This window comes from Lynx rufus, unplaced genomic scaffold (assembly GCF_022079265.1).
Source record: "Lynx rufus isolate CCGP_SWC_20201006 ecotype Redwood Valley unplaced genomic scaffold, mLynRuf1.p SCAF_5, whole genome shotgun sequence".
NCBI classification, from domain to species: domain Eukaryota; kingdom Metazoa; phylum Chordata; class Mammalia; order Carnivora; family Felidae; genus Lynx; species Lynx rufus.
The window spans coordinates 32,057,866-32,572,026 of NW_025814867.1; the positions used below are offsets into that span (position 1 = coordinate 32,057,866).

Consider the following 514,161-nt stretch of genomic DNA (forward strand, 5'->3'; position numbering starts at 1 on the left):
ATATAGAATACTATGTATTCTCTTCCATAAATACATAATTATTATTTTTATTGACCCATTTAAGTAAGTTGTAGAACCATGACCCTTTGTCCCCCACCCTGCCAAATGTATTTATTTCCTAGGAAACAAGGCTCATTGCCTTACAGTCTTTCATTACATTGACAATTTGGAAGAATGGTTGCCAGTTATTTTGTAGAATGTCCCTCAATTTGGGTTTGTCTGATTGTTTCCAGATGTTCAGACCAGGTAAGAATGTTCTTTCTATGTATCACATAAGAAGCACATGAGGCTAGTTTTTTCCATTATTGATGAAATTGACTCATCACTTGGTTAAGGTGGTGGCTGCAAAGGTTACCATTTTTTCTTTGTAATTAATAGCTGATCTGGGCGCATTCTTTAAGCCCGTCAACAAATTTTCATCCTGTACTTTTAGTACCTATTGATGGTTCTTGCCTCTCAATCAGCCATACTGTAGAATCTGTTGATTCTAAAATGTTGCATTTGTTAGTTTGTTACTGTGCCAGAAGAGGTTTCTTTTCTGTTTTTAAGTATTTGTTAGACTCATGGATTCTTTTTTTTTTTTTAAACATTTTTTCCTGAAATAATTTTTTTTCTTACCATGCTATCACCCTGTCAAATTTTCAAACACTAAGTACTTTTGCAGGTGTCCTTACTGGTGTTTCTCTGTGGCCTACCCTTCAAGTTAGAAATCTTGTTCCAAGTTAATACACTAATTTCAGGTCTGGATTTTGTTGCATTCTTCTGCTCTAGCACTTCCAGTGCATAGGGCCTTTCACTCTGGTCATTAGCCCACAGCCCTGTCACCTCCCCCTTGGGACATCCTTTTGCTAAATAGCTCCAGTTTGCTCATGCTCAAGGACCTTAGTTCCTCTCAACCTGTGAGCTAGAACTGATTTTGCTTATTGCAGGTTTTTGTTTTTTTTTTTTAAAGCATCTGAGTGTGCATTTTTTTTCTCTGTATATTTTTATCTAAGTAGATGGTGAGTTTCAAGGGGGCAGAGACTGGACACAAGTTCTTTATGTTCCTCTTTGGCACCAGCAGAAAGGTTATAAACTGTGGGAAAGGAGTTGGCTGATTCTTGGGCTTTTAGAGGTCTCCTAAGAAGCCATGCAGGTTGGTTAGCATGTGGCTCAATTGCTTAAAATTGATTAGCGAATCCAATTTCTGGGGTCAGCTAACCTAGGATTTGGACTGCTTGGAGGATGACTGTGCTATCATCTATATGAAAATAATACATACAAGTTTGTGGGGGTTTTTTTGTTTTTCCTTTTTGAGGAAGGGGTGCAAGATGTGTTTTACTAGGTTGTGAAATCTGGATGCTGAGAAGGGCTTGTTCCTGGGCCTAAGAGATAGGGGAACCAGCCTAATAAAACACTTGGGCAAGAGACTTCTGGGAAGCCTTGGAATGGAGATGGTTAATAACCAATAAACAAAGCTGGTGGCCAAGGAAACAAAAAGCTGCAAGACCTTGCAAGTAGACCAGCCTTTGTGGATGACAGAATGCCATGAGAATGGTGGCAGAGTATTTTCAGTGGCTGTTGTTTAGGAATGCCTTTCCCAGGTGGTATTCGGTCTTTAAGGGGAAAAAGAAAACTGTGGGCTTTAACCAGAGGACTTGGGTTTACTGAGCAGAGCAGTGGCAAGTGTCTCTCTTTAGACTGAGAGCAGGTAATATGGTGAGAATGGAGATGGAGTTTAAGAGGTACGGAGGGTCCTGTTGCACCTGCCCCAGCTCCTCTTGCCTTAAGTAAACCAGTTTCTCCTGAGCCACGAAGCTAGGGTGGTGAAGCTGCGATTTGAACCCAGCCAGATTTGTCTCAACTCCACATGTCTCTATAACCAGTCAGAACACTGCTTTCCAACTGATGTAGTAGGTGGGATGAACTCCTAAGAGGGGAGTGAGAAAGGTGGTGGCTCGCTCCACTGGAATTGTCTCACCCTGAAGAGCTATTAAATTTAGAAAGCTTTCCTACCTTATGCATGATGGCCTGTCAGTCCTTACTTGATTTGCTCGAATAGGGAGTAAATTCACAATGCAGCCTTCCAGTTGCTTGTGTTTGCAGAAAGTTCTCCTAGCTTCTCTTCTGATCATGTTTTGTCTCCTTACTGAGTCCTCTGCCTGTGGGTTCACTGATGCTTTTGGCTGCTTCGGGGTGTTTTAGATACGGTCTACCTAGAGAAGACCGTGAAGGACACTCATCCATATATTAACACTTTAGAGCAAGCAAGTACGGGGAGAGAGTCAGGGAGAGTGGGAGAGAATCTTAAGCAGGGCTTAAGCAGGGCTCCATGCCTAGTGTGGAGCCCAAAGTGGGTCTGGATCCCACAACTCTTGGGATCACCTGAGCCGGCATCAAGAGTCGGACGTTCAACGGAGTCACCCAGGCGCCCGAGTTAACACTTCTGATGTAGTTGAAGCAACCTAGACTTAACCTGTTTGACAGATATGAATATTTTATGTCTTTCTTGTTCTAAAGGATTTCTAGACAGCTGTGGCTAGAAACTACTGGTTCTCATGCTGTTGCACCTCTGTGGGTGTGGGATCTCCACCACAGGACCTATGGCCACTTTAACGGGCAGAGCCTCAGTTTGGGGCTCCTATGGAGTCTAGCCAGAACATTTGGGTAGATGTAGCAGTCTTAGTAGGGAAGTTCTGACCATGTCCACACTCTCCTCGGTGGTGAGTAAAAAACCTCCTTTACATGTCCTTGGGAGCAGAAAGCCGTCCTTCAAAAACTGATGTGTATTAAAGACCCCGATAGAGCAAGGCACTTAGGAGGGCAGGGCTGGAACCTTACTGGAGCTTGGTCTGCTATGAAAAACCTAAGGGGGAGGCACTAAGCCTTTATTTTACATGAAGACACCGTTCGTTTGATGGATTCTTTTCTGGAAGCAGGGCCAAAAGAGTGAGTTAAGTCACATCTGGGAGGTTTCCAAGTTTGTCCCAAGGTAGAGCTGCACTGAGTAAAGCCCTGGTCTAGTCTCATAAGCTTGTAAAGATGAGAGCTGCCGGAGACCCATCCTTATTATTTTCCTCCTGTGCCCAGAGAGCTCACCTGCTGATTTAGCCCTTATATCCCTGCTTTTCCTGCAGACATTTTAGGCCATCTAACAAACACAGCCCGAAGAACATGGCCAGGCCCATGAAGTGTAGGGCATGACTTTTTTTTTTTTAGTTTATTTTTGAGAGATCAAGAGAATGGCAACTGGGGGAGGGGCAGAGAGAGAGAGGGAGAGGATTCTAAGCAGGCTCCATACTATTAGTGCAGAGCCTGACACAGGGGCTCAGTCTCACAAACGGGGAGATCAGGACCTGACCTGAAATTAAGAGTCCAATGCTTAACTAAGTCACCCAGGTGCCCCAGGGCATGACCTTTGTAAGAGTGATGTCTGGCACCAGTATCAAGAAACTCTCACATGGCCCTATAGAATCCAAGTAATCTTTAAAAGGCCACTGTTTGTTAGGGGGAACCATGCATAAGCCTTGGTGCTGGATATGTGGCCAGGGCAGGATCCAGGCTACAAACTCTGAATGCCTCCTTCAGAATTCAGCCTGCAAGAGACCTCCTCTTGAATCATAGACAACTCGGCCTACCCACTTTCTCCAGGGAAATCCAATTAATGAAAGATAATGAACTAGTCCTAAATTTCTTTCCTTTAAAAACAAAACTGATACAGTTAAATGATTAGAGTGAGCAAACTCTCAAGAGCATTGGGACATAAAATCATCTCTGAAGCTTTACATAGTAAGAACAATAGGATGACAAGCCTGATTTTGAATAGTTTATTAAAGGAAAGGTGAAGCATCAGTTTCAAATTGTACAAAAGGAAAAAAACCTCATATTGCAAATGTACAATTTACAGAATTACTAGCAAAACCAATCAAGGAGACACTGAAAATACAAAAATTCGATTGACTTCAAACTGAACTGCAAACCCATTTGAGTAGATATTAAGCCTTTTTTTTTTCTTTTTTTTCTTTTTTTTGTTGCATGTAGTCTACAATTCTAAGTCAGCATCTGATTTCCACATGAAACTGTCAAGCAAAGGATCAATCTGTGCATGTGCCAAGGCACCTCCCAGCTTCCTCCCTGGCCAGAACCACAGGCAGGGGTGACGCTGGTGGACGGTCCAGTTATTCCTGCCCCTTCATGTCCAGTGAGGTCCACATTTCTGGAAGAAAGTGAGACCCCAACCCCTCAAACTGGAGCCCAGGAATTACTAAATTAGCAGATAAAATATTTTTGGTGACCAGGTTTTTTTCAGAACTGTACAAATATTGAGAAAAATCTGTTTTGTGTTTACTAAAAGAATGAATAGAATAATCCATTTCCTTTCCCAACAAAAGATAATCAATTATTGGGTGCACAGATTAGTAAAAAAAAAAAAAAAAATCTTTTCATTTTTGGTAAGAAGGGAAAGCCTCATGATTCCATTGCAGCTACTTTAAAAACCAGCCCAGAAACAGCTGTGGATGGATTGGTTTGGAATTGAGGCTTACTTTTAAAAATCAGAAAGAAACTAAGTGGGCTTTTTAAAACAATAGCAGCAAGTCATAAAAGTCTAAGCAGAATGTAACTCTAAACCATTGAAGGCTGTCCTGAAGATTCATAATTTCTTTCCCCAAAATAATTAATATGCACATTTAACACTGAAATGTAGCTGTATTTCAAGGTAAGCTTAGGAACTTCACCCTCTAAGCACAGACTTCTATGCAGCACATACTTCTATAATTGGTAAACTTAATTCACAAAATTAGCGCATAAGGTATTAAGTGCATGGGAAGTAGACACAGTTATGTTACACTTAAAATTACTTTTGAATGGCAAAGAAGTTCTTCATGATTATCTTTTTAAGAAAACGGAAGTTTATGTAACTTGAATTTGGCAGGGCATGAAATAAGTAGTAAAAACAGCAAACTGATAACTTGAGAACCATTTTTGTTTTTCTGAGAATACTTTATTTGCTGGTAGAAGTTGCTAAAAACGCACAGAACAAATACCAATAGAAAATGTACTGTATTTGAATCTCCCTATTCTATATAAAATGAATGGTGCACAGCATCTGTTGGAAAATGGCTGCGTGGACATTTCTTATTTTATGCCCCCTTATAAATAAAAATAAACCTTTTTATTCAAGAGTATATAAAATCTGGGAATCCATATCCACAGAGGGTGTGTGGTTTTTGGCAGAGATGCACTGTCAGAATTTCATCTTAGCTTGTCGATATTCTGCTCCTCCGCATTTCTGTATTCCACAAGGTCAACCAAATCCAGTGAGCTCCAAAACACTCTTCGGCAATTAGGATGAGCTGCTTACTCATAGGTTTAATAAAAATGGTTAGCTTTTAAAACATAAAAAGGCAAAATGTTAAAACGGTTTTTAAATTGTACAACAGGAAAATAAAGTTAAAAATATTTTTTTTTTACTCAATGCTGAGTTTCATAAAACAGGTGTATAACAGTGTTTATCTTGACAGTTGTTTTAAAAATTTAAAATTTTTTCCTCCCTCCAGAAAAACACACACATCTGTATTGGGATAAGTCCAATATTAGGACACAAATGATTTTTCAGGTCAGTCTTTCTGAGGTGACATTCACCAACATTCCCTTGGGTAATTTACATGCTCCTCTTCTGTCACTGCAAAAAGGGATTGACCTCAATCATTTGATTAAAAAACAAATCAGACCACATCAAAAGTGTTTTTTCCCCCATACAAGCTATCACAGTATATAGGCCTCTAGCTCTAAATAATAGAGTTCCAGATTTGTAAATTTTCTTCAGACTTCAGAACATAGGCATTCCAAATCCCTAGAAAAATGAAAAACACAATTAATTTCATGCATACGCAAGACCTAGAAACCATAAATAAAAGTAATAATTTAACATTTACTGAATCGTCTTCTATGATAGCTGCAGAATCAAAGAAATCTGGCCTCAGCTCAGCTCTCTCTCGCCGATTTCTTGATGGGGGCTAGAAAAAGAAGCCAAAATGTTTTCCTGAGATATAGTAAGACAATGAACTGTGATAATAAGCAGCTAATATTTCTGATGGTATCACAGAATAGAGCTACTAAAGATATAATTTTGAAATGAAAAGAATGTGGCTTTTACATGGAGCCCACCTTAAAAAAACAGGATTTCAAATTACAATGAATAAGCTGAACATGTAAATGCATGTAATTTGGGGGCCTACAAACATACAACATGCCTTTGAATCGTAGAATGATTATAAAAATTGATCCCTAAATTCCCCAAAGCAGGTAGACGGAAAGCTACTGATGGGAGGGGAGAGACTGGAGGCATATGATCTCCTTTACATTTCTTAGAAAAATTTTTCATTATGGAACATTCAAAACCTGTAAAGAATGTTACAGGCTAAATTATGTCCCCCCCCCCAGCCCCTGGCAAATTCATATATTGAAGAGGTACCCCCAGTACCTCAGAATGTGACTGTTATTTGGACAGAGGACCTATAGAGAGGCTATTAAGGTAAAATGAGGTCATATGGGTGGATTCTAATTTTTAACAAAATTTATGGGCACCTGGGTGGTTCACTCAGTTAAGCATCTGATTTTGGTTCAGGTCCTGAGTTCACAGTTCGTGGATTCGAGCCCCGCTTTGGGCTCTCTGCTGACCACTCAGAGTCTGGAGCCTGCTTCGGATTCTGTGTCTCTCTCTGCCCCTCCCCTGCTCACACTCTGTCCTCTCTTTCTCAAAAATGAATAAAACAAAAAATTTTTAACTTTTAAGTTTATTTTACTTATTTTGAGAGAGATCATGGGTAGGGAGTCAGAGAGAGGGAGAGAGAATCCTACTCAGGCTCTGCATTGTCAGCACGGAGCCCGATGTGGGGGCTCAAACACACAAACTGTGACATCATGACCTGAGCTGAAATCAAAAGTCGGTTGCTCAACCAACTGAACCCCCCAGGCGCCCCAATTCTAATCTGATTCACATCCTTATAAGGAGACAGAGGAAAGATCACATGAAGATAAAGGGAGAAGATGGCCATTTACAAATCAAGGAAAGAAGCCTGAGAATGAAATAAATCTTGCTGACACCATGATCTCAGACTTCTGGCCTTCAGAGCTGTGAGAAAATTTCTATTGTTTAAGCCACCTAGTCAATGGCATTTGTTATAGCAGCCCTAAATACATAAAGTGGTATGATAAACTACCATGTACTCATCACCTAGCTTCATCAACTGTCAAATCTTTGACCAATCTGTTTCATTGAGTCTCCTCACGGTTTTTTTTCTTTTCTATGTCATTTCATCTATAACTACCTTCAATATGAATCTCTGATGGAAATTAAAAAAAAAAAACATAACCACCATGCATTACTATTCCTGACAAAGTCAATAATTTCTTAATATCACCTACACCTAGTCCATATTCAGGTTTCCTTGCTTCAAAGATGTTTTTTCCACACTGAACAAATATGGTCCATATTCTGTGTTTGGTTGCTGTGCTGGAACACACTCTATATATCATCAGACTCCAAGTTAGTTTAAGAGACCAGATGTACACTATACTGAAAGGCAGATCTAGTGAGAGCCCCTTCTCAAGAAGGTAAGGAACCAGTTTCCATTACTGCCAGAAATTTACAATCTGACTGCTTAGAAAGTAAGCTTGAGAAACACAGCTCATCCAAATGCCCTAATAAGTGTGACATTGGTCCTGCCTGCTGCTATTCTATGTTACCACCTCCACACCTCTCTCCTTGGGCTTCTGCAAACAAGAGCATCATCTTACACCGATGCCTTCACATATTTTAAAAGAAGAAAATGTACTGAGTTTCTTTACCAGATCAATAACCATGGTGTCTTCAAATTCTTCATTCATATCTTCTAACTGGCTCCGGGATGACATCATCACATCTTCAAAGATGGGCTCAGCATCTTCCTCCATTAGGCCCCGACTGATAAGGAAAAACCATTGTCAGAAGATTGTTCAGACTCATAGAATGTGGAGTCCTGGCTCTTATATTAGGTCTTATAATCAATGAAAAGCACATCTTCCAGTTAAAATCCATGGGCTGCACAAACTATGATCCTGAACTATTAAGATAATTAAGGATCATTCATTTGTTTCATTCAAGATTTCATCTCAACTCATCAAAAGGAAGTATAATTTAAATGCAATAACAACAAAAGAAGTTAACATTTATTTAGCTATGTGTCAATTCCCACAAAACTATGTGATTGGTAGTATTATCCCATGTTTACAAATGGAGAATCTGAGGCACAGAGGTTTCAGACTTTGCCCAATGCCACATAGCTGGCAAGTGGCAGCACTAGGATTTAAATGCTGAAAGCTTCAGAAGCCCACACCCTCCATTCCTATTCTACACTGCATAGGAGATCCTGAATTATGATCTTAACTCCTTTTCTAAGACCAAATGTCAAAGGAAACCAGTCATTCCACAAAATGACCAGCATCACATAGTCATTATGTTTTTGCAATACTTGATGTAACACTTACACGGCATGCCTTACTCCAGTTCTCACTTTCATGTAGTTCATTCCTGTTCTGTCCTTCCGATTTAAGTCTTCTAATTTCGGCTGGCCTAACCAAGAGATCTGCATCTGAGGACTAAGGGAATAGGAATACATTATTCATTTATGGCAGAAGATGAATTTCGCTCATCAGTCCCATGCTAAGAAAGCCACCGTTGGCTTGACTAATCCCCGAGTATGGGGAGTTAGCTGGATTTACTTGAGTCAAGGGTGAGACAGACCATTACTGAAGGATCTACCTTTGCAGAAATGGCATTTAGTTGCTCAGAGATGCCTAAGTCTCTAAGAGAAGCTGGCTGTGGCCAGTTGTTAGCTGTAAAGGAAACCAAAGTATGTCACCCCAAAATACTACTTCTGAGATAAAAGTTATTTTGAGCTGAAGGCAATTAAGAAGTGGTAAACACAGAAAAAGCTCCTTTTCTGCTTAAAGGCAGAATTCTTGTTTTATGGGAGACAGACTCTTATCAACTCAGAGATGGTACCAGAGCAATCTGCAAACAAACCTTCCTACTAGTTAAACTAACCCTTACCTTCCTAGTTGAGGAAAATGTAGACTACATAGTCTCAGTTAAACTATTCCTAGTACAAAACCCTTTGTCTTGTCAATTCTTCAGGCCTTCATTCTCTGCTGAAAGCTCCCCTGGACATGTAAAACACTCAATAAAATGTGTATCCTTTTCTGTTGATCTGTCCATTTAATTTTCAGACCCAGTTAGGGGTCCTAAGAGGATTGGATAAAACCTTTCCCTCCCCTACAGGTGCTTAATTTATCAGCTTTGTTCCCCAAATCTCTGCCAAACAAGAGACTGCTTCTGAGACCTCTGTATCCAGCTACTGCCCTGGAACAAGTGTTCCTGCTTGGACAGCCAGTCCCCTAAGGGACAGAAAGGATGCTGGCCTTGTGGGAAGAGCTCTTCAGAGTTGAACAAGGAAAGGTATTAACACATTTTTTTCTCAGTCCTTCTGAAAAAATTTGGAGTCAGGTGCATGCTGGGTCAGATTTTCACCTGTCCTCTATACTTACTGGTACATGGACACTTGTATAAAACATGCCTCCTGGGAATTTTACAGGATGTAAACCTTAATGATTTTTAGTAGATAACATCTGTCACATGAGCAGCTGTCTTTATATCATATAGTGTTACCACCTTGATTAAACCTATAAACAAACCTACAGCAGGGAAAGGAAAGTAGACCACAGAGGGGAGGAATTGACAAGTGGTAAAGTCAGGGAAGTAAGACAGGCTGCTCAAATAAGGAAGAATCCACTAAGAAGCAGGGTGAGAATGCTGGTCATAAGGCAAACTACCCTCTAAGAATGCTGTTACGCAGTGGCTGTCTGACAATGATTATCCTTTTAGCTTTGAAGAAAGGCAGATCCTCTGAGCAAAGAGGCTTTCTGAAAACCCAGGATCTGAAAAATTCTAACATTTCCTCTTTCCATTTCCAACCTGCTAAATTTGTTGATTTTAACTGAGAATTCTCTTTTCCATCAGAGTAAATCACAGTATTTTACCCCAATGAGTAGAAACACAAGAAACTAAAAGAATTACATAGTTGGATAGAAAACAACAAAGAAAAAGTTCTTTTATAGCAAAAGTCGTACCATTATCTTGCCTTTTCCAAAATTTTTGGGGCCATGGTACTAGAAAACATACTAATTACTACTAGCATGGAAAAAGGTAAGACTTTGATTCTCTCTTAGAGAAAAGGCAACTGTTCTCAGAATTTATCAAATATCTTGACAAATACCTTAATCCCTAACAGTTTAAGTTTAAAATATAAACGTGACCAAGACAAAATGCTATTAATGAATGAAAAAGGAATAGTCTATTTGTTCAGACTAGTACAACCTTAGCAGAGACTCTTATAGGCTTTCTTTCCAAGGAAGTAACTTGCATGTCTTCTTTGCAAGTCCCTGAGAAAAAACAGACCTGCCCAATGATAATCTGTAAACTCCAACTGAAATCAGCACTTAGTGATGCACCATGCTTTCAAGGTCTTTGGGCTTTGAGTAACTGATATCCACAACTGTTGGCAGACTTATGTATCTTCTAATACAAATTATTTAGCCTCTGCTTGTGGTTTTTCCTCATGAACTGACCAATAACATGCTTTAAGAAGGTTTTTCTTTTTTTAACAATTAAAGGTTTTATACCAAGAAAATAAATTTTTACTACTTACTTGTGTAAAAAGTCAGGTTCAGAACCATGTTCAGACTCAGGTTCCTGAATCTGTTCTCCCACGGGCCTACTATTCTCCCGCAGTACAGTGGAAGTGAGCTGTGGTGCTGGCAGGGGCCCAGGAGTCTGAATCATGGTGTCAGTCCTGTTTAGCCATGTATTATCCAGACTTTCATCTGTAAAATTCCAGTTAGAGTCACAACATATCATTAGTGGAATGAACTCTGGTAGAAGTTCTAGAACAGACTAGAAGAGCGTGGCTTCTGGGTTAAACTGTCTAGTTTGAATTCCAGTTATACCACTCGCCTGTGTAACTTTCTGTAAGTTACTAAACTTCCAAAACTCCGTTTTCTTATATATTCTTACATTATCCTCTCTTCTGAATCCCTCCATCTATAAGGATTAATTCAACCACAGGAAGGGAATAATGGGGCCAGCCAGAGATCCCTCTAACCTTGCTTTACTCAAGCAATAAAGGGCCTATTTGCTGGGTCTTAGAGGGGCCCCAGGTAGCAGCACTTAAAGTCTGGTGGGCCTTTACTGACAAATCAGCAAACGCCACTGCACAACTGGGATATTGGAGAAATAACTTTTTTCCAGGCAATTCAATATGGGGATGGGTTAAGAGGCTCACTGTTTTCATGCTTCTAAGTTCTACCTCTTTAGGGAAGCCCTCCTCATTCATCCTACCCAGCCTCCACTTCCCATTCTCCTTTAACTTCTAGAGGAAATAGAATCATTCCTACGTACTAAGGATTTAATTATACACTGGCCTGTGTTGGCAGGTCATCTGTCAACTGTATAGGTTATCTCTTTAATTAAAATTAAATTTTGTCAAGGGACCAGGAAGTGTTTCTTCCTTTTTCTGAAGATCATTCATGAAGATCTGAACAGATTAAAGCATTATTTGCATATGTAAACTATAGCCTGATATAATGTTACATAATTATAAAGTTTCTACTACAAACATTCTAAGTTATTTTCCTAATATGGGAAGACTTAAAAGTATTACTGCTATGCTTTCCCTTCTGAAGAATTAAAAAAAAATTTCAATCACAAAGTACACAGTATGAATCTTACTGTTTTTCTTCCTCCATTAAGTCTCAGAGATGTGTGCATGTTAGGTTCTGTATTTGCTATCAAGCATCCCACCTCTCAGTGTTTCAACAATTGTCAGACATATGTATATGTTCTGGATCAGCTTCTCAGTTCCTGAAAATAGTTACCTATTGTCTTGTTAATGTCATTCCAGTGATCTGAAACTCACTATTGAATCTTTTCTTTAATCAGCAAAAAGAGGTTTCATCTTCTTTTATTCATACCACTTTTGTTTCAACATTTAATTCCTAACTTTTATCTTCTGCTGCACTTAAAATTTTGTAAAAATGGTACCATTTAGGTTCTTAACCTGGTAAACCCATGTTTCAGCTCTACTACATACCATATTTTACAGAAAATCTTTCCTGATTCATTAAGAGTTCGATCACTCCCTGTATGTACCCAGAAAATCTTTTTGGCCCATCAGAGCACCTCCCTTGCTGAATTAAAATTGCCTGCTTCTGTCTTCCCATCTGTACTATGAGCCTTTTTTAAAGTAAGTTTCATGCCTAGCACAGAGCCCAAAATGGGGCTTGAACTCATGACCCTGAGATCAACAGTTATATGTTTGACTGAGGTGCCCATGCACCCCTGAGCATTTTTATTAATACTTAATCTCCAGCATTTTGCAGGTCTTTGAAAGGTGCTTGGTAAAGACTTGAATGAATGACTAACTTCAGGAAGAACTCACTCTTCTTGAGGAGATCCTGCTAACCCCTAAGGGTTCCTCAATGAAAACATTTCTTACAAGGCTTTCTCATCTTTATTCCAAACAGATGAAACTGCTGCCTAAGGATTCTGGGCACATGACCTATGTTAGTCGCTTGGTAAATTTCAAACTGACATACAGCAAGTTTTCTTTTTTTCAGTCATTATTTAGAGAGAAGTTTAGGATTCTACACTACAGAGAGGGTTTAGTATTTTCATTCTCTGAACCAAAAGATTTTAAATCCCAAAGACAAAACTTGACACAAAATCTTTAACATTAATTCTGTAAATATTTTTTTCTTTTTTAATTTATATCCAAGTTACTTAGCATATAGTGCAATAATGATTTCAGGAGTAGAATCCAGTGATTCATCCCCTATGTATAACACCCAGTGCTCATCACAACAGGTGTCCTCCTTAATGCCCATCACCCATTTAGCCGATCCCCCACCCACCACACCTCCAGCAACCCTTAGTTTGTTCCCTGTATTTAAGACTCTCTTATGTTTCCCCCCTCCCTGTTTTTGTATTATTTTTGCTTCCCTTTCCCTATGTTCATCTGTTTGTATCTTAAATTCCACATGTGAGTGAAGTCATATGATATTTGTCTTCCTCTAATTTTGCTTAGCATAATACCCTCTTGTTCTATCCATGTTGTTGCAAATGGCAAGATTTCATTCTTTTTGATTGCCAAGTAATAGTCCATTGTGTGTGTGTGTGTGTGTGTGTGTATGCGTGTGTATGTATATGTATATATATATATACACACATACCACATCATCTTTATCCATTCATCAGTCGATGGACATTTGGACTCTTTCTATACTTGGTCTATTGTCGACAGCGCTGCTATAAACATTGGGGTGCATATGCCCCTTTGAAATAGCACACCTATATCCTTTGTATAAATACTTAGTAGTGTAATTGCTGGGCTGTAGGGTAGTTCTATTTTTTTTAATGTTTATTTATTTTTGATAGACAGAGTGTGGGCAGGGGCAGAAGCAGAGAGAGAAGGGGGCAGAGAGAGAGAGGGAGACACAGAATCCGAAGCAGGCTCCAGGCTCTGAGCTGTCAGCACAGAGCCCAACACGGGGCTTGAACTCATGAACCATGAGATCATGACTGGAGTCAAAGTCAAATGTTTAAGTGACTGAGCCACCAGGTGCTCTGAGTTTTCTTAGTTTAAGAGTAATGCTCTAATAAAGCAATTTTTAGTCTTTTTGAATATATGAATAATTACGCATTTTCACATTTTCATGACAATTCAACTCCTTGTTTCCCACAGTCCATGAGGTATGTTATAAAACCAGAGTCAGCTATCATTTTTTAATGCACAAGAATAAATTATATTCCTGGGGTAGAAATCGAAAGTTGTTTTGGTCATGTTCAATTTGCTGCACAGGTCTACCCTTAGCTTATCAGAATCTCTTCTATATTAGGATGAATTTTGATAATTAATAACTACACCTTATTTTTTTTAATGTATTAGAGGGTCTATGATATGGAGATCAATTTTATAAACCTTTGTAACTGTTTTCTCTTTTTCTCTGTACCTATCTTTCTCTGTGTTTCATGCTCTTCTAACTTCTTTCTCCTTGACCCTTTTCTGTTCCACTTTGTTCTAACCTTTGAGTATGTGTCAAATATACAAGGAAATAATATGCTTAACAGTATTACCTTGCTTCAACAGATCTGTCACTTTATTTACCTTTGCAATAGTAAACAAACTACTTGTCTCATAGGTTAAAGGCAGACTTACCTTCTACTCGTTTTTTGTGAAGTGGGGGTCGTCCTTTCTTATTCCTTACTGAGGAGGTTTTGCTGCTGCTACTTCCACTGTTAACAGACATCCTATCATCTTCACCTCCAGTGACTAATGAATTTCTATAGGAGATAAGTGGAAGCCACACATCTTCTCTCCTTTCCATCATCTGCTCCGTAAGGAATTTTTCTAGGTATGAATGACTAGAAACACAACAAAGGAAACAGTGATTTTCATAGAAGCACTTCATGTATCACTTATTTAATTTTTTCATAGACTGAGGCTGTCTCTCTGCAAGTTCTGAAGAATCCCTAAGGGTACATATTACATTGTTAACAGTGGTTACCTTTGGAAAAGAGGGATGAGAATGTAAGGTTTTGCTGCACATATTCCTGGAATGCTTTTATTGTTCCAATTTTAGTACATGTGCTGAAGTGAGCACTGGAATGCTTTTAAATAGGTGAATGTATTACTAAGGCTGTGTGTGTGTGTGTGTGTGTGTGTGTGTGTGTGTGTGTGTGTGTTTAGTCCTTCCTAGGCCAATGTTCAAAAAAATCAGAAGTTTAGCTCAATAGGCTATTGAATTTTTTTTTAAACTGTTTAAACCAGGGCAGGATTTCTATAATGGTGGAGAGAGGAACTAGGCATATCCTCTTCCCAGCAAAACAATTTTTTAACTGGTGAAAATGATAAAAGACAATCATTTAAAGTCTTTAGAAACTGTCCTAAGGGCACATAGCAAATGGAGAAACATTTATTCAAGAAAATTCCTAAATCTCAGTAAAAACAGAGTTTGTTGCATTTGCATCATAACCTGTTCCCCTCCTTTGTCCCCTCTTCTCCACCACTGTCCTGTGCTATGAAGGCATTACTCCAGGAGCTCTACTCTGGGTAGACATGGATAAGAAGACAGGGTTTCCCTCTTTCTTTCACTTCTCATCCGGAGCTGCCCTGGAAGAAACACTATTCTGGACAGCAGCTGGGAGGAAGGAGGCTTCCTTCTTCCCCATCCTCTACTTGTCAAGTAGTGACTCTCTCTTAGGCACAGCAGGCAGAGACCACCTGGAGGGACAAGCTGACAATGAGGGGTTACCCCTGGTCCCCTGCTCACAGAATAGAGGTGTTATTCTGGGAGAAGAGGGATGCTGTCCCACCCCCAGTTCCTGTTCAATGGCATAAAAGTTCTGCCCAGCAACCAAAGAGAGTAGATAAGCCAGAAATTTAAGAGAGAAAACGAGACAAAAGCTAGCCAAGAAGAGCCCTCCTGGAATCACAGACAATCTTGGAAGTTGGGAAGGCTCTGCACATATGCTTGAGCTGCACCTACTCATGGGCAAAAAGAACAGGGAATGAGGGCAGTGTTGAAATCATTCCCCAGGCCCCACACTGACCTATCAACACAGGGAAGAAGCCTCACTGGTACCAGGGGCTTAAGCACAACTGCTAACCAAATACTAGTTGAACAATAAGCTGCTCTGACCCAAGAGCAACTCTTAGAAAGCCAGACTTAAAGATAAAATCATAGCAGACTATTTTCCAGTTCTGCATATAAGGAGTTTCAAAGTTGTCACTGCATTCTAACAAGTAAAAAGCTCAACAGACTAAAAAATCAGCAACTTCCTGGATCCATAAGAGAGGAAAATAGCTGTCCCCAAGATTGGGAGATATATGTGAATACAGGAGGCAACAGCTTATTGGAACAAACTCACTAGTGGAAACTAACTTGAGAACCAGTGCTGGAGTAGGAAAACCTGAGCTGTAATTCACAAACTGGGGGTGCCTGGGTGGCTCAGTCCGTTAAGCATCTAACTTCGGCTCAGGTCATGATATCACTGCTCTGAGTTTGAGTGCCCCATCAGGCTCTGTGCTTGATAGCTCAGGGCCTGGAGCCTGCTTCAGATTCTGTGTCTCCCTCTCTCTCTGCCCCTCCCCCATTCATGTTCTGTCTCTTCTTCAAAAACAAACAAACATTAAAAAATTTTTAATTCACAAATTGTTGGAGGTTCACTGTGGACAAGTCTGAGAGTTCAAAATTCCAGGAGGACCCAGTCCAGGGTCCAGTCCAGGGGGACCTCCCCATAATATGAGATTTACCTCCAGAAGTTCAACCAGGTTTCCACAGTAAACATTAGAGCAAACTCCTCTGTGCTTCCAGCAGGGGAGAGGAAAAGGATATCATTTTGAAATCTGCCAGAGTATATTGTTTTTAACAAAGCCTCTCCTCAGGGGAAACTGGTAAAGCAGAGCACAACTTACTGGGATATTAGTGGATGTTAACCAATCTGGGGGAAGGGAAATACCAACTCCAGCCCACTCCACCCATTATGTCCCAACTATGGGTTAAGAAAAAAGTGAGAAATACTTGAGGAGTTCACAGTCCAGAGGCACAGGCTCACTAAGACACAAACCTATAATCTGAGATTATAGATTGCTTCCCCTCCTCCCATACCTCATTACCATATTACTAAAGGTATATTTATAGCAGTTCCTTCTACCCAGTACATCACGTCTGCTAATCAAGAAAAATTATAAGGCATACCAAAAGGCAAAATTACGATTCAAAGGACAGAGCAAACATCAGAATCAGACATGGTAGAAATATGAGAATTATCAGACTGGCAATTTAAAACAACTATGATCAATATGCTAAGGGCTCTAATGGGAAAAGTAGACAGCATGCAAGAACAGATGAGCAACAAAAGCAGACAGATGGAAATCCTAAGAACCAAAAGAAATGCTAGAGATAAAAACTGTAAAAGAAACAAAGAATGCCTCTGATCGGTTTATCAGTAGACTGGACACAGCTGAGGGAAAAGCCTCTGCTCTAGGGGACACAACAACATAATCTTTGAAAACTGAAAGCAAAGAGAATGATGATGGAGGAAAATAGAATATCCAACTATAATACAACTACAAAAGGTGTTAACATATTGAGAATGTCAAGGGAAAGCAAGAAAAGAACAACAGCAACAATAATTGAAAACAGAAATGGCAGGGGTGCCTGGGTGGCTCAGTCTGTTAAGTCATCCAGCTTCGGCTCAGGTCATGATTTCATAGTTTATGAGTTCGAGCCCTGTGCTGGGCTCCTTACTGACAGCTCAGAACCTGGAGTCTGCTTTGGATTCTATGTCTCCTTCTCTCTCTGCCTCTCCCCCGTTCATGCTCTCTCCTTCAAAAATAAACATTAGACAAAAATTAAAAAAACAAACAAACCCCGAAATGGCAGAGAATTTTCCCAAATTAATGTCAGATACCAAGCCACAGATCCAGGAAACTCAAGAGAATACCAAGCAGGATAAAATGACAGAAGAACTATATCTAAGCATACTGTTTTCAAACTATAGAAAATCCAAGGCAAAGGAAAAATCCTGACAGAAGCCAGAGGAAAAAAAATGCTTCATACACAGGGGAATAATGATATGAATTATACCTAACTTCTCAGAAACCATGCAAGCAAGAAAAGAGTGGAGTAAAGTGTTAAGAGAAAAACCCCACCAAACTAAAATTCTGTGCCCTACAAAACTCTCCTTCAAAGTGAAGGAAAAATTAAGACTTTCTCAGGCAAATAAAAATTGAGAGAAGTTGTTGCCAGTAGACCTGCTTTCCAAAATTTGTTAAAATAAGTGCGTTAGAGTGAAGGAAAGTAATATAGGTCACAGACATGAATCTATATAAAGGAAGAACAATGAAGAAGGAATAAGTGAAGGTAAAATAAAAACTTAAAAATTTAAAAAATATTTATTTATTTTTGTGACAGAGAGACAGAGAGAGAGGGAGCGAGCATGCAGGGAGGGACAGAGAGAGAGGGAGACACAGAATCTGAAAAAAGGCTCCAGGCTTTGAGCTGTCAGCACATAGCCCGGCGCGGGGGTTAAATTCATGACCCATGAGATTGTGACCTGAGCCGAAGTCTGAGGCTTAACTGAGCCACCCAGGCACCCCTAAAATAAAAACTTTTATTTTTCTTAACTGATCTAACAAAGGAAATTTTTGTTCAAAATAACACCAACAATGTATTTGATTATGTATGCTTATGTATATATCACGTATATGCATAGATATATATGATTACATATGCTTATATATTAAATGAAAAGAATGACAGCAATGATACAAGGGAGAGGAGGGAGAAATTAGGATTATTTTGTTATTATAAGGTACTCATACTACTCATGAAGTGATAGAGTACTATTTAAAAGTGGATTTGGATTAATTGTAAATGCACATTGCAAATTTTAGGGCAACCACTTAAAAAAAAGTATCAATATGCTAAGAAAGTAGAACAAATGGTATCATAAAATGCTTAATTAAAACTTTTTACAAACAGCAGAAAAAGAGTGGAAGACAAAAAATAAGAGCAACAAACAGAAATAGTAAGGAATATGGTAGTTATTAATCCAACTGTATTAATAATCAATCTGAACATCAATGGTATAAAAGTGCACCAAGTAAAAGATTGCCAGAGTGGATCAAAAAACATGACCTAAGTATAGGCTGTCTACAAGAAATCCACTTTAAATGTAAAGACATATAAAATAAAAGTAAGTAAATGGATGGAAAAAGTTATACCATGCAAACACTAATCAAAAGAAACCAAGAGTAGTTATATTAATTTCAGAGCAGACTTCAAAGTACAGAAAGTTATCAGGGATAAAGAAGGGTATTACATAATGATAAAGGAGTCAGTTCTTCAAAAAAGGTAATAATTCTTACCACGTATGTGCCTTAAAACAGAGCATCAAACTATGTGAGGCAAAACTAATTGTAAAGAGAAACTGCAATTAGAAATACATGAATCCACTATCACAGTTGGAGACTTAATCCTCTATCAGAAATGGACAGATTCAGTAGCCAGAAAAATCAGTAAGGACATAGTAGAAATCAAATACACCATCAGTCAAGTGGATATAATTAACATCTACAGACTAATCCCATCCAAAAGCAGAATACGTATTTTTTTCAAATTCACCTGTAACATTCACCAAGAGATCACATTTTAGGTCATGAAACACATCTTTTTTTTTTTTTTTTAATGTTTTTATTTATTTATTTTGCAAGCGAGGGAAGGAGGGAGAGAAAGCGAGCCCATGCACTCAAGCAGGGGAGGGGCAGAGAGAGAATCCCGAGAAGGCTCTGAGGTGTCAGTGCAGAACCCAATGCAGGGTTTTGATCTCAGGAACTGTTATATCATGACTTGAGCCGAAATCAAGAGTTGGACGCTCAACAAACTGAGCCACCAAGGCACCCCAGTCACAAAACACATCTTAACAAATTTAAAAGAACAGAAATCATACAATGTCTGCTCTTAGATCACAATGGAATTAAACTAGAAATCAGTATCAGAAAGATACATGGAGATTAAAGAATATACTTTAACACATGATACAAAGAAGAAATCCCAAGGGAAATTTTAAATGAAAATGAAAGAAGATGTTCTTCATGAAAGAACACATGATACAAAGAAGAAATCCCAAGGGAAATTTTAAATGAAATGAAAATAATAGCACTTCAAAATTTGTGTAATGCAGTGAAAGCAATGGTTAGAGGGAAATTACAGCACTGAATGCACATATCAGAAAAGAAAAATCCAAAATCAATAATCTAGAAGCTTCTACCATAGAAAACTAGAAAACGATGGCCAAATTGAATCCAAAGTGAAAGAAAAGAAACACTAAAAATTAGAGTAGAAATCAATGAAATTAAAAACATAAAGCAATACATAATATCAGCGAAATCAAAAGCTGGTTCTTTGAAAAGATCAATAAAATTGATTAGTCAGCCAAAAAGAGTTGGGGGGAAGAGAAGCTACAAATTATTAATACCAGAAATTAAAGAGAAAACATCATTACAGATCCTATGGACATTAACAGGAGAATAAAGGAATACTATAAACAAATCTGTGCCTGCATATTTGATAATCCAGATGAAACAGACTAATTCCTTGAAACACACAACTTGCCAATTTCACACAAGAAGAAATGGACAATCTGAAAAGGCCTATATCTATTAAATAAATTGATTCAATAACTAGTAACTTTCCAAAGCAGGAAGCACCAAGCTCAAATGAGTTAACTGGTGATTCTACCAAATGTTTAAGGAATAAACCTACCAATTCTCTACAGTCTCTTTCGGATGACAAAAGCAGAAGCAGTACTTTCTACCTCATTCTACGAGGCCAGCATTATCCTAATACCAAAATCAGACAAAGATATTACAAGAAAACTACAGACTAATATCTTCATGAATATAAAGCAAAAATCCTCATCAAAATATGAGTAAACTGAATCCAACACTGTACTGAAAAATAAATATATACACTATGATCAAGTGGGATGTAACCCAGGTATGCAAAGCTGGTTCAACACTTGAAAATCAATTAATATATTCCATCACATCAACAGGCTAAAGAAGAAAAATCAGTATCTTATCAATAAATATAGAAAAATAATTTGACAAAACCCAACAGCAATCCTTGATAAAAACTCTCACTAAATCAGGAATAAAAGGGGATTTTCTCAATTTGATAAATACAATCTACAAAAAACCGTATAGCTAACATGCTTAATGGTGAAAAACTTGAAGATTTCCCAGTAAATCAGGTATAAGACAAGAATGTCCCTGCTCACCAATCCTTTTCAACACTGTACTGGAAATTCTAGTTAATTCAATAAGACAAAAAAGGAAATATAAAGTATACAGAGTAGAAAGGAAGAAATCAGTTATTATTTGCAGATGACACGATTGTCTATGTACAAAATCCTAAAGAACTGACAGAAAATCCCTCCTGGAACTAATATGCAATTGCAGCAAGGTTGCAGGATACAAAGTTACAAGTGGAATTTGAAATTAAAAACATAATGCCATTTACATCTGCACCCCTGAAAATGAATTAAGATATAAATCTAACAAAAAATATACAATACCTATATGAGGAAAACTACAAAACTGATGAAATGAAAGAACTAAATATATGGAGACACGTTCCATGTTCATGCCTACAAAGACAAAGTACTAAGTTCTTTCTAACTTGATCTATATAGTCCATGCAGTTCCAACCAAAATCTCAGCAAGTTATTTTGTGGATATTGACAAGTGGATTCTAAGTTTTATATCGAGAGGCAAAAGACCCAGGATAGCCAGTACAGATGGAGAACAACTAAGTTCGAAGACTGACACGATACAATTGTAAAACTTACTATAAAGCTACAGTAAAATCATTTTGCAAAATATAAGTATACCATCATCACACTGTATACCTTAAACTTATACAAGGCTATATGTCAAATTTATCTCAATAAGGCTGGAAAAATGAGAAAAAATATCTATAGTAACTAAGATAGTGTGGTACTGGCCAATGAATAGACATATAGATCAAAGGAACAGAAAAGAGAACCCAGAAACAGGCCCACATAAATATAATCAACTGATCTTTGTGACAAAGGAGCAAAGGTAATAAAATGGAGTAAAAGCAGTCTCTTCAATAAATGAACAACTGGATGTGCAAAGCAAATAAATGAGTTGAGACACAGAGCTTACGTTGCTCACAAAACCAACTCAAAATGGATTATAAACCATTTTGTAAATGTAAAATTTATAAATGTAAAATGTAAGACTATAAAACTCCTACAAAATAATATAGGAGAAAACCTAGATAACCCAGGGTATGGCAATGACTTTTTACAACACCAAAGGCAGGGTCTCTGGAATAATAATTGATAAGGCAGAGTTAATTAAAATTAAAAACTTCTGTTCTGCAAAAGACACTGTCTAGAGAAAGAGAAGACAACCACAGACTGGGAGAAAATATTTGCAAAATACGTATCTGATAAAGGAATTGCTATCTAACATATAGAAACAACTCTTAAAACTCAACAATAAGAAAACAAACAACCTAATTTAAAAATGGGCTACACATCTGAACAGATACCTCACCAAAGAAAATATACAGATGGCAAATTAAGCACATTAAAAGTTGCTCCACATCATATGTCATCAAGGAAATGCAAAATTAAAATAAGACACAACTAGGGGCACCTGGGTGGTTCAGTGGGTCAAGCGTCTGACTTCAGCTTAGGTCATGATCTCAGTTTGTGAGGTCAAGCCCCGTGTCGGGCTCTGTGCTGACTGCTTGGAGCCTGGAGCCAGCTTCTGATTCTGCATCTCCCTCTCTCTCTGCCCCTCCACCACTCACGCTCTGTCTCTCTCAAAAATAAACATTAAAAAAATTTTTTTTTAAAAATAAGACACCTATTAGAATGGCCAAAATCTGAAACAATGACAACACCGAATCCTGGTGAGGATGTGGAACAAAAGAAACTCTCATACATTGCTGATAGGAATAGAAAATGGTACAGCAACTTTGGAAGATAGTTTTGCAGTTTCTTATAAAACTAAACACACTCTAACCATGTGATCCAGCAATCACAAGCCTTAGTATTTACCCAAAAGACTTAAAAATTTAAGTCCTTACAATTACCTACACAGGGATGTTTATATCAGTTTCATTCATAATTGCAAAAATTTGGAAGAAACCAAGATGTCCTTCAGTAGGTAAATGGCTAAATCAATTGTGGTATTTCTAGACAATGGTATAATTCTCAACATGAAAAAGAAATGACCTTATCAAGCCATGAAAGGACATGGAGGAACTTTACATGCATATTACACTAAGTGAAAGAAGCTTATGTGAAAAGGCTACATACTTTGTGATTCCAACCATATAACATTCTGGAAAAGGCAAAACTATGGAAACAGTAAAATCATCAGTGGTTGCTAGGGTTTGGGGGATGAGAGGAAAGATGAACAAGCACAGCACAGAGGATTTTTAGGGAAGTGAATAAAATACTCTGTATGATTCCATAATGATGGATGCATGTCATTATACTTTTGTCTAAACCCACAGAATGTACATCAAGAATGAACTATAATGTAACCAATCATGAACTTTGGTGATTATGATATGTCAAGGTAGGTTTATCAATTATAACAAGTGTATCATCTTGGTGGTAGATGCTGATAATGGGGAGACTATGCATGTGTAAGGGCAGAGTGATACATGGGAATTCTCCTTCCCTTCCCCTCAATTTTGCTGTGAACCTAAAACTTCTCTAAAAATTAAGCTAAATCAAATCAAATCAAATCAAATAGTTCTCTGTTAGTTTGGAAGACTGCACATACCCAAGGCTGCCCCTTCTCAGGAGCAATGAGAGAGGGAACTTCCAAGCTGCTAGTCTTCTGGCTGACTGTGGAGCAAAGTAACACCCCTGAATTGTGACAGCAGTCTTCAAGCGACACACACAACAAAGAGTAAAAAGTAAAAATCTAAATGGCCAAGGAGGTTTAAGCACAACCTTTGATTAATGAGTCTAATGCTGACATAGGCTTGACTCCTAGGAATTCAAGCCAAATGATAAAAAACAAACAAACAAACAAACAAACAAAAAAAAAAACCAAGGGGAAAAATCTGAGTAGGGATAGCAGAGGCTGCACACTGTAAGAGAAATAGACTTCATAGTTTGTTCATCCAAATCTCTTAACAAATGACCAAGCAAACAACATCAATCTCTAGGGGTGCAGTGAATTGGTATGAAGTGTACCTAAATTATTTCACAACGTATCATGTATGCAACATATTATCTAAATTGTTCAGTTTTAAACAAAAAATTATGAGACATGCAAAGTAATAGGGAAATATGACCTACATGCAGCAGTAAAAAAGTGAGCAATAAAAACAGTGGCCCATAAAGATTGCAAAGCAATATTTTAAATATGTTCAAAGAACTAAAAAAATATATACATAAGGAATGAAAAATATGTCACTATCTCATTAAATAGAGAATAAGAAGAATAAAAAGAAATGATAAAAAGAGAACAAATGGAAATTTTGCAGTTGCAAATTACAATAACAAATTAAGAATTCTCTATAGGAGCTCAACAGATTTTAACTGGCAGAATAAATAGTTGGTAATCTTGAATATACATCAGTAGAAATTATGTATTCTGAAGAGCAGAAAGAATAAAGAAAAATGAACAGAGCCTCAGAAATGTGTGATACCATTAAGTGCACTGATAGGTGTAGTGGAAATACCAGGAGAAGAAAGGAGTAGAAATGCATTTAAAGATATAATAGGAAAAAAAAAAAAAGATATAGTAGTTAATACTTCCAAATTTGGTGAAAAACATTAATCTACACATTATCAAAGCTCAACAAAGTCCAAGCAAGATAAATTCAAAAAGACCCACACCCCGATGCATCATAGGCAAAATGCTAAAAGCTAACACTAAAGGAAAACTCTTGAAAGAAGAGCAAGTAACTCATGATTTCTCATCAGATGCAATGGAGGCCAGAAGTCAGTGGGATAGTATCATCAATGTACTGAAAGTAACACACTATCAAATCAGAATATTTTATCTAGCAAAACTATATTTTAAAGCTAAAGATAAAATAAAGACACTCCCAGATGGAATAAAAATAGAGAATTTGTTGCTGGCTGACCTGACTTAAAAGAAACAATAAAAGATGTTCTTCAGGCTGAAAGCAAATGATGCCAGAGAATACACATGAAAAAACAAAGAGAGCTAAAAGGTAATTATTAAGTAGTTACGAAGGCCAATATAATTGCATATTTATTCTTTTCACTAATTTAAACAAGAATTGTATAAAATAATATGTATCACTGTATTGTTGAGCCAATAACATAGAAATGTAATATATTTGGTAATAAATACAAAAGAAATAGGTGGGAGCAAAGATATATTAGTGTAAGGAAATGATGCCAGATGGTATATCAAATCCACAGAAAGAAATGAGGAGAACCAGAAAGGGCAAATGAGATTAATAATATAACAGGCCCCTGGGTGGCTCAGTCAGTTAAGTGTCCAACTTCAAGTCAGGTCACAATCTCATGGTTTGTGAGTTTGAGCCCACACCGGGCTCTGCTGTCAGAGCAGAGCCCACCTCGGATCCTCTGTCCCACTCTGTCTCTGCCCTGCCCCCACTCACACTCTCTCTCAAAAATAAATAAACATTAAAAAAAAGGTTACTATAACAAACTCTATAATAAATGTATACTTGGCTCCATTTCTTCTCTCAGTGTATTTAAAAGACATACAATTATATCAAATATAATTATAATGATGTATTGTTGGGTGTGTAACATATTTAGATGCAGTATGTGTAACAATAATGACACAAAAAAGAATAGAAATGGAGCTATATAGGGGCGCCTGGGTAGCTCAGTCAGTTAAGCATCCGACTTCAGCTCAGGTCACGATCTCACGGTTCATGGGTTCGAGCCCCGCGTTGGGCTCTGTGCTGACAGCTCAGAAGAGCCTGGAGCCTGCTTCGGATTCTGTGTCTCTCTCTCTGTCCCTACCCTACTCATGCTCTGTCTCTCTCTCTTTCAAAAAAATAAACATTAAAAAAAGAAAAGAAAAGCTATATAGAAGTAAAGTTTTTATATTTCCCTAGAATAAATTTGAAGAAATTTTGATAAGATGTATATTTTAAGGCCTACAAAAACCCACTAAGGACATAACTAAAAAAGTACAATTAAGTAATTTTGAAGTAAGAGACACCTGGGTGTCTCAGTCAGTTGGGTGTCCAACATGATTTCATGGCTTGTGAGTTCAAGCCCTGCATTGGGCTCTGTGCTGACAGCTCAGAGTCTGCTTCAGATTCTGTCTCCTCCATCTCTCTCTGCTCCTCCCCTGCTCACACTCACTCACTCTCTCTCTCAAATATAGATAAACATTAAAACGAAAAAAATTTAAATAATTTTGAAGTAAAATGTTACACTAGAAAATATCCACTTAATATAAAAGAAGTCATGGCCAACTAATCTTTGACAAAGCAGGAAAGAATATCCAGTGGAATAAAGACAGTCTCTTCAACAAGTAGTGCTGGGAAACCTGGACAGCGACATGCAGAAGAATGAACCTAGACCACTTTCTTACACCATACACAAAACTAAACTCAAAATGCGTGAAAGACCTAAATGTAAGACAGGAAGCCATCAAAATCCTAGAGGAGAAAGCAGGCAAAGACCTCTTTGACCTTGGCCGCAGCAACTTCTTACTCAACACGTCTCTGGAGGCAAGGTAAACAAAAGCAAAATTGAACTATTGGGACCTCATCAAAATAAAAAGCTTCTGCACAGCCAAGACAACAACGAGCAAAACTAAAAGGAAACCGACAGAATGGGAGAAGATATTTGCAAATGACGTATCAGATAAAGGGTAGTATCCAAATCTATAAAGAACTTCTCAAACTCATCACCCAAAAAAAAGATAATCCAGTGAAAAAATTGGCAAAAGACATGAATAGACACTTCTCCAAGGAAGACATCCAGATGGCCAACCAACACATGAAAAAATGCTCAACATCACTCATCATCAGGGAAATACAAATCAAAACCACAATGAGATACCACCTCACATCTGTCAGAACAGTTAACATTAACAACTCAGGCAACCACCGATGTTGGCAAGGATGCAGAGGAAGAGGATCTCTTTCGCATTGCTGGTGGGAATGCAAACTGGTGCAGCCACTGTGGAAAACAGTATGGAGGCTCCTCAAAAAATTAAAAATAGAACTACCCTATGATCCAGCAATTGCACTACTAGGTATTTATCCAAAGTATACAGGTGTGCTGTTTCGAAGGGGCACATGCACCCCAGTGTTTACAGCAGCACTATCAACAATAGCCAAAGTATGGAAAGAGCCCAAATGTCCATCGATGGATGAATGGATAAAAAAGATGTGGTATATATATACAATGGAGTATTACTTAGCAATCAAAAATAATGAAATCTTGTCATTTGCAACAACGTGGATGGAACAAGAGGGTATTACCCTATGTGAAATTAGAGAAAGACAAATATCATATGACTTCACTCACATGAGGACTTTAAGATACAAAACAGATGAACATAAGGGAAGGGAAGCAAAACTAATATAAAAACAGGGAGGGGGACAAAACATAAGAGACTCTTAAATATAGAGAACAAACAGGGTTGCTGGAGGGATTGTGGGAGGGGGGATGGGCTAAATGGGTAAGGGCATTAAGGAATCTACTCTTGAAATCATTGTGGCACTATATGCTAACTTGGATGTAAATTAAAAAATAATTTTAAAAAATATATAAAAAAGGCAATAAGGGAGGAAATAGCAAAAATAGATCTACAGAAGCAAACAGTATAATGGCAGAAAGTGAAGTGTCTGACTCTTGATCTCAGGTCAGGTCTTGTTCACTCCCCACAGTGGGCTCTGTGCTGGGTGTGAACCCTACTTAGAGAAAAAAAAAAAAAAAACCCAAAACATGATCAAACTATACACTATCTATAAGAAGCAGAGTTTACATTCAAAGACAAAAAGCCAGAAAGTGAAAGGATGGAAAAAAGTATACCATGCAAACAGTAAATAAAATACAACTGGAGTGGTTATATTAGTATCAGACAAAATAGAATTTTAAGACAAAAGTTACTAGAGCCAGGGAATGACATTTTATAATGCTATTTAAGAGTCAATCCATCAGGAAGGCACAAGTATACACATAAATACACCTAACAAAAGAGCTAGCCTCAAAAGGCATGAAGCAAAAAATCGACAAATTTGAAAGGAAAAATAACAATTCAGTAATAGTTGAAGAGACTTCAATACCCCACCCTCAATAATGGATAGAACTAGACAAAATATTAACAAAGAAATAGAAGACTTGAACAACGCTATTAAAAAAAAAAAGCAAAACCAACCATATGCCACCTGACCTAACAGATACCTCAACACCACTGAACACCAGCAGAAGAATACATATTATCCTGAAGTACATATGGAACATTCTCTAGAATAGACCATATATTGGTCTATAAAACAAGCCTGAATAAATTTGAAAGGATTAAATTATACAAAGCATGTTCTCGGGGCATGTGGGTGGCTCAGTTGGTTAAGCGTCCAACTTCGGCTCAGGTCATGATCTTACAGTTCGTGCCGGCAGCTCAGAGCCTGGAGCCTATTTCAGAATCTGTGTCTCCCTCTCTCTCTGCCCCTCCCCTGCACACTGTGTCTCTTTCTCTCAAAAAAATGAATAAAACATTAAAAAAATTAATTAAAAAAATGCATATTCTCTAACCACAATGTAATGAAATGAGAAATCAATAATGGAAGGAAAATTTGGAAATTCACAAATATGTGGAAATTAAATAAAATACTCCTTAATAACTAAGATAAAAGAATACATCACAAAGAAAATGAGAAAGTCACGGAGATGAATGAAAATATAAATGCAACATATCAGAATCTGTAAGATGCAACTAAAGTAATGCTCAGAAGAAAATGTATACCTGTAAATGCCTAGAATAAATAAGTTTTCAAACTAACCACCCCCTGTCCCCCCCCCCCCACAAATACCCAACATCACTCATTCTCTATCATATTATTCTATTTCAGTGCCTGAGACTCTTGTTCCTATGTTATGTTGTGTCCCCCTTACATTAGAAACTTTGTATTGTTCGCTGTCTGGCCATACTAGAATAACAGTTATACAACAGTACCTGACCATATTGTTTAATAAATCTTTTTTGACCAAATGAAGTCGGCATCTCTCCTTAGAATTATCACTCATATTCATATGATTTTTAACTGTCTCTCCAAATTTCTGTTCATTTAACATTATTACAACTGATATACCTTTCTACCAAATTCATAAAATTCAGTATCCCATCAATATTTTTTATGAAAACTGCATATACTACTTCTTTAAACTATTATCAGTTATCAAAAATAAAAAATAGAAAAAGAAATCAATCTTCTTGGACCAAATCAAATAAAAAATTCAGTTTACCTTTGAACATGGATTTGAATTGTGCACGTCCACTTAAATGTGGATTTTTTTTCAATAAATACACTACATACCATAAATATATTTTCTCTTATGACTTTAACATTTTCTTTTCTCTAGCTTACTTTATTATAAGAAAGCATAAAATATATATAACATATGAAAGATGTTAACTATTATCAGTAAGGCTTCTAGTCATTAATAGGCTACAAATAGTTAAGTTTTTGGGAAGTCAAAAGTTACACAGTACAGCATAGAGGGTATAGTCAATAATACTGTAATAATGTTGTATGATGACAGTTACTAAATTTACCATGGTGAGCACTGTGTTATGTATAGAATTCCTGAGTCACTATATTATATACCTGAAACTAACATAATATCATATGTCGACTATACTTAAGTAATAAAAAATAACATTAAAAAAGTGTGAAATTTAAAATTTAATAAATACCCTTTTATTTTAAATTAAAAAAAAGTTAAAACACGATTTTTGATTGTGAGGAGGTCTGCACCCCTAACCCATGTTGTTCAAGAGTCAACTGTAAAACTAAAATATAATTAATGTAAGAGGGAAAAAAGAAAGGGTTACACAATGGGTAAGCCAATGTTCCTACTTCTTTGAATTGTGGAATAAGAAAAGAAATCATTGCCCACTTACTCAATTTAATCTTGCAAATTCTAGAGTACTAAAGGTGAACAGTGAAAGAACAATTATATAGATGCTTGAAAGAAAACTATGGTTCCTTAAAACAATCAGAGCATATGTTATCAACAGTAATTATATCTAGATGACTAACATTTTTCCAAAAAATAAAACATTTAAAATTACAAGGGTATCATGATGAAAGTAACTTACACAGTCTTTTTGTCCTGTCGAAGAAGTTTAGAAGAAAATTCACTTAATACTTCCAGGAAAGCCAGATTAGGAGGGGGATATTCTTGTCCTTTCTGATTTTGGTATTTAAAGGCAAACTCTATGCCATCCCTGAAGTAAAAGAAAATAACTTCTTATTTTTCCAGATATGTAGGGTTAGAATTTCAAAGTAGTTGAAAAGGCAGGAAAATCATCACTGAAGGAAGTAAAATCCGATAAATTTGAAGGGCAAAACAATGTTAACTTGTATGACATATATACCTATTAGTATTCTATTATTTACAGTAGAAAAGTATGAGTTGTAGCAAATAATATAAAAAATAGCTGAATAACCACAAAGCTAAATTCCTGTATGTATCTTATAGGGGTAACACAATACCCTGGAAAGGGCATTAGACTGTCAGAAACTTTGGTTCTCAGAGTTGGGTCACGGGACCAAGCAGCTATATGAGGTATTTAAACGTAAGATATTTAACATTTTCTGTCATTCAGTTTTTAGTTATGAAATAAGGTTGACCAAATTAGTACAGTGTTTTTAAACCCATGTCTCCTATAACATTTTCTCACTGACTGACCAGATATTTTGTTAAATTTTACTTTCTATTCTTTATAAATGAAAAAATAGACAGTTGAAGTATTTTTCAAATTCAAAAGGCCCTCCTAGTTGAGAATAACTAGATGACACAACCTCTGAAGTTATTGTAACTTAAAAATTCTATCATTTGTCACTTTAAAAATGGGTCAAATAACATTTATTTCAGTTAAATTCCAGTAAAACTAAAATCTTTATAACGTAAAGGGTTTATTCAGCTCACTCACTTGTGAAGTGTGGCAACTGCTTCTCGTGTCTTGATCTGATCCAGTCCGAACGTAAGGGCAAAACGACGTGCCAGTTCTTTAATGCCACTGACATGGGCAGATGTCCTATCTAGATTGGGACCTTGCTCTTGGACAAGTTCATTAAACAACTGGTTGAAAGAAAAAAAGAGGAAAAAATCTACAGCTAAGAAATATTTATTTCATTTATTATTAGAATAGGTAATATAATTTAAAAATATTTAAAAGGCGCATGGTAAAATTTCCCTCCTTATATTTAACCGTAGTCACACTGTTCCCCTTCTCCAAGTCATCTACCATTACTAATTTCTTGAGCTCATTTTCATGCTACTTGTGTGATTAAATGTGAACAGGAATTTCTTTTTTTTTTTTTTAAGTTTATTTATTTATTTTGCAAGAGACAGAGACAGCACGTGTGGGGAAGGGGCAGAGACAGAGAAACCCACACAGGCTCATACAGCCCATGCTGCCAGAGCAGAGCTTGACGTGAGGCTTGAACTCATGAAACTGGGAGGTCATGACCTGAGCCAAAAGCAAGAGTTGACACTTAACCGACTGAGCCACCCAGGTGCCCTAGGAATTTATTTCTTTTTAACAAAAAAATAATATATTTTAGGCTGGGGGAAAATAAATATGTTTATAGAAATATACTTTATATTCATAAACATTTACGTGTTCTTTTTGTTGTTTCATAAGGATGGCAATATACGATATATAGGGTTCAGAACGTTGGTTTTTTTCACTGATTGTATCTTTAGACAAGAACACTATGTAAAAAAAGACATTTGGATATATGGGGTGATTTTTCCTACCCACCAACAAAATATACAAAAAGGTTCTTAAGCTGGGTGGAGGGATTTTATAAATTACACATAGATTGCACATATTGTATCAAAATAACAACGACGAAATAAATCTGGAGTACTAAAGAATATAAAAGCTATCATTGTTCTACCACCAAGGTCAGACACTTAAATTTATCTATACATATCTGTCTTCCCTACAAGATATGAATAGTCCAGGCTTTCATCTAAAGCCACTCCCTACTTATTTACTAGATCTCACTCCATTTTACCTATTTAGCAATTTTGCTCTCATGCTTACTGCTCTGTCCTGCATCCTTAACTATTCCCTCTCTACTACCTGCATGCATCTTAAAAAGAAACCAACATAAAAAAACAAACAAACAAAAAAAACCCCATAACTTAACTCTATCTCCTATGCAACACATCGTTTTGATTCTCTTTATGGCAAAGATCCTAAAAAGGATTGTTTACATTGTTTTTCTTCACTTCCTCACTCCCAATCTCTCAGTTCACTCTAATCATACCATTCCATTGAAATGGCTCTTCTAGTAATTATGTTGTCCACCTTCTCATTTTCTTCACCAACAGAGTGCCATGACTAGAAACAGCAGGTCTTCAAAAGATTTTCAAATTTATTTACAGATAATTACTTATAAATTTTTAAACTTCAAAATGTTTTCAGAAATGGTTGTACACAATAGCCTTAAATTTTAAAATGTATACTTAAAATGAAGACAAAAAATATATCTCTTTGTGCAAAATTCAAGTAATATAAAAATAAAAGTTCTCCTTCCTCTGTCCCATTAAATATCATTCTTCTCTCCAAAGGTAATTTATGTGAAAGTTGCAAGGTTTTCTAGACTAGTTTAGACACACCAATATATCACATACACAAAACTTCTAATATAAATGGTACTATTCTATATATTTTGTCCTGAAACTTGCTCCGTTTTTTCCTGCTTTTTCAAGTTTTTATTTAAATTCCAGTTAGCTAACACAGGGTGTAATATTAATTTTAGGTGTAGAATTTAGGGATTCATCACTTACATACAACACCCAGTGCCCATCACAACGAGTGCCCTCCTTACTACCCATCACCCATTTAAGCCATCCCCCCACCTACCTCCCCTCCATCAACCCTCAGTTTGTTCTCTGTTAAGAATCTGTTTTGTTTCTTAAATTCCACATGAGAGAAATCATATGGGGTGTCTCTCTGACTTGTTTCGCTTAGCATGATGGTCTCTAGCTCCATCCACACTGCTGCAAATGACAAGATTTCACTCTTTTTTATGGCTAAGGAATATTCCATTGTATATTTTTTTGTGTGTGTGTGTACCTCTTTGAATGTGCGTGTCTCTTTCAATTAGTATTTTTGTATTCTTTGGGTAAATACCTAGTAGTGCAATTGCTGGGTATTGGACAGTTTTATTTTTAACTTTTTGAGGAACCTCCATACTGTTTTCCAGAGTGGCTGTACCAGTTTGGATTTCCACCAACAGTGCATGAAGCTTCCCCTTTCTCCAAAACTTGCTATTTTTCACTTAATATTTTGTCTTAAAACTTTTAGCTACTTCAGAGTTTCACACTTTAACCATTCTTCTGCTGAATCTCCAATCTTTCAATATTATAGACTGCTACAATAAAACATATTTTACACACATACCTTTGTGTGTACCTGCATGTACCTCTATAGATACCTAGCAGCAAAAAGTGACTTTTAAAAGGAGTATTTATCTTCAAGTTTGATATATTCTGCAAAACTGTATTTCAAGAAGGCAATAGAATTTTCTTAAAAAAAAAATTTTTTTTTTTTTAAGTTTACTTCATTTATTTTTAGAGAGAGACAGAGAGAGAGCACAGGAGGGGCAGAGAGAGAGAATCCCAAGCGGGCTCTATGCTGACAGTCATGTGGGGCTCAAACTCACGAATTGTGAAATCATGACCTGGACTGAAATCAAGAGTCGGACACTTAACTGACAACTGAGCAACCCAGGTGCCCTGGCAATAGCAATTTCTTTCACAAAAGACCCTTTTTCTCTACATCTTTATCAACTGTTGGTATTAACAATGATTTAAATTCATGCTAATCTGTTCATCAGTGATAAATATCTCTTTGTTTCAATTCGTATTTCAACAATTATTTAAAAAAATTTTTTTTAATGTTTTATTTATTTTTGAGAGACAGAGACAAAGCGTGAATGTGGGGGAGACACAGAATCTGAAGCAGGCTCCAGGCCCTGGGCTGTCAGCACAGAGCCCATCACGGGGCTCAAACCCACAGAACGCGAGATCATGACCTGAGCCAAAGTCAGACACTTAACCAACTGAGCCACCCAGGCATCCCTTTATTAATTATTAATGAAGTTATGCCTCTTTTCATAGGGTTATTGTTTTATAAGATTTCTCTTCTGAAAAGTAACTTTTCATATCCCTTGCTCACTTTTCTAAGGAATGTGTTTTTGTTATTGATTTGTAGGATTTATTATGTATGATTGAAAATATTTCCCCCAACCTGTCATTTGTTTTTTAACTTTGTTCATAGGGCTGGTTGACATATAAATGTATTTAAGTTTACATACACAAACCTAAGGCCCCACCTACCCCCTGAAATCTCTGTATTAATTCATGAGGCATTTATTAGGGACTCTGATTTATATATGTGACCTATTTCATTATTTGAATACTATTCTTGCCCTTTCTTCATTAAATATGTTAAAAAAATATTTATGTATTTTTCTTTTTAGATGAGTACTTTTTAAAATATCCATTTGCATTTCATCTGGTCCAAGAGTAGATCACTTTAGGATTTCATTATTTGAAATGTGTACTATAAGACTATCTTCCAAAAGAAAAGACAGATAACACATGTTTTTGTACCAGAAAGTATCCATAGTAATGTATTGATTACTACTTATTATTACTTAAACAATGACCTAGTTTAAGTGAGGTAAAATATACCTAGTACATACTAAGCACATAAAAGTGCTCAGTAACATTAATTCTAACCTTTAGCTCTTTCCTTTAGATTTCTTACCTGCTGTAAACTGAGAATGAGGGTCTTGGCACACTGAATTTTATCAATCTGTCTGGTTTTACTCAGTGTTTCCTTAATAATATCACCATAGTCATTGTAATACTATGAGAAAAAGAAAGAAAATACAGCTTTAAAATTATTGAAATTTCATGAGACAAAGTAGATTGGTGAAAAAAATGGAAGGGGGAGTTCAGAGGTGTTTAATTTCTTCATCTTAAACATAATGAGAGACAAAAGATATTGTCTAAAGTTAAAGGAATACACATTTGATATTTAAGATTAAGAAACAGTGAAAGTTAACGATAAAACTGAAAACCGGGAATTGTAGAAGAGGAAGATAGGTAAACAAAATTCCTTATTCTCTGTAATACGGATTCAATAGACATCACTTAAAAGGTAACAAATCAACAAACAGAACTTTGGTAGAAACTTAGCAAAGAACTAAACCAGAACAATTAAAACTGCTTACCTCTGGGGAGTGAGCCTAAATAAGTGGGAAGGGCAGATTAGGGTCACAGACTTAACTTTAAATACTTTTGTGTTGTACCTCATTCCCTGTCACCACCACATGTGTGTATGTTACTATTATAAAAAATAAAAACAATGACTTGTTCGATAGTGACTGAGAAAAATCTAACTAATTTCTTTATAATTCAGTTTTTTGATATAGGATTTAAAAAATTTTCCTTGTGAGTAAATAATTTAAAAAACCCTTATTTAAAGCCATTAAATCTGGATGTTATTTCCAAGTGAAAGCTTAAAAACCTACAACTTATGTGAAAAATATATTAGCTTAGTAATTGGATTTTTATAATTTACAAAAAAGATGGCTATGCGTCCATGATATAAGGTGCAAAAAAAGAGAAAGATACAATAATACACTAAAGTGGTTAAACAGGGAGATCTCTAATAAATTCAGATTTGTAATGGTCATACAGAGAACTGGGGCAAAAAGCTATATATACATACCTAAGGGTATATAACAAAGACTAGCAAATAACTATCAGAATACTCTCAAAAAGATTACAGCTTTTAATGAGAAGCACAACAATTGCTAAGGATGATAATAAATTTTGGATAAGGCTCATTTCTTGAAATCAATACAGTATTATAAAGGGATGAAAAGGAAAAACCATGGTATACTCATATTTATCCATCCAAACATAATGTTTAGATATTATGCTAGGAAGCCATCTCAGACTCCTTTCACTTAGGTCTCTCTCTATATCCTGTGTTTGCTTTGTAATTTGTACATCTACCACTACAATAATTGTGCTGAGGTTTTATGGTCTAGTGGGAAGAGCTAAGCTTGGAAGCTAGACAAACCTAGAATCAAATTCCAGTTTTTGCTATTTATAATAGTTATGTGACCATGGAAAGTTACTTAACCTCTTTGAGCCTTAATTTCCTTATCTGTAAATGACAGGATTACTGTAAACAACAAACATTATGAAAGAGCCTCAGAACAGTATCTCATATATAAATTGCACAGAACAAAGGCAGCCACTCATTATTACCATGTTACATTATATTATGCTTGTATTTCAGTTTCCCTATTAACCTGTAAGCTCCTTAGTGCAGAAATCATGTTTTATTTAAATCTCTGGCTATCAACACAGTGTTGGTCACACGGCAGTTGTTCAGCAAAATATGATGAATTAATTACTATTTATCCTACCTAGAAATGGACCATACATAACTAAACACGGATAAAGATGCAAGTGGATCAATGGCACACATAATATTCTGAACATGCGCAAAACAAAACACTATCTGTGTCAGGAGAACAAGGTAAAAACACATAAACTGAGAAGTCTGCCTGTCATAAAGATTTCTGAGCAATGCTTTTTTAGAGGGTCGGGAACAAAATGGAGCTTAAGGAAAGCAAATAGCCAGGAAGGTGAGTACCTACCAAAATCCTATCATATGAAGAATGGTTTAAAACCCTTCAGCATTTCCTTACCACCCTGAGGAAAAAAATTCAAGCTTCTCACACAGCATATAGTCACTAATGACACCTTCTTTAAATCTTATCTTTTGCTCCACTTTCATAAGCAATCTATGTTGTCACATCAAATTACTTGCACTTCCCACAAAGAATTCACATTCCTTTGTCTGTACATGAAGTTCAATCTGCCCACAAGTCCTCCCACTACTTCTTTGCTTACTAATTTATGCTTAGTGTCTTAGACTTAGTTCCGAAGTCACCTCTAAGCAATTTCCATTAACCCTTATATTTCTTTAGAATATATAAAGAAACATATATTGTCTGTTTTATATATTTCCAGGAACCCCTATACATACCTTGGTTATACTATATAATGCAACTGTCTAATTGTTGACAGTCTTTTTGCCTTTAGACTACTTTAGAATGGAATTAAAGAAAATCTTTATAACTTCAGTGCCTGGCAGGCAGCATGGTATATAGTAGGCATACTTATAAAAATGTCTTGAAGAGATGTCATAAGGAAGAGAGATTAGGTTTCTTCCATGTTATCAAGAGAGTCTATAAAGCTTCATGGAAACAAAAAGGTGTTCTTCCAATAAATGTGAAGATGTCCCACATTATGGGGTTGATATAATGGAACAGATTGACAAAAAGCTTATACTTCTATAAAAGAGAGAAACTTTAAATATATCAGAAAATCATCAACAATACATAGGTAAAAGCTGTGAATTTTAGCTTCTGTTCTCATCTTTTCATTTTAATTGCAAATTTCTCTGCCGCTGAGATGGAAGGAGAAAAATAAGGATATGAAACTATACCTTCATGTAGTGTTTAAAGATGTCTGCAGCTGCATGCATGTCAACAATATCATAAATGATAAGTTTGCTGAAGGCAGCAAGTAGATTCCTTCTTTTATGTAAGGCCTCAATTTTATTAGCTTCATCTTCTTCATCACCCTCTAACCACAGAAAATAAATTCGTTATGAACTTTGGCCCTTTATACAAGGTAAAACAAAATAGACAATCTGTATAATCAAACACTGGCTTATAACTTTACAAGTAGTACCATTCAGTTTTAGATAAGATAAAAATTGTGATTATTTTAGGGTGGTATATTTAGTTGCACTGATTATACATTTAGTAGGTACCAAGGTTCCTACTTCCAAGAGACTGTCACAGCAAAGACTGCGTAAGATAAGCAAATCATATATAAATTCTTTTTCTGATATTTTTATCCTAATAATACTGTTGTCTGTCAATCTTGAAGATGCTATCTCTTCTAATTTCAATTACATGCTATTAGCTATATTTTAACAGAGAAGAAATTTCTGGAAATGTTTAAGACATAGAGAAAAAGTTTTCTTTTAGAAAGAAATATGCGGGGAGTAATGGAAATATATGGAGGTGTTAGTTTTCAGTGCTTGTCCTAAACATGGTTACATTATACATTTTGCATAACATTTATGCATATATACATTTTTTAAAACAAAGCTTACTATCAAATACTTTCCAAATGAGAAGTGTTTCTTCCTCAGTTTTTTAATTCTCAGGTCCCACTGGCTTGCCTATCTTTGATCCCTGAAAAAATTTCTTCATAAGGCTCCAGATGTTCACATGTTAATGTTTGTTTTAGGCTCTGTACTGACGCTCCCATGTCTTGGCCTGCCCATACTTGGAGAGTGTTCTTTCTTTCCTTCTTCACATGTATATATTCAGAAAAGAACTTACTCAACTTTTCTCTTCCCTTTCCATTAATTACTCCTGCTGTGAAGCACCAAGGCTTCGAGAAGTTGGAAATCTTTTTGCTTAAAACAAGTAGTAGGTAAATTTTATCTCCTGTGATTAAAATGGACTCTAGAGATTTTGTTTCACAATTTAGTATTTTCTAAAATGTTCTGTTAAGTAAAGAACACTCTAATAGCACCAGACAGATCTGCAGATTAGATATACAGATCTTAAACAGCTGAAATAATCTATTTCACAAATATCCTATATAACATTTATTTATAGTCAGCCTAATTATGCTATGTTATCATTATGCAGGTTTAGCATAATTTTGACTGGTAAGGTTTGATAACAGTCTTTTAGCACTTAATACCTTACAGTTACATTTTGTTAAGAAATATATGGTGATTCTCAGGAATAGAAAGGAACTTGGATGCTTTCCTTTAGAGAAATTGTGAACCTGGACATAGTTCAATTAGGAACATATCTATCCTATATATACATTTTGCACATGTGGGAAATGACAAATGTACACATTTACTGTAGTATAATTTATAATAAGCAGAAGATTGAAAACTAGGGGTGCCTGGGTGGCTCAGTCTGTTAAGTGTCCAACTTTAGCTCAAGTCATGATCTCGCAGTTAGTGACTTTGAGCCCCATGTTGGGCTCTGTGCTGACAGTTCAGAGCCTGGAGCCTGCTTCAGATTCTGTCTCCCTCTCTCTGCCCCTCCTCCGCTCACACGCTCATGCACACTCTCTCCCTCTCAAAAAATGAATAAACATTAGAAAAAAAAGATTGGAAAGTAGCCTAACATCAATCAATAGGAGACAGATGACATAAATTATGCTATAACGAATAATTATGCTATAGCTGTTGGAAAAAGAATAAAGAAGCTGTGTATGTAGTGACAGGGAAAGACCTCTGGGGTACTATTCTAAAGAAGGGAGACTTTCACTGTGTACATTTTTATTCTTGTTGGTTCCTGAACCACATGAATGCATTAACTCTTTTTTAAAAGAGAGAAATGCTAGTACTTTTTAGGACTGAATTTGAATTTTTTCCTAGTATCTTTTGTGATCGGTTAAAAAAAAAATCAATATTATATTGATGAGATAATAACTACAAATACCCATGCTCTGGTTCTCTTCGTCTTGGTCAATGAAAACATGATCCATCACAAAACTGAGGAGTTCAGACTGGAGTCCAGTATCTGGATTAAACACCAAAGGCTGGAGGCCTTCCCTGCCACCTGTCATTAATTGGTGGCTAAATATCATCAGAAGATCACAGAGTAACATGAATGCCTAGAATGCAAAGGGAATTAATTCATCAGTAATGTAATATATAAATATAACTATAACTAGAGATCAATGTTAATGAAAACATACTAAATTAAATGCACTTCATTAACAATACCATAACAGAAACTGAGTAGTTTTAATTTCCAAACTTATTGAATATACTTTTTCTCATTAAATACTAGTCCCATTTAAGACTTTTCCTCCCTAAACATAATCTATTCTTTTACATGGCTGTATTAACTCAAAACAGTTAAGAGATTTTGACCTGAAGTTAAGAAAAATGACTTAAAGCTAATTGTGGAAATACAAAATGAACAGAATAAATTATGACAGAGGACAGAAATCAATCATACACTTCTTAATCAAATAATAAGCATAAATCTCAAGATAAACTGTATTATTCAACAAATTACAATGCAGTACTCTAAATCTTAAAGCTACTATTTAAGGATTCTGCTTTAAAAAAATCTAACATGGGGGTGCCTGGGTGGCTCAGTTGGTTAAGTGTCTGACTTCAGCTCAGGTCATGATCTCATGGTTCATGGGTCTGAGCCCTGCATCAGGCTCTGCTGACAGCTCAGAGCCTGGAGCCTGCTTCACATTCTGTGTCTCCCTCTCTCTCTGCCCCTCCTCAGTTTGTGCTCTTTCTCTCTCTCTCAAAAATAAACTTAAAAAAAAAAAATCTTTCAGTAGGTTTAAAATTGAATTTAAGACCATTCACATAAAAATCACTATATGAAAGCTTGCCACAAGTTTAATCACATAAGGGAATTTTCAATACATTTCCTAAAGAAACAGTATGATAATGTTGTCAAATTTGCCCTATTTAATGGATGGTATGAAATGAGTCTGTGTTATCAGTTTACTGTAACTGAATGATTTTGTTGTAGGATAATTGAGGGCTCTGGTAACTCAAAACAATTCACTTACCCTGTTCTAAATATTGATTTCTATGGGAAAACACAATTTTGGTATGTATTTGGAGATGAGTGCATACTTGGCTGTCTACCTCCAGCAAGAATCATGGCAGTTCATGCTCTGACTACACCACCATGAACTACTAAATGTCTAAAGATATTCAGAAAGAGCCACTTGAAAAGGGGAGCATGAAGAGAATCCAGGGGGATGGATATATATATAGAGAGAAAGAGAGAGGGAGAGGGAGAATCCAGGGGGAGGGAGGCGGGAGGGAGAGGGTGAGGGCAAGGCAGAGGGCAGAGGGCAGGGGCAGAGGCAGAGGGAGAGGCAGAGGGAGAGGCAGGCCACAGTTTTGGACATCACCAGTGATGATGCACAAACAATGAATTTTTGGTTTAAATGTCCTAAGCTAGGTAGTTTTAGACAGCACTCACTGATGGGGTTCAGCAGGTTTAGAGAGTAAGGTTTAGAGTAGACCATCTCTGTTCCCATTTAAGTTAGATGCTGATAACTTAATAGATAACTAATAGATGTGATAACCTACTTAGAAGGGATAGCAAAATGTGAGTACTACAGTATTCTAATTAACTAGACATTTTCTAGTCCAACAATACGATGAAAAGAACAATATGGAAAAAAGTATTCTTTTATATAAAACAGTATATAGAAGTTTTTATATAAAACAGTATATAAAAGTACTTACCAGAAGAATAGTATAATTAAACAGTTTTTAAAAATTGCTTCATGGAAACAGTACTGCCTCAGGCTCTGCTTTGACCCTCTTTGGGCTGTGCTGCCCTTCCCAAGGATTGAGGAGTCTGCTAAACCAGTGGGATATATCCACCTGCACTCCTACTATCCAAGTACAGGGACTCAGGGATTCCTTGCCCTAAGAGACCTGATTCTGCTATCAAAGCCTGCACAGCCCTCTTCTCTGGGGAGACTATATCATTTGTGTGTGTACTCCAGGTCTCAAGGTGGCTGTTTGAGGGGATAATGTTGACAGTTTGGATTTATGGGCTGAAGTGTTTACATGCATGTGTGAGAAGTTCTTCCTGGTGTGATGAGAAGAGGGTAAGGTCAGAGGAGGGTGGACCACAGGCCAGCTTCAACCCTCCCAGTTTTGGGATAGAAGTCCCAGGAATCAGGAATTATGGAACCAGGTCATTATGATAGTGTATTTGTCTAGATAAAAAGACATAAAACAAATCTGTTAGCTTGCTTTGTTAAGTTAAATATTCAGACATCCATATTTTTGTCCCAGGTTTCATAAATGTTAGGGATAGATCTGTATGTTAAGAACTGTCATAAAAAATTTACATTCTTCTTACTGTTCTTCAATGAATTTAGTTATTTTTATTGAGAGCTCTTAACTGATAATTTCTTACCTGTTCCTTCACTGGAGTATTAACATTAGATAGGCACTGTTGGCAAACAGCCAAAAAGGATTTCACTGTTTTCCTCAATACCAACAAATCCTCCTGTAAGACATTCAAATTTGCAAACATGAATTACAATATCCTATAAACCTGATCCGTAAGAAATAATAAATGGAAATAGCCAATTGACTTACTGTTAAGGAAATTCATAAAACCAAATTTATTGTTGGGAACCAAATCATATAGTTATTTCCTAGTTATCCTAATGGAAGGGGCATAATCCCAAACACTCAATTCTATTTAGCTATGGAATGCTCAGTATGATTTCCTCCAACATGTTTTCCTTTACAAATATGGTTTACTTGGGTTAATATTAAAATTGTTAGACATTCCAAAATACATACTAGTTGGTAGTAAGGTGAGGGGGCAGAGCAGCACACTGAAAAAAAATCATTAAGCAACAAATGTGCACTTAATTTCCCCCATATTCTCAGCACTCTGCAAAATGTCAAGGGAAGAAAACTAAATGTTTTTTGAGAAAAAATAATTTTAAAACAGTGTCCTTGCCCTCAAGGGGTTAACATCCTAGCAGGGAATTAGGCTAATCACAGAGTAATTAAATGTTCAATTTTTTTTTTTTTTTTTTTGTACTACCTCTAACTGTAGCAGAGAGAGCTGAGCTGGAGGGACTTTTATAAAAGGATGGGCTTTAATTTAAAATTGAATGAGTGAACAGGATTTAATTAGATGGCCATATAATATTCAATGTGAAACATTTAAAAAGTATAAAAGGAAATTTAAATTTATCAAGCACCTAAATGTGTCAGGCACTGGTTTGAGGGCTTAGTGTTACATAATCTAACATTTATATTGATTAGTAGTAGTCATTATTAGCAAGAGTTTGAAGCCAGGATTGTCTGATATCAGAGCTCATATTCTCACTAATGAGGAAGACACATGAGATAATTCAGTATTACATCGATATTTAAAATAGTAATGAAGAGTAATTAAATTAGGCTGATATAGAAATCACTTCTAAAAAGTATTCTGTTACTAAAGTTCTTAAAGCTACTCTTTGTGCAGATGACAGTACTAATTCCTTTTGGGGATCTTCACATCCCAAATAAAGATACTTAAAAAACTATACACATTTCCTTTTGCTATCATGAGTGTAGTATTTGGAAGAAGGAATAAGCTCATTTTGTGCAGAATAGTAAAAAAAAAAAAAAAAAAAAAATGCTGTCTTAAAAACTTTTCATGTTCCTGCAGATGAACACCCAATAACCAAAACTCAACATTCTTTGACCTTCTCTAATTTCAAAGATTCATTATACATTAGGGGAAACAGACAAGAGAACAGTCAGCTGCAACAGAATGTAAGAAATACTATGTTGGAAAGCCTAATCCAGAGTCAAAAGTAGTCACAGAAGGGCTCCCAAAGAAGGTAACATGTAAGCTGAGCTCTGAACAACTAAAAATTATCCAGCTATATAGAAAAAGGTATCCCAGAGGGCACAAAATGTTCAAAAGCCTGAACATGCTTGTGAGAGGCTGTTAATTTATTGTGGCTGGGACACAAATACGGAGGTGAGTGGCAAGAGAGAAAGCTGAAGAGGAAAACAGGATTTATTTCCATTTAAACAGGAGATCACTTCAAATTCCGTGTTAAATCATCTGGTTATTATCCTACTAGCAATAACGAACTACTGTAGAAGAATCTTTATTATGAGAGTGCTACAATTTTGTTTTAAAGAATAATATTATAAGCAGAATGGAGAATGATATGGAATAGGGAGGCTAGTTAATAAGAAATACAATCTTCTGCTGAGTGCTAATTATGTACTAAGTACTGTGTTCTACGGTCCATAAATTTAAATCTCACAATCACCATATGAAGTAAGTGTTAATATTCCTTTTATACCCATGAGGAAACAACTTCAGAACACCCATGGATTCTAAGTGATAGGGTAAGGATCCAAATGTAGGATTATCTTATTCTTGTGACTCTAAAGTAGTCCATGCTCTTAATCATTATTCTTTGGTTCCCTTACATATTAACAAAGGCCATAGGAATAATTTAGAATGAGGGTCTGAAAATAAAATGTTGGCAGTGAAGATGTGAATAGACTGAAGAGAAATTATAAAGCAGCAGCATAGAATTTAGGAACTAATCAGAATGGGGCTGTTGATGAGTCCTAAATTTCCAGGTAGTCACCTATTAGGTGGATTATGGTGTTTATCACTGAAATAGTTAATGTAATAGTTCACAAAAATGCTAACATAATAGTTCAATTTTAGAGATGATGATCTGAGATTCCTGAAAAATATCCTACTGATGTTTAGTAGGCCATTGAATATAAGAGTTCAAAGGCCATGGGAAAGAATTTAAGCAAGAATAAAGATTTGGCAGTCCTCGGCATTTAAACGGCAACAGACATGATGGAAGAAGATGAGATCACTCAATGAGAATATGTAGAGAAGGTGGACAAAAGTATCTTGGGGAACACCAACATTTAACAGATGGATAAGAAAGAAGAGCATATGAAGAAATCTAAGAAACGGTATGAGTAGGAATAAAAACCAGAAGAATATGGCATATTCTGGAAAGAAAACATTAAAAAATGGTTTTCTAAAATATGTTTATTTACTTATTAAAGTTTACTTATTAAGAGAGAAACCAAGAGCAGGGGAGGAGCAGAGAGAGAGAATCTCAACTTGACTCCAAGGATCGAATTCACAAACCATGAGATCATGATCTTGAACCAAAATCAACAGAGGCTTAACCAACTGAGCCCCTCAGCTGCACCTAGATGTTTATTTTGAGAGAAAGGGTATGCACACATGTGAGTGGATGGGAGAGGCGGAGAGAGAGAGGTAGAGAGATAATCCAAGCAGGCTCCATGCTGTCAGCACAGAGCTAGATGTGGGGCTCAATCTCACAAACCATCAGCTCATGTCCTGAGCTGAAATCAACAGTTGGATGCTTAACCTACTGAGCCATCCAGGTGCCCCAGAAAATGTTTTTAAGGAAAAAAAAAAAAACATTAAAAAATGGAGATAGTAATTTAATAGTGACAAATGCCATAACAGAAAAGACAAGCTAAGGATTAGAAAGTATCCCATAAAACAATGATGAGGTTGTGAGTGATCTTGGGGAGAAAACTTTTAATGGAATTAAAAGGGCTGAAGTCAGACTGCAGTGGAAATCTTCCATTTTCTTGAATGGAAGAAAAAGAAGGCAACTCTTTGCTGAATAAGTAACTGAAAGAAAAAAAGCAAGCCATGCTACTGACTAGCTCTATGATCTTAGTCAATTATTTTATGTCTCAGAATTACAGAGTTTAAAAATCTATAAACAAGACAGCTGAACTATGAGATTCTATGGTACTCTGTGATTCTGCTGAATTCACTCATAGGCACTCAAATGACAACAAGACAGGTGCTAAGTGATAATAAACCTCCCACTATTCAAAGAATGAATGTTCACTGTTCCATTGTTAGTACCTAGAATAGTGCTTGGCACACGGCAGGTGTTTAATAAATACTTACTGAATGAAATGCAAGTATACGTAATACAGATAATATCACAATCCTAGGGTCAATGTGTAATATCTTCATTTTATCAAACTCTAAACAGAGTTTGAAAAAATGGTGCTAGGAGGTATTAATGCTCCTTTATTTCCTTAAATTTCTCAGCGTGCAAAGAAGCAGTCTAGGGAATCAGCTATCTTTGGAGTTGAAACCAAATATTCCTTTAAAGGTCGATCATAAAGCAGATGTGTCTTATGTAAAATGGTAACTTGCCAATTCTTTTGAAGAATTATAAATTTACAATCGCAACTAAGTAAGCAGCCTACCAATGACTAATCAGTAGAAGTATTTTAAGAAGAAACTGGAAATGGGAAGCAACCAAGAAAATAGAAGCTAAAGGCCTTTAGCAGTAAAGTTTGCACTAGATTTGGATGCAACTTAAATAGTATCTGAGTGCTCAAGAAAATTAATTTAATTATAGTCAGTTCGATTCCATTAAGAGAAATATAAAACTAATAGTTTTAGGTAAATGGGCAGAGATACTATATATTTTAACTAAATCTTATATGGTAAAGCCCTTTAAACAGCTGGGAAGAGACAGGTTCTTGTAGATTTCAGAATACAGTGCTTTTATTCACTTTACAATATTTCATTTGATTAAAATAGTTGGAATGATGACTCCCAAGGCTGTGATTGTGCTAAGTTAAGGCAGGCAACCACTTCTGGGATATGTGGTAATAAATATCTTGAGAAATTTTCAGGATGTTCAATCAAAACTTTAAAAGAGGTTCAGGGTTTGCCAGCTTAAAGCTCAAGTATTAAGGTAAGTTTCACAGAATGGGCTTTATTCTTAATGTCTCTTAAAAAACAAGAATAAGGATAAGAAAAAATAAAAACATAAAAAGATTCTAAATAGGGCCAATAATAAGAGCTTAGTTTTAAAAGCACAAAAATTAGTAATTTACTTGAACTCCTTTAAAATATAAACCACTGAGGGGCACCTGGGTGGCTCAGTTGGTTTCAGTATCCGACTCTTGGTTTCAGCTCAGGCCATGATCTTACAGTTCGTGAATTCAAGCCCCATGCTGGGCTCTTGCTGACAGTGCAGAAGCTGCTTGGGATTCTCTTACCCACAAGCCCTCCCTCCCCCACTTTCTGCCCCTCTCTGGCGCACTCTCTCTCTCTCAAAATAAAGAAATAAACTTAAAAAATTTAAATATAAGCCACTGGCTATTTTAAAATTTGAGAAAACTTATTACATTCCACATATTCTGGAATGAAATACTTTCTCTCCTGTTGTAATAGTTGCAAAGTCATTGTGAAAAAAATTAAATATGTTCAACTTACACTGAATAAACAAGAGCATTTTGTATGCGGTATTTTTCTGGGCTAGAATTCAATAGTAATAAAGTTAACATTTACTGGCGCTTACTGTGTACCAGGCACTAATCTTAGCTTTTCATGAATTAAATTCAACTAATCCTCATAACTGTGATGGGTACTGATATTATTATCACTCCCATTTTATATATGAAGAAACAGGCACAAAGATGTTAAGTGCAGGCCCAAAGACCAAAGCAGTGTGCCTCTAGTCTGTGCTCTTAACCATTTTGCTATAATGACTTTTTTCTATAAATTGAGAAAATTACTATGTTGAGGAAACAGGCATTATGGAGGTAAGATATTTGAAACTCAAATTACTCAAGTATATTTACATATAAACAAAACAGCCAGTCAACCTGATGGACTCTGAAAAACAATACCCAAGAACAGGATATGCTGATTATCCAGACTGCAATTTTAAGAAACTAGAATATTTAGGGAGTACCTCTACAACTTTTAATAGGATGGTACTTTACTTATAAATTCCCTTACAAGCCAGAGTACCTGAATTACAGAGGTGAGAACTAAACACAGCGAACAGAAGAGTAATCTGCCACTTAGTCCAGGATAAGCTATATATAAACTAAGTATATGGTACTTCTTTTCAAACACTTTTTCCTAAATGAAACAGTATTGTCTCTTATTTTCAGAAAGCAGCTTGGCATCATGAACACTTTTCCCTAAAGTAGCTATGGAAAGGAATTCAAATGGGTCAGGTGATAAGATTATACTGAGACTTGTTATATCTTGGGGCTAGATTCTTTCATATCCATTTTGCAAGCTGCTTAACTAGCCTGGCTGAAGTTTTTCATTTTTTGGTTTTTTTCTTCCTGGTAGTACTGAAACCAAAATTTCAAGGAATTAAGATGTTTTACACCCTGGTCGGCAAAATCTCAACAATGAAAAATTTTCAACAAGGCTGGCATAATTAAGATGGTGAATTTATCATATAAGCCATATTAGAAAGAAGTTTTCTCAAAGGCACAAAGGCTCAAAGTTGACTTACTCTAACATCTTGAGAAGAAAAACAGATCTTAAATGTAGACTGTGCCTTAAGAACCAAGTATTTCAACATGATTATAGTCAGTGGAGAAAGGTCAGAGTTTAGTTCCTACACACACGAATATGTAGCTACTGTAGATCTGACATGCAGCATGGTAGATTTTGTCCTTCATCTGCATTTTGGAATAATGTTGGAAGTTAAATTTGTCCCTTTGGTCCTAACAGTCACTATTTTGCCCCTATAACTCTGACTTCTCCTTTAGCTTTCTTCATTTTTGTGATTCCTTTTTATTACGTATCACAACTTTACATGTCGAGAGAAAGACTAAATTTAGTTGTCCTTTTATCTACAGCTATGAAATACCCTTAAGATAACCACAGCCAGAAACTGAAGCCACAGAAAAACTAGTAGTACATCCATAAAACTCATTCAGTATTACCTGCCAAATACACATTTTTAGAATGGGCATAAATAGAAAAGTTGTAAAATAAGGACCAAGACCAGGTCAAAGATGTCAGGATATGAAAATAAAGCCTGTAAAGAATTTGGTGATCAGTGTTCATGACAAAAAAGGGGCACAAGACTAGTTACCCAGAAAAGACAAATAGGGTTATTGACAAACAAGACCATGGGGTTACCTTACGAAGCCAGGGATTGGCAAACTTTTTGTGTAAAGGGTCAGATAGTAATATTTTAGGCTCCATCAGCCATGCAGTGTCTGTCCCAACCACTTAACTCTGACACTTAATATAAAAGCAGCCCTATATAGCACATAAATTATTGAGCATGGCTGTGTTCCATTAAAACTTTATTATAAAAACAGGGGACAGGCCACATTTGGCCCATGGCCTGTAGTATGTCCTGTCTGTACTGGGCTATAAAGCTCTTTGAAGTATAAACTGTGTTATGTTTACCTGTATTTAGCACCCTTACTAACACATAGTGAGGCTCATTATTTTTCAGCCAAGTGATTATTCACATTAAATATGATAAAAACAAATGAAACTATATTCATTCACTTGGGATACATCAGTGAGCAAGAGACATAGTAAAAAGTGTCACCACTGTAGTGGGGTACACACTATGTTTAAAACTGCTTTCGTATGTTTCAACCCCATGTTTAAAAACCCTTTAAAACTGCTTTCTTGCATGAATAGCTGCTACTAGCTTCTCTTTTGGGGGATGGGGACAGGGTGCGCCCCTTCTGTGAATACACAGTAAATTAATTACTGAATATTTAACCCCCAAATGTAATACCTAGTTTTCAGTGTTGTTGCTGTTCTTGGTAATTTGAATCCCCACCTGCTGACTCTTGCCATTGCCTCAGATTAATCCATTTATGATCCAGGTACCCTTAAACTGCCTACTGTAGTTCCAAAACATCTTCTGACTTCCTTCCTATAGTGTACCAAGATGAAGGAAGCTAAAGGAGGAATCAGAGGGGCAGGGGAAAAGTAGCGACTGTTAGGACCAAAGTGAGAGACCTGAATCCCCAAATCATTCCAAGATACAGATGGAGAACAAACAACTACCATGTTTTCTCTACACTAGCTACTGGGCATGTTTACCCACTTCCACAGCCTAAGATAATAGTTCATTTAGCACCCATTCTTGGTCGTGAAAGGGGAGACTAGGAAAGCATAGACAAGGACTCAGTTTAATGCCATCAAAACAAAGTTATTGTTTGCTGAAACACTTTTTTCAATTCAATCTTCCCAACAACCATATCCAACAGTGATTGATCACATACCCATTAGGAAACTCAGGTTCAAAGGTGAAGTAACTTGCTTATCTTTGCCACAGGAGGTAAAAAATGGCACCAAAATTCAAACTTACATTTAACTCCAAAGATAATGCTCCGACACAAAAAATTCTGGAAATATACCTTATTTACAAAGTAGGAGCTTCTTATATATATATATGAATTGGGTATGTGACAAGAAATCATATAACAAATACCTAGAAATTTTAGAATGGCTGCTGGAAAAAACATTTTAAAAACAAAAAACCTACTGTAGGAAGGAAAAGGCATTATGATATCAGAGGATATTAAGTAGAATATAAAACACACATTTCCTTTCTATTCTAAATGGACAGAGGAAAACAAACTTCTTTTATCACTTATTCTGGTGAGGCAAATCTCCAATCTCTGTACAAGAAAGTGGGAAATGTTATGTTTTATTTAAACATTCTTAAAACTGCTTTAGACCTCAGATAAGCTCTGTTAAAACATACTTTTACATTATAATAACTGTTACTTAGAACAGATCTTCTCAGTCCTGGCTTACTACTTATATGAAAGGCATTATATATGTGAAGGAGTTTCAGTGTTTATAAATTAGGTGCTTTAAAGACCACTGTCCCCGTGTAAGTAGAAACAGCACCTGACTGGACAAGCTAGTAAAGCTTGAGGAAGACTTACATGGTCTTTCCCCACCAGACAGCAATCTCCAAAACTGGAGGCCCAGGAGGAATAGGGTTGCAAACAGCATGTAATTCTTAATGGAATGTTAGAATCATGGCTTGTAAGTTCTTTTCTAAGTTGAACATATTTACTTCTGATTTCAGAGATTTTTAGAATGTTATATAAAATTTTGGAGAAGTTTGGAATCTGGTATAAACAGTCATCTACTTCAGTATTCCAGACTTTTTATTTTTCCTTCAAAGAACATTCTGAGAGCTGAACAAGAAAAGGGTATTAAACAAGATCTGGATCCTTTTCCCCTAACTTTCCTAGACCAGCCATAAGGCACCTGAGATAGGACTTAATATTAATAGAAACATAACTATCAAAGAATGACTATGAAGTCTTGGAACAATCAAAAGGAAAGGCTTTAAATTAACTAGATACTTACTGAGGATGGAATTCTCATGAAATAAAAGGTAAGGGTTAAAGATTTAAGAAGAAAAGAATGAAGTAAAATGGTTATATGCTACTAAAAATTTGTTCCTAGAGAGACAACTATTACTTCCCGTTCTTGGACCCATTCCTTCCCCATACAAAGCAGTTAACTCTGCAGATGGAGAGGTATTTTATGACTCTAGGAATCTGGAGCAAGGTCCCAAGTGAGCTCTCTTATTTTTGTTATTTTAAAGGACTAGGAAGGGAAAAGAAAGAGGTGTAGAAAGCTGCCTGTAGATTTTTACACATTTTAAGACTATTTCTAGTACATTTCTAAAAATGTATGTTTGTATAAAAATAGCAAGGTTAAACATGTCTCCTCACTGAGGTTGGCCATCTTCAGGTCCCACCTTCACCCTAACTCTTCCCTTCCTCAGTCTGTTTGGAGGTAAACAAGTTGGACTCTGCAGAGGAGACTCTTCAGTGAAGAAGGTAATGGAGGAATAAATTTTGCAGCTAAATACCTCAATAATAATGTGACTTACAGTTACCTGAGGGATGCTGATTTTCTTTAACTTAAAAGATTAGGGAATAGGGCCAGGGTCCAAAAGGCAGGGATGTCTGCCCCAGGCCCTGTCTACCACTGTCTTAGGAACATGCAGGGTAAGGGAGAGAGCTACAAATTTAAGATTAGAGAGACTAGGACAGCTCCTCCCAGGAGGGAAAAAAATACTTAGGGTAAATTCTAGATCTCCAGGCCAAAAAAGGCAATAGGGACATTATATTAGCCCTAACTCTTATTTACCTGGCTCTTTAAATGTCTTTGTATATGTCCAGAAGGAGCTGAAGGAAGAAGGATGTTTTCTGTTAGAGAAGAGAAACTGAAGGCTGCTTCTACAGGACCAGCACTAGGGGGCACCGGAGCAAAGTATACTGAGCATGACCTGTGTGACTGCCAAAGAGCTTCAACTCTGGAAATTAGGGGAACAGAGGAAATACCCATTGGTGAAACCCAATGCACTTCCAGTTCAAATAAAGATCTAATCCTGTTCTTGATACAGTCTTCTCACATACTTAATTTTATAAAAGTGTTCACTGTCGTGTTGAATTTAAACTTCAAATATAACTACAATTCATAAATTTCTGAATGACCATGTTCATGACAACAGAAAAGAAAAATAAATTTTAGAAAGTACTCTCTGAAAGGCAATTTGGCAATATAAATCAAGCCTTAAAAGTATGTACCATCTTTGACCCAGCAGTTCCATTTCTAAGAATATAATACAGGATGAAACAACGTAAAACACAGAACAAACTTTTGTACCAGAATGTCCATCATGGCATTAATTTTATTTCTTAACACGCTTAAACAACCTAAATATCCAAGAGATAAGAGCGGTAAAATAAATTATGGTAGAGCTATACAATGGACTATCATGCATACATTAAATATATTATCTATAAACACTTAATAACTGAAGGAAATGTTGATTGTAGAGGAGACACAAAATTTTGGAAACTGCAAACACATTATGATTTCAATAAGACTGAAATATGTTAGAAAAAGTATTGAAGGAAAATACACCAAAATATCAACAGTGGTTATCCATAGGTGGTAAGATTCAGAAATTTTATTTATATATTTTTTACAATGAACAAGTACTCCAATAATAGAGGCCAAATTTATGAAAACCTTTCTGCTTTATATTATACACCAAACACTAATAAACAATTTATTAATCAAAAACGTAAGTTGACCTCATAACTGTATACTTAAACTGTAATCCACTGGGCATTACAAACTGAGGCATTTAAAATCACAGTCACTTCTCATTTAAATGTATCCTCTTTAGGGATACAGAATGATGAAAAGTGGCTATATAACATAACTTCAGTATCCAACTGATTAACACACATTGTTAGCTTGTGTTCAGCAAGTAGTCAACCAATGTGTCCTTAGAAAATTTGTTTAACAACAACAACGACAACAACAAAACTCTCTAGAGCTAGTTGTATTAAAATCTTAATAACGGAAGAATTTAAAAAGTGCTAACAGAAGAACCACTCGATTGAGATTCAAAAGAATTGTGCTCTAAGTTTCCGATCTTAGTCAAGTCCCAATGTTTCTAAGTATCAGGTTCCTTATCAGTACAATGGGGTTATCATAACATCCACTTTAGAATTATTAGGAAGACTTAATTAAAGCATTTAATTCAAGTGATTTACAAAATCACTTGATGTAAAACATCAACAAATATTAACAGCAATGTCCTCTTCTAGGCCTTATCTACAACAGGTTCCATCAAATCACTTCCAAACTTCCTTATAGCTTTAATATCACATTTATAAACAATAGAATAATGTTGCTACAACAAATAAGATACAGGACACATTAGGCATTTTTCTAGTATTCATCCAAGTTTAACAACTCTGTGAGTTATATATGATAAGTCAAAACGTAAGATTCGGATGGAGAATCAAGATGTTTTTGTACTAGTAGTTTTTGAAAGTTGTTGTGATAAAATTATCACTGTTAGATATCATCAATAAAAACAATCCCTCAAACAGTATCAAAAGGTATAAAGCAAAAAGTAAATTTATCTCCTTATGCCTGCCCCCCAAGAATTTCTATTTCCTAGAGCCAATCACTGTTGAGATTCTTATATATCTACCAGACATCTGCAGTTAAGGAAGTTATTAACCTTAGCAGATTGAAGAATTTTAGAGCTAGAAAAAATTGGCCCAATGTAACTTTCAATTTTATAAATAAGTAACCTGACACACGTAAGTGATTATTTTAGTTGTTATTAATATCTGGAACGCAATTCACAATAGATAAAATGCTATGACATAAATTACTGGTTTTAAAATTATCCAAGTGATTTGCCTCAAGGTTATTTACACAACAAGCTAATGATGTGGCTGGAACTACAGTTAGGAAGCTGATAACAAATGGGATAGTAATAATATATATTAAATGCATACAAAGCTTACGTTTTTAAAGTTTCAAAGATCTTAAAGTTTCAAAGATATTCTACATCATACAGCGGATTAGAAAGTTTGGCAATTCATGAACTAGTTATTACTATGCATAAAAATCAATACAACTGTTTTATAAGGAGAAATCTTAGCAATGAGAGACTTTTAAAGTTTGCCTGTGTTTTGAATATTCACGCTTTTCAACATTATCACTTAGAGAATTACTTTTAAATTATAGATATAAACAACACACAATGATTAATTACTGAATACACTTTGGTTAAAAAAAAACCCAACAACTTCAAAATGAGAAGAAATAATGTGAGAGAGACACTTAAAGTAAGGAGAATTTCATATATGATATGAATGCACACAAGACTATAAACAGAAATCAACTGAATAATAAAGCACCTAAAAGATCCTTCAGCATTCTTTCTAGCATAAAGAAAACAGTGTTGACCACAAAAGCTGCATTGCCACTGTGGCAATGACAACTACAAAATCTGTATTATGACTAATGACAAAAAAGGAAGATATCTTTTATTAGAAGAATGTGTGAGAAATTAAACAGAAAGGTAAGGAATCTCAAAATAATTCTACCGTAACAGGATTTAAAAAAACAGAAAACATTCAGAGAAGTGGGTTCAAGAATAAGTCTCACTCCAATTATGGAATATAGTTATAAAAGAACAAAACTGAAATTAAACTTAATAGAGGAATTAACTATTAATTATGCTAAATTTTTAACAAGTATATATTCCAATTAACTTAAATACAAGTATCAATATCCAGCCAAATTATAAAGAGCTCAGATAACCTAAATAATCTAAGTGGAAAAAAAACGAATGCCAAAATCAGATGGAAAAATCAAAGTAAAAATTAAGTAATTGTGTGTAATATACACACTCTTGCTATCAAATTTTAACTTACATATATTCAAGCTCCTTTAATTTTGCTATATTAAAGAACATTTCAAAGACATGAAAATGTAATACACCTTTAAATGACTTTTGTTACTAACAAAAGGTTAACTCTGATTTTTGCTTTTTAAGACTAACATTGTCAATAAAATAGAAAAATGAGGCGGCTAACCAATATATTACTGTTGTTCTAACTGAAAATAAATAAAACCCCAAGTATTTTCTAAAGGCAGAAAAATCCTCAAATTATTAACAGGAAAGAAAAGAATGCTCCATATCAAGTTGTTGGTTCTATGATGTATTATTAGCCTTCTTTACTGGTTGAATAGCACCTGTTTTATTAAGAGGAGGATATGTAAACATAATATTTTTATTTGGTTCTTTATCAAGTATTTGTTTTTACTCCTATGTTCAAGCCTTTCTCATTTCATGAGACAACTGAAATATATTTATATTTGTATCAGACAGTTCTAATATATAAATAGTATTTTTTTGGTCTGATTCTCTTCATGGTTCTGTTCATGGTTTCTCATTTTCTTTTTAGTTGAGTAGTCTTTACTATAAGCTCATTTTTCTTTAAATTTTCTTTGCCTCTTAGAGGCAAATTCCTTCAAAAAGGAATTACATTTGATTCTATTAGGTGCTTGAAGATATCACTACCACAAATAATTTAAATCAAAATCTTAATTTGCTTTGAAAATTTTTTTTTAATGGAGCACTGAAGTAGTATGAATTTAGGGTGGGAACCTATATGAAAACTTGCTCATGGCTATCAACTTTCATGAAAGACGTATTTTCTCCCATTTAATCAATGACAAATTTTAAGACAGGCTATTTTCCTTACATCCCCCCATGAATGGAGCTGGTGTGGGCTTATTTCTAATTTACCCTTGTGTGGGAAGTAGCTCTTTAGGATCCCAAGTTTATCAGGGAGATGTGCTACCCATTAGATATTCCACCTTGGAAGGGCCTTGGGATTTGTCTAGATTAGACAATATCCTCAAGGTTAACTAGGCTTTAGGCTCTGATTTGATTCTCTTAGATCCTAGTTTCATTTTAATCTCTGATTTGTATTTCCTTTATTTCGAATGGCTATGCATAGATTAAAATTTTAAAAAATTTATCTAACAATTTGTTTTTAACAAGAATGTTGTTTAGTTTGGGCCCCAAGGGGCCATAATTCAATAACTAAGAGCTACACAGTATTACCTTCAATATTTTTCTTTTAAATAGCATGCCATTTATCAGAGCTCTTGTGGTTTCCACTACAATTATTCCTTATAAGACTTTTAACTTGGTGTATCTATACAACTCTGCATCTGTTGAAGAACTGGTTATCTTCCAAAGAGGTAAAATATACTTACTCATAGGATAAAGCAAAATTGATAACAATAATTATTATATATTTTATTAAAAATTATAATTTATTATAATAACTGGTAACAATAAATTATTAAATAATGATTTAAACAAGGTTATTTTGTTTTAGTAATAACCCTTCTGCCTTCAGAAACTCTTACTTACTTTGGAAGGAGAACCATCAGTAATTTTCACCAACTGCCAAAGAATCGAGTAATGGGAACACTGCAGTGCCTGTACGACTATCTGTATCAAATAAAAAAATTCAAACAAATGAGACATAATTTATGTTTGTACAGTATTAACAATGTTTATCATAGTTTTTTTCTTATAATAAGGTTTCAAGTCCAAATTTTTGTAGAATTAATGGAATGTGTAAAATAATATTTGGTTAAAAAAAAGACAAACCAACATATCAATCTAGAGAATAAAGATATAACATGCCTTGATAAATATGGACCCAAATAACACTATGTTTTAAACAAAAATCTACTGTTATGAATAGTTTGCACAGATTTTTAAAGGGAGACTGAAGAAATAAGTTTTATCCAAATTTTATAATGATTACTTTTGTTTTAAAGCATTTTTACTATGAAATAGAACACTTATACAGAAATATACATAAAACATTTAATAACTTAATATAAAGAAAGTTATCTATGTAACCACCACCCAGATCAAGAAACAGAACATTGCCAGCAATTTCTCCCAATATTTTTCTTCCCTCTAAGGAAGGGTAATAGTCATTTTGACTTATCAGGCAGTCAGTACATTTTATCTACCTAAGTCTCCATCTCTAAATACTGAGTGTATTATGTCTAGTTGTGAATATTATATAAATGGAATCATGTAATATGTATTACTTTGATTCTGATTTCTTTCATTTTAACATTTATAGTTAGGATTCATACACATTGCTGCATATAGCTATAGTTCATTATTTCTTTATACTACATTTAGAATATCCTCCTATTTATTCATTCATTCCATTGTTGCTGAGCTTTTACAGTGCTTATAGTTTGAGGCCATCATGAATAATGCTGCTATGAACATTCTTATTCTATGTCTCCTGGTACCCATACATGCATTTGTCTAGCTAAGAGGTTCTTGAAGTTTTTAGTTCTCAGGACCTTTCTACACTCTTAAAAATTACTAAAAAATTCCTTTCAAAGAAACCTAAATTGCTTTTGTTTATGTGAATTATATAACACATTTATCATATTAGAAATTATAAGTAATGTTTCAAATACACATTAATTCATTTAAAAATTAATAGAGGTGCCTGGGTGTCCCAGTTTGTTATGTCTGACTCTTGTTACCGGCTCAGGTCATGATCTCACAGTCTGTGAGTTCAAGTCCATGTTGGGCTCTGCACTGATGGCATGCAGTCTGCTTGGCATTTGGTCTCTCCTTCCCTCTGCCCCTCCCCCACTTATGTGCTCTCTGTCTCTCTTGCTCTCACAATAAATAAGTAAACTTAAAAAAATTAAAATGAACAAATTATATAATAAAGAATACATATTTCTGAAAAAGCACTAAATTTTCTAAAATGAAAATCATTTAGTGGGAAGAATGGCACTGTTTCACAGTTTTGCAAATCTCTTTAATGTCCAGCTTAATAGAAAACAGGGTTTCAAATCTGCTTCTGCATTTTATTAAAATATGCTGTTTTGATTGAAGTATGTGAAGAAATTCCAGTGTCACAGATTGCTGGAAAAAGAATTACATTTTAGTAGTCTTTATAGATAAATATGGATATTCTTTGACATGACACCAATACTTCAATGTACATTTGTGAGATAATAAAAGCAAATAATATCTTCCTCTTATCATAAAAATAGTTTGATCTCAAAGACCTGTCCTGGAAACTAACAGGGCTCTCCAAACTACACTTTGAGGGCCACTGTTGTACGAATAGGATTGCTGGATTATATAGTGTGTGCATGTTTAACTTTATGGTAGATAGTACCAAGAGTACTATCTTAATGTAGTATTAACTTACATTTCTCTAAATACTAATGGACATAGGCACATTTTCATTTTCTATTGGCACTGAATTCTTGTTCTATGAAATATCTGCCCCTATTTTCAGAGACAAAAATAACAGAATTCAGGAAGATAAAACTGGTTAAGAATCATAACTATAGAATAATTTCATTTTGGATAGGGCTTTTACTACATTTTTGTTTGAATACATGATATATTTTTATTGCAATAAAGCATTATCTAATAATATATTCCATCATTATAGTATCTCTATTATCTTCCCCACTTGATAAACTAAAAATTATAAGAAGAGATATATGTAGATAATAAATCAAAATAGAAATCAGTAAGTAGAATGTGAAGAAAGTGGTTAAAATTTTAGCTGGTTGAACTTCAAAAATTTTAGGATCCAGATCACATAAGCAAAACATATCTCCAATACACCTATTCACCACTGAAAATAACTCATCAGAATTAGAGGGATAAGTAGTGCTGCCTTTGATGTAACATCAGTAAGATGATGTCAGGATCTTATCAAACATAGTAATAATTAAATGACTGACTCATGTCAGAAACAAGACTACTGAAACACTGTCAAGTTATGAACATTAATGCTAAAGAAATCACCTCATTATACTCAGGAAATGCTCAATATGCGTACATATACTGGTTGAGACATACTGTGATAACCTCTAATTTAGAATACAGGTACACTGGTAATGTGATTTGTGTGGAAGGAAAAGAGAATATTAAAAAAATTCTTATTTGAAACAACCTGAATTGTTAAACTACCGGAAAAGTAATATACAAATAACATTATCAGTAGGAAATTAAGATATAGAAAAAAGTAATGTTGAAGAATAGCTTAATTTTACCATTTCTCCTAATCATCACAAATATAATTTCCTTTCCTTCTACATTTCTATTGACCTATATACTAGGAAGTTATGCAAACTGTTCCAAAGTTTTGCAGAAGTATCTTAGAAATGGTTATGAGGGAAGCAGACACTTGTCCACTCCAATATCTATTTCAAATACAGCATCCCCATTTTATTTTTTCATAGGTCAGTATTCATCATGAGTTTACTTCAAAAAGGCTCTATTGCGTTATTTTAAAATAAAAAGCTCACTTTCACTGACTAGGAAGCATTCTGTCTTCTCACAGGTATAATTATATAACAATATACCTGATCCCATTTCAAAAGAAAATTTAGAATGCTTTCTTCCTGGCTTTACATCATTATCCTCCATACTAGTGATGTTATACTAACTTGTCCAGACATCATTTATTCAGCAACTTAATTTTTCTGTAGTAGAGACAGATGAAACAAGAAGGACAAACAACAAAAAACAGAAAAAGCCAAAAGAGATTGTTTTAACTGGTGAGGACCACAGTCCTTCTCCCTTTCCTTGACTCCCTGGAGAGGGTCTTCCAATAATATATCAAGTATAAGGCTGATGACAAAGAATTTCTTCCAAACCTACCCCTCTGTCCTCCTGTTTCCAAGAGCTAACACTGTTCCTGGGAGAACACAGTAATGTATACTGCACACTTCTGGGCAAAAGTAGTTAAGAAGCAGGAGTGCCTATTCTATCTTCTACTCTCCTATCTGCCAGCAGGATACCAATGACCCAGGAGACCTTGGGTCCTTGAATGACTGGGTGGTGCAGTGACACCCCACTTCCCTTAATTGCACTTTACAAGAGTGAGAATAAATTTCTATTGTGTTAAGCCACTGAGATATTGAGATTAATCTATTATAGCAGTTAGCATTACCATAATCAACATAAAATTATTTATTAGCCCTTTTCCTTAATAATTACTTTTACCTATTTAAAGGAACCACAGCTCTTTATCTTTGATTAACAGATTGAATTAATGAGAGTCAATCAACTTCTGGCTAATGATATCACATATCCTAAAGATGAACTGTAGGATTATATGTAAATAAAGAAAGATGGTGGGGAGGTGCCTGCGTGACTCAGCTAGTTAAGTGTCCAACTCTTGGTTTTTGCTCAGGTCATGATCTCATGGTTTGTGGGTTTGAGCCCCATGTCAGATTCTGTGCTGAGTGCAGAGCCTGCTTGGGATTCCCTCTTTCCTTCTCTGCCCCTTCCCTGCTTTCTCTAAGTAAATTATTTTAAAAAATAATTAAAAAATGAAGACTAAATGACAAGCTCCTAGAATGTTTATGTTTTGAAAAACTGAATTTTTATGGAAAATACAATATGACTACAGAATAATAAGAAAAATGATTATGCATACGTAATATATACATGTGTAGATATATATTAACTACATGCATAGGGCATGTTTAAAATACTGAAAATCCACATAATGACTGTGGGATAAATTGGGGTTGTTTCACTTTCTGTTTGCAAGAGACTTTAAGGGGTTGGAGGATCGATTTTTTTTAGTGGCTACATGCATGACAAGAGAGTAAATTCAACCTCATACTAGTCTGCTTTTCATATCCAATACTGGTTTTTCTATCATATTCAGAGTAGGTTAATGTGCGTGACAATATCCCCTTAAAAAAAAGTCTTTAGATGCAAATTGATAATCAACATGGCTTTACCAAGAAGAATGTAAGGCTGGCAAATAAGCACATGAAAAGATGTTTAACATCATTAGCATTAAGGAAATGTACATTAATTAAAAGCACAATGAGATACCACTACATACCTACAAGGAGGGCTAAAGTAAAAACTAATCAAGCGCTGCTAAGGATGCGGAACAAATGGGACTTTCGCGTTGCTGGAAGGAATGCAGAATGGTGCAGACACTCTGGAAAATGGTGTGGCAGTTTCTAATAAAGTCAAACACACACTCATACCCTAATACCTGCAACTATGCTCTTGGGCATTTACTTTAGAGAAGTGAAAACTTATGTTCATATAAAAAGCTGTACACATATGTTCACTTTAGTTGTGACAGCGAAAAGATGGAAACAACCCAAATGCCTTTCAACAGGTGAATGAATAAAACAAACGGCTACACAATGGAGTAGAATTGAACCAACGATTAATTAAAAAATGAACCAACTACTGATTCAAACAATTTGGATTAATCTCAAAGGCATTATGGTCAGTGAAGACATTATGCTCACTGAAAGATTTTATGTTCTAAAGGGTTACAACACTTTACGATTTCATTTATTTGGAAACCTTAAAAAGACAAATCCATAGTGATGGAAAACAGAGCAGTGGTTTGCAGGAGTTGTAGGTAGGGCAAGCATCTAATTATAAAGGGATTGAATGAAGAAAAAAGTAGATATGTGATATCCCTTGTGATGGTGATTATATAAATCTATGCACATGTTAAAATTCATAACTTTACATAAAAGAAAAAAAGGTCAGTTTTACCATATAATAATTAAAAATAATAGTCAATATGGCGAAGAGTTTGCAGTAATAATTTTCTTGAGAAAATGCTAACAAAAGCAAAAACATTAAGGCAAGTCATAGTGATAAGTAACAAATAATTCTTTAATAGAGAAGAAAGATTCCTAAGTTCTACATGTGCTTTGAGAATGAAGAATCATCCCATGCATTGTATTACCAGTGGCCGTAGTATACTATACATTAAAAAAAAAAAATCATCGTAAGGGTAAAAAACAGAGTTAAAAATACAAATAGTAAAAGATTAACTTCTGCAACTAAGAAATTAAAAGACTTCTCAAGGAATGGATTACACAGCAGGCTAATGCATATTAATCCTTGACAGTTTTGGACCCTGGAATTATGCTGTCAAGCTTTCTCATAAGTTCCAAGTAGTATTTAAAACAAGGAAGAGTGGGGCGCCTGCGTGGCTCGGTCGGTTAAGTGTCTGACTTCGGCTCAGGTCATGATCTCGCAGTCCGTGAGTTCGAGCCCCACGTCGGGCTCTGTGCTGACAGCTCAGAGCCTGGAGCCTGTTTCAGATTCTGTGTCTCTCTCTCTCTGACCCTCCCCCGTTCATGCTCTGTCTCTCTCTGTCTCAAAAATAAATAAACGTTAAAAAAAATTTTTTTAAAACAAGGAAGAGTATGAAGAAAAATGTGATATGTCAATGATAAGGTCCAGTGTGGAATATTATAATCTCTTTTAGTGAGATTTCTTCATAGTGATCTCCAAAAGAGGGTTTGGCATATAGTGAAAAGGACACTGCCCAGGCATTCACATCATACAACCTTAGGCCTACTCTTAAACAGTTTGTGTGTACTAGCCTTTTCTTCCCAAACAATGTAGGCTTTAACATCAAAAAAGATCTTGCCACTTTTCATGTCACTGATCAGCTTGAAAGATCCAATGAGCAATTTCTGCTGCTGACCTTGAAATTCTCTAGTAATACAAGCAAACAATTGTCCAAACAACATATACAACATCTCAACCATTCCTAAATCATTAAGAAACCATAACATAATACTTAGTGGAGACAGGATTTTGGTCCACATAAAATGGTGAAAGTAGGGAACATTCATAATTCCAAGAGAAGAATAGTCACTTAAAGACATATTCAAAGTAAAATGAATAATTTATGCAAATAGATTCCAAACATTTTTTTTTTAAAGTTTATTTATATTGAGAGAAAGAGAAAATGCAAGTGGGGCGGGGGCAGAGAGAAAGAGAGACAGAATCTCTCTTTTCGTGGGATTTGATCTCACAAACCGTGAGATCATGACCTGAGCTGAAACCAAGAGTCAGATGCTTAACCGAATGAGCCACACAGGTGCCCCCCCTAAACATTATAAAAAATAACACTATTAAAACACAAGAAAAAAAAGAAGTGAATATTTAAATGACTTAGAAATGTGTGGGAAGGCTTTCCAAGTAAGACATCAAACAAAAAGCTGATAATTCTGATTATATAAAGAATATTTATATACCAGACAAGATATAATAAAATTAAAAATTCCCATTGGTAAATTACTGCAACAAATGACATAAGCTTAAGAACATTAATATAAAGAACTTAAAAAGTAAAATGAAACTGGAGATCTGCCATACAACATTGTGCCTATAGTTAACAATACTGTACTAGAGACTTAAAAATTTGTTGAGAGTAGACTTCATGTTATGTGTTTTTTACTATAAAAACAAAAAAAAATAAAATTAACACAACAAAAAGATGGGGAAACATAAAGAAAGGTTATTTTAGAGAGGCATATAAAAACTAATCAGAGATATAATTGTACGGCAATTTAAAACTGTAATCTGAAAAAAAAGAGCTCTGTTTTTCTAACAGATGTTTTACTCAGTATCCAAGTCTTCTGCTAGACTAGGAGCTTAAAACAAATATATTACCTGATCTTAGAGAATAATCTAGATGGAAAATAAGTTTCAACTGTAACAATTTAGTAACTGGTGTGACTAAGTGTACACATGCAGGGTCAGGTGTTAAGGGGCAAGAAGAAGGACTCCTGTCTTAGCCAGGAAGAGTAATATGGTTAGGAAAAACTTTCTAGAGAAGCAAAAGTGTATACTAAATCTTTAAAGAAAGATGTAAGATTTAACCTGGCAACAAAGGGGCAATGTAAGTTGAAGAAAAAGCAATTTCAAAAAAAAGCCTCACCAATAAACTGTGAACAGTCTGATACAGAGTAAGTATAAGCATATACTGAGGCTAGATCAGCAAAAACCAAATCACAGAGGGCCTTATAAAAGAGTGACTATATATCCTGGTTTATACCTATGTCTTGGAATAATTATTAACAGTACTCCTTTTCACTTTCAAAAGTACACTTGTTTGGACAACAACATGGTCACCTCAGTGTGACAAAAAAATCTGGGTGTTATCCTAAGAATGCTAGGTAATGCACAGATAGTAACATGTTCATATCTGAACAGAAGAGTAACATGATCAGGTGTTTCAAAAATATCCCACTAGCAAGAACAAAGAAAAGTGCTTCCATTTGTTCTTTGTTAAGATATTTTAATGTAATATTTGATACTTCAAAATAGTTGTATTATAAAGCATAATAATAAAATTAACCTATGAACAGACTACCAAATTTAAGAACTACTATGATATCAATAATTTGGTATCCATCTATGATCTCTTCCCCTATTCCTTAAGATTGGCAAACCATTCTACTAAATTTCATATATATCATGTCCTGGCTCTTAAAAAAATAGTTTTATCACATATACATATCATTGGAAAATACACTGTTTGATTTTTCTAGTTTTTCAACTTTTAAAACATGGTATAACACTATATGTTGTCTTCTAAGAGAGCAGATGTACCTCACTCTAGCCATGCTTCTGAAGGATCTATGAAGATTAAAAAATAGAAATTTTCATGTTACACCCCTGAGGATTTAGAGTCAACAAAAACAGTCCAATAATCGCTTTAAACAACTAATTTTAATTTAAATAATAGCGGCAGCCATTATATATAACTTTGCTAGAGAGCTGAAAAATAAGAATGAAGGTTATATCAAACTTTTCTACCTAAGGCTCTTGGTTCTGAAATTTCCACCATGTGATAAATGTTTTCTTTTGTTCTTATGGTTGCGTTTTGGTCCGGGGCTTTCTAAACTTCAAAACATACATTGGTCAGGCTTTGAAATGGACTTCATTAAGTATGAGCAATAATTACTCTTATTTTTGTCCTTGTGCATTAAAAAATTTAAGATATAATTTATATACAAAGAAAAATTTACTGTTTTCAACATACAGTTCTGCAGTTTTGACAAATGTATCATCAGGTAGTCATCAAAACAATCAAGAAATAGAACAGTTCATTATCCTTCAAATTCCCCCATACCCTTCTGTAGTCAGCTCCCTGCACCATTCTGGATTTCTGTTTTCTGACTCTAAGTTTTGCTTCTTCCAAAATGCATAATAAAATTGTACAGCACATAGCTTTGTGCATCTGGTTTCTTTGACTCTGTATGTTACTGAGACTCATCCATGTTGTTGCATGACAGTGGTTCAGTGGTACCTTCCATTTTATTGCTGAGAAGTATTCTACTGTATGGATGATAATATAATTTGTTTTTATACCTTCACCACTTGATGGACATTTGAGTTGTTGGCAGTTTGGGGCAATTATGAATACAGCTGCTATACACATTCCAGTATAGGTTTTTATGTGAAAAAAAAGTTTTTATGTGAAAACTTAAGTTTTCATTTCTCTTGGATAAATACTCAGGAGATGGACTGCTGGGCCAGATGGTAAGTGTGTATTTAACTTTATAAGAAATTGCCAAATTGCTTTCTGAAGTGAATGTACCATTGTGCATTCCTTCCAGCAACATACAAGTTCCACTGCTTTCTAAATCTCATCATGCTTTTAATCTGCATTTCTCTAATGACTAATGAGATAAGCTGCTTTTCATGTGTTTTTCATCTATCTTCTATGGTGAATTATCTGTTGTTTTTACCACTGAATTTTGAGAGATCTTTATCATTTTGAGTACAAGTCTGTTATCAGATATGTGATTTGTAAATATCTTTTGGTCTTATATGCTTGTATTTTCAATTCTCTTAACACGATCTTTCAAGAGCAGAAGTGCTTAATTTTGCTGAATGTGTATTTTTGAAATTTTTAAATTATGGATCATGCTTCTGATGTTGTATGTAAGAAATCTTTGATTAACTTAAAGGTCACAAAGATTTTCTCCTGTGTGTACTTTCAGATGTTTTATACTTGCAGGTGGTGCATTTAGTTTTATGGTCTAAAGGTCTATTTTGAGTTAATTTTGTAGATGGTATGAAGTGTGAACTGAGATTCTTTTTTCTCCCCATATATATATATTCATTTTAGAACCATTTGTTAAAAAGGTTATCCCTTCTCCAAAGAAATGCCCTAGCACCTCTGTCAAAAATCAACTTACCACATATATGTGAATGTATTTCTGGATTCTCTATACTGTTCCTTTGATCTATGTCTAGCCTTTCTTCAGTACCACACTGTCAAAGTTACTGTTTAGTCTTTAAGATAGTGTGAATATTCTACCTTTGTTCTTTTTAAAAATTATTTTGCCCTTCAATATAATTTTTTTTTTACATTTATTTATTAATGAGAGACAGAGAGACACAGAGTGTGAGCAGGGGACAGGTAAAGAGAGGGGAGACATAGAATCCAAAGTAGGCTCCGGGCTCTGAGCCGTCAGCACAGAGCCCAACGCGGGGCTCCAACTCACAAACTGTGAGATCATGACCTGAGCCGAAGTTGGTCGCTTAACCAACTGAGCCACCCAGGCACCCCTGCCCTTCAATATAAATTGTATGAATCAAGTTGTCAGTTTCTACAAAAAATCCTGCAGAGATTTTAAATGGAATTGTGTTAGTCAACCTAAGATCAGTTTGGGGAAAAGTGACATCTTAACAATATTAAGTCTTCTAATTCATGAACATGATATAATCTTCATTTATTAAAATCTTTGATTTTTTTCATTAGTGTTTTGTAGTTTTCAGCATACAGATCTTGCACACATTTTGTTGATTTATGCCAAAGTTATTTCATGTTTTTGGTGCTATTATAAACCATACATAGTTTTTAATTTTTTTAATGTTTATTTATTTTTGACAGAGAGAGACAGAGCATGAGCGGGGGAGGGGCAGAGAGAGGGAGACAGAATCTGAAGCAGGCTCCAGACTCTGAGCTGTTAGCACAGAGCCCGACACAGGGCTCAAACTCACAGACTGCGAGATCATGACCTGAGCCTAAGTTGGATGCTCAGCCAACTGAGCCACCCAGGCGCCCCTAAACCGTACACAGTTTTCAAATGTCAATTTTGAGTTATTCGTTACTCAACAACAGATTTTTAAATTTAAAAAGCAATTGATGTACATAGGGAAATATCCAACAGTATAATGGTGTACAATTCAAACTAAGTTTCTTGAACACTACAGATCTCTAGTTTTCCATTAAGAAAGCCATTGTTCGGGGCGCCTGGGTGGCGCAGTCGGTTAAGCGTCCGACTTCAGCCAGGTCACGATCTCGTGGTCCGTGAGTTCGAGCCCCGCGTCAGGCTCTGGGCTGATGGCTCGGAGCCTGGAGCCTGTTTCCGATTCTGTGTCTCCCTCTCTCTCTGCCCCTCCCCTGTTCATGCTCTGTCTCTCTCTGTCCCAAAAATAAAATTAAAAAAAAAAAAAAAAAAAAAAGAAAGCCATTGTTCAACAGTTCCTTATGTATCATCCCAGATACAATCTGTCAATTAACAGGTGTCTGTATATTGAAATCTTATCACCTCTTTAAATTTATATAACCATTCTACTCCTTGCCTTTTGCATTAAATTTTCTCACATAGAATATTTAACATAAATAATATTAACACTTTAAAATTTACAGTGACCTAGCACTGCATAGAATCAAAACTATCCTACCAAAACTAACTGGTTCTCTCCTGATCAAAATTTAGATTATTTCAAGTTGTAATTTTTTATAAGTAATGCTACGATGAATGTCTTTGTACCTACGTCTTTTTACACATCTCCAAGTATATATCTCTAGTCTAAATTCCTAAAATATAAATGTCAATCAAGGGTATATCTGCTTTTAATTTTGATAAGAATTTGACAAGTAACTTTCTAAAGTGATTACACCAATTTAGTCTACAATGGTATTTGAAAGTACGTGAGTATTTAAAAACAAAAAATAAAACATCCAACAACTCCATAAGGTTTTCTGATACATACATACAGTTGAGAATTACTAGAAGAGAGCCTAGATTAGAAAAAGGTTAAAACTAAGGTTACTAAGACAAAATAGGTAACTACTACTGTGATTCACAAGAGAAAATATGAAGGATTAAACTAAGAAAATGATAGTAGGGCTAAAAGAATGGTGGCAAAAGAGATATTGAGGAGGTAGAATTTTTTAAAAGATAAAAATCTCTTGAGATTAAGGATGCTTCTAATATTCCCTCCCTTAGGATCTGACACTCAAACACATTTTTGATCAATAATAAAAAGGTAGGTGGTAATCTGGATATATGTGGGGGTGGTAGCCAAATTTTGATATAACATGCCCAAGGAATAGTCAGAAGTAACTGAAATAATTTCTAAGTTCAGTCAAGGAAAAAAGTGTGTAGTCTTCTAAGGAACATATCAGCATTCTTCTAAAGACAGTATGACTGCATTATTTACACAGAAAGTCATAATCTATCCAACATCAATAATGTTACTGAAGTTAAACTCAACCTATGTTCATTCTAAAGAAATGTGTTGATTACGAGTTCATGATGGTAAAGTACAAGCATTTAATCTCTCCCCACAATTCCCACTGAAAAAATACAAAAGATGTTTAGACAAAATAAAAAGATTAAAAAAAAAAAAAGAGTTTGACACGGGGCAAACATCAGAAGGGATGCGATAGCAAACAGCAGTAGCAAATTAGTAGCAAGAAATGTGAAGAGACACTGAAAAGAATTTAAAAGCTTGGTTTGAGTGGATATGCAACAGCTATGTAACATTAGGCAAGTTATTTAATATCTCGATGTTTCAGTTTCATCATCAATAAAAATAGTATAAGCATACATATCCCATAGGGTTGTCATAAGGCTTAAACAAATGTATACATGTAAAGACTTAAAATATTACTATATGTGAAAAGTACAAAAAAATTTTTCTATTATTGATGCCTTGAGAAGCCCAGAGTTAGTGACCTGTGATTATATTCCCTTCCTCTTTATGGGTTTACTCTCACTATCTTGTTATATAGCAAATATTTACCAAAACAATTCACAAATGTTCTTTATTGGCTTTCAATTTGTAGGATCAATTCAGACAATTCTGGCAACTATATATTAAAGCAGAAGTTTAATATTTTATTTTTGATAGATGTTATCTAAAAACAAGGTATAAACTTACAAGGACACCAACAGGCAATAGGCATAAAATCACAAAACAAAATAGGGAGAATTTAAATATTTCTTGCCTTTATTTTACAAAAAATTATATGAAGAAATACTACAAATTGGGGCACCTGGGTAGCTCAGTCAGTTAAGTGTCCTACTACTGACTTCGACTCAGGTCATGATCTCACTCCTCGTGGGATTGAGCCCTGCGTCAGGTTCTGCGCGGTCAGTAGAGCCTGCTTGGGATTCTCTTTCCCTCTCTTCTCTCTGCCCTTTCCCTGCTGGTGTTCTCTCTCTCAAAATAAATAAACTTAAAAAAAAAAAAAAGAAAAGAAATACTACAATAAATGCTGAAATGTGGATTGTTTACTGTGTTATAGAACTGTAATAATTTTTAATACTTTTTGTAGGTTAAAAACTCATTAGAATAGGGGAGGACACAAACAGATGCCAGATGCCATATTCTTGCTCCGAAGTGTTCAAAAAAATATTTAAAAGCACACAGGAGGAGGAGGTATCAAAGCAACTCCCTCTGTCTAATTCTACAACAATTTGAACACCAAAATAAATTAACAATAGAACTCAATTTTAACCAGCTGGACAGAATAGGAATAAAGTAGTAATCCACGAGTCTATATGAATTTTAAAAAATGAACAAATGAATGAAGAAGGGCAAGTTCTTCTTTATAGCAGAGGGTCAACAAATAAATGACATAAATAAATGACATAAATAAATGATGGAAAGTCACTATTTACTTCATTTGTGACCATGAGAGAAATAAATGACTGAGGCAAGAATCATAAATGGATGCTAACATTATATCAAAGTTTGATAAGAAACAGGAATATTCTTAAGGAATCTTTCCACATTAAAAAAGAAAATGGAAACTCTACACAGGATAGGCTTGGCAGAGCCTACCTTATTAAAGTGATCAAAGTTAATATCACAATAGGAAACAAAATGACATCATGTGCCTCCTGATGTGATGCACTGAGGGCAGAATATCATTTATTGTAGCATTCTACCGAGAATGCATTATATGAATGAATCTAAACATGTAGATTAGACAAAACTAAGTTGAGGAGATTCTTTTATTATTTTTTTAAATATTTATTAATTTGAGACAGGGAGAGTGTGTGTAAGCCAGGGAGAAGGAAAGAGGAAGAGAGAGACTCTTAAGCCCCAAAGTGGGGTTTGATCTCACGACCCTGAGATCACAACCTGAGCCAAAAACCAAGAGTCAGACGCTCAACCAACTGAGCCACCCAGGCACCCCAGTTGAGTACATTCTATAAAATAATTAGCCTGTATCTTCAAAGTGTCAATGTCATGAAACACAAAGAACAAGAAAGCATTCCAGATTAAAAGACCAAAAAAAAAAAAAAAAAAAAAAGACATTAAAAACTGGATGCAATGTATTATTATTGCTTGAATTCTGGGCTGGGGGAAAACTGCTATGAAGAATATCATTAGGGGTGTCTGGAGGCTCATCAGTTGGGCTTCTGAGTTTGGCTTAGGTCATGGTTTCACAGCTTGTGAGTTCAAGCTCCGCGTTGGGCTCTGTGCTGATTAACTCAGAGCCTGGAGCCTACTTCAGATTCTATGTCTCCCTCTCTCTCTCCCCCTACCCTGCTTGTGCACTGTCTCTCTCTCTCTCAAAAATAAAATAAAACATTAAAAAAGAATATTACTGTTTTACATATGCATATTTATATGAAAATAAAATATATATACAGAGAGAGAAAGTGAGAAAGCTTGCGAGTATGCAACTGTGGAAAACTTGTGACAATAGATGAATCAGATGAAGGAAATAAGAGTTTATTTTTCTATATAACTCTTCTATAATTTGAGTTAAAAGATTATTATACACAGGTAAATTCTTCTAAACTTCAGTTTCACATATTCTAAACCTGTAATAGTTAAAACAGTATTGGCATGAGAAAAGAGATCAGTGGAAGAGGAAAGAAAAAAAAATAACTCAGAAGACTAGGAAACTTCTAGTTAAAACGGTTACCATGGAAAACAAACAGTCAAGCATATGGACAATACAATTACCCAAAACTGCTAGACAATTAATTTTAAATTATCTTCAGAATATTAAGCATAACTAAAGGTAAGCAATCACAAACATTCTGGTAGTTATTTGTTATCTTTACTCAAAAAGGGTATTTTCTCCGAATTTTAAAGTACAGAGTGGAAATCTACAAAAGTAAGCCTGTATGGTCTTTTGAAGGACTGGTTGAATTCTGTATACTTTTCAGATTTTCAATTGTAGGTATCTAAAGACATGTTTCTAAGAGCTGCTGACTGCTAAATAGTTTCTATTGCTAAAACAAACAAGAGCACAATCTAGTAGTGATGCACGAAAACTTCATATACATGATTAAAGTTTTAAGGACATGTCTAACGACACAAATAGAAATATATTCCATGATTGTGGATTGGAAGAACCAATATTGTTAAAATGTCCATACTACCCAAAGCAAACTACAGATTCAATGCAATCCTTATCAAAATACCGACAGCATTTTTCACAGATCTAGAAAAAACAATCCTAAAATTGTGACAGAAGATCCTGAACAGCCAAAACAATCTTGGAAAAAAAAAAGAACAAAACTGAAGGGATCACAATCCCAGATTTTGACATAAACTACAAAGTTGTAGTAATCAAAGCAGTAGGGTCCTGGCACAAAAACAGACATATAGATTAGTGGAACAGAAGGGAGAGCACCAAAATAAACCCATGATTATATGGTCAATTAATCTTTACAAAGGAGGCAAGAATATGCAATGGGAAAAAGTCTCTTCAACAAATGGTGCTGGGGAAACTGGACAACATGCAAAAGAAAGAGGCTGGGACCATTTTCTTTCACCATACCCAAAAATAAACTCAAATGGATTAAAGATCCAAATGTGAGACCTGAAACCATAAAAATCCTAGAAGAGAGAACAGGCAGTAATTTCGCTGACGTCAGCCACAGCAACATTTTTTTAGACAGGTTTCCTGAGGCAAGGGAAAGAAAAGCAAAAATAAACTATTGAGACTGTATCAAAATAAAAAGCTTCTACACAGCGAAGGAAACAATCAAGAAAACTAAAAGACAACCTACGGAATGGGAGAAGATATTTGCAAATGACATATCTGATAAAGAAAGGGTTAGTATCCAAAATGTATGAAGAACTTACACAACTCAACACCACAAAAACAAATAATACAATTAAAAAATGGGAAGAAGACAGAAACAGACATTTCTCCAAAGGAAACACACAGATGACCAACAGACACATGAAAAGATTTTCATCATCACTTATCACTAGGGAAATGCAAATCAAAACTTCAATGAAATATCACCTCACACTTGTTAGAATGGTTAAAATCAAACAGGAAACAACAAGTGCAAACATGGATGTAGAGAAAAAGAAACATCTGTGCACTGCTGGTGGGAATGCAAACTGGTGCAGCATTCCTCAAAAAAATAAAAATGATCCAGTAATTCTCCTACTGGGTATTTACCCAAAGAATACAAAAATACTAATTTGAAACATTTGCACCCCTATGTTTACTGCAGCATTATTTACAATAGTCAAATTATGGAAGCAGCCCAAGCATCCATCAACTAAATAAATGGATAAAGAAGATGTGGTATGTATGTATGCATGTATATGCATGTGTGTTTACACACACACACACACACACACACACACACACACACCAGTGGAATATTATGGTTCATAAAAAAGAATGAAATCTTGACATTTGCAACAGCATGGATGGAGCGAGAGGATGTAAGACTAAGAGAAATAAGTCAGTCAGAAAAAGACAAATACTATATGATTTCACTCATAAGTGGAATTTAAGAAACAAAACACAGAAACACAAAACAAAAAAAGAGGCAAATAAAAAAACAGACTCTTCACCTTAGAGAACAAACTGATGGTTCCCAGAGGGGAGGTGAGCGGGGGGATGGGTGAAGGAGGTGAAGGGGATTAAGAGTACACTTTTGATGAGCATTGAGTAATGTAGAGAACTATCAAATCACTATATTGTACACCTGAAACTAATATAACACTCTGTTAACTATACTTGAATTAAAAAAAAGAAAGTATGTGTTAAGATTAACAAAGTATAAGCAAATGTCACATGTATGTGTTCTCTTACTCTAAGAAATTAAAAATGGAAGAAATAAGAAAATAAGTAAGAGAAAACCAAGATAATCAAAGACGACAACCAAAGAAGTCACAAGTCAGTTCTACAACAATAAATGATGGTATAGTGAATTAAAAATAAATTTTGACATAATTATAATCCCCAGATGAAACAGAGTTGTGCTATTCTCATTATCTTCTTGAGGAAAATGAGGAAACCAAAACAAGGAATACCTCAACTCTATCCCTTTCAACTTTAAAGAACAGCTTGAGAATATAAACAGAGCAATGAGAAAGTATACTTCTGTGATTAACTTTTAATATGAAATCATAATTGTTACACCTGCTGAAATTCTTACTGCTTTAGTATTTAAGCATTCATTACCAAATGGAAATACATGAGACCACCCCTAAACACCACCTATACTTCACTATTGGTTGATATTTTGGTCTAATGAATGAGTATATGCAGTATACAAAACAACTCTTAATTCTTACAACAGATTGTTATTGCTAAGTAACAATAACTATATGTAATTGTCAATTAAAATTAACTACATTACATGTAACCATTAACAACTGTAATAACTGTAACTGTTAATTAACAATTAACAACTTAATTCTCATATAGAATTGACTATTTTAAGTGTCTTCCAGACTAGAGAAATTTGGTGAATTCCTGCCCTTTCCATTCCAACTTACATATGAAGGCAAAAAGGTCTAAAATCTAAATAGAGGCTCCAAGTTTACTTAGCTATGGTTCTACTATAAAAAGTAAGCCGTACCTCAGGCTTACCATTATCAATATCTAGAAGAGTACCTACAATATAGCCATAATTAGGAATTTTCATCAAACTGAATCAAGTTTTGAAGTTACTACTATGGAAATTAATGGGATTTTTCCTAAAAGAACAATAATGTTTACTTTAGTATTAAATTTTTAAAATACATTAGGAAAAAGTTTCTCTACTTTTTTCTGTTCAAACCTGAAGATATATTACACCTACCAGTAACATCCAATCATGAACACCTACCAGTAATATTCAATTACTATAGCAATAATTCTCAAAAGAGGCATCTGCATTTAAGGATTATACTTTCTATGTAAGGCTTTTAGTAATCCTGTGTGATCTCAGAGAAGCTTCGTCTTCTAAAATGGACAAAGAAGGAATATCAGCAAACTCCTACCTGTTCTGGCATAGCTCCATGTTCAATTCCAGTCTTCAATAATCTGTAGCAATTACCAAATAGATCCCATTTTGTGAGATCATGAGCACTAAAATAAACAAAAATGCATTAACTTTATTCTAGAGTAGAAGAAAATTGAAATTTGAACTCAGTTTGAGTAGGTAGAAGTATAAACTTCATTTTCTTATAGAATCAAAAAAGATGGATAAAAAATGTTCAAGTACTCAGAAAGAAAGGAAGAAGTAAAGAGGATGGAAGTAGAGAAAAAAGGAAGGAAGGAAAGAAAAAGGAAGAAAAAGGGAAAAGGGAAAGAGGGACAAGGACGATGAAGGGGGAGAGGAGACAAAATATATAAGCTGATATTAGGAATTAATTAAAAGAAACTAACAATAAAAATTCGCACCTTTCAATGAAGGTTACTACTACATAGTCAACCTAAGCTTGTATTCCATTTCATTCTTCCTAGTATATTTTAAAACACATTTTAACAAATCCATTCATAATTTCAAAACATAAAAATACATATGTATTTTTTTTTTATTTTTTTTAACGTTTATTTATTTTTGAGACAGAGACAGAGCATGAACGGGAGATGGTCAGAGAGAGGGAGACACAGAATCTGAAACAGGCTCCAGGCTCTGAGCTGTCAGCACAGAGCCCGATGCGGGGCTTGAACTCACTGACCGCGAGATCATGACCTGAGCCGAAGTGGGCCGCTTAACCGACTGAGCCACCCAGGCGCCCCCATATGTATTTTTAAAAGAAATTTGTATTCATAAAATAGAGATAAAGAAAGACAGAAATAGGGGAAAGGAAATATGGCAAAGCTCAAAATTTAGTGTGGCTATAGGCTTCTTAATTGAAATAATGCTGACATTTTATTTTCTCATGAGTTCTACTACTAAAAATAGATCAGTGAATGTTAACTTTCATTTTGAAATGTCAAAATATTTTTTAAAATAGGAGTTTTGACATTAGTTGTCAATTATTATTTTGAAATGTCAAAATATTTTTAAAACTAAGAGTTTATTTCTCCATAGAAGTCTAAAAAATGTACTTGTGTAAGAAGAAAATCTAAAAGTCTTAGATTTTAGACATTGCTTTTGAAATCTGAAGTGTTCATTAATGTAAGGGCTACACTTAAACATTCTTTAGACAACAAAGATCTTTATTTTCCTTTCTTTATGGAGCAAACACACTTCATTAACAAGGGACATGTAAATTACAATTTGAAAATGACACTTAGATGAACTTTCATGGCTTCCTCCCAAATTTTTTTCTTATTAAGATTTCTAAAAGCTATCAATTGAAAATTATACCTATAAAACTCTATCTAGCTTATGGGGCGCCTGGGTGGCTCAGTTGGTTAAGTGTCCGACTTCGGCTCAGGTCATAATCTCAAGGTTTATGAGTTTGAGCTCCATATTGGGCTCTGGGCTGACACTCAAGCCTGGAGCCTGCTTCAGATTCTGTGTCTCTGTCTCTCTGCCCCTCCCTCACTCATACTCTGTCTCTGTCTTTCAAAAATGAATATTAAAAAATTAAAAAAAACAACAACTCTAGCTTACAGAGTAAGCCCATCTACAGTGTACATTTGTTACACTTGAATGATAAATCTTACTCCTTAAATAATCAAATAATAAAAACCAATAATTTATAGAGAGAAAATCTGAATAGTAAAAAAATCATAACATCTCTATATTTGTCTAAAATTTTCCATTGTTATACAGACGTCAAATATTATCAAAACAGTCTATTTTACGTTGGCTAATATATGTTATTAACCAAATCTAAATAAAATGACGTACTTATGAAAAGAGGTTAACCGCTTTAATGTAGAAAGAACATTGTAAATATCATCATCATCAGCTTCTTCTCCCTATAAATAAAAAAAAGACATCACTTCATTACCATAACTTTACTTACCCTCAAATTCACACGAAAGTCTGTTAATGCTTACTGCCTAAAAGAATTCTTTTTTATTATATAAAGAGTACATATTCACTGTTGGTAAGAAACAAGGTACAAATAAGCAAAAAAATAAAAAATAACAGCCATAATTGTAATACCCAGAGATAACCATTTTTGCATTTTAAACAATGTCATAAATGTTAACTTTGTACATTTTTTTGATTAATACTTTAGCATAAATTCACTGAAACTGCTGAGTGAAAAGGTACGTGCTTTAAAGATTTTAATGGTTACTTCAAAGATTTTACTGTCAGTTCCTTTGGTAGCTCAAAATCACAATGAAAAATAAAAAATGGTTGATAAAACTCAGAAGTTAAAATTAAAAATTAGAAGTTGGAAAAATTGGTTACATAGATTAAAAAGAAAATCCTATCAGTCTGGCCATCAGAGCACAGAAATCTGTGGGGGTTCCAAATTGCCTTACAATGATTGGAGGAAGAGGGCAAGAAATGGGAATCACAAAAGTAATTATAAAAATAACCAGCTGGAGAAGTGCCTGGGTGGCTCAGTTGAATAAGTGTGTGACTCTTGATTTTAACACAGGTCATGATCTCACAGTTTGTGGGTTCGAGCCCCATGTTGGGGCTTCGGATCCCCTGTCTCCCTCTTTCTCTCTGCCCCTCCTCTGGTCATGCTCACTCTCTCTCCTTCAAAAATAAAATAAACATTAAAAAAAAAAACAAACCAGTTGGGAGAGGTCTGCTGCTATCCTGGGCACACCACTGGTGAGTGGCTGTTCCTTATAAGTACACTTAATTTTTATGTTGTATTCATTAGCACATTATAGGAGTTGAATAATATTAAAATATAATTTAGGTTCCAGGAACAAAAAATGAAAAAATGAATTAAGAAAAGCCAGACCTTAAAAAGGTATTTCTTAAAAGAGAAAAGATTTAGCTTTTATGAAATAGGTGTTTAAAATAAAAGTATAACCAAGGCTAATCTTTACAGGATGAACAGCTGCAATAATGCTAAGATCTGAAAGAGGTAGGGAATTCTACTAGATTTTACTTTAAAATGGAAACAATTTACACATTCAACAACTCTGAATAACTATTAGCCAAAATTATCACATATATACACATTAACTTTAAAACAGACCTCTTGCAGTAGATCTTCCACAGAATGATTGAATCGATCTACAAACTCGTCAATTAGCTGACTTCGAGCTATGTCAACTCTGTTCTGGATGGTATACTCTTCACTGCATAATATGCTATAGGTTTTACTGCAGGCTTCTAGAACATCTGATTCTACATGTTTCTCCACAACAAATTTAATCTGTTTTAATAAAGCATCCAGATGCTGAGGAGGAAAAAAAAAAAAACTATGATATTTAGATTAATAAAAATAAGCATCTGTCAAATTATAAGCCTATAGATTACATGAAATGAAATAATCTAGTTAATTAAACTGACTATAATAGAATTTCAATTTCACAGTGTCTTACCTTTTCCATTCTACCTGTGCTATAAATTTCTAGATCAAAATACTGTGGGATTTGTAGCAAGTTTGCTACCTTCTCTGCATCTGCAGAATACTAGAAGGAAGAGAAGCAAAGAAAAAAGAAGTGACTACTTTAATAGTTCAGTGTAATAAGCAAACTCAGTGGCATATTAGCACAGAAATGTAAATGAAACTATACCTTTGATAGCAACATAGGAAGTGTGATAATAAAATGCTCAGTCAATTTGTTTCTATCATCAATTTGAGTTTTTCTCTCTTTGGCAGTTAGCACCTAGAAATAAATTTAAATGGGCAAAGAACATAATGTCACATACTAATTTATAAATCTAGAATGTTACACAGAACAATGAAGCACTGGCAGATAACGTACCCGAGAATTTTCAGAGGAGCTTAACAAACTAATTACTAAAACAAATATCTCTAGTTTTATGCTTATTTCTAGTTAACATGCAGTATTACTTTATGAAATAACTACTTATTTAAGAATCACCCAAATTTAGATAAATTACTACTTGTTTAGGTTAAATAAAACAAAAACAAACACTTCTATAAAACCAATTATCAACATAAAAATATTAGAACTAATGGTGAAACAATTTTTCCAGAGTTTTAACCTCAATATGTTAACAGTAATCTCCCCTATGTTAAATACACTTTTCTGAAAATACTTTAGAAAGTAATGCTTTTATATTATCAGCAGCTAATAAATTTTCACTTATTTTTTGACGCATATACTAACAATATCTCTGCACTCAAGATAATCATTTCCCCAAAATATTCTGCATTTTGTATTTATCTTGAAGGAACTTAGGATCATAATGTTGAATGGTATTACAAAACAGAAACATTCCAATATAAATTACCACTTTATAAATGTAAACCCTCATTTAAAAAAAAAATCAACACAGCTTTTATTGTATCTTTAAAACACCACAAATAAGTCTGAGAAATCATTTGGCACCTTGCTGTTTCTGTAGCTGGGACATCTTTTCTATTGTCTGAGAGTGAGAGAGTGCGGGGAGGTGCAGAGGGAGAAGGAGACAGAAAATCTTAAGCATTAAGTTAGATGCCTGGAATGCCTAGGTGGATCAGTAAATTAACTGTACTTAAGCATTCAGGCTCAAGTCATGATCTCATGGTTCTTGAGATCAAGCCCTGCGTCAGGCTCTACACTGACACTGGGATTATCTCTTTCCCTCTCTCTGCCCCTCCTCTGCTCACACTGGTGTGCGCATGCTCTCTCTCTCAAAATAAACTAGAAAAAAAAAAAGAGCTGACTTTTAACCGACTGAATCACCCAGGCACCCCTGGAAAACTTAGATCTTATTCATCAGGCTGCTGAACTGTTTTTTTTTGTTTTTTGTTTTTTTTTTTTTTTTTCACAGATACCATCCCAACATTTTCTGATATTCTTGTTTTTAACTGTTGTGGCTTTCTGGATCAAAGCAGCTGAATCTGACACAAGTTCACTGTCATTTCCTTAACGAATTAACTCATCTTTCTGGGCCTGAGATACTCAACAAGCAACACCTTGGCCTCATCCGAAGCTTGCAGATGTATTTTTCACTCAAGAAATTTCAGACTTCAACAAGAGAACCACTGTCCCGAATAACAATGTTGTTGGGGAAGCGAGCATACAAAGACCCTCCCTTGTAATGGAAGCCCAGTGTAACGCCCTTGATCATGTTCTGTACATGACTACAGATAATGCGAACCAGAGCCATTTCTTTTCTATTTGCCCACCATTTGTCAACTTGGAGCCTCTTCTTTTTCTTTCCAAGGAGACTGAGTCTCTTTGCAGGGTTTGTCTGGCATCCTTCACAATAGTAGTGCATCCCTTCGGAGCGATGTCAACATTTTTTGGAATGTTGATAGTTTGCTGAGAATGGTCTTCATTCTCACAGATGTTTGAGAATGTGAAAGAATAGGGCCTCCTATCTGATTCTTCTTCCAGGAACTTAATATTGTTTTTCTACCTCTTAAAATACAAAATAATCACTCTGGAATGATTTACCAAGTATTGTATTCAGTTCTGCACAAAGTAATAAAAAGGACTACATATAAAGTGGAATATACATCTAGGAATGTATTCAGAGTATTGAGAAGTCTTGAAATTCATTTGATAATGTATGAAAGGTCTAAGAATATTGATTTTAGGGAAAAAACTGTCTTTGATTGAGTGATCATGTTAGGCAGTCTACATGCACGAACTCAGTTAATCCTCACAGTATCTCTGATGGGATGGTAAAAATGGAATACCACGTATGAAGGGAGACTTTGCCAGTATCTAACAAAACTGTATACATATCTTTCCTCTGATCTAATGATCTCACTTTGAAGCAATCTACCCCACCAACACACATGGTACAAGTATGAAATGACACAAGATTATTCACTACACATTATTTCTAATAGTAAAAGACTGGCAACAACCCAAAAGACTCTCAGTAGTGTACCCACATAATGGATATTATGCAGCCATAAAAAAATAAAGATCTCCAAATACAGTTATGGAGTGATATCTAGGATATACTGTTAAATAAAAAATGTAAGGTACAGACACTGTACAAAATATACTATCTTTTGAGGGTGAGAGAAAGGAGGATGGAGTACATGCATTTACCTATACTTGTAAAATGAAACACTAAAGGATAATCTGAAAACAAATAAAAATGGTTACTGGTAGGAGGGAGAAACGTGTATCAAAGACTTCTCTGAATGTTTTTTTATTTAAAAAATTTTTAAATTTATATCCAAGTTAGTTAGCATATAGTGCAATAAAGTTTTCAGGAGTAGATTCCAGTGATTCATCCCCTATGTATAACACCCAGTGCTCATCCCAACAAGTGTCTTCCTTAATGCTTCTTACCCATTTAGCCAGCCCATTCCCCCACCCACAAGCCCACCAGCAACCCTCAGTTTGTTCTCTATAGTTAAGAGTCTCTTATGTTTTGTCCCCTCTCTGTTTTTATATTATTTTTGCTTCCCTTCCCTTATGTTCATCTGTTTTGTATCTTAAATTCCATGTATGAGTGAAGTCATATGATATTTGTCTTTCTCTAATTTCACTTAGCATAATACCCTATAGTTCCATCCATGTTGTTGCAAATGGCAAGATTTCATTCTTTCTGATTGCCGAGTAATACTCCTCCGAATGTATATTTTTACATGTTTTTCACCTTTTAACTACATAAATGTTTTACATATTTCCAAAAAATAAAAGAAAAAACATACAAAATCAAAGAGGGAAAAACCTTGTTATGCTAAATTTAAGTCATAAATATCAACATAAATGTGTAATTTAGTATATATGGATATATACAGAGAAATATATACATATATATTTTTAGCTCTGTATACTCAAAATGCCTATCAGAAATAATAATCAATTGACAGTGAGTACTCTTAGGTACAAGATTTTAACTTTAAAAACTACTCTATTAAAAGGATCCAGGGTTTCTTGGAGATTCCTATGCTAGGGTAATGTAGGAATCAGCCGTCAAGTGACACCCAGTAACTCCTTCCTGGTATTCATGCCCTTGTAGTCTCTTCCCACAGTGACTAAGGCTGACATGTGTAATCAATAGGAGATTGTGGAAATGATGTTGTGTGACTTTTGAGAACTAGATCATAAAAGACACAGAAGTCTACCTTACTTTCCTTTGGGTCATTCATTCTGCTTTATTCTCACTTTGATCATTCACTCTGGGAGCAGGGGGAGGGGGTAGCAACCATGTCCTGAAAGCACTCAAACAGTCCTACTGAGATGTCCACATGGTGAGGATCTAAAGCCTCCCACTAACAATCAACACTAACTCGCCAGTCATGTAAGTTAAGCCATTTATAGAAGCAGTAAAATAACAATAAAATCTTCAGAGGCTAAAGCCCTGACTAACATCTTAAATGCAAACCTATAAGAAACCTTAAGCCAAAAGAACAGCTAAGGCACTCCCAAGTTTCTGACCCACAGAAACTGTATGAGACTATAAAGCCTTATTGTTTTAAGTCTCTAAGTTTTAAAGTAATTTTTTTACATAGCAATAGAAAACTAATATAAACAGTAAAGGTAGAAAGTGAACTTGTTGAGAAAGCAAGAAGGTGCTTAAAAAATGATTAACACAAGTCAAAAGGGTAAGAAATGTTTAGCCTGAAAGGGCTCAGTTAAAGTTGGAACAACACATAAAGTTTTTAAAACTTTTATTTTGGAAAAATTTTAAAAGTACTCATTCTGTCACTATTACTTCATTAATTTCCTAAAGACTTTAATTTCCTGTAGCATTTTAAGGCAAATTCTTGGTATATCATTTCACTTCACCCATAAATATTTCACTGTATGTTTTTAACAGATGAAGACTTAAGAATAAAACTTGCCATCTCCAACAAAATTAAACAATAACTCCTTACTATCTTTCCATAGCCAGTCCATAGTTTTTTCTATTTTTATTTTTTGGATTTCTGTACATTCATATTTAATGTAAGCTTTGATATGGTTGCATTTATGTCAGCCATTTTGTTATCTATACATCTCATCTTTTTTTGTGCATTCCTTCTTTACTATGTTTTTTGGAGTTAAACATTTTTTAGTATACTATTATAATTTATTTGTTGATTTTGCTTTCATTTTCTTTAGGTATCAGTAGTTGCTCTAGGGATTATAATATACTTCTTTAGTTTACTATAATCAACTTTAGATTAATATTGAGTTACAGCAAAATACAACAATTTTGCTCCGATATAATTCCATTTCCTTTACCCTTATTTTATTATGTGTGTTATTATATATGTGTTATTGCTGTAACATATATCTGCATATCTTATAATCTTAATGCTTTAGTGCTATAATTATTGCTTTTATTAATCTTATGTCCCTTTAAAGAAGAGGAAAAAGAGATATATTAATATACATGGCCTTTTATAGCCACCCACATAGTTACTATTTCTGGTGCCTTCATTCTTTCCTATGAATTAGAATTAACATCCAGTATTACTCTTCATAGCTTAAAGGACTTCTTTCAGTATTTCTTCTGAGGCAGGTCTTCCAGCAACATATCTCTAAATTCTCGTTTATCTGGGGATGTTTTTAATTCACCTTCATATTTGAAAGGTAATTTTACTGGATTTAGAATTCTTGGTTGGCAATTTTCTTTTCTTTCCGTGAATATTTCATTCTGTCAGTCTTCTGGCCTCTACTGTTTTATAAAAAATTAATTAGTAATCTTATTACAATTGTCCTCTACATGACATGTTTTTCCTCTTGCTGCTTTCAAGATGTTTTCGTCTTTGGCTTTCAACAGTGACTATCCTGTCCAGAGATGAATCTTTTGTGTTTACACTACTTGAGTTTTGTGAAGCTTCTTTATCTGTGGATTATGTTTTTCACCAAATTTGGGAAGTTTCTGGCAATTATTTCTTCAAGTGTTTTTCTTTCCTCTTTCTCTCCTTTCCTTCTGGAACTCTCATTATACAAATTTGATGCACTTAATATTGTTTCACATATTTCTCAGGCTCTGTTCATTTTTTTTCAGTCTTCTTTACTCTCTGTTCTTCAGAATGATTTTTATTAATCTAGGTTCATGTAGGATGTTTCTTGTCATCTCAAATGTGCTGTTAAACCCAAATAATGAATTTGAAATGTCATTGTACTTTTCAACTCTAGAATTTCCATTAAGTTTTTTCATTATTAAGATTCCTTATTTCTGTTATATTTTCCTGTAATTCTTTGAACATATTTTCCTTTAATTCTTTCAACATATTTTCTGAAGTATTTGCTAAATCCAATAATTAGGCCTATTGAAAAGCCATTTCTATCGTCTGCTTTTTTCACCCAGAGTATGGTCACATTTTACTGTTTCTTTGCATGGCTGTAATTTTTCTGGAAGAGTCAACATTTTTAGGTAATACGGTGAATCAATTATGGATTTTTAACTGATTTTTCTGAGTTTCATTACTTAAAAAAGTAATCTTAAACCTGAAATGTATATATAATCTGTCTCTCTCATGATGGATGTGGCTTCTGCTTAGAATTTTCATTATTTTTGTTTTAAAGCCTGTTTCCTAAGAGTTTTCAGTATTTCAATAGATTCCTGGTCAATCAATGATTTGGGCAGAGTTGGTGCTTAAATACTTCCAACATATAAGGCTTCTCCCCTCTGAGACCTGGGTTAGAAAGTATATTCAAAGATCAGCCACTTCTTCAAGAAACAACAAGTGTTGGCGAGGATGTGGAGAAAAAGGAACACTCATGCACTGTTGGTAGGAATGCAAACTGGTGCAGCCACTGTGGCAAACAGTATGGACATTCCTCAAAAAGTTAAAAATAGAACTGTTCCACAATCTACTAATTGCAATACTGGGTAAAATGCAAAAAACACAAAAACACAAACTGAAAGGGATACATGCAACTCTATGTTTATTGGAGCATTATTAAAATAGTCAAATTATGGAAGCAGCCCAATGTCCACTGGTAGATGAATTGATAAAGAAGATACTGTATACATACACAATGGAATATTATGCAGCCATAAAAAGGAATGAAATCTTGCCATTTGCAATGACATGCATGGAACCAGAGAGTATAATGCTAAGTGAAATAAGTCAAGACAAAGATAAATAGCATATGATCCTACTCATAGTATTTAAGAAACAAAACAAACGAGCAAAGGAAAATAAAAAGAGACACACACAAACCAAGAAACAAACTCTTAACTATAGAGAAGGAACTGATGGTTACCGGAGGGGAGGTGGGTGGGGCATCTGGGGATTAAAGAGTACACTTATCATCATGAGCACTGAGTAATGTACAGAATTCCTGAATCACTATATTGTACATATGAAACTAATATAACACTGTATTTTAACTGTACTGGAATTAAAATAAAAAACAATAAAAAAAAAAAGTCCAGCTAATACCTAAGTTTGCTTTGACTTTTATTTTCCATTGGGTTTTCTCAGGTTTCTCAGTCAGCCAGTGATGTATGGAGAGCTCATCTCATCCTTTTATGGCTTTTTCATTTCCAGGATTTTTTAGATTCTTGGCTGGTCCACTGTTCTTCCCATCTGGGACCACAACCTCTGAATATCACAGCTGTGGGTTTTCCTTGTTTGTTTCTACCATGTTTGCCATTTTTAGTTCACAAAGCTCTGGACTTTTGCCATTTGTACCATATTGAGTCTGCCCCCTCTGCGAGCAAAGCTGCTGTTTTTTGCAGACAGTACCACTCTGGTAACACAACATCAACTTTGTGGATGGGTGTGTGTGCATCATAATCCCAGGCAAGAAGGCAGCAGACTCCTGTTGCTTTTACCTGAAGCTTTAGCAGCTTTTCAAAAACAAATCCTTCAATTTGTTTTTTATCTCTGGTGAACTTCCAGAGCTCTTTGATAAGTTTTTTTTAACAAATTTTGCAGTTTCATTTTTTCTTTTTTTGTAGAGAGAAATTACCTACCTCTGCACACCACCAGAGCTGGTCTTTCCATCAATGACTATCTCAATTCATCTTTATAGCCAATAAAACTTGCATTATTAGCCCCATATTACAAATAAGAGAATTAACACACAAAGAAAATAATCAACTATCTGAAGATTAAATAGTTGCTAAATGGAAGAGTAAAGTTAGGCAGTTTGCTTTCAGAGCCTTTCTGCATTTTTAACAGATATGAATGTGAAAATTATTAAAGTACTAGAACAGAAGCAGGTACAGGTGCTTTGGGAACATGGAAGAAAAGAATCTATTTTTGAAACCTAAGTGCAGTAGACAGTATATAATGACAAAGCACCACAGCATGTATCCTTTACAGAAATTCCATGTTTTTATGCATACATATACCATCAAAATTTTCAAATATTTAAGACAGTTAATTACATTAAAAGTCTTTTGGTAGATTTCTCACTAATTTAACTTACTCTCTTGCCAGTACCCCTTCCCACTGGAGGATGGGCCTCAGCAGCTTGACGAATTGTACAAACCATTAGCTCTATAAGAGCACTCTCTTGACGGTCAGACATTGCTAAAGTGAAACAAAACGCATTAGTATGAGTAGACAGTTTTATAATAACCATGTATTAAAGAGAACACACAGTTATAAAAAACTGCAAACATATTCTATTACTGGTTATTTTAAAGACCGAAGTTAAGCTCGCTTATCCTAAGTCAAACATGAAAGAGAATTAGAAAGTAAAGAAAAAGAGGACACTGGTTTCTTCTAATACCCAGCCTAAGACCATATTTCTGAATTAGGCAATACCAAAATTTTACCATATTTCCTTCTCATCATTTAAAGCTCATACAATAAGATATCTTTTTCTAAATAAAAAGTGAGCTCTACATATTTTTAAAAAATAACAATAGATTTTGAATATCTTTCAAGTCACTATGTACACATTATGAATAATTTCTTAAATAATTATAAGTTATTACATAATAAGTGTTCCACAATTCAGTCAACCTTCTTCTACCTTTTACTCAAATTGTTTCCAAATTTTTGTCACTATAAACAATGCAGTAACAAATATCATTAACACACATATATTTATGTAACTGATACTTATGTTTCTGTAGAATAAATTCTGAGACAGGGTAATGGGTCAAAGGTTAAAATAAATATAAGGTTATTTATGGAAATTCAAACCTCCAACTGCAATGATGTTTGGTTCCTCATATCCCTAGCCAGCACTAAATGTCACAAATCCCTTTAATTTCTGCCAATTTGAAAAATGGTTATTTCGTTATTTTGCTTCTTCCTTTGTACTAATCAGTGAAATGTATTTTCTTGTTTTATTGGCTTAGAACTTTTTTCTGAGATTTTTATATTTATTCTTTGCCCATTTTTCTACTGCTATTCACCTTTCTTGAATTCCTGCGTATAAGGAGTATAAGGAGTAGTAACTTTGTCTTTTGAATGAGGCAAATACTTTCTCCTAGTTTGTCCTTTTGATGCCAGAATCTTCAGGGTATCTTTTGTTAGACTTTTTTTTTTTTACAGAAATTGTTAATTTTTACAAAGTTACATCTGTACTGTTTCATGGCTTCTGGCTTTTTTTTTTTTTTATCTTTCTAGTTTTAATGAGATATAATTGACATATAACACTGTACAAGTTGTACAGCATAATGATCTGACTTACATATATTGTGAAATTATCACAAAGTTAACGAACATCTATTATCTCATACAGATACAAAAAGGCTCCTGGGTTTCTTGCATTGCTTTCAAAGATCTCCTTGTCCTAGAGATTATAGGAATATATTTTCTTTAATTAAAAAAAAGTTTATTTTTGAGGGAAAGAGAGAGCAAGCAAGGCGGGGGGTGGGGAGGAGGGACGGACAGAGAGGGGGACACAGAATCCAAAGCAGGCTCCAGGCTCCGAGAGATTAGCACAGAACCTGAAGTGGGGCTTGAATGCGTGACCTGCAAGATCGTGACCTGAGTTGAGGTCAGATGCTCAACCGAGTTGAGCCATCCAGGGGTCCCTAAAAATATATTTTCTAATTCATTTTCTTCTCTCTCTCTAGCTTTTATAAATTTATTCTGTCTGAAATTTATTTCTGCTGGTTGCATGAATATGGCCTATTTATTCCTACACCAGATGAACAGCCAATTATGCCTCCACCATTGTTAAGTAAACCAGCTTTCCCTGCATTTAAATGTCCCACTTAAACATTTAAAAAATGTTTTAGGCTCTCATATATGGTTAGATGATTTCTGGATTCTTTAGGTTCACTAATCTATTTGTCTATTTCTATTACAACGCCATCCTATTTTGATGATAGCTGCTTTATAATGTGTTACACCTTAATATATAACTTAATTCAACTAATCTGAACATTTAGTTGAACAAGATTCCCTTACCCAGGCCTTTTTCTAAATATTTTCTAATTTCTATAATGTTAATAGCAAACAATTAATTAAGCACTGAAAAAAAAATTTTTAATGTTTATTTTTTAGAGAGAAAGACAAGAGCATGAGTGGGGGAGGGGCAAAGAGAGGGAGGGAGACACAGAATCCGAAGCAGGCTCCAGGCTCTGAGCTATGAGCAGAGAGCCTGAAGCAGTGCTCTAACTGTGAACCGCGAGATCATGACCTGAGCTGAAGTTGGACACTTAACTGACTGAGCCACCCACACACTCCTAATTAAGCACTTATTATGAGTAAGGCACTGTTGTAAGTGATTTGTATGTTAACTTGTTTTATCTTCAACACAATTCCAAGAGATAGAACTAATATCTTCGCACTTTACAGATGGGGAAAATGAGCCACAGAGTTAAGTAACTTTCAAAGTACTCAGGTAGTAGTGGAGTCAAGACATGGACTCAGGTAGTCTGATTCCTGGGTCTGTGCTCTTAAGCACTATCCTTTTAAACAAAAGAAAACATTTTATATGAAATCATTTTGCTTAGTTCCTCCTCTCATCTCATCTTGAAGAACTTGCAGAAACCCACTGGAATTCAAACTGGTATTTTATTTTATTTTCTTATTTGAGAGACAGAGAGAGAGAGAGAGAGCGAGAGAGCATGAGTGGGGCAGAGGGAGAGAGAATCCCAAGTATGCTCCATGCTCAGTGTGGAGCCTGACGTGTGGTTTGGCCCCAAGACCCCAGGGTCATGACCAGAGGCAGAATCCAGAGTTGAGTGCTCAACTGACTGAGCCACTCAGGCACTTCTTGCATTGGTATTGAAAAAAAAAATTATATACTACACGGAAAGAATGGACATTTTTGTAATATTTTCAGTCAGGTACATAGCATAGCTCTATTTTTGAGATCTTATCTGATGTCAAATTAACAAAATGCTATGGTTTTCTTCACAATGATTTGGTACTTTTCTTATCGAATTCATTCCTATATATTTTTAAAGATAGAAATTTGACACTGATTTGAATAGCTTAATTCTATCTGTCTGTCTCTCTCCCCCTTTCTCTGTACACTTATTTATGTTAAAGGCTAAAAGATACGGGGATTATAGAGACAGACTTAGGTATAAATTAAAAGAGATTAAGCTTTAGAAGTTATATTGATTATTAAAAAAATGGGGAATATCAATGAGAAGGAAAAGACATAATAAAATCCTGTCCTTTTTATTCTGTACTAAAATCATCCTGTATAATATGATGTATGGATATCTTAATGCAATCATTTTTTGGTTTTAACATTTTAATTGTCTTAGGAAAAACACATGAAGTTCAGCCTGTCTTAGGAAAGCCACCTGAAATAGCTTCAGCTCTTCCATTTATACTCCTTGATCCAAATAAAAGGAAAAAAGCTTCCCACTCAATAAAACAACTAAGTTTCTATTTTTATGATTCTAGAATTTTATAGTTTTTCACATTTGATAAAAGGAATGACAAGTTTGTCTATGAACTAAATGTATTTTCTTTTACTTATGAAGAAAATTTAGTTGTGTAGAAAATGAGGAGAGAGAACTTATCAAGTACAGAAACATTCCCCTACTCTGTATAAAAATCCTTAGTGTTGAAGAATAACCCAACCTTACAGTGTCCAATGACATTAATTTTGTTAGTTTATAATTTTGAATCATCTATTTAGACATGGTAAACTCAAAACAGTTAAAATTTAATTGAAATTCCCTTTGAGATATGACAGCCCTACCTAGGAGGCTCTCTTTTGACACTTCCCATGGCTAGCCTCCTCATCCTTCAGATTCTTTTTTTTTTTTTTAATGTTTATTTGTGTGTGTGTGTGTGTGTGTGTGTGTGTGAGAGAGAGAGAGAGAGAGAGAGAGAGAGAGAGAGAGAGAGAGAACATGAGCAGGGGAGGGGCAGAGAGAAAGGGAGACACAGAATCAATTCAAAGCAGGCTCCAGGCTCCGAGCCGTCAGCACAGAGCCCGATGTGGGGCTTAAACCCATGAACTGCGAGATCATGACCTAAGCGAAAGTCAGGTGCCTGACTGACTGAGCCACCCAGGCGCCCCCTCATCCTTCAGTTTCTTGACTCACAGGTGGCCTCCTCAGCGAATTCTTCCTTTAGGGATTCAGTCTAAAGATAGACCCCTCATAATATTATCATCCATCACACTTATTAACTCCTAAATTATTCTTTTACTTGGTTTTGATCTGCCTTCGTTAAGAGAATGTAAACTTCTTATGGGCAGTGAGCTGACCTCGCTCAGGAATTCACCCTGAGTGCTTAGTGTTACAGTTAGAATACAGAAGGTGGTTAATAAATATTTTAAAATTGTAAATAAATTAATGATTCCTGCTTTGAAGAATTCCATTTGCCCATATATACTTTATCCAGTACCTAGATACTAGAATTCTACTAGCAGAAATGACCACAGAAGATTATCTGCACTAGATTTTTTGGGATTTTCTTTTTAACAGATGAAGAAGCAGAAAACCACATAAGTCAAATGACTTAGTTATGGTTTTTGTTACCTGGCTACCTGTTACCCAGGCCCTCATATTATACTAAAAATTTACCCAGTAATTTGATTCTGCTAAGGCGCACGCGCGCACACACACACACACACACACACACACACACACACATCAACAAAACACCACCACCACCATCACCACCACAACTTGACCCTTAAAAACACCATGAGGCATTCTTTAGGATATGATGATTTAAACTGCTATTGTAAATCTTTAACAATGTGTCTGTTTCCCCAAATTTCAGTCCTCTGTCTCCAACTGTTAACTGAACTTTCATCCACTGTCATACTCCACCTACCTAAAACATAACTTAATTTCTAATCACTCTCAAAAATAAAGGTTACTAGTGGTATTTTGTTACCAGAAAATACAGCTAAATACTAGCAAAGAAGATTGCTTTGGATGCCATTCCATGCCTGAGCTAGTATGTGGTACAGCATGCATGTGAACAAATGTGTGAAAGAAGTGGGGTCATGATATAGATACAGTTTTGTGCTTGTTATTCATAATCTCTTCAGCCTTGCCTTCATATCCTAAAACTTTGGTTCACTTAAAAACTTTTTTCCCATTTTATAACTCACTTTTCTAGTTAAAATCAAACTAAACAAACCTATGTCACGCCAAACCAAACTAACTTCTTGACTGAAGTTAAACCCAATGTCTTAACTAAACTTAAATCACAAAACATCTAAGAGTACGTAGTTATTTCAACAAGATAAATCCATGCAAAACACCTTGACAACTGACATAGTAATTACTATTTACTGACTGACATATCTTATTTAAATGAGTAAAAGGTTAAAAGTACCAAAGCATAGCACTTTGTCTATTCTTTCCGTAATTTATATTCCCCTGCCTCCCTTCTTCTCCTTGGAAATAACCTTATAGAGCATGGGATGACAAAAAGAAAAAACAACAAGTTCTAACCCACTCTGATAATACGCTGATTCTATGGAAACAGTCAAGGGTAAAAAAATGAATGGAACATACTACTATATACTATGGCAGGCACTTTGCTCAAGTGTTGACTGGACTGTATTTATTAGAGAAAATGGTAAGATTCACTAGAAACAGAATGCATAAAGTCAGTGAATGTAGCAGGAACCCGTGTAAGTAAAATAAAGAGAAAATTTTGGAGTAATGTTGAGAGTTTGACCTAGTGAAACTAGTTGGACCATCAATTTTGAAATAGGGCCATCTTCTTAACAAGGATATCCAGGGAGAAAAACACATGAGAATAAAGTAAATTATAAAGTAGGGTCAAATATACTATAATTACCTGCACCTTAAAAGAAGGTCTGGGAAAATTTGGGGAAGGATTTTTGTTACAGATTAAGAATGAGGTTGTGAGGCAAATATTTGTTTAAACGAGGCAATGTGAGCCACTTTACTGGAGTGTATTTGTATATGATGCATACCTGTTGTTTCTCTCACTGAATTTGTTAAAGTCAGAGTAGATAATGCCAATTAGCATCACTGCTTAGAAAGAACATAGGGGATGATCACTTTCCTAGTGACCTGTTCAGGTAGTCTATTGCAGGAGATGGCTCATTTTATTCTTATATCCCAGAGGGCTGAACCACACAGAAAAAAAAAAAAAAATAGGGGAAACAGAAGAGGAAATCAAAAGTATACTATCTTATTTAATCCTCACAAAACCCACATAAGATATGTAAAGAAAATAACCTCTGTATTATGAAGAAAAAGAAGCTAACAATCAGAAAAAAATGAGAATTCTAGTGACAAAAGATAAGAGTTAAAACTCTGAATGTATTTCTTTTGATTCTGAAGTCCATGTTTGGTTCACCCCAAGTGTCACTTATATCAAAGTGTCCACATTCCAGGTCTGTTGTATGGATTAAGTAAAACAGCAGTTCTTTAAAGTATTATCATGGGTTAGTTTGAAAAACAAACCATTTGTAGGAAAAAGCATTTCTAGTTTTAAGGAGCTCATATTCATATAAGCTTTTAGAATTAGAATATACTTTATTAAATATACATATCCATTTTGCTGTTCATATTAATTATGTAACGTAGTAAGATACATACTTCAGAAATTTTCATATAACAATTATTTCTATTTCTTGGAACTAGGTAAATGACTTTTTATTTCCTGGTTTTAATATTTAAGAAAATATAACAAAAGGGGATGGCTCTGGTCTAATTAAATCCTTATGTGTCAAAGCCTTTTCCAAATTCACACATAAATACAGTAAAATTCTAGGGGCACATTTTTTTTTTTTTAAATGAAGTACATCAGTATTTTGTGTCTTAAATCAGCATAAAGAAAACTTTTTTGAGTATTACACAACACATGGATTTTTAAAAACTGTGCAGCATGGTAGTAGTCTTAATCTAGAACGATGTTATAAACTCTACAGATGTTATAAACTTTATAAACTATAGAGACATTCTTACTTGTTACAGGAAACAAATTGTTCTCTTTGCAAAAAGACACACAGTGTGCTTACATATATTTAATTTTAAGAAGTGACCTATATAGGATGGTATGATTATTCATGAAAACCCAAACACCATGTAAATCAACTTGTCAAAATACTATACCTTCCTCTCCTTGAACAGGTTCTTCTAATAGCAACTCTGTCATACATTCCCAGTCTTTCAATAGTTCTTGAGAGCTCTCCCACAAACTGTCCACCAAGTAGGCTGCATGTTCATGTAACTAAAAATAACAAATCAACTGTGACTGAAGAACATTTAATGAAGAAACTACTAATAATATTTCAATTTGATAAACCATTTTCTTCATAATTGAAATGGCTTGGTCACAATATTTCCAAGAGCCATTTAGAAAACAATAAACATATTTGTATGTCATTGTAAATAATGGGGATGCAGTATGAAGACTTGATAATTTTTTGTTTTTTCCAGTAGTAAGGTTAAGGATCTATCTCCTAGTCCAACAGCATCATTTATAGATGAGGAAACTGAAAGTATTAACTAGTTAACAGAATTCCTGAAATTATAAATTAGATCAAGGTCACTTTTCATTATTCTTGATTTGTTTCTAGAACTAGCTTTTTTTAAAAAAGGACATATATTCCTTTCTCCCAGAATTCCATTTGAAAATTTGGTGTCAGAATTATTTACTTTACATCTCTCATCTTGGTCAAGGTCAAAATGTTATGTTAAGCTACTGTATTTCTTTTCTTTCGTATTGTAATTTCCATTTAACTCAATGCATTCCCATCTCACCCCAAACCAATTTTTTGCTGCTCGTTACTCTTGACAATCTTCTTTGGAATCTATGTTTCCACAGTAACAAACACTCTCATGTTCCTCATCAAACACTTCACAGTATACTCTCTACCACTTGTTAGTTATTACACCATGAAGAATATTACTCAAAAAGCTCCTCAGAGAAGGTAAGTAGAGATGTTGGTGTTGTTCTGATTTCTGCTACTACAACTAACTTCTCCACCCTTATTGTAAAAAAGTTCTTCCACCCTTGAGGCTCATGACACCCAGCGAAGCCCAAACTAGTTTCTTGTTAAAACTAATTTAATACATTGAGACCAATATTAAAAAAAAAAAAATAGAAAAGAGTATATAGCACATATAAAGTTTAAGTACTATTTCATACAATTCTTACTTCAGTTTTATGTGCTTGTACTAGTGAGAGACAATAGTTTTCACATCACGAATACTGGTCCCAAAATGTATGAAAGTGTCCTTTCTAGATGTACTGGTTGTTTGCTGATATACTGGCATAACTGAGAAGTGAGCTGGTTTTCATCCTCACTCCTAATTCTATCATTAATTCTTCTATGTGCATTTTGATGATATATTTAAAGTTCTGCTTCATTTGCACTCCTTAATTCTATACTTCATTTCCATCGTATTTCAAATCTTCCATTCCTCAAATGCCTCAGGAAAGCCACACATACATATGCACATGCATATGCACACACAGTTTTCCAATGATTTTCTCCAGAGTAGATAATACTTATTACCATCTCTGCTTAGAAAGAACACAGGCAAAAGTTTACAGCAAGATACATTCAAACTTTCCAAATTTACATATCTTAGAAAACTATTCCTAGGCCATCAGTAATATCATTCCAACAATGACAGGTACAAGTGGTGTACAACCTGGTTTCAAAAATGAAAATTAGCAGCAGAAAACAGAAAAATCAATCATTTTCAAGTTGTAGCTATTAAAACCTATGCTGGAATGGAGTTACTATTTAAGGGTACAGAGTTTCAGTTCAGGAAGATTTTTAAAAAGTTCTAGAGATGGATGGCATTGATAGTTGCACAGTCATGTAACTGTACTTAATGCCAATGAACTATACACTTCAAAATAGTTAAAATAATAGATTTTATTGTCTACTTCATCACAATTAACTCCTCCCCCATGTTCAATAAACTTGCTTTTATGCCTATGTGCACGTTACATATGTCTGTAAAACAGGTGTAAAAAAGATTCACAATTATATTTTTGGTGGATTAGACCTTCAATACATTTAAAACCTCCTTTATCTTAATATATTTGGTTCTCAATTCTGGCTTATCTTATATGATACTGTCTCCCCAGCCTTCTTTAAGCATTTGTTAATTATATCTAGCCTTTATTCAGCTTGTTTACTTCCTGTGTTAATGTTTTTTTTTTTTTTTAATTTTTTTTTTTTCAACGTTTATTTATTTTTGCGACAGAGAGAGACAGAGCATGAACGGGGGAGGGGCAGAGAGAGAGGGAGACACAGAATCGGAAACAGGCTCCAGGCTCTGAGCCATCAGCCCAGAGCCCGACGCGGGGCTCGAACTCACGGAGCGCGAGATCGTGACCTGGCTGAAGTCGGACGCTTAACCGACTGCGCCACCCAGGCGCCCCTGTGTTAATGTTTTAAAAACAATACTTTTCATTTTATTTCACCCTAAATGACAATCTGCCTTTTATAAAGCATGTTAATCCAATTATACATTTACTGAGATAACTGATATTGGAAATTCTCCTGGCAACTGATTCCCTGTGCTCTACTGATGACATTTTCTTGTCTTATCTGTGCTTTTTTCAGTTTATTTTCTAACATCTATTTTCCATCACTAAGGTCGCTAACACATTTATTTACTTCTCTTCATTTAAGTTTACATTACACTCCCACATTTGAGAATAATTTTAGGTATTTGCCTTAAGTTTCACTATCATATATTTAGGTTTAGTTTTAGTTTTTTTCAGATTTATTTGCTCACCAATGTTACTGACATGTCTTATTTTCCTTTTAGTGTATTTGTTTTTTATTTTTCTAGAAAACATCCTCAAGTAATACTCTGTATATAGGGTACATGGGTAGTAAACATTTTAACTGCCTGTCCTTAGATTAGTTCCTCTTCTCTATTCTCTCCACAGAACTCCTAACTAGATGATAAAACTTAATCTGTACTACCTGTCTTTTAATTTCCTTCTCACAATTCTTTTGTTCCATCTTCTGGAAAACCCCATGGTTTAATCTATAGTCAATCTTTGACTAGGTTCATGTGGGCCATTTAATGAGCTGCTTCACCTCTAAATTTTGGAAATCATGTTTTTAAGTTCTATGAACTCCCCTCCTCTTTCATAATAACCTCTTACATTCAGGGGAATTAATCAAAAATTTTCATCAATATGTTGGGTTTTATGCTTGCTCAAGTTTCAGTGATTCTTGGTTGCTAGTTCATGTAATGTTAATACTCCAGATTCAAGAATACTGGTAGCTAGAATCCCTTTCTTAAGTCTGATTGCAAGGTCCTGGGTTCCTTGGTTGTACAGGGGAAGTGAAAAGAGAGAATCTAGAATCTATAATTGGGCAGCCTTTTCCCTCTAACCTGTAGGTATGCAATGTCTTTTGAATGCCTAAGTTCCCTGTTCCTCCTGGTGGCTATAAATTATCTGGGGCATACATCAGCTCCTTTGTTCTCAGACCAAGGTCCACATCCCAAATATACTTGTAAAGTGAAGAATAAGCTCAACTAAAGGCAGCCACTTAATTACTACCTATAGCTTAATCCTTTTACTAGCCTGTTCTGCTCTGACCTTTGCTTTATTTCAGATATCTACCAGGAAATCTCTAAAAATTTCCCTCTATTTTTGTGCCTTGTATGGGACTCCGGGTTATTTAACTCTAATAGAATTCATAATAACGTACTTTATAGCTTCCACAAATTCCTCACAGTTCTTTCATCTTGAGATATTCAGCATGAAGTTTTCAGGTGAATGAGTTGTTGGCACAATTCAAGGCTTTAAATAGTATAATTCTATTACCATTGGCATTTTATTTATTTATTTTTTTTTTTTTAATTTTTTTTTCAACGTTTATTTATTTTTGGGACAGAGAGAGACAGAGCATGAACGGGGGAGGGGCAGAGAGAGAGGGAGACACAGAATCGGAAACAGGCTCCAGGCTCTGAGCCATCAGCCCAGAGCCTGACGCGGGGCTCGAACTCCCGGACCGCGAGATCGTGACCTGGCTGAAGTCGGACGCTTAACCGACTGTGCCACCCAGGCGCCCCACCATTGGCATTTTAAAAAATGATTTCTCTATGCCTTGAACCACAGCATATTAAAACTTAGCTCAGGTATGTATGTTGTCATTGTTCCAGAAATTTTTTTGTATGTGATAGCCAATACTCTCAATGTAGTTGCTAACTTCTTTGACAACTTCCTTATCTTTTTGATTAGTTAAGATGGTGGCTTAGTAGAACCCTTCTGTTAACACCAGTAACCACTTCTTGCAAACTGAATGTGTATACTAGAAGGACATGACAATGTGTTGGCCCATTTTCTGATTATGAGTTTCAAATTCACCAATGTTAGCAACAATAATTAGCATAACATGATCAGTCAGGAATTAGTTTGACATAATGTTTATGATACAGTCTCTCTATCTTGGGGCATCTGTGAAGACCACATAACTTGCTAGTTTCAAATCTCCTCAAGAATACCACGTAAGTCCATGTCTGATAAAAAAAAATTCTAACATGGCCAGTAAAAGCTTGTAATCATCTTTCAGACACTTTATACAAAGGATCTATTGGTAGTGAAAGATAAAGCTATCGAAAGGAAGGCCTTGAAGCGTTCTCAGTGGCTATAAAAAATCCTGGGAATAAAAAGCATGTGGAGCACTAACAATGAAACAAAAATAAATTTTCTAAAAATAGTTTCTGGTATCATAATTTTATAAAAACAGCATGAAAATCAAGTATCTGGAAGCATACTTCAGGAAGCATTCTTCAGGAATTAGATTTAAAAAACAGTAACTCTATAAAGAGTCATTGTGTATCAAAATAATTAAAATTACATTTAAATTTATTTATAAATTATATGTAACATATAAATTAAGATTATATATAAAATTATATCTATATCAAGGTGGATTTTACTCTTCTATATCTGAGTGTAATTTATTTCATAGGTTCTCCTTTAAACCTATATGTAAGACAAATTAATCTCATTTCCCTGGTGAGTAATTACAATTTTCTGGGTACATTCTGATTCATCTTTAATTGGCTTCAAAATTACTCATAATATTTTAACTGAAATTTTCTCTGCCTGCTGACTTTTCTGCCAAGTAGTTAAATACAATAAGGAGTTCACTGTATAATGGAACCTTATTTTGATTCTTTTTATGAAAAATCATTCACAGTGCAAATAATTACCCCAAGTTACTAAGCTTAAAATTCTAAATACTCTTATATGGGGTTTTATTCTCTGCTGAAATAGAGCCAGTTATTGTTGTATCTTGAATACATTAAAAAAAAAGTTATCATTCATATACTATCATTCATGATCACTCTGTAGAGATTTCTTGGATGTCAATAAATCTGTTAATTTTCTGTCTTAAATGACAGATATAATTAACTTCATCATTTCATATGCTTAGAAGGAGGGTGACCATACTTCTGTATATTATCTAGCAATGTCTTAGGCTATGCTAGTTGCTGTGGGATAATTATTAATAACATTTTTGTCACTCTGAAAAGCCTCAGTTTCTATAGTAAGTTCTATGGTCACATTAGGAACCTGGACTTACCACATTCAAGTACTGATTGTCATACATCTAAAATATACAAGGTATTTTATCGTTGAAATCACTGAATGCTATAAAGGTTGTATTGGCTTTAAAATGTTACTTTCTGATACAAAAAGAAAAGAAAATTAACAACTAGTTTAGACCTATCTCTTAATCTCTATTATTTCACCTGTAATTCATGGAAGCTACTCCATGGACTATAAACTTCTTTTAATTCAGTATTTTAGAATTCTATTACTAAAATGTCACTCTTGTCATCCAGTAAAAAAAAAAGGAAAGCAGTAGGATAATCCTTCCAGTTAATCCTAGTTAATTGACTAGTTAACTCATTTATAAGTTAGACTCATTCTTTTTTAAAATTTTTTAAATGTTTATTTATTTTTAAGTGGGGGTCGAAGGGCAGAGAGAGAGGGGGACAAAGGATCTGAAGCAGGCTCTGCACTGACAGCAGAGTGCCCAATGCGGGGCTTGAACTCATGAACTGAACTGTGAGATCATGACCTGAAACAAAGTTGGACACTAACTGACTGAGCCACCCAGGTGCCCCTAAGTTGGATTCATTCTATGTTATGACTTCTAGGGTCTCTTGCAACTCCACTTTATATAAGTCTATTACTAAAATATTACTAATTAATGTGTTGTAGTAAAACAAAGAATAATTCAGAGTAGGACACCATCAGAATCCCACCCTAAGAGTATGGCTTTAACAAGCATCCGGCTCCAGGTGTACACTAGTTTTATAGGGCAAGAAGGAAGATTTTAACAAACAATGTTTCTTATGAAACAGAGGAGGGCATAAAGAGCATATTATGATTATGAACCAACTAAAAAATAAATATGATTTGCAGTCGTTCTGCAACTGAAAAGAATGCCATAGAGGAGTGGGAAATATATTTTAATCTTCTTATAACATTTCAGTAAACAGCGGCAAACATAGGAATACAGTAATGCCACCTGAAAATAGAACAGTAATATACATTATAAATTACTGCTTTAATTAAAAAAATGAAACTATAAAACTATAAAACTAAGTACTTATACCTTTTAAAATATCAAAAAGTCCTTGAGCTTTCAGAGATTTGAAAATTTTTCCTTCAATTAATAATCAAGATCAGTTAGTCCAAATTATCATATATTCCTTAAACTTTTCAACAAATAGTTTAAATAGTATTTGCATAGGGGTGCCTGTGTGGCTCAGTTGGTTAAGTGTTCAACTCCTGATTTTGGCTCAGGTCATGATCTCATGGTTCCTGAGACTGAGCCCTGAGTCGGGCTCTGCATTGACAATGCAGAGCCTGCTTGAGATTCTCTCTCTCCCCCAACCTATAAATAAATAAACATTAAAAAAATATCATTTGCATATCTCATCCCTATCAATTTTTGAAACTATTGTTGTTATTAAAGTCAAATTTTCATACAGAACCTGATTTTCTGTAATACTTTTAATCATGCTCCTTTAAAACCTATATGGCTAAAGGTATAACTTGAAATGGCCTGTCACAAGGGTGATATTTACTGAATATTTAGTGTTTTATCTTAAACCTTACAAGTATTTTGTATTTTACACCATTCTATATCTACACTTGCTTTGTTAAGAAAATGTTTTAAACCCTTACAACATAAAGTGTAGTCAGTCTCTGGACCAGAGGCATAAACAACATAAATATGCATCTAAAAATATTTAGAATATGCTACACCACATCCCAAAGCTACTGAACAGAACTGGTATGCTATTTAACAAGATCCCCATGTAATTTCTATATGTATTTAAAACACTATTCCAAAAACATCCTTTACTCGAATGTAACTCTCCAGACGTTTTGTTTCTTTATTCATTTTCTGTTCATTCCAATTTGCTTAAAAAATATCAGTAACTCTTCTGCCCTGTTTTGCCCTAACTCCACTCATTCCATTGACACAGTTCCTAATTCTCTCTGATCTCAATTTTCATATAAGCTGCCTGTTTGTCTATTTCTCATTCCTACAGTTTCTTCAGTACTTTCAAATTTGAATAAGAATCTTTGAAGTATCTTACCTTCCTGGACATTCGACACAAACCAAAAATATTTTTCCAAGTAAAATTCAGGGTCCAAGATTTCTAGATTTTCTCCATTTTAATTATGTTCCCACTCATTTCTAAGACAAGTAGTTTATTCATTCAGGGACTCTCTTTAGGTTTAGTTTACCATTCCCTCAGTGTCATACTAGCAGTAGGAAATATAGTTCTAATACCAAAGAGCATTTTAGTGGGCAAACCAAAGTTCACTTGTGGAAGCAGATTCTGATTGACACTACATTATGAATGTTAATTACAAAATTATTTAAGGATAACTGACATCAAAATGTCACATGGAAATACTGCTAATGGAGATTATAATCTTTCAATTAAAACATTTAAATTCATATTTTTATTTGTCTTTAAAAAATGTAATTTTCAAACAAGTTAGAACTAATTTACAACCTGACAATTTTCACAGGCTCTTTATATAATTTAAAAGCTACAGGCAGAAATTCAAGAAAAACAAAGAGGAACAACAAACAGGTGTGCAGTACTATATTATAAAAGTTTAAAAACTGTTAGCCTCTATTCAGTGTTGACCCACACCTACATATGTACTCCTACAAAAGGCAGAATAGAGATTCTATAATCAGGAAATCCATGCAGGCAATTCTGTAAGAAACAGGCTTATTTTCATAGGATTGAAAAATAGCAATTAATTGCAATGAATTAAATGACAATTTTATTTAAAATTTAATCTAATACAAAAATAAAACAAAGAGCTATGTTAAAATTTACCTCACTTTCAAGAAAGAAAAGAACCAGCATTCTAATGAGGTTCCCATTTGGACTATTCCTTCCCCTCCTCTTTGCTAATGCTTCTTCTGCTTGTGGATCATGTCTGCTAAACAGCCTAGAAATAAGTAACAAAACAAGAGTGTTACAAACCTGCATAGATATGCATTTTAGTCTTTTCCTTCACTGTGCAAATTATTTCAGTGTTAAAAAAAGAAACTATCAGAGATCAGGTTACTGATTTATTTCAAACCATGTAACTGATATTTTTATAGGCTAAAAAATGGTTAGATCTAAAGAATTTTGTACAATTCAATCATATATACACTGTAAAAGGAAGCTTTTTAACTTACCAGTATTCAAGTATTTATGAAAAATATAAACTGTTTTATCCTATATGATACTAGAATATATAATTTTAAATAGTCCTATTTTCTTAAATATTAATTTCAGAGTCAAGTTATTAAAGAATTTAACCAAATGTTCTATCAACAATTATAAAAATTCACACTTGTAACAATTGTTTCTAGCATTCTTTTCAGCTCATTACCTAAAAACAGTACTAACTACAGAATAAAATGACATAAACTGGAAATTTTAAAAAATATCACTTAGTGACAAAACTTCTAAAATATGATGAAGATATGACTTGAAATTTTTCATTGGCTAATAAGATTTATTCTAAAAAAAACCTTAAGGACTGCTATAGGTGCCTTATTCCCAGGCATTGCTCCAGCTAAATGGGATATAACAGTGAACAAAGACAAACTTCCTATTCTCACTGAGCTCTCACTCTAATGGATACAAATAAATAGTAGGTAAATATATGCTATCTCAGGTGTTATAAGGAAAAACAAAACAGTAGAAATAGTGATATAGTATATGATGGTTTAATTATGGAAATTACAGTGGGCCTTTCAGATGAGAGGCTAAATAATTGAATAAAGAGAATAATTCCATATAACATAAAAATAAACCAATCTCAAGCAGAAAATGAGTACAGAGAAATTGAGTTTTGGGGGAGAAGGGAAGGGGAAGCTATATGGCAGGGGGAAAAGATTAGAGCATTACTTTGAAGCTACATCAGCATAGCTATCAGACTGGTTTAAGAGAAAGTTCTGTTTGCTTGGGTGGCTTTCAGAGGAAAGAATAAATGGGAAAAAAATGAGGGTCCTTTATAACTAAAATGTACAAAATTAGATAATTATATCAGGTACTGAGGAATTAACCTAATTTTTCTAAAACTAAATTATAGACTTTTGATGACATTAAAGTACTCATTTCAGATATGTTTTACTAATTTATGGATGTATGGTTAACCTTGTGTATAAGCTTATAAACTAAGCTGCTAAACAGGCTAAATGTGTATGTGCATGCATGCATATTTTCTTCTAAACTTAATCATAGAACTCCTGGGGCTATTCTACAGCTTACTTGTTAAGATTTTAAAGATCACAATATTAAATGATGGGAGAATGCTCAAAGACATCATTAAGAATCAAAAGTTCTCAAACTGTATCTCAAGGGCAAGGGCATAGAACAAGCTTATTGAGTGAACCTTCCATTTGAATAGGAATTGGCTTCATTTTCACAAAGAAATAAGAAACAACAAAGGCTTATTACACTTGTGGCTTTTAATGTAGAACATTCCAATTTTAAACTTTTTAGCAAGTATTTCAAACTTAGCAAAATACAATGTAGATAAAATAAGATATATCAAAGGGTCTTTCTGACACAAGTGCTGCCAGTTTATGGCCTCTATTCTGTAGAGAACCAACCAACCTCTATAATCTATTTTTTCACAGAAACTATAATAGCAATAAATTCTAAAAACACAAAGCTTTTTGAAAAGTAAAGTAGAGAACAGACGCTAATGAGAATATAACAGTCCTGGAAAAGGAAGAAAAGTTAAGACTATAGTACACCCTTGATATTTGTGACAGACAACACCTCAAGATAAATATGGAAAGAGAACGGTTCTATTAGCCATAGATGTCACAGTCAGTGGCAAATTCAATATATTACTTTAAAAAAAGTCATGCTTGAAAAATCTGGACATTCTTCCTTACTTTCATTACCAGCATGTACTAGTAGCCAACTTCTGTCTTAAAGAAAGATTTTTCACATAGAAATAACTTTTCCCACTTTGAGAGGTACCAGTGAGTACACAACAGTTTGTTGCTGCAGCACTGAGATGCAGATGCTGAATGGAGGGCTAGGCCTGCTCATTATGAAAGTTAATCACCCATGCACAACAGATGCCTGGTGCATGATTTATATCTGTGCTTAGCATAGTCACAAATTACTACATGTAGTAGACTTTTGGGGTTCACCTGCCAATGATCAAAGTCACTAAGTTAAATCTATAAACGAAAAAACAAAAACAAAGTAAAACACAGCCCCCTCCCAAATACGTTTATACTTTAAGAATGATTTACTAATAAATTATAGAACATACAGTAGGCCACCATCAAAATGTACTGCATAAGAACAATTATACTCATAAAATCTCATTAGCTCAAGCCTTTTCAGTAACAAGATAAAAGTTTTGCTTTTTAATTAAACCGCAACTGTACAGCTTTCAGAATCACTATAAATTACTGGTCAAAATAATCTTCACCCCCATAGAAAGAGTTAAAAAAAAACATGAAAAGTTGGAAGGCATTTTGAAGGTGATTTTAGATTACAAATGTTGAGAAGGTGATGAGAACTAAGAATTTTAAGAGAGGGGAAAAAAAACCCTGGTGAAATGAAATATAAATTATAAACTTCATGTGGAGCTTTTATAAACTTCATGCACTTCCCCAATCTCCACTCACACCTCTAGCTGAGAACCATCCTTTTAGATTTCAGGGAAAAGGAGTATGTCACAAGGGACATCATTCTTATGCGGATCTGATTCGTGATATGCACATAAGGTTGTAAGAAAATTATAGTCCCCAGAATTTGAAGTGGCCACTTGTAGCACTGTTTTTAGTCACTATTACTTTCTTCCACTAACTCTAAAACAACAACAAAACAAAATGCAAAATTAGAAACTGTTTTCAAAGATCATTAACTCACTTTTTGTGAAGGAATTCTCCAGCTGCCACAGCAACAGGGCGATGTGCTGAGTACACCAAGTGGTAAACATTTTCACAGTCTTCATTGGAAAGAGCTTCTTCACTTCCACTGAAAAATTCAGAAAGCAACATCTGAGCCAAAATAAATGTTTACTTTCAGTTCTATCTCTATTTAAATTTTGTAAAGTTCATAAAAGCTCAAGGCATACTGACTTTATTTTTGTCTCTTTTAATCTTACTTTGAAAGTATATTTCTCTTTCATTATAAAATATACCTAATCATCATTATGTAAAATTCAGAAAATACAGATAAAATAAGAAAATAAAATGTCCACGTTTCTTTCCACACATAGACACCCATGGTACGTACACCTTGGGATATAGCACCCCAAATTAGCTAAATTTCTTTAAATGTGCCTAACATTTTTGTTGACAGGCACTAGGAATATATCTGTCCATTTCACAGTTAAATTATTATTATAGTAGGTAACTCTTCTTTCCAGAACTGTCTTTCTTTCTTTTCTTACTTCCTTGCTCCTTCTCTCTTTCTTTTTAAGTAATAAGCTCTACGTTCAATATGGGGCCTGAACTAACGAACTCAAGATCAAGAGTTACATGATCCACTGACTGAACCAGCCAGGTGTCCCAGAAAAATGTCCATTTTAAATTATATTTTATCACTATATTTACAATACCACTTTGTCTTCTTTCTATATAAAGTGGATTCAGTAGTCAAAACCATTCCTTCACTTACACAAATTCCTCATCTTTCTATTCATGTATTCTTAAAGTAGGAGCCATTTCAGCAATGTGTTTTTAATTTTTTTTCCAAAAAAGGAACATCCATTTCCTGACTATTAACATGTTTAAAAAGGTCTGATACAATTAAAGATGAACAATGAATAAAGTACAGAATTCTCAGGCTGTACAGGTACTTGACAAGATGTAGGGGTTCATTCCTCAGAATTCAATCCTAGATATGCCTCAGAAGAGGAAGTTGAAGGAACTGTCAAAAAACCAGAAAATCAGAGTAACCTTTGCAGCAAAAGAAGGTAGTTGCATCACAGTATAAGAGGCTGTAGTTCTGAATGAAAAAGGGCTGCGTATCAAGGATGGCAAACAGGTTAGAGCATTTTTTTTTTTAAAGTATATTTTTCCCCCTCTCATCAATGCCTGTTCTAATTCCACTGTGAAGCAAAAACAGTAGCCAAATATAGCATGAGAGGGTTACAATAGGGTTGTGTTGGAACCAAGAGGCACTGAAAAATTAACAGTATGTTTAGGCAGACTGGCTAGCCCATGACCTAAACGTCCCTGTATTTCCCTTCCATACTCTGAGAGTCATGAGATTACCACTGAAGGAGACAGTTTTAACACTGTCAAGGAGAAGTTACAAATTATAACCAGAGGTTTTCTGTCTTGAAGCAGAAATGTTTTGCCCATGTCCAACTCATACCCCTAAATTATGAGGAGAGGTACAAGGCTAAGGCCTAAGTTTTATTCCTTCCCCCAATTATATGATGACATCAGCTAAATTAGCTAATACCTTTACGAGAAAGTTAAACTCACAGGAAACAAAATTTAATGAGATAACTCAGGAACCCAAATTTATAAGTGAAAAGAAAATAATCTATACCCAAAGAAGGAAAATTAACAGATAGAAAAAGAATTTAAAGGAGATATAACAGGATTACATGTGACTTTACATGTTATTTTGATAGAGATCCCATAAGCCAAGAGAAATAAGGCCAGATCATTTCATACAAACGCTGTCAAAGACTAGAAAGCTGGTTTTGTGATCCTCAGCTCATTACTCACAAAAATAATATACAAATAGAAATCAGGGGATTGAGCAATACAATGGATAGAGAGTATTTCTTTCAAGAGAAAATGTCAGAGTATTGTGTAACTCCAAAACCTCCCCCAGAGAAATTAGAGCCAAAGTTTCAGAGAACCACTATAAAAATTTTATAAACATCCCTTACAATTGTGAGGAGGTTTAAGGAAATGGTACCAGGTGTAGAACTTAAAAAAGTGTAAATGTGAAAAGCTGACTGGAGCAACACATGGTAGTAAATTAAGATGAGAAGGGGTAAAAGGGGACCATTCATAAATGGCTGTGTTACCTGTAGGCTGGATACGGAATACTTAAAGGGAGCCAGTCTGAATAGTTTTAAAAGACTTTGCACAACAAGACTACCTATAGGGCAAGCAACTCCAACAGAGGAAATATGAAAGTCAGGGGCTGAGACTCAAAAGTAAATAGCCAGAGGAGGTACCATCTACTCGGGAAATTGAAGTCACAAATACCTAGAGTGGGGAGAGATCTCTGAGGAATCCCTAAAAGGACCAATGTACCTAATGAATCAGGATATCTGATAGAGCTGGAGGGCCATAACTGTACCTTTTAAAGAAGGTTGTACCCAAATCTCCTCCAATGAAAATGGAGAAAAGAACCTTAAAACTAGACTTTTGAAACCAGCCAAACCATTTTCTGAAGTGTGAAGAAAGTAGGATTTTTTAGCCAACAAGGTCTCAGATGATTTGAAACATTCTTCAAGAAATAAACCAGCAGGAGAAATAATCTTGGAGAAGTCTACGAAATAATTACTCTTCCACAGAAACAAAGGATGAAGAAATATCAAAGAGAAGTTTACTCTTGTCTAAATGAGCAAGTATTGAAATTAGATAAAGGACACACAAGGATGGATGGACACACACACACACACACATACACACACACCCTTAACAATACATATCTTAAACTCCAGATAATTCCAACAAAACAGACAGGTGAATGTCAAGTATTTTTTTATTTGAGGGAAAGATACTGATAAGTTTGTGAAATTTACAAGGAAACAATAACTAGGGTGTCAAATATTTTAAAATAGACTTGAAAAGGAAAAAAGTTCAAAGATATACGTAATTTAAATAAATTCAAAGTAATGAATATAAATACATAACTGTACACGCAGTTAGTTGTTTTTAAAACATATTTAGAAAATACAGAAAAATGACCAAACCACTCAGAACACATTCTCAGATAATACAATAAAATAAAAAAGGACAACTTAAGACAATCTGATTTGGAAGGAACAGAAACCTACCACTGAATAATCCATAACTAAATCAGTAATCATAAAAATAATCAAAATATTTTTCACTAAATGTATATACAAACACTTTATGTCCAATTTTTTTGAAAAGTAGTAAAAGAGTACTTAAAAGCGTATTTATTACTTTAAGTATAATTACTAGGAAACATGAAACAAATGACTTAAAGAAGCTAGTTCATTAAAAAGAAGGTAAGATAGGGGTGCCTGGGAACTCAGGCAGTTAAGCATCTGACTCTTGATTTTGGCTAAGGTCATGATCCAATGGTCATGATATTGAGCTCTGTGTTAGGCTCTGTACTGAGCATGGAACCTGCTTAAGATTCTCTCTCCTTCTGGCCCCTCCCCTGCTCAAGTTCTCTGTCTCTCAAAAACAAAAATAGTAAGACAGACATGACTGATCAACAAAAAGAGGATACAAATAAAATAGATGAAAAAAAGAAATAGCAGTTTTATAGAGTAATAAAAATATCAACTGTAAAATTTAAAAACTGTGATGAAACTGATATATAAAAAATGTTTCTAAAAGCCAAAATTAGTACAATAAGAAATAAAAGTTAATTTAGACAGATAACCAATGAAGAAGTAAAAATGGGAATCAAAGACTTTTTTTCCTCAAATTCAAAAGTAACATGGCTTTGATAAGAGTATACTCTCAAAATTGCAAGGAAGTATTAATCTGTCACAGAACATTTGTTTCAGAAAGGGAAGGCAAGAAATTACTGAAGATAATTTTACAAAGAGGATAAAACCTAGATTTCAAAATTGGATAAAGGACAAAAAAATTCTGTCAAATTTAGACATAAACACAGATGTGAAAATCCCAAGATATTAAATATGACACTGTATTCAAGCAAAGCACAATAAAACCAAATATATTCTGTTCAAATATGATTTATTCTAGAAATGCCAAGGTGATTTACCACCAAATTATTAATTTCATTCAGTCTCATCAATACATGAAAGGAACCTCCCAGAAAACTTATAATACAAAGGGATTTCTATCATATATCAAAAACCTATCTTAGAAATCACAGCAACAAGAACTTTAGATGCCATCCTAGAACAAGAACAAAAAGATTCACTCTCAGTGATACATTACAGTGCTCAAAGTCCTGCCTAATGCAATTAGCATGAGAATGAAGCCAAAGTTTTAAGGGGAGGAAATGAGACAAAACTGAAATTGTTTGCAGGTGATATATAATCATCTACATAGTAACTCTAAAGAATCGACAATTCATCAGAATACATGAGAGTTCTAACAGGTTGCACGTATAAGACTAACATAAAAATTAAACATTTCTGTGTCTCAGCAATAATCAGGTAGAAAATATCATTAACACTAAATACTAATCATATAACAACAAAACCATAAAATATTTCAGAATTGACCTAAGAAATACTTTTATGAAAAAATTAAACCTTATGTAGAATATCTAATGAGATTTGAATAGAGAAATGCATCATTTTAATGCATAAATGACACAAAATTGTAAAAAACTGAATTCTCTCCTAAATCTATCATAAAATTCAATGTGTTAGCCAGCCCTTTTCCTCAACCACAGACCTCAATAGTTAAAACCAAAAACAGACAAGACAGCTTAACTCTCACCAAACATGTTCTTTTTTTTTTTTTTTTTTTTTTTTTTTTTTTTTTTAAATTTTTTTTTTCAACGTTTATTTATTTTTGGAACAGAGAGAGACAGAGCATGAACGGGGGAGGGGCAGAGAGAGAGGGAGACACAGAATCGGAAACAGGCTCCAGGCTCTGAGCCGTCAGCCCAGAGCCTGACGCGGGGCTCGAACTCACGGACCGCAAGATCGTGACCTGGCTGAAGTCGGACGCTTAACCGACTGCGCCACCCAGGCGCCCCCTCACCAAACATGTTCTAACCAAACCCATTGTGATGATTTCCTATCACAGCTTCTTGAGGCACCACTGCTAAAGGTGTTTTGCAATGAATGGAACATCCTTACTGCCAGACCAGAAAAGCCCTGATAGTAACAGAATGCCTGGGAAGACCACACCCCACACATCCCTTCCCTGTCCATGATGGTGGGCTGAACACATACTGATCCTCGTCCACGATGATGCGCTATTTGCCTGCTCTCTTGTACGTACCCCCCCCAGAGCCTCTCCCTATAAAACTCTAGGTGTCCATCTTGATGATGGAGAAGTCAGTTGGTAAGACCTGAGCTTGCCATGCCCTCGGCTGCCAGCACCCCGAATAAACTTCTCCCTTTCTCTTTTCCAAGCCCTCATCTCTTGAGTACTGGCTTCTCTTACAATGAGTTTCTCTGAGTTTGTTTGGCAACAGTGTTGGCAAATCTAGACAGGAGCTATGCTTTCGATTTGTCCAGTTGCTTCATTATTCCTCGGGAAGAAGTATGACTGCAGCAGAACACTAAGGTTTACTCATTTGGCTTCCCGAGTCAGCAGTTAGGAATGAAAGACTGTTCGGTAACAAATGCAGTTCTAATATTAAAAAAAAATTTTTTTTTAACATTTATTCATTTTTGAGACAGAGTGTGAGTGGGGCAGGGGCAGAGAGAGGGAGACACAAAACCTGAAGCAGGTTCCAGGCTCTGAGCTATCAGCACAGAGCCTAACGTGGGGCTCGAACCCATGGACCGCAAGATTGTCATGACCTGAGCCGAAGTCAGATACTTAACCAACCGAGCCACCCAGGCACCCCAAATGCAATTCTAATATTTAAAATGCCGAAGTTTTTGAGGAATTACACAAATGTACTTAAAAAAATCATACAGAAGAAAAATAATCCACAGGTAGCTAGTGGTTTTAAAAAGAAAGGCAAAGAAAAAGGAATCAACCAAAAAGGGGAGGTCTTGCTTATAACATATATCATAAAGCTACAATGATAAAGAATATGGTACTAGAGCATAAAGGGGTAAAAAAGATCAAAACAGTAGACATGGTACAGATGGTACATGGTGTATGATAGAAACAATGTAACAAACTGGGAGAAGGATTTGTAATGATATGCTAAGACATGCATTCTCTCACATGCATTCTTCCCAGTTTTTAGTCAAAGCTCTATAGATTAAAAACTACTGCTATTAAAAAAATCTCTATCATACGAATGACACAATTTAAATGGCTTATTTCCCTTCCCCTACTTCTATACCATTCCAAAGAAGCCTATTTGAAAAACCTATCCCTTTAGATACCTTCTCTTTCTTGCTCTCTTTTTAAAAATAGAAAGGTATTTACTTTGCTGATATTTCCTCTGGACTGCAAAAGAAAACTTTTACATTGAAGAAACAAACAAAGTCAAAATAAAAAACAAAAAGAGAGAAAAACAGAAAACATTTCCTTAAAATGTAAAAGTAGAATCTAATGTGGTAACAATATATATTAGGGTTATGTATGTGAAGTACATCAATAAAGCTGGGAAAAAGACATTAAAATATCAAGATTAAATTATTAACAAATATACTTACTGAAGTATCAGAGTAACCAATCGAATAGCTTCCACAGCAACATCATATTCCTTATCAAGTGTCATTGATACAATGCGATCCTGAAAAAAAAGTTAAAAATCAAATGAAACATGAGCAGAAAATAAATTGGGACTGACCCAAGAGAATATCTTTGGGAAGTATATGCAAGATTAATGGCAGATTAAATAGAAAGCTTTACTCTTAAAACCATATTATCATAGTCTTACACATATAAAGGAGGTGGTTAGTATAAATGTTCATAATCTAAAATCTTTCTCATCAACTGGCATTCCCTAACACCGAGACTAGTAACACTTCATGTACAAAATTAATATAATTATAAGAAGTTGTATATAAAGAAAATATTATTTTAAAGCAGGAGAGCCTTCTGCTGAAGGCAATACATAAGAACTCATGTTGGTAATATCTTTTGTAAAGCAGAGATTCATTAATCTATTTAATACAGGCTTATTTAAAAAATATGTAGAAAAGAATATGAGCTAAACACTTGTTATGGTAAGGTTATTTGCTAAACTAGCCAGAACTAGCATGTTAAAAGTAAAAAACAAAATAAGCTAAGCATTTTTGATGCTTACCTTGAATCGGTTAGTGAATAACTCCAATTTGGGGAATAATTCTCTATTGGTATATAGACTTTGTAGAGCTTTCAAACATTTCAGTCTGACTTCTCCTTGCTTCAGAAATACAAATAAAAACACAACAGAAGAAGTCAATTCCACACCACAAAAGTTGAAAAGATTTAAGTCTATGTGAAGACTAAAGTAATTTTCAGCTTAACTATTCAATTTACATAATAATGTAACTCAACATAGGGTAGAACTGAACAATTGTATAGTCTGTGTTGCACTTCTATTTAATTAAAAATGCACTGAAAATCCCTTAGTTGCTTGAGAGTAAGCTACACCTTTTTCAAACATTTATCAACTCTGATTCAACATAGAGTATTTCTCACACAGTACTGTGGCATTTTGGGAAAATGTTTAACCTATGATTTTAATTAGAGCAGGGTATGCTAATTTGCCCTTTATGTAACTATTAAATAGTCCCGTAGAAAAAACTAATTTCATATTATAGGGTCATCATTTTTTCATTTAACAAATATTTTCTGGGTGCATTTTACATTCCACAAAGAGGAGTTAGGAAAGAAAACAGGTAAAGAGAAGAATGCTTAAAACAGAAACAAACTGATAAAGTGAAATGTCCTGAGGCTGCTATTTACTAGAGGAGTATCTTCAATAAAGCCATTAACTTGGAATAGAAAATGTTTGTGATCAAAGTATATTGACGATCACCTAGAAATTTAGCCAACTCTCTCAAAGGATTCAAAAAAGAAAGCAATGTGCTATAACAGAAGTCCACATTCTAGAATCAAACAAAACTAGATTTAATTTCGAATTCTATAGCTTATTAGCAACATGAGAGAAGGCAAGTATATTAATCACTCTGATCCTCAGTTTTCTCATTTATTAAACGGTGAAACCAACTTCATACAGTTGTAGCAAGGATTAAATACAGGTGTATGCTGGTCAAAGTTTGAACAACCAGTTCTGGGGGATGGGGCCCTGAACTGTTGCATTTGCAGATTTCTGTGATGTAAATACTCCATCTACAGCCAGTTTCAAGCTACCAACAGCAGATGTTATGGAACTCGTATTTGCAAGGGGATGTGCATAATGTCTTGTAACCTGATTCAAGTTATCTCTAGCATATCACTGAATGAGATGATGTTTGTTGGTAAAGTCTCGACCACATAGGAGGAACTTGAGACACCTGTAGTAGATGCTGTTGATGACCCACCCAGATCCCCATATCCTAATATACAAGGCTAATCTTCCTACTTGCTCCTGTGTTGACTGCTAATGGTTCATAGCTGCACCTCTCTCTGGAGAAATGACCATGCTTGAAAGGAATCACCTGGCACAAAGATTCCTGGGAGGTTATGCTCCACAGTGCCCTCCTGTCTAAACCCTTTCCCTCCTCCATGATAAGGCCTACAGCCAGTGGGGAATGATACAGGATAAAACAGCCCAATCTCCTTGCTCCAGGGCAGGACGACCTCTAAGATGACCCTTTAATATGAAATTAGTAACTCAATATATGCTACGGAGTGCTATAGGAAGGGGGCAACTTGAACCAGCAAGAACCAGGAGAATATGTCGGTGGTTGCTGAGGGTGTGGGAACAGAAAACAGAATGTGGGAGAGTTTTTGGATAAAGGGCAGTCTCCTTTGAAAGAGGATGTAAGGCCCTGTAAGGGCCTTTGGAAATGGCCTAACACATTGCTGGATAGCTCTAGGAAAAAGCAATGGTGAATATTTTTTTTTTTTTTAAATTTTTTTTTTTTTAACGTTTATTTATTTTTGAGACAGAGAGAGACAGAGCATGAACGGGGGGAGGGGCAGAGAGAGAGGGAGACACAGAATCGGAAACAGGCTCCAGGCTCTGAGCCATCAGCCCAGAGCCTGACGCGGGGCTCGAACTCACGGACCGCGAGATCGTGACCTGGCTGAAGTCGGACGCTTAACCGACTGCGCCACCCAGGCGCCCCAGCAATGGTGAATATTAAATGAAACAGAGATGCCAGAATCACTGTGGCACAATGAGAAAGGAAGAAATTTAAAGACAAAGAAAAGCATGCCGGATAGGATCTATTATATAAGCTCAGAAGACCTACCAGTTGAATATGTTCCTCATAAGGGCCCAGAGAATACTCTGTTTACCAAGGCAATAAGGAAAATACTGGTGATGGGTGCACAGACATTACTGAGAAGATCCAGAGTGATAGTGTTCTGTAGACTAGGGCTGACAGGAGACACTCAAAATTTAGCTTCTGGTAGCGATGCAGGTAAGAGCACAGAATAGCAGAGACAAGGTAGAATTACGTAACCATTAGACGCAAGGGAGGCATAAATATGTTAATGAGCAGCAAAGTCAAAGGGCAGTCCAGAGATTCATGGAGATGGCTCAAAGGAGATGGTCTTCCTGGAGGCAAGATAGGGAGAAACCCAAAAAGAGTATTATGTGATATATTTACTCCCAAGAAATCAACAATGGATGAGCCAAAGACTAAGGAGAGCTGTCCCAGCATAAAATCACAACCCAGATCTAAGATAACATATAGGTAGTTTCCTCACTTCTTTCCAATTATAGATTTGAAAATAGGCCATCAGGGCGTCTGCGTGGCTCAGCACGTTAAGCATTTGACTTAGGCTGAGGTCATGATCTTGTGGCTCATGGATTCAAGCCTTGCATCAGGTTCTGTGCTGTCAGCTTGGAGCCTGGAACCTGCTTCAGATTCTATATCTCCCTCTCTGCCCCATCCCAGCTCGCGCTCTGTCTCTCTCAAAAATAAACATTAAAAAAATAAAAGAAAAAAAAAAAGAAGAAAGCCATCAAAGATGAAATGACTATCCAAGTTCCACAGCCAAATATAGGTAGAGCAAAGACACTAACTGAATCGTACTTCACTTTATCCAGTCATGCCTCTCAACTGACTGCCTCTCTTCCTAAGTCTTGGTTCTTTACCTATAACATGCCCTGCCCACGATGCAGGAACTTAATTAAATAAGATGGTACCCATGACAGCACTTTAGAAACTATAAAATAACTTAGATGAAAACTCCAGTTGCCTTTTTGGTAATGGATCTATTTTGGGTTTCTACTATACTCTGAAGCTTATTTCTATTATACTATCTAAAAGCATTGTTGTCTTCCATTACACAAAATTCTATTCAAATGTGAATACTGTTTAACACAGTGCCTAATACATAGTTGCTTCTCAATAAATAATTTTGAATGAATAAATATACAAATATATGAAAACAGAAAAGAAACACAGATGAAATGATTTGCTGAACGAAGAGGCTGGGCATATTTGTCAGACGCTCTAACTAATCAACATTTTTGCAAAATTCCTTTTGAAAGAAAATGTTAAGAGCTGTAAAAATTATTGTGTAGCATGATATCATAATGAGTTGTGTTTTTAAGGGACAATAATTCATGCTTCTAGAAGAAATGCTAATTTTTACTAAAATGCATTTGTGTTATATGAATACTCCCAATAGGAATACAGTGGAAGAGTTAAAATGAACCAAATGCAGGTGGCCTGTCAAGAAGAGGATGTGTTTGCAGCAGAAATACAAACAATAATAAGACATTATTATGAGCAATTATATGCCAATAAAATGGGCAATCTGGAAGGAATGGGTCAATTGCTAGAAACATATACACTACCAAAACTGAAACAGGAAGAAATAGAAAATTTGAACAGACCCATAACCAGTAAAAAAATCAAATAAGTAATAAAAAAATCTTCCAAAAAACAAGAGTCCAGGGCCAGATGGCTTTCCAGGGGAATTCTACCAAACATATAAGTAGGAGTTGACACCTGTTGTCTTGAAACTGTTCCAAAAAATAGAAATGAAAGGAAAACTTCCAAACTCTATGAAGCCAGCATTACCTTGATCCAAAACCACACAAAGACCCCACTAAAAAGGAGAACTATAGACCAATTTCCCTGATGAACATGGATGCAAAAATCCTCAACAAGATATTAGCCAACTGGATCCAACAATACATTAAAAAAATTATTCACCATCACCAAGTAGGATTTATACCTGGGATGCAGGGCTGGTTCAATATCCACAAAACAATAAATGTGATTCATCACATCAATAGAAGAAAGGACAAGAGCCACATGATCTTCTCAAAAGATGCAGAGAAAGCATTTGACAAAATACAGCATTCTTTCTTGATAAAAACCCTCAAGAAAGTAGGGATAGAAGGATCATAGCCTGAGATAATAAAGCCATATATGAAAGATCCAACATTAATATCATCCTCAATGGGGAAAAACTGAGAGCTTTCCCCGCTAAGATCAGGAACAAGACAGGGATGTCCACTCTCGCCACTGTTTTTTAACCTAGTATTGGAAGTCTTAGCTTCAGCAATCAGACAACACAAAGAAGTAAAAAGCATCCAAATCAGGCAGGAGGAGTTCAAACTTTCACTCTTCACAGATGACATGATACTTTACATGGAAAACCCCAAAGATTCCATCAAAAAACTGCTAGAACTGATCAATGAATTCAGCAGTCACAGGATATAAAATCAATGCATAGAAATCAGTTGCATTCCTATACACCAAGAATGAAGCAACAGAAAGAGAAATCAAGGAATTGGTCCCATTTACAATTACACCAAAACCCATAAAATACCTAGGAATAAATCTAACCAAAGAGGTGAAAAATCTATATACACTGAAAACTATAGAAAGCTTATGAAAGAAATTGAAGAAGACACAAAAAACTGGGAAAAGATTCCATGCTCCTAGATAGGAAGAATATTGTTAAAATGTCAATATTACCCAAAGCAATCTACATACTCAATGCAATACCTACCAAATAACACCATCATTCTTCACAGAGCTAGAACAAACAATCCTAAGATTTGTATGGAACCAGAAAAGATCCCGAATAGCCAAAGCAACCTTGAAAAAGAAAACCAAAGCAAGAGGCATCACAATCCCGGACTTCAACCTATATTACAAAGCTGTAATCATCTGGACAGTATGGTACTGGCACAAGAACAGACACTCAGATCAATGGAACGGAATAGAGAACCCAGAAATGAACCCACAAACATAGGGTCAACTAATCTTTGACAAAGCAGAAAACAATATCCAATGGAATAAAGACAGTCTCTTCAGCAAATGGTGCTGGGAAAACTGGACAGCAACACGCAGAAGAATGAACCCGGACCACTTTCTTACACCATACACAAAAATAAACTCAAAATGGATGAAAGACCTAAACATAGGACAGGAAGCCATCAAAATCCTCGAGGAGAAAGCAGGCAAAAACCTCTTTGACCTTGGCTGCAGCAACTTCTTACTCAACACGTCTCTGGAGGCAAGGGAAACAAAAGCAAAACAATTGCTGGGACCTCATCAAAATAAAAAGCTTCTGCACAGGGAAGGAAACAATCAGCAAAACTAGAAGGCAACTGGCAGAATGGAAGAAGATATTTGCAAATGACATACCAGATAAAGGGCTGGTATCCAAAATCTATAGAGAACTTACCAAACTCAACAGCCAAAAAACAAATAATCCTGTAAAGAAATGGGCAAACGACAGGAATAGACACTTCTCCAAAGAAGACATCCAGATGGCCAACCAACACGTGAAAAAATGCTCAACATCACTCATCATCAGGGAAATACAAATCAAAACCACACTGAGATACTACCACACACCGTCAGAATGGCTAACATTAACAACTCAGGCAACAACAGATGTTGAGGATGTGGAGAAAAAGGGTCTCTTTTGGGGGTGCCTGGGTGGCTCAGTCGGTTAAGCGGCCGACTTCGGCTCAGGTCATAATCTCATGGTCCGTGAGTTTGAGCCCCACATCAGGCTCTGTGCTGACAGCTCAGAACCTGGAGCCTGCTTCAGGTTCTGTGTCTCCCTCTCTCTCTCTAGCCCTCCCCCCTTTGTGCTCTCTCTTTCAAAAATGAATAAGTGTTTAAAAAAAAAAGAGGATCTCTTTTGCACTGCTGGTGGGAATCCAAACTGGTGCAGCCACTCTGGAAAACAGTATGGAGATTCCTCAAAAAATTAAAAATAGAACTACCCTACAACCCAGCTATTGAACTACTAGGTATTTATTCAAGGGATACAGGTACGCTGTTTCTAACGGACACATGCACCCGAATGTTTATAGCAGCACTATCAACAACAGCCAAAGAGTTGAAATGTCCACTGATGGATGAATGAATGGATCAAAAAGATGTGGTGTATTTATATACAATGGAGTATTATGCGGCAATCAAAAAGAATAAAATCTTGCCATTTGCAACTACGTGGATGGAATAAGAGGGTATTATCCTAAGCAAAATTAGTCAGAGAAAGACAAAAATCATACGACTTCACTCATATGAGGACTTTAAGATACAAAACATGAACATAGGGAAGGGAAGCAAAAATAATATAAAAACACGAAGGGGGACAAAACATAAGAGACTCAAATATAGAGAACAAACAGAGGGTTGCTGAAGGGGTTGTGGAGGGGGATGGGCTAAATGGGAAAGGGGCTTAAGGAATCTACTTATGAAATTGTTCCACCATGTGCTAACTTGGATGTAAATTATAAAAAATACATAAATTGTATAAAAAAAGAAGATGTGTTTGTATGCAGCAAGTGGAAGAGAGTAGACAGAAGGAAGTCTTTTTTATTTTTAAGAATTTTAGTGAGACATAACAGATACACAAGGAAAAAATTCATGTTTGTTTGATGAATCTGGACATATGTGTACATGCATGATATTACAATCAAGGCAATAACATATATCCATCACTTCCAAAAGTTTCCTTGTATGCATTTTTTTCCTTTTTCTTTTTTTTAATTTGGTAAGAAGAGAGGAAGTAATATTGAAAGGGACTTGTTATGTACCCTTGGGTAAGGCAGTCTTATGCATGCCGTCTTTAGACCCTCAACTTGGTAAAGACCCCCAACTTAGCTGCATAAGAATGGGCCTTGGGCCTGGAACACTTCCTTACCAAGAGATCCACAGCTGCTAATAAAACACCATGAAATGGTGGACACAAAAGGGCTAGCCCCACTGAAAAGACTTGCCAGTTCTGTAGATGGGGTAGTAGCGATGGGCTGACTGAACTACTGGTCTCTCCCTCTGGACATATGATGACAAATGGGATGTGGATTATCTAACAACAAGGATGAGCTGGTGCAATGGATGAGGGTGGAAATGTGAGGTGGGTTCTCAAAAGAGTATGGAAACTATATTCTGGCTTTTGACTGCCTTCCTGCTCTCATGCCAACTCCCAACTCACATGGTGTCTTAGGGGTCACAATTGATCTCTGAGAGAAGTAAAGGGGTCCCATGTAGGAAATGTCTCCTGATCCTGGCTTCCTACACACATCAAATAAGATGAGTTTTCACTTAGTGTGAAACCACTGATGGCATTGCTGAAAACAAAACTGTTGAAATGAAGTCCTTCTCTGTAAGTGGAGGACAGATGTGGATGGACCCAGGGGAGCCTCATGCACCCTGGCTGGTGCACGTTTGATGATGGGGCATAGTAGACTCAAATGTCTACAGCACAGTTAGGGATGGGGCCAAGGTCTCTGAGTCCCTACCTGAAACTAGAGGCCCTATGCCCCTGTCAGGACAGAATGAAAGGTGGAGGTGGAATTCAGACTTTTATGGGAGCCCTTGGGTACTGGTACTCCAATGGCAATAATTTTAGGTCCTCGTAGGAGTAGCTTTTGGTGGTTGAGGATGGTGTAGTTACCCATGATGGATAAGTCCACGTGTGTTTGTGGATAGGGTCCTCTGGACCATTTTGTGTGCTGATGATTATAGTCCCCACCACTAAGTATATAATTAGGTTATTAACATTCTGACTATGTGTAGTATTGAATGCCATCGCCACCTCAAGGGGTATGCACCACAACAAGGACAGACTCAAGCATAATGGGCCAGGTACATTCCTTGCAAACTACAGAGTTGCCCAAACCACTGCATACTGTTCAACAAAAATACTGAATCCATGATGGGGAAAAGGACACTATTCTGTTAATTCAAGACAAGATAAGCAGAGGAGCTGATAGCCATCCTGCCATAATATAATAGCCCTGTCTGGCTAGTTAGGAAAGCCTCAGAGCATGGAGGTTGATAGATTTTCACAGGTTAAATGGAGAAGTTCCAGCTTTGGCCCCTGATATTGTCATCAGTACACAATGGTGGCAACCCATAGGGAAAACTTGTACACTGTTACTGATCTGGCTAATGACTTTTACTCAGTCTCTTTGCATGAAGAGGATTAGGACCAATTAGCATTCACACAAAACACCCTGCATACACTTTTACTCTATTTCTTGTAATATGTCATTATTGACTAGGGCTTGATCTTCAATAAGCCCAAGTCCTCATTGACATTTTAGTCATCCATTACATTAATAACATTCTGACAGTAGGGCTAACTGAAAAACATGTGGCTGCAGTGCTATACTTAAGTCACTAATGAAATGATTACTGCCAATGTGACTATAAAACTAGATGAAGTCCAGGGCCTGGCGTATCAGGTGCAATTATTAGGGGGCACTTGGGTGGGAAACTAAAGAAGTATCCCAGAGACAATCAAACAAAAATATAGGCCTCGGCAGCACCCATTAATAAAAAGGAATCCCAACACCAGTGGGCCTCTTTGAGTAATTAAAGAGCATGTGTCCCACCAGGGTGCTTTCTTGGCTCCTTTAATTGAGATGAACCACAAAGCAGCCAATTTTATTTATTTTGAGAGAAAAACAGAGCGCGCGTGCGCGCGCGCGCACACACACACACACACACACACACACACACACACACACGAATGGGGGAGGGGCAAAAGGGAGAGAGAGAATCTCAAGCAGGCTCCACCATCCAGTACAGAGTCTGATACAGGGCTCAATATCTTGACTGTGAGATCATGACCTGACCTGAAATCAAGAGTCAGACGCAACCCACTGAGTCACCCAGGTACCCCTTAAAGCACCAATTTTAAATGAAGTCTTTTGCTGCAGCAGGCCTTGGAAGCTATTCAACAAGCCATGGCCCAGACATAGCTTTGGGGACCTTTGAAACTTGCTAGACTGATGGAACTGCAGGTTTCCACACACCCCTAACATACTGATTGGTCTGTGGCAGCAGGAAATTGCCACTGTGGTGCCCTGGCTTCTTGGACTCTGGATCTGCAAAATTCCAGAAGCTACCATCCAATACACCCCTTTTGAATGACATTTCCTTGCTTGCTATTGGGCACTAATAGAGATGGAGCATCTTACATCCAGAGTGCTATACACAAACACTACAACTTGAACTGTCTATTTTCACTTGGGTAATTACAAAGCCTACCAATAAAATTAGAAAGGTTCATACCAAAGTTCAATCATAAAATGGAAATGGTACACTCAATATAAGGCCTGGACAGAATCCCAAGGGACTAGCAGGCTCCATAAGCAAATAGCCAGCTTACCAGAAAGGCACAAAGAACCTATAGGGGATGCTCTGGCCTCTCCTAAGGCTACCTAGGGCACAAGATTTTAAGGTAGCTCCTAAGGCTACCTAGGGCACAGCCTGGTGACTGTAAGCCATGGTTTACTGACTGCCCTGTGGAACTTAAAGCAGATAGGGTCTGCTGGGTTGCAGTTGCCACCTGGCCAAGAGATGGCCATCTTTCAACTGAGACAAGATGTGGATGTTCTATCCAATGGGCCAAGCTCTGTGTTTTGGTGATAGCTGTACAGGCCACCCCTACCACCATGCCATGATACATTTTTACCAACTCACAGGCTCTCGTCAATGGTCAGGAGAATGGCAACTAAAAGACTAGACTGTTAAGGGATGTCCCATATGGGAAAAAGAACCAAGGCAGCAGCTTACTGTCTATAAAGAAAAAAATATGTCACTCATGTGGATAGTCAAGACAAAAGACTTTTTAAAATAAAAGCATAAGTAGCACTCTTATGCCAATCCACCCTGTGCCTTGCAGGCTGCAACAATCTCTCACTGGGTATATCTATGAACTGGACATGGGAGTCCACTGCATATGTGAAAAATGCAGCAAAGCCCAAGGGATAACCCTGGAAGACACCAAGACTAAGGATGCAGTGCAATCTTATGATTCTTCTCAATATACTCAAATCATCTAGAGAGAACTGGGACACATTAACCAAGGACTGGGACCCACCTGGGTCTAGTAGATTGATCACACTGTATCCCCAACCCATAGCCATGAGCACAGATGCTGCCTCACTGCCATTAACACCTACTCAGACTATGGTATTCCTATTCCAGTCTGACATTTGGATGCTGACTGAAACTATCATAGCTGTCCTTTAACAAACCTTATGTCATATTTTTGGATGCCCTAAAAGATTTCACTCTGACCAAGGAATATCCTTCATTGCCCAAGCAAGACAACAATGGGTATATATTCTCATGGAATATGAACTTTTTATGCATATTATCACTTTCATGCCAATGGAGCCACTAAATGAATGAATGGGTGACTTACACAGCAACTAAAGAAAGAATACCAAGACAGCCTGCTAATGAATTGGTACCCCCATCTGACTAGGGCTGTATGGCTACTAAACAGTGCACGGCAGTACAAGGGGAAAATGGCACTATGATGCATGCTGGGAAATACTGAGGTTAGACGCAGTGGAGGGCAGGGAGTAGGCAGCCATGTGTTTAGGCTATGCCTGCAAAATACCAATCTCAGTATAGCAGTCATTCTTTTTTCCCCTTGGTGTACTGGTTTGCAGTTCTGGCTGCCACAGCACACCGGACGTGGCCCCCTGACCCTACTCTGGATGTGATGCTTCCGTTGGGCACCTCCCTTCTATGGGAAACCATAAGGGTAGGAGACAAAACCAAGAAGTACCACAGTGCTAGTGTCCTTCAGATCAGGTGGGTGATGTTACTGGAATGTCAAGTATGTGCAGCACATGACCTCCCTTTCTGGATTGGCCAATTAAGGCCAAAAAGTATGGATCAAGCAACAATGACACTGGGTGCTCAAAAAGATAGTAGCATCAGGATTGGGGCAGATAGCCTGGGTTGCAACACCTAAGTAATTAGCACCACAAGTAGTAGACCGGAGCATCTTTGGCCTTAGGAGGTTCATGGAGTAGAAGACAGGGAGAAACATTACTCTTTCTTCTCATTCCTACAGAATCCTCTGCTACAGAATGCCTGGTAAAACAACAACTTGATAAAAATCTGTACAGCCACAGTAAGAGAAGGGAAACTTAACCAATGCTGGATTTGTCATTCTGGAATAAAGTCCCTCTTGCCCTGCATTCCCACTATAATGTCCTGGCCAATTACAACTATTCAGACCTTCCTTAGTTATCAATGGGTCAAATCACTGGGTGAGTCCTTCAATACAGTCCAGATGCAAGCATACTCTGGAGTCTCCTGCTTTATTTTTTTTATTTTTGTTGTTAATTTTTTTTAACGTTTATTTATTTTTGAGACAGAGACAGAGCATGAACGGGGGAGGGGCAGAGAGAGAGGGAAACACAGAATTGGAAGCAGGCTCCAGGCTCTGAGCCATCAGCCCAGACGCAGGGCTCGAACTCACGGACCGCAAGATAGTGACCTGGGCTGAAGTCGGACGCTTAACAGACTGAGCCACCCAGGCGCCCCTGGAGTCTCCTGCTTTAATATCATCTATGATGTGACAGAAAAAAGACCCCTGTACTAGAATGGTTATTACTAATCTTTATTGAAATTCTGGATGTGGACACCCGATATGTAACTTTTCTTTCTTGGTAACCACATGGCAAAAGCAGGCTGAGACGAGTCAGCATTTTGAGAACAAATCCCTGGTGGATGTCACCCACACTCTTGTATTACGTATTTCTCTGTGGACTCCAATGGACAACAGAATGTATGCCTCCAAGGGAAAGATTTTATTGCCTCACTGTCCATGTCAGGAACTGCAGAGAGGGCTGGAAAGGACATGCTTTGCTGACACACCACAGAGTGGTGCACAGTTCCCTCCTGGGAAGACAAATTAACCACCGGTTTCATTCAATTATCCAAATTCTAATACTGGGTATAGGTATGTAGCCCTAGAAAAAATGGTATACAACCTGTCCTTAACCATGGCAGAAATAGTTAATGCTACTGTGTAAGCCATTCAAGATCAACAAGACTCAATGAACTCACTAGCCAGTGTGGTGACAGCCCTCGATCATCTGGTGTAGAAAAGTGTGGCATGTGTGTACATATGTCAATAATTCAAGTTAAAAACTGAGCTGGTGAATATCCACATTCAGATGGGATGGTTATTAGCTGTATATTCACAGGCCCTCAGACTTAGTTTTTAACCTCTTTAGTTGGCTTAATCTAGGCACTTGGGGTTTCTAGTTGAGCACCATCCTCCAGGGAAGCCTGATCATTCTCCTGGGTCTGGCTCTCTTAAGCACCCTGGTAAGTGCCATCTCCAAATGACAGGGAAGCTGTATGAGCAATCCACATCCATATAGGTTGTTCAAGGACCCTATCGGACCTAATTCTGTCTTCGGGTTTGGAGCGGGCAATGGTCCTACAGGATATGATTTGCTTTATCTGCCACTTTGATGACCAAGCAGGGGTGAGGTGTGGACTGCTGGGAAAGGTAGTCTTCTGCATGCATTCTTTTGACCCTTACTTGGCTGCATAAGAATGGGCCGTGGGTCTGGAACATTTCCTTATCAAGGGATGAGTCTTTGCAACCTGTGCTGGGATAACTGCCTTTTGTGGAAATATCGTTCCTATTTCAGACTCATTGTAGGTCCCCATGGTCTTCTTAACCATGTGAGTCACAAGGCACCTGGCCAAACTCACTACTAAAACTATCTCTTCAGGGGAGAGGACAGGGTCCTTAGTTTTGTGGCATAAGAGAGGTACATGCAGGGCAACTGCCCCATGCTGATTGCTGGTTGGAACCTGCTGGCCATGGAGGACCAAGGCCCACTAGTGAAGTCGATATTGTTCTGTCCCCTCTTATGTGAGTAAAACATTGCTCCATCCAGTGCTTGACTGTGTTGTCTTTTCCTTGGCAAACCTGATTTCAAGATGCAGTGGGCATAAGTGTTTGAACTTCTACCCTGGTGATAGGCGTCAAGTATCATTCTGCTTGACATATAAAGAGCTAAAAAGGCTTTAGATGAACTTAAAGAGGATATGGGATGAGTCAACACAGAGAAGAAGAAATGGGGTGGAACAAGAGAAAATAGGTTCCACCCAGGCACTACAGAGATTCTGATATGAGGTATCAAGCATAGGCAAGAAAGAAGAATTTTACAGAGCGCTAAAAGTAAAAACAATAAAGAGCAATACTGACAAACCGTAAAGGAAAGTGAAAGGTAATCTAGTGTCATGAGCATAAATGTAAAGAGACTAGGATATTTAGTCTAGAACACAGAGATTACCACAGCTGAATTTAAATTAGACCTATTTTGTGTCACCATCAATGAGAGAACTAAAAAAACCAACGAGTAGAGAAATTAGAAATAAGTTTTGGTCAATAGAAAGACGAACTGAATCTCTAATAAATAACTCCTTTAGTTAGAGACTGCTTGTCTTTCTATTGACCAAAACTTATACAACAAAATTTAAATGAACTTGCAGTATTAAGAAAAAAGTTTGTCTTATTGAGGAATGTGGACTGATATTCTGAAATCAAGACATAGGAATATCAAATCTTTATGTTGTACACCTTAAACTAATACAATGTTATGTCAATTATATCTCAATAAAACAAAAAATGCAATTTATAATTAAAATGTAATCTTAAAAAAAGACAGGAATTTTATCAGCTCATTTGAAAAGGCACAGGACAGGTTGGAAGGCAGAGGCCACAGCCTATAGAATAAGCACTTTCAAACAGATGATTAAAAGGAGATAAAGAAGGGCGCCTGGGTGACTCAGTTGGCTAAGTGCTGGACTCTTGATTTCGGTTCAGGTCATGATCTTGCAGTTCGTGAGTGACAGCCCTGTGTCAGACTCTGTGCTGACAGTGTGAAGCCTACTTGGGGTTTTCGCTCTCTTCCTCTCTCTCTGCCCCTCCGCTGCTTGTGCACACGAGCTCTCTCAAAACAAATAAACACATTAAAACAAATTTTTTTAAAAAGGAGAGAAAGCAAATGACTACAGTCCTCATATGGAAAAAAGTGCAACATTTCAGTGATATTAGAGTGACAAAAAGGAAAGCTTAGAAGGGATTACTTACTACTGACACTCTTTTTTTTTTTTTTATATATGAAGTTTATTGACAAATTGGTTTCCATACAACACCCAGTGCTCATCCCAAAAGGTGCCCTCCTCAATACCCATCACCCACCCGCCCCTCCCTCCCACCCCCCTCTTTTCTAAATAAAGTAACTGTAAAAGAGGTTTATAAAAATGTTCTACTGAAAATAGTATTCTCATATCCTTTTATCAACAATGTACAAAACCTCCCTCCCTCTTCCTTTATCTGGACAGAAAACTTCTATAAACATGGTTTTGGGATTTATTTTAAAGTAATGGTGGTTTGTATTTGGTAAGTCCCAACAAATATGTCTTCCCCAGAATTTGCAGCCCTACATAAATTCTGTTAAAACCGGCAATTTTACTGTTACTTAAATTTAGTAGGATACTCTATTAGGGAGATAGGAGGAGGGAGGAGAAGAAGGAAAACTGGTATGGTAGTGGTGAGGAATAAAAATACAAGAGTTTAAATTTATTCCTACTAAAAAGTTTGTCTTGTTAGATTTAGCCATGCGTGTATGCTTGTGAGGACACACTGTATAATTCTTTCTCTCAAAATGCATAAAATTTAATTGGATAAACCTGAGATGAGGCTTAGCTGTGAAAGTCCTGAATTCCACATGAGGATTAGAAGAAAGAAAACATAGGATCAAGCTTGGGATTTATTAGTGTAGAGAAAAGGATTCTGAATTGCAGCAAAGATAAATATTCAGGAAAAAATTCACTGTGTACTAACTGGATATTCCTTCAAATAAGGTAGGGGATAAGAACCCCTTATAATCATCAATTAAACATTAGTAATTGTGGGGTTGAACAACCAACGGGTGATGATCTCCCTATACTCTGAACTATTTCTTATAGCAAAAGTGGTCTGTAAAATCCCCTGGGCTGTTTTATTATAATATATGAAATTTTACGGTTTTCAAATTATCTTTGGTAATATTTAGCATGCTTTTATTTAAAAAGTAAATGCCCTACAGGCTGATAATGGTAATACATAAAAAATAAGTCTTAGAGTATTACCAAAATTGTCTTAAAAGTCTAATAATATAATTGCATTTAAAAATTTAAGATAAATTGTAAGGTTTCTCTATTCGTGAATATCTGGCAATTTAAGTTATAGAATATCAGGTCATTCAATATAAAAATTCCAATAATTTGTCACTCCTCCCCTTGGTTATTTTGAGGATTACTTATTCAGCATTTGATAATGTGGGATTCCTTTCAAAATGAGCGCCTTTTCTAGGGGCACAGAAATAAAAATGGATTTTTAGATCAAATATTCTAAAATCCAACAAATCTACTCAACTCTTATAAAATACTCCACTGTCATATGGCTTTAACAAATTCAAAACAAGAAGGTTTTGTTGTTGTTGTTGTATATTAAGAGAAACAAGGAATCTCTTTTGATTCCAAGCTAGAAAAAGATAATTAGCTTCTTGGGATGGTATATTCTCTTAAAACCTTAGATGTACTAGGTTGTCAACTTGGTTTAAGATGGTATTACAGTAAATTAAGACAGAATTTCCACACAGGCCAATGTCTCAAGTTTTGTCATGGCCATCAAATGAACAATTTATTTAGGTGTATCATCTTAAATTTTCATATTATTACAACTCTTAAAAACAAAAACTCAACTAATGCCATCATAATTCCTAGCATTCTAGTATTGAGACAAGCATATCTTCTATCAAAGTCTGAAACAGTAACTTACCCTATCATGAAGAGTCCAGCCAACATATTTTAGGTAACTGTCATTTAGGAAGGCATCACTATACATTTTCATCCATACTCCAATTTCTTCAATACAAATGGCTCTAATCTCAGCAATAGCATCACTAGAGAAGAAAACCAGACAAACCTCAGATTAACATCCAAAGCTAGAATGTACTTCATACTCATTTACAGCAAGTAAATATTAACATTTTTCCTAATACTGTATTTATATCTGCACTCTAAAAAATCCTCCAGTTTTAGTATATTCTGTTTTTTAGATGTCTTCTATAAAATAAAAATTACCAATACCAAACTGAAAAAAAATATGCTTCTGGAAATCATCTAATTTTGATTTTACTTTCATTGGACTGGAAACCTGGGAGCTTTCTGAAAGCCTCACAACTATTATGGAGTCAAGAAACATGTTAAGTCTGAGGAAACCAGCAAACCATCATCTAAACACAGAATAATATGGAACTCAAAAATTGTTTCTCTAAATAATTATGAATCTTTTAAGCTAGCACACATCTACTGAATTAAGAGAAAATAAACATGACCAAAACACAAACTAGTATCTTTAAGGGAAAATGATGGAAGCATATATTATTTGAAAATGTACAATAGTTTAAAAACCAAAACCTTGAAGTAACTGCTCTAATAATTCACAGTCAAAATGGGAACAATCCTGGTGACTACACTGTGAAGTGTACCAAAAGTCAGGTTTCTGGCACCGTGCCCAGATGGCTTTTCATCTCACTTTAAGCATCTAATATAACACTCCTGGGATGATTTTCATACTGTAAGATTTGTGAACCACGAACAAATACAATTTTAATATTTTTACTTTATCTTTTAACAGGTTATTAGTTATAGCTTTAAAAAATCATATTAAAGATCATAAGATAAATCTTAACTTTCTTTTGTAGCTCAATCTTCGAGGTTTCTGATTTACCATATATAGGTAAGTTAAAATTTTAGGTAATTTTAATTCTCCAATTTAAAAAAGACAATCAATCGTCTGTTAATTAATTGCTAATCTGGCAATAATTCAGCTAGAATTTTACTGTTAATTCGGGAGCTTTTCTTAGTTTCTCTTTTATGACAAAAGAGAATTCAGAATACAGAATTCTGGTATTTGATTCTCTGTTTTAATAAATCTCAATTCCTTCTAAGTCCCCTTGTTCAAGAATAAAAATGTGAGAAATTTTCTTTCTTTTTAAAAATTTTTTAACGTTTATTTATTATTGAGAGACAGAGCATGAGCATGTGAGGGACAGAGAGAGGAGGAGACGCAGAATCTGAAGCAGGCTCCAGGCTCTGAGCTGTTAGCACAGAGCCTGATGCAGGGCTCGAATTCCCAAACTGCAAGATCATGACCTCAGCCAAAGTCGGACACTCAACCAAGGCACCCAGGAGCCCTGATATTTTCTCTTTCAAAGCCATTCTACTAAATTACAATCTTTAGTTTTCCTACATATTTTCAATGCCTTTTTCTTATGGAAAGATCCTATTGCATAGGCTAATGGTACAGACTCTGGAGCATGACATACTAAGTTCAAATCCTAACTCCACTATTTACTAGTTATGTAGCTTTAGGCAAGTTACTTCCCTCTTAGATTTTCTCAATTGTAAAATAGTTATAATAACTGTACCTAGCTTAGGGCTCAGAGTTACTGTGAGAATGAACACACCTGGCACCTACTAAACCTTCCATAAATGCTCCCTTCTGTATCTTTATGCTTTAAGTTCATATATATAGCTTTACAGATTTTAAAGCTTTACATAAATAGTATCTTGTAGGTATCCTCTCCAAAAATGATGTTCAGTTCTTTCTGCATATAGAGAAATTATTATAAATTATTTATACATTTTCTCATTGGCAGACATTTAGGCTGTTTCCAAGTTTTTGCTTTTATTAACAATGAATGCCATAAACATTCTTGTATATGCCTTCTTGTGCACACATCTGAAAGTTTACGTAGGGTAGTGTTTTCAAACAGTATATGACTACCTATCAGCCCATTATGAAATACATTTATTTAGTGAAAAACAAAGGATTTAGGATAGAAAATATGAAAAAGTGTCACATGAGGTAAGCCAAGTGAATATTTTTTTTGAACTATTGTGTATCTGATGTTAGGATATGGTCAACTGAGTCTGTAACACACTTTTTATACCTAGAAGTGAAATTTCTGGAAAAGGAGTAATATACATCTTCTGCATTATTAGATATTAACAATCTTTTCCATAAATTAGCGTTTCATATCCTTACCCAACTTGGTATTATTCTACTATTTAATATATATTTCCATCTCTGTGAACTACAATTTCATGTATTTTGTCTTCCACTGGGTTGACCAAATGAAAACAATAACAGCATAATTAAAACAATCACAAAACACCCAAATCTTATCACTTTACTCTCCCAAAGGTATGTTACACTTATTCTCTACTGTATTACCCTTGTAAAAATCAATCCTAAAAAACAAACAAAAAAAAACAAAAAACCACCCAAAATCCAGAAAGTTAAAAAACAGGCTAAGTTTTTGTTTGTTTGTTTATTACACAATACTATGAAAGCAGCCTGAAGACAAAATGAATGGGTATAGTACGTTGATGAAAAATTACAAAGACTGTGGGCTCCTGGGTAGCTCAGTTGGTTGAGCATCAGACTTTTGATAGTCCAACTCTTCTTTTTTTCTTAGAATTTTTTTTAACATTTATTCATTTTTTTTTTTTAATTTTTTTTTTTTTCAACGTTTATTTATTTTTGGGACAGAGAGAGACAGAGCGTGAATGGGGGAGGGGCAGAGAGAGAGGGAGACACAGAATCGGAAACAGGCTCCAGGCTCTGAGCCATCAGCCCAGAGCCCGACGCGGGGCTCGAACTCACGGACCGCGAGATCGTGACCTGGCTGAAGTCGGACGCCCAACCGACTGCGCCACCCAGGCGCCCCTAACATTTATTCATTTTTGAGAGACAGCGAGCGAGCAAGCAGGCAGAGAGAGGGAAACAGAATCTGAAGCAGGCTCCAGGCTCTGAGCTGTCATCACAGAGCACAATGAAGGGCCCAAACTCGTGAACTGGGAGATCGTGACCTGAGCGGAAGTCTGATGTTCAACTGACCAAGCCACCCAGGCGCCCCTTAATAGTCCAACTCTAGATATCAGTCCAGGTCATGGTCTTATTGTCAGTGCTTGACACTCCCTTAGTATGGCTCTGCACAGAGCTATGTGGAGCCTGCCTGGTATTCTCTCTCTCTGGCTCTATGTCCCTCCCTCTCCCTCTCAAAATAAATAAACTAAAAAGAAAAAACAAAACCTACAAAGACTACTAAGTATGGTAACTGCACATATACACAGTTCAAACATTCTTCCATTCATTGCCACTGGTATTACCAATACGAATACCATTACTATTGGTATTAACATCATGAGTGTATTGGTATTAAGATCTAGAAATGACAAAGGCTTATAGCTTTCAGGAGAGAAATCTTGTTCAAAATATTTTTATAACCATCTTTATGTCTAAGTCTAATTTCTAATGATTATTAGTCTTACCATTCTCCTAAAAGCTTATGTTCTTGGAAATAGATCCTCTCTGCATGCACTGTCAACATTTTGATACAACTCGTCTTCTTGGAATCCCAATCCTTGTCTATTTCAGATGCCAGTCTGACCCCTCCCCCCCCTTAACTAAAGAATTTTTAATATCCAGAGCTCCTGGGTGGCTCAGTTGGTTGAGCATCTGACTTCAGCTCAGGTCATGATCTCATGGTTTACGAGTCTGAGCGCGTGTCGGGCTCTGCGCTGATAGCTCAGAGCCAGGAGCCTGCTTCAGATTCCGTGTGCTCTCTCTCTCTGCTCCTCCCCTGCTCGTGCGCTGTCTCTGTCTCTCAAAAATGAATAAACATTAAAAAAAATTTTCTTAATATCCTTTCTAGACTTACAATTTGACTATGTGTGGTCAGAAAGCACATTCTGCTACTATTAAAAGTCCCGAGGCAATTTGTTTCCTGTCCAGGTTTTGAAATTCCAATCCACTTTGCCTGCTGATACCATCCTGTTAGACTAATCATTCTCTATAGGTAATTATATTATGTAATCACAGATTATACATAAAATTAGAACTCCTTTGTGGTAGTTTTAAAATATGTCCACAAATTCCTTGTTAATTGTTTTTTGTAGAGATACATTCTTATTTTTTTAAATGTGGGTATACTTAGTAATTTGTTTCTAACAAATACAGTGTGGTAGAAATGATGGATTTTGACTCGAGGTTAGGTCATAAAAGAGATCGTGACTTCTGCTTTGTGACTTCACTTTCCTGGATCACTCTCTCTGAGTCATGTCCTGAGGACATTCTAGCTGCCCTACAGAGAACTCCACATGGTGAGTAACTGGGCTCTTTCTGCCACCAGCCACCTAAGTAAGCCATATTAGAATCAACCACATGGAGTGGTTTGTTACATGACAAAATATATCATTACTTTCTACTATTATCGAAGACCCATACCAATAACCAATCTTCTAGTCTGGTCCATGAGTGAGGGCTTCCTTAGTCCAAATAGCTTAAGTGCATCAGTATCTACATGTCTGTGGTCATCTCTATGCTTACAATGCCTCCATTTTACTCTAAATAACAACACTGATTGTTCTTTCAAGCTCCTGTGATGTTAGTTCTGTCATATCCTCTTATTACCAGATATAGCTTTCTTGCCCTCTATGAACATTTTGAGCAAAGTATACAATAAAAATGCAGTATGTTTTTGAAATATTCCACTAACCCTTGATTTTCATATTAAATTTCTTTTTAACACCTTAATATCTATTTCCAACACCCTCAGTCCATTTGGAAAAGTAATGTTTAGCGGTGCCCAGGTGCTTTAGTTGGTCAGGCATCTGACTTCAACTCAGGTCATGATCTCATGGCTCATGAGCTCCAGGCCCACACTGGGCTTTGTGCTGACAGCTCAGAGCCTGAGCCTGCTTCAGATTCTGTGTCTCCCTTTCCCCATTTGTGCTCTGTCTCCCTCTCAAAAATAAACATTAAGAAAATTAAAAAAAAATACTAATGTTTACGTGATATTTGGGAATTTCCAAAGCAAAGATTAAAGGGGGTAAAAAAGTTAGTACAACAGGGGAAGGTGTAAAGGCAATCATAAGATTAACTAATTTTCATAATTGTGGTATTGCAGCCTTGAAATGAACAACTAAAACTGAAGTCAGGTTCACTTTACTTTTGAACTCAAAAAGAAAAAAAAAACCTAGAAAATAATAATTCTGTGGTGATCAATCCTTTGTTGTAACTCTATGTCACAGCACAAAAAAATTATGTTCATTTCTATGAAAAACTTATCTAATTGACTGACCTTCACAGTTAGTGTGCGTTTATGGGAGATGTGGCTCTTTATTTATTTTTTTTTTCCAACGTTTATTTATTTTATTTTTGGGACAGAGAGAGACAGAGCATGAACGGGGGAGGGGCAGAGAGAGAGGGAGACACAGAATCGGAAACAGGCTCCAGGCTCTGAGCCATCAGCCCAGAGCCTGACGCGGGGCTCAAACTCCCGGACCGCGAGATCGTGACCTGGCTGAAGTCGGACGCTTAACCGACTGCGCCACCCAGGTGCCCCAAGATGAGGCTCTTTAATATACAGACTTTAAAGTTTTCATTTTGAATTGCTTTCTTGGCAGATGGAATTCAAATTATTTTCTGCTTACAACAAAATAAATTTTAACTCCAGTGTATTTTAATGAAATGTTTCTTGTACTACTCTTACAGATGCTTTCCCAGTAAGGAAGTAGACTAAATTAAAATGACTGCAATACAAATTTTGGAGAATAACTCTTGGCTAATATGGGCATTTTGACACTTACAATTATCTCTCATGTACAAGGAATCTCATGAGAGCTCTAGAGTGAGAAATAATTACAAGTGCCAAGAAGGCTGCTATCTAAATTGTAGCACAAAATGAATTCATGTCTCAACCAATTTTGTCACTAATATTTGGCTAAAAAAATTACATTTTCTAAACTAGAACTTAAAGAATTAAAAAAAAAAATAGCCCAAAAGCGAAAGGAACAGCTAAAGAATTACTGAAAAGTCATATTGTATCCTTTATTAGACTGAGAACAAGAACTTAATAAAGACCTTAACTTACAGAAAGATGCAGAAAAATAATAAAATAAATTATCTAAGCAAATGATAAATGTTAGTAAAGGGCAGTACAGGGAACACAGAGGCATAGAAAAATGTTAGAGGGGTGAAGATGGGGTCAAGGAAGGATTCTGTGAAGCCGTAATGTTTAAAAGCAGACCTGAAGAGCTGCAACTCTCCTTTCTGTTAGTTAAATCCAGATTTTTCATTTAATTATTTCAGGATAATCAAATAACGATCAACCTGGATTATCCAGGATGATTAAAATGCATTAGAAATACAATAGTTTAATAAATTGCATATATTTTTCACCTCATTTTTATTCCATTATCCTTTAGTGAAAATAGTGACAAAATGAAAGGTACTACATCACTGAGAGTTTCATACAGAGCAGGTGACATGGCTATCTGCTATCCTGCATTACTATTTTACTATTAACAAAAGTTTAAGGCATAAGATTAAAAGTTGAATGTGAAGAATACATTAACTTTTAAAGAACATTATCTTTAATTTATATTCACATTTGAACTATCAACCTGACACACAGGTTAAGTAAAAAATGAAAAATATTAGGGGTCATGGGTGGCTCAGTTGGTTAAGCATCGGACTTCAGCTCAGGTCATGATCTTGCGGTTCATGGGTCTGAGTCCTGCATGGGGCCCTGTGCTGACAGCTTAAAGCCTGGAGCCAGCTTTCAATGTGCATCTCCCCTCTCTCTGCCTCTCCCCCACTCGTGCTCTGTCTCTCTCCCTCTCAAAAATAAATGTTAGAAAGAAATTTAAAAAAATATTAGGAAGATGACTAAAATTTTAAAAAGATGGCAATTTGCTCAGAATAAATCATAACACAGTATTGTATAAGAATAACTCTGAAAACATTATTACAAAATGTTTCACTATAGTATAAAAAACTAAAAGAGAACAAAAGACATCCATTTTTTGTCCTCTCAAATTATTGCAATCTTTCCTCTGTTACCTCCTCTTCCATTGTTTGTTCTTACGGTGTGTTCCACCACTGAAATAACAGTCTTTTTTTTGGTTGCTTTTAAGATTTTCTCATAATGTTTCATGTTACGCACTTTTACTATGGCATGATTAAAAGTGAAATATTTTCTTAACCTACTCAATACTCATTAAGTCTTTCCAATCTGACAATTCTATTCTAACCGATTTTATAAAATTTCAGCTTTCTCATTAATACTACTTCTTTCCAATACCTTTCTCTTCTTTTGGAATCCTATGTAAAGGACTTATGAAGCCTCTCAAACAATCCCGCATGCATTAGAAATGTTATTCCTTATCTACTTTGCTGGGGTTAAATCCTCAGTATTATATTCTAATTCACTAATTGTCCCTTCAACAGTCTAGAGTGTATTTTGTTCACTAAATATCTATCTATATCATAAATATATTTTTCATATCCAATATTTTATATTGTGTTTTTATACCTACTTGTTCTTATTATATGCCATTTATTTGTTGAAGGAAATGGGTCAATTTGGTCTGTATAATTCATTACATTCTGGGCTAAAATGATACCATGAAGACGGAGTCATACAAAAGCCTCTTCTATTTTCCATTATCTCCTATAAATTGGTAGTTAGATCTACCAGCATATAGATTAATATTCAATATTTTTATTTTATAATTTTTTTAACATTTATTTATTTTTGAGAGACAGAGACAGAGCGTGTGAGCAGGGGAGGGGCAGAGAGAGAGAGGGAGACACAGATCTGAAGCAGGCCCTGATGCGAGACTCGAACTCACAGACCGCGAGATCATGACCTGAGCCAAAGTCAGACATTTAACCGACTGAACCACTCCAATATTCAATATTTGTCTGACATTAAAGTAGCATGTGAGACTCAAGGCATTAAAGTGCCATCACTGCACAGCACCTTCTATTTCTAGTACGTACATGCAGTAACATCACCCCTTTACAGAGTAAGTAATACTTCTGGAAAAATCAATGATTGGTACCTCTAACTGATAACTTTGGAAGGCAGGTCACATTCTCAACTGTTTGTAATTCTGGTTCACACAGCTAAAATTTTAATGTATCAAAAGTAAGCTGTGACAGATGAATACTAGTTTATTTAAGGCCTCATTAAATAGAAATCAATAAGGTAACAGAAAATTAAAGAATTGTTGTTTTTATGAGAATGATTGGTTGAAGCTTTGGCAAGATTCAATAAGGGTGAAACTCTAAAATAAAAATTACGTAATGTTAGCATTGAAGACTAAGGTAAAATAATGAAAAATAATATGGATTCCGTACTTAAGATTGCATGGCTGAGTCACGATGGACAGGATTTATATACCCACTTGAAAAAACTAAAAACCTGAGTAAGATATATAAAATAATGACTTTTAGATGTTGGCTATTAGGCAGAGCAGGACAGTAATCTTTGAGAGAGGGTAACAAATAAGGTAATTCAGAATGCACCAGACTGGTGCCTGCCAGGTAGCAATATTGGCAGAGGAACCAAGACAGAGCCTGGGTATATCCCTGAGTTGAGGAGAAAGAGTTGGGACTCTAGAGTACAAAGTGGCTAGATTTTTACAAGGCATAGTATCAGAGGGGAGAGATGTACATAGACAGTAACCTCTGAAGATCTGCACAAAGACTGTATCACCTCATCAGCTGAATACTAAAAAGCACACACACACACGAATGAACCACCTAAAGCTGGGGAAAGAATGGGGAGAGGAGATAGCACATGCAGAGCTGGGAGTATTTTGTGTCCCAATGAGCCAGAGCAGAAAAACCTTGTAATTCACAGGGCTAGAGTTCAGAGTAGAGTTCAGTTCAGAAAATGCTATTATCTTAGTATTGGGAGGAAATTAGTCTTAGACAAAATACTGCTCTGGTCCATATAACAAACCTTAAAAATAAGGATTACACATAATCATGTCTAAGAAAAAAGTAGATGAATATTTATAAAAACATTCAAACAGTTGTTATAACAAGTATGTATGTTTGAGGAGAGCATGGAAGAGATGAAAGAAACATTAAGAAAATGGCAGCAAAGAACAGTGTAACAGAATAGGTTAACAGCATTGGTTATCTCTACTAGTTGTAGCGATAAAACTTTTAAACGCTATCACAGCAAAAAAATAAACTATAAAATATGTAAGAAAAGAATGACAGATTTCTTTCTAGTTGGAAACAAGGGAAACCAAAGAGAGTGGATCAATTCCTTTCAAGTGCTAAAAAAATCCCAAAATGTCAACCTAGAATTCCATAACAAGAGAGAATATCTTTTAAAAATGAATGTGAGGCAATAGGAGAGTGAAGTGGTTGGGAAATGTTTTCTCCCAAAAAAGAACTATGAAGACAAAAACAATCATTTCAGCTTCCTGGAAATCAACCAAAAGAACTGAGAAGCATTTATTCAAAAAAGTTGTCAACCTTTGGGTTAAAACAGCAGAAACCTATGGCATTTTGGCATGGAACTATTTTTTTTTTCAATAATTCAAAAGGACAGGGAAAAAACAAGTCCCATTAAATGTAAAATGATTGAAATCCCTTAAAGTATGTTTAATAACCACAACAAAGTTAAATTAGAAATTAATAATAGAAATTAATGGAAGATCTCCAAATATTTAAAAATTAAACAAAAGACTTAATAACCCATGAGTCAAAGAAGAAATCTCAATACAGAAATAAGGAAATGATTTGTATGGAATAAAAATTAAAATATATCATTATCAAAAATCCTGCTATGTCACTAAAGCAGTGCTTTGTGGGAAATTTATAGCTTAAAAGGCTAGATAAGAAAGGAAGAGGGATATAAGATCAGTAACCTCAGTTTCTACCTTAAGAAACTAGAAAGAGATGAATAAATTAAAATGAAAGCAATCAGACAGAAAGGAAATAAGGAATAAAGCAAAAATCAGTGAAATAAAAAATACATAAATAATGTCAATGAAACCAAAAGTTCAATCTTTGAAAAGATCAGTAAAATGGATAAACCTTTAGCTAGACTAAGACAAAAAGGAAAGAAGATACAAAAACAAACAAAAATCAAATAGGCATCACTGCCAATCCTACAGAAATAAAAAGGATTCCAAGGAAATATCTATCAAAAGCCACACTATGCCATCTAATCTGCAATATACATGAAATGGACATGTTGTCTGAAAGACAAAAATTACTATAATGAATCAATAAACAGAAAAACCAGAGGCACCTGGGTGGTTCAGTCGGCTGAGCCTCTGACTTTGGCTTAGGTCATGATCTCATAGTTTGTAAGTTTGAGCCCCGCATCAGGCTCTGTGATGACAGCTTAGAGCCTGGAGCCTGCTTTGGATTCTGTGTCTCCCTCTTTCTCTGTCCTCCCCCACTCGCACTCTCTCAAAAATGAATGAATGTTAAAAAAAAAACAAACAGGAAAAATGTGTAACAAGATATTTAATCAGTAAATGAAAATCATCATCCAAAAATACCAGCTAGGCTTAAAGGGCTTCACTGGTGAAATCTATCAAATTAATAAAAAAGAAATAATACTAATCTTTCATAAACTCTTTCAGAAAACAGAGCAGAAGGGAAGACTTCCCAGATATTCTATGAGGCCAGTTAGCAGATTAATGCCCCCCTATGAGAGGAGACACAAAAATCCTTAACAAAATATTAGCAAACTGAATCCAGCAGCATGTAAAAGGATTATGTATCAGGATGATGTAGAATTTTTACCAGAATGCAAAATTGGTCTAACACCTGGAAATCAATTAATATAATTAATATAATGCACTATCTTAGCAGAATAAAGGAAAAAGTCTGTATTTTCATCTTAACTGAAACAGAAAAAAAATAAAATCAGTCAATCATGATAAAAACAACATATGAAATAAAGTTACAAGGGAATTTCCTCATCTGACTAAAGGGTATCAATATAAAACTTAATAGCTACTGACATTAAAGGCTGTTTTCCCCTTAAGATTAGGAAAAAAGGAAAGCTGTCCTCTCTTACCACTTTTACCCAGTTTTGTAGTGAAGTTATATAGCCAGTGCAATAAAGTTAAAAAAAAAAATTAAAGACACAGAAATAGAAAATGTTTAGACTTAGATAGAAAGTAGGAATTAAAACGGTCTTTATTCACATATGACATGACATGTTATGTAGAAAATCCTAAATAAATCTACAAAAACAAACAAAATCTCAAGACTATAGAACAATGAAAGTATCTTGTAATTCTGAAGGAATAAAAAAAAAATCACCTGTATTTTTTATACATTAGTAAGGAAGAATCTAGAATAGAAATTAAGAGAACAATTTCATTTACAAGAGAATAAAAAATGAAAACACTTAAACTAAATTTAATGAAAGTAGTAGTGTAAGATTTGTACTTGAAAAATCATGAAAAACAGCCAAGAGAAATTAAAGAATATCTAAACAAGTGGAGATAACAATCTATATTCATAGATTGGAAGATTCAAAATGTGAAAAATGCAATTCTCTCTGCATTGGTCTATAGAGTCATATTCTCCATCAGAATTCCAGCAGACTTTTATGTAAAAATTGACAAGCTGGGGGCACCTAGCTGGCTCAGTTGGTTAAGCATCCGACTCTTGGTTTTGGCTCAGGTCATGATCTCACAGTTCATGAGATCAAGCCCCATGTTGGGATCTGTGCTGACAGCGTAGAGGTTGCTTGGATTCTCTCTCTTGCTCTCCTTTTGTCACACCCCTGCTTGCACTGTCTCTTTCTCTCTCTCTCTCTCAAAATTAAGAAATACAAATTTTTAAAAAATTGACATGTTGACTCTAAAATTTACATAGAAATACAAAAATCTATAATTGTCACAACAATTTTGAAAAAGAACAAAGTAGGAGGATTTAACACAACCTAATTTTTTAAAGGTACTCTAAAAAAAGACAAGTAAGCATGGAATCTTATACATGGAATCTAAATAAGCCAAACTCAAAGAAATAGAGTAGAATGGTGGTTGCTGGAGGCCGGGGAATGACAGAAATGGAGATATGTTGGTCAAAGAGTACAAACTTCCAGTTATAAGATGAGTAAGTTCTAGAGATCTAATGTACAGCATTGTGACTATAGTTAACAAAGCTGTATTTATTACATACTTGGAAGTTGCTAAGAGAGTAAATCTTAAATGTAATCACCACCACACAAAGAAGGTGCTTACATGAGACAAGTGAGGTGTTAAGTAACCTTACTGTGGTAATCACTTCACATCATATATGTGAATCAAATCATCACATTGTACAACTTAAACTTACAGGTCCTACATCAATTATGTCTCAAAGCTTTAATCAATACAGATGGTATGGGTATAAGGACAGATTAGAAAAATCCATAAATTAATCTTTGCATTCATGTTCATTTAGTTTTCAAGAAAAGCTCCAAGGAGGGGTACCTGGCTGGTTTAGTCAGTAGAGTATGGGACTCTTAACCTAATCTGGGGGGTCATGAGTTGGAGCCCCACATTGGTTGTACAGATTACTTAAAAAAAGAATAAAAGCTCCAAGGCAATTCAATCGGAGGAGGGTAGTATTTCACCAAATGGTGCTTGGACAAATGAATATCTATACGTAAAAAGTGGACTTATACCCTTATATCCAAAAAATACATAATAGTTAACTGTATATATATTTTAACTTATAAGATTAAGTTATTGAATTTCTAGAATAAAACACAGAAAAAAATTTGGGGTTAGGAAAAATGTTCACAGATATCAAAAGCATGTACACAGAAGAAAAGTGAGTAAATTACTTCATTCAAATGGAATACTTTTGCTCTTCAAAAGGTAAGGTATCATTAAGAAAATGAAAACAAAGCCACAGGCAAGAAAAAAAATTGCAAACCATTTATGTGATAAGGGACTTGAATCAAGAATACAAAAGTACTTCTACAAAAACCCTCTCAATATTGGTTAGAATAAACAGACAGAAAATCAGTAAGGATAGAAATTACTTGAACAACACTAACAGATTTTGACCTAAAAACAAAAGCACAGTATGTAATTTTTCCTGAGTAAATAGAACGTTTCTTAAGATAGACCATATTGTGGGTCATAAAACACAACTCAATAAATTTGAAAGCATTCAAATTACACAAAGTATGTTCTCTGACTACAATGGAATTAAATTAGAAATCAATAACAGAAAGTTCTCAGATGTTTGTAAACTAAATACTTTCTTCTTGTCAAGGAAGCAAGTCAAAAAGGAAATTAGAAAGTATTTGAGCTGAATGAAAATGGAAACACAACATATCCAAATTTAGGGGATACAGCTAAAGCAATACTAAGAGAGATTTATAGCAGTAAACTCTACTGTTAGAAAACAGGCCTCAAATCAATTACCCCACTTTCCACCTTGTGAAGCTAAAAAGCAGAGTAAATGAAACCCAAAGTAAGCAGAAAAAGGAAATAAATAAAATTGCAGAAATCAATGTGATAGAAAATAGAAAAATAATAGAGTTCAATGTAACCAAAATCTTATTTTTTAAGAAAAATAAATACAATCGGTATGAGAGATGTGAAACCAATGATATTTTATGAACAACTTTATGCTGATAATTGTTGAATATAATTCAACAACGCTGATCAACGTATCATTTTCTTGATACTGAAAAGACTTATATCTATTAAAGAAATTTAATTTGCAATTAAAGACATCCCTACAAAGAAAACACTCAGTCCCAATGGTATAATGCCTATGTGAAAAAAATATATTATTAAACTCTTCCAGATGATTAAAAAGGAGATAACACATTGCAACTCATTCAACAAGGCCAGCATTTCCACAGTACCAAAAGCAGTCAGAGACATTCAATAAAATTAAAAGTTAAGAGATACACATCTCTCTTGGGGAGCCTGGGTGGCTTAGTTGGTTGAGTGTCTGACTTTTGATTTTGGCTCAGATCATGATCCCAGGGTTGTGGGATCAAGCGCTGTGTCAGGCTCTGTGCTGAGCGTGGAGCCTACTTGGTATTCTCTCTCTCCTTCTGCCCCTATGCCCCTCCCCCTTGTTGATGCACATGCTCTCTTCTCTCTCTCAAATTTAAAAAGAAAAAAAATTTAAAAAAAGATCTATATAGATCTCTCTTGAACACAGAACTATAATTCTTAGGAAAATTTTAGCAAATTTATTTAGAAAGAAAAATTTATCATGACTGTGGGTTTTAGCCAAAGAATTTAAGGCTAAGATTATAAAATCAACCAATTTAGTTCACATTGACAGTCTTAAAAAAGAAAAACCATATATACCAACCTCCACAGATGTAGAAAAGTATTTGACAAAATCCAAGATTCATTTCTAATAAAAAGTCTCAGAAAACTAGGAACAGAAGGGATATTTCCTCAATCTGATAAAAGGCATATGTGAAAAACTTATTAAAACTCATGAAACTTATGAACACTAATTAGGCTTAGTGAAAAAAGTCAGATGAAAACAACAACAAAAATCAGGAATACATACTGTATAATTCCATTCCTATGAAATCCTAAAAAAGGTAAACAGTTAGAAAACTGATAATTGATTGATTCTGGGGAGCAGGGGAAGACTGGAAGAAAGGGAGGTAGGGAGGAATTACAAAGTGGCAAGAGAAAATTTTTGAGGATGATGGATATATTCCATTATCTTGCTTGTGGTAGTTGTACAGGTGTATATATGTCAAAACTTAGGCACTTAACTGTGTCTGACACCAACTCTTTTTGGGTTCCTGGACCCAATTTGAATTTGGGGCATGGGTTTTTGCCTGCACGCACTCACACACCAACAATACCTACTGGTTTCTGAGAATTCGGCTCAATTCTGACACTATCTACCTGGACACAGCATCAGACTCTACAGGTTAAGAGCTCAGTCCTTCAAGATTGTCCTCTATCCTCCACTTCAAATGCCAATCATAAGCCCTAGGCTTTTTGTTACCTGTGCTTGTGACCCATGGGCTATTAGACTGGAGGTTCCAACCACATCCTCTTTATATTCTTTTAATATGCAAGAGCAGCTCATAAAACTCAGGGGAACAATTACGTTAACCAATTAACTAAAGGATATGATAAAGGATTTGAATCAACAGCCAGATGAAGATATACACGGGGCAAGGTATGGAGAAAGGGCACATAGCTTTCATGCCCATTCTAGGTGTGTTACTTTGTTTGTGTTCACCAAGCTCTCTGAACCAGTCCTTTGGATTTTTATGGAGGTTTCACTGAATATTCATGATTGACTAAGCCACTGCCATCAGCTGATTCAACCTTCAGTCCCCCAGCCCTCCAGTGGTTGGCAGGTATGACTAAAAGTTCCAAAGGACCAAATATATAGGTCTTATAAAAAATTATATAACATGTAATTTGTTTTACATTAATTATACCTTTATAAAGTTATAATAGAAAAAGACTACATGGCAAATATATGGAAATTCTTGTTTTTTAAAAATTTTTTAATGTTTATTTTTGAGAGAAAGAGTGACAGAGCATGAGTGGAAGAGGGACAGAGAAAGAGGGAGACAGAATTTGAAGCAGGCTCCAGGCTCTAAGCTGTCAGTTCAGAGCTCAATGCGGGGCTTGAACCTACGAATTGTGAGATCATGACCTGAGCCTAAGTCAGACACATAACGGACTGAGCCACCCAGGCGCCCCTGGAAATTCTGGCTTTTTAAAAAATTAACTTTTCCATAACTTACTACATGTGTAGTTTATGAACAAAAGAGAATATGAAATTATAATCAAATATTCCATACTGAAATTAAAGGCCTTGGTCCTATTTTTTTTTTTTTTGGTGAAATAAAGAGTTTTTCATATAAAAAAATAAAACAGGCAGAAGTAAAGCAATAACAGAGAAACTCAGGAATGAGGAGAGCTGGAAATGGTAAATTTGTGAGTAAATATAAATAATTTTGTTTTCTTATTCTTAAGTTTATTTAAAAGACAGGTGGCTTTTTTCCTTTTCTTTTTTTTTTTTAATCGATTGGTTTAGTTCCCAAATCCCAAACATCTCCAACTTCAGGATGTGTGTCCCTATCAGGCTATACAGTCTCTCTCAGTATCTTTTTTTAATCAGCTATTAAACACATTTTCCCAGTGCGTTAAAGAAAAAAAAAAAAAGGTTTATTTATTTTGAGACAGCATGAGCAGAGAAGAGGCAGAGAGAGAGGGAGAGAGAGAATCCCAAGCGGGCTCTGTGCTATCAGCACAGAGCCTGACACAAGGCTCGATCTCATGAATCATGAGATCATGAGCAGAAATCAAGTCAGACACTTAACTGACTGAGCACCCCAGATACCCCTTCCCAGTGCATTGTAATCTTCCAGGTTTCTTCTAAAAGTTCTATTATTCATTCAAGAAGTTAGGTGCGAATTTATTAAACTTGCCTAAATTTCCTAATACTACAGCAGATAGTCACAAATTACTAGATAACAGCAAGCTAACTTCTGGTGCTGTTCAGTAGTTCATCTTTTTTTATCCTTTTTACTTTTTGACCCCCTTCACCCATTTTCCCCATCCACCCATTGGCAACCACCAATCTGTTTTCTGTATCTATGAGTTTGTCGTTGTTCTTAGATTCCACATATAATCCACAGTATTTGTCCTTCTCTGCTTGAGTTATTTCACTCAGCATAATGTTCTTGAGGTCCATCCATGTTGTTGCAAATTACAAGATTTCATTATTTTTTAATGGCTGAAAATATTCCATTGTATATATAAAATTTCTTTATCCATTCATCAACCTATAGGTTGTTTTCATATCTTGGTTATTATAAATAATGCTGTAATTAACATGGGAGTGCATATCTTTTCAAGTCAGTGTTTTCTTTTTCTTTGTATAAATATCAAGAAGATTTAAAAAAAAGGTAGGGGGTGTGTGGGTGGCTCAGTCCGTTGAGCGACCAACCCTGGATTTCAGCTTAGGTCATGATCTCATGGTTTGTGGGATTAAGCCTCACATTAGGCTCCATGCTATGCATGGGTTTCTCTCTTTCCCTCTCTCTGCCCCTCTCCCACTCACGTGGCGTGTTCTCTCTCAAAATAAATAAACATTAAAAAAATTACCAAGAAGATCAAACGTCTTTTTCATACTCTGAATTAAAACAAGACGTTTAAGTTAAAATATCAAACTACATTTCTTTTTTTTTAATGGATTTCCCTGTTTTAACTAACTTTTTAAATTAAATGGCCAATTAAAAGTCTCAAATCTATCTAAAAACAGTGCTTCTATTATCTGTGTCTATCTACCTAAACATACATCATGCCTAACTAAAAGAACGTAGCAAGTTAATGTAGATGATTCATTAATTCTCTGTGAAATATGCTACTTAATAATGTAGTCAACAATTAAAAACTTCACAGAAAGACTAAACTGGCTTGCAATGGAGCATGACAAAAATACTTTGGTTCTATTTTCATGTGTATAGATGAAGGTAAAGAAGAGTTGTTGATTATTTACAGAGGTGCCCTTTTTTTGTCAACTTTTCTCCCATCTTCAAAGATGTATTTTTAAAACACTCCTGGTTAATTTGACCGTGAAACAAGATGAGTATCACAGGACAGGAAGCAGGGCATTGAATTTTTTCAAATATCAAGACAATCACATCTTATTAAGGCCACATTAATTTAATGATATCCTATTAATAAATACTCCATCAGTATAAATCCAAATATACTGAATGCTTCTAACAATATATGATCTGAACTTAAAAGAGTATGGCAGTGTTACAATTTCTTCCACAACAGGGGTGCCTGGGTGGCTCAGTTGGTGCAGCATCTGACTCTTGGTTACGACTCAAGTCATGATCTCATGGTTTGTGGGTTTGAGCCGCACATTAGGCTCCATGCTGACAGTGCAGAGCCTGCTTTAGATTCACTCTCTCTCTGCCCCTTCCCCACTTGTGCTCTTTTTCTAATAAACTTAAAAACAAAAAACAATTTCTTCCACAACAGTAGTATGACATTTATTAAGCTTTTAGAGCCAAAGCTGTTTCCCAAAGAACAAAACAAATAGAGAGTTTCCTATTTTTATAATTACCTAGGACTACAAAAAAAGCAATAAATTATTTAAGTTAAAAATCTAAGTGATTTTTAAAATTCCTTACCGGTATCTATGAACAAATATACCCTTAAAAATAGAATTCATCATATTTTCAATTTCATCCTGGTTTTCCTGTAGCTGAAATGAAAAAACAAAAAAAGTTAAATCCTGATCATCTTATTTGAAATGAACAGTTCCAGTTATTTTTAATTCCCAGTTATTCCCATTCTGAATAATAATCCTTTTTTTCACTTATTGTGCATCACTTGTTTGAAATTACCAGTACTACTGCATTACTTCAAAAGCTTTACTAAACTGACTTCAGAACTCTTTGTCTCTCTTTACACATACATACACACAGTAACTAACAAAAGTGTGATGTGGCTAAATGTGGCCAGATTCCAATATCCAAAATACTACCTGCTTTGAGAAGAAGCCTCAATTTCTGTCTTTCTTTCTTTCTTTCTTTCTTTCTTTCTTTCTTTCTTTCTTTCTTTCCTTTCTTTCTTTTTAAGAAGTCTCAATTTCTATACCTCTTCCAACAAAGTCAGGCCCCTGGCTTGTTTTGCCTCTCTTGGTAACAGGCCATCCTTGATCATATTTGCCACTGTAAAAGAAACTTACTATTTGACCTAAAGTATCCAAATATTACTCTGCATCTGTTTAGCCCATAACTGAGACTAGGCCAAGTTCCCAATACAGAAGGCATAATTGAAGATAGAAGCAATCCTCGCCATTAGTCATAGAATGCAGCAACAAAATAAAATAATCTAGTAATGATATAAAATTCAGGAAATACTACTGATCATAGTTAAAGTTTGAGCTTATTTACTGCTCAAGAGGAACAAAAGCACTTATACAAAATTACATTCCAAGTAATATTTCTTATTATAATCTCTTGTGTAGTAATACTCAGTGAAATAATTTGCTTTTATTACATATAAGAGTGTGAGAATAAAATTCCTTCAGACTTACTCTTTTGCTGTATGCTTTATTTCAGTTTTACTGAAATAGTTTTTTTATTTTATGTTTTATTATATAAAAATTTAATTTATAAGAGGCATACAGTTTGGTTAATAGTACTTACTGACGCACAGTTCCAAAATTTACTTTCACAAAATTTCAAGTATTATATATGATTGTAACTGTGTTCCTCAGAAATTCATATGCTGAAGTCCTAATGCCCCAGTACCTCAAACCTTATTTGGAAATAGGATTGTGTCAGATGTAATTAGTTAAGATGGGTCATTCTAGAGTAAGGTGGGCCCTGAATCCATTATTACTGGTGTCTTTATAGAAAGCAGAAATTTAGAGACAAACACACACACGGAAGTCATGGAGAAACTGGAGTCATCTTCAACTTGAAGCCACTTAGTCTGTGTTGGTATCTGTTATAGCAGCCCCAGCTAGCACCCTAATACAGCATGGGTAATAATTTAAAATTAGTTTGCGTTTCGTGTTGCCTGTTATAACCCATTATTCATCAGTAATTTATTTGTAGCAATGTGATATTATTCTGTTTTCAAGTTAAAATACTGTATATTTAAAATTTGATTTCCTATTGGGCAAATAAAAATATTACCTACTAAAAACCCAGTTTAAAACACTTTCAAGATATATATATATATATATATATACACACACATATACATACATACATGAAAATTGCAGTGTAAAACTGAGACCAATCTTATTTATAGGAATGCCTTATTCATCAGCTAATAAGTAGTCTTTGGCTTCCTTCTAGAAGGGCAGCTTTGCTAGCACCCAGCTGTGACCATACTATTTATTATGCTTTCTGAATTCACAGCCTGATAATCTTTCTGAGTTACCTGACCCCTAGACTACCTTCTTTCAAACATAGGATTGTTTTATGATTCTCTTCAGCCATCAGACAGCACTCAGATAATCAATGGCTAAACATTCCAGTTTAATTTGAAACCTTGAGATCACACATCTGACTTAAATAAATAATTTAAAAAACATACAACACACTTGCTCCCTCCCTCTGTCCCTCTGTCTCTCTCTCACACACATAGCCACACGCAGCCCCATCAAAAACAAACAAAAAACAAAATCACACATACCTTAAGATAGTATGAAACTTACCTCTTTGCGTTTCTGAAGAAGTAACTCCAACCTTTCATTGGCTCTCTTCCCAATCATTTTATTTCTCTCAGCTTCATATTGTCTTTGTGTGTTATCCTGATGAATACTGAGGTTTAAGGCAACATTCACCAACGCAGTCATGAGCTTCATGGCTATGAAATAAAGGAAGATTACGGTTTTCACCTATTAATCAGATTTTCATCCGTAAGATAACAAATGTATAATGGAAATGGGTGAAGGAAACAAACTAGTCAGTTTCTATGTTTTTACAACTCCGGCATAACAAATTAAAAAAAGAAAACTTAACTTTATAGAAATAAAGTCACGGTCTTAGGCTGCAACATAATTTTCTGTGCCTTAGTGTCTCTATAGCTTAGTTCACAACATTTTCCTCCTTAAAATCAGCTCCATCCTAATTAGCAGCAGGAAGAATTTAACACCCCCTCTTCCCGACCTTCAAACATGCATGTTAGGTTTTTCTCCTGCCCATGAGTTCTGTGTATACAATTGCATCTTTAATACCTTTAGACACTTCAAAGATGGCTTAGATATTTACAATCAATTCACGGCCCTTACCCACAAAGATGGTTTGTTCTCAGTGAATAGCCTAGCTCCCAAACCCTGAAATACAGATCCTACCAAACTCATTAATCAAAAATGTACCCCATGAACTTCTGATTGACCTATTTTCCTCACAGTGTTAATGTACTTTTAAATGTTCACTTGGATTTGCAAATCTTTAAATATTTTCAAACTTGTGTTTCAAGTCATCTGAAAAACAGGTATAACACAAACCTTGAACTTTTCTCTACTCATATTTATTTTCATTATTGATAGTGTAGAAAAATACTGACAAAGGACTAAGAATTTGTGCTGGTAAAAAAAACTTCTTTTTTTCTTTCTAGGTTATTTATTCATCTGCAAGTATGAACGAATGTGCAGTTTTAAAAAATGAACTGATCAATGTTTTGGAATACTGATCCACTTATCGCCAAACATCCATAACTATATAGGAGCATGCATGTCTCTTAAAACTTATGATTTCCCTTTAAACACATCTATTATCTATATGCACGCGCGCGCGCGCACACACACACACACACACACACACACACACAATATATATATATATATATAATGTTAACCTGAAACTCTGTCTGCTTTTTGGCAACTCCATGTTAATAGTGATTGCTGCCTTTAAGCTAAAATATAAGACAAGATGTAAACAAATATATTTAAGTTAGTGACTACTTAGAAATACATTTAATTAAAATACTTTTTCCTAAGATACAGTGTCTCACAATCGTAAGTTGAGAAATATTCTCATGTTTCAAAATACAGGCTAGTGATTTTACAATAGTTTACACACTGTCAGGGTATCTGATGATACTGTGAAAGTTAAAAGTACTTTTTTTTTTTAAGTTTATTTATTTTTGAAAGAGAGAAAGAGAGACAGGGCACAAGCGGGGAGAGGAAGAGAGAGAGGGAGACAGAATCCAAAGCAGGCTGCAGGCTCCTAGCTGTCAGCACAGAGCCAGAGGTGGGGCTCTAACTCATGAAGTGCAAGATTATGACCTGAGCCGAAGTTGGATGCTTAACCGACTAAGCCACCCAGGCACCCCTAAAAGTACTTTTTAAATTAATCTGTATAAAAAAGGAGAATAGCTCAAAGAAAAGGGGGATCTGGGGCATTCACACTGCCCAAAGTCATGGAAAATAGTGTAATAAGAGTTTGTCCTGAGCATACAAAATCATACCCTTTGGAGTTTTAATTCAGGATATACCTCCAGGTCCCCAAAACAAAATGACTTATATGTCAAGGAGTTAAAAAGCTTTAAAATTAACACCAACCCTGGATGGAATTCCTTAGTGGAAGCTGAGACATAAATTTTCTTCAATTTAATGATTTTTGCTTTTAGCTACATATCTCCTTATGAACCCAGATCCCACACGCCAACTGCCACTGTGTAATGACCCTCTTCCCATCCTAGACATATAAACATAATGCAAAATGGTCACTATGTTTTCACAAAAAGATAGGATATAACAGTATTTACTGAGATAAAATGCTTATTGATCTGTAAAACAAATTTCAACTGAAATTTTCATTTCATTTACCAACAATTAGCAAATAAATGGCTACTGAGAGACTGCTAATTTAATGACACATACATAACATGGGGACTGTGATGTCTGAGTCCAGTGAAAAACACTCATTCCTACATAGAGTGAGCACTAATTAAATTTCACTGGTATTACTAAAGGAATTATTTTATAAATTAATAATCCTACAGGAATACAGCCTGGTTCTGTGACAATGGCTATGAAGTAGTTTCTCCTTGTTTACCGAAGAGAAGAATACTTCATTTAGCCTTCAAATTTTAACTACTGGGTATAGAAGGGCAAACCTGTTTTAATGCTGTGCTACTCATAGTATGGTCTGCAAATAGGTGCTGACCACAAATGGTTTATTCACAGTTGATTATCAGTACAATTCGAAAGTAAGTTTTTAGAAATTTTCTTAACAATCTGACAATGATTGTATGTCTACTGACTAATAATATGACACTAAGAAACATATAATTCATTTGCTTGCATTTTACAGAAGTATTAGCTTGTGAAAGACTGGTAATTAAAAAACTAGCCTTAATACCACAGAGTTTAATAAAAACTTATTTAGTGCTTCCTCATTCACCTATCAATCCAGTATGTACGTAACCACTATTCTACTACAAACTAAAAGTACAGAAGTGAATTAGAGTATCTATCTTCATGGTTATTACATTCTTTTTTTTTTTTTTAATTTTTTTTCAACGTTTATTTATTTTTGGGACAGAGAGAGACAGAGCATGAATGGGGGAGGCGCAGAGAGAGAGGGAGACACAGAATCGGAAGCAGGCTCCAGGCTCTGAGCCATCAGCCCAGAGCCTGACGCGGGGCTCGAACTCACGGACCGCGAGATCGTGACCTGGCTGAAGTCGGACACTTAACCGACTGCGCCACCCAGGCGCCCCTATTACATTCTAAGTTAGTGAACATAATAAACTAATACAGAATATACAAACGAAAAAAGTATGCCAGTTAATAAAAAATCTATAATGAAAAATACAGAATTTTTTTAAAAAGTATGGTAAAAAGGGTAGTCACAGGCAAGAAGGCCTCTCTGCAGAGTTCACATTTGACCATTCAGTGAAGGGATGAGTATATGATTATATGACAGAACATTGTTCCAGGGAAAAGGAGTCCAAAGGTTATAAGATAAATTGTTATGAAGAGGGCACTCATAAAAGAGCAAGGTATTTAATGTGGCTGAAGCACAGAAACAGAGGCAAGAGATGAGAGTAAGAAAGAAATCAAGAGACCAGTTTACAAGAGTTCTACTAGAATCTAGTCAGAACTCAGGAATTAAATCTAAAGCAGATAAGACCCACCAGAAAATATGGTATGGGTGAGAAATAGTTTGATTTGCATTTAAAACCGCTGTGCGAACAGATTATAGAAGAGTAAAAGTGGAAGAAGGAAGACTAAATAGGAGAACACTAGGAGCTGAAAATATTTTGCCAAAAGTTTGGAATAATGATTCTCAAGTTGTTGGCTTTCAGCAACTCAGTACAACAATGGTGGCGTGAAGTAAAGTGTTAACCAATAGGTAGAGAGGTTCTGAAGATTTAGCTAAAAAAAAAAAATTATAGATTATAATGTAGGAAAATAAGATCAAAAGAAAAGACAAGGGTAATTAGAAAGCTTTGATTTTATTAGGTATCTAAGTGGAAATATCCAGTAGATATATATTTGAAGTCATCATCAAAGACATTATTTAGAGCAAATAAAACAACACATCATCCAATGAAAAATGAGGCATGATTTATGTGCTGAAAAAAAAATCTTATCAAGACATTTGTTGATGGGGGAAAAAAAAGCAAGAAGCTTGTGAGTATGTATACAATGCTATCGTTTATGAAAAAAAGGAGTGTTATTTATTTTTATGTGCCACTCTTGTAAGCACTTTACACATACTTATTTATACCTCATAAGTCAAACAAGTAAGTATATTAAAACTATTCTTTTTGGGGCGCCTGGGTGGCGCAGTCGGTTAAGCGTCCGACTTCAGCCAGGTCACGATCTCGCGGTCCGTGAGTTCGAGCCCCGTGTCAGGCTCTGGGCTGATGGCTCAGAGCCTGGAGCCTGCTTCCGATTCTGTGTCTCCCTCTCTCTCTGCCCCTCCCATTCATGCTCTGTCTCTCTCTGTCCCCAAAATAAATAAACATTAAAAAAAAAATTAAAAAAAAAAAAAAACTATTCTTTTTGTACATAGGAGAAAATTGAGACCAAGATCAGCTAAGAGACTTGAAAGTTACACAGCCAGCAACGGGGCAGAGACAGAATTTGATTACAGGGAGTTATGCTCCACAGTCCAAGTTCTTAAGCACTATATCACATACTGCCTCTCAATCAATATGTATGTGCTATTATATTCATAATCTTTGGAAAAAAATTTATGAGACTGCCAAATTTGGTTGCCTTCAAGAAGATAATTTGATAGCTCAGAGCCATAGGTGAATGACATTTTACCATATATATAAATCATGTGACTATATTACCTCTTCCACCATCATTATTTTCTAACAAAAATAATAAAATTATGGAATTGGTTTTCACTTTATTCACCAAAGAGTGAATAAAGACAGGAAAGACAAAAAGGTCTGAAGACTGAGTTCTGAGATAATTCAGTTTTTACAGTTTAGCTTTTTAAGATCCATTATGACAGTGTGTATTCCAGAGAACAAGTTCAGACAGTGACTTAAGAAGGAAGAAGTAGCTATGTCTACTGAGAGAGAAACATAATACCTGGGAGCTTCCCTGTGATTTGGACAATAAAGAGGTAACTGCTGACTAAGAACAGAAACACTGAAGTGGCAGAAACAGATATCTGACTGGAGTGTGTTTAAAGAGAATTAAGAAGACAAAAAGGAGTGAACATAAATAATTGAGATTTGCTGCGAAGAAAAGGAGAGTATTAGGACTGTAGGAAGAAAGGCATGAGGAAACAAGGGAGAATGTAATGGTCAGTCTTATGTATCAACCTGGCTAGGCTACAGTATCTAGTTATTGAATCAAATACTAATCCAGGTGTTACTGTGAAGGTATTTCATAGATATAGTTAACAGTGACATCAGCCAGTTTTAAGTAGAGGAGATACCCTCAATAAGGTGGTGGGTTTCATGTAGTCAGTTGAATACCTTAAGAAGAAAAAACTAAGGTTTCCTGGAGAAGGAAATTCTGCATCAGGGCTGTACAACTCCAACCTCCCTCTAGCTTGCTGTCCTACACAGATTTCAAATTTGCCAGTTCCCACAATTGTGTCAGCCAACTTACTGAAATACATCTCCCTGGCACAGACCCCTCGCACGCACCAAGTCTACTGATCATAGAGTGTTGGAAAGCTTCAGTTTGAGGGGAAACAGGATCTATCTTCATTCTTTTTTCACCCTTGGATCTAGCTTCTTTGAACAAACAAACCAAAACACACCTAGAATCTAGCTTCCTTTTCTGGGGGCTAGTGGGGGGGAACCTCGTCTTTAATATAGCCATTACTTGGAAGAGTACAACGGTCTTTCCTAACAATCAAATGCAGAAAGTAACCCAGACAAAATGAGAAGACAGGGGAATTAACCCCAAAAGAAAGAACAGAGAAGTCACAAGGATTTAATCAATGCAGATAAAAGTAAGATGTCTGAACCAGAATTTAAAACAGTAATCATGAGGAAACTAGCTGGGTTTGAGATAAGCACAGAAGACACTATAGAATCCTTTACTGTAGAGATAAAACAACTAAAAACTAGTCAGGCAGAAATAAAAAAATGCTATAACCAAGATGCAAAGCCAAATGAATGCAATGCTAATGAAGATGGATGAAGCAGAATAGCAAATCAGCGATACAAAAGATAAAAACTATGGAAAATAATGAAGCTGAAAAGGAAAGAAAGGTATTGGATCACAAATGTAGACTCAGGGAACTCAGTGACTCCTTAAAGCATTATAATGTTTGTATCACAGGAGTCCCAGAAAATGAAGAGAAAAAAAAGGACCAGAAGGTTTATTTAAGCAAATTATAGCTGAAAATCTCACTAATCTGGGGAAGGAAACAGACATCAAAAAACAAGAAGCATAGAGACCTCCCATTAAATTCAACAAAAGCTGCCATCACTAAGACATATCACAGTGAAGTTCAAAAATACACAGTCAAGGAAAGAATCCTGAATGAGGAAAAGGGAAAAAAAAAGTTGTTAACATACAAGGGAAGACAGATCAGGTTCGCAGCAGATCTGTCCACAGAAAACTGACAGGCCAGAAGGGAGTAGTATGATATAGTCAACATGCTAAATGGGAAAAGTACGCAGCCAAGAATACTTTATCCAGCAAGGCAATCAGAGTAAAAGGAGAGTTTCCCAGACAAAAAATGAAGGAATTCATGACCAGTAAACAGACCTTCAAGAAATATTAAAGGGAACTCCTTGAGTTGGGGGAAAAAAAGACCAAAAAAGCAACAAAGACTAGAAAGGAACAGAGAACATCATCAGAAACACCAACCTTATAGGTAGCATAATGGCACTAAATTCATACCTTTCAATGATTACTCTGGATGTAAATGGACAAAATGCTCCAATCAAAACACAGAGTATTAAAATGGATAAAAAAAGAAGACCCTTCTATATGCTGCCTATAAGAGACTCATTTTAGACCTAAAGACATCTGCAGATTGAAAGTGATGAGATGAAAAACCATATATAATGCTAATGAATGCCAAAAGAAAGCCTGAGCAGCCATACCTATATGAGACAAACAAGATTTTAAACCAAAGAATATAGCAGATGAAGAAGAGTATTATACCATAATTAAGGAGTCTATCCATCAAGGAGATTTAACAATTATAAATATTTATGCCCTCAACATGAAGCACTCAAATACATAAATCAATTATTAACAAATACAAAGTAACTCAATGGTAATAATACAATAATATTAGGGGACTTTAACACACCACCTACAACAATGGACAGATCATCAAAACATAAATCAACAAGGAAACAACAGCTCTGAATGACACTGCACCAGATGGACTTAACAGATATATTCAGAACATTTCATCCTACAGCAGCAAATGCACATTCTTTTCGAGTGCACATGGAACATTCTACAGAGCAGATCACATACTGGGTCACAAATCAGCCCTCAACAAGTAAAAAGACTGAGATCAAACCATGCATATCTTCAGAACATAAAGCTTTGAAACTTGAAGTCAATCACAAAAAAAATTTGGGAAGACCACGAATACATGTAGATTAAAGACCATCCTACTAAAGAATAAATGAGTTAACCATGAAATTGAAGAAGAAATTAAAAAATACATGGAAGCAAATGAAAATGAAAACACAAAAGTGCAAAACCTTTGGGTTGCAGCAAAGTCAGTCTTAAAGGGAAGTATATTGTAATATAGGCCTACCTGAAGAAGCAAGAAAAGTCTCAAATACACAACCTAACCTTATACCTTAAAGGATCTAGAAAAGGAAAAGCAAGGGGTACCTGGGTGGCTCAGTTGGTTAAGCATCTGACTTTGGCTCAGGTCATAATCTCACAGTTTTGTGAGTATGAGCCCTGCCTTGGGCTCTGCACTGGCAGTGTGGAGCCTGGTTAGGATTGATTCTCTTTCTCTCTCTGTGTCTGCCCCTCCTCCTCTTGCACGTGTACATGCACGCTCTCTCGCTCTCTGTCTCTCAGACTAAATAACCTTAAAAAAAAGGGAACAGCAAATGAAGCCTAAAGCCAGCAGAAGAAGGGAAATGATAAAATCAGAGCATAAATAAATATAGAAATGAAAAAAATCATATCAATGAAAATAAGAACTGTTTCCTTGAAGTGATAAACCAGTAGACTAGACTTACCATAAAGAAAAAAAAAGAACCCATATAAATGAAATCACAAATGAAAGGGGAAAGATCATAACCAATATCATAGAAATACAAACATTTATAAGAGAACGTTATTAATAATTATATGCAAAAAAACTAGGCAATCTGGAAGATATGAGCAAATTCCTAGAAACATACAAACTACCAAAACTGAAACAGGAAGAAATAGAAAATTTGAACAGACCCATAACCAGCAAAAAAATTGAGTCAGTAATCAAAAAACTCTCAACAAATAAGAGTCCAGGGCCAGATGACTTCCTAGGGGAATTCTACCAGTGTTTTAAAGAGTTAATACCTATTCTTCTCAAAATGTTCCAAAAAATAGAAAAATAAGGAAAAACTGCAAACTCATTCTACAAGGCTAGCATTACCTTGATTTCAAAACCAGACAAAGATCCCACTAAAACAGAGAATTACAGGCCAGTATCCTTGATGAACATGGATGCAGAAATTGTGAACAAAATTCTCACAAATGAAATCTACAGTATGTTAAAAGAATTATTCACTATGATCAAGTGGGATTTATTCTTGAGCTGCAGGGGTGGTACACTATTCACAAATCAATCATCATGATACACCACATTACAAAAAGGGTAAGAACCATATGATCCTCTCAACAGATGCAGAAAAAACATTTGACAAAGTATAGCATCCATTCCTGATAAAAACCTTCAATCAAGCGGGGATAGAGAGAACATACTTTAACATCATAAAGACCATATATAAAAGACCCACAGCTAATATCATCCTCAATTAAAAACTGAGAGCTTTTCTTCTATGGTCAGGAACAAGTCGGGGATGTCCATTCTCACCATTGCTATTTAACACAGTACTGGAAGTATGAGCCACAGCAATCAGACAATAGAAAGAAATAAAAAGCATACAAATTGGCAAGGAAGAAGTCAAACTTTCACTATTTCACAGATGAGATGGTACTCTATGTAGAAAGCCCAAAAGATTCAACCAAGAAATTGCTGGAAGCGATACATGAATTCAGTAAAGTTGCAGGATATAAAATCAACATACATAAATAAGTTGCATTTCTAAAGACCAATAATGAAGAAGCAGAAAGAGAAATCAAGGAATCTATCCCATCTGCAACTACACCAAAACCTGTAGGATACCCAGGAGTAAACCTAACCAAAGAGGTAAGAAGTAAAGGTCAAAAATCTATACTGTGAAAACTATAAGCACTTATGAAAGAAACTGAAGAAGACACAACTAAATGGAATAACATTCCATGCTCATGGATTGGAAGAACAAACATTGTTAAAATGTCTATATTAATCAAAGCAACCTTCACATTTAATGCAATCCCCATCAAAATACCATGAGCATTTTTCACAGAGCTAAAACAAACAATCCTAAAATTTGTGTGGAACCACAAAAGACCCTGATTAGCCAATGCAATCCTGAAAAAGAAAAGCAAAGCTGGAAGCATCATGATTCTAGACTCCAAGTGTATTACAAAGCTGTAGTCATCAAGACAATAAAGTACTGTCACAAAAACAGACACATATAGATCAATGGAACAGAATACAGAACCCAGAAGTGGACCCATAACTACATAGTCAACTAATTTTCGACAAAGCAAGAAAGAATATCCAATGGAAAAAAAAAGACAGTCTCTCCAACAAATGATGTTGGGAAAACTGGACAGCAACATGCAGAAGAATGAACCAGGACCGCTTTCTTACACCAAACACAAAAATAACTTCAAGATGGATAGAAGACCTAAATGTGAGATAGGAAACCATCAAAATCCCAGAGGAGACCACAGGCAGCAACCTCTCTGACTTCATTGGAGCAACTTCTTAATAGACACATCTCTGGAAGCAAGGGAAACATAAGCAAACATGAACTATTGGGACTTCATCAAGATAAAAAGCTTCTGCACAGCAAAGGAAATAATAAAATTAAAAGGTGGCCTATTGAATGGGAAAAGATATCTACAAATGACGTATCTGATAAAGGGTTAGTATCCAAAATCTATGAAGAACTTATCAAACTCAACACCCCAAAAATAAATAATCCAGTGAAGAAATGGGCAGAAGACATGAATAAACATTTCTCCAAAGAAGACATCCAGCCAGACAGCTAACAAACACATAAAAAGATGCTCAGTATCACTCACCAACAGGGAAATACAAATCAAAACCACAATGAGATACCACCTCACACCTGTCAGAATGGATAAAATTAACAACACAGGAAACAACAGATGTTGGTGAGGATGTGGAGAAAGGGGAACCCCCTTCTATTGTTGGTGGGAATGCAAACTGGTGCAGCCTCTAAGGAGAACCATATGGAGGTTCCTCAAAAAATTAAAAAAAGAACTACCCTATGATCCAGCCATTGCACTAACCAGGTATTTATCTAAAGGATACAAAAATACAGATCTGAAAGGATACATGCACCCCGATGTTTACAGCAGCAATATCAACAACAGTCAAACTATGGAAACAGCCCAAGTGTCCATTGACTGATGAATGTGTACACGTACACGCACACACACATCCATCCATATCCAATGGAATAGTAGCCATTAAAAAGAATGAAATCTTGCCATTTGCAATGATGTGGATGGAGCTATACTGTATAAGAGAAATAGTGCCAAGAGAAATAAATCAGTCAAAGAAAGGCAAATAACACATGATTTCACTCATATGTGGAATTTAGGGAACCAAACAGACAAACATATGGGAAGGGAAAGAAAAAAAAAAAGAGAGGGAAGCAAATCATAAAAGACTCTTAACAACAGAGAACAAACTGAGGGTTGAAGGAAAGATGCTGGTGGTAGATGGGCTAAAACCCAGTGATGGGTATTAAGGAGGTATGATGAGCAGTGGGAGTCATATGTAAGTGATGAAATCACTAAATTCTATTCTTGAAACCAATACTACACCATAAAATTTTGGAAAAAAAGAATTTCATTATTAAAACATTTGTCTTCTGGGGCGCCTGGGTGGCACAGTCGGTTAAGCGTCCAACTTCAGCCAGGTCACGATCTCGCGGTCCGTGAGTTCGAGCCCCGCGTCAGGCTCTGGGCTGATGGCTCAGAGCCTGGAGCCTGTTTCCGATTCTGTGTCTCCCTCTCTCTCTGCCCCTCCCCCGTTCATGCTCTGTCTCTCTCTGTCCCAAAAATAAATAAATAAATAAAAAAACGTTGAAAAAAAAATTAAAAAAAAAAAAATAAAAAAAAAACATTTGTCTTCTGAGAAAAAAAATAATTAAAAATAAACTTAAAAAACCCCTCCCCCTCCTCAATATATATGTGTGTGTGGGTATGTACGTATGTATTTATGTATGTATCAGTAAGCACATCTTCTCTTGGTTCCGTGTCTCTAGAGAGCCTTAACTAACAGAGAATGTTTCTAAAAGATAAGAGCAACTACGGCATATTAGTATAATGATAAGAATTATCTAATAAAAGGGGGGAACTGAAGCCAGTAGAGAGAAAAGAGCAAAGTTCTTGAGGGAGAGAACAGGGCTCAGATCTACTGAACAAAGGCAAGGACTGACCTTAGAAGTAACTGTAGTAAGAGAAAAAGTAGAGAATATGGGTATAGCTGCACCTAGATTAGTAGGTTTAATCCTTGAAGAATTCTCTGTTGACTCTATTAAGCAATTAAACTAATCAGCTAAGTGTGAAAAAAAGATAATAGGAGATATTACAGGTCTGAGGAGAAGGTATGAAATAATCCTGTAAGAAAGTAGGAATAATATGGAGTAGATTGCTGTAATGGGATTTCTAGGCAACATTAAAGGTCCACTTGTGAGAAAAATCTAAAGCCTAGCCATTACAAGTGTATGTTTTTCTTCAGCCACTTTCAAGCGCTCTGGTACAGGTACGGAGCAGGTGGTAATATAGGGTTTTCAAAGGAGGCATGATGGAAACCGAGGCAAGGATGTTGAGGATATGAAGACAGACAGGATTATAATAAATCTAGTTGAAAATGATCTATGCTAGGAAAACTGAGGAAATGAGGAAATGGTGTGAAGAACACTAAAAATATGGCATCAAAGGATCTGAAGTCCCAATGAAAGAAAAACAATACTGGAATTGGGAACACAGAGGAAAAACACTGAAACAAAAAGAAGTGGTTACTGGCAAATGGGATGGTTGAAATTAAGATTGTAGACATCGACTCTTTCAATCAATATCCAACAATTTATATTTATGTGTTCCTAAACATAAAAACAAAATCTAAAAACTGCATTTATATTTAATGATCTATTTCTGAAATACACTTTTTAAAAAATTTTTTTAATGTTTATTTATTTTTGAGACAGAGCATGAACAGGGGAGGGTCAGAGAGAGGGAGACACAGAATCTGAAACAGGCTCCAGGCTCTGAGCTGTCAGGACAGAGCCTGACGCAGGGCTCGAACTCACGGACCGCAAGATTATGACCTGAGCCAAAGTCGGCCGCTTAACCAACTGAGCCACCCAGACGCCCCTGAAATACACTTTTGAAAACTAATACTGTATACCAAAGAAATATGTTTGATAATGGGACAAACTATATTTTTAAAAGAGGGATGATTATATTCCTTTAGTTTTAAAAAGCTTATTTTAACAAACAAAAAAGCTTACAAAAAGCTTCCACTCTACAAATAAGTTTGTTTTTAATTTTTCATTTAATTTTATTTTTAAGCAAACTCTATGCCAAACATAGGCCTCGAACTCATGACCCTGAGATTAAGAGTTGCATGCTCTACTGACTAAACCAGCCAGGCACCCCCATAAGATAGAGATTTAACCATTCCCTTTATCTCTTAAAACCCAACCAAAATAATAAGGAGAAAACAAATTTCACCTTCAATAAATTAAGAAAAATACTGGTAAACCCAAACCATAATATATGTATGTATGTGTACATGGAAAGCAGGAAAGTAAGCAGAGAGCATACAAATCACACCAAGTGGTCAAAAAAGGAAATACAACTAGGTATATCTAAAAGAAGATAAAAAAGAAAAAAAACACACAAACAAACATTTCATTCTGCAGAACCCAGAAGCATTCAGGAATTAGAAATACCAGGTTCCATAGAAGAAGGAGGGAAGTAAGGTCTAAAGTCAAAGTTTATAAAATAAGTAATTAAATCCCTAAGGCTCTACTCCAACAACCTAGAGCAGTCAAGCAATTTTTCCCCCACACACCCATCTTGAAAGTCCAGAAAGTTTATTCTCTCAACAAAATTAGCGAGAGATTTGGAATCATCAAACAAATCAGAGGGATATAAGTGAAATCCAGATTGCCCTGGATGCTGCTTCACCCTGCCAAACTCCCAAATGGTAGACAGCAACTAAACTTAAGTAGATTGAAAGATCCTCCTGCAAAGAAGCTGAACTTTCCCAGGGAAAATAATGATCAACAGTTTAGGGTCTACAATGAAAATGCCAGGTGACCACATAACCATCCTACAGTGATGCTCACCAAAGAAGACAAAGCCACTGCCTTACCCTGTCAAATACAACACATTCACAGAGACACACACAGCCCCTCTGTTAACTGCCTTTGTAATGCCATATTCTAAGCAACAGAATACCAAGAAATAGCTATTTGAGGAAAGGTTCCAACATGAAAGAGAGTGATTGGAGCAGAGAATCAGAAGAAAAGAGTAGGGAGCAGAAAAAACTTCAGAGTAATAATAATGAACAGTATCAAAGATATAAGAGAAGATATTACATCCATGAACTAATACTTAAAAAAAAAAAAACCTGGAGAAAGAACTCTTAGGAAACTTATATGATGGTCAAAATTAAGTTCAATAAATTTGAGGAAGTATAAGAAAAATGTAAAAAAACACTAAGAAATGGAAAATGGAAGAGAAATAATAAGACACTGAGGATTGATTAAAGAGATTAATATCTAAGCAATAGGTATTCAAAAAAGAGTACCAAGAATAATGAAAGGGAAAAAATAAATACACATCAGAGTGTATCACCATGCTATCTCAGAACACGAGGAATAAAGAGAAAAATCTAAAAGCTTCCAAAGAAACAGGATCAGAATCAGAAGCTGAAACAGCACTGGACTTCTGACTTGTTAAGAAATGATAATCAGCAACAATGGAAGCTAGAGGAAAAATTCTGAAGATAATTTTCAATGATGAATTCTATATTGGGTCAGAGAATTAAACATGAGTATATAATATACTTTTCAGGCATGTAAAATCTCAAATATATACTTCCCCAATACCTCTTTTCAAAGCTATCAAAAAATAAGCTAACCAAAAAGAAGAGAATAAATTAAGAAAGAAAGCAAAAGATGATAGGGAAAGATGGAAAAGTGGTCTCAGTATGCTGGGTAGCCAGTCTTGACTGCTGGTGAAGTTAACAGGTCACTCTCTTTTCCAAAAATAGGTCACCATCTTTTCCAAAAAAAAGATGAAGGACTCAAATAATAGCAGAAAAGTTAAGAAACTTAAAGGACATCAAGATTTTAGAAAATGAGCCTGCCTTATCATACATGATTATAAAAATTAAAAGCACAGAAAATACATGCTATAAAATTGATACTATTATTTGCTTAAAAATGAAACAAAAAACCCTCAAAACTATGCTTATGAGGAAAAAAACTAAAGGAAATACAAACATATTCTGGGCACAATGATAAGTAGAACTATGGGTAATTTTTATTTTTGTACTTTTTTCCTTTTCTGAATATATTACTATAGTAATTTTATATGCACAGAAAACATTTAAATGTACAATATGGAAATGTTAATTAAATATATACAAAAAATTTTCTCAATTTCTCTGCCCTCTTTAGAACTAAGCCAAGTAAGCTCTGTCATTCTGTTGTAGTTATAGTATCAATTTTACTGGGTGACTTTTATATGTTAAACATTTAACACGAATTCATTTAAGCCTTTCATTCCTACAAGATGGGACTATTAGTATTAACAGTATACAGATGAGGAAAGTGAGGCACAGAAGTGATTTGTCTAAGGTCACCAAGCTAATAGATAATGATAAGCAATGTTTGTAAAGTGATTTTAAAACCATGATTTCTTTATAAAAGCTGGCCCCCAAAAGAAAGCTAATTTTCATATCTGATGAAAAAGATAAACCTAAGAAAATGATAGTTAACTAGAAAACTTAACACATTACTATAGATACCTATATTTACATATTTGAAGTAATATTTATATCACTGCATTTTTAAAGTTTACTGTATTTTACAGATACAGCTAGAGATATAGTGGCATTCACAAATTTGGTCAATTATTGAGAACACTTAAGGTCTATTCACAAACTCTGGAAAACTGGGAACTGTTATCTTTAGGGGAGAGGTTAATAAAAACAAACAAAGGTTATGAAGTAAAAAAACAAAACAAAAAATACAACGGTAAAAGTACAAAGCAATGAGAAAGTAGGACTTTAGAAGAATAAAAAAATGAACATAAGAAAAAATGAAGAGATTATTTATACTCTATAGTCTGCTTTTTGATGATGTCAGACCTAAAATTTTCAAGCCCTAACCATAGAAACCAAAAATATTCTGTCTAGTTAAGAATTCCAAAACACTTAACTGAATGTAATAAAGAGAATTTGTGACAAAATTAAAATAAAAGATAAAATAAAAGACGAGACAAAAAATAAAAATGCATGCTATTAGTTTTGTTTTTATTTTTTTTTAATTATTTTTTTCTTAACAGGAGTTTTTGAAAGATCTAATTTGTTTCTGATTTCCTCATTGGCAATGTCTTTTATTACTAAGAGTAGGTGTTCAATATATTCTGAATAAAAACATGAATGAAGTGAAACACTGCCAACACTATTAGCTCTTCTTGTCATTACAGAATAATAGGAACAGCTTATTAAATGTCAGGCACTGGTCTGTGCTCTCCTAATTTCTTTCTTTTAATCTTTTTTATTTATTTTGAGAGAGAGCAAGTGTGCCTGAGCAGGAGAGGGGCAGAGAGAATCCCAAACGGCTCGATGCTCAGCATAGAGCATGACAGGGGCTCAATTCCACAAACCGTGAGATCATGACCTGAGCTGAAAAGAGTCAGATGCTTAACCAACTAAGTCACCTAGGCCCCCGACTCTCCTAATTTCTCTTAATGAGATCACTATTATGATATTCCTCACTTTGCACGTGAATAAAGTGAGGCCAGGAAAGTTAAAGATTTGTCCAAGTTACCAAACCAGTAAAAGGCAGTGAGGGATGTGGATCCAGACAGTCTGGTGTGAACCACTATATTATATGGTTTCAGCAACTGAAAGTGAAAGAAAAGATGCCAATTTACTGATGCAAAGTGATTTTCAGTCTATGACTGGAGAGCAAAGCAATTTCATATATTGTATATTTCTTCAGAGTAGAAGTCCAGAGACTGTGACTTCGTAAGAAATGATAATCAGCAATGAATCATACGTCAATATAAAATTAACTATATGTAAACATAATAATGTTAAACAATAAGGTATAAAGAAATGTTTATTCCCCCAAGGGTCTGAGAGTGACCGATTAACTTCACCAGTGGTCAAGTCTGGCTACCCAGCATACTGAGACCACTTGACTCTCATATGATGATCTTAACCACATTTTCTAATTTTCCCAGAATTCATCTCAGAAAAAAGTAGAATAAATCACCATGCTATTATTAATATAATTTTGTGTTCTTAATCCTCTTTGTCCAAATTAGCATTTTCACCTTAGTAGTGAGTGGTAGCCAATATTAATCTATTTGTAATATAATAGAAAATCATATAGGTGAGAAAACAGAAAAAAAATAACGTTACATCAACATTACTTATCCTACAAATTACCACCTAACAAAAATTAGAAATAAACACTTTATGAAGTATTGGCATACATTTTTAAAGCAAATGTCTAAAAATAATGTAACTATAGATCTGAAAAAGATTCTTTGAGAGTAGAATTATCTTCATAACACCAAACAACAAAGCTATTTTTTTTTTGACCTTCGAGGAAAAAAGACAGATTATTACCTCATGAAAAGTTCATCAAATTGAGGAATAAATAAATGTGCCCAGTCTCAGACTCTAAATCCACCAAAATAAGGACAAAATGTTATTTAAATTACATCCACAAACTATGTTCCAATATGTGCAACTGAGGAAGCTATTTAGAACAGAAATAAGGGCACTTAATTCTAAAGACTAATAGTTAATGAAAACTGTACTGCAACCTGAAGTACTACCTCAAACAAATTGGAGAGCATGTTTTAAAATTCCAATTAAGAGAACAGAAAAAATAATAAGGAAAACAGAAAATGTAATAGCTAACAGTGTGTTCAAATTTAACAGCAAAAAGAATTTCAATAAAGAGGAAACATAGTTTACCTCCAATGGAAAAACGAGACTACTGTAACTGTAGAATAAACAGACCTAAAGAACTACAGAATGATGAAAATTTTCAATAAAAATATGGTAAAAAGTATACAATTAAATGCAATGCATAAACACTGACAATACGGGACACATTATTTAACTGAATAAGAAAATGAGTTATCTGGAAAATCAATTAAAAGTGCTACTGATAAGATCACTCTGATGACTTATCAAGCTCTGCAACTCATCACATCTGTACCCTACAGAACAACTAACCTGATTGTCTCTCTTCTCAGCTAAGATATAAGCAATGTCAAGGAGCATTTTATTCCAAAGCCGATAATCATATCTGGCCATAACTGCCTTGTAACTGTCCATGCACATAGTCTTTGAAGCAGAGGATTAAATGTTCCTGCCCATTTTATCTAGTCCCCAAGACTCGTCCTGCAAAGTGAATAAAAATGATTATCTTTTAATCTGCCCCTTGCATACACACCATAAAAAAAAAAAAAAGAGAGAGAGAGAGAGAGAGAGAGAGAGAGGAGGGCAAAGATGAGAAAAAAAAATTCTTGAAAATATGGATAATTATTATCTAGTCTGGAATTAAGTCCTCAGTAAGATCTCTGTGCTTTGTTGAAGGGTGGGTGATTGATATGTCCCACATTTTATGAAACTGGGCCTTGGGAGATACAATCATTAATTAGTCATATAGTAATATTTTGAAGTAAATTTGAAAATGACTTGAAAATTAAGTTTCTACTTTTGAAAAATCAGTAGAAATATAATGTTGATCTCCTTCCATTTTTCTTATCATATTTTTAAAAATAATTTCAAACTGAAATAGGCTAGATCATGATATACAAAGAGCTTAGGTAAAAACAAAATGGCATTTATCAAGCAGTTTCAAAAGCTATCATGATCACGGGTAAACTGTGGGAAAAGAAAGACAGAAAGGCACTGGAAGGAGGAGGAAGCTACTCAACTCAAAAGGAACAGAAGAGCCATAATTAAAATATATTTAAGAATATTTAAAATTAACACATATATAGGTCATGAAAAGGATAAAAATAGGGAAAACAATAATAAAAGTCACTAAAAACAGGCCAATGGAAAGGAGGTGGAATGGACCATTATAAAGTCAGTAAAAGAATGTAATACTTTGTTTACACTGTAGTGGAGAACAAATGCAAATGAAAATTAAGTGCATTTTTCAGGAAACTGAGACATTTTAAAAGTCAAAATATTCTATATTATTCTCTTATGTTCTTAAATACAGTATGTGGCATATATTTAATCTTTTATACAGAATACACACAGGTTTCTGGATTAAAGAGAAGTACCTTGCCCCTACAGAAAAGCTCCAGGTTATTCTCTCTCTCAATATCTGTAAGCAAAATCTTTTGTTTTCTTTTTAGTATAAATTATTACTTCATAGTTCTATCAGCAGGACAGCATTTAACATTTGCCCTCCATTGGGCATTCCTTCATTCCTCCATTGTTGGTTCTCCTTTCTCTCCTGGTCTTATGAGATGAAAATATAAACTTTTTATGAGAGCAACTTGGACTATTTAGAAGCAATTTCTATTTTATGTTTAGTTCCATTTATTTCAAACTGCTGCATTTACCATGCATCTGACAACCAGCTAAATGGGCATTACTGCATAGGAGGAAGTAAGATGAAAACTAAATAGAACATATAAAGAAAAAAAGAGCAAACTAAAATGCAGAAGATAGCAAAAGTCATGAAATTAGAAAGGAAAATGTATAACATCAGATAATTTAAAAATAATAGTGTATTTACAGTATCTTTAAAGGATCTTGGGTATAAGATCTCCTTTTCTTCCTAATAATGAGGAAGAAAATACTCTCAAAACACAGAATTTAAGGTATCTGATGTGTGTCCTGTACAGAAATTATTTTCAGCAATATAACTGTATTTTTATTTTACCTTTTTAAAAAAAATTGGGTAGATATTCCTCTTTTCCTAATAATAAGAAAAATATTACTCTCAAAAGCAAATATAGTAAAACCTTGGTTTGCAAGCATAATTCATTCCAGAAACATGCTTGTAGTCCAAAGCGCTTGTATATCAAAGCAAATTTCAAGAACCACTGGCTCGGTCGTGATCATGTGACATTCGGGGTCACATACTGATGCCGTATTGCAAGACACTATATTGCAAGACACCGTTCATTTATCAAGTTAAAATGTATTAGAAATGTTTGCTTGTCTCAGGGAACACTCACAAACAAGTTACTTGCAATCCAAGGTTTTACTAAACTGTTTCATGTTTCATGTAACTAAAAGAATAATGGATACTAATATGGATTAATCACATTAAAATAAGAAAAAAAAGAGAAATGAAAAAAGAGAAATGGACAAAAATATGGATGACCCAAGGTAATATACAGCTTTAGGCAACTGATTACGCCAGAATATGACAAAATTTTAAACCAGGTGTTTGCAATGTGTATTCCCCAAAGTATTAGCATCAGTATAACCTAAAGTTAAACTCTGGGGGTAAGTCCATGCAATCTGTTTTAATAAGCTCCACAGATGATTCTGATGCATGCAAAAGTTTGAGAACCAATGTTTCAAACATATTTGATAAATGAGAAATACAATGTAAATGCAAGATGAAATGTAATTAACAAAATTAAATTTGGCGTTTTTTATGATAATGTGTAAGATGAATATAAAGTCACTGCTACTAAAAAGGATGTAATCTGGGAGTATTTACACATAGGTGCAAGTACACACACACGTGTGTATACTCGACATCACAGATCAAAAAGAACAGTCATTTTAGGTAAGCAGAGTTAAAGTAGTTGAGGGAAAATAGAACAATTGCTAAATTAATAAAATTGCCTTGTTATGGAAAGAAACAAGGAAAAAATGAATATACTTAGCTGAGAACTCTCTAGATATTCTAAAATGAAAATAAAAGTGAAAACTAATCTGTCAATTCCTCAGATTATCTATAGCTGACCTAAATGAACTGACTGCAGAGACATTACAGTTAGATACGATCAAGTTATTACAGCAGGAGAAGAATGCTGGCTGTGCAGTGATTGCAATTAGATGGAATTGTTTCAAATATAAAAACAAATAAAAATTTATACACTTAGGTATAATAATGAGCAATAAAACAATGTAATTAAGTAAAAAAAAAAGACTGAATCTCAAACTTCAACTACTAATTTTGGGGTTTATCAAAGAATATGGCCTAATGAACTCCTAAAATATCCTGAATTATGAAATAATGATATATGAAAGTAATTAAATGTTGAGAGACAAATTTGCTGAAATTTGCCAGAAATTTTCCATTTTCATTCTCAAGGCAATCAAATGCCAGTTATCAAAATCGGCATATATCTTACCTAAACAGATAACATAAGCCATTCAGATGAATTTGGGGGAGGGGAGAGATGGTATTTTTCAGGAGCACAGCAATTAATTTAAATACTTAATCTAAATAAATTTTAACTGGAATAGAATATTTAACAAATCTAATTGAAGAAGAAATAAAATGTTGGTTACTTACCAGCAAGGGTACTTGTATGCCTAAAAGCTCTGACCTGGGAGTCTGACAAACCAGTCAAAAGGGAAATTACTGTGTCCATCATATACTCATCATAAATTATGCTATACTGACATTGTCGAATCAGGACTCCAATAAATTCACAAAAGTTTGAACGAAATTTTTTCCATTGAGGTCCAGGCATGGTAAGGGGATAATCACCACTGTCCTAAAAAGGATAAAAAGGACATTATTAAATTTGACATATGATATCAATTTGATCAAAGTTTTTTTCCTATGTATAAACCAACATTTTTTTCTCAAAAGTAGATGTGGACAGAAATTGCAGGTACACTGGAGACTTTGTATTTATTGTTTGTTTTGATCTCCCACAACTAAATAATTCATAAAGTATCCAAAATTGTTACTGAGAACCAGAATTTAATTCATTATTCTAAGCCAACATTAAAAAAAAAAAGTGATTCCAATTTGTATCCTAGTTGAGATAATTTGAAGTAGGAAACAAAAAATATTAAAGAAGTTTAGACTAGAAAGGATATCTGCTACTGAATTCAGGTCAAACTAATCATGATTCCTGTAGCATATAGCATCTTTCAGTTATTTTAAATAGAATTTTTAAGAATTGAGAGATTCAGGGGCGCCTGGGTGGCGCAGTCGGTTAAGCGTCCGACTTCAGCCAGGTCACGATCTCGCGGTCCGTGAGTTCGAGCCCCGCGTCGGGCTCTGGGCTGATGGCTCAGAGCCTGGAGCCTGTTTCCCATTCTGTGTCTCCCTCTCTCTCTGGCCCTCCCCCGTTCATGCTCTGTCTCTCTCTCTGTCCCAAAAATAAATAAACGTTGAAAAAAAAAAAATTTAAAAAAAAAAAAAAAAAAAAAAGAATTGAGAGATTCAAAAGTATAAGCATTTCATTAAGAAGTCCAAACCTAATTTTTCACATCCGAAACTGCAACCTTATCTCTTCCAGTTTTACAATATACGGGTTCTATAACTCTATTTTACAGAGCAGATTTATCAACTTTTCAAAGAATAAAAATCTAATATGGGCTCTTGATATTACCAGATTGTGTCATCTTGTTTAAAACACGAAATTGACAATGAACCCAATTAGAGGTTTCCTACTCTAGCCTAAAACATTTTGGTAGAGAAATGTAAATTCACAAGGCAAAGAATGAGAAATTCTGTGAACATGGTGCCTGAATATTCTCATTTTACAGTTATTTGGTTTTTTCTAGGCCAAACTCTGCTAGAAAATTAGTTATGAGTGAAGTTATTAGCTGCATATATTTAATATTTTCTTTTTTTAATTTAAATATTTCTTCAGAAAGTTTTTTTCATGTTTATTTTGAGAGAGACAGACAGAGCATGAGCAGGAGAGGGGCAGAGAGGGGAGAGAGAATCCCAAGCAGGCTCCATACTGTCAGCAAGCACAGAGCCCAACACAGGGCTCAAACCTATGAATTGTGAGATCATGACCTGAGTTAAAATCAAGAGTCACTCAACTGACTGAACCATCCAGGTACTCCAAATACTTTTTTTAAGTTTATTTACTTATTTTGAGAGGGACAGAGATAGCGTGAATGAGGAAGGGGTAGAGAGAGGGAGGGAGGGAGGGAGAATCCCAAGCAGGCTCCCTGCTGCTAGCACAGAGCCTGACATAGGGCTCAAAGTCACCAACCATGAGATCATGACCTGAGCTGAAATCAAGAGTCAGATGCTCAACGGACTGAGCCACCCAGAGACCTCTAATATTTTCTACCTTAATTAAACAATTCAGGGGCGCCTGGGTGGCTCAGTTGGTTAAGCGTCTGACTTCAGCTCAGGTCACGATCTCGCAGTCCGTGGGTTCGAGCCCCGCGTCGGGCTCTGTGCTGATGGCTCAGAGTCTGGTGCCTGCTTCCGATTCTGTGTCTCCCTCTCTCTCTGCCCCTCCCTGTTCATGCTCTGTCTCTCTCTGTCTCAAAAATAAATAAAAACGTTAAAAAAAATTAAAAAAAAAAACAATTCAGCTAATGAATCGAAGGAAAGAATAGTCCTACTAATGATAGGAGATTCATTAGTGGTCTGGAAAATAATGTGCAAGAAATATCTGAGGAAAAAACATGTATTTGGTTAGGTGGGGCTTCTGGAAAAGCCTTTAACATGACCAGACTAGGTAAGTATGACATCTTCAGTCCTTTGTCCCTTCCCCTCTCAGTGATCTAAAACTCATGTGTAATGCTGGATGTTCAACAGTGATTTTCCAACCATCAAGGGGACAAGTATGGAGATAAAAATGACAGAAGGAGACAGAAAAACTCTAGGTCTCTGCACTGCTGAGATGCAGTACAATAATGTTTTACCTACTCCCAGATTTATTTTGCATAAGACAAATATACTCCTGTGAATTCAAGCCATTGTTGGTCAAATTTTCTACTACTTACAGGCATCAATCCTACTGTTATGGTAGAATTATAAATAGTGGGGAAAGATGAATTTTTCAGTGAGTGATTTTGGTGCATTTGGCTTTTCATTACAAAGAAAATTAGACAGATATTGCACCTTACACCAAAATTAATTCCTAAATGAATCAAAACACCTAAAACCAGTAAAAAAGAAAAAAAAGGAAAAAAGAAAAGAAAAATAAATGGCAGACAACATGGGAGAATATTCTCAGGGTGAGGAAGTCTTTTACTAAACACAATACAAAAATTATAAGTCATAAAAGACCAATAGGTTCAACCACATAACATTAATTTTTGTATTTAAAAAAAACCATTAAAAGCAAATCCAAAAGCATAACAATAGGGTTTGGCTTTCACTTAGAATGTGGAAATCTACCAACAATGAGAATAAGCTGAATCAACAACAACAACAAAAGTTTTCTTGAGCCCATCTTGAACTGAAGTAATTATCATTCCAAAGAATAAGCCCCTCCAAGAAGAGATCAAACAAACAAGCTCTATCATGTATGGCACAGCCTAAGAAGAAAAGGTGGTCTCCACAAAAATGAGTAAGAAGATATGAGCCTAAAATTTTAAGGAACTATCAAAGATGAAGTGTGAGCTAGTTTGTCACAGTGGTACAACAAGGAGTTTACACTCACTCAAAAGCTCTTTTCCATAGGTCTCAAGTGGGTACTTAAAAACAAATTCTGAGACAGAGCAGAACAGAGAGCACCTCTCTTGGTGCAGACTTGCAGGTGATGATCTTCAATTGCTGGGGGAAAGGTAAGAAGCCTAGCTCACATCTCCAGGCTTTTCGTCCCCTGCAAACTAAAAGACAATCTGATGGAGGTGAGTCCGCAAACTGAATCACCACCATAGCCAGGCAAAGAATCACTGCAGCTAGGAGAAGGTAAAAGAAGAAATCTTCCATCTGGGGGAGAGAATAAGACAAAACACTGGCCTGGACCCTGAATCCTAATACCAATATCAAACCAGAGGTTTGATAGCATTGGGAAGGGGACAGGAAACCACCTGAGGCCTATCACAGAAATAATGGCCAGGAAAGCTGAGAGGGTCCCTCAAGGGCTCCAGGCACAAAAGGCATGATTAAGACTCAGCACTAGGGGCACCTGGGTGACTCAGTCAGTTAAGCGTCCAACTTTGGTTCAGGTCATGATCTCATGGTTTGTGAGTTAGAGCCCTCCCTGCATCAGGCTGTGTGCTGACAGCTTGGAGCCTGGAGCCTGCTTCAGATTCTGTATCTCCCTCTCTCTCTGCTCCTCCCCCACTCATGCTCTATCTCTCTCAAAAATAAATAAACATTAAAAAAAAAAAAAAGACTTAGCACTAGGACAATAAAGAGTCCCCATGCCCTCATTATAATAGAAGGCAATAAAGCAACACCAGTCTACCACTAGATGGAGGGGCAAGAGTGTGGGGTAGGAGTGCTCTGTGCCACAAGAGAACAAGAGAGCTGAAAGCTGAGGGTAGAGCATGAATACTGAGAAAACCCCCTTTGGGTATCCTATGAACAAGGCAACAGCAGTTACTGTTAAAATATGAAAAACAGAGAAATATGAAGATTATGGCACACTAAAGATGGTATCAACAGCAGAACACAAAACTAGCTCAATTCCTAACTAAACTGACAATGTATACTATTATATCCTTTTTAAATTTTTGTATCGTGCAAAAAGTTATTAAAATGAAAAACATTTTTAAAAGAGAAAGAAAAATCTGTATCTACTTCAAAAGACAGTTTCTTGCCTTACTCTAATACCAGTTATAAATTTCTCTTTGTTAGACACATTTATACATGCCATGTAAAAATAACTGTCTAGGGGCACCACGGTGGCTCACTCAGTTGTGCATCAGACACAACTTGATTTCGCCTCAGATCGTGGTCTCATGGTTTGTGGGGTCAAGCCCTGCACTGGGCTCCACGTTGTCAGCACAGAGCCTACTTGGGATTCTCTCTCTCCCTCTCTCGGCCCCTCCCCAACAAACGCACACCCATGCACACACAAATGCTGTCTCTCAAAATAAATAAATAAACTTAAAAAAAAAAAAAAAGAACTGTCTAGAATTGAAGGGCAGAGGTATACTGAAAACTAACTTCCTTCACAAGGCAATAATTTCTTTTTTTAGCAAAGCTAAGAAAACAAAATAATAATAGCAAAATAAAGATAATAATCAAGTAGCCTAAATACCTTATCCACAAGTAGTATTTAAATTCTTTGAGTGCAGTTTTACTATGATGCTCTGCACAAGGAAATTATTGAATAAACTAATGAAAAGTAAGCAATATCAAATACGAGACAAGTATAGAAAGGAAGAAAGATGCTCATGGTGCAAGAGTATCAGGCAGAAATCTGCAAGAAGGGTAATACAGAGCAAACCAAAAAGGTCCAGTAAGAAAGCAGTTTCTCCAAATACATTTAGATGACTATAAGGGGAGAAATTTCCATGTACAAAACCTAACATAGCTAGGATTTATATTGTATGCACTTTTCACATCTGTAATTTTGTATTATCAGTATACTGTGGTAAACACTAGTATATATAAAGATAAGAGAAATAAGATCTTAAGTTGTCCTAGGTAACAGACATACAGGGTTCTAGTTCTGGGACTGTGAAGTCCATGTATTCTTAACTCTACAATGGAGCTTCATCTAATTTACTATAGGAACCTTGGAGGACATAAGGATTATCTAGTAATTGCTCTTCCAAGGAAGAACATTAGAGTTCTGCTAACAAATGGACACACAAGCAACTAATGGAAAAGTTTATTTTGGAAGTTTTGGGGACAATGATGGGGGAAAGAAGTAAAAGGATACCAACCCTCAGAGATAAGAGCCAGCAACAAAAAGTACAAAATTTAGAGCCCCTGAGATGAGAGCAACAATCTTAAGAGAGGTCCACTGCAAGGTAGAGCTCATTCAGCTGACAGAGTTGGAAGGTTAATTACCTAATCCCTAAGCATTTGATATTTGGGAACCCAATCTGGTCACAAACTATAGATAGCTGAAGAGATAAAATACTCTTTTAAGAGTAAATCCAAGAGAAGAGCAGCTGGGTGGCTCAGTGAGCTAAACATCTGACACTGGATCATACCATGATCTCATGGTTCAGGAGTTTGAGCCCCCACACTGGGCTCTCTGTCAGCATAGAGCCTACTTCGGATCTCTCTGCCCCTCCCCTGCTCAATCTCTCTCTCAGAAATAAACATTAAAAAAATAAAAATAAGCCAAACAAAAACAAAAAGAATTGTTTAACTCAGCTGATGGACAATCTCTCTCTCTCTCTCTCTCTCTCTCTCTCTCTCTCTCACACACACACACACACACACACACACACACACACACACACACAATCACCGGTTTTTGTTGAAACTGGCTTTTGGTTACCTAATTTCAACATACTTACCCAAAGAAATATTACTATGACTGCTTAAAATGGTGATGTGTAAACACTTACTTGGAGAAAGTATCCATCCACCCAACTGTCCATCTACTCAGGTATTTACTAAGCAATAAATATGCTCCAGGCCCTATGCCAAGTTCTTAACATACAAAGATGAACGCAACTAGGATCTTCTCCTAAGAACTTCTACTTTATTTTTTTCCAGCCTTACTGAGATTTAATTGATATATAACACTGTTAAGTTTAAGGTATAAAAGAAGCTGATTTGATACATTTATACACTGCAAAATGATTAACACCATAGCAATAGCACAACACATCCTATCACATTACATTACTCACTTCTTATTTTTTGGTGAGATCATTTAAGATTTCTTAACAACTTTCATGTATATAACATAGTACTATTAACTATAATCACCATGCTGTATATTAGATCCTCAGAACTTATTCAACTTATACACCTGGAAGATTATACTCTTGGCTAACTTCTTCCCATTTCCCCCCATACTCCAAAGAACTTCTACTTTAGTTGAAAAGAAGGACACATAAAAAATAAACAAGTAAATTAAGTACAATGATAGGAACGTTATAAGGGTACACAGTACTACTTAGGAAGGAATGTCAATTCTCTGCAGAGGCAACTGGGCAGGGGAAACAGGGTCAACAGCATTCTAAGCAATAACATTAGCAAGTGCCTATAAAACAAAGCTAAGCTATGACAATGAGATTACAGAACTACTTTAAGTTTGGCAACCTAAGCCAGATTTTGTGGTGGTAACCAAGAGAAAAGATGGGGCCAAGTCACAGGGAGCCCCTTCCTCCTATAAAGTCTTCATTAAAATAAAGCCAAGCTTTATTCTGGAGATAATGGGTGGCCACTGAAAAATTTTGGACAAATAAGTATCATGAACAGATGTGAGCTTTAAAAAATATTTCTGGTTCCACTGTGGAGAGTAACTGGAAGTAAAGGTGAAGGAAACGGAGCAAGGAGACTGCTGCCAAGAGATCCAAAAACGAAGGAGGCGGGACAGAGAGCGCCTAACTAAGGTAGTAATGATGATGATGGACCAAATAGGAGAGATGTGATATATACTCAAATACTAATAAAATAAAATCTACTGAAGTAAATGACTATTGGACAAAAATGACTTATTTCTGGTTTGATTAACTGTTGGGTTTATTCACAACTGGAAACAAAAATGAACTGTTTGCCCCTGACTCCCTGCAGGAAGAATAACTCTTTTGTTTAGGGATGCCTAATTACTAAGTCCCATAAGAGACCAATACCCTTTAATAAACAACTGATACAGAATATCCTATTCCCAGACTTTAGGACACACTGGTTTCTACATTCAAAATAAATAAAAAATTTCAGAAACAGATCGATGGATATTAAAACCACTGAGTGGCAAGTTGAGTGGCATAAGCGTAACAGAGTACTAATATTTGATAGTTGCAAATGTAAAGCATTTTTACAAAAAGATTCAATGGTGATCACAGTAAACAAGTGACCAATTGTAGCAACCTACCTGAACAACCCGATATTGCATATACTATCTACAGTGACCTAACATGCAGTACACAGCATCATCTATGAAATTTCCTTGCAAAAAAATCTAATGAAGTCATTAAACCTAACTTTCAATTATAAAATACAAGAGATTTAGGAACAAGTTAAATGAAACCATGAGGAAAAAATTAGAGGAACAAAAATGTGGGATACTTTACAAAACAACTACATTGTGGTCAATTAAAAGTTAATGCCATTCAAAGAAAAAAAATGTGAAGGAACTGTTTTATATCTTGGAAAAGTACTGACAACAAAGCAATCAAATGCAACATATAAAACAGTGCACTCTAGCCACACTGGCTTCTTTGTTGTCTCTAATACCCTAGGTATATATATACTTCTGCCTCAGGGCCATTTGTGCATTTGAAATTTTCTCTTCCCCTAGACATACCCATGGTTGCTTGATTATCTCCTTCAAGTCTTTACTTAAGGTCACATTCTTAGGTTTTCCTGACTATCCTATTTAAATTCACTCTTCCACTCCCAATCTCTTCGCCCTTCTCTGCTTTATTTTTCTGCATAGCATTTTCTATCATTTGTCATACTATAATATTTTGCCGATGTATTTTATTCACTGGCTGATTCTCTACTCATCCATAGATCTTCACAAACATTTTGTTAAAGGTAATAAATGATCTATCAAAAAGAAAAAGAAAACTTTATAAAATTCAAGATTTTGATTACCTCCAGAAGCACTGGAATGGGAGAATGGAGGAGCACAAAGATATTTGGGTAGTATTAGCAGTATTTCAGTTAGGTTGGGGGTGGCAGATTTATATACATATATATATATATATATATATATATATATATATATGTATATAACATATATTCTTTTGGGTATATCAAATGACACATGATTTCTTTTTTTTTTTAATTTTTTTTTTCAACGTTTATTTATTTTTGGGACAGAGACAGACAGAGCATGAACGGGCGAGGGGCAGAGAGAGAGGGAGACACAGAATCAGAAACAGGCTCCAGGCTCTGAGCCATCAGCCCAGAGCCCGACGCAGGGCTCAAACTCACGGGCCGCAAGATCGTGACCTGGCTGAAGTCGGATGCTCAACCGACTGCACCACCCAGGCGCCCCACATGATTTCTTTAAATGAGTACATTAAAACGTGTTTGAAACTATCCACATTAACATCCATGAGAATACCATTTCCTGAAATTACTAGGAGAAATTCCAAATTCTGGAGTACCATTATCTAAATTATCACAATGTTACAGTCAGTATTTAAGATGCAAAATCACCTGTGAATTTACATATCACAGAGACTGGATGAGTTTTTCACTTTTGTTTTTCCTCAAAAAGTTAGAATGCATAAAAACTGTGTGTCAAGGGAACAAAAAAAAAGACATATTACTTATCCTTGGAAAGATCCAGTGGATTTTTATAAAACAAAATTCTGAGTGTCCTAAATAAAATTGGTTATTAAATATATTGTTTGAGCTTTTGTTTTTAAGTTAAATAGCCATAAAGATTAATTATTTAGACAGATTATTTTGGCTGACTGCCATAATGCAATTAAAGAGAAAATGTTCTTTACTATCAGACCTCTGCTAATTAAACCTAAGATAACTCTTCCAATTCTGGCAAACCTCAGCCTTAAAGTATCAAGAAATTCAACTGGTATATATACACCAATTAAACAAATAATGCAAAAATACATTTGGAAAGAAAAATTCTACAAGTCAATGCTATAAAAATTTTGTTGTAATTTTCAAACCTCTATCTTATCTCTGTAAGTCCAGCATTTATCTAAGACATTGTCTAGTGTGCTCAGGAGCACAAAAATGTTTTGGGGATGGCTTATTTGTAAGTATTAAATACAATAGGGGCACCTGGCTGGCTCACTCGATGGAATGTGAGACTCTGAATCTTGCGGTTGTAGGTTCAAGCCCAACGATGGTCATGAGATTACTTTAAAAAATCAAGTAAAATCTTAAAAAAATATTACAGTTACCATAATCTATATTTTCCAGTTTCATATCTGTTTCCTCCTACACATCCAAACTATGTCTTTCTGATAAGCTCCTTCCTGGTTTTTCTGGTGAACTTCTATTGATCTTTCAAACCTAGTTTTAGGGCTAAGTAACTTGTGATGCTCCCACATCTCAGAAAATTTAATTCACCCTATGGATTCTCACGGGGTGTTATATTTCTCAACTACTGAATGTGTCAAGGTATTACTGCTATTAGTTTACAATGCTTTCCCCCCATTTAAACATGAACTCATTTTCTAGAGCTATAACCTTGTTAATCTCTAAATATACAGTTCCTAAGACAAATGTTATGTTCAATGGATGTTTACTGAAGTGAATAAAGTGAATATTAAAAAATAAATCCTGTATAAATAAGTCTGAAAGACTAAATAGTTCATTTAGCAGCTGTTAAAATAAAAAGTTATACAAAATCAATAAAAGATATAGAGCTTTTACAAAATGTTTATTTATTTTGAGAGAGTGCACTTGAGAGGGGGAGGGGCAGAGAAAGAGGGAGATAAAATCCCAAGCAGGTTCCATGCTCAGCACGGAGCCCAACTTGGGGCTTGATCTCACAACCATGAGATCATGACCTGAGCCTAAATCAAGAGTCGGATGCTTAACCAACTGCACCACCCAGGTGCCCCAAGAAATAGAATTTTTAATACCTAGCTTTAGCTAGATAATTTAAAAGGTGTCCATAATGATTAGCAAATATAAATGTGGTTCCTTTATATAGCTGTAAAATCATGTTTTATAGACATATTTTATTTATTTATTTATTTATTTTTATTTATTTATTTTTTTTTTTTTAAGAGAAACAGTGAGCAGGGGAGAGAGCCAGAGGGAGAGAAAGTGTGAATCCTAAGAAGGCTTCATGCTCAGCACAGAGTCAGACGCAGGGTTGGATCCCACGGCCCTGGGATCATGACCTGAGGCAAAATCAAGAGTCAGATGCTCACCCAACCGAGCCATCCAGGCACCCCTCTAGATATATTTTAAAACTGAAAAATAAAAATCTTGAAATGTCCAGGGTGTAATTACAATCTCAATACATAGTTCATCATGACTAATCACAATCAGATGTGGATTTAAGCCAGTACCCACTGACACAAATGTTATTGTTGGCTTATGATTACTTCATTTAAGCATTTCTCATAATGAGAGTTGATGTTTCAAACAATATAATGGAATGGCATAACTCCAAAAAGATTTAACATATATCAATAGAATATAACTGGTCCTTTCAAAAAGATACTAATTTAATTCCATAACTTATTTGGTCAGTCATAAGACATCTGGTAATAAAAACAGCTGGAAATTTATTATATGACTGAAGGTGTCTAAGTGGAGAGAGCAAAATTTGTTGTTACTTGAGTGACCCTTTCTCCAGCTACTTCAGGTTACATACTTGCAGTTGTATACTAGGCAGAATAGGGTAGTGGTTATAAGTATGAATTCAGGAGCTAGATGGTTTGAGTTTAATTCATTTACTAAGTGGTGGGACCTCAGGCCAAGTTTCTTAACCCCTTTTGCCTCAGTTTTCTCATCTGTAAAATGGAGATAGTAATGATATACAAGACCTATCTCATAAAATGTGTACTATTAGATATATGTAAAGAATATACAACAGTGCCTGGCACAGAGTAAGCATAAGTATTTACTATTACTTTCATTCAACATGTTTCCTCTGGTCTCCAACCTATTTTGTACCTTTTCACCGTACAAAAGATTACAATTTCTTGGATCTTCATGAGTTTTTCTATGTGATTATTCCTTTTCTGGGCACTTCTCACCTCCAACTTTGCTTCCTTTCTTTAATATTCTGTTTACCTTCCTCAATGTGAAACAGACTCCAAAGTGATATGTACAACACAAACTGAGTGGTGTACTGCAAGAAAATATTAAAACTGCTCTTTAAATTAAGAAATCAATTATTACTAATATTTAATATATAGAATAAGCTTTGTATGCCCTCACTAGGTCCATATTTTAAACTGGTTTGTGTCACAAAGGTATCTGAGGTAGCCCAAGAGAAAAGAATAAGAAGAGTTCAATGCTCAAGGGGGTTAGTATTATAACACTTACGTTAGTACTATGATGCTCTTTCCTGGTTTATTCATTTTGTAAGTTGCATATGACCAATGCAATGGATATAAACATATTTTAAAATATTTATTTTAACTCTTCAGAAAATGGAAACAGATTTCGGGAAAAAAACAGAAACAAAAAGAAAAATCTGAGTACGTAATAACAAGTGAATTACAAAAAATATGAAGGCACTAACATTGTTTTTATAAGCTCATCTTACACCACTATTAAAGTTAAAGCCACGATGATCTAATAACATCTGATAAGAAACTGATCTAGCAATGTATGCATTTAATTCTATAAACAAACATATGCTGCAAACCACACTGTAATATAAGAAATGAGGTCTATATACTCAGGCTTCTGATTACCAAAGATAGAAGGAAAAAAACCTTTTGTCTATTTTTATCAGATATTTAGAAAATAAGGTTTAGTTCAGAACTAAGGTAGTTACCAAGTAGTCACGTCTGTTTTATAAAGCTAGACTGAGACTTTTAATTTGCAACAGAAACACTTAAGAATAACAGACAATATCCATTTTAGGGTGAGTTAACCAACATAATTTTATTAGATATTCAATTTCATCTTTTAAAAATTTTTTACTGATCCATTTCCTCTTTCTATCATGATTTGGATTTCCTTATAGATATGAGTTAGGATTGACCATTTATACTCTTTACAACTATTTTCATTGTAATCTATCTTTCTAAATTACTAAACTAGAATTCTATTTCTGTATTGACTTTCTGAATGGGTTGAACACAGGAGATATGCTGACTATGAAATCACATACTCATACATTCTGGTATATAAGAGCTATTTTAGAAAGTTACTTCTAATTAATACATTGGAATGCTGTTGATATAAATAACTCCTACAAGCAAGATTTAGGTTTATATCAGGTAGTTACTTCTTAAGTACTCTCCCTACAAAATAAGAACTCTACCCTTTTGAGAAGAAGCATGGAGTAGAGGGAGAAGAGGGGAAACTAATAATTTAGTTTTATCATAGGTATTCACTATTTTTTAAAAAAATATTTTTTTTAACGTTTATTTATTTTTGAGACAGAGAGAGACAGAGCATGAACGGGGGAGGGTCAGAGAGAGAGGGAGACACAGAATCTGAAACAGGCTCCAGGCTCTGAGCAGTCAGCACAGAGCCCGACGCGGGGCTCAAACTCACATACCGCGAGATCGTGACCTGAGCTGAAGTTGGACGCTTAACCGACTGAGCCACCCAGGCGCCCCAGGTATTCACTATTTTTTTTTTTTAATTTTTTTTTTTTTCAACGTTTATTTATTTTTGGGACAGAGAGAGACAGAGCATGAACGGGGGAGGGGCAGAGAGAGAGGGAGACAGAATCGGAAACAGGCTCCAGGCTCTGAGCCATCAGCCCAGAGCCAGACGCGGGGCTCGAACTCACGGACCGCGAGATCGTGACCTGGCTGAAGTCGGACGCTTAACCGACTGCGCCACCCAGGCGCCCCGGTATTCACTATTAAGACAACAGACTAAAAAATATTTTATTGATGGAGTATAAAATAAAAAATTAGACTTTAATTTGGGACTGGAGATAATATCTTTGGCATTTCCTTTTTATTTTCTCAGTTTGTATAATATTTAACCATTTTTACATTTCTTAAAATTTTTAATCCTTTGATTAGTAAATGCTCAAAGGAATAAACAAATGAAGAGTTCTATACTTAAGTTTAAATAAACTAATCCATAGAAGCACACAAGATTAGAAACAAGAGGAGAAAAAACAAGACTCTGGATAAGTTGGACTCATTACACAAGGGCACAATATATAAAACTCTGTGAGCAATATAACACAAAATATCACAGACAAGAATTTAAGGCACTAAGTAAGTAATATATTGTGTTGCAAAGTTTCCCTACACATAGATGCCACACTTCCATATATGAAAACTATGCAAATTGGCCTTTGGAACACAGAACTTAAGAGTTTACATTTGCAGATGTGACTCTAATAATCTAACAATAATAGCAGTAATACTATTACATTTTGCTTTATGTGTTGGGCTCCAACAGGAACTAAATGTATCTACCAACTCTAAAGAGCTACAGACTGCTCCAGCAATTAATATATTTCTAAATTAGGTTGCCATTACAATTACAAAGCATTTTGGCTATGTGCAGGTTTGTAAGCCTTAAAAAAAAGTAATAAACATTAGAATAAAATCAGTTTGTAATAAGGAATAGTAGCTACACTATACTTTCTCAGGCAGTAACATACTCTTGGACCACCTTACCCAAATATAAACACCTTCAACTGAAACTATTTCTAATTTATCTAATCTTTATTTTGCTATAATATAATATATAGATTTATGCAACAAAATTTCAATGGCTACTCCCTATGAAGCAGACATTGCTCTAAGCTCTCAGGATCCAGTGGATCTTATTATCAGATCTTTCTGAATTTTACTAAAAAATACAAATTACCACGGTACCTGGTGGCTCAGTCAGTTGAGTGTCCCACTGAATTCAGCTCAAGTTATGATCTCACAGTTCATGAGTTTGAGCGCCCTATCTTGGACTCTCTGCTGTCAGCACGGAGCCTGCTTCAGATCCTCTGTCTCCCTCTCTCTCTGCCCCTCCCCACACACTCACTCTCACTCTCTATCTCTCAAAAATAAACACTGGGCCGCCTGGGTGGCTCAGTAGGTTAAGTGTCCGACTTCACTTCGGCTCAGGTCATGATCTCACAGTTTGTGAGTTCAAATCCCGCACTGGGCTCAACTCAGAGCCTAGAGCCTGCTTTGGATTCTGTGTCCCATTCTCTCTCTGCCCATCCCCCACTTGTGCTCTGTCTCTGTCTCTCAAAAATAAATAAATGTAAAAAAAAAAAATTAAAAAATAAAATAACCATTAAAAAAAAATACACTTCACCAAAACTAACCTCCTTCCACTCCCAGGGGACTAAATGACCTATACAGTATTCTGAAGAAACAAAAACAATAAAATACTGTATATTTAACAATATGTAAGCATTTAAACGCAGTTTCTTGCTAAAATGCTTAGTGATAAAATGAATAGCCTTAGAAAATAATTAATATATAATTCTTCTTTAAATGAATATATTCTAATAAAACTGTGTTAGCTGTACTGTCAAACAGGACAAAAAATAATTTTTTTAAAGAATCTTTTCTATTTTCATTCATTGATTTATATATTTTTATTGAAGTATAGTTGACATACAATGTTACCTTAGTTTCAGGTGTACAATATAGTGATAAAACAACTTCATATGTTATGCTATGCTCACCACACGTGTAGCTACCACTGTCACCATACAACCCTATTACAGTATCATTCACTATATTCCCTATGCTGTCTGTATCCCTTTAACCTCATGAATTATTCATAAAATGGTGGTTTTTAAAAAATTCTTTTTTGATTTAGTCACTATTCTCAAATATTGGGAGAAAAATATTTAACCATATGAACACTTTTTGAGTAATTTCATTTGCTGCATTTAACTATCAGTTTTGATAACAGTTTACTATTCTTCCAATACCTGAGTATTTGACAATATTCACAGGAATATTTTCTTGGGTACATCATGATCTTCATTTTGCTGAATTCCTCATCTTCCCCTACTTATCTCAATATCTTAATACAAAGCAATGATAATCTTGTTTTGAATTTTCAGTGTATTTTCTCTCATACTATTTTCCTATATGAAGTGTTTTATAACTTAAATCTCAGTTTTTTCTCAAAATCTCTCCCGAACTTTGCTGTGCATTGGAGTCAGCTGGTGACCTTTTAAAAATCCCTATGCCCTGGATGCATGCCTTAAAATTTAAATAAGAAGGTCTGGGGATAAGGGAGAGAGTCAGGCATCAGTTTCCAAATATACCCAGGTGTTATTAATCTGCAGCAAACTTTGGGAACTACTGTCTTAAACTCTTATATAGTGCCCTGAAGGTCCAATATGCATACTACTTAATCTGTGACCTCAATCACTTGTGTTGCAAGCCTGGAATGGTAGTTAGTACAGTAGTTGGTGAGTAAACCTACTACTTGCACCTTAATCTGGCTTGGTTATCTTCTATTTGCCACATATAAACTCACAAAGTTACAATAAAAACCTTAGTTTTAAATGAAAAGTAATTTCAAGAATTATTTCAGAATCCAGAAATTTTTGAATTTGAGAAGTTAACATAATGCATCTATTTTAATTCCATCACAACCCAAGAGAATTTGGGGCAGCCCCCTGTAATCGAGAACCTTAATATTTCACCAGGAATAAATATAAATATTCACGCTGACTGAGGTAATAAAAATTGTAATGAATAGCCTCAGGTAAGTTGGGGCTAGGTTTTGCCACCATTAAATTGTGGAAGAAAGTCCTTTGGAATTTCAGAACGTTTTGGATTGCAGAAATGAAGACAAGTGATTATGGACATATAGACATAGGTCACAAAGTAAGGTCTCCCCTCCCTCCCAGAGAATGTGACTAAACAGCATGAAAGTCACTGACAGAATGTTTCTGTAAAGATGCACACGACAATGTTTTGGTGTGTATCACTAGAATAAAGGTGAACACCTGATGAGAAAGATATGTACTGTGTGACATGTGTTTGTTTTACCATGCATGTGTAACACTTTTGTCAATTAAATATAAATATTCCTACTAAAAAAAAAAAAAAAAAAAAAAAGCCTGAGCCCACCTCACTGACAGAGTGGATCTGGAAAAAAAAAAAATCTTTGTTATTAGTTTTAAAGTTAAGAAAAGGGAACACCTACAAAAAATAGAAATCTTATTTAAATCAAAAGGCAGAATGTTAAAACTAGAATTAATGGTGGCATAGAGCATGACATGAAATGAGTTCACCATAAACAAACAAAATTGTGAAAGTGTTTACACATTTCATTAGTGTAAAGCTGATTAATCTGTGAAGACTAGCAAAGAAAACACATACATTTTTTTCTTTTAAGAAAATACGTATTCTAAGTGGAAATCAGAATATTTTAAAGTAGACTGCCCCAAACAGAAACTTAAGTTTTACAGGAACACAGAAAAAGGGAGTGAGGGGTGGGGAAGTAAGGAGAGATGCACATCATTTTAGGAATTCTGGATTACATGAAGTTAAGCAGGCTATTTTTCCATCAGGATTTCTAAGAACCTTAAATAATGTGCTTTGACAATCTCTAAACAGGTATAACATGCAGGCTATTAACACTTATTTGACCTCTAAATCCTTTTTTCTTTAAAGCATTTAATATGACTAATTCCACAGAACATAAAACTATTGGAGATGTATTTATAAATTTAGGAATTTTAGATGGTCTTCAAGAATGAATGTCCAGAACCAACTTCTACTTCACACCACTAATTTTATTATCCTTATCAGTTACCAGTCATTAAGTGATACCTCCATACAATGCAATGAAATCCCCAAAGATCGTTAACTATGGAATTAGTACCACGGATTATTACATAAATGAGAACAGAGTATCTTCTCTTAAACACCGAATCAAAATAAAACTTAAAATATATTCACCATTTTAAAAGTGTAAGTTGGCAATTTGTATAAATATTGAAATGCTATACCTCATCAAATTCTTCAGTCATTTTTCTGATGATTTCTGCATTCTGCATATTTCGAAACATCTCTATTCTCACAGTACCTGTGGAACAACAGATTTTACAGTTAATCCTTTTCTATCCCATGCTAAACATTAAATTTAATCTGACCAATGTTTGAAAAATTTTATTTGAAAGTTTTTGGGGTTTTCTCCTCCCCCAAACTCCTACCTAAAGGAATCCCTTGTTTAAGAGCTTCAAAGTTCTTTAGACATTTTTAAAAATCCCTGAATATTCTGCGAATAAGTATGAGGGGGGAAAAACTGAGAGGAGTGTTGGGGCAGGAAAAGACAAAAAAACAATATATTTATATAAGGATTGACTGGTGCTATCCAGACATATAGCTGATATTCTTTATCATCAGAATATTCTTCTATAAATTAAAACTAAGTGTTCCTTAATCTAATTAATACATGTCAGCTAAATCTGTTTTCTGTTAACATGAAAAATAGCTCAGTAACTTCAACCTAAGTATCAAACCAACAAAAAACAAAGTTAACCCCTTTCTCTCTCATTCTTTAGTATTACTTTTACGTTAGCTATATAATTTTTATCTCAAGTATGGCTATATAAATATTACCACTCTTAAAATAGTAAGAGTGGTTTATATCAAAGACTTGTGTTAAAAATTAACATAATTTAAATAAAATAAAATAAGGTTCAAAATCTACCTTGAGTACAGAGAATATTGAACTAATAATTACATAAGGTTCAGTTTCAACTCTATACATGTCAATATTCAAGATAAAAATCACAGGAATAAGACTCAATGAATCAATAAGAAAATACTTTATACCCTCTGACAGATTCCTTGCCAATGATTAGCAGCTCCAATTCAAATCACATTTAAGAATGTAAGAAGGAAAAGTCTCTAAAGTGTACTGTACTTTTACAAGAAAGAGCATGGAACAACTGACAGCCACTAAAAGTCATCAAAGTGTGCTCTTCATTTAGAGTCCCAATAAAAGACTACAGTGGCACATTTCGCATATCAAACTTAATTTGACTTTTTATTAATCTGTAAAATGAAAAAAAAGAGATCTTTCTCATCATTTTAATTACAACCATTTCTAACCATGTTTTAGTTACTTGATATATAGCTCTTTTGTTCATTTTCAGTACAATGAATTAAGTACTACCAACAGGTATCCCTACACCAAGCTGTAGAGATGACAAGTAAATCTACTCTCATAAAGTACTAAGCAAGCAAAAGAAATAAAATGAGATTTTTAAGTTATTAAACATGAGAAGAATTAGTTGTTCTTGGAGAGATGGAAATATTTTATGTTTTGGAGTGTCATTAAATAGCTATATGCATTTCTCAAAGTCATCTATCTGTACACTTAAAATGTGCAACTTTTAATGTATGGAAATTATAACTTGGTAACACTGATTTTTTTTAGTTTTTTAATTTTTTTAAATTTACATCCAAGTTAGTTAGCATATAGTGCAACAATGATTTCAGGAGTAGATTCCTTAATGCCCCTTACCCATTTAGCCCATCCCCCCTCCCACAACCCCTCCAGTAACCCTCCATTCGTTTTCCATATTTAAGAGTCTCTTATGTTTTGTCCCCCTCCTTGTTTTTATATTATTTTTGCTTCCCTTCCCTTATGTTCATCTGTTCTGTGTCTTAAAGTCCTCATATGAGTGAAGTCATATGATACTTATCTTTCTCCGACTATTTTCGTTTAGCATAACACCCTCTAGTTCCATCCACATAGTTGCAAATGGCAAGATTTCATTCTTTTTGATTGCCAAGTAATACTCCATTGTATATATACACCACATCTTCTTTATCCATTCATCCGTTGATGGACATTTGGGTTCTTTCCATACTTTGGCTATTGTTGATAGTGCTGCTATTTAACATTGGGGTGCATGTGTCTGTTCGAAACAGCATACCTGTATCCCTTGGATAAATACCTAGTAGTGCAATTGCTGGGTTGTAGGGTAGCTCTATTTTTAATTTTTTCAGGAACCTCCATACTGTTTTTCAGAGTGGCTGTACCAGTTTGCATTCCCAGGTAATACTGATTTTTTAAAGAACTCAAGAAAAAGGACAACACTAATCATACCAGTTCACTAAAAAGTGACACGTTATTGTTAATTATTAAACAATGTTCTATTTTATTTCCATGACTGATATGGCAGTTTTCATATACAGTGGAGTCTTAACTATAATTACAATGGACTACCAAGTTAGTTCATAAAGGGAGGAATATTTTGCTGCATTAATTTAATACTGTAAAGTGAAAGGCAACAAAACAACAACTAGCATTAGAAACAACATAAAAACCAGTCTCATGCTTAGCATCTTTAAAAATGACTACCATATTTAGGGGCACCTGGTGGCTCTGTCGGTTAAGCATGTAACTCTTGATTTCAACTCAGGTCATGATCTAATGGGTCATGGGCTCAATCACTGCTTGGGATTTTCTCTTTCTTTCTCCCTCTGCCCCTTCTCTACTCCCTCTCTCTCTCTCAAAATAAATAAATAAACTTCTAAAAAAATTGACTACCATATATAAGTAACAATTACTAATAAAGTAAAATCAGATGTTTAAAGCTGTAATTTTGAAAATGAACAGAGCCTGTCACTGAAAATTTTTTAAAGAAGAAAATCCTGCTGCTGTCACAATGACTTTTGATACATAGGCCTATTTACTTACTACGTTCTACCTGTTCATTCTTCTTCCATTAGGTCCAACAACTCTACTGAAACTGCTTCCTCACACCTATTATCTGCTAATTGTTACATCAAGCAGTCTTTCTTTAGTAATACCCTACATATTCTATTGAAAACATTTGCCCATTACATTGGTTTCTATTAACACTATATCCTTGTACTGTATTCTCTAATGGCTTACTTTCATTTCTTTCTCTTTTACTTACCTGAATACAGGTTATTTCCAAAGTTCTGTCCTACACATTTTTTTGTCCTTTTCTACATTTTCTAACCTGGAAATGGCCCACATCTAGCTTACCCACCAGAGAAAAGTATGGCAGAATACTACTTATTAATCTTTGTATTCTCTATAGTTCCTTGAAATATGCCTAACATCTTAAGTCTTCTCTCTACTATTTTAAGCTTTGACAATGGATAGCTATTAAAAGTAAATTAAAGGGGCGCCTGGGTGGCTCAGTCAGTTAAGCGGCCGACTTCGGCTCAGGTCATGATCTCACAGTCCGTGAGTTCGAGCCCCGCGTCGGGCTCTGTGCTGACAGCTCAGAGCCTGGAGCCTGTTTCAGATTCTGTGTCTCCCTCTCTCTGACCCTCCCCCGTTCATGCTCTGTCTCTCTCTCTCTCAAAAATAAATAAACATTAAAAAAAAAATTAAAAAAAAGTAAATTAAAGATCTGAAATAATTCAGATTCAGAGAAACAGAAATATTTGAAAATAAGGAATGAAAAAAAAATAGATTATCTTCCACTCTCTAAAACACTATCTGCGAGAATCTTCAAATAATCTACCAACATACGAATCTTACATTAAAAAATAAAAGATTGTTTGATCAAGCCCTACTGACAGGATTATACCTCTAATGAAGATAAAGGAAGAACTTTCAAAAGTGTCATTTTTTTTTAAATTTTTTTTTCAACGTTTATTTATTTTTGGGACAGAGAGAGACAGAGCATGAACGGGGGAGGGGCAGAGAGAGAGGGAGACACAGAATCGGAAACAGGCTCCAGGCTCCGAGCCATCAGCCCAGAGCCTGACGTGGGGCTCGAACTCACGGACCGCGAGATCGTGACCTGGCTGAAGTCGGATGCTTAACCGACTGCGCCACCCAGGCGCTCCAAAAGTGTCATTTTTAACTATCAATAATTCCAGAAATAGAATAACATCAAAAAACTACCATCAAGTTACTGATCACTTAAATTTTATCAAACTGCTGGAGAGAACATAACTTGATACAATCCCTATGGTATGCAATTTGGCAAATATTACCGAAATTACAAATTTACATACTCCTTGGCCTGGATATTGTACTTGTTGCGAAAAATCCATAAACTCACACACATATGAAATAACGAAGGTACAAGGTTATTCCCTGAAACACTGTTTGTGATAGCAAAAGGAAAAATGCATATACCCATAATAACTGCAAGTGTTGATGATAATGACGATGGTGGTGGCAGCTAACACTTGGGTGCTCACTATCTGCCAGGCGTTGTTCTAATAAATATGCCCTATTAAATAAGTTAAAACATTTACTTTTCACAACAATAGAAGAATGTACTACTTTTCTCTCATTTTATAGAAGAGAAAATTGAGGCACCTAGAGATTTAGCAACTTGCAAACAGGGTTTCCCAGTAGCAGATTCGTGGTCTATACGCAGACAGTCTGGCTACAGGGTCCATGACTAACCACTACTTTTAACTGACTAAAATCAATGGAATCCATGCAGCTGTCAAAAACAATAAAGTGGTCTATGCTTGATATGGAAAGATCTGTAGGATATATTCATACATGAAAAAGGAATATTTATGCATTTGATAATATATGATTTAAAATATTTCTATAAAGATACACAAATATCTGGCACAAGTGGTTGCCTCAGGGAAAGAGAAATATGTGGTTGAGGTTTAGGGATATAATGGAGGTATTATATTGCATACCCTTTGCATTTCCTGAAATTTGAACTATATAAATGTATTACTCAAAATAAGGAATGAATACATTTCAAATAAAAAATAAAATGTTAAAAAACTAAACTGAAGGACAGACTGCTACTAATCTTTTCCTGTCAAGCATTTGTGTAGTCACTACCAATATGCACTCATTAGAGGGTAGGCTAAGAATGCTCCATTTAAGTTTGCCAGAAATGTGAAATTTTATGTTTTACTTACCAGGCTATTATAGAACACAAAAAATGAAATTGAAAAGCAATATGAAAATGAGGCTGGAGAACATATCCTTGGCAAAATTAGTGACATGGACAACAATGAAAAGAAACTTTAACTGTGGTTATAGCAACCACAACATTTAGCAGAACCCTCAAGAAGTCATCGTAGGGTCATTTGAAATCTTTGGCATTAGACACAGTAGGGTTTAAGTCTCAGCTCCCCCAGTTACTAAGCTATAGGAGACTGAAAAAATCAATTGTTTTCTATAAAACTCAGATTTCTAATCTTTAAAGTGGTGAGAATACCAATGCAGGGATTTTTTTTGTTCAATGCTGTAATTCCTAGTACATAAGCAGCACTGAAAAAAAATGTGGAACAAATGACTAAGGATGATATGAAAACAAAATAAGAAAACAAGTATAAAGAATTTAGTATTGTGCTTATAGCACGTAAGATGCAAGATGCATGTAAGATGCTCACCTACTTTGAGCATTCCTTTTTTGAAAGATTATCCTGCCCATTTAGAGGAAAGCTAAAAGCTCGAGTTTTTGGGCTCTACTGAAAGCCAGATCCCTAATTGTGCATGTTGTCAGATTACTGCCACTTGAAGAATGAGACCAGTCATCTCTTTTATTCCAGAACTAAGCAAAGTCAGCAGTTTTCTAAGCACCCAGACCAAAGCTTTTACTTCCAGACACTAACCATCTCTTTCCAAAATGTCTAGAATCCACCATAACGATGAGTTAAGGTGATAAAGAAGTCAATGCCGAAGAAGCAGGAACCCACAAATTCTTATCCCCATTTACACGAACCCCATGGTTTAGAACACGGTCTCATCTCATCCTCTTCATTTTGAATTTTACCCTTACTCTATTCTATGATGAGATCCAAAGCCAGAACTCTAGCCTTGTTTGTATCCTTCCAACTAGGTACAGAAGCAGACAGAAGAGAAGACTGAAAGCAGAGAGAACTTTCTTTAAAAATATTTTTTAATGTTTATTTATTTTTGACAGAGAGAGAGAGACAGAGAGACAGAGTATGAGCGGGGGAGGGGCAGAGAGAGAGGGAGACACAGAATCTGAAGCAGCTCCAGGCTCTGAGCTGTCAGCACAGAGACTGATACCGGGCTCAAACTCACAGACTGCGAGATCGTGACCTGAGCCAAAGTTGGACGCTCAACCGACTGAGCCACCCAGGCACCCCACATACAGAACTTTTTGAGCAGCAAATCAACTTACCCAAATACAACAAAAGGCCCTTCTGGGTTTATACCTTTTATGACACTAACATTCTGGTTCCCTCAAATTACTGAACCTGGCTCCCTTAAATTACTAAACCAAACCAATTACTGGTGTTATATACTAACACTGCCTAAGAGTGTTTAACAGAGAGCCTTCCTAAGAGCTTTCTTACTAATTGTACCATGTATGAAACAGCTTTCTATTTTAAAGCTTTTATTGTAAAGACTGGATTATAAAGTATTAATTTAAAAACCTAATCTGGTGATGGACCAGAGATAATTCATACATATAACAGGAAAATTTTTGGTAGTCTCATCTTCTGCTTCATTTTTACTGTAAGTAACAGTACATTATACATCAAAATAAAGTGGAGAAAGACTGAAAAAAGTATGGATAAATTACAAGACAAAATCTAAGTCAAAAAGGAGAAGAAATGCTGAGGCTACTAAAACTGAGAAGTATTTACTAAAGAAACACTGCATACCAGAATATAGAATTTAACAGTTACCTAAGATTGCAGTGACTGTTGAGGAAAGGGAATGGGGAAAGATAAAGAGACAGATACTTTGGTTGCTTTTTAATGATCATTTCAAGCTTAATACTGGAGCTTGGTTTAGCCATGTTAGTATAGCCCAGGAACAAAAGCAAGCATTGTCTTATAACGGTGATATTTCAAACTACTTTCACCAAATCTTCCAACAACTATTAAAATATCCTCAAGGGACGCCTGGATGGTTAAGCGCCTGACTTCGGCTTGGGTCATGACCTCATGGTCTGTGCCCACATCGGGCTCTGTGCTGACGGCTCAGAGCCTGGAGCCTGCTTCAGATTCTCTGCCTCCTTTCTCTCTTTACCCCTCCCCTGCTTGTGTTCTGTCTCTCTCTCTCTCTCAAAAAAAAATAAAGAAACATTAAAGAGAATTTTTTTTAATATCTTCATCTTCAGTCCACATAAGAATTAAAGGAAACAGCAATGAAAAAAATAAACATACTTTTTAAAATGTCCATCTGCTACCTCAGGCATTACTACTAATATTAACATGATTCAAGAGAAGCAGGACTTCTTAATCTATGGCACATGGATTCCTAAATATCTATGGACCTTTTGTATGAAAATTTAGGTCTATGCGACTTTTGTGGAGAAAGACCCAAATTTTCAGGTTATTATTAAAGGAATTGGAGAACTCAAAAAGGTAACAATAGCACATTAGAAGAAAAATATCAGCCAAAGATTTTTAGTCTTAGGGAACTGAAGACAAAAATTAAATTGTGGCAGTAAAGAATAGCTCTAAAGAAGAATTACTCTTCATAGCATGGTATGGAAAAGCAAAAACTAGGGACTGAGAGATGCAGGGGGAAAAATGCTGAATTATGTTTCTTTCTCATAAATTAGACCATGAGTGCAATGGTTATCATCTAAGTAGAACCAGGTTTCATCTCCAAGTAGCAAAGGAAAAAGAGCACAAGAGAACTTCCCCATAACGTTGTAAGAATCCATAAATTAAAGAGTGAACATTTTTATTTATAAGTACCTTGTTTAGAGCCAACACTACATATCTGACTTCAGTTACATAATATATATAAGATAAGTTAGGATTTAAATGTGTGAGATAATTTAGGATTACTTTGTATTTTCCTATCAAAGTGCATATAAATGATCAAGTCATACTCTTTAAGCTGTACTTCAAAGGTGTGTCACTACAAGGTCCCATGATTAAAAAGGGGAAAAAAGAAACTAGGTGGTTGGGCTTAATAAGAGTCTCGAAGAATTTTCCTTAAACTGAATTCCACAATGTTTTAAAAAATACATACTTTTTATTTTAGAATAGTTTTAGACTAACATAAAAATTACACAGTGCAAAATGTTTCCATAAACACCAAAACCAGTTTCTCTTATTGTTAGTATCTCATATTAATATTGTATATTTGTCACAGCTAATGAGCAGATATTAATAACATTTTTGTTCTTCCCCTAGCTTCACTGAGAAATAATTGACATACATCACTACAAGTTTAAGGTGCACCGCATCATGGTTTGATTTACATATATTGGAAATGATTATCACAACAGGTTTAGTTAATATCCATCATTTCTTATAGATATAATTAGAAAAGTAATTTTTCCTTGTGTAGAGAATTCTGAGGATCGACTCTCTTAACAACTTTCCTATGTATCATACAGCAGTATTAACAGTAGTCATTCACTTACACTACATCCCTAGTACTTATTTATCTAGTAACTAGGAAGTTTGTACCTTTTGATCGTCTTTCTCAAATTCTTTCTCCCCTCAACCTGATAATATTAACTAAAAGTCATATTCAGATGTTCTTACTTTTAACCTAATATCCTTTTTCTGTTCCAGGATCTCATCCAGAATACCACAAAAGGTGGTAGTTGTCGTGTCTCCTTAGGGTACTCTACACTGTGACAGTTTCTAACTTATTTTTGATCATCATAATGGTGTTACGGAGCAGTCAGGCAGTTTACAGAATGTCAATTTGGGTTTGTGTGATGGTTTTCTTATGGTTAAATACGGTTTTTGGTTTTTGAGAGAAAGATCAAAGAAAAAGTGCCATTGTAATTGTATCAAAACAAAAGTATTTTTTAATCATGTGCTTATTAATCATGATCATCTAACTGAGGTAGAATTTGTCAAGTTTCTCCAAGGTACGTTATATTTTTCCCCTTTTTCCATACTATATTCTTTGGAAAGAAGTCACTATGTACAGCCCACACCTAAACGTGTAAGAAATTATGCTTCTTTAAGTTTATATATGTATCTATATAAATTACATTGAATTCTTCTACATGAAAGATTTGTCTATTACCCATTTGTTCCATTTTCAATCATTTATTTATAACATGGACTCATGAATATTTTATAGTTTACATTATAAGCCAATTCTACAGTATTTTGTTGCTCAAATTGTTCCACTTTTGGCTACTGAGTAGGGTTCTTTTCAGTTGGTTCCTATGTCCTTTTGACAAACCTTCACTGTTGTTTTGTTTTCACTGAGCACTTATTTACTTTCAGAAACTATGAAATGCTTCAGGTTCACCTTGTATATTCCCTGTCCCAGTCTTAGAATCTAATATTGCTGTAAGGATCCCTGACTTCCTCAACTGGAGAATGGAATAAGAAGCCAAGATTTATATGCTAAGTGTGTTCCTTGCTACCGGCTCATTGTTAGTGTAATGTCATTTCTTTTAGGCCCTCTCGGCTTAAAGAGCAAGGAAATATATATGTATGTAATTACTTCTGTATGTAGCCATGTGTATCTATATTAAGCTATATATGAGTTATACTAGTATCTTCAACTCCATGACCACACACACCACACAGAATATTCCAGAGTTCTCCCCTTGCTTTTATCTATGATTTCCTACAGTGAAATCTCAAACAGTGAAAACTCTGGTTCCCACCATCAACTATCTACTTACTTAATTTTTTAATTCCAGTTATACATATGTATAGTGATTTCAAAATTGTATACACATGTATAGTGACTTCCATACCACAATGGAAAATAACTGCCAACCAGAGTACCATCCTTACATACAGTTCCTTTTGCCTTTAGTCTTATAATCTCTACTCTTAAGTATTTAGGACAGTACTTTTATCCCAAACCCCTGCAGTGAGGTTATTTCATGTGTTTGTAATACAGTTTGATTCTTTCGTTAGTCTGACTTCAACTGGGATGACCTCGTTAAGTGGTTTTTTTTTTAATTTGCATACATCAATGTTTACTTTTTGTTCTAGCAGTTCTATGGGTTTTGAGAAATGCACTGATCATGTATCTACCGTTACAGCATGATACAGAATAGTTTCACCACCCTAACCCCTTATGATTCACCTATTCAACCCTTCTTCCTCCCCAAAGCCCTGGCAAACATGGATCTATTTACCATCTCTATAGTTTTCCCTTTTCCAGAATGTAACAGAAACTGGAATCATAGTATGTAGCCTTTTTAGACTGGCTTCTTTCACTCCACAATACCTACTGAAGACTCATCTATGCTTTTTGCATGGTTTGAGAACTAATTCCTTCCTATAACCGAATAATATTCCATTTCATGGATGTACCACTGTTTATCCCTTTCACCTACTAAAGGACACCTTGATTGCTTCCGATTTTTGGTAATTAATGAATATAATTACATTAAACACATGCAGGTTTTTGTGTGGGCATGTTTCAGATGAGTTGGGTAAATACCTAAGAGCACAATCACTAGATTTTACAGTAAGGTTATGTTTAGTTTTGTAAGAAACTGTTACACTGTCTTCCAATACGGCTACACCATTTTGCATTCCCATCAACAATGATTTCCTGTGCCTTCACATCTTGACAGTGATCAATACTGCCAGTTTTTTGGACTTTAGCCATTCCAATAGCTGTGTAGTGATATCTTTTTGTTGTTTCAATTCACATTGCCCTTATGACAAATGATGTTGAGCATCTTTTCGCATGTTTAATTGCCATCTGTGAAATGTCTTATTCAGTGAAATGTCTATTCAGGTGTTTGCCCACTTTTTATTGGGCTGTTTATTTTCTTATCACTGAATTTTTAGAGCTCCTTGTATATTTTAATTACAAGTCCTTTACCATATATGTGTCTTGCAAATATGTTCTCTCAGTCTGTGATTTAATTTTCTCAATAATGTCTTTTGCAGAGCAGAAAAATTTTAATAAGGTCCAACTTGTCAATTGTTTCTTCCATGGGCTTCCATGTACTCTTGGTTGTTACAGCTAAAAACCTCAAAACCTCATCACTAAACCTAAGGTCACGTAGTCTTTCTCTTACGTTTTATTTTAGAAATTTTGAGTTTTACATTTCACTTAAGAAAGGGGTAAGATCTTTAAGTTCATTTTCTCCCCATGGATATCCAATAGTTCATGTACCATTTGTTGAAAACATGATTATTTCTCCATTTTAATTGCCTTTATATCTTCAAATAAAAAAATCAGTTGACTATATTTGTGTGATTCTTATAATATTTTTAAAGAATAATTTAAGACACAAAAATTTGATATGTATACAACCCCTTAGAAACCCATGGGGCCTAGAAAAATGAGGCTAAAATATACCAAAATATTTCTCGTTCCATTCTCCTATTTTAATAATTCTTATTCTGTACTCTGTATAACCAACAGCTTTTCCTAAATAATAAACTCATCAGGATTATCTGTGGTTTTCATTGCACAATTCCTAAAACAATATCTGAATATGTCTACATTTGAAAGTTCTTCCAAAAACATAAGAATGAGAAATTAAGACTTTAAATAGTGCCAAGAGACTAGAGTCCATGAAAGTAGAAATTGCAACAATATAAAAGATAAATATATGAAATATGTCCAAAGCGTGGAAAGTTCAAAATTATGGCCTACATTTACACATACACAATTATCCAAGGGAACAAATATGTTAAGTTGGTATATAAAAGTTTTGATTATGGTAGTACTATACACAATATTATTTATATAAACAGTTTTCCTGAAATGCTAATAAAAACATGAAAACATTTTGAAAAACATCTAAAACCTTGAGGATAAAGACAAACTAAAAGCAGAAAGCAAGATACAGAAAGAGTGCTAAAATCACTTTTTCTCTGATAATATTTATTGAGCCTATAATGCACAAGCTGGGACTTCTCAGGTGAAGGGTCTAAAAGAAACAACTTTTTTATGAAGTGGGGCTCAAAGGATTTCATTTGTAAGATAAAGTTAAACCAGCAGTAAATCTAATACCTCATACTTTGGGATCTATAAAGAAAGCTTTAAAAAAAAAAAGTTTATTTATTTATTTTGAGAGAGAGAGCACACAAGAGCAGAAGAGGGGCAGAGAGAGAGGGAGAAAGGAGAGAGAATTCCAAGCAGGCTCCGCATTGTCAGTACAAGCCTGACACATGGCTCAATCCCACAAACCATGAGATCATGACCTGCCCTGAAATTAACAGACTTACCCAAATGACCCACCCAGGTGCCCCAAGAAACCTTTTTATAATACAGATACCTGGGAGATAGAAGTCAAACACTGGTGCTCTCACAAATATCCTAAATTCACTTAATCTAATCCAGAAAACTGCAAACTTGACTTAGGTGTAAATAGTCGTCGATTTGTAGTACCCTTGGACACCTGTCAAGCAAATGCTAAATCTTCTCTAGAGGAATGTGCCTTACTTAGGTTTCTAATAAGTTGGAGAGAAAATGTGGAGCTTGGAATAAAAAGTAACTAAGCACTCCAAGAAGAAAGGAATGCAAAGGATATGCAAAGGAATAAGCAAAAATGACTGTATAAACAGACTCACAAAGACTTCAAGTATTAGAATTATCAGATATAGACTGTAAAAAATTCACCATATTAAAAAAGGAAAATACAAAACCAAATGAATAGCCACAGGGAACAATTCCATGGACTTCTTTTCCTATAAAAGAGAGTCACATAACTCTAACTTCTAGAAATGACCAATACAGTAACTGAAACAGACTGGCATGGATGAAAAAAAAGTAAGTGAACTGGAAGACAGGGGAAATATTACACAGAAAGGAATATAAGAATTCAAAAATGCAAAAAGGTACAAAGAAAACAATAGGCAAAGTTTAAACAAAGTTACTGAGGGAGAAGAGAAATAAAATGAGAAGCAGTAATATTTTAAAAGATAACTGAGGAAAGACACCAATCTAAAGAAATATGTTCTATACCTAGAACATAATAGTCAGACTGCAGAATACCAGAATACAAAGAGAAACGTTAAGCTTTGGGAAAAACAAGTATTGAAAGAAAGGAAAATTATTATTCCTAGTTCTCAACAACAATCTAAGCCAGAAAACAGTAAAATGTCTTCAATATGAAGACGGCCAATGTTATATGATCTATCTATCAAAATATACTTTCATAAATAAAGACAAGTTAAATAAATCTTTAAAAAAAAGTCCAACAGAGCCTATACAATCCCTGATAGAAGATCAATGGAAGTTCTAAACGATGCATTTTAGGCAGAAGTGATCTCAGATATAAATGACATTAAAAAAAGAACAAATACAATGGTACGTATAACAGTAAAACTAAAAAAAAAAATTAACTACCTTATTTCTTTAAATAATAATGACTAAAGGGAAAACTAAATAGATTTAAATTACAACACAAGGAAGGAAGTAAATAGAACTATTGCTTTAGGTCCTTGTACTTTCTAGGAAAAGGGTAAAAGTGGTAATTACATTTTAGATTTTGTTACATTAATTATGATTTTTATAATCTCTAGGGTAACCATTAAATGCATGCAAAGAGTACAAAGTGTCCAAAAAAGTAGGGGGGGGGGAATGAATTCTTTTGAATTCAAAGAATCTAAAGGCAAGAAAGAAAAAGCAAAATAAAAAAAATACATAGAGCAGTCAGGACAGAGAACAAACACTGGTTTGATATAAATCCAAACATCCACTGTTTACATTAAATGTAAAAAGGATTAAGTGATACAGTTAAAAGAAAAATAGTTTTCTGACTGAATAAAAAAATACCATCCGTCTATTTGCTGTTTACAAAATGCATCTAAGTAGTAAGGATAGAAGAACAATGAAAGGAAAAAACCAGAAAAAGTTGGGCCAGAAAAAAGCCATAAAAGGAGGTATGCTTTATTAATATTCAAATAAATGAAATACGAGAAAAAAGCACTACCAGAGATAAAGAGGATCATTAAATAAATGTAAAACATTTGAGTTACAGAAAATATTAGAGTATTTCTAGGCACCTAATAACAAAGCAGGTGATGGGAGAGGACATGAAAAAGAGAATGATGGAAGGGGAAGGCCTTCAAGGAGAAATCAAGAAGAAATACATAAACCTATAATCATGATTCTAAAATACGTCCCTGAGTAACTGCTAGAAAAGTAAATAGGTTAAAAGGATATGAAATATGTCAACACAATTATTGAACAATCTTAACCTAATGGACACAACTGCACTTAAAATATGCATAAGGGATGCCTGGATGGCTCAGTCAGCTGAGCATCAACTTCAGCTCAGGTCGTGATTTCAAGGTTCGTGGGTTCGAGCCCCACATAGGGCTCTGTGCTGACAGCTCAGAGCCTGGAGCCTGCTTCGGATTCTGTGTCTCCTTCTCTCTCAGTCCCTCCCCCGTTTGCGTGCACTGTCTCTCAAAAGTAAATAAAAGTTAAAAAAAAATTTTTTTTAATGCATAATACAGACAGATTTCAAACACATGTGAAACATTTGCAAAAACTGACCAGAGGACCTTAAAACAAGTCTACACAAACTAAAAAGGATGAAAACCACACAGATCATTTTCTCTGGCCTCAAATTCAATTAAGCTAGGAAGAAATCAGTAACAAAAGTTAACTAGAAAATTCCGTGTTTGGAAGTTAAGGAATATGCTTTTTAAATAATCCATGAATCAAAGAAAAAAACAATTAGAAAACATTTTGCAATGAACTAATGAAAAGGAATATCACAAGAAGTTATACACACTATAAAAAGAGAAGGGGCTATTACACCTATTACAAATAACAATATTAAATAAGTTTGCAAATTCAAAAAGAATGGATAATTTCCTAGAAAATATAGCTTGTCAAAAACAAACAAATCTGAATATTGCTAAATCAGTTTAAAAAATTGAATCTGTAATTTAAAATCTTCCAACAAAAACAAAAAAATTCAGACCCATATGGTTTCAATAGCAAATTCTACCAAATGTTCTGGAAACAATTCCAATCTCAAATACTCTTCCAGAAAACAAACAAAAAAAAGATGATATTCTCCACAACTCACTTCATAAAGTTAGCAAAGCCTTGATAATAAAATCTGAGATGGAAAGAATGAAAAAGGAAAACTGCAGGCCAATCTCATCAATGAATACAAATATAAAAATCCCTAAACAAGACATTAGCAAACCAAACCAAGCAATAATTTAAAAGATATAACACATCATGATTAAGGTGAATTCATTTTAGAAAGGCAGTTAGACTTAGCATTATGAAATAATGTGGTACTCATCGCTCAGTCAGTTAAGCATCTCTTGGCTTCAGCTCAGGTCATGATCTCCCTGTTTGTGAGTTCAAGCCCTGTGTCGGGCTCTGTGCTCTTGATGCAGAGCCTGCTTTGGATCCTCTGTCTACCTCTCTCTCTGCCCTCCCTCACTTGCACTCTCAAAAATCACTAAACATTAAGAAAAAGAAAAGGGGGGGGGGGTTACTCAGGAATGAGGGGCGGGGAACTGTGAGTGGAAAGAGATATCCAGAAGAAAACAGTGGAGCTTTTTAGAGCAATTGAAACTATTGACTTTGATACTAGAATAATGGATATATAACATTATACATTTGTACAAATCCACAGAACTTTGAAGCACAAAGAGAGAACCCTAATGTAAACTATGAACTGTAGTTAATAATGTACCACTGGTTTATCAATTGTAACAAATGTACCAAACTAATGCAAACATGTTAATAATAGGAGAAACTTGAAGGTTAGAGAGGAAAGGAGAGGAAGTGGGAATTTTCCATAATTTGGGGTTTTTTTTTTTGTAAATCTAAAACTCATCTAAAAAATAAAGTCTACTTTAAAAAAAGACACTATTGGGGCGCCTGGGTGGCGCAGTCGGTTGGGCGTCCGACTTCAGCCAGGTCACGATCTCGCGGTCCGTGAGTTCGAGCCCTGCGTCCCGATCTGTGCTGACGGCTCAGAGCCTGGAGCCTGTTTCCGATTCTGTGTCTCCCTCTCTCTCTCTCTCTGCCCCTCCCCCGTTCATGCTCTGTCTCTCTCTGTCCCAAAATAAATAAAAACGTTGGAAAAAAAAAATTAAAAAAAAAATAATAAAATAAAAAAAATAAAAAAAGACACTATTTATAGTAATTTTTTAAATGTTTAAATCCAAAAATACAGATTTTAGTAACAGATGTATGAAACCTTTTCACTCATACGCAAAAATACCCTCTAAAAGACTGAAAACATAAAGATGTAAATGGAGAAATATACGCAAAGATCATGAATTTGAAAACTTCATTTTATAAAGGTGTAAATTCACCCCTCCTTATTTATACAGCAGTAGTTCTCAACCTTTGCTTCTCACTCCCCACAGATAGGAACTGAAGGTTGGGGTAGGGTGCTACTGACATATAGAAGTAGAGGTCAGAGATGCTGCTAAATATTCTACAATGCAGGAAAGCTCCCCATAACAAATAATTAGGCAGCCCCAAATGTCAACAATTATGGAGAATGAGAAGTTTGTTATACTGTACAAATTAAATATAATTTTATTCAAAACTCAACAGTTTTTTTTTATGGAATTTGACAATCTAATTCTAAAATTAATACATGTGAAGATACAAAAAGACAAGGTATTTCTACAATCACTTCAGAGAACAGTCTGGCATTACCTGGAAAAGCCACATCTCTTATATCCCAGTAATTTCACTTCTCAGTATACAAACTATAGCATCTTATATATATGGACACTGCATTAATATGTACCAAAGACAGCTAGCTTATAGTAGCACTGTAGATCCTATCCAAAAGCTGGGAACAACCCAATTACCTTCAAGCATGGGAAATTTATTTTTTTAAATTTTTTTTTTCAACGTTTATTTATTTTTGGGACAGAGAGAGACAGAGCATGAACGGGGGAGGGGCAGAGAGAGAGGGAGACACAGAATCGGAAACAGGCTCCAGGCTCTGAGCCATCAGCCCAGAGCCCGACGCGGGGCTCGAACTCACGGACCGCGAGATCGTGACCTGGCTGAAGTCGGACGCTCAACCGACTGCGCCACCCAGGCGCCCCAAGCATGGGAAATTTAAATAAAGCAGTATATTCATATACTAAATACTTTAGGGCAGTTCTCACATTATGGCAATTTTGCCCCTCAGGGGACTTTTAACATTGTCCGCAGACATTTTTGATTGTCAAGAGGAGAAAGGGCTGTGGAAGGAGAGACAGGAATGTGTAACTGGCATCTAATGGGTAGAGGCCAGAGATGCTCCTAAACATTCTACAATACAGAGAAAAGCCCACCAGACCAAAGAATTGTTTGCTTTATATCAATGAAAATAAATGAAATATGGTACAGGAAACATAAATGAATCTCATAAATAGAACAAATATATGAGTGGGAAAAGACAAAGAGTAGGTACAGTTAATTATGTACAAAAGAGAACATACAGTTAATTATCTAAAGAAGAAAGAAAGGCAAAACTAAACTGTTTTAAGGATAAATCCACTCATGGTAAAACTATAAAGAAAAGCAAGGAAATAATTACCACAAAATAAAAGTAGTATTTATCTCTGTGGAAAATGAAGGTGGTTTGATAGAGGAGGAGCACACAAGACGTAAGAGAAGGAGTCTTCTGAAGTCCTGACAATGTTATTTTCCTTGAGCGGAGTACTGATTACACTGGGATTCAGAAAATAAATACTCTGTAAGAAGTATATCTATAGTTTATTTAGTCTTCTGTGTAAATAAGATGACACAATTAAAAAGGATTTAAGAAAAATAATATTGATCTATATATACTGTGCATGCAAAGAATTCATTAAAGTAGACTTTGAAACAGCATATGGATTGATATGTAATAAACCATAACAAACACCTGCGTCTATCTCCCAAAGAGACTGAGACTATTAAGATACCAGTAAAAGTAATTTATTTGGGGGAAGATCCCATATAGTACTGGTAATGGATTCGGGAAATGAAACAAGTTGAGAAAGGCAGACAATAACAAGTGCATTATCTAGCCAATCACTGCCATGGATAACTGGAGCCTAATTAAACTCCTTGGGAAACTGAAAATCTGAGTAGGTCATGGACTTCACAGTTATCTCACCTGAAGGGCAGAGGAATTGGGGTATTGTCAATCGCTGGTTAAACTGTGAACTGAGATGCCCTTGGCTACCGGAGCAAACTCATACGGCAATTGTGAGGTATTTTAAATTTTCAAAGAGAAACACAGGAAAATCAAACATTTGTCAAGCACATTAGGAGCTATTAGCATGAGGTAATTTCCAGTTTCAAAATCAGATCATACCTTATTCGTTTTGATTATATTCTATCATTGAGTTCTCATAAATACTGCTGGAAAACCAATACAGAACAGGAAAGGAGAGTGTTTCTAAAGTTGTACAGTACCCAATGGGTACATATATCCATTAGTAACTAATTATGGTTATTTAAGAATAGCATACAATTTTCATTTTCATTTCAATTGTGTTTATTTTCCCAAAAAACTCCTAAGTTGTTAGGGCACAAATAAATACGCTGGAACTAACTACCTCAAAAAGGAAGTGGCTACAAACACACCATGAAAATATTACTGAAACACTAACTGGCCTACAAAATGGGAAAGTTCAGGACACGTTAGGAGTTAAGTAAGTGTTCCTTAGAAGGAGATCCCTAATAATTCTCTAGCAAACCTGCACTTCTAGAAGACCCTCATGAATCTAGAAGTCCAATGTTAGGCACAAACACTGCATAACGGAGCCATTACTTGTTATAACCAATTAAGAAACAAGTTACTTATAACCTACAAATCACAAGTTTCATAAATACACCCTTTATTAAGTAAAAACCAGCACATTTGTCAATGAAAACTCTTTATCAATACTCCTAATATATATTTCTGAAATGTATTATATACTGGTATTAGCATATACCCAAATACATATGCCTATATCATGGGTGTATTAAGCAATAATAATATTTAAATACAGGTAAAACCTATCTTTATTTTGGTATGCATAGTATCATAAATATATCCCATCAATCTATGTTGTCTTTGTTGCTTCCTAAAAATTTGTTCCTATGAACTTCTATAAAGGTCTATAGCTTTAAAGTGCAATTATAAGTCAAATCAACATTTCCTTTCCCATCCTTCCTACTCCACTGATATTAGATACATTCTATTATTACACACTTAATCAGCCACTATACTCTAAGAATTCCTAGCAATAAGTGCAATTCACTCCAAATGATTCAAATGAAGAGGTTTTAATGAGGACACTACAGATGTGTGGGCAGACTTAAGGAAACAAACAGGGGCGATGATGCAACTTAAGATAGCTAAAGTAGGAAACCAATAATATCCACTAGACTCCAGAGTAAAGATGAGAAAGTGGTGAAACTAGAGCCACAAAGAAGGGCTGCCCAGAGTGGAGAGAAATGGAGACAGAGAATCCCATGCAGGCTCTGCGCTGTCGCCATGAAGCCAGGCATAGGGCTCCATCTCACAAACTGTGAGATCATGACCTGAGCCAAAAATCAAGAGTCAGATGCTTAACTAACTGAGCCACTCAGGTGCCCCTTCCTTATTTTTATCTTAAAAAGGGAGTCTTTTACCTATACGCTGAAAAAATTAAACACTGATGAAACAAAACTCAAGATGACATAAACAAATGTAAAGACATTCCAAGCTCATGGAATAAAAGTAAAAATATTATTTAAAATGTCTATACTACCAGGGGTGCCTGGGTGGCTCAGTTGGTTAAGCGTCTGACTTCGGCTCAGGTCATGATCTCACGGTTCATGAGTTCGAGCCCCGCATCTGGCTCTGTGCTGACAGCTCAGAGCCTGGAACCTGCTTCAGATTCTGTGTCTCCCTGCCTCTCTGCCCTGCCCCCGCTGGCATTCTGTCTCTCTCAAAAATAAATAAACATTTAAAAAAGTATGTTTAAAAATGTCTATACAACCCAAAGCAATCTACACATTTAATGCAATCTCTATCAAAATATCATCAGCATTTTTCACAGAACTAAAACAGACAAACCTACAATCTGTATGGAGCCACAAAAGACCACAAATATCCAAAGGAACCTATTTTTTTTTAAGTTTATTTTTATTTACCTTGAGAGAAAGAGAGAGAGCGATGGGGGAGGGAGAGAGAATCCCAAGGAGGCTCCACACTATCAGCACAAAGCCAAATGTGGGGCTCCAACTCATGAACCAGAGTTCATAACCTGAGCCAAAATCAAAAGTTGGACGCTCAACAGACTGAGCCACCCAGGCGTCCCCAGCCAAAGCAATCTTGAAACAGAAAAACAAAGCTGAAGGCATCACAATTCCAGACTTTAACCTATATCACAAACCTGGAGTTATCGAGACAGTAGAGTGCTGGCACTAAAACAGACGCACAGATCAACAGAAGAGAAAACCCAGAAATGAGCCCACAAATGTACAGTCAATTAATCTTCGACAAAGCAGGAAAGAATATGCAATGGAAAAAAAAACAGTCTCTTAAAAAAAATGCTGTTGGGGAAACCAGACAGCCACATGCAAAAGAATGAAACTGACCATTTTCTTACAACATGCATAAAAACAAATTCAAAATGATGAAAGATCTAAATGTGAGACAGGAAACCATCAAATCCTAGGGGAGAACACAGGCAATAACCTCTTTGACATCTGCTAGAGCAACTTCTTTCTAGATAGTTTCCTGAGGTTAAGAAAACAAAAGCAAAAATAACCTTCATCAAAATAACAAGATGCACAGTGAAGGGAACAATTAATAAAGCTAATCTGGCAACCTACAGAATGGGAGAAAATATTTGCTAATGACATATCTGATAAAGGGTTAGTATCCAAAATCTATCTAGAACATATAAAACTCAACACCCCCCCAAACAAATAATCCAATTAAAAATGGGCAGAACACATGAATAGACATTTTCCAAATAAGACATACAGATGGCCAAGAGACACATACAAAAATGCTCAACATCACTCAAAATCAGAGAAATACACATCAAAACTACAATGAGATTATCACTTCACACCATCAGAATGGTTAAAATCAACAACACAAGAAACAATAGGTGTTGGTGAGGATGTGGAGAAAGAACACTCTTGCACTGCTGATGGGAATACAAACTGGTGCAGCTACTCTGGAAAACAGTATGGAGGTTCTTCAAAAAGTTAAAAATAGAACTACTGTATGATCCAGTAATTGCATTACTAGGTATTTATTCAAAGAATATAAGGGGCACCTGTGTGGCTCAGTTGGTTGGGCATCTGACTTTGGCTCAGGTCATGATCTCGCAGTCCCTGGGTTTGAGCCCCACGTTGGGCTCTGAGTTGATAGCTCTGAGCTTGGAGCCTGCTTCTATTTCTGTCTCCCTCTCTCTGTCCCTGCTCCACTTGCACTCTGTCACCATCTCTCTCTCAAAAATAAACATTAAAGTTAAAAAAAATACAAAAATATGAATTCAAAGGTATACATGCACTCCTATGTTTATAGCACCATTATCTATAATGGCCAAAATATGGAAACAGCCTAAGTGTCCATCAAATGATGAATAAAGAAGATGTGGTACATATATATAATGGAATATTATTCAGCAATAAAAAAGAATGAAATCTTGCCATATGCAACAACATGGATGGAGTTAGAGAGTAATAAGCAAAATAAGTCAGACAAAGACAAATACCATATAATTTCACTCATGTGCACTTTAAGAAACAAAACAAGTGTGGGGCGCCTGGGTGGCGCAGTCGGTTAAGCGTCCGACTTCAGCCAGGTCACGATCTCGCGGTCCGTGAGTTCGAGCCCCGCGTCGGGCTCTGGGCTGATGGCTCAGAGCCTGGAGCCTGTTTCCGATTCTGTGTCTCCCTCTCTCTCTGTCCCTCCCCCGTTCATGCTCTGTCTCTCTCTGTCGCAAAAATAAATAAATGTTAAAAAAAAAAAAAAAAAAAAAAAAAAAAGAAACAAAACAAGTGAGCAGAGAGAAAGAAAGAGAGAGAGAGACAAACCAAGAAACAGACACTTTAGAGAACAAAGTGATGGTTACCAGAGAGGTGGTGGGTAGTGGAGATGGGTGAAATACGTTATGGGGATTAAGGAGTGCACTTGTGATAAGCACCAGGTGTTATATCAAAGTGCTGAATCACTATACTGTACACTAAAAACTAACATTACACTGTATGTTAACTAACTGGAATTTTAATAAAAACCTAAAAAGGGAGGGGGACGGATTTCTATTTAATTCCATTATCTCTTCTAACTGGCTATTCTTATATAAACAAAACATTTTAATTGATCTATATTGACTCTACAAGCCCAATAATTTACTGAATTATTTTACTCATTGTATTAAAACTGCAAATTCTGTTAAACTTTCTAAATATTCAACAGTATTTTGAATTAGGTATCATACTTACTTCATTTTATTGAAATGTGTTGACTTGTATCACCAATGTAATGCTAAAGAGTTGTGAGAGTGGGTGTCCTTGCTTGTCTGACTGTGAAAATGACTCTACTAGTTTCCCTTGAGCATGATGTTAGCTTTACGATTTAAAATTTTTTTCCTTTCTTCTTTTTAACTTTGACTTTCAGACATTACAAAAAAGTTGTAAGAAAGGTCCAAAGAATTTCTCAATACTCATCACCAAATACCCAGAAGTAAATACTTTACATTTGTTTTATCCCTCTTTCACTCTTCACATATCACTTTATTCTTTAATACTTCAGTAGTATATTTACCCCAACCAAAACAATCTATTTTACAACCACAGCATAATCACCTGAACCATGAAATTGATGACACAGTACGTATTATGTTCTAATGCACAGAACTAATTCAAATTGCAGTATAGGTATTTGTCTCAATAATGTCCTTTATGTCAAAAGAAAAAATCTAAAATTATACACTGCATTGATTTGTCATGTTTCTTTAGTCTTTAACCTGGAATAGTTCTGAGTAATTAAGTTGTATTTCACAACATGACTTTTTGAGGAGTATAGAGTATTTATTTTTAACAATACCTCAATTTGAGCTTGCCTGATGTTTCCTCATGAGTAGATTCAGGCTTTGCACTTTGGGCAAGAAAACTACAGGAGCAAGGTTGAGTTCATTTTTAAAAAAAAAAAAATTTTTTTTTTTTGGCGTTTATTTTTTGAGAGACAGAGCGTGAGTGGGGGAGAGATGGAGTGAGAGGGAGTGAGATTCCTAAGTAGGCTCTAGGCTCTGAGCTGTCAGCACAGACCCAGACTGAGGGCTCAAACTCATGAACCAGGAGATGATGGCCTGAGCCGAAGTCAGATGCTTAACTGACTAAGCCACCTGGCTGCCCCAAAGTTGAGTTCTCCTAATGCATTCTAGGAAGCACATGCTATCGACTAGTTAAATAACTGGAAATATCTGCTTTCATCATTTGGTTATGGTGGTATCTATTGCTTATACACTGTAAGATTATTATTTTACCCATTGTAAATAATAGGTATCTTGCAAGAAGACATTTTGAGACTAGGCAAACTAGTCTGTTTTCCTTAAACATTATCCTACTAGTTTGAAAGCCTAAAAACCGAATTCTAAAGTTACTTTACCTTAGTACTTTTTACACTATAAAGTGTGGCTGTTATTTATGGTATGGCAAGGTATATGGTTTCTCTTTTCATTTGCATACAACTTAGGACTTTCCTTACATCTTTGGTTGGTTTGTTTGTTTTTTGTTTGTTTGTTTTGAATATGTGAAACATTAAGATCAAACCAACCAAAGATGATGATGATACTCCCAACTCACTCTGAAAATGACCTGAAGCCTGAACAGCTCTTCCACAGCTAACAATATAAAGAAAAAGCCACCTGGAGAAGGGTAGGAAGGGCAGGGCCCAATCAGAAACAAATGATAGCAACCACCAAAACAAATCCACAAAAAAGCAAAAAACAGTGCAACAGCCCAACAAGCAAAAGGGTTATCACACACACAGAGAAATAAGAGGGTCAAATCCCACATCAGTCAATACCGACACCCTGTCGATCTGTATCACGAAGATGAGCCCCATAAAGTCTGTCTTTGAAAATCAGTAGAGCTTAACTTTGGAAGAGCAAGACGACTATAGGAAACTGAGAATATTCTTAATGGGCTAGTACACACTATCATTCATTCTGAGATCCAGCACTGAGATAGCAGTGTGCAAAGCACCTGCACTGCAGAGATTTATTGACTAATTTTAGAGCAGGTGCCAGAACAGCAGGGATCTGTAGGAACTTCCTCCAGGAGCGGAAGTGCTGGCAGGCACCATTTTTCCTGCTCTCCTTCAGCGTAGGTGGACCAATGAGATGACAAGTGCCAGTTCTAACACTCTCCATCTTGTTGGCACCCCTTGTCATGCCCTGGTGATTCCATGGGGACAAGCACCATCTGGCACACACCGAAGCGGCTCTTGCTCAGTCATACCCAGAAGGTAACCTCAGTTGAAACCAGTGTCCCCACAAAGTGACTACTGCCCTGTCACACCGGCAAGTAGCCCTGGTCAGGACTGGGATCCTTGCAAAGCAACTCCTGCCCTGGTAAGGGGGAAAAACCCTCACCACCAGCATTAAGATAGCTGCAGCTAGGCCTCTCAGCCAGCTGTGGCTGGGGGCTAATCACACCCAAAAGAACAACGGCAGAAGCTGCAGACAGAACAGTGAGCCAGTTCAGGAGATGTTCCTTTCCACTAGTGTGCTTACAGTAGATAAAAAAACTAATTGCAGCTGGCTGGGCTAGAGGCCAGCCACACCACAAAGCACAACCACAGCAGATACAGCACAGTCACAAGAGAAGGCACATGCAGCCCACACAGGGGAAACCCCTGAAGTGCCTAGTTTTGGTGACCTCGGGAGATTGAGTTAAGGGGCCCCACAGAATGCTTTCTACATAAGGCCACTACTTTCAAGACCAGGAGATGTACTTGACTACCTGATATATAGAAATATACACAGAGACTAACACATAATGAAGAGACAGAAAAATGAAAAAACAAGACATCTTAGAAAAAGAACTAAATGAAATAGTGATAAACAATCTACCTGATAAAGAATTCAAAATAATGGTCATGAAGATGCTCACCAGAAATAAGACAAGAGTGGATAAACTAAGTGAGAACAAAGGATAGAAAATATAAAAAAGAACTAATCAAAGCTGAAGAATAACTGATATGCAACAGACAACAGAGGGAATCAGCAGCAGATTAGAAGATGCAGAATGGATCAGTGATCTGGAAGACATCCAGGCTGAAACGAAAAAAAAAAAAAAGAATTTAAAAAATGAGAAGAAGTTAAGGGAACTCTGCTTAAACATCAAGAGTATCAGTATTTACATTGTAAAGATCCCAAAAAAGAAGATAGAAAAGGATAAAAAACTAATTTGAAAAAAATAGCTGAAAATTTCTCAAAGCTAGGCAAGGAAACCAACATCCAGGTACAGACAGAAGAGTCCCAAACAAGATGCACCCCAAGGAGACCCACAGGAAGACAAATAACTAAAATGCAAAATTTAAAGATAAAAAGAGGAGTTTTAGGCGGTAAACAGGGTGAAGAAGTAGGGGGACCCAGAGTTCCTTCGGTCCTCAAACACAGTAGTGTTGAGGCCAGAGGACTTGGAATTCCAAGTCTGGGCTGCAGAGTGACAGAGACATCTCCAGGAGCCCACAGGACAACTTGGCGGGCCATAGGTGCATAATTGTTAACTGGGAGAGATAAAACGGGCAGCATAAGAATGGAGGGGAGAGATCACCTTCTGCAGAGAGGCAAAAGGAAGAGAAAGACAGTCTGTGGAAGTAGAGGATTGTATTTGGACAAGAGAAAAAAACACGGATGGGGAACAGAAAAATGGGAGAAAGAACCAATTTCTAAGTGGTGCTTTCTCCAGACTGGGGCTGGCTGCCCTGTTGGAGAGCCTGGGGAGGAGGGGAGCTAGCCACAGGCTGGGTAACTAGCTCAAAAATGCAGTCTGCAGTCAGAGAAAGCAATCCCCTCCAGTGAGTGCTGTGGGAAGAAGGCAAAGAGCTGTTCCAAGGACAAAAGACCCTGCTTGTGCCTGCCAGCCAGAGGTCTTTTGTTGGCTGGCTGGGCACAGTGGCACTACCCCAGAACTGTGCGGGGCAGTATCCTTTAAGATATGGGGGTCTGAAACCCAGTCGAGTGTCTTGGGAGGCACTGAAGATGGTGGAGCGGAAGAAACCAGCCTGCTGGCGCCTGGCACAGCACTGTGAAAACAACTTGAACAGAGTGGTTAGGGACACCTGGTCTGGGGAAGAGAGACTGGGGTGTCGCCATTCTCCCCATCACCGACAAGGTGGGGCTTCAGACAATGCACAAGGGACCCACAGTGCAGGTGCACCAGCCTACACCAAACCATGACTCTCGGCGCCTGTTAACTGTGTATCTACTGGAGCAAGATTGACACTGACCACACCAGACAGCCCCTCCTCCAGACCAGTGCAACCACTGGTTCGAAGGCACCAGTGGTTCTGCATTTTCGGATTTAATTCTTGGTGAATTCTTATTTTATATATATATATTTTTTATGTATTTACTACTTTATATTATTTTATATTATTATATACTTTATATATTTATATTTATTTTATATATATATATATATATATATATATACACACACACACACACACACACACACACATATACATGTATGTTGTTTTTTTCTCCTTCCTTTTCTTCCTCTTATTTCTTCCCTTCTCTAGTCTGGTTATTCTGGTTGTTGGTTTGTTTAAGCAGACATACTTAATCTATTCTTTTTATACTTGTACTGTATCTCCTTTTTATTTTCCTCTCTCTCTCTCTCTGGATTAAGCCATATAGTTTCTCTGCCTCGTTAATCTTTTCTTTTTCTCTGCCTCTGTCACTTCTCTTTTTGTATGGAACAAGACTTCTTCCACCATCCCCTCCCTTTGTAAAAAAATTTTTTTCCAGGGTTACTTCAATGAACATATCAAAGCACACCTGGTGGAAGGTCCAAACCATGCCTATAAGTAGGGAGATAAAGCAACCAGAGTTGCAACAATACAGAGCACATAATACATTCCAAAAACACCTCCTGAACAGCCAGTCCCGGGATAGTTTATGACCACTTTTTAATACACTAGTGCTCGCAGGTGCAGGACACATAACAAGCTATTACAACACCTAAGGAACAGAAAACTAGCCAAAATAACAAAACGGAAGAACTCTCCTCAAAAGAAATTCCAGGAAGAAATGACAGACAATTGCTAAAAAAAGATATAAACAATGTATATGATCAAGAATTTAGAATACTAGTCATAATATTAATCACTGGGCTTGAAAAAGCATAGAAGACAAAAGATAATCATCTATTGTTGCAGAGATCAAGGAACTAAAAAATAGTCACAACGAATTAAGAAATGTAAATGAGGTGCAAAATAAACTAGGTGCAGTGACAGCAAGGATGGAAGAAAGAGACAGGAACATAAGTGAAAAAGAAGATAAAATTATGGAAAATGATGAAAGAGAGAAAAAGATATATAAGAAAATACTAGGGGCGCCTGGGTGGCTCAGTCGGTTGGGCGGCCGACTGCGGCTCAGGTCATGATCTTGTGGTCTTTGAGTTTGAGCCCCGCATCAGGCTCTGTGCTGAGCGCTCAGAGCCTGAAGGCTGCTTCTGATTCTGTGTCTCCCTCTCTCTGCCCCTTCCCTGTGTGCATGCGCGCTCTCTCTCTCTCTCTCTCTCTCTCTCTCAAAAATAATAAACATTAAAAAAAAAAATTAAAAAAAAAAAAGAAAAAGAAAATACTAGACCATGAGGGGAGAATTAGAGAACTAAGTGATTCAATGAAATGTAATAATATCCGTATCATAAGAGTTCCAGAAGAAGAGAGAGACAAAGGGGCAGAAGGTTTACTTGAACAAATTGAGCTATAATCTGGGGAAGGAAGCAGACATCCAAATCCAGGAGACACAGAGAAATCCCTTCAGATTTACCAAGAACAGGTCTTCTCAACAACATATCATTATGAAACTGGCAAAATACAAAGATAAAGAGAGAATTCTGAAAGCAGCAAGGGACAAATGGGACTTAACCTACAAGGGAAGACACATAAGGGTAGCAGCAGACCTGTCCACTTAAACTTGGCAGGCCAGAAGAGAGTGACAGGAAATATTCAATGCGCTGAATAGGAAAAATATGTAGCCAAGAATCCTTTATCCAGCAAGGCTGTTATTAAGAACAGAAGCAGAGATCAAGGCTTTCCCAGACAAAAACTGAAGGAATTCACGACCATGAAACCAGCTCTGCAAGAGATCCGAAAGGGGACTTTGTGAGTGGAATGCTGCAAGGACTACAGAGGACCAGACATAACCACAAACATGAAACCTACAAATAACACAATGACACTAAATCCGTATCTTTCAATAATAATGCTGAATGTATAGGGACTTAATGCTCCAATCAAAACACACAGGATATCAGAGTGGATAAAAAAAACAAGATCCACCTATATGCTATCTACAAGAGATCCATTTTAGACCTGAGGACACCTTCAGATTCAAAGCGAGGGGATGGAGAACTATCTATCATGCTACTGGAAGTAAAAAGAAAGCTCGAGTAACCATACTTCTATCAGACAAACTAGATTTTAAACTAAAGGCTGTAACAAGAGATGAAGAAGGACATTATATCATAAGTACAGGGTCTAACCATCAAGAAGAGCTAACAATTATAAATGTTTATGCTCCCAACTTGAAAGCACCCAAATATATAAATCAATTAATCACAAACATAAGCAATCTTATTAATAAGAATACAGTAACTACAGATGACATTATACCCCACTTACAACAATGGACAGATTATCTAGGCAGAAAATCAATAAAGAAACAATAGCCCTCAATGATACACTGGACCAGATGGACTTGACAGATATATTCAGAACTTTCTATCCAGAAGCAGCAGAATACACATTCTTCTCCAGTGCACATGGAATAGTCTCCAAAACAGATCACATACTGGGTCACAAAATAGCCCTCAAAAATACAAAAGAGTTGAGAACATGCCATGCATATTTTTAGATCACAATGCTATGAATCTTGAAATCAACAAGAAAAAATCTGGAAAGCCTCCAAATGCATGGAGGTTAAAGAATATCCTACTAAAGAATGAATGGGTCAACCAGGCAATTAAAGAAGAAATTGAAAAATATATGGAAGCAAATGCAAATGAAAACACAACAGTCCAAACCCTTTGGGATTCAGCAAAGGCAGTCCTAAGAAGAAAATACATTGCAATCCAGGCCTATCTCAAGAAACAAGAAAAATCCCAAATACAAAATCTAACAGCACACTTAAAGGAACGAGAAGCAGAAAAGAGCAAAGAAACTCTAAGGCTATCAGAAGAAGAGAAAATAAAGATTACAGCAGAAATAAACAATATGGAATCCAAAAAAAAAAACAAAACAAAATCGGTAGAAAAAAAATCAATGAATCTAAGAGTTGGTTATTGGAAAAAAATAAAATTGATAAGCCCCTAGCCAGACTTCTCAAAAAGAAAAGAGAGAGGACACAAACAGATAAAATCATGAATTAAAAAGGACAGATCATAACCAACACCAGAGAAATAAAAAAAATTATCAGAGAATACTATGAAAAATTATATGTCAGCAAACTGGACAACCTGGAAGAAATGGAAAAACTCCTAGATTCCCACACATTACCAAAACTCAAACAAGAAGCAATAGAAAATCTGAACAGACCTATAACCACTGAATAAATTGAATCAGTTATCAAAAATCTCCCAACAAATAAGAGTCCTTGGCCAGATGGCTTCCCAGGGGAATTCTACCATACATTTAAAGCACAGTTAATACCTATCCTTCTCAAGCCATTCTAAGAAAACAGTAACAGAAGGAAAGCTTCGGACTCATTCTATGAATCAAGTATTACCTTGACTCCCAAAATAGAGGCCCCACAAAAAAAAGAGAATTATAGGCCCATATCCCTCATGAACACAGATGGAAAATTCTCAACAAGATACTAGCAGCAAATCAAATTCAACAGTATATTAAAAGAATTATTCATCATGATCAGGTGTAATTCATTCCTGGACTGCAGAATTGGTTCAATATTGACAAATCAATCAATGTGACACATCACATTAATAGAAGAAGGGATAATAACTGTATGATCCTGTCAATGGATGTAGAAAAGCATTTAACAAAATACAGCATCCTTTCTTCATAAAAACCCTCAAGAAAGACAGGATAAAAGGAACATACCTTAACATCATAAAAGCCATATATGAAAATCCCACAACTAATATCATCCTCAATGGAGAAAAACTGAGTGCTTTCTCCCTGAGATCAGGAACAAGACAAGGGTGTCCACTTTCACCACTGTTGTTTAACATAGTATGGGAAGTTCTAGCCTCAGCATTGAGACAACAAAACGAAATAAATGACAAATTGGCAAAGCTCTTAAGTCAAACTTTGACTTTTTGCAGATGACATGATATTCTACATGGAAAACCCAAAAGACCAGCAAAAGGCTGCTAGAACTAATACATGAATTCAGCAAAGTTGCAGGATACAAAATCAATGTACAGAAATCAGTTACATTTCTATACACCAATAATGAAGTAACAGAAAGAGAAATCAAGAAATCGTTCCCATTCACAATCACACCAAGAACCATAAAATACCTAGGAATAAACCTAACCAAAAATGTTAAAGATCTGTATGCTGAAAACTATAGAAAGCTTATGAAGGAAACTGAAGAAGACATGAAGAAATGGAAAAACATCCCATGCTCATGGATTAGAAGAACAAATATTGTTAAAATGTTGATACTACCCAAAGCAATCTATACTTTCAATGCAATCCCAATCAAAATTGCACCGGCATTCTTCTCAAAGATAGAACAAAAAATCCTAAAATTTGTATGGAACCATAAAAGACCCTGAATAGCCAAAGTAATGGTGCAAAAGAAAATCAAAGCAGAGGGATCACAATCCCGGACTTTAGCCTCTACTACAAAGCTGTAATCATCAAGACAGCATGGTATTAGCACAAAAACCGACACACAGACCTATGGAATAGAATAGAGAACCCAGAATTGGACCCACAAATGTATGGCCAACTAATCTTTGACAAAGCAGGAAAGACGATTCAATGGAAAAAAGCAGTCTCTTTAGCAAATGGTGCTGGGAAAACTGGACAGCAACATGCAGAAGAATGAAACTAGACCACTTTCTTACACCATACACAAAAATAAACTCAAGATGGATGGAAGACCTAAATGTAAGACAGGAAACCATCAAAACCCTAGAGGAGAAAACAGGCATCAACCTCTTTGACTTCAGCTGCAATTTCTTGCTTGACACCTCTCCAAAAGCAAGGGCAATAAAAGCAAAAGGACTAATTGGGACCTCATCAAGATAAAAAAGCTTCTGCACTGCAAAGGAAACAATCAACAAAACTAAAAGGTAACTGACAGGATGGGACAAGATATTTGCAAATGACGTATTGGATAAAGGGTTAGTATCCAAAATCTATAAAGAACTTACCAGACTCCACATCCGAGAAACAAATAATCCAGTGAAGAAATAGGCAGAAGACATGAATAGACACTTTTCCAAAAAAGACATCCAGATGGCCAACAGACACATGAGAAGATGCTCAATGTCACTCATCATCAGGGAAATACAAATCAAAACCACTGAGATACCACCTCACACTGGTCAGAGTGGCTAAAATGAACAATTCAGGAAACAACAAATGTAGGCGAGGATGTAGAGAAACAGGAACCCTCTTGCACTGTTGGTGGGAATGCAAACTGGTGCAGCCACTCTGGAAAACAACGTGGAGGTTCCTCAAAAAATTGAAAATACAACTACCCTACGACCCAGCAACAGCGCTACTAAAAATTTACCCAAAGGATACAGGAGTACTGATTCATAGGGGCACATGTACCCCAATGTTTACAGCAGCACTTTCAACAATAGCCAAATTATAGAAAGAGCCCAACTGTCCATCAACTGATGAATGGATAAAAAAGATATGGTTTATATATATATACAATGGAATACTACTTGGTAATGAGAAAGAATGAAATCTTGCCATGTGCAACAACATGGATGGAACTGGAGGGTATTAGGCTAAGTGAAATAAGTCTGTCAGAGAAAAGACAGATATCATGTTTTCACTTATTCGTGGAACCTGAGAAACTTAACAGAAGACCATGTGGGAAGAGAAGGGGGGAAAAAAGTTTCAACCAGTGAGGGAGACAAACCATAAGAGACTCTTAAATACAGAGACAAACTGAGGGATGATGGGGGAGGAGTGGAGGAAAGGGGAAAACAGGGGATGGGCACTGAGGAGGGCACTTGTTGGGATGAGCCCTGGGTGTTGTATGTAAGTGATGAATCATGGGAATCAACCTCCAAAACCAAGAGCACATTGTATACACTGTATGTTAGCTAAATTGACAATAAATTATATTTTAAAAAATATCTTATATTTTAAAAAAAATCATATTTTAAAAAATAAATTTAAAAAAATATATAAAGACAAAAAGAAAACTCCTAAAAGGAATAAGAGAAAAGCAATTAGCTACATACAAGAACACCAGCATAAGACCATAAACTGAGTTTTCAAGAAAAACTTTTCAAGCCAAAAGAAGTTGCATGATACATTCAAAGCGCTGAAAGGAAAAAACCTACATCCAAGAATACTCTACCTGGCAAGGATATCATTCAGAATTAAAGGAAAGATAAAAAGTTCCCCAGGCAAAAGTTAAAGGAGTTCATCATCACTTAAAATTCTAAAGGGACTTCATTAAATGAAAAGAATCATTACTAGAAGCACAAAAATTATGAAAATAAAAGATCTCACTGGTAAAAGTAAACATACAGTAAATGAAGTAGATCACTTATAAAGCTAGTATAAAGGTTAAAAGACAAAAACACTAAAATCCATTTTACCTACAATAATTCATTAAGGAATACACAAAATACAAAGATGTAAAATATGATATCATTTACATAAAACATGGAAGGGGAAATAAAAGGTAATCTTTTACAATGTGTTTATACTTAAGCAACCATCACCTTAAAATAGTTACACATAAAATGTTATATATGGGGGCGCCTGGGTGGCGCAGTCGGTTAAGCGTCCGACTTCAGCCAGGTCACGATCTCACGGTCTGTGAGTTCGAGCCCCGCGTCGGGCTCTGGGCTGATGGCTCGGAGCCTGGAGCCTGTTTCCGATTCTGTGTCTCCCTCTCTCTCTGCCCCTCCCCCGTTCATGCTCTGTCTCTCTCTGTCCCAAAAATAAAATAAAAACGTTGAAAAAAAAAAATTAAAAAAAAAAAAAAATGTTATATATGAACTTCATGATAACCACAAACCAAACCTACAACAGACATAAAAAAATTAAAGAGAAAGAAAAAAGCATATACTAAAAGTCATCAAATCAAAGGGAAGAGAGTAAAAGATAGGAACAGGGTAGAACTACAAAAATTACCAAAAAATAGTTAACAAAACAGCATTAACTACATACCTATAATTAACCCCTTCAAATGTAAATGGAATAAAATGATGTAATCAAGAGACAGGGCAACTGTGTATATAAAAAAGACCCATCTGGGGATGCCGGGGTGACTCAGTCCATTAAAAATCTGACTCTTGATTATGGCTCAGGTCATGATCTCACAGTTCGTGGGAATGAGCCCTGTGTCAGGCTCTGTGCTGATAGCATATAGCTTGCTTGGGATTCTCTCTCTACCTCCCCCCCCAAAATAAATAAACTTAAAAAAAATAAAAAAATAAAAAAGATCCATCTATATGTTGACTACAAGAGATTCACTTCAGATTTCAGAACACCTACAGACTGAAAGTAAATAGACAAAGATATTCTATGCAAATAGAAACAAAAAAAAATCTTAAAAAGCTGTGGCAGCAATTATTTAGATCAAACAAAACAGACTTCAAAACGAAGACTGAAACAACACAGAAAGGCAATACCTAATGATAAAGCAACGTATCTAGCAAGAAAATGTAACTATTTTAATTATCTATGTACCAAACATAGGAACACCTACATATATTAAATATTTAGAGACATAAAAGGAGAAACTGACATTAGTACAGTTACAGCAGAAGTCTTTACCAGCTCACTTACACCACTGGATGAACCATTCAGCCAGAAACTCAGCAGCTAGTAGAAACACTGGCTTTGAACAACACAATAGATGAGACAGGCTTAACAGATATATACAGAACATTCCATCAAAACTCATGAGAATACAGTTTTCAAGGGTATTTAGAACACTGTCCAGGATAGATCACTTGTTAGGTCACAAAAAAAACCCTCAGTAAATATAAGCAGACTGAGATCATATCAAGCATCTTTTCCAACCACAACACTATGAAACTAATGATCAATTATAAACCAAAAACTTGAAAAAACCCACAAATACATGGAGGCTAAAGAACATTGTACTAAACAACCAATGCATCAATAAAGATCAAACAATACATCAGAAAATACCCGAGTCAAATGAAAATGGAAACACAGCAGTTCAAAATATTTGGGACACAACAAAGTCAGTTGTAAAAGGAAGTTTATAGTGATACAAACCTACCTCAAGAAACAAAATAAAAGCTCAAATAAACAAATGTAACTTCACACCTAAAGGAAACACAAAAAGAAAAACAAAGCATAAAGTCAGTAAAAAGAAGGAAATAATGACAAGAGAGTGGAAAAAATTACTGAGTAAAGAAAAGATCAAACTAAGATCTGATTCTTTTCAAAGAATCAAGTAAATTGATAAATTTTAAGTCACACTATAAAAGAAAGAGAAAGGACTTAAAAAAAATCAGAGATGGAAGACAAATTACAACCAACACCATAGAAATACAAAGGATAAGAGACTCCCACAAAAAATTAAACACCAACAAACTGGACAACCTAGAAGCAATGGATAAATTCCTAGAAACAATCTTTCAAGAATGACTCAGGAAGAAAAAAGAAAATCTGGACAGATTACCTGTAATGAAACCAAATGAGTAGCCAAAAACTCCTAACAAACCAAAATCCAGAATCAGACGGCTTCAGAGGTGAACTCTACTAAACCTCTTAAAAAGAGTTAATATCTGAGGCACCTGGGTGGCTCAGTTGGTTAAAGTCCCTGATTTCAGCTCAGGTCATGATATCTCACAGTTGATGGGTTGATTCCCACATTGGGCTCTGGGCTGACATCTCAGAGCCTGGAGCTTGCTTCAGATTCTGTGTCTCCCTCTCTCTCTCTCTCTCCCCTCCCCTGCTCCTTCTCTCTCTCCCTCTCTCTCACAAATAAATAAACATTAAAAAAAATTTAAACACTTAATACCTATCCTTCAGAAACTATTCCAAAATATTCAAATGGAAAAAATGTTTCTAAATTCATTCTCCAAGACCAGGATTACAAATATACCAAAAGCAGACAAAGACACTAAAGAAAATGGCAGGCCAATATCCTTGATGGAAATATATGCAAAAATCCTAAACAAAACATTAGTGAACTGAATAAAACAATATATTAAAGGCCCATTAACTATAATCAAGTGGAATTTATTTCATGGATGCAAGCATGGCTCAATATCTGCAATCTGCAATCAATCAACCCATGTAATAGACCACATTAACAAAATAAAACATAAACATAAAACAGTGTGCCTAGGTGGCTTAGTTGGTTGAGCGTCCAACTCTTGATTTCAACGCAGGTCATGATCCCAGGGTCATGGGATCAAGCACAGAGCCTGCTTAATTAAGATTCTCTTTCTCTCCCTCTTCTCCTCTCCCTGGCTCACCCTCTCTAAAAAAAATAAATAAAAATAAAAAATAAAGGATAAAAATCCTATGATCATCTCAAGAGATGCAGAAATAGCATTTGGCAAAATTCAACATGCATTCATGATAAAAACTCTGAACAGGATATAGAAGAAACACATTTCAACATACTAAAGGCGATATACAACAAATTGGTTAACATCACAATGGTCAAACAGCTAAAAGCTTTTTCTTCAAGATCAGGAAATAAACAAAGATGTCCATGCTCACCATCTTTATTCATTATAGACTAGAAGTCCAAGTCACAGCAATCAGGCAAGAAAAAGAAAGAAAATTCATCCAAATTGGTAAGGATGGAGTTAAACTGTCAGTATCTGCAGATGACATGACACTATATATATAAAAGATCCTAAAGACTCCACCAAGAAACTATTAGACCTAATAAACAAATTCAGTAAAATAGCAGGATAAAAAATTAATATGAAGAAATCTCTTATGTTTGTATATACTAATAAGTAACTAGCAAAAAGAAAAATTTGTAACTGCATCAAAAAGGACAAAATACCTAGGAATAAATTTAACTAAAGAGGTGAAAGACCTATACTCTGAAACTATTAAGATATTGATAAAGGAAACTGAAGACAACACAAATAAATGAAAAGTTATGCCATGCTCAATGACTGAAAGAAGTAATACTGTTAAAATGTCTATACTACCCAAAGCAATACACAGATCCTACACAATCCCTACCAAAATACAAACAGCATTTTTTTACAGAACTAGAAGAAATAATCTCAAATTCAAATGGAACCACAAATGAACCCAAATAGTCAAAGAAACTTAAGAAAGAGGAACAAAGCTGGAGGTAACACACTTTCGGATTTCAAACTATATTACAAAGCTATAATAATCAAAACAGTATTGTAATGGCACAAAAACAGACACATAGATCAATATAATAGAGTCCATTATAAACCCATATATATATGGTCAATTAATCTCTGACAAAGGAAGGAAGAATATACAACAGTGAAAAGACAGTCTTCAATAAATGATGCAGGGAAAACTGGGCAGCTACACATAAAAGAATAGAACTGGACCACTTTCTTATACCATATACAAAAATAAACTCAAAATGGAGTAAGGACCTAAATGTAATACCTGAAAACATAAAACTCCTAAAAGAAAACATAGGCAGTAAACCTCTGAACAGTCTTATCAGTATTTTTTGGGTTCTACCTCCTCAAGAAAGGGCAACAAGGGGCATAATAAACAACTGGGACTATATCAAACTAAAATTCATTTGCCCAGTGAAGCAAACCATCAATAAAACAAAAAGGTAACCCACCAAATAGGAGAAAATATTTGCAATCATGGTCCTTTGGATTAATGTCCAAAATACATAAAGAACTCATAAAATTCAACTCCCAAGGAACAAATAATCAGATTTTAAAATGGGGAGACAGGGGGCCAGGTGGCTCAGTTGGTTGAGTGTCCAACTCTTGGTTGAGTGTCGAATTCTTGATTTCAGCTCAGGTCGTGATCCCAGGGTCGTGGGAATGAGCCAAACATCAGCTCCATGCTGAATGGGGAGCCTGCCTGAGATTCTCTCTCTTCTCCTCTGCCCCTCTCCCCTGCTTGCACTCTCTCTCTCAAAATAATCAATCAATCAATATTTTAAAAATGGGCAGGGCGCCTGGGTGGCGCAGTCGGTTAAGCGTCCGACTTCAGCCAGGTCACGATCTCGCGGTCCGGGAGTTCGAGCCCCGCGTCAGGCTCTGGGCTGATGGCTCAGAGCCTGGAGCCTGTTTCTGATTCTGTGTCTCCCTCTCTCTCTGCCCCTCCCCCGTTCATGCTCTGTCTCTCTCTGTCTTAAAAATAAATAAACGTTGGAAAAAAAAAATTAAAAAAAAAAAAAAAATGGGCAGAGGTCCGTGAGTTCGAGCCCCGCGTCGGGCTCTGGGCTGATGGCTCAGAGCCTGGAGCCTGTTTGCGATTCTGTGTCTCCCTCTCTCTCTGCCCCTCCCCCGTTCATGCTCTGTCTCTCTCTGTCCCAAAAATAAATAAACGTTGAAAAAAAAAAAAATTTAAAAATGGGCAGAGAACCTAAATAGAATTTTTCCTAATGATACATAAAGATGACCAAAAGACACATAAAAAGATGATCAACATCACAAATCACCAGGGAAATGCAAATCAGAACCACAATGAGATATTACATCACACCAGTCAGAAGGGCAAGTATTAAAAAGACCAGAAATAAAAACTGCTGGCAAAAATGTGGAGAAAAGGGAACCCCTTTGCATTGTTAGTGAAAATACAAATTGGTGAGCCACTAAGGAAAACAATGTGGAGGTTCCTCAAAAGATTAATGATAGAAATATCTTATTATCCAATAATTCTACTTCCGGGTATTTACCTGAAGAAAATGAAAATACTAATTTGAAAAGATAAGTGCTTGCCTATGTTTACTGCAGCATTATTTACAATAGCCAAGACACAGAAGCAACCTAAATGTCCATCGACAGATGAATGGATAAAGAAAAAAATGTGTGTATGTACACACGTGCAATAGAATATTACTCAGCCATAAAAAAGAATGAAATTTTGCCATCAGCATGGTAAATGGATGGAAATCCATTATGACAGGGATAGACCTAGAGGGTATAATGTTATATGAAACAAGTCAGACAAGGAGAGATACCACATTTTCACATATACATGGACCCTAAAAAACTAATCAAATGAACAAAGAAAATAGAAATAGCCTCACAAATACAGAGAACTGATGGTTGCCAGAGGGGTGGAGGAAGGAAGTGGGGGAATGCGTGAAATAGGTGAAGGGGATTAACAGATAAAAATTTCCAGTTATAAAATAAGCCACAGGAATGTAAAGTACAGCATAGAAAATACAGTCAATAATATTGTAATAACTTTGTATAGGTGAGAGATGGGAACTATACTTATTGAGGTGAACAGTGCATAATGTATGTAAATGTGAAGCCATTATGTTGTTATACCTGAAACTAGTACAATATTATATGTCAACTACACTTCAATTTAAAAGAAGGGATTTCAAATTTAAGTATCATCCTTTCACCCCAGTTCCCTCTAGGCTTTCCACTTCATCTATATATATACACACACCCTGCAGGTAGCCAGTTAATATTCTTTTTTGCCTTTCCTCTGTTTCTTTTTGCTCAAAAGAAAAGATACACGTTTATATTCCATTTTTCCCTTCCCAAGAAAGTTGCATTCTTTAGACACTCTTTGGCACTTTGTATTTCATCCTTAAAAATGTATCCTGAGAGTCTCCCTGCATCAGTCCAGAGATCTTCGTCATTCTTTTTGACAATTTACTTAGTCACTCTCCTATATATGAGCATTTAGGTTGTTTCCAATATTTTGAAAGGACAAATAATAATGTACTGAGTAACCCTGTGCATTTATTTTCTTAATTCTAGAGTTGTATCTTCATGGCAAATTTACATTAGTAGGGTGGCTGGATAAAAAACAAATGTAGTTTTGATAGATATTGCCAAATCTCTTTCTATCAGAGATGTATCAATTTTTATTCCAGGAAGCAGTATAACAGTGACTATTTTCTAACAGCCTAACCAAAATGTCATTGTAATTTTTAAAGTTACCAACCTGAGAGGTGAAAAATAACATCTCAGTGTAGATGTAATTTGCCATTCTCTTCTTTCATATGTTTTCAGATATACTTACTAAAATTTCATTAGTACTTGGGTATATTTCTGGATTTTTATTATATTCCACTGATGCGAAAACAGTGTGCTGTCTTTGTTAATCACAACAAGAAAAGATCTTCCTAGGAGCACCTGGGTGGCCCAGTCAGTTACGTATCTGACTCGATTTAGGTTTAGGTCATATCTCACAGTTTGAGGGACTGAGCCCCACACTAGGCTCTGCACTGACAGAGCAGAGCCTGCTTGAGATTCTCTCTTTCCCCTGTCTCTGCCTCTCCCTTGCTCGTGCAAGTGTACACACACATGCTCTCACTATCTCTCAAAAATAAACATTTAAGGAAGCACCTGGGTGGCTTAGTCGGTTAAGCATCTGACTCTTAGTTTAGGCTCAGGTCAAGATCTCACATTTTGTGAGTTCAAGCCCTGTGTCAGGCTCCATGCTGACACTGCAGAGCCTGCTTGGGATTCTCTCTCCCTCTCTCTCTCTGTCCATTTCCTGCTCACATGCGTGCAAGCTCTCTCTCTCTCAAAATAAACTAAAAAAGGTTAAAAAATAAACATTTAGAAATGAGAAAAGATTGTTCTGTGACTCATACCAAAATATTTTAAAATCCATTTTTTAAGATGCCTCTTCAGAAACTAAGAGGACACCAGAAAAGAAAATTGGCAAAGGACAGAAACAGAAAATTCAAAGAAAAAGTAATAGAAATAGCTCTCAAGCCTCACTCAGATGAGAAATACAAGTTAAAACCATCCATATAAAAAATTACCCAAGATCAACAACCTAATTAAAAGGCTGAAATTATAAAACCACAGATCTTCCTTCACTTATTATGGGGTTACATCCTGATAAACTCATCGAATGTAAGTTGAAACTATTGTTAAGTCAATAATGTACTTACTATATCCAAACCACCAAATATCACAGCCTACCTTAAATGTGCTCAGAACACTTCATTAGCCTACAGACGGGCAAAATCACCTAAGACAAAGCCTATTTTATAATATAGTGTTGAATTTCCCATGTAATTTATTGAATACTGTACAGAAAGTGAAAAGCAGAATGATTGTAGAGGTAAAGAATGGCTGTAAGTGTATTGGTTGTTTACCCTCATTATTGTGGGGCTAACTGGGAGGTGTGGGTCACTGTTTCTGCCCAGGATCAGGAGAGAGTATCCTATCATGTATCTCTAAGGCAAGAAAAAGGTCAAAATTAAAAATTAAAAGTACAGTTTCTATTAAATACATATTATTTTACACCATCATAAAGTTAAAAAATCATAAGTTGAACTATAATAAGTTGGGGACTGTCTGTATTTGAAAAATATATAGGGATAAATCTTCATGCCCTTTTATTTAGCAATGGACTCTTAGATTTGACATTACAAGCATGAGTAAAAATAAATAATAGACAAAATGAACTAAATTAAAATTTAAATGTTTTAAGTATGAAAGGACAGCCTTCAGAAAGTGAAAAGACAAGCTACAGAATGGGAAGGAAATTGTTCCAAGTTATATATCCGATAAGGCTTTAGTATTCAGAATATATACAGAACTCTTACAATGCACAACAAAAAAGAAACCATCTAAGTTAGAAATGAACACAGGGCTTGAAAACACATTTCTTTAAAGACATATAATGGCCAAAAAGCACATGAAAATATGTTCAAGATCATTGATGAGATACCAATGAGATACCACGTCACACCCACTAGGACAGTTAAAATTTAAAAATTAGAAAATACCAAGAGTTGGCAAGGAAGTAGAGAAAAGGGAATCCTAGTACACTCCTGGTGGGAATGTAAACTAGCGCAGCCACTAAGGAAAACAGTATGGAGAGGATCTGAAGAAATAAGAGTTTTCATACATTTTTTTTGAGGAATATAAAATGTTGTAGATGCTGTAGAAAATAATTTGATGGTTCCCTAAAAAGAAAAAGCAGAATCACCATATGATCTGGCAACCCCCAAGTACTCAAACAGAATTTGTTCATAAATCTTTATAGGAGTAGTATTCATAATAGCCAAATGGTAGAAATAACCCAAATGCCCACTAACAGATAAATTAAAAAATTATGATCTACACTACCAAGTTATTCAGCCATAAAAAGGAATGAATTATAGATACATGCGACTACCTCGATAAACCTCGAAGGCATTATGGCTAAGTGAAAGAAATCAGACACAAAAGGTCATATATTGGACAACTACTTTAATATAAAATGACCCAAACAGTCAAATCTACAGGAACAGAAAGCAGATTAGTATTTGCCAAGCATTAAAGGAGGGAGGACAGACGAATGGGGAATGATTACTTAATGAATATGAAGTATCCTCCTGCAATACTAGAGAGTGATGAAAAAGTTGCAATACTAGAGAGAAGTGATGAAAAAGTTGCAATACTAGAGAGAAGTAGTTCAACATTGTAAACATGCTAAAAGCTACTGAACTGTACAATTTAAGATGGTTAATTGTGGTGCCCCCAGGTGTCTCGGTTAAGCGTCTGACTCTTGGTTTTGGCTCAGGTCATGATCCCACAGTTGAGGAGTTTTACCCCTGCATCAGGCTCTGTGCTGATTGCAGAGCCTGCTTGGGATTCTCTATCTCTCCCTCTTTCTCTGCCTCTCTCTCTCAAAATAAGTAAATAAGCTTAAAATTTTTTTTCATTAAATGGTTAATTATAAGAATAAAAATAAAACTAGATAGATCAACAAAATGGTTGATTGTATATTAAGTGAATTTCAACTCAATTAAAAAAAATCACACTGGTACATCATTTTTCAATCATTTATAAGACCAACTCCAAAATCTGATAAGAACACTTTGTTGAAAAAACTGAAAAGAAACAAACATTCTCATGTATTACTAATGGGAATAAAAATAGGTACAATCCTAGAGCAGGAGTTTGGCAAGATCAAACAAAATTTACAAATATATTTTCCCACAGACATCCTTCCACAAAGAGCAAATAAGGTATACACAACATAACTCATTACAGTACTGTTTGTAATAGAAGAAGACTACAAATAATGAAAGGGCCTGTTAATAGAAGACCAGTTAAACTAAATTATCATACATAAAAGGAGTGCTATGATCCTGGATTGAAAAAGCTCCCAATATACCACTATCCTTTGTGTAAGAGTAGTGGGGAAGGAAAGAATATATATTCCTACTTACATGTATGGAAATTAGATAAATAATGCAGACAGACAGGCAGACAGATGATATACAACAAAATAGTTAAAAGCAGTTAACTCTGGAGTAGATGGGAAGGCAGGAAATGGTAAAGACTTTTTGCTTCATATCTTTTAAAGCTTTTTGGTTTTTTGATTCCTGGGAATTACAAAAGGAAAAAATTCAGAAAATACCAACTGTTTTAAAACCGAAACCGAAACCAGCGTGCCTGGGTGGCTCAGTCAGTTAATCGACCACTTCTTCATTTCAGCTCAGGTCATGATCTTGCATGGTGGGACTCAGCCCCACATCTGGCTCTGTGCTGAGCATGGAGCCTGCTTGGGATTCTCTCTCTTCCTCTCTCTCTGCCCCTCCCCCACCCATGCTCTCTTGATCTCTCAAAATAAATAAATTTTTAAATCAAAACACAATCCAACAGAACACTTACATAGATTAGATAGTTCACTTAAAGTATGTCACTCGTGCTTTGACTTACCAATTTTAAGACTGCAAAATTAACAGTCTTTTCCCTCCCAACAGCATAATCTCCTGCCACTCTTCATCAACTTCAATGCTCTAAGATTCAGGTTCAAACTCTATGTCCAAGAGAGTACCCCCTGCTTTCTTGTCTTGAGGCATTTATACCCAATCTGTTAACTTTGGCCTTTCTTGGCCCTCTTAACTTTCTTTTACACAGTCTCAGTCTCACCACAGTGATTTTCCTCTAAGATGCACTTTTCTTACAAATACTCCCACATTCACACATACATAGAGATACAAAGCCTAGGCTAGATCAGAAGCCCTTCCTTGGTATTCCCACAGTATCCTGTCCTTAGGGACACAGACTCCAGATTGAGACAAGCCTGACTCCGAAACTTGAGTTTGGCACTTAAACTAACTGTATGATGTCCAAAAATTTCTATAAAATCATATCTGCCTGATAGAAGTGTTAACCAATATGTTAAATGAGTTAACGTATGTAAAGCACAGAGCATGACACATTAAATTGTCATTAAATAGTAACCAGTGTTATTACTCTTTAGGTGGCACTGAGCACTTTATACTAACTACTGGAATAATTTCCCTCTTTGCTCCTTATAATAAAGCCTCCTTTGAAAACTATACATACTCTAATACTGACTGGGGCAGAGACTATCTTCATAACATTAGGTATATTCTGGAACAGTGCTTAGTACAAGATAGAGGTGTTCTGTAAACATTTGATAAACAACTTGTGTCAATACTGTGAGTGACAAACAAAAATAAGAAAGTCTTCAAGAAATCAACTGAATCAGTGATCTCAATAAAAGATCACTGTACTTTCTGCACTGTAAAGCAAAGAATGCTGATTCCCAATCCCCCCTCTCATGTAACACAGAATAATCTGTTAGGATTTATCTATTCTTGAGAAGAAAAATATCAGTTATCTATTAATACGATAAAAATAAAATTACATTTTATTTTAAAAAACTATCTATAGATATCAAACAGATGATAAACTTAAGAAACCAGATTCTGGTGCTTATGTTACCTTAAGCAAATTATTTAAGGTCCACGTACTTAATCTATGCAATGAGGACCAATATACATACTGACAAGAAAAAAAATAATGAATACTAGGAACTACCAAAATTCCTAATACGAAGCACAAACAGAAATACTATCAATCAGTAAATATTAATTATAAAAATTTATGATATAAAAAGTCAATTCAAATTCTTCAAATGAATTTTAGATTTCCTTGAAAATGTCATAAAATTTTACAGATCTGTTCTTTCGTAGCAAAACTGAACCAAAAAAAATGAAACAGCTTTAAATAACAATAATTTTCTTTATGAGAAAAAGATCAGCACATTGTACTAGGATGGATTACATATAATGAATGAAAGGTAAAATAATTTGACACTGCTGGACTGACAGACTCAATGTACATTATTTATTCCATCATTATGTACCTCGACATCCTGAACACTGGATAAAAAAGTTGATCAAATCCAGAAGTGCGATGTCCCTGTCTTGTTTATATGATTCAATCCAGTCATCCACCACAGACTGTAGGGAAAAAATACATAAAAATGAAAACTCAAAAAAATTTGTATTACAACCAATAAATTTTTTAAAGTTTGTGATTTTATCTGTGTGTGGTCTATTTAAAATACTTACCCGAAATCATTTCTCTGTAGCCAAATAAAAGTAAAGATTCCTTTATTTTTCAAGAAAATTAAAAGATGAGTTACTAGGTTTCAAAAACTTGTTTAAACTGGAACACAATACAAAACTGACTAGTTCAATAATTATTAAGCAACTATAGATACCAATATTCAAACCACATTGTGAAAATACAAAAGCTAAACTAAATACACTTACACATAGAAACTGTTCATATATCAAAAAACCTATTTCATTAGTAGTGCATAAAAAGAATACACACCTTATATAAAATGCATTTTTGTCAGGAATGAAAAAATGAGTTAATATTAGGAAACCATATAATTCAATTATAAAGGAGAAAAAATTAAATGAAATTACTAGATCTCAAAATGGTATCTGACAAATAAGTACAGCCAAGCTTAATAAACAACTTCCAGAAAAAGTAAAGTTAGATGAAATATATACAAACAAGATACAAAGACTAAAATGTATTTATTGTTGAAATGCTCAAGACATTTCAACTCAAAATGGAACAAGGCAAGGATGTATCCTTAATTATTTGACACAGGTTTTAAGTTTTTAGTAAAACCAAAAATTAGTTAAATGATAAAGAGAATTCTCCCTTTCCAAAAGTTGAAAAAAATACCTAACAGTCTCTAGTAAAGGGACTCAAAAGATTCCTACTGGAAAAAAATTGATTAAGACAGATGACAAAAGATAAATGTGCAAAATAACTTTTAGATATTGCAAACGTATAAGAAACATAAATGGATGAACAATCTGTTCACACCTAATTATAAGTTCAAGAAAGGTATGTTGATGAGGAAAATTATAAAAACTAGAGGATATAGAAAATCACCTAAATAAGTTTTATGTATTGAGTTAAAATTAAAAAAACGCTTCGAGTTCTATCAATAAAGTCTTTCCAGATTGTTAGCCAATTTAATGTGATTCCATGCAGCCTACTTGTAGGCTACATTGTTTGAGGTTTGTTTGGGTGGAGGAAGGATATTACAGAAAACGTATGAAAATAATTTTAAATACTTTTAAAATCAATTTTTACTTTTGTATGTAAGTACAGTTATACACAGTAAGAATATAGGAAACTTAAGTTACATCTTGATGAAATTTTACAAATATATACACATCTGTGTAATCATAACCAGTATGAAAATATAAAACCTTTCCAAAACTGAAATGGCTCCCTAATGCTCTCTTCTAATCAGTAACCATTCCAAGCCCAGAGGGTTTAACCACTATTCCTTAACAGTGGACATGTTTTTGAAACTCATATAAATAGTATTATCTTTTATGTCTGACTTCTTTCTTTTTTTTTTTTTTCAACATTTTTATTTATTTTTGGGACAGAGAGAGACAGAGCATGAACGGGGGAGGGGCAGAGAGAGAGGGAGACACAGAATCGGAAACAGGCTCCAGGCTCTGAGCCATCAGCCCAGAGCCCGACGTGGGGCTCGAACTCAAGGACCGCGAGATCTTGACCTGGCTGAAGTCGGACGCTTAACCGACTGCGCCACCCAGGCGCCCCATATGTCTGACTTCTTTCAATCAAAGTTGTATCAGCTGTTATGTGTACCACTACTTCCTTTTTTTGAATTTCCAGATAGCATCTGATTATTTAACATACCACAATTTATTACGCATTGAACTGGTAAAGGACATGACTGCTCTTTCCATTTTAAAGCTATCAGAATAAAATTGCTGTAAATATGACTGTACACATATTTTGATGGACATCAACCCTTGTTTCTGTTGTATATATACCCAGTAGCCAAACTATTAACACATGGAACACATGTATGTAGATAGTTAATAGACAATGCCAATGTTCTAAAACAGGTGTATTAAATTATACATCCACCAACAATCTATGAGATCTACCAATGTATGAGACTGGGTGTTCCACATCCTCATCAATACTATGTATTATCAGTCCTATTAATTTAACCATTCTGATTGAGCACATACCTTCTTTAACAACCTCTTCTAGTGAAGAGCAACCACATTCCCTTCTTCCATGTGAAAAGAGAGAATTTTTTAAAACTGCTCATGAACACTATGTATCTCTATTTCTTCACATTGATGTCTGGGAGGATTTACTTTAAAAGTAAACAGAAAATTAGAAAGAATACATGGTTGTAGAAGAGGGTTAAAAAAAAAAAAAAAAGAAAGGATATCATAGTATCTGTTGAAAGTTAAGCTCGGCAGAATAATGTGTCAAGGACGTGATTGACTAAGAATGGTGGTGAAGACAAAGAATGGATAAAGCAGGTCAAGTGATTTTTAAATTGATGGCCCAAGCAGAAATGCTTTCTGAACAAAGTAAGGAAGTATGGCACAAAGCTAAAGAGGAACCATTTCTCCACTTCTACATGGGGCCCAGCATTGTGAAAACACTCTGAAGATGGTGAGTACATTTTCTTCAATTCCCAAAGTGAAAGTGTCAATTTATAATCCCACCAGTTATATGTGAGGAGCCCAGAAACATTCTGAATAAAACTAGTGAACAGGGAATTGCATAAATATCAAAATTTAACACAAAGACACTGAAAACAATATAGACTGAAAATAACACAGAACTAGAAAAGTAATATAAGAAAATAGAGTGCAGAAATAAATCCAGGTATATTATATATAGAACTTAAGCTGTGACAAAGGGGATACTTAAGTTTTTGAGGGAAAGGGTGGTAAATTTAATAAATGATTCTTGTGTAATTGGTTATTCATCTTAAAGGACAAAAATTATACCTTTTAAAAGAGTGGGGTGGAGGCAAAAGAATCTAAAGAACTGAACTCCAGAGAGATAAATCCTTCTTGGATTGGCAGACACTGGTGATTGTTAGAGGCACTGCCAAGTATGGGCATAGGTGAGTGGATTATACAGTATTTCATAATATATAAGGCCTTGGGTTGTGAGACAGGATAAAACAGAAAACTTATATAAGGCACATCAAAATTAAATTACGGGAATCTTCAATAGAGAAAAATTTTTAAGTAGCCATAGGGTAAGGATAAGGGGACCAAAGGATAAGAATATGGTACACATCTCATCAAAAAGAATGAAAGCCAGGGGATTAAGGAAAGACATATTTAAAGTGCTGAAAGAAAAAAAACTGCCCATCAGTTGGCAAAAAAACCTAGCTTCCTTCCCTATGATCCCACAGAGATCAACAACTGGACAGCAATACACAAACAGTCCCAGGAGACCACTAGAGTCCACACAGAATGTTTTAACAATAAGTTAAAATAATCACAGAAGAGAAGGAAGGCAACTTCATCTTGCCTGCACAATCCCATCCCCCAACCTAACACAGTTCACAATGCTCAGAAGAAATCTCCCAGCCACCTGAGTGGCTCAGTCGGTTAAGCGTCCAACTTCAGCTTAGATCATGATCTCATGGCTCATGAGTTCAAGCCTCACATCAGATTCTGTGCTGACAGCTCAGAGCCTGGAGCCTGCTTCAGATTCTTGCCTCACTCTCTCATAGATGTACTGAGCCAGCTAGGAACAATGAATAAAAGCAGAAGCAATTAATAGCAGACAAGCACCAGGAGCCATCATGGTTCACAGAGACCTGCTCTGCAGACAAACTCAGTATATTTCACAAGTGACAAAGCCAAAGGCTAGCACAGCCACTGTGGACTCCCACAGATATTGCCAGCTTCCCACCCTTGGGTAGTTTTGTTAGCTGAAACCAGCTGCATGAGTCCTTTTCTAAAACCTTCCCCTGCCACCACCAGATCTGTACCACAGCCATGCAGGATTTCTATGGCTGCATAAGTATAAGAAGCCAGTCACCTAAGTCCTTCCTCAGCCACACAGGAGCCAAGGGGCTGCACATGCAGCCAACTTGAGCTTCTACAGCTAGATGAGTATAAGACACCAGCCTAGTGCACCCCCCATCTCTGAACACTGTTGCCCATGCTCAGAGCTAGCCCCTCTAGCTGTGCACCACTGTCCTAACACCCATCACTGACCTGCACTGCAGCATGCACGCACAAGGTGGGGGAAACATACAGCCACTGGTGAATATACAGAAAGCCATGAAACCCTGCAGCTCATATCAGGTCCTGCCTTCTGTCACTGTCCAGTACCACCTTGCCCACCTGTACCTAGCTCCTCCAGGCTGCATATCTATACTCCCTCACTCAAGCTCCCTTCCATGGTCTCCACTGCAGAGTGCATGCCTGGAGGGAGAGTGTGCAACCACAGGAGGGGCATTGTCAACCAGGGCCTCCACAGTTGCCAGGGAGCCCATAACTGGCTTTAGGCCTTGCTACCTGCACTGATACTCACCACTAAAACTGTGTCTGAGACAGGTCTCCTCCACCATATAGATACCTGAAGCTGCCCACCACAGCTCAGTGTGTGCACACCACTGGCTTTGGCTACCACCACTGCTTGCTTTGGTCCCTAGCTACCAAACCTGGAAGTGTTGCTTAGGACCCCAGCAGCTCTCACAGGCACTGCAGATCTTTCACAGTGCTCACCAAAGATCAATCGGTTCAATGCAGAGGAACCTGGTGGCCTGAGCATGAAAGACATCATGCCTTCCTGAACCCAGTGCCACCATACGCCACATTTCTCACCCTACAACACTAGACCCAGGGTCAGTGCATGATTAAGTGTGCCTTCACACAAAGGTGAAAGGTTCCCCATATGGAAATCCCTCTTTTGTCTGGAAGAGGTAACTGCTCCTTCAAATACATAGACATGAAAACATGATTCTTCATGATTATGAAGAATCAGGGAAATATGTCTCCACCAAAGGAATACCGTATACCTCTAGTAACTGGCCCAAAAAAATGCATATCCAGAAAATGCTGAATAAAGAACTCAAAACAGTTTCTCATGCTCACTGCTGCAGCACATACACTAAAACTGGAACGATACAGAAAAGATTAGCATGGCCCTTGTGCAAGGTTGACATGCAAACTCATAACACGTTCCATATTAAAAAAAAATTCTATACCTAGTCAGAAAGCTACAAGAGAACACAGATAAGCAATTAATAATATCAGAAAAAAATATATAATAACAAAATGAGAAGTTCAACAAAGAAAGAAAACATAAGAAAGCACAGAACAGAAATTCTAGACCTGAAGAATACAATGACTATAATGAAGAATTCAATAGACAGTTTCAACAGTGAGCTTGAAGAAGCTAAAGGGAAAATCAGTAAGCTACAACACAGATCAAGTAGAATTATCTAAATGCAGGAGCAAAGAGAACAGTGAAAAGGAATGAAGGAAGCTTATGGGAATTATGGCATACTGACAAAAGAAATAACATATGCATCACTGGAGTCCCAAAGAGAAATGAGAGAAGGAAAATGTAGAAAGCTGGTTTTAAAAAATAATGGGTCAGGGGCGCCTGGGTGGCACAGTCGGTTAAGCGTCCGACTTCAGCTCAGGTCACGATCTCGCGGTCCGTGAGTTCGAGCCCCGCATCAGGCTCTGGGCTGATGGCTCAGAGCCTGGAGCCTGTTTCCGATTCTTTGTCTCCCTCTCTCTCTGCCCCTCCCCCGTTCATGCTCTGTCTCTCTCTGTCTCAAAAATAAATAAACGTTAAAAAAAAAAATTTTTTTTAAATAATGGGTCAAATTATTTTTTAAGTTCTCTTTTGATTTTTTTGACACATCTGATTGTTCAATAGCATGTTGTTTAATCTCCACATATTTATGAATTTTCCAGTTTTCTTTGTGTAACTAATTTCTAGTAATTCACACTACTGTGGACATAAAATATATAACTTGGTATAATTTTGATTCTTATTAAGACTTGTTTTCTGGACTAACATATGATCTTGGAAAATAGTTCTATGTGACTTGAGAAGAATGTGTATTCTGTTCTTTCAGACATAATGTCCTGCAAATCTGAGGACCATTTGGTCTAACCTGTCATTTAAGGTTTCCTTATTGATTTTCTGCATAAATGATTTGTGAATTGATATAAGTGGAGTATTAAAGCCCCCACTAATACTGTATTGCTGAACATTTCTCCCTGTAGGTTTCTTAATATTTTCTTTACATCTTTAGGTGTTTCTATGTTGGGGGCACAAATATTTACAAATGCTATATCTTCTTACTGGATTAACTCCTTCATCATTATGTAACATGACTCAATGTCTCTTATTATAATCTTTATTATAAAATCCATTTTGACAGGTATAGTTATAGCTAATCCACCTTTCTTTTAGTTTCCATTAGCATGGGATACCTTTTTCCATCCCTTTGATTTGTGGCCCTGTGTGTCCTTGTATCTAAGGTAAGTCTCTTACAGCAACAAGTAGATGGGTCTTTTTTTTTTTTTTTTTAAATCCATTCAGCCACTCCTTGTCTTTTGATTGGCAAATTTATCATTTACATTTAAAGTAATTACTGATAAGTATGGGCTAATTGCATTTTGTTAGTGGTTTTCTAGCTATCTTTGTAGTTCTTCTCTATTCCTTTCTTCTTCCCTTGAGACACAGGAAAATGGAAAGGTAACACCAAAATGTATAGGATGCAACAAAAGCAGTTCGAAGAGGGAAGTTTTCAGTGATAAATACTTACACCAAGAAACAAGAAAAACGTCAAATAAGCAAACTAACTTTACACCTAAAGGAACTAGAAAAAAAAAAAAAAAGAACAAATAAAGCCCAAAGTTAGAAGAAAGGAAATAACAAAGATTAGAGCTGAAATAAAGACTAAAAAGATAACACAAAAGATCAATGAAACTAAGAGCTGCTTCTCTGAAAAGATAAACAAAATTGACAAACCTTTAGTTACTCATCTAGAAGAAAGATGACTCAAAATCAGAAATAAAAGGAGATTTTATAACTGATACCATAGAAATAAAAGGATTATAAGCTATTACTATGAACAATTATATGCTAACAAATTGAACAACCTGGAAGAAATGGATAAATTCTTAGGAAAGAAACCTCCCAGATAGAACCATGATCTAACAGATAATCTGAATAGACCACTTACTAGTAAAGGAGACTGAATAAGTAATCAAAAGCATCCTAAAAAACTGGTCCAGGACCAGTCAGCTTCACTGGTGAATTCTAGCAAACATTCAAAGAAGAATTAATATAAATCCTTTCTAATAGAAGAGGAGGGAACTTTTCCAAACTTACTTATAAGGTGAACATTACCCTGACACCAAAACATGACAATAATGCCAAAAGAAAATAAAATTACAGGCCAATATCCCTCAATCCCTCATGAACATAGATGCAAACTGACTAAGAAAATATGAGCAAACTGAATTTAACAATAGATCAAAAATACCATACACAATGATTAAGTCGAGTTTATTTCAGGGATGCAAAGATGGTTGAACACTCACAAATTGTCAATGTGGTATACCATATGAACAAAATGAAGAATGGAAATCCTATGATTTTCTCAACAGATGCAGAAAAAGCATTTGAAAAAATTCAACATCCATTTATAATAAAAACTATCAACAAAGCAGGACAAAGGAAATGTACCTCAACATAATAAAAGCCATATATGACAAGCCCACAGCTAATAACATACTAAATGGTAAAAAGATGAAAGCTTTTCCTCTAAGATCATGAACAAGACAAGGATGCCCACTATCATCACTTTTATTCAATACAGTAGGGGAGGTCCTAGCCAGACCAATTAGGCAAGAAAAAGAAGTAAAAGGCATACAAATCAGTAAGGAAGAAAGAAGTAAAACTTTCACTATTTGCAGATAATATATACAGAAAACCTTAAAGACTGCATCAGAAAATTGTTAAAACTAATAAACTCAGTAAGGTTGTAGTATATAAAATCAATATGCAAAAATATGTTGGTTTTATACACTAATAATGAACAATCAGAAAAAGAAATTAAAAAAATAATCCCATTTATAATTACATCAAAAATAAAATATGTATAAAAAAATAATGGCAAAGAACTTCTCAAACATGGTAGAGATCTGGACATCCAAGTTCATGAAGCTAAAAATTCATCTCAAAATTTCAACTGAAAAGTCTTCTCCAAGTCACATAATAATAAAAGTGTCTAAAACTGTAGAGAGAGAAGTTTAAAATAGCAAGAGAAAAAAGTAATTCTCTCATAAAACAAAACCCCAATAAGGCTATCAGCTGATTTCTCAGCAGATATCTTACAGGCCAGGAGAAACTATAATGATATATTCAAAGTGCTAACAAGAAACTGTCAACCAAGAATACTTTACCTAACAAAACTGTCCTTCAAAACTGAAGGTGAAATAAAGCCCTTTCCTAAACAAAAGTTGAAAGAATTCATCACCACTAAACCTATATTACAAGAAATGCTGAAAAGAGATCTCCGAGCTGAAACAAAAGGACACTAATTAGTAACATGAAAACGTGTGGCAATATACAACACACTATAAAGGTAAGGAGATAGTTAGATTCAAACCCCCTGATATTGTAATAGGATAGAGTGTTGACTATTTTAGTATAAAGATTAAAGGACAAAAATATTATAAATAGCTATAGTTTTAAATTTAATGAATACACGTAAAAATGCAAATGTGACATCAAAAACAAACATAAAACAGAGGGATCTTGTAGAGATATCTGCACTCTAATGTATACCACACCATTTTTCACAGTGGCCAAAATATGTAAACAACCTAAGTGCCCATCAACAGATGAATGAATAAGGAAAATGTGGTATCTAAACAACAATAAACAAAAACAAACAAAAAACAAAAATGGAAAATGTGGTTATCTATACACTGGAATACTTTTCAGCCAAGACAAAGAAGGAAATCCTGTCACTTGTGACAACCCAGATGAACCTTCAAGTCATAATGCTAAGTGAAATAAGTCACAGAGAGAAAAATATACACTGTCTGATATCACTTATTCCATAGGAATCTAAAAAAAAGCCAAACAGAAAAACAGACATAGAGTGGTGGTTACAAAGGACTGGGAAATAGAGAAAATGGGAAGGAATCAGTCAAAGGGTACAAACTTCCAATTAGAAGATTAACAAGTTCGGAGGCAACAGAGAGAATGGTGATTATAGCTAGTAATACTGTATTCTATAATCTTAAATGTTCTCACCACAAAAAAATAACTGGAAATAATACAAGGGAATGGGGGTGTTAGCTAAACTATAGTAGTAATCTTTTGTAATATACAAATATATCAAGTCACAATGTTGTACGTCAATTGTATCTCAATAAAGTAAGGAAAAAAGGAAAAAAATGCAGAATTTTTTACCTAGCAAAAAATATCTTTCAAATAAAAGCAAAATAAAACCTTCTCAGACTAACAAAACTAAAAACCAAGCAAATGGACTGAACATTCCCTCTAAAAAACAGACACCACCCAGACTGTATAAAATGACCTAATCACATATATCTACAAGACACACTTTAAATATAGAAACACAGACAGGTTATACTGAAAGAATGAAAAAATATATATCCTGCAAACTTTAACTATAAAAAAGCTGTTACAACCATTTTTATATCACAGTAGAAACCAAGACAAGGAGTAGTGTAAGTATTAAAAGACAGATTTTATAATAATAAAGTGGTAAATTCATCATGATGATATAACAGCTCTGAAGTTTTATACACCAAATAAAAAGATTCTTAAAATATATAAAACAAAAACTGAACTTAAAAGAAATATGCAAATTCATAATCATGTTTCATATTTTAAATCTATCTCTCAGTAACTGTTAGAATGAACATAAAAATAGTAAATATATAGAAGATTTGAAAAGCACTAATAATATATCTATAAAACACAACACGAACAATTGTAGAATACATATTGTCTTTAAATACATTTTTGAACACTTACCAAAAGACCAAAGAGCAAGTCTCTATGAGTTTTTAAGGACTAAAAAAATACAGAGCACATACTTTGACCATAATGGATTTAAGTAAGACATCAGTCTTACTGATGTCACAGTAAGAACACATCTAAAATATCCTCAAATGTTTGGTAATTAAAAAATGTTTTGAGCTGAATGATAATGAAACACATAATCAAAATTTGTAGAATGCAGCTAAAACAATGCTTAGTGGGAAATATACAGCTTCAAATACTTACAAAAGAGAGGTCTAATTCAATGATTTAAGCTTCCACCTTAAGAAACTATTACAGGGGCGCCTGGGTGGCGCAGTCGGTTAAGCGTCCAACTTCAGCCAGGTTACGATCTCACGGTCCGTGAGTTCGAGCCCCGCGTCGGGCTCTGGGCTGATGGCTCAGAGCCTGGAGCCTGTTTCAGATTCTGTGTCTCCCTCTCTCTCTGCCCCTCCCCCGTTCATGCTCTGTCTCTCTCTGTCCCAAAAATAAATAAAAAAAAACGTTGAAAAAAAAAAAAAAAGAAACTATTACATTTTCTTATATAAGTTGTCCTCATTTAGGGAGTAGGCAAAGATAAGCAGTATAATTTCAAGATTCTCAGGAAGAATACTTCATTTTCTTTTTTTCTAAATAATCTCTATGTAGACCCAACATGGAGCTGAAACTTACAACCCTGAGATCAAGAGTCCCATGCTCCCCATTCCCCATGTCCCTCCTCTGAAAAAAAAATTTTTAAAAAGGAGTCACATGCTCTACCAGCTGAGTCAGCCAGACACCCCACAATGATAATATACCTACAGTCTCTCAAAGAGAAGGTCTAGACAGAATATCTATATTACTAGTTATAGCTACACAATCATTCCAGCACCCAAGCTGACAGATGCTCTGTTATTCTCTATAAGAGGCTTCCAAGGTTGACCCTGAGAAATCAGTATCTAGCTGATGGAAAACAAAAACACAGAAAAGCATGGCAAATGTTTATAATTCAGGCTTAGCAGTCATACATATCACATTGGGTAATACTTCATTGGCAAGAACTTGTTAACTAGCCACATTGCAAAGGAAGGGGAGTGGAGACACTGAGTCTCCATTTGCCAATACCCTCCTTGAACTTATTCCACTATGAAAAGGGAAAAATAAAACTTTGGTAAGTGGACAGTAACGTCTGCCAAAAGCTGCCCCTCTGGCTACAAATATTCATATGCAGGCTTCTTCCTTCACAGAAAAAATACTTGCATGAATACTGTAGTACTATTTACTGGAGCAAAACAGCTTAGCAATCTATCTACAAAGGAATGTTTCACTAAATTATGATATATACATACAGCAAAATGAAATATAACTATTAATACAAATGAGCTATACCTATGGTAGCACTAATTCCATAAAAGGTTGTTTATGACATACTAAGTGAAAAAAGAAATATATATGATTCTACATTTAAAATAACATCACATACACATACATATAAAGTAACATGGAAAAAGGTATGAAAAAATTCAAACTGTGACACTGATAGGCTTGCCCTCACTTCATTCCAAAACGTTCAAGTCTGAGACTTTACTATAAAGAAAATCTCTAAGAACTTAGCCACATATTCTCATGAAAACCATAAGCAGCATTTGAATCACAGATTACAGTAAAATGAGAAAAATAATTACATTTGCTGTAACAGTTTTCTCATATTCTATTAGAGGAGAGTATAATAAATAATTTTAGGCAGTTAGAAAAATAACATTCTAAAAACTGGGAAAGAACTAAAGAGAAAACAACAAAAACAAATCAGGGTTTCAAAGAGAAAATACAAATACGTGGCACAGAATAAGTCAATGTTGTAGTTAAAAATGAGTTTTGGGGCGCCTGGGTGGCGCAGTCGGTTAAGCGTCCGACTTCAGCCAGGTCACGATCTTGCGGTCCGTGAGTTCGAGCCCCGCGTCGGGCTCTGGGCTGATGGCTCAGAGCCTGGAGCCTGTTTCCGATTCTGTGTCTCCCTCTCTCTCTGCCCCTCCCCTGTTCATGCTCTGTCTCTCTCTGTCCCAAAAATAAATAAACGTTGAAAAAAAAATTTAAAAAAAAAAAATGAGTTTTAAATTTTCTTCTAAGGTTTTAATAAGCTAAACTTAAAGGAAAGCTCAATCAATTCAATCTGGATCTCTACACAGTACAGTGAGTGCATATTCTTCAAACTCTAGTAGATAAATGCAGTTCTTTCAACAGGCTATTTGATAAGACCTTGGTTAAGCAGACAAGGACACAAAGAATTAGTATTCTATACTCTTGCTTAAGAGTAAATTCATTTGCTTTGGAGAAACAAAAGCAGATGGCACAGATAACATGCTACATTGTAAACTAAAGGCCCTAACTAGAAATCTTAAATAAATAACTGTATAATAATTACTATTTCAATGATTTTTTTCCATGTAGCTTTTAGCAATATGGAGTACATGCTTTCCATAAATGTAAATGTAAATACTGCACAGGCAGACTACAGTTATTACTCCAGGAGACTAGACTGTTATTTTACCCTCAGGTATAAGCTAAAATGTTCTGGTTTTCAGAGCTCTCCAAGGACTGTTTTTTTCCTGTTGTTGACTCTTTTTTGTTTTGGTTTTTTGTTGTTGTTTTGGTTTTTTAAGTTAACACTTCAAGGGAAAAACGGATTGATCCTCCACATGTAACGCTATTTCTTTCATTCCCACTCCTTTTCCTCCCATATTAACTAACTGCAGTTTCTGGCCAATGTGATCCCATCACTGCCTTTCTACTTAACTATATTACTGCATAAATTAAGAAAAATTTGATTTTAAGCTCAGGTAAATGCTGTGACCCTTGAAGTGGCAGGACAGATTTTATTCCATAGTTAGGAAGGGAATCACAGGTTACAACAGCATTTCAATACCATTTTTCAGACAAATAAACATAATGTCCCATACACAGCAAATTTCATACTTCCACTTGATACTAGTTTTGTCTTTTGTTTTATATTATCTGATTTGAAACAGAAAGACATTATCAACAAGTATACTTTTCACTTTAATTTGGTAACCTACCTAGGTTTAAGCCTGAGTACTGTAATAGTGTATCTAAATAAAATGGTACAGGAATGGTACATAAAAATTAAAATAACACATTATCATTGCTCTTAATGTCAAGATTTTATAATATCTCTCCAGTTCATAACATGTCTTTACATTTGTGATATTTATCTTGCAGAAGCTCTCATCTGAGAAATTTTGGCAAATAAGGGCCTGAATGTAAGTTGATGCACTCTCCCTCTCCATCACACTTCCATTCAGGACAGAACTGCTAGGGCAAGCAAGGTAGCAAAGCCTTCAGGGTGCAAGCAAGTCTATGGATTCTTTTAGGGGTTGTCAGAGAAAAGTAACAGCACAAAATTAAGTTACTTTTTGAGCTAAACATGAGATCAGTAGATACCAGCCCAAAGGGTTTCAGGAAAAAAAAACCTAGAAAGATTGCAACTTCTTGTTCCTTCAAAAACTGGAGGCTTTAGAGATTACTTAATCTTCCTTGGGACAGTAGAAACCCTGTGGTATATGGTCCTAGGAGGGCCTCCTATAAACTCTTGGCCTCAGGGGCATCTAGATGACTCAGTCCACTGAGTCCACTGAAACCACTCTTGGCTTCGGCTCAGGTCATGATCTCACAGTTTGTGGGATCAAGCCCTGTGTCAGGCTCTGCACTGTCAGCGCAGAGCCTGTTTGGGATTCTCTCCTCTCTCTCTGCCCCTCTCCCTGCTCACTCTCTCTCTTAAAATAAATAAACAAACATTTAAAAAAATAAATTATTGGCCTCAGAAGAACCACAAGGGATCACTATAATAAGATGAGTTACCTCCTAGTCTTAAGGCTGGGAAAGTACTATCCAATTAGCAGAACTGTTGTTTAATGTGATACTCATAGGAATGAAGACTATGACAGTATTTATATGTGAATTTGTGCCAAAGGAGGGATCCTAATAATTTGACGTAACCACCCAAACTGAAAAAGCCTTAAGAAGTCAAAGCAAAGGGCACCTGGGTGGATCAGTCAGTTGACTGCCAGACTCTTGATAGCAGCTGAGGTTATGGGGCTGAGCCCCCTGTGGGACTGGCTTCATGCTGAGCTTGGAGCCTGCTTGGGATTCTCTCTGTGAAATATTCTCTCTCTACTGGCGCTCTCTGTGTGTGTCTCTCTCTCTCTCCCGAAATAAATATTTAAAAAAAATAGAAGTCAAAGCAAAATAATATGCCTAAAAGACTTACCAAACACGAAGGAGAAAAAAACATTATACTAGGTATGTTTGAAACAGATGGAAACTTTAAAGAGCAGAAACGTTCTAAAAGTTAAAAAAAAAAAAAATCAAATTTAAATACTCATCAGCTGAATGAAAGAATAATCACTGGAGGAACCTGGCTGGCTCAAATCAGTAGAGCATGTGACTCTTAGTCTCAGGGTTGTGAGTTTCAAGCCCCACATTGGGCATGGAGCCTACTTAAAAAAGAAAAAAAGGAAAAATGAATTTAATGGAAAATGAATTTAGTGTCCTAGAAGTTCAGTGGGGGGAAAAGTCTCAACATAAAAGAAAAATACACAAAAGGAATTCACAAGGAAAGGAGTAAAATACTTGGCAAACGTATATAGGAGATCTAACATATATAAGTGTTTAAGAAGGAAAGACAAGGAAGAAACACAATTAAGCTGATCATTTTAAGAGGAAAATCTACCTTATCAATAAAAGATTTAAATCTGAACATTAACATGGCTTATCTAGTTTCTGTCAGAATTAATGGGAAAATGACACATATAAGCATAGGTAAAATTTATGAATTCCAAGGAAAAAGATAAAATCTTACAAATATCAGCACCAATAATTAAACACAACATATACAAATTCTACCTCCACATAGAGCATCCATCTACATTCAATGCCTCTCTTTTAAGATATGCAAATAGGGGCGCCTGGGTGGCTCAGTCGGTTGGGCTTCCGACTTCGGCTCAGGTCATGATCTTGCGGTTTGTGGGTTCAGGCCCCATGTCAGGCTCTGTGCTGACAGCTCAGAGCCTGGAGCCTGTTTCGGATTCTGTGTTTCCCCTCTCTCTCTCTGACCCTCCCCCATTCATGTTCTGTCTCTGTCTCAAAAATAAATAAACGTTAAAAAAAAAAAAAGATATGCAAATAGCTGCTACCACCAGACACTTGAGGAAAACCAATTTATTGTGCCTCAGCACCAAAATTACCCCAGCAGTATCTGCTCTGTAATAATGGACTAGACTTTACAAGCACTTCTGCTTCACAGTAAGCACTATGTTAAGCTTTAGTAGCACAGAGCTCTGGAAGGACAGTCCAGGAGGAAGGGGGACTTCTTTTCCTGGTTTCAAAATGTTAAGAGTTTTGTGTTTTTATTCTTGCTGCAAAGTCCAACGGTGGTGGTCTGTCTCTTCTTCATGCTAAGAGTGTGCAGTTCTTTGGAATTTTTGTGCCCCAGATTAGGATTGGGTGATTATCCTCTTGATGCAGCCCTCCTAACACTGACAATGGCCTGCTCAAAGTTTCATCTGACAGCAGTACCTCAACTTCCATTGTAGTACTGTCCACCACAACCAACACAACTGTATCTCAGAATGTTGTTTCCTGCTGCCTAGCAAATGTAAACCAGCTCTGGCTAAGGCATAAGGCAATCCAGTGAACTCTATCAGTCAATAGGCTGCAAACCCACCTTCTCCAACAAGGTCCAAACCCAAGCCTGAGGAAGGGGACCCCCACGAATCCAAGTTTTTCTCTCCTTGAGAAATTTCTTTAAGCCCTAGGGTCTCATTCAGATTATCCTTACATCTTTAGGGGCGCCTGGGTGGCTCAGTTGGTTGAGCGTCCAACTTCAGCTCAGGTCATGATCTCGCGGTTTGTGGGTTCCAGCCCCGCGTCGGGCTCTGTGCTGACAGCTCAAAGCCTGGGGCCTGCTTTGAATTCTGTCTCCCCCTCTCTCTCTGCCCCTGTCCTGCTCACACTCTGTGAATCTCTCTCTCAAAAATAAATAAAACATTTTTAAAAAATTAGAGTTATCCTTACATCTTTATAGTTATTCCTTTATCATAGTTTACTAATTATATATAATTATACCAATTCAAGAAACTGTTTTGGTTTCTGACTTCTGATTCAATCCAGAAAGGTTCAGAACCAGGAGTGGTTCTAGAATATAAACCAGTAAAGATTAGATTTGGGGACTGGTTTGGTCATGTGTTTAGGATTAAGCATAGGGCTGAGCTCTTTGCCAAGGAAATGGGATGATCGTAATCTATGGCATGCAGTAGTTTCAGAAAACCAATCAAGCTATCACCTATGGTACACTGTGATGAAGCACCAACTCAAGCACATTCTTTGAAAGCTTAAGAGGCCACTATATTTGCCATTATGGCAGTAATGATGACTATGGACAGGAGTACAAGTTGTTGAAGTTAAAATTGTTTCACAATTGTTAAACAAGTTGTTACAAGTTAAAATTGTTTCATTATATTACTCTTTATATTTAATTCTTTACTACATCTAGACTTTGGTGTATGGTATGAGGTAACAAATCTATCCTTCTGTGTATACCTGAGAACTTAGAAAATGACAGGTTCAAGTCCACTAACTCTCACGCTTAAGTGACAATGAAAGAGCCAGAGAGCTTCTAAGATTCCCCTGAAAGAATTATCTTCTTTCTTGTAGGTATGGGACTGATAATGCTGAAAATCAAGGCAAAAATTTGTGTAGGTTGCTGAGTTACAACAACAGTTGAATTTCAGTCTCATCAAGTTTCTCATTTGAAAATTAGGACCTGGATCAGGAATAAATGAGATTCTGAAACTGAGAACAGAGATATCTGGTTTGTCCTAGATGAAACTTAACAATTTTGAATCTGTCCTCATTCCCAATTCCCGTAAACTGCACTCATAATTGGAAGACTCCAATACCAGTAAAGTAGTTTGCTTTCCCAGTGTCTGAGAACACTAGCTTTCCTTGGCTTGAAAAATCTGATTATTTCACATAAGCAGATGCCTTGAAGGGGGATGCTCATTCTTTAAGACCCACAACCAGCCCCATTACCACTATATCCATAACTAGGGTCAAATCTCAGTATGCTCCAGGAATACATGTACACACAACAACACAGCAGGAAATAGCTTACATACTCAACAGAAACTCAAGGGCCACATGTGGGAGTGGATTCTAGAAGCATTTGACCAAGGAGGATGGAATATAATGCTACATCAGGCCAAACTAATGGATATGGGTGCACTTACTGGAGACTCCAAATTTAATGTGTTAGTTCACGTAGCTAGAAATGACTGGTTGGTGAGCTAAAAGTAGCCTTTAAAGGTTGAGGGACAGAGCTTCCCCGGCACTGATATGGAAGGAGTAAAGAATCCAATGATTTAGGGATTTAGGAATATGGGACTGGAATTATGTAAGAATTTCATACCCCTACTCTTCCTCAACTGTGCTCCACAAGAGAGCCCAGATGGCAGTGAGAACCACATTAGTAAAAGGTGGATCTATACCCTTTTAAAGGTCTGTGGTTAGTCTCCTATGTAAGCCAGGTATAAGTATAGGGGATGCAGCCATTAAGAAAACCTCTCAGGTTTCAGTGGAGATGATGGGATCCAAGGTAACACAGCCCAAGTGGCCACACTTAATCATTAAAGATAAGGTAGGAATGTAATGCTGTTAAGAGCAGCAGGAACATAGTGGTAATCAGAATGTCCTGATCTACAGAGATCTTTGGCAACAGATGATGACTGGAGTACACCTAGAAACAAAACTATGAACAAAACAGGCCAAAGGCCTCCATAATACTATTTGATACATACAACAGAAAAAATTCTAGATCCAGTAGCCAGAAGTCCAATTTGTATTAACCAACACAGTGGAGAATTATAACTTTCTCACCACTTGTCAATTATGGGTTAGCTCACAGATCCAGAATACACTAAATGAGATGGAGACCAGGTCCCTTGAAGAAAAATCTTGCATAACTATTACACGCACACACCACACATCTTCTAATCCTTCCCCAGAGACTTGCAGCCATTAATTAAAGGTACTGAGCATTGTTAAAAGGAAACATCTACACATTTCATGTATAAATAAAGTCTCTCAAATGACCTTAAATTCCTGGGGATTCAAAATGCAACCGTGGTCTACTAGTTAAATTAGGGGCTTATGGTGGTCAGGTGATACATGAGGATGTAAATCAAGTCTGGATGATAGCATAAATTGTCCAATGACCCATCCTATGGTTATTTCCTTGATTTCTAAATATTTACTTGGAACAGACATACTTGGCAACTGGAAGAACCCCAACATGGACTTTACCCATTAGGTAAGGGGTATAATGGTAGGAATGTCTGAAGTTGACAGAACTTCCCTCTATTACCAAAACAATAAAACAGAAGCAATACTATATCCCTGGAGTGAGTGCAAGGTTTCATCGAAGACTTCAGAGAAACAAAGGTGGTGAAAACTATCACATCCCTGTTAAACTCACCAGTTAGGCATACATAAGAGTCAGACAGATCATAGAGAACAACTATGGATTATCATAAACTTAATCAGTGGTGACTTTCACTGTAACTGCAATCCCTAGCATTTGATATGCAGCTACTATAACCAAGCTAATGCCTTTTTCTCCAATTAAAAAGGACCAAAGTAAGTCATTACATAATGCCTAGAATAGATGAAAGGATACCTTCTCAGTGTTGCTTCTGTGCTATGTTAATTTTCCTGCTCTCCGTGTAGTTGTCTTGGCCATCTATTGTCTCACAATTTCTGTGATTCAGAGTCTAGACCCAACTCACCCAAATCTTCTGGTTAGGGTCTCACATTGCTGCAATCAAGGTGTTTACTATTCTATATTCTTATTTGGAGGCTCAAATGGGGAAGAATCCATTTCTAAGCTTGTTTACATTGTTGAAAGAATTTATTTCCTTGTACCTGACCTTCTGCTGGTGACTGGACACAACTCTTCAAGCCAAGAAGATACCCATAGTTCCTTGTACATGGGCTTCCCCAACATATCAGTTTGTCAAACCAAGAAGGAAAATCCCTAGAGCAAGTGTGCTGGCAAGACAGCATCTTATATAACATAACGTAATCAGAGTCGTCCTCCTCTTATCTTTGCTAGAATTGATGGTTAGAAGCAAGCCACAGGTCTCAATGCAAAGGAAGGGGTAAAGAGCATGAATAATACCAAGAGAAAGGAGTCATGAGGGTCACAGTTGAGTCTGTCCACCACAACAGTCTACAGATACCTTCATCATCTTTACATTACACAAAATTATCATGCTACTTCACTACTTTTATGACATATCCCCAACCATGGAATGGCAAGATACTTCACTGAGATAGCCACTGGCCTCTACGTTATTTAGGGGGTTATCTCCCAACCTCTATTTTACATATATCTTACTAAGGCTTTAAATGTATTTGCTACTTCCTGATCATCCTATTCACTTAATACAAGGTTGTCAAAATTAAAATTATGTGGAATAAATACCAGAAAAAAAATGAAAAGAAATGAAAACTTTAAGAAGCATGACTGGGGGTGGGCAGGAAAAGAGAGAGGATTGCTATGTGGGTCACTGTGCCATTTGACTTTTCTTTTAAATCATGTACATGTATTGCTTAATAATAAAGTTCGGTTTATAAAAAGAAAATAAAGATGTAGATAAAAAATAAATAGAAACAGAAAGACTGAAATGGCAAAATTAACACCAAACTGACATTAAAGATTAGAAGCACTAAACAAAAATAAGTATTATATAACGGTAAGAAGCTAAGTATTGAAGGTATTTAAATAAGTAAAATATTTACTTCGTTTGCTTTTGTAGCCTTATAAGCCTTAAATCCAGTTTTTCATCTAAATTTTTTTCTAAATTTTTTAAAATTTTTTGCTCTGAAGTATGTTATTGGAATCCTTTTGACAAAACCAAGTATTCGTTTATGATAAAGAAGTCAAAGTGTTCTAAATGATATGTAACAGTCTCAAAATTTCTAGGCAGTTTTTCCCCTCCAGTAAGGTGACAGCTGCTCACAGGCTAATGCAGTAAAGCTAGATGAAGTTCCTAGAATTTGCCAAACACCAGATAGGAGACATCCTCTGTGTTAGCAAAATGCAGAGTAGCCACAGAGAAAGGATGTGGCTCTTCACTTCTCATCACAGCCTGTAGATTAAAGTGGCAGGAGCCATTATGTAGGCATCCCAGACATCTCAACAGCACTTCTCCAAGAGGGTAAATCCCCAATTTCAGCCCTTCAGTCACCAGATTACTGCCTAACCTGTGAAAAGGTACTGCCCCACCTAGGCTTCAGAATAACCATACTTTATTCAGAGGTAACATGATGGACATCTTAAAACACCTGAGTTCATCATCACCCCCGTGTTCTGTCAGGGCCACCATCTGCCACTCCATCTCACACAATCCACTCACCACCGTGGCACTGTGGACCAGCCTGCAAAGACCAGGGACATGCAGGAAGCAGTGCAAAGACAGAGCAGAAGGCCAAGGCTGCTGCCTCCAGGAGTTGTAGGGGAGGGAGCCATTGCACCCCCCCCAGGCACAATGCAGCATGTACACATCCTCCAGCAAGGCATTCATCGCAGAGAGAGCGTTTAAAATTGCCTCATTATATTACTCTTTATATTTCTTTACTACATCTAGGCTTTGGTGTATGGTATGATGTAACAAATCTATTTTTTTCAAGTTGTTAATCAGTTATCAACTACAAAGAGAAAGGAACAGATGGAACACAATTTTTAATTATTATATATACTTAGGTCTGCTTGTGTTCAACTGATTCATCTGCCAGTTGTTAAACCAATGACTTAACACTAATATTTTTTGTAGTTTTATGATACAGTCTACTAATTAGCAGAGTGAGCTCATTAGTCATTTTCAGAATTTTTTGGCTAATTAACTTTAACTTATAAGTCTCAATCCAAAAATAATCCCTAAAGTTTTTATTGGTTCTGCATTATATAAATTTTTTAAAACTTTTAAAGGAAACATAATTGGACAATAAATATTTCAGAAAATATTTCTTTTAATCCAAGAAACAAATTTCTGATAATCTGAACTGCCACCATTTTTCTCTCAAAATGACAAATACTATGTTAAAATGATGAGTCTTAGTGTTACCAAGGTTTTGGAAAATGAATTTTTAATTCAAGTACAATTAATATTCAGTGTCATATTTGCTTGAGGTGTACAACGATTCAACAATTCTATACATTTTTCAATGTTCATCAAAATAAGTGTACACTTAATCCCTTTTATCTATTTCACACCCTTGACCCAAACCGACTCCCCTCTGGCAACCACCAATTTGTTCCCTGTGTTTAAGAGTCTGTTTTATTTTATTTTTTAGCCATTCTTTGTTTACTTGTTTTGTTTCTTAAATACTTTATGAGATCATACAGTATTTGTTTTTCCCTGTATTTCATGTAGCGTTATACCCTAGGTCCATCCATGTTGTTGCAAATGGCAAGATCTCACTCTTTTTAAATGCCTGTGTAAAATTGTGTGTATGTGTATGTGTGTACCACATCTTCTTCATCCATTCATCTATCTATGGACACTTGGGTTGTTTCCATAACTTGGCTATTATAAACAATGCTGCAATAAACATAGGGACATACGTACCTTTTCAAATTAGTGTTTTCATTTCCTTTGGGCAAATGCTCACAAGTGGAATTACTAGATCATATGGTAGTTCTATTTTTAATACTGTTTTCCATAGTGGTTACACCAATTTACATTCCCACCAATAGTGGATAGGGGTTCCTTTTTCTCCACATCCTTGTCAACACTTGTTATTTCTTGTATTTTTAATTTTAGTCATCCTGACAAGTATAAATGTTGGTATTTTGATAGGAACTGCATTACATCTGTAGATTGCTTTGGGTAGTACAGATATTTTAACAATATTGGTTCTTCCAATCCATGAGCATAGAGTATCTTTCCATGGGTTTGTGTCACGTTCAATTTCTTTCATCAATATTAAGTAGATTTCAGGTCAGGATACAGGTCTTTCACCTCCTGGTTATAGTTATTCTTAAGTATTTTATTCTTTTTGTTGCAATTGTAAATGGGATTGTTTTCTTAATTTCTATTTCTGCTACTCCATTATTAGTGTATAGATTTGCAACAGATTCCTGTATGTAAATTTTTTATTCTATGACTTTACTGAATTCACTTATCACTTCTGGTAGTTTTTGGTTGGAATCTTTATAAAGTTCTCTCTATATATAGTATCAGGTCACCTGCAAATACTCAGTTTTACTTCTTTACCAGTTTGGATGACTTTTATTTCTTTTTCTCCATTGACTGCTTTGGGTAGGACTTCCAATGCTATGTTGAATAAATATGGTAAGAGTGGACATTCTTATCTCTGATCTTAAAAGCAAGGGGCTCAGTTTTCACCATTGAGTATAATGTTTGCTGTGGGTTTTTCATATATAGGCTTTATTATGTTCAGGTATGTTCCCTCTAAACCTACTTTGCTGAGGGTTTTTATCATGAAGGGATGTTGTACTTTCTCAAATGCTTTTTTCTGCATCTGAGATATGTTTTTTATCCTCCTCTTATTATAAATGTAATGTATCACTCACTGATTTGTGAATACTGACCCACTCTTTGCATCCCTGGAATAAATCCCACTTGTTGATGGTGAATGATTTTTATAATGTATTGTTGGATTCAGCTTGTTAATTATTTTGTTAAGGATTTTTACATCTATGTCCATCAGAGATACCGGGATGTAGTTTTCCTCTTTGGTAGTATCTTTACCTGATTTGGGAATCAGGGTAAAGCTAGCCTCACTGAATGAATTTGGAAGCCTTCCTTCCTCGTATTTTTTGGAATAGTTTGAGAAGTATAGTTATTAACTCTTTAAATGTTTGGTAGAATTCACCTGAGAAACCATCTGGTTCAGGACTTTTTGTTGTTGTTGGGAGTTGTTTTTCTTTTTTTTAATTACTGATTCAGTTTTATTGCTAGTAATCAGTCTGTTCACATTTTATTTCTTCCTCAGTTTTCAGGTTTTTATGTTTCTAGGAATTTCTTCTTTTTTTCTAGGTTGTCCAATTTGTTGGCATTGCAAATTATGTATTTTTTTTTCTAAATGTTTATTTGAGAGAGAGAGAGTACGTGAGAGCAAGGGAGGGGCAGAGAGAGAGAGGGAAGAGAGAATCTCAAGCAGACTCCACACTGTCAGCAGCAGAGCCCAATGCAGGACTCAGTCCCACAAACCATGAGATAATGACCTGAGCCAGAATCAAAGGTCAGATCCTAACCTACTGGCCACCCAGGTGCCCCCAAGATAGATATTTTCAATGCTGATAGGATTAAGGGGCTATTTGGAAATATTTCTGCAAAACCTTTAAAATAATGTATTTTGATCCAGTAGTACTAGTTATATGAGTCACTTATAAAGAAAATGATATGGGCATCAAGATTTCTAAATGTCTAATTTTATTTAAAATGAAAGTTACAGGGGCGCCTGGGTGGCTCAGTCGGTTAGGCGGCCAACTTCGGCCCAGGTCATGATCTCGCGGTCCGTGAGTTTGAGCCCCACGTCAGGCTCTGTGCTGACAGCTCAGAGCCTGGAGCCTGTTTCAGACTCTGTGTCTCCCTCTCTCTGACCCTCCCCCGTTCATGCTTTGTCTCTCTCTGTCTCAAAAATAAATAAACGCTAAAAAAAAAAAAAAAAAAAAATTTAAATGAAAGTTACAAAACAATCAAAATAGAAACACAAATTATGAAACACTGTGTGGTGAAAAGCCCTGTATTCAAAAAATACCAAAATAAAATAAAATACCAATAGGGAAAGAATCATTCTACTTTGATACAACAAGTATAATTTTAATATAAGTCTAGAACAAACACATAGAAATACACCAAAATATTATTTTTTAAGATTTTATTTATTTATTTTTAGAAAGCAAGCGTGAGCAGGGGAAAGGGGCAAAGGGAGACAAGGAGAATCTTAAGCAGGTTCCATGCTCAGCACAGAGTCCGACACAGGGCTCGATCCCACGACACCAGGATCATGACCTGGGGATCATAACCCATGTGAAATCAGGAGTCAGAGGCTTACTGACTGAGCCACCCAGGTGCCCCTAAAGATTTTATTTTTAAGTAATCTCTACATCCAACGTGGAGCTTGAACTCACAACCCTAAGATCAATAGTCATGTGTTCTTCTGACTGAACCAGTCAGAAGCACCTATACCAAAATATCAAAAATTAGGATTATGGGTAGTACTTTTCTTCCTCTAAAATTTTTTCCTAGCTTTTTGATAAGAGTTTAATGCACGATAAATAAAAAAAGTAGTAATATTTTAAAATTACACATCAAAAAAACTCTGTCAACAATTTACTAGGTGCTGACTATATACATTTTACTATGGAAGGTGATATGATGAATACAAAAAGTGCTTACAATATTTCCTGATAATCAAAAACAATCTAGGGGGAATAAGGAGGCATCCAAAGTATGTACCTAGTGTCTGGTATAAGAGAAGTTCATGCATTAAACTAGACTGGAGAAGGCCCCCCACGCTTTGAACAAAGCTAAGGGAGTTTGCCTCATATTGAATAAGAGGCTTCTCAAATAATAGTTAACTTTTACCCCCTATTTCTTAGTATGCCATCAGCAGGAGCTGTTAATGAAAAATAAAAGCAAATGTTCTCTGCTACTTGCTAATGGTATGATATTAGACTTTAAGTTTGGATTCTATAATTTAATAATTCAAGATGTTAATATTTCATGAACGAGCAAATCTCAAAATATAATTTGAGAGATCAGAATGGGATGCCAACAATTTAATAGTAAGAAAAAAGGGGAAAAAGGAGGAAGAGACACTCATTATTACATGCCTATATTTTTCTCTTTTGTTTGAATTAGTATCAAAGAATTTGTGGAACCATTCTCAATTTGCTATGCTTCTTTATACAGTCACATCCCTTCTTTAATATAAAAGATAATGGTATCAAAAGAAATCAACTAAAAATGTCCAAATGAGTTATTTTTATTAAACTAAGCATCTTATTCTAAGCAGCACTTTCTTAGGTAAGTTTTCTAATACATGTATTAAAAGAACATGATTAATTTGGGGTAAGGGACATTACATATGTTTGGCAAGGCCTTTCCTGGATCAAAGCATGACTTCTCAGAATCCTTCTCCTTGTATCTCTTCCCCAGCCTTAACCTAAATTTTAACATAACATATTCTAGAACTCAATAAAATATCTATTTTTATTTATAAAATATCTTCAATATAAAATACCTTCAGAATCAGAACCACATTAAGCCACTGAAAAGCAAGCTCTAAATTTCATAATATAATTTGTCACACAAACAGGACGCTTACTAAAAGATGAAGGATGGTGCTATTAATAATTATGCTACAAAAAGCCTATCCTAAATCCTACAATATGTCTTTTCAATCTCTTAAATTACTTCCAACTGCTGTGTGTTCAGGCTAGCTTCAACCACCAATAGAACGTTATCCTGGAACTTCTGCTCAAGTAGCCGAAAACCTGGAGTTTAAGTTAACCTAGCTATATTTTTTCTCTTCCATCTTAATCTGGGATTCCTTCTGGAATCCTTCTGGAATTTATGAAGAGACTAAATACCAGAAAAACAAACAGATTTAAAAGGATTTTTAAAATAACATCTTAAAAAAAGATATCCTGCCAGTGTTTAATAACTGAAGAATAACCTGCTGTTGTATATAGTATGGGGTGAAGGTGTGAAATGCCTAGTTCTGAATGATAAGGAAGTGATACAGCAGATAAATCTAAGAAATACGGATGGATATGATGGAATGCAAAGCCTAGCAAATATATAGTAAGGAATTACCCCAACATATATATAATATATAATTTTCTTCAGTTTAAAAAGAATTTGTAAAGTGTTTTGGTGGGTAGGGGAAAGAGATCTGCACTATATATGATTAAAGTTAGTACACAGCATAATAAATGGTACAAGCACACTCAATTATTACTGAAAGTATAAGTAAGGTATTTTAGCCAGAAGCATTAAAATAAGTTAGGTCCCCCTCTTTGATAACAAAACTAGTAGAAATTACCACATTTCATGTATTATTTCTTATATTAACATATTTCTTATATTAATAATAATACAAATACTTGTAAGAATGTACATAAAGGCATTTTTCCTAAAAATGACTTCATAAAATAAAACCATTATATTGATATAAATATATATAGATACAGATAGTAACAGTCATATCTTTACTTACTTGTCCAGCCTTTGAACATCTGCATAAAAGATGACATAAATGTGGATGATGCCTTTGGAAGATTAGGGGATATCATGAAGAGAATTAATAATACCTGGAACACCCAGGTTTAAGGCACAGCTTGACATAAGTACTGGAACAATACAGCAATGTATTTACCAAAGCTAAACATGTGAAAACTGGTAGGTACCTTTGGATGTAACTGAATAGAGGCTATGAAAATTCTTAGAGTTCCTAGCTTTTAGGACTTAAGTTCTAAATAACTCATACACAATTAATGCTCTTATCCTAGCACTAACCAGCTTTTACAATGTACTCTCTTCTGAAAAAAATAAAATATTTACTGCATATCTTTCACTCTAATTATCTAAAAGTAACTGTGGCATGCAGATTTGTGTTCTCCTTTCCAGAGTGTGTACAAAAATGGGAAAGCAAGTACCTAGCCATGAATTACATTACCCAGATCACCATCACCTTCATAGCCAAAAGCTTCTAAGAAGTAGGTACTACTCCATTCTCTCTATCCTTCCACCCACTGAATGCAAACAACATTGCGGCTCTAGAGGAAAGAGGGACCAAAAAATGGAAGGAGCATGATCCCTGAATATGAATATGAAAGAAAGATGTCTACCACTAATTCTGGTACAGAATGGTTAGAAAATGAGAAATTATGTGTATCATGCATTTGAATTTTAACTTTTATAGCATGTAAAATTACTCTTATATAGCTGCTAAATTGTTAAGAACAGGTTAAAATACCACAAAGTTAATTTCAGAGAGACATTCTCATTATGTGTAAAAAAACCAAACAAACCCAAAACCCTACTTTTAAGTAAAAACCCTACTTTTAAGTGAATATCAACCTATCATTTGAGGATTTTCAAATGGTTATGAAATAAAATAAGCAGTTTACATTTACTGCCCTAAAACATTCTGTATATATTACTTTTCATTCTAAGAAAGTAGGGGAAATCAAGACTAAAGTGCTTTGAAAAAAACAACTAATTAAAATACTATGTAACAAAACACACACAAAAACTGGAGACAAAGTTTATGTTTAGAACTTCCTTACTCTTCTTCTCAAACAACCTAAGAGTTTTAAGGCTCTAAATTGTGAAATATCCTGACCAGTTCTTATCCTTGTAGAAATTACGAGCAGGGGACATCCATGGAAGTGTATATTGAGACTGCTTTCTATTGGGAGAGTAATTCATCCCTGGCCCTCTTCTCAAAATAGGCAGAGCTAGCAATGTCCATCTCATCAAGGATTTTAACACTTACTGAAACTTTCAAGCTTTGCAATGAACATTTAGAAACTCAAACGTTATTATATTAACACTTTTATCCATTTTAGTAATTATTCAGTGGTGCATGCAATTTCCATGAAATCATTACATAACTTAGCAATTCAAACACAAGTTAACAGGTAAGATTTAATAAATAAACTCAAAGGTGCTTTTTCGCATTCTTTGGTGTAGTCACAGAGCAAAATGCACTCAGCCAAATCTTGGGGAAGAATTCCTCTGCATTTTATATGTTGAGATTTGGCAACAACTCCATTTGTAAATTAGAGACTAGGAAAAAATCAATGTCCTTTAAAAGTCCAAGTTTTCTTTACATCAGAACAAAGCTCCCTCTTTGACAGACTATTCTCTAAGACACCCATATCTCTTTCCAATTATATTTCTTTTTAAGTTATTTATTTATTTATTTTATCTTAAGAGAGGAAGTGAGTGGTAGAGGGGCAAAAAGAATCCCAAGCAGGCTCCGTGCTCATCACACAGGGCTCAATCCCACAAACCATGAGATCATGACCTAAGCCAAAATCAAGAGTCGGCTATTCAACCAAGTGAGCCACCCAGACACATGGCAGTCATATTTAAATGGATAAAACCAGTATTCCTTTCAGAGTCAGAGAAAGATACCATACGTTTTCACTCATATGTGGATCTTGAGAAACTTAACAGAAGACCATGGGGGAGGAGAAGGGGGAAAAAAGTTACAGAGAGAAAGAGGTAAACAATAAGAGACTCTTGAATAATGAGAACAAACTGAGGGTTGATGGGGGGGGGGGAGTGGGTGATGGGCATTAAGGAGGGCACTTGTTGGGATGAGCACTGAGTGTTGTATGGAAACCAATTTGACAATAAATTATATTTTTAAAAAAAGCAAAGAGAAGACTAAACTGTGTCATTATGTACATTTGATTTACAGTCTGACTCCAATTTCTTATTTATAGAAGTTATTATTAGTACACTAAGATGATTACTATTAATCTATAGTTTCTCATGACATATTACCAGATCATTTGATTAGTAGAATGGATTTCCTTTCCCTTGTATGATTAGAAAATCTATGAAGGCAAGGATCGGGCAAGTTTAGTTCATTTATATCTCTAGCACCTAACCCAATGCCTGAAAATAATCGGCTTTTGGTGAATTTTTGTTGAATGAATAAAATGTAAATCCAACGTTTTTAGTTGACATCTGAAGGTACAAAATTCAAATGCCAATGGATTATAGACACTCATTTAAATGCAGACTAAGCTCATAACTACTACAATGACAAATATCCATTACATTAAGTAGCATGAATGCTCCAAAATTCAACATGTGTTTCAAAGTCAAACGCCCAAACCAAATTATTCCCATACCTATCCTCCAACACCTCTCCTCATGCAAATTTTCTTTCAGTGAACACCACCAAGTCAAACAACTAGAAATTATCTTAGATTCCTTCCTTTTTCTCATCTTTCAGAATCATTCCAAAGCCTTAATATTTATAGAATCTGTCAGTTCCTCTTCATCCTCACTGATACTCTATAAATTTGAACTTGCATTTCTTTCCAATCGGATCAGTAAAAAAACTAGATTAGTAAGAAAAAAAGTCTGATTCAAGCCCTACACCCTCCAAATCATTATCTAATCTGCATCCAGAAAAGTATTTCTAAAAATGCTAATACGATGAAGTCTTTTTCGTTGTAAATGCCATCAATTTCATAAAAAGTCAAAACACTCAATGTTCATAATCTAACCTCTCTCAGCTCTATTTTTACTAGAATATCTTATGCCATCTGTGGTAAGAGGTATAGATCTCATCTTGTCCTGTTTCTACTGTAAGAAATACTCTCTGCCACTGCATAGCTAATTCCTACTCCTGTGTCAAGTCTCAGTTCAAGTTTTATCTATTCAGGCAAGGCCTTCCATGACCCTGTTTCTAGACAGGCCTAAGTGAACTTTTAGTGTTTTCAACCCACCCTGTATATCCCTTTCACTAAAGCATTCTATTACATCTTTTTCCCATGAGAATATATTCCATGAGGATGAAAGTGTGGTTTTAGTTCTGAATATAAAGCCTTGGATTATAGGAGGTACACAAGTCTCTATTTAGCTAGTGAAATGGATTCTTTACAATTCTGATCGGGAGAAAAGATAAGACGACAGTAAAGTCATAAATAGTTGTAGGAATCAAGGATGCTGAATAAACAAAAGAAATCAGGTCCTTTAATACAAATTTTACCAAAGCCTTCACATTTTGTACCTCTCCAAAGGGGAAGGGATATGGTCCTTTTCCAAACACACTGAATACAGAAGTCCTCCTTTGGGGAAGCATTTCAAAAACACCTATTTTTATTTCAGATAATAAACAAGAAAGGAAGGTAAAGAGCACTCAGGTTCAAAAACACTTAACATTTTACAACCACACTTGTTTCTTTTTGTTTCTCTTTCAGTTTCAGTTGTAGCACCCCACATACAACTCTCTAATCCCATTCTCTTTATCCTATCTTCTCCATAAGTAACCAGTATCAACAACTTGATTTTAAATAATCACATTTTACATAAGTGGAACAATGTATTATGTATCATTCTATAGCTTGCTTTCTCCTTTAAAAACACACTTCAAAGGTAAGAGAATTAAAAGCAAAAATGAAGTATTGGGACCTCATCAAGATAAAAAGCTTCTACACTGCAAAGGAAACAATCAACAAAACTAAAAGGCAACTGACGGAATGGGAAAAGATATCTGTAAATGACATACCGGATAAAGGGCTAGTATCCAAAATCTATAAAGAACTCACCGAACTCCACACTCGAAAAACAAATAATCCAGTGAAGAAATGGGCAGAAAACATGAATAGACACTTCTCTAAAGAAGACATCCGGATGGCCAACAGGCACATGAAAAGATGCTCAACGTCACTCCTTATCAGGGAAATACAAATCAAAACCACACTGAGATACCACCTCATCCAGTCAGAGTGGCTAAAATGAACAAATCAGGAGGCTATAGATGCTGGAGAGGATGTGGAGAAATGGGAACCCTCTTGCACTGTTGGTGGGAATGCAAACTGGTGCAGCCACTCTGGAAATCAGTGTGGAGGTTCCTCAAAAAATTCAAAATAGACCTACCCTATGACCCAGCAATAACACTGCTAGGAATTTACCAAGGGATACAGGAGTGCTGATACATAGAGGCACTTGTACCCCAATGTTTATAGCAGCACTTTCAACAATAGCCAAATTATGGAAAGAGCCTAAATGTCCATCAACTGATGAATGGATAAAGAAGTTGTGGTTTATATATACAAGGGAATACTACTTGGCAATGAGAAAGAATGGAATATGGCCTTTTGTAGCAACATGGATGCAACTGGAGAGTGTCATGCTAAGTCATACAGAGAAAGAGAGATACCATATGTTTTCACTCTTATGTGCATCCTGAGAAACTTAACAGAAGACCATGGGGGAGGGGATGGGGGGAAAAAAAGTTACAGAGACGGAAGGAGGCAAACCATTAAGATAAACTGAGGGTTGATGGGGGGTGGGAGGGAGGGAGGAGAAAGTGGGTGATGGGCATTGAGGAAGGCACCTGTTGGGATGAGCACTGAGTGTTGTATGGAAACCAATTTGATAATAAATTTCGTATTAAAAAAATAAAAATAAAAAAAAAGAAAATGCATTTCTGAAATATATCCATAATGGTGCCTAGAGCTCTAGTTCAATCACTATAGAGAATTTATGTGTTCCAATATACCACATTTTATTTATCAATTGTCCTTTTCATAAACATTTAGGGTTTTTTAAAATTTTTTGCTGTTACAAACAAAACAGCAATAAAAATTCTGCATTTGCCTCCTTTATATATACCAAAATTTCTCTAGAGGTTACATCTAGGAATTGAATCGCTTTTCTTCAAAGTAATTCTTTTCTTCAAAAAAAAAAATAAAGAAAAAAAAGTGGCTTCCACAGTGTAGGTAGTCCTTATATATTTACCAAATGAATGCAAAATGAATAGGTCATTCAACTTTTCTTAATACTGCCAAATTTTTCTCCAAAGGGGTTATTTCATATTTATACTCAGAACAGTTGGCACTCTAGTGCCTTACTGACTCTTAGCATCTTCCATCCTTTTAATGTTACTCAATCTGATGAGTGTGACACAGTGTTTTACACTGTTACAGCCAAAATTTTATTCTCTCATCCTCAGTACTTTATTTGAATGGGCTCTTATTTCCTATCACATGTTCTAATTGATTATTACTGCTATACAGAAGGCTGATTTTTTTTTTAATGTTTATTTTCTCTCTAGGAATTGTGCCCAATGAACACTTTCATTAGTTCTAATGGTCTACAAAGACCATTTATCCCAAAATTTCTACAAAGACAATTATGTATTCTGTGAATATAAATAATATTATATCTCCCTTACCTACATAAGGAATTTCTCTCTTGTTCCTAATTCACCAAGAGTTATTGTTCATCACAAGCATCACCTAAATTTTATCAAATGCTTTTTCTAAACATTTCGCATCAGTTCAGATAAGGCTCAGTTCCCGCTTCCAGTTGGTATATTATAGTAAAAGATTTGCTAATACTAAACTATCCTTGCATTTGTAAGATAAAACCTCTAGGTCTTAAAAATGTATTGACCTCAAATTGTTAATATTTTTATTTAATTTTCTACTACTTTTTCTATTTAATTTTCATTTCGACTTTAATTATCTTTCTTCCTAAGTACTTTTAGATTTGCTGTTTCTTCGAGTTTCTACTGCTTTTGCTAATATTAATACATTTAAGACAGTATATTTATTTAAGTAGTACTTTAGCTGGTCCCACTATTTTTACTAGCAGTACTTTCACTAACATTCACTCAACTCTGTATATTTCCTCTTTATCACATGAATTACTTAAAAGTACCTTTTTACATTTGTAAGTATAATTTAGAAGGGGAATTTATTTTTTGTATTTCAATATTACATGTACTGGAGTCAGACAATAGGATCAAGTATTCCTTGATGAAGTAGTTCAAGATTTTCTTTTAATCCTCCCTGTTCTGCGGTTTTACTATACTATTAAGAGCTATGTAATTATTTTCACTTACCTTGCTCACTTCTGAGAACAAACTCTAGATCTGAGGAAATATGTCAAAGAAATTTTTCCAAAATAATCTCTTCAAAAAACAATGTCTTTTCTATTCCCTTTGACTTCCTCCTCTGGCATATTCTGGAACCCTTCACAGCTGCTGTTTCCTATTTACTTCTCTGGGCTACATTATAAATGAATGCCTAATGAAGGTCAATTCCTGAATTCTACATTTGATGGCATCCATTTCCTTCAGCAAAACTAATTAACTAAATTTAGCCCCTTTTTGTGTTACATACAATTTCTTCTTTCATCTCTCCAGTATCTTAAATATACTTATTTATTTCTTTTACTACTCATCCCTCTCCATCTAAAGTTTTTGTGATCATCTCTGCTCATTGTGGTCACTCCACTGCAGAACTAGATCATATAATGTGGGCTTAGAACTTCCTGCTCTAGGGTAATATTGTGAATTTTTAAAGACCCAGTCACCGTAAGTGAAGCAGACATTTCAATCCAGGTCCTGGTTTTAAGAACTGTCTGCCTTCTCCCTTTCTTTAGCCCTTGATTTCCCATTAATGAGGTTTTAGAGCAAGTTATTATCCAAATGAAGACCCTCCTGAGTATTAAAAAGGTCTCTACTATTAATAACTACATAGACAATAAGCATAAACTAGGGGTTTGAAAGGTATCCTGAGATATATGATCACCCTAAACAGAAGCTTTAGCTTATGTGGCAGTTATCAGTGGCTTTCTTTAGACTCCTTTGCAAGTGTAGACACTCATGTTAGGCCCTGGCTTCATGTAATTAGCCTGACTCTATTCCTCTATGTTTCATGAAACATTTTTATTCCTTTTAACACACAAGAACCAAACTCTTGGCTACAAGTACCTGCTTCTCTACACTAAACCCAATATTATTTATCATTATATGTTATCTTCTACGTTAAGCTCAGAAACATTTAGTTTCTAAACTCATTAATGTCTGCATTCTTTTTTTAAAATTTTATCTATCATTACTTTCTGTTTGAAATGAGGTAATAAACAGCAAGATTAGTGTGCTACTTTCAACAAAAGAATCTTATCAATTTTTTAAACATGTATTCCCTTTATTCAGCAACTACTTTCAGTAATTTGTTACAAAAACACTCCCACATATAGATTTCAGGAGGATATAGGAGGATTCAAAGAAGTACTATTTTTAATAGAATAAAACTATTCTAGTTTATATGGATAGTAAATTAGTTTTAGTAGTGTAGTTTGTACGTTACTTCTTTTTTAAGAATAAAGCAACCCAAATAAAAACTGTTTAAATAAATCATGGCCAAGCCATGTTAAGAAACAGTATACAAACATTAAAAATTACAAAGTAAATTCACAGAGGAAAAAAAATCCCACAATAGAATGCTGAATGAAAAATAAAAATCACAGAAGTTTGTAGATTAATTTGAACATAGCTAGGAAACAAAAATATAATATGAATAATAAAAAATTATACCAAAGTAAAAAATGTTTGAGGCAGAGGTCAAGGAAGAATAGAGACAAAAAGTTGAAAAGGTGGGTTAAAACCAAATTATGGAAAGCATTAGTGTCTGAACTACTTATCTTTACCTTTCACAAAATGTGGGTTCAAAAGAATTTAAGCAAAGATTGTTAGTATGAAGTAGCATTAGGGAAGAGTAATAAGAATAAAAAATATAGAACTCTGGACAAAAATGAAAAATTTGTTTTAGTTCCTGTTTTGTTTCAAATACTAGGCCAGATTTTATTGACATTAAATTTCAAGGATTTTGGGGGCGCATGGTTGGCTCAGTCGGTTAAGCATCCAACTTCGGCTCAGGTCATAATCTCACGGTCTGTGGGTTCCAGTACTGCACTGCACTCTGTGCTGACAGCTCAGAGCCTGGAACCTGCTTCAGATTTTGTGTCTCCTTCTCTCTGTCTGCCCCTCCCCCTGCTTGTGCTCGTTGTCTCTCAAAAATAAACATTTAAATATTAAAGATGTTTTCATATTTTTAAAAAGCTGGTATTGACCTTTAATACTATATACATTAAAAGTATCTTTATATATACAAATATCTTGCAAAATAAAGTTTTACGTGAAAAAAATGAAAGCAAAGTACAGAAATGCAATGTTTAAATTTACACATAAAAATAAACTTCCTTCATTTTTCTACTTGTGTTTCCACCTAAAGGTGGAAAGCCCTAAGGCAGATCTCAAAAATAAAACATCTATTATTTTTAAATCTTATTTATGTAACTTATAGTTTGTTCATTCCTTCAGATAACTGGAAGTTCAGTGTTTCTTTTACCATTAGCATCATCACACTATTCCACCTCCCTCCCTTCCCACACAAATTCCAAGACTCCTGATCATATCAATCTGGTAACATACATAAAAAGCAGTAAAGACTAAACTCCCTTAACGCAAAAGGATATACAGGGAGAAAATAAAAAGTATACTAAATAAAAAGTTGTAAGAGTAAATCTGTTTCATAAATTACCTAATTTAAAAAGAAATTTTAATGTTTATTTTTGAGAGAGAGTGTGAGCTAGGGAGGAACAGAGAGAGAGGGAGACACAGAATTTGAAGCAGGCTCCAGGCTCTGAGCTGTGAGCACAGAGCCCAACACAGGGCTCAAACTCATGAACCGTGAGATTATGACCTGAGCCAAAGTCAGACACTAAACCGACTGAGTCACTCGGGCACCCCCATAAATTACCTAATTTTAAAGAAATTAAAAATGAAGTATCAAAAATGAGCAAATAGTGAATAAAAATATATAACTTTTATCAATCACTGGTGATCAAAGAAATGCAAATTATTCTGGATTACAATTTTCACGTATGTTATCAAATAATGCCTAAATTTAAGTGTTGCTAGGCACACTTCTGGTGAAAGATACACCAGTAAAATTTTGAGGGGAGTAATATGATATTTATCACACAGTTAAGAAATACCCTTTCACCAAATTACTTTACCTCTAGTGTTTTAAAATGAAAAAAAGAGGGGCTCCTGGGTGGCTCAGGTGGGTAAGCGTCTGACTTCGGCTCAGGTCATGATGTCTCAGTTTATGAGTTCGAGTCCCACATTGGGCTTTGTGCTCACAGCTCAGAGCCTGGAGCCTGCTTCAGATTCTGTGTCTCCCTCTCTCTCTGCCCCTCCCCTGGCTTGCACTCTGTGTGTCTCTCTCTCTCTCTCTCAAAAATAAACCTTAAAAATATTTTTTTAAGTAAATAAATAAAATGAAAAAAGATCTGAAGACATAAATACGAACAATGAATAAATTCTGTAACAGTAAAAAAAAATGTAAGGACGTACTAAAAGAATAGTAAAATAAGGTTTATCCTTATAATGAATTAGTTAGAAGTCAATAAATAAGGGCTTTTGCAGAATATTTAATATTTGTTAATGAGAGAGGAGAGAGTAAGAAGGTTATAAAATCACATACACACATAAAATAATCATGAACTATTAATTCTGGTTATTCCTAGTTCACTACATAGGAATTCTATTTTATAGCCTTTTTTCTTTTAAATATTGTTCAATACACATATCTTACTTATATTAAGTGAAATTCTAAAAAATAGACTACAGCAATAAATCTTCTCTTAGGCAGCTATCACATGCAAGTCATTTTACTCAGTACACTGTAATCGAAAGTGCGTCTTACCATTAAACAAAATGCCTTTCTGACAGTGTTTACAAAACAAGTAAAACAAAGACAAACTTAAACTTCTTAATTATACCATCAGCAGGAATATATAAAACATCACTTAACAGGTTCCACATAGATTACTGACTATATTGCTTTGTAAATAAAACAAAAATACTTAAAATTTACCTGCATTGCACTTTTCCCCAATTTCACCACTTCAAATAGTGTGACAGGCTCCCCTTCACCATTCTGTTGAGGGTGCCCATTAGCTCTTCCACGGCCTGTTCCTCTAACAGTAGCTTCAATTCTACTCTTCTCTCCTGGAGATTTTCGAGGTTTCTTGTTTGTAGACTGAATAAAAGATGAGGAAAAAATTCAATTAAATACAGGTACACTTTGCTTTTATGCAAAGTACCGGTGAAAGGTACTAAGAACTACTACACATAAGAGACTTAATTCCTGGCCAAAGGAAGCTTTACAATTTGTTTTCCGTAAATTAAAGTGCAAATGGTAGTTTAAGCTATGTAAGACAGGAAAATTTATAAAAAGATTTAGTGTTTTACACAACAATAATGCCAATGCTGAAGATTTTAATCACGCCCTCTTTTGACATCTCCCTCTTTATACTTTCAATTCTTTCCTATTTCTTCAGAAACTTTATTCAATAAAACATTGCTTGGAAATACTGTATATTCAACTTCTCTCTCTACAGAGGTCCTCAAATATTTCTTATCTAGTCATGTAACAAATATATAGTGAACATACTTATAACTATTCTAGGTACTAGAAATTCAACAATAAATTAAACAAATATTCCTGCCTGACAGAATTTACTCTTCAATAAACATCACATCCCATCCCATGTTCCCATGCCCCAATTTTTCAAAAAAAAGTCAACATCAGCTATACCCACCTTATCTATGTCACACCTTTCAGCCAAGGGTAATTTGAGATAACTGGCCACAGTCACTAATATCATTCCCATAAATTTCATTCATATATAAACTCATCACAGTTGCTGCTTCACCAAACTTACCAATGAAAATAGTGTTGCTAAATGTAACAGACATGTCTTGAAACTCTTTCAACAAGCCACATGATTTCATCCTCTCCTTTCAGATATCTTTTCCCTCCCTATCTGTCTTACCTGTTAGGGTTACCTTGGGTCTCTATTTAACACCTTTTTTCTCAATCTTTATACTCATTTTTGAGGGACTTAATTCATTCTCACAATAGCCGGTTTCAGTTATCAAATTATCAATTTATCCCTCATCTCCAAATCTACCCTTATTTGTCCCACATTGTGATCCTGGAGCTGGACCCTGTAAACATTTTTCTTATCTGCTGCAGTGTTTGGCTTTGTAACTAGAGGGCATTGGAGGAACACTACAAAGTACGGCATGTAGAGACTTCCCTCCCTACTTAAAGTATGTGCTCCCTTCACTTTCTATTCTTGTATTCTTCATAGTACTCTTTTAACTTCTCTTAGTTAACAGTCTTACAGCCATTTTTGTGTGTGGATTAATACACAATAAATTTACTATTTATTTTTAAGTATATCATTTTAGAACAGTTTTAGATTTACAAAAAAAACTGAAGACAGTACAGAACATTTCCAAATACATCATATCCACTTACCCTTATTATTACCTCCTTACCACTTGTATGGTACATCTGATACAGATAGTGAATAAATACTGATAGATTAACAAAAGTCCATACTTAGTTCAGATTTTCTTAGGTTTTTGCCTTATGACCTTTTTATGTTCCAGAATTGCATCCAGGATACCGTATTACATTTATGTCATGTCTCCCTAAGCTCCTGTTGGCTTTGACAGGCTCTCCCTGGTTTTATGGTGACTTTGACAGTTTTGAGGATTACTGGTCAGGTGTTTAAACAACGTTCCTCAACTAGGTTTTGTCTGATGTTTTTCTCATCACTACATTGGGCTTAAGGGTTTTAAGAGGAAGATGTAAGAGATAAAGTGCTATTTTTATGACCTCATATCAAAGGTATATACTACCATAATGATTTCTTACTGTAAATGTTGACCTTAATCATTTGACTGAGGCGATATTTGTTAGATTTCCCCACTGTAAAGTTACTTTCCCTCCTTTTTCCAGTGTACCTTTGGAAGAAAGACAGTATGTGCATCCCACATTTAAGGGGCAGGGAGTTATACTCCACCTTCTTGGGTGGGGGGGGAGGGTAGTATTTACACAAATTACTTAGGAATTTTCAGTATGGGATTTTTGTTCTCACTCATTTATTCAATTATTTAAAGTAATGGACTCATCAAAATTTATTTTATACTTTGGGGTATACTTCAACACTTTTATTCTGTTGCTCAGCCTGTTTCAGCTCTGACCACTGGGAAATCTTTCATGGATCCTGCATTCATTTCACATATTCTCATCTATGTGTGTCTTACTGTTTACCTTCTGGCAGCACAATATTCTGCAGGCTCATCTTGTATATCCCCTTCCTCAATTTTAGAACCAACCAATATTCCAAGGAGCTCTGGTTCCTTTTACTGGAGAATGACATTAGAGATGAAGATCTGGGCTAGGTTTTGCTCCTTGATACTGTGTCCTTCTTCTAGGCTCTTAAGCAGACAAAGAAATACATGTTCCACAGACATACACATAACTATAAATACCTCTGTATGTAATGATATATTATCTATGTTAAGCTAAATATAAATTCATATTGGTATGTCCACCTCTAATCCATTACCATATGTACGCATCTTCTGCATTACTAATCAATATGGTCCCGCCTGAACAGTGAGAAACCTGGTGCCCACTGGTATACAAATGTAATAGTATTAGAGCTGTTAAATCATACCCCAACAGAAACAATTTTATTAACTAGATTACATTGCTTATATATACAATATAGTTTCTTTGATTTTAGTCTTACAGATTCATTTCAAAAGTTACTTAAGTCAGCAACTTCCTGCCCAACTTCCCTCAGTGACATTGTTTCAAATACTTCAAACAGCATTAGAATGCTTTATCATATTCTACATTCCATCCTGGTATCCACTTAAACTCCTAAGTGACTTTTTAAAATCTGTATTCATAAAATTCACTTTTTCTGTAAAGTTCAATGAGTTTTAACAAATGCATAGTGCCATGTATGTACAATATGGTATCGCAGGGAAGCGTTTCACCACCTTAAAAAATCCCTGTGCTTCTCCCATTCAATCCTCCCACTTCTCTTTGGCAAACAATGAATTCTTTTACCTAACTATAGGTTTGGCTTTTATAGAAAGTCATATAATTAAATCATATATTATGTAGCCTCTTCAGACTGGTATCTTTCCCTTTAACAATATGTATTTAAGGTTTATGAATGTTTTTCAGTGGCTAAATAGCTAAATTTTTAATTCCTAAATAATATTCCATTGTCTGAATGTACACATTCTGTCACCCATTTACTCAATGATGGACATCCTGGTCACCATTTCTTGACAATTAGGAATAAAGCTGCTATATGTATTCACGTGCAGGATTTTGTGCAGACATAATTTTCAAATGAGTTATGTAAGCATCTAGAAGCATGATTATTGAATCATATGATAAAACCACGTTTAGCTTTGTAAAAAACTGCCAAACTGTTTTCCAAAGTAGCTGTAACATTTTGCATTGCCACCAGCAATGAATGAGAGTTCTTGATGCTTTGTAACCTTGACAGCTTTGTACCTTTGTCAGGTTTTTGGATTTCAGCCATTATAATAGGTATAAAGTTGTTGTCTCATTGTTGTCTTAATTTGCAACTCCAGAATGACAAATGATTAAGGACTTTTTAATAATTAATCATTCTTGACATTAAATTTTTCTGTTCCAATTACTGGAACAGATACTGTCTTCTAACTACACTCTGATTCTGTATACTTGTACTCTCTAACATGGTAACCACTACTCTCATGTAGCAAATTGAGCACTTGAAATATAACTAGTCAAAAACGAAATGTGCAGTAAGTATAAAATATCCTCAAGATTGTAAAGATTTATGAAAAATCACATATGAAATCTCATTTATAATGCTATATTGATTACATGATGAAATAACATATTATACTGATCAAATTAATTGCATTACCCATTTTTTTGTAACTCACTAGAAAATATTAAGTTGCAGATGCAGCTCATATTCTATTTCTGCTGAATAATTCCACACTATTCTAATACTATAAACACATTAATTCTTGTAATACAAACCTAATCCCATCACTTCCCTGTTTATTTCTCTGCTCTTTAGTCACCCTCATAACCAGCAATCAATAAAAAATCCAAACTCCTCAGCATGGCAAATAAAGTTATCATTTACTACCTGTTCAGTCATCTACCATATCAGCTCCCTCTTTACAGGATGATAAATTTTAAGTTGCCTAAATCCAGCATTATTTCACACATTCATTCTTTTTAGCTGGACTCTAGATTTTGGCTCCTCCTAATAAGTCTTGTTTCTGTGCTCACTCTTTAGAGTGATAGGATTTTCCCAGTATTGTGTATGCACACAAGTGTGTGTGTGCACGTATGTGTAGGCACATGTGTGTGTGTGTGATGAGAGCAAGGGGGAAATGTTATTTTTCCTCATTAAATAATACATTCACATGGCCCAAAATTTAAAAGGTGATTAAACTTTTACAATGAAAACATGCCCACTCCTGCCCTCAAGCCACCATCTACTTTCCTAAGAGGCAAACAATACTATTCATTTCTTAGACATCATCTGAACAAACTGCATGTGAAACTAAAGAATAAATAAATGGAGGGGCGCCTGGGTGGCGCAGTCGGTTAAGCGTCCGACTTCAGCCAGGTCACGATCTCGCGGTCCGTGAGTTCGAGCCCCGCGTCGGGCTCTGGGCTGATGGCTCGGAGCCTGGAGCCTGTTTCCGATTCTGTGTCTCCCTCTCTCTCTGCCCCTCCCCCGTTCATGCTCTGTCTCTCTCTGTCCCAAAAATAAATAAACGTTGAAAAAAAAAAAAAAGAATAAATAAATGGAAACCCATTCTATGTTCAGGTACTTGAAGAGTTAATATTAAGATGTCAATACTCCCTAAAGCAACCAACATACAGATTTAATGCAATCTCTACCAAAATCCTAATGACCTTTTTTGCAGAAACAGAAAAACCCATTCTATAATTCAAAGAGAATCTCAAAGGATCTCAAATGACCAATTCTGAAAAAGAAACCAACACTGGAAGATACATACTTCCTGATTTCAAAATTTACTACAAAGCTACACTATCAAAACAGTGTGGTACTGGCATAAAAGCAAACATACAAACCAGTGGAATAGAATAGCCTATATATGTGAAACAAACCCTCACATATATGTTTTAATAATTTTCGACAAGGGTGCCAAAACCATCCAGTGGGTAAAGAGCAGAATGAGAGAAAATATTTGCAAATCATATATCTGATAATGGATTAATATCCAGAATATATAAAGAACTACTAAAACTCAACAAGACAAGGAACCTGATTTGAAAATTGGCAAAGAATTTGAATAGACATTTCTCCAAAGAGGATATCCAAAGCCCATTAAACACAAGAAAAAATGCTCAATATCACTAATCATTAGAGAAATGCAAATCAAAACTACAATGAAATGGAACCTCACACCTAGTGATAAAAAGAGAAAAAACTTCTTAGAGGGGATGTGGAGAAATTAGAACTCTTGCACTGTTAATGGGAATGTAAATGGTATGGCCATTGTGGGAAACAGTACATCAATTCCTCAAAAAATTAAAAATAGAATCACCATATAATCGACCAATAACTCAAATAAATATATACCAAAAAGAACTGAAGGCAGGGACTCAAAAAGTTATTAGTACACTCATTGTCACAGCAACATCATTCACAGTAGTTCAAGCTTGGAAACAACCCAAGTGTCCATTTGATGCCATGAATGGATAAGCAAATGTGGTATATACACACAATGAAATATTTTTCAGCCTTAAAAAAGAAGGGAATTCTGGCATAATCTATAACATGGATAAACCCGAAGGACATGATGCTAAACGAAAGAAGCGAGTCATAAAAGCCAAATATTTGTATGATTCTACTCATATGATGTACTTAGTAAAACAATCACAGTAACAAAAAGTAAAATGGTGACTGCTGGGGGCTAAGGAAAGCAGGAATAGGGAGTTACTGTTGAATGGGTATAGAGATTTACATTTTTGTTTTCACTGAAGTGTAGCAATATTATATTAGTTTCAGGTGTACTACAAAGTGAGTCAATATTTATATATAATACAAAGTGATCTGGGCGCCTGGGTGGCTTAGTTGGTTGAATGTCCAACTTCAGCTGAGGTCATGAGCTCATCAATCCTGGGTTCAAGCCTGACATCAGGCTCTGTGCTGACAGCTCAGAACCTGGAACCTGCTTTGGATTTTGTGTCTCCCTCCCTCTCTGCCTCTCCCCAGCTGACTCTGTCTCTTTCTCAAAAATAAATAAACCTTTAAAAAAAAAAAAAAAAGTAAGGGGCATCTGGGTGGCTCAGTCAGTTAAGCATCCGACTTTGGCTCAGGTCATGATCTAGCAGTTCATGAGTTCGAGCCCCATGTCAGGCTCTGTGCTGACAGATCAGAGCCTGGAGCCTGCTTAAGATTCTGTGTCTCCCTCTCTCTCTGCCCCTCCCCTGCTCACGTGCTGTCTCTCCCTCTCTCAAAAATAAACATTTAACAAAAATTTTTTTAAAGTAATCATTACAATAAATCTAGCTATCACCTGTCACTATACAAAGTTCTTACAATACTACTATTTCCTATGCTATACATTGCATCCCTATGTCTTATTTATTTTATTAGAGTTACAGTTTTAAAAAATGAAGAAAGTTCTGGAGGTGGTGGTGATGACTGTACAATATTATGAATGTATTTAATACAACTGAGGGTACATGTTAAAATGGTTAAATTGGCATTTCTGGTGTATTTCACCAGAAAAAAAAAATTGGAAAAAACCCAAATGCATATATGTATTTCCAAAGACCTATTATATTTTAAGTTATTTATGCACAGCTCTGCATCATTCTATTTTCACAATTTTTAATCTACAGTATGTCCTAGAAAATATTTTTTTCATAAGTTTTTCATTTTGGGGGAGGGGATGAAGGGCAGAGAGAGAGAGGGAGGGAGGGAAGGAGGGAGGGAAGGAGGGAGGGAAGGAATCCCAAGCAGGCTCCATGCTGTCAGTACAGAGCCTCTTGTGGGGCTTAATCCCACAAACCATGAGATCATGACCTGAGCTGAAATCAAGAGTCAGACACTTAATCGACTGAGCCACCTAGGTGCTCCTGTCCTAGAGAATATCTTAATTCCTTTTCAAAAGCTGCAGTGTTCCATTGCACAGATGTACATAAATTTTTTTTAGCCATTAACCCACTGACAATCAACATTTCTTTCTTCTGGATCTTTTACAATTACAAATAACATTCTATTACAAGTAAGCTTGTATATGTGTAGAAATGTTTGTGTGAGTTACACACATGTACATTATTATACATATATAAGTAGTATGAACTAAGCTCCATAAATACGGGAAATAAACCACAATTCTCACACCAGGAAACCTTTACCATTGGTTATAAAGGAGGTAGGGAGTAAGAACATAAAAAATCCATTTGATCTTATCTATTTTATCCTCATTATCCCCAGAGTGATTTTCCCATGACAAACCCAGATAATAATTTAAAGAAGTTCAGAAAGATTGCCCCTAATAAAAATAAGAGGGAAGATAATGACATATAATTAAAAGAAAACCAGAAACACAAATAACTGTAAAATAATATAATAAAATATAGTATGTAAAAAAATATTTTTCACAAAAATGTGGTTTAAGTGATAGAAGGGTTCTATTAAGAGACAGATAATTTCTAGTAACAGATAAATAACCAGAGGAAGTTTCACAGAAGAGATGAGCCCCATTAAATATCTAAATGAAGATGATCAACAAACATGTGGATAACTTTGGAGTCTAAGTCCAGCCTGGAGACATAAATCTGAGAGACATAAACTTAGACATGGTACTTAAAGTCATGAGATTGGATGTGATCACCAAGGGAGTAGTGTGTGTAGACCAAATAATGTCTAGCATTTGTTAATACAATCATAGGGTTAGTATAAACATGACACAATGTTTGCTAGAGATTGTTAATCATTTGGGTAGAGAGCTACAATAACAAACATCAATCAGGACAACTACAAAATAAGAGTAGTTGTTTAATAATAAACATAAGTCTCTGAAATAATTGTATACCAAAAAGAAATACCAATAATGAGATGCCCCCTAAGAATTTGGAAATGAAAACAATACTACCTATAACAGAAAGTCCTTATACTATTTGTTTTCATATGGCTGAGTAAACAAAACCAGAGATCATTAAGTCTTCTCAAATATAAACAGTATTAAAACGGCTAAACAAAGCATGTATCAATTGAAACTCTGAATTGTCAAATGTGGAGCCAGCTGATTGAAAATGTTTAAGCAATCTTCGTAACAGGTACTGGAGCAAATGTGTCAAATCTGATCATACTGACAATCAGATCTCTCAATATAAATTAACAGCTTGGTAGTTCAGCATTCTTTTTTAAAAAATGTTTATTGGAGGGGGGAGAGAGAAAGAGGGAGGGAGGGAGGGAGAGAGAGGGAGAGGGAGAGGGAGGGAAAGCGCGCACACAAGCTGGCGGCTGGGGGGGGGGGGGGGAGGAGTGGGAGGGTAATCCCAAGCAGGCTCCATGCTGTCAGCATAGAGCCCAACACTGGGCTTGATCTCACAAACTGTGATTAAGACCTAAGCTGAAATCAAGAGTTCAACACTCAACTAAGTCACCCAGGTGCCCCTGGCATTCTTGAGATAAGGACTTTCAGAAGTTTAAGATGTGAGTTCAAAACTTAGCTTTGCCATTTGTATGCTATGTGTGACCTTGGGCAAACTACCACTTCCTATTTTTGTTTTCTACACTGTAGATCACTTATAACACAGTTTCATAGTACTGATGTTACAGTTAAATGACATAAACAGCATCAGCTTAGTGCAAAGCCAGAGTAGAAATTCAGCAAGCTGCGTTGTTTCAAACATTAAGAAATGGGGTTGAGGTAGGTGGGAGTATAGATGCTCATGTGAATTAATAAGTGTGAAAATATGGACGAAAGTCTAACTAACACAAGTCTCTAGAATGTACCATCCTATCCTGGTAAAATCCTTTTCAATTTTATAAATATGGGATGAACGTATACTATTTACCTATTAGATTATGGGGTAGTAATTTTAGTAAAAAATCATACTTCTACCCATAAAACAGCTAAATTAGGATATGCATGCTCCTTTTCAACAAGGAAAGCAAAAATATTACAGGAATGCAGTTACTGACATATCAAAATTAGAGAGGTTCTAAAGAATAACACAATAGCTTGCTGAAGGGGTGAGAAATTCTTTTAGAAAAAAAAAGGTTTTCTTGAAGAAGGCAGCACTAAAGCACAATCTTATGAAGTAAAGAATTTCAATTGGAGGAGAACAAATTCAAGTAAGCAACCATATAGACAGTTTATTCTCCTACCTTCAATCACATTTAGTCTTATTTCCCATTGGCACCTATAACCCACAAATCCTAGTGAAAACAATGTAACTTGCCACAGCCTCAGAAAAATCATATAGTGGTAGTAAGGGGAACTAGAATAGTCTCCAGCTTCTAAGTGTAAAACTTTCATTTTTCCCAAAATGCTTTTGTAAGGAATATTCTACCAAATATTCTAACAGAATTAAGAGGTATTATAAAGAGTGATTTTAATGTATGTCTTTTCCTCCACAATTTTTTCCCTCTAAATAAAGGTGGAGGACAAAAGCAAGTATAGAGAAAAATGGTAGAAGTTATCCTTTCATCCTTTCTTTTAATTTAAGACTTTGCTCAAAAATTAAATAAAGGTTATGGAGTTTCACTGAAGCAAATTAAAAACTAAGGCAAACACGGACAGAACAGCAATAACATAAAAAAAAAAAGTCTTAAGTCACAAGGACATATATACAATAATTGGTTGACATAATCATCAATTGCAACAAGTGGATCTTATCTGCATCATGATTCAAACCAACAAACTGTACTTTAAAAATTGGGGTGCCGGGGTGGCTCAGTCAGCTAAGCATCTGACTCTTGGTTTTGACTCAGGTCAAGACCTCACATTCTGTGAGTTTGAGCCCTGCATGGGGCTCTGTGCTGACTGTGAAGCCTGCTTGAGATACTCTCTCTCTTCTTCTCTCTGCCTGTCTCCTGTTCTCTCTTTCAAAAATAAATAAACATTAAAAAAGAAAAAAATAAGTAAAAATGATAATATTTATGAAATGATTATAAACTTTAAACTGATTATTTGGTGCTAATATTGTTATCTTGAGATATGATAATGATACTTATCATTTAATAAAAAAAAATTAATCATGCCCCGGGCAGAGACCTAAATAAACATTTTTCCTAAGAAGACATACAGATGACCAACAGACACACGAAAAGATGCTAAACATAGGCGCGCCTGGGTGGGTCAGTCGGTTAAGCATCCAATTTCACTCTGGTCATGATCTCCTGGGTCCATGGGTTTGAGCCCCGTGTCAGGCTCTGTACTGACAGTTCAGAGCCTGGAGCCTGTTTCGGTTTCTGAGTTTCCCTCTCTCTCTGCTCCTCCCCAACTCGCATTCTGTCTCTCTCTCAAATATAAATAAACACTTAAAAAAAAAAAGATGCTGAACATTAATAATTGTTAAGACAATGCAAATCAAAACCACAATAAGGTATCACATCACACCAGTCAGTATATCTAATATTAAAAACAAACAAACAGAACAAAACAAAACAAAAAGAAAAACCAAGAAATAATAAGTGCTAGTAAGGATGTGGAAAAAGGGAATTTTCATGCACTGTTAGTGGGAATGTTTTTGGTACAGCCACTATGAAAACCAGTATGGAAGTTCCTCAAAAAAATTAAAAATAGGGGCACTTGGGTGGCTCAGTTGGTTAAGTGTCCGACTTCAGCTCAGGTCATGATCTCACAGTTTGAGTTCGAGCCCTGCATCAGGCTCTATGCTGACAGCTCAGAGCCTGGAGGCTGCTTTAGATTCTGTGTCTCCCTCTCTCTCTACCCTTCCCCTGCTTGCACTCTTTCTCTCTCTCTCAAAAATAAATACACATTAAAACAAATTTATTAAAAAAAAAAATTAAGAATAGCAATGCCGGGGCACCTGGGTGGCTTAGTCAGTTGAGCTTCCGACTTCGGCTCAGGTCATGATCTCGCAGTTTATGAGTTCGAGCCCTGCATTGGGCTCTGTGCTGACAGCTCAAAGCCTGGAGCCTGCTTCAGATTCTGTGTCCCCCCTCTCTCTCCGCCCCCCACCCCTCACTTGTGCTCTGTCTCCCTCTGTCTTTCAAAAATGAATAAACATAAAAAAAATTAAACAAAAATAGAAATGCGAAATGACATTCCACTACTGGTAATTCCACTACTGGGTAGTTACCCAAAGAAAATGAAAACACTAATTCAAAAAGATATATGCATCCCAATGTTTATTGCAGCATTATTTATAATAGCTAAGATTTAGGGGCGCCTGGGTGGCTCAGTTGGTTAAGCGTCCGACTTCGGCTCAGGTCATGATCTCGCGGTCTGTGAGTTCAAGCCCCGCATCAGGCTCTGTGCTGACAGCTCAGAGCCTGGAGCCTGTTTCAGATTCTGTGTCTCCCTCTCTCTCTGACCCTCCCCTGTTCATGCTCTGTCTCTGTCTCAAAAATAAATAAACATTAAAAAAAATTTTTTTTAATAGCTAAGATTTAGAAAAAAAAACTCAATTGCCCATCGAAAGATGAATAAAGGTGAGACACACACACACAGGAATATTACTCAGCCATAACAAAAACTGAAATCTTTCTATCTGTATAGCAAATGAATAAACATCCATCCCACATGGATTGATCTACAGGGTAGTATGCTAACTAAAATAAATCAGATGGAGAAAGACAAATACCCTATGATTTCACATACATGTGGAATCTAAAAAACAAAACAAAGAAGACAGAAAGAGACTCATAAATACAGAGAATAAAAGTAATGGTTGCCAGAGGGGAAAGATTGGCAGGGTGGGGAAGGGGTGTGTGTGAGCAAAATAGGTAAAGGGGATTAAGAGGTACAAACTTCCAGTTATAAACTAATCACAATAATAGAAAATACAGCATAGGGAATACAGTCAATAATGCTGTAGGTACACTGTATAGTGATAGGTAGTAATTACATTTATTGTAGTAAGCACTGAATCACGTATAGAACTGTCAAATCACTATGTGGTACACCAGAAACCCAAAAACATTCTATGTCAACTATACTTCAATAAAAAAATTTTTAAAGAAAAAGGAAGCTCCTATCTTTTAGAGATACATTCTGAAATATTCACAGATGCAATGAGGTCTGCATGACCTTGAAAATAACATGGGAAGGAAATAAGGGATGGAGAGATAAAACATGATTAGCCATGACTTGATAGCTGTGGTAGCTGGGTAATAGTTATATGGAGAGTTCATTGTAGTATGCCTCTCACAAAAGGAGAGTGAAATTTTCCATAACAAAAACTTTCATGAATAGAAAAAAAATTGTGAAGACCAAATCAGATTGTAAAATTGAGTGCGAAATAGTACAAACCTTAACCCCTGACACAGTGAATGATACTACGATCTCTGAGACCTTATGCTACCTTAAATTAAATAATAACCAGTGTACTCACAATACATAAAGATACCCCCACAAAGTAAGGACACCCAGAGTTCTTCTAAACTTCTCAGTCATGTATCAGTAAGAATATATTCTGAGACTGGGTCCAAATCTCAAACTAATACTACCAAAATGCACACTTAGGAGCTCACAACAAATCAGAGTTCCATCTAAAAAGCAGGAAAGTCATAACTAACTACATCTCATTTCATGTTAATCTAATCATCTTCTCCACATCTTCACATGGATCACAATTTATTTACAAGGGAAGCATGGAGAGCAGAAATGATACTAAAATCAAATTCCTTTTTCAGATCATTGTCAATCCAAGTCATGAAGCAAAGTTTTCAAGAATCTCTAATATGCTGCTGAAATTTTAAAAGATGTATTAACAGAACTAGAATTAACAGAAAGCTTATATCAAGCTCCTTTACTCAGTAACCATTACAAGAACAAAGGCAAGCATAATACATACTGGAGGCCGACCAGGACGACCCCTTTTTCTTTTTCCTTTGATCTCAGTCTCTTCAAGTTCGCTGCCAGCATCAGAATGGGCAGTAGTTTCATTAGTTGAATCCCTAGAAAATGTGATATATTATTTTAGTGAACAAAATTAATTCATATATACAATGCAGTTCTATTCCACTACTTTCCTTACTTCCTGGTATACAGCTGATAAGAAGGGTTTTTCTTCCGTTTGCAGAAAAAATCTTTAGGAAAAGGAAAATATTACCCTTCCTGCCAATATCACATAATATTGAGTGACATGAATCCCCATATCGATACGGAAACAAAGAGGAGGAAATCATTGTGGAAATGGCAGCTGCTATACAAAATATAAATGAAAATTCAGTTATGAAAGATGAATTATTCAATAGAAAAAACAAGTCTTGGGAGGAATTTTATTTTATAAAATCATGAATAGTTAGTAGCATGCTAGTAAAAGTTTAACAAATGGCTCCTCAAAAAAATTATGCACGTTAACGATTAGAAATTTTACTGAAATAATGGTTCTATAAAACGAATTTACTGACAATAAAATACACAATATTCTTTTGGTTTTTTTAAGTTTATTTATTTATTTTGAGAGCGAGGGAGAGAGAGCTCCAATGGGGTAGGGGCAGAGAGAGGAGACAGAATTCTAAGCAAGCTCCGCACTGTCAGCACAAAGCTCAACATGTGGCTCGAACTCACAAACTGTGACATCATGACCTGAGCAAGATCAAGAATCGGATGCCCAACCAACTGAGCCACCCAAGCACCCCACATAATATTATAAATCCCATACAACTAATTGATTCACATAAAACAATAATTTTGTCACAGATGTATCTATAGCTAACCTTTGATTGTAACTGATGAACAAACAGGATCCCGATATGAACAATCACGGATATCTTTGTTCACTTAATGAATAGGATACAGGTGATATGACAAAGACATTTGTTAGAACTTCACTCACTGGTCAATGTTGTGGACAATGTCTTTACTGAATCAGGTTAACAGTTCTCAAATAGTGGAAGGATACTTCCTCAATTATTTTTTCTATCATATTGTAATGGATATAAACTGATACACCTTTCCATTTAATCTGCATTATTAACAGTATCTCCATAACTTAATAAAGTTTATAGACAAATGAAAGAAAAATAAATTGAGCCCTGATGTGTAGTGTTTGCTGATTTTCATAATGTAAATATTACCACAGCCAATTTCAAACTGACAAAGTGATATCAACAGAGTTGAGAATAAACAGCAGTAGTACACACTAAATAAAATAGGTGTATACAAATACACACATACATACAATAGGTGTAAATAAAAACTTCCAGAGCGTAGAAAACAGTAACATAAAATAACCAGGAAGTGATGAGTTTTGAGGATTTATTACTTTTACTTTTATTTTTAATATGATTTATTTAAAGTTTATATAATTTAACTTTTTATAAAGACATTGTTATTTTAGTAGGGTCACAAAATTCCTGGAAATTTACTTTTCAGCTCTCCAGGACAATACAAGATGGCTCCAGCATACCACTGCAATAGTATTAACAACTTCTTTGATAGAATTTATACTACTAACAGTATAAAAGATCTATAAAACTGCAAACACAATGAAGGGAACACAGCAAATAGTGAGTCCAACACACAACCTATTATTTCTTCATCTGCTTCAACAAATGCTCTCAGTTCCATTTCCTTTTTGTATTGATTCGTTAAAGCTCAAGTCTGTAATAAGTCTGTAATGTCTACCACTCCTCCCTTCATACCACGTTCTCTGGAAGATCTCATCCACTTGATGTATAGCTTCTATGCAAATAACTTCAATATATTATCAATGGGCCTGATCATCTATAATTGAAGATTTTTAACTTCACATGTTAATAGCTTCTTTGAATGCCTATCAAATTCACCAAATACCACATACAAAATTAAGTCCAACACTAACTTATCTCTAGCTCTCTGCTCATGGCAATACAATTAACAAACTGATTTAATTAATGCAGGAGTGTACTTTAAGTTGTATGCAAATTTATTATGGTCACTGCTATCCTGTCTTATATTCTTAGAATCGTATCAATCTTCCTCTTGTGCCATCAGCTAACAAGGGCAATCATGTTACCTTCCATATAATAATTCTCCAAATTCTTTCCATGATTATTACCATAATCACCACTCCCTGTATTAATCTCAACTTATCTATTTCTATCTCCCTCGTCCAGGACATTCTACACATAATGCCAGTAACATTCTTGTATCGTGATACCTCCCTACTTGCAAATCTTCAAAGATGACCTGGTATTTAAAACTGTACACAGAAAAAAGAACTGAGACTTCTGGGAAAGATGGAGGAGTAGGAAGAGCTCACCTCAACCTCTAGATACATGCAAATAATACCCACATCAGCATATATAACCCAGAAAACTACCTGAAGACTGTCAAAACAGACTCTCTATAGGTAAATATAGAGAAGAGGCCATATCCAAAAAGGTAAGAAGGGCAAAGAACTAACTGGGAGCCAAATGGACCCACAGGAATGTCCATGGAAGGAAGGGATGCTATAGGCACAGAGAGGATATTGGACACCACACTAGGAACACCAGGCACCCAGAACAGGGGACCTGCGTTAGCAAGACTAATCAACATAACGTTTGGCTTTGAAAATCCGAGAGGCTCAACTTTGTAAGTTCTTACAATCACCAGGGATTAATACCAGGAACTTTAAAAATCATCAGGCTGGCACTGGGAAGGCTAGAGGGCAATAAGATACTAGGTCCCCACCCTTTAAAAAAAAAAAAAAAAAAGCATCAAACAGCCGTGTGGAGATATAACACAGAAACAGTAGGTTCAAAAATGACTTGGGTGTATGAGAGGGAGATTTGTTTACTAATCTCAAAGCATTTGCTGGAGAGGTATGGATCTTTGGGAGATTTCTCCAAGAACAAAACTGCTGGCAGACACCATTTCCCTCACCATCACTCAGCCTAGATACATAGACACTTGCATAACCAGTGCAAACACACTCTCCTTCTAGCTTACTAACAGCACCTTCAAGTCTAAGATCTCTTGTGGACCCACCCCCTCCAACCCAGCCTCCACAGGAGTCTATCCAAAGCAGTATCACAAGCATAGCAGTGTGCAAGCAACCCCAATAGGGACAGAAACACCTCAAAGTGACTCCTGCCCTGGGCAAAGGGGAAGAAAATGACCCACACCAGTATGACTCAGGCCCTGGCAGTGAGCAGGGGGTAGACAGCTGGTCTGACTGCAGGCCTTGCCCACTGATGAAAGCTTCTCAGGGAACAGCAAAGGTAGAGTGCCCTGCAGTTCGCTGTCACTACAGCTCTGGCAAATGCCCAGTCTGACCCAACTCAATCCCAAGGCCACCCCAGACAGGCCCACTAATGACAGAGAAACCAAAACCTGCACATAAAAAGACAAGGAGAGCCACTACAGATGACCAAACTGCAGGCAAATACAGCTCAGCCACAAAAGTAAGGCAATACAACACACAAACGAGACACCACTGAATGAAAGGTTCAGGTGAACAGGGAACACGGCACTGTACGGCACTACATGACCTCTTCTTCATAAGGCCACTACTTTCAACAGGAGATGTAGCTGCCTTTCCTAAAACACAGAAACAGACATGAACCATTAGAAAAGGTGAGAGAAAAGAGGAATGTGTCTCAAAAAAAAAAAAAAAAAAAAAAGACAAAATCACAGCAAGAGATCTAAACAAACAGAAAAAATATGCCTGAGAAAGAATTTAAAGTACTAGTCATAAAGATACTCACTGGACTTTAGAAAAGACTAGCAGACCTCAGAGAGAGCTTTATCAAGGAGATAGAAAATATGAAAAAGAACCAATCAGAAACGAAGAACTCAATAACTGGAATTAAGAATATACTAAGGGAATAAATAGACTAGAAGAAGGAGAAGAACGGATCAGCGACCTGGAGGACAGAGTAATGAAAAGGAATGAAGCTGAACAGGACAAAAAATAATAATAGTAATAATACATGAAAAGAGACTTGAACTTAATGACACCATTGAGCATAATAACATTTGCATTAGGGATCTCAGAAAAAGAAGAGAGAAAAAAGGGGGCATAACATTTATTTGAAGAAATAATACCTGAAAATTTCCTGAATCTGGGGAAGGAAACAGAAATCCACATCCAAGAGGCACAGAGAGCCTCCAACAAAACAAACCCAAAGAGGTGCATACCAAGACACCTAGTAATTAAAATGGTAAAAACTAGTGATGAAGAGAAAATTATAAAAGCAGCAAAGAAAACAGTTACATAAAAGGAAAACCCCATAAGGTTATCTGCTGATTTTTCAGTAGAAACTTTGCAAGACCGAAGGGAGTGGCAAAATATATTAAGAACACCGAAAGAAAAAAACCTGCAACCAAGAATTATTCTATCCAGGAAGGCCATCATTCAAAATAAAAGGAGAACTAAAGAGTTTTCCAGAAACTCTCTGAATGGAAAGGAAATACCCTAAAGCAAGAGTAAGCAAGAGTAAGAAATGTAGGAAGCAGTAAAAATAAGGTCTATAAAAATCAGTCAAACGATTCACAAAAGCAGTGAATATTATATTTTACACCTGAAACTAATATAACAATGTATGTTAATTATACTGGAATGGAAGTTTTTGAAAAACTTTTTAAAAATAAACATAAAATTATAAATAGGGGCACCTGGGTGACTCAGTCAGTTAAGCATCCGACTCTTGATTTCAGCTCAGGTCATGATCCCAGGGTTGTGAGATTGAGTCCCACATCAGGCTCTGTGCTGAGAATGGAACCTACTTAAGATACATTCTGTTTATCATTCTCTTTCTCTTTCTCTTTCTCTCTCTCTCTCTCTCTCTCCACCCCCACCACCCCTCTCCCCTGCTCACGCTCTCTCTCTTTCTGAAAATAAAATCTTTAGTATTCATAAAGGCAGGTGTCTGCACAATTAGCAGTAGTTGATTCCTGATCTAGCTGATCTTACTCATCTCTACTAAAGAGTAATAAATCAGGGATACTTGGGTGGTTCAATGAGTTGAACATCCAACTCTTGCTTTAGGCTCAGGTCAAAATGTCCTGATTCATGGGATCGAGCCCCATATTGGTCTGCGATGACAGCATAGATCCTGCTTGAGATTCTGTCTCTGTCCCTTTATTTCTGTCCCTCCCCCAGTCACATGTGCACAGGTTCTGGCTCTCTCTCTCTCTCTCTCAAAATAAGTAAATTAAAAAAAAAAAAAAACAATAAGTCATACTGCTTTTTCCTCAATATGCACCAAATAGTTTATGTTTACATATATGTACTGTGTGCTTGTTTCTATACATGATCTAGAATAAACATGCACAAAAACCTTGTAAGAAAACACAACTGTATCAATTACAAAAATAAATGAAAGATCTGAAAACATGATAATCTTGTTCATAGTCATACACCTAGTAAGCACCACAGTCCACTTAGATCTCAAGGTAAACCTGAATTCTCTATCTCCATGTCAGGACACTAGAATGCAAATATTATGTTTTCTATTTATCTTGTGTGGATAGAATCTACTAGTGCTTTTGAAGCTTGCAATCACTAAGCAACTACAGGAACAGGTTTGTTCCACCACAGAATATGTGACTCATTAGTGAAAATAATTTATCCTTGAGCACTACACGTTACTCATAGAAAAGTAAGGTACAACTTATTTTCTAATTCTGACAACTGCAGTGAGTTTAAAAGGTGATGACTATTACCAACAAATAACTACTACATTCCAATTAGTATACACATGTGTATGCATGTTTATTAGAATATATGATACATATTTTTTAATTTCAAGCAATAGAGAGAATATAAGAGTTTCACATCACCACACCCTAACTCTGAATCTCAATGTGCAGACTAACATTACTGATGGTTTAGATCAAGACCTAATTTTTTTTTTTTTATATTTGAGAGAGAACATGCATGCATAGTGGAGAAGAGGGCACAGGGAGAAAGAGAGAGACAGTAAGAGCGAGAAAGAGAGAATCTTAAGCAGGCTCTATGTTTGTGGAGTCTGACACGGGGCTCAATCCCAAGACTCCGGGATCATGACCTGAGCCGTAATCAGCAATCCAACACTCAACTGACTGAGCCACCCAGGTGCCCCTTAAATTTTTTAATTAACAGGAATCTTCATACAAATACACAGAATTTCTGAATAGTATCCCATAATATATGTGAAATTTATTTAATTACTTCCCTGCCAATGAGCACTTAGATTGTCTCTAGCTTTACAGTATTACAGAACTAAAACAACGGTCTTTGTACACTACCTCTTATTACACAGCAACAAATTACTCTCTAGGATAGACAAAGAATACTTGATCAAGGGTAGGCAAACTCAAACTTTGACTAACTGCTATAAAAGCCTACAAAAACCCTGCCAATCTCTAATGTTTGCATTTATAGACATAAATTAAAAGAAAGAAAAAATCAGATGAAATCTTCTAAGAATGAATTTTTATCCCCTAAAACTCTCTAAATTCTTTCTATCTCTATTTGCACTGTAATCACTTCAGTTCAAGTTATGAACATATCTGGCCTGCATACTACAATATCCTCCTAATAGGTGTCCTTGCTTCTATTCTTGCCCCTCCCAAATAATCACTATACTGCATGAAGGGTGATTTTCTGAATCTCTCCCATGCATCTCTTCCATGCTTAAAATCCGACAGTGACTTCCTACTGCTCCTAAGAAGAAAAACTCAAAATTCTTGCCATCATTTAAGCAAGTCCCTGTACGATACAGCCCCACTCTGCTCCTAAGCCTTAATCTCATGCCACTCTCTATCACCAACCCTGAAAAAAGAAAAAGTACAGTTTTATTTCACTTTATCAAATATACCATGATTCCTCCTAACTCAAGGTCTCTGTACATACCATATTCCTTCAGTCTGGAATTAACACCATTATTCCTTCTTCTTCCCCCACAGTGTTCCTTCAGTTCAGAGTTAAGCTCAACTGTCTTTTCCAGAGAAAAGAACACTAAATGAAGGCATGTGGTAAAATTCTCACAAAATTCTCTAATTTAACTTCCTAGCACCCATAATAGCAGCTCTATATATCTGCGATTATTTCATTAACATATACTTATTATACAAGCTTCATGACAGTATGGACTGAATCTCTACTATATGCTTTCTCCTCCAGAACTTAACATACTTCCAAGAACTGTATTATGTAGTAGAATATAAAAATATATGGTAACTGATAATATTTGACAATGCTTAATAGTAAATAGCACTAAGGTCACAAATTTATCAGTGATAATAATATCTAAGTGAAACAAGAAATAACAAGGTCATTCACTGGAATTACCTTTCTCATGTCTACATTAAAAATCATTCTAAATGGGGGCGCCTGGGTGGCGCAGTCGGTTAAGCGTCCGACTTCAGCCAGGTCACGATCTCGCGGTCCGTGAGTTCGAGCCCTGCGTCGGGCTCTGGGCTGATGGCTCAGAGCCTGGAGCCTGTTTCCGATTCTGTGTCTCCCTCTCTCTCTGCCCCTCCCCCGTTCATGCTCTGTCTCTCTCTGTCCCAAAAATAAATAAACGTTGAAAAAAAAAAATCATTCTAAATGTTATTTATTCTGAAAGAAAGAGAGCATGAGCAGGGGAGGGGCAGAGAGAGAGAGGGAGAGAGAGGATGTCAAGTAGGCTCCATGCTGTGAGTATGGAGCCCAATATGGGGGCTCAATCTCACAAACTGTGAGATCATGACCCAAGCTGAAGTCAAGAGTCAGACGCTTAACTGCCCCAGAAAAATCATTCTTGAAATAAACATTAAGAATTGCCGGATCAAAATATTTTTGTTTGTTTTTGAGGAGACTGTAGAGATCAGTTTCTAATAAACTGTCTTCACTTTACAAATGATAGAAACTCAAGTTTACAAATACTAAGAGACATATTTCCTTTCACTTACAAAGCAAACATGACACTGCTGGCTGGATGGATTAAACAAGATTATATATGTTGCTAAAATATGTCAAAATCCTCAGAAAACTTTTGGGGCGCCTGGGTGGCGCAGTCGATTAAGCGTCCGACTTCAGCCAGGTCACGATCTCGCGGTCCGGGAGTTCGGGCCCCGCGTCAGGCTCTGGGCTGATGGCTCAGAGCCTGGAGCCTGTTTCCGATTCTGTGTCTCCCTCTCTCTCTGCCCCTCGCCCGTTCATGCTCTGTCTCTCTCTGTCCCAAAAATAAATAAACGTTGAAAAAAAAAATTAAAAAAAAAAAAATCCTCAGAAAACTTTATGGCCTCAATAAATGTTTCTCAGATCTCAACTCGACCAAGAGTACTATCTCCCACTGACGGACTGAAAGCAAAGTTCATTCACCCACCTCACAGATCACCACTATCCACTACCCATAATCATAATACAGGTTTTCATTTTTATGAAAAAAAATCAGTTATACACAAAAAACAATGTGAAATACCGCTGTGTCAATACAATTTCTCTTTAAATACAACAGTTATTGAAATACAATCTCTGTGCCATATTTAATCAGAGATACTTACTAAGGGCCTGCCTAATATACAATAGTATGAGATAAAAAAGTGGGGGCACCTGGGTGGCTCAGTCATTTAAGTGTTTGACTCTTGATTCTGGCTCAGGTCATGATCTCATGGTCTTGAGATTAAGCTCCACACTGGGCTCTGTGCTAGGCATGAAACCTGCCTAGGATTCTCTTTCTCCCTCTCACTCTGCCCCTTCCCCACCCACGTGTGCTCGCTCGCTCGCTCTCTCTCTCTCTCTCTCTCTCTCAAAAAAAAAAAAAAAAAAATTAACAAGATGAAAAGGTGCAGTTCAGGCAGAAACAACAAGAGTTATAAAACATTAGGTTAAGTATGGTGCTGGAAGAAAAAGCAAAGAACATTACAGGAGCACAAAAGGAAACCTACCCCAACTTTGAGAGGGAAAAAAAGCTTTTCTGGTGGCATAATACATCAGCTAAGACTTACAGGATTAGTGGGTTGGCCAGGTAAGAGCACAGGTGAGTACGCACTGCAGGCAGGACAAAGATTTTAAAGAAGAAAGAAAATACTATGTGAGGACCTCCAAACTTGGTAATACATTTAAGTTAGGGAGTAATAAAGACACAGGAGTTAAGTAATTAGAAAGGGCTTAAATTTAATCTCCTATATTTGGGAGAAAGAAGGAGGATAGGTATTGATGGCTTTCCAAGCAGTAAAGAAATCTAGACAGCCTTTTTTGTCTTAGATACCTGGAGGAAAAACACAAGGCCAGGAAACCAATTAAAAGGTGCCTACAATCTCTTGGGGAAAGAGGTATATAAATGAACAGGGGCATTAAAAATTATAAATAAACAAACTGTTGATCACTTTCATTGTATCTAAACCACTGTTCTCATACAGGATCACAGTATGCAGACTCCTAATTTGTATCTTGATGAAACCTCTAAAAGGAAAAGTATCTGCTACTACATTGATCATATTTCCCAAAGAAAACAAAATAAGACCCAATTCTAGATCTGTCCTACAACTCCAACAAATCTAATGAGATGCCATCAGAAATGCCAACTTGGTATATCCTTAATATTACTTCTGGCAGCCAGAATGGTCCAATGATCTGAATCTCAGGGAAAATAAGGTGGGGAGAGGTGGGAGGGTATGTGTTGGAGAAACCGTAGGATATAGGATAGGAGTTTATAAACTATTGTAAATGGTCCAACAAAATATTTACACTTTGCAGGCAATTCATTCTCTATCACAACTTGTAGCACTAAAGCTGTCAAACAATGTGTAAAGGAATGAGCATGGTTCTGTACCAGTAACACTTTATTTATAAAAATAGGCAGCATGCCAGATTTGGTCCAGGGATCATAGTGTGCTGACCCCTTAGAAGAAGAGTAACCTCTTCTTTGCTCAATACCACAAAAATACTCCTATAACAATAGTAAGAGCCCTGGATGGATATGGTAATTGTACAGTCTAACTGCTGTTTGACTTCAGACATATTGCTCAACTATGAGAGAACCTATTTGATGTGATGACAGAAGTATTTCATGCACAAAAGTGTCATGTATTTTTTTTAAATAGAGGAAAAGTATAATACTTACTGTAATACTGGTAACTCTGAAGTAATCATTGCTGAAGAGGTCTTTCCACAATGTAGCAAAAGAATCAAGTGCTGTACAACTCAAACTTTTTAAATAACTTCAAAGTCAATCCTGTTAATTAAAAAAAAATAAGAATTATTTTATTTCCAATTTTATTGAGGTATAACTGACAAATAAAATTGTATGATATTTAAACCACATGTGATGATTTGATATACGTACACATTGTGAAGGTCTTCTCCCCCCCCCCATCAAGTTAATCAACATATCTATCACCTCACATACTGACCTTTTATGTGTAAAAACATTTAAATTCTACTCTCTTAGCAAATTTTGATTATACACTTCAGTGTTATCAACTATATATTACCATATTACACAAGGTAATGTTACACATTAGACTTCAGACCATATTCATCTATAACTGAAAGCTGTACCCTTTCACCAACCTCTTACTACCTCCCCCACCCCCTAACCCCTGGCAATGACATTTCTACTCTGTTTCTATGAAATCAACTTGTATATGTGATGCCATGTGACATTTGTCTTTCTCTCACTTCTTTCACTTAGCATAATGCCTCTAAGTCCATCCATGTTGTCACAAATGACAGGATTTCCTTTAAGACTGAATACTGTTCCTATACACAAATAATGTACCAGGTTTTCTTTATTCATTCATCAACAAACAGGTTTTCAATACAGTGGCTACTGTAATGTTGCTATGAACATTTGAGTACAGATACGTCAGAATAATAATTCCATTTCCTTTAGAAATACACTCAGAAGTAAGACTGTTAGATCATATGGTAGTTTTAATTATTCACAGAACCTCCACACTGTTTCCCATAGAAACTGTGTTAGTTTACATTCTCATTAGCAGTATAAAAGGTTCCCTTTCCTCCACCTCACCACTATTAACCTCCTGTCTTTTTGATAAGAGATATCCTTACAGCTGTGAGGTGATATTTCATTGTAGTTTTGATTTGCATTACTCTGATGATTAGTGATATTCAGCACCTTTTCATGTACCCACTGGTTATCCGTATTTCCTCTTAGGGAAAAAATATATTTAAATCCTTTGAAAGAGAAAATTATTTTAAAGTGAAATGAATATGCTAGAATATTTAGACTATATCAATCAGTACTATCAAACACAGTCATTGATATTTATCAAATAAATTAAAAACTTATGTCCACACAAAAGCTTACACAAAGATATTTATAGCAGCTTTATTTAAAGTTGTCCAAACATGGAAGCAACCAAGATGTTCATCAGGAGGTGAATGGATAAACAAACTGTGGTACAGTTAGAAAATGGAATATTATTTGGCACTAAAAAGAAATGAGCTACCAAGCCTTGAAAAGACATGGAGAACGTTCAAATGCTTATTACTAAGTGAAAGAAGCCAATATGAAAGATTTACATACTGCATAATTCCAACAACATGGCATTCTGGAAAAGACAAAACTGTGGAAATGATAAAATGATGAGTGGTTGCCAGAAGTAAAAAGTACATAGGGAATAAATAGGCAGATACAAAGGACTTCTAGGGCAGTGAAACTATTTTGTATGACACCATTAAGGTGGCTGCATGTAATTTTTATACGTTTATCAAAACCCATAGAATATATAACACCCAAAGTGCACCTAATGTAAGCTATGAACTTTGGATGATAATGACACGTCAATGTAGGTTCATTGATTGTAACAGATGTACCAGTCTGGTGTGAAAACCTGAAAGTCAGAGAGGCTTGATCCATGTGAGAACTAGGGTATAAGAGAAATCTCTCTACCATCTGTTCAATTCTGCTGTTAACATAAAACTTCTCTAAAAAATAAAGTCTATTAAGGGGAAAAAAAAAAGGGCAGGGAAAGTGGGAGAAAACAGAGCATTCAAGACAGACCATGACACAGTATCAAGGGAATCACATAAGTATATAAAACTGGAACTCCAAGAGAAAGAAAGTACAGGGTAAAAGAAATAATAGAAGAGAACTTTCTCAAAATAATGTAAGATACTGAAACACAAATACAGGATCAGGGAATTCCCAATTAGAATAAATACTATAAAATATATATACTGCTAAAAACCAAAGGTTAAGGAAACAAAAAGGAAGTTAAAGGGACACCTGGGTGATTTACTCAGTTAAGCGTCTGACTCGACTTCAGCTCAGGTCATGATCTCACGATCTGTGAGTTCAAGCCTCATGTCAGGCTCTGCACTTACAGAGCAGAGCCTGCTTGAGATTCTTTCTCCCTCTCTCTCTGCCCCTCCCCTACATACTCCCTATCTCTCTCTCTCTAATAAAAATAAACTTTAGGAAAAAAGGAAGCAAAGAAATAGGTTTTCTCACACACTGAAACACAAAGATAAGAATTTTATCAGACTTTTTGTTGAAAACTATATAAGCTGAAAGTCAGTGGAAGGACATCTTTGAAGTGCTGAGAGAAAAAAATAAACATTTGATTTATATACTCGGTGACAGTCTTTGCAAATCAAAAGGACAGACTGATCTCATGGAAAATGAAGGAGTAGAAAGCTCCATGAACCAGCCCTTCCAGTAAAGCAAGTCTTAGGTTTGTGAAACTGACAAAATCAAATTTTACAGACATCTGAAATTTAAAACAAATTATAACAGAGAAAAGAGGACCTAACAAAGAGCCTGCTAAAATTGGTAAGGAAAAGCACTATGCGGGCATCTGAGTGGCTCAGTCAGCTAAGCGTCTGACTCTTGATATCAGCTCAGATCATATCTCATGGTTCGTTAGACCAAGCCCTGCATCGGGATCTGTGCTAACAGCAGAAAGCCTACTTGGAATTCTCTCTCTCTCCCTCTTTCTAAGCCCCTCCCCTGTTTGAGCATTCATGCATGTGTGCTTTCTCTCTCAAACTCGTTTTTGTTTTTTTTAAAGAAAGCACTGTAGAATTTTGTTTTTCTACCAACTCCCCTCCCCCACAATCAACAGTATCCATAGGGATGACAGACCAATTTCCTGGTGCATCTTTCTGGTAGCAAAAATAAGAACATGGATCTTGTTCTCAAAAACTGTGGTTGTGTGTTTTGAAGGGATTCTGGACTACCATCTTTCCAAGGAAGCTGAAATCATACACTACAAACAGGTGAGGCAAGACACAGTGGATGTGACAAAGAGCAGACAATCTGAAAAGCTTCAGAATAAGGAGGCTAAGGAAGAAGATATTCTGGGGATCAAGGGCTTTAAAGAGTTAATCACATATACCAAGAAACCCAAAGTGCTACATACATGCCCAGGGCCAGAAGCATATTTGCAGAAGACATGAGAGGACACAGGCTTGCAACTCTAGCTAATCTTTGGGTTCTGTGCAAGCACAAAGTGAAGACTAAGGCAGAGCAGTAAGCAACCTGGCTAACCTTTGAAGGAATACCTCAGCTACAGATAAATAGCCAAGACCAAAAGACTGCTTTTCTTCCTTTTGATTCCCATTGGCTCAAAATATCTGTAAGTTAACTGCTGCCTACGGATATTATAAAATTTCATTAACCATACATGACAATGAGTACAGTAATTGAAAACAATACTTTAGAAAAGTCACTACACACATGGCTGTAGCCCTGAAGAGGCAATAAACCTCAGGGAAAAGGAATCTAGTGTCTAGAGTTATCATATTACGATACTGAAAAAAAAATTTTTTTTTGAGAGAAAGAAAGACCATGCACAAGCAGGGAAGGGGCAAAGAGAAGGAGACACAGAATCCCAAGCAGGCTCCACACCATCAGTGCACAGCCTGACACGGGGCTCAAACTCATGAACACACGAGATCATGACCTGAGCTGAGGTCAAGAGTCAGATACTTAACCAACTGCACCACCCAGGCACCCTGAAAATGTCCAGTTTTTAACATGAACAATCACAAGGCATACAAAGAAAAAAAAATACGGCCCATTAATAGGAAAAGAGGTTGACAGAAATCATCTTTGACTAAAACAAAACTTAGGCTTAGACTTTCAGAGGACAAACTATCAGAAGAATATAGACTATCTGAAAACGTGCTGATGAAAAACTTTCCAATTTTTATACAAACAGAAATCTACAAATTCAAGAAGGTCAAACAACTCTAGATAGGACAAACTCAAAAGAGATTCACAGATACAAATTACAATCAAATAATGAAAGCCAAAGACAATGAGAAAACACTGAAAAGAAGTAAAACAGAAATGACCCATAACACAACTAACTAATCCTCCTTAAGAATAACAGCCAACTTCTCATCAAAAACTATGCAAGGTAGAAGGCAGTAGGATGGCATATCTAAATTGTCGGGAAAAAACTGCCATACAAAAAAAAATTTGTTTTAATGTTTATTTATTTTTGAGGGAGTAGCAGCTGATGAGGGGCAGAGAGAGGGGGACAGAGGATCCAAAGCAGGCTCTTCACTGACAGCAGCAAGCCCGATGTGGAGCTCGAACTTACAAACCACGAGATTGTGACGTGAGCCAAAGTCAGATGCTCAACCAACTGCGCCACCCAGATGCCCCGCAAACAAAAATTCTATATCCAACAAACTATCACACAAAAATGGAAAAACTTAAGACATTCCTAGAAAAACAAAAATGGAGGAGACTTGTTACTAGAACTCACCTACCATACAAGAAATGGTAAAGAAGTCCTTAACAGACAATAAACCCACAATAACTTGAAGCCATACAAAGATTAAAGAATACTAATGGGGCGCCTGGGTGGCTCAGTCGGTTGAGCGTCCGACTTCGGCTCAGGTCACAATCTCGCGGTTCGTGAGTTCGAGCCCCGCGTCGGGCTCTGGACTGATGGCTCAGAGCCTGGAGCCTGCTTCCGATTCTGTGTCTCCCTCTCTCTCTGCCCCTCCCCCGTTCATGCTCTGTCTCTCTCTGTCCCAAAAATAAATAAACGTTAAAAAAAAAAAAAAAAGAATACTGGCAAAAGTAACTACAGAAGAAAATGCAGAAAAAAATATTTATAGAAGAAAATATTTTTTGCCTGTAACTTATATTTTTGTTTCCTGTAGGATTTAAAAGACAAACTTTTAAGACAATAACTATATAACTACTATGTTGTTGGACACACATGTATAAAGATATCGTTTATACTTTTGGGAAAACTGGACAGCTACATGCAAAAGAATGAAACTTGACCACTTTCTTATACCATACACAAAAATAAACTCAAAGATTAAGGACCCAAATGTGAGGCCTGAAATTTAAAAATATCCTAGAAGAGAAAGATAGGCAGTAATTTCTCTGATACCAGCTGTAACAACATTTTCCTAGATATGTCACCTGAGGCAAGGGAAATAAAAGCAAAAATAAACTTATTGGGACTATATTGAAATAAAAAGCTTCTGCACAGTGACAGACTAAAAGACCTCTTATTGAATGTGAGAGGATATTTTCAAGTGACATATCTGTTAAAGGGTTAGCACCCAAGATATATAAAGAACTTAGACAACTCAACACCCCAAGTCCCAAATAATCCAATTAAAAATGGACAGAATAGATGAACAAACATTTCTCCAAAGAAGACATGAGGAGGGCCAAAAGACACATGAAATGATGGCTCAACATCACTCATTGTCAGAGAAATGCATTTCAAAACCACAATGAGATACCACTTCACACCTCCTAAAATGGTTAAACTCAAAAACACAAAGAAACAAGTGTTGATGAAGATGTGGAGAAAAAGAAACCCTCATACACTGTTGGTGGGAATGCAAACTGGTGCAGCTACTATAGAAAACAGTATGGAGGTTCCACAAAAAATAAAAAATGAAACTACCACATGATCCAGAAATTCCACTAATGCATATGTATCCAAAGAATATGGGAACGCTATTTCAAAAGGATATGTGCACTTCTACATTTATTGTGGCATTATTTACAAAAGCTGAATTATGGAAGTAGCCCAAGTATCCACCAGTAAATAAATGCATGAAGTATAGGTGATATGCATAATCAAGTATTGAGCCATAAAAAGGAATGAAATCTTGCCATTTGCTACAACATGAATAGACCTAGAGAGTATAATGCTAAGTGACATAAGTCACTCAGAGAAAGACAAATACCATATGATTCCACTCATATGTGGAAATTTAAGAAACAAAACAAACAAGCAAAGAAAAAAAAGCAACAAACCAAAAATGTACACTCTAAACTAGAGAAGTAATGGTTACCAAAGGGAAGGTGAGTTGGGGTGGATAAAATAGGTGAAGGGGATTAAATGTATCCTTATCACGATGAGCACTAAAAATGTAGGGAATACTGAATTACTATATCGTACACTTGAAACTAATATACACAGTATGTTAATGATATGTGAATTCAAAAAAATTTTAAGATATAATTTATAACAATAACATAAGGAAAAGGGATAGAGATAGTATCAGAAATTTACAAGTTATTAAAGCTAAGCTACTTTCAATTCAAACTACTGGTGTATAAATTTGGAATGTTAATTATGATTACCAGGATAATTACTAAAAAAATACTTTTAAAATATAGAGAAAATGAAAATGGTGTACTAGGAAAAGATCTAACACAAAAGACAGCAGTTTTGGATAAACTGAGCAACAAAGAAGATGTAAGACATAGAATACAAACAGTAAAACAGCAAAAATCCTTTCTTACCAGTGATCACTTTAAATATATTTGTGAAATTAATAAAAGGAAACAACACTGGAGGGGCACCTGGGTGGGTCAGTCGGTTAATGGTCCAAATTCCGCTCAGGTGATTATCTCACAGTTCCTGAGTTCAAGTCCCAAATAGAGGTCTCTGCTGTCCGCATAGAGCTGGCTTCAGATCCTTTGTCCCCCTAGCGCTCTGCCCCTCCCCAACTTGTGCTCTTTGTCAAAAATAAACATTTAAAAAGTTTTTAAAAAGGAAATATCATTTAGAATGGTTTTGGGAGCCCAGCAAAAAAGAACACTCTCACAACCAGTACCCAACATTAATTGCAGATCCAGCAAGAAGAGATGGACATCGCATTACTACTTTACTATCTTAGCAGAATGGAAAGTTTCTTCCTCCACCTGCAACAGACTAGCCAATCAGAGACACTCACAACTCAGCCAATAAGAAGCCATTATACTTAGAACTCTGAGTTTACACCAATGGAGTTTTTAACAGCCCTCCCACTATCTCCAACTCCTTTCCTTTGTTTTCTCAACTTCCGTATAGTTTTGCCATAACTTCTTGTCTCAGATTGCAATTCTCTGTTATTCCCAAATAAACCTCTAACTTTTGCTGGTAAAATAACTGACAGTTTTACTTTTAAGGTTAACATATCAAACTCATCAGCATTAAGAGACAGAACAGCATAATATGGATTTTTAAAAATTGATCCAATTACATGCTGTCTACAACAGATTCATTTTAGACTTGGATACACAAAGAAATTGAAAATAAGAACATGCAAAAAATATATATTCTAGGGGCGCCTGGGTGGCTCAGTTGGTTAAGCATCTGATTTGGGCTCAGGTCATGATCTCATAGTTTGTGGGTTAGAGCCCCGCCTCGGGCCCTGTGCTGACAGCTCAGAGCCTGGAGCCTGCTTCAGATTCTGTGTCTCCCTCTCTCTCTCTGCCCCTTCCCAGCTGGTGCTCTGTCTCAGGCTCTTAAAAATAAATATTAAAACAAAGTTTTTTTTAATGTTCTATTCAAAGACTAAACAAAAGAAAAGCTGGAGTGGTTGTGCCAATATGAGACAAAATAAATTTTAAGTCCAAACTTTTTATGAGAGACAAAGAACAACATAAATGGGCAGAATTCATCAGAAAGATATTACAATCATGAACATACATTTACACCAAACAGCACAGTTCCAAAATATAAGAAACACAGAACTGGAGGGAGAAATAGTACTATAATAATGGTGATTTCAATACACTACTTTTAATAAAACACAGAATTAGATCAATGAGGAAACAGAGAACTTGAACAGCACCATTAACCCACCGGACCTAACAAATATATATATAACACTCAACCCCAAAAGAGAATACATACTCTTCTCAAGTACAAATAAACATTCTCCAGGATAGCTAATTAGGCCACAGAAAGTCTCAATGTCAAAATAGGAGATGCAAAAGCAGTGCTCTGAGGGAAATATTAGGTGTAAACATGTGCATTTTTTAAAAAAATTTCAATTCAGTAACCTAACTCAGTTGAAGAAATGAGGAAAAGAAGAGCAAGCTAAACCTAAAGGCTAGAAAAAGAAATAATAAAAATTAAAACAAATAAACAAAATGGAGACTAGAAAAATAGATAATTAATGAGATAAAACTGGTTCTTTGAAATGATCAACAAATCTGAAAGACTTTAAATACCAAAGACAAGATGTAAATAACTATAATCACAAATGAAGGTAGGAATATTGCTATCAACCTTATAGAAATAAAAAAAATTACTAGAATGGACAGTTTTATACCAACAAATTACACAACCTATTATTAAATGGACAAATTCCTAGAAACACACAAACTGCCAAAACTGGCTCAACAAAAAATAGAAAATCTGAACAGATTATACTGATGTAAAAATTCTGGGGCAGGGTGGGGGTGGGGAGACAAGCAAACAGAATACAACTACAAATTAAATGTAAAATATATCATGGGCAAGTGTGATTTATTCCAGGAATGCAAGAGTGGTTCAACTTAGAAAAATCGGTGGATTTAACACATCAATAGAAAGAAAGAAAAGTGAACTATATGATCATCTCAAATTATGACAGAAAGTATCTGGCAAAATCCCAAGGGAAACCAAAAAGCCAAAACACTCTTCCATGATAAAAGTATTTTAAAAACTAAAAAGGGAACTTTCTTAATATGATAAAGGGCACTTATGAAAAATATATAGGGGGGTGCCTGGGTGGCTGAGTCGGTTGAGCGTCTGACTTCCGCTCAGGTCATGATCTCAAAGTTTGTGAGTCCGAGCCCCGCATCGAGCTCTGTGCTGGCAGCTCAGAACCTGGAGCCTGCTTTGGATTCCGTGTCTCCCTCTCTCTCTGCTCCTCCCCCACTCATGCTCTCTCTCTCTTTCCAAAATAAATAAAAACATTAAAAAAAATTTTTTTTAAAAGAAAAATATATAGGTGGCTTCATATTCAAAGGTGAAAGACTAAAATAAAAGCTTTCCCCCTAAAATCAGGAAGAAAACAGTAATGTCCATTTTCACCAAAGCTTTAAAAATGTACCACTATATGTCCTAGCAAAAAAGAGACTAGAGACAATTAGGCAAGAAAGAGACATAACTGAATCCAAACAGAAACAGAATTAAATTACCTCCATTCAAAGATGCCATAATATTTTATATACAGAAAATCTCAAAGAACCAAAAACAAAATACCAGTAAATTAAAACTGCAGAGTGCAAATAACACAAAAATTGTTTATTAACTAACAAATTTATCACTGTTACATGATACAAATATTAACATGCAAAAATTGGTTTTGTTTTTGTACACTAACAACGAACAAGTCAAGAAGGAAATATAGGAAAAAATTCCATTTACTACAGCATCAGAAAGAATAAAATAATTAAAAATAAACAACCAAGGTGAAAGACGTGTACACTGAAAACTACAAAACACTGCTGAAAGAAATGAAAGAATATACCAATAAATGAAAAGATACTCTGTTCATGAATGGAAAAACTTAATATTGTTAAGAGGTCAACACTGCCCAAACAATCTACAGATTTGATGCACCTGATATCCATATACCAATTACTTTTCTGCAGAAATAGAAAATTCCATCCAAAATTCGAGTGGAATCTCAAAGGAGAGACTCTTAAAAGCCAAAACAATATTGAAAAAGAGGACCAAAGTTGGAGGTCTCACACTTCGTGATTTCAAAACCTACTACAAAGTGACAATATTCAAGACTGTGTTTCTGGGATAAAGACAAACAACAATGGAATAGAGAGCCCAGAAATAAACCCTCACATAAACCGTCAAATGAATTTTTATAAGGGGGTCAAGATCATGCAATACGCAAAGGACAATCTTTTCAATAAATGGCACCTTCGATACTCCCATACAAAAGAATGAAGGTGTACCCTGACCATACACCATATACAAAAATTAACTCAAAATGGATCAAAATCTAAATGTAAGAGCTAAAACTATAAAACTCTTTTTTCAGAAAACATAGGGCAAAAGTTTCATGACACCGTATTTGGCATTAATTTCTTACGTATGACACCAAAAGCACAGGCAGCAAGACAAAAAGTGGACGAGCTGGACTTCATCAAAATCAGAAATTTCTGTGCATCAAAGGACACTATCAATAGACTGAAAAGGAGAGCCAAGGAATGGGGGAAAAATATATGCAAATCATGTATCTGATAAGAATCTAGTATCCAAAATACATATTCTTACAACCTACCAAGGAAAAAAATCCAATAAAAAATGATCAAAGGATGTAAGTAGACACTTCTCCAAAGAAAATATATAACTGGCCAACAAGCACATTAAAAGAGGCTCAACATCCTTAGTCCCTAGAGAAATACACATCAAAACCACAATGTAATACCATTTTGCACCTATCGGAGTGGCTATAATCACAAAACTGGAAGATAAAAAAGTATGAGAATAGCTTTGTCATCTTGGGTTAGGTAAAGAGTTCTTATATATGACACCGAAAACCATCCATCAAAAAATATATACATATGACTTGGACTTCATCTTTTCTCTCTGCAAAAGACACTGTTAAGAGAATGCAAAGACAAGTCATAGACTGGGAGAACACACCTGCAAATCATGTATCTGACAAACAGCTTATAAAAATATATAAAGACCTCTCAAAGTCAAAAATTAAAAAAAAATTCCCAACATATTTTAATGAGTATAAGATTTAAAAAAAATTTTTTTTCAACGTTTATTTATTTTTGGGACAGAGAGAGACAGAGTATGAACGGGGGAGGGGCAGAGAGAGAGGGAGACACAGAATCGGAAACAGGCTCCAGGCTCTGAGCCATCAGCCCAGAGCCCGACGCGGGGCTCGAACTCACGGAACGCAAGATCGTGACCTGGCTGAAGTTGGACGCTTAACCGACTGCGCCACCCAGGCGCCCCAAATGAGTATAAGATTTAAACAGACATTTCACCAAAGAAGATAAATGGATGACAAATATTAAGATGGATGCTATTTACTTACCATTAGGGAAATGGATATCCAAACTACGATGAAATAATACTACAAACATTTATTACAATGACTAAAATTAAAAAGATAGAGCATTTCAAACATTCGTAAGGAGACAGAACAATGGAAACTTTCACATATGGCTAAAGATAATAAAAAATAGTATAAACCCTTTGAAAAGAAGGTTGGCAGCTCCTTAAAAAACTATATACACATTAACCATATGACTAAAGAATGCCTCTGCTAGGTATTTATCCAAGTGAAAAAAAAGCCTACATTCATACACAAACATATATTCATATGTTTATAGCAGCTTTATTCCTAATTACCAAAAACTGAAAACATCCCCCAAGATGTCCTGAAACAAATGATTGGATATATGATAAGGTACATTCATAAGGTGAAATATTATTCAACAATTAAAAGGAAAAGACTACTGATTAATACATGCCACAATATTAATGAATCACAAGTGCAGAGACTATATACATACTATTTACTTCCATTTATAAGATATTGTGGGAAACTACAGAAACAAAGAACAGATCAGTGGTTGTTAGAGGCTGGGAGACAAGAGGACGGACTAAAAAGAGACCGCATAATAGAAACAGAGGGTAAATGTTGCATGCAAATTAACTTTTCTTTTCAATCCAACTAGGATTTTTTGTAGAAATTATTGAGATTATTCCCAAATAAATAGGAAAAGAAAAAGGAACTACAAGAACCAAAACAATCTGGAAAAAGAACAAAGTCAGAAGATTCCTATTACCTGATTCCTATAAACATACAAGCTTACACAACTTTATATAAAATTGAATGCTTTACATATTTCTATGCAATTTGCATTTTACACTCAGAAAAGTATTGTGGACATTCTATCTCATTTGTTTTCTTTGTTAATACTTATACACTTTAAAATGGTCTCTTAAAAAATTGAAAACATTCCTTAGTGAAAATTTAGCATGACTCTAATTTTTTACTACTGTAAACAATGCTGTCATCTATCCTTCCTCAATTGCACAAACATATTCATAGGACATATTCCTTGTGTTGAACATGTATAAAAATTCATACAATTTTTTACTGCCAAATTTCTCTCTAAAAATACCGTACCAATATACACTCATTTTACCAGTATACGTTGAATTAGTTAAATATAAAAGTATACTCCCTATATATTTAAGCTTACTTAAACTAGTATGGTTTCAGTTTTACACCAATATACCTTTAGAAGGTAGCACACATCAGTTCACCTTTCCTGCTCTAGCCTGTAATCACCTTGCTTTGAAAATAAAGTGCACACCAGGCTTTTAGATCATACATCAACCAGGCTTTTAGATCATACACCAAGATGTCTAATGATGATTTCAGGACATTTGCAAGATTTCAAAAATCTCAATTAATGGATATTTTACTTAAGAAAAATAATCTGGTGCATTCTTATTCCCTACTCACTCTTTTCATTGAGTGTCTTATGTTATTGAGCACACCCAACATTATCTTAGAAATCTATATATTTTGACTCATGTACTCTGCACGGCTTTAAAAATATTTCCTTAGTGGAGAAGATGTAAATACATGATAAATTCCAGTCTTTCACTTTACATTATGCCAACACTTACCTAATTATTTTGTTCTAATCATAGCTTTAAAAGCCTTGTTTGTATTGAGTATATTTTTCATAAGTCATCCTAACATTACTGCTATAGTTCTATCAATTTTATAAATCATCCTTAATCACATACAAATCCATTCCATTTTATAAGTTGTCTTCCTTAAACTGGTATTGCTCTGTAACCATTTGGATTTCCTTTTATTCCTTAATATTGCGAACACTCAATATTCATTAAATAAGTATCTACTGAGTACTGCCCACATGCTAGGCACTGTGTTAATTTTGATTTTCAAGAATGAAAATTCCCCATTTTTTTTCACAGTTAGCTTGGTTTTGAAGATACTCTACATAAAAAAAAAGTCTCTTCCTCCCTCTCCTCACTCCCATCTCTCTCTGGAAGTTTTTCTAATATCTAAAGTACATTTCTCATCATCAGGAATGTTGTCCTCCATCCAGATGGCCAACTGACACATGAAAAAATGCTCAATGTCACTCATCATCTGGGAAATACAAATCAAATACACAATGAGATAACCATCTCACACCTGTCAGAATGGCTAACATTAACAACTCAGGCAACAATAGATGTTGGCGAGGATGTGGAGAAAGAGGATCTCACACACACACACACACACACATACACACAATGGAGTATTACTTGGCAATCAAAAAGAATGGAATCTTGCCATTCCCAACTACATGGATGGAACTAGAGAGTATTACGCTAAGCAAAATTAGTAAGAGAAAGACAAATATCATATGATTTCACTCATATGAGGACTTTAAGACACAGAACAGATGAACACAAGGGAAGGGAAGCAAAAATAATATAAAAACAGGGAGGGGGACAAAACATAAGAGACTCTTAAATATGGAGAACAAACAGAGGGTTCCTGGGGGGGGGGGGTGCTGAAGAGGTAAGGGGCATTAAGAAATCTACTCCTGAAATCATTGTGGCACTACATGCTAACTAGGATATAAATTTTTAAAAAAAGAGGAATGTTGTCCGCTAGGCTGACCTGATTACCACTTCAAAAGGTTCATCATGACCCTTCTGTTTCTCCAGTCAGTTCTCACCCTCAAAATAAAGTGCAAAAGAGTTGTTTCCCTCATTCTGTCAAATTTCTAAGAAATGTCAACAATAGGAAACAACAGGTAGAAAATCACTAAGGACACAGGTAAACGCAGTAACTTCACCAATCAACTGGATATAACTAACGTCTATGGACTACTTCATCCATTAATTCACATTCTTCTCAACCTCACTTAGAACAGTCATCAGACGGACCACATTATAAGCCATTAAATACACATTAAGAAACTTGAAAGAATAAAAACCATACAGTGTACACTTCACACTATAATGAAATTAAATTAGAAATCACTACCAGAAAGATAGCTGAAAAATCACAACACACTTGGAGATTAAACAACACACTTAACACTAGTCAAAGAAATCTCAATGGAAATTTTAAAATACTTTGAGCTAGGGGCATTTGGGTGGCTCAGTCAGTTAAGTGTCTGACTCTTGATTTGGGCTCAGGTCATGATATCTCATGGTTCGGGATATCTAGACCTGCTTTTTGTTCTGGGATTTTCTCTCTCTCTCTCTCTCTCTCTCTCTGTGCCCCTCCCCCGCATGCATGCATGCACACACACACTCTTTCTCAAAATAAATTTAAAAACTTAAAAAAAAATAAAATATTTTGACCTAAATGAGTATGAAAATACAACTCGAAAAATTTATAGATGCAGCCAAACGCAGTGCTTAAGAGAAATTTATAGCACTAAATACATACATTACAAAAAAATCATCTAGAATCAATCATTTAAGCTTTCATCTTAGGAAACTAGAAGGAGAGCAAAAGCAAGCAGAGGAAAAATAATAAAAATTAGGGCAGAAAAATCAAAGAAGTTGAAAACAGTGAATGAACAATGAAAATAACTAAAACCAAAGCTGTTTCTGAGATCGATAAAATCAATAACCTCTAACCAGGCTAGTTAAGAAAAAAAGAGATAAAGACACAAATTACTAAAATCCAAAATGAAAGAGGAAATATCAGTACAAAATCCCATGACAGTAAAAGGATAATAAAGGAAAACCGTGAACTATTCCCACAAATTTGATAACTTAGATGAAATAAACCAATTCCTTGAAAGACACTACCTGCAAAAAATATGAATAGGCCTATTCTATTAAAAAAACTGAATCAATGATTAATAACCTTGCAACACAAAAATACCACATTCACTAGGTTCACCAGGTTCATCAGTAAATTCTACCAAACATTTATGGAAGAAATTACCCCAATTCTATACAATGTCTTTTAGAGATATAGAGGAAATACTTTCTAAGTCATTCTATGAGAACATTACCCTAATACCAAAACCAGACAAAGTCATTACAAAAAAAACTATAGAGCAGTATCTCTCCTGAACACAGATGTAAAAATCCTCAACAAAATATTAGCAAATTAAGAATTTTAAATGTATTAAAAGAATTATTCACTACAACTAAGTGGGATTTACCCTAGGTATACAAGACTAGTTAACTTTGAAAATCAAATAATGTAACCTATCACACATCAATAATAAAAGAAAAAAAATCACACGGTGATATCAATAGGTGAATGAAAAGCATTCTGACAAAATCCAATAGCTATCCGTGATTTTAAAAACAAACAAAACCTCTCAGCAAGTAAAATAGAAATCTTCCTCAACTTTATAAAGAACATCTACAAAAATCCTACAGCTGACAACCTACATAATAGTGAAAAACTAGAAACTTTCCCGCTGAGAATAGGAACAAAACAAGGATAACTCCTCTTACCATTCCTTTTTACCAAAGGTCTAACCAGATGCATTTAAACAAGAAAAGGAAATAAAAGGTATACAGAGTGGGAAGGAAGAAATCAAGTTTTCTTCTCTATGGGAGTCTGTGTAGAAAATCTGAAAGAATAAATAAATAAAAAACCCTCCTGGAACTAATAGCAATTACAGTAGGGCTGCAGGACATAAGGCTTATGTATAAAAGTCAATAACTTTCATATAAGCAAACAATGAATAATTGAAATTTGAAATTAAAAACACAATACCATTTATGTTAGCACCAAAAAACAAGAGAAAACAGGTATAAATCCAACAAAGTATGGATAAGACCTATATAAGGAAAACTATAAAACTCTGATGAACAAAATCCAAGTACTAAGTAAATGGAGAGCTATTTCATCCCAGATAGGAAGACTCAATATTGTCAAGACATCAATCCTTCCCAACTTGATCTATAGATTCAACACAATTCCAATCAAAATCCCAGCATATTATTTTGTGTATACCACAAACAGACCCAGAATAGTCAACACAATATAAAGGGAGAAGAACAAAGTTAGAAGAGTAACACTACCCAACTTACTATAAAACTATAGTAAACACAACTGTGTGACATTACCAAAAAACCAAACAAGCAGATCAACAGAAGAAAGGACCCAGAAATAGATTCACACAAACACAGTAAGCTGATCTTTGACAAAGGAGCAAAGGTGATAAAATGGATAAAAGACAGTCTTTTCAACATATGGAACTAGGTATCAACATACAAACAAAAACAAAAACCTTAAACACAGATCATACATTCTGCACAAAGTTAACTCAAAATGGGTCAAAGACCTAAATGCAAATTCAAGAGTATAAAACCCTTAGAAGATAACATAGGAGAAAATCTAGATCCCTTGAGTATGATGATGACTTTTTAGATACAACACCAAAGGCAAAGCTATGAAAAAATTTTCTGATAAAGTGGACTTCAACAGAATTTAAAATTTTTGCTCTGCAAAAGACACTGTCATGAACATGAGAAGACAACTCCCAAACTGGTAAATAGTATTGCAAAAACATTTTTGTTCTTTAAATTTCTTAAGTGTCATTCAAAATATACAAAGAGTTCTTAAACCTCCACAAGAAAACAACCTATTTAAAATACGGGCATAATATATGAACCAAGACCTCAATGAAGAAGATACACAGATGGCAGTTAAACATATGAAAAGATACTCAAACATGTCACTAAGGAACTGCAAATTAAAAAAAAAAAAAACAGTGAGATACCCCTAAACACCTACTAGAATGACAAAAATCCAGAATTATGACAAAATCAAAGGCTGACAAAGATGAGAAGCAAAAGAAATGTAAAGTGATACAGCAACTTTGGAAGAGAGCTTGGCAGTTTCTTTCAAATTACACTCTTCGAGCACCTGGGTGGCTCAGTCAATTAAGCATCCAACTCTTGATTTCAGCTCAGGCCAGGATCCCAGGGTCCCGGGTTTGAGCCCTGCATAGGAGCCTGCATAGGATTCTCTCTCTCCCTCACTCTCTATCCCTTCCCCACTCACCTGTTTTCTCCCTTTCTCTCTCTCAAAATAAATAAACTTAAAAAAAAAAACAAACAAACTGGAGCACCTGCATGTCTCAGTCAGTTGTGCGTCCAACTTTTGATCAGGTCATAATCAGGTCAGTTTGTGAGTTTGTGCCCCGCATCAGGCTCTCTGCTGTCAGTGTGGGGCCCACTTCAGATCCTCTGTCCTCCTCTCTCTATGCCTCTCCCCTACTCACTTTCTTTCTCTCTCTCGCAAAAATAAAAACATTAAAAAAATAAAAATTAAATATACTCTTAAAATATGATCCAGTAATCATACTCCTAAGGTAGTTTATTCATCCAAAGGAAGTGAAAACATCTCCATACAAAAACCTGCACACAGATGCTTTCAGCAGCTTTATTAATAACTGCCAAAGCATGGAAGCAACCAAGCTGTCCTTCAGGAGGTGAATAAATAAACTGTGGTAGATGTACACAATGGAATATTACTCAGTCCTAAAACGAAATGGGCTATCAAGTCGTGAAAAGCCATGGAGGAATAGCCAATGTATGTCAGTAACTGAAAGAACCCAATCTGAAACTGCTACATACTATACGATTTCAACTACACAGCATTCTGGAAAAGGCAAGACTAAGAAAACAGTAAAAAGATTAGTGTTTGCCAGCAATTAGGGGGCAGGAGGAATGAACAGGCAGGGCACAGAGGAATTTTAGGTCAATGAAATTTCTCTATATCGTATTATAAAGATGGAAGTGTCGTTATACATTCACCAAAACCCAAAGAATATATAACACCAGCAGTGAACCCTAATTTAAACTATGAACTTAGGGGGATAATGATGTGCCAATATAGGTACACTGACTGAACAGTTGTACCATTCTGCTGTAAGATATTGAGAGTGGGGAAGGCTGTATTTATGTGGGGGCAAGTGGTATATAGGAACCCCTGAATCTTCTGCTCAATTTTGCTGTGATCCTATAAATGCTCTTAAAAATAAAGTCTCTTTTAAAAAGAATTAATTAATTAACTTATTAGTAGCTTAATGTTTTCTTTTTTTTTTTTTTTTTAATTTTTTTTTTCAATGTTTATTTATTTTTTTGGGACAGAGAGAGACAGAGCATGAACGGGGGAGGGGAAGAGAGAGAGGGAGACACAGAATCGGAAACAGGCTCCAGGCTCTGAGCCGTCAGCCCAGAGCCCGACGCGGGGCTCGAACTCACGGACCGCGAGATCGTGACCTGGCTGAAGTCGGACGCTTAACCGACTGCGCCACCCAGGCGCCCCTAGTAGCTTAATGTTTTCAACAGATGCTAATTTGTTTTTATACCTTAACATTACTTTTCCCTGGACAATCTCATATTTTATGTGGACTTAAAAAAAGTACACATCCATAGGGCACCTGAGTGGCTCAGTTAAGCATCCAACTTCAGCTCAGGTTGTGTGATCTCGTGGTTCATGGGTTCAAGCCCTCCATCAAGCTCTGTGTGGACAGCTCAGATCCTGGAGCCTGCTTCGTATTCTGTCTTTCTCCCTGCCCCTCCCCCACTCATGCTGTGTGTCTCTCACTCTCTCAAAAAATGAATAAACATTAAAACAATTTTCTTAAATAAATAAAGCACATGTATGCAAGAGTACATGTGTATTCAGATACAGAGGCACAATGCCCTTTCTACTTAAACATTCAGTATCTCCGTTTGTCATGAACTCACTGCCACAAATGAGGAGAGAAGAAAGATGCAGAATATAATTCCTAGTCTGTTCATTTCCGAGTATAAAACTGTTTTATAAATTCTTATTACCTGAATTAAGAACAAAGTTTAAAGAGCAATATCAGCAATATCTGAAGTATAGTTTATTTCTAACTAGATGCATTTTCACCTGTACAAGATCCTATTCATTAATCAGAGGAATTCACTCTGTAGGCAAAGACACAGAATACAATCTAATTCAGACCCCTCTTTTATCATTCCTAATTTTTTAACCTAAGTTGTCTTAAAGAATGTATTAGCAGCAAATCTGTATGTACATGCATACACAGATAGACGCACACACAGACACACACACACACAGACACACACACACATACACACCCAGGTAGTGGTGGTGTACCACATGATTTATAAGGCAATGATTAAACTGGTATTATTATTTCTAAAACTGCTTTTCAACAATTTGAGTAAGTACTACACTGTGCCAACAAAGAAGGAATATGTTCACTTACTACTTTTACTAGAATTAGGATTCTGTTACCTGTTTATGATATCAAATTAAAGATGTTAACAAAAATTTTTGTCCAGTACAACAACCTTGAATATATACTTCATATTCTAAAGAACTACAATTTAATCAAGAAAATAAAATCTGAATCTCTCTTCCCAGTAAAATTTAGCCCATACAGTTGACCCTTGAACACAGGTATGAATTGCACAGGTCCACTTACACATGGATTTTTTTTTCAATAAACACAGCACAGTACTATAAATGTATCTTCTCTTCCTTATGATTTTCCTAATAACATTTTCTTTTCTCTAGCTTACTTTACTGTAAGAACACAGTACAGAAAACATGTAACATACATAATATGTGTTAACAGACTGCCTATGTTACCGGTAAGGCTTATGATAAACAGTAGGCTATTAGTAGTTATGTTTCAGGGCAGTCAAAACTTATATGGAGAATTTCAACTACAAGAGGGATTGCTAACTCCCTAACTCCCATGTTGTTCAAAGGTCAATTATAAATGAGAAAATTTTCTAGCTCTTTTACTGAATAAAAAGAATGCCAAAATAGAACGGATCCTCCAAGGTACTTAGCAATTCATATTACAAGATGGCCCAAATAGGAAATAGTCAACATTAAGATACAAGAAACGGGGGGGTAGTAAACTTTTGAAAATATTAATCTAAAAAATCTCAAATATTAGACAGAAGGATAATTTACAACAAAACTGAATTATGTGCTCAACAGGACAGAGATAAAAGGTTCATCAGTAATACCAAGTTGATTTGTTAGAGTGCTTTCTCTTCTAATTACGTATTACAAAAAGGTATCCTTCTTAGCATTTCTGAGTAACATAACCTTAAATATCAAAAGAAATATAGCAGAGTGGTTTCAGAGTTTATCCAGGCTCTTAAAACAGATATGCTTTCTAATTGAACTTACTATGCCTCAGTATTCTCATCTCTCAAAGAGGAATAATAAAAGAAGCAAACTTCAAATGGTTATTGAGAGTATTTCTAAGAGTGCCCATAAATAAGTATTAACTCCTAGCTATAGGAGGAAGGAGCAGACAAAAATGTAAAGGAATGTCAGCTCTAGGAGGGCAACTATTTTTTTTTCTTTTTCATTCACTGCCATATTCTTAAACCCTGAAGCTTAGTAAATTTTTGTCAAATAAACAAGATTTGCATGCATGCATATACATATGAATATATTTTTTTAAAGCAGAGAATGAAAAATTGAACATGAGGAGAGCCCCCAGAGTTAACAAACTAACCAAAGATAGGAGCTTTTTCTTTAAATAAAAAAAAACAAAAAGAGGTAAGATTTGAATTCTCAGTTAACTCATTTAGCAGTGACACCTAAAGCTGGTGAAGTGGGAAGATGGAAGCCAAGCAGGGGCTCGAGGATGAGACCAAAGAGTAGGGTACATCAGAATGGAAGACAATTAAGTGTGATAAAGTCCCCACAAATAATCTTATACACATACAATATACACAACTCAGATGAACTAATGGAAAATGCCAAGCTTTTAATTTTTTCTGTATTAACCAGTCTCTCCCAAAAGCTTTACACATTAAGCTCTGAAAATTCCATGATAAACATATTAAATTTCATTCCCAAAATCCTGCCTCCACATCTTCTCTTTATCTACTCATATGTTTTTCTTTTACTTTGAATATTCCCCCAACATTATCTTCTTACATTCCAACACCATGTAATTGCACCAAGAACCTTAACACTCTCCTACAATCTCAACTTCAGTGCTCCTCTCCCATTACTCTAGTCTTAATTCCAAAGTGCTTATTATTTCTCTTACAAAACCACTTCTTTTGCTTCTGCGTATGTGCACATACTACCTCATGCTACATAACCTATTCTTCCTGAAGCAAACTGGGAAGCTCTAATATTGAAACCTAGGCAGAGTTAGGTCTCACAATTAAAAGCTTTCACGCCACATTGTACATACGACTGAGGCACTTTTTGCCACACATTCTGTCTGTGTGTAAATGTATTATTTTGTAATTAGGAGTGTTACAAATTTCATTCAGTTCCTTACTTTTATTACTCCATGTTAGTCTTTTTTTAATTAACAAACTTTATATTTTTTGGAGTAGTTTAAGTTCACAGCAATTTGCCACATATTTAATTGGCATTTCTAGCTCTTCAGGAGATTTATGATCTTTTACAAAGAACTGTCCTCTCTTTCTGCTTCTAAAGAATTGTATAGTACCTGGCACCCAGAAAAGGGGCTTATTAATTAGCAACTGCAAAACATAAAGATGTACCATGCCATTAGGATGTAATAATAAAGTGGTAAATAAACAACTAATTAAGTAAGCTTGTTCTTAATTCTATTATGCATCAGGTCTTTTTTCATTATGATTTCTAACTGCTTACATAGCTATTATATAATTTACCTTTTAATTTAACTGTATTTCTGATTTCTGGACATCTATTGAACACTGGGGCCACAAAAGGAAGTCAGATCATGGCAAGCTCCACATCTGGTTCCTCTCTATGGAATAACGCAACCAGGCCAAAGTAATGAGTTGGGTTTCAGGAATACAACTAAGGCAAGTATAATAAGTGAAAAGGCAGAAAAACCTAAGAGCACCAATTGGATAGATCCAAACTCGAGTTTTGATGAAGGATAAGAAGTTACAAAATAACAAACCTAACAAACAGGAGTCAAATTATAAAAACAAAGAGGAAGCAAGAGAAAAGAATCAAATATAAAATACTGTACCAAACACCAGAGCACGTTGGAAACAAAGTTCAAAGATTACAGGAGCTTAAAAGATAGATATGTGGCAGACATTCATTCATATCTCTAGTATTAATACAACTCAATCAAAATTTAAGAAACCACTGTAAATACATGATCATTAGCATCTTTAAAAGAAAATTTTTAACTTAAATGTATGTAAATACTAAGGTTTCCAAAGTTACCTACGTCATGTAAAGGATACAAATAATTGATCACAAATAGACATGTTATTGATTGGTTGCTCTAAATTTAAAAGAACATTAAAAATGCCATCAGCCTTTTTCTTTAAAGAGAAGGGAGGATGATGGCAGAGTAAGAGAACTCTACGGTCACTAGTCCAACGAATACAATTAAATAACTATCAAATCATCCTAAATAACCCAGGAATCAATCTGAAGAATGGCAGAAGAAACACCACAACTAAAGGTAGAGAAGAGGCTACACCAAAGAAGGTAGGAAGTGAAGACACACAGCTTGGGAGAGAAATGGACTATGGCTGCTGCAGGGAGCCACGGTTGTGAAGAAGGAAGAGAGACAAACTAGCACACAGGGGAGCACATGGGGGAAAACGAATCCCCATAGCAACTGGCTTGGAAGGTGAGAGGGCCCAAAAATCGTGAGTTTCTACAGCCAGTGGGGCTTAAGGACTGGAGTAGTAAAAGTCACTAGGTTTGGCTCTCAAAGACTTCCAAGGGCAGTGCACGACACCTGGAGAAAAGGCAGGGGTAAACAGTCTGTGGACTTACAGCATAGAAACAGCATTATGAAGAGTGCCTCAGGCACACAGTAAGGAGGCTAGCTGTTCATCTCAAAGTGTGTCCCTGAGAAGCGTTTACAGGGAGAATCCTCCAGGAAAAAAAGAACTGGCAAGGGCCATTTCCCTCCCCCTGCCCCTCAGCATAAATACAGAGCCATGAGCAGGAACCAAAGCAACATGAACACGTGATACCTAACTGGCTTACAACAAGCCCCACCCCACAGCACTCCAGGAGAATTGCTATTCCCAGGCACACCTGCCTCAGTCCCAAAGTGGTGGGCCCCCTCCACAGGAAGACTGGTCAAAACCCCTGCCACCACCAGGTCTCCCCATCCATTTCTGTCAAGTCACCATTTTGGTGGCAGCAAAAGGTCTCATTTCACAAACAGACCAGAGTACACCTACTTAAAACAAACCACATTTAGGCCAAGAACCAAACACTGCCAACAACAGGCAAAGAGAACCTCTGCAGACGACTAGCCTCAAGGATAAAATGGCCAGAACACAAGAGTAGAGTGCACAAAGCACACAATGGAGATACTCCTGGAAGCGCCAGGTCCTGGAGAACAGCAGACACTATACTGCAGGGCACTACAGGACTGCTTTTTCATAAGGCCATTATGCTCAAGAAGAGCAGACACAGGAGACCTTCCTAACACACAGAAACAGGAACAGAGACTTAGACAAAATGAGAAGACAGAGGAACTTCTCCCAAATGAAAGAACAAGACAAGGCCATGTCCAGAGATCTAAGCAAAACAGATCTAAGTAACATACCTAATGGAGAATACTCACTGGGCTTGAGAATAGAGTAGAAGACATCAGTGAAACCATTAACAGAGAGATAAGAAATAACATAGCAGAGATAAAGGGCTCAAAAACAAAATGAGAAACACACTTGATATAATGAACAACAAGCTAGAAGAAGCAGAGGAATGAATTAATAACCTAGAAGACAGAGTAATGGAAAGTAATCAAGCTGAACAAAAAAGAGAAAAAAAGAATTATGCAACAGGAGAATAAACTTAGGGAACTCAGTGACTCCATCAAACCTAATAACATTTGTATTACAGGAGTCCCAGAAGAGAGAGAGGAAAGGGGACAGAAATTTTATTTGAAAAAATAATAGCTGAAAAAATCCTTAATCTAGGGAAGGAAAAAGATATCCAGACCAAGTAGGCACAGAGATCTGCCAACAAAATCAACAAAAGCAAATCTACACCAAGACATATTGCAAATTACTAAGAAGAATATATTGGGGAGCCTGGGTGGCTCAGTTGGTTAAACATCCAACTCTTGATCTCAAGAGTCATGAGTTCAAGCCCCACATTAGGCTCTATGCTGCATATGAAGCCTACCTGAAAAAAAGGGGGTGGGTGGAAATATACAAAGAAAAAATATTAAAAGCATTAAAAAAAAGAGTAAAAAAAAAAATGACAGTTACCTATAAAGGAAACCAGCAGAAGGAAATCAGCAGATTTTTTAGCATGATCTTTCTAAGTCGGAAAACAGTAGCATGAAAAATTCAAAGTGCAGAATGGAAAAAACCAACAAGAATACTCTATCCAACAAGCTATGATTCAGAATAGAAGGAGTAATAAAGAGTTTCCCAGATAGGTAATAACTAAAGGGGGTTCATGAACATTAAACCAGCCCTGAAAGAAATATTACAAGGGACTCTTTGAGTGGAAAGGAAAGACCAAAAATGACAGTATGGAGGTAGGAAACAAAAAAAGCAATAAAATTAATTATTTCTGTAAAACAAACAAACAAAACTCAACATGGATGAAAGACCTAAACATGAGACAGGAAGCCATCAAAATCCTAGAGGAGAAAACAGGCAAAAACATCTTTGATTTTAGCCATAGCAACTTCTTACTCAACATATCTCCAGAGGCAAGGGAAACAAAAGCAAAAATGAACTATTGGGACCTCATCAAGATAAATAACTTATGCACTGCAAAGGAAACAATCAACAAAACTAAAAGGCAACCAACAGAATGGAAAAAGATATTTGTAAATGACATACCGGATAAAGGGCTAGTATCCAAAATCTATAAAGAACTCACTGAACTCCACACTCGAAAAACAAATAATCCAGTGAAGAAATGGGCAGAAGACATGAATAGACACTTCTCTAAAGAAGATATCCAGATGGCCAACAGGCACGTGAAAAGATGCTCAATGTCACTCCTCATCAGGGAAATACAAATCAAAACCACACTGAGATACCACCTCACACCAGTCAGAGTGGCTAAAATGAACAAATCAGGAGACTATAGATGCTGGAGAGGATGTGGAGAAACGGAAACCGTCTTGCACTGTTGGTGGGAATGCAAACTGGTACAGCCACTCTGGAAATCAGTGTGGAGGTTCTTCAAAAAATTCAAAATAGATCTACCCTATGACCCAGCAGTAGCACTGCTAGGAATTTACCCAAGGGATATAGGAATGCTGATGCATAGAGGCACTTGTACCCCAATGTTTATAGCAGCACTTTCAACAATAGCCAAATTATGGAAAGAGCCTAAATGTCCATCAACTGATGAATGGATAAAGATATGGTTTATATATACAATGGAATACTACTTGGCAATGAGAAAGAATGAAATTTGGCCATTTGTAGCAATGTGGATGGAACTGGAGGGTATTATGCTAAGTGAAATAAGCCAGGCAGAGAAAGACTGATACCATATGTTTTCACTCTTATGTGGATCCTGAGAAACTTAACAGAAGACTGGGGGGGGTGGGGGGGGTGGAGGGAGGGTAGTTACAGAAAGGGAAAGAAGCAAACCATAAGAGACTCTTAAATACTGAGAACAAAACTGAGGGTTGATGCTGGGGGAGGGGAGAGGAAAAAGTGGGTGATGGGCATTGAGGAGGCACCTGCTGGGATGAGCACTGGGCGTTGTATGGAAACCAATTTGACAGTAAATTATATTTAATAAGAAAAAAAGAAAAAAGAAAAAAATTCACAGCTAACATTAGTAGGGGAAAAGCAGAGTCTTTCCCCTAAGGTCAGGTATAAGACCAGGATGTCCACTCTCACCATTTTCATTCAACATAAAGTCCCAGCCACAGCAGTCAGACAACAAAAATAAAAAGAGTAAAAGGCATCTAAATCAGTAGGTAAGTAAAACTTTCACTACTTGCAGATGACATGATACTAAAATAAAAAATCTGAAAGACTCCACCAAAAAACTGCTAGAATTCATAAACAAATTCAGTAAAGCCACAGGATATAAAATCAATCTATAGAAATGTTTCATTTATATACAACAATAATGAAGCAGCAGAAAGAGTAACTAAGAAAACAATTTCATTTACTACTGCACCAAATATAGTAAGAAAGCTAGGAATAAACCTAACCAAAGAAAGATCTGTACTCTGAAAACTATAAAACACTAGTGAAAATAACTGAAGATGACACAAAGAAATTGAAAGACATTCCATTCTCATGAATTGGAAGAACAAATATTATTAAAATGTCTTTACTACTCAAAGCAATCTACATATTCAATGCAATCCCTATCAAAATACCATCTGCACTTCTCACAGAACTAGAACAATCCTAAAATTTGTATGGAACCACAAAAGAAGCTGAATAGCCAAAGCAATCTTGAAAAAGAAAATCAGAGCTGGAGGCTTCACAATTCCAGACATCAAATTATATTACAAAGCTGTAGTGATCAAAACAGGATGGTACTGGCACAAAAACAGACACGTTTCAATAGAACAGAACAGAAAATCTAGAAATAAACCCACAATTATATGGTCAATTAATCTTTGACAAAACAGGAATGAATATCCAGTAAGAAAAAGAGTCTCTTCAACAAATGGTGTTGGGAAAACTGTACAGCAACATGTAGAAGAATGAAACGGGACCACTTTCTTATACCATATACAAAAAAAAAAAATCTAAAATGGATTAAAGGCTTAAATGTGAGACCTGAAAGCATAAAACTCCTAGAAGAGAGCACAAGCAGTAATTTTTCTGACATCAGCTGTAGCAACTTCTTTCTAGAGGTCCGCTCAGGCAAGAGAAACATAAGGAAAAATAAACTATTGGGACTACATCAAAATAAAAACCTTCTGCACAGAGAAGTGATCAACAAAACTAAAACCTACAAAATGGGACAGGATATTTGCAAATAACATAACCGACAAAGGATCAGTATCCAAAATCTATAAAGAATTATAGAACTCCACCCAAAAACGAATAATCCAATTAAAAATGGGCAGAAGCCCACTGAACAGACATTTCTCCAAAGATGACATCCAGATGGCCAACTGACACAAGAAAAAATGCTCAACATCACTCATCATCAGAGAAATGCCAATCAAAACTATGAGATATCATCTCATACCTGTCAGAACAGCTAAAGTCAAAAACACAAGAAACAACAGGTGTTGGCAAGGATATGGAGACAAAGAACCCTCATGCACTATTGGGAATTCAAACTGGTACAGTCATTGTGGAAAACTGTATGAAAGTTCCTTAAAAAGTTAAAAATAGAACCCTAAAATCCACTGATGGTATTACTGGGTATTTACCCAAAGAATACAAGAACACTAATTCAAAGGGATACATAGCAGTTTATAGCAGCATTATTTACAACAGCCAAGATATGGAAGCAGCCCAAATATCCATGAATTAATAAATGAATAAAGAGTATGCATTATATATACACAATATTGACTAAATATTATTCAGTCATAAAGAAGAATGAAATCTTGCCATGTGCAAGATGGAGCTATAAAGTATAATGCTAAGTAAAATATATCAGTCAGACTAAGATAAATACTATATGATTTCACTCATGTGGAATTTAAGAAACAAAACTAATGAGCCAAAAAAAACCAAAAAAAAAAAAAAAACCAAAATACAAAAAACAGAAAGTGAGAGAAAGAGACAAACCAAGAAACAGACTCTTAACTACAGGGAACAAACTAATGGTTACCAAAGGGGAGGTAGGCAGGGAGGGGGTTAAATAGACAATGGGGATTAAAAAGTGCACCTGTAGTGATAAGCACCATGTGATTAAAACAAAAACTTAAAAAAAAAATAATAATCCATCAGCTGGCAAGAAAAAGGAACCCCAAGAAAAAAAAAGTTGCCTTACATGAAATCACACTGTACTACAATATGTAAGAAAAAAATGCGTGCAAACAGAAAATTGACAGACATTTGTCAAAATTGGAACTCATGTTTATATTTCCGTGTGCTTTATATGAAAACTGCATTATGATCCTTTAAAATTACAGTTTGACCAAAATTAAAATACCACCACCATTTAAATTTTCCTCACCTAACATTTACATTCATAAATATTTTCCTAATGGAAATACTGACTCATACAAATAAGAGTTGTCTGACAACTAACAACTTCATTATGAAAAACAGTATATATCACCAATTTAGTGACTACAGATGGGGAACAATAAAAATATTCCAAATATGTTCTCTGTCTAAAACAAATATCTACTGTTAAAAGAATTTCTGCAAAAATAAAAATACTTATGGGAAAATGACTTTGTAAAAAAAAACATCAAAATAAGCTGTATAGCCCCATGATTTTCATATAAAAATTATTTCAAGTGTGGAAACAACCATCACCTGACTAAGGAAAAAAGTATAAAATTTTTAAATAAACACAAATGGTAATTATTTTTAATCTGGTGAAGAAAACATCACTAAAGGCAAACCTTTTTTTTTTTCCAGTTACCCTCAAAATATGTGTGAGTATATTAATCCAGTAAATAAAACTTTGCATAAACAAAAGCTAAAAATTAAAATTTGAATGGGGCGCCTGGGTGGCTCAGGCCATTAAGCATTCGACCTCGGCTCAGTTCATGATCTCATGGTTCATAAATTCAAGCCCCGTGTAGGGCTCTGTGCTGACAGCTCAGAGCCAGGAGCCTGCTTCAGATTCTGTGTCTCCCTCTCTCTCTGCCCCTCCCCCACTTGCACTCTGTGTCTCTTCTCAAAAACAAACATTTAAAAAATTTTTTAATTAAAATTTGAACCATAATTTATAGATCAAGTCAATACCTTATATAATCCACTCTGTTTCCATATAATCACTATCTCCACCTTTTATTAACTCAGTTTGTACAGCATTAATTTGCAAAACTGGCTCTATGTCACTAATTCTAATTTTGAAACAAAAACAACATAATAAACCTTTCCCACTGCAACGAGCACATTTCTGTTTTCTGGGCTAAATATGAACATGTAGTCTTCAGGAGACATTCTCCAATAGTTTTCTATATGCTTAGTTTCAATGGGAAAAAACACCCACAAACTTAAAAATGTCTAAATTATGGCACCTGCTCTTAAGAACTTAAAATTCAGAAAGACAGAAAAAATACAAAGAGACCATGATAGGTAGATTCTAAATTTCTTGGAGAAAGAATATATGCTTATTAAGTTTGATGAAGCAGCAGAAAAACAAATTCTGTGGGAACATGATTAGGAAGAAATAGGTTCTTAATTAATTATTAAACTAAACGAACTTTAAAGAGTGAGGTCCAAACCATATAAAAAATATAAAATTTTAGTGGTTCATTACTTTGTGGCTTGGTTTGGAAACCTCTTTGGAAATACAGTAACCAAATGCTGGTGATTGAATTAAAGTATATAACTGTGTGTTGTTACTTTAAATCTAGGGAGAGCTATGTGTAAGTTCTCTTCACATCTATTGATCCAGGGCGCCTGGGTGGCTCAGTCAGTTGGACTTCTGACTTCGGCTCAGGTCATGATCTCACAGTTCTTCAGTTTGAGCCCCTTGTCGGGCTCTGTGATGACAGCTTGGAGCCTGGAACCTGCTTTGGATTCTGTGTCTCCTCTCTTTCTGACCCTCCCCCACTTGCACTCTGTCTCTCTAAAATAAAAATAAAATGTTAAAAAAAAAAATCTATTGATCCACCATCAGGTAACATTTTATCTTAAATTCTGAAACATCTTTGTACACGGGTATTAGAAAAACCTGACCAATAATGGAACAGAACCAGAGAGGGGCGCCTGGGTGGCGCAGTCGGTTAAGCGTCCGACTTCAGCCAGGTCACGATCTCGCGGTCCGTGAGTTCGAGCCCCGCGTCGGGTTCTGGGCTGATGGCTCAGAACCTGGAGCCTGTTTCCAATTCTGTGTCTCCCTCTCTCTCTGCCCCTCCCCCGTTCATGCTCTGTCTCTCTCTGTCCCAAAAATAAATAAACGTTGGAATAGAACCAGAGAATAGGACCATTATCTAAGATTCCATAATGATGTAAATAAGAAATTATATGAAAAATTACACGGGGGGAAAAAAGAGAAAGTTTTTTTTTTTTACGGTAGCAAAAGTAAATGTAGAAGGCATGATAGAAATAGAAAAATCATCATTTGATAAACAATTTCTTTCAGACAACAATCATTAGATACTAAAACTGGTAGGCAAAAGTGTAGTAAGAAACTTACACACTATCCCAAAGTATCTCCCTACAAGAGATTAATTATTAGAAAGAAGAAAATAGTAATATTACAGTGGAGAAACCTGGCAACCCCCTCCTTAACCAAGGGATCATAGTTAACACCACGAACATTGAGATATATCAGCAGGGGCCTCCCACCAATACAATGAACAAAGAAGGGAACCTTCAGTTCCACGGTCTTCTTGCCAAAAAGAAAAAACTTGAATGTAATCACAGGATAACCCAACCTGAGGGACATACTACAAAATAATGAGCCAGTACTCTCCTCAAGTGTCAAGGTCATGAAAGACTTAGAACCGTGCTATGTTAGAGAAGAAACATGACAACTAAATGCAATTTGTGACCCCAGTTTGGATTCTGAGTCAGAAAATGTACATCAATTGGACAACTGATAAAATATGAATAAGGTCTGCATGTTAGTTAATAGTATGGTATCAGTTAACTTTCTGGTTTTGATGATTATGTTGTGGTTATGGAAGACAGTGGCAGATGGAGAAGCCATGTGAAGGGTACAGAAGAGAAACTTTTTTTTGCAACTTAAAGACTAAAATTATTTCTGGAGGGAAGGAGAAGAATCCAAACTGCCCAACTGTACACTAACATACAATACAACACGTGAAAACATCCCAGAACATGAAGAAAACCAGGTAACATATTGTACCAAATTGATATTCCCACTTTCTCCCCAGGTTCAAAACATGTGTTTATACTTAGTAATTTTACTAAGTATTCTTAGTAAAAGCTGGGCATCTGTGCTATGCAGGTTCCCCTTCCCCTCCCTTACTCAATATGGTCTCTATCTCCTGAAGATTGAGACTATGATAACTATTTTAACTAAGTATAATCAAATTGCACATAAACAAAACTATTTTCCTATCCCATAGAGTTCTATGAGACTGTTAACGTGGAACAAATGAAATTTCAATAAATCCTTGCAGAGGTTTAAAAAAAAAACTATCTATTAAAACCAATGATATTTTTACATGCCTCAAAATATCAAAAATGTTCAAACCCAGGGGCGCCTGGGTGGCTCAGTCAGTTAAGCATCCAACTTCAGCTCAGGTCTCATGGCTTGTGGGTTCAAGCCCCGCATCAGGCTCTGTGCTTTCAGTACAGAGCCTGTTTTGGATCCTCTGTCTCCCTTTCTCTCTGCCCCTATACCCTGCTCACGTGATTTTTCAAAACAATAACATTAAAAAAAAAAAAAAGATGGTATTTCTAGTTCATAGAATCAGACAATAAATAAAAGGATAAACATGACAATTTCAGATTGTGAGAAGTACTTTAAAAGGAGAGTCTTAGACTTTCTAAAGCAATCCCTAACAAAATAACACCCATTTTTTCACAGAGCTAGAACAAACAATTCTAAAATTTGTATGGAACCACAAAAGGCCCGAATAGCCAAAGTAATGCTGAAAAAGAAAAGCAGGGGTGCCTGGATGGCTCAGTCAGTTAAGCATCCAACTCTTGATTTCAGCTCAGGTCGTGATGTCACATTTCATGAGACAGAGCAGAGGAGAGCTGCTTAGGACTCATTCTCTCTCTCTCTCTCTCTCTCTCTCTCTCTCTCTCTGCCCCTCCCCTGCTCATGCGCACACTCTCTCAAAAAAAGAAACAAACGTTAAAAAAAAAAGAAAAGAAAAACAGTGCGGGAGGCGTCACAATTCTGGACTTCAAACTATGTTACAAAGTTGTAATCAAGACAGTATGGTACTGGCACAAAAACAGACACACAGATGAATGGAACAGAATAGAGAACCCAGAAATGGACCCACAACTATATAGTCAACTAATCTTTGACAAAGCAGGAAAGAATATCCAATGGAAAAAAGTCTCTTCAACAAATGGTGTAGGGAAAACTGGACAGCAACATGCAGAAGGATGAAACTGGACCACTTTCTTACACGATACACAAAAATAAATTCAAAATGGATTAAAGACCTAAATATGAGATAAGAAACCATCAAAATCCTAGAGGAGAAAATAGGCAGCAATCTCTTCGACCTCGGCTGCAGCAAGTTCTTACTAGACATGTCACTGAAGGCAAGGGAAACAAAAGTAACAATGAACTATTAGGATTTTATCAAGATAAAATGCTTCTGCACAGTGAAATCAACAAAACTAAAAGGCAACCAACAGAACAGGAGAAGATATCTGCAAATGACATATCTGATTAAGGGCTGGTATCCAAAATCTATAAAGAACTTATCAAACTCAACACCCAAAAAATAAATAATCCAATCAAAAAAACAGGCAGAAGACATGAACACACATTTCTTAAAAGAAAACATACAAATGGCTAACAGATACATGAATAACTGTTCAACCTATAATCAATGAAATACAAATGAAAACCACAGTGAGATACAACCTCAAACATGTCAGAATGGTTAAAAATTAACAACTCAGGAAACAACAAATGTTGGCGAGGATGTGGAGAAAGAGAAACACTTTTGCCCTGTTACTAGGAATGCAAAGTGGTGCAGCCACTCTGGAAAACAGTATGGAGGTTCCTCAAAAAATTAAAAATAGAACTACCCTCCAACCCAGCAATTGCCCTACTAGGTACTTATCCAAAGGATACAAAAATGCTGATTAGAAGGGGCACATGCACCCCAATATTTATAGCAGCACTATCAACAATAGCCAAAGTATGGAAAGAGCCCAAATGTCCATCAAATGATGAATGGATAAAGAAGTCGTATATATACACAATGGAATATTACTCCACCATCAAAAAGAATGAACTCTTCCATTTGTAACAACGTGGATGGAACTAGAGTGTATTATGCTAAATGAAGTAAGTCGGTCAGGAAAGACAAATGCTGTATGGTTTCACTCATATGTAAAATTTATGAAACAAAACAGATGAACGTAGGGGAAGGGAAGGAAAAACAAAAGTAAAATAAAAACAGAGGGGGAGGCAAACCATAAGAGACTCTTAACTGTAGAGAACAAACTGAGGGCTGCTGGAGGGAGGTGGGTGCTGGAGGGAGGTGGGTGTAGAGATGGGCTAAATGGGTGATGGACATAAAGAAAGGGCACTTGTGGGGCACCCGGGTGGCTCAGTTGGTTGAGCGTCCAACTTTGGCTCAGGTCATGATCTCATAGTTTGTGGGTTAGAGCCTGGAGCCTGCTTTGGATTCTGTGTTTCCCTCTTTCTCTGCCCCTCCCCCTCTCACTCACGCGCGCGCACGCACGCGCGCTCTCTCTCTCTCTCTCAAAAATAAGTAAATGTAAAAACAAAATTTTTTTTTGAAAAGGAAGGGCACTTGTAACAGGCGCTAAGTGTTATATGTAAGTGATGAATCACTAAATTCTACACCTGAAACTAGTATTACACTATATGTAAACTAACTTGAATTTAAATAAAATCTTGGAAGGGGGCACCTGGGTGGCTCAGTAGGTTAAGCATCCGCCTCTAGCTCAGTCAAGATCTCAAGGCTTCTGAGTTCAAGCCCCTCATTCCAGCCTGCTTCAGATTCTGTCTCAGTCTCCCTCTGCCTCTCTCCCTCCCGTGCATTGTCTCTCGCTCTCTCTCTCAAACAAACATTTAAAAAACATAAAAATAAATAAAATCTTGGAAAAAAAGACTTCCTAAGGGAGTAATATTGGAGCTACAACTTAAAGAATGTACAAGTGTAATGGCCAAGGTAAAAGGCTGGAGCATTTTTCTTGACAATGGAGGTATTTGTTTACTTAAATAATATGGCCATGTGGCAATGGTAGAGACAGCGGACAATTTAATAGGCCTAACTTTGAACTACGTGATTCTTTTTTTTATTTAAACTTTTTATGTTTTATTTATTTTTGAGAGAGAGCACGCACAGGAGGGACAGAGAGAGAGAGAGGGAGACACAGAATCCGAAGCAGGCTCCAGGCTCCGAGCTGTCAGCCAGAGCCCGACGTGGGGCTCAAACTCACAAGCTGTGAGATCATGACCTGAGCTGAAGTCGGACGCTCTACCGACTGGGCCACCCAGGCGCCCGTAAACTACGTGATTCTTAACTCTTTTTTACTTTAAGAGAATCTTCTCAGATTTTGCACACCAAAATGTTAGACACTTAATTTTTATATTATGCTATTTCATTATGGATAATTAACATTTTTATAGCCCATGATCACACCATGAGATTTGGCTGATCACAAACCATGAGTTCCAAAGGACACTAATTTAGTCACTGCAAGCTAAGTCAAAATAATGTATTGTTATGATATTAAACTGTAGATTATAAATTGTAATATTTACTGATAAGTAAATAGTATGCTCACAACTAGGAGAAAATTAATTTGAGGAGAAAAAAAAACTTTTAAGAAGAGGTATTCCCATAGAAACCTTCTCAGAATCCCAGGGACTATAAAATTGAGGGTGCAGAAGAAAGTTAGGTGAAGTGTATGTAGCAAAATCTCAGAAGAATCATAACCATACGCTTTGATCACTACTCACAGGAGCACCGTGCCTGCCAGCTGCCCCAGGCAATCATCTTGATTAAATATACTCCAGGGACGACTCTGGTCAGATTCCTTTATTTCTCTAGCATTCCCCACTGCCAAGCTTACTACCATCAATGATAGTGATTCAGGGAGTTAGTGAAGATACAAAAACTATTGTACTAAGTACAAAATTCTAGGATACTGTCATTGTTGTAGCTTAATATAGTTTAACACGATGATCAAGTTAATGCAGCCTGATACATTTAATTACCAGTCTACTACAATCATCTGTATCAGTTCCTACACACATGAAATATTTCAGTCATGTGCTTATATTAACCATTAGGTATTCCAGAGACTACAGCAAAACCTCTACTAACCAGAATCTGTAGATTGTAAATGATTCCATGTTATAAATGTCTAGGAAAACTGATGTTTTACATTAAGTCCCAAAACACTTACGCATATTGAATGGCAAACCAAATTATATACTAAACTCTCCCTTGATTTCACTTCTCAGAGCTACAATGCTGTATCTCCCCATCACCAAAAGGGTTTATAAGGGATATTCTTTTATGGGAAAAGCAAGGTTTTACTTAGGAAAATGTAGCGAAAAGGCTAAACATAAGGTAAGTTTTTTTGGTGCTAAAACTTACTACCTTTCTTCTCCAACGACCCCCTACCCACATGCTCAGTAATATGTAAAATGTTAAGTTTTGTGGTCTTCTGCCCCAATTGCCTGTGCTCATGCCATTCCCCGCCTCCATATCAACTATACCACCACCACATTTCCCTCTTCTTCCATATTTCTGTATCTCTTGAACATTTCAAATGTTACATTAGCAGAATCAAGTGATAAATCGCCAAGATTCCTAGAATTTTACAGACCATGGCATTCAGGGGACCTATTTACAAAATTGCCCTGTTTTATACTTATACATGACTATGTTCAGCTTTATGGGAACAAACAAGGTCTCAGACGTTTTCATGTAGAAACATCTTAGTTATCTGGAACACAGATGAAAACTAGAACAAATATTATCCCACACTCTGAATTCTCTTGGTTACCCACTGTCTCTCCTAAATCATTATCATTCCCACCCTCCACAGGGATACCACCTTCTAATCTTATTCACCACTATCATCTACTCACTTCCTGACCACCTAGCACCGCTCTTCATGTTTGTTGAAGATGTTCGCATGTGGGTCAGATTTCTGTCCTACCGTATGTCCTACCACCATGGGCAACATTTATCTAGAGCTCAAGTCTTGAGATTCCTGAACCTTATCAATTCCAAAGACCTTCACACAGCCTTTGGACTTCATTTATCAACTTTCACAGCCATACACTTTACCAATCTGACTCCATCTTCCAGTATTTACAGCTTCTTTGTGTCAGCTCAATTTCATACACACAGCCTAGCACTTACTCCTTACAGTTTACTTGTCCCTTTGTCACGTCCTTTCCTGAGTAAGCATATACATGAATGTTCCTCTAAACCACTTCCTCACAAACACATTTTGTCCCTGGGTTCTTCCATAGGACTTGTAATATAAAAGTCTAAGCCTAAAATAATCCCACACACTATCTTCTCTTAAACAACCAAGCAATTTTGTGGTGTTGGGAAAAGGATCACAGAGACATGAAAGTTTGTACTACTCTAAATTTTGATTTCTAATTTCAGGTGGAATCTTAATCCCACTAAAGCAATCTTTTTATTTGTCTATGATGGATTCCCTCTCCCATTCTCTTCAACAACTATTCCAAATTCTCACTCTTCTTAAGATCCTTTCCTATAGCCAACCTCCACCCTCCCTGAAGTTCACTAAAAAAAAAAAAAAAGAGGTCAATTAGTATGAACTATCTGCTCAACTTTTTGCCTCTTCCTCACTTATTCTCTGTCCTTGAAATGTTATCACAGTAAATAAGATATCCTTCCTCCTGCTCCTGTTCCATCCCCCCATGTCAATATTGCATTCTCCACTCTTCCCCCAAGCCTAAAAACCACTCAAGTGTCCCCATCACTTAAAACAAAGACTATAACTCCCTATCCTTCTTAAGTACCATACTCCTTGTTTTCCTTCCTAGAAAAGCAGCTTTGATTTTCTCATTCCCTCCCCTTGTTTAAAATTTTTATTTTACTTCTAATTCTCTGCTGAAACTATGTTTTCAAATCACGAGGAAATATTTTATGATGTTATAAAATGATTACTGATGCTTTTAATGTTTCTTGAAGTTACTATCTTTAATAGACACCAACTAAATTATTTACAGATGAAATGATACAATGTCAAGGATTTGCCTCAAATGAATAAAGAATCAAAAGTTTACACATGAAACAATACTGAGTTTATTAATGTTGAAGCTGGGTAATAGCTACAAAGTGATTCACTATACAATTCATCTACTTTTGCAAATGCTTGAAATTACCCTTAATAAAAAGCTCATAATAAAAAAAAAATACCCACATCATAGTATCCCTTTCAACTAGACCATGGTTTGTTTTTTTTTAACTTGTAAGATATTTTTATTGAATTATGATTGATATACAATGTTATATTAGTTTCAAGTGTGCAGCATATTGACTCACCAATTTTATACATTATTCAATGCTCACTACAATAAGTGCAGTCGCCATAAAATGTTATTACAATATTGACTTTTTATCTCCATAACTCATATATTTTATGACTGGAATTTTATGCCTCTTAATCCCCTTTACCTATTTCACTCATTTCCCCACCCACCTCCCTTCTAGCAACCATAAGTTCTCTATATTTAAGAGTCTGTTTGTTCATAGACCGTGGTTTTCAACCACCACTAAAGTCACTAAGTCACCTAGGTTGGGAGAGCATGCCCCTCTTCCAACCTCCCAAAACATTCCCCAACGCTTGCCCTGCCAACATTAAACTGTTTAACCTATGGGATATGGACATGATGAATCCTTTAGGTATGTTAGGCAGTTAAAAAGGCTGTAAATGCAGGGGGCCTGGCTGGCTCAGTTGGTGGAGCATACCACTCTTATTCTTGGGGTAATGAGTTTGAGCCCCACACTGGATGTAGATATCACTTTAAAAGAAAAAAGGGGGATGTTAACGCTAATTTTTAAAAGTATCTAGGGGCGCCTGGGTGGCGCAGCCGGTTAAGCATCCGACTTCAGCCAGGTCACGATCTCGCGGTCCGTGAGTTCGAGCCCCGCGTCGGGCTCTGGGCTGATGGCTCAGAGCCTGGAGCCTGTTTCCGATTCTGTGTCTCCCTCTCTCTCTGCCCCTCCCCCGTTCATGCTCTGTCTCTCTCTGTCCGAAAAATAAATAAACGTTGAAAAAAAAATTAAAAAAAAAAAAAAAGTATCTAAATGACCACAAAATATTTCAGATCTGATTTTACCATTGCCTCATATACACATTTTGTTAGCCGCAAAATTAAGACTTTTAACATGACATGCCATAAATTGAGCTTTTCTTCTCAAGAATACACCACCTCCCTTTCAAAAAAATAATAATTTAATAAATTAAATTTTAAAATTATGTTTTCCCTGGGTGCCTGGGTGGCTCACTCGGTTAAGCGTCGGACTCCTGATTTTGGCTCAGGTCATGATCTCACAGTTCATGGATTTGAGTCCCACATGGGGCTCCACGCTGACAGTATGGAGGCTGCATAGAATTCTCTCTCTGCCCTTCCTGGCCACATGCACACATGTGCACCCTCTCAAAATAAACAAACTTTAAAAAAATAAAATAAATTATATTTTTCCTTATAATTATTCATCTCATCATCTTGTCACACAAGCTAAAAATTCAGAAACCCTGAGATCAGGGTGAACTCCCTTGAATCTTGCCCATTTTACCAGTAAAATGTATCTTAAATCTATCCCTTCATCTCTAATCCTATTCACACTGCGTTAATAAAGGCTCCCAGTGTCCCCATGAATATTTCAATAGTCTCCTAACTCTTCTTGTTTCCCACAATTCAATCCTCCATCCTATACCCAGACTGGATTATTTGAAATATTAATTTAATCACACCAGATTCCTGTTTAAAAATATTCCAAATATATATCATTTGTAGAATAAAATTCAAGTTCCTAAACACAGCAAGCCAAAATCTTAAGAATCTGGCTCTTCCTAGCCTTAATTCCAACATTTCAAATTAACATTTTAATTTATGTCTCCGGTAATACCCAACTACTTGTAGTTCACTGTAAGCACCTGTTTCACACCTTCATGCCTTTGCTCATATTATTTTGTACCTGAAACATTCTATTCAACATTGTTTGTTAAATTGAAAGATTCCAGTTAGAATTAATAAGGACTTCAGTAAGAGAGCTAATAAAATATAGAAAAATGCATAAATTTCTATAGAAAGAAAATAAAAATAATAGAAAATAAAGATTCCAAAGTTCATAACAACACAAAACTTAAAAGTTATGCACAAACTAAACAAAACACGCATAGGATAAATATGAAAAAAAAAAAGTCAGCTCTTTTGTAGTTCATTTTTAAAAGACCTTACTAATAGGGCACCTGGTTAAGCATCTGACTTCAGCTCGGGTTATGATCTCACAGTTTGTGGGCTCGAGCCCCACATTGGGCTCTGTGCTGACAGCTCAGAGCCTGGAGCCTGCTTTGGATTCTGTGTCTCCCTCTCTCTCCACCTCTTCCCTGCTCACATTCTCATTCTCTCTCAAAAAAATAAACTTAAAAAAAAAAAAAAAAAAAGACGTGACTAATGATTATCTCTGAATAGTAAAATTGGACATTTATTCCTTGCTTTTGCTTCTCTGTACTTACTGTAAATAAATATTACATGTAATAAGAATAAAATGTAAGATTTTTAAAAAAGATCTATCAAAACCTGAATGTAACTTGTTAGGAATACATTACTATATTACGTATACATACACTTACATATACACACCTCCCAGAGCCTAGCCAAATTGTGAAAGGCCCTCAATGGCAGTTCAGGAAACTTAAGACTTTTGTCCAATGAAGCTATATTTTATAAATATTAATTTCACGCAGGATATAGGAAAGACCAGAGGGATTAAAGCCTAGATACAAGAAAACCAATTATAAGGTAATTATAGTACTGGCAGGAGATGTGAAGAAACGCAAGCATGGTGCTAGCAGCAGACAGAGAGAGAAGTTCAAGAAACCATATGAAGGCAAAACTGGTAACTCTTAGCAGTAAACTGGATGAGATGGATCAAAAAGTGCCACTGAAAGCAATTCATTTCTAATTTTACACATTAGAGAATGGTGGATGAACACAAAAGACAAAAAAAGGAAGCTGAATAAAGAATTGAGGAAGGAAGCACTCTCCCAGGAGAAACAGTAAAGGTAATAGGCTCAGTTTTAGAAGTGAAAGTTAATAGTGGATCATTCAGTCAGAAATGTAAAAACAAAAATAATCTGGGTAGGAAGTCTAGATCCCTGTACATTTATCAAGCCTGAACTTCAGTGCCATATCACCAATGGCCCCTAAGGTACCTCCATAAAATCCTGAGCTCTCTGTAAACCAATGGGCAGAGGGCAAGGGAACAAAGTGGATAAACAAGGTTATATTATCAATCTACCACTTCAGGAAAAAAAGTAAAACCTGAAGTGAGGTGGGTGATTTAGAACAAAGGGAAAAAAATTGGTAAGCATAGCCTTGTTTAACCAGGAAAATGTTACTGACAGAAGAAAGTTTTAAGAAATTAAGAATCTTCTTGTGCCTAAAAGCAATAAAAGATCTTACCAAGGATAAGATTAGACTTCATTAAAAATTATATTTCTGCACATCAAAACAAATAAGCAAGCTAAGGAAACAACCAACCACAGAAAACAGCCAATGTGTTAACATTTCAGTAAGTCTTAATTTATAAAAACACAGAAACAAACTAAAACACTGGTTAAAGACAAAAATACAGAGGAAACATGACCAAAGCACTTGTAGAAATATTCTTAATATCACTAGTGCAATACAAAATATCATTTCATTATTGCTTTATTGTTATATCTTTGTTCAATAATGAAGTTAAGCATTCTTTCCTCAGGAACACATCTTTAGTGGTAATAATAATGGCAAGGTAAAATGAGACTGATACCCTTACATTTTTGGTGTTACTTGATGTTAAGAAATTTTAAACTCTTTCCATAAAGCTGGGAACACGACAAGTATATCCACTCTCACTGCTACCATTTAATAGCAAAGGTCTTCGACAGTACTACAAGAGAAAGAGAGATGGAGGGGACGCCTAGGTGGCTCAGTCAGTTATGCATCCCACTCTTGACTTTGGCAGAAGTCATGATCTCAAGGTTCATAGGATCAAGCCCCGAGACGGACTCTACACAGACTGTGCCAAACTGCTCTCTCTCCCCCTCTCTCTGCCCCTCCTCCACTCACGTGTGTGCTCACTCTCTCAAAATAAAGATTAAAAAAAAAAAAAAAAGGCGATGGGGCACCTGGGTGGCTCAGTTGGTTAAGAGTCTGACTGCAGCTCAGGTCATAGTTTCACGGTTCGTGAGTTTGAGCCCCACACTCGGTTCTGTGCTGACAGCTTGAGTTGGCTTCAGATTCTGAGCCTAGAGTTGGCTTGAGATTCTGTGTCTCCCTCTCTCTCTGCCCCTCCCCTGCTCACGCTCCCTCTCTCAAAAATAAATAAACATTATGGCACAAAAACAGACACTCAGATCAATGGGACAGAAGAGAGAACCCAGAAATGGACCCACAAACATATGGCCAACTAATCTTTGACAAAGCAGGAAAGAATATCCAATGGAATAAAGACAGTCTCTTCAGCAAATGATGCTGGGAAAACTGGACACTGACATGCAGAAGAATGAACCTGGACCACTTTTTTTACACCATACACAAAAATAAACTCAAAATGGATGAAAGACCTAAATGTTAAGACAGGAAGCCATCAAAATCCTCAAGGAGAAAGCAGGCAAAAACCTCTTTGATCTTGGCCATAGCAACTTCTTACTCAACACGTCTCCAGAGGCAAGGGAAACAAAAGCAAAAATGAACTATTGGGACCTCATCAAAATAAAAACCTTCTGCACAGCGAAGGAAACAATCACCAAAACTAAAAGGCAACCAACGGAATGGGAGAAGATATTTGCAAATGACATATCAGATCCAAAATCTATAAAGAACTTATCAAACTCAACAACCCAAAAAACAAATAATCCAGTGAAGAAATGGGCAAAAGACATGAATAGACACTTCTCCAAAGAAGACATCTGGATGGCCAACCGACACATGAAAAAATGCTCAACATCACTCATCATCAGGGAAATACAAATCAAAACCACAATGAGATACCACCTCACACCTGTCAGAATGGCTAACATTAACAACTCAGGCAACAACAGATGTTGGCGAGGATGTGGAGAAAGGGGATCTCTTTTGCACTGCTGGTGGGAATGCAAGCTGGTGCAGCCACTCTGGAAAACAGTATGGAGGTTCCTCAAAAAACTAAAAATAGAACTACCTTACAACCCAGCAACTGCACTACTAGGCATTTATGCAAGGGATACAGGTATGCTGTTTCAAAGGGACACATGCACCCCAATGTTTATAGCAACACTATCGACAATAGCCAAAGTATGGAAAGACCCCAAATGTCCATCGACGGATGAATGGATAAAGAAGATATGGTACTTATGTATATATATAATGGAGTATTACTCGGCAATCAAAAAGAATGAAATCTTACCATTCCCAACTACATGGATGGAACTAGAGGGTATTATGCTAAGTGAAATCAGTCGGAGAAAGATAAATATCATATGACTTCACTCATATGAGGACTTTAAGACACAGAACACAGGAACACAAGGGAAGGGAAGCAAAAATAATATAAAAACAGGGAGGGGGACAAAACATAAGAGACTCTTAAATATGGAGAACAAACAGAGGGTTACTGGAGGGGTTGTAGGAGGGGGAGGATGGGCTAAACAGGTAAGGGACATTAAGGAATCTACTCCTGAAATCATTGCTGCACTATATGCTAACTAATTTGGATGTAAATTAAAAAAAAAAAAAAAGAAATTAAAAAAAATCTAAAGAATGAAAAGCAGCAACATTTGTTAGAAACTAAATTCCATCTTTTTATTAGTGTATTTTAAAATATATATTCAGTTGCATATATTAAGTAAATTATATTAACAATGTTATATTAACTATATTAAACTAAATACATTATATTAAATATAGTGAATACATATAATGTAATAATATGGAATAAAATATTGAAATATAATACATAATGAAAATGAAAAATAAACATTAAAACAAAAAGATGAAGGAGAGAAAGGAAAGAAAAAAGAGAAATTAGAAGGAGAGCAGAGCATCTACATAGAAAACTTATCAGAATCTACAGACGAGAAAAAATTCAGCTGGATTGCCAGATACAAGGTAACAGAAAAATCTGTAACATTTCCCTCAAAAAGCAATAACCAATTAGAGAATAAAAATAAACACCATTCACAACATCATATCTAAACAGAGTTTCTTAACCTCAGCATTATTACATACTGAGCTGATAACTGGGGTCTAGCCTGTGCTCTATAGGATGTTTAGCAGTATCCCTGGCTTCTACCCAATAGATGCAGTAGCATCTCCCAAGCTGTGACAACCAAAAATATCTCCAGATAATATAAAATCTAAAATATCAAATTTTGTGCCCCCACAAACAAAATTAAGAGCTAGTGATCAAGAACAATAAGTACCATGGGGGCATATGGATGGCTCAGTCAGTTAAGCATCTGATTCTTGATTTTTGGCTCAGTTCATGATCTCACGGTTGATAGGATCAAGCCCGGCATCAGCACAGAGCCTCCTTGGGATTCTCTGTCTCCCTCCCTTTGTGCCCCTACCATGTGCCACGTGCATACTAGCTCTCTCAAAATAAATTAAAACTTAAAAAAAAAAAAAAAAGAATAAGTATCATGAAGAAACAAAAGACAATCTGATCTCATTAAAATACATAGAAAGTTTTGATCACTGGAGAGCTATTCCATGCACTTGGATAGGGCAAATTATGATGTGATTTCTCCCTCAAATGTATCAATTCAATGCAATTCCATTCTAAATCTCAGCTGGATTTTTTAAACTTTGGTAGCATTTACTGTGTGCCCAGCCACTATTCTAACATTATACATGTATTCACAAAGGCAGAAAACTTCCCCTAAGTTCATTTTACAAATCACAAAACTGAAGCAACCCTATACAAAGTGCAGGGTCACCCAATTACTAAACAACAGAGCCAGGATTCAACTCCAAACTGACTGGATCCAGAGTATATGCTCTTAACCACTTCACTATTCTACTTGGCAAAAACACTGCAATGATACCAACCTGGAAAGACTGAAGAGAAGTTACTAGAAAACAATTACACTTCTGCAACCTGGAGGTAAGTAGCTAGATTAAAAAAATTATGCCTACCTTTCCTACTAATTTTGATAGGACTCACCACACTGGTATTGGGATTTATCTATAGTAGAAATATAGGAATCCTCATATACCCCTACTGCAAGTAAAGACTGGTACAATTACTCAGAGGAGAAATCTGGCAGTATTTAGTGAAACTGGGTATGTATACATCTAATCCAGTTGAATAATACATATCCATAAGGGGATTATGTATAAAGATGCTCTTTTTCAGAAATGTCTGCAATAGCAGAGAGCTGGAGGAATCACAGTGTTCATCACCACACTGGGGTAATGGAAACACGGCAGATGCACACCAAGGAATACTAATGCACACTATGGAAGCCATTAGATTCAATGAAACAAGACAGGCAAAGTGCAACATGAATAGTACTTTAAAACACAATGCTGCGTGGGGTGGGGGGAGAGTAAATAATAAAAGGATGCCAATTCTACTCTACGTTTGAAATTGAAAAAACCCACACAACATGTTTTATAAGAATGCATACCAATAAACGTATGTATGTATGTATGTATGTATGTATGTATGTATGTGTGTGTATATGTATACAGAACACACATATATATGTATATTATATACATATATATATATACACACATACACACACACACACCTCAAGCATATTAAATGGATGCCTATGAGAGGAGAAGAAAAAGAGCGGATAATGCAGATAAAAGGAAATAAAATGAAATCAACCCCTTGAACTAGCCAAGAATTACCATGTGTTATGAACAGAGAACAAAATTGATTCAACCCTCTGCAATTGAGGTCCACCAAGTACATTTTTTAAATTTCCAAATCAAAAATACTATAAGTTCTTCTAAAAAGCAACTAATACATATTGAAACGTTTGTAATTCAATAATCTTTTATTCTGTGATTCCTATTCTATCATTCTATGCTAAAATAAAAAGAAAAGTAAACATATTTACTTGGAGAAAAGCTGTTTATCTGTGCTGAACTAGCAAAACAAAATAAAACACCTGAAAGAACCTAAGCGCTACAAATGGAGAGCATATACTTGTGAAATATTTTTATGTATCATTAAAAGTATTTCTAGAAAATTAAACATGAAGTGTTTATGATATATTAAAGAAGGAAAATACACAAAGGATGGTCTCCACTATATGTTTTATATACATTTGTGCACAGAAAGACTGAAAAGGAAATGCACTAAAATGTTGACAGTGGCTACCTATGAGTTACAGATTTATACGTGACTTCATTTACTTTTCCTTATATTTCCTGATAAAATGGGAGCACTATCAATAATTATATTAGGTAACAGCATAATCCACTACTACCAGAAGTGCCAAGGCAGACCTGGACCTATAGTCACCAGGCATTTAAAAACAAAATGAGCCTGGGTGGCTCAGTCAGTTAAGCATCTGACTTCGGCTCAGGTTTTGATCTCAGGGTTCATGAGTTCGAGTGCCGCGTCAGGCTCTGCGCTCACAATTCAGACCCTGGAACCTGCTTCGGATTCTGTATCTCCCTCTCTCTCTGCCCCTCCCCCACTCATGTTCTGTCTCTCTGTGTCTCTCAAAAATAAATAAATGTTAAAAAAATTTTTTTTAATTATTTTTAAAATATTTCCAGAGGTCATAGTGATGATGAACTTGCAGATTTTGGAGTTTAAGTGTTTACTGAACCTCTAAAGTGTTTTATCAAAACTCTATACATATATGTAGTCTATTATGAAAAGTGTTTAATATCCCAAAGTATTTCCTTAATAAAGGAAATAATAAACTAAACATAATTTAGGGTCTGAATAAGTGCTGATTAATTTTTTAATCACCAGGTTTTTTTGCAAGCAAAATTAGAAAATCTAATCTAATCCATACCAACAGTTATAATTTATTTAATGTATCAATGTCAACACTACCACCATAATCAATTTTTAAAAACCCTAATATAAAATAGAAACAGCAGATACTTAAAATAAGCTACATGTCCTAGTCCTATTTCCTATACTTGCTGAACTAGCCAGTAGACATGGGTTTTACAAAGTAAAAGTACTCTAAAATGATGTTAACTTAGTATTTTAATGCATTTAATCTAAGTTTTAAATTACACAATGTAGTTTAATTACACTTGATATTATGTAACTGCCAAAATTGGTAAAACTGTCTTCATTCTAGCACCACAGTTACAAAGGAGGTGGGTGGTAGGTAGATGCTGATGAAAACTCCATCATTTAACAAGACAGGTATTACTGTGTCATTTGCGTGACTCTATTAATTTTACTATGGCAGTTCTCAATTAGACTTCTTTCTACTTACTTTATAGGCCTCAAAACCCCAAAGTACATACTACCACTTCCCTTTTCACACCATTCACATACCCCTAAGAGAGGCAGGTTCATAGGACTACCTTAAGAATTCAAGTCAGATCAGACTCTAACTCATATGACCAGAGTAAATTTAGACATGATTCCTGATACTACCATTCTTTCTGACCCAGCACAATTAACAACCTTCTCATGACTCAAGCTAATTAACACCTCTGAGGTAGGTGCTACAAAGGGTAGAATACAAAATGTAACTGATAGCTGTGAAGAGTGTTTCTTTAAACAATAGTAAAATGAAAAAAGGTGACAGGAGAAGCTTTCAACATTCTTCAAAGGGTTTGGAAAATTGTTTTTTTCCAAAAATTCGTCCTGTCTCACCTTCGTTATTCATAAAACTACTTCCAGTACAATTATATAACAGTAATACAAGTGTTAAATTTTCATGCGCTGTTCAGTTAAACTTCAAGAGGTTTAAGAGGATTCCTTCAAAACCCTCTTTCATTTGCTCAATTCTCTTCTCAAGCATATTAGACTCCATTAACAGCCAATCATGTAAGCTGAGCTGCAAGTGACCCGAGAGTTGCCATAGCAACAGCTGCTTTCCGAAATACGTGTTATGCATTTTAAAAGCTCTCGCAGAGAGGATACCACATCTATCAATTAACAACTAAAGCTCAACAAAGCATATTACCCAAATGAAACAAAAAACTCAACTACCTTAACAGAGCAACTACTTCACTGCAAAAGAGATACTTGATATTCTTGAACCAAATGCTACTGTAGTTATAAATTTCAAAATCAAGCCTATAATTAATAACACAGAACGAATGAATACCATGCTTAGTAATGTACAAAACTGATAAAGAATGATCAGAACTACATTCAGCAATGGATCATCAAGAGTAACGAATGAACGAACATGTGCTCTAATAAACTGCCAAATTTTCATGCAATTTTACTAATGAAAGTGTTGGCCTTAAATGTGGTAGACCAAAACGTTTTTCAACATCCATATGGCGTGTGTGTGCATGCATGTATGTCACATGCATGTATTAGATGCAAAAGAAGTATCTACCGTTTTCCAGAAAAATCATTCTTTTAGCAATCTTCTTCAGAGTATCCCGGGGAAATTCCCTCTCATAAAGAGATGGCACAGTTAGCCAGAGTTAACCAGCAAAGTCATTTAAACAGTGTGCAATTCTGTAATAAAAAAACCTTCCAAAAAAACTTGTCTCTGCAAAGTAACTTCAAAATTGATACTAAATGAACGTTCATAATTAAAGAGAAAAATAGTAAACAAAACTTAGATTTATTGAGAAATCTATTTCCAAAACTATACTCAAACATCTAATTTATGTAAGTAAACAGAATAATAAAAAGTATTACTCAAAGTGTTATGTAATTAGGAAAAAATTGCTACGAATAGGATTATAAGATAAAAACATACCGGAATGTCTAATAACTTCACTCTAATACTCAAAAACTGGAGAGGAAATATTCTGAGTAATAAACTCTACAAAGAAACTATAAACTATAAAATGATATAAGGTTCTGTTTCTTACATATTTTAAACTTTAAATTTTGTACAATTTCAAAGGAAGGATTTTAAATTTTTTTTTTCAACGTTTATTTATTTTTGGGACAGAGAGAGACAGAGCATGAACGGGGGAGGGGCAGAGAGAGGGAGACACAGAATCGGAAACAGGCTCCAGGCTCCGAGCCATCAGCCCAGAGCCCGACGCGGGGCTCGAACTCACGGACCGCAAGATCGTGACCTGGCTGAAGTCGGACGCTTAACCGACTGCGCCACCCAGGCGCCCCTTCAAAGGAAGGATTTTAAAAACTCAGTACTAACTGGCTAGCTGTTGAAAGAAATAGCAACAAAATACCTTAGCAATGACTAGGTGTGGCTCCTAAGACCCTCCAGGAACAACCTTAGGCCCAATGACTGAAGTACTGCTGTTTTAATGTAGTATTTACAAACCTAGATAATTCCTTTGTCCTAAATGCTATTCCATCTTTAAAGAATGGAAACAGTACATTTCTCTTTTCAATATAAAAATCTCACCCTTTATTTCAACCCTGAATTCCTAATGCTTACACAAACTCTGAACAAGAGACCAAACCCTAAATTCAAAATCCTAGGAAAATATTAACACTACTAACAACTAAATACATCTAAGCAATTTTGTATGTGTTAATTCATGGGATATTCACAATATCCCTTATTATCTCCACTTTACAGATAGTCAAACTGAGGCACAGAAAACTTAAGTAACTTACCCAAGGACATATAGCCAGTATGTTGCAGGATCAATATTCTAACCCACTCTGTTTCTATATCCCTTACCTTTATTATCCATGTAGCCCATGTAAGTGAATATGGTTGGCAATCTCCAACCCTTCATCCTAACAAACTGATGTTTCTCTAGTCACATTTCACCTTTCTCTCCTTGACTCAGCTCATTCTTAATTATGCCAATATCCCACCTAAAAATTCCAGCAAAACAAAAATGAATTAGGCTTTTTTTAATGAAAATGAAGTAGGCTGAAAACAAAGGAACAACTGGCTCAACCATGAAGCCTAGATAAAAGGCATTCAAGAAGATAAAATATACGTTATTTTCTTTTTAAGAAAGAGAATATATATGTGTGGATGAGTATGGTTATGATGATGATATAAACAAATAGCATTAAATTCTTACTACATGACAGGCACTGTCCTAAGAGCTTTGTTCACATGCCTTAACATTTAATTATCACAACAATCCTATGAAGTAGATACTGTTATCCTTGCTTTAGAGTAAGAAAACAGGTACAGCAAATTAGGTAATTTGCCTAAAGGCAAAGAGCTAATAAGTGGCAAAACTGGAATTCAAAAACCTCTGACACTTCACCAGAAACAGCCTCACTTAACCATGACCCAACAAATTAGTACTAATGAAAGGGAGAATTAAAGATTTTACAGGTCACACAAGTATATATGTCACATGGGTAGTCAACATATTAAAATAATTCCTAAAAATAATCATGGCTATGCATACAGTTTAGCAATAATGAGCTTTTAGAAAAACTGGATAACACCAAAATATAGAACACATGCAAACTGTTAAATAAACTACAGGACTTCCAATTCAAGATGGCAGACTGAGCTGAGCACAAAAAATGTGTCTTTTCTCCCACTCCTGGTTTTCAGGTAGACAGGAAGTTGTTTTGTTCTATTTTTAAACAAACTCAAAGAAAATAAATCAAATTATAAATGTATGGGAGAAAAAGCATTCTGTCAACAGGTCAAAAATTCTGGGTAACACCTTGAAAATACAGAACAAATGAGATCAGATTAAGAAAAAGTGAGCAGGGCACCTGGGTGGCTCAGTCAGTCAAGCATCCCACTCTTGATTTTGGCTCAGGTCATGATCTCAGGGTTTACGAATTGGAGCCCCACATAGGGTTCTATGCTGACAGTGCCAAGCCTGCTTGGGACTCTCTCTCTGCCCTTCCCCCCGCCCCCCGCCCCAGCACTCTCTCTCAGAAAGAGAAAGAAAGAGTGGAAGAGTGGAAGAAAAGGAGGGGACAGTGGGGGGGGAGGGGCGGGGAGAGGAAAGGAGAGGTTAAAATATAACCAGCAAGAGGTAGGGGTGGGATTTCATCAAGGATACAACTAAGTAAATCAGTAATTAAAGAACTGCATTCCAAATGATTTAGTCAACTTGGCCTCTCCTCTCCCTCTTAAAGAGAAAGAGCTGAGAGCAACAGCTATCAGCCTCAGGATTAAGTCCAAGTAAAGTGTTCTTCAAACTACAGGTGCGAAATAATTTTGGTGGGTTACAAGTAGCAATTTTTAATGATCTAAAATAGAACAGAAAATACAGGCGTGCCCGGGGTGGCTCAGTCGGTTGGGCAGCCAGCCTCAGCTCAGGTCATGATCTAGAGGTTCCAGTTCAGAGCCTGGAGCCTGCTTAGGATTCTGTGTCTCCCTCCTTCTCTGCCCCTCGCGCGCGCGCGTGCGCGCGCGCTCTTTCTCTCTCTCTCTCTCAAAAAAATAAACATTAAAAAAAAGTGTTTTAAATGTGAGAAAATACAGAAAATACAATGTCAGGTATGTACAGTTTCATAAAACTTTTGCTCAGTTATGTATTTATAAATTTGTAAATACATGTGTATACTAAGTTACAGTATAAAACATTTTATACTATGGATCACAAAAAAAGAAAACTAATTCTTTAAATACAGTGTGCACTTCAGTGGAGGGCTCCTAGGGTGGATGTTGAGGCCTGAAAGAAAAGCAGAGCAGCACTTGAGCCACTAAAGCACTCCATTCTCCCAAATAAGCTATGATTAGTTTGACAATTGTAGGTACATAACAGTCTGCCTCCTCCTCAATCATGTAAGTACTATTTTTCCACATTTCTTTCCATTATTGACCTTCAAGGAGTTTTTTTTTTTTAGATATTTACCCCCAACCATACCCTCCAAGAAATTTTAGTACCACATATGTACTGCATGTTTGTATACTGTATGTGTATCTGTGGCTTATCCATAAAAAATTTTTTTACTCTCCCAATTGATATGATATCCCTTTGAGAATGCATGTCTTAGAATAAATAAAGAACCCTACTATATGCCAGAGTCTAGAGACAAACACATGACTGAAAAAACCTGCAGCAGAGAAACTCGCTCCAGTTACGCTAAACCGACCAACTTAACCTTTCTTTCATGAGTATGCACAGACAACCAAGATTTAGCAAATCTGAGGAAGAAAAGATGGAAAACCTACAAAAGTAACCAGAGAGGGTAAGCCCAGAAGGTAAAGCTGCAAAATACAAAGATTTATTCCCAGGCCTTGAAATCTAGTGGTGTTTCCTAGCTGGCTTTTGAAATTACTAAAGACTTGACTCCTATTTTCTATTTTCTCCCTTTTTGAACTAAACTGTCTATAACTGTCATCCTAAAGCTGTACCACCATTGTATTTTTGGATGAAATTATTTGTTTCTTTAGTTTCACAGGTAGGTCCACAGATAGAAAGTCTCCTTCATATCTGATTTAGATGCAAGACTTGGGACTTAGGAGCTGATGAGATTTAGCTGAGATTTTAAACTTTGAATTGATACTGTAATAGGATGAGACCCTTGGAGACCGTGAGATGAGGTGAATGTGTTTTTTATGAGATGGATATGGATCACAGAGGCCTAAAGGAGCATCACGGTTAGGCAACATTCTGGCCCCACCGTTATCTTTACTCTCTGCTGTTACTCCTGTGTATGTCTCACTACACAGCAAAAGAGTTAGGAACTTAAAAATAGGGAGATTATCAGAGATTACACAAGTAAACCTAAATGTACTCACGTGAGTCCTTTTTTAAAAGTAAAAGAGGAAGGCAGAAGATCAAAGATCAGCAGAAGCAGCAGGAGAAATTTGAAGCTCAAGAGGAACTCAACCCTGCATTGTTGTTTCTCAGCTGAAGGGGACCATAAACCAAGGAATGTGAGTGAACTCTAGAAGCTGAGAATGACAACAGTCATTCTCATGTCAACAGTCAAAAAAGAAACTGGAGTTCAGCCCTACAACTTCTTAGACATCAATTCTGCCAACAATCTAAATGATCAAGAAACAGTTTCTCTCCAAAAGATTCCAAAAAGGAACCAGTCCTACCAACAGATTTGGTCCTTGTGTAAGACTTTACAGATACTCAACCTGACCCACTGAATTTCTCAAATATGAATACTATAAGTTGTTACATTGTTGTAATTTGTCACAATGGCAATAGAAAACTAATATAAGAACTGTTATGCCAATTTTGCAATTCAGAGAGCTTAACTTGTTCAAGATCACATAACCAATAACTGCTGAAGCTGGGATTCAACCCCAAGTAGTATGGCTTATGTTCTTAACCATTAAAGAGGACAACGTGAACAAAAGGAACAGACATAGTTGATCATCTAGAATAAAATTTGAAGATTTTCCTTGGCAGAGCTAATGGAATTACATTCCTCCCTTATATTTCAATCAAATCAGCTGGTTCAGGACTAAATTATATTTAACTAATTATAATATGGTAAATGCTATTACTGATCTTCAATCTTTAAGATCAATTTATAGTCAAAGCAAAGTCCAAATTATAGATACAGTTAAGTGAAAACAAAGCCTTGACAAGGTAAAAATAACAACATCACTAGTTAAAAATTAAAAGATGGGGAGGAAAGTAAAAGAAATTTTAAATACACTAATTCCCTTATATTTCACAAGAGTAAGATAATAGATAGTACCTAAAGCTGATAAATCAGGAAATCATTATATTAGTGAGAATATGACATAGGTATAAAAATAAGGATTGCAGGGGGAGGCGCCTGGGTGGCTCAGTCAGTTAAGCATCAGACTTTGGCTCAGGTCATGATCTCACGGTTCTGGAGTTCAAGCCAGCTGTGCTGACAGCTCAGAGCCTGGAGCCTGTTTTGGAGTCTGTTTCCCTCTCTCTCTGCCCCTCCTGCCACCTCCCAAAAATAAATAAACAGAAAAAAAAATTTTTAATGAGGGTTGGGAGGAGGGAGGGTATTTTAATTTTAATTTTGAACATTTCTCTGCTTTTTTAAAACCATGAACACTATTATCTACAACTCTTAAAAATACTTATTTAAGGGGCACCTGGGAGTCCCACACTGGGTAAGCATGAACCCTGCTTCTCTCTCTCTCTCTCTCTCTCTGTGTGCCCCATATGGGATTCTCTCTCTCTCTCCCTCTCTCTTTCTGCCTTTTGCTCACTTGCACCCTCTCTCTCAAATATATGTATACCTGTACATATATATGTATATTTATTAAAAAACACACACACATACACCTGAATGTGTGTCATATTAAGTTGTCTGGTGAGAAGAACCAAGATGGAGTTAAAAATTAAGAAATTCATTGGTAGAAATGCCTATGAAGAATGAAAGGGAGAAGGAAAAGTTGAGCAAGCAGAGAAAGCCTTCTGGCTGTGATGCAGGTCTGATGACTATGTTCAGTCTCAGATCCCTGCAGCTCCTCTGCCAGCCCAATAAGCAACTCAGATGCAAAGACTGACCATAAAGTCCCAAGTTCAGATGAAATGGCTACACCCTCAGTTTGTTATGCTCAGTTACTGGCAAGGAGCTGCCCAGGTAGAATGTGGCCATGGCTCACTGCCGCAACAAATCCCAAAAGTCTCTGTAGCTGGAGTCCGTCAGCTAACAACATTACTCCAGGCAGGTTTCTTTCAAGAACACAGCTAAGCAGAACACCTACAAGACCATCACAGATGCCATAGAAGGAAATACTCTGCAGCCATTCAAAATATTTAGCAAGGCGCACATGGGTGACTCGGCTCAGTTGGTTAAGCGACCAACACTTGATTTCAGCTGAGGTCATGATCTTACAGTTCCTGAGTTTGAACCCGTCGGACTCGCGTGGACATCGTGGAGTCTGATTGGGATTCTTTCCCTCTCCCCCTCTCTCTCTGCCCCTCCCTCATTTGCGTGCATGTGTGCACTGCACATACACTCTCTCTAAATAAATAAATAAACTTAAAGAAATATTTAGTAGAGATTTTCAACTATGCATCCTATACGAAGGCATAGAGTTCTTCAAAGGTACCTCTAAGACAGACTGTCTGGGCTAGTAAAGAAAGCCAAACACTGAAGCTTTGAATTTCCATCCTACCTTCAACCAGAGCAACTCCACATTTATCTGTTTTATTTACCATATTTCTCCCTAAGATGTGTTTGAACTAAGAACGGCAATGCTAAAAGGAATCCAAAAATCATCTGTCACAAAAAGTAACTTTTAAATGAAAAAAGTAATAAACATATTTAGAATTAACTTTTGTATTTGTGTATAAGCCTGATCCTGCAACACATATAAAGATTGGAAGGATAAACATCAAAATGTTTTAACAGTGTTTGGTTAAGAGTATAACTTTTTTTCTTTTTGCTACTTATATTTTCTAGACTGTTTACAATTCATATTAGGAGATTTTGGTAAGTAGGAAAAATAAATTCTTTCAAAATTTTACATTAATATGGGGCGCCTGGGTGGCGCAGTCGGTTAAGCGTCCGACTTCCGCCAGGTCACGATCTCGCGGTCCGTGAGTTCAAGCCCCGCGTCAGGCTCTGGGCTGATGGCTCAGAGCCTGGAGCCTGTTTCCGATTCTGTGTCTCCCTCTCTCTCTGCCCCTCCCCCGTTCATGCTCTGTCTCTCTCTGTCCCAAAAATAAATAAACGTTGAAAAAAAAAATTTTTTTTTTAAATTTTACATTAATAAAAAGGTCCTGAACTAACAAACTGATTCTTCTCAAAACTTCAGAGCCATATTACTACATAAAATTATTTAGTTTCTTATTAACAAGAAAAAAATCATTTAAATTCTAACATCCGCTACAAATAACACTCTCTCTGTTAAAACATAATATATGCCTTTAATTATTCCAGATAACATCTTTACATTTGACTAGTGGAATCATGGCACTTAGCACAAAAGTAACTAAAACATATATAATTTTCAGGAAACTTTCAATGATCTCTCTATATAAACGTCAGCAATAATTTACAGTCAAGTTATTCAGTAATCACTTCAATTTTATAGAATCATTCAAAATAACCAGCAACATCTGTGGCTAAAAGCACATAATTACACATTATCTCTTGGTTTTCTGAACCCTGTAGCCAAGAAAACCCCTAGTACTACCATTTAATAAATGCACAATTTGATGTATGAGGTCAAGGTCACCAAGCAAATAAGTGGCAAAGCCAGGGGAAAACACTGATTCATAATTAAGTGATTTTTAGACTGCACTGCAGTATTCACACATTCTACCAAGATCCTAATTCACCACAACAAAAATATATTCAATTTGAAGAGCTTAAAAAAAAAAACCCGTTTTTTTAATCAACCTGTATTTTCAATAAGAATCATGTATCCTAACACATGTTGCCATGTATGTTAATTGATCCATAGTGAGGGGTTTCAATAATGGATGGATTTTCCTCTTCTTGGTGGATTTTGTATGTTTTTGTTTTACATCTACAAAAACTGTGCCAGAACCACACAAAAATAAGCTCTTAATTTTTAAATGAGATTTTTTTATCTTTAAAATAAACTGCAAAATAATGTATATATATATAAATATATATAAAATATATTTCCTATCTTTTCTCTTCTAGATGCTTTATAAATCTATGACAAGCACTAGTACTCTATTTGTTTCTCAATACCACCTACTATCTTCACAAATGCAGAGAGATATAAAATAAAGGCTCAAAGTCAGTATCTGGACCCAATGTATCTCTAGATAACTCCTTTGAAAGGATTAAGAAAAATGTAAAGATAAAATGGAAAGTCTCAAAAAAAAAAAAAGAAGGGCTTTTAAGAAGGATTTTAATGAGAAAGTAATATACTGAAATGATGAGCAGATACAAATGAACATATATAAATGAACTCACTGATTTAAGAACCAAAGAAATAAAGGAATAAATTAACGTTCTCACTTGAGTGACTTCCAAGGTGCTAATAAGTTGAGATGCTGAAACATGAGCTGACTCACATAACCCACTCACCAATAAAACACTTTTCTAGAGTTTCACTCAAATGAATATTCAGAAACACTTCTCTACTTTTTTGTTGTTGTTAAACTCCTTACCAAAGCAAGGATTTCCTTGACCTGCAACTGGCATTTGTAAACAACACATATGTGCCCAACTAGAATAACAGAAATGTCATGAGAATTCAGACTAGCTCACAAAAGTAAAACCTACGAAATGAAAATTTCTGCTCCTGCTATAATGCATCAGTTAAGGTGGAAACAGCATTTTATATATTTTTTAAATACATTATTATTGTTTTTTAGAGAGTGCACCAGCAGGGGAGAGGGGCAGAGAGGGAGGGAGGGAGGGAGGGAGGGGGAGAGAGAGAGAGAGAGAGAGAGAGAGAGAGAGAGAGAGAAAGAATGAGAATGAGAGTGAGAATGAGAATGAATCTTAAACAGGACCCATGCTCAGCATGCAGCCCTATGCAGGGCTCAATCCCATAATCCTGGGATGATGACCTGAGCCAAAGAGTCAGGTGCTCAACAGATTGAAGCACCCAGGCACTCCAGAAACCTCATTTTAAATGGGTGTGTGTGCACACACAGATATGCGTGTTCTGACATGACAAAAAAAAATCTTAAATTGGGGGAATGGAGGTGAGAAGGTAAATAAGGATACACAATATAAAGTAAGACTTTTACAATCCATGACCCCAGAGGTAACTGGACTCACTGTGACCAATTTGTATCTTTCCAGACTTACTATATGCCTAAACAGCTATATATGTATATATTGAATGTTTTTTTAAACAATGCAATTCAGAGAAAGAAAAAGACTATAACAAAGTCTTGCTATTTTGTATTTTTGACATCCACACATATCCACTGAAAGTTTACAATGAAACACAGAAATTAACATGCTGTCATCATGATGTAAAAATCAAAAACTAGAGAACCTGGAACAAAGTAAGCATTTAGCAAATGTACCAACCCCTCCATTCCAACCCCAACACACACATACACACACGCAAACGCACAGGCCATGTGCGCATACATGCACCCACAAGTTAGTCACAGGAAGATACAAAGAAATTAGTACAGCAAATAAACTTCAGATTTTGAAATACAAGTGTATTGTTAGACAAAGGCCACAGTAAAGAGGAGACCTAAACTGGTAATTCAACATGAGCATACCAACATGGAGTATTCAAGCTCATTAGCCCAGAGGAAGATGGAAGAACACCCGATTCCCAAAACCAAAGTGTGATGTTAGCTACTCCTATAGTGGCTTTACCACTGTCATTACACTTTTAGCATGATCCTAATAGATTGTACATCCGATGGAGACAGCTACTTTCCACCAAATTGGAAAGTGAAATAAGGAAGATAACAAAATACAGAGCAACCCTACAGAGGGTGAACCAGTTTACTCTTAAATTTCTAGGAACAGCAAAATTAGATGTAAACCAATTAAAGCTGCATAACTGGGTTGTCAGAAATGGGGGGAAAAATCTCAAGAGTATCAAAAGGTTAGAAATAAACAGATAAATGCAACAATTCCAATAAATACACTGCATTTATGTATGTATCTATGTATTTTTGTAATTAACTGCAATAAATGCAAAACGAGGGGCACCTGAGTGGCTCTGTCAGTTGAGCTGCCGACTTCAGCTCAGGTCATAATCACAGTTTGTGAGTTCAAGCCCTGCTATCAGGCTCACTGCTGTCAGCGATGAACCCGCTTCGAATCATCTGTCCCTCTCTCTCTGCCCTTCCCCTGCTCAAGCACGCACGCTCTCTCTCTCAAAAAAATAAAAAAAAAAAAATAAGTAAATAAACAAAACATAAAAAAATATAAATGCAGAAACATAAGATATAACAAAGCTAGTACTAGCTTTCAAACATACTAAATGACTGTGTTTACTGGAGATTCTTAGTTATAACTAGTTTTTACCTTAAAATCTCTTTACCCTGTGATAAAGCTGAGTATGCACTGAGCCCAGGAGGAATACATATTTCCTTTCTTAGTTTATTTTGAAGAGGAAAAAGGGGTACTAATTTTAATACAAGTAGGACAAATGAGTGGTTAAGATCTAAAAAAAAATTGAAGGTTATACCAAGATGAATTTTAGGTCATCAGAAATGACTGCTTGATATAAAGTTTAGAAAACTGTGTGGGGTACCTGGGTGGCTCAGTCAGTTGAGTGTTCCACTCTTGATTTCGGCTCAGGTCATGATCCCAAGGTCGTGGGATCGAGCCCCACATCAGGCTCCACACTGAGCATGGAGCCTGCTCTTTCCCTCTGTCCCTCTCCCCCACTCACACTCATGCTCTCGCTCTCTCTCTAAAAAAAAAGTAATATAATGGGACCCAAAGACCTATAGTATGCTGTATGTATATGCTATAATGTCACTACCTTAATATTTCAATCTTTTATCATAACCAATATCTAAGAAGAGAAAAAAGTTTTCATTTGAAAGCCTATTCATTGAATGACACTGCTTCTTGGTCTCCAATTTTGTTGTCTCCGTGCATAAAAAAGAAACCCACTGGCTAAATTTCGAACAATGTTAACAATGAAAGTAATAACTATAATTGATTACAGAAAATATAAAAAAACATAAATCCACAAAGGTACTCAAAAAAGACAAAGAGAAACTGAATTGCTACAATAAGAATGTACATAAGAAAAACTCCTTATTCTGAATAAACTATTAATTAAAGGTAAAGAAATAACCATTTTCCCTGCATTTTTAGACAGAGCTATCATTCATCCCTGGTTGTAGAGGGAAAATTATTTTTAATAAAAAATGCCAGCAAATAAATGTAGATGAAACAGAAAAATTAGCAAATTACCATTTTACATTCCCTAATGTAATAACTGATTCAAGTAAAGATCATCTATAAATCTGACACCATTACATGAAAGATATTGTCAGTAGTGATATCACTTTACAAACTGCAAAGGGAAAGATCTGGCAAATATTACCATCATATTAAATAAATGAGCAGATTCATTATCACAGTGGGAAAATACTGACATTATGTTCCCCTGAAGTGATGAAATATAAGTTACACAACATCATCCATAAACTACCTCTGCAACGATAACAACAAAAAAAGTTTGACCATAAATTAATCAAGGGCTTAGGCTGAATTTTCAGTTCACAAGAAATACAGAGATAAAGTAACAAGCTAAAGAACACCTCTAAAACATTTAGAGAAAAAAATTAAAAACAAGTTAGGACATTTAAAAAATAAGCAGCCTTGTCTATTTAAAACGTCAATATCTTAGAAGGAGAGAGTAATTTATTGTACATTAAAAGAAAACAAAGACACAACAACCAAGGGCCTTGACACAGTCCATTAACCACACACAAAAAGGGGGAAGGGCACTATGAAAGACTTCCAGAATCAACTGAGTAAACATGAATACAGAGTAAATTATTATAGTAAAACATTACGGTGATGTTCCTTAGAGTAATAATGGTAATATAGTCATACAGACATATCAGTAATGTAGACTAATGTTATTTAGGGAAATGACAACTTACAACCACACAGACTTGTACACAATTGTTCAAGAAGAGATTTATTCATAATTTCCTCAAACTGATAACAACCTAAATGTCCAACAGGTAAATGAATAAACACAATGGAATGCTGTGTACTAATAAAAAAAGAATGAACTACTGAAAAATGCAATATGCATAATTCTTAAAAGACACTGCCTCACCAAAAGAAGCCAAAAGAAAAACAGTAATGTACACAATATGATTCTATATACCTACATGGAATTCTATTTAAACCTGGAGCCTACTTCAGATTCTGTGTCTCCCTCTCTCTCTCTGCCCCTCCTCCACTCTCTCTTTCTCAAAAATAAGTAAACATTAAAAAAAAAAAAATCTGTCCCACATAATGAAAGAATGTAAACCTGTGGATGCTTAAGAGAAGAGTAGTAATGGGGTAAAGGACTGGGAAAGGGCATAAGAAAACTTTCTAGAGTGCTAGAAATAGTTTTCATTTTACCTAGCAGTGGTGGTTACAAACATGTATACGTCTGTCAAAAGTGAAACTACTACCTGTACACCTGGAACTAATGTAACATTGTGTGTCAAATATACTTAAAAAAAATACACTTAAAAAATCACACATTGTATAAACACTATTTCCCCAGTAAAGCTGACTATAACAAGTTATCAAAAAAAGAATCCAGGGATGCCTGGGTGGCTCACTCAGCTAAGTGTCCAACTTTGGCTCAGGTCACAATCTCGCGACCCGTGAGTTCGAGCCCTGCGTTGGGCTCTGTGCTGACAGCTCAGAGCCTGGAATCTGCTTTGGATTCTGTGTCTTCCTCTCTCTCTGCCCCTCCACCACCCATGTTCTGTCTCTGTCTCTCAAAAACGAATAAAAATTTAAAAAAAATTTTTTTTCGTTTTAAAAAAAGAGGACACTAATATTTTAAAAAGCATCTTGATTGAGGTGGCTGATATTTCCATAGGTGTACACTTATGTCAAAACCTAATAAATTGTACACTGTAAATATGTACACTTTATTGTATGTCAATTCTAATTCAAAAAAAGCTCTTTAAAAACACATGGGGCGCCTGGGTGGCGCAGTCGGTTAAGCGTCCGACTTCAGCCAGGTCACAATCTCGCGGTCTGTGAGTTCGAGCCCCGCGTCAGGCTCTGGGCTGATGGCTCAGAGCCTGGAGCCTGTTTCCGATTCTGTGTCTCCTTCTCTCTCTGCCCCTCCCCCGTTCATGCTCTGTCTCTCTCTGTCCCAAAAATAAATAAACGTTGAAAAAAAAAAATTTAAAAAAAAAAACATAAAGCTAAATGGAGTCTTGAGTAATTAGTTCCTTCTTTCCCTTTAAAAGGGACTTTGAAAAAAGAAAAAAACTGAGTGAACTAGGAAAACTTCTTAAATATAAATGAGACCATGAAACCAACAACAAATGTCCTTTTCAACTGTGAAACATTAAATAACTTCAGTCAAAATAAGGATCTAGACAGGAAAGCTCAGGGTCAGGAAGTTTCAGATCTAAATCTCATTCCCCACTATTTTTTCCCCAAACAACTTCCAGCCACAAGTGGCCATTTAACATGGTCCAGACACGGAGACATGAAGACTCCTTTGGAGTTCCTGGTACAGTCATTGTTGCTTCTTCTCCTCTATAATCCAGTCCCTGAAGCCATAACAGCCATATGCAAACATGAAAGAGAGGCCAAGAATTAATCATGGAAACATCTATTATAATATCATTGTAATAATGAATCAACAGTAACAAGTATGTAAGAAAGATAAAATCTATTTTATCAAGCCAATGAGGTCTGGTTTTCTGTTATCTAATACCAAATTCAACCCTAAGATACAATTACATTCGCTGCTACTTTCTAAAAACTGAGATATAATTCACATACCACAAAGTCCTTTTAAAGTATACAATTCAGTTTTTAGTTTATTCACAAGGTTGTACAATCATCACCAATTCCAGAATATTTTCATCATACCAAATCACTAATCTACTAATCTTTTAATCACTAATCTACTTTTCATCTCTCTGCGTTTACTTACTCTCAACATCTATATAAATGGAATTATATACTACATGAACTCTTGGGTTTGGCTTCTTTCACTAGGCATAAAGGTTTCAAGGTTCATCCATGTTACAGCAAGAAACAGAATTCATTCCTTTTTATGAGTAAATTATATTTCATCACATGAATATACCACATCCTGTTTATCCATTCACCAGTTGAAGGCTGGAGAAAAGAGCAATACACAAAATCAATTGCTTTTATACTGGAGAAACAACAATCACAGAAATTGAAGTGACATTAAAATATTCTCACTACAACAGCAACAAGACCTGTATAATACTTGTGAATAATAAAATAATTTGGCACTAATACACAGAAATGATACACTCTTATTTAAATGCATCAACACTATGATATATTTGGAAAGCACTATCATAGAAATGTCAGTTGTCCCCTGTATTTGTAAATTCCATGTAACTCAAATTAGAATCCAAATAAAGCGTTTTATTTTGTTTTTATAAGGAAGAAATTATCACATTTATATATAAGAACTAATGCTGCAGACCAGCCAAAGATGAAAAAGAAGTTGAACCTGATTTAAGTATCAAAACAGATCATCAAAGAAAACAACTCAATACAGTATTGATAAACAAACCAACTATTATCAATAAGGGCAATCACTCATCAGTAGAAAATGAATGACCTAATTTTTTTTTAAAGTGGTAGTAAGCTTCCAGGAAAAAATGGAGTGCCCTAACGTTGTAAGACTTACAAAAATAAACTCAAGATGAACGTGAATTGTGAAGAAAAGACAATAAAATCTGTGGGAAAAGAGTCTGGGCAACATCATATTCACAACTCAAAACTAAAAAGTATAAGGGATTTATATAAAAATTAAAAGTTTTTGTAAATGGGGAAAATAAAAGCATACACAGGTAACAGGGTATAAATGTTTTAACATACGGTGAGCTACTATAATTTTTAAAAAACAGACAACAGAATTTGGGCAAAGGATATGAAAAGAATGATTCACTAAAGAATGTAAGCAAATGTTCACAAACACAAGATGCTCAAAATCATTAACACTCAAGAAAATTCATATTAAAAGTATAACATCACCCTATTAGACCTATATAAGTATAACATTACACCTAAAATCTATAGCCCAATTTCTGGCAGAGACATACAGAAAAAAGGATTCTCACACATTTCTACTAGCAAAATTTGTGGAAAGCTATTTGGTAAAACCTGCCTTCAACCCAGCAACTGTACCTCTGTAAATCTATCCCACAGAATTATAAGCATCTGGAAGTAAGGACATATATTCAAAGAGGCAACCTTGATTAATATACCGAAAAGCGGGAAACAGAATATTCTCATAAATGTGGGAATGGTTAAATAAATTTTACACAACACACCATAAAGCCTTCATTATGGCGTCAAAAATAATGAATCAGAGTTATGCATTAGATGGACAGTAGAATTATACCTTAGATGTGGGATTTCTCTGAGACATCAGTGAAAACAGAAAGGTGTAGACAATTATATATAATGATCCATTTATTTATTTATTTATTTACTTACTTACTTACTTATTTAAGAGTGCAAGCCGGTAAAAGAGGCAGAGGGAGAGAATTTCACGCAGGCACCACAGTCAATGCAAAGCCTGACAGAGGTCTCAATCCCACGACCTTGGGATCATGATCTGAGCCAAAATCAAGAGTTGGACACTCAACCAACTGAGCAATTCAAGAGCTCCTTGATCCCATTTTTTTAAATTCATCATGACAACAATTGGGAATATAAAATCTGCCTAAGATTATATGAACACATAGATGATATATGGGGCAATATAGAATACTATGCTATTTACACAAATTTAGTCTGAGGTGAGTGTAGATTTGACACAATAGGAAGCAAAAGTTGAGAGCCAAGCCAAAAGAATGGCACAGGGGATAAATTCTTATTTATGTCTTTATGTAAAATGATAAACTAATACTTTTTCGTCTTAAGCAGATACGTCAAGATATAAATTTTGCCAAATATAAAGGTGAAAGAAATACACTTACATATAATTTAAAAAAAAAAAAAACACTAAACATTGGTTGTTGCAGCATACACACAAAAACTTTAGTGTTAAGAATACATAAATATGAAAAATGAAGTATCAACCAATTATACTGAGGAAAATAAATCATTTAAAATTGTAATATATTAGACTAAAATTATATTAATCTAAGAATTATAATTCAGAATGTTATAAATGACAACTTACCTATGTACTACTTGCAGAATATGCATCTTTCATGCTAGAACTGAAAACTGTATCAAACTCACCAACATTTCATTATGATTTAAGTGAGCATATGTGAAATTAATCCCTGCTGTTCATGTGAAATTAAGCCATTCAATTATATTATGGATCTGCCTACAAGGCATATAATCCAAATAAGGCAGTATATAGGCATGAAGTCAAAATTAAGAAATACTAGGCAATACAAACTCATTTAAAAAAATGAACATAGCCCTTAGCATTTACTAAGACTAGAGTATATAAACAAAAATAACCTTTTTTTAATGTTTCAAGACTCAACTGAACACTAACAAACTCAAGAGCATATTAGAAGGACTGTATACCATAACGAAATGAGATTTATTCTTGGAAAGTAAAGATAGTTCAACACATGAAAATCAATGTAAGGCACCACACTAACTGAATATAATCTCTGCACTCAATGTGGGGCTCAAGCTCACCATCCAGGGATCAAGACTCACATACTCTACCAACTAAGCCAGCCAGGTGCCACTCTACAATACCAAAATGAAAGAAAAATATTACATGACCATATCAACTGATGCAGTTAAAGCATTTTTAAAATTCAACACCAGGGGTACCTGGGTGGCTCAGTCTATTGAGTGTCTGACTTTGAGTCATGTCATGATTTCATGGGTCATGAGTTCGAGCCCCACGTTAGGCTCTATGCAGGTAGCTCAGAGCCTGGAGCTTACTTCATATTCTGTGTCTCCCTCTCTCTCTGCCCCTCCCCCATTGGTGCTCTGTCTCTCACTCTCTCTCAAAAATAAATATAAAAAATTAATGTCTTTTAATAAAAATAAAAAATTCAACACCATGGGGCACCTAGGTAGCTCAGTCAGTTAAGTGTTCAACTCTTGATTTCAGCGCAGCTCATGATCTCACGGTTTGGGAGTTTGAGACCTGCATCAGGTTCTGCATAGTGTGGACCCTGCTTGGGATTCATCCTCTATCCCCCCCCCCCTCCTTCTTGCTCTCTCTTGCTCTCTCTCTCTCTCTCTCTCCCCACCCCCCCTCCGGTGCTCACACTCTCTCTCTCTCAAAATAAATAAACATTTTATTAAAAAATCAACACCCTTTCATGATTTAAAACATTCAACAAATGAGGAATAGAAGGAACTACATTAACATAATAAAGACCATGTATGAAAAACCCATAGCTAACATCACACTCAGTAGCGAAAAGCTGCAAGTTTTTCTCTAAAATCTAGAAGGGGTTATGGATGCCTACTTTCACCACTTCTATTCAAAACAGTGGTAGAAGTAGAAGCCACAGCTAGTAGGCAAGAAAAAGAAATAAATGGCATCCAAATTGGAAAAGAATTAAAACGGTCTTTGTAGATAACATATTATATGTAGAGAATCCTAAAGATTCCACACAAAAAACTTTTTAGCATTAATAAAAAGAATTAGTAAAGCTGTATGATACAAAATCGATGCAGAAATATCACCTGTTTCCATACACCATATGTGAGTCACTTGAAATTAAACTAGGAAAACAATTTCATTTATAATATCAAAAGAATAAAATACTTAAGAATAAATGTAATGGAGGCAAAAGCCTTATACACTAAAAACTACAAAATGCTGCTGAAAGAAATTAAAGAGGGCATAAATTATCCAGCAATTCCACTTTTGAGTATATACCCAAAGAACTGAAAGCAGGGTAAGAAAGAGGTATCTGTAACCCCACATTCAGAGGGGCATTATTCACAACAGCAAAATTTGGAAGCAAACCAAATGGATGGATGAATCGATAATAATGTTGGTGTTGGTGTTGGTGGGGTGTGTGTGTGTGTGTGTGTGTGTGTGGTGTATGTACACACATGTATAGTGGGGTATTATTCAACCTTAAAAAGGAATGAAATACAGTTGCTACATCATAGACGAACTTTAAGGACTGTACTAGGTGAAATAAATCAATCTCAAAAAGATAACTATTCTATGATTCCCCTTATATGAAGTTCCTGGACTAGTCAAATTCATAGAGGCAGATAGGAGGATGGCTGCCAAGGTCTATGGGGAGGAGAAAACAGGGAGTTGTTTAATGGGTATGGTTTCAATTTTTCAACTTGAAAAGAATTCTAAGATTGGTTGTACAACAATGTGAAAAATACTAAACACTACTGCAACATACACTTAAAAATTCAGATGATAAATTTTTTGTTATATATATTTTAACACAATTAAAAAAAAAAAAAACCTACAGCTAAACTCATACTTAATGGTGACAAACCAGAAATTCTGCTAAAATAAGGACAAGGCAAGGATATCCCTTCTCATCCCTCTTTTTCAACACTGTAGTACAAGTCCTGGCTAATGCAGTTAGAAAAACAAGGAAATTAAAGATCTACAGAATGGCAAAATAAACAAACAAACAAATGCCTTTATCAGCAGATGTCATGATTGTCTATGTAGAAAACTGAAAAAACAGAAAAACTCCCACATTAATAAGCTATTATAGCAAGGTTGCAGGATACAAGGTTAATATTCAAAAGCCAATCACTTTCCCATATCCCGGCAATGAACAAGTGGAATGTGAAATCAAAAACACAATACCATTTATACTACTACCAAAACAAAACAACAGCAACAAAAATACTTAGATATAAATCTTAAAAACTACAGACAAGATCTATAGGAGGAAAACCACAAAGCTCTGAAGAAAGAAATTCCAGAACCAAATAAATGAAGAGCTATTCCATGTACATGGAAAGGAAATCTCAATATTTTCATGTTGTCAGTACTTCCCAAATGATCTGTAGATTCAACACAATCCCAATCAAAATCCCAGCAAGTAATTCAGCAAGTATACCACAAACTGGTTCTAAATCTTGAATGGGGAAGCAAAATACCCTGAATAGCTAATATTAAAAAAAGAACGAACTCAGAAGAATGACATTATCACTAAAATTTAATAATAAATCTACAATAACCAAGACAGTATGACACTGGCAAAAAAGCAGTCAACTAGATCAATAAAACATTATACAGAACCCAGAAATAGACCCACAAATATAGTCAAGCCATCTTTGACAAAGGAGTACAGATGATACAATGGAGAAAACATGAATCTTTTCAACAAATGGTACTGATACAAATTAACACAGACACATGCGTACAAAGAATCTAGACACACATCTTATAGCCTTTGTGCAAATTAACTCAAAATAGATCACAAACCTAAATAAAATTCTCAGAAGATAACACAGGAGAAAATGCAGGTGACTTTGGGTTTGGAGACAACATTTTAAATACAACACCAAAGGCACAATTGAGGAAAGAAACAATGATAAATTGGGACTTTGTTCAATTAAACACTTCCACTTTGCATAAGACACTGTCAAGGGAATAAGCAAAGCCACAGACTGGGAGAAAATATTTACAAACAATATATCTGACATAGGACTGTATCCAAAATATACAAAGACTTCCTAAAACTCAACAGTAAGAAAAATGAACAATCCAATTAAAAAATGTGGAGAAGATTTGATTAGATACCTCGTAAAAGATACACAGGTGGCATATAAGCATATGAAAAGGCACTAAACATCAATAAAACAAGATACCACTAACACATTTATTAGAAGAGCCAAAATCTGGCTGCTTTCACTCTCCCACAGTACTTCACACTTTCTTTCCAACCAGGGCCTGTCAGAATAGCTCCCACAAGGAAAGTGGCAAGGAGAAGAAGGGCCTTTCTGCCATCAACAAGGTATGACCTGAGAATACACCATCAACATTTACAAGTGCATCTGTGGAGTAGATTTGAAGAAGCATGCAACCTCAGGGCACTCAAAGAGATCCAGAAATTGGCCATGAAAAGGATGGGAACTCCAGATGTGTACACTGACAGCAGGCTCAACAAAGCTGTCTGGGCCAAAGGAAAAAGGAAGGTTCGACACCATATCTGGGTGCAGTTGTCCAGGATAAAGGATGAAGATTCACCAAATAAGCTCTATACACAGGGAGCCTATGTACCTGTCACCAAGTTAAAAAATCTATAGTTAAATGTGGACTAATCACTGATTGCCAAGTAAAGATATAAAACTGAAAAAAAAAATCTGTAACACTGAAAATATCAAACGCTGACAAGAATGCAGATCAACAAGAACTCTCTTACACTGGCTGGCAGGACAGCCACCTGGAAGACAATTTGGCAGTTTCTTACAAAACTAAACATACTCTCACCATACAATCCAACAACTGAAAGTTACTCAAATGAACTGAAAACTCATATTCACACAAAACCCTTCACATGGATGTATATAGCAGCTTTATTCATAACCGCTAAAATTTGTAAGTAACCAAGATGTCCTTCAGCAGGTGAATAAACTGAGGTATTATTCAACAATTTTAAAAAATGAGTTACCAAGTCATGAAAAGATAAGAAGAAGCTTAAATGAATATTACTAAGAGAAAAAAAGCCAATCTGTATGATTCCAACTATATGACATCCTGATAAAGGCAAATCTATGGAGGACATTAAAAGTTAAGTGGTTGCCAAAGATTGAAGGAGTGGAAAGGATGCACAGGAAAAGCACAGATTTTTAGGATAGTGAAATTATTATTAATGATACTATAATGGTGGATTCATGCCATTATACTTTTATCAAAACTCATAGGGGCACCTGGGTGGCTCCGTCGGTTGAGCATCCAACTTCGGCTCAGGTCATGATCTCACGGTTTGTGGGTTCAAGCCCCGCGTCAGGCTCTGTGCTGACAGTTCAGAGCCTAGAGCCTGCTTCAGATTCTGTGTCTCCCTCTCTCTCTGCCCCCACCCCCAACTCACACTCTCTCTCTCCTTCAAAAATAAATAAACATTAAAAAAAAAAAACCCTCACAGAATGTTCAATAGCAAGAATGAACTAGGATTCATCCTAATGTAAACCACTAACTCTGGGTGAAAATGACATGTCAGGCTGATTAGAAACAATAAGCCACTATTGCTAGTGAGAAGGGTGTGTATGTATGAAGGTAGGGGCTCTGTGTAAAGTCTGCACTTTCACCTCAGTTTTGCTGTGAACCTAAATTGCTGTGGAAGGAAGGAAGGGAGGAAGGAAAAGGAAAGAGAATGAAGGGAAAGAGGGAGGATGGACTGATAAACACAGCAACATGAATGAATCTTAAATGAATTACACTTAGTGAAATGTAAGAAACTAGAGTGAAAAGGTTATACACTAGATAATTGTTTATAGGACATTCTGGAAGAGGAAGAGCTGGGAGGTGAGAAAAGAAACCAGACACTGCCAGCAAGTGAGGTTGGAGCAACAGCTGACCACACAGGGACATGACAGATTGTTAGAACTCCTACATTCTGATTCTGCTGATGGTTGCACAACTAATCCATTGGTCAAAACTCATGAAAGAGTAAATTTTACTGTAATTTACCTCAGTAACCCTGACAGAGAAAGAGAGATAACATCTGTTTTCTTTAACATCTATGGAGAATCTTTTTGTTAAGTTACTATCTATAATATTTGGGATTTTTTCATTATAAATGAACTTTTAAGATTTAACACTCCGGGAAACAGTATGCACGTTCCTCAAAAAGTTAAAAATAAAATTACCCTATGACCCAGCAATTGCACTACCAGGGTTTAATGCAACGGATATGGGTATGCTGTTTTGTAGGGGCACATGCACCCCAATGTATACAGCAGCACTATCAACAATAGCCAAAGTATGGAAAGAGCCCAAATGTCCATCAATGAATAAATGGATAAAGATGTCGTGTGTGTGTGTGTATACAATATACAACACACAAACACACACACACACACACACACACACACACACACACAATGGAGTATTATGCAGCAATCAAAAAGAATAAAATCTTGCCATTTGCAACTATGTGGATGGAACTAAAGGGTATTATGCTAAGCGAAATTAGTCAGAGAAAGACAAATATCATGTCTTCACTCATATGAGGACTTTAAGATACAAAACAGATGAATATAATGGAAGTTAAACTGAAATAATATAAAAACAGGGAGGGGGACAAAAACATAAGAGTCTTAAATATGGAGAACAAACGGAGGGTTACTGGAGGGACTGTGAGAAGGAGAATGGGCTAAATGGGCAAGGGGCACTAAGGAATCTACTCCTGAAATCATTGTTGCACTATATGCTAACTTGGATGTAAATTAAAAAAATAAATTAAATAAAAATTTAAAAATAAATAAATTTTTGGGGCGCCTGGGTGGCGCAGTCGATTAAGCGTCCGACTTCAGCCAGGTCACGATCTCGCAGTCTGTGAGTTCGAGCCCCGCGTCAGGCTCTGGGCTGATGGCTAAGAGCCTGGAGCCTGTTTCCGATTCTGTGTCTCCCACTCTCTCTGCCCCTCCCCCGTTCATGCTCTGTCTCTCTCTCTGTCCCAAAAATAAATAAACGTTGAAAAAAAAAATTAAAAAAAAAAAAATACACTTAAAGTCTGGGCACCTGGGTGGCTCAGTCAGTTAAGCATCCAATTCTTGATTTCAGCTCAGGTCATGATCTCACGATTTGTGAGATTGAGCCCCATGTCAGGCTCTGCACCCACAGCACAGAGCTGCTGAGGATCCTCTCACTCCCTCTCTCTCAAAATAAATAAACATTTAAAAACTACACTTATAAAGTCTATTAAATAATTGATACTTTCTTTTAAACAATCAGCTTCATTTTTAGGAACCTTTACAGTCAAAAGTGTGACAAAATATTTAATTTCATTAGCAATTAGAGAAAAGCTAAAGAAAACAGTAATATACTATTTTTTATCCATCAGATAAATTAAAGATTCTAATATTCAGTGTTGACAACACTCAAACTAAAGGTGGGAATATAAATTAAAAGTCTTTCGCAGATCTAGGAATTAGACAAATATACTTGAGCAACAAAGATCTAAAACCAAAATTCTTTATTGAAGGATCAGAAATTAGAAATAAACCAAATGTCCATGCTGCACAATGCATGGGCATGTCATACATAATAGATCCATCCTACCAATATACAATGTAATTATTATAAAAGAACAAAACTTATCCTACACAGTAACATGAAAAGTACTCAAGATAAAAAATTAAAAGTTGTAGAAAGAAGTGTATAGTACAAGCCTGTATTAGTTCTGTAGGACTGCTATAACAAATAATCACAAATTTGGTGGTTTAAAATAACAGAAATTTACTCTTCACAGTTCTGGAGACCAGAAGTACAAAAACAAGGAGTAGGCAGGGCCCTGCTACCTCCAAAGGCTCTAGAAGAAAATTCTTCCTTGCCTCTTCCAAGTGTTCCTTTTACTTGTGGCTTGCTTGATTTCAATCTCTGCTTTCATCTTCATATCATCTTCTTCCCATGTTCACTATGATCACATGGTCTGCTTCTCTGTGTCTTCTCTTCTAAGGAAGATTCGGTGCCACCCTAATCCAAGATAACCTTATCCTGAGAGCCTTAAAATTATATTTGCAAAGACTCCTCCTCCAAAAGGCACATTCACAGGTTCCAGTAGTTAGGGCTTGAACATATTCAACCCTACAGAGCCTAGTTATATTTTATTTTTAATTGTATGAATATACAAGCACATATTCATAAGTAGGTACAAAAAACAGGATGTAAGGACACAGACAAAACCATCAATAGTAGTTACCTCTTCAGAAGGTAAGTAGATAATAAAGTGAATAAAGTGGATCTCATATTCTATTTTATATACCTCTGAAAAAATAATGAACATCTACTTTCCCATTGTCCTGGACAACCATTTCACCCACATTAAATCTCCCTTCAATCCTACAATAAATGTTCTCCCATCTTTGCTTAGCTCCCTACTTCACAGAGAAAACTGAAAGCATTATAAAAGTTCCACAAATTAAAAACCCCGTATCTACCCACACACAAGCAGCTACACTTAGATTCTTTGCCCCCACTTCCAGTTACCTTGGAAAGATGTGTCCCCACAATTTCTCAACCTTTTTCCTACATCAGTTTTTCACTCACTACTCAATAATTAACCTCAGCATAGAAACACATTTTCAATTTCTTTTAAAAACCTTCTCTGGAGTCCACTGTTTATACTTGCTATTTCCAACATCTGTTGTCTCATTACCACCTAATCCCACTACTATAAACCTAGCTGAAATCACCATTAACTTCTTGTTGCTAAACCCAATGGTCAATATTCAGTCCTCATTTTAACTTGACCTATCAGCTATATAGTCAAAAATGAAAATATCTGTTGGCTTCCATGTCTTCTAACTGTGCTCCTTTGCTGGTAGCAACTTTACTGGATCTTCCTCTCTCCTCCCCAACCACTTAAGATTGGAGTACATATCCCAGCACCAAATAAAAACCATCTATACTCACTGCCTACAGATAACCCCATCTGGTCTTATAGTTTTCAATATCATCTAAACGGATTATCTCAATTTTATATCTCTAACCTAGAAATCTTTCTTAAAACTCTTGATTTGTATTATGCAACCTCCTACACTGACATCACCACCAGATAATCTGAAAAGCTCTTTCTCCACCAACAGATACCTACATCAGATATTTACTCCTTTGGGTCTTTGGTTCAGTAAGTTTATTCTTACCGCTGTAATAAAATGTGCAACCTTGGGGCGCCTGGGTGGCTCAGTCGGTTAAGCGTCCGACTTCAGCCAGGTCACGATCTCGCGGTCCGGGAGTTCGAGCCCCGCGTCGGGCTCTGGGCTGATGGCTCAGAGCCTGGAGCCTGCTTCCGATTCTGTGTCTCCCTCTCTCTCTGCCCCTCCCCCGTTCATGCTCTGTCTCTCTCTGTCCCAAAAATAAATAAACATTAAAAAAAAAAAAAATTAAAAAAAAAAATGTGCAACCTTTTACCACCCAGCAACACTCTCAATTCCCTTACCTTGTTCTACCTTTTCTTTTACAAGAGTATCAATTCTCAGTTTAGTTACGCTTACCTATTGTTTATACTGTGCCCTCCTCCCCAAACTGAAATTTAACTTCCATTAGGACAGGTATCTTTGCCTTCTTTGTTCACAGATTTACCTACAATAGAGCCTGTCACCTAGTAAACATATTTGAATTATTTTTTAATTAAAACAATTTTTTAAATATAAAGGCCATTTCTCATTCTATCATTTGTAGTTCATTTGCTACTAAAATTTCACTTCTGTGTACCTGTAAAATTCACTACTTCTATTTTTTTTTCTTAAACATAATTGGACAAATCCTCCTCCCCAATACATCATTCTGTGTCACATCTCCTCTCCAAAACAATCTGTTTCCGTCTTAAGTAAACATATTTTAAAGTTCCTATCCTTCATCGTTATTTTAAAGCTTTCTTGCTCAGACTCCAGCCAAATTACTTTTCTCTATTTGACAGATATTTTTATATTAAATACTTTAATGAATGAAGTGAGTATATCAAGTAACTTAATTTTTTGAATGAATTATACTTGACACACAATGTTACATTAATTTCAGGAATACAACAGAGTGATTTGACAACTCTATACATTATGCTATGCTCACTAAAAGTGTAGTCACTATCTGTCACCATTCAATGCTATTATAATACCACTGACTATATTCCTTAAGCTACATCTTTGACTTATTCATGCTATATATAACATGACTTATTCATTCCATTACTGGAAGCCTGTATTTCGACTCCCCTTCACCCATTTTGCCCATCTCCCCACTCCCTTCCCATCTGGCAACTATCAGTTTGTTCTCTGTATTTATAGACCTGTTTCAGCTTTTTGTTTGTCTGTTTGCTTTTTAACATAAGATTTTAGTTTGATTTATTCATTTTCTTTTTTAACTCCTTTTTTGGTAAGCAGGTAATGAACTGATGCAGAGCAAGTCCCCTGGGTAGTTTTTTCCAAAATACAAGTAGCATCTTCCTCTCTACTCTGACTCTACACATTTACGTATTCTGATTTATCAGAAGAAGACATAAATGGGTATATGGTTTTCAAAAACCCTCCCTAGAACATTTTGATGTACTACAATCACTAGATTGATGGCCACTGAATTAAAATATACAAAATGACAACTACCGCTTGTGATTCATAATCTGTAAGTCTCTACATCCAGGCTTTTCTAAATGAAAAATATTTTCAGAGGAACCAAGAAGTTAACAGCAAACAGGTTTGATTAATCCTAAGAAATAAGTAGTGATGGCATGTCTACCTATAACCACCTTCAAAATTCTATGCTTGTTACCATGTTACATCCTTTTCCAGTCTTCCTCTTACCTGCTAATGCCTATAAATTTATAATATTCAAAACTGCACTGTTGTTGAAAAGGAATAATTTCTTCTTCCCTTTCTCTGATATGCTATGTTCTTCTATATGTCTATAATATGACAATGTCCTTCTAGGTCCTCTCGTTTTTGGCATACTTCCCAAACTGTTTTTTTTTTCCTCTGTCTAGAAAGCTTCGACTAGAATTGTTAAAGAAAACAATTTCTGGATACTCACACTAGCCTCCATTCCTAATCTTGAGCAATTTAGAAGACTTAAGAAAAAGGATCACTAGAGAGTGGGTTTCTAACCTCAGTAACTCAAACTCAGTTTTCTCCTCCATTAAATGGGTATATAGAACTAAATTATCTCAAAAGTCTCTTCCAGCTCTAGAATATATGAACCAATTATTCTGTTATTTATAATGGGATTACTAGCAAGAAATTGGAAACAAGGTCCCTCAAGAACCATTTAAAAAAATAATAAATGTGCTATCTCAAATATTTTAACTAAACATAATCCTTATCTTGAGTGGCTACATCTTTAAAAAGGTTTAAGTATATTCTATTTTTAAAATACCCAATTTATCTGGAAAATATATTGAACTTTTTATAAAAATGGATTTTTATCTTTTAACTGTTTGATTCCTGATTAAATCCTAACCCCTAGTTGACATAACACCACCAGTAGTCTATCCTCAACTGTCTATGTGTGTATACACACACAGTTGACCCTTGAACAATGCAGGAGTTAAAGGAAGCACACCCTGAATCCCTCTCACACAGTAAAAAATCCATACATACCCTACTGAACTGGTGAAGTCAAGTTTTACTGATGACATGAAGAGTTGATTAACACATATTTTCTATGAGGTATATATTACATACTGTATTCTTATAATAAAGCTAGAAAAAAGAAAATGTTATTAAGAAAATCATAAAGAGGAAATACATTTACAGCACTTTGCTGTATTCATCAATACTGTAAGTTTACCTCGTCCATTTATAAGATGAATCGTCTGTCAGTACCTAAATCCGTACTGTCTTATATGATACAAAACACTGTAGATGTTATACATATTAACACTAGATATCAAAAATGAAAAGATAATACAAAACAGAAATTCACAGTTATTTACAAATATAACAATTCATCATTGATAGCAAAGAAATAATATGATTTATTTATGGTAGCCTAGATAATCAGTGCAACTGCTTCATGGTAGCCTAGCCTAGACACTAAAGAATGAGTCATTATAAATCTGTTACGACATACAATATTGGAGTCATGTTCATAACACAGCATTAAAAACATTGCTACTTTCAGGGGGTGGGGACACCTGCGTGCCTCAGTTGGTTAAGCGTCCAACTTCAGCTCAGGTCATGATCTCACTGTTTCTGGGTTTGAGCCCAGGGTCAGACTCTGTGCTGACAGCTCAGAGCCTGGAGTGTGCTTCTGTTTCTGTGTCTCCCTCTCCCTCTCCCTCCCTCCCTCCCTCTCTCTCTCTCTGCCCCTCTCCCACTCGTGCTCTATCTCTCTTAAAAATAATTAACACTTAAAAAAATTATTTTTAAAGAAACATTGCTACTTAAAAAAAAAAAAAAACACTTTCCTGTGATGACAGGCTGATACACAGTTTCTCCAATTGTGAGAGAGAGACATATTGTGCAGTAATGTAATTCTCTGAAAGCAAAATTTTAAAACAGTGGGGAAACTAAAACATTATTAATATGATATTAAATATCACTCACCTTATTGATTCCTATGTAAGGACAGGCTATCCATTTCCATACAAGTCTTGCACACAATGTCCTACATAATAAATACTTAGGTGACAATGATGATGACACAAAAGCATCTCATACAATTCTTGCCATCCATTTTTTAAAATTTTTTTAATGTTTGTTTACTCTTGAGAGAGAGACAGAGTGCAAGCAGGGGAGAGGCAGAGACAGAGGGAAACACAAAATCCAAAGTAGGCTCAGGCTCTGAGCTGTCAGCACAGAGCCCAATGCGGGGCTCAAACTCACGAACCACAAGATCATGACCTGAGCCCAAAGTCGGATGCTTAACCGACTAAGCCACTCAGGCACCCCTCTTGCCATCCATTTTCAATGGCGTAATCTTTCCAAACTTTCATGTTCTCTCTTTCGGGGTTTTCTTCCACAATGTTAATGATCCTTTCCATCACGTACCATGTAAAATAAGCTTTAAAGGTCCTTTTGACCCCCAGATTTACAGGATGAATTAGAAATGTGTTTGGGGACAAACAGACCACTCCAACGCCACTGGTGTTCAACTCATGGTGTTATGGGTGGCCACAAGCATTGTCTGATATCAAAAGAACTTTATTTAAAAGGCAATCCCTTCTGGCAAAGGTACTTCCTGACTTCAGGGACAAAGCACCAATGAAACCAATCCAAAAAAGGGTTCTCACCGTCCAGGCCTTCTTGCTATACAACCAAAAGACTGGCAGCTGTTGGCTGTCCTTTTCCTTCAAGGTTTGGGTGTTAGTGGCTTTACAGATAAGGATAGTCCTGATCAGTTAAGTTAGCCTATCCATCCCAGCCTTAAATCCTGGTGCTCGCTGCTTTCCTTACTAATAAATGTCCTTTGTGGTTTCACCCCCTCCCTCTAGAATAAGGATTTTCTGTCTGTATTAAAAACCTGTTCAGGCAGATATCCCTTCAATGATTTTCTTAATTCCAACTGGGAACTTGTCTTCTGTCCTTGGTCAACAGAAGCAGCTTATCCTGTTCTCTTTGACATTTTTTAAGGCAAACCACTTTCTAAAATTGTCAAACCAACCTTTGCTGGCACTAAATTCTCCAATTTCAGGTCCTTAACCTTCCTTTTGTTTAAGGATGTCATATAATGACTTCCCTTTTTCTCAAGTCATATTAGAGTCTATATAGGTACACCTTTCTTACAGAAATCACGCATCCTCATAAAAGCTGCATTTTCAATAAAAAATAAGGTATTTTTGCAAAAAGTGCAAGGTTTTCATGCCTACTGGCGTAACTGCAGCAACAACTTCATGAATTTTCTTTTTTCTTAACAATGGTCCTTACACTAGAATCATTTATATTGAAACGGTAGGCAACCCAGCTACAGACCTCAATCTACAGTACATATCAAGCAATTCAAATATTTTTTATAAAATAATGACTCTTCTCTGTTTCTTGGAAGCACTTCCAACATCACTAGTGGCACTTCATATGGGTCCCATGGTGTTATTCAAAGTTTATGGCATTGTGCTAAACATGATGAAAAATAACACAAGAACCACAAGAGATCACTTTTTACTGTGATATGCAATTTACTGGAAAGACGAACTGTTCATGCAGAGATGATTAACATCACCTGGTGTTTTAAGTAGATACTTCCAACATTTGAGTTCACCAGAACAGCAATATGAGGTCATTATGAAATTATCACAATAGTACCATTGGTACCACAGTTAATTTTATGCAGTTACAACTTAATGCTGCATTTTTATATTTATTTACATTTCTTTTGACTCCAAATGGTACCACGTATGATCTATAAGTATTTGTGTGCCTAAGTTTTGACAAATTTTAACTTTTTATAATAGAATTCTACACATCTTATGGTAGCAAATGATAAAATAAACAACTACTTAAGGATATTTTACGCATTCGTGACATGCCTAACATTTTCCTAACTTTTTCAATAATTATAGGGGCGCCTGGGTGGCTCAGTAGGTTAAGTGTCCGACTTCAGCTCAGGTCATGATCTTGTGGTCCGTGAGTTCAAGCCCCGCGTCGGGCTCTGTGCTGACAGCTCAGAGCCTGGAGCCTGTTTCAGATTCTGTGTCTCCCTCTTTCTCTGACCCTCCCCTGTTCATGCTCTCTCTCTCTGTCTCAAAAATAAATAAACGTTAAAAAATAAAATTAAAAAAAAAATAATTATAGACTACGTGGTTTGTGAGCAAGTTTTTTTAAACTGTCACAAATCTCTAAAAAATCTTCCACTATCTTTATTGGAAAAAAGTCAGTATATACAAGTGAGCCTACATAGTTCCAACCTATGTTGTTCAAAGGTCAACTAGTGAAAAATCTTTTTAAAAAAGAATCTTTACTTCAGTGAAAACATCAGTACCCATTATCTCATTATAGGAAAATTGTCCTACAGAATAAGTAGTTCTCATTCTACCCTTTCAGATAAGTTCTAAGTCATTTCATGCCATTATCTAAAGCAGCTCAAAAAAGTACAAACAGCTACAAAACTTGTACTTGTTTCCTACCTCTGTGACTGAACACCTGGTATGCTGCTCCCTCCCTCTCCGCAACCAAATAAATACACTTACCTGCCTGAGCATCAACTGGAAAGATAAAATGACTATCTTGTAGGGATGATATGAGGATAAAAACAGATCTAATACATCTTTTGGTGTCCTGAGAATATAGTAGTCACTCAATAAAAGCTAGCTAAAATCATTTTACAAATCCATTCTTTTTACCCATTGAAACTTCAAATGAAGTCCACCAATTAATATAAGATATGAAGAAATATTTCTTTGCCCTCATAATTTTACTATATAAGTTAAATTTTGATTGATTCAAACCTAATATGGCTATTGTTTTACATTTATTTTTTAAAATAAAAATCACTAACAGGTGGCGCCTTGGTGGCTCAGTCAGTTAAGCGTCGTCTGACTTTAGCTCAGGTCATGATCTTGCGGTTCATGAGTTCAAGACCCGCGTCAGGCTCTGTGCTGACAGTTCAGAGCTGGAGCTCCTTCAGATTCTGTCTCTCTCTCTCTCTCTCTCTCTCTGCCTCTCCCTGTTCATTCTCTGCCTCTCTCTCTCAAAAATAAATAAAACATTAAAAAAATTTTTTTGAAAATCACTAATAGCTAAAATGACCAACCAATATTGGTCAATATTAAATTAAGTGATTAAATTAAATCAGCGAATATGACTTTATAAATTGTTACATGTTTGCTTATAATTAAACTTAAAATTCACTTCAATTATCCAGGTTCATTCACAGATTTTAGGCCAGCAAATTGTTTAGATAAAATATCAACAAGGTTGACCCTTGAACAACAAGGGGGTTGGGGCAATGACCTGTGCAGTCAGAAAAATCCACATATAATTTTGACTCCCCAAACCTTAACTACTAACAGCCTACTATTGACCAGAAGCCTTACCAATAATATAATAGTCAACTAACACATATTTTGCATCTTGTATTACATACCATATTCTTACAATAAAAGCTAGAAAAAAGGAAATGTTAAGAGAATCATATTTTAAAAATCAAAGTAAATACTTTATAGTACTGTACTGTATTTATCCAAGAAAGTCCACGTATAAGTGCACCACACAATTTAAACTCATACTGCTCAAGGGTCAACTGCATATAAAAGTAAAGGCTAAGGTGACATCACAGAAGATGGTAGAGAAAGAATCTCCAAGAATCAGAACCAGCACTGAAACAATATTGAGCTGGCAAGAACTATGAGAATCAACTATTACACAGGCGCCTGGGTGGTTCAGTCTGTTAAGCTTCCAACTTTGGCTCAGGTCACGATCTCATGGTTAGGAAGTTTGAACCCTGCATAGGGCTCTCTCCCCCCTTTCTCTCTGCCCCTCCTCTGTTCATTTTGTCTCTCTCTCAAAAATAAATAAACTTTAAAAAAATCTTAAAAGAATGAATTATTTTGGAACTCTGGACTCTAGTCAAATGATTGCAATAAAGCAAGAGTTCTTAATAAGAAAGAGACTGGTAAACCTTGGTTAATTTCTGCATTTTGTGTAGCAGCCACCATCCCCTCATCTACCAGCATGGAAGCAAACACCTTGTACGTATGGCAGCTTAGGTTCCTGCTGAAGCTTACTGTGCTAGGGTGGGCAGTAAGGACTTACTCTCTCCAAAAAATGGGGTTATGTGTTTTGATCTGCCTGCCAGGTAACTGTAAGACTAGCACAGAGGCTGGCCATTATTTCAATTCCACGGGGCTAAAGTGGCTTCCTGGACAGCATTTATCAAAGAAATGTAAGACTTTTTCCCCCCTTTCATTACCAGATCAAAGCTCAAGGAACTATCAGGTCACTGCCTGACCATGAAGATAATAAAACAGAGACTTCAATGACCACATATAAATAGCAAAGTGGTGGTAGTTCTTACCAGTAAATACTATAAATGTAAAAGGCTTAAACGCATCAATTAAAAGACAGAGATCAGTGGGGTGCATGGGTGGCTCAGTAAGTTAAGCATCTGACTCTTGGTATTGGTCAGGTCCTGCATCAGCTCCAGACTAGGCATGGAGTCTGCTTAAAATTCTCTCACTCTTTCCCTCTGCCTCTTCCCCCCTCCCTTGTGTTCTCTCTCTCTCTCTCTCTCTCTCTCAACAAAAAAAAAAAAAAAAAAAAAAACAAAAAGACATAGATTGGCAAAACGTATTTAAAGCTATGATCCCACAATATACTCCTTATAAGAGACTCACTATAGACCCAAAGACACAAATAGTTTGAAAGTAAAAAAAATGAAAAAAGATCTTTCATGCAAATAGTAACCAAAAGAGAGCTGGTGTATCAATATTAATAGCAAACAAAACAGATTGTAAGCCAAAAATTGTTACCAACGACAAAGAAAAATATTACATATTGATAAAAGGATTAATTTGACAAGAAAATAACAATTATAAGCAAGGGAAAAGCCCCAAAACAGTAAGAACTGAAAGGAGAAACAGGTAGTTGAATAAGTAATACCTGGGAGATTCAAAAGGCCCACTCTCAGAAACAGCTGAAACATCTAGACAGAAGATCAATAAAGAAACCAAGGACCTGAACAATATTATAAATCAACTAGATACTACAGACATGTACTCAACATCCCCCTGCCCAACAGGAGCAGAACACATATTCTTAAGTCTACATGGAACATTCTCCAGGACTCTATGTTAGGCAACAAAACAATCCTCATAAATTTAAATTCACTGAAACCTACAAAGTATTTTCTCCAACCACAATGGAATGAAACTAGAAATCAATAACAGAAAAAAAAACTGGAAAATTAGCAATATGAATCCACTCTTAATAAATACTTCAAAGAATAAATCACAAGGAAAATTAGAAAATAACTTGAGGTTAATAGAAATGAAAATAGAAATGTTACCCAAACATTAGGATACAACAAAAGCAGTACTCAGAAAGTAACTTACAGCTTTAAAGGCCTACATTGAAAATGAAGAACTATCTCAAATCAACCTAAATTTATACCTTAAGAAACTAGAAAAATAGCAAACTAAGCCCAAAGCCAGCGTAAAGAAGGAAACAATAAAAACTAAAGCAAAGATTAACAGAGAACAGGAAAACAATGGAGAATCAATGAAACTAAAAATTAGGCTTTTTAAAAGATCAACATAATTGACAAATCCTTAACTAGACTATGAATAAAATAGACAAAATACAAATAAATAAGATCAGAAATGAAAGGACATTGTAATAGTACCCCCCCAGCCCCTACACCCTTATTGCTTTCTGCTATTTCAATTACCTGTGGTCAGTCATGGTCCAAAAGCAGGTGATCCTCCTTCTGACTTATCAGAAGATAAATAGTAGCCTAATGCTACGTCACAATACCTATGTCATTCACCTCACTTCTCTCATCACAGAAGCATTTTATCATCTCATCATGTAGGCATTTTATCATCTCACATCATCACAAGCAAAAGGGTAAGCACAGTACAATAATATATTTTGAGAAAACATTCTTATACCTTTTATTACAGTAAATTGGCTCTTATTCTATTGTACTTTTAGTTATTATTAATCTCTTACTTTCTTCAGTGATGGTCAAGGAGCTTTTGAGTAAGAGTAATCTCTTACTCTCTTGCCTAATTTATAAACTAAATATATCATAGCTGTGTTTGTATAAGGAAAAACACTATATGTAGGGTGGGGTACTACATGTAATTTCATGCAGTCACTGGGGGTCTGGGAATGTATCCCCCTGGATAAGAAGGAACAAAGGACTACTTAATTTCACAGAATATAAAAGGACTGTAAGAGACCACTATGAACAATTACACACTTATAAATTAGATAATCTAAATGAAAAGGACAAATCTGTAAAAACATGGAAATTACCAAAACTATCTCAAAGAGAAAAAAAAACCTCAACATGCCTGTAACAGGAAAGTGAATACTCAAAAACTCCCAAAGAAAAGCACAAGTCTAGATGGCTTCACTGGTGAACTCTACCAAACATTTTAAAAAGAACACTGGAGGTGGTTCAAGATGGCAATGTGGGAAGATCGTGAACTCACCACCTCCCACAGACACAAAAAACCTACAGCTACATATAAAATTACCTCTGAAAAAGATATGAAAACTAGCTGAACAGCTCCTCCAAAACAAAGGATAAAAGTGCTACATTAAGACATGAAAGATAGGGAGAGTCTCCTCAACAATCCTCTCTCACCCTCCTTCACCCTCAACGATCCAACTCCCACCCCCCTTCACCCCAGCATTACAACCCACAATCAGGAAGGATCTCACAACTACAGAGTTTCTCTCTGAGAAGCAAAGGGGTGTGCTCCACACCAGACACCTCAACCCTTGGGACCTTCACCAGAGAGATAAGCCCCCAACACGTCAATCTTTGAAAACCAATGAGGCTTATGGTCCCAGAGGACCACAGGACTAGAGGATTACAGGAACAGAGATTTCACTATTAAAGGGCTCACATAAAAACTCAACTGCCCTGGGGGCCAGCACAAAATGGATAGTTTGAAAAGCTCCTTGACCATCACTGAAGAAGATTCATTTGCTAATATTAAAAGCATCAACCATACTGGCACAAAAACAGACACTCAGATCTATGGAACAGAATAAAGAACCCAGAAATGAACCCACAAATGTATGGCCAACTAATCTTTGACAAAACAGGAAAGAATATCCAATGGAATAAAGACAGTCTCTTCAGCAAGTGGTTCTGGGAAAACTGGAGAGCAACATGCAGAAGAATGAACCTGGACCACTTTCTTATACCATACACAAAAATAAACTCAAAATGGATGAAAGACCTAAATGTTAAGACAGGAAGCCATCAAAATACTTGAGGAGAAAGCAAGCAAAAACCTCTTTTTTTTTAGCAACTTCTTACTCAACACATCTCCAGAAGCAAAGGAAACAAAAGAAAAAATGAACTACTGGGACCTCATCAAAACAAAAGGCTTCTGCACAGCGAAGGAAACAATCAGCAAAACTAAAAGGCAACCAACAGAACAGGAGAAGACATTTGCAAATGACATTATCAGATAAAGGGTTAGTGTCCAAAATCTACAGAGAACTTACCAAACTCAACCCCAAAAAAACAAAGAATCCAGTGAAGAAATGGGCAAAAAACATGAATAGACACTTCTCCAAAGAAAACATCCAGATGGCCAACTGACACATGAAAAAATGCTCAACATCACTCATCATCTGGGAAACACAAATCAAAACCACACTGAGATACCACCTCACACCTGTCAGAATTGCTAACATTAACAACTCAGGCAACAACAGATGTTGGCGAGGATGTGGAGAAAGAGGATCTCTTTTGCACTGCTGGTGGGAATCCAAACTGGTGCAGCCACTCTGGAAAACAGTATGGAGGTTCCTCAAAAAATTAAAAACAGAACTACCTTATGACCCAGCAATTGCACTACTAGGTATTTATCCAAGGGATACAGGTATGCTGTTTTGAAGGGACACATGCACCCCAATGTTTATCAACAATAGCCAAAGTATGGAAAGACCCCAAATGTCCATCGATGGATGAATGGATAAAGAAGATGTGGGGTGTGTGTGCGTATATATATATATATATATATATATACACGCACACACACACACACACACACACACACACACACACATACAATGGAGTATTATGCAGCAATCAAAAAAGAATAATATCTGGCCATTTGCAACTACATGCATGGAACAAGAGAATATTATGCTAAGCAAAATTAGTCAGAGAAAGACAAGTATCATATGACTTCACTCATATGAGGACTTTAAGATACAAAACAGATGAACATAATGCAAGGGAAGCAAAAATAATATAAAAACAGGGAGGGGGACAAAACATAAGAGACTCTTAAATATAGAGAGCAGAGGGTTGCTGGAGGGGTTGTGGGAGGGGGGATGGGCTAAGTGGGTAAGGGGCTTAAGGAATCTACTCCTGAAATCATTCTTGCACCATGTACTAACTTGGATGTAAATTATAAAAAATGAATATAGAAAGTAAAAAAATAATAAAACTAACTTCATATCTGTTACCAAAAAAAAAGCATTAGCCTGAGGTACAGGAGACTATTAGAACTCCCTCCAAGGACAGAGGCATTGACAGATACCATATTTGCATACTCTTCCTACCTTGCCAGCGCCAGTGCTGGCAGGAGCCGTATCTGTACTGTCCCTCTAACCTGCTAACACTTCCAAGTGTGCTCTGTTCCCATATGACCTCCACTATCCTGCCAAAGCCAGAGGCTGTGTGTAGGCAGGGTACACCCTTTAATGCCTAGCCCTGATGTCCAGAGAAGATTGTGCTTCTGGGGTCCATGGATATGAACCAGAGAGATAGTTCTTGGCAGTCTACCACTCCCAGGGCACTGCATAGACAGCAGACTGAAACACATCCCAGTCTTTCTGTGCAAAGGTCTATTTACTTGTACTGAAGCTTCAGCCTAAAGAGCATAATTCAGAATTGCCACTCACAAAGAGGCTACAAATGTGCTCTTGGGGAATGTAGGTCAGTGGACACCATCTTTGTGTTCTCCCTTGGCCTTGCTACAGCTTGCCGTTATCTAACACAAGATATCATACTCTCCAAGAGCCCCAATTTTTGCAACTGTCACCAGGAGGACACCTCTAGATTGCCTGGTCTGGAGTCCAGCATGATTTATGACTGCCATCCCACTGGACTGTGTATATCTCTGAGAAATTAAAAGCCTCTCCCCACAGGTCTAGCTTCTAATTAGCCTGAAACCAGAGGTGGACTGAGATCCCTCCCTCTGGAATACTCACAGATCTTGGCACTTCCTCAACAATTGGACTTATAAAGAATAAATTAGGCTGCTTAGACAATTACAAAGGCTAAAGAGAAAGCCAAGAGCTAGGGTAAGTTTGTTTAAAGGATAAGGTTTATCTCCTACACAAGGCCACTCCTTCAGGACTGGGAGAGATAGCTGTTTTGCTTAATACCCAGACAAAAACATGGAGAGTCGGGCAACAAAAGGGACAGAGGAAAATGCTCCAACCAAAACAAGATAAAACCCTGGAGAAAAACATTAATGAAATGGAGTTAAGTAAATTTACCTGATTAAGAGTCCAAAGTAATGGTCATAAAGATGCTCACTGAACTCAGGAAAAGAAATCAATGAACACAGCAAGAACTTCAGCAAGAGACAGAAAATATAAGGAAGTACCAAAGAGAATTCCCAAATCTGAAAAATACAATAACTAAACTGAAAACTATAGTAGAGAGGTTCAACAATACGCTAGATGAAGCAGAAGAAACAATCAGTGATCTGGAAGACATGGCAGTGGAACTCAACAAAACAGAAAATAAATATAAAAATAATCATCATGATCATCATCACTATTATTAGTGATAATAGTGATTATTATTATTATTTGAAAAAGCAAATCAAGCTTAAGGAACCTACAGAACATTAAGCAGAATAACATTCACATTATAAGGGTTCCAGAAAGAAAAGAAAGGGACAAAAAACTTAATTTTAAGAAATGGCTAAAAACTTCCCTAACCTCTGGAAAGAAACAGACACCCAAATCCAGGAATCCCAGAAGATTCCAAACAAGATAAACCCAAAGAGACCCACATCAAGACACATTATAATTAAAATGCCAAAAGTCAAACAAAGAATCTTAAAAGCAGCAAAGACAACAACTTCTTATATATAAGAGAACCTGTATAAAGCTATTAGCACATTTCTCTGAAAAATCTTTGCATACAAAAAGGAAGATACAAAATATACTGAAAGTGCTGAAGGGAAAAAACTTCCAACAAGAATATTCTCCCAGCAAAGCTATCATTCAGAACTGAAGGAGAGAGAACAGTCTGTTCAGACAAAAAACAAAAAAAAGGCTGAGTCCATTGCAACTAAATCAGCCCTACAAGAAATGTTAAAGGTTGTTCTTCAAGCTGAAAAGACATTAATTATAAGGGAAAACACACACACACACACACACACACGAAAGTAAAAATCTCACTGGTAAAGGTACATATAGGATAAACTAGTAGGTTCATCACTTATAAAGCTAATATGTAGGTTAAAAGGTAGAAGTGGTAAAAATAACCAATTACAATCATTAAGATATGTACAAAATTTTAAAAAGTAAAATGTCACATTAAAAACATTAAAAGGGGAGGCAGTAAAAACACAGTTTCAGAATGCATTCAAACTTAACTATCATTGAAAGTAGGAAGTTAACCTGCTATCCTTAAACAGAAAGTCATCAAACCAAAAGGGAAAAAGCAAGAGAAGAAGAAAGGTATAGAGATGAACTACAAAACAGAAAACAATGAACAAAATGACATTAAGTACATACCTACTAATTAGTTTAAATGTAATGGAAGTAAATATTTTAAAAGACACAAAATGCCTGAATAGATTTAAAACAACAAGGGGCACCTGGGTGACTCAGTCAGCTAAGCAACCAATTCTTGATCTTGGCTCAGGTCATGATCTCAGGGTTCATGAGATGAAGCCCCACATCCAGCTCTGCACTAGTAGTGCAGAGCTTGCTCGGGATTCTCTCTCTCTCTCTCTCTCTCTCTCTCTCTCTCTCTCTCTCTCTCTCTCTCTCTGCCCCTCCCCTACTCATATGTGCACTCTCTACTCTCTATCTCAAAATAAATAAAAAACAACAACAAAAAGGGGCTCCTGGGTGGCTCAGTTAGTTAAGCATCTAGGCTCCAAACCGGGCATGGAACCTGCTTAAGATTCTGTCTCTCTCCCTTCCCCTCTGCCCTTCCCCTGCTCAAGCTCTCACTCTTATATACATATAAGAAATGGAAATGGAAACATATATATATAATGTATATATATACATATATATATAGTATATATATACTATATATATATATAGTATAGTATAGTAGTATAGTATACTAGTATAGTATATATATACTATATATATATAGTACATACACATATACTACATATATATAGTACATACATATATACTACATACATATAGTATATATATACACTATATATATATAAAGAAAGTGAAGAAATGGAAAAGGATACAGGCTGAAAGTAAAGAAATGGAGGTTTCATGCAAATGGAAACCAAAAGAAAGATGGGGTACTTACTGCTTTTGCCAGACAAAATAAACTTTAAAACAAAGACTGTAATAAGACAAAGATGGGCATTACATAATGACAACAGGGTCAATCCCCAGTAACAAGATACAACAGTTCTAAATATTCATAAACACAACACAGGAACACCTTAATGTATAGAGCAAATATTAGCATATCTGAATGGAGTAATTGATAGCAATGCAATAATAGTAGGGGGATTTAATACCCCACCACTCACATCAATGTAACCATCCTGTCAAAAATCTATGTAGTCAAAGTTGAAGAGTCAATGTAATTATCTAGTTAAAAAAAAAAAAAGGAAACAACAGCCTTAACACATCAGTTCCATAAAAACTTAACAAACATATACAGAAAATTCCATACAACAGCAGAATATAGTTTTTCTCAAGTGCACATGGAGTATTCTCCAGGATAAGTCATATACTAGACCACAAAAACAAGTCTCGATAAATTTAAGAAGACTGAAATGTATCAAGCATCTTTTCCTATCTCAATGATCAGAAACTAGAAATCAACTGCAAGAAAAAAAATTAGAAAAATCACAAATAGGGGCACCTGGGTGGCTCAACTGGTTAAGTGTGTGACTCCTGATCTCGGCTCAGGTCATGATCTCACAGTTTATGGGTTCGAGCCCTGTGTTGGCTCCACACTGTCAGCAGATTCTCTCTCTCTCCGTAACCCCTCCCCCCACTCAAGTTTTCACGCGCACACGCTCTCTCTCTCTCAAAAATAAACTTAAAAAAAAAAAGACTACCTAAAAACTGTTAGAATAAATGAATTCAGTAATGTCGCAGGGTACACATATGCTGCATTTTTATAATCACTTACTTTTAATGTTTATTTACTTTTGAAAGAGAAAACATGTGCAAGAGCAGGGGAGGGGCAGAGAGAGAATCCCAAGCAGATTCTGCCTCCTGAGCATAGAGCCTGATGCGGGGCTTGAACTCACAAACCGTGAGATTATGACCTGAGCCAAAACCAAGAGTCTGATGCTTAATCGACTGAGGTACCCAGGCGCCCTGGATCATAGTTTACTTCTTAATACCACTTTAATAATGGAAACAAACATTAACTTCACCCTTACTTACTCATGACCCTGAGATCATGACCTGAGCCAGAATTAAGACTCTGAGGGTTAACTGACTAAGCCACCCATGTGTGGCTTATCATTAAGCTCAATTAATAAGGCAAGGATAAACAGACTAATTTAACAGGATGGAGGATAAGAGACAGACCACGCATATATGGATATGTATTACAAAAAGATGACACTGCAGAGCAATGGGACAGCTTTGTGACACTGTGTCTCATTATTTATAAATGGTGCTGGAACAACTGGATATCCATCTATATGAAGAAAAAAAAAAAAAAGTTAAAACCTGACCTAACACTATACATACACAAAAATCATTTCCAGATGAAGTACATCCCTAAATGGGAAAGGTAAATATTTCTTGGTGATATAGGAGAATAACTTCATAATTTCCAAGTAGGGAAAACAATTTTTACACAGGGCAAAAAAGCACTAAGCATAAAGGAAAAGACTGAAAAATGTAAATATATAAGAACTTCTCTGCACCAAAAGTTAGCATTTAAGCACCTCATCCAACTACAGAATGGAAGATATTAGTAATCTATTGAAACTGACAAAATGCTCCTATTCAGATTATATAAAGAGACCCTATGAATCAAAATACAGACAATCCAAAAGAAAAATGGACAAGTGACAACAATCACTTTACAAAACAGCGTATCAAAAAGGCCAAAGTTGAGGTGCTCAACATCAATAATAGCCAGTAAAAATACAAATAAAAATGCTCAAAAATGGCTAAAACTTTAAAAGGCTGGCAACAAGTGCTCAGGAGAAAATTAAGGAAAGGCAATTCTAATATACTGCTGGCAAATTTAAAGTCTGGTAGAACCACCTTGGAAGCAACCTGTCATTTTCTAACCTGGTCTACCTTAGAACCAAGAGATTTTATTCCTAGACATGGATCCAAAAGAAATGGCTACACATGTGCATTAAAAAGATACAAAGCAGTGTTTTAAGAAGCATTATTTGTAATGGCCCCAAACTGAAAATTATCTCATGCACATCAAGAGTAAAATGGATAGGGGCGCCTGGGTGGCGCAGTCGGTTAAGCGTCCGACTTCAGCTCAGGTCACGATCTCGCGGTCCGTGAGTTCGAGCCCCGCGTCGGGCTCTAGGCTGATTCCGATTCTGTGTCTGGAGCCTGGAGCCTGCTTCCGATTCTGTGTCTCCCTCTCTCTCTGCCCCTCCCCCGTTCATGCTCTGTCTCTCTCTGTCTCAAAAATAAATAAACGTGAAAAAAAAATTTTTTAAAAAAAGTAAAATGGATAAACTGTGGTATAATCACACAATTGAATACTAAAGTAATAAAAATGAACTACAGATCCACACAACATGGATAAATCTCAAAAATGTGCTACTGAGTGAATGAAACAATACTTAAAACATACAGCGTGATTATGTCTACATGAGATCCAAAACCAGACAAAGCCGAACTATATAGCATTTAGAGATACAGACTTAGGTAGAAACGTTTTTTTTAAACAAGAAAATTATAAACATAAAAGTCAGGCTAATGGTTCATTTAGGGGAAAGAGGTAGAGCTTTAATGCAAACAGGCATGCCATGGAGGAGTTTCTTCAGTGCTGACAATGTTCTAGTCCTTAACCAAGTAAGAATTTCATAATGTTTACTTTATAATTATTTAAATAGTACATTTATGTTTGATGCACTTTATGTGCTTTATTTCACAATTAAAAGTTCTCAAAAGGCTTATTAATGTGAAAAGTCTACTAGACATTTCAGACAATTACTGTAGCTAAAAAAGATATATATCAAAGGTGTGTGTGTATGTATATATATATATATATATATATTGACATGAATAACTTATAATGGTTCCCATCACCTAGATAAAAACATCACTTTTGGTCTGATTACAAATGGTTTCTGCTCTGGCCTTGCTCTTGCTTAGTAATGATGAAGTATAGAAGCAGAAAAATGTTTACCTTTAGCCTGTAAGGCTGACCTACGGCATGCAAGTTTCGATAAGAATCAAATACGTGCTGGTTACTACATCCTTAAAGGGTCTCATGACTGCCTGCATATCTCACCAATAGTTAATATCAAACTGAATGATAAGCACCAGAGAAATAATGCTAAAGTAGTTTTATGAGTAGAAAATCAAAGAAACATTTATGATCTAATACTCCCTGCACATCCCCTCTCCCTTGAGCACTAAGCAAATAACCACCAGCCTCATACAGCACAAAGGGCAGTCCTTTCTGCCCATGAGCCCTGTCTCCATCCTTCTTAAATAAACTTACTAAATTGCACCATACAACGTCTCAAGAATTCTTGACCATCGCACTTCACAACCCTACTCCAATACAAATGCTTGCACTTTCCTTCGATCAATCTTTACCAGCTTGTTTTATCTTGGAAAAAGATAAAATCCTTAGGGTTAAATCTTCCAAATAAGAGTTTTCCAATGAGCGGTAATGCAAACCACTAGTATCTAAGTAGTTTTGGGTGCTATGCTAACCAAGTTTTTAAAGTTATACTTGTTTACTGATTTTAAGTTATTTTTTATTTATGGCAAGTGACATTAATTTCCCACTCACTATAATAAATATATATTCGTTTCCTTTTGAAATGAATTCAGAGAAAAACAACAATTTTAAAAACACACTAAGTAAATAACAGCAATGGTAGTAAATACCTATTGCAAAATTGATGACGTTTGTACCTGAATAACTGAAGTTCTGCAAATACTACTATGATCCATAACTTCGACCATGTGCTTCTATGATGCTTATCCTACAAACCCAATTTAGCCATGTAGACAAGAAAACATGACTCAAACAAGTTCTCTTCTGTAAAAACAAAATAAATTACTGACTAAACCCACAAATATGGCTATATTACAACTACCTTCTAATTAGCTAACTGCCCAAAGCAGCTTTTAACATTTCAGTGCTTGGGGGGGGGGGGGGGGGGGGAGGGGTGGAGTAAAAACATCTGTTAATTCTCTCCCTCGTATACAACGGTCCATAGTAGAAAGAAGCATAAACTTTTAAATTAAAGCTGTCCTGGGCTCCAATGCTGACAGTAACTAGTTGTAAGCTGACTTTCTCCAAATTATTACACTTCTCCAAGCCTTAGTTTTCTCATATATTATAGTGAGGAAACAATATATCCCTTCTGCAAATTATTTCACATTTCTGAACCTTGGTTTGGAAAGAAGATAACAATACATCACTTCCAGCATTGTCCTATGGATTAAGTTGGAATTCATTTAAATGGCTCATCACAATTGTACTTAACAGGCACTTAATAAATAGTTGCACTCTGTCTCTCGTCTGGTCTTTGCTCTTCTTTATAAATGCATAGAGCATAAAGCCACACAGTATTGGTAACCCTGTCCCAACACCTATACCCAAAAAATAATCCACATGCACTTATTTAACTTCTTCATTTTGTCCTCTGGACAATCATGAGTGAACTAAGAACAGATATTACAATATCTCCACGTCACAAGTCAACTGAGGCTCAAAAAAAGCACAGTACCCATATAGGTCAGTAGAACTAAAATGAAAGCCCTACATTTACCATAAATAGGTACCATTGATTTTGATGTTATAGGCATTTTAGTCCTAATAGACTAAATATAGTCCTACATATCAGGAAAAGAAAACCTATAGTGTTTTGAGAAAACAAACAAAACAGACCATGAATCTGAGATCTGAGAGTATCCACGGACTCTATAATCCAAATCAGGAATCACATTATGGAAAGTAACACTTAAAACTTTAATTTTTAACACAAGTGAATTCTGAATGTAAATGAATCATTTTCCTAAAACAGTAATAAATTCCAACTAGAATTGGCAGATTCCAGGGGACCTGGCTGGCTCAGTGGGTAAAGCATGTGACTCGATCTCAGGGTCAGAAGTGAGTTCAAGCTGCGCGCTGCGCATGGAGCATACTTTAGAAAAAAAAAAAAGTGGCAAACTCCTAACCTCACTCCGTGTTCCAAACATACTTATTCTCATGTAAATGGCCCAAATGGTAATACAACCCAGCCTCCCTCAAAACTTCAAGATTTTTTTCCCCTGGAGGTGGAGAGGAAAATATACAATCTAAAAATTCTAAAAAAGGAAGAGATTTCTTAACAAACAAAAACAAACTCATATGTTTATATAAAAGCGTTCCAGGGGCGCCTGGGTGGCTCAGTCGGTTAAGCGGCAGACTTCGCCTCAGGTCATGATCTCGCGGTCCGTGAGTTCGAGCCCCGCGTCGGGCTCTGTGCTGACAGCTCAGAGCCTGGAGCCTGTTTCAGATTCTGTGTCTCCCTCTCTCTGACCCTCCCCCGTTCGTGCTTTGTCTCTCTCTGTCTCAAAAATAAATAAACGTTAAAAAAAATTTTTTTTAAAGCATTCCAATTCCTCAGATTAGAGATCTGTTTTCAGTATTTACATTTTTTTTTTAATTTTTTTTTTTCAACGTTTATTTATTTTTGGGACAGAGAGAGACAGAGCATGAACGGGGGAGGGGCAGAGAGAGAGGGAGACACAGAATCGGAAACAGGTTCCAGGCTCTGAGCCATCAGCCCAGAGCCCGACGCGGGACTCGAACTCACGGACCGCGAGATCGTGACCTGGCTGAAGTCGGACGCTTAACCGACTGCGCCACCCAGGTGCCCCAGTATTTACATTTTTAAATAAAGATAGACATACTTCAACTTTTCTTTCTGCATCTCATTCTTCAAAAGTAACAAATTATTAGTAGTAAAGAATTACTATGATCAGCTGTAGGTAGGACAATGGCATTGTTTATCTTTAAGATGTCTAGAATTTGCTTCAAAATAATATGGGGGAGAGGGTTGCTAATATGGGTATAGATGAAACAAGACTGGGCATGACAACAAATTTGAAGCTGGGTGATGAGTATGCAAGGATTCACTAAACTTTTCTATCTTCATCTGCAGATTTTAAGTTATCTAAAATTAAAAGTTAAAAAAAAAGTTATTTTTAACAAAGTGATAAATTTTGACCACTGTTCTATGGAGTCCTTTGACCTACTGTATTGAAATTTTTCTTTTTGTACTGAAATTTTTCAAATAATCACATTCACCTAGCAGAAAATCTGGGTTTTTAAATATTCAGCATTATATTTTTGCATTTAAGTGGAATTTTAGTATTTTTTTCCCAGCTGGAGTAGTAAAATCATGAGATGCTAGGATTTTTGTTTGCTGACAGCAGTTAATGTCATGTGATATTGTAATCAAATACACATCCTAAATATTCTGATAAAAAAAAGGCGGGCAAGCTGAAACTCTCATACACTGGTAAGCAGAAACATAAAGTGGTACAACGATTTTAAAAAGAGTTTGGCAATTTCTTAAAAGCTATACATAAATTTACTAGATGATCCATCAATTCCTTCCACTCCTAGGTATCACCGGAAGAAAAATGAAGTATGTCCACACCAAGATTTTTACACAAATGGTCATAGCAGCATTACTTACAACAGCCAATTGATAAATGGATAAACAAATGGAATACTCTTCAGCAATAAAAAGCAAAGTACTGAAACATGCTATAACATGTATCATCCTCAAAAACATTGTTAAATTTGGGGCACCTGGGTGGTTCAGTCGGTTAAGCCTCTGACTCTTGATTTCAGCTCAGGTCACAACCTCACTGTTGTGAGACTGAACCCTGCGTCAGGCTCCATGGTGAGGAGCCTGTCTGGGATTTTCTCTCTCTCTCTCTCTCTCTCTCTCTCTCTCTCTCTCTCTCTCTCTCTCTCTCTCTCTCTCTCTCCCCCCCTCCCTTTCTGCCCCTCCACTGCTCACACGCACACACATGCTCAATTGTTCTCCCCCTTTCTCTCTCTAAAACTAAAGGAAAATAAAGTAAAACTGAAGAATAACTTTTAAAAAATTTAAAAAAAACCCACATTGCTAAATGAAAGAAGCACAACAACAAAATATCACATATTGTGTGATGCCATTTATATGAAATGTCCCAAGAAGGCAAACTTATACATACAAAAAATTGTTTAGTAGGAAAGTGACTGCAAATGGTGTAGTTTCCCTTCGGAGTGATGGAAATATTATAAAATTAGATTGTGCTGATGACTGCATAGTTTTGCAAATTAACTAAAAATCCCTGAATTATATACTTAAAAATGAGAGTATTTCATGTTGTAAATTACATAAGTGTGATGGAGAAGGGGAAGTGGAAAGGAGGAGGAGGATTATAGTGCCTCTGGGATAAAAGATAAGTAGATACATGGATCTTAAAGAAGTTAACTTGGGGGCACCTGGGTGGCTCGAATGGTTAAGCGTTTGACTCCTGGTTTCAGCTCAGGTCATGATCTCACAGTTCATGAGTTCAAGCCCTGCATCAGTGTGGAGCCTGCTGTGGATTCTCTCTCTCTCTCCCTCTCCCTCTTTCAATAAATAAGTAAATAAGGGGCACCTGGGTGGTTCAGTTGGTTGAGCATCCAACTCTTGATTTCAGCCCACGTCATGATCCCAGGGTTGTAGGAGCGAGTCCCACATCAGGCTCCGCACTGAGCATGGATCCTGCTTAAGATTCTGTCTCGCCCTCTGCCCCTACCCCTCTGTCTCTCACTAAAAAAATAATAAAATAAAATAAAATACTGGGGGAAAATAAATAAACCAACAAAACTTTGAGAATCAAATTAGGAAGAATCAAACATAAGATAAATCATCTGTAGAATGAAGTAAATACACAAAATCCAAACAAGGTGGCACAGAAGGCAGAAGCCAAATCTTGCCCATGACTAGATGAAAGCTGAAACCAAATAAACTGAATAGTGAGGAGTGTTCAAACAAATTAAATTTGGCAGTTTGTCTCCAACACTGTCCCTGGATAGAGTGTACTGACCCAGATCTGCTACAGTGCAGACAGATTTGTCAGGCTATCACAGCTCAGTAACACTGACAACTAAAATGATCCAACTCGCTTTGGATTCATTCCAGGTTTCCTGGTCAATCTTCAGATTATAATCTGTGTCTGATACAGGTCTTCCTACAAGAGAAGGCACTGTTGGTGAGCACAGTCTATTTCATTTGAAGTTACATTTCTCAATGTATATCAATAATGTGATACTCCAGACTTGAAAACACCTGAAACCTGTATCACTCCAAGATGTAAATAAAGTGAACTTCTAAACATATCAATTCTGAGACCAGAGTCTGATACATAGTTCATCGGTACCTGTCACGCTTAAGAACTGACTCATCAGGCAGTCAGCCTTCCCTAGAGACACACTACTGCCCTGCTGCATGATTCTGAAAACTGCAACTTGTATTTTGTTTTACAAACTGGATGAAGGCTGCTTACAAATCTGCAAACGTACAAAAGGTCACCCAAAAAAGACAACTGCTTATATTCATGTTTCATAGTTTACAGAGCACTGTTACATTAGCTCATTTACTAGCCAACACCCTCTGAAATGACCAGGATTACATGTTTATTTCCAATACAAGTGAGGGAGTAAGGTAAAAATAATTTACAAAAGGGCACGGTGCTAATAAACATACTGACCTGGATTAAAATCCAGGTCTTTAGTCTCTGAATCCAGTACTTCTTCTACTTTATTTACTGCAGTCTCTAAAAGGCCAACCCAATAAAACCAAGGCGGCCTATGTTTCTGCCAGGAAAACCAATGATTATTTTCTGCAGTCTTATGAGCAATCAGAGAAATTCTCTAATAAAGAAGATAATCTTACTGGGATCAGAACAGACTACAACAGAGGAAAATGTTCAAATGTGAATAAAGGAATAAAATATTTATAAACAATACTGAAGGAAGTACTAACAGAAACAAGTAGTTTAATTTGGATCAAATGAAGAATTCTAATTTCACATGTAAATGAAAACAAAAAAGTGCCTTCTTTTAGACTCTTGCTACAAAATCTAGTTAATGCTCTCTTTGTATTTTTTTATCCTTTATCAAAAGGAATGACACTGCTTATAGATAAGTAAGGGTGAAGTTAATGTTTGTTTGCATTATAAAAGTGGTATTAAGAAGTATACTGTGATCCAGGCCTCCTGGGTGCCTCAGTCAGTTAAGTATCAGACTCTTGGTTTTGGCTCAGATCATGATCTCACAGTTCATGAGTTTGAGCCCCACATGGGGCTCGGTGCTGAGAGCGCAGAGTCTGCCTGGGATTCTCTCTCTCCCTCTCTCTCTGCCCCTCCTACTCTCTGTCTCTTAAACTTTAAAAATATATATATATATACTACGATCCAGCATTCCACTGTAGATATAATCACCCAAAAGAAATGAGAGTTTATGTTCACCACGAAACTTGTATAAGAATGTTCACAACAGCTTTATCACAATACCCAAAAAATGAAAACAGCCCAAATGTTCATGCACAAAAATTCACACTACCATAGCAATAAAAAAGAATTGCTGATACATGCCATTATATGGATGAATCTCACAAAAATCATGTTAATAAGTAAAAGAAGCCAGACAAAGTATAAATTTAACTGGTGGCTACAAAAGTTGGAACACACGTGGGAATGGGAGAGTGAGAACTGAGAAAAGATAGAGAAGACTTTCTGGAATGCCAGAAATGTTTTATAAACTGATGTAGGAGATTGCATAGGTAAAAATTCATCAAGCTTATAAACAGTGTACTTTATGTACTAATATGTTATACTGCAATTTTAAAAAACTGGCATAAGACATTTATTTGGAACCTTTTATATAATATAGAAGAACTTCCTTTAATCTTCAATTTCAAAACACAAAACTACTCTGAGAATATAACTGTAATTGAGAAAAAAGTGATTTTATACTAAAATTAGTTCACAGTAGGGTTAACCAAAATTACCCCGAAGATACATATTTCAAATTCTGTTCTAAAATGTGTATCTTAGCGTCCTATCGAGGTTGCCAAAAAAATAAATTAAATTAAATTAAAATATCTTAGTTTATTGCATGCCTCCACAGGATGGGCACAGCAAATGTCAGGGTAATCTCTATCCAGCCTCATTTCAATCATTTCAGCATCTTCCAGAACTAAAATAATTAAATCTAAGTTTCTCAATGAATAGATGAGATCATCTACTGAGAGAGATGAAGGGTGCTATAAGAAGAGTAGAAATTTTTAAATAACTTCTATAAGAAATGAGAAAGAACTAACTAGGAAAAAAAAGGATTACTGGGTAATGATAAGGGTCCAATTAAGATCGGAGAGCTGGATATTTAGTGGCTCCAGTCTGCAAAGTTGTGATTTTCTCCAGATGTGCTTAGTAGCCAGGCATATAGAAACAAAAAGATTAACTGATCTATGGTTGAGTGTTGGACAAATACAATAAAGAGACAAAAGTACACCGCAGCTCAACATATCTCAAAAGTTAAATAAGGTGCCAGGCTAGCTAAGAAAATTAAGGCAGAAGGGAGAGAAAAGCTATCAAAGGACTAAAAGACTCTTTAAGACTGAAAACAAACTATTGCTATGTAAAAAAATAAAATAAAAAAGTTCAACAACATACAAAAATTAATGAATAGGTCTTTTATAGCAAAGTACTATTTATTATTTTAGAAACTGGAATGCTCCTCGCAATTCTACTTTCCTTTTTTAAGAGAACTAGAAAGGTTCCAAATGCAAACATCCAAATGTTTAAAGTATTCTAATTGCAAATCTATTTGTTCCTCAACGTTTCTATGTAAATCCAATGATACTTTCAATCAACAAAGGAACCTTCCAAATATCTTGGTGCATCAGTGAACCTTTACCAAAAATATTAATTGTAATCAAGCTAGTCACCCAACACATCAATACGATACCTTTCAATAGACAAGAATTTGTGCGTGTTTGTATCCGCTTAAAATAAGGTCAAATGTCAAAAGAATTACTTCCTATTTCCAAGTTCTGTCTAGCTTGACCTTAGAATGAAACTGGCCAGTAATAGCGTGTAGTAAATGAATGAATAAAGTAAGCAGGAAAAGGTGGCTAAAAAGATTTAGAAACGAATAGCACAATAACAGAATCTGACGAAAGAATATTATCAGCATATATAACGTAACAATCACTAATTAAAAGGCTTAAAGTAGACCAACCAAGCATAGTCTATGGTAGAAATCAAATTGCTCAATTTGGTTGAACATAAGTACTATTTATTGAATACCTATTACTTTACCCAGCACTCTGCTATGTATGTGTGCTATGGAGCACACAAAAGCACATCTCTTCCCTAAAGACACGTAATAGTACAGAAAGGAAAACCACACCTGAATTATCAGTTTCTCACAATACAAACATACTTAAGTGCCAAACAAGTAAAACAATGTCATAGTAGGGTATTTGCAACCTAACCAATGAATTATTTTTCTCTGAAAAGGTAATCTCAAAAAAAAAAAAAAAAAAAGACTATGATTTGGGCGAAATTAATTAGAAAAAGTGTCACTATCAGACCTGAGAGGAGTATCTGATGTTTCTGTGATGTCTGGCTATGGCTTGAACTAAACCGTCACAGCTGTGTTCCTGCTGAAAAGTGGTGGTAGTAAGAGATTTGGGTTTTGTACATCGAAGAAATTATATTCACATACACATGCATATATGCGCCATTTATACATACAGGAACTCTGCTTTGGTTAATAAAATTTCAGTATATCTGTTTTAGGTGACAGTTACCATCCTTTTAACATAACACAGCAAAACTATTAGCAAACTGGTTTTTCAAAGCTATGTAAATTAAACTAGAACTTACAGTGTAATGTGAAAAAAATGGCAGTTAGGTTGTCTGGCCAAAATTAAGATATATTTGCCTACAACTTTACTCTGTACTAACTGTGCTGCTAGTACTGGCATACACCCTCAAAACACACATGTACACAATTTCATCACTTTTATTTCATCACTTAGCTTATATAATATTGCCTAAGAACTATTTCTTAACTTGTTGCCTCTTTACCCATTCAACAAATTCTAACACTAGGTAAACAGCTCACTGCAAATGCAAATTTTCACCTCCCACTGATTTCCTTAAAAGGTAAGCTTCCATAACACAAAACCATTCCTACTGTGAACACTAGTACCATTATTACCCCTATTCCCAAGGAACTATCACACTAATACAACCTAACCCTCCCCTCCTCCATTCCACCCCCATTGAAAATATTCACACAGCAGGTGAAGTGTAAGTTCTCCACCTTGGCACTATCAACATTTTGGGGTAATAACTCCTTGTTGTAGGGGGCCATCCTGTGCAGTGAATGTTTAGCAGCATCCCTGGCCTCTACTCACTGATGCCAGTAGCATATACCATCAGCCCCAGTTGTATCGACCAAGACTGTCTGCAGACACTGCCAAATGCCCCCTGGGAAGAAGCAAAGTAACTTGTTGAGAACCACTGAATTAGAGGGATGTTTTTTGTTTTTTTTTTTTTAATTTTTTTTTCAACTTTTTTTTTTTTTTTTTTTATTTTGGGACAGAGAGAGACAGAGCATGAACGGGGGAGGGGCAGAGAGAGAGGGAGACACAGAATCGGAAACAGGCTCCAGGCTCCGAGCCATCAGCCCAGAGCCTGACGCGGGGCTCGAACTCATGGACCGCAAGATCGTGACCTGGCTGAAGTCGGACGGCTTAACCGACTGCGCCACCCAGGCTCCCCGCGTTTTTAAATAATAAAATGCACACTCATTAGAGCCCTTACTAACCTACATATACCCTACATAATCCCAACTCTGGCCTACCTCTCTAACCTCATGTAATACCACTAACACTCTTCCTGCATTATGCTCCCTCTATAGTCACTATGACCTTCTCTCACTTCCTAAAATACCACAGCCATTTCTGGTATAGAAATTTTGCTTTTGCTCTTCCTTGTGCTTGATTCTCGCCCAGGTTCTGTGCATGTCCCAGCTTAAATTTAATGCCCTGGAAAATGCCTTTCCTGACTGTATATATGTATATATCTCATTATTACCCATTACAGTAACTAATTTATTCCCTTTATAGCATTCATCAGTACATGCATCAATATAGCATAATCACTACACGATTATTATGTTTACCTGATTCTTGACTGTCTCTCACATGAGGACATATCTCGTCTGTCTTATTTCTAGTAAGTAGCCAAAATGAAATGAACAAACATATAACTGGAGGATCTTAAGTACTAGATGAACTGGCATCAATGATAACCTCAGCACAACCCCCACTGCATTCCCCACATGTATTTACCATCATTCCCCCTTGAAGTGGAGGGGAGGAAAATGCAAGAAAGAGGAAGAGCCAAGAATGCTCGTTTGTAAAATATCTTTGCCAACATCATATTCTCTAAGGGCTGTGTAGAATGCCATATGTAATGAACCTAAAGCACTGGAAAGGTGTGATAAAGAGCCTGTATTCAATAAATGATGGCTATGTATGTAAAGCACTAAGCACAATACCAATAGCAGATAAATGAAAAACACCACTTTCTCTTTTTTTTTTTTTTTAAAGTAGGCTCCATGCCCAATGTATGGCTTGAACTCACAACCCTGAGATCAAGAGTCACATACTCTGAACCAGCCAGGCGCCGCGAAAAATGCCACCTCTCTTGCCCCTTTTTATTTTTTAATTTTTTTAACATTTTTATTTATTTTTGAGAGACATAAAGAGAGCACCAGCAGGGGAGGAACAGAGAGAGAGGGAGACACAGAATACAAAGCAGGCTCCAGGCTGCAAGCTGTCAGCACAGAGCCCAACGCAAGCCCAAACCCAGAAACCGTGAGATCATGACCTGAGCCGAAGTCGGACGCTCAACCGACTGAGCCACCCAGGCGCCCCCCATCTCTTGCCCCTTTTAATCTCACTCTACCACAAGCTTGCTCTGAATATGGTTAAGAATAGAACTCCGTCCCCAAAAGATATTTCCCTTTCTGCACCTCCAAGAACATACGGGGTGTAACGTAGATTAGTTATTCATATACACTGACTAGGGAAAGCCAAATATCCATTAACCAAAACCAATTCATCACAAAATGAGCTCAGAAGTACATTGCAATTAATGTCAGTAAACAAAATAATCATATTAAATATTCAGTTTTTGGACCCAGCTTTAAATTAACCTTGGGTGGGGAGGGGAGATCAAAATTGCTGTTTAATAATATCAGTGTTGGTTACTAAAAATACCTACTACATCTAATACAAGTCTACTTATAGGAAATAAAATAGTAAACTGAGTTCATGACTAGACTCAAATAACAAAGGGCAAAATACTATAAAGTATTACATAATATTTAGTTAATAATTAGAACAAAATTATTTCTCTTAAATTACCTTTAATATACTATTTCTAACAGCATTCTGTAATGCATTTGGGGGTTTGAGGAAAGTGGTATTACAAAGGGAACATAAAGGAAGCCAAATAGCCAGTCTGAATCCTCGTCCTGCTAATTACTAGTTATGTGACCTTTGGAAAATCACTTAACTTCACTGGGTCTCAGTTTCCTCATCTAGAAACTGAGACTTAACCATAGTACCCACCTCACAGAGTTGTAAGAATTACGTAACATATTAAAATGCTCAGAACAGTGTTTGATGTATAAGAAATCCTATTAGCAATATTATACGATATTATTATATTGCTGTTAACTACTATGATATAATTTTGTTTCTTAAACATGTGCATCACTGCAGTAAGTTCTATTGAACAACACTGTATCAGACCACAGGGTAGTTATAATGCCTGGTGATATAATGCGTATCTTTTTCTTCTCTAAGTTTTTTAGGAAGAGCTTAGAAGAAAAAGCACTCTAAACCCAAAGCATTTTTTTTAATCTAGTAACTTTCACATGTAACAAAGAATTTGGGTTTCAGTCCTATTTAACAAGTCAAAGAAGAGTGGGGAAGAAAAGAGACTATCTCTAAGGATCTCTTTTCTGAGAGATAACCAAATAAATGGACTTTTTCATTCCCTGTCCACCCTATACATCAAGCTATCCACTAAACTCAGCAAATGGTACCATGCTTAGTTAAGGAATTACCTATTATATTCAAATATAATTGTTAACAAACTAAAAAAGCAAATTTGTGATGTAGTAATATAAGCTTCTCTGACACAGTAAATAAAAGATCTAAAGTTGCATCTAACAATTAGCCTGATTTTTAAAGTACACATTATGATAAATGGTTTTTAGGACAACTGCAATATCTGCAACTTAAAAATACTTGATTTCTATTGGTAACAAAACCACAAGTATTGCTAGTGCATCTGTGATTTGCTGCCCACATTCGAAATCAAAGAAAATGCCAAATCTTGCCTATAGGTTAATGAAGATAAACACGTGATTATGTTCTAATCAAAGTTCATGAGCCCTGGTTTAAAAAGATTGCTTTAAGGGGCGCCTGGGTGGCTCAGTTGGTTAGGCATCTGACTTCAGCTCAGGTCATGATCGTGAATCCGAGGCCCACATCAGGCTCTAAACTGACAGCTCAGGGCCTGGAGCCTGCTTCGGATTCTGCATCTCCCTCTGTCTCTCTGCTACTCCCCCACTGGTACTGTCTCTCTCAAAAATAAACAAACATTACAAAAAAAAAAAAGGGGTTGCTTTCAGAGATTAGAGTCACAAAACCCTGTATTCAAACTCACCACTTCCTAGCTAGGTAATACTGGGAAAAGGTACTTAACCTCTCTACCTAACCTGTGAAATGGGAATAATACCAACATAAGACTTCTGTGCTATCTAGGGGCACCTGGGGGTGTCTCAGTTGGTTGAGCATCCTACTCTTGATTTTGGCTCAGGTCATGTTCCCAGAGTTGTGGGATCTTAAGTCTCTCTCTTTCTCCCTCTGTCCTTTCCCCACCTTGCGCTCTCTTTAAAAAGAAAAAAAAAAAAAAGATTGCTGTGGCATTTCATTACTATTATGCTACTAGATACAGTATTTAACACACCTTCAAAAAACATATATACTATTATAATCAGTAACCAAGGTCTAACAATTATATAGTTCATAACCCTCACTGTGCATCAGAAACTCAGATTTGTGGAAGTTGATCTGAGGTAGATCCCAATCACTGGTATATTTTTAGAGCTCCTACATGATTCTAATGTGCAGCCACTGGCCTAAAGACAAAGTTCAAACTCTTTAGTTTGGCACACTAAGAATTCTTATCACTACTTACAGCTCTATATTTTAATCACTCCTCCACAGGTAACCAATACTCTGAACACACACTGAACTAACACTTCCTCAACAAGTGGACTATAGTAGTACCTCTCAAACTTCAGCGTGTATCAGAGACATCAGAAAGACCTGTTATAAATTGTTGATGTCTCTCTGCAAAATTTCTAACTTAGGTGGACTTGGGAAAGGTCCAAGAAGATGTATTTCTTAACAAGCTCCCAGATAATATTGACACTGCTGCTGCATGGACCACACTTTGAGAACCACCAGGCAACCCTAGATCACAACCCTATCCCTTTATATTCACCTAAAATGGCATTCCTATCTCCACCATTCCACTCTTGACTGGCTAACTATCACTTTTCTTTCAAAACTTACTTAAGAATTCACTTTCAGGAAGCAATTGCTCATTTCATCAAATCACCTCAAGACACTTATCACATACTATAAAACTTGACTAGGAAAAAAAACCACTATAGAATGTTCTTAATGGTACACTAATGCTAGCATATGCGACTACAAAAGTTAGGTAAAGAGGCCTCCTTTGGATAAATTTTAAAAAGGTGAAAAAGGCAAATGGACAGTCTGTCAAACAGAATGAAATCTGGATTTCAGCCCCCACCTACTCCCTTGGCCAGACACCTTTATGCAGAGCACCAATTCTACAATCAGTCATGACAGCCCTGGCATAGCATTACTACTAAAACACAAAGGAAGTACACCTAGACCAACCCCGGATATGAGGAAAGGAGGGAGAGAAGGAGCAATAAGGCTATCAGGAAAGGATGGAGAAGGTATCAGTTAAGTACTAAGTCATGAGTTATTTTCTCTGTACATAGAACAACAAGAACTGTTTTAATGTCTTTATACCCACAGTGTACGGCTCACTGTAAATTTCAATAAATGCATGAATGACTTACAATGAATAAAATTGTATGAAAACAGTTGCTAATATAGCTCTTTCTCACCAAATAAAGAAGCAAACACACACCCATAGCTGGCACCAAAAGCTATAAATAACTATCTAAATAATAACGTTTTGGTCTGTACACTTATCAGCTAGAAGAAAGCACAAATTTTTCTAATAACCAGATGGGAGATCAGAAGGCATAAGGAGCCTGCAGAAAATACACTTAGGTATTTCAAAATTAAAGACTTTCAAATCAAAACCTACGCGTTACCTGATTCAGAGTTGATTTCCTGAGTATTTTTCAGTAGACAGTAAAAAATGTACAGGAATCTTGGAAACTAGGTCCAAGACACTAATTTCACAATGAAGAAACTGAGACCCAGAGAAGTAATGATTCAAAAACACATAGCTAATTAGTGGCAGAGCTGTAATTAAAACTCAGGTCTCTACCCCTTCGCTAGTTTTCTAATACCATGCTGCCTTTACATTTATAAAATAAAATACTAAATATTCATAACTTAAAAACTTGAGGGTTTTGTTCCTTGTATCCCATTTTTATGAAAGGACAAAGCAGTCACTCACCATCTTATTTTGTCTAAGAATTTTCTCAAAGATGTAACTTTGAACATAAGTTCTGCTCTCGGTAAAATGCATTCCTAATCTTTTTGTATGCAAAATTACACATGCAAAACTATTATTTGTAAATAATAATCCTGGTACTACAACCATCAAAATTTCTCAATTACCAAGAAAGGATTACAATACCTTTACAGGAAGCAGTACATTCTTAAGAAAGAAAAAAGATAGGGGAGGGTGGGTGATGGGTATCAAGGAGGGCACCTTTTGGGATGAGCACTGGGTGTTGTATGGAAACCAACTTGACAATAAATTTCATATATTGGAAAAAAAAAAGAAAAAAAATAGAGCCTAATTTTTGAAATATGTTTAACAATAAGCAGAAAATTCTGGCTATAAACCTCATCTTAGTTAACCAGAATATCTCATCCTCTAACCACTCTTATTAATAGTTTTAATCTAATACTACTTCTATGTGCTGATAAGACAAAATTAATTAAAATTCTTTGCTTCTGGAAAGTAACCTCATCATTTATCTATAATTTTATTCACCTTTTAAATGCAAAATTAATGTCCTTTGAATTTATGGGCAAAGCAATACAGTCTAACAGTTAAAAGCTAACTTTTTAACTTCTACAGCAACCCATGACAGAGGTATGTTTCGGTTTTTGGGTTTTTTTAAATACTTATTTTTGAGAGACAGAGCACGAGGAGGAAAGGGACAGAGAGAGACAGAGACACAGAATTCATAGAAGGCTCCAGGCTCTGAGCTGTCAGCACAGAGCCTGACACAGGGCTGGAAGTCACTAGCTGTGAGATCATGACTGAGGCGAAGTCGCACAACTTCACCCACTGAGCCACCCAGGTGCCTCCAGAGGTATGCTTTTATTCCCGTTTTAGAGATGAGAAAACTGAGGGTTAGAGAAGTTAAAGAACTCACCAAGTTTACATACCTAGGAAAGGGCTGCATTACAATTTAACAGAGGTGGGGTGCCTGGGTGGTTCCGTCAGACTCCTGATTTCAGCTCAGGTCATGACTTAGCAGTTTGTGAAATCAAGCCCCTTGCTGGGCTTTGCATGGATAGTGTGTAGCCTGCTTGGGATTCTCTCTCTCCCTCTCTGCCTGTCCCCTGCTTGTGCACATGCTCTCTCTCTCTCAAAATAAATAATTAAGCATTAAAAAAAAAAAAGATTTTAATACAGGCAGTGTGACTCAGGTGCTAGCAATTCCCTTAGACAATGGCTTTCTTGGCCATTTATCATGGGATAGTGCTTCCTTCACCTGTAAACATACAAACTTTTTGACTATCCCTAACAATGTAAGACACACAGAAATGCATTTTCCTCCCAAAATGGAATTTAAGCTCTAATAATAAAGTAGAACACAACTTAAGATATTTTTAAGCTTTTATATCCTGCATTATGTCATAGAAATTTCTGCACATTTGCTACTTTATACTATCTCTACTAGAGAACAGAGGACACCTACCTCTCAGTGCTATACGTGAGACAGAAAAAATAATAACCTGATATAATCAGGGTCAACAGAGCTTTGAGAGTAAGAGGTAATCAGGTACCTCAAAAGAGACAACCAGGTCATGTTCATGCTTGACTATGTATAAAGCCCATTTTGTCTGCCTCTCTAAGATTGAGAAGATAGGCAATGATCTCTCAAATCTCTACCTGGACCTTTAAACCAATTCAACAATCAGAAGAGAAATTTTGTCAGAGAGCCTAAAAACAGTACCAGTAATATTTAATTATTAATGTCACCATGAATAGAAAAGAAAGGGACTCTGCTGAAAAACTCTTTTGACTCTTGTTTGTGGCTTCCATTTACTATTTCGGGGGGGGGGGGAGCCAGCTCCCCATAATTCTGCATTTTATGCTTCCAAAGTATCTTGAACCTAACCCCCTCCACAACATTTCATGTATTATTCCTGTTGGTTTCTTTTACTGCTTTGGGGTTTTTGTTTTAGTTTTTAATCTCTCCTAATAGAACAGAAACTTAAGAGCAAAACCTATGTATTTATGAACTTTATATACTCACTACTCATCATGGAGTCGACCCTCAAAAATATTTATCGAAAAAAATCTTAATTGGATTCCCATCATAGAGATAAGACAACGAAGACCTCCAGAAATTAAATGTTCCACCCAAGACCACACAACCATTATATGGTGGAACAGGGAAGAAAACTAAATCTCTATAAAATAAACTTCAAAATGCAAAGGATTTCAACATGCAGAAATGAGGCTGAGAGAAAAATGACCTTTTAAGAGATTTAGAGACTGGATTCAGAAAGTAAGCCTGGGCTGGCTTAAATACTGGCTGTATCATTTATTAGCTGTACAGCCTTGGGACAATCAATGTACAATACTACACAGGATACTGTGCCTCACGAAGACTACCACTTATCGATGCCAACAATAAATGCAATAAAACTGGAACAAATGAAAATATATAGAGGATGATAAGTGCTGGCGAAGATTTTACACAGACAGATACTACAACAGTATTTACTTTTTATTTTTTTCTTTGTGAGCTGTATCAATTATGCAGCACAATACATAAAATCTCAATAACAGTTTAAAGAACTGTTTGCTTTATAAGCAAACACCCCACATACCCCCTACTAAGGTCAACAAACAATACTCCAAAGATTTCTTTACATTGTGCCCCTCTCCCATCACAAACTTGGGAAGTTTAATCTAATTAATATTAAATTTAATCTAACCTATAAAATGGATAATATAACAATAACTACCTCATCAGCTTACTGCAAAACATTTATTGATACATAGTAAATGCTCAATACACATATAAAACAGAACAAAGATGGGAAGATAGGCTAGGATACAGGTATGTTAATCCAATTTGCGGAAAGCAAAAACTCAAAGATAAGCATAGTACAGAGATAGAGCTGAAAGGCTAGGTTGTAGCCATATGAGAAATACAAGGAAAACTAAATCACAAATAACATAGGGAAAACTAAGAAAATTCACTGGGAAGTTTTGGGAGACAATCCTCCATGGGTCTCTCACTTTTCTGCATATCTTCAAAACCGAGGCACTGAATGCCCATGTCCCAATCTTTTCAAGAATATTAGTATAGTGAACAATCTTGGAAAGACAAACAGCATCTCCTTCAAAGAAAATGGGAAGCATGCTTACCATTTATCATAAGTTCAAGTTTCCCCACTGCATATACAGATCTTAACACTACCATAGTGCATAAAAACTGGGGCTCAGAGATCTGATGCAAATGCTGATCTGATGCAAATTCTGTCATTAACTAGCTGTATGGACTTGGAAAAATTAGTATACAACACTACCCAGGATACTGTGCTTTATAAACACTGCCACTTACCACTAATGGTATTGCTGTAATGCATTGTTCTTTACCTCTGATCAAGGAGCCCCATGGCTCCTACCAGCATCCATTAAACTGTGGCAGGTTAACTTGTTAGCCCTCAAGTAGGGTAAAATCTCAGGCCTTTCACCATTCATGACATTACCACATAATCAATGTCTATTGTAAGTGAAAGATTCCACTTCCATATTATCAGAAAGAAGAAAAAAGCAAAACAACTACATGCTGCCTTCAAGAGGTATATGTAAAATACAAAGAAAAAAAGTTTTTTAAGTAAATCAGTAAAAAAGATATACAATGAAAAGAGTAAGCTCGAGAAAGTTGAAGTGGCTATATTAACATCACATAAAGTAGACCTGAAAAGTATTACCACGAATAAATAAAAATATTTCTTAATGGTAAAAAGATCAATTCATCAGGAAGACATATTATAAACTGTATGTGCCTAAAAACAGAGTTTCAAAATACATAAAACAAAAATTGACAAAATTAAAGGAGAAATAGATAACTGTAAGAAATAGGCAATTATGACTAAAGTCATAGTTGTATATTTTAACCTCCCTCTCAGCAACTAAAAGAACTAGACCTCTCTCCAAAATTAAAAAACAAACAAAAATAACAGCAAATACACAAATGACTTGAAAATGCTACACCTTAATCTAATTGATATTTACAGAATACTACACTCAACAACTGCAGAATACACATTGTTTTCAAGTGTGAAAGATACATTTACCAAGACAGACCATGAAACAAGGTTCAATAAATTTAAAGGAATTAAAAATATACAGTATATTCTCTGACCTCAAAATGAAATTAAGTTAGAAATCAATAACAAGATCTCTAAAATCATCCCAAATGTTTGAAAATTGAACACATTTTTAAGTAATCCACATATCAAAGAAATTACAAAGCAAATAAACTATTTCAAGCTGAGTAACAAAAATACAACATATCAAAATCTGCGGAATACAGCAGTGTTTATAGAAAAATCGATAGTTTTCAATGTTCATATTAGAAAACAAGAAATGTCTATGGAGCACCTGGGTGGTTCAATCAGTTAAGTGTCAGACTTCAGCTCAGGTCATGGTCTCACAGTTCATGAGTTCAAGCGTAAAGCTCTGTGCAGACAGCTCAGAGCCTACAGCCTGCTTCATATTCTGTGCCTGCCTCTCTCTCTTCCCTCCCCCCACTCACACTCTCTTTCTTCCTCAAAATAAACATTAAAAAGAAAAAGGAAGGAAGGGAGGAAGGGAGGAAGGGAGGAAGGAAAGAAAACAAGAAATGTCCAAAATTTATGACCTAAGGTTCCACTTTAAGAAGCTAGAAAAAAGAGATGGGGCACTTGGGTGGAGCAGTCTGTTGAGCAGCTGACTCTCGATTTCAGCTCAGGTCATGATCTCACAGTTCGTGGGACTGAGCCTCTCATCAGGCTCTGCACTGAACATGGAGCCTGCTTGGGATTCTCTCTCTCCCTCTCTTTACCCCTCACCCATCTTTTCCCTCTCTCTCTCTCTCTCTCTCTCTCTCTCTCAAAATAAATATTTTAAAAAGAAACTAGAGAAAAAAGAGCAAATATATCGAAGAAAAAAATTATAAGGAAAAGAAAAAAATGAGATAGGGAAGATGAATGGAGAAAAATAGCAATGTTATTACCTGAAAAGACAGTAATGCTGGTAAACCAAGAATGAAAACTGGTCAAGAAAAAAAGAAAGAACATACACCACCAGAAATTAAAGAGAAGATACCACTACAGATCCTACAGACATTAGAAGGATAACAAGGGAATCTTGTAAACAATTTATATCAATAAATCAAATGAGATGAACAAATGTCGTTTAAATACAATTTATCAAAACTGACATGATGAAAAAAAATCTAAACAGCCATGTCTACTAACAAAACTAAATTTGCATGTTATCAAAAACCTCCCCCCCCCCACAAAAAAAAAGTCCGTATCTAGGCGGTACCATTGGTGAATTCTAGTAAACACTCAATTCAGAATGAATATCAATGCTAGACAAATTATTTCAGTAAACAGACCTATTTTATGAGGCTATCATAACCATATACTGAAACCTGACAAAGACATTACCACCAAAGAAAACTACAAAGCAATATCCCTTATGAATATCTCCAAACCCCTAAACAAAACATTAAATATGAAACATGAAATACTCCAAGTGAAAAGTATCCTAGAAATCAAGGATAAAACAAATTCTTCTGCAAAATAACTGTGTCAATTTATACCACTGCCAAAAGCAGGAGTATAATTTCTTCACATTCTCACCAACACTTGATATTATCAGAATGTTTAATGTTTGCCAATTTGACAGAAGCAAAATGGTTTCCTCTTACGGTTTTACTTGGCACCCTCCTGATTACCAAGGTATAATTCACTGCTCTCCAGTTCGAAGTCACGGTATCACTTAGGTGAGATGCAACCAACATTCTTTATTTAAAAAACAAAATCTGAAAATATCTGAGAGCACAACATAAAGGCTAAATACTATTTCATGAAACTTTTATTTCCTGTGTGTGTGTGTGTGTGTGTGTGTGTGTGTGTGTGTTTGTATTGGGTCACAACATAAAATTTTTTTGCTACCTGTGAGCTTCTAGCAAGTTAAAAGCTATTACTGTAGCTGTTTAATTATAGCAAAACTCTATGAGATATTTGGGCAACTTAATAGTGCACCCTTTCTGCCCATAGCACAAAGGAATGTATTTTATAAAAAAAAAAAGTAGGATTTAAGATGTCCTTCAAGCACAAACTGGCAAAAACAGAATTAAAAGAGGAGGAGGAAAAACCTAAGGGAAGCAATAAGGGATGAATTATATGGAGAAAAGATTCTATAAAACCAACTGGTCTATGACCTACTTAAAGCTCACTTTAAAAGAATCACATTTCTCAATAAAACAGGGTTTCTCTCAGCACTAAGGTAGGAAGCTAGGATCCTATCCTCTTAACTATTGAAATGACAGAAAGCTAACCCCTCCTTCTCTGCAGGCATTCCCCTAATTCCCATCTCAAGATTCATCTCATCCTGGGGTTTAAGTAAGAATATTCTTTTAGGTCTCTACTTCCTGCTTTAGGTAGAAATACCTTAATTCTAAAAATTTATATGCTTATTCAGCTAACAAAGATTTACCAAGCCCCTATTATATCACCTCTCTATTAAGAAATCAAATTGTATCCCAACAATTTTAACTCTTTATATTGAAGAGCTATACTCTTTAAATTCTTTATATATTCTTTAAAGCTTGATATCCTTAACTATAATTCTCCTAATTGCCTCCTCTTGAAAATATTTTGCTTCTTGGACTCAAACCATCCCACATACCACCTTCTGCTACCTTCTTTGTTCCACGAACAATATCTCTGACCCTTACAAATAACTATTTTCGTAAGAACAACTTCTTTACAATCTGCAGACCAATCAAGCCACAGCAATTGCCTGCTGCAATCTATGTGAATCTACCTGTCACTTAATGGCTTAAGCATTAAAATCTCTTACCTTATTAGAGTCAATCTTATCTCTAAAATGGGTAAAACAATAGGTATGAAGGAATAATGATAATTAATTTCCTATTGCCTTATTACCTGAAGTTTTTTAATTCTAGTTTTTAATTTCTTTTAAATGCAATAAAATATTTTTATAGAGGGAGGCACTTAAAATGAGGTACGAGGAAATAATGGGAAAGTAAAAGGTTTAACGACAAGTAAGTATGAGTAAATTTATCAAGTGGGTTATTGCTCTCCCTCTGTGCTCTCCTTATATGTCTGGATTCTAAAGACGCAAACGTAAAGATACCCCTTTCCCAATGGCAGGCAAAATTCTAAGAACCCTCAATGACCCACATCCTATAAATTACCTTCCCTTTGAGTGTAGGGGACCTGTAAACATAATGGGATATCATTCCAGTGGTGGTTACATGGCAAACAGATTTTGCATATGTATTTAAGGTCCCTAATCAGTTGGGTGTGCCAAAAAGGAAATTATCTTGGGTGGGTCTGGCCTAAGGAGATGAGCTTTAAAAAGGGGTCTTAAAGGGGAGTCTAAAGGTCAAAAGAAAATGAACATACTCCGGGGCGCCTGGGTGGCTCAGTTGGTTGAGTGCCCAACTTCCACTCAGGTCATGATCTCACTGTTCATGGGTTTGAGCTCCGTGTCGGGCTCTGTGCTCACAGTTCAGAGCCTGGAGCCTGCTTCAGATTCTGTGTCTCCCTCTCTCTCTGCCCCTCCCCGCTCGCGCTGTCAAAAATGAACAAATGTTAAAAACTAAAAAAAAAAAAAAAAAGAAAAGAAAAGAAAAGAAAGAAAGGATGAAAATGAACATACTCCTTTACTATAGGATTAAGCAGCAAAGAAAAAAGGGGAAAAATCGAAGAAGAGAACTTCCAACTACCTCCATTTTGACATCAGTCTGTACTTTCTAACTGATTAAACCCCTCTTTCCAGCTCCTCTCTTAAATCAGGCAAAACACCCAAAAGGCAAAGCATCCCCTGATGGGAACAAAAGTACACCCACAAGCAATAAAGACTGCACTGAGCCAGTAAGACCCATTGTGACTGATGCCTGGAGCCAGGTGCTCTTGTACCCATGCACCCATGCTGCAAAAAAGATGTATCTTTTTCCCCAGTACACTATATGCAACTGCACTGATTATGAAAATACACAGATCCAGAATCAAAGGGAAAAGCTAAAATTGTATAAAATGTTTAAGCTTTGTTAAACTACCCTATACTTTATAATCTTCCATTTTAGTGATGAGAAAAGTAAGGCTCAGAGAGTGATATCCCAAAGACAATAAACCTGGGGAATGTTCAAAGTAACTTCCAGAGCTCTTTCCCCTACACCACACCCCCCTTAAAGCTTTAAAAACGCCATTGAAATCAACAGTTAATTTTATTACTGTCTTCAAAGGAAACAATCCTAGTAACATAATTTCCCACCTTTCACATCTACTTCAGTAACTCAGCTTTGTCAGAACATCAAAACTAAAGTGGATACTGAGAAATTTCCACTCAAAAGTAGTCTGGCTGTAAAAATGACCATCGGTAAACTGCTTGAATAAATTTAAAATACATTTATTATAAATGTGAAGAAAAAAAATTAGCAAAACACCTGTAGGTTTCCCAGAACTTTATTTAGAAAGCAAACAATCAGTGTTACGTGTTCACAAAAATCAAAAGCAAGTAGACACCCTTTCCATATCTGTCAGTATTTCTCCCCTTGTGCAATTTTTTAAATCTGAAATCATCACTGTAAATGAGAACATGGCACAATATTTCGTACAATAAATAAGTCCTTTTATGTTCACTGTTGTGTATATTTCACCATAAAAATTTGCAATTTTCTTAAAACACATATGGAAAACTAAAAGGTAGAGTCGTATTCGAATCCCACAAGTTACAAATCACACAACTTTCTTTATACTAATTCAAATACTTTCACAAACACTGTATTTCCTAGGAAGATGAAAAATATAGTCCTTTCTAGTCACGACCACGCGAAGGAATAAACTATATTCATCACCTTAACAAGAACTTTAACAGCAAATAATTCGCTACCGTCACATACAAACAGCATTGTTTTGAGTCTATAAGCTTCCAAAACCATCCCATGATTTATACGCCCCGGGCACGATTCTCTGCAATGTGAAGAGAATCGATAACATTTCAAATGTGGGTAGAAAGGGTGACGTGACAATCCTAAGATCTGAAAAATTTTTAAGTCCCTAGAGCACACAAGAAGCACCCAGTTCAGACACTCCAATCGAGGCCCAGGTCCAACTCCAGGCACTCCAGTTTCCCAGCTCTTCACCCCGCCCCCACCCCGAGAAAGGAGGGAAAACAACTTTTATTGGCCTCTTCTCCCGGGGAATTGGCAAACTAGCGGGGCAGTGCTCCGGTCTGGACACGTTTTACAGTGAGGCCTCCGTCGGGGGCGGGGAGGGCAGATAGCGGGAAAGCCTGGCTTCGAAGCCCCCTCTCCCCCAGTCGCAAGCCCCCTGCCCCACCCCACCAAGAAGAGGCCCCGGCCGGCCGCCACGCCGAGCGACCCCCAGGCCCCTCCGCTGAGGCGAGCTTGTTGTCATGTGACGCCGCCGCCGCTAAAACACCGCAGAAACGCAGGGCGGCGGGCGGCGAAAGGCATTCGCACCAGCCCGCCTCGGCCCGGCCCCGCCGGGCGCGGGCGAGTCCCGAGAGTCCGGGCGGGGGGGGGGGGCGGAGGGCGGAGGGCGGGCTTGGCGGCGGGCCCGAGCGCGCCACAAAGGCTCCCGCGCCCGTCGCTGTAGTGCCCGAGCGGGCGGGGGCACGATTTTCAGGCCCGCGGGAGGGGTGGGGAGGGACGAGGGCTCTGGGGTGCCCGCCGCGCCCACAGCCGCCCCCTGGGCGCCCGGACGGCCAGCGACCGCCGCGCCCCGCACAGGCCCACGCGGCCTCCCTCCCCCGCGCGGGGCCCGCGCCCGGCCCGCCCGCCCGCTCCTCGCTCGCGCTCTCTCGCTCTCTCGCTCTCGCCCGGCCTCCATCTTGGATCCGCGCTTCCAGCCCCCGCGCCGCTGCCGCCGCATTCCCCCTTTCCCGCCCCCCGCCGCCGTCGCCGCCGCCCGCACTCACCTCAGCTGCCCATCCGGGCGCCGCCGGCCGTCGACCTAGTTTCCCCCCAAAAGTCTCCGGTGTGTTATTCCCGATGTGGGGGGGTTGTTACGGGGTGGTCGCCGGGGGTTCGGGAGCGGGGGCCGCGCCTTCAACGGAGCTGCAATCCTAACCCGCCATCTGGTGGCATTTTCCACACGCCAATGGCGCCGCTGCAGACTTGGGTCCGGACCGCCCTCTGCTGGCCGCGGCGCTTACTGCCTAGCTGACGGGACGGGCCTGCCCGGAAAGGGGAGGGAGCTGAGGCGCGAGCTGGGGACCGCAGCGGGGACGCGCGCAAATGCTTTCCTGTGGGGATTGCGCGCACGCGCACCAGCGGGGCGGGAAACGTGGCCGCTGCGTGGAGGCCCCGCCCCCACACGGAGCCGTAGCCTAGCCCAGCCAATCGCAATCGGCGGATACCTCTTGGTAGGGCGCTGTGGACGGTTCTTGGGCCGCCTGAGGCTGGCAGAAAGACGGCCACGGTGGCGCCTGCGCGCCCTGCTAGCCGAGTTGCCGCCCGCCATTTTCGGAGCTTTTCCGAGACCTGGGAGGGAGGCCCGCCCCCGGCCGGTTCACTGAAGCCCCTCCCCAGGTCGCGAGAGTGGCGCTTCCCTGCAGCCTCGTCTGACTTGTGCTGCCTCCACCCCACGTCCGGGAAGCGCTCTGCGGAAATAGGAGGGAGTGAAGGTGCCAAGCTCTTCAACTCTCCTGGGTCTAACGAGGGCCTCTGAGCTTAGCATTGTATTAGCTACCTTTTGTTGACTGTTGGGAAGACGGTTTTGCGAACGAGGGTGAAAAGGTTTCGAGAACTGTTTAGGCCCTCCCTTGCCGACCTAGACGCTACAGTGCCTGCCCCAGGCCGATTGGCGTCGTCCCTGCCTCTGTAAAGCAGATCCTCTCCGTAGTGCCGGCTTTGCATAAGGCGGCAGCATTGGCTAGTTAGTGAAAAAGGAATGTAGCTGCACTGGGAAAATACAGCCTCAGCTTTGAGAGTTCTCTTCCCACAGCGTAGGACAACTCTCAGTGGCTCTGAAATGAACGTATTGACTAACGTGAAATGTAACCAAAATATGTCCTTGAACGTCGCCTCTTCTACCCGCCTTTCTGTGGCAGTGGCTCCTACATTTCACCTGCTCGCAACTTTTCAATACAAAAGTGAATCCTTAATCTACCTGGTCAGCAGCCCCATTCATGAAAATTCTTTATTGCTAGAGCCAGCTCTGTTTTAATATTGCCTTAGAATCCCTCAAATCCTTTAGTCTTCAGACCCAATTTCCAATAAATTACCCCTATTACCTGTTTCTTTCCCAAAGGTCACAAAGTGTGTGGCTGTTTCACTGGAGGAAGTCACAGTCGACCTAGTCGGGTATGAATTCGTGACTGGCCTCCCATCTATAATTTTTTTTTTTTTAACTAATCTCTGGTTGACTTCTCATATTTTCCTCAAAGGCTTTACAGCTTTCCTTATTAAAGGTTCCAGTCCCAATCCATACTAATAGGTAACTTCATTTAGTTTCCTGGAATCTAAGCTCTGGAATTCCCAATTGTGGTTTGATATTCTCTCCATCTTAAAATATCTGTAGTCACATTCTGTTCATGATCTCAAAAATTCTCATCAAATTAGCCTGTTCTCCCCTTCTCTCCAAAGCCAGTCCTCCCTGGACTATGAATGCCATCCCTTCCCACTTCCTTCCACCACTACTTTCTTAAGGTCTTGTATCTTCTTGTCCTTATCCGTCAGTTTCTTTTCTGCTTTTCAACACACAGTTTCCATTGTCTTTTTAAAATTTCAGTGCTACTATTCTCTTGAGTAACGATACTATCAACCTTCTTTTCACTGTCACATTTTTGACAGGGTGTAATCACCACCTCCATTTACACTTTATTCCTTAGCGTGTATTAATCAGACTTTATAACAGCAAAATGAAATTACACTTTAAGGTCAACAGAGTTCTAATTTCCAGCCATTCTTTCATTCCTCATTTTCTTGGCATACCAACCCCTATCCTCTCTTTAAAGCCCTATTTCCCTTTATTGTAAGACAATTCCTATTACCTACAACCCACCTGGTTTACTGGTCTTATTCCTTTGCTAGCTCCTCCTCTTTCTTCCATCCAATAATTCAACTCCTAGCTCTCTGTTCTTCTCCACTATATTCTTTCACTTAGGAAGTCTCCCAAAATAGGGGTGCCTGGATGGCTCTGTAGGTTAAGAGGCCCACTCTTGACTTCAGCTCAGGTCATGATCTCACGGTTTGTGGGTTTGAGCCCCACATAGGGACAGGCTCTGCACTGATGGCACGGGGCCTGCTTGGGATTCTCTCTCCCTCTCTCTGCCCCTCCCCTGTTCTCTCTCTCTCAAAATAAATAATCTTTAAAAAAAATTTTAAGTCTCCCAAAATTACTGTTTCTGATTTTTCCTTAACTAAGATTCCTCATGTTCAGCTTACTTGCCAGGAAGCTCCAGCTCAAAATTTAAACATTTAAAATAAAGCATTTGGGGGGCACCTGGGTGGCTCAGTGGGTTGGACGTCCAACTTCAGCTCAGGTCATAATCTCACAGTTTGTGGGTTTGAGGCCCACATCAAGCTTTGTGCTGACAGCTCAGAGCCTGGAGCCTGCTCCAGAGTCTGTGTCTCCCTATTTCTCCTATTTCTCTGCCCTTCCCCTGCTCATGCTGTGTCTCTCTCTCTTTCTCTCTCTCTCTCTCTCTCATTCTGTCTCAAAAATAAACATTTTTAAATTTTTTTAAATAATGCCCTTTTCTTATTCAATAATAGCATTGTAATCTCAGGACTCAGGAACCATACTGCTCTGGAAAGCTGTATGATCCTGGACAAATCTCTTTGTGGCTTAGTTTCCCTGATTGTTGGAAATAACAGTAGTACCTATCTTATAGATTTGCTATGAGTATTAAACAAATTAACATTTATAGAAATGCCATTGGTATTGTTGCAGTGTTGTTTTTATCTTGCTAAGAACTTTTTAGCAATTTTTTTTTAATATCCAAGAGCATGGGTAATCAACTTTCTGAGTTTAGAGAAATCTAAAATTTTCGTTATTTTGCCCTCTCACTTAACTCAATAGTTAAGCTGGAGTTTGTAAATAATTACCTAGTTTCCTATGTTCTGAATTGTAGAGCTAGTCTTGACTCTTTTCCTTCAAAATAGCCAAACTCCCATGATATTGTTATTCAGATTCCTGGCTTTTTCTCCCACTGCTTTTATCCTTATTCAAGGCTGGCCCTCCTCACAAACTCCCATTGTCTTACACATAAGAATCATGATAGCATTCTAAACAGTCGATGTCTTTCATTCATCACCCTTTAAAAAAATGGGCAAAAGTTTTCTATGATTCCTGGTTTATAAAATATAATTGAAAATACTTAATGATATTCAAGAAATGCCTTGATCCTTTTCCAGATTCTATTTTCTTATAAATTCTTCAAATTAGTTGATTTATTCTGAAAAATCATAAATGTAAACAAAGGGTAGATACATTTAAAGTTTAGCTATTTGGTAAAATAAAGTAATAGGTATCATAATGAGTTGACTTTGTTACAGAATCACACATTTCCCATGAGCCTTTGCTTTTGTGAAATTCTTAATCAAGATTTCAAAGTTCTTGGCAAAGATTTTCAAATACCACAATTTTCATGAACAGCTTCAAACCATTTTGTATGAACAAAATATCAAAAAAGGATATCTGACACTAGTGTGAGGAGGAACTAAGGATTCTTATCTATATCTTTATGTGTGTGTGAGAGAGACAGAGAGCCAGGAGCAGAGAGAGAGAGAGAGAGGAAGAGAGAGAATCTTAAGCAGGCTCCACTCCCAGCGCTGAGCCTTACATGGGGCTCCATCCCACCACCCTGGGATCATGACCTGGGCCGAAATCCAGAGTCAGATGCTTAAACAACTGAGCCACCCAGGTTTCCCAGGAGCTAAAGATTCTTAAATATTATTTAGAGTAGGAAATAAAGTATCAGTACAACAACCATTTGCTTAGTCCACATTTCTTGGAAATCTACCTCATCGCTCATTTCCACTGATCTGAGATGAGCCCTGACCACTTTGAAGATTCACCTTTATAGGTTAGATGTCTAGAGAAGAACACACATACCCATTACACTTTTTTTTTCATGTTTATTTCTTTTGAGAGAGAGAGAGCCCACACATGTATGTCGGGGAGGGGCAGAGAGAGAGGGAAAGAGAGAAAGAGAGAGAGGGAGAGAGAAAGAATTCCAAGCAGGCTCCTCACTGTCAGCACAGAGCCCAATTCGGGGCTTGATCTGTCACCAACTGTGACATCATGACCTGAACCAAAATCAAGAGTTGATGTTCAACCTACTGAGCCACCCAGGTGCCCTTTTGCACCCATTACACTTTTATTTCAAATCAATTTCTTGGTCTTCCTGGTACAAAAATAGACATTTAAGGGACACCTGGGTGGTTCAGTTGGTTAAGTGTCCAACTCTTGGTTTCGGCTCAGGTCATGATCTCACAGTTTCATGGGTTCAAGCCCTGTGTAGGGCTCCATGCTGATAGTGTGAAACCTGCTTGGGATTCTCTGTCTCCCTTGCTTTATGCCCCTCCCCCACTCATGCTGTCTCTGTCTCTCTCAAAATAAATGAATAAACTTAAAAATTTTTTTTCACCTAAAAAAAAGATATCTAATATTATATATTTGAAAATTGCATTTATAGAGTTATACATCAGTGTATTATAAGTGTAATGTAAATATAATATAAATGCATTGCAGAATAAATGGTTAACGTTTATTAACAAGTAACATGAACTTTCCCTTATAACACAAAGAGTCAGTTTGTGACTATTTAGATGGCAGAGTAACTTTAAAATTATCTGTTTTTTCCCTCTCTGAATAATTTTAGCATGAGGAAGATTTGAAATTATTCCATTGACCTTAGAGTTCTGCTTAAAGTGAGAGATGTTCAGCCAACTTGTTTTCATAACGATAAGGATGGTATTCCTTTCACAGAAACCTTTTTTTATTTTAATCACTTTGTGTTTTTAGATCAGTTTTAGGCACAACAAAATCTAGAGGAAGATACGGAGATTTCCCATATACTCCTGCCCACACAGGCATTGCCTCCTTCCCTATTATCAACATTACTCACCAGAATGATACATTTGTTACCAAAGATGAACCTATATTGACACATCATAATCACCCAAAGTCCATAATTTACTTTAGGGTTCACTCTTGGTGTTGTATATTCTTTGGGTTTGGACAAATGTATAATGATATATATCCATCATTATAATAACATACTAGTATTTTCATTATCCAGAAATATTCTGTATAATATTCTGTATAATTCTATATTCATCCCTCCTTCTCCCTTACCCCTGACAACTACTAATATTTTTATTGTTCCCATAGTTGCGGTTCTCCCAGAATGTCATGTAATTGTAATCACAGTATGCAGCCTTTCAGATTTGCTTCTTTCACTTGGTAATATGCATTTAAGCTTCTTCTATGCTTTTTCATGGCTTGATACTTCATGTTTTTTAGTGGTGAATAATAATCCATTGTCTTGATATACTACAGTTCATTCATTCATGTACTGAGGGACATCTTGGTTGCCTCTAAATTTTGGAAATTATGAATAAAGCTGCTATAAGCATTCCTATGCAGGTTTTTTGTGAACATGTTTTCAACTCATTTGGATAAGTACCAAGGAGTGTGATTGCTGGATCATAGGGTAAGAGTGAGTATATTTTGTTTTGTAAGAAACTGCCAAATTGTCTTCCAAAGTGGCTAAACCATTTTACATTCCCAACAGCATTGTAAAAGAGTTCCTGTTGCTCCACATCCTTGTCAGCATTTGGTGTTGTCAGTGTTCCAGATGTTGGCCATTCCAATGGGTGTGTAGTGGGATCTTTCTGTTGTTTCAATTTGCTTTTCCCTGATGACATGTAGTAGAGCTTCTTTTCATATGCTTATTTGCCACCTTATATCTTCTTTGGTGAGATATCTGTGAAGATCTTTGGCCCATTTTTTAATTTGGGTTGTTTGTTTTCTTACTGTTGTATTTTAAGAATTCTTTGTAGGAGCACCTGAGTGGCTGTCAGTTTGGCTCTTGATTTCAGCTCAGGTCATGATCTAATGGTTCCTGAGTTTGAGCCCCATGTCAGGCTCCACACTGACAGTGTAGAGTCTGCTTGGGATTCCGTCTCCATCTCTCCCTCTGCCCCTATCCCACTTGCTCGCTCTCTCTCTCTCTCTCTCTCTCTCTCAAAATAAATAAACTTTAAAATTTTTTTTTGATTTTTTAAAAGACTTTTTTGTATATTTTGGATAACAGTTCTTTATTGGATATGTCTTTTGCAAATATTTTTTCACAGTCTGTGGCTTGTCTTCGAAATCTTTTTACATTGTCTTTTGCAGAGCAGAAGTTTGTAATCTTAATGAAGTCCAACTTATTGATAATTTTTTTCATGGATTATATTTTTGGTGTTGTATCTAAAAAGACATCACCATACCCAAGGTCATCTAGATTTTCTCCTATGTTATCATCCAGGAGTTTTATAATTTTTCATTTTACATTTAGGTCTGTGATCCATTTTAAGTTAATTTTTTGTGAAGGATGTAAGATCTATGCCTAGATTTTTATTTATTTATTGCCTGTGGATGTCCATTTCTTCCAGCATCATTTATTGAAAAAACTACCTTTTCTCTATTTTGCCACCTCTGTTCCCTTGTCAAAGACCAGTTGACTATATTTAGGGGGTTTATTTCTGGACTTTCTATTCTGTTCCATTGATCTATTTCCATTGATCTATTCTTTTGCCAATATCACACTGTCTTGGCTACTGTAGCTTAATAGTAAGTCTTGAAGTCAGATAGCTGCAGTCCTTCAGCTTTGTTCTCCTCCTTTAATATTGTGCTGCCTCTTCTGCATCTTTTGTTTCTCCATGTAAACTTTATTCTTTTTTTTTTTATTGAAGTATAAAACATACAGTGTTATATTACTTTCAGGTGTACAATACAATGACTCAACAATTCTATACATTACTCAGTGCTTATCAAGATAAGTGTACTCGATGCCCTTTATCTATTTCACCCTTCCCCCACCCTGCTTCTCCATATAAAATTTAGAATACTTTGTTGATATCCATAAAATAACTTTCTGAGATTTTAATTGAATTGCATCGATCTATAGGTCAAGTTGGGAAGAACTGATATCTTGATATTGGTTTTTCCTATCCATTAACATGGACTATCTCTCCATTTATGTAGTTCTTCTCTGATTGCATTCATCAGAGTTTTGTAGTTTTCCTCATATAGATCTTATAAGAAAGACTTTTCAAAGTAACATTTTACTCATGATTTTTCCCTTCCCTGCCCCCTTTACAGAGTTCTAGGTGCAGCTACTAGATATTTAGACCAAAGAGAGGTCTCCTGATTATGCTTTCTCACTCTTCACTTTCATTACTTCTACAAAGCCTGCGAATATCTGTAACATAGTATTTTAGGGATTATGACCACTGTCTCATTTTACTCTCCCAAAATAAAGTATTCTTCCTTTGCATTTTTGCTTGGTTATAGGACAATTGTTATTGCTTGTATTGCTACACCTTTGCAAAAATCAGAAACAGTTTCCCTTTCTTTCCTACTCTTGCAAATAAGGTGTGCTGCCAACTGTTGGTAATAATGTGTCATGCCTAACTATCAGAATAACCCATGGTTTTTCCATTCCTTTTTTAATACTAGAAACACTATTCCTTCTAAACATGAACAATCAATTACCAAGGTTGGTAATAAGAAGGATGAAAATACTTCCTTTTTCAGAATCAGTAACCTGGTTGCAGGCAAAACCCTATCCCCCGAAAATGGAGGACCAGAACTTCTCAGAAAGAAATCTCATAAGCAGATGGCTAAAACTAGTGTGGATAGAAGCTAAGGGTTCTTATATATTCCTTAGAGTAGGTAATAAAATATTAGTAGAACAACCACTTGCTTACTCCAAGTTTCTGTGTGTCCTTGGAATTTCCACCTTATTGCTTATTTTAAAAGATCTGGAATGAAGCTTGACCCACTTTAGGGAGTCATCCTTGATAGGATAGATGTCTAAAATACTGTTTCCATGGGCACCTGGGTGGCTTAACCAGAAGAATGTGTGACTTTTGATCTAGTGAGTTTAAGCCCCACATTGGATATAGAAATTACCTAAATAAATAAAACTTTAAAAAATATATTGTTTCCATATAAACAAACAAACAAAAAAAACAGCATCTATTTTTTTTTCTAGTCAAGGAAATGCACACATGGCAACAAATAGAAGGAAACAAATTAAATTGTAATGGATCAAATAACACAAAAGAATTTATGATGAAAAGCAACAAACATCATAACGCTTTCTACTTCTAGAATCAATCTCTGGGGCCAACCTCTTTTACATGTTTTCGTTTGTGATTACTTAAGTGTTTCTAAATATGCTCATATCAGCTATAGAATATCTAATGACTTCCTGGCATAAAAGGTAAGAATTATGCTAACATCCACTTCTCCAACATTTAACAGTTACATTAATTTTACCTTTTTTTTATTGGTTATCTTTGCAACTTTTAATGATATACTATAAAACTCTAAATACTATTTCAACCTGAGGTAGATACTATTTCCACACTCCAATTTTAATATTGCCATTCTTCCTTCTCACCTTCCACTCACCTCCCTTGAATATAGTCAATAAGTCTTTTGTATTCTGTCCATAGGTTGACTCATCAAAGTTAACAGCCAATTTCAAGGCTAAGGAGAATGCCAAGATTGCATTTTCTGCTCCACAAGACTTCTGTCAGAACCACTAGAAAGTCACTCAAAGGAAAATGTGCAGAACATCAACATCAAATGGATTCTCTTCCCTTACTATCAATTGCATAAGTATTTATGCTTCATATTTGGGCCACAAACTCTTATATGGCTTTGTTTTTCCTAGAGTTTCAAATTGCCTTTTTCCCCTCACTGTGTATTTTACCTAATTTGTCATATCAAGTTTTTTCATTTTCCCTACTCTTTTACAGAGATATTCTCTTCCTTTGGCCCCCTGGTAATTGCCCCTAATCAGCTAATGAAACTTTGGCTTTCTGTCCACTTAATCTAATTGTTCTTTAACCCTGCTACCCACCTGAGAACTTCCCTTTACTCTGCTCCAAGGTTGGAGCCACTCTTTTCTAGAATCCATGTCTACTTTTTTGGTTTATCTTCTTGGTTTTTTAGAGAACATCCTTGCTAACTACTTATGAAAGAATGGGAAAGAAACTTTCGGTTTTTTAATGTTTCCAAACATTTTCATTCTGCTGGGTCAGTAGATCTGATTTACTTTCCCTCAGAACTCTAAAGGCATTATCTGCTGTCTTCCAGTATTCAGTGATACCGATAAATTGGATGGAAGTGTGGTCTTATTCTTAATAAATGACTAGTTTCTTAATTTGCTCATCACCACCAGAAGCTTATACACTTTTAATTTACTTTATTTGCTATAAATCATCTCTGGGTTAAATTATTTTATGAGGACACCTGGGTGGCTCAGTCAGTTGAGTGTCCGACTCATGATTTTGGCTCAGATCATGATCCCAGGGTCATAGGACTGAGCCCTGTGTTGGGCTCTAGTCTGGGTGTGGAGCCTGCTTGAGATTCTCTCTCTCTCTCTCTCTCTCTCTCTCTCTCTCCCTTCCTTTCCCTCCCTCCCTTTGCCGCTCCCCTGCTCTCTCTCTCAATAAAATAAAATATTTTATGAAAACCTATTCAAATCACTTCCTATAATCTTTTAGTGCATGTTTTTTGTAATCAAGTTATTTCTAAAAAAGAACTTTTTAATATAAATATCATATGCATGCAAACTAATTAAAAAAGTGGAAGTTACTTGCCTTTCCTTTTCCCTTGACATCTTAGTTCTCCTTTCCAGAGGCAGCCACTATTATCCATTTCCAGAAGGTTTTAGACTATCTCTTTAATCTGAGTGTTATAACATTCCTAGGGATAAAAATTTAATAGTAAGCAATCAAGATCAGAAATGCAGATTTTTGTCTCTGAATCAACAAAAGTATAAATATCTTCTGTCAGTAACATCTATGTAGAAATTTATTAAGCACCTACTAGTATAAATGGCAGATACTTGGTGTGTGTGGTTTTTGTTTTTGTTTCGAGTTTTTTGTTTGGTTAGAGCTTTATTAAGGTGTGATTGACATATAGTAAACTGTACATGTTCAAAGTATGTGATGTAACGAGCTGTGACATATATATAAACCTATAGAACCATCACCACAGTCAGGATAATAAATATACTCATCAACTCCAAAAGTTGTAATTCATCTCCCCCTGCCTCACTTATTCATCCCATCCCCAGGCAGCCACAGCTCTGCTTTCTGACTACTGGTCACTATAGGTTAATTGCATTTCCTAGACTTTTATATAAATGGAATAATACCATATGTACTTTTTTTGGTCTTATTTCTTTACTCAGCATAATTGAGATTCGACCATGTTGATGTATACATCAATCATTCATTTCTTTTTAGTGCTGCTGTAGGTATTGTATTGTATGATTATACTACAGTTTATCCATTTACCTGCTGGTGGATATTTTGTACTTTTTTTTTTTTTTTTTTTTTGTCTTATAGTAAAGCTGCTGGATGCTCAGACACTGTGATTATGTTTCACTGAATTTGGTCGTTAGGTAGACTATAAAAAGCCTGTCTTTAGAGCAAGGGCCAATAATTCAAATGCCTACAGGAGCCAGACAGATAACATAGGTAAGTAGAGGGAAGGGGGGAAACTCAGTGTAATAAAAGCAAGAATTTAGGCCTTATGGTGGATGACAAACTGACAGTTGGCCTCTGTGTGGGGAGGGGTAGAGATTATGACTTATGGGGGAGCTCATACTCAGTCTAAAAGAGGTACCTGCTTCTCAGAGCCAGCTGGTTGTTGCTATGTTGTCCACTGTTGCCAGGTTTTCTTTTTTTCTTGTCCCTAGGGGCAGTCACAAATCCAAATTTTATGTAAAGCTTCTTGATTTTTTTTTTAATCTTTAAAATGGCACTACTATTTTATTCCCATTCCAAGTATGGAAACAAATGGGAAATAAGATTCAGCAGTCAGACAGAAGAAAATTAAAATATTGACTTGAATAAAAAATCCAGACGTTTGTTTAATTGGATGTTTGTTTAATTGTTGAATATATTCTCACTCATTATATTATTCTCTCTCCTTTTGGTCATGTTTGAAATTTTCATAATAAATGCAATTTCTAAAAATTAGCTTGGATAAAGTCAATTAGAGAAAGAGGTTTGGTTTGGCAAATGGGTTTGCTATTGGTCTCCTCACTGTGACCCACAACTGAATACATCACCTTGTCATAGGCAGAGCTGGACAAACTCAGGTGTTCCCATGGGATTCAGGCCTGCCTCATAACACAGAAAAGCAAAAAATTTCTTGAATCCTACTGACAAGCCAGGTAAAAAGAAAGCCAGAGAGAAGGGGAGTGAGACAAAGACAGAGACAGAGAAAGCCCAGAAAGTGTTTAGTCTTTCAAGCTTGACTCCTTTTCATAATCTCACCTATCAGAGAAATCATTCCTACTTCCCTGGGGAGAGAGACACTGAAGAGTACTTCTCATTCTTTTTTCTCAAGGAGAATGGAAATTCTCTCCCCTCTATGGAAACAGAAGGAGTGAGACATTTAAATGCTTCACCCCTGTGATGAACATTGTGATCCACTGCCCAGATCCCCCTACAATAAGGACTTGTCCCAGGAACTGGGTGTACTGTTAACAGAGCCTTTGGTATCTTCAGGATTGCTACAATTGCATAAAGCTACATTGCTGGAGTTTAGGCCCCCTCCCATGTTGTCCCACATTCAATTACTGAACAAAGTTGGGACATAAGAACCTGACTCTCTTAGCCAACCTGAGACAACTCTGAAGGTCAGTTCTTTTCTCCTGAGTTCCCTATGGAGCATGCAACTCAGTTTCTCCCTCTGCTCAATCTTGCTTCTTTCCCCTCCCTTCTACAACTATTAATCCTAAGGGCACTCCTTAATAAATATCCAGCCTTTTAAATTCTGTCTCATAATCTTGTTCCCTGAGAACCCAACCTATGACAGTAGGTGCCAGGACTGAGATCTGAGAAAACAGGCACAAAGATGGGGTTTTGGAGCTTGAGCATTAGCTGCCTACCTACCTGACAATAAGGACCCCTATCACAAGATTACCATCCAGTTGTTGAAACTTTCACGGGCGCTGAATCAGGTTGGTATACCAGTGGAAAGGTATGTATTAACTGCTGTGATGTATCAAGTATTTCAGAAATATGGGGAAAATAGTAACTATAAGGACAGTGAAATTGAGTGGTACTATGGATTCCCCAAAATTCACATGTTGAAATCTGAATCCCCAGTGTAGTTGTATTTAGAGAGAGAGCTTTTAAGAGGTAATTAAGGTTAAATGAAGTCATATGAGTAGGAGCCTGATCTGATAGGATTAATGATCTTATAAGAAGAGAAACAGAGATCTCTTTCTCTCCCTCTCCCTCCCTTCTTCCTCTCCCCCCTCCTCTCTCTCTCTTTTCCTCTCGCTACACCTCCCACACTCTCTCCCTCACTCTCCATGCATGCCAGAGAAAGGCCATGTGAGCACATGTGAGAAGGCAGCTGTCTGCCTGCCAGGAAGAGAGTTCTGAGAACCAAACTGACCAGCAGGTACCTTGATCTCAGACTTTCCAGAACTATAAGAAATAAATTTGTTCAAGCCCCTCAGTCTAATGGTATTTTGTTATAGTAGTCTGAGCTGACTAAAAGAGGTAGCTATTTCTTAGATTGATGTGCTAGAAAAAGATAATGAAAAGCTAAGAGTGATTAATCATCAATTGAAAGTTAAAAGTAAAGACTACAAAGTCTTTTCAGGAGCATGTAAAGTGGCTCTCATCTCTTGCAGTGGGAGACTAAAGTGAGCTAAAGAATAACTCAGTCATGGTGAACTATGCTCCAAAAATTAAATTTGTAATCAAATAAGTACGCTAAGCCAAGGTCAAGGCTTTGGGTGGGAAAGAATGGGACTTAACACAATAGATGAGGATATTCCCAGGAGTGACCCAAAACTTCCCTATTAAGACCTATCTCTTCCTCACTGTCCAGAGATGATGAAAGACCTCTTCCTATCAAGACAACTAATGACCTCCCTCTCAAGTTTTGCTCCTAGGATGTCTCCTGTCCAGTAGGCCTTAATGATGTTAAGTCTCCATATGCTGGAAATGATAATGGAGAAAAGGAACTATACCCCAAAGGAACTTGAATAGCTAGTCAACATAAACTGAGATTGTATATATAGAACTGAATTTTGAGGGCGCTTTATGAAAAGAAAAGGAACATAAGGTGGAAAACAGAGAAGTAAGATTTGGGAGCACTTTCCCCATACTCAAGATTTAACATTATAATGAGAATCCCAGGAGACAGTGTGAATTTGCTATTAGGACAGTTTCTAGAAGCATGGAAAAAGTGATGGTCCCATACTAAATGAGGTTAAAATGTTATAGTTGCCATGACAGACACTGGAAGAAAGAATTTAAAAGACCAGACAACTGGTTATGCTGGAGACCATGTACTATGTAATGATGAAAACCCCACCAGATAATTCATTTACAGAAGGTCAGGAGGCTGCACCATATATCAAGGACATAAGAAATGTACTGTTGTGAGGGGCACCAGTCTCATTAAAAGGCTCAGTTGTGACTTTTTATAAGCCAGATCAGATGGTAAAGGAAGCCATTAAAGAACTGGGTTTACTGATAGCAATAGAGATAATAAGACCCCCAAATTATAGAGGCTAGATTGTGGTGTTTAATGTACAATTATTGTAATATAAAGTCAGAAGAACAGTCAGAGGGAAGTAATCCACAAAGAATTATGGAGATAATTAATATAACATGGTGTCCTGAGGGGAAAAATAGATGGGTAGCCTATGAGGGTACTACTCAATTGGTATTTTCAGATGAATTAAAAAATATATAGCCAGGAGACTGAGTCAGTCACCCCAATTAACATCATGATTCCTTACCAAGTTTCAAAATGTGAATCTGTTTTTAGACCTGGAGCCTATTAACTGAAAAGACTGTGTCCCCGTGAGGAAGGAAACTGCAACACTATGGCAAATGTACACAGTAATGATTTCTCAGTCTTTCCCCCCAAATTGTTCCAAAACCTTTGTACCTAAGGCCATTTACTCAGGCAACTGTACCTTGGGAAAGTAGGAACATGTAAATATTTCAAGGACTGTGATCACAGAGTCTGAATTGACACTGATACTTGGAGACCCAAAGACTCGTCATGGTCCCCTTGTGAGAGTAGGTGCATATGGGGGTCAGGTAATAAATGAAGTCTTATCCAAGTCTAGGTTACAGTCAGGTCACTGGTTATAGACCCACATGTTACTTATTTCCTCAGTCATCAAATACATAATCAGAACCTATATACTTCATAGGTGGTGCAAATCCCTCTGAGTCCTTGGCCTATGAAGTAACAGCTATCATAATGGGGAAGACCAACTGGAAGCTTCTGAAACTGCCCCCTCTCCTAGCCAAGATACAAATAAAAAACAATATTGCTGGGGGGAATGGTGGAAAATAGTGCTACGTTTAAAGAGCTAAAGGATGCAAAGGTGGTGAATCCCTATCATTTTTTAAAAGTTTATTTTGAGAGAGAGAGTGAGTGTGCATGCATATGCCTGAGCGGGGGAGGCAGAGAGTGGGGGAGAGAGAGAATCCCAAGCAGGTTCTGAGCCATCAACGTGAAGCCCCATGTAGCACTCATTCTCACAACCGTGAGATCGTGACCTTAGCCAATAACAATAATCGGACACTTACCCAACTGAGCCACCCAGGCACCCCAAGAATCCTTATCATTTTTATTCACTGGTCTGACACTGCAAAAACCATTGACTCTGGAGAAAGATACATCTTGTACAGAGTCCATGGACTCTGTACTTTTACAGAGTAACATGGACACAGGTATATGCTATGTGATCTTTTAACTGACAAGTATATTCTTTTCCATCTATCTCAGAAAGGAGAAACAGTTTTCATTGATAAGGAATGGATAATAGTATATATTTACATTTATGCCCCAGGGCTATGTTAATTCTTTCACCCTTAGTAATAAATAGTTGTCAAGAACTGTGAAAGGTCTGAGATTTTACCCTATTTGCAAGCTAACAAGCTAGTCTGCCACTCCTATGAATGGTGGCAGAAGACATGAGACTCCTGGGTCAGAAACTGGAGATTTTATTGCTCACAGCACAGCAAGCATCATGAAACTTATGTTTGCATTGGTTTTCTTTGTTCCCCAAGTACCATGAGGAAGATGTGGAATAACCTAGATAGACCCTGTGCATGCACTGGGTTTACATCATGGCTGAGGTACTCTGATCTTTTATCAAACAATCTTCCCAGTGTTTCCCCAGAGGGAGACATGATCTTTATTATCCTGGACAGTAAATAAAGCTGTCTTTTGTTCTGAAGAAAGAAGCCACCTCCACCTCTATCTTCTAAGGCTGTTCAGTATACCAACATCCTTGAAAAGATAGCTCAGAACTAAAGCTGTTGGTGTCTTCTTGCAAGATGTGCAGAAATGTAAGAGATCCATGGTAAATTGTCTCTCAACTCTGAGATCTGCAGGATTGGAGTTACAGGTCTCCAAAAGGAGCACAATTTTACCAAGGAACACAGTAAGACTTCCACTGAACTACAAGGTATGGCTGCCAAACTGAGCTCTTTGTGTTCTTTGAGTCCAGAGACCAGCAGGCAAGAAGAGGAGTTAACATTTTGGCATAAGAAGGTTATATACAGAGGCATGGAGGAATATGTTTGGCATTCAGATAACACAACTGAATACCTCTTGGTGATGTACCCTTGTCCAATTTTGACCATGAATGGACAGGTATGGCACTATCAGCCCAAGACAAGCAGTCTAGGGCTGACTAGGAGTTTGTACCCTTGAAGGATGAGGGTCTAGGTCACGTCACCAGGTAAGCCACTGAGACCAGAAAGAGTGACAGCTGAGGGTAAGGGGAATCTAGAATGGACAGACCAAGAGGGAGATAATGAGTATCAGTTGTAGCCCTAAGACTAGCTGCTAGGCCAGGAATTACAGATTGTTTCGTCAACCTTCTTCTTTTTTTTTTAAGTTTCTCAAAGAAAAAGTGGCCCACCCTAACCGTAGTGTTGCTGTTCCCAGAACATGTATGAAGAAATATATCTGGATAGAACAAAGGGTAGACTGGTGGATATTGACCATCATATACAGCCCACATCCCTCTTTTCCTTTTTTTAAAAATGTTTATTGATTTATTTTGAGAAACAGAGAGAGAGTGTGCATGGCATATGTATGTGGGGGAGAGGCAGAGAGAGAGAGGGAGAGAATCTCAAGCAGAGCCTGACAGTGCCTGACTGGGGGCTGGATCTCATGAACCGTGAGGTCATGATCTGACCTGAAATCAAGAGTCAAATGCTTAACCAACTGAGCCACCCAGGCACCCCTGCCCACATACCTCTTGAGTGAATAATTTGTTACCCTAACTCTCTAGGAATGCTGCTAGCTGCTTCAGGGATTGCCTCAGCTACAGGGAAGCATGTGCCTTTCTGGGATGGCCCATATCCATGACTGATCATTGCCAGGCTATAAAAAGGCCTGTTCATCTCTGCCCAATTTGGGATAAATCTGAGAGGCTAGTCCAGCACCAGAACTTCTTATGAGGTCATCTGAGGCTCTTTAGTTGGCTTGCATCCCATTTTAACTTCTCCCCCTGTTCAATTCTGCTTCCTTTGCCTCCCTTTCACAGATGTTGCTATGAAGGGCACTCCTTAATAAATGTCTTGCATGTTAAAATTTATCTCAGAGTCTGCTTCTCAGGGGACACAATCTGAGACAGCCGTTTATAGTATATCCTTATACTAGATTACTGTGTACCTATTAAAAAGATACTATATCCCCATATTATCTATTGGCTTGGAAAGAACTATTAAGCTAAACAAAATCAGGTTACTGTATATAAAGAAAAAGTCTGGATATATATTTTTGGTGTTAACAGTAAGTATCTACGGAGAGTGATTTTTCTTTTTCTTTTTACAATTTACTGTTTCTGAATTTATATATTTAATGTATATTAACTTTATAATCAAAAAGTATAACAAAGGTATTTTCATTTTTGGAAAATCAACTTTATAGTAAATACACAATCTCTTCCACACCTGGGATGGTGGAATTAATCTGGAAAATAACTTAACATTATATATAAAGACTCTTAATTGTCAATAATTCTACTTTGCGTAATTTATACTAAGAAATTTTAAAATGGAATTAAGGGGCGCCTGGGTGGCGCAGTCGGTTAAGCGTCCGACTTCAGCCAGGTCACGATCTCGCGGTCCGTGAGTTCGAGCCCCGCGTCGGGCTCTGGGCTGATGGCTCAGAGCCTGGAGCCTGTTTCCGATTCTGTGTCTCCCTCTCTCTCTGCCCCTCCCCCGTTCATGCTCTGTCTCTCTCTGTCCCAAAAATAAATAAACGTTGAAAAAAAAAATTAAAAAAAAAAAAAATAAAAAAAAAATAAAAAAAAATAAATAAATAAATAAAATGGAATTAAATAAATTACTAGAATCAATTATGTATAAAGATATTTATTATAGTTTACTTATTTAGTCAAAAAGATGAACAAGATAAATGATTCACACATATACACAGACATGTGTGTAAACATTTTTATAAAAATTCAAATATTCTTTGTTTTCCAATAATACTGACATAAAAAATATCATAATAATAGTAAATGGTAGAAGTTAGTATACAAGATTAAAGATACAGTTTGATACCAATTTTGACAATTTTGGGATTGTTTCTTATCAGCACATATACATGGCTGGCTATGTATATATCCACACATACCTATATATACACACATAAAGGAAAGGACTGGGAGAAAATATGTCAAAATGTTAACAGTGGATATTGCTGAATATTAGAATTGCAGGGTCCTTCTAAACATCAAGAATTGGGGATCATTAAGGCCATCCCAGAAGTCTGCCTACCACAATGGGACAGGAGAGATGTTTTCACAATGGCCAGAGAGCAGAAATGAAAAGAAAGCTGAGGCAAGTGGATAGCTTGTGGTTCCCACATGTCTGGAAACAAGAGGTCAAAAGTCCAGCATGTAGAAACTTACAGTAGATTGCTGAACAAGACCAAGCAGCAGAAAGTTCTGTAGTAAAATATAGCACAAAATTCATTTTTGTTTGCTATAAGGTTTCTTGTCAGTAGAAATATTGGCTGCCAGTTATATTTATATTGCATTTTCACAGGGAAACAGAGTTTACATGTCACTAAAACTCAAAAGCATTTCTCAGTTTTTCTTGACTTGCTGACCATTGCTTTTCTCTTCCCTTCAAGAGCCTTACTTTCAATTGGCCACTTCTGAAATGTAGGTGTTGCCTATGGTTGAGAATTGCGCTCTTTTTTCCTTTCTCTCATTTCTCTCCCTCACAGTTCTTTCAATTTCACACCATTAACAATGCAGGAAGAAAAATTCCAGATCTACCTCATTAGCTCTCACTTCTCCAACTGCCTATTTAAAATATCCAGCTGTTTCTTGGAACATTGCCACCATCATAATCCTCAACTTAATGTGTCTCAAGCCAGAGTCATCATCTTTCCCTTAAAACCAATCCTTCAAATAAACACACGGAGGAAATCACTAACCATGTTTAACTGAATAACTACGGGGTAAGGGATTGGGGCTTCACAGTGGGGGAGCTTCTTACTTTTCATATTAAACCTATCTATGCTATTTTTACTTTTCACACAAAGCACATTTAATATCAAAAGAAAATAATTAAAAAGAGATCATATTTTAAACCCAGCCAGCTTTTCCTTCTGATTTAAGCTGTTGTGTTTCTAGTCATTGTTTCCCATCCCTGGTGACCTAGACTCTATCTTCTCTGTGATTCTTTCTCTTTCAGGTTCTATGCAAGTGTCTAAAGTTATGAACACCGGTGTCACTTCCTACAGTGACAATAGTGAGGGGCGATCAAAATGCAAACTAGAGACTCAGGAAAAAAACATAAACCTAATCAGAACAGGCTTTGGGCATGGATACAGGACAGAAGCTCTTGAAGTATGCATTATTTTGATATTGTTATGGTGAAATTTTGTGCTAATCTGAGAGGGAAAAGACCAGCAAATTAGGAAGGCAGTAAGAGTGGGTAGGTCAGAGGACTATGTGGTGAGTTCCTGAGATCAGCATTAGGGTCAAGGCCAAATCTGCAAAGGCAGATTTATCGTGAAATTATTAGAGCTTAAGCTTCAGGCACCCTGACATGTACAGACCTTTTCCAGAGTTCTGGGAAGGACCCTAGTAGTATGTTTTTATGGAGATATATTTTTGTAAACCATACAAAAATAAGGGAATGATTTTCCATTTTTGATTCTCCTATGTTATACTTCTTGAATTGTTTAGTGTTGGAATAGTCATGAGCATGTTGGGGATCTGGTTAAGAGGAAGTTGATTTGGAGAAACACTTAGTTTGAATTTTTAGTGAAGTGTATTTATATGCTCATCAGTCAATTTCATATGTAGCAATTTATTATTTGCTGTCTTGGTTAGAAGTGGTTCCCTAAAATCTCCTATTGCCCAAAATGCTGACTCACTTGGCTTCATGATATGAAGGCACTGGGTTAGAGGGCTGATTACCATATGAAGTTGTCTACAGAACCTGGCAATAGAAGTGTGTGGGTAGTGGAAAGATGATTTGAAATACATACATCTGTATGTTAGTCTGTGGAATATTTTAGCAATAATTACACATGAACAATTGTAAGCAGATAATTCTATTGTCATCCATGGATTTGGGGAAAATACTTAGTAACACAACATTTATTTCTTTTTTATGGAATCTCTATGAACTAGAATTTGTCAGAATTTCTGTATTTAACTTTCTGGCTGATTGAATGTCAGATATCGATATACACAAAGACAATATAAGATGCAAAATATACCACACTACAACTGGAACATTGATAACATACCAATGAGTGAGTGTCTTCAGTTTAAAAGGTATTTAAGATTAGCCCCTGTGTTAGTTTACTAGGGCTTGCCATAATGAAGTACCACAAACTGAGTGGTTTAAACACCAGAAATTTATTTTCTCACAGTTTTGGTGGCTAGAAATCCAAGATCAAGGTGTCAGCAAAGTTTTGTTTGTTTTTTTCCCCCAAGGTCCATTTCTTTGGCTTGTAGATGGGCATAAATGGAGAAAAAGCATATGACCAAATACCAGTTCATGATTAAAAAATTCTCAGCACATTAGGAATAGAAGGAAAACCTCCTTAATTTGATAAAGAACATCTATAAAAAACCTACACAGGATAATATACTTAGAGGAAACTCAAAGCTTTCCCACTAAGATCAGGAAAAAAGCAAAGATATTCCCTTTCATCACTGGTTTTTGAAATCATATTGGAAGTCTAGCTAATGCAATAAGACAAGAAAAGGAAATAAAAGACATATATCTTGGGAAGGAAGAAATAAAACTTTGTTCAGAGATGACATGATTATCTATGTAGAAAATATGAAAGAGTCAACAACAACAAAAATCCTCCTGGAACTAAGCAGCAATTACAACAAGTTTGTGGGATACATGGTTAACACACAAAAGTCCATTTCTTTCCTACATGTCAGTGATGAACAAGTAGAATTTGAAATTAAAGACACAATACCATTTACATTAGCACCCCAAAAATGAAATAATTAAGCATAAATCTAACAAAACATGAATAATATCTACACAAGAAAAACTGCAAAACTCTGATGAAAAAAATCCAAAAAGAGGGGCAGGCACCTCGGTGGCTTAGTTAAGTATCCGACTCTTGATTTCCGCTCAGGTCATGATCTCATGGTTCATAAGTTCAAGCCCCATATTGAGTTTTGCAGTGACAGCATGTAGCCTGCTTGAGATTCTCTGTCTCCCTGTCTCTCTCTGCCCCTCTCTCTCTCAGAAATAAATAAGTAAACATTAAAAAAAAAAGAAATCCAAAAGAACGAAGTAAATTAAGAGCTAGTTCATGTTCATGGATAGGAAGACAGTATTGTCAAAGTGTCAGTTCTTCCCAACTTGCTATATAGATTCAACACAATCCCAATAAAAATTCCAGCAAGTTATTTTGTAGATACTGACAAATTGATTCTAAATTTTATAAGGGTGATGTCATCAAGGTAACAGTGTAGAAAATCCCAGTATTGAACCCCTCCCAATCAACAATTAGACAAGTGTCTACAGACAAAAATAACTCTGGGAGAGCTCAGGAGTCCACTTAAGAAACCTCAGCAAAAGGGGTGCCTGGATGGCTCTGTTGGTTAAGCATTTGAATTTAACTCAGGTCTGTGGGTTCAAGCCCCACATTAGGCTCTGTGTTGACAGCTCAGAGCCTGGATCCTGCTTCAGATTCTGTGTCTCCCTCTTGCTCTCCCTGTCCCTCCCCTTCTCACTCTGTCTCTCTCTCTCTCAAAAATAAACATCAAATTTTTTTTTTAAAAAAGAAACTTAAGCAAGATTGGAACAAAAAACCTGAGAACAACTACACAAAAAGAGAAGAAAGAACAGATTCATTTTGCCTACATTATCCCATCCTCCAGACCAGCACTGCTCAGTGCCAAATGAGAACTCTCCAGCTAGAAAGAGTTTTTCTCCAGTAAAGGGAGAGTGGGATGAACAACCAGCATCCCCAGCCTTTTGGGGCAATACATAAAGGACCCATTTCAGTTTCACCCCACTGTCAAAGTTGAAACATACAGAGATGGCTAGGAATAAAGAAGAGCAAGGGCTACCAGTAACAGCCATACAGTGGGAGACACTGTGATTCCCAGTGACCTGCTCTGCAGAGGACCCCAGCAGCTTATGTGACTGAAGAAACCAATGGCCAGAACAGCCACTGAGAATGTCTTGCAGATTTTAGTGGTTTTTGCCCCACAGATTTTCACATTCAAAGACATCAACTGCCTGAATATCTCCTCACTCCTTCCCCTGACCCCCTACCTGAACCCTCCCAGCCCAAGATCCACACTGGTAGTCAACCCCTATTTCTGCAGCTCCATGAGTGTAAGATGCAAGCCTAGACCCTAGGGTTGACCTCCACCACTGTGAATTTGCTTGTGGCAAACTCCTATAGCCACAGTAGTATATGCTGACAGCCAAGGCCCCCAAAGCTGCTTGTGGACCCAGACCTGGCCCTATCTCCTGTCACTGGCCTGTGTTGCTGGATTCATCTGCAGCTGGCCCCTCCAGCTATGCACTTGCCCCTCCTGGTCTGTGTCCTGTCACTAGCCTCCACTGCCATGCATCTGTGGCAAGACTCTGCAGCTGTTGGAGTCCAGGTCAACAACCAGAGTCCCCACAGCTGCTTGTTGACTCAGATCAAACCCTGTCTCCTGCCACTGGCCTGAACTGTTGGAATCATCTGCAGCTAGCTCCTCCAGCTGTGCAATTGTACATCACTGGCCCAACTCCTGTCACTGGCATCCACTGTTGTGTAATGCCTGTGGTGAGTCCCTGTGGTCACAGAAGTGCACGCTGACAGCTGCTATATACCTGAAGTTGGCTCTAGTCCTTGCTGCTGGCTCTGGCCCTTGCCACTATAAGTGTGTCTGCAACCAGCCCCTGACACCACATAGACACCTATAGCTGGCCCAGACAGGCAAGTGCACACCCCTGGCTGTAGCCATCCCCAGTGCCTGCTCTGATCTTTAATTGCTGGACCTAGAAGTACCCAACAGTCCTTACAGGCATTGTGGACTCCCCACAGCATTCACCAAAGACCACACAGTTGTTGATGCTGTGGACCTCAGCTGCCTGAGCCATTATCATCATGCCACCCTGGGCCTGGAGCTGCCACATGCCCCCATACCCTTCACAACTAAACCTGCAATCACAGCATGCTCCAGTGTGCCTCTGTCACAGTGAAGGTCTTTTTTTTCCAAAGTCCATCCAGAAATTCTAGAAGAGGCGACTGCTTCTTCAAATGTGCAGACATGTATGCAAGGTTATGAATGAAGATCATGAAGAATCAGGGACACATGACACCACAAAAGAAACAATAAACTTCTAGTGACTGACCACAAAGGAATGGAGATATATGAATTGCCTGACAAATAATTCAAAATAATTGTTCTAAAGATGTTCAGGGAGCTACAAGAGAACATAAATAAACAATTTAATGAAATCTGGAGAACAGTATAAGAACAAAATAAGGGGGCACCTGGGTGGCTCAGTCAGTTGAGCGTCCAACTTCGGCTCAGGTTATGATCTCATGGTTTGTGAGTTCGAGCCCCGTGTTGGGCTCTGTGCTGACAGCTGGGAGCCTGGAGCCTGCTTCGGATTCTGTGTCTCCCTCTCTGCCCCTCCCACTCTCATGCTCTTGTCTCGCTCTTGTCTCTGTCTCTCAAAAACGAATAAACGTAAAAAAAATTTTTTTAAAAAGAACAAAATAAGAAGTTTAGCAAATAGATAGAAAACATAAAAAACTCCCACAAATTTTGGAGTTGAAGAAAACAATTACCTAACTGAAAAATTTAATAGAAAGCTTCAACAGAAGACTGGACCAAGCAGAAGAAAAAAAATCAATGACTCAAAGACTGATCATTTGAAATTATCCAGTTAAAAAGACAACAACAATAAAAAAAGGTGGGGGAGGATGAAGAAAGTCTATGGGACATCATTAAGATAAACAATCTATGCATTGTTGAAGCTCCAGAAGGAGATGAGAAAGAGCAAAGGATAGAAAGCTTAGTCAAAGAAATCATGGCTGAGAACTTCCCACAACCTGGAGAGAAATTTGGACATCCAAGTTTATGAAGCTAATGGGTCACCCCAAAATTTCAATCCAAAACAAACTTCTCAAAGATGCATTTTAATAAAACTGTTTAAAATCAAAGACAAAGAAAAGATTTTTACTTTTTTAATTTAAAAAAATGTTTATTTATTTATTTTGAGAGAGATAGAGAATGCGAGCAAGGGAGGGGCAGAGAGAAAGAAAAAGAGAATCTGAAGCAGGCGTGGCACTGTCAGCCTGGAGCTTGACTTGGGGCTGAATCTCATGAACCAGGAGATCATGACCTGAGCCAAAATCAAGACTCAGATGCTTAACCAACTGAGCCACCCAGGCACCCCAAAGAAAATATTTTTAAAGCAGCAAGAGGAAAAAGAATTCTCTCATATAAGAGAAATCCCCATAAAGCGATAAATGGGTTTATTAGCAGAAACCTTGCAGGAGAGCAGGATGATATATTCAAAGTGCTGGGAAAACAAAAAATAAAAAACAAAAAACTTGCTACCAAGAATGCTTTACCGGGCAAAGTTGTCCTTCAGAAATGAAAGCAAGATGGAGCACCTGGGTGGGTCAGTTGGTTAAGTTCCAACTCTTGATCTCAGCTCAGGTCCTGATCTCAGGGTTGTGAGTTCAAGTGCCATGTTGGGCTCCATGTTGGGTGTGAAGTCTACTTAAGTAAAAAGAAAGAGAGAGAGAGAGAGAGAAATAAAAGGAAGATAAATACTTACCCCAACAAAACTAAGGATGTTCATCACCACTAGACCTGCCACACAAGAAGTGATTAAAAGAGTTCTTGGGGCGCCTGGGTGGCGCAGTCGGTTAAGCGTCCAACTTCAGCCAGGTCACGATCTCGCGGTCCGGGAGTTCGAGCCCCGCGTCAGGCTCTGGGCTGATGGCTCAGGGCCTGGAGCCTGTTTCCGATTCTGTGTCTCCCTCTCTCTCTGCTCCTCCCCCGTTCATGCTCTGTCTCTGTCCCAAAAATAAATAAACGTTGAAAAAAATTAAAAAAAAAAAAAAGTTCTTCAAACTGAAAACAAAAGGATGCTAATTAGTAACAGGAAAATATACAACATTGGCAAAGGTAAGTGTATAATCAGATTCAGAATACTCTAATACTGTACTATGGTGGTGTGTTAACTATTTAACTCTAGAATGAAGGCGAGAGAAAAAAAGTATTAGAAATAGCTACAGCTACAATAATTTATTAATAGAGACACAATGTAAAAAGATATAAATTGTGACATCAAAATCATAAAATGGAGGGGGTAGTAAAAAGGTAGAGATTTTGTATATGATTGAAGTTGTTATCAGCTTAAATAGTTTATTATAGATACAAACTATATCAAGTAAGCTTCAGAGTAACCATGAAACAAAAACCTATAGTAGGTACACACGAGATAAACACAAGGGAATCAAAGTATACCACTATCAAAAATCATCAATTCACAAAAAAGGCTGCAAGAAAGGAAGAAAGAACAAAGGAACTACAAAAAAACAACTAATAAGATTGGAATACTACATCCTTACCTATCAATAACTACTTTAAATAGGTATAAATAAAATTCTCTAATCAAAAGGCATGGAATGGCTGAACAGACTTTTATTTTTTATTTTTTTTAATATGAAATTTATTGTCCAAATGGTTTCCATACAACACCCAGTGCTCATCCCAACAGGTGCCCTCCTCAATACCCATCACCCACCTCCCTTCCCTCCCACCCCCCATCAACCCTCAGTTTGTTCCCAGTTTTTAAGAGTCTCTTATGTTTTGGCTCCCTCCCTCTCTAACCTTTTTTTTTTTTTTTTATTCCTTCCCCTCCCCCTTGGTCTTCTGTTAAGTTTCTCAGGATCCACATAAGAGTGAAACATATGATATCTGTGTTTCTCTGTATGACTTATTTCACTTAGCCACTCTGGAAAACAGTGTGGAGGTTCCTCAAAAAATTAAAAATAGATCTACCCTATGACCCAGCAATAGCACTGCTAGGAATTTACCCGAGGGATACAGGAGTGAATAGACTTTTAAAAACCAACTAAATGCAGCCTACAAAAGACTCATTTCAGCTTCAAGGTCACACATAAGCTCAAAGTTAAGGGTTGGAAAAAGATGTTCCATGCAAATGGAAACCAAAAGAAAGCAGGGATAGCTGTACTTATTTCAGACAAAACAGACTGTAAATAAAAAACTAGAGACAAAGGAGGTCATTATATAATGATAAAGAGATGAATTCATCAAAACTATATAACAATTATATATGTATCCAACATTGGAGTACCTAAATATATATAAAAAAAAATTGCTAACAGATCGGAAGGAAGAAACAGATTATATAATAGTGATAGGGAATTTCAATACCACTTAACTAATGGAAAGATAATCTAAACAGAAAAATAATAATAAGGAAACACTGGACTTGAGCTATAATTTAAAATAAATAGATCTAACACATGTATATTAAAACATACATCTAAGAGCAGTAGAATACACATTCTCCTCAAGAGCATATAGAATATTTTCCAGGAGAGATCGTATGTTAGGTCATAAAACAAGTTTTAGCAAATTTAAAAAGACTGAAATCATACCAAGTATCTTTTCTTTTTTTAAAAAAAAAAGACACATTTAGTCAGCGTCATGATCAGACTATTACATTTAACAATCAACAGCATGGGTGCAAAAAAAACCTACATTAAAACTATGTGTTGCAATGTTTTACACTTTCCACAGAACAGAAATTAAAATAGCCTGTTATACAATTAGTACAAATACGGTCCTTGAGTTTTTTGCCCATACATATGAGTATTGTCTAAAATATGTCTTCTTTGTGGCAGTGAGGCCCCGCCACCACTGTGCTTGACTGGGTTCACAAATCTGTTGTAGCCTGTAGCTTCCCTGTCACTTCTCTAGCTCTCCTCTCCTGCTAAGCTTTGTTTCCTGGCAGTAATTAAAACCTTCTGCCACTGCCATAGCTACTGCTGCTCCTGGAACCACCATACCCACCTTGGTTCCATGGTTTGCCAAAACATTGGCCTCTACCACCATAGAGGACAGTTTCTGCCTCTGAAATTTTCTTCTTTCATGGGCCCAATATTTGAAGATTGATAGTTGTAATTGCCAAAATAATTATAGCTTCCACCACCTCCAAAGTTGCTTCCATCATTACCATATCTATTATAGCCATCCCCACTGCCACCATATCCACCACCACACTGACTGCCACCAAAGCAACCTTGCCCTCTAAAGTTTCCTCTACGACCAAAGTTGTCATTTGCACCAAGACCACCTCCACGACCACCACCAAAGTTTCCAGAACCACTTCAACATCTTTGCTTGAAGCACTAGCCATCTGTTGCTTAGCTGGAGCTCTGCTTACTTCACAGTATGACAATCTTGTCCAAAGTCATGTTCATCAAGTGTTACAAAAGCAAGCCCTCTCTTTTTGCCACTGCCTCAGTCTGTCATGATTTCAATCACTTCAATTTTCCCATAATGTTCAAAATATTCTCTTAGATGATGTTCTTCAGTACCTTCTTTAATGCCACCAACAAAACTCTTTTTCACAGTTAAGTGGGCACCATGTCTTTGAGAATCTTCTCTTGAAACAACCCTCTTTGGTGCCACAATTCTTCCATCCACCTTGTGTGGCCTTGCATTCATGGCTGCATCCATCTCTTCCACAGTGGCATTCGTGACAAACCTAAAACCTCTGGAGAGCTTGGTGTTTGGATCTCATTACCACACAGTCTGTGAGTGTTGCCCATTTCTCAAAATGGCTCCTCAGACCCTCATTGGTTGTTTCAAAGCTCAAACCTCCAATGAAAATCTTCCACAGTTGTTCAGGCTCTTTGGGAGACTCTGACTTAGACATGAGCGGGTGGGAGGGGAGGCTTTAACAATGCTTACTTGCGGTATCCATGGGCAGAAAGAGTCAAGTATATTTTCTGATCACAATGGTATGAAACTAGAAATCAATAACAAGAGGAAAACTGGAAAATTCACAAATATGTGAAAATTAAACAACACACTCTTGAGCAGCTAATGGGTCAAAGATGAAATCCAAAGGGAAATAAAAAAATACCTGAGACAAATGAAAAGGGAAACTCAACGTACCAAAACTTATGGTATATAGCAAAAGCTGTGATAAGAAAGAAGTTTACAGTGATAAATATCTACATTAAGAAGAAAAAAAAATGAGGAGGAGGAGGAGGAGGAGGAGGAGGAGTTAAGATGGTAGAGAAGTAGGGGGACTGGGATTTCCCTGGCCCTCAAACACAGCTGTATTGAGGCAAGAACACTTGGAACACCCAGGAAATCAATCTGTGGAGTGACAGAAAATCTCCAAAGGTGGAGGGAGACAGCATGGCAGGACAGAGGTTCGTGTACGTGAATTGGGGGAGATAAAACAGCATAGGCACAGAGGGGAAGGACAAAAGGGATAGCAAAACAGAGAGGCGGTGGACTGCGGTATTGTGTTAGTACAAGAGAAAAACCTCTCCAGGCCATGGACTGGGGAAGGAGAAATACGGAGAGCGTCACTTTCTACTTTGCAAACAGCCTTACGGACTGAATATCAGAGTTTTTAGGGGTGCACGACTTTCTCCAGACCGAGGCCGCCACCATGTGCATGCTCCTGGTGGGTAGGCAGCCAGCTCTGGGGTGGGGTAGTGATCTCAGAGGTGCACCGAGAGAGAACAGTCCCTTCCTCGAGTACTGTGGGAAAAGGGTTTATTGCCCCCTCCCCAAGGACAAAAGACCCTGAAGGTGCCAGCCAAAGGCCCTTTATCGGCTGGGTGAAGCGGTGCTACACCAGAACAGAATCCATGCAGTCATGCAGTGCAAGGCCCCTTAAGACTTGGGGATTTAAATCCCCGATGCGTTGGAGGCGCAGGAGATGTGGAGCAGGGCAAGCTGACCGCTGGTGCTCCTGTGTGAGGGTTGCCAGAACAGCATGGTTTGATCCACCCGGTCCAGAGAAGAGAGATTGGGGTGTTGCCATTTTTTTCCCTATCCCCAACACTGTGGGGCTTCAGGGAATAGGATAGTGGCCCTGCCAATGGAGGTGGGACCGCTTATACCAAAGCCCGCCCCTCCATTCCTGGCAACTGCTTATCTACTGGAGAGGGACTGACACTGAGTGAACCAGAGGGCCAACACAGTGACAGGTCCCAGGCACCAACAGACAACTGTCCTGTGGTTGTGTATGTTAATCTGTTTCTTTCTTGTTTTTCTTTTTCTTTTTCTTTTCTTCTCTTTTCTTCTCTTCTTCTCTTTCCTTTCCTTTTCTCTTCTTCTCTTTCCTTTCCTTTTCTTTTCTTCTCTTTTCTTTTTCTTTCTACCCTCTTCTTTTTTTTTCCTTTGGATTCAGGTTCATACTTTCTGATTTGATTTTTGGTCAATTCTCATTATATATGTATTTTTTTTCTTTCTCTGTTTTCTTTGTTTAATCAGACATTTTTACTCTATTCTTTTTATACCCTTTCTATATCTTCTTTTTCTTTATTTTCTTTTCTCTCTTCCTGGATTAAGCCTTATAGTTTCTTTGATTCTCTGCTTAGTAACCCCCCCCCCCCATTTCATTTTTCTCTTTGTATGGAATCAGGTTCCCTGCCCTTTCCTTTTTTCCAGGGTTACTTCAATGAACAAATCCAAGCACACCTGGTAGAAGATCCAAACAATCCACAACAATGAGCAAGGAGGAGCTTTGTAGAGGACCGATCAGTGGGATAGAGCAGCCAAATACACAACAACAGAGGGCACACAACACACTCCAAAAACACTTTCTGAAGAGTCATGCCCTGGGCAGTGTATGACCCCTTTTTAATATTGTAGTACTCACAGGTGCAAGACACCTTTAAAACACGTAAAAGACAGAAACTTAGCCACAATGATGAAATGGAAGAATTCTCCTCAAAAAGAAAAAGAAATCCAGGAAGCAATGACAGTCAGAGAATTGCTCAAAACAAATATAAACAATATATCTGAATAAGAATTTAGAATAACAGTCCTAAGACTAATAGTTGGGCTTACAAAAAGCATAGAAGACAGCAGAGAATCTATTGCTACAGATATCAAAGACTGAAGAAATTGTCATGATGAATTAAGAAATGCTATAAATGAGATGCAAAATAAACTAGATACAGTGACAGTGAGGATGGAAGAAGCAGAGGAGGGAATAGGTGAAATAGAAGATAAAATTATGGAAAATGATGAAGCTGAAAAAAGAGGGAAAGGAAATTACTAGACCATGAGGGGAGGATTTAAGACCTAAGTGATTCAATGAAATGAAATAATATCCATATCATAGGAATTCCAGAAGAAGAAGAAGAGAGAGAAAGGGGCAGAAGGCTTATTTAAACAAATTATAGCTGAGAATTTCCCTATCTGGGGAAGGAAACAGGTATCCAAGTCCAAGAGGACCAGAGAACTCCCTTCAAAATCAACAAAAACAGGTCCACACCACAACATATCATAGTGAAACTGCAAAATACAAAATTAAAGAGAGAATTCTGAAAGCAGCTAGGGACAGACAGGTCTTAACCTACAAGGGTATACACATAAGGGTAGTAGCAGACCTGTTCACTGAAACTTGGCAAGCCAGAAGAGAGTGGCAGGAAATATTCAATGTGACGAATAGGAAAAATATGCAGCCAAGAATCCTTTATCCAGCAAGGCTGTCATTCAGACCAGAAGGAGAGATAAAGACTTTCCCAAACAAAAACTAAAGGAGTTCATGACCACTAAACTAGCCCTACAGAGGATCCTATGGGGGACTCTGTGAGTGGAAAGTAGCAAAGACTACAAAGGACCAGAGACATCACAAGCATGAAACCCACAGATAACACAGTGACACAAAATCCATATCTTTAAAAGATGAACCACTCTGAAGTAAATGGGCTGACTAAATGCCCCAGTAAAAAGACATAGGCTATCAAAATGGATTAAAAAACAATATCCATCTATATGCTGCCTACAAGAGACTCCTTTTAGACCTGAGGACACCTGCAGATTGAAAGTGAAGGGATGGAGAACCATCTATCATGCTACTGGACATCAAAAGAAAGCCAGAGTAGCCATACTTGTATCGGACAAATAGAATTTAAAACGAAAACTGTAACAAGAAATGAAGAAGGGCATTATATCATAATTAAGGGGTCTATCCATCAAGAAGAGCTAACAATATTGTTTATGCCCCTAATGTGGAAAACCTAAATATATAAATCAATTAATCACAAACATTAAAAAATATATAGATAATAACACCATGATTGTAGGACACTTAATACTCCAGTTACAACAATGTACAAATCATCTAGGCAGAAAATCAATATGGAAACAAGGTTATGAATGACACATGGGACCAGATGGATTTAACAGATATATTCAGAACCTTTAATCCAAAAGCAACTGAATACACATTTTTCTTGAGTGCACATAGAACATTCTCCAAAATAGATCACGTACTGGGTCACAAAACAGCCCTCAACAAGGCCTCAAAAAGGATTGAGATCCTACCATGCATATTTTCAGATCACAATGCTATGAAACTTGAAATCAACCACAAGAAAAGATTTGGAAAGCCCCCAAATACATGGAGGTTAAAAAAAATCCTACTAAAGACTGAATGGATCAAACAGGAAATTAAAGAAGAAATTTTAAAATATATGGAAGCAAATGAAAATGAAAACAAGACAGTCCAAACCAGCACACCACATTAATAGCATGAAAGACAATAATTTTACAATTATCTCAATAGATGCAGAAAAAGCACTTGGCACAATTCGACATACTTTTATGATAAAAAAAAAACTCTCAGAAAATTGGGTATAGAAGCAACACATCTCAACACAGTAAAGCTTGTATATGACAAATCTACAGTTAACATCATACTCAATGGTAAAAGGTTAAAGCTTTCTTTCTAAGATCAGGAACAAGACAAGGGTGCCCACTCTTACCATTGTTATTCAACATAATATTGGAAGTCCTAGCCAGAGCAATCAAGCAAGGAAAAGAAACAAAAGGAATCCAAATTGGAAGGGAAGGAGTAAACTTGTCTTTATTTGCTGATGACATAATCTTATATATAGAAAACCTTAAAGAGTCCGCCAAAACCTATTAGAGCTAATAAACCAATTCAATAAAATCTAAAGTCAACATATAAAAATCAGTTGCATTTCTATACACTAACAATGAACTATCTGAAAAAAATAAAGAAAGAAAACAATCCTATTTACAATAACATCAAAAGCAATAAACTACTTAAGAATAAATTTAACCAAGGGGGCACCTGGGTGGCTTAGTTGGTTAAGCCTCAGACTTCAGTTCAGGTCATGAACTCATGGTTCATGAGTTCAGGTCCTGCATTGGGTGAGCTTGAGCACTGCTTTGGGTGAGCCCTGCCTCTCTTTCTCTCCCTCTCTGTCTCCCTCTGTCTCTCTCCCTCTCTCTGCCCCTCGCTCACTTGTGCCCCCTCTCTCTCTCAAAAAAAGAGAATAAATTTAACCACGGAAATAAGAGTTCTATATACCAAAAACTATAAGATACTGATAAAAGAAATTGAAGAAGTTACAAATAAATGGAAAGATTTCTTATGTTCGTACATTGAAAAAGTTAATATTATTAAGATGTCCATACTAGGGCCACCTGGGTAGCTCAGTTGGTTAAGTGTCTGACTTCGGCTCAAGTCACGATCTCACTGTCCTGAGTTTCGGCCCCACGTCAGGCTCTGTGCTGACAGCTCAGAACCTGGAGCCTGTTTCGGATTCTGTGTCTTCCTCTCTGTCTCTGCCCCTCCTCTGCTCTTGCTCTGTCTTTCTCTCTCTCAAAAATAAATAAATAAACATTAAAAAAAAAAAAAAAGGTGTCCATACTATCCAAAACCATCTATAGATTCAAAGCAAAAATCCCTATTAAAATTCCAATGATATTTTCACAGAAATAGAAAAAGCAATCCTAAATTCATTTGAAACCACAAAATACTCCCTAACAGCCAAGTCAATCCTGAGAAAGAAAAAAGATTGAAGTATCACAATTCCTGATTTCAAACTATAATATAAAGCTATAGTAATCAAAACAATATGGTCCTGGCATAGAAGCAGACACATAGACCAATGGAACAGAATTGAGAGTCCAGAAATAAATCCACACATATACTTTCAATTACTATTTGAAAAGAGAGCCAAGAATATGCAATGGGGAAAGGATACTGTCTTCAATAAAAGATGTTAAGAAAACTGGATATTTACAAAGAAAGGAATGAAATTGGATATCTATCTTAAACCACTCACAAAAACTACTTTACAATGGATTAAAGACATACACACCAGCCTTGAAACCATAAAACTCTTAGAAGAACTCGTAGAACATATAGAAAAAGCTTGGCATCAGGCTTGGCAATGATTTTTTGAATCTGACAAAAGCAAAAGGAATAAAAGCAAAAATAAACAAGTGGGACTACATCAAACTAAAAAGCTTCTGCACAGCAGAAGAATCAATCAATAAAACGAAAAGGTAACCTAAAAAATGGAGGAAATATTTGTAAACTATATATCTGATAAGGGGTTAATATCTAAAATATACAACTCAAGAATAAAAAGCCTCCAAATAATCCAATTAAAAAATGGGCAAGGAAATGAAATCACTATCTTGAGAAGATATCTGCTTTCTTATGTTTGTTGCAGCATTATTCACAGCAGCCAAGACACGGAAGCAACCTAAGTGTTCATCAATATATGAATGAATAAAGAAAATGTGTGTGGCACAGGTATATACACATGTACACATATATAAAATATTATTCAGCAATAAACAAATTCTGCCATTTGCAACAATATAGATGAATACTTAGTGAAATAAGTCAGATGAATACTGTGTGATCTCACTTATATGTGAAATCTAAAAACATCAATATCAGGGCACCTAGGTGGCTCAGTTGGTTGAGCATCCAACTTCAACTCTGGTCATAATCTCACGGTTCATGGGTTCAAGTCCCATGTCGGGGTTTGCACTGACAGCTCAGAGCTGGCTCCAGATTCTGTCTCCCTCTCTCTCAGCCCCTCCCCCACTTTCAAAAATAAATAAACATTAAAAAAATAAAATAAATAAAAACATCAATGTCATATAAATAAAGAATAGATTGATGGTTGCCAGGAGCTGGGCTGAGGGAGGCATGCAGAAATATTGGTCAAAGTGTACAAACGTATATGAATTAGTTCCAGGAATCTAATGGACAGTGTGATCATTGTTAACAATATTGTATTGTATACTTGAAAGGTGCAGTTAAGAATAAATCTTAAATGTTCTCATCATAAGAACCACAACAATAAGACCATAGAGAACAATGAAAAGTCAACCTGCTGAATGGGAGAAGATAGTTGCAAATGGTATATCCATAAGGGGTTAACAACCAAAACATATAATATATTATATATCTACATCTCTATCTTTATCTCTATCTCTATCTATCTATCTATCTATCTATCATCTATCTATATCAAAACCACAATGAAATATCACCTGTCAGAATGGCTAGAATAAAAAAGACAAAAGGGGTGCCAGGGTGGCTCAACTGGTTAAAGTGTTTGACTCTTGATTTCTGCTCAGGTCATGATTTCATCATTGGTAAGTTCCAGCCTTGAATTGGGTTCTGCATTGACAGTGTGGAACCTAGATTCTGTCTCCCCCTTTCTCTCTGCCCCTCCCCAATTCATGTGCACACACGTGTGTGTGTGTGTGTGTGTGTGTGTGTCAAAAATAAATAAGTAAACTTTAAAAAAAGACAAGAAATAACAAGTGTTGGTGAGGATGTGGAGAAAAGGAACCTTCATGCACTGTTGGTGGGAATGTAAATTGGTACAGCCACTGTGAAAACCAGTATGGAGGTTCCTCAAACATTAAAAATAGAAATATCAAATGATCCAGTAATTCCACTACTGGGTATTTACCCAAAGAAAACAAAAATACTAATTAAAAAAGATATATGCAACCCTATGATTATTGCAGCATTATTTAGAATAGCCAAGATATGGAAGCAACCCAAGTGTCCATCAATAGATAGATGGATAAAGAAAATGTCACACACACACACACACACACACACACACACACACACAGACACACACACAGACACCGGAATATTACTCAGCCATAAAAAGAATGAGATCTTGCCGTATGTGACACCACGGATGGATCTAGACAGTATTATGCTAAGTGAAATAAGTCAGACAGAGAAAAATACCATATGATTTCACTTATATATGAATCTAAAAAAAAAAGCAAAGGAATAAACAAACAAAAGCAGAAACAGACCCTTAAATACAGAGAACAAACTGAGGTTGCCAGAGGGTAGGAAGTTGGGCAAAATGGGTGAAGGAGAGTGGGAGATACAGGCTATCAATTATGGAATGGATAAATCATGGGAATAAAGGTACAGCATAGGAAATATAGTCAATTATATTCACACTTGTAGTGAACATAGCATAATGTATAAACTTGTCAAATCACTATGTTGTATACCTTAAATTAATATAATGTGTGTCAAATATATTCCAACAAACAACAAATAACAAAAATGGTAATTATGTGAGGCAAAGGATGTATTAACTAACCTTATTGCAGCACATACTTTGCAATGTATATGTCTATCAAATCATCAAATTGTACATCTGGAACTTATACAATGTTTTATATCAGTTATATCTCAATAAAGCTGGAAAAAATACATTTAAATTTAAAACCATAAGCAAACAGTTTATATGGAAAGGCAAAAACCCAGAGTAGCCAATACAATATTGAAGGAGTAGAAAAAAGAAGGACTGACATTACCCAAGCTCAAGATTTAACAGTAAAGCTACAATAATCAAGACAGTGCAATATTGGCAAAAGAATAGACAAATTGATCAGAATAGAGAGGCCAGAAACAGACTTTCATATAGTCAACTGATCTTTGACATGAAGCAAAGGTGGTACAATAAACAAAAGATAGTCTTTTCAACAAATGGTTCTGGAACAACTGGATATCCACAGGCAAAAAACAAAAAACAAAAAACAAAAAACAAAAAACCTAGATCTTATATCCTTTACAAAATATTAACTCACAATGGACCAGACCTAAATATAAAATGCAAAATTATAAAACTCCTAGCTGATAACAGAGGAGAAAACCTTTGACCTTGGGTATGGTGATATCTTTTTAGATACAACACAAAAAGATATAATCTGTGAAAGAAATAATCAATAAACTGGATTTCATTAAGATTAAAAACTTCTGCTCTGCAAAAGACAATGTCAAAAGAATTAGAAGACAAGTCACATTGTGAGAAAATATTTGCAAAAGACACATCTGACAAAGGACTGTTATCCAAAATAGACAAAGAATTCTTAAAATGCAAGATGTATGAAAATTCTTAAATGTAATTTAAATTACATTTAAATTTAATTCTTAAGAATAAGTAAACAACCCAAATTAAGAAAAATGTAAGAAAACAAACAACCCAGGTTAAAAAACAGGTCAAAGATCTTAACAGATATCTCACCAAAGAAGATATACAGTGGCAAATAAGCATACGAAAAGACGCTGTACATCATGTCATCAGGGAAAAGCCAATTTAAACAACAGAAAGATCCCACTACACACCCATTGGAATGGCCAACATCTGGAACACTGACAACACCAAACGCTGACAAGGATGTGGAGCAACAGGAACTCTTTTACAATGCTGTTGGGAATGTAAAATGGTTTAGCCACTTTGGAAGACAATTTGGCAGTTTCTTACAAAACAAAATATACTCTTACCATATGATCTAGCAATCACACTCCTTGGTATTTATCCAAATGAGTTGAAAACTTATGTTCACAAAAAACCTGCATAGGAATGCTTATAGCAGCTTTATTCATAATTTCCAAAACTTGGAAGCAATCAAGATGCCCCTCAGTAGATGAATGAATAAGTGAGATTTGTATATCCCGACAATGGACTATTATTTAGGACTAAAAAGAAATGTGCTATCAAGCCATGAAAAGATATCGAGGAAGCTTAAAGCATATTATCAAGCGAAAGAGGCAATCTGAAAAGCCTACATACTGCATGATTCCAACTGTATGACATTATGGAAAAGGCAAACTATGGAGACAGTAAAATATCAGTAGTTGCCAGGGATAAAGGATGGAGGGAGGGATGAATTGGCAGAGCACAAAAGCTTTTTAAGGCAATAAAACTGCTTTGTAGGACACTATAATTATGGATACATTTGTCAAAACCTATATAACCCCGATATAAACTAAGGACTTTGAGTGATAATAATATGTCAATGCAGGTTTATCATTTGCAGCAAATGAACCATGATGGTGTGAGATTTTGATAATGGGTGGGGGAGATTTTGATATGTGTGTGGTGGGCTGAGAGTATATAGGAAATTCCTGTTCCTTCTGCTTAATTTTACTGTGAATCTAAACCTGCTGTAAAAAAAAAAAATGTCTATTTAAAAGTTGAAAAAATATGGGAACAGTTTACTATCTCAAATTATATTTTCTAGGAAGCAGATCTGAGGGGGAGGTTAGTGTGCTGGCTGTTTACTGGGAAGTGCCCTTGGGATCAATTCCTGCTGAAGGAATAGGAAGGAAGCAGGAGCTGACAGGGAGAAATCAAACTATGTTGCAAGCCCAACAGTAGCCTTGGCTCCTTCAAAGAGAGTTTCAGAGTGAGGATGGCCTTTCAGAATTTTCCAAAGTTAGGCTTAAGTGGCCAGAATTTTATTTCCTGCATCTTTATTTACTGGGTATGGCCAGCCCTGAAGAACTGACCTTGGTTGAGGCTAATCTTTACAGATGAGACAATTCCTGAAGGGACTGATGGCTAAAGACTGTTTGCCAACAGCACTTCAAGCAGTTGGGTCAACAATCCTGCATTGAAGGGGATCTTAGTAGTATTCACCATGGCATACCATGACATTCACAAAGGAGAAACTCACCAGAACTGAATGGCCCAGCTGTCTGGATGGAAGGGGGTAGCCTTTGACATTGTATTTAAGAAAAGTAAAAATACAGTTGGAGAGGGTCGCCTGGGTGGTTCAGTCAGTTGAGCATCTGACTTTGGCTCAGGTCATGATCTCATGTCTCATGGGTTTGAGCACCATATCTGGCTCTGGTGCTGACAGCTCAGAGCCTGGAGCCTGCTTCAGATTCTGTGTCTCACTCTCTGTCTCTGCCCCTCCCCTGCTCACACTCTGTCTCTCATTCTCTCTCAAAAATAAAATAAACATTAAAAAAATAAAAATAAATTAAAAAATATAGTTGGTGAATCCTAATTTCAATTATTTGCTAATTAATAATAATAATAATTAATTATAATAATTAATAGTGGGCTCCAATCCCAGCATGGGGCTTGAACTCAACTCTGAGATCAAGGCCTGAGCTGAGATCAAGAGTTATCTCTTATCAGCTTAACTGACTGAGCCATTCAGGGACCATCTAACTTCAATTTTTTAAAGTTTTATTTGAATTTCTTATGCATCACTAACTAGTGTTGAAAAAATATTGCTAATACTTGGAGGATATGTCTCAAAAGTAACATTTTCAAACTTTGGGGTATGAAGAAGGGAGAGAGAAGTCATTGCTAGGTAACCAGTTGGCCAACAGCTTGAAACTCTATAGTCTCTTCAAGTTTGGATATTATAATTTTTTTTAATTGGAGTTTTCTTTTGCACTCTTGATTCTGGCACTATCCTTGTTCACTTCCAGAAATTCACTTATGGTTAATTCTTCGGTCTTCTTGACAGCAACAAAGGAGCAGTGAAGCATATGTTTCATATTTCTTAATGGGATCTTCTTCTGGCCCTCAGCCTACTGGCAGCTCCTTGAAATGCAAGAAATACAGAGCCAACAGAGGCTGAGTGAGTGCAGCTACAGCCTCTGAGAAGGGCCTCTCTCTGCTTACATACAGAGGCAGAACTGACAGGTCAGCACAGAAGATTGCCCTCATCCTGTCTCAATTCTGTTTTGAATAGGACACAGAATCACTCCAAGAGTCAAGGGAGAATTGGCAGAGGGCACAAGAATTGGTGATCTCCAGGGCTGGTAGGAGCCTCAAAGGATATCTTCAATGCACAAATGCTCCATAAACTGGGATATACTGGACAATCACCAGGAGATTTTTGTGTTTCTCTTACAGTGTGGCTGCCCTTGTTAAATAAATACTCTTTCCTTGGCAAAAGAATTTTAGTCCCTTCTAAGAGCTGGGGGTAGCCTGGTGCCCTGAACGTGTCCTCAATTTCAGTCATGAGGTTTGGATTCTAATCCCCAGTCTCTTCCACCTTAATCTCACTTAATTTTTCCTCTGAAGTGAGAAAATCAGAGTCCATGACTACAGGGTCCCCTCCTAGCTAGGTTAAGCTGATGTGTACTGAAGGGCACTGGACACATTGGGATTTAGGATATATGCAGAGGAAAGAACACCAACTAGAATATGGAAGACTTAGTCCTGATTCATTCTTCCATTAACCAGCTGGATGACCTTGGGCACACCACTCAAGCTCTCTCAATATCAAATTGGAAAATAGAGATAATATAACAGATTTGATGATTTATTACGAGGATTAAATAAAGTAATTTATGTAAATTAGCTATCAGTGCCTGGTTGCCTTCTTAACTATCTCTTGGCCTAGCTGTGGCAGAAAGAAGATAGCTGGCACTGCTTTCCTGTGAGCTACAGTCACACAATAATTCTTTGTGGCAACTCATCCTAAATTCATTTATTCTTGCTTGTGTGTCTGGGAGTTGACTGATCTAGACTGGATTTAGTTGGCTTCCTCTGCTTCAAGCTGTGGGTTCACCTGTGGTTATCTGCTCATTAAGAGTAGGGCTCAGATATGCTCCATATGTGTTCACTCTGGGGCTCAGGCTGATAAGCCAACCACTCTGGGGACAGTTTTTCTCATGGTGATGGCAGAGGTACAAGAGAGCAGGCCCAACTGCATAAGCATATTTTAAGCTTCTGCTTGCATAATGTCTGCTAATATCCTTTTGACCAAAGGAAGTCAAGAGGCATTTCACACAGTAAGGAGAAACACATTCTGCCTTTAATGAGAGGAACTTTGAAGTCATATGGCAGGGGGTGTGGATGCAGGTACAGGTGAAGGCTTGGTGCCAATAAATCAATCTATGATACTGTCTAAATGTAATACACCTCCATTTAATGGGCTACATAGTTGTGATAAGCATTCTGTCACATATTTCAGACAGGACTCATAATAGAAGAGGTCACTTGAGTTCGCTTATATGAAGGATGCATTATTGTAACAGGTCAATGGACAATGTCCTGAGCATCTGGGGGCAGGAAATGAAGCTGTACTTGTGACACAGGATTGAAAACAGAAAGTCAGGACATGAAGCTACCCTTCTAGTTTTCATGAAGTTGCATGACTCTTAGTGTCTGCTTTTTTTGTATTTGCTTTATTAACCTGTTTCTCTGTGAGGACCAGTTTCTTCTGTCTTTCCAAGGTGCCTCTTCTCCCACTATTTTACCTTTCTACTGGTTGTGGTGCTGGTTTGTCCCTCTGCTGATTTTGGTCTACACTCTATCGCTTTTTAAATTAAAGTGTCCATCAGAGACAATCACTGGACTTCTCAGCTTAAATTACCAGGGAATTTGGTTGCCTTTAGGTCATTTTCATTGGTTCTAAGAAAATGTGACCAGAGGAAGTGGGATTACAGGAGGAGTAGGAGCTAAACAAGGCATCAAAATCTCTAAGAAGGAAGGATTGTCTTGGAGGCAAAAATAAACATGTCCATTTCACAGTTCCAAAAGATCTGGAGAAAGGGGAAATGTGCCACCCTGAAATATTTCAGAAAACTAATTCTCCAAAGGAATTTATGCAAGCTTTACTGACATAAGCTCAAAACCTCTTCTTATATTTGGCTCTTACTTCTCTGGCCTCCCAACATCTTCCATAAGTGCTCCTTCTTGGCTCTTCCTTCAAATATTTGTGCTCCTGGGACTCCTGCCTAACTGGACATCACCTGTAGTCAAGACCATCTGCCTGATTGTACAGCTGGTTGTGAGGTTCAAACAATGTTTTCAGAATTCTGTCTTTATTTCTCTAAGCTTGTTTCCTCTCAGTTGACTCTTTGTGGGCTTAAGCAGTTGCAGGCATGCAGCCTACTAATTTCACAATGAGCGAAAGGAGAGATTATTTTCCCAATGGTTCCAAAAAAACTTTCAGAGTAGACTCTCACTGTCTAAGATTAGCCTGGTTGGAACAATATTGTAGTAAATGGTTTTGGCGCTCCACCCAGATCCACTCTGTCAGCTGGTATACCCCTTTCCTTCCTTACCTCTCTTCCCACCACCTACAGCTGTTTCAGAGCTGTGGCTAACAGCTTAAACCTGTGACCTTGACTTAATGAGAGTTGCCCTTGGCTGATAAGAACCTCTTAGCCCAAAGATGCCTGAAAGGTTACACAGCCTCTCTCTAGACCAATGACTGACAGATAAGAAATTACAAAAGGGCAGCCAGCCTTGACTCACGGCAGAAACAACTCTGTAGTACAATTTGTGTTCCAGAGGCAAGTTTCCCCTTCCACATACAAAATCAGGCCAAATATCAGGCCTGAATGTTCAGGCTTTATCTGAAACTACTTCTCTGCTTGGGTTCTTTCTCTTCTCTATCTTGCTTCTCTCACTCCCTTGCATGTTTCTCCTGAGAGCACTCCCTGTCTTTCTCACATCTGAATCCTTGCTTCAAGCTCTGCTTAGAGGGAACCCCATCTAGGACACTTGCATATTTCTGAGCCAGTTATTAAATGGGTACTTAAGGGGATAGATTATACTAAGGCATAATCCAGATCATATGCCCACCTATACCACATAAACCTGAATTCCTGAATGTTTCATCAAGGACTTTGATTTGTTCACTGCTATAAGACCCTATGTCCAGAATAGCACAGAGTAGACATTTAATAAGCCTATAAATAAATTGAGTGGGCTGGGTGTATATTTATTATTTCCCAAGAAAGCTGGAGAGTGGGGAAGGTTGGTGGTAACTGTTACCAGAGGAAAGGGGATTGAGTGTAGGAATGTGAAATGATAGATATGTACTACAGAGATGAACAGACAAGCAGAACTTGACTTCAAAACCAAAATCTCTTTCTCTCTGCCAAAGGCCAAGTTCCTCTCAATGACAAAATGTGCCAAGCATTTGTGATCCTAAGCAGTGTTTTCATTTTAGGATTTAAAACACATTCTAAGGAATGTGTTTGTTGCTTTTTTGCCATCTGGTGAGTAGTGGAATTACTTCAAGTGGATAATGAGAATCTGCTTTTTTATTTAATATGGGAATTATAGAGAACAGTAACTAAAATCCAGGAAACACATTTCTTGCTGAGTCATTCACCCTTGCTCAAGACAAGCTTTCCTTTTCCATTGAATTTTAATGTGATGTTTCTTCATTGTCTCCTACCCCTCTCTTACTGTCAGTAATTTCTCTGGGGCTGGCGTGACATTGCCCTTCCAAAAGGATCAGGCAAACTCTGCTGAGACACTTTCAGGGATCCTCATGCCTTTTCACTTCCAAGTGCATATTCATGATTTCTCCCCCAAGGGAGAAAGACCTCATTGCAATACAAACTATGCATCTGGAAGAAAAAGCCACTTGTTTTCTCAAAATACATTAATTGTACCAAGCATGCTAGCACAATTCCAGCCCAAAGTAAAGCAGGTTTAATTTACTTGCCCTGAGTAAATGTATGCTTCCCATCAAGCTTTATGACATAATGAAAATTTTGGGAGTCACTGAATATCCTTATTCCAGGGAGATGTATTTGCAAAGATCATACTGGGTTGGATGGGAGCAAAGTCAAGTCAGGAATAACCACCAAAAGACTTTTGGTAGTCCAAGAGAGAGGTTGTTAACTTTTTTTGAGAGAGAGAGAGAGAGAGAAAGTGTGGGTGTGGGTGATCAAGGAAGGGGCAAAGAGGGAGAGAGAGAATCTGGTTTTTTTTTAATATGAAAGTTATTGTCAAATTGGTTTACAACACCCCATGCTCATCCCAACAGGTGCCCTCCTCAATGCCCATCACCCACTTTCCCCTCCCTCCCTCCCCTCATCAACCCTCAGTTTATTCTCAGTTTCTAAGAGTCTCTCATGGTTTGTGGGAGAGAAAGAATCTTAAGCAGGCTCCATATTCAGCACAGAGCCCAACACAGGGCTGGATCTCACGACCATGAGATCATAACCTGAGTCAAAATCAGGAGTTGGGCCCTTGACCAACTGAGCCACCCTGGCACCCGATGTTAATTAAAAATTTTTTTTTAATTTTTATTTATTTTTTAGAGAGAGAGAGAAAGAGAGAGAGAGAGAGAGAGAGAGAGAGACAACAGAGTGCAAGTGGGGGAGGCAGAGAGGGAGACAGAATCCAAAGTAGGCTTCAGGCTCCAAGCTGTCAGCAGAGAGCCCAACATGGAGCTTGACCCCAGGACCGTGAGATCATGATTTGAGCAGAAGTCAGACGCTTGACGGCATGAACAACCCAGGTGTCCTTCGTGCTGTGCTAATTTTTTAAAAATTGTCAAAAATGCCCCTTGGAGTAAAATTGACCACCTCCAAGAATCTGTCTTGACTATACTATATGGGGGGACCATATATGGGAGACTGGAACTAACAAGACTCTCTGAGCCACTATACTCACCATTTCACCTGAATAATCTCTGTAGCTGTCACCAGGTGGCAGAGGTTGGGAACCTGGGTCCTACATGTAACATTTGTGGTTAGGTACTCAAAGCCAAGGACCAGTGAAAGAAGTTCAGTCCATATGATTTGGTTCTTAAATACAAAACTTATCAGGGTGCCTGGGTAGCTCAGTCAGTTAAGCATCAAACTTGTGACTGACAGTGCAGAGCCTGCTTGGGAGTCTCTCTCTCTCTCTCTCTCTGTCTCTCCCCCTCTCTCTGCCCCTCTTCTGCTCTTGTGCACATGCTCTTTCTCTCTCTCAAAATAAATAAACTTTAAATTTTTTTTCAAAAACAAAAATATAAAGCTTATCATTGATATGAATTAGTCAACTACTTGCTACTAGCAGGACTGACTTATGACTTTCATGGGCCCTGGGCACTTTTGAATTTTGGGGCCCCTTCCCCCATAAAAAATTTTTAAAAATTATATTTTAAGACTGTGTTGTCAAACCAACCAACCAACAAACAAACAGAAAGATACACAAGTACAAACTAGTGGTTGCCAGAGGGAAGGGGGAGATACAGGCTTTCAGTTATGGAATGAATAAGTCGCAGAGATGAAAGGTACAGAATAGAAGAGTCAATGGTATTATAATACTAACATATGGTAACAGACGGTAGCTACACTTGGGGTGAGCATAGCATAACATGTAAAATTGTTTAATCACTATGTTGTACTGAAACTACACCTGACACACACCTGTGTGTCAACTCTCTCTCAATTAAAAAAAAAAAGACTGTGTTGGAATAAAGGTTAATATAATGCAGGCTGGATTTACTTTTTTTGTTGTGGTAAAATATACATAATATTAAATTTACCATTTTAGTCATTTTTTTTTAATTTTTTTTTCAACGTTTATTTATTTTTGCGACAGAGAGAGACAGAGCATGAACGGGGGAGGGGCAGAGAGAGAGGGAGACACGGAATCGGAAACAGGCTCCAGGCTCTGAGCCATCAGCCCAGAGCCCGACGCGGGGCTCGAACTCACGGACCGCGAGATCGTGACCTGGCTGAAGTCGGACGCTTAACCGACTGCGCCACCCAGGCGCCCCCATTTTAGTCATTTTTAAGTTTACAATTCAATGGCATTATGTATATTTATGTATTTGTTATTACTATATTTTATTTTTATTTTAAAAGAGAATTAAAATTAAAATTTTCATGGACCCTTAAAAGTATCATGGATCCTATAGGCTTTACTTGCTCTGTCTAATGGGTATGTTGGCCTTACTATAAGATGGCAAAAAAAGGGCAAAAAAGAGCAAAATTGAAATGCTCTCAAATTCACTTTATGGTTCACACACACAAAATGACATTCAAATTTACCTTTTCTTTCTGCAGGGAAATACTAATCCTGGGAAGTCACGTGTCTGAGTGGATGGAGGCAGACTGAGATCAAGCCCTATTTGTAGCCCTTACTAGCTGTATATCACAGCCAGCACAGCGGGGGCTAGAGACAGGCCCAGTGAGAAGCCTTGGGAACAGGTGAGGATTGAGGGGGACAGTGCCAGCAGGCTCAGAAGTAGTGCCAGCTCCTGGCCAAGAAGTCTGTGCAGAGACTCCAGATGAAGCCCGGGACAGTCCCCAGGATTCCAATGGGGGAAAATCCAGAGTTCAGTGGAGGACATAAGTATCAGTCACAGTTGCAAACTGGAGGACAAAAACATACAGGCAAAAGGGAGACCTAGGGGAGAGGAGAAAATGCCAGCTAGTCCACTGCTGAGTACTGCTTTTCAAGAGCCTGCTTTTCAAGAGTCTCCTTGTTCTTGCTGCAAGTGCCACCTGTTGCCTGAAACTGTGTGCCCGTGGGCACTTCTCTTCTCAAGCCTCAGTTTCCCCATCTGTGCAATTAGAAATCAGACTAATGACCCCTAAGTCTGATGAGCCATTTGCCTATTCCCAGTTTCCTAATAGCTCCAAAACTTTTTTTTTCCTGTTTAGAGTTTGTTGAAACTCAGAGCTTAATGTCCGTCCAAGTTCCTTAGCTAGCAGAGGTTGCAAATTGTTAGCTGCTGGGCCAAATCTATCCCATAAGTGGGCTTTGTTTGGCCTGCTCAATGTTTTTAAACTTTGGCTTAAATGCCAGCACCCCTGAATCAGGAGATGCTTCATAGAACTCTGAACTTCTGCCTTCTCTTGAAAAGTTGGCAGTGTTCCCTTGCCACTCACTACCAAGCCTTGATTCTCTGGTCTTTCTGCCACCTGCGTGTCATAAGGGGAGGCTGGTGTACCATGTTTACTTAACAGAGGTGGAGAGATAGAGAAGAAGAGAAGGCAATTTGATCTGCATCCTGCTAGTAGAATCCAGTATCTTTTTCTGTATCCGAATAATTCAGAATCAAGGAAGCTTACAAAAAGCTTCCCAGGGAGTGGACTACACTCACTCATGCTGCTTCTCCCCTCCCCCACTGCTTGGCCCCTTCCGTCCTTTGTGTGAGCTTCAGTTGCAGCACATGGCACACTAGTATGCCAAATTTTTTCAGTTCCAAAAAGCTATAGATTGTAAGATGTTTTTTAATCTATTAAATTAATAATAGATATCTAGGTCAGAGGACCCCAGGACATTAAATGAACTCATCCATCAACACATGATTTCAGAAGTGTTAAGGTGTAAAGGGAAAAAAAAGCATTTTTAAATCAAGGAAAATAAGGTAATGATTATTTTATACTCTTTCTCTCCAACAGACTTGTGAACTTGGTTGGGTCAGGGACAGTACCTTTTTGGCCCTCTCCCTTTCCTGCTCCTGCCATGCCTATTGATGCCCTGAATGAATGTTTCATTTGGAGAATTTTCTAGATGCTCCCTTAGTTACCATGGTAATCCAAAATTGGTTTCACAGTCCTGTGCACCAAGGGGAGCCCTGCTGAGGAGGGCTGCCTGCTGACCTGGACCCTGAACCGTGTTGCATATGCTGGCTTTCCTTCCTGGGCAAGCAGAACATTGACGGAAATCAAACACTTGCAATGAAAATTTCAGGGATAGCCTTGTGAATATAAAACAATTTATTTAAAATAATTCTGTTGTCAATTGTCAGATTTTATATCAATGCAAAAAAAAAAAAAACCACACCAAAAAACACAAAAACAAAACTGTCCTTTCAAAGTGGTTTCTCAGTGAGCCTTAAATAATTTGAACAAAAGACTCTCAGTGGAGAGTTGGAAAATCTATTCTCACGGTTCAGCAATTTGTTGAACTTCTGTTGAATCCAGTTATTCTAAGAAAGAATGCCTATAAATACAACAATACCTTCCATTTCCTAGGTGCCTGTTAATGTTCCAGGCACTTTGCATACACTTACTTGACAAGCACTAATGCACTAATTCCTATGTGCCAGGAACTGTTCTAAGCACTTTGCACATAGTAATTCATTTAATTCTCATAATGAGCCTATGAAGAAGCTTCTATTGTTATCCCCATTTCACAGATAAAGAAATTGAGGTATAAATAGGTTAAGTGACTTGCCTAAGGTCACATAACTAGTAAGCTATAAATACAAAATTCAAACCCTGGTTGCCTAGCTCCAGAATCTGTGCTCCTAATCAAGTTGTTACACTACCTCTCTTAATCCTTTCAATAATTCAATAAAATAGGTGTTACTATGGTTACTGTACAGATTGGATACTGAGGCAGTTAGGTAGTATGTCTCTATGGCTTCTCTCTTCCTGACCACATTCTGATCTGGGGAAATTCTGGAAACTCTCCTAAGGGTTAGACTCAACCCTCCATCTTCCACCTCCCCCAAACACATCTTCATACATTCACAGAAAATTTATAATGCTTCTCTCAAACTTATTTTTAGGAGATTAGGAGCCCGATCTTTGTAGACAAATTATTTTGAAGTGATGATCTAAGGCATGCACTGGTAGGAACTGAATATGCAAATTTAATGAGTTTAATTAATTAGAAGAGAGTGTTTCTTTTAAGATCACAAAATAACTGCTTTTTGAAGTGAGAGCTGGGCACTGGGTGTTGTATGGAAACCAATTTGACAATAAATTTCATATGAAAAGAAATGCAGTGAGAGCTGGTAATTGGGAATATAGTAACTTAAATGCTTAAAGCATCTGAATTGTATTATCCTAGGAAAGTGCTCTTGGAATATGGAAGAGTGATTGTCTTTCACAGGTGAGAAATCTGTCAGAAGGGAGAAAACATAAATTAACAACCTAAAGTTAGGGTCACTTTTCTGAGACAAATTGTGAGTCCCTTGAACATGTAATAACAGAGGGGCCAACCAGGATGGAACTGTCTTGATTTTAGCACTGAAAGTCCCTCATTCCAAGGAAATCTCTCAGTCCTAGGAAAACTGGATGGTTGGTCACCCTAAATTAAGGTCAGTTATGGATGACAATTTATGGGAGAAATTCACTGTTGGATAGAGAAGAGGAACTGAAGGGGGAGGGGAATGGCATCTTGGGCAGAGAGAGCAGCTTGAACAAAGGCCAGAGGAATGAAATTGAGGTTTTGGGGAATTGCAAGGATCCTGTATAGCTCTAGTTTGGAGTTGACAGAAGAGGCAGAGTGGAAAGTAAGGGGAAGAGAGGTGGCTGGCCAAATATCAAGTGATGGAATGTGAAATGGGCAGCTTGGCTCAATGCTGAGAAGCTTATCCTTGGTACTAACAAGCAGTTATCAGGACCAGGAGCCCTTTTATGGTGGTGGTTTTGGGTCTTGAGTCTTAATTTAAGACGAAACAAAATAGAAATTGGCTTGGCTTGCAGAATCTTAACTCAGTGGTAGTCAAACAATTTTATTCCTAAGTTCCCTAAAAGAATTTGAAAACTATGCATTCCTTTGCGTATTTTTAAGTTGATCTTTAAAATGTTTATCAAAAGTTTAATCATTCCATAGGATATACTTTCTGGTACTTTATGAATATTGGAATTTTAAAATGAATGGTTATATAATTTTTTAAAATGAATCCAATGCAATCTAAATACCAAAGCAACTAGGTACCCTGCTTCAACTAATATCTGCTTCAGACATATATGATTAACCTCTTTATCAAGGGGAAATTTTAAATCATTCTTTTTTACCTCCTTTTTTTCAAAGTTTATTTATTTATTTTGAGAGAGAGATAAGGGGAGGAGCAGAGAGAGAGGGGAGAGAGAGAGAGAATCCCAAGCAGGCTCTGTACTGTCAGTGTGGAGTCCAAGGAAGGGCTCGAACCAACAAACCGTGAGTTCATGACCTGAGATAAAACCAAGACCTGGCTGCTTAACTAACTGAGCCACCCAGTGCCCCCCCTTTTTTCCTCCTTTAACTTATATTTCCATTTTACTTTTTACACAGAATTTCATCCTAATATATCTTTATACTTGAAAGGCTTTTATTGATTACAATATTGTACTTCTTCATGACAAAAATTATGTATATAAGTGGAAGTTGAATTTAAAAATATTTGCTATGACCATTATACTTTAATTATTTAAGCATTGCTTCTGGATTGAATCATCATTACAATTACTATAAGCACATAATCAAATCAAAAAAATATCACAAACTTTGATAAATAATATTAAACATAAAAATAAAAATTTATCAGAATAAGTCTATTATAATGAGGTGAAGGGCTATTTAAAAACTTGGTTCATGGGGGTGCCTGGGTAGCTCAGTCGGTTAAGCCTTCAACTCTTGATGTCAGCTCAGGTCTTGATCTTAGGGTTGTGAGTTCAAGCCTTGTGTTGGGCTTCATGCTGGGCGTGGAGTCTGTTTAAAAAAAATTAAAAATTGGTTCATGAATGCATGGCTGGAAATTACTTATTGCTTGAATGAGACAGCATTCAGCATCAATCACATTTTTTGTTTATATATAAACCTTGAGAAATCTTTTTATTTTTTAAAGATTTTCTTTTTAAGTAATCCCTACACCCAACATGGGGCTCAAATTCACAACCCTGAAATCAAGAGTCACACGTTCCACTGATTGAAACAGCCAGGTGCCCCAAGCCTTGGGAAATCTTATTTGTGTAAATAAGATGATGGAGGGGCACCTGGGTGGCTCAGTCAGGAGGGGCACCTGGGTGGCTCAGTCAGTTGAGCTTTTGACTCTTGATTTCAGCTCAGGTCATGGTCCCAGGATCATAAGATTGAACCCTGAGTGGGGCTTCTTGTTGACTACAGAGCCTGCTTAAGATTCTCTCTACCTCCCTCTGCTCCTCTCCCAACATCACGTGCACATATTCTCTCTCTTCTCTCTAAAAGGTAAAATAAAATAAGTTGATGGAAACGGAAGGCATTTTGTTATTAACAAATGTCACTGAATGCTTCAAACTCCTCTTAAATTGTATGCCCCAAACTAGCCATATGATAAAAAATTATTTTTGTTGAGATATCAGCTGATAACTTTGATTAAATCCTTCAATTTTGTTGAAGAAAGGATAGGAAACAACTGGCTCACAGAAAGCTTTTATCCAATGGTTCACTTTCTCAGCACCAACACCAAAAAATCAAATCCTAAGAGAGCCAAAGCATAAGAGACTCTTAAAAACTGAGGGTTGATGGGGGGTGGGAGGGAGGGGAGGGTAGGTGATGGGCATTGAAGAGGGCATCTTTTGGGATGAGTATGGAAACTAATTTGACAATAAATTTCATATAAAAAATAAAATAAAATAAAATAAATAAAAAATCAAATTCTTCACAACACAACACATGCATACTTTTTGGGGGGGAACCACAGTGAGATTCAGGATGGGTGAGGAGTGTGCCTTTCTTTTATAAAGAGGGAGAAGAATAAATATAAAATAGTAGGTAGGAAAGGAGAACGTGCAGGATATTAAACCACAGCAAACATTTAGAACAAAAGAAGACAGTTGAGGATCTGAAAATTCTTCTCTTAGAATCATCTTGCCTTTGAACCCCTTGGAAAGTCTTCATGGGCCTCTAGGGCAGCACGTGCCTCCAGTTGAAGACCACTGTCTTAGGAGATGTTATTGCTGACCTGTGTGGGAGCTGGGATGGGAATGTCTGCCTCCCCAGTCCAGAGCAAACTTTGTAAATAAGAATTTCCTAAGAGAAAGAAATCCTTTTCTTGTGTCTTGCCATGTTGGCCTTTGCCTTAAACTCGAAGATGTTTGTCTTAGAAGGGTTCCTATACCTTGAGCTTTCTGTGTCTGTATCATGACCCTCATTCAGCTCTACTTCTTAATCTTGGGCCCTCTGCTGGGTGGCTGTTACCAATAGATGCAAAATACCAGGGTATGTCTTTCCTATCTCTACCCTGATTCACAGGGGCTAACCCCAGGAAAAGATTCCAATGGAGTCATTATCTTTGGTGATCATGGGCAGATTCTTATTTTGAATCTACTGAAAGGGAAATGCAAATGGACCCAGAAGTCTGATATTTTTCAGGCTGTGTCCTTAGCACAATTTTCCCCAACTCTGACCATGAACACCTCTCATCCATCTAAAGATCACTCTCTCTCTCTCTCTCTCTCTGTGTCACACACACACACACACACACACACACCCCAACACTAAAAGCAATGAGACAGTGAGACTACTTAGGAGACCATTATGGTCCATGCAAGAGATGATAATGGCCTGAATTCAGGCAGGAACAGTAGAGATGGAAGGAATCAGTAGTCTTGGGAGATGTTGAAGAAAAGGAAAGGACTTATTCAACTTAATGACCGATTTGACTGATCAGAGACAGAGCGGGGTTCATGATAAGTCCCACTTTTCTGATATAAGTAACTAGATAAAAGGTAGTACATCCACCAATGAAATACAAATAAAAAATGATTTGAAGGGAAGATGGCAAGTTCAATTTTTGCGTGATTAATTTGAGGTGTCTTCTGGATAGATAGGAATAATTTTTTTCATTTTTTTAATGTATATTTGTTTTTGAGAGAGAGAGACAGAGCACATGTGGGGGAGGGGCAGAGAGAGAGAGAGGGAGAAGGAAACACAGACTCTGAAGCAAGCTCCAGGCTCCAAGATGTCAGCACAGAGCCCGACATGGGGCTCAAATCCATGAACCTTGAGATCATGATCTGAGCCGAAGTGAGATGTTCAACCAACTGAGCCACCCAGGTGCCCAATAGGAATAATTTTAAAGTAAGCTGTTAAGTACATGGGTCTGGAGCCCAGGAAAGGGGTCTGGGTTAAAGATAAAAGTTTAGGAAATCAATACTCTATAGGTGGATGTTCAAGTCATAGAAGAGGATTAAATTACCAGACAGAGGATGTAGAAAGAGATGAGGAGAGTACCAGGTGCAAAATCCTTAGAAAAACAAACACTTAAATCTGGGCAAAGAAGAAGAGGAGCTAGCCAGAGATGATAAAAACAGAAGAAAGGTGGAAAGTGAACCTAGAAAGGGAGGGGAGCTTCCAGAAAGACATAAATGGTCCCAGAGTTTAATGTTTAAAAAATATGCTTTGGATCTCTCCTAGATAGATGCAAACACATTTTCCCCCCAATCCCATTGCCCCATTAATAATTCCTCCATTTCCTTCCCTTGTCTAAATGCTAAAATTCTGGAAGGAGTTGTTTTCTATTTTTGTCTCCAATTCCTCATTTCCAGCCGTCCCCTTAGAATCCAGCAGTATGGCTTCTGTCTATTGTATTCTACTGATCTTGATCTTTCAAGGACCTTCATGCTGTTTTATCAATGGCCGTTTCTTATTTCAGTCATGTGGAGATGATGCCAGGAAGTACCAGTAGAAGTGTAGGGAAGTGAGAAAGGAAAAGGAAGGAAGCCAAAATAAATGGTGCTCTATCAAGTCAGTAACCACTGTGAGTAACTAAAACTAAATCTTGCCTGGGCACTCTAAGAATTGGCATAGAGCATAAGCCCAAAGTTATCGTAAGAGATGTGGGATCTGGGGTGTTTATACATCTACTCTAGTAAGTCATTGGTTGAGAGTTGCTGTATTGGAATGAGGACAGAGAAGCATCAATTCCCCCAGTGTTTCTGGCTTGATACTGATGGCTCAGAGTGGTTTCCAGCAGCCAAAGGCCCTTAGACAATTGGAATCAGGAGTCCTATCATGTAACTATAAGACCTGAAACTATCTGGATAGGGCACTGACTAGGTCTGATACATCCCTTCTTGGTCTCCTCAGCATATTTTATTCTGCCCACTACTGTTTCTTCAGGTAATCTCTTTAATTTCTGTCCTGGTAAGCTAACCAGGTTCTTATTCCCATCTTTGCCCCCTCTCTTTCTGTGGATGGTTATTTCCTCCTTCTGTCTCAAACAAGAGCAAATTGGAAGGTGAAACTCTAGTCCTCAGCTCTCTTGTTTCTGCACACACATACTTGATATTTTTTCTGTCCTCATTACTTCAACCCTTGCTTCTATGCAGATTACTCCCAGTGTGTTGCATATAATTATGTTCAATGACTTAACTGTTGAGATAAAAATTTATTTAAAGGTCTTCAGGAAAAAAAAAGACTTTGGGTGTCTTTTATAACTCAACAGACTGAAAAATCTATAAATGTCTGCTGGGAGTCATTCAGGAATTACACTTCCCGCTGACAGTGTGAGAAGCAGGCTCAATATATGACTCAGCTTGCAATCAATGGAGCATTATGCTTCAAGGAAATGGGAAAGTCTTATACCAATTTAGAATTTGTCACTAAATCTAGCCTGATTCTTTGTCCACAAAGAAGTGCAGCTCCCTGCTGTCAAGGCCTGAGCTCTTGGGATCTTTGCCTATTTCCTTGGCAGAGCCATAATTAACAATGTTTGCTATCAAGAAAAGTAGCATGATTGAAGCCCTCAAGTCAAGGCAGTGTGACACACACACACACAGAGAGAGAGAGAGAGAGAGAGAGAGAGAGAGAGAGAGAGAGAATGGGGCAATGAGTGCAGAAGAGTGGTTATTGCAGAGGTGGAGCCTAAGGGAAGAGTAAGGGGAAGGCTTCCAGGCAGGTTTTTGGCTCTTGCTCCATCCATCCCTGTGGCTTCTCAGGGAGTAGTGGAGAGGAGAGGGAGTTTTAGACTTTTAGACTGGACTCAGTCTTCTGCTATCATCATTTACAGTTTTCCTTTGGCTTCTGTCTTTAACTCACATCTGTGTTTTTAACTATTTAAGAGTGGAGCACTGAAAATTTGGTTGGAATCTCTGAGCACATCACAGGGGCTTTGTTAAGAAGCCCAAGAATTCTGATTCCTGATTTTTTTTTTAATATGGCCTATTTAAAATTTTTTGTTTATTTTCTTTCTAGAAGATACAAGATGTTCTGTTTGTTCCCAGAGTTCTGAAATTTCACTAAGATATGCCTTGATGTGGGTCTATTTTAGAGTACTGTGCTGGGTACTTTATAGGCCCTTTCACTTTGTAAAGTAGGATATTATCCTGAATTATTTCAAGAATTATTTCCTTCCCAGGGTGCCTGGAGGAGGAGGGCTCAGTCAGTTAAGTATCTGACTCTTAATTTCAGCTCAGATCATGATCTCATGGTTCATGAGATCGAGCCCTGGGGTCAGGCTCCTTGTTGACAACACGGAGCCTGCTTGGGAGCCTCTCTCCCTCTCTCTCTCTGCCCCTTCCCCATTGACTCACATGTCACACACTCTCTCTCTCTCTCAGAATAAATAAATAAACTTAAAAAAAAAGAATTATTTCCTTCTCTCTGTGTTCTCTGTTCTCTCTTTCTGGACTCTTTATTTGGATGTTGGACTTCCTGAGCAGGTATTTTAATCTTCTTACCTTTTCAGGTTTTTTGACCTTCTAATTTTCTTATCTTTTCTTACCAACATTCCATCTTACTGTCCTTTTGCTTCCGTATCATGGGAGACTGGCTCTTTCAATCTTTTTATTAAGTTTTTAAAACATTTGTACTATCGCATTTAAAATTTTAAGGCTCCTTCAAAGCATAACACACTGTTAAAAACTGAGAACAAACTGAGGGTTGATGGGGGGTGGGAGGGAGGGGAGGGTGGGTGATGTGTATTGAGGAGGGCACCTTTTGGGATGAGCACTGGGTGTTGTATGGAAACCAATTTGACAATAAATTTCATATATTAAAAAAATTTTTTTTAAGGCTCCTTTTCTACAAATACACCCTTTACCTTTTTGTAAATACTTCCTTTCCGGGGCATCTAGGTGGCTCGGTTGGTGGAGTGTCTGACTCTTGGTTTCAGCTCAGATCGTGATCTTGGGTTCATGGGATTGAGCCCCATGTGGGAATCCACACCCAGCATGGACCCTGCTTTGGATTGTCTCTCTCCCTCTACCACTCGTGCTCTCTCTCTCTTTCTCTCTCTCAAAAATAAAAAAGCTTATAAATACATCTTTTTCTTATTTTAATGATGTAATATATCCATCTGAGAAATTTGATAATCAAAAACTTTTTTCTTTCTTCCCTGGATAGGCTCTGTTTCCTCTAAGTTATCTTTATGTGTTTGTTTCTTTTGATCTATCTGAGGCTTTCCTTAGATGTGTGGTGATCTTTGGCTTCCACTCATATTTAAGGATGGGCCATAAAAAGCTGACTGGAAACTCTAAGAACATGAATTGGGGCTTGTCAGTTGTGGATTTCACTGTACAGTGGTCTAGTAGGGCCAACTGATTAGCAACTCCCTATGTCAGAATTTGAAGTCTTTCTCTTGAGCTTGTCAGAATAATCAGAGAAAGATCTTCTAGTCTCCGGGACAGTACAGACCTGGCTCCCAGTCTTCTGGGGGCTGAGAGGGAGAAGAGGGCGGGTGGTTTCAATATTCACTGTGTAAACATTCACATCCTTCTGTTTTCCATACGAATCTCCCTATCCTCAGCTGTGCCTGATGTCCCCCAGAGTAGACCTTCAGATTTGTCTTCTTCAGGGAACATTCCTCTTTATTCTCAGAGGAAAGGTCTCCAGCCTCCCTCTAGGGTTGGAACCTGTGATTTTTAATTTTTTGTTTGTCATTAAGTATACTTACATTGTTGTGCAATCATCAACACTCTATTTCCAGAACTTTTTACCTTTCCCAACTGAAATTCTATACCCATTAAATATTAAGTCCCAATTTTCCCACCCATCCTGCCCCTGATGCTGCCATTCTGAAATAGTGTCTATGAATTTGACTAAGGACCTTATGTAAGTAGATTCATGCAATATTTGTCCTTTGTGAGGCACCTGGATGGCTCAGTCAGTTAAGTGCCTGACTCTTGGTTTCTGCTCAGGTCATGATTTCATGGTTCATGGGTTTGAGCCCTGCATTGGGCTCTGCACTGATAGTGCAGAGAGCCTGCCTAGGATTCTCTTTCTCCCTCTCTCTTTCTCCCCCTTCCCTGCTTACTCACTCTCTCTCTCTCAAAATAAATAAACATTTTTTAAAAATTTGTCCTTTGTGACTGGTTTATTTTACTTAGCCTAATGTCCTTAGAGTTCATCCATGTTGTTGCATGGGTCAGAATTTCCTTCCTTTTTAGGGCTGAACAATATTCCATTATATGTATGGATCACATTTGGTCGATTCATTCATCTGTCACTACATATTTGCTTCTACCTTTTGGCTATTGTGAATAGTGCTGCTATGAACATAAGGGTATAAATATTTGTTCAGGTCCCTGCTTTCATTTCTTTTGGGTATGTACCAACAAGTAGAATTGCTGGATCATATGGTAATTCATTTTTAATTTTTTGGGTAATTGCCACACTACTTTCCATAGTGGCTGTTCCACTTTACATTCCTACTAGCAATGCACAAGGGTTTCAATTTCTCCACATCCTTGGCAATACTGGCTATTTTCTTTTGTATGTTTGTTTTGTTTTTTATAACTAATTGTTGTGAAGTGGTATCTCATTATGGTTTTGATTTGCGTTTTCTTAATGATTAGTGATACTGAACATTTTTCCATGTGCATATTGGCCATTTGTATACCTTCTTTGAAAAAGCATCTACTCGAGTCTTTTGATAATTTTTTATCAGTTTTTTTTAGCTGTTGTTGAATTAAAAACCTTTCTCAGATAAATTATTTGTAAATATTTTCTTCCATTCCATGTGTTGTTTTGGTTCACTCTATTGACAGTTTATTTTGATGCATAAAAGACATTTAATTTTGATTTGTTTCTTTGGTCATCTAAGAAATCAATGCCAAATCCAATGTGATAAAGTTTTTGCTCTATGTTTTCTTCTAAGAGTTTTGGCTCTTATATTCAGGTCTTTGACCAATTTTGAGTTAATTTTGCACATGGTTTAATGTCATTTATTTGCTAGTGGATATCCAGTTTTCTCAACATCATTTGTTAAAAAGATGTCCTTTCCCCATTGCATGGTCTTGGCACTGTTTTCTTGACCATGTACGTAAGAGTTTATTTCTGGGCTCTCTATCTTACTCTATTGGTTTGTAGGTCTCCCTTATGCTACTACCACACTGTTTTGGTTACTGTAGCTTTGTGGTAAGTTTTGAAATTAGGATATGTGAGATTTCCAATTTTGTTCTTCTTTTTCAATATTGTTTTGGTTATTCAGGATATCTTAAGTTTCCATATGAATTTTAGGATGGAATTTTCTGTTTCTGCAAAAACATCTTTGGGATTTTGATAGGGATTGCATTGAATTTGTAGATCACTTTGGGTTGTACTGACATCTTACTAATTTAAGTCTTATAGTCTGTGAACATGGGATGTATTTCCACTTATTTTTGTCTGTAATTTCTTTTAGTGATGTTTTATAATTTTCAGTGTACAAGTTTTTTGTCTCTGTTGTTAAGTTTATTCTTAAGCATTTCATTCTTTTTTTTAAATTTTTTTTTAATATTTATTTATTTTTGAGACAGAGAGAGACAGAGCACGAATGGGGGAGGGTCAGAGAGAGAGGGAGACACAGAATCCGAAACAGGCTCCAGGCTCTGAGCGGTCAGCACAGAGCCCGATGCGGGGCTTGAACTCACAGACGGGACCATGAGATCATGACCTGAGCTGAAGTCAGAAGCTTAACGGACTGAGCCACCCAGGCGCCCCAAGCATTTCATTCTTTTTGATGTTATTGTAAATATAATTATTTCTTAATTTCCTTTTTAGATTGTTCATTGTTAGTATATAGAAATGCAACTGATTGTTAAGCATTGGTTTTGTGTCCTTCAGTTTTGCTGAATGCATTTATTAGTTCTAACAGTTTCCTTTGGTAGAATATTTAGGGTTTTATACATAGAAACTCATGTTGTCTATGAACAGAGATAATTTTATTTCTTCCTTTCTAATTTGGATGCTGTTTCTTTTTCTTGCCTAATTGCTCTGGCTAAAACTTGTAGTATTATGTTGAATAGAAGAGGTAACAGTGGGCATTCTTGTCTTATTCCTGAGGAAAAGTCTTTCACCATTGAGTATAATGTTAACTTTGGGTTTTTCATATATGGTCCTTATTATGTTCAGATAGTTCTTCCTATTCCTAGTTTATTGGGTGTTTTTATCATGAATGTATTTGCATTTTTAATAATCAGAAATTTTCACACACAAAAAATCAAGGTTTCTACCCCTTTTTAAAAAAATCTCAAAATCTTTTAACACTGAATTTACATTTCATTATGGTTTCTGAAGCTGAATTAGCAACTACTCTCTTTATACAGCATGTTCTTTAGACATAATCTCCATCTAAACTTTTCCACTCATTTTACATATCTAGAGGGATTTACTTTTTGGCATCTGTAAATAAGCAAACATTTACTTAGTGCTTATTGGTGCCAGATACTGTCCTAAGTCTTTTGCATATATGAGTTTAATCTACACAATACCCCCATGTGGTAGTTGCTATTATCCCCCTTACCTGATAAAGAATCTAAAGCACAGATCTAATAAGTGGTAAAGTGAACAAATATGGTAGTAGATTAGTAAATGATAATGAAGAAAGAATTGATTGGGGAGAACAGATATGTATTATTTTATACATAATTTTTTAAAGTTTATTTATTTATTTTGAGAGAGAGACAGAGAGCACACATGAGCAGGGTGGGGGCAGAGAGAGAGAAGGAGAGAGAGAATCCCAAACAGGCTCCGCACTCTGAGCACAGAGTCTGACATGGGGCTCGAACCCACAAACTGTGAGATCATGACCTGAGCCCAAGTCAAAAGCCAGACACTTAACCAAATGAGCCACTCAGGTGCCCCAATTTTATATATAAATTGAAGACTAAGGCAAGCGCTTATACATTGTGACAGTTAAGTTGCCTCACTTATTTCAAGATGTGTGGTTATGTGCCAGGTACTTGAGGCTGATAAAAGTCTGAATGCACCTTAAATGTGGTGTTACTGTGTGCCTTCCTGCGTGGGTATACAAACCAAATCTTAGTTGTTTAGCCCAGAGTGCTATAAGTACTGAGATTTGTGTCTGATTGCAAGATTGAAGTAGTGGTGCTGATGGGAGAAGCAAGTTTTTCTACAACAGTAATCAGAAACTCTAGAAACTTCTTTGGACTTTGAGGGATCTGAATTGTTTCTGGGACTAGAAAATGGACCTCTTCACTTGTTTTATTTTACTATCTTTAAAAATGCTTATTTATTTATTTTGAGAGGGAATGAGAGAGAGCATGAAGGAGGAACAGAGAGAAAGGGAGAGGGAGAGTATCCCAAGCAGGCTCTGCGCTGTCAGCACAGAGCCGTACACAGGGCTCAATACCACAAACCATGAGATCATAACCTGAGCCAAAATCAAGAGTCAGATGCCAACCTATTGAGCCATCCGGGCACTGTGACCTCTGTACTTAAATAAAGGCTATGTGTGTATGGAAACTCAGAACAAAATACATTAAAAAAATCTTTTCTGGTACCTCTTTGTATAGGAATGGCAAGACATTTCACTTTATTTTTTAGGTCAAAAGAACATTTAAGCTGATTTGCTGCTCATGTCAACATGTTTCTTTTCAAAAGAAACACTAGTCCGGTATAAAAAAAAATTGAAAAGTAATATAGATCTTAACTGAAGTTTCTTTGAGAAATACCTGTAGTAAACATGTCCTTTTTCACCTGCCCGTCACTATATGATTTCTTCTGATAACAGAACCTTGATTTTCCTTTGGAGAATGAGCTCTCCTCCATTCTTTGTGCTCAGACTAAGGCATATGGTTGGGTATATGATCCAGAATGCTAATGAGACATAATTCCAAGACTTTGTTGGAATTACTCAGAGGTAAATGCTCTGTTTCTACTTGAATTGTTATCTATAAGGATGGCATAAATTGAACACTGGGGAAAGGTGGGCAGGTGGGAAGAAATCACTAAATGTGAATAAACTCTTTGAAGTCAAAGAGAATAGAGACCATATCCTGATGACATTGTTTGCACTCTGGTTCTGGCCATACCTGAAGCTATCTCTACAGATATGTAATTTTCAAGTATTAAGCTACAAATATTCCTTTTCTTAAGTCAGTTTGAGTTTGAGTTTTTGACACTTGCAAGAAAAATCCCTCAATGCAAAAAAGAAATCAATTTGTTACATATAAAGAAACATCTAAAAATCCTTTCCCTTGTTTCTCAGTATCTTTCAGCGTCATTCAGAAAGGCAGCTATTTTAAATACCTAGTTTTACCCTCTCAAATCTCTCAGAAATCTTCTCTCCTAAACTTGGCTCACTCTACATCCTCGTTTTTCTCACTCCAAGACTCAAAACTTTCCTGGCTCTTTTCCTCCCTTCCCCTTCTTCCAAGAGAAACATAAAATCTAGCTGAGTTTTGTAGACTGGTCTAGCCTTCTGAGGCTTCTTTGCTTTTGTACTTCTTCTCCTTATCTAGATCAGTGCAATTAATGTCCAAGCTGTTTTCTGAACAACAAAGGATCCTTTCTCTTTGAAAGGGTGAAAGAAAGGCTGAAAATACATGTTAAATTTTCTATTCTGGTGTCATCTATATTCAGTACAAATAGTGTGTTTACTTGGGTGTTAATTATGTTTGCAAACAGCTACTCCTGGGGTTCTTTCTCTTTGGGTAAGTTTTGCAACAATAGTGCCTTTTTTGTTTTGTCTGTGTTTTTTGAAGGGGAGTGGGGGAAAGAAACTAGTTAAACCAATTTGATTGCTTTTAAAAGCCAGAGAAATGATCAGGCCCTGGATTTAGACCAACCTGATATGGAGTGCTAGGGGCAATGTAATGACTGTTACTCTATTGCTTTTTATTTCTCCCCTCTTTGGGAGCATTCTTTGGGTTTTCTACAGAAACAGCCAGATACTCTCATTGACAATTGCCTCACTCAGCAGCTCCTTCATAAACACATTTTTCAGACACTGTGCCCAGGACTCTTTTAAGTGTCCTAAGAATATTGACTCATTCAAAAGCAACTCAGCTGCAGTTGGGAGAGCACCAGCACTTGCTCCATAAAGATCTGGATTGTCTCTTCACATCAAGAGGCATCCAAAAGTTCTATTATGCTGGACAGTCAGATGATCCCCAGCTTCTTCATGAACACATTGGTTATGAGTGGTCTGAATTCCTTTCTTGGGTCTAGTCAAATTGTCTTTAGTGCTCTCACACTGGGGGACCCACTGGGGAGACCACCTAGCATGATGGCTGCCTGGAGCCCAAAAAACTGTCAAGATGACTGTGGGAGACATCTCACCTTTTAAAAAACACGTTTTTCTTTAACATTTTTTTGTTTTTGTTTTGTTTTGTTTTCTCATGAATCTTCCCAACCACAGTGAAGTATAAAATCAATTATAGTGCCCTGGAATGGTAAGAAAAAGATGTCATGCCACACCCATGGGTAGTTGAGAATTTAAGGAAGGGACTTTAAAAAAATTTTTTTAACGTTTATTTATTATTGAGAGACAGACACAGAGCATGAGCAGGGGAGGGGTAGAGAGAGGGGGAGAACAGAGTCTGAAGTAGGCTCCAGGCTCTGAGCTGTCAGCACAGAGACCGACACAGGACTCAAACTCACAAACTGCGAGATCATGACCTGAGCCTAAATCGGTCGCTTAACCAACTGAGCCACCCAGACGCCCCTAAGGAAGGGACTTTTAAAGGTGTGGGAAAGGTTAAAGGAAATCTCTGTGAGCTATTACTAGCCCCATTCCTGAAGGGGCAGGGGCAGTGAGTGATAACTAGATCCAGAGAGAACTGTAGGAGAGGGCCACAGGGTTGGAGTAATGGCTTTCAGATAAAGAATACAGCCACTGCTAACAGAAGGGCCCTCTGGGGAAATGGGGAGCTGTCCTGAATACTATCCTGCCCTGTGATGTCCCGCAGATGCCTCCCATTGGCCAAGACCAAGTGAAAGCTATTGAACAACAACTGATGTAGTTCATAAAGGTTAGCCCTGAGTCACAGAGCAGGATGGAGAGTGGATCTGGGGAGACAGAAGAAAAACCAGCAGTCACGTTCTGTGTTTTCCCACAGCTAGCACCTTGGTTCAGTCCACATTCTTTGTTGCCTGGCCTAGGGTAGTAACGGCCTTCCTGCCTGTCCTCTTGACCCATCTAGACCATTGCTTTTATGACTAGGTCTGTTTCCAAGAGACTATATTCATTTCGCACGGGATGGGGTGTATAAACGTGAGTCCAGGAACCAGCTCAGCAGTGTCAAGACCCTTATGTCAGAGATCTCATCGGTAGAATGCCAGGTGGACTCAGGGATGCCCAAAGCCCTTTCCCGACCACGATTTACCGATGCTAGACATATTTTTAAATACCGAGGCATCGACTAGCTACTTTTAAACACAAACAGATGGGTGGAAATGGACCGAGGCTGCCTCCCTGCCCCCTTCCAGAAGACCACGTCATCCCAGCTGACGAGCGATCGCTTCAATCCTGCCGTCTCCAAGGGCGTGGGCTAAAGGGGTCCGGGGCAGGCAGTTTCCCGGCGCCTTGGACCCTCCCATCGCGCGGGTAGGGGAAGTCGCGCAGCTCAGGCACAAATCCTGGGCGTCCCGGCGGTCTTCAGATCGGGCCCTGGCCGCGTTGGGGGCGGGGGAGTGGGCAGCAGAGAGCGCAGGCGCAGTGTCCGCACCGCGGCGCCCCTCTCCACGCCCCGCCTGGCGGCCTCAGCGGCCCTGGCCACGTTTTTTCCTGGCGAAGCGCGCGGCGGACACAGCCGTCCTAGAGGCTGGACTAGGCGCGCGGTAGCGGGCATCCCGGGCCGGAGCGCCGCGCGCCCCTTCTTCGCAGTGAAACGAAGGTAACCGGGCCCGGAGCCAGGCGGCAGCGGCAGATTTGCACCTTGACGCTGCCTGCCAGGCCGCCCCACCCGAAAGGAGTGAGAGCCGACCCCGAACCCCATACACCCACTTTTAGCCATGGTACCTAGGGGGCAGAGCCCCTCTTTTGGGGTTGGGCGGGGCCCAGGGCGAGGCACCCCGCCCTCCTTCACAACCTTCGTATGGGGCTCTGTTGGACGTCAGAAAGGCCGCGGTCCCCTCACTGCTCTCCTGGAGAACCGGGACACCGGGTCAGCCGGGGTCAGCGTCAGCTAGGGCCCCTGAGCCCCCCGTGTTCTGCCACCGTCGCACCTATTGGGCCCTTCCCCAACCCCCATGATAAAGGCTAGGGTAGTGCTTTCCTCTGGCCCAGGAGCCCACCCAAGTGAGTCCCTGTGGCGTCATGAGATCAGTTTCAAACCCAAACTTTAAAAAATGCTGAATGGTTTTAGAAACAGCCAAGAATTGGTAGTTTTCTTTCTTCTCTTATGTGTGTGATTCTGGAATGCCAGTCCATATGGGTTGAAATTTTCGTGGAGAATAGATGGCTTGTAGAAATTTTTCCACAACGAAAGGCAAAGGCACGGAGTAGTTGGAGGAAGGGCGGGCTATGGCCAGGTGTGCTGGCTAGAGGAGCAGGGCAAGTCCATTCAGCTTCCTCAGCTCCGGGGAGGGAACCACGAACCCTCCCTGACCGGCCTCTGGGCGCTGAAGAATTTCCACACTGCGCCCGTTTGGCCTCTTTTGAGAGGAGGAAGAGGATGGAAGGGTCGCGCGGTCCAGCCGGAAGGAGACTCGTGTTGGGGCGAGTGGGGCCCTGCATCTCCATCCAGGCTTTCGCGGGGTTTGGCGAAGAGCGAGACGGAAAGACTGCCTCCGGGTGACGATTGAGGGTCCGGAGATAGTGACGCACTGGGCGGAGTGGGCTGGGGGCGACTGGAGAGAGGCGGTTTCCGCTGGCAATTCTGCCTTAAAGGACTTTGATTGGCGTTGCCCGTGTCCTTGGTGCTGAAGTAAGTGCCTCAAGCGCCTTCGTTGGCTCACTTCTCGGGCTAGGGCTTCCTGTACCCTTGTACTCTGCACCTTTGCCAAAAATAGCCCATCTCCAAAGCAGGTGCCAGAGTGGAGCCTGGCCGACACTGAATCCCTTTGTAGATGGGTTAAATGCTGGTTTCCTGAAGATAAGGTGAAGGCAAATGTAGCTCCCTTTTGTGGATGCAGATAAAGCATTTGTGTAACAGGTTTGATTACTTACATGCAAGTACTCACGGCGACCTTAAACATGAACTCTCACGTATGCATCTGTAGGATTCAAGTATGTGTATATGCACGCAAATACAATGCACATGTAAATACACTTACTGTTTTCAATGCCATCGCACGCTGCAAGTTACACTTTTTTTCCAGAGCTTTTTTGTAATCCATCTTTATTTTCTGACACCTCTGGTGTTTCTCAGCTCTGCAGAACCATTTTCTAATCATCTGTTCCAAAGTACAGAGCCTGTGGATTAAAGTGTTTGGTATTATGCTGAGCAATTAAGTGTTTATGCATATTTTAATTTGAAACAAAGATAGTCTAAAAAGATGTAAAGTTGATATACAAAAAATGTTCTTAAGGGAAGTTTAAAAAAAGAATTAATGAAAAATTTAATAGAGAACAATAGCTAGATAACATCTTACGGAAAGCTGTAATCTGAAGAAAATATGACTAAGATGTGTCATAATGCTGACAATTTCAAGTATACTGGTGGTATATACTTTGTGGACTCAATAAAGATTATATAATGTATTTTTTAAAACATCAATATCTATGATTTTTCTCTCATAAAATGTATGCTTATTGTAAGATATTTAGGTAGTAGAGGAATGCATAAAACCAGAGAAACCAGAGAAAACCATTGTAAACAGATTTTCTTTTAGGTGAACATACATGCATTTTAAATGGATCAATCTTCTTTTGGTTGCATTTGCATTATAAAATTTATCACCACTATCTTTCAAAACAATACATATAAAAACTAGGTCATCATTCTTAAGGGTTGCATAATATTGCACTATGTGGATAGAACATAATTTATTGATTTAAACAATGGCACAATTATGAATATTTATGTATTTCCAGTTTTCTGCTATTACAGACAGCTCTGCAAATAACATATTTTTCTTTCTTTCTTTCTTTCTTTCTTTCTTTCTTTCTTTCTTTCTTTCTTTCTTTAGAGAGAGAAAGCACAAGCGGGGAGAAGTACAGGGAGAGGGAGAGAAAGAATCTTAGGCAGGCACCAGGCCCAGCACAGAGCCCCCACTGGGCTGGACTATGATGAGATCATGACCCGAGCCAAAATCAAGAGTCAGATGCTTAACTGACTGAGCTACTCAGGCACCTCTGCAAATAACATATTTGGTCAAACATTTGTGCACTTGTTTTGTTCTACTCTTAGAACAAATTCCTAGAAGTGAAATTGTCAGTTCAATGGGTAGGTACATTTTAAACACATTAATTTGTTCATTTATTTGTTCAGTAATTTCCTGTCTCCTCTTTTGTCTGTTTCATTCTTTATCATGTTCTCAGCATCTACAATGTTAGATATATAAGTATTCATGAAATATGTATTGGAAGAACACTATTTCCAGATTGTGCTACAGAAAGTGTGTATTAGTGTATATCACTATAAATACTGAATTAGAATGTTGGTATCCTCACACTACCACCAAAATTAGGTTATTAGGTTTTATCAATCTTTTAAAGTATTTTCCAATTGGATAGGCCAAAAAGAACGTATTTTCCATATGTTTGTATAGGTCATGCTTATTGTTTCTTCTGTGAATTTCCAGCCTTATTTTTCTATTGGTGTGCTTGTATTTTTTCTTGTTTGTAGGAGCTCTTTGTATAATGAGGACTTTGTTACATATGTTGCAATTTTTTCTTGATTTTTTATTTTTAAACTTTGTTTATGGTATTTAAGCTGCCATAGAAAATTTTAATTTTTATGTAGTCATATATATATACACTATATATACACTATATATATATTATTTTCTTTTAATTTCTGGCATTTATATCAGTATTTCACTTTTCTGTATTAAAAGATAATCTGCCATATTTTATGGTTTTATAAAAGATTATATTTTAGACTCTAGGTTATACTTCCTTTTTATTTTTTCAACATTTTTTTTTTATTTTTTTTTATTTTTGGGACAGAGAGAGACAGAGCATGAACGGGTGAGGGGCAGAGAGAGAGGGAGACACAGAATCGGAAACAGGCTCCAGGCTCCGAGCCATCAGCCCAGAGCCTGACGCGGGGCTCCAACTCACAGACCGCGAGATCGTGACCTGGCTGAAGTCGGACGCTTAACCGACTGCGCCACCCAGGCGCCCCTATACTTCCTTTTTAGTAAATTCATTGCTAAATGTAAAATTCTATTGACGATTGCTTTGTAAGAAGTAGTTCTGGGGCGCCTGGGTGGCTCAGTCGGTTAAGCGGCCGACTTCGGCCCAGGTCATGATCTCGCACTCCGTGAGTTCGAGCCCCGCGTCGGGCTCTGTGCTGACAGCTCAGAGCCTGGAGCCTGTGTCTCCCTCTCTTGGCTCTCTCTGTCTCAAAAATAAATAAACAGTAAAAAAAAAAAAAATTAAAAAAAAAAGTAGTTCTTTAGTTTTAACTCACATATGCACATGTCCTCTATGAGGAGTAACATATTACTCAGTTTCAGCTCTTTAACATGATGTATTTAATTTCTAGATACTTAATGAAAGTGTTTTTCCTTAAAATGCTTTTTAGTCTGTATGATTATTATTATTATTATTATTATTATTATTATTATTATTATTTGAGAGAGAGAGACCGAGAGAGCAAGCCAGGGAGAGGGCCAAAGGGGGAAGAGAGAGAGAGAATCTTTTCTTTTTTTTTTTTTTAAGTTTATTTATTTTGAGAGGGGCAGGGTTGCAGATAGAGGGAGAGAGAGAATCCCAAACAGGCTGTCAGCACAGAGTCCAATTCGGGGCTCATACTAATGAACCATGAAATCATGACCTAAGCCGAAATCAACAGACGCTTAACCAGCTGAGCCACCCAGGGGCCCTATGAGAGAGAATCCCACAACCCTGGGATCATGACCTGAGCTGAATGAAATCAAGAGTCAGACACTTCTGCCCCTAGTCTGTAGTATTTAAAAACATTTTTTTTAATGTTTATTTATTTTTTAGGGGGCGCCTGGGTGGCTCAGTTGGTTAAGTGTCCAACTTCGGCTCAGGTCATGATCTCACAGCTTGTGAGTTCGAGCCCCGCGTCAGGCTCTGTGCTAACAGCTCAGAAACTGGAGCCTGCTTCGGACTCTGTGTGTCCCTCTCTCTCTGTCCCTCCCCTGCTTATGCTCTCTCTGTCTCTTTCTCTCTCTCTCAAGAATAAACATTAAAATAAAAATAGGGGCGCCTGGGTGGCGCAGTCGGTTAAGCGTCCGACTTCAGCCAGGTCACGATCTCGCGGTCCGTGAGTTCGAGCCCCGCATCAGGCTCTGGGCTGATGGCTCAGAGCCTGGAGCCTGTTTCCGATTCTGTGTCTCCCTCTCTCTCTGCCCCTCCCCGGTTCATGCTCTGTCTCTCTCTGTCCCAAAAAATAAACAAATAAATAAATAAAAACGTTGAAAAAAAAAAGAAAAAAAAAGAAAATAAAAATAAATAAATAAATAAATAAATAAATAAATAAATAAATAGATGTTTATTTATTTTTGAGAGACAGACAAAGATAGAGCACTAGTGGGTGAGGAGGAGAGAGACACAGAATCCAAAGCAGACTGCAGGCTCTGAGCTGTCAGCACAGAACTCACAAACCATGAGATCATGACCTGACCCAAAGTCTGATGCTTAACTGACTGAACCCCCCAGGCGCCCCTGTAGTATTTTTAAACTGTTAGTATGCAATCTTTTTAAAAAGGAGCTATTCTTCTTGTATTTTGTTATTTGTATAAGAAGGAAAATATGACAAAGTCTACTTTTTAGCCAAATTAAGAATTGATGTCATTGAAATTCATAAGAATGTGCACACATAAGTTTGGTCTAATACCTTAAAAATTTTTTTAAAAATACTATTTTTTGGTATCTGTCATGGATCAAAATAACTTTTTCCAAAAAACAAAAGATTGGTTATTGGAGCATTGATGAGCTGTTCTGTGTTATTTTTTTCCTGGGATTTAAAAACCTTTTAGAACAGCAAAATGGGAATAATTTTATTGTTATTATGGAATAAATCCTAAGATGTAGCTGATTATAAAAAATGAGATCAACATCAGAATAGAAAATAAAACCCTCTAGTAAGACATTCTCCACAGGTAACTATGCATATTGGTTTGGAATAAAGACTTCCAGATTATTAAATTTATAAATAATGATACATTTCATTGAATGTAAGATGTTGTCAATTGTTTTTTTTAATTACAGTTATTTTGAATGTTTATTTATTTTTGAGGGAGAGAGACAGAGTTTGAGCAGGGGAGGGACAGAGAGAGGGAGACACAGAATCCGAAGCAGGATCTAGGCTTTCAGCTGTCAGCACAGAGCCCGACGCGGGGCTCGAACTCACGAGCTGTGAGATCAGACCTGAGCCAAAGTTGGACACCTAACCAACTGAGCCACCCAGGTGCCCTAATGTTTATTTGTCTTTGAGAAAGAGAGAGAGAGAGAGAGACAGAGCATGAGTGGGGGAGGGGCAGAGAGAGAGGGAGACACAGAATCCAAAGCATTCTTCAGGCTCTGTGCTGTCGATACAGAGCCTGACGCAGGGCTTGAACTCATGAACCGGGAGATCATGACCTAGGTGAAGTCAGATGCTTAAACCACTGAACCACTCAGGCGCCCCAAGGTGCTGTCAATTGTAAGATGCATTTTAATTTTACGAATGTGAAAAAATGTGCATGTTAAATTTGGTGTATCATAAATAGAATCATACTGTATCTATTTTTCTGGTATTTTTTCCACACAGCTATAGATATGTTCTTATCTGATACATGTAAGTATTGAATTAATCAACATCCTATTTAAGTTCAGATTATTTACAACTTTTGCATAATATAAACAATGCCATATTGAATATTCTTTTAATATACATCTGTGTAATGATATTCCTTCCTTAGGATAAATTCTTAAATGAAATTTATAGGCTAGAGAATTAATACTTTCGGTGCAAAATTAACATTTTGGTGCATATTGTCTATTCTCCAAAATTCTTATAACAATTTGCCCTGCAAAAAATAGTGCATGATGTTCTAGATTCTTCATTCACGCCAGAGATAATCAGCTTTTCCTATTTTCCTCACCTAAGAGGCAAAACAGGTATCTCACTCTTTTTTAAATTCTTGTTTTTCTTTTATAGAAATGTGCGTATATGCATCTTTCCATATGTCTATTGGTTATGTGTATTTTTTTGTGTGAATTGCCTATTCATGGGCTTTGTGCAATTTTTTTTGAGTTTTTAAGAGCCCATCTTGTATGAAAGATGTTAACCCTTTGTTGCTATTGTTGTTTTTAATTAGTCATTTAAATTTTTTTATGGTTTTTTTTTTCATAGATGATTTAAATTTTCATGGAGTCAAACCAGTCCATTTTTTCTTTGTGATTTTTCACCTTGGTGTTACACTGAGAACACTATTCTAGTTCCCCAACCCAAGATTATAAAAATATTCTCTGGTGAGGGAAAGAGCACAATTAAATTTTCAAAGGAGTAGAACTTAGAACCATATTATATTTAGATATCACCAATTCTGTTTCTAAATAGGATTTATTAAGTTTTGTTTATTTGTGTTGGTAGATCTATCAATTGGCTGCGGCCAAGAGGTGGGTAGTTGTAAGTAGAGGGGCCAAACGACCTGAAGAGGGGCAATGGTCACACACTGGTTTCATTTAACTAATATGGTTAACATTTTTGCTTTACCTAATAGAAATGGGAGTTAGTGAATTCAGTCACAAGAGAAAATAGTATTTGGGAGACTGGCAGGGAGATTGATTAATCATACCTTTTTCCATATTTTTACATAAATTAGAGTCTTTTCAAAGACACAAAATTAATGAGAAAATGTAAAGATGTAAATAATTCTATTATTAAATTTAAGTTTGATTGGAGTTTTTGTAAGGTTCACAATATTTTAATTCAGGTGTGAACAGCTGAATTCTCCAGTACCTTTTAACTTGGATAGCTTTGCTATCCATGCTTCAGACCTAGCTAATCTCAGCAGTTGTTGACCTATCTAGCAATCTGACAGTTTGTGGTTATCATGAGGATTAGACACACCTCCCACCCCTGATTATTAGATGCTTGAAGAGTCTTTGCCTCCTGGTGACCTGAGTAGAAATATAATTTTCCAGTTTGGCATTGGAATTTGTTGGTGAGGAAAAGATGATGTCATTAATCATACTCTAACTAACCAAGCCTTTTATTCTGAACACTTTTTTTAAGCTTATTTTTTTATAATACATTTTTAATTTTTTATTAAAAGTTTTTTAATGTTTTTATTTATTTTTTGAGAGACAGAGTGTGAGTGGGGGAGGGGCAGAGAGAGAGGGAGACACAGAATCCAAAGCAGACTCCAGGGTCTGAGCTGTCGGCACAGAGCCTGACTTAGGGCTCAAACTCAGGAGCTATGAGATCATGACCTGAGCTGAAGTTGGACACTTAACTGACTGAGCCACCCAGGCACCCCTTTTCACGTTTATTTTATTTTATTTATTTATTTATTTATTTATTCATTCATTCATTCATTTATTTATTTTGAGAGAGACAGAGAGAGCCCGAGCAGGGGAGAGGCAGATAAAGAAGGAGAATCCCAAACAGGATCCAGGCTCAAACCCATGAAACTGTGAGATCATAACCCAAGCCAAAGGAAATCAAGAGTTGGACGCTGAACTGACTGAACCACACAGGTGCCCCTGAATGCTTTTAAGCACTTCATTGGCAATGAGAGTCTTGTTTCATCTTCCTTGCTGAGGCCACCTTGCACTATGGATGGTATTTCTTAAACACTCTGATAAATCATAGTTCCAGGATGTTATGGGCCACTACTATATCTTCCTTCTTATTTCATGTTTCTCCTGCATTATTTTGATTGTAAAATCAGGCAAAGTACCCTTATTATCACCACACATATTTTTTTTTCCATCCTGCCCTTAGTAATGATTCTCCAAGTAACTAAAGTGTTACATCAACAGTCACTGTCTGCTGGCTCCTGGCTTAGGTATGGAAAGGAAAATGATGATCACTCTAGTATCTCTCCTTTCTTACTTTTCATCCATCTACCTTCTAGTCTAGACACAGGAAATGGCCTTCTATTTGGTAGGAAATGTCAGAGATAAGTTGAGGTCACAGTTTTTTTTTTTTCTTCTGAGGACCAAAAGTTTATTTTGCCCTATAAATTTTAATATACATATATAATTTTAAAATTTTGGCTTATATACCATTACACATGTTAGATTGTTTATTAATTCTGGTTTCTCTTACAGTCATTGCTGTAATAGAATTGTATGTGATCAATGGGCACTTAACACTATTTCATAGTTAAAATTATATAGGAACTTAATTCATATACCTGTCATCTTTACTAAAGTTCATTTAATCATTTTCTGACTGTATCAAAATCACTTGGTTTGTATCTCTTTACTTTTATCTAAGATCCCAAAGTATTAGCAGGTTTACTGAACTTTGACTTTAACTTTAAGAACTTGATGAAGGAACGAAGAAATATTAGGTAATTTCCCATTTATTTTGCCCTGGTCTCTGTGTAACTCTAGCTGAGCCATTGTTCTAAATGGGAGTGAGAATCCCAATGGTAAGACTTCTGAGGGTGGTGGTGAACCAAAGCCAGATACTCACATTACTTCTTGGATTCCCTTAAATTAGGGTTAGGAGATAGAAGATAGAGTCAGGTTGCAGGAGTATGATTACCAAAGCTCAGCGCCACAACTAATCAGATCCAGTATTAGAAGTCTCTGTTAAGAGGGTGACTTTCTGCAAAGCAGGCCAGCTATGCCAGAGGACTCCCAACATTTGTTGAGTTCTTGGAACAGTAACACTTTATTGGTGATTATATAATTCATAAGTTACATATGCAACTCACAGCAATACCATACGGCAAGGACTCTAACAGAGTCCTGTAGAAAGTGTGTTTTCTTTTTAATTTTTTTTTTGAGAGAGAGAGAGAGTGTGAGCAAGGGAGAGGGGCAGAGGGGAGAGAGAGAGGGGGAATTCCAAGCAGGGTCCATGCTGAGCATGGAGCCCAACACGGAGTTTGATCCCATGACTATGGGACCATGGACCTGAGCCCAAACCAAGAATTGGATACTCAACCAACTGAGCTGCCCAGGTGCCCCCAGTAGAAAGTGTTTTTTTTTTAATTTTTTTTAATGTTTATTAATTTTTGAGAGAGAGAACGCGCAAGCAGGGGAGGGACAAAGAGAGAAGGAGACAGAATCCACAGCAGGCTCCAGACTCTGAGCTGGCAGCACAGAGCCCGACATGGGGCACGAACCCACAAACCGTGAGATCATGACCTGAGCCGAAGTCAGACACCTAACCGACTGAGCTACCCAGGTGCACCTAAAGTGTTCTTAAACACAGGGAGGAACAATTGGTTACTGAGAGGCTTCTCCAATTAACTCACCAGGAGCATTGTGAGGTTGTGTTTAGAGATTTGCCAGAGATTGCTTTGTGGGGTTGATGGCCTCAAGTTGGGCTGGAAGCTGAGGGTTTGGATGTGAGGCCTGGCTGTCATGTTTAGCACCTTTGGAAGCTTGGGCAAGTCACTGTACCTGGCTGAGGTTCACTTAATTTTTTTTTTTAAGAGCAAATAATATTAGTGCCTACCTTGTTAGGGTTCTTGTGGGATTAAGTAAAACATTACATGTAAAGCACTTGGTATAAGCCTGTAGTAGTCTAGTTTGTTTGTTTATTTTGCCTTTATAGAGCTGCATGTAAATCACTTTGGACAAATGATTTTTGATTCTTTTGTCAGAGTTTTCAATGGCAAAATGGACTATATAAACTCTTTGTGTCTTCTGGATCTGTATGATAATTCTCTTAATATGGAATTTTCTCTTTTAATGTAGCTTAAACCCCAACCTTCTGCTTTTTATCAATTCTCTTACTATCCCAAAACAAAATAGGCCTAGTGTGGCATTGTCATGACTTTAGCGTTGTCCTTTAGTACTCTGATGTTAGACTCTGGTCTAACTCTGATGTTCCTTCCTTTTACTGTATATAGAAGTTTCTGTGTCTGTTTTGTGGCATTTGTAACCGTATATTGTTTCTCCCAAACTAACGTGCATTTTTAAGAGAAAGCTTATGTCTTCCTAATCTTATCTCTCATAATGTCTTAGACTAGTGCCTTCCACGTCATAGGCACTCAGTAAATATTGACTGAATGAAGGAATAAATGTGAATGCATGAGGCTGCCAGAATACCTGGTGTGATCTCAGGCTGCCCCCCTGTTTCTATAACAGAGTCTCCTGAATAGGAGAGATTATAAAAACCTGGTGTATGTTCAGAGAAGAGTGGTTAAGATGGTGAGAGGACTGAAAACCATGGTTACACATGAAATAATTGAAAAAAAAAAAAGAGGTTTTTAGTTTGGAGAAAACTCATAATGGGGGACTTGCAATAGGGAAGGTAGAAGGCAGGAAATAGTTCCTGATATTGAAATGTTGTCATGTGGAAGATGGAATCGATCAGTGACCCCAGAGGAAATACATAGGAACAGCCTCTGGAAATTATATGGAGAAAGATTCTGACACAATGTTAAAAAAATAATTTTCTAGCAATCAGTATGACTCCCAGGTGGCTGCCTTGGGAAGGAGTGAGCTTCCTGTCATTGTAGGTGTTCAAACAGCGTCAATGCTGTCTGTCCACTGGAGATGCAGTAGAGGATATACAGATGGTCCCTGACTTAAAAATGATTTGACTTATAATTTTTCAACTGTATGATGGTGCAAAAGCCCTATGCATTCAGTAGAAACAGTACTTGCAATTTTTATTTTTATTTATTTATTTATTTATTTTTAAGTAGGCTTCATGCCCAGTGTGGAGCCCAATGCAGGGCTTGAACTCACTACCCTGAGATCAAGACCTGAGCTGAAATCAAGAGTCAGTTGCTTAACTGACTGAGCCACCCAGGTGCCCCTCCAACATTTATTTTTTATTCATTAGTTGATATTTTATTATATAAGGAAGAGTTTTCTCTTCTTCCTTTTTATTTATTTATTAATTCACTTATTTACACCAGCATGATTTGTAGATTTCTGTTTTATTCAATGGGTTATAACAGACTGTCATTATTGATTTCAATGCTAAAATAAATGGTCAGAGATTTGGCCATTCAAATCTCACTCAAGCTGGTTCTTGGGTTCTTTTGACATCTCTTATTTTAATCTTGGAGTACTTTCTGGTGTAAGATGTTTCAGGCTTATCTTGTACTTTTCTTACCCAACCATTGCAGTCATTTCAAAAGCTATTTCTTCAGGAAGCCATGGTTCCTTTTAGTAGACAATGCAAGATCTAGGTGCTAGGTGTGGTTATGCTGGGGTGTCATCACTTTTAGACCATCCTAGCAGACAGAGCCAGGAAACTTACAAACACATAAACACATGCATCTATATCTATTTCTATATCTCTTCATCTACTTATATTAAAACCCATGAGTTTAGTCTAATATCTCCAACTCCACTGAATACCACAGGCTTCATTCCAGTCTATTTGTAATTTCCTTTCTGATGATGAGAAATTTGGCCCCCATTATCCTCAATATTTAATTATTGGTTCATTCTCCTGTTATATAACCAATACCCTGGCCTCATGGGCCACCTCCTTGGCCCCAACTCCTCCTCAGACTCTTTCCTGCTGGCCCCACCAGCCTCCTCACAGCCTTAAGTCACAAAGCTGGAAAGTGGTAGAGCAGGAAAAAAAACCCCAAAACTCTGACACGCTGCTAATTACTTGACAGAGAGTCCTTTTTTGAGTCTCCAAGGGCATCTATTTGTGAAAATGCTCCTGTGAAGATGTTGTAAGGAAAAAGGGCCCTTTAGCTAATGAGATGAAGATTTAAGCAGGTAGAGTGGCAGTCCTCAGGATGCCCCTTCTGTGAGAAACTTGGAAAATGAAGGGTGGAGACAGCCAAATGCTACCACCGGCCAAAAACCACAATGAAGGAATTCTCCAAAATTGGTTTGGTTCAGGGTTCAGTCAACCACTATCTCCAGTGCCACTAATCTCTCACTATGTTTTGTTACTATGTCAAGAACACATTCCATTAAGACAGAAACTTATCACTTTCTAAAGAGGAAAATATTGCTTTTATTAGGAGCTTCTTAAATTGAAATTGAAATTGAATTTAGGAGATGGATGATAGTGTCTGTTGTTTTAGTGCTGACTTCATTTCCTGGTCCAGAAGATCAGAAATCTGTTTATGTTTTAGAAAACAGCATGAGGTCCATCTGTTCAGGTCAGATTTCCCCAACACAAAGACTTATGGAGTGGTAACTTATGTAAAAAAAAAAACCAATGGTAGTTATATTATTTGTTGCCATTTGGAATCATCATTATTTTTTGTTAGCCATGAAAATATGGTAATAGACACACAAATGTGCACAATGAATTACTTTCAAACACTATGTATGATAAAGGCATCCTCCTAAGTTTATGTAGTGTTTCACTTCTGTTTTGGTTTGTATTCTAGACACCATCCATTCAAATTCTGTGATACTGTTTATCCACAGTTTTGCTTCCAACAGAAGGTACAGACAGACACACAAGAGCTACATTTGGCTTTCTCGGTGACTATTCTGGTCTGACTGAAATATAGAATAATGATTTTTTTTTTCCTCTGATGAAAATAACTTGATCCCCCTACACCCCGGTTTTGAAGTAAACACATACTTAGAAAATTTTTTAAAAAGTATTAAGTACCAAAAGATTGAAGTTCTACCATCCACAGTATAAATTGTTTTATATTTTAAAAAATCATACTATGAATAGTTTTTTATGCCTTTTTTTTTTTACTAGCAATGTGACATGAAGTTTTTTTTTATGTCATCGGGTATGCATATATTCTCTTTTTGGATGATTGCATAATATTGCATTGATGTTTTCATTTAGCCAGTCCCCCATTAAAGGTTAATGAGGCTATTTTCAATTTTTTTTATTGTGTAAAGAAAGCCATGATGAATATCCTTGCATGCCATCTTTATATATTTCACTAGTTATCTCCTTAGGATATATTCCTATAAATGGCATTCCTGGGTCAAAGAGTACACACATTTAAAATTTTGATACATGTTGTTGGTAAAAGTAACTCTTACTGAGATAGATTATACTAGGCTTGTCCTTCATATACAGTGTCTCTGCTAATGATGAGACTTTGCAAAGTCTCTTTTCAACTTTGCAGTAGTATTATAAATATGTGTGTGTGTTCTCTAATAGACATTTAAGGGAGTGATTTTAATAAATCTAGGTATGCAGCTTAACCAACCAGGTGTTGTCAGGTTTCACTCAAAATATGATTTTTGGTTCGGTTTGGAGCAAGATGACATTTGGTCACCCTTTCTTTTTCTTTTTTAAAGTAATCTCTACACCCAATGTGGGGCTCAGACTCATGACCCCGAGATCAAGAATCACACACTCTTCTGAGTGAGCCAGCCAGGCACCCCTGGTCCCATTTCTTAATTGTTTTTTCTTATTTGAGTTTAATGAATTATAGTATATGGTATATATGACTGATGTAATTTCATGGAGTGATGTCTATAGTGTGCAGAATCAGATATGATTAAATGAAACCAAATTTGTGAAATTTTGATCTGATTCATTTGGCATTTTCATATGTCTTAGCCTCAAGAGGGATTTCAGGCTTGGCTTTCTCGTGGATAAACAGCAGTAAGAACAGGGCAAATGTGACCAGGTAGTGTATGTAGTATTTGAGGGATTTGAGAGTAGACTCTGTTGATCCTTGGTGTTCCTTTTTTTTTTTTTTTTTTGTTCAGGGACTGGTGCAAGTCCTGTGGTGGTGGGGGGTGGGGGGGCGGGGTTGGTAGGCTTCTTTGAACTCACCTGGACTGTTTGATACTTTCTCATGAGAATTAGGTGAAGGATAAGCAAGCAATCATACTTCAACAAGCAAATCAGAACAGCCCTAAAATCTGTTTTACATTTAATTAGCATCTAATGTAATTGGTGGTTTAACCACTTAGGCACGTACAAAAATAGAAAAGGATCATTTTATTCCTGCCCCTCCCCCTTCTAAGGATGGCTCCCTGCCACTCTTAACAGATTTACTCAGCACAAGTGATTTTTAAAGGTGCTGATTCACTGCAGACTGATGCTGCTTTTTTTTTTTAAAGACAGTAGAAAAGTAAGTGGTAGAGGATAAATTCATCTTTCAAATTCACAGTGTTCAAATTCTCAGTGTTCACTGAGAATGTCATAGTTTATGCAAATTGATAGGTCCACTGCTTCAGAGATTAGAAAAGCTCTTTCCTGGAAAGGGAAGTGTCGATTATAAATGGTGAAAGACTCTTACATTCCAGCAAGTTCTTAGCTGCCAGCCGACATATTCATCAGAGTGTGCCAGACTGGATTTTAAAACGGTACAACATAAATTGCTCTGCTCCAAATCAGGCATCATTGCCTTCACACAAGCCAAATCAACCTGCTTGTTTGAAAACTGCCAAATAAGGCCTTCTTTCAATCTCAGTTAACTTTTTCCTTTCTTGGTGTGCATAGTTCATTACAGCCTACTAAAGTCATCAACCACAATTGAGTATAGAGGAACCAGGCTCCTCACCTTGATTTTGCCTACACAGCAACAGGTGCAGTTGCTTCCAAGCTGATGGCAGGAGAGAATGTTTAGCATAGCTCTCACCAGATTGATAACTCCCTTCCCTACTTCCCCTTTTCCACCCCTTTTCCCCTCTACTTTCTGCTCTTATTTAGTTCTTTTCTTTTTCTCACTTGTTCTTCCCAGAGCTAGCTGTTGATTCCTAGCAGCTCTTGCACAGTTGATAATCCCCGAGTATCCCTTCAGTAACTTTCTGCCCTAGAACTGTCCACTGAGTCTCCAGCTCAAACTTGGGCTAAGCCTCCTGTTTGGTGCATCTCTCCCATTTCTCCTTTCTATCTCCCGCCCCGACTCCACACCCATCCCATCAAATCTGTCTCTTTACCTGACCTTATCTCCAAGTCTCTTAGCTGTAATTTTCTCCTCTCCAGGAAAAAAACTGTCTAGGATATATATCCTAGACTGACATAGCCCAGAAAAATCCTCAGGTCTCTCTCCTATGTTCTCATATCCCACACCTTAGCTCACTTCCTCCCAGCTCCCTTGCTCCTCCCAGTTTGGCCCCCTTTGGAATCCAGTGTCCACTGCCTTTCCTAGTTCAATTAAGCAGCCTTCATCCCCAGCCCATCCTGCTATACCCCTGGCTTCAGCCTGGCTTAGCCCTATCAAAGCAGCCTTAACCCACACCCTCTTGGGCAGCTTCTGCTTTTCAGTGCAGAATAAGGTTTCTTTCATGCCTAAGTATCTCTTTGTTGAGCTTATGTTAGCTAACATGCTGAAGAGCTTATCGTTGAGTCTGTGTGCCTCAAATCTATTTCTAGCCTGGAATGGGTGAGCTGTCATGCAATTTTGGTGCTGTTGTGCATTTATTAGCACTGCAGGGAATGAACCTCACAGGAATTGTCACCTCATTGACCTGTCACCAGCAAAGTATAGTGGTGACAGGGCAATTGGATTTATTCTTCCACATTCATCCCTTGATTTTTCTTTCTTTCTGTTTTTTAATGTTTATTTACTTATTTTGAGGGGAAGGGGAGGAGCAGAGAGCTAGGAGAGAGAGAATCCCAAGCAGGCTGTGGACTGTCAGTGCAGAGCCTGACGTTGGGCTTGGTCTCACAAGCCACAAGATCATGACCTGAGCTGAAATCAAGAGTCGGACAATTAACTGAGCCACCCAGATTTTCTTCCTTTGATTTTTCTCAGCAAGAAGATGCATTTGTAAGATGGTTATCAGGGTCAGGAGGTGCAGTCAGTGGCTATAGAAACAAAAGCTAGCTATTGCTCCAGTAGTACAGAACTGAGCCTTATGTAAGGGCTGGGCTGTCAAGGTGAGAGAACTAATACCAGATTCCAGAATGCAACAAATTTGCCATTCCTCAGACTCTAAAAGTAAATTATTTTCCCTCAAGAACAAGACGCTTATGTGTAGCATGAAAGACTTTCATATCCTACTAATTTTTGAGCCAAGATGTTTCTTACTGGTAAATAACGTGAACATAAAGACCAGAATTCATCCCCAGCAACCCCCCAAATAACATTTTTAGGGTACCTAAAGAGTTTCCACCATAGAGTCATGTCTACAAATCATATGGGAAATACTCAAGTTTATAGCCGATTTAAAGTCCATTCTAAAATTAGAACAGAGTTGCTGGATGGGAGGATAGTGGGGGGTGGGTGGACTAAATGGGTGATGGGTACTAAGGAGGGCACTTGTGACAAGCACTGGGTGTTGTATGTAAGTGATGGATCACTAAATTCTACTGAAATGAATATACTATGTGTTAAGTAAATAAAATTTAAATAAAAACTTTGAAACATTAAAAAAATGTATCTTTTTACTCCAAAAAATCTAAAATGTGGAAGGTAATCACTTCTGGCTAGTATAAATGAAAAGTACTAATTAAGCAATCATATTTAACACAGAGTTTAATAAAATGTCATAAAACTTCTGGTAAATATTTAGATGATGACTGAAGTGTTTTGAAATAAAGGAAGATACTACCCTTATTTCATAAAGCTATGTCTAATATGTTAATACTTGTTGCCCTTAAGGGAATTCAAAGTATAGCTTATTCTAGCCACCAAAACATTTTGAAAATGGAAAAAATAGTAACACCAATAATTTTTTGGTCTTTTATATTCCAAATACTTAATGCCAGTCTTTCCATGAATATGCTTACTCCACTCATTCAATCTGATCTTATTGCCATTTCCTTATTTCTTCCTTGCTGGATAGTTCAGGATCAGCTTCAAATGACAAGGAGATATGAAAAATGAGGTTCAAGGGCTTTCCTATTTTTAGATTGAAAACTCTTCAGTGAGATAGCACAAATGAAAGTTCTCTCAACCCAAGAACTCTGCAGAGACGTTGTCCCTTCTCCCAGGTGAATCCTTGCTGGGTTCTTCTGACAATTCTGGGCCAGCATGGGGCCAACATAGACTCAAGGGCAACCCAGACCAGGAAGGATTCCTCAGCTATGTAGAGCCAGTGTCCCAACACAGAGAGTCAAAATTGCAGCTAAATGACAAAGATAACAGTGTGAGGACGATCTCAAAAGTAAAATCAGGACAGAAGTAGAATGAGCAGCAGACCTGTGAGACTGTGAGAACTGATAGCAAGATGGGACAGAGTTCTAGGAGCAGTTGTAGAATGCAGTTCAGGACTGACCTTTTTTTTCCCCCTATGAGCATTTATTAAATGTGTTATGTGTGCTAGGAACATAAATATTAATGAGAACTCTCCCTCTCTTATTCATGGAACTCCCAGGCCACAAAGGAGATACTGACTTTGGCATGCTCCCTTTAGATGGACCTGAATCTGTTGAGGGAGTGGATGCAGCAGATTAAAGGAGCCACCTTAGGCTGTGCACAATCCAGAACACTTGGGATGTGTTGACAAGTTCTGCCCAGCATGAGTGTGGGAGGAGGTGGAGTCATACAATGGCAGCTTCTAACTTTTCTGTGGCTCTGAGCCTTTTCAGAAAGAGCACTTTAAAAATCAGAGGTCTGGGGCACCTGGGTGGCGCAGTCGGTTAAGCGTCCGACTTCAGCCAGGTCACGATCTCGCGGTCCGTGAGTTCAAGCCCCACTCAGGCTCTGGGCCGATGGCTCAGAGCCTGGAGCCTGCTTCCGATTCTGTGTCTCCCTCTCTCTCTGCCCCTCCCCCGTTCATGCTCTGTCTCTCTCTGTCCCACAAATAAATAAACGTTGAAAAAAAAATTAAAAAAAAAAATCAGAGGTCTGGGGGCACCTGAGTGGTTCAGTCAGTTAAGTGTCCAACTTTGACTCAGGTCATGATCTCACAGTTTGTGAGTTCAAGCCCCACTTAGGGCTTTGTGCTGACAGCTCAGAGCCTGGAGCCCGCTTTGGATCCTGTGTCTCCCTGTCTCTTTGGCCTTCCCCTGCTCACGTTCTGTCTCTCTCTAGCTCAAAAATAAAATAAACATTAAAAAATTAAAAAATAAATAAATAAATAAAAATCAGAGGTCTGGGTACCTGGGTAGCTCATTTGGTTAAGCATCTGACTTCAGCTGAGGTCATGATCTCACTGTTCATGAGTTCACGCCCCACAATGGGCTCTCTGCTGTCAGCACAGAGCCCTTCACCTGCTTGTGCTGTCTCTCTCTCTGTCAAAAATAAACATTGAAAAAAAAAATCAGAGGTCTGAGTGAATTTTTTTTTAATGTTTTTATTTTTGACAGAGAGAGAGAGAGACAGAGCATGAGCGGGGGAGGGGCAGAGAGAGAGGGAGACACAGAATCCGAAGCAGGGTCCAGGCTCTGAACTGACAGCACGGAGCCCAATGTGGGGCTTGAACTCATGGACGATGAGATCATGACCTGAGCCGAAGTCGGACGCTCAACCGACTGAGCCACCCAGGCGCCCCCTGAGTGAATTTTAATATTTGCCCCTTGGCATGGAATTTGCTAGGTGGGCCTGGATGAAGATTTGAGTAGAAATGCTTAGGGGAGGGGCATCTGGGTGGTTCAGTTGGTTAAGCATTTGACTCTTGATCCCAGGGCTTGATGTCAGGGTTGTGAGTTCAAGTCCTGCATTGGGCTCCATGCTGGGTGTGGAGCCTACTTAAAAAAAAAAAAAAAGTGTTTGAGAGAGTAGATAGAGTGTGCAAGGGAGTTAAAAGAAATCAAATTATCTTGATAACTGCATTTCCAGAGACCTATCTAACTAATCACATAAAATTTAAAAGGTTCCCAGTAGAAAATGGCTTGAAGGAGTTATTCAGATTCTGTCCTGTAATTAGCAGCCCTAAGTCCTTATTTACCATAATTGACATGTATTTCTTCAGTATCAGCTCAAAGTGCTGTCTACCCATCTTCAAGGAAATCTTATTATTATGCCAGACTGCCAACCAATTCTGGTTGATTCTTTCAAATATCTACTCTAGCTTTCTTGGTAAATTGTAGGCTATTTTCCCCAAACAATAACCACATGAGGATCAAAATGTAGACAAATTGTCTGCTATGAATTACTGTTATATATCATCCTATGCCATCAAGAAAATAATTTAAGGCATTATCTTCAGTGTTTGATTCATTAGACCACCATTATGTGTGAATGAATACTTTTCCATAAATTTCAAAATATTAATGCTTTATTAGCATCTGTATTTAAGTATTGTTAAGAGCAGAATAGGCAGAAAAGGTTCCTTGATTGATGGGATTCAATTTTAAACATTACATGGTATGCTAATGTATATGCGTATGAGACAGGGTTTAGTTATAAGTAACAGAAGTTCTTTAAATCAGAAAGATATAATACAAGGAATCTGAAGTTTCTGAAATCTGTAGAAGGGCTGGAGGAGCAGATTTCTTTAAAAAAAAAATTTTTTTTTTAACGTTTATTTATTTTTGGGACAGAGAGAGACAGAGCATGAACGGGGGAGGGGCAGAGAGAGAGGGAGACACAGAATCGGAAGCAGGCTCCAGGCTCTGAGCCATCAGCCCAGAGCCCCACGCGGGGCTCAAACTCACGAACCACGAGATCGTGACCTGAGCTGAAGTCGGATGCTTAACCGATTGAGCCACCCAGGCGCCCCAGGAGGAACAGATTTCAAGCTGGGCCTCCAGGCATACTTCCCTGAATGCATGATTTTATCCTTAAAAAATTCTTAATGTAGCAATTCATAACCTGTATATAATAACCTTCTTGCTATAGAAACAGCAGAGAGGAAAATAAGCGTCTCTTCTATGCTAATGTCAAAATCTTCATAGTATTTGACAAATAGGAAGCAAGAAAGCTAGTATTTATTGAGCACCTGTTATGTGCCAGGAACTGTTCTAGATGCTTTTCATCTATATTTTCATTAAATCCTTATTAATAATCTTTTCAAGTCGGTAATATCAACCAATCTTACAGATGGGGAAACTGAGGTTTAGAAAGATTAGGTGATGTATGCACAGGTAAAAAATGATAGAGGCATAATTCAAACGCAGATTTGCTGCCTCCAGAATTGGTTAGACTTGTTTTCCAATATTGGTTATTAATCTAAAATCCTATTTGATGGCATCCAACCAAAGTTTTGATTCAACATTTAATAATTACATCCAGCAGGCCAGTTAGCTCAACCATTAAGAGATGTTTTATAATTGGGGCACCTGGGCGGCTTATTCAGTTAAGCATCCAACTTTGGCTCAGGCCATGATCTTACAGTTTGTGAGTTCGAGCCCTGCATTGGGCTCTATGCTGACAGCTCAGATCCTGGAACCTGCTTTGGATTCTGTGTCTCCCTCTCTCTCTGTTCCTCCCCTGCTCACACTCTGTGTGCCTCTCTCTCTTTCACAAAAATAAAGATTTTTTAAAAATTTAAAAAAGATGTTTTATAATTCACTTTTCTAATATTTATTTATTTATTTATTTTTAATTTTTTTTAATGTTTACTTATTTCTGAGACAGGGAGAGACAGAGCATGAACAGGGGAGGGTCAGAGAAAGAGGGAGACACAGAATCAGGAGGCTTCAGGCCCCGAGCTGTCAGCACAGAGCCTGACGCGGGGCTCGAACTCACAAACCGTGAGATCATGACCTGAGCTGAAGTCGGACGCTCAACTGACTGAGCCACCCAGGCGCCCCAATTCACTCTTTTTTAGATGATCCATGTGAATGTGGTTCTTTTTTTTTAAGTTTATTTATTTATTTAAGTTTATTTATTTTAAGTTTGTTTATTTATTTATTTATTTATTTATTTATTTATGCAAGTTGGGGAGGGGCAGAGAGAAAGAGAGAGGGAGAGAGAGAATCCCAAGCAGTCTCCGTCCTGTCAGTGCAGAGCCCAACATGGGGCTCCATCCCATGAACTGTGAGATCATGACCTGAGCCAAAATCAAGAGTCAGATGCTTAAACCAACTGAGCCACCCAGGTGCCCTGAGGATGTGGTTCTTAAAAACAAGACATTTCAGACAGTATTTCAGGGGGCAAGCAAGCAGCAAGTAGTTTCTATCTTAGGCCAAAATAATCTTGTCCATGTCACTTGACCTAGAACTTTGTAGTCTTATCCAACATTTTTGTAGATCTTAAGAAGATCAGAAATTATTTTGTAGGAAAACTCATGGGTTTACATGCAGGCAATTTTTTTGTTCACATTTGTACTAAATGTGTGGGTCTTCTGTCTAAGAATACAATTGGATCTTTAGACACTCACAGAATGATGGTTGTATGAGTTTTGTTTGCTGCTATAACAAATTACCACAAACTTGGTGGCTTAAAACTACAGGAATATTATGTTACAGTTTTGTAAGTCAGCGGTCTAGTATGGATATCACTGGACTAAAACCATGGTGTTGGCAGCGTGTATTCCTTACTGGAGGATCTAGGGAAGGATCCATTTCCTTGCTTTTCAGAGGCTGTCCACATTCCTGGGCTTATGACCCCCTTCTGTCTTCAGTACCAGCAACAGCAGGCTGAGTTCTCACATTGCATCACTCTGACCTTGCTTCTGTTGTCACATCTCTGATTTTTCTGTCTCTGTCTTCCACTTTTAATCACTTGTGATTACATTAGGCCCAATCAGATAATCCAGGCTAGTCTCCCTATTTTAAACTCAGTTGATTAAAAGCTTAATTCCATTTGCAACCTTAATTCCCCTTTGTCATATAAGGTAATGTATTCACAGCTTCTGGGAATTAGGATGTGGACATTTTGGTGGGGATGTGAGTGGGGCATTATTCTGCCCACCATGGATGGTTACTTTGCAGAGTAGTACAGAAGAAAGGGCTTGGGAAGGCAGATCTGGATCTGAATTTTGTCCATATCATTAACTGGTTATGTCACTCACTAACTGGCAAGTCACCCAAACTTTCTGAACCCATTTTTTCATGTGTAGAATGGAAATTATAATACCTACTTCATAGAGTTGTTTTTTACCTTTAATTGAGAAATAAAGTTCTTAGCACATGCCTAGCACAGAGATAGGGCTAAATAAACATAGCTATCATTATAGTTAGAGAATCTAGAGCCATATTCAGGACCAAACAATCCAAAAGAGTGCATCCCAGGTGTATGGAAGTGTCTCTGCTTGATATTTCCTGTGGTTTTATTTTTCCTTTAACCCTCATTGAATGATTACTGCAAATCCTTTCAAAACCAGTGTGTTGATCCTAAATAAACACACAAAATATGAATGAAGACACACTTTATTTTACTTTTAGTCTCAGCTAGTTTCTCTCCATAGATGATGTTGTGAATGGAGACCAAAGAAGCAAACATGAATAATCTTGATTTATCTCCTGTTTGTTCTTTCACAATTTTCCCCTAGCCACCAAAACCTATTTCTTCATTTACATTCAGTGGGAAAACTTCACAATTTTTTCTGTTCATTTTCACGTATGTGGCTTTTCCCATGATGGTTATGGATGTATCCCTGCACAAAGAATCAGTGACAGTGGTCATCCCATTTGCCTTTTAGCTCTCAGAAAGCTAATGAGTGACTTATTATGTTCAAAGCCCTTGTTAACTAGCCATTAAAAATGATATTATAGAATATTTAGTGACATGGAAAAATATTTACAATGTATTGATAAGTAGAATGGGGGAAGTTATACACTGGGATATAGTGTTTGATGCCTTTTTTTTTTTTTTTTTTTTTTTTTGGAAAAAAAAAAAATGTTCACAAATAGAAAAAGGCCTGGAAGGACCAGTGATTATCTCTGGGCGATTACAAATGGTTTTATTTTATTTGTTTGCTTTTCCACATTTCTGAATTTTGTACAATAAAAATATATTGCTTTTATAATAAAAATACAATTTTTTTTTTAATGTAGAGATCTGATGGTGATAAATAGCTTCTGAGTCAGAAGCTTGTTTTGACAGGCCCAGGGAAGCCTGATGAGGGACTGCAGTGACTTTGTGGTGGTGGGACTTACCTGACTGGGCCAAGCTGTGAGGTGTGCACTGGGAAGCAGGGACATAGCAGCTAAGTTCAGCCTGGAAATGCTGAGAGACATGTTTCTTCAGCACCCTTCCTCAGTGATTGAAAATGGTTTATTTAAGAAAAAGAGATACACATTACTTAAAGAACACCTCCAGTTATGCCTGGGAAATTTAATATTAAAGAAATATGGGAGACATATCAGCAGAAACAGAGCCAGAGGTAGAGAAGCTAAATAAACAAATTATCTTAATAGCCAAACTGCACACTGTAATGTGTATTCTTGAAATATTATTAAGGACTGTAAAGTGTTTTAGTGGATACGGTTCCTTACTTGAGTTACATGAGCCATTTAAATCCATTTAAATATGTTACTTAACTTTGTTCTTAACAAAATTTGCTTCATTAAAAAAAATAGTCCATTAATTCATTCAACAGCACTTACTGAACACCTGTCTGTTGCCAAGCACTGTGCTAGGTGCTGAAAATATAAAAATTAGAAATGCCTAATTTTAATACCTGTGGGGTTAAAACTCTCATGGGTCTAGTGGAAGAGAAAGACAAAAACATAGTTGTAATTCAGTGCAGTAAATTCTATTATTGAAGGTATAATGAAAGAATGAGGGTGTGGGCACATAACGTAGATGGAGGTAAGAGGTAGGCCAGAGAATTTTGCAGAGAAGGTGGTATTTCATCTGAGCCTTGAAGAATAAGCAGGAATTTACAAGGTAAAAAAGCAGGAAAAAAGTATTCCATAAAGGAGGAATAGCATATGTAAAAATCCAGAGGTATGAAATAGCATGACATTTTGAAAGAGTTTCCTGTAGTTTGAAGTAGCCAGAATTTTTGTGCATGTGGAGGACAACCAGAGGATGAGGCTGTGATAATTTTATGTGTCAACTTGGCAGGCTAAAGACTATTCTACATGTTTCTGTGAAGGTGTCTTTGGATGAAATTTACGCTTAAATCTGTGGGATTGTGGGGTGCCTGGGTGGCTCAGTCAGTTAAGTGTCTGACTCTTGATCTCAGCTCAGGTCTTTTTCTTTTTTTTCCAGCTCAGGTCTTGATCTCAGGGTCATGAGTTCAAGCCCTGTGCTGGGCTCCACGCTGGGCTCTGCCCTAGGTGTGAAGTCTACTTAAAAAAACAAATGAAAGAAAACATTAAAAAAAAATCAGTGGAATTGAGTAGATTGCCTGCCATGATGTGGGTGGGCCTCATCCAATCAGTTGAAGTCCGTAAAAGAAAAGACTACTATCCCCTGAAAAGAAGGGACTTCTGCCAGCAGACCATTTGGACTTGAACTGCAACTCTTCCCTGGGTTTCCAGTCTGCTGGCCAACCCTGAAGATACTGGTCTTGTCAGGCACCACAATCACATGAGCCAATTCCTTAAAATAAATCTCTCATACGTATATGAGCATGCCTAATTTATTGCACATTTCTTTATTGTGCATTTTTTACAGATTGAAATCTTGTGGCAACCCTGTGCCTACTGGTATTATTTTTCCCACAATATTTGTTCATTTAATGTCTGTGTCACATTTTGGTAATTTTCACAATATTTCAAACTTTTTCATTATTGTTATATTTGTTATGGTGAACTGTGATCAGTGATCTTTTATGTTATTATTGTAATTGTTTTGAGGTGCCATGAACTGTGTCCATATAAGATGGCAAATTTAACAAATGTTATATGTATTCTGACTGTTCCACTGACTAGCTGTTCCCCCACATCTCCTCAGGCCTTCCTGTTCCCTGAGGTATAGTATTAAAATTAGGTTAATTAATAACCCTACAATGGCCTGTAAGTATTCATGTGAAAGGAAGAGTTGCACAGCTCTCACTTTAAAACAAAGGCTCGAGGGGTGCCTGGGTAGCCCAGTTGGTTAAGCACCCAACTTCAGCTCAGGTCATGATCTCATGGTTTATGAATTCAAGTCCCATGTTAGACTCTGTGCAGACAGCTCAGAACCTAGAGCCTACTTAGGATTCTGTCTCCCTCTCTCTCTGTCTCTCCCCCATTTGTGCTCTGTCTCTGTCTCTCTCTCAAAAATAAATAAACATTAAAAACAATTAAAACAAAGGCTTGAAGTGATTAAGCTTAGTGAAGAAGGCATGTTGAAAGCCAAGATAAGCTGTAAGGTAGACCTCTTGTGCCAAAGTTAGCCAAGTGGTGAATACAGAGGCAAAGTTCTTGAAGGAAATTAAAAGAGCTACTTCAGTGAACACACAAATGTTAAGGCAAAGCAGCCTCATTGTTGATATGAAGAAAGTTTGAGTAGTCTGGATAGAAGATCAAACTAGCCATGGGGTGTCTGGGTGGCTCAGTCGGTTAAGCATCTGACTTCGACTCAGGTCAAGATGTCATTGTTCATGGGTTTGAGCCCTGCGTCAGGCTCTGTCCTGACAGCTCAGAGCCTGGAGCCTGGTTCGGATTCTGTGTCTCCCTCTCTCTCTGCCACTTCCCCGCTCACACTCTTTCTCAGAAATAAATAAAAAATAAAAATGTTAAAAACCAAAAAGATCAAACTAGCCATAACATTCCCTTAAGCCAAAGCCTAGTCCAGAGCAAAGCCCTGACTCTCCTCAGTTCGTTGAAGGCTGAGAAAGATGAGGAAGCTATTCTCAAAAGAATATCTTGAAACTAGCAGAGGTTGGTTCATAAGGTTTAAAGAAAAAAGCCATCTCCATAACATAAAAGTGCAAGGCGAAGCAGCAAGTACTGATATAGAACCTGCAGCAAATTATCCAGAAGATCTAGTTAATTAATTAAGTTAATTAATGAAGGTGGCTGCACTAAACAATAGATTTTCATTGTAGATGAAAACAGCCTTTTATTGGAAGAAGTTGCCATCTAAGGCTTTTATAGCTAGAGAGGAGATGTCAATGTCTGACTTCAGAGCTTCAAAGGACAGACTGATCCTCTTGTTAGGGGCCAATGCAGCTGGTGACTCTAAGTTGAAGCCAGTGCTCATTTACCATTCCGAAAAACCTAGAGAGCTTAAGAATTATGCTTATTTACTCTGCCTGTGTTCTCTAAATGGAATAGCAAAGCCTGGACAACAGTACGCTTGTTCATACAATGGCTTACTGAATATTTTAAGCCCACTATTAAGAGCTACTGCTAAGAAAAAAAGATTCCTTTCAAAACATTACTGCTCATTGACAATGCACCTTGTCACCTAAGAGCTCTGATGGAAGATAATACAACGAGATTAATGTTGTTTTTCATGCCTGCTAACACAACATCCACTTTTTTTTTAGTTTATTTTTTCTTAATTTTATTTTTATTTTTTAAAACTTACATCCAAATTAGTTAGCATATAGTGCAACAATGATTTCAGGAGTAGATTCCTTAATGCCCCTTACCTGTTTAGCCCATTCCCCCCCCCCACAACCCCTCCAGTAACCCTCTGTTTGTTCTCCATATTTAAGAATGTCTTATGTTTTGTCCCCCTCCCTGTTTTTATATTATTTTTGTTTCCCTTACCTTATGTTCATCTGTTTTGTATCTTTAAGTCCTCATAGGAGTGAAGTCATATGATATCCATCTTTCTCTGACTAAATTCACTTAGCATAATACCCTCCAGTTCCATCCATGTAGTTGCAAATGGCAAGATTTCATTCTTTTTGATTGCTGAGTAATACTCCATTGTATATATATATACCACATCTTCTTTATCCATTCATCTGTGGATGGACATTTGGGGTCTTTCCATACTTTGGCTATTGTTGACAGTGCTGCTATAAACATGGGGGTGCATGTGTTCCTTCAAATCATCACACCTGTATCCCGTGGATAAATACCTAGTAGTGCAATTGCTGGTCGTAGGGTAGTTCTATTTTTAGTTTTTTGAGGAACCTCCATACTGTTTTCCAGAGTGGCTGCACCAGCTTGCATTCCCACCAACAATGCAAAAGAGATCCTCTTTCTCCATATCCTCGCCAACGTCTGTTGTTGCCTGAGTTGTTAATGTTAGCCATTCTGACAGGTGTAAGGTGGTATCTCCTTGTGGTTTTGATTTGTATTTCCCTGATGATGAGTGATGTTAAGCATTTTTTCATGTGTTGGTTGGCCATCTGGATGTCTTCCTTGGAGAAGTGTCCATTCATGTCTTCTGCCCATTTCTTCACTAGATTCTTTGTTTTTCCGGTGTTGAGTTTGATAAGTTCTTTATAGATTTTGGATACTAACTCTTTATCTGATATATTGTTTGCAAATATCTTCTCCCATTCTGTCGGTTGCTTTTAGTTTTGCTGGTTGTTTCCTTTGCTATGCAGAAGCTTTTTATTTTGATGAGGTCCCAGTAGTTCATTTTTGCTTTTGTTTCCCTTGCCTCAGGAGACATGTTGAGTAAGAAGTTGCTGTGGGCAAGGTCAGAGAGGTTTTTGCCAGCTTTCTCCTGGAGGATTTTGATGGCTTCCTGTCTTACATTGAGGTCTTTCATCCATTTTGAGTTTATTTTTGTGTACGGTGAAAGAAAGCACAACATCCACTTTGAACCCCGTGGATCAAGGAGTAATTTTTACTTTCAAGTCTTATTATTTAAGGAATACATTTCATAAGGTTATAGATGACATACATAGAGATTTCTCTGGTGGATCTGGGCAAAGTAAATTGAAATCCTTCTGGAAAAGATTTGCCAAAGCGGGGTACATGCTCACCGGATGTGGGACTTGAACTCACAAACGGTGAGATCATGACCTGAGGCAAAGTCAGATGCTTAATGACTAAGCCACCCAGACGCCCCAAAGATTTGCCATTTTAGATACCATTAAGAACATTCATTAAATAAATTTAAAAATATTTTTTTAATTTTATTTTTTTAAATTTACATCCAAATTAGTTAGCATATAGTGCAACAATGATTTCAGGAGTAGATTCCTTAATGCCCCTTACCCATTTAGCCTATCCCCCCTCCCACAACCCCTCCAGTAACCCTCTGTTAGTTCTCCATATTTAAGAGTCTCTTATGTTTTGCCCCCCTCGCTGTTTTTATATTATTTTTGCTTCCCTTCCCTTATGTTAATCTGTTCTGTGTCTTAAAGTTCTCATTGAGTGAAGTCATATGATATTTGTCTTTCTCTGACTGACCAATTTCGCCTAGCATAATACCCTCTAGTTCCATCCATGCAGCTGCAAATGGCAAGATCTCATTCTCTTTGATTGCTGAGTAATACTCCATTGTATACATATAGCACATCCTCTTTGTCCATTCATCCATTGATGGACACCTGGGCTCTTTCCATACTTTGGCTATTGTTGATAGTGCTGCTATAAACTTTGGGGTGCATGTGTCCCTTCGAAACAGCATCCTGTATCCCTTGGATAAATACCTAGTAGTGCATTTGCTGGGTCGTAGGGTAGTTCTATTTTTAATTTTTTGAGGAACCTCCATACTGTTTTCCAGAGTGGCTACAACAGCTTGCATTCCCACCAACAATGCAAAAGAGATCCCCTTTCTTCGCATCGTTGCCAACATCTGTTGTTGCCTGAGTTGTTAATGTTAGCCATTCTGACAGGTGTGAGGTGGCATCCCATTGTGGTTTTGATTTGTATTTCCCTGATGATGAGTGATGTTAAGCATTTTTTCATGTGTCGGTTGGCCATCTGGATGTCTTCCTTGGAGAAGTGTCCATTCATGTCTTTTGCCCATTTCTTCACTAGATTCTTTGTTTTTCGGGTGTTGAGTTTGATAAGTTCTGTATAGATTTTGGATACTAACCCTTTATCTGATATGTTGTTTGCAAATATCTTCTCCCATTCTGTCAGTTGCCTTTTAGTTTTGCTGGTTGTTTCCTTTGCTGTGCAGAAGCTTTTTATTTTGATGAGGTCCCAATAGTTTATTTTTGCTTTTGTTACCCTTGCCTCTGGAGACATGTTGAGTAAGAAGTTGCTGCGGCCAAGATCAAAGAGGTCTTTACCCGCTTTCTCCTGGAGGATTTTGATGGCTTCCTGTCTTACATTTAGGTCTTTCACCCATTTTGAGTTTATTTTTGTGTATGGTGTAAGAAAGTGGTCCGGGTTCATTCTTCTGCATGTCGCTGTCCAGGTTTCCCAGCACCACTTGCTGAAGAGACTGTCTTTATTCCATTGGATATTCTTTCCTGTTTTGTCAAAGATTAGTTGGCCATACGTTTGTGGGTCCATTTCTGGGTTCTCTATTCTGTTCCATCGATCTGAGTGTCTGTTTTGGTGCCAGTACCATACTGTCTTGATGATTACAGCTTTGTAGTATAGCTTGAAGTCCGGGATTGTGATACCTCCTGCTTTGGTTTTCTTTTTCAAGATTACTTTGACTATTCAGCATCTCTTCTGGTTCCATACAAATTTTAGGATTATTTGTTCTAGCTTTGAGAAGAATGCTGGTGCAAGTTTGATTGGGATTGCATTGAATATGTGGATTGCTTTGGGTAGTATTGACATTTGTTCTTCCTATCCAGGAGTATGGAATCTTTTTCCATTTTTTTGTGTCTTCTTCAATTTCTTTCATAAGCTTCCTATAGTTTTCAGTGTATAGATTTTTCACCTCTTTGGTTAGATTTATTCCTAGGTATTTTATGGTTTTTTGTGCAACTGTAAATGGGATCGATTCCTTAATTTCTCTTTCTGTTGCTTCATTGTTGGTGTTAAAAATATTTTTTTAAATTAGTGTCTGGGTGGCTCAGTTGGTTAAGCGTCTGACTCCTGGTTTTGGCTCAGGTCATGATCTTACGATTTTGTGAGTTCGAGCCCCACATACAGCTTCATGCTGACAGTGCAGAGCCTGCTTGGGATTCTGTCTCTTCTCTGTGCTCCTCCCCCACTCATGCTGTCTCTCTCTCTCTCAAAAATAAATAAATAAACTAAAAATAAAAAAGAAGAACATTGGTGATTCATGGGAAGAGGTCAAAATAACATTAACAGGAGTTTGGAAGAAGTTGATTCTAACCCTTGTGGATGACTTTGAGGGTTTCAAGACTTTAGTGGAGGAAGTTGATCACAGATGTGGTAGAAATAGCAAGACAACTAGAAGTGGAGCCTGAAGATGGGATTGTGTTGCTGCAATCTCATGATAAAACTTGAATGGCTAAGGAGTTGCTTCTTATAGATGAGCAGAGGAGTGGTTTCTTAAGATGGTATCTACTCCCGGTGAAGATGTCATGAAAATTGTTGAAATGACAACAGAGGATTTGGAATATCACATAAACTTAGTCTCTGGATCATTTGAGGGGATGACTCCAATTTTGAAAGAAGTTCTGCTGTGGGTAAAATGCTATCAAACAGCATCACGTGCTACAGAGATCTTGTTAAATGAGAGTTAACAGATGCAGCAAACTTCATTGTCTTATTTTAAGAAATTGCACCAGACACCCCAAACTTCAGCAATCACCATCTGATCTGTCAGCAGCCATCAACACTGAGACAAGTCCCTCCCCTGCTCACTCTCTCTCTCTTTCAAATAAACATTTTTTAAAAATGTGAGATCATGACCATGAAGTAATGACCTGAGCCAAAATCAAGAGTTGGGCACTTAACAGACTGAACCGCCAGGGTGCCTGTAAACATTAGTTTTATACACATGGGAAAACCAAAAAATTTGTTTGATTTGCTTTATAGCAGTATTTGCTTTATTGGGATGGTCTGGAACTGAACCTTCAATTTCTCCAACATATGGCTGTATATGCACATCCTATTGATTCTGTTTCTGTGGAGAACCCTCACTAATACAGAGGTTAAAGGCAGAAAATAGGGAAAATTTCTGTAGTGTTATCAAGGGAAGCAAGGCTTTCAGTCACCCAAGACTATTAATGATTGAGTGGATATCTGGGCCTACGAGATCCTATAGAGATGTCAGTAGTCTTTTTTCCTTTATCTTTTTTATTGAAGTACATTTGACATATAATATTCTACTAGTTTCAAGTATACACCATAGCAGTTTGATATTTTTAAACATTACAAGTTGATCCTCACAATAAGTCTAGCCACCATCTGTCAGCATACAAAGTTATTATAATATTATTGACTATATTCCCTATGCTGTATTTTTCATCCTCATGACTTATTTATTTTATAAATAAAATAGTTTGTTTCTCTTAATACTCTTTACCTATTTTACCACCCCGAACTCCTCCCCTCTCTGGTAGCCAACAGTTTGTTTCTTGTATCTATGAATCTGTTTGTTTTGTTCTTTAGATTTGTGAAATCATATCATATTTGTCTTTCTCTATCTGACTTACTTCAGTTAACATAATACCCTCTAGGTCCAGTCTTACAAATGGTAAGATTCCACTCTTTTTGAATGGCTGAGTCATATTCTGTGGTATATATATATATATATATACACATATACATATACTATATATATATATATATATATATATATATATATATATATATACCACATCTTTAGCCATTCATCTATCAATGGGCACTTAGGTTACTTCCATATTTTGGCTATTGTACATAATGCTGCAGTGAACATAGATTGGTGTTTTTGTTTTCTACAGATAAATACCCAGAAGTGGGATTGCTGGGTTGTATGGTAGTTATATTTTTAATTTTTTGAGGAATCTTCATACCGTTTTTCCATAGTGGTGGCACCAATTTACATTCCCAACAGTGTTCGAGGGTTCCCTTTTCTCCACATTCTCACCAACACTTACTGTTTTTTGCATTCCTGATAATAGCCAATCTGATTATATGTGGGTTGTATGAGTGATATCTCATTATGGTTTTGATTTGCATTTCACTGATGATTAGTGATGTTGAGCATTTTTTCATGTGCCTGTTTTCTATCTGTATGTCTTCTTTGGAAAAATGTCTACTCAAGTCCTGTGCCCATTTTTCAACCTATTTTTTTAAATATTAAGTTGCATAAGTTCTTTATATATTTTGGATTTTAACCCCTTATAGGTTGTATGATTTGTAAATGTCTTCTCTGAATCAGGAGTTTGCCATTTTGTTTTGTTAATGCTTTCCTTTGCTGTACAAAGGCTTTTTAGCTTGATGTAATTCCCTTTATTTTAGCTTTTGTTGCCCTTGCCTAAGAAGACTAGCCCCAAAAGATATTTCTAAGACCAGTGTCAAACCACTGCCTATGGTTTCTTCTGGGAATTTTATGGTTTCAGGTCTTACATTCAAGTCTTTAATCCATTTTGAATTTGGTTTTGTATATGGTGCAAGACAGTGGTCCAGTTTCATTCTTTTGCATGTAGCTGTCCAATTTTCCCATTACCATTTATTGAAGACACTGCCTTTCCCCCTTGTATACCCTTGTGTCCTTTGTTATAGATTAATTGGCCATATATGTGTGGACTTATTTTTGGGATCTCTTTTCTATTCCATTGATATATGGGTCTTGATTACTGTAGCTTTGTACTGTAGTTTGAAATCTGAGAGCATGACATCTCCGGCTTTGTTCTTCTTTCTCAAGTTCGCTTTTGCTATTTGAGATGTCAGTAGTCTTAACATCATTCCCTATTCTTTTCCATGTCTCCCTCTTGGTTTTCAAATCCATTTCATTCCAGCCAACAAATATTTACTGAGTGCCAGGATGTGCCAGCTACTGTGTTAGGAGCTGAGGATAAAATGGCATGAAAGTCTGCTATCCAGAAGTGTACCATCTGGTGGGAAAGATAGGATAGAAACAAATGAATGTAGGGATAGTGAGGGCACAAAGGTGGGAGAGGTCAAGGAAGACTGCAAAGGAGGAAGTAACACTTGGGCAAACCACTAAAGCACAGATGTGAACTCAATAGATAGACAAGGACAAAAAGGAGGACCAGATCATTCCAGGCAGATAGAATAATGTGAAAGAAAAACTAAAATTAATTGAGCACTTGCTCGATGTCAGATACCAAGTTTTTGTATTAACCGATTTAATATTCAGTCTACCCTATGAGGTAATATTATTATCGCAATTTTACAGAAGAAATAGGCAAAGAGGTTAAAACAAGTTGCTGAAAGTCATAATTTTAATAAGTTCTGTAGCTAAGATTCAAATCCAGGCAGTCTGGCTTCACTATCTGTTTTGTTTTGATTTGTTGTAACTTTCTAGCCCTGTGCTACTGTCTCCTTCAGTTATGCAGTAACACATTCGTTAAATCTTAAAACCAGAAGGGCCCTTGGATAATTTATTCAGGTGGTTCTTGCACAAGGAAATTATACATTCGGATAACTAGGGAGGTTTTAAAAAATACCAGTGCCTAGCACTGCCTCCCCCCTCACCTCCAAGCCACACAGGAGGAACCACAACTCCCTCACACACCGCCCCACCCCCGCCTTTTTAAATTATAAATTAAAAAAATTTTTAATGCTTTTATTTATTTTTGAGAAAGAGAGAGACAGAGACAGAGAGAGACAGAGTGCAAACGGGGGAGGGGCAAAGAGAGGGAGACACAGAATCTGAAGCAGGCTCCAGGTTCTGAGCTGTCAGCACAGAGCCCAATGCTGGGCTCGATCTCATGAACTGCTAGATCATGACCTGAGCCGTAGTCTGCTCAACCAGCTGAGCTACCCAGGTGCCCATGCCTTTTCTAATTTTAAAACTTGTGGTCAAATATGCATAACACAAAAATTACCATATTTGCCATGTTTAAGTGTATATAATTCAATGCCATTAGTTACATTCTCAATATTGTGCAATTGTCACTATTTCCAAACCATTTTCCTTATCCCAAACAGAAACTCTGTAACTATTAAGCATAATTCCCCATTTCCCATCCTCCCAGGCCCTGGTAACTTCTAATCTATTTCCTGTTTTTAACAATTTGTCTATTCTAAATACCTCATTTAAGTGAAATTATACAACAGCTATCCTTTTATGTCTGGCTTGTTTCAATTAAGATAATGTCTTCAAGGTTTGTCCATATTGTAGTATTTGTTAGAACTTCATTCCTTTTTATGGCTGAATAATATTCAATTGTATGAATATATCACATTTTCTTTAGCCATTCATCTGTTCGGGCACATAGGTTGTCCTCTCCTGCTCCCAACCCTGCCCACCAAATACACATGGGGGAACCACTACTTTTTATTTTTATTTTATTTTAGTTTTTTAACTTTTTAAATGTTTATTTATTTTGAGAGAGAGAGAAAGAAAGAGAGGGGGGTGGGCAGAGGGAGAGGGAGACACAGAATCCAAAGCAGGTTCCAGGCTCAAAACTGTCAGCACAGAGCCTGACACGGGGCTTGAACTCATGCACCATGAGGTCATGACCTGAAGTGAAGTCGGATGCTTAACCGACTGAGCCACCCAGATGCCCCAGGAACCACTACTTTTTAAAACTTAACATTGTCATACACAAAGAGAACAAAATGACAAAAGGAGGCAGAGGCTGAGTACCAAGTGGCACAGGGAAAAGGCCCAAAGGAGTGAAAATGTGTACAACTAGTTTGGATGGCAAGAAGCCAGGTTTTCGGGTGGGATTCTCTGTGGCAGAAGTGGTCTTGTGATTGAGATTTTTCTCCTACTTTCCATACAGATATTTTGTCATCATCACTCCTATTACCTATCAGAAAACTTATGATTTTTGGAAAATAAAAATAGTTTTGTCTACTATGAAAGCAGAATGTGATCCTGATGGTGATAATACTTTGTCATTAAGGCAATGAGATAAATATTTTTCTTGAGATTATTTGCATGAAAACAGCTACTTCCAGGCTAGAATGTCAGACAGGGCTCCTGTGGGAGACAGGAGTCAAACTGAGAATGTAAAGTAGGGGAAGAGGGAGGGAATTGGGAAGAGGAAAGGAGAGCAGAATAGGGAGGAGAGACTAATTTTGGGTACTGTGTGAAAAAGTTCTAAACAACCCTCTGGCACAAATTCTTTTCAACAATAGAAACTACTGATCTGCTCTGTGCCACATAGCCTACCTGGTGTCTTTCACATGGAGTGTGTTCAGTAATGTCTACCAAATTAGTTTCTTTTACCTCCTTTTAAGTTCTTTCAGTTCAAAGTGAGGTAGGCCATTAGCTTTCTCCAAATTTTTAATTGTTTCTTCAATGCTTCCCTACTCCTAAACCTCCTAAGGTTTCACTTCCTCTCAAAGCTGAGTTAACCCATGTTTAGTGCTTAGCACGGTATCTATACAAATGTAAATATCAGTATACCTGCCTATTGATGTTATTACTGTTACTGACTTCTTCCACCTTTCCTTCTTCCTTCTGTTTTCCTAGATTTTAGAGCCATTAGTTTTGCCTTTCTTTATTCTATTTGATTTTCCATTCTTGCTTTTATCCTATTTTGATTGTTTCTGTTAGAGTGCTGAAAATATTGTTGTGGTGTCTGGCTAGATCAAGGTTTTCTTTGTCTTCTTAGTCTCTTTCTGATAGCTCATTGCAAGGATGCTTTAATCCAAGTATTACAAAAGGGGAAATGATTATTTGCCTTATATTTTGTTTTCCTAAGCGAGAGGTCGATGGACTTTTTTTTGTCAAGCAATAAACTGTTGCAATATGAGTGATATTTTTATTACAAGTTCTGCCACTACATATAGTATATATGTCCTAAGTAATACATCTGATTTTCAGAATTTGCTCCAGAAATTTCCTTTTATATTTTTATAGAGGTAATATTCAGTTGGTTCACCATAGGAGACTACTATATGACTGTAGTATATGTCTATACTATAGGAGACTATATGTCTCCTCTTTTATTATTTATTCTTCTGTCAAATTTGCCTATGGTGGGCTCCTATATAACCTGAGTATTTGATTGAAGTCTTATACAATTAACTTTTCCTGTAGGCCCTCTTTTACATCTTCATAAACTGTTCAGTTTCATGATATGATTTTATTATTTGCTACTTACATGCAACATGAATATTATCACACCTTATAAGAAAGGCAATTACTTCTGATAAATTCTTCACTTCCTAAGTGTGCCTGATGCAAGAAAAGGCATGTCCTTTATCTTCTACTCTGTTATTTCGTACTTATTACCAATATTCTTGTCTCTCAAACTCTATTAGTTTAAGAAGTGATTTTCTAGTTTGAGAGATGGGAGTTTAGAAGCAAGTTCTTTTTTCTCTAAAGCAGTGTGCCTTTGCACACAAAGGTGTAGGCTCAAGGAGTATTAATAAATTACAAGCAAACTTAAATGCTGCCTCTAGCCACCCTGACTTTAGGAATTGGAGTGGGGAAGGGAGAAGAATCCTTATTCAAAGAGGGGTGTTAAGAGTTATGCCAGCCAGGGTTCAGCCTAAGGATGGGTAGAATCGTGCTGACAGCCTTTGGGGCCTCAGAACATGGGCCCCCATCATCATTTTGGAGGGAGGAATGGCTTCTCTCAGGAGGTACATTTAACAGCACAGAACCTGTGCATGTCCTAATGTCTCACGATATCCTGGAAAGGTAGTTGTTGTGTCCTCCCTTTTAGGTGATCGGTTAGGTGATCATTTTCACTCAGGGGCAAGACTGTCAAAGCAAATTGGGTTAATAAGCTATTGTAGGGCGAGGCTGCTCAGGTTTAAGGTACTAACCTATTAGTTCTTTTTGTTTATTTAAAAGCCAATTTTATTCATATGTGTCAAATGTTACATTAGTACCTACATTTAAGCCACTAATATTATAATCAAATTGTAGTTGCCAGTTTTATAGCTAATACTTTTTACCACTGTAGGGATCAGTCTGGTCACTAAAGAAAGAAACTCTCACTACCAAGTAGCATTTGCTTAAAGTATAATAAGGGTATTGACCCAAGGATTCCTACCAAGACAGTAGGGATGTCAGTGTTAATTTTCTCAGCCTTGGGAGAGAATTAATCATGGGCCTTATGTTGCGGAATGTAGCTTAGGAAACAGAGCCTCTTTTGGAAAAAAATATTGGTTTCAGGCTGACCACACTGATTTGTCCCCATTGTTCAAGCAGACACCAAACTGTGCATCCTTTTAATCCATTTGTGTCAAGCATTTTAGCCTTGTGTCAGGCTCTGCACTAACAGCACAGAGCCTGCTTGGGATTGTCTGTCTTTCTCTCTGTCAATCAATCAATCAATCAATCAATCAATAAACATTTAAAAAAAACACAAACTGATTTTAAAGAGAGTTGAATCAAAAGATCCCAATGAATACCATCTAAAGCTCTTTCTCTTGAAATAGAAAAATTATTACTTTAGTTGGTGGCAGAGCCAGAACTAAAAACCAACTTTTCTGACTTTTAAATTTCTTATCTCTAGAAAAAAATTTTTTTCTCCTCCTTTTTACTTGACGAATTGTCACATATGCATAAAGTCCCAATTCAGGTATCCTTTTCACCTGGAAACTTGCTAAGATTCCCCTTTATCTGGGTTAGATGCCCTTTGTATGTGCTCCAGCCTCTCCCTGAACTTCATATAGTTGCTTGCATTATTAACTTATTAAAATAATAAATTTGACTTTACTTGTCTCTTCCACTAGTCTATGAGCTCTTTGAGTGCAGGAACCATGCCTATTTTATCTTTATCTTTATAGAGCCTAGCATGATGCTGAGTTTATGGTACCTCAATTAATATTGATTGAAGTGAATACATGTTGACTTACATGTGCAAAAATGTAAGAACTAGTCAGGATTTCAGGTTCTTTTCAAGAACTGTTTTTTATGAAAACTATAATTAAATCAAAACTAGAGAGACTGAAGAAGATTATTATGTATCTCTTTAGTATAAGATTGCTTTTGTATTTTTTAAAAACTATTTATTTTGAGACAGAAAGGAAGAGAGAGAGAGAGAGAGAGAGAGAGAGAGCTCCCATGCACCCAGGGGATAGGCAGAGAGAGAAGGAGAAAGAGAATCCCAGGCAGGCTCCGCGCTGTCAGTCAATCCCATGAGCTGTGAGATCATGACCTGAGCCAAAATCAAGTCGGACACTTAACTGACTGAGCCACCCAGGCACCCCTATAAGATGGTTTTTGAATCAGTGGGACACAATATAAATTTAATAGTGTTGACAGATACCAGTAATATATCTGTCATAAACTAATTCATGAATAGAAATGAACAAAAATTTCACCATGCGAATAATAGTTTAAAGTATGCAGGTGGACTAAGGTTAAATACACTAATGTATGCCTAATAGGATGTAGAATAAAACTTTTATCTTGGAATTAGTGTCCATGATCTTACAATGGAGGGCAAAATGCTCCACTTTTGAAAGTCCATCAGTTAGGGCCAGATATAAGAGGCCTTTCCTTTAATTATCACTGAGATCCCTACTCCTTCCCATTCCTTAAAATACTGGAGAAGGCACTGGATAACTGGTGTTCCAGGTATCTACCACAGGTAACAAATCACTCCAAAGCTGAGTAACTTAAACAACAATCATTTTATTATCTGTCATAGTTTCTGTAGATCAGGAATTTGGAAAGGACTTGGCAGGGAGATTCTGACTCAGGGTCTCTTATATACTTGAAATCAGATGGGTGGCTACAGTTGGAACAGCAAGGGGTTAGAGCAGCTGGGGGCTGGGGCATGGCCAGGCATTTCTCTCTCTTTATATAGTTTCAGAACCATTCTATGTGGTTTCTCTACATGGGCTAGTTTGAGCATCCTCACACCTTGGTAGCCTCAGAGCTACCAGAGGAAGGCATAGCGGTTTCACTTCTTATGACCTCACCTCAGAAGTCACAATATGCCACTTGTGCCATACTCTGTTGGTTGAAACAGTCACGGAAGCCTACCTACTTTTAATGGGAGGGGATATAGACCCTACCTCTCTATTTAATAATGTCAAATTCACATTAAACAAAACAAAACACAACCAAACATGTAGTATAGGAGATATTAGATTTGTGGTTCTCTTTGAAAAATACTATCTGTCACAGGGATCATATTATCTTTATGGTCTTTGGTTTAAGAAAAACTTTATGCTTTTTCCTAATGGGAGAAAGGAGAGGCAAGTCCCCTCTTATAGCTGACTGAGGGTAAAGGTTACCAGATCGTTATGTGTGATGATTGAGTGTGCCTTCTCATTCTCCATTTCTAAGTCTGCTTAGATAGCACATTTTAATTTGCCCTTTGCTTGTTTGAATGAAGAGAAATAAAGTTGGAAGAAGGGGACAGCGGCACACTCCACTGAGTGATAAGGGTATGTGTTTCCGCTAAATACTGTTGGTGCCTGCCCAAGAGAGATGTCCTCCAGGGAAGAGGACCTAGCAGCAAAAATCTGTGGGCCATAAGCCCTAGGGGAGGAGGTGCTGTCACATCAGGGATTTATGCACTGGGGAGGCCCTACAAAATTTCCCCAAGATAGCCTGAATTTGGATACCTACAACCTAGAAAGTATCAGTGACCTATCAGAGCTAACAGAGAAACAAAGACAACAATCAAAGAATGAATTCCAACATGTTGTCGGAATCAGGGTTCAACCTGAGACTCAGAATCAGTAAGAGATTTATTACAAGGAATTGGCTAATATAATTGTGGGGACTGGATAAACAAGTCTGAAGTCTGTAGGGCAGGCAGTCAGGAAGAGAAGATCAAGAACATGTTGGAATCCCATGAGCACAGGCTGAAGCTTTGCCCACTGGCAATGAGGAAAGAAGATGGAGAGTAGGCTGTAACCCTAAGGGAGTTAAATATTTGGAATATCCAAACCCAAGAAAAGCCTAAGCCCTCTTTTAAAGGGCTCACCCAATCAGGTCAGGCCCATACAGAGTACACTTTCTTTTGATTAGCTTAAAGTCACTGATTAGGGATTTTTCTCACATCTGCAAAATACCTTCACAGCAACACCCAGATTAGTTTCGATTAAATAACTAGGGAATGTAGTTTGGCACAGCCAAGTTTATACATCAAAAAGCCACATAACTGGAGCCAATATAAAACATGTGTTCTTTTCCTTTTCCTTTCTCCCTGTGCCAATATACCAGGGGAGCTAGAGCCTAGAATAGGGAAATGGAAGAGGTGTCCCAGAGGCAGAGTCACCACCGTCCCACAGACTCCAAAGGGAGGGAATGGGAGAAGGAGCAAAATGGCAGAACACATTCTCTCCCTGTCCGTGCCCCTGGAGCTATAAATCTGGCCTGCAATGGGAAGGAGAAAGCTTTTAATGGATATAAGACAAAACTTTAACAATGGGTAGCACATGAGAAGTTATGCGTTTTAACGGAGATGTCATCAAGATACTTGCTGACTAGCAAGGAAAGGAGATTAAAAAAAATTTTTTTTTATCTTTATTTTTGACAGAGTGCGTGTGGGAAGGAACAGAGAGGGAGACACAGAATCCGAACCAGGCTCCTCTCTCTGAGCTGTCAGCACAGAGCCTGACACAGAGCTCGAACTCACAAACTGTGAGATCATGACCTGAGCCGAAGTTGGACGCTTAACCTACTGAGTCACCCAGGTGCCCCGCAAGGAAAGGAGATTTTAAGATAGAAATTTGAGTACAGTAGCTGGAGATGAAATGCCACCGACCTGAGACAACTGAATAATAAAATGATTAGATAACAAAAATTAGAAGAACTACTGCAGATGTTAAACAAGAAAGGAAAAAAATAAGAGGCTAGAGTGACCAGGGAAGGCTTGTTTCTAAAAGGCAAAATTTGGACTGGCCCTTCTTAAAAAATGAGCAGTGTTTAGAAAGTTGGAGCAGAGGAAACTCATGAGTATAAAGACTTAGACATGTACATGTAGGGAGTGAGGTCAGGGAGGGCACTGGACTGATCACAGCAGTATGTGTGTTAAGGAGTCAAGTACTGATAGGGGCTAGATGAGGTAGGGTCTGGAGAGCCAAGCAAAAGAGTTGAGATTCAGTGAGGTAGCCAGGAAAAAAAAAATCACTGTAGGTTCTTAAGTGGGGAAAGCTTAAGGGAAATTTTTGTTTTGTTTTGAATCTTTTAAATACAGACTAAAGTGGCAGTGGTGTAATATAGACGGATTTTAAGGGAGAAGGGTTAGGATTTAAGGGGTCTAGTTAGGATGCTGTTGCAATATTCTAGATAGGAATTCACAATAACCTGATCCAGAATCACAAAGGTAAAATGGAATTGGAGAAGAAAGGAAAAATCAGAAATATTTCAAAGACAAGAACAGTAAGATTGATGACCAAATGGAAGTATAACAGCAAAAAGGATAATTGAGAGTATTCCCTGGTTTCTAGTTTGGGGAACTGGAGAAATGGTGGTATCGCAAACAAAAATGAGGAGGTTAGGGAAGGAAAATCTATGTGGGAGATGAAGACTATTCAATTTGGGATTATTGAAGCTTAAGTCACAACATGATAAAAGTTGGAAGAAAAAAGGAGTACCTGGGTGGCTCAGTTGGTTAAGCGTCTGGCTCTTCACTTTGGTTTGGGTCATGATCTCACAATTCATGAGTTGGAGCCCCACGTTGGTCTCTGCGCTGGCAGTGTGGAGCCTGCTTGGGATTCTCTCTCCCTCCCTCTCTCTCTCTGCCCCTCCCCCACTTGTGTGTGCTCTCTCTCTCTCTCTCTCAAAATAAATTTTTTAAAAAAAATTTTTTTTCAACGTTTTTTATTTATTTTTGGGACAGAGAGAGGCAGAGCATGAACAGGGGAGGGGCAGAGAGAGAGGGAGACACAGAATCGGAAACAGGCTCCAGGCCCTGAGCCATCAGCCCAGAGCCTGACGCGGGGCTCGAACTCAAGGACCGCGAGATCGTGACCTGGCTGAACTCGGATGCTTAACCGACTGCACCACCCAGGCGCCCCTCTCTCAAAATAAATTTTAAAAAAAGTTGGAAGAAAAGAACATCATATTGGCTTGATAGCAATATGCAGGAATGACTGTAAGTAGGAGGTCCAGGCTAGGAAAGTGAAAAACTTGGATGTACAGGTGGTGTTTTTTAAAATGACTTCTTCCAACTGAAGATGGTGTTGTTTAGAAGAGAAAAGAGTAAAGAGGAATGAAACAGTTGGCTACCCAGATGGTGTCAAAGAACAAAATAGGATTTGATTTCTAGACCATGGTTTAAGATCCTGGAACTGGTGAGTTTTTGGCAAGGACAGGGAGTATGTTATAAGGACAAAAAAATAAAAAGGTTTCCTTTTTTTTTTTTTTTTTAGAAGGGAGAAATCATTGGGAAGGAAATAGGAAATTGTTCTTAGAAAAAGAGAGAGAGAATGAATAGAAAAGAGAACTGAGTGAACAGATACAAGTCTTGAAGAAAGAAACAATGTAGAAGATATCTAGTGTTTTAAGAGAGTTAATTATAGGTAAAAGGAATCTGAATTCTTGCCAACATTTATTGAGGATTCATGATGTGCCTGCACTGTGCCAAATTTTTTATATGCGTTATCTCATTTAATCCTTACAACAAGCTTTTTTCCTACTCAACAAAATGTCATGGACATCTTTCAGTGTCAATAAAGATCTGTCTTGTTTTTAATGGATATATAGCATAGTATTTTAATTTATGAAGGGACATTGGGGTAAGCTACAATGAACCCTCCTATTCATACATTTTTTTCCATAATTTTTTGTATGCTCTTTTTCTAAAATAGCAGAACATTTTGTTTTAGTTTATAATCTAATTTTTTGAACAATATTGTGATTCAAAAATAAAAATACAAAAAAGTATACAGTAAAAATGTTTTCCTCCATTCTTGTTCCTTGTTCTACCCTAATAATTGTTAGTTTACTTTGTATCTTTCCATAATTTCTATATGTTATATAAGCACATATAAAAATGTATTATTTTTCCTTTTTTTAAACACATAAGATAAAAAGCATCTTGTGGTCAATTCTTCAGGATAAAATCTTAGAAGTGATATTGCTGAGGGGGTGCCTGGGTGGCTCAGTTGGTTAAGTGTCTAACTTTGACTCAGGTTGTGATCTCACAGTTCATGGGTTCGAGCCCCGTATTGGGCTCTATGCTGACAGCTCAGAGCCTGGAGCCTGCTTCAGATTCTCTGTCTTCCTTTCTCTCTCTGCCCCTCTCCCCACTTGTGCTCTCTCAAAAATAAATAAATAAACAGTGAACAACAACAACAACAAAAAACCTTGAAGCTCCTTTAAAAAAAAAAGAAGTGATATTGCTGAGTTAAAGAGTAGTTTCAGTCAAAATCTTAAAACATATTAACCAATTGCTCATCAGAGATGTAATACACACCAACAATGCATGACTGTCACTAAATCCACTTATTTATTTGTTTGTTTGTTTATTTATTTATTATTTTTTAAGTAGCCTCCACACCTAGCACGGAGCCCATCGTGGGGCTTGAACTCATAACCCCTAGATCAAGATCTGAGCTGAGGTCAAGAGTCAGATGTTTAACTGACCAAGCCACCCAGGCACCCCATTTTATTTATTTTCTAATTTTTGTCTATCTAAATATGTATGGGGAGCCCAGAATAAATGTTTAAAAGACAATAATTAGTAATATAGAGCTAAATGTGATATTATACAGAAGGGATTATTCAAAAAACATTGGACTTATCCATTTAAAATTTATAATAGACAAGGAACACAGTAGAAAGGAAAGATTTTATCTAAGTTGTTACTTACTTTTCTGTGTTTTTCTTATTGGATGAGTGGAGAAACACGTAGGAATGAAAAGATGGGAAAATATCAGTTGTTTGAGGTGTAAACATAAGCAATGGGGCTGCACGAGACAAAGAATAAGCAGAATGAGAAATAGGGGCAGACATAGAATAAAAGTGAAAAAAGTGCAGACAATTTCCTTGGGCCTCCTACATCTGATAAGGCACAGCCAGATCTTCTCTTCCTATTACTTTTTTTAAAAACTCCTGTTACAACCTCTACTTTCTATTATTAAATTGGTGTGTATGATTATAATAGAAATTAAAACTAAATTTCCACTGAATGAATGTGTACATTTGTCTTTTTTTTTCTTAAATAGAATTGCTTATCTGAAGAAATGGATACCTCTCCCTCCAAAAAACATCCAGTTAAAAAACGGGTGAAAATACATCCCAACACTGTGATGGTGAAATATACTTCTCATTATCCCCAGCCTGGGGATGATGGATATGAAGAAATTAATGAAGACTATGGAAATTTTATGGAAGAAAATCCAAAGAAAGGCCTACTGAGTGAAATGAAAAGAAAAGGAAGAACTTTCTTTGGAACCATGGATACTCGACCTCCACCAACGGAAGACCCAATGACGGATGATATTGGACAATTCCAGAGCTTTGCAGAAAAAAACATTTTTCAATCCAGAAAAATGTGGATAGTGCTGTTTGGATCTGCTTTGGCTCATGGATGTGTAGCTCTTATCACTAGGCTTGTTTCTGACCGTTCTAAAGTTCCATCTCTAGAACTGATTTTTATCCGTTCTGTCTTGCAGGTCTTGTCTGTGTTAGTTGTGTGTTACTACCAGGAGGCGCCCTTTGGACCCAGTGGATACAGATTACGACTCTTCTTTTATGGTGTATGCAATGTCATTTCTATCACCTGTGCTTATACATCATTTTCAATAGTTCCTCCCAGCAATGGGACCACTATGTGGAGAGCCACAACCACAGTCTTCAGTGCCATTCTGGCTTTTTTACTTGTGGATGAGAAAATGGCTTATGTTGACATGGCTACTGTTGTTTGCAGCATCTTAGGTGTTTGTCTTGTCATGATCCCCAACATTGTTGATGAAGACAATTCTTTGTTAAATGCCTGGAAAGAAGCCTTTGGGTATACTATGACTGTGATGGCTGGACTGACCACTGCTCTTTCCATGATAGTATACAGATCCATTAAAGAGAAGATTAGCATGTGGACTGCACTATTTACCTTTGGTTGGACTGGGACAATCTGGGGAATATCTACTATGTTTGTTCTTCAAGAACCCATCATCCCATTAGATGGAGAAACCTGGAGTTATCTCATTGCCATATGTGTCTGTTCTACTGCAGCATTCTTAGGAGTTTATTATGCCTTGGACAAATTCCATCCAGCTTTGGTCAGCACAGTGCAACACCTGGAGATTGTAGTAGCTATGGTCTTGCAGCTTCTAGTGTTACACATATTTCCTAGTGTCTATGATGTTTTTGGAGGGGTAATCATTATGATTAGTGTTTTTGTCCTTGCTGGTTATAAACTTTATTGGAGGAATTTAAGAAGGCAGGATTATCAGGAAATCCTAGACTCTCCCATCAAGTGAAGACTTGATTATTATTTTGTTAACATTCACTTATTCATAGGTACACTGCCATTTTAATGTTTACCTATAAATGTTTTGTGTTGTATAAGTGACAGAATGCTATATAATATATAATTAATATATGCAGATGTAGAAAATTCTAGTCTAATATATTCAAAAACAAATATTAATAAATATGTGAAACATCATGAACCCAGTGTCTTTACTGTTATTAACAAAAGGTAATTGTGGTAGGAGAATGTTAACTTTCATCACTAAAGAACATAAGACTTGAGGAAATGACCCCTTTTGAATGGAACGTCTGTTGTCCTAAAAAAATGTTCATGCCCAGTGTTCTACAAGTGTTCAACAAAAATCCTTCAATATTCAAAAATATTCATTTTTGAAAAGTACACAATAAGGTAGAATGCTTAATACCAAGCCCTGTTTTGTCACCTATTTATATTAGAAAACTAGAGGTGAGGGGTGCCTGGGTGGCTCTGTTGGTTGAGTGTCTGACTTTGGCTCAGGTCATGATCTCATGGTTTGTGGGTTTGAGCCCCACATCAGACTCACCACTGTCAGCACAGTCTGCTTCAGATCTTCTGTCTCCCTCTCTCTGCCCTTCCCCTGCTTGAGATCTCTCAAAAATAAATATACATTTGGAAAAAAAAAACATTTAAAGAAAAAAGAAAACTAGGGGTGATTGGGTTGGGTAAGGAAGCTTGAGTTGAGGCAAGAAAGAGGGAACAAAGGAATAGTGTTGCTTTTTCAGTGACCATAGTGGTTGTCCTACTTTCAAATAGGAAATTTGTCTTCTCTTTGCTAAGGCTACATTAAGTAACACATACAAAAGGGAAGTAGGGAGAAGACTGGATTCTTGACAGCTCTACTTGGTCTATGCCTTTTTGTGCCTAATTGTGGGAGATGTAATGTGGGGGCACGGTCTATTTATCCTCAGTTTTACAAATCTTTTCCAAAACTGTCCTTGTTTATGATTTTGTAGCAAGTACATATGTGAGCTGCCGTAAAGGTACTCTTTACTAAAGACAGTAACAGGAATCACAGTATAGCAGAAAATTGTTATAACATGGTAACTTGAAATTCTTTTCAGAGGGGCATACAAGTCTGTAAAAGCATATAAGCATACCAGTATAAAAGCATACAAGTCTGTAAAAGTATTAATTTGGGTCTAATTTGGGCAATTTTTACTAATTTAGCACAACAAATGTTAATATGGTTATTAAGATACTGTTATTGAGGTATCTTAGCTCCAAATTCATCCTTCTGTACTTTCCTCTGTGATGCAATGGCTCAGACCCTGCAAAGAACATTTTTCCTGTGCCAGCTGGTGTCTCACTAGGTCCCACCAATAAAAGCCATTAGAGGGAGACTGGAGGACAGAAGGGGAGAAAGGATTTCCACCTTTCTATTTGTTTGCAGTTTCTGTCATTGTTACCCAGCGGTAAGCAATAGTCCTTTGCTTCAGCAGCAGCAATTGATCTCAGCCTTGAGCTTCTTTTGGCACTCCTCCATCCCCAACCAGCTTCATCTTATCCCTCTCAGTGGTTGGAGGACCAGTTAAACAGCATCCTTTCAGGGAACTGAGCTACTGCTCAGCTGGGTCATTCCTCTGAGTGTCTGAGACCTTATAGTCCAGCCTTGACCCTTCTTTTTCAGTTGCCCTACTGGTCATAGCTGCTCTGTACAGTTATCCTTCTGGTCTACTGCAGCGCTCCCTTTTTGCTTTTTCAGTCCTTCAGTACCCAATATCAGAT

The 514,161-nt window shown here is 36.6% G+C and overlaps 2 protein-coding genes, 1 non-coding gene and 1 pseudogene across 3 annotated transcripts; 2 read left to right on the forward strand and 2 right to left on the reverse strand.

Annotated features, from left to right (window-relative positions):
* Positions 1-3,792: 3,792 nt before the first annotated feature.
* Positions 3,793-404,691, reverse strand: STAG1 (stromal antigen 1). The gene is made up of 34 exons (XM_047100346.1): positions 404,506-404,691; positions 289,327-289,437; positions 279,177-279,279; positions 266,127-266,291; positions 229,587-229,683; positions 185,073-185,149; positions 167,999-168,203; positions 147,180-147,331; positions 145,135-145,208; positions 126,915-127,038; positions 110,974-111,072; positions 110,378-110,457; positions 103,804-103,911; positions 100,744-100,858; positions 92,482-92,599; positions 85,428-85,531; positions 77,703-77,795; positions 77,508-77,597; positions 77,159-77,362; positions 75,895-75,965; positions 74,087-74,174; positions 56,141-56,221; positions 41,968-42,060; positions 39,490-39,664; positions 37,452-37,591; positions 34,686-34,787; positions 30,828-30,976; positions 29,991-30,119; positions 14,292-14,497; positions 10,728-10,902; positions 8,509-8,619; positions 7,831-7,945; positions 5,916-5,996; positions 3,793-5,833 (listed from the first exon to the last, which is right to left on the reverse strand). The coding sequence occupies exons 2-34, from the start codon at positions 289,353-289,355 to the stop codon at positions 5,810-5,812; spliced, it is 3,777 nt and encodes a 1,258-aa protein (XP_046956302.1). The 5' UTR covers positions 289,356-289,437; positions 404,506-404,691; the 3' UTR covers positions 3,793-5,809.
* On the reverse strand, positions 78,767-82,619 carry LOC124526488 (60S ribosomal protein L9-like; annotated as a pseudogene).
* On the forward strand, positions 234,653-234,759 carry LOC124527364 (U6 spliceosomal RNA). The gene has a single exon (XR_006965828.1). It is a non-coding gene; the product is annotated as a U6 spliceosomal RNA (small nuclear RNA).
* Positions 404,692-511,165: 106,474 nt separating the features above from the next.
* On the forward strand, positions 511,166-512,404 carry SLC35G2 (solute carrier family 35 member G2). The gene has a single exon (XM_047098656.1). It carries the CDS (start codon positions 511,166-511,168, stop codon positions 512,402-512,404), a length of 1,239 nt encoding a protein of 412 aa, XP_046954612.1.
* The last annotated feature ends 1,757 nt before the right edge of the window (positions 512,405-514,161 follow it).

Excerpts from the sequence above, each read along its gene's own strand:
- STAG1 (XM_047100346.1), bottom strand. The coding sequence starts at position 289,355 with ATGATTACTTCAGAGTTACCAGTATTACA. Across the intron at positions 145,209-147,179 it reads TTCTTCAGAAACGCAAAGAG|CTACAGGAAAACCAGGATGA; the intron begins GTAAGTTTCATA and ends TTTTCATTTCAG. Across the intron at positions 10,903-14,291 it reads TCACAAAAAACGAGTAGAAG|ATGAAAGTCTGGATAATACA; the intron begins GTAAGTCTGCCT and ends GGAATTTTACAG.
- SLC35G2 (XM_047098656.1), top strand. The coding sequence starts at position 511,166 with ATGGATACCTCTCCCTCCAAAAAACATCCAGTTAAAAAACGGGTGAAA.